The following is a 576716-nucleotide window of genomic DNA, read 5'->3' as shown; positions in this document are numbered from 1 at the left end:
GTGCGCGTACCGGAGAGCATACATGAGAACGCACCCAGCGCTTACCCCGTGAAATTTATTTTTTTTTAAAAAGTTTTTTTGCCCTTTAGGGTCCTTCTAGGCCCCCCTCAGAAAACCTAGGGAGTCAGGGGGTGTCTACTCTGCCCCCTTTTAATTATTTCCCCCTTTCTTTTTCACCTCTTGTGTCTCGATTCTACCGAGACACAAGATGGCGGACTCTCCGGACTGTTTAGAATGTTGACAGACACCCAACAGCCAATCAGCTTTCCGCTCGCCCACTCCCGTAGCGCGTCAGGTGTGCTCCCCGATACGCGTACCGGTGAGCGCTCGGAGCGCGCCTATAGATATATATGTGTTTTTGAAGTTAATTTTCAAAAAAACCACTGGAGCAATTTCCACCAAATATAGCAAAGGCACATCTGCGTACCAGTCCCTACAATTTTGCCAAGTTTGGCGTAATTCCATTCAGCGGGTCGGGCTGTAGACTTGTCAGACCGTCCTATGGAAATTAACATGGGGAAAACACGTTTTGGGACCCCCCTTTTTTCTCAGCCCCCACTTCACGAATCCCCCTGAAACTTCCAGGGAAGGAGTGGAGCGGAGCTGGCCAAAATTTTGGAAAATTACACACAAATTCCTCAACCGGCGCCAAAGTTATTCCCAATAGAATGTTGCGAATTTCCTATGGAAGCTAGGTCCTAACTATAACTACCTACTGGCGACCCCCAGTAGGTAATATATATGATTATTGTTGCCATTAAAGATTCGCTCATATGAATATGTGCACATATATCTATGACGTTGGTATCTACTTAAAGTATTTGACTGTTATGTAATGTATTTTATAAAAGTTAAATGCTACCATTTAGTAGCTGGAAGTATATCTTCAATGTCTATGCTAAGAATATTCACAGGTGATACTCATTATTTATCGTCACTAGCACTTTAAAAGGGCTGTCCCACTATCAAAACGTTGTCATGTGAACAAGGCTCCGTTGAGCCGAAACGTCTTTGACAGTACCTCTGCAATAAAAGGAAAAGCAGGAGCCCATTTGGTCCGTGTCCGAGTTTCTTTTGTTGGCTGGCGAGAGTCGTTGCAGCGCAATTTGAAAGCGGCATTTCTGATATATAGCTGTTTTTTCCGAACCAGCTTACACGGGACCCTTCTCAAGTTGGTCAGTGCTCAATCGGAAGATTTCTCGAACTTGTTTGGAGAAGATTGTAACCCCGGAAGGAGTACAGCACCTGACCCCCACTCAACCGGAAAAGGAAGAACCAAAACTACGACGAACTGGTCGAAGAGGAGGCTTCTCAGGCAGAGAGCGCCCGGCTGGGTGAATTACGATCCGGCGATTCAAACGCGACCAAGTAAGCATTACAATTGTGTTGAGTGGGTGAGGAGTACGGCTAGCAGGCGGGTTGCGCTATCGGACATAATACAAGACGCGAAGTGCAACAGCGCCCAAAGGAATTATTGTTTAACGGCAGAGGGATGTCAGGTGACAACGTAAGGGACCGGGAAGCTTTGGCAGCATCATCGTTTTCCGACAGTGCCCCCCTTCCACAAGACATCCGTGGGAGACAAGGTAATGAAACTAGTGGCAGCAGCACCTCGGTCATAAAGGGACTATTTAAAACATTGGAGAAAAAATCCCGTCAGGAGCAAGCTAAATGGTGGGAATCAAAGTCGCTGCAGCGGTATATAGAGGTTAATCGAATACCTCGGGGGCTCAGAATTCTCACTGCTCCCACTTATGAGGATCCCAACCCTGAACTGATGAAGGAATGGGCAGAAATCAATCTAGAAGCATCACGGCGGCAAGTACAAGTATTAATCAAGTACGCTGACATTGATAGAGCTAAATTACTGACTGAGATTGCAGCTATCAATGAGGAAATTGAGGCGCTGGATGAGGAGGAGGAAAAAACAAGATTGGCTAAGATAATGAATGAGCGTCTAAAAAAAGAAGAGAGTAAAATCGTTGACAGGAAGGTTTATAAGTTTCAAAGAGACCGCAACGACTATGAATTGGGGCAGATATTTACCTTTTCACGAAAATTTGATGCTCTACGAAATAGCTTAGCAAAACCCCCACCCAAAACTAAAGCACACGTCAACAGCAAAACAAAGAGATATCGAGTGGCTCTTCCAGCGTCTCCCTTAGCTCGGACCAAGAATCAGGTTCGGATTCGGAACGCCGCAGACAATTAGAAGGCGCCTCAAAACCATCCCCTGGCCAAGAGATTAATTTTTTATGCCAGGAAAGACTGAAGACACTAAGATCACATACACGGAAGGAGCAAAAAAACGAAGAACAAACTTCCGGAGACGCCAGAGATGGAGGGCGGCGAAGAGGAGGATTTCAAAAGAGGAGAAGAGGCGGGAGGGGACGGGGCTCCGTCGCCCAACAGGAATAACAAGTACTATTAACCGCACTATCATTAATTTGACCTCTTTGGAATTAACAGCACAGGAGGAAGATATCCTTAAATTGGGGCTCACCTATGCAACACCTCGCAACTTTGACTATCCAAAAACTAGATGCGATATTTACAAAGCAGTGAGGAAACTGAAACTTAGAAAATTCTATGCCCAAAAGAAAAACTCTGGAGAAAACCAAATGAACAACAGCGGCAATAGCATCAATGCATCCCAAGGCACAAGAGTCATATCAGAGCTATGGGAGACGGAGGGTCGGGGCTATGATAATACAAATGATGAAAAGAATGAAACAAATGAAATTGACCAATGGGGGAATAGAACCTCACTAATCACTAATTTCAGGCCCCCTTCCACATTCTACCCCATTATCCCACGAGACAATCTTGATATCTTTCATGAGAATGTGGTATCTGATTTGAAAGACCTGCAAAAAAATGTGGGAAAGACCAAAAAACACTTTGACAACCAATCACGGCAGTACACTGCACTCACCAACAGATTGAGGAAAGAGAAGGATCTGGTGGTGAGGAAAAGTGACAAAGGCGGGAACGTGGTTCTGATGACCAAGGCCAATTATGACAAGGAAGCTTACATTCAGCTGAATGGTCGGACATGTTATGAGCGCATCCACACACGTGTATTAACGAACATCAAAGAAGAATACCATCGTAAATTAGCAAAATGGAGATCCACCAAATTGATTTCAGAAGCTGAATTCAAGTATCTAAAAGTCGACAGTCCCATAACACCGATACTATATTTTATACCAAAAGTACATAAGGACCCTCTGAATCCACCGGGTAGACCTATTATATCTGCCAGAGGTAGCCTCCTTGAGCACACATCTGTGTACATTGACTACTACCTACAAGGTTATGTACATCAATTGGACTCATATGTACAAGATACAGGGGACTTTTTGACTAAAGTACAGGATATTGAATTGTTACCAGGAGATTGGCTGATAGCTTTAGATGTCACAGCATTATACACGAGTATAACACACAAGGATGGCCTAAATGCAGTTCGCTATTATTTGTCAAGAAGGGGTCCAGAGTTTAAAGAACACAATGCTATGCTCCTTGATATGTTGGAATTTTGTTTGGTTAATAATATTTTTTTGTTTAACCAGCAAGCATACCGCCAGTTGCAGGGAGTAGCCATGGGGGCCAGCTTCTCCCCAAGCTTCGCCTGTCTCCACATGGGAGCTTGGGAGGAGTTGGTCCTTGGCCTTGAATACCAGCACTATATACGCAATAATCTGGTGGCTTGGTTCCGCTTTATTGACGACCTGCTGGTCGTGTGGAGGGGAAGCCATGACGGAGCACTTGAATTCATTAACCAAATCAACGACAATGATCTGAACTTAAACTTTACTGCGACCCTTAGCCAGGATAGAGTCACATTCCTTGACACAGAACTGTATGTTAACGATAGCAAGTTGGAATCCAGATTATACCGCAAGGCTACGGCTGGCAACAGCATTCTACATGCGGCCAGCTCGCACCCAGCACATTTGATCTCCAGCATTCCCTATGGGGAAATGTTGCGATTGAGACGAATTTGCAGCAATCCCCGAGATCTGGAACATGCGCAAAAAGAAAGCGAAGCTCGCTTTCTTGAAAGGGGTTATTCAATCCAAGTAATTAGGAGTGCCATACAAAAATCAATGGTCCTATCGAGGGATGAACTCTTGGTCAAGAAATCTGAACACCAAATAACATCTGTTGAGAGCTCTCAAGGTGAGAAGAAACCAGGGGCAAACTGTTTTAGAATAATAACTGGCTTTAATAAACAGCACAAACAGATTCGTAAAATATGTGACAAACACTGGCCTATCGTTACCAAGGATAACGTTATAGGCAAAGACCTCCCCAAAAGAGTATCACTCACTTTCAGTAAAGCGCCATCTATGCGCGACCATATAATGGTAACCAATTCAGAGCCTTATGCAAAATCCCCATGGTGGCAGGAAAATAACGGTTTTTACAAGTGCAAAACTTGCAAAGCCTGCCAACACGGAATTAACACCAGGAGTTACAGAGACGGTTTCACTGATACACAGCACACAATAAACCAAGTGCTAACATGCAAATCAGAATTTGCAGTGTATATTTTACAGTGTCCCTGTGAAAAGAAGTACGTAGGCAGCACCAAGCATGCTGTGCACAGGAGAATCCTCCAGCACCTTCGCGCTATTAGCAATGGGGACAATACCTATCCGGTGGCTCGCCAATTTAGGGAATGTCACCAGAGCGACAACACCAATCTTAAATATTGGGTGATTGATGCGATTATTAACAGCAGAAGGGGAGGTGACAGGGAAACCAAGTTAAGGAGGCTGAAAACCAAGTACATTCTATTACTTAACACTAAGGCCCCAATAGGCCTCAACATCACGGAGGACCTCTATACTTGCTTGCCCTGAATCTCATACTATTCATGTCTCCTCTACATGGGAGTCATGCGCGAGATGAACCCGGCTGGGAGAGTCTTGTGCAGGCACCATGAATTGGCTGCGACAAAATAGATTTTCCTAAACATGATCGACTTTAGCTGCTGCTTTCTGATGAGCCACTAACAATGATTATAAGAATCCACTACGCACTTGTTAACATTGTTTAGTTTATTTTTTTGGTTTTAGTAATCACTATATTTTTTCTTTAGTAGCATGCACTGTGTTCATATTGCTTTTTTAAATAATCTACAAGTAGTAGAACTACGATCAGAACATGAAGGTTGAATCTGACTTTGAAATATAGCACTAGATTAATAACCAATATGAGTTGAAAAGGCATAATGACAGTAGGTTTTGACAAAGTCTGACTACAGAATATGGGGGTTAGAGTTCCATTAGTAATATTGGTCCTTAGGAAGAGAACAATTAGCGTATTTTGCACATATTTATTGTAGATAGGTTATTGACATTCGCTTCATTTTGCACATTTCATGATATTTGCACATGTTATTAGAATAGTCAATAATGTATATATATAATGAACTATGCACTTGCACTTTATTTCTTGTATTCTTCCTATTACCCTCATATTTACAATCATAAGCAGACTTGTCATCTCTATGTATTTTACAGTGATTATTGTTGCCATTAAGGATTCGCTCATATGAATATGTGCACATATATCTATGACGTTGGTATCTACTTAAAGTATTTGACTGTTATGTAATGTATTTTATAAAAGTTAAATGCTACCATTTAGTAGCTGGAAGTATATCTTCAATGTCTATGCTAAGAATATTCACAGGTGATACTCATTATTTATCGTCACTAGCACTTTAAAAGGGCTGTCCCACTATCAAAACGTTGTCATGTGAACAAGGCTCCGTTGAGCCGAAACGTCTTTGACAGTACCTCTGCAATAAAAGGAAAAGCAGGAGCCCATTTGGTCCGTGTCCGAGTTTCTTTTGTTGGCTGGCGAGAGTCGTTGCAGCGCAATTTGAAAGCGGCATTTCTGATATATATATATATATATATATATATATATATATATATATATATATATATATATATTCCTTCCACAACTCTGTTGCATCAAACGAAAACAGACAGCACTCCAAGGTCGTATTTGTGAAAAAGATTTATTGGCAGACCCCCTGCCCCCTCCGACAGACGTGTTTCACCTTTCGGCTTCGTCAGTGTCGTCGAGTGTGTGTGAAGGAAACCATTATATCGTCCACAGTGCTCATGAAAAGCAAAAGAGGACTAGCCCAACTTAAGTTTTACGGTGGCCATTTTGCAATGGGCTAATAGGAAAAAGGTTTTCAAATTGCATTTTTGTTAAAAATAATGGTTTCAAAAAGTGCAAGTGCATAGTTAAAAGCATATCACAAAACATTTCATGACTGATATTCTTACACATACTATACAAAGTATTTAAGGCAATGTTTTTGGTTTTTCATCTACGAAAATATTTGCATTTCAATATTCGCCGCTACCATATACATTTCGGGGCATAAATAGCCAAAGCTCAATATAAGACAACCAATTGCCCATTTATGTACATAGCTGGTTATAAAGTACGATCCATTGGACTGGCACTACTGCAAATTCTAATTTGCCCTTGCATTCACATCGCCTTTTAACTAATTCTTTCTACGTCTACTTTGTGTGCTGGTATGGTTTGACTCATGTGGCCCTGAATGGGCATTATCGACTCCTTCTTTTCCTGGTTTTGTGCGTGTTGTTAATTTAGCCCTGTATGGGCCTTTATAGAATGTCATACTACAGCATGTGGATGATAGGGAGTGGAACTGGTTTGCTGACCCATCTGTGGCTGTACATTGTGGGAGCATTAATTGATTGATCCTAGCTATTGTCTTTTTTGCTTTTTAGAGGCTAGGTGATGCAATGGTCCCATTGCACGACCAACTGTCCCTCTTAATTTGCCTATAATAACCTACAGCTCTACCCTGGTCAGAATGGATTCTGTCTCCTTACTTCATTCTAAATGTACCCACAATTCCTCATCGTTGTAAAGCCCTATTGGTTGTTTGCTTTGCAGATCGATAATATATTTTGATTCCAGCACTCTAAGTGCCTTAACCCGGTCCCCACCTCTCTCCCTTCTATCCACTTGGTCTAAGCAGAAGAAGGTGAGTAAATTTCGATTGCTGTTGTGGTGGATCTCGAAGTGGCGTGTCACCGGATAACTTTTGTCGTGGTTTGTTATTGCCCGCATATGTTCTAATGTGCGTTTTTTCACCGGGTTAAAGGTACTGCCAATATATCGCTTGGGGCACGGGCACTCCAAACAATAAATGGTATAATCAGAACTGCAAGTCAGAAATTATAAAATTTCTCTTGATGGGCGTAGATCGTTAGGTCTTCCTTCGTATTTCGTTCTTTTTATGCTATACTTCTAAACTTTGCAATGCATGCAGGGAAAGAAGCCTTTGATGGGATTGGTCCTGGTTAGTGTAGGCTGGTCCTTGAAATGACTCTGCAAAAGATGATCATTTAGAGATTGACAGCGCCTGTAGGTTATAGACGGATGCGATGGTATGATATTTTTCAGAACGGCATCCATTTGTAAAATGTGCCAGTTATTATTAAATATCTGAACCAGTTCGTTAGATCTCATATTATACCTGATAATCATCCGTGTGACCCCCTCCGAGTCTTTTTTCTGTTTTTCTTTCAGGAGGTCCTTCCTGTCAATCAGGTCTACTCTACTTGCTGTGCTATTTAACAAGGATCTAGAATAACCTCTTTTTTGGAATCTAGTAACAGCAGCATCCCTCGCTTGTGTGAAATCTGCTATATCTGAACAATTTTTTTTCAAGCGGAGCAGTTCTCCGAACGGAATGTTACGGATCATGCTTTTTGGGTGATGGCTTGCTGCATGCAGCACAGTGTTGCCTGCTATAGGCTTTCTGTAGAGTTTAGTATGCAGCGTATTTCAGCTACATAGACCTCTAGGTCCAGGTAATGTACTGAGCTCTCACTAATGGTACTTGTAAATCTCAGATTTACACTGTTACTGTTTAGAGCGGTTACATAGTCCTCAGGCAAGGCTCTGTCGCCGCGCCAGACGATAAACAGGTCATCGATATATCTGGCCCAGATCATGATATGGTCAAGCCACTTTAAAAAAAAAATATATACACACTACAACCGACGATCACATGGTTGGGGGAGGCGTGCTCCTATCAATTATGGGAGTGCTGCAGAGACTTTAACTAGCTGGGCGCATGAACTTTCAGTTAAGCAGGGGCGTCTGAGGAAGGCTCACGCCGAAATGCATCACGCCTCACCTGCTAGCAAATAAAGAACCTCTCTATCCAGTCCTCGCTTGTGGCTCCTTCTTTCAGTTATCACTGGAGGTAGATTGTGATATTGTCCGTGTCGTCCAGAGACACGTCAAGGAGCTCCCGCTTTGGAAAGTTGGCTGCCTAATCCTGGTGCCTGCGCAAGCAGTTTCTTTCGTCAAGTGATTGACATATGGCAGCCCACCTACAGCAAAGCAGGAAAGCACGGGACGTTGCGCAAATGGCAATCTGTGACTTCACGGATGGTGATTAGTACACTGTTACTGACCCACGACCTGGCGGACCTGTACCCTGCAGGTTGAAGCGGTACAGCGGGGACTCGAGGGGTTCTTACGCTTTTAAAAACTGTTGGAAGCTCGCCGAGTGCTGCAGACGCCTGAAAACACAAGATTTTCACCTTGGTTTCCCCACGTATTTTCAGCCCAGGTACGAAGAATGCTGGGAGTTGTAGTGTTTGCCACTCCACACTACAACCGACGATCACATGGTTGGGGGAGGCGTGCTCCTATCAATTATGGGAGTGCTGCAGAGACTTTAACTAGCTGGGCGCATGAACTTTCAGTTAAGCAGGGGCGTCTGAGGAAGGCTCACGCCGAAATGCATCACGCCTCACCTGCTAGCAAATAAAGAACCTCTCTATCCAGTCCTCGCTTGTGGCTCCTTCTTTCAGTTATCACTGGAGGTGGATTGTGATATTGTCCGTGTCGTCCAGAGACACGTCAAGGAGCTCCCGCTTTGGAAAGTTGGCTGCCTAATCCTGGTGCCTGCGCAAGCAGTTTCTTTCGTCAAGTGATTGACATATGGCAGCCCACCTACAGCAAAGCAGGAAAGCACGGGACGTTGCGCAAATGGCAATCTGTGACTTCACGGATGGTGATTAGTACACTGTTACTGACCCACGACCTGGCGGACCTGTACCCTGCAGGTTGAAGCGGTACAGCGGGGACTTGAGGGGTTCTTACGCTTTTAAAAACTGTTGGAAGCTCGCCGAGTGCTGCAGACGCCTGAAAACACAAGATTTTCACCTTGGTTTCCCCACGTATTTTCAGCCCAGGTACGAAGAATGCTGGGAGTTGTAGTGTTTGCCACTCCACACTACAACCGACGATCACATGGTTGGGGGAGGCGTGCTCCTATCAATTATGGGAGTGCTGCAGAGACTTTAACTAGCTGGGCGCATGAACTTTCAGTTAAGCAGGGGCGTCTGAGGAAGGCTCACGCCGAAATGCATCACGCCTCACCTGCTAGCAAATAAAGAACCTCTCTATCCAGTCCTCGCTTGTGGCTCCTTCTTTCAGTTATCACTGGAGGTGGATTGTGATATATATATATATATATATCCACAACAAGTTCCACAGCGCGACCACCCAAATGCGGCGCAACAACAGGATACAGACTCCGTCAGCAAGGATGCAGGTGAGTGTCTTTTATTCAAACATCATAAGTCCAAATGACGAGTTTAGGCCGCCAGGCATACGGCCTTGTTCACATAGCGCGCTGTAACATGGTGGTACAATATATACAGGTGATAGTGGCAGTCTTTTTTCCATTTTCGTAGTAGTGATAAGGCATTTTACTACCTGTGGCTGCCTTTTGCTGTAGTACAGCTTTACTGCCAATGGTAGTGAGTCATGCACTGACAAGGTGGACCGACTTAGTGGGCTTAACAGAGAAAATTACCCATGAGGAAAAAAACTAAGTGCAGAAAGACAACTTTGCTATATTGGTGTCATATGGCGAAATCAATGTAATATTGATGCGCTTGCATAGCGCGTGTGATACTGCTCGTATCCTCAACGCTCTACAGCTAAGCCTCGCGTTACCCTCTAATCCAGAATACTGTGTGCTGAATGCTAAGGACGTGAGTGCCCGATAATATCAAGTTGTGCATCAGCAGTCCGCGGGATTTGAATAACAGAGAATGCAGAACTCTGAGCAAAAGGTAGTGCATGTTGATAGTAGGTACTAAAGGACTAAAATTAAAAGGGAGCCACGTGATACGTGGTTGTGTCTGTCGAGTCAAAAGCAAAGAAAAATAACTAGCAATGACCACAGCATAGCCTTACTACAATATTTACTGCATGAATGCAAGAACTTACGCCACCGAAGTATACTGTAAAAATTAGTGAGTGTGAGGGATGTGTGTCCGTGGTATGTACAGATGTGAAGAGGCGTGCGGATATATATACATATATATATATATATATATATATATATATATATATATATATATACATATGTTTTGAAACCGAGTAACTCAATATATAAAAATGAGAATTGTACATGTAGGATGATGATAAATTGTTTATATCTCACATATTTGATTTTACTTGGGCAATGGAGTGGAGAAAGTGTATGTGGAAATGGACAACATACATAAGATCGATCATATTTATGATAATATATATCACTCCAAGATGGCGCTGGTTAATGTCAGTAAGCTATAGTCCTTCCTTTATTGCGGGGATAATGCTTTAAATACATGCCGATGTCTAGTGGCCACTGACATCGAGAAAGGCTGTGTGCCGAAACGTAAACGCCTCTGTCTGTTGTTGTGAAATAAAACAACCTTGGAAATTAGCCCCGCGAGTGTGGATAATTCTTTTGCAAGTGGGGAAGAATTTGGAGCACAATAATTGGCGGCGTCCACGACCGCTATCCGCACCCGTCGAAGAGTGCACCGAGGACTGTTGAAAAAGGAGCTGTGTCCTGAACGGGCGTTGAAACGGTTGCACTGCGTCTACCACAAGGAGAAGGAAAAAAGCTGAACTATTTGCGGGGAACGACGAGCGGCGCGTCGGAAGAAGCGCAGTGAGTCGGGAGAATCGCGATCGGGTGAGCTAACAATCTCCTTCTGTTCTGAAGAATAAAAGACAGTTATGTGTGGCAGCGCGACATAAGGGGCGATATTACCAATAAGAGGTTGCGAGATTTAAACAATCAAATTGTCCTAGACAACAGCCAATAGACGACAGCATGTTCTGCGAATCAACCAGGCATGAAGATGCCAAAGATATGTTTAAAAAACAAAATGTGGGTGGAGCCCAAGCCAGCATGCCGGATCCGAAACAACCCAAGACCAGATTCAACGACATAATGTTGAAATTAGAGCGTCTATACGAACTCGAGATCAGAAAATGGTGGGAGGCTACAAGCTTACAGGGATACATTGAAGTGGATAGAGTCCCAAGAGGATTAAGAGTATACACTGTCCCCTCATATGAGAACCCTGATCCCCAACTATTGACTGACTGGGCGGAACACACGGCCCACTATTGCAAAGGAACATTGGGATTGTTGGTGAAGTACGCATGGGGCGACCGCGATAAGACACTAGCGGAGATCAAGCAGCTGGAAGAAGATTTGCATAAAGAGGAAGATGACAAAAAGATAACTGAAGCAATGGAACAAATGAAATCAAGATTGTTAAAATATGAACAGAAAATAAAATCTCGCAAGCAAGAGAAGTTTCAAAGAGACGAACAAGATTATACTCAGGGGAGAGTGCTAACTTACGCAAAAAAATTCGATGTCTCTCGTAAAGAATTGAGTTCCAAAACAAAAATGCCGGCACAAACAGTTGTAACATCGGAATCTGACTTGACGGGTAACGAATCCAGTGATGAACCAGCGATGCAAGTTGCAAGTGGATTTAACAAGCAAACCCCTTTTCAGACCGAGTTTCAAGTCATCAGGCAATCCTGGCTACGAGGGGGGAAAAACAAGCCCCCAGATCCGGTGGTGGTAGGAAAGCCCAAAAGCACAACCTAGGCCAACCGCAGGACAACCAACAGGAGATAGTGGAAACAACCAATCTCACGGTGGTAAATTTAACAACAAGACCACTCACTGACTACGAAAACAAAGTGCTGAGTTTGGGATTGACATTCTGCCCTGATTCCCGTCTTGAATATACTCAGACTAGGATTGATCTCTTTAGTTTCGTAAGAAAGCTGACACTACATAAGTACTTCAAAATTAGAACTCATTTGAAGGATAACAAGAAGCCAACAGCGAGACTGACAGCCACTGACGATCTCGTTGTCAACGATCTCCCAGGCATAGAAACATTGGAGGATTTAAGAACTGAAGTAATGATGGGTGATGTTATGAGCCAGGATGTGGTACAACGTGCGATTAATGTGGGGATAGAGCAGGATCGAGAAGAAAGTCCATTGAAGCCATGCTCTACCTTCAACCCACAGATGCCATTTGATGCCCTAGATACCTTTTCAGAGGCAATAAGTTCCGCAAAAAACAGAGGACATATATCAATGGAAGGAATCTTTCACAAGATGAGAAAACTGCATTAAACACACTGGCTAATGACAAGTCCATTATTATAAAACCCTCGGACAAAGGGGGGAATGTGGTGGTGCAAACAAGGGAACAATATCACCTTGAGGCTATTAGGCAATTATCGGATGGTAGTTGTTATCAGAAAACCACTTTCAAAGTATACCAACAAAGTATCCAGGCATATGATGAACTTATAAATAAGTGGTATATTAAAGGAAAGCTTGGGAATGAAGAACATCTATATCTACGCAACTCCAACCCTACTTGCCCCACATTTTACCACATTCCCAAAATACATAAAGACAACTTGCATCCCCCTGGGAGACCAATTGTCTCTTCGGTTCAGGGACTGACGGAACATGTTTCAAAGTTCCTTGATTATTTTTTGGCAACATTGGTGACTAAGTTATCTTCCCATGTGAAAGACACCAAGGATTGTTTTAATAAAATCCAAAATGTACAGTGGCAATCTGACTACCTACTTGTTGTGCTTGATATAACAAGTCTTTACACCTGTATCGAACATTCAAAGGGGATAGAGGCGGTTACTGTCTACCTAAAGAAAAGACAGTTAAGATATGCGCAACACAATTGTATGTTGATTGAGTTTTTGCATTTTTGCTTAACTAACAACATTTTCCTTTTTGAAGATGAATATTACAAACAGGTGTCTGGTACGGCGATGGGCACCTGCTTCGCTCCCAGCTATGCAAACTTGTTCGTTGGCTGGTGGGAGGAGCAGGTGCCCAGAACCCACAGGGATAACATATCAGGTGGCTCGGTGATAAAATGGCATTGATATATCGATGATTTATTTATCATCTGGCAAGGGACAGAAGAGACTGCACATCACTATATCGCCAATTTAAATGACAACGATTACAACTTGCACTTCTCGGGGACAATTAGTCCAGTGGCAGTGGACTACTTGGACCTGAGAGTGCAAGTTGTTGGGGGTAAGATTGAGACTTCTTTATATCGAAAAGCCACGGCTGGCAATTCGATATTGTATGCAACGAGCAGCCATCCCCCCAAACTAGTGCAAAGCATCCCCTATGGGGAGTTACTTAGACTCAGGAGGAATTGCACACACGATTGTGACTTTGAAACGGCAGCATCCGAGAGTGTAGCCAGATTCATTGTAAGGGGTTACAATCCTGTCACCCTGAACAAAACACTGTGTAAAGTAAGAGCAATGACAAGGGATATTTTATTGAGTCAAAGTAAAAACAAGAAAACAGAAGGAGGCAAATTCCGACTGATTATCCCATATTCAGCAGAGGCAAATCATCTAAAACACATGCTGAAAAAAAACTGGCATATCCTTAAAACGGATAATGTCATAGGTGGGGATGTTCCTAATTTTCCTTTGGTCACATTTAAAAAGGCTAGGTCCATCCGAGATCAATTGGTGCGAAGTCATCTAGAAAAGACACCATCTAAGACTAATACCCTCAAGGACATGAAAGGTTTTTCCCCCTGTCATAAATGTAAAGCGTGTTGTAACAGCAAAAGAGCGCTTACATATACTATTCAAGACACCGGTATGGTCAAGAAAATCAGCAAGTTTATTACTTGCAGTACACCCTATGTGGTGTACTGTCTTGTCTGCCCCTGTGGGTTGCGCTACATAGGTAGTACAGTGCACCCATTCAAAATGCTGATATTAGAGCACATGAGGGCAATAGACAAGGTAGATCAAGCATACCCGGTCGCAAGACACTTTGCGGAAAAACATAAAAGTGATCGGAACCAGTTACTCTGTTTTGGACTTGACTTAGTTCCTGACAATATCAGAGGGGGGGATCGATTAAAGAAACTTCGAAGATTGGAATCGAGGTACATTATTGACCTCCATACCAAAACCCCTTGGGGTATGAATAGTGGTGAAGACCTCATGGTGCATACCGGTACATGAGTATTGGACAATAACACAATGATGACATGGCTAAAGATGCGGGGACTGTGACAACTCTATTTGTATATATGTATATTTGTATATATGTACATAAGTAACAGTGTTTTGAGGTAAATCTGGATGAAATAATGTAACCTTTTTGGATTTGAGATTAATTTGTGATTTTGAATTTCTATTTCAAGTCAAGAGATGTGCCTTGGTGGGCTCTATGAACATAAATATGAATTTGATAAGAGAAAAAATGTAATAAGAGAAAAGCACAGAAATGTTTTCATAGAAAAGATGGTATGTTAATGGTTGACTTGTTTGAACACAGACCTGAATAACATCAAAGGGAGGATAATAGCAGATACACGGCTCTATTTTGTTTTGAAACCGAGTAACTCAATATATAAGAATGAGAATTCTACATGTAGGATGATGATAAATTGTTTATATCTCACATATTTGATTTTACTTGGGCAATGGAGTGGATAAAGTGTATGTGGAAATGGACAACATACATAAGATCAATCATATTTATGATAATATATATCACTCCAAGATGGCGCTGGTTAATGTCAGTAAGCTATAGTCCTTCCTTTATTGCGGGGATAATGTTTTAAACACATGCCGATGTCTAGTGGCCACTGACATCGAGAAAGGCTGTGTGCCGAAACGCGAACGCGTCTGTCTGTTGTTGTGAAATAAAACAACCTTGGAAATTAGCCCCGCGAGTGTGGATAATTCTTTTGCAAGTGGGGAAGAATTTGGAATTACCCTTACTATATATGTAGTAAGGGTAATTTTAGGGTGTGGGATTGCCTGACTATACACCACTTACACATCTACTCACTCACCCATACAGGCACTCTCACAGCCCATTACCCTAGTTTATATATACACTCAGTAACGTTTAAATACCACTCAAAATCACTGGATGATGTCAACAGTGATGTCATTTCAGATGTCATCAGTGATGTCATGAGTGAATTTAATGACCATGTCATGAGTGATGTAATATGTGAGGTCATAAACAGTGCATTGCAGGGGTGTTAGTTATAGTTAGCTCAGCTAACTATTACTGCTGACGTTCTCTGGTTTTGTATGAGTGAAATGGGAGCTTAACTATAATGTCCCTGTAACCTTTGTTTTTTGCAGTGAATTTTTAAGGTTTTTTAAAATTCTATTTCCTAACTATAACTACCCTGTAACCTTTGTTTTTTTCAGTGAATTTCCAAGGTTTTTTTAGTTCAATTTTGTAACTAAAATGTCCCTGTAACCTTTGGTTTTGTGAATTTCTACGGTCTTTTAAATTCAATTTCCTAACTGTAACCTGTTGAGGTTTAATTTCCGTGAAATTAGCATTGTGCCAGAATCAAACCTGGCCTGTGTATTTATCCCAGAAGACACTACCATCTCTGCAACACTTTTACCCAACTGGAGTACTTTCTACTGGCTAATTAGTAAGTGCCACCTTTTTGGGGTAAATGTATAGGGCATCTCCTGCACTACAACTGTGTAAAGGACGGCGATAAAATGTCTGTTACAATGTGTGTGTGTAACTTTTCCATTGTAATTTTTCCTGGCACGTCTTCACCAGATATCTTTAGAATGTAGACCTGCAGAGAAAGCACACTTGGATAATTTGTACTTTTCAGAAGAAAGACCCAGGCGAGACACTGTTTTTCTCCATGGCAGATGTAGCGGGCTTACAAACCCCACTGGATCCAGCGAAAGAATTAGAAGTCAACGATCAGCCGGCAGAAGAAGCTTGCATGCCCCCAGCTTCGCCTGCGAACCTACCTGCACAATTCATTGAAGACTGCATTGCTACCAAAAGTCAAGATCACCTACTAATCAGTGACCACAAAAAAATCTGCCAAACAGACAAATAAGTGTAACCACATCTGCTTTAATCCACACTGCTCACAAGGAGGACTTAGACGCCTCCGATCAATATAAAGCACAAGACAAGCAAAGAAAAGAAACTAGCAGCCTATGTCTGGTAACAAGGGATTTAACGCAACAAACGCAAACCTTTACACTCCACTCAAGCCTTAATAATCTGTCGCAACAATGGCCTAAAACGAGCCAATTACTTGACAAAATTAAAGAGAGAGAGCTATCACCCAAAAAAGCCCATGTCCAACGGTTGAACCAGAAAAAATCCAATGCAGAGCCCATAAAACTCAAGGTAGATGAGGCCTCATACCTAACAGTTCTGAGCAATAACCATCTCGCACACGGTTCTACGGTCCCCGCTGGGCAACAAGCTCCATTCAATAACGTGAAGGAACATAACAACTCCCAAATACACGACTTAGAAACAAATTCATCCAAAGGCGATGAGCCTCTGACCTTCGTAGCACCCTTCCTGCAAGCCCTACAAACAGCTACGGCGACGCTAACAATGCAATCCGACAAGTTGGACATCCAAATTGATTTGATGAATATAATTGCATCCTACATAGCTGGAATAAATACAAAATTGGACAACTTTAACATCTTAATTAAAAGAGCCCAAGCTAACTCTACCGAACAACATCAAACTTGCCCTTGCGGCCCAATTTTTGATAAATTGAGCACCCTACCAACGGTCCTTGATCAGATCATTAATCTAAACAAACGAGCAATTAGCGGTGATAGGGCCACTGATAGCCTAAACAGCGCCAAACCAGAAGATCAACAATTCGGCAGCAATAGCCCTCCCGAAGAAAAAACACTTGAATTACAGACATCTAAGCACGCGATCAATATAATCAGCGACAACACAACTGAAAAACCAACGACGGAATCTACCACTGTCAAGTTAACGAAACAAAGATTAACGAAAAGACAAAAGAAAAAAGAAAGAAAAGCAAGAAATAAAAAAATGGAAGGAGACGCGCACCGATGTCACAGTATTTATCCAATATTTTTAAACCAACATATACAAAATACGACAGAGGCCGGCGTAAGGGACACTATTCAAGATGCAACAGCAGGAGCCAGCAGACAACTTATTAACACAACATCACCAACCATGGAACCCAAGCCCCAAAGCTCACTGGGATCTCAGCAAATCCGCCAATCGACCCAAACATACGAGCAAAAGCTCGCCGCAAGACTGACCAGCTTGCCAGCAAAAGGGACAGAACACAAAACATCCCCGGCGACTGACAACAACAAAACTATCGTCCAAACGGACAATGAGCAGTCAAAGAGCTCTTTAAATGGGCGGTCATCTAAAGACCCGATGCCGGTCATAGAACCAACAAACTTGGCTTGTTGGAAGCACTCGCTCAACACAACACCATCATTAAAACCCTAAAATGCTCAATTACGAGCACATCATGAGGGAAATAAAGATGTTCAAGAATGCGTTAGTAGCCAACTACAGAAGGAGAGAGAGAGCGAAACTGAAAAGCTCTGCTTCAAAGCCAACAATACAAAAATAGTCCACCAAGAGGGAATACATGGCACTGCCCAAAAACCCGGGTCAATCCCCCACATTTCAACATCTGATACTCAGCGCAACCCGACCCAGATAAAGCTGAGCTTCTGTGTTATTAACAACGAAATGTCACGGCCAAGCGAAGAGGCAGCAATTAAACCAATATCAGATACCTTCAATTCAACATCTGATACCCAGCGCAACCTGACCCAGACAAAGCTGAGCTTCTGTATTACTAACAATAAAATGTCACGGCCAAGTGAAGAGGCAGCAACAAAGCCAATATCAGATACCATCAAAGCAGACAACGTTAGCTGCCAAATTATTTTCACTCCGGAGTACTTGACCCAAGGCAGACATGATATCCTATAGAACAACCAACAAGACCCTATCCATGGACGTCAACAGGGGTCAGTTACTAAGGAGACAGAACAGTCCATTCGTACTGATAACTACTCCAGAACCCTACAAAAGTTGTGGGGATAATTTCACTGCACTGCGCCCAGATTCATAAACAACCACAATTTCCTTGCCAGAAACACCGAACACCCAATTGTCTGACCCACCTAGGTCTATCACCCAGATCCACCCACAAGGTGTTGGATCAAGTTCTTCTTAGAAAAAATGTGTGAAAACCAAGTGACACCTCACGGAAACACCACCAACGGGGTAACTGGTATGTAATTTCCAGACAAGCCCCTGTCTCATCATAGGTGGTCACTTGATTCTCAAAGAAAGAGAGAAAATAGTGTCCAAACACAAACAACACAAATATGTGACAAAATGTGGAAAGCAGAAAACATCTGCTAGTGACAAACACACAACATAAAAAAGTGCATAAAACACAGCATCTAATTCCCTTAACCAACTTTATTCATAGGGAAAAAGTTTAAATGCTGTACCAATAAAAAGGCTGGTAGCTAATCATGCATACCATTACCTAGTACCAGTGCCGACATGTTTCACTGCCATATACTTTTAGGCAGTTTCATCAGGGCTGCACTATATGCTGCCACTCCACTTTTGGACACTTGTTCTTTGTTAACTGCCAAGGAAAAACAGGTATTCAAATGCGTACCGGTGGTGATGACATATGACCCGTTGGCAACCAAAATCAGACAGTCTATTAGAAAGCACTGGTCATTGTTATCGAATAATGAATTCCATATGCCGCCCCCTAGATTCGCATTCAAAAGATCTGGCAATCTAAAAGACAAGCTTGTACACTCTCGAGTTCCAACTGAAGCAAACAGTGTTACATCTACTGTCCCAAAGGGCCATTATCCCTGCGGGGCATGTTCTGTATGTCCACTAACCAAGAAAAGCACGAGTGTGATTCTCAATTCAGGAAAGGAATGGTTCCTTAACCAGTTCAGCAACTGTAATTCCACCCAGGTAGTGTATAGACTCACGTGCCAATGCGGTCTACACTACATAAGGTCTCACATCACGCAAAATCAAAGTGAGAGTGCAAGAGCATCAAAGCACTATAAGGGCAGGATTTGGGAGCAAAAAAAGAAGGCGAATTAAGAGTTCTGGATTAATTTACTAGCCAGCTCTAAGCTACAGGACGCAAATAAATTTTGGAACATAATAAACCAGCTTGCAAGGCCACGACACGTACTGACCTCGAATATCCAAGAAACGGTATGGTCATCCTTCTTGTCGACAAAATTTGAAGAAAACCAAAGGAATGCTCCTAGGCAGCAAATGGGATCATCGGACCGGCATTTAAACAGCAGCGAAGAACATTGCCATACCAACCGAACAACAATGGCCCTAAGGAAAACTCCACCCACTGAAGCCACAGATGGCTGGTACACGGCTGATGAGATTATCACCTCATCAGAAAGGGAAAAACTAATGGAGCGCCGGGCCCGAATGGCATCCCGCAAATTGCCTTTAAGGAAGCACCAGATTTTTGGGGCCCACATCTTGAAGAACTTTTTGCCGATGTTCACAACTGCATTCCTGATAGCTGGAAAGGTTCTATCATCACGCCAATATATAAAGGAGGAGACAGAGCTAACCCTTTAAATTATCGCCTAATAACACTCCAGGATATAGAAGCAAACTATTTTGCCTCTCTCCTTTTAAAAGGCCTGGTAAATTGGGCAGATGACAAAGCAATGATCCCAATAAATCAAACTGGATTCAGAGCAGGCATCGGAACTACGTCAAATATATTAACAATAACCATGATAGCAGGAAAATGCCAGCGTTCGAAACAGGACCTGAACCTCTGTTTTATCGACCTGAAGGCGGCATTCGATAGCGTTGATCGCAAGCTAATATGGGCGAAGCTGAGAGATTGGGCCATACCTGAGAAATTACTGAGGGGACTACTCCTATTCTACACTGATACATGGACACAAATCAAGCTAGGGGACGGATCACACCTATCAAGAAAAGTATACACATCGATCGGATTGAAACAGGGTTGCGTATTAGCACCACAGCTTTTTAATCCATTCATCTCAGACCTCTCGGGAAATTTAAACAACTGCAATGCGCACGCACCGAAACTGGGTAATTTTCATCTTACTCATTTGGCCTACGCAGGCGACATTGTGCTCCTGAGTCTAACTAAAGAGGGCCTGTCCAGACTACTAGCAGTAACGTCAGAATTTTTGACGGTAAATAACCTTGCTCTGAATCTGTCCAAAATAAAAATTATGTCAATAACCAACCGTCGTACAGCGCAACTTAACATCTCGCTTGAAGGAAAATCACTGGAAAGAGTATCATACTATAAATATCTAGGATACTACATCGATGATAAAATCACTCTAAACGCCCCAAAAAAATACATGAAGCAGAGAGCCGGAGCATTAATATTCGCACTAAGCTCACTGGCTAAAAAATTGGAAGGCCCCTCGCTTATACCTCTACTAACAGTGATGGCAACCAAAGTACTTCCAACTCTATCTTATGCTAGTATAGCTATGCAGGGCAAGGATGATATCACCCTAAACAGCCTTACCACAAAAATCTACAAGAAGGTCTTACAACTCCCACGCTCAGCTTCACCCGCCCAGATGCGTTTAGAATTTGGCTTGATGAACGAGTCACTGGGAAGACTCTACACAAGTATCAGAGTATGGTATAGAATTAAAACGAACTCCACAAATGACACCTTGGACAGCTTTTTATGGCAGGAATTAGAAAGCCAACAACACTCTGCAGCAAACAAATATCTGACTGGCGCTCTGGAGCAAACATGCACTGCAAACCTGTGGGAAAAAAACCTGCCAGTTGCGTCCTTTAAACAGGTTCTAAATAAAGCGGCCACTCACTAATTACGGATAAAGCTATCTTTGCTGCCCGCTCCCATTCTTGGACCGTGATTAACAGTTACAACAATCTCACCTCGGCTGCCTACCTTGCATCAACGTATTCTATGTTTATAAAAAAAAAGGCTGATGGCAGTGAGATTTGGCAAACTACCAACTCTGGCCGATAAACCTCCCTGGAAACGCTCAGACGCAAACGCCTGTAGACTGTGTGGCACTACAAAAGAAAATATAATTCATATTATATGCCACTGTAAAACATTGAACCGGGAGCGCACGCTCTTTTTAAAGAACATTTTTAGGGCCAAAAGACTACGCACCTGTAGATCGGCCATTATTGGCGCTCTAGACTCAACAGACCCTATAATCAATTGCAAACTGATAAAGTTCTTAATAGCCTTTGAAAAGCGTTTGAAAGCTCTTGAAATTTTAAAATAAGATTTTCTGTATTATTAACTATTTTAACGACGAGCAATTTGATAAAGCTCCTAATAGCATCATTTTAAATTTTGTGTTGTAACATGTATTATGAAGAATCTGATTGATTTTATTGTAATGGACAATTTTCTTTCACTTTTGGTTTTGTTATGGTTTTAATTAACTAAACAATAAAGCTTATTGTAATATTGTACTTCTTTGTTTGGGGGAGATGCAATCATATTCCTAGGCATGAGGGATGTGCCTCCAAAATGGGAGGGAAAGGTGCTGGAGGGTTCTTTTTTAGTAAGCTGTACATCATCTTTAGGAAAGGCGGGGAAGACATTGCATACCGCTAAAGTATATAGGGCGGGCCAATGTGGGTGTGGCTTGTAGGCAAGTTTACCAATTCTAGTTGGTAAAATTTTCGAACACAATCGAGGGTCTCTGCAACAGACTTTAAGAAAAACCCCTGTGTCACAGCACTATATGAGATTTTGCCTTTGAGAAAAGCAAGGATGGAAACACCTTCATCGAGGATTACAAATAACTTTTCACAGTGATACTTCAGAAAAAACTAACATGCTCTGCCTTAGCCTTTCTCACGAAGTTAAGATGATTAGTACTTTACAGAAGTGGTGCTTCAACTCTGCCACTTCCTTTGCTATAGTAAAGGGGGTAGCCACACAGCCCCCTCCCCGGGCCAATTTTGCCCCCAGGGGGAGTATACACAATTTGGGGCCGATTAGGATGGCGGTTTTTCCGCATCCTCCGGGCCGGCGGAAGTGTCCGCCGGCCTGGAGGATGCGGAAAAACCGCGGCGGAGACTCCAAAGACCCACCGCCAAATTAGGATGGCTGTTGGGTCTGATAATCTGTCCGCCGCTTTTCCGCCGCGGTCGGAAGGCGACCGCGGCGGAAAAGCACTAACATGTCTGGTGGTGTCTATCAGACACCGCCAGGCATATTAGGATGTCTGAAAATATATGCTTTTCCGCGGCGGCTTTACCGCCGTGGAAAAGCATACGGACCTTCACTTCGGGGGCCCGTTGCGGGCCCCCTGGGTGAAGGTGGGGTGGGGGGTGCACATGGGGGGTACCTATGGTACCCCCCTGCATTTGCGTGCACAATGCAGCAGGCACCGCGCGGTGCCTGCCGCTTTGTGCACGCAAATGCTGTGCATGGATTTTTTACATTGCGGCGGGTGCAGCTTGAAGCTGCACCCGCCGCAATGTTAGAGATAGAGGATGTGACCGCCACCCTGGCGGTCACATCCTAATTTGATCGGAGGGAACGCCGCAGCCCATGCGGACGTTCCCTCCTCCTCAGGGGTTGCGGACGGACTCAAGTCCGTCCGCGATCCTAATCGACCCCTATGTCTGTTTCCCTACTTGCTTGAGAATGGGCATGGAACAGACAAATGCTTTCCTTCTAGCAAGCAAAAGCATTTTCGCTCCTGCCAAGCAACAGCAAACAGCCATGTCTCATAGATGGGAGCATAGCAGTAGCTGGCCTTGGGCGGTGGCAGTCCCCAGAGTCAACTATATCCCTAGGAAGGCAGCCTCCTCCTCTATTGAAGTACACAGCCCCGGATATGTGTCAGTCCCAGGGGCTGCGGGGTTACCCAGCGGTCCCCCGCATTTATGTGATGGTTAGCTCCAGGGAGGTAGCAGTCCCTAGGGTGCAAGTGGGCCCAGAAGGCCCGCCTGTATAAATTTTATAAAGTACCCCGGAAGGTCCCCTCATTTCTTATTAACCATTTGTCCCAGGGAGGTGGTGGTCCTTGGGGCATGGGAGGGCTTGCGGGCCCACCTGCATACACATTGTAAAATGCCCTGGGGCTGCAAGGAGGAGCGAGGGCCCCCCACATTACCCAATAAACATTTCTCTTTTGAAGTGGCAGTCCTCTGGGCACGGGGTGCAGCATGGAGAGCCTCCGCATACATATAAACCAATGCCCCAGGGAGGTGCCAGGTTAACTATTCCCTAGGAGTGGGGCCCCAAGTGCCCCCATCCTTTTTCACTGGCATGCCCCCAGGGACCTGGACCACACAGGGTTAATTGAAAATGAGCAATAAAGCCCATGCTTGTTTTTTTTTAATTTTATACTTTGAATTTGTGAGCATCGCAATTGGCTGTATTTGTTTTTAAGAAATGCTCTTTTGGCTTGTCAGGGTCTCTCTGGGACCCCACGACCAACTTTATAGGGTCAGGGTATTTGTACCCTGCCCCTTTTCTTTTTTTAAAGTTTTTGGGGTGCAACTTTGGATGGTGTGGAGTCTGTGTCGGAGAGATTTGTTGATTCCGTCGTATAGGGCGTTGCCGAAGTCCAGTCTGCTGGTTATGAGCACGTGGGTGACGGTCTTTCTGCAGTTGGGGGGATCCATTTGAAGGTCTTCCAGGGGATGTACAGGCAGTTGAAGCTAGTGGAAGCAACCGCGTTGACCTGACGGTTAATGGAGAGGGAAGAGTCGAGGATGATGCCAAGGTTACCTGCGTGGTCTGTTGGAGTGGGTGGCTTCCGAGGGACTACCAATAACTAAAAAAATTAAAAACACAAACTATATACAGTATATAGTGAAATTAAAAAAACTGAAAAATAACAAAAATTATATGACAAAGTTGATAAATAATTAAAGTTATACTTTGAATCCACAATATTAAAATTAAAGTTCTAAAAATCTACTAAATAAAATTAGAATACTAAATTGCAATAGAAATATACTGTAAAATACCATCCAAAAATTATTTTTAGGAAACTGAAAATACCAGTACAATAGACACTGAAAATACAAGAACATTAAAAAAAGCCATCTCCATGCTCAAATGCTGCTTCCAAAGTACAAAACATGAAAAATTTATCAAATAAACTGCATTTAAATCAAAAGTAGCCTAAAGACATGCATAATATGAAATTAGCATTCCAAAATCACAACAGAAATGTAAAAAAATAAACCTAAAAAAATGCCACTACCTTTTGTACCTAAAAAATATTTGGAAAGCATTGGAGTTTAGAAGGATGAAATGTACTATTCCCCATTAACCTAACTTACAAAAGGGAAAGTGTTTGAGTATGGAAGGGTCAGATTTACTATTCCCACTCCATCTAAGGAACTGTCGGGAGAATAATGAACTTTGGGAGAGTTAGATGTATTAATTCCATTTCTTAAGCAAAATTGGTGCAATAATTGAAAGGGGTCAGATTATTATTTCTTCTCCAACCTGAGAAGCAGTAGGTAAAGCACTAGACTTTGAAGGGGTGAGATTTACTCTCTCCACCCCAACATAAGCAACACTAGGGAAGAGTTTGATGTGGTGAGATTTACTAGTCCCACTGCAACCTGAGAAACAGTAGGGAAAGTGTTGGGCAGATTTATTATTCCCACCCCAACCTTAGAAACAGTAAGGAAACAGCTTAACTTTGGGAGAGTCAGATTTACTATCCCTATTTCAGCCTATACAGCACTGGTGAAATTATTGAACTTTGATGGGGCCAGATTACTATTCGCACTCCGGGCAATAGTAGGGAAAGCATTGGAGTTTGGAGGGGGCCGATTTACTATTCCCACAATATAGTTAACATGAAATGCATATTTTAAAACACAAAATTACAAAATTGATATAAAATACTTAAAAAAAGTAATCACAAAGTTATTTTTTTATTTTAAAAAACCTATAAAATAATCAATACATGTATTTAACAATTTAAACACTATTTACCAATTAAATACACTAAAACAAAACAATAAAACTATTCCTACTCTATAGCCGGTAATCCGAACAACCCACATAAAATGTAAAATTATTTCAACAAATTTAAATGAATCACAATGAAGAGTTCACAAAATATTTTTAAAAAATCATAACGCAAGAACATTAAAAATGTAATCAATTGAATAATCAACATATTTAATTGCATACAGTCTCATCAAAAATATAAAGTATTAGGGATTTTAAAAAACATTGAATTCATTAATACAAAGTATACATAACCAATAATATAATCAGCAAATGAAAAATTAAATCACAATTTGTAATAAAACAAATTAAATACAAAAGAACTGCATAGTTTACATATGTATTAATCTAAATAAAAATAAAATGTTACAAATTTAAAATGTATGAAAAAATGTAATACATTTCTAACTAGCTTCTCACCCTGCTCCCCAACAACTTGCCAATAATTAAAAGAAACAAAATAAACTTGAAAACGGCACTTAAACAATATTACCAAATTAAAGAAAGAACTACTCAAAAAATACTAACAGCTAAAATCAGCAATATTATAAACAACTGTATTGAAAAACAACAATATTAAAGCAATAATCTACCTGCAATATTCTGTACCACTATATTCTTATAACCGGATGTTTGTGGCTGGCAATACCTTTGAGTCAGTAATAAAATTGTTCACCTTGTAGTCAGACAGGGTTCCATGTAACTGCATTCCTTTACCATGAGGTTCCTCTGGACTGTTTTCAGCATGGCAAAAAACTGTGAGTGGGAAGAACCTCGTTTTCTTCACTGCTTTGGGTGCAACCTCTGTTGGCACCCCCAGTGCCTCATGACAGTCCTCCAGAGGTTGAAAGAATGAGTCACACTTTCCTCCAACTGTTATGAAAGTTCCTTTTGGTCCCCTCAGCAACAGATCTCTCTCCAGCCAGGTCTTCTCTAGTCTCTAATAGTTTCTAATCCTCTGTGGTCAGTTGGATCCTCTTGCAGTCAGGAGTCCTTTTACTTTCTGTGTCCCTAAAGCAGGCAAAGATGACACCAAGCACTTGACCCTTGGTGTAAGCAGAAGTCAGGAGTCCTGAGTGAATCCTTTTTTTACAGCACGGTCCAGGAGTCTTTTTTCTTTCAACAGGGCCTTCTTCTTCAGGTGTAGTCTAGTCACGTTCAGGAATGTCCTGGAAGGTGGAGTGAGCTGTCAGAATTATCCTATGCAATAAGCAGTGAATGGAGAATGTCTGCCACTAATCCTAACTCTTTTCTTACATACTCCTTACTCATTTTGCACAACTTCCTCTTTGTGTTACTGTAAAATAATCCTGAAGCTCCTGTTCCAAGAATAGCCTGCGCCACCAGGCACGCTTGCCTTTAATTTTTTAGATGAGCTCTCCTGACAGAATCCAGACTGGTTCTCAACCCACTGTGTTCAGAGTCTAGCTGTTTTGGAGGGTCCCCAAAATGCAAAAAGAAAAAATGATGGACAGAATGCAGAACAATGTCATACATTCACCCCAATAGAGAGATCTGGGCCTAAATCCATTGTTTATTTGCTCCCCATGCCATTCCAGTTTGAATGCAGCCATATGCATCATCAGCCAGGATAGCTTGACTGTAGTGGCATGGAGTGCACAGGACCCACGTCTGGCCATGCTCGTCCCACACGGGGTGACAAATGCAAAAAGAACAATTGATGGACAGAATGCAGAAATATGTCATACATTCACCCCAGTACAGAGATCTGGGCCTAAATCTATTGTTTATTTGCTCCCCATGCCATTCCAGTTTGAACCCAGCCATATGCAAATCAGTCTTGACCCTGCACCCAATGAGAACAGTCCAGCTCGAACTACCAGGCCAGTTCTTCCCTGGACTAGAAACAAGCATCCTAGGACCTGTTTATGGGGTTTTGCCCTCATCAGCCAGGAGAGCCAGACTCCATTGGCATGGAGAGCATGGGACCCACATCTGGGCATTCCCAGCCCACTCAGGGTGACAAATACAAAAAGAACAATTGATGGACAGGGTGCAGAAAAATATCCTACTTTCACACCAGTACAGACCTCTGGGCCTAAACCCATTGTTTTTTTTTCTCCCCATGCCATTCCAGTCTGACATATGCAAATCAGTCTTCACCCTGTGTCCAATGGGAACAGTCTAGGCTGAACTGCCAGGCCAGTTCCTACCTGGACTGGAAACAAGCATCCTAGGACCGTTTTCTGGGTTTCACCCCTCATCAACCAGGATAGCTTGACTCCAGTGGCATGGAGAGCTTGGGACCCACGTCTGGGCATACCTGTGACAATCATGATGAAAAACTGCAATACGAGGACCACGGTCCATCTGCAGTGCGAGAGGCCCTTAATTTGTGCCATCGGTTTCCGGTGCTCAGCACCGGTACTTTATTTTCAGGGCCAGGGCTATACATTTCTTTCAAGAGGTAGTGGTGGTGAACGTAATTTTTGAAAAATGCAAGCTCAAAGTGAGACAGGTTTACTTTTCCCAATGTTTCTGTGCTGCTTAGATTCTGATTCTGATTGAATTGTTCGATCACTGTCCGGGACATATCGTTTGGTGTGTGTCCTAGTTGGAGATAGTGATTAGTGAGACGGCTGACGTTTTTCTTACACCAGTATTATGATTCGGTGTTCCACAATTCTAGTCCGTATTTTACAGATGGTCATGCCCACGTAGCGCAGGCCGCATGGGCATTCGATAAGGTACACTATGATCGTGGAATTACAATTGGTGTGTTGTTGTTGTGTACAGGTTTTTCCAGGCTCCAGCAACAGTGTCTTGGTTGTGTGTGTTAAGTGGCACACACTACAATCATTGCAAGGGTATTGTCCAGTTACTTTGGGAAGGCCCCATGTTGTCAAAACTGTTTTGGGGGTAGGTCTTTGTTGTGTCCTGGGGCGTGTTGTCACAAGGCGGTCCCTCAGGCTACTGTTCCTTTTGTAGGCGAAGAGATGGAATTCCCAACTTCTCGTGCCAGAATTGATGATTCAACCAGTTTTTCGAGATAATGTTGGATACCTTGTTAGAGGCAGCATTATAGGTAGTGACAAATGTCATGGGTGGACTGGATGTTTCCTGTGTGATGTCTTCCAGGAGTGCTTTGCGGTTATGATTGCGTGCACACCTTTTGGTTTTCTGGATGATTTTCTTTGGGTAACCGCGGTCCTGTAGTTTGGAGGCACGGGTAGTAGATTGTTCATTGTAGTTCCTGGTCTGGCTGCAGTTCCTGCGGATGGGGAGGAATTGTCTGGTGGGTTAGGGCTTTATAAAAAGAAATACGACTTTTTCTTTAAATACAAACATCATCAAACATACACTGTTGTGACTCTTACCATGTCTAAGTAGATTAGTTCTTCTTGATTAGATACGTGACACAAAATACAACAGAAGTAGATTGTCATATCAGCATTACTTTAGAGTCATGCCTTTAAGGGTCAGAAAAAGTTCATTATCTTTGGTTTCAAAAGTCATGACATCCAGTCTCTTTTGCGGTTTTGCCTTGATTTTATTAAGATATCCTTTCCAAGGAGTTTGAAAACCAACATGTATCAAGTCAACCATTATATTACCTAGGTAGGAATTCAGTTCATGTATTGCATGTGGCTTTCAGCCATGCCAGTTGAGGATGTGGGTGGAGACAGTGAAGAAAGTGGGTGGAGCCATGGGAAGTAGGTGTGGCTTCCTACAAAAATGTGAGCACCTGGACTTCACATTTTACAAATTAAGTACTGAGTGCGAGGTCTGGCTTCAAGCTATGTCATGGTGTGTCGTGCCAATGGAGTCCCTGATCAGGAGCTGCAATGAAAGGTCTGACTTCATCTGCAATGGTCGGTGTTGGCTTTGACAAATTTTCTGATCAAGTGAGGGGGAGAGCACTTTGATGCCAAACAAGGGTCCAGGACCTGGAGGGCACCTCTTGGGTATCAGGACTCATACCAGCAGAGGCTAGCAACTGGACACAGGCAGGTCCTGTTGGATCTGGGCAGGTGCAGGACAGTTCTCTGGAACTTGTTGTGTCCCTGTAGCTCACACAGGAGGCCAGTCAGGTATCCCTTGGAGTTATTCTGTTGGTCTTAGGTTCAAGGAACAGGTACAGTCTTCCTTCCTCAGGCAGCAGGGTAGTCACCCCAGCAGCTGGGTAGCAGTGCAGTTCCCCCAGCAACATGGCAGAGGGGCAGAACAGCTGGGCAGTCCTTCCAGCAGCAGGGCAGTAGGACAAACATTCTTCTGACTCTTCCACAGGTCCAGAAGTGATCTGCTGAGTGGTGCTGGAGGTCCAATATTTATACCTCTGACCAGCTTTTGAAGTTGGGTATTCCCCAAACTACCCCCACATCTGGTCTCGAAAGTATGTTTCTTTCCCTGTCAAGGCTCCAAGAACTCTGGGGTGACTACTATTGCCAGTTTTCTTTGTGTGTGCTGGAGGCAAGCCCTCTGAAGTGTATGTGGGGTAAGGCCCAACTCTGTCCACGGTCATACTGGCAGGATGGCCTATCCTGGCACCACTTAGTCCCCTTTTGTGCCACTCTCTGGGAGGAATACACAAACCCTAATAGCAGAGCCATTATTGTGACCCAGAATACTGGCAGACGGTACAAATGGTTAGGACAAAAAAATACCATCTTTCTAAAAGGGCCATTTTCAGAGTTGTGACTTATAATTTGACTTTACCATTACGGATTTTAAATAACAATTCATTTGAATGGAAACATGTTTTGCTATCTGCGCCCAAATATAAGTTAGCACTTATTATGTGTAATAAGGTAACCCAGTGTTATCCTATGGGAGAGATAGGCTGTGTGATCGTGAAAGAAAAAAAACTTTAGGACGTTTTCACTGCCAGGACATGTCCAACTTAAACTCACATGTCCTACTATTTACACGCCATGCACCCTGCCTTAGGAGCTTTTAGTGCCTACTTTGGGTGTGAATCATAAGCATTAAAAAGGAAGGTTTAGACCTTGCAAAACGTGTATTTTGCTGGGGTGAGATGGCAGTTTAAAATTGCACTGCAGGAGTCAGTTGTTTACTTCACATTCCCTGGATATATGTAGTACCATGTACTAGAGACTTATAATTAAAGTAACTGTGCCAGTTAGGTGTAGGCCAATTGTAACATGTTTTAGGGAGCGAGCACAAGAACTTTAACACTGGTTAGCAGTCATAAAGTGCACAAAGTTGCACAGAGTCCTAAAGCCAAGAAAATCAAATTCAACAAAACAGATTAAGGAACAAGGTAAATGGGACTGCCACCCAAATGTGTCAGGTCTAACAGCAATATTTTGGAAAATAAGTGAGACATACTTTAATTGAGGTTTCTTGCATTTTCTGATGTGCAGATAACGAATATGTTAATGGCACCTAGGCCTGTTATATGGAAAATTCTGCTGAACATACCGACAAAAATAGCTTTTATCAAGTTCAAATAAACTTTATTTCAGCTGAAAGCCATAAAAGCACAAACAGAAAATTTATCGAAAACAGCAATACATCATTCTCAAAGAGGTGTAAAAGCGGATGTAAATACAATTACTAAGGCGACTGCAGGAAACTATGCAATGCTAAGGGAATACAAAATCTTTAGACAAAACAGAGGCTAAGATTCTGCATAAAACCAAGCAAATATACACATGTTAAAATATTAAAAAGATTTCAATAAATAAGTTAAAAAATCCAGTAGGGAATTTTTTTTATAAAAAGTAGTAAAAATAGAAAGGTGGTCATTACAAATGTACACAAAAATTTGAAGCAGATTTTATTCTTATGTGTGGATAGCAGCATAAACATGTTGTTTTGACTCTTAAATGGTTACGGAGCTCTGGCTCTTAATAATTACTCTACGCATATACCACATCGCTAGCAAGAATTTCGAGGTTACAAAGACAAACAATTGGCTAGTATCATATTTCAGTAGCCTGTAAACCTCAGTATAATCTCTTATTCCCATATTTTTACAAAGCTGGAGTACCCATTTGGCCCTAGGTCTATTATAGGCTGGGCAGAAAAGAAGAACGTGAAGATCTGTTTCCTCCCTCGACCCACACCCTGGTCAGTCCAGCTTGGTACTTCCCTTCCAGTTGTTTGTAAAAGCTCTGAGAGGGAGCACCCCATGTCTAAATTGCAGGAATAATTTCTTGGCGAGGAGTGGTTGGATGTTATTTAGCACAAGTTCAAGCCTGTAATGCGATTTGACATCCAGAAAACTATAGGTCATGGAGTTAGTATTTGTGCTCTGAAGGAGTTGTGATGAATTATATTCTTTGATGTATATTTCAAAGTTTTTTTTTAGATTAGGGAGCAGGTCTCCTCCGGGGAAGACGACATGGTTGTCAACCCCATATGATGGGGACTAGATTTAATACATGCTATCCATGGTAGGTTCCCCGCTCCCAAAATAGAAAGTACTTCCTTCAGTTCCTCCCTATAGTTTAGGAGCTCAGGCGTGCTCCATAAACGATGCCAGAACAACAACGGACGGGAAGCAATTAGTTCGCTTATCGGGCTAACCCCGAGATCCATCCTCAAAGGGATTAATGGAGTGCTCTTTGGTAAATTCACAAGTTGTCTAAGAAAAGAGTTCTCTTTTGATGTGAGGACGTTCAAATAACCGGGGCCCCAAAGTTCTGCACCATAGAGAGAGGCTCCCCTGGCCCTCATTTTATATATTTCCACTGGCGGGCCTACAACTTTTTGAGAACATTTTTTAAAGACTATTAAATTGCCCCCAATGGCTTGTGTGAGTTTTAAATTAGCCTTCTTTACTTGGTTGCCCCAGTTCATCTTCTCATTAAGGGTAAGACCCAAGTAATCAAAGGTAGAAACCCTTTCCAAGGGCTTACCAGTCATTTGTGGCTGGGGGCAGTTAATGGTTTTTGCATTAAAAACCATATATTTTGTTTTTGGGATATTAATTTCCAAATCCCTATTCTTGCAAAATTTACAGAACTCCACTAGGACCCGCTGCATGCCCATTGGTGACTTGGACAGTAGCAGAGTGTCATCTGCGAACATAACTGCGGGTATTTTATAGTTTGCCAACCTCGGGGAATCTAAACCTTTTTTTTCCAGCAGGGCATCTATTAAACCATTTAAAAAGAGGGAGAACAGGGTAGGAGCAAGCACACAGCCCTGCCTCACCCCCTTCTCCACTGGAAAGGGGGCTGTCAAATCCCCCTTTTTCCCATATCTAATCTTCGCATCAGTGTCATGGTGCAGACGTATCAATAGATGACATAAGTACAGTGGAACACCCATATCCCGAAGGATATCCCACAACTGATCACGCTGCACGATGTCAAATGCGGATTTGAGGTCCACGAAGGTTAAATACAAACTGCCACCGTCCAGATAACAGTTTTCCAATGGATTAATTGCAGTCAAAATAACTGGTCGATTATTGAGGTTTTGCTCCAATAACCAGCTTGGAAAGGGGTTAAGATGTTAAATTCATCGATCCAGGACGCAACCTGCCCAAGAGGACGTGAGCAAACAACTTTTGCGTCACGTCAATTAAACTTATTGGGCGATAATTAGCAGGGTTCATTGGGGAGCCTTTCTTGCTAATAGGGATAGTTTCCGTCCCTGTCCATGTTGGAGGGAGTTCCATACCTTGAAAGATGGCATTACAAAAATTGGTTAAATATGGAACCCACACAGAACTTTCATTCTTAAATAAATTCCCTGGGATTTTATCCAAACCAGGGGCTTTGCCCGGCAGCATTTTGGCCAAAGCTACAGTGACTTCTTTTACAGAACAAGCCAGAGCATTAGGAACCACAAGAATATTATAGTCTATGGGGTGCCTGTCAGGTTTATCAATAGCAACACAATTGGGACCCCCTCAAGATTAAATTTGGCCAGGGAAGGGAGGGGAATAGAAGAATCAACAAGAAAAAGGGTTTTCCCCAGTGGCCACTATATTCAAATATTGGTATACATCCAAATTTTATTCCAACATGGGTGACAAACAACCAAAAATCTTTTCTAAAAAAGTGTCAAGATTGTATTCATTGTTTACAAATCATCATTTCTTTCATATTTATTTTTTCTTTTTCTAGTAGTGAAAACTTTTTTTCATATTAAGACATTTCTTTCACAAAGTACACAGACAATATCATAATTTAAACAGAAAAAAGGAGAAAAAATATTTTTTTACAACAATATAAATATAACATACAATTCTAGACAGAAAAATATTTCACTCTACACACAAAATATATACCCCTGGTAATAAACCATCCGTCATCACATACACACCCATTCATACCATCACCACAGTCATTACTCAACCTCTGATAAGAGGGAACTGGCGACAAAGTGACAGGAGCACCCTGCCAATTCGTCGGTCTCAAAAAAATGGAATGAGACCTCGCACTGGTCGACACGCGTTTCGGCGGCACAAGGCCACCTTCCTCAGGACCTCTTCCAGATACACAAACTCATATACCCAGGGGATATTCAGACACACAAGTGACTCATTCCATTAATTTTCAGGTAGTTCTATCATTTAATTCTATGTACTTTCTTCTGTATCTCTTGGGTTCAGAGAACTGCGACTTGGCCCCCCCTAATGACTTGATTTCGCTGTTATAAAGGGGTCCTATAGTTTTTCCTCATAGAGTAGTATCCAAGTTATTCGTACGCTCTTTATTTATGTTACTCCCTAAGAGGACGTCGATCACATCTGTTTTAAGTAATTGGCTTTCGTAATGTGCTGTCGGATTGTTCCTCTCAGTCTGTATTCAGCCCTTAAAGATGTTGTAAACGCCGTCCAGGAGGTCCTCTTACTCCTTGTCGTGTCCTAAAGTCAGGACACGACAAGGAGTAAGAGGACCTCCTGGCCGGCGTTTACAACATCTTTAAGGGCTGAGTACAGACTGAGAGGAACAATCTGTTTAAATTATGATATTGTCTGTGTACTTTGTGAAAGAAATGTCTTAATATGAAAAAAAGTTTTCACTACTAGAAAAAGAAAAAATAAATATGAAAGAAATGATGATTTGTAAACAATGAATAAAATGTTGACACTTTTTTAGAAAATAAATCAGATTGTTGGTTGTTTGTCACCCATGTTGGAATAAAATTTGGATGTATACCAATATTTGAATATAGTGGCCACTGGGGAAAACCCTTTTTCTTGTTGAGCCTGTCAGGTTTATCTCCTTCCTCAGATTTAGAATATAAAGATTGGAAGTGTAACCTCCAGACTTCCTCCCCTCGATTCGGTTCTAATGCCAATTTGCCTTCGGACCTACCAGTTCTCACTAGGTTCCAGAAGACCCTCATGTCTCGGTTATCTAAGGCCAGTCTAATTGCTTCCCATTTGTCCGCTTCCCATATGGATTTAGCCTTTGCTACAATTTCTTTGTATATTGCCCTGGTTTCCTTAGTTCAAATGATATCCTTGTCTTTAACCGTGAACAGCAGAGCACTTTTAGCATCTCTGCAAGATTTATTTTACCAAGAATTTGTATTACAGGCACGAGGAGTGACTTTAACATCAGATTTATAAAAGAACTCTGCGATTTTAACAAACATTTCCTGATGGTTTTTAGCCAATTCTTGAAAACAGCCGAGGCTAGGGTCGATTACTGGTAATTGGGAAGCAACTTCCAAGTGGGGAATAATCTGATCATAAAGAACAGCCTTTTTGTCATCTAATTGGACAAAAGTTTCCCACCGAACTCTTCTGCCTCCACCTGTTGCTACCAGATTTAAATTTACTGCAGTAGAATGGCCTTGAACTGATTCCAGGTTCAGCAGATTGATTTTTAACACCAGTGGGTTATGGTCACTTTCACAGCGAGGAATTACTGTGAAATCCAAGACTCTGTGCCATAACTCCACATCTACCAATATATAGTCCATAATCGAAGATTGGTCTATCTTGGTATAGGTAGGGATAGCCGGGCTGTCTGAGGGAAAATGTCCATTACATGGCCTAAGCATGTGTATCAGGGCAAAAGAGTTAATTTGAAGGACTAACGGGGACCAACCCCTGGCCGGGTAAGTGTTACAGTCAGGTATTGACCATACAGAATCCTCCTCACTAGTAATGGGGGCATTTAAGCCATTCAGGGTTCAAAGTGGCAATTAAAATCTCCCCCAATTATTATGTGAGTGGTCAGGGTATGCTTTTATGCCTTTGATCACTATGAGGGCACACTTTGTAAATGTATAGTGTGCTACTTGTTTACACACCAGGCACATTTTCTAGGCCATCTATAATGCGAGGGCACGGGGAAACAACTTAGGGACTGATTAGGATGTGAGTTGGAGTTCCCCCTGACCGACATCCTTGCAGTTCCTAGACCGACCGACCTCGGGTCGGTGGCCCGAAAACGCCAACACTGGCATCCTTGCATCATGTTGCAAAGGGCCCTGCATTGCAGGCAGGATTGTTTTTGTGCAAGAAGGAATATCTTCCTGCACAAAAATAATCCCTAAGATGCATTTTCCTAAGAAGCGGAAACAACAAGGAGAAATAAAGATATTTCTCCTCTTTGGGCCTCTTGTGGGTAAATGTTGGTAAATCTGGGAATATGTCAGAATCCATGTGTGGGAACACCCATGCTCCACCCGTGAAAGGCCCCCTGTCGCAGAGTAACGCACAGCAATAGCTCTAGATTTATCAAGCCAATCAGGGCCAAGCAAGGTGGCTTGCGTGGCTTGATAAATCTCATTTAGGTTTTGCCTCAGCCTTGCGTCTCCTTGCGCGGCGCAAGGGAGATGCAAAACATTCCACCATTCCACAATTAAAAAACACCAGTGTCCTGCAGTAACTTTTATGACTGTTCTCTTTCTAGGTAATGAATATCCGTAAGCAATACACCAGAGAAGCCTTCTGTTCTGTCCTGCTTCTAGGGGGTAAGGCTATTATTCAGATATATGCAAATACTGCGTACCCTGCAGACCCTGCGCGCACGCTGCAGCAAAGCAAATGTTAGACGAAGAGCTTCAAGGCAAATTGGCAGAATAGCCAACTGTTTACCCTGGAATTGTGATGCCTCTGCGTCAACCAAGTATTTAAAACAGTGTTAGCTTTCGCTGTTTGACTTCCCACCGTCGGTGTCCGATGGATGTGTTGATGGTTGCACAGAGGGAGATTGCTTAGAGGTGGCCCTACTCTTCTGCTGAGTTGGGCACTTACCCGAGGACTAAATTGGCTGGAAAAGTTGTTTCCGAAGACACCTTTGACAGGTGGGGGTGAGTACGCCTGAGGAAATCTTTAATGTAGAATGTCTTTTAAAATGACATCGAAAACTCTGGCCTGGTGTTTGTTTTCGGACGTGTGTGCGGTGAGGTAAGTTAACAGAAATGGCTATCTGCAAAGGCTTATTAGTCTGGCTCTTGTGTTCTGTTTTTTGGGGGTTCTGTAAGCGCTTGAATTCCGTTTATGGCTGCTTGGCACTATCATACTGACAAACTGATTACTCTCACCGCACACTCAAATACCAGCTTAAAGCTGGTTAAATCATTACAGCATCCTTTTCAGTCCTACATGCGCTGTAAAGTGCTCTCGGCAATATGTCTGCGTGTAATAAATAAATCAAAGTATTATTTATTACATAGAAAAATAAAACGGAAAGCGAAAGGGCTTGAGCAAGATCCTTGATGCGAAAGAATTATTAATATCCAGCTGTGGAGTAGTCTAAAAGATGACAACCAGAGCAGAGGACACACTGTTGTTACCCATCTGTATTTGTTATTCAAGGGCGAGCATAACAAAAGCAAACATTGGCAAAACCAGTAGACTCACACTACGTATAAACATTTCCAAACATAATTTTGGAAAAGTCAACTGTATGTCTGAGTTTTTACATCTGAAATTGCTACTTATGCCTGCCTTGATTGTGTGTGGTTGTGTGGGCGGGTGAGAATGAGCCATGGAAGGCTGAACTAATGAACAGTCAATGAATAGATGAATGACCTATCCATCTATCAATTCATCAACTGACACACATTTGATCGCAATGAAATGAAGCTTCATTTACATGTGTCTGTGCATTAGAAAAGCAAATTGAACTGCCATTTGTATAAATAAAAGTGCTTTTTATCTATTGACGAGTTCGTGTGTGTGGTTGCATAAACAGATGTAAGTGAAAGTGACAATAAGTTAGTGGTTGGATGAATGAATAAGTGAACACATGGATCATTGATGGATGAGTTCAATGATGGATGGATGAGTGGCTGTTAACCAGCCGTACAGGTCTAGGCCTCAGATATCCTGCCCTCTGCTAGGACCATCATGTCACCGTGTGATGTCTCAGTCTCTCCTGAAATCATAATGCCCTATGTTAATCATTCTACTCAATGCTGATTTTATGTTGCAAGATGTTAAAACACACTAAGCTGATGTCATTAAGTCATAAAGAGTGTCAGTTTGTTCTATGTAGTCCTATGATTACGTGAGCCTGGTCATGCAAATAGTAGCTATGCCTGTGACATCATAGTTAAAGATAAGAGTCTAATTATCATATGCTGACACCACTCCCCGTGATGCATTGCTGCCAAGGGACCCAATGGCATATGGGACATCTCCACCCAGAAAGAGTTTTTATCCCTTTTTATTTACAGTTTTCGCATTATAGTATGGTCCTAAATATAAGTTGCTGAAGATGTTTTGGGGTATTTAACAGAGTTGTAAAAATATGTTATATGTTTGAAGTGAATTACTCTCTTTTTACTGTACCAGTGAATGCAGAGGGAATAGTAAATTGTACCCGTACTGAGTCTAATGCTATCACTACTGTTGCACCGGCTGGAGTGGAAATAGTAAATGTTACCCCTCTTGAGTCCAAGGCTTTCCATACTGTTACACTAGGTGGAGTGGGAATAGTAAATATTATCCCTTCAGAGTTTAATGCTTTCTCTAGAGTTGCACAGACTGGAGTGGGAATACTTAATGTTACCCCTCCTGAGTCCAATGTTTTCCATACTGTGCTCAGACTGGAGTGTAAATAGTAATTTTCACCCCTCCTGAGTCCAACCCTTTCCCTGCTGTTGCACCGAGTGGATTGGAGTTAGTGAATTTAACCCTTTCTGAGTCCAACGCTTTCCCTGCTGTTGCACCGATTGCAGTGGGAATAGTACATTTTACCCCTCCTGAGTCAAACGCTTTCCCTACTGTTGCACAGACACGAGTGGGAATAGGTAATGTTACCTCTCCTGAGTCCAACTCTTTCACTACTGTTTCATTAAATAGAGTGGGAATAGTACAGTTTACCTCTTCAGAGTGTAACGCTTTCCCTACTGTTGCACAGACTGGAGTGGGAATAGTAAAAGTTACCCCCCTGACTCCAACACATTCCCTATTGTTGAACAGACTGGAGTGGAAATAGTACATTTTACCCCTCCTGAGTGCAACACTTTCCCTACTGTTGCACTGACTGGAGTTGGAACAGTAAGCAACGCTTTCCCTACTGTTGCACAGACTGGGGTCAGAATAGTAAATTGTACCCCTCCTGAGTCCAATGTTTTCCATACTGTGCTCAGACTGGAGAGGGAATAGTAATTTTTACCCCTCCTGAGTCTAACCCTTTCCCTGCTGTTGCACCGAGTGGATTGGAAATAGTGAATTTAACCCCTCCTGAGTCCAATGCTTTTCCTGTTGTTGCACTGAAATGTGGGGAAAGTACATTTCACCCCTCTTGAGTCCAACGCTTTCCCTACTGTTGTACAGACTGGAGTGGGAATAGGAAATGTTACCCTTCCTGACTCCAACTCTTTCGCTACTGTTGCATTAGGGGAGTGGGAATTATTCATTTGACCTCTTCAGAGTGTAAGGCTTTCCCTACTGTTGCAAAAACTAGAGTTTGAATACTAAATGTTACCCCTCCTGAGTCTAACACTTTCCCTATTGTTGAACAGACAAGAGTGGAAATAGTAAATGTTACCCCTCCTGAGTGCAACAATTTCCCTACTGTTGCACTGATTGGAGGGGGAATAGTAAAATATCCCTCTTGAGTGCAACGCTTTTCCTACTGTTGCACAGACTGGAGTGGGAATAGTAAAATGTACCCCTCCTGAGACCAACACTTTCTCTACTGTTGCACATTGCCTACTATATACTTCCTCCCCAAAGTATACAAAAATATCAACAACCTGCCGGTCCACCCCATTGTCAATTCCTACGATTCATTATTCGAAAATGCCTCAAGATTTGTGGATGTGATTTTATTTCCATACATCTCTAGTCTTCCATCTTTTATAAGAGATTCAATGCAGTTCCTAAAAAGAATAAATGATATTCCTTGGAAAAAAGACTATGGGCCCGAGGTAGGTAATCCCAGATTACCGATTCTTAAATACCGAATCATACCGATTCGGTATTTAAGAACTGGCAAATGGGAAGTAGGTAATTTTTCTTAAATAATTACCGAATCGGTAAGTTTCGGTAATTACCGAATCGGTATTTACCGATTCGGTAATTGCCATTCATTCCTATGTGCCTTGTGGCCCATAGGAATGAATGTCAATTACCGAATCAGTAAATACCGATTCGGTAAATGGGGGAAACATTGAAGGGTGGCAGGGTGGCACTTTGACACCCTGTTGCACCCCTCAAATGTGTATGGGTGCACATGTTGCAGACATACATGCCCAAGGGCATGTATGTCTGCAACATGGCACTGTTGGAAAAGCAAAAAAAATGTTTTTTCTATGGTTTTCATTATTTACCACCAACTTCTAGTTGGTGGTAAATAACGAATCCTAAGATGGGAAAAGCACTCATTTGAGTGCTCCCTACATTTCAGATTCGGTAATTTACCGATTCTGTATTTTTAAGAATCGGTAATTTACCGAATTCTTAAATACCGATTCGGTAAATTACCGAATCTGAAATGAAACCACCTACATATGAAAAGCCTAATTCCGGTCGGTAACGGCCGAAATTCGGTAATTTCGGCCGTTACCGACCAGAATTACGCTTCCTACATCTGGCCCTATATCATGGTGATGGTTGATTTTGTATCTTTATTCACACCAATAAAACCTGAAGGTAGGCTTGCAGCAAGGAGACATTATCTAAGATCAAGATCGCTAAGCCTGATGGGGTATTCAGAGATGTTGCTGGAAATTATGGACATTTGTCACAAAAACAATATTTTTATAGTTGATGGGAAAGTTTATATTCAAAAATATAAAACAGCTATGGGTACTTCTTTTGCCCCAACACATGTGAATCTAGCCACATGCTTTGAGAAACTTAAATGATCTGGACAGAAAGTAATACTGAAAGTCTGAAAAAAGGTGGTTTTATGTCTGCAATTCATAGATGGTTTGTTTATAATCTGGGGGCGAGAACAAGATGAATTCGAGGGATTTTTACAGTCATTGAATGGTAATCCCCAAGATCTGAAATGCACATTTGTAACATAAAAAGCAGACTCAATTTCTTAGATATTGACTACATATTGAGAAAGATAAGATCTGTGCACACATGGCTGCTCTAAAATGAAGTCTACCATATAGAAAATTCCTAAGAGTAAAAAGTAAATGCTCAGAGGAGAAAGACTTTGAGGAATAGTCCAAAGAGATGACCCAAGAGTTTGTAAGACGTGGGTACTCTACTTCAAATTTAATTGATGCTTTAAGGAGAGTAAAACAAAAGAATAGACATGATTTTTTAACACCACAAAAGAAAGGAGTCTCAATAGAAAATGGAAAAACAAGATATATCATGGATTTCAATGACTCAGACAAGGAGACTAAGACATTGATCAAGAGCAATTGGAAGATTCTGGAACAAGATGAATATCTAAAGGGACATCTTCTGAACCATCCAAAGATAACATATCGAATGATGGCATCACTGGGAGATATTTTAGTCCAAAGTTTTATGTCCAACCACGGAAAACAGCTAACAGGTTACCACCCAATAAAGCTGGCTTTAACAAATGTAAGAAATGCAAAGCCTGTACTTGGGATAACAGAACTACTTATAATCTAGTAGATGGAAGGACTAAAATTATCTAGGCGCACACACACTGTGAAAGCACACATGTGATATATGTATTAGAATGTGCGTGCATAAAGAAATGCATTGGAAGTATAATCAACAAGTTAAAGCTTTAGATTCTGCAACACATACAGGCAATTGTGAATAAAGATTTTACCTATGTAATTGCAAAACACATATGGGAAAATAAAATGGAGATATGAGTAAAATGGTCTTTTATGGTATTCAACAAATCGTATTGAATCCAAGAGGAGGTGATTGTGTAGTGAACGTACGGAGATCAGAGTCAAGGTGGGTTATAATGATTGGTACAGAATACCCATTGGATTTGAATACAGATGCTGAAGTCCATGTCCACCTATAAAACATAAAGCACCCAGATGATATTAACAGCTGTCCTTGTATCTAGAAGCTTAAACTGATCAATGGACTTTGGAGAGGAAGATGAGTTACATGTTTTAGATACTCCTTATGAATGTTTTCTTCGGATGCTTCTTATAAAGGCTTTTTATTAATCCTTTTTATCAATGTCTTTTATTGCTGTCTTTCATGAAGGTTTTTCAGCTATGACTAAACTTTCCTCTGACTGTGATACTCAGCCTTTTACTCCGATACTATCTCTTTGGATACTAGGAAGAGTAATACCAACTGAATCAAGCTTCAAAAGCTCTGCAATAGAAATGGCCAATTGTAAATGGGGGATTATTGAAGATTTGCACAGAGAATATTTGTTTACCAATCAGTCCATGTCTACATTAGCACACATGAGTGGAATGTTCACAGTGTTTATAATAGGATTTTGCACAGAAAATATTGTTTAACAAGTCTATGTTTACGTTTGCACATATGATTTGTACAGAGAAAACTTGTTTACCAATCATTCCACGTTTACGCTTGCACAACTGAGTGGAATGTTTACATTGTTAACAACATGACCTGCACAGAGAATACTTGTTTACCATCCAGTCCATGTTTACGCTTGCACTTATGAGTGGAATGTTTACATTGTTAACACCATGACCTGCACAGAGAATACTTGTTTACCATCCAGTCCATGTTTACGTTTGTACAAATGAGTGGAATGTTTACATTGTTAACAACATGACCTGCACAGAAAATACTTATTTACCACCCAGTCCACGCTAAAATTTGCACATATGAGTGTAGCATATACAATGTTTTTAAAGTGTAGAGAAGACAACAACAAGTGACACTGGAATAAGGAGTGTATTTTTTATGAACTGATGGTTCAGTATATCAAAGCTCAAAGTTTACAAGTCAGTCTCTGTCTACAAATATAAAGTACCTAACAACTGGCATATGGGGAAGTAGGTTAATGAGGAGTGACTATGTTGAAATAGGAAGTAACATGTCTACGTAGGAAGCACAATGCACTTTTGTAAAGATATCTTAATCAAACTACTAGTCAAATAAATTGTGGATATCATATTAATATAAACAAGTATATGTGCTAATCAAACTTGAATAAGGAGTGGAGTGTTTACAAGTTGATGGTTAAAAAGTGTAATGTTTACAAGCTAGTCCCAGTTTAAATATGTAAGGCATCTAAAAAGGGTCATGTTTAGTGATAGATTCTGGATTTCGTATAACATGCTACAAGAAGGGACAATGACATACATGAAATACAATGCACAGTTATATAGACAAGAAAGTTTTACTCTTGGTTAACAATGGACACAATGATTATAAACATTGATATAGGTTGGACATAATACAGATTGAGAATTATTAGAGAATAGAAAAATGACAAAAAGAAAACCAACTTAAAAAGAGGAGATCGAATATACAGAATAAAAGTCTTGCACGAATAGCTTTTTGAGAGGCTCTTGATAGCAAGAAAGATGATGGGCTACAGAAATAGTGCATCATTACATTGGAAATGTAGGGACAGATTTTGAATAGTAATCAGAGCAAGGAAGTGGGTGTTATTTCATTGAGTAGGTTTATGACGATGAGTAAATGGAACCTGAGTGATAACAAGGATTACCTTATATTTATTGAAAAATATGAAAATGATGGTACTTCACCAACCACTAAATATCTTCCCTTGTATAATGAGATCATTTATTTAAAAAATCTTTAAAATGTAGAAACAGAACAATAGCACTGTGTAACTATTTTTAGAAAATATTAGTCCCTGAAATTGTCTGTAAAAACTTTGAAAACAATGTGATAATATTTTGAAAAAGCAATGGAAATGTTTTTCACTTTAACAAATGTGGCATAGTGAGCCTATCTATAATTACAATATTGCAACTGAGTGCACGAACATATAAGATCAAGTTTCTTTAGTAGCACAATGTATTTTTAATGTGGTGATGGTTGGAGGCTGAGGTCTCCATTGAAAGGACACTCTGTACACACGTTTTTATGGCCCATTGGAAGGCTAAGGCCGAAACGAGTAGGCTATACCATACTGTTTGATGCACTTGGTGGAATATAAATTGAATAAACCAACCGGATGGAGCAAAATTTCAGATGTGCCATGCACTGTTTTTTCTGAACTGATTTGAGTAGAATCTGGGAGACAGTTCAGAGAAAACAGACTCACCAGGATACTTGTTATAATATTAACTTTAAAAAAATGAGAAAAAACATATATACATATGTGTGTTTGTTTAAATACTTGTATATTGATATACATTTTACATATTATTTAAATATATTTCATTTATTTTATATTAGTGTTACTTGTTAATATATTTATTATTTAGTATTTTTAACTATGTATATCTTACAAAACAATATTTTTTCCACACTTTTCGATAGTGTAAAAAGATGATTTTTTCGATATTTTTATCATTTACATTATAAGCATTGGATAACGATATTTTTGTGATCGATATTTTTGCACAATATTTCTGTATCACGATATTTATGTTTTCAATATTTTGTCAGGGAACCCTTCTGAGAAGTGCTGGTGCTGCGTATTGGACATATAGCAGTCCTTCTGAGAGGTGCTAGTACAATCCATTTACAAGTATAGCAGTCCTTCTATGAAATGCTAGTACAGCCCATTCCAAGTACAATAGCTCTGCTGAAAATGTACTGGTATGTCCGTTGCAAGTATAGCAGTCCTGCTGAGAAGTAAGTGCTGGTGCTGCCTATTACACGTATGCAAAAACAACAATTTTTATTACACGTATAGCATGCTTGCTGAGAAGTGCTGGTACAGCCTATTCCAAGTATAGCAGTCCTCCTGAGAAGTGGTAGTACAATCCTTTTGCAAGTGTAGCAGTCCTGCTGAGAACTGCTAGTATAGCCCCGTGTAGCAGTCCTGCTGAGAACTGCTAGTATAACCGCTCTGCTGAGAAGTACTGCTACAGCCCATTGCAAGTATAGCAGTCCTGCTGAGAAGTGCTGGTGCTGTCTATTACACGTATAGCATGCCTGCTGAGAAGTGCTTGTACACTCCATTGCAAGTATAGCAGTCCTGCTGTGAAATGGGAGTTCTAAGGAAGGAAGCAGTAGACTTACAGAAAATGACAATTAATTAATATTGTTTCCACACAAGGACTTACAGGTCGGCAAACCATGCATTAATGAAGTATAGGTATGCACACAGTAGGCTGGGGTGTCACAAAAAATGACTGAATGACAGACATGACTGATTATCCTAGTGTCAGGAACTCCTTTCCACCAGCCAGCAACCTATGTTTATGTTTCCTATGAAAAAGAAATAACATATGTTGTTCTACCGCCACTTCAATCAATCAATCAATCAGTCATTTGTAAAGCGCACTACATACCCGTGAGGGTCTCAAAGCGCTGGGGGGGTGCTACTGATCAAACAGCTAGGTCTTAAGTATCCTCCTGAAGGTCAGCAGGTCTTGGGTCTGTTGTAGACTCTGTGGCAGGGTGTTCCATATCTTGGCGGCGAGGTGGGAGAAGGATCTCCCACCAGTGGTTGTTCTTCGGATGGGTGGGATGGTGGCGAGTGAGAGGTCGGCGGATCATAGCTGGAGGTTGGGGATGTAGAAGGAGAGCCATCTGTTGAGGTAGGCTGGGCCAGTCTTGAGGAGTGCCTTGTGTGCGTGGGTGAGGAGCTTGAAGGATATCCTCTTGTTGACGGGGAGCCAGTGCAGGTTTCTCAGTTGGGGGGTGATGTGGCCGTGGCATGGTACATCCAGGATCAGTCGTGCTGAGCCGTTTTAGATGCGTTGTAGTCGATTGATGAGCTTGGTCGGTGCTCCCGCTTAGAGGGCATTTCCGTAGTCGAGTCTGCTGCTGACGAGGGCCTGGGTGACTGTCTTTCTTGTATCTGTCGGGATCCATCTGTAGAACTTGCGGAGCATGCGGAGGGTGTTGAAGCAGGAGGAGGCGTTGACTTGGTTGGTCATTGAGAGCGTTAAGTCGAGGATGATTCCCAGGTTTCGTATGTGGTCGGTGGGTGTCGGGGCTGCCCCCAGTGCCCTGGGCCACCAGGAGTCATCCCAGGCTGAAGGGTTGGAGCCAAGGATGAGGACCTCTGTCTTGTACGAGTTCAGCTTCAGACAGCTGGTCTTCATCCAGTCGGCGACGGCCTTCATTCCTTCGTGGAGGTTGGCTTTGGCAGTGATGGGGTCCTTGGCGAGGGAGAGGATCAGCTGAGTGTCGTCGGCGTAGGAGATTATGTTGAGGTCATGCTGTTGGGCTACGTGTGCGAGCGGGGCCATGTAAATGTTGAACAGCGTCGGGCTGAGGGAGGACCCCTGGGGTATGCTGCATACGATCTCGGAGGCTCTGGAATGGAATGGGGAGGCGGACGCTCTGTGTTGTGCCAAAGAGAAAGGAGGTGGTCCAATCCAGAGCCTTGTCTCGGATCCCTGCGGCGTGGAGGTATGCGCGTAGTGTGCGGTGGCAGACGGTGTCGAAGGCGGCGGAGAGGTCTAGGAGGATGAGTGCTGCGGTCTCGCCGTTGTCCAGCAGGGTCCTGATGTCATCGGTGGCGGCGATGAGGGCAGTCTCAGTGCTGTGGTTGCTGCGGAACCATGACTGGGAAGGGACCAGGATTCTGTTTTCTTTCAGGTATTGGGTTAGCTGTCCGTTGACGGTTTTCTCGATGACCTTGGCCGGGAAGGGAAGCAGAGAGAAGGGCCAGAAGTTCCTGAGGTCTCTTGGGTCTGCCTTAGGTTTTTTGAGTAGGGCGTTGATCTCGGCCTGTTTCCAGATCTCTGGGAAGGTTGCGGTCTCAAGGGAGAGATTGATGACGTTGCGCAGGTGGGGTGCGATGGTGCTGCTTGCTCTGTTGAACACGTGGTGCGGGAATGGGTCCAACGGAGAGCCGGAATGGATTGAGCGCATGGTCTTGATGGTGTCATCGATGCTCACGCTGGCCCAGGCTAGCAGGGGGCCGTGGTCGATGATGTACGGAGGTTCTGTTGTGTTGCTGTCTGTTGGGGCTGTGTGGGTGTTGAAGCTGTCATGGATGTCTACTATCTTGCGGTGGAAGAAGGCGGCGAGGGAGTCGCACAGGGCTTGCGACGTTGGGATGTCGTTGGTGTTGGAGCTGGGGTTGGAGAGTTCCTTCATGATGTTGAAGAGCTCCTTGCTATTGTGTGCGTTGTTGTCGAGGCGGTCTTTGAAGGAGGTCCTCATGGCCGCCCTGATGAGGTGGTGGTGGTTGTGGATGGCGTCCTTGTGTGCAGTGTGGCTGTCCAGAGTTTGTTCACTGTGCCATTTCTTCTCTAGTTTCCGGCAGGCTTGCTTGGAAGCTAGGAGTTCTGGGGTGAACCAGCTGGCGAGGGTGTTGGCGCTGTCCTCAATCCAGCGTCTGAGGCTTTGGGCATTGTCGTCGGTGTTGGAGGGTACGGTGGGTGGGCTGAGAGCGAGGTTTGCCTTTAGTTGGTCTTCGGTGATTTTGCACCAGCAGCCGCGGGGGATCTGTTGGGTGCGGTGGTGTTAAGTGGGTTTCTGGAAGGTGAAGTCGATGCAGCAGTGGTTGGTCCAGAGGAGTTCGGTGGTGTGGCTGATGGAGACGTACAGGCTTGAGGAAAAGACTGAGTCAAACGTGTGGCCGGCGGAGTGGGCGGGCGTTGTGACGAGTTGCTTCAGTCCGAGGTTGGCGAGGTTATCGATCAGGGTTGTGGAGTTTTTGTCATTGTTGGTCTCAAGGTGAATGTTCAGGTCTCCGAGGAGGATGTAGTCGGTGGAGGTCAGGGCGTGCGTGCTGATCAAGTCGGCAATGGAGTCGCTGAACTGGGGGCAGGGTCCAGGGGGGCGGTAGACGAGGGTGCCCCTGAGGGTAGAATTAGGGTCTGTGTGGATCTGGAAGTGCATGTGTTCGGCGGTGCTGTATGTGTCGTCGATGCTAGTCGAGACCCTGATGCTGTTCTTGTGGACGAATGCGATTCCTCCTCCGACTCCGTTGGTGCGGTCTCTGCGGGTGATCGTGTAGCCGTCTGGGATGGCTATGGCGATGTCAGGTGCGGAGAAGTCGTTAAACCGTGTCTCTGTCAGAAAGGCGACGTCCCGGGATGCTGTGTCGAGCAGGTCCCAGAGCTCGACGGCATGCTTGCGTGCGGAGCGGGTGTTCAGTAGTATGCATCGGAGGTGGTTGGGGTCTTTCTTGGCGGGTGGTTCGTCAGGTCTGAGGCAGGTGTAGCTGCAGTTCCGGCAGGTGAAGGGGCCGTGTGTGCGTTTCGGGGCGGCCTTGAAGCAGGTGTGGCTCCGTCTGGAGTTGAGAGCGTGCAGAGTGCTGGCATTGTTGTGGCGGCGGTCGTCATGGTGGGTGTGGGGGCTAGGGGTTCTGGTGCTGGGTGCGGTCCAGGCACGGACGGGTGCAAACGGGCTCGCCTCAGGCGAGCCTTCTGCTCGCCAGCGGCGCGGCCGCGCAACGGCTGGCATATATGGGGAGATGGGATGAAGGAGCAGCTGGGAGGTGGGAGGCGGGGGCAGCGAATGGGCAATGGGCAGTCAGGGGGGTGGGGCAGCAGGGGACGCAGCAGCAAGGGCAGCGAGGGACAACGAAGGAAAAGGGGCATAAAAATGGAGGGTACAACGAGTGGAACAGAGGGCAGAAAGGCACAAAAAACAAGGGAAAAACGAGTGGAACAGAGGGCAGAAAGGCACAAAAAATGAGGGAAAAACAAGTGGAACTGAGGGCAGAAAGGCACAAAAACGAGGGAAAAACAAGTGGAACAGGGGGCAGTAAGGCACAAAAAGTAGAGAAAAATGAGTGGAACAGAGGGCACAAAGGCACAAAAAACGAGGGAAAAACGAGTGGAACAAAGGGCAGAAAGGCACAAAAAATGAGGGAAAAACGAGTGGCACAGAGGGCAGAAGGGCACAAAAAAATGAGAGGAACAGAGGGCAGAAGGGCACAAAAAACTAAGGAAAAATTAGTGGAACAGAGGGCAGAAAGGCACAAAAAAACGAGGGACAAACGAGTGGCACAGACGGCAGAGAGGCACGAAAAACAAGGTAAAAACGAGTTGAACAGAGGGCAGAAAAGCACAAAAAATGAGGGAAAGCCGAGTGGGACAGAGGGCAGAACGGGCAGCGAGGCACAGGGGCAGCGAGGGGAACAGAAGGGAAAACCGGGCAGAGACACGGGGGCAGCGAGGGGTACAGAAGGAAAGACAGGGCAGAGAGAGCATGGGGACAGTGAGGGGAACAGAGGGAAGAAAAAGGGGCACGGACCACGTACAGGCAGTGGGGGAAGAAAGACAACAGCAGTCACAGACACAACAATGAAAATACAGGCAATACAATAAAATCAATAAAGCGGAGGATGAAAAACCTACCTACGGCCTACCACTGGCCAACAGGGATGAGGCACAGGTGGCAGCCTGCGGGTGGTGAAGGGCCTTGAACTTCCTCAGCAGCGGCATCTGGGGCAGGGAGGCACAGGCGGTGCTCTGCGGAGGGGGAGTGGCCTACCTGGTGGGGTCAAGGGTCGCTCTCCTTACCGCGCAGCGGCCGGCCTATCTGGGGAGGTGGGAGGGAGGAGCAGCTGGAAGGCGGGGGCAGCGAATGGGTAGTGGGCAGTCAGGGGGGAGGGGCTGCAGGGGGTACAGCGGCGGGGTACACGAGTGGAACAGAGGGCAGAAAGGCACAAAAAGCTAGGGAAAAACGAGTGAAACAGAGGGCAGAAAGGAACAAAAAACAAGGGAAAAACAAGTGGAACAGAGGGCAGAAAGGCACAAAAAAACATGGGAAAACGAGTGGAACAGAGGGCAGAAAGGCACAAAAAACTAGGGAAAAACGAGTGGAACAGGGGGCAGAAAGGCAAACAAACGAGGGAAAAACGAGTGGCACAGAGGGCAGAGGGGCACAAAAAACGAAGGAAAAACGAGTGTAACAGGGGGTAGAAAGGCAAACAAACGAGGAAAAAACTAGTGGAACAGAGGGCAGAACAGGCAGAGAGGCACGGGGGCAGCGAGGGGAACAGAAGGAAAGACCGGGCAGAGAGAGCAAGGGGACAGTGAGGGGAACAGAGGGAAGACAAAGGGGCACGGACCACATACAGGCAGCGGGGGAAGACAGACAACAGCAGTCACAGACACAACAATGAAAATGCAGGCAATACAATAAAATCAATAGAGCGGAGGATGAACAAACCTACCTACGGCTTACCACTAGCCCAGGGATGAGGCGCAGGTGGCAGCCTGTGGGTGGTGGAGGGCCTCGAACGTCCTCAGCAGCGGTAGCTGGGGCAGGGAGATGCAGGCGGTGCTGTGCGGCGGGGGAGCGACCTACCTGGTGGGGTCAAGGGCCAGTTAATACTAAGAAGGAACTCTACTAAAGTATAAAATCTATGGCCTGTAAATTATGGGTGTCATATGTGCTCAATGTTTACCCTGTTCCACATATGGGGTATGTTTTCTTTTTTCAACTTTATATTTTTGTTATACGTAGCGCCAAGCTCAACATCTGCATTTAATGTAGTGCTCCTGTAACTGTGTATGTTGTGTTTTATTTTGTTTAAACCAGTTATGGTCTACCTGTTGCTGTAATGCTATCAATGATCTCATAATACTTGGTTTGTCCTTTTGTAAAGCCCTCTGTCACCCACTCGTTCTGGTCTGTGATACAAAAAATGCTAATTTATAAATGCAGCCTGGCACTGTTCCCATTTTGTGAATCTATGGATATTCCCAAAATACACTGTCTTACTGTGATATTTAAAAGATTAGTTGGTCTGATGTGCATACAGTTTAATTATGTCTGATGTTAGCCAATACTTTTTATCATATTACATGTATATATGATATGAGCTTACAAAGGCTTTCAGCCAATCCTTGTCATCCATCGGGTTGTTTTTGTGTCATTCACATTTAAGTTCCACTCACTGTAGCATACAGCATGGGGCACTTGGTCAGTCCACTTCACCCATTAGCTAATTTAACTGTGAATGACAGCGCTCTGCTCTTTCACAAAGAACACACCCACACATGAAAAGTTACCGTCAGTGCCGAAGCAACTATGGCAGTGTGTGCTTTTTGAGTGCAAAAAATCAAATTCTTTTTTTCTTTTGGGAACTTTTTTTTTCTTTTGGCGAGGGCCCCAACAAAACAGTTTACAAAAGCAATGGCAAAGTAGATCAAGGATTTGCAATACTGGCAGCCACTTCCAGACCTACTTTCTTTGAAATGTTTGTAACTATTGAAATGATGCCAGTAGACGTTTATAAGTCACTATCTGGAAGTCGTATGTTTACTGGCAGCTGGTTTTGCAGCTTTGCTACAATATCGACCCCAGTAACAAAACAAAAGCAGCAGTTCTTCACACTTTCAGTCCCCCCCTAATTGCCCGGGGGCTAGTCTGACAAATATTTCAGGGTTGCTTAGTGTTCCCAGTACGGCCGTGCTGGGAGTTATATATTTTTCTCCTGAATTGAAATAATTCTCATAGACACAATAGAAATTGGAAATAAAGAAGAAAGTCAATACATGGATAATTCTTGCTATTGGTTACATTTAAAGTTGTAGCCCAAGTCTGCTATTGTATAAAATCCTGTAATCATGATTGGAATTGATTCACAAAGACATTTAACAATTTAATTTAACAATATAAACTCCTGTTCAGTATTCAGAAACTCTACATTTACTCTTGTAAATGGATATGCTCAGATGTTGTACTACACTAATATGGCGGTATGCCTACCAAAGAAAGTGAAAACCTGAAACTAGCAAGTTTGTGAATAGTGTCAAACATTTGGCAAACAAATTCCCACCATGAATTAATTTGCAGATGTACTCATTATAAGAGAGTGAAATTGGGGGAACATCCTGGAAATTGGTGGGGATGTTGGGAAGGGATTTCTTCACATGGAATGATAGTCCCCCTTTAAAGAAACAACATGAAGGTTAAAAAAACACTTGGACTATCTTTATGCATGTCAAAATACTTTAGCATATGATTAACAATTTAACCTCTAGAAATCCTGAACTATTCATTGTCATCAGTGACTTGTACAGATTCCCAGGAATATTCCAAATATTCCCTGTGAATTCCAAAAAATGTTGAAAATTCACTCAGTATGTGTATCAATCGGGCCCAAAAGAACTGTTTGCATAGTGGTCAACACAGCATTGTCAACTCATGATCTGATCGCATGTCCTCACAAGCATATTTCATTTTGGATATCTAACACGGCTTGACTGCCTGGCTAGTGAGACCAAGTAATCCTAGGATACTAGCTAACATGCGAAGAGGGAATCATGGTCTGATTTTATATTTCAGCCCGTTAGCCTCACTGCAAGCTGAGGAATCTTTTATGTCTAGCAGGTTTCATCAGCATTTTTATATCAAATCTCAGCATATTTCAGTGGGCTCTGGAAAATTAGAGTATATTCTTCTACTAATGCCATCTGGTCAAATGTAGGTACTACAATTAGTACATTCTTCACCAGTAGTCGCTTTCCAATGTAAATGTATTCAAGGAGAAAAATCATATAGCTGTATTGTGGCTTAATGATGTTGAGGTTTAGATTCTGCAATGGGGATATCATCCATATTATCGCTTGTGCAGCCAAAGGGTCAATGGCACAAGTGTGACTTCTTCAACCATCTTTGATATACATTATGTTTTGATATTACACAGCAAAACATTCAGACATAGGACTAGAGTTCTTATGCTTGCTTTAACAAATTAGATTATCCAACTTTAAGTGCTGCATTGTAGAAATTGCATTGGATTTTAGCCTGTAGATGGTTTGCAATGCCCAGAGCAACAACATGATGACCAGATCAAAATGCATATACATCTCTGATCACATATTCATTCTGTAGGTTCTTCCCAGATCCTCTCTCCATTCATTTCTACATAAGCCATTCCTTGAGTTGTTCATAGTCTGTAATATTGTGTTGTCATGCCACTACATATGAGTATTATGCATACATTTCACAGAACAATAGTAGTGGGTGTAATTGGGCCTTAAAGTATAATATGGAAATTTAGTACTGTTGCAGTAGTTATTGGAATACAAATACGTCATCATGAATATGTTTAAGAGCAATTGTACTGGCATTCATGATGGGTAGCTGTTAGTAGTGAGTGGGAGGAATGGCTTTGAATGGTACGTGGATGGTCTACTAAAATTACAGCAGTAATCCTGCATTTAATGCTGAAAATGGATCCATGGTAATCAAAGAATGCTCAGCAGTTAAAAATGTTTTTACTACTGTTAACTTTCACACACCGACACAGGATAGGGACTGCGAGGATCCAGGTGTGGTTTGCTATTAGAGTTGGTGAAAGATTTTTCTAGAGTACCTGATCCCTAGATTTAATTTTCCAATTTTTTGCATCATCTTAACCATTAATTTGATTGATTTAAAAAATCAGGGTTTGAATTGTTTATGGTCTATATTTTCAGCTGTTTTGCTCTGGTGTTGTTACACATAAACCACATACATTTAATTAAAGTAAGCCATGCTCATTTGCCCACCTGCCAAGTTTAAGCTAAATATTCCTCACTAAAATCCAGGTTCCAAGAGATGTTGGGAGCACTGTAACAATCCCTATCCAAAGTGTAGTCTCCTTCTCCCATAGCTTAAACAATCTATATTTTGAAGATAGAGATAAAGATAGATATACAGCAAGAGTAAGAGTTGTGGAAAAGTCAGCCCATAATACACCTGATGCCCAGGCTGCTGGCGCAGGACGCCTCTTAGTTCCCATCTTGAACGATTACCAAATAAAGAGACGGGCGCTGGAAGCAGGAATACAAGAATAGAGTTTTATTTCTCATGAGGAGAGCCTGTCATTTCGGACACTCGCATAGTGTCTTCAGGAGGTGCTCTAACAAGTTTCTCTGAGGCTTCGTCTTTTATACACAGGTTTATGGCACACAGACATTCTTCATTACAATCAAGACATTGTGAAGTATGAAGATATTCCAACACGTGGCTACAGTAGGGGCCCTGATCCTCCATACAATAGGAGGGGGCTGTCACGCAGCTGAGTGTTCTGCTGATTCCTTTGGAATGTGTGCGCCTGATCGAATCTCAGGGGGTGGGGCGGTCATGATCAATAGTAGCCCCCTTTGAAGAGGGGCGAGTGCATACAGTAGTGGGCAATGAACTGTATCCTCAGGCTGAGGGATGACCAGCGGTCCGTGCAGACAATCAGGCTCAGAGGAAGGGGTCATAACAGGAGGGGTATTCATGGAAGAAAAGGAGGTGTTGGTCAGGCGCTGGGTGTGATTCCCAGAGACAGAGTCATGCGGGAGGGGAGGGTTCACGACTTGTTCATGTGAGAGCGGGGGCGGTCAGGGTGCATGGGGGATGCTTGCAGGGTCAGGGAAGGGGCTGATGATCGATCGCAAACAGAGAGACCATGGTACCTAAAATGGCTGTTGTATATATGTGTGCATGGGTCTATGCTGGCGGGATAACACAGTCAGTGTTTTGCAATATCCATTCTGCTTACGACAAGAGGTACAGCGAACACAAATGAACGCCGCTTATGTACACATACATTGCTAATTTCAACAGTCGCCGCTTTTTTTACATAAGCAAGTTCAATTCTATATAGTCGATACGATAGGCAGAATGCAATACATGTTAATTTACATTTGTTGGGTTCTTCATACAAGTCTAGAGATCGATATTATACTTTAGTCGGGGTTAATCAAGAAAAACGTTCAGACAAATTATAGAATCATGTTCTGACTTTTCTCTCCGCTGACATCAAAATACAGTAGAAAGAGCTCTGATACCTTCGGGTCTTGTCAGTGCTATAAGAGACCTTTGGAAAACTAAATGCATGAGTGATCGATGAAACATTTTAGAAAGCAATACAAAATGGCTGAGGGAGGAGTTCAAGTTGATACAAGCAATTTTGGTCAAGGGGGTGAGTAGAAAGTTCAGGAAGGGGGGTTTTCGTCACAATGTCTTTTTTAACAGAGTCCGTCTTCTTTTGTTGGCGCTGTTGAGCACCGGCGGTGGAGCTATAGGTCCAGCTCGGATTTATCCTTACACGTTGCAGGGTGCGATCAGTCCTCTGCTGTTAGATCACAGTCCTGTTTCTTAACTGATTTTCTTAGGGGTGCCTCATGCTGGGCATCTGCGTGTCTTTCTTTTTCCGTGGCAAAACCTCATTCTATAGTCAAAAGTTATGCAAAAGGGTGATGTTGTTGAATAATCAAGGGAAGAGAGGGCGGAGTGGGATCAGATCTTTGAGCACATCAAGGGACCAAAAGGAGCAAAGGATAACGAGCAGGCAGGCCCATCGGTCGGGCTCAAAGAGGATGGGGACTTCAGGCACGAGTGGGGCAGCAAATCGAGGGCTTCAAGGCGGCCCTTTATTCCTTAATCTGCCGAGTTTGAGAGTGGTGCCTCGTCCCGCGTCTCGTTGCTCGGTGGCTCCACCTTTTGGTCGCGGTCACACGTGCTTCATGATCTGTGGCCAGGCTGTGCGTCACGTCCAGCTCCTCTCCTCCGGTGATTGTATCTTTGAATGGGTAAAAAATAAGTTTTAGAAAAACTGGCCGGAGAAGACATTTATACATCTCAATTCCGTCCCCAATCCTATGTAGGTGGGGGATAAGTTCATCGGTCACAGTCAGAAGTCATCACTTATGGAGTATGTAGGAGGGCATTACCATTGAATTCATAAAACCTGTTTGGCGGTCATTCGTGACGTATGTGGAGAGAAATTGGACCTTTATACACAGTGTATTATATCAAAACTCAAAATCAAGTCCTTATGTAGAGACTCGCCCTTCCCTTTAACCCAAGTATCAACAATCTTACATTTCCCTTCGGGGTCGGCTAACTCTTGTAAGCAGGGGCGTTATCGTCATGAAGAAGGGGGAGGGGGCAGATGTTAAACATGCTTTTCTTGGGGAGCGACCATTAATCAAGGTCATCAATTACGCTTCGAGGGTAGCTGACATGAAGCTGGGGTTGATAGGGGAAAACGGGGACGCTTTGGACAGGGAGCTGGGGTCGATCGGGAGAAGTGGGGTACTCTGGACATCCGCACTTAAGTGCAGAGGAGCGAAGTAATCTGTGCATTGGGAATTGCATTTTTAGCGAACCGAAAAACAGAAGGCCATTGACGTTATAGTCCCCCTATAAAAAGGCCAGATTAGGGGACATCCGTCGTCTTACCTGTCCTTTCCTTCATTACCAACTCAGGTTCCATCGTTTTGCAGAAAGGAGAGGTAGTAATATGGCAAGTCACAATCGTTTTAGTTCCTGTCAATTTTGCCGAACACTTTTGTGTTCGAGGAGACCCAATTAAGTTTTGTGCCGGGGGGGCACAACGTCACCATACAAGGAAAGAGGGAACAGGGGGCTTTTGGAGAGAGAGAGAGAAAAAGAGAGTGAGAGAGAGAGAGAGAGAGAGAGAGAGAGAGAGAGAGAGAGAGAGAGAGAGAGAGAGAGAGAGCACTCTTAATGGTCCATTCGGTACACGTATGACATGGAGAGAGAAAGAGAGAGAGAGAGAGAGAGAGAGAGACGTGTACAATAATGGGTCATTCAGTGCGCGCACAACACAGAACAACAGGGGTTAAGTAATACGGAAACACAGGCAGAGGGATGACGTAGCTCCATACATTACGTACACACATACTCAGGTGAGGGAGACAGTACATGTATTATATACAAAAATCCAAGACAAGACATATAACCGTTATTGGCCAGAATGATCTCTTCCTGTATACTGCGTATCTTAGCATCCTAAGCTCTTTTTACCCTTTTCTTTCCTTTTATTGTCGGCTGTCTTTACTGGTCTTTGTTGTTTTACACACTTACGCCTTTGGCAACCGGTCAAGAACTAACCTGGTCGGGCTAAATGCGTTTCCAGGCGGAGGCAACAGTGGGTGTCAGTTGGGAGAACAATAGGGCAGCTCTGAGTTTCCGGTTCATGAGGGTGTGGAAAGGATGTAGTAATTTCTAAATACTGACAACATTCCTAGTCCTCCAAACGGAGGGTACTAGAGTTTAAACCTCACCTCAGAATATTCTTTAAACCTTTCCCTATTTAGTTAAGTGTAGAGTGCTTAATCATGAGTGCACATTATTTTTGGTTGTATTATTCGGGGTGCGTAGGCACCATAATCGAACGCCTTTTTCCCGTCTCTTCGTCCGTTAGATCACCTTTTTCTTTTTCGTATTTTTAATCGATGTTCCAAAGTGACCTGCAGAAAGAGGGGAAAAAGAAGGGGGGCGGGGCAGCATTTTAAAAATACATCAGCGCGCATAAACCCGAAAAGGCTTTTACTTACTACATACTCGGTCTATCTCCACGGAACGCAGTTCTTGCCAACTCGGCATTTAAGCCCAGATGAACCTTTTAGTGTGGGAGAGATGATTATCGGAAGCCGGTGGATAGCATAGGTCACCCAAGTGTGGTATTACGGACCATATGTAGGGAGGCCAGGTGGCACTCCTTCGGGGTGACTTAGGGGCATTTTTAGCACAATTTTCCTGATACAGGTAGCATATAAAGTATAGACTGGATTCCAGGGTCTTTTAGCGATTGCTTTAGGCCGTACAAAAATGTGCAAAGTACATACAACAAAAACCTGGACCATTCATATTTGCAATATTTCTGCGTATTATACTTTTTAACCCTTAACTAATCGAGCTGAGCCATTTCACCTGTAATTCGGTTATATCAGAAACAGTGGTCATTTATTCGAAACGTACCAATTTACACGTGACAACTACGTACGTTTTTTCCAAAAATCTTTAATAAGAATGTCGGTGCACAAATACGGGTCTATAACCCCGTGGGCCGGCCACGGAGCAGGCTGGAACTGTAGATGTGGGGATACTTTATTAGTGAAAAACCTAATGGAGTCGGGGGTTGTTTATTTTATAATAAAAAGTACGACTAGTGCAATAAAAACATGTCGAGAATTCAGTGTGGGCGAGTATCATAAGTGTTAAAATTCGAACTTGCAATAATCATGAGGCGCCAAAACTTAACAACAATTCATTGTCCGAATGTTCAATCGGTACCCATCTCATGCCAATTTATTGTCCTTCATTGTTCGAACACATAATCAGTACCCATCCTATATCAATTCATTGTCCGAACTGACAGTATACATCCTATATCAATCCATTGTCCGAACATATAATCAGTACACATCCTATATCAATCCATATGTTTAAAAACTACAAACATATCCCATGACACCAAGGCTGAGCAATCGGAGTACAACAAGGAGTTGAAAGTTTCATTTGTACCGGCGCCATTTTGGGTGCGACCAGGCAGATCCAGGCATAGTCTAAATTTCCACGGCCCAGAGCCTCTTTCGGCAGTCCAAAAGGTTCCGTTAAAGGGCAACAGAAAGGATCGGCAGTATGAACCATCAGTCAAAAGGGGGAGGGAAGCAACATTTTTCTACCGGGTCATACTGCGTTTTCACCGGAACTGATCCGAACTGTAGTCTGCAGGATTTTAGTCATTCAAATTGAGGCTGGCGTCAGCATGGGAGCGCCGACGTCCCGCGGCTACATTTTCATCGTTCCGCGGGCAGTTATGGCAGTCATTCCCCATCGGGGGTATCTGCGGGAGTCGGGGACTCCCGCGGCTCCTCTAGAATCTTCAAGGTCGAGGAGAACTTTTATGATGGTGGAATCAACAAGCAACCGGGCCATTCCTTCATGCTGGGCCCGCTCTTACAAGGTCGACCGCCATTTTGAGAGTTTGGCAGCTACCGGCAATCGCGGGGTCAAATGAGCAGACGGGCTCCAACCTGCCGGGTGAGGTGTTGCAGCATCGCCACAGTGGACGAACCCTTTGCCGGGTGCGAGGAGCGTTGGGGGTGCAGCTGGGGAGCCTTCACCTGGGGAGGTGGGAGAGGCTCGTTCGCGCCGCCTCTCCCTCCCGGTGCACCCCACGGCGTCTCGCTTGACATTTGTTATGGCCGGACCAGGTGATGAGGACGAGGGGGGGGTCGGAGGCATGTGCAAGACATCCCCCCCCCAGTGTTGTCGCAGCCATTATTGAAGAAGTGGCGCCTAGTACGTTTCGGGCCGGGCCTCCGGTTGATGGCGGCCGGACGCTCTTCGCCACGGCCCCAGGAACGGGTCCCTTGGTTCATCCGGGGGACAGGCCTTGGCATGTGGCGCCGCCTTCGGGCTATTCGCGTAGTGGTCCTTCCACCCCACCGCCCTCAACGGTTTTTGTAGACTTTAAAACGCCCAAAAACTACTAGAAAGTAGCCCAAAGTAGCCCAACATTGCTACTTTGGGCAAGGAAGGGCTGGAACGGCGTCAGGCAGACGGCGAAATGCATTGTGGGTTTCGTTTGTCGTTGCAGCAGTTCGTCATGTAAATAGTTGCTTAAATGTTTATTTTTTTGTTTGTTAAAAAAATAAAACGTGTTCACCTGTTACTTAGCTAGAGTGTTATATATTTTTCTATTATTCGCCTAAGTTTTGTCGTTAATTGGGCGGGGTGGGTGGTGGAGCCAAGCTGTCTCGAAGTCATAGCGTTAAGTTCGGCTTTCCTCACCAGTTTCATATTTCCTGAGGGGTTGTTCCCTATGTTTCCATTTCAGCGAGGTTGAAAAGAGATCTCATCAGCGGCCTACTGATTTCACTCTATTCCTTTTCTTTTCCCTAACGATTTTTATATATATATTTTTCTCTTTTATTTGCTAGCATGATACAGCGGCTAATCCGCATTTTATATTTGTCCTTTTGTATTAGGGGTACCCTCCTGGCCGAGCCAGATGACCTACCTCCAATAAATGGTCCGGGTGGAACTGGTTTACCAATCAGTGGGGAGTAGATAGGCATGACAGATTACAACGGGGGACAAAGGTCCGCATTACCTACCCTTCCTTACTTGCAAAGACTAGACAGAACATTTCTATTCCACGTTATTTGCAAACAGAGAATGCCTCAAAATAACTATTCCTTGAACAATAAATGTTCAGACAATCAATCAATCAGTGGGGAGAAAAAAACAGGCATGACGGATTACAACGGGGACAAAAGTCTGCATTACCTATCCTTCACTATCTGCAAAGGGAGGCAGAATATTCCTATTCTTCCCCGTTTGTAGACAGGGAATATCTCAAAGAGCAATAATCGATAAAAACCGATAACAAACAATCAATGGGGAGAAAGATAGGCATGACGGATTACAACGGGGACAAAAGTCTGCATTACCTACCCTTCACTATCTGCAAAGGGAGACAGAATATTCCTATTCTTCCCCGTTTGCAGACAGCGAATGTCTCAAAGAGCAACAGAGCAACCAATCAATCAGTAGGGAGAAAAATAGGCATGACGGATTACAACGGGGGACAAAAGTCCGCATTACCTATCCTTCACTATTTGCAAAGAGAGAGGAACGTTCCTATTCGTCGCTGTTTGCAAACAGAGAATGTCTCCAAGAGAACCAATACTTCAAGTAGCAACCGAGGCTAAATGAACCAATCAATGAACAATACCAGTATTTTAAATACTGATTTCAAAACAATCAATCAATCAATCAGATGGATAAGCCATCCTACCAATCAGACGTAAAGACGTCCTACTTAACCTTACCCGGACCGGACCATGTGGGCAATTCTTCGCCTTCCTTCCTCCAGCGCCTCATTTCTCCATGTTTTTATCGCAGCATTCCTGTGGGGTTCCAGTCAGGACAGTAGGTCACTTGAGAGAGGCCCGTTCAGAATCGGTGAAGTTCGTTCAATCGGCAGCCGGACGAGGGCCCTCTCAAGGCAGGTATACTCCAATCGTTTAGATGTTCACCCCATCGTCTGGACCTCTTTTACCGGACCTTATGTCGCTGATGGGCCCCGCGTTGGGCGCCAATTGTGGAAAAGTCAGCCCATAATACACCTGATGCCCAGGCTGCTGGCGCAGGACGCCTCTTAGTTCCCATCTTGAACGATTACCAAATAAAGAGACGGGCGCTGGAAGCAGGAATACAAGAATAGAGTTTTATTTCTCATGAGGAGAGCCTGTCATTTCGGACACTCGCATAGTGTCTTCAGGAGGTGCTCTAACAAGTTTCTCTGAGGCTTCGTCTTTTATACACAGGTTTATGGCACACAGACATTCTTCATTACAATCAAGACATTGTGAAGTATGAAGATATTCCAACACGTGGCTACAGTAGGGGCCCTGATCCTCCATACAATAGGAGGGGGCTGTCACGCAGCTGAGTGTTCTGCTGATTCCTTTGGAATGTGTGCGCCTGATCGAATCTCAGGAGGTGGGGCGGTCATGATCAATAGTAGCCCCCTTTGAAGAGGGGCGAGTGCATACAGTAGTGGGCAATGAACTGTATCCTCAGGCTGAGGGATGACCAGCGGTCCGTGCAGACAATCAGGCTCAGAGGAAGGGGTCATAACAGGAGGGGAATTCATGGAAGAAAAGGAGGTGTTGGTCAGGCGCTGGGTGTGATTCCCAGAGACAGAGTCATGCGGGAGGGGAGGGTTCACGACTTGTTCATGTGAGAGCGGGGGCGGTCAGGGTGCATGGGGGATGCTTGCAGGGTCAGGGAAGGGGCTGATGATCGATCGCAAACAGAGAGACCATGGTACCTAAAATGGCTGTTGTATATATGTGTGCATGGGTCTATGCTGGCGGGATAACACAGTCAGTGTTTTGCAATATCCATTCTGCTTACGACAAGAGGTACAGCGAACACAAATGAACGCCGCTTATGTACACATACATTGCTAATTTCAACAGAGTATGATTAAGATGACTCGTGAAAGTTACGTTTGCGGTTTATTTAGATTGATTTATGGTGAAGATGAGTAGACCAATTTTTATTGTGGAATTCACTCTTGTTAATTCGTTGTTGTACTCAACACCATGTTTATTAAGAAATACTCTGTCTTATTTCACAGCGAGCGATTCTTTGAAGGGGTATTTTCTGTGATGGTCTTTAATGTCATGGTAGCCGAGTACATACCATCGCTGCTCAAGGCAGAGAGATTTGGTGCTCTACAAATTCTTGAAAAAAAGACTTACAATTCAAAGAATGCATTTTCCACATCACCATGAGAGCGCAGTCACCATGAGAGCGCAGGTACATGGGGGTATGGTAATAACAATGACAATAAGGAGTAACAACTGCAGCTGTCTGACGTTGGGATCAAGTTCAAGATGGCACATCCTGCTCACAGTTGGATAATACATTAACTCCAAAGCAGCAATACCAGAAGAGGGAGAAACTTGAGAGATGGAGAATGTGTTCACACAGAAGATCACTATCTTCATTTTTTGGCTTAAGAGCACATCATCTGTTTCATGCTCTAAATGTAGACTCGCCTGCTTCTATTGCCCTTTCCAGCCACATCTATACATATGCATACATATGGAGGCCTGTGTTACGGTCATTCATACAAGGAGAGGTCAGTAGGAAATGATCCAATAAGTTGAGCATCACAACTACAGTTGACTGCAAAAGGCATGGGTTAGGAGGATATGTATTGTAGCATGTGTGGATCTCCAAACATTTTGCTCTGATTGTGCAACAGAGAATCATCACCAAGACAATATGTAGGCTTGTGGTAGAGACTTTACCACAACCACAATTACAGCTGCTGCTTGTGCAACAGAATTTGTTAACAGTGGTTGGTCAGCACTATCAATGCTCTATTCACAGCTCACATCACCTGATCAATATTGTATTTTAATGCTGTTGTATGTTGAGTGCCAGCAATTCAGTTCATGTAAGGTGAAAATTAAACGAGAAATGCCGGAACCATGTTCCTTGGTTCTCCCCATTTATCAATAAGGAAACAGAAGTCAAAATGACAGCTTAATTCCTTTGAATGTCATCTCTGACATATAAATTCCACTGAAAGATCTGCAAAAGCAAATTCACAAATACAAAGTCTCCTAGCTTAGATCTCATGTAGGAACAACCACAAGATTACTATTTAAGACTTTTAGACTCACCACCAATTTAAGTTCGAAGATGCACCAGTGCTATGAATATGCCTATTTGTTTTTACAAAAAACAATCTGACAGGAAATACACCTACACAGCCAGACTTTACCCAAGAAAACATGTTGCTATTCTTTTTAACCAGTCTCCCAAATTGAAATTCTGCAAATCATTTCTGATCTCAAGTTCTCGAGCTACTCATCTGAGGCTATTATTGACCCCCTGGCTTAGACTTTCAGGAATGTCATTGCTCCCAACTGGCCAAGCTTTGTAAATGTCTCCCTGCTCCAAGGTAATTTTCAAAGAATATAATCAGTGAGGTTAAATCTCCTTGAAAAACAAAATGAATTCTGACATATTGATCGTGACAGCCATCAGACTATTATTGATCCACTCTTCCTATTTGAAGTTATTGAATACTGTATAGCTTCCAGTTCAATAAATACTTTTTGGAGTGCTCCCATTTGGGTGCCTTTAGGTCGATTTTAGGGGATGATTGCAACACTGAAACTGCCATGTTAAAAATTACGAATATCGCCTTCTGCATCAATGAAAGTGGAGACTCCTGCCTTCTGACTCTCTTGGATTCTCCTGTATCATATTGTTGTTTTTATTATGGCAGACCATCACCTTTCTACTGGACACCCCTAAACTCTCATCTAGTTGTTGAAATCAAGGCCATGCGATATGCTCTTCCTTTTTTGAGTATGTTATGATAGTTCACTCGCTATCGAGCCCTATCCACTTGTTCCATGGAGTTCCTCAGGCCTCCATCTTGGGCCCCACTATTGTAAATTTGTACATGAAACCTCTTTGTGAGTTGCTGTATTACTCTGCCATCAATAAACTGAAGGTAAATCACTTCATCTAAATGTTACTGAATAGGCTGATGTTCTACATTGAGCTTTCTCTCTCTTTCTCTTTCTCTCACACACACATTCTCTTTCTTTCTCTTAGTCTCTTTCAAATCCTTAATTATCTCCAATCCTGGATGGTCTAACGCAACCTGTGACTGACATGGACAGACATGGTTAATGCACCTCAGTTTGCTACACAACTCAACCTTCATGTCTCTGGTGAGGCCCAACTAGGCCAAAACGGGTCTAGAGTTGTTTGTGTTCTTATTCTGAGGTGATGAGGGCTTGCTCTTTGGATCGGACTGTTCCTACAGAGTCAAGACAAAGGCTGATTTTCATAGGGTTGTTTACTGCCTGTACCATGAAAAAGAGCAGAAAAGGATGGATTTGAATGTGGCTTAGAGTAATAACTAATGGCTAAGATTAACCCAAGCACTCCACCCATCATTTCTTTTTGTTTCTAACACAATCTAAGGCTCACCCCTTAAAAAATAGAATTTCTCGTTGCGACAGTGGGGGGAGCCTGAATGGCCCGCGGTCCGGCATTTCTGTGATGGTATTTGGAGCTGTAGGGAGAACACAACTTGGCAGGGAGCACCTCTAAAGGGAAAAATGACCAAAGTAAAAGCTCACCTGCTAAATAAGTGAAGAGTTCATCCTCTGGTGCTACTGATTCTTTGGTCTTCTTTGATCAGCTGAGTCAGCACAGGACTTTGTTCGCGAGGGGCAGTCTTTAGAGTGCAAAGATGCTGTCATAGTCTCTTGCTCTTTACTTCCTCTTGGTTGGCACAGCACACTGGCTACGGTTTAACCAGCAGACGGGAGGCAGAGAAGACCACACAGGCAGTCGGTCAGCTCTGGCATGGTTCCCTCTCCTTGTTCTCAGGTACAGCATACCAGTGGTATTCCAACAGCCATCTAGAAGCTAGGGAGACCCATTCCAGCACTCGTGTCAGCTCCTACATTACTCCTTTCGCTTCTTGGGGACAGCGCACTAATGGTGATATAACAGTGATTGTGGAGAAGCAGAGACCCAATGCAGCAGTGGGTAGCCCATGTATTTCTTCTTCTCCTTCCTTTTGGGTGCAGTAAACCGATGGCGATATAACAGCGATCAGGGATGGTGTAGTCCCTGTGTTTCTCTGCTTATGTACTCATCACTGTATTTCATATATTTATGTAGCTGTATGTATGTTTTCATTACAAATGTGTGATTATTGCATTTAGTATGGATTGCACATGTACAGCATATAACATATGTGTACCATAGTGCAATAGCACATCATCTATTAATTTATAGGTATTTAACTGGTTTATAGTATGTGACAGAATTCAGCAAATGCTCAAAAAGGTCGCTATGTTCATTTTTGCTGCTTAAATCATTATGCAAGTGGGCTGCCCATTCAAAATATCTAGACAAGTTTGTTTAAGATTGGTACCGACATGTATTAGGCAGAGAAGGATTGTTGACTTCCTACAAGATTTGGTTGGCGCAATCTGTAGTGAGGTCCGACCGCCGTATTCAGAGTTGGGCGGTCAGATCGCCATGGGACTGCTGCTGCCTCCAGGGATCCGTTATCCCTGGCAGTCTTGCAGCAGTCTGAGGTGCCCAATATGCTAGTTGTGCCGTTGCACCCCCACCAAGCATGTATGAGTTTTCTCATCACCACAGTTTCCATAACAGTGAGCCCACCATAAAAATGTGGCAGAGAGGAAATTAAGGGTGCCCTACAATGCTCCCTGTTGCCTCAGGGCCAGGGAATGCATGCGGGGGCCCCTGTCTGCATGCACACCCACTACCTACACGGGATAGACTTCACAGTCCATGCGGTGCAGGAACGCACTTTGGCATTCCCAAGGCGATGCCTGGCTAAGGCTCACATATGAGCCTTAGCATGGCACCGCCAAAGCAGGACCACCGACCTGGATTCCAGTCAGTATCCAGTGGGCATCTCAGTACAGGTTTGAAGGGGAGGCAACTGAGCACTGGCGTGCAGCCCACTGCCACACCACCAAACTTCAAATCAGGCCCTTAATCTACCTGTGCCTAAAAAATAATAAACATGACCTTGGGTAATGAAACTGGCGCGCATGTAAAATCGCTCAGGTTGATTTTGAGCTGCATAAAACTGCAAATATAAACACAGAAACTGAGAATAAAAGAAAACATGAAATCAAGCAAGGGTTTGACGTGGGAAAGAGGGAAAGAGTCGCGTGGGGGCGGTGGAGACACACAAAAGGAAGGCAGCAAGAGAGCACGGAGAAGGAAGAAGCACAGGTCCAGGAAAAAACACTGGAATGATGCAACTACAATAAAAAAAGAAAATCGTGCTGTGGAAGTGACGATGGGGAAGCACCAACATTTTATTAAACATGGATCAGAGCATTGAACAATATAAGGATACTAATAAACCAATTGTTCCATAATTGGTCCATGCTGCCTCAAATTTTCAAACACATGAAGAGAGAAAGTGAAGCTGCACGCTGTGACAAATGAGAAGTAAGGAAATGAGTGTGACGGTGAAGTAACAAATGGTATATAATGGGCGTGCTGAAAGCCCCTTTTTAGAGTTGTGTTTTTGAACAAAAGATCGTTGCAAGTGACAACTCACGATGGGAGAAAATTCGGGAAAGATTCTGGCAAAAAGAACAAGAGAGAAAGAAACCTTAAACACTATTAACGCGATACAGGATGAGACAGGCCAGATTCATAACCATCCAGACCAAATACTTACCGTATTTCGACAATTTTACTCCCAATTGTATAAACAAGATAATATGGTATATTCTTCTGACATGATGTTAAATTTTGTAGGTGGTAACAATATTTCAAAGTTAACGGATCTTCAGTCACATGCTATGGAAGACGATATTTCATGGGATGAAATTGAACTAGCTTTGCTTTCTCTGGCCACAGGCAAAGCCATGGGCCCTGATGGCATTCCTCTCGATTTTTGTAGGACTTTTAGGAATGTTATGAAGGAAGACTTATTGATTACATTTCAGGAAGCTCAGAGAGGATTTCCACCAGGGTCGTGGAATCAATCCATACTAATGGCATTTCTAAAAAAGGACAAACCTCCTCTCAATCCGGCATCATACAGACCAATATCGTTGGTAAATGCCGATAGCAAGATATTCTCGAAAGTATTAGCGACTCGTATGTCATCAGTGATATCCTCAATTGTTTTGCGATGGCAACACGGGTTTATCCCTAATAGGGACACAGCAGACCACGTTCGAAGAGAAATTAGTTTGATGGACTGGGCTCAGGGCACCAATACACCTATAGGAATCACCCTGTTGGATGCCGAGAAGGCATTCGACAGGGTGGCTTGGCCTTACCTTTGGGATGTCCTGGCCCTAAAAGGCTTTGGACCGAGAATGATTGTGGCACTGAAAGCCTTGTATCAGTCACCAACTTCTTGTGTCAGGTTTGGACTATGTAACTCTACCCCATTTCCTATTTTTCGTGGCACCCGACAAGGTTGCCCGACATCTCCACTTCTCTTTTCTATCTATATTGATATCTATCTTAATCAACTGAATCAAGCTGAAGAAATAAGACCAGTGGAAGTTGCAGGTACCGCCTACAGAGCGTTAGCATATGCTGACAATGTGGTGGTGATCACCACAGATATTAGAAGGGCAATGCCAAAAATTGAAGAGATCGCTGCACAATTTGGTGTTTTTTCAGGATACAAGCTGAATCCTGCTAAAACCCAAACTATATTCGTAGATCAGAATCCACCGACAGATCTTAATATAGTAACAATGGCAACCTATCTGGGCATCAAATTAACAACCCGGATCTCGGAAATTCCCAAACTTAATTTTATTCCTACTTTGAAAAAGGCAAACACTACTTTGGAGCGTGTAGGCCATTTACACCTGTCCTTACATGGCAGAAATAATGTATTAAAATGTTAATACTTCCAAGATTTTTATATATTTTCCGTACTGTTCCCCTTGAATTTCCAACTGATTTTTTTAAACAACTTGAGAGAATGGCCGGGAGGTTTCTTTGGGGCTATAAACGTCACCGCAGAGCTTTTAAAAAACTAACCCTTCCAAAGGTTAGAGGGGGATGGAGCACCCCACACTTCCTGTTCTAATATCTAGCATCAATCCTGCAATTTATAAGTCCTTTAATTATTGGCACCAAAGCCCCAATTTATGAAGCACAATCCCCGTCGATTTATGAAATTCCTTTAGGGACTGAGGCTCGTGGTTGCTTACGAAAAAATATAGAGCCGAGCTATTACAAGAAAACTAAATTCAAGATTGTAATTGCAGCATATCGGGCGTGGAAGATTATTAAGCGACATATGGAGATTCCACAAATTTTGAAATATACTCCGTTAACATCTAGGCAAATCCTTCCTGCTATCTTTAGGGATCACGTGACGAAAAAATGGCTTAAACAAGGAATTAACTGTATTGGTGATTTATGGAATAATAATGAAATGATTCCTTTTCAGACCCTACAAACTAAGTATAAGATTTCAACTCTTGATTACTTTAAATATTTCCAATTGCACAGTTATTTTAAAACCTTGTCACTTACCGAACGCTCAGGCCTTCAGAAGATTCATCTGATTGAGTCGCTTTATATTAAAAGAAAGATCAGCTTTTTATAGAATCTGTTGCTCTCAGCTTATTCAGATGACTTAACTCTAATACAACAGCGATGGGCAACGTACCTGGGGGTGACAGATGTGTTAATTGAAGATTCCATTTCGATGGCTAACTCCGTTCTTCTGTCGGGCAGATCACGAACTCAACATTATATGGTTCTTTTCGATTTATATCATACTCCGGCAAAAATCTCCAAATGGGGAACCACATCATCTATAGCTTGTAAAAGATGTTTGTTAGATGCAGCAGATGCAACTCACATGTTTTTTCTTTGTCCACGGCTATCAGGTGTTCTCTTTGAAATACAACCTTTTTTGTCTTTATTACTTGGAATCTCTATTAAGTTGACGTCAGAGCTGGTAATGATAGGGATATCTTCTGAAAATATATCGGATGATAAAAAAAGTTGATATTTATTTGCATGTCTGTATATCGTGCCTGTATAACTCAGGAATGGATTAGCCCAGACCCCCCATTATTTCATACTAGGAGAGCTCGGCTGTTAGCTAAGTACAATCTAGAACGTGCTATTTATGCTGTGAAAGGGCACAACAAAAGATTACTGGGGGAAAAAATGTGGGCTCCAGTGCAGGACTGGATTCAGGGGGAATTGGGGGGGTAGACGGCTCGTCTCTATCAGACATGGCTTAAATATGATCCATTCTTGTTTATTTGTTCATGATTATGTACTGAATTGTTTTGTGCTGAGCTTTTCTTTTCTTTCCTTTTGTCCTAATAATGTATGTATCTGACTTGCTTGCAATAAAAAATTTGGGAAAAAAACCCCAAAAAAGCAAGTGACAACTCACGCACGCTGTCTCAGACGAGAGCAAAAAAAGGCCTGAGATATCCAGTTATAAATAATTTTTGGGATGTTGGTTTTAATGGTGACACAAATAAAGTGGTACAGGGACCTAGTGAGCAAATGCAACAGCCACGGAGGTGTGAAAGACAAGCAGTCATTACAATACATAGTCTCAGTCATGATTTACAGTTTTCCAGAAATCAGCTAGCTCCACAAAAAGGTAACAATCTATAAGTACATTTTCAATGTTTCCAACCTAAAACATAATGGACTGGGTGTTCTTCAGAACAATATACATAGTTCCACATGCATCAATAAATTAATTTAAAAGACAATTAAATTAAATTAATTTAAAAGACAATGGGGGAATCAAACATCCATTATGAACAGATCCACAATGGTCACACCTTCAGGGCTGGATCATGGCTATCCAGCCTTAAAAGCAACTACCAAGTCTGCAGCCCACTGGAGAAAAGCCAGAAAGCCAGTTAGGCTGGTCAGTCCAGCCCAAATTCAGTAGGATGCTGTCTCCTAACTCCTGTTACTTTATTGAGCTGTTTCCAGAGAACCATATTGTTTCTAATACTGCTCTCTCTTCTCAGTGTCCTTCGACATGATTACCTTCCTCATCACTACGGTCTGCTATTTATCATCAGTTCAACCAAGTTATACTTTCTGGAACCAGAATTACAGTCAAAACCTCTCCATCAGTCGCCAACACTATGTAAGAACGATTTTAATATGCACTTCTTTGCGCGCGCTGTTAATGGTGAAAATGCACGAATAAACATTGATTGAGGCATAAATCCATTTGAAACTTGTCGCAAGACATCATTGCTTAATGCCTTCACTCAGTATCATACATGATCACTCAATAATACTTTTTACACTTTTTTGGGCTGTCAAAATGGTAGATGTTTTTGTCATCCAGAGGAAGCAATGTGAATTCTGTGTATGCCCTAAATTGCAGTTTTCAGTTATTTACTTTAAATCCTGGCTGCTGTAGCCTGGCTTTTAATAGATATGTAGCGCAGATGTACCCTAGTCTTAACCAGCAAGAGCAGCAATATTCATTCTTACAAGAAGCAGTGTTGGTGACTCTAAGAGTGGATGTACGAGCAACAGGTACCTAGATGAGCAAACATTTCACTCCTATTTTTACATTCGTTAAAGATTGTACACGAACCCGGAGATGCATTCTTTGGTAAATAACTGCATGTGAATGACTTAATTATAGATTAAACATCTTCTTGTGCATAATGTATTTTTGGATATAGGAAGGACCAAAGTATTCTTTTCCAAAGCATTTACTATAGGAACTCAAGTAGAAACATCTTTATTTATTGGTAAGGATAAACATTGTTGGCCTTTGATGCTGCTCCAAACCGGTCTTTTAGATATTCCAAAATGTGCTCATTTTCAATAAGTATTTCAGTCTTAAACCTGTAATAAATATCAATTACATTTGAATTTCTGAGCTTTATTCATAACGTGTTTTCTATGAATATCTATGTATTGTTCCAGGCTTGAATTTGATTTATTCATATATTTCCAGACGTTAGACATGCTTACTCATGAACCTGATTCATAAAGCGCCTCCTAGAAACCCATGATTCTCTGTGTCGTTCACCTGACTATCTGGTCCTGCTTTATTTACTATATACTTTGACTATTGCATTCTTACTCATATCATGAATTTCTCAGAAAAACACATCATTTAAATGTGCACAGATTATATACCTACCTCAGCGGGTATGCCACTATTTTATATTTAAAGACTAAAACAAAAAACGCTATGGTTGAAATGCTTTACTTAATCTCAACCTTTTCTAATTACCCGGGCTGAATCCCAGTCCATCGTTTGTTTACCCACCATGACACCTCAGACTGAAACGAGCCCCATGAAATTCGGCTTTGGTCATGTTCCAATAGGAATAGTCCTTCCCAAACTGCCAGGGCAGGTCCCCTATGAAGTAAACAAAAAGAACTGCATATTAGCTTGGGCCTAGTTAGGCTTCATCAGTGAGGTATAATTGGAGTCCTGTTTCATAGTGAGCACAGGACCCACGTCTGAGCATACCCGTTCTCTTGGGGAGTTGCATTGAGGAAAAAAATAAGTGGTGGAGGAATATTTGAATTAATCTCAACCACTGGTAATTGCTCCGTTTGGACCCAGCTATATGCAAATCCATCTTGGCCGTGCTCCAATAGGAATAGTCCTGCCCAAACTGCCAAGCCAGGTTCTCCCTGAACTGGAACACCTGTAGTGTAGTTCCTATATTCCCAATAGGCTCTGCGCATTGGAATAACATATACTATAGTTTAGACGTAGGACTGAGGTCGACTAGGTCTCTATCGTATATATTAGACTTAATGGTGAGTGCCAGCTAGCTCAGAGGTCACTAGAAACTTTCTCAAATTCACAAGAAAGGATTAGTTTCTGACAACCGCATAAACATGACAACTTTGTTTCTTTCCCAAGAATAAGAAATCAATCTCTAGAGTCGCGGAAACAATAGATAGCTATTTTACTCAGTCAATCGTGCATGCTTCGTTTCACCAGAGGTGCTGAGGAAATAGAGAGACAGGCGTTTTCAATAAAAAGTATTTATTGAACAGACTTCATTCTCAAGCATAAGAAATGTACTGCTACAATCGTAATACTGGTTATAAAGTACAAGGCATATAATACGAAAAGTATTATAAAGTAGTACTGTAAAAGCATGATATGGTTTCTAAGCCATAAGCTGCCTTAAACATATAAAATACATACAATGATAAAATAATGACTAAAAGGTACTCAACTGGTGCTTCTAAAATACGCCTACCCCGGTGTACCTAACCTAGGTCTAGTATGAGGAAAGAAGTAAGTGAGGAGTAGCTTAGGTTTAGTATTTCTCTGCCAAGAATCTATCCAAGAATTCTCTAAGGGTCTAATCGGCTCTGTACCTTGGTTTAGAATGAAGGAGGTCTTGTATCTCTCTCTCAGGACTCGATTTCCCAGCAACCCCCAAGGGTAGCCGGGAAACACTGGAGCTGGATTTCTCGGCAAGATAAAAGACAGCGTCTCTCAGTGCGTCAGCTGGAGGGTCGGCTTCCTTCGGCACTTGCTGCTGCAGGGCGTCGGGCAAGTAGTTAGTCGTTCTGCGCCAAACCACCGTGTGTTTGTCTGGGCAAATCTAGGCATATTTATACTTTGAAGGTGCCGAGTTTGACGTGTGATTGGACTTAATAACGTCATCAAAGACTCAGTTCTTCGAAAAGTTCATGATTTCCTAGATAAATTAGTATTCAGGCAAGGGGACGTCCCTAGCTGCTGAAGGCGGGTTTCTCTAAGAAATCTATGTTGATTCTTGGAATTTAGTGGAAGTAGCCATGCCGTATTTCGGCTGCATAGGCTCAGTCTAAATATGGTAATGATTTCTATGCCTATATAAGGATCGAACAATCTATACCTATATAAGGGCATAAATCGGGAAAAAGTGCACTAGAGTCCTAGATACATTTATAACACCCACTCCACGATTTTAAGTTCAATGAAACTAAACGTAGACACACTGAACATATCTAAAGCTAATGTTTACAATCCCACCCAAAATACAACATACAAATTGCATTTAAAAAGGCTTGTTTAAATGTAACAAGTATAGAACAAATAGTTCTCTATAGACATGAAGCATAGCATACATTCTATCATTTGTAAAATACAAAATTGCATTAATGAATTTTTTTTATTTTCAAGAGCATCCCAAAGCATAATATCTAAACAGTTTTGGTTCTGATGATTAGGCAAATATCGTTATTTAGGAGGTATATATAAACAAAAAGAAATCTTGTTCTCTAAGAATAGTTCTACTTTAAGCAGATTACTCTGTGCCATTTTGGAAAAAGTTCTATATTGGAAAAAGTTCAAATTGGTAGATGGTTTGTTTTGAAAAATGAAGGCCGAATTTCAGAGTTCAGGGAACGCTGTGTGCATGAATCAAAAGTTATTCTCGGAGTCTGGAGAAAACATCAGATTGTCTAGGCTGGCAAAGAAACCGTCTACCATAGTAGGTGAAAGTGGAACCACTTCAGTTAGCAGATCAAAAGTGAAGAAGTGTGGATCATCGCTGTCAGCGTTTGATGCATTAGCAATGTCCGCAGTAGATGGTACTTGTGTGCCTGTAGTGTCTCGTATCTCACCCTCAGTTAGACTTGCCGGTGAGACCTCAATGAAAGCCGTCATCAGAATTGGCAGCCGTTGGGGGCAACACGATGCATGAGTCGTTACTGGACCTAGCAAAGCGTCAACATCCGATGGCAGTACTGATGGAAGTGTAAGACAAATGTCCAACACGCATTCCTTTCCGCAATGCAGGCATCGTAGAAAAGGTAAGATGCAATCTTGCCAGATTGGTCTGAACGATAGAATCCAAGTTGTGTTCAGATCTCTTAAACGAGCCAAGCCAAGAATCTGTGAAATGGAGGAGGAGCTTCGCACGCATCCAAGATGGCCACGTGAGCAAGGGGCTCCCGAGACCCTCGTACTCTCCCGCATATATCCTGTCACTGATCCTGTTTGCTGTTAACATCTCCGAGTAGATGAACCACGGAAGCATTGAAAGCTGAAAACCGCGTCCCGATCGGACCACGGGGGCCGTAGTTGTGGAGTGGAGAAGTCTGCGGCCCATGTCTCCTGGATGCCCAGCTCTTGAGTTGGCAGGGTGCCCGAGGTGTAATTGAACAACATCGGCACAGGTACGCGGAGGCGGCCGGTCCGGTCCTACTTTCACTTTCGGTTTTGGCACTTGGACTGATCTTTGCATCGGAGGACGCCTTATCGTGGCAACGGCTTATATCCCGGATGGTGCTTGAGCGTTTTGGACAATATACAATGTGTCGTACTTTAGCCGAGGGGATACGCCGTCCTTTCTAGGGCTAACACGAGTGCCCTTTTCTTCTCTACATCTGAGCGGATAAGAGACATTGGGCGAATATCCTGGAAGATAGAATCTATCTATTGACTGCTAGATCGGAGACTTGTTCCCCCCTCTCTTGACTTGGGGTTGTCCTGAAATGGCGAGCAAACCTGAGGGGGACAAGCAGAAGTTGAAAAACACTAGAAGGGGTGGATATCCCAGTCCAATGTCATGGATCGATATGCCCAAGTTAAAGGGTCGCCTAGTGGACCGGGTAGATCACAGGAGGAGGCGAAGGATTCCTCGGCACCGGCAACCGAACCGACATTGCAGAACATTCTGGCCGCCATTGACGGCATTAGGTCATCCCTCGGGAATCAGATGGAGACCCTGGCACATAAGTTGGACACGGTGGCCATTGATGTGAATCTGATTCGCACGGACCTTGCAAAGACAAATGAGAAGGTCAAATCGTTGGATATCAAGACATCGAGTCTAACGGATGCAGTAGTATCTGGTGTGTTAGATAGGCACCCTCCTAGGGATCTCAGGGGGGCTCATGGCTGGCTGCCTGATTTTATTGGCATGATGGGCCTGGTGGACTGCTGGAGGTTGCTTCACGCCACTCAACAACAGTATACTTTTCATTCTGGTGCCCACGGTAGTCTCTCCAGGATAGACTATGTGTTACTGCCGGCTGCACATGCATCCTATGTTGCGGAGGTCAGACACATGGCTCGGGGTATTTCCGATCACTTAACGCTCTGGTTTTGTTTTGAACTGGCGCCGGGCTCTGGGGGGAGGATAGCCCCAATTAACCCTTGGTATCTTCGTAATCCCAAGACTCGCAGTGCATAGGTTAAGGCATTGGAACATTATTTCCGGGAAAATTAGGGTTCGGTTTCTTCCTCTATATCGCTTTGGGAGGATTTCAAGACAGTCATTAGGGGCCAGACTCTCTCTTTAATTGCTGGTGTTAAAAAACAAAAGGAAGAGGATGTAGTGAGGATAGAAATGGAGATTGCTGATTTGGAATTGGAATTGGAGCGAGAGGTTACCCGCTCTAGATTGCATGTCTTGCGCCTGAAGCAGCTGGACTATAGAACGTTGGTAACGGATGGTGCGAAGGCCCTTAGTCGGGAACAACAGGGGCATCTCCATGACGTTGGGGACAAGGCTGGCAAATTAATTGCATGGCTGGACAGAAAAGATAGGGCTAGTCGTGTGGTACTAGAAATTGAGATGGATGGTGGGGCTCTGGTCACCGACCCACAAGAGATAGTGGCATGCTTCGCTGATCATTTTCGCTCTGTGTACTCTTCCGTTTTGGATAGGCCGGAGGAGGACTCATGCTTGCTGTTGCGAGATATTGCGCTCCCGTGCCTGTCTGAGGCGGACAGGGACCTTATGGATGGTAAGATCACTGCAGATGAGGTGGCGCTGGCATTGCGCTCCCTGAACTCTGGTAAGGCGATGGGTCCTAATGGTCTCCCGATCGAGCTTTACAAGCTACGCCCGGATAGGATTGCTCCGTATTTGAAAGACATGTTCCTGGAGTCCCGGGATCGTGGTCTCCTCCCCGCGATCTGCGATTTGCATCGATAGTAGTAATCCATAAGGAAGGAAAACCAAGGAATAAGTGTGCTTCGTATCTGCCGATTTCATTGTTAAATTCTGAACCTAAGATTCTTGCTAAATTGTTGGCCAATAGACTAATAAAGGTTATTAGCGATCTGGTTCACCCAGATCAATCTGGCTTTATCCCGCACAGGAATGCAGCGTTGAACCGTAGGCGCTTACACGGGGTACTTGCGAGGGCCTCGACGCTGCGTGAACCCGCCATTTTGGTGTCATTAGATGCCACGATGACGTTTGACACTGTTGAATGGCCGTATTTGTGGGCGGTGCTGGCTAAATTTGGTTTCAGTTCCGATTTCATTAGCTGGGTGCGTCTGCTTTATGCAGACCCTCTTGTCCAGATTGTGGTAAATGGTCGCGTCTCAGAGCCATTTTGTCTTGGGCGGGGTACTCGCCAGGGTTGCCCGCTGTCTCCTCTTTTATTCGCGTTGGTCCTCGATCCTCTTGTGGCTTGGATCCGCTGGGAGCCTTCGATGAGGGGTATTACTTGGTCTCCGCAGTTTGAAGATCGTATCTCATTATATGCAGATGACATTTTGTTGTATTTGACCTCCCCCAGGAAATCTCTACTAGTGCTCTGTGGTGTTCTGACTTCCTATGGTAGAAACTCTGGCTTGGTCATTAATTGGGCGAAATCCTATCTAAACGTTCTTAGTGGCGAGATACCGATCCATACCGAACTGCCCTATTCAAATAGCACAAGAGGGGTTTAAATATCTTGGAATTTATGTTTCAATGGACCCCGTAGTCCGATACGAGAGGAACATTCTCCCTCCTTTGACTCGGCTAAGGCTGGATGTTGTGGACGGGCGGAAACTCCCACTATCAATGCTTGGGCGGGCAGCCCTCTTTAAGATGATGTCACTTCCTCGTTTTCTGTATGCTCTTCAGAACATGCTTGGTGTAGTCCCAGCTAGTTACTTTCGCTTGGTGGAAGACCTACAGCGGAAGCTGTTGTGGGATGGACGACCGCGTATTGCGTTGGTTAAATTAACACTCCCGTGGTATGATGGGGGCAATCGCTCTCCCTGATATTAAGAGATATTATTGGGCTTCGCAGTTGGGAGCCATCAATCACAGAATGTACGGCCCTGAGTTAAACCCTGGTTTTGCCATGGATAGGTGGATATTTCCCGGTGGCTCTTATTATAGAGCGTTGTACTCTAACACTGTAGTGAAGACTTTGACGGGGCCAACCAAGACGGCTGTGCGGATCTGGCTCGACGCTACCAGTTCATTAGGGTGGAAGGACCGTCTGACCTTGGCTACCCCACTTTTCAGCTCTGAAAAGTTTGGTAAACTGTGGAACACTAAAGGGTTCGACAAGTGGGATCTCATTGGCATCTCCAAGGTGGGAGACCTATGGGTGAAAGGACAGGTGAAATCGTTCACGGCCTTGCAAACCGAGTTTCAATTGGGAGGGACGGAATGCGCTAACGTCTGTTTTCCCTGAGGGGGAGGATATACCGGAGTCGACCCCGCTAGAGGATCGCATCTTGAATGCCTATATGCCTGATAGTACCATTTCCCTGGTGTATAAAAAACTGATTAATCACAGGGCAGACCTTCTAATGCAACTTCGGGATCAGTGGACCCGTGATGGCCTTGAGCTTGATGATGAAGACTGGCAGTCGGCGATTTCCTCACTTCCTAATACCATTAGTATTCAGGCAAGGGGAAATCACTAGCTGCTGAAGGCTGGTTTCTCTAAGAAATCGTTGTTGATTCTTGGAATTTAGTGGAAGTAGCCATGCCGTATTTGGGCTGCATAGGCTCAGTCTAAATATGGTAATGATTTCTATGCCTATATAAGGATCGAACAATCTATACCTATATGAGGGCATAAATCGGGAAAAATTGCACTAGAGTCCGAGATTCATTTATAACACACCAGCAAGCCAAGACCAGTGTTGCTTAGTTATGGGCTCATCAACCAGGTACAGCTTGGTTCTAATGACACAGTGTACACAGGATCTATGTTTGGGAATACCCTTCCCACTTAGGGTGAGACAATAAAACCCCAGCTCTAGGTTCCCTTACCCTACTTGTCATATGATTTGGGCCTGAGACTGGGTCCCACAGGCCTGGTATGGCCTCTGCTGCCTACTTGGGTTCAGAAACGTTGATCGCGCCCAAGTGCCAGCTACTGCCTGGGGCAAAGTCCTGTAGGCCCTAGGACATCTCCCTCTACTTGTCCAAGCCAAGTAGATCATACTGGGTCATGGGTCAGAGCTCCATCTGGCCCTGGGGTAGAAGACCCAAGCCCTAAGTTCTCTTTTCCTGGCCTTTCTGTGTAACTTATAGCCTGAGACTGGGTCCTGCAGGCCCAAGCAGGGCTCCCCTTCTTTCCTAGAAGAAACTCTGACCGAATTCTGGTTCAGGGATCTGTGAGGGCTCCCCACAGCCTAAAGCCTGAGGCACAGCCCAGTTCCTGAGAACCCAACCCAGGGAGATACTGTCAAGGGCAGGCTTGATTCATAAGACATAGGGCTACTAGATGCTGTTGTTGAAGCCCAGCTATCTTATTGCTCTTGCCCCAGACCTCTAGGGGCCCAGATCTGTGGCTGCCCTTCAGCACTGTCTGATTGGCCTTTTCTCCAAGACCGCCTTCCAGGAGAACAGGCAGGAATGCGAAGAAGATATCTCCTGCAAAACAGCCTGCTAAAAGATGGTTTAGCGGGCAATGTATTCTGATCGATTGGACACACTTGGTCCCTTTGTGGATGAACTGTTTGTCTAGCTGCTGCTGTTGTTTGAATCAAATAGCTTCCACCTCACCTGGACTGTTCTACTCTAGGGTCTGGCTTTGTGAAGGGCCACCCAGCCGAGCAAATGTCAGCCTGGCAGCTTATGCCCCCCTAGTGGTCTGACCAGAGAGAATGGTGTTGGCGGGCACTGGGCCCAGGTGCTGCCTGGCCCCACATGCTTGCCCTTCTCCACCTAACACATTTCCACTAAAGCTCTGGTGGTGGCAGGGTGAGGCTCTCAGGCAAGCACCTGAAACACTCTTTAAACTTTAAGGCTGACTTGGGGCTTGGCTGTCTCTCCACGTGGCTGGCGCTGCCTTTCAACCTTCTCTCCTGCAGCCGCTGGTGGATGAACGAAAGTTACCTGTGACTCTTGGATGTGGCTCACTTGGGTCACATGTTAAAGAATTCTGCTAGCTGTGAGATTGGTGTGAATTGCAGGACAAATTGATCATCAACACTACAGTTCATCCCGGGCTGCTTCTATCTGAGAGCCGCTTGAATGTCAGTTGCCCTGGATCGCTCCCATGGCATGTCTGGGGCCATCGCAAGGGGCTTTGCTCCCTTCATGCCCACCAAAGGTCAAACCATTGATTCCCTGTTGCATTGGCCCACACTGCTCCCACCACAGAAGTACTCCATCGGTGAATCTGGTCTTTCCCATGTTTGTGGGGCTTGTGGGTGCCCCGTCCCGGGCCTGAAAAACCCAGGCCACCTGGCTCCATGCTCTGTGTGACTGTCTGTGTTTTCTCACGGTTGACCTTGCACACAGCTTTGGGGGCTGACCTCCACAGCTGGGGTTGTGAAGGCCCCTACCTGCTTACTGGGTCTAGTTTCTATGCTGGTCCCTGTGGACTCTGGTCTGTGATCTACGAAAAGGTGTGCTGCAATGACTCCAAGCACAAAACAAATCCTCCTATTCCTTTTGCAGCCCAGGAAATGTCTGGCTCCCCATGCTTCACCATCTGACTACGACCTCAGACCAGATTTGGTGACTAGCTGAATTTAATCATACTACTAAGTGGATGAAAACAAACTAACTAGTAATTCCCTCAGTAACAGTGAGTGAAGAAGGAAGAGCCCATCACAGAATCCTCATTTGGCAGCAGGAGCAGATGCAGGAAATTTGGTGTACAGAAAACCGACTCCCTGTGTTGCTTAGGGGCCCCAAATCCTTCTGATGGAGGCTCACCCCATGGATGGTGTAGGCCCTCAGCATGCCAAGATCGGCTCTTCTTGAAGTCGAGATGCTTTGGAATCCAGCTCCATGAGGGTGATAAAATCTAAGGCACAATATGGGCCCCAGACTGACAGCCAACAAGTACTGTAATGAAATGTTGAAAAGAACTTTGAAAAGAGAGTTCAAGAAGACATGAAACAATTGAAAGGTAAATGGGTGGGATCTGTGCTGTGGATGTAGGACGTTACAACGCATACTTTTACAACGCCTACCATTACAACGAAACTTTTACAACGCAAAAACTTTTACAACGCATACCTTTACAACGCATATACCTTTACAACGCATACCATTACAACGTAAGTATTGGTAAGTATATAATAAATTTTTTAAAGTGACCCTGAACCTAAAAAATACCCCTTTACCCAAAAACTGAAAACTGACCCTGAACCCTAAAAATACCCCTTTACCCAAAAACCCAAACATATAACATTTTAAAAATAATTATATACTTACCAATACTTACTATGTAATGGTATGCGTTGTAAAGGTATCTGCGTTGTAAAAACATGCGTTGTAAAGGTATTCGTTGTAAAAGTTTTTGCGTTGTAAAAGTTTCGTTGTAATGGTAGTGCGTTGTAAAAATTGCGTGGTAAACGTTGCATACCCTGTGGGAAATTGCGTGGTAAACGTTGCATACCCTGTGCTGTCCACCTGAAGGATTCAACACTGCGGGCCGTGTGTAGAGCAATTCACTTGAGGACTGAAATGCGTCGCTCTAAATGTATCACATGTTCATGGGGCACCAGGTGCTAAATAATTGATAGATTACCTGATTCTGGTTCAGGGTTGTGTAAGTAGCAGAACAAGTACCTCACTGTGATCTACTGAAAGTCATTCTGTGAGCTAAGCTTTTATCTCCTCATGGGTGCTTGTGTCCCTCTGGAGCCCCTCTGCCACCGGGCCAGTGGGAAGGATGTGGTACATGCACAGCGGAGGCAACCTCCACCAAATGCCACACACTGTGGGGACCTCCCAATCCTGCCCTGTTGGGTACAGGGATGGGGAAAAGATCCCTCACAGGTCAGCAGGATGACTAGATGGCTGGGGGGAACCAGCTGGGTCACCCGGAGGCAACACGTTTGTGGGTTTCTGTAGGAAGGAACTTCCTGAGTGCTGACCTCATTGTCTGCTGCCACCTTGGCACTCTGGTCACCTGGCCGGCCTGAGCCACCTGGTCGCAAAGCATTCTGAGGAGATGACCTCGCCGATCAGATAACTGGTTGTTGGCTGACCGACTAGATGACCAGCAAGCTGGCCGGCACAACTAACTCAGACTTTTGCCCCACCTTCCGAGCTATGTAAGTCCCTACTTTGTAGGGTCTTAACAATCATGGAACAATGGCTTCCCAATCAGGTAGAGGAGAGAGGAGTTGGCTGGAGGTTTAACCCTTCTTAGCTCCCCAGGTTAGGGATCCAGGTAGATGGAAGGCTCTGAACTGTGGCACCCTTAGCCAAGGGCATGAGTTGACAGTCCCAACCCAGGGCATGGTGGCTGCAGACTGGGGAGGACTCTCGTGTCTCTCCAGGGAGTGGAGTGGAAATGGTCCCCAATGGATGATCAGCCACCTGTCAGATCCCAGGGCAGAGTATTGTGGGACCGAGGAGTTGTCTAAGGATCATGAAGGCTGAACAGTTCCATTGATCTCCAATTAGAAGTGGGCAAAGTGATGGCTTTCATCTGGGACTACTGGTCACAGCAGGACAGGGTTCCAAGCACTTGCCAGGGTCACCTTGTCTGCCCGGGACAAGGTGATGTTGGACCGAGAAGGAGTCTAGGGCTCTTGGGCAAATAGCTAATGTAATCTTCCATGAGAGGTGGGCAAAGCCACAGCTTTTTCATTGGAGACTCTATCCCCGCAAGCCAGTGGTGGCAGCTAGAAGGCAGAGCCTCCTAGCCTGCCTGTGGCAAGGTAGCAGTCCACCTGCAAGGGTTTGCCAATGTTTCAAGATATCCGTCGGTTTGTTTTTCAACTCCCCCCTTTAAAGTTTCAGGGTGATCTGTCAAGCAGGAGCTGAGAAAAAGGGTGGAGACTCCCAAAACTCTTTCTCCCCCATGAAATTCACATAAGAAAAATTGATCAGCGATATAGGGAAAACAGTTAAGCAGAATTACACCAAATTTGGCAGAAAGTGGGATCTTTACTCAGAAAGCATGCTTTTGTGATTTAACATTATTCTGCTCAGTCATTTTAGAGAAATTAGGTTTAAAAATAGCAATATATTTTCAGCAGAAAAAAAAACTGCAAAAAAATAATTCTGATTAGCTGGTCCTTTGGGACACCTGCAGGGCTGAGTGATGTGACTGGCTGGCCTAAATGAAGAGAAGGGTTTTATTTACCATTGCTGGACTTGGGGACTCAGTCCCTAAAACCTAAAACATACATTTTAAAAGTATACAAGAAGGCAGGATAGGAATACTCTGGCACCCTAGTACTGAATCCATCATGGTTCTGCAGGAGTCCTACAGAAGCTAACCCTCACACCCACAAGTGATTCCATGAGAAACAAATAAGAACAAAAAAAGATATTTCTCCTTGTTACATTTCTGTCAAGTATGCCCACACCATTTTGGCATAAACCAAGGTTTACAAGCCTTTGTAAATCTTAGTTTGCATCAAAACATATCGGTGGATGCATGGAACGTCCATGCTCCTTCCATGTAACGCCTACCCAAAGCAAAGTAACACAAGGCAGGAATATTTACTAAACCACACAAATTCCTTTGCTTTACGTAGTAAATGCCAAAAATAATTTTGCAAGGGGGCTGAACCACAAAAGTGACACAACCCCAATGCAAATTTATAGGAAATATGGGTTGAAATGTTAAGTAATGTTCCTAAGTAGCATTACCAGCTCTGATAATATATACTGCTCATATGTTAAGATTCATGAGCACTACAGTCAGACCAAAAATTCAGGAAAATGTTAACACTTTTTAGAAAAATCTGGTTCTCAATGTATTATAGAAAGAGCAATAGGAACTCCCTTTAATTATGATTGTAGTGTCATGCTGAATGCACCAATGATTTAAGACAAAGGTAAAACCATATTAACTGGTTTGTTTTCTGCTAGGTAATAGATGCAGACTACCGAAGAAGGGAGAGAGCTGTGGAAGGTAAGCTCGTGTGAATGACCAATTTATTTTAGAAGAGGCAATTGCTATAAAAAAAATACAAGCAAAAAAGTGGGAAAAAAGTGGGCAAAGTAAAAATGATTACAATGTAACTTTGTAAAATTGTTTCTGCTATTGTGTTCTCTTCTGTATTTCTCAATTATCTGATGTAGCTCAGTCCAAAATTGCATATACCTCCGATTATGGGCAAATTATTTTGGTGGCTTCATCATACCCATCTTATGGCAGATCTAATGTTTTAAGTGGTCATAATTCTCATTTATGATGATAATATTAAGAGAGCACCTCTAAAGTGGTTGTCTTATATTAAATATAACCTTAGGGCCTCGTAGAGAAAGGAGTAAAATATTGTGGCAGTAAGGGGGAGTGCTACTAACAGTCGGCTAGACACTCTACTCCCTCTTACTTGTGTGCTTTTAGTAGTACACTGATGGATCCATATTGTTCCTGTGAAACTCTGTGCTGTCCAGTTCTCTATTATAGAGTTTATCTCTGCTTTGTATTCTGTAGCAGCTACATACATATATTCCTTATAACATTGCTTCTACTTTGCTTCATCCCAAGACCAGCTGTTTAGACCACAGCAAGTTAGGCGGATGCACATTTATTCCACGTATGCAAGAATATGATGGCTTCTTTCAAGAAGCACTTCACAGGATTGTGCAGCAATGGGGTGTTTGTTGTTTCCTTAGTGGTGTGTACTTAGTGTAGAGAATTGTGTTTAACCTAGGCTTCAGTATCAGCATGGTGCCCCCATAGCTGTTCGCTGACTTCCTTCTCCAAAGCATACATCCTTGCTGGGAAGGTCACAAGACTGATGGGCTGCTGTGCAAAAGATAGGGCTGTGGTGTACTTAGGATATTCCTTGACTGAGCTGACTTCCAAGAAGCTGCCAAGAATGGTGATCTGGACAGAGTCTTGCCAGAAAGCCTTTGTCTCCGAGCACGGCATAGGGGCAATCCTTTCACAGCTCAATGATGAGGGCTTAGATCAGCCTGTAGCTTTGAACTCTAGGAGGCTACTTCCCAGAGAGAAGAGGTAGAGTGCTATTGAAAGAAAAGCCTATGCTGTGGAATGGGCACTGAAGAATCTGAGACCATACTTGTTTGGGGCTCACTTCCAGGTACGGGCAGACAACAGGCCCCTCAGGTGGCTAATGCTAATGAGTGGTGAGGATCCAAAATGGTTGAGGTGGTCCATCTCCCTACAGGGAATGGACTTCACGGTGGAACACTGATCTTGGTCAGACCACACCAGTGCTGATGGCCTTTCCAGGTTCTTCCACCTTAGTGGTAAGAACTACTGAAGGCTGGGTAGTTCTCTCCACTTTTAGCTGAGGGTGGTCTTTCCCCAAAATGTTTGCCTACTTATCTGCAGTTTTTCTTGTATTTTGGCTTTTGTTGGCCATAGGACTCTGTGCACTTTACCACTGCTAACCAGTGCTAAAGTGCTTGTGCTCACTCCCCTAAATATGGTTTGAAAGGGATATACCTAATTGGCAAATTTAGTTTACTTATAAGTCCCTTGTAGAGTGCTCTACCATATACCCGCAACCTTTAAATTAAATGCTAGCAGTAGGCGTGCAGAATTTCTTGTGCCACTCACTTAACTAGCCCTCCAAAACACATCCTAGGCCTGCCATTGCCTAGGAGCGCAAAGGTAATCTTGCCTCAGTTCCCCACCCAACCTGACACTGCAGCATCAGCACAAAAGAATGGAATAATGCTCTGCTTAGAAAGGAGGCAAGAGCGTCATCACTTTCCATTAGTTATCCCAGCATATAAGAAAACACCATTTACTTCTAATTTGCCCAAGTGAGGTGTTTCCCACCGGAACCTGCATAAGTACACTGACGTAATAGGGCCCTGGCTGAGGCTAAACCTGTACAGCAACCTGTACAGCATGCAATGCTGACGTCGGCTCACCCCAAGCTGGGCGGGGCTGCTACTGGAAAGATGTGTTTGACAAGTTACTGGGGGGAGTGGATACAGGGCATATGAAATCTCCCCCTGACGATGATAACCAAAGGAGCACCAAAATGTCACACAACGCTGTGAGTTAAACGGTGCCCGAGTTCACCTGCAGGTCACGAGTTTAAATGTCTGCAAAACTAACGCAGCCATTCATTCTTCCGCGAAAGGTCAACTGTGCGGAATTGCTCTGGGTACTAGTACCAGATTATATACAGTGCTCAGAAAAAGCAAACCACTGGCGCACATGTCTTTGGCAAGCGCCTTAAAGCAGGGGTAAAGTTAAGAGTACTGAGGGCACTGACAGGGGCTCTCCTTCCAATGGTAATGCTGCACTGCGGCCCGGGGCCCGAGGGGCCCATGGGGCCCACGGAACCCCGATTATTGTTCGATTTTCACAGATCAAAAAGGGTCCGTGCACCCATTTCCTTCCATGCACCTGGGTCCATGAAACATTAGCTTTGCTACTGGTTCTCGCCGCACATTACCACGAACCTGTCATTGAAACACGGAGGCCTGCATCATTTGATTGAAGAGATGTCAGAAAATGAGGCACGGGACCACAGGGCCATATGCAGAAACTTTTTCGACAACCTTATTACGATTTCTTGCTTGTAGTAACTTTCCTTTCCCTCACTCTGCTCTTTGTCCCCTCAGTGCTTCCTTGGGCACCTCTGAAGTGTAGAGACATCACAAGGGCTGCCTTGTTATCCTGGTTGAACATCCAAACTGCGGGTGAGGGGATAGAGTCCCCCCTCAGGGGTAGGGAAACTGCTCCGGGGATAGTGAGTTACCGCAGAGCATAAGTGGCAGGGCTCTCGCCAGGAGGCCACTGCAGCTTGCACCACACGTTGCCCCTGCCAGCTGTGGCAATGATAATAACAACACATCTACTAACCATCTCACTCCAGCAAGCATGTCAATTCCTTCTATTTCAGGTCCTCCGAAGCTATACAAATGATTTGGGCAGCAGGAAATAGTAATTTTTATGTTTATTGAATTAATTAACTGTTATTGTAGTCATCTCAAGTAGCCAGACATCGACATCTTCTGCCAGACTGTCACAAGTGGTGGTGTTCACAATTAAGTACCGGTGTCGAACACCGGAAACCACCAGCTCAAATTAAGTACTGCTTGTGGGGTCTGTAGATACTCCCCTCCTGTCTACCACCCATATCAGCCCCCTCCTTTCTACCACCCGACCCCTCCCAATACCGGTCTCATTTTCAGCCTTGTAGTTGGAAGGTTGGTGCCTCCTACAGGCCAGAAGGAGCTTAACAGTGGCCTGGCCTAAGGAACAGGCACCCCTGCTGGTTGGGCTTGGACTCCTCCAATATTCGGGGCACTTTCTCAATAAATGGCCACACAGGAATTAGGCCTCATTGAACATATTTCCTGGTGTCCCAGTCCCCTATCAAACCAACAGCTTTGAGTTTATAAAAACATTGTGGCCTTCAGTGTGACAAAGCCACAAATGAGCGCGGATTGCAAGGTTGTGATAGGCTGCTACTCTGAAAGGGTTTGGTAAGGTAACTTTTTAGCGTTTACTTTTGTCATTTTGTATTAATTATCTCAGTGGTTCAGTCGTAAACCAGCTTTATACCAGTAAATTAGCAAGCACAGACATGCAAAGCCCATTGAGGTTATTCAGGGGCCACCAGGGAGTCACAGCTGCGGCACCTGGCTTGCTCCCTGCGACCCCTAACACTGCCTTTGCGACCCCTGGCATGAGAGTCCACAAAAGCAATGGCAGGAACTGTAGGGAAAAGGGGCCCATAGGAGCCCGGTTGACATTTTGTTGCTTGTACGTTTTAATTCGTTTGTTTGTATCCTCACTGTCTATTAATCTACAGATTGATAAACAAATGCAAAAGGTTTCTAAAGCAGTTACAAGATACAGAACGATTTTTGTACCTATTCATGTGTGCATGTACATACACAAATATGTATATATACACATGTACACACACACACATGGGGGCGTGGCCAAGCAGGCTACGATGGCAGACGTGTCCTGCTGAGGCTCCGCGGTCGGGCTCTCATATTGCCCGCTTCCTAGCATTGCCCCGACCCGTGCAGACATCAGCCAGGTGACAGAACACATGCTGCAACAAATGTTGCTGTGAAATCCTACCTGGGTGCACTCCCAAAAAACAGAACAAAGAAAATCCACTGCAAGCTCCCGGTGACAAGATGGCGCCCGCCAGCTTCTGATGGCGGGCTCTTGGAGTCCAGGCCGGTGCCTTGAGACATACACCAGACGCAGCACATGGGCACAGGAACACAGTTGCAGCCAAGGCACGGAGGCACTCCGACACTACCGATACCGGACGCGAGCTTTGGAAAGCACACGCGGGGGCAGACAGCGTCGGCGGCGATAGGTGACAGCCCGCCATTTTAGCTGTCATAGTCTCTTCCTCATCGCTCCACAGCCCCGCAATCCCACCAAGCAGGGTCGCAACACCAACCTTTGTTCAGCGGGCAGCTGTGAGCCGGAGAGCCGATTGATGCCCCCAACACCGCAGTGCTGCACGAGATAGCCCCCGTTCGGCAACAGACGCCTGACCTCAAAATGGCGCCTAAAGTTGAAAACGGACGACAGAGCTCAATCTCTGGAGAACCCTGGGGGCGTACGGTGACCATCAGAACAGAGGTGAGCGGTGGACTACACGCACCCAGTGACAAATTTAAAGAGAATTCCTCCTTTTGTGGCAAGGACTTAATGCACACATTATGGCAGCTGCCTGACCTTAAAATGGCGGCCCTACTATCCTAACTCTCCCCGCGACCAGGCAAATAGACAACCGGGGGCCTCCGCAAGGACCTCTTCTCCGTAACAACCTGCAAATTGCGCCACACCATTCCCTACAGCACCCACCCTTCCCCCACAATGGCAAGGAGGTGAGTTGAACGCTGAAGTAACCAGAGTGAAGGTCCCCCCACACTTCCAGACGTCCACCAAACTGCTATAAGCTCCCTTCTTTGCCAGGTGGGCACCATTTTTCCAGAGGGACCACACAACCCAGCATCGGATCATCCACGGTGGGCATCTCAATACGCGAAACTTCCTCAACCACCGCAATAGGGAAACCGAGAGCATCACTGCACACCACGGTCCCCGAGACCGCCCCAGAGAACATGCCAAAGAGCCATACATGGGCCATAACTACCACGCCTCAACCCGACCTGTCAATTTTGAACAAACTGGCTAAGGTCTTAACCACCATCGAACTCTCCAGGTTGTCCATGGAAGAACGACTTTGTACCCTTGCGTCGGGCGTCAGACTAATCCGAGATGACCACTGCAAATTGGCAGACAAAGTGAGGGAAGGAGAGAAGACACTGGCTGACATGCAACCCACCCTCAAGGCGCACCAGTAGACGTAGCAAGATGTCCTGAGCCGCCTAACCACTATGGAGGAACGCACAAATAATTTAGAGGGACGCTCAAGGCACTGCAATATCCGCATGCTGGCTCTCCCGGTGGGAAATGAAGGCGCAAACCCGCTGGAGTACCTAGAAGCATGGGTAAAAACCTTCACCTCCACCTCTGACCGTACAGCATTCTTCTCCATTGAACACGCCCACAGAGTTCCAGCCCGTAAACCTCGACCAGGATCAGCCCCAGACCGATGCTGGCAAAATTCCTTCACTTTCGGGACCGGGATGCTGTGCTATAAGCAGCTACACAAGCTGCCCCCTACGTGTGGAAAATAAACAGATAATGATATTCCCCGATTCTGCACGAGCGGTGCAGCAACAAAGGTCATCATTTTTGGAGGTAAAGCATCAAATGCGAGCGAAAAATATCCAATACTCCTTGCTCTTCCCAGCCCATCTGAAGGTTCTCTATAATGGCTCCGCTGTCTTTTTCACAAACGCCGAAGAAGCGCACAAATGGGCGAATCAACACTGTACGCAGCAACCCAGAACCGAGACAGCACGAGGCTCACCTTTCATAGCGCCATGCACCAGGAGACGCAACCCGAAACAGCAACACGGCGGGACGAACAAAACTGCTGGCACACAAGACTCTCCGGACCTAGAACACATCATGAAGGAACGACGGGAGGGATTACAGGCAGTGATTGACCTGCAGACCTCCCCCCTTGCGGAAGACAGAGATAAACCCCCACACATTTTTTCATCGGAGGGAGAAGATGACAGCAACGGAACACTGTTTGGAGCGGACTCAATCACACCTCTCCCGGTCACCCCTCAGTCAGCAGATGCCATACTGGATGGACAATCGCCTACCCTCCCGTCATGAGATGGTCCCACGGAGAACACAGTAAGGACTTGCTCCACCTAGGCTCACCCATTGAGCGCAGTTTTCAACAAAAATGGACAGGGTTTTTTTTGGTTGAGGGAAATACTGGGCGCACTGCTCACAGGTAATGCGCAGGAGATATGTTATTGGAAAGGAGGTGCATGCAGGTGAGGGGCAAATCCCTAAAACCTCTCAAAAGTGTGTTTTAAGGACACACCGAATACAATTAAAGCAAAACCTGCTGCACACTAAATACAAAGTATAAGCATAAGAGATGTCACAATGGACATAAAAGTTCAAATTTTCAAATTTTCATGGACAAAGAAAAGGGACCACCAGTGTTTTAGCTCCTCTTTTATTGTAATAGATGGCCAGCCGACACGTGTTTCGTCGCAAGAAAATACACTATTTCCGCGACTCACCCATTGAGCGCACACTACACTGACATGATCTGATACGCCTCGGGCGACGCCCAATGATCCTACTAAGGCCCGTTCAGCATCTTGCCTCGCACGCTTGCACTGCCACCCCCACAGCATATTGTTGTACTCTCCTTTAATGAGGGAGTCGGTTTGGACGCATCGTCACCAACGATGGGTCCTCGGTATTGAGACTGTTTCCCGACCCCACTGTTTATTACCCCTGTTCAGAAACGTCCCGTCCCCTCATGGAACTTCATACAACAGGGTACCCGAAAAGTGCGTATAGGCAACATTACGTATCAGATAGGTGCGTCGCGCTACTGGAGAGTCACTGGTTACTACGCCCTGGCGGATACTGGCCACTTTAGCGCGTGATAACAACCATACATGGCTATAACAACACAGAACACTGACATCAGCATCCTCACGCTCAACGCCAGAGGCCTCCACATGCCGAGCAAACGTTATGCTATATACTCATATACAAAGCGCCAGAATGCTCGGATCGCGTTTCTGCAGGAGACGCATCTCACTACGGCTGAGATAGGCAAACTACAGGGTAAATGTCGCGGAACCATATGTGTCACGTCATACTCGGCATACGCACGCGGTGCACTGATTTGGATTCATCCAGGGACCCCATTCCAGGAAATCAGACGGGTGGTAGACAAAGTAGGTAGATACGCCCTATTAGAGGGACTCCTAGATGGGCAGTCAGTACTAGTGGGTAGCGTATATGCCCCGAATATCGAGCAGGACAAATTCTGGGACCGCCTCACAAGGGTTCCTGCTCAATTCGCCCCGATACCATGGATCCTAGGGGGTGACTACAACTGTATACTGGACCCCATCTTAAGCAAACTGAACGGTTTAAGGCTTGGGTCACCAATGGGCACTCACAGATGCATGGAGTATACAACACACACAGACTCGTCTGTACTCTTATCACTCCATTCCACATAACCTGCGGGTCCGTCTAGATAGATTCTTATGCTCAACGGATTTACTGCCCAAAATCCACCACATAGATTACCTGGGTAGGATTGTCTCTGACCATGACGCCCATACCCTGCGACTCAATTGAAGGCCCCCACACCCCCCCCAGTCCCCACATGGGGACTACCCTGGGACTGCCTCACAGATCAAGCCTTCAAGGACTACTTCGCCAATAACGCAGTTACAGGGTCCTCGATGTTAGTGGAGTGGGACACATTCAAAGTAGTGGCCCGGGGAGAATGTATTAAACAAAGATCTGGGGTAAAACTGACACTAGAACAGGCTCTCACCAAAGCTGAAAAACAACTCGCCACCGCTACTAAACGAAACAATACTTCTGATGAAACGGCAACACTAGTGGCTAACGCCAAGACAGAATACCTAGCTGCCTGCGTTGACCTCCGGCGATACAATTTTAGAGCATATGATACCCGGATGCACAAAGAACGGGATAAAACTGGTACATTATTGGCAAGGTTAGCCAAACAGGACACTGACGTGAGGCCCATAACAGAAAAATAGACCCCCTTGGTACCTTGTACGGTCCCAGGATGAGATCCTCTCGGTGTTCCACAATTTCTTTTTTTTTTAAACCCAGCAGGTGCGTGTAGGGTGCGCGGACTGTGGCGTAAAATAAATTAAATAAAGCTGAGGTTTTTTTTATAATTAGTCCCCGGGGGGGTTAAATACCGGGGGCACAATTGTTACATTTTATGTGGGGTCCAGAGGGGCTAAAAAGAAAAAAATGGTGGGGGTAGGGGTCGTAGGTCCTCAAAGCCGCCGGGAGGACCACCCCCCAGGGCTTTAAGTATTGTGGGAGGGGGACTGCATGGCCCTCCTCCTGGAGCACTCGAGGGCCCGTTACCCCCCGTGGCTGCATAAAAAAAACATGGCTGGGGGGGTTGCAAGATCTCCAAAGCCCCGGGGACCACCCCTCCCCGGGGATTTATGTATTGTGGGAGGGACGGCTCCTGCAGTGTCCCGGGGTGTCCATCCTGCCCTCCCATAGCAAGGAAATCTGCTCTCTCTTTCAAAATCTAAATGAGATTGCTTTTCCACATGGGGAGCTGCATGTTAGTAGCTCCCCATGTGTAAAAGAAATGCCGGCTCCCAAACACATAGATGTTGTGCACCAAATGCTCTGGAATCGCGCACCCTACAGATTATGAGCCGTGCATCCAGCGCGTGCACACCAGGGGGCCGCACTGAGCACTGCGCTGGGTGCGCGACTTTTACTTTTACCGTAAAAAAGTAGCCCCTATCAGTAATTTCTAATTTTCCTGGGGACCGTATCCCCCGGGTCTTATAAAAAATTTGGGGACCGTGGGGAGAGCCACTATGCCCCTGGGGTCCCGCCGGCTCCCCGCGTCCTTCGGGAGCCTGCATTGCTTTTCCACATGGAGAGATGCTAACTTGCATGTGGAAAAGTTATCTTGCTTGTATTTTGAAAGTGAGAACAGATTTCAGTGCTCTCTTTCAAAATGCAAACCAAGTTTGCTATGGGAGGGCAGGAGCCGCGAGACTTCCGCCCTCTTATAGCAAACAGCAGCACCCCAGGACACTGCAGGAGCCGGCCCTGGGGGGTGGATGACCCCAGGCGGAGGGCCACGCAGCCTCCCTCCCACAATACACAAAGCCCCGCGGGGTGGTGGTTCCCGGGGCCGGAGGGGGATCATTGAGGCCCTTCCACTTCTAATTTTGCAGGGGGGGCCTTGGAGCCCACTCCAACCATTTATTTTATAGCTCTGGGGTGTGGCTCTCACTGTGTCATAGCAAACAGCAATGTTGAGAAAATCTTCCAGTAAGATAACAAAGGATTTTGAAGTCCATTTTCTGCGTTTTTATTGTAGGTTGCAGCCATTAAAGCAGCGACAATTTTAACGCCGTGTTTGTAAATATGCCCTTAAGTTTTGTAATGTCGACAATCTTGTATCCCATTTAAATCGGTACGAAGTATTTTTTGAAGTGCATTGTGAATCGTGAAGCAATACTGTCTAATTGTGATCGATAAAGAATTGAAAGAGTTGTGTACTTCTTTTGCTCATAATGTGCATAGGGGCAGATTTACAACTTCATTGCGTTACTGGTGCATCATTTTTAAGATGGGAAAAGTGATGCGAAAGTGGCTCATGGGGCTTGTAAATCTGCTACACAGTGTTCTTTCTTACTTTGCTTTCCTTTCTGTCATAGAGAGGATCCTGGGTAAATATAACGGTTTCTGTACAGCCAGTACCTTTCAACCCTACCCCCAAACTGCTTACTGCCTGTTACCATAGTAACAGTTCATGGAACACTTAAGTGAGCACAGAGATTAGAAGTTCACCACACTATGTTGCTAATCGAAACAGTTACTGTGCTGGAGTTTTAAAGGTTTTCCATAGGAACCGTTAGTTGTAGAAGAAGTCAGTGGAAAATATAATAAAAATAATAGCGGGGGTTCGCTGGAGCCCCCACAGTCCCGGGCTTCACTCATGTTGGGAGGGGGGTGCAGTAGGCTGTGTAAATTATATCGGGAAAACAACAATGCAGCTTATGGCGGCTTTTCTTTGATATAATGTGGAATAATGTTTATTTATTAGGCAGTGTTCACTTTTGTTACGGATAGAGTCACTTTGTTACAGTAAATGTATTAATATGTAGAACGGCGTGTTCTGTATGTGTGCGTGGAACAAATTTAACGTTTAATTGTCTAAGGTGTTCCAAAAACAAGCTTAATGTTCATTGGGTGCGAACTATTGAAAGTAGAAGTGTTTTCGGCATTTCACTTCTGCTCCGGAGAGTAGCAACGACATCTAATTGGCTTACATGTTGTAAGGAGGACTTTCCTGAGCTTTACGTTGGTTTGTTGCGAACTATTGAAACTAGAAGTGTTGCCAGCCATTCACTTTCGCTCTGCGGAGTAGGAGGGGCATCTGATTTGGTGACGTGCTCCAAGGAGGACTTTCCTAAGCTTGATGTTGATTGGCTGTAAACTGTTGAAAGTAGAAGTGTTGTCAGCGATTTCTTCCCTCTTTGCAGAGTATTTGGGACATTTCATTGGGTAACATGTTCCAAGCGGGACCTTACGAAGCTTAATGTTCATTGGCTATGAAGCATTAAAAGTAGACTTTTTGGTAGTCATTCCTTCCTCCTATGCGGAACAACAAGGACATTTTATTGGCTAAAGTATTTCGAGCACAAGTTTGCTCCTTATTGGGTGGGAATGCTGCACTGCTGTCAGTGAATTTGTGAGGCACTTCCAAAGGAGTATGGGAAAAGAAAGCAGTAGAGGGGAGGTTAGGAACACTATTAACTCTGTACAGTGGTCACAAGGTGGTGGACTGGGATTATGAAGGTAAAAATAGTTTTTACATGTTTTAAGGGCCATTCATATAATTGCCATGTGCTGTACAAATCATGGCCAAAAAATGACAGTGTCTTGCGGTGTTTTTTTTATCAAGTTTGCGGGTGGGATACTTCCCAGGAGCACTATTTACTTATAATGTGGTGTTTACTTTTCTGATGGGGAGGTGTGGTTGTGCAGCAAAAATTCCAGTCTAGGTTTGAAACAGTTTTTATTTAGCTAATACAAATAAACTTTCTTCAGAAACTGACGCTGTATATATGAAAGGGGTGACAATTAAAAATGCAATTTCAGAAAATATCAGTTAAGCGTGGCCATACCCTCCTTGTTTCTGCTTTAGTTTGTAAAAGTGTTGCCCCATATTCTTGATAATGTAAGAGGGCATCAGTTACTTTTAGATAAAGTAGAATAGTGCTACAACAAGCACTCCTGTACTATATTATCTGAGGTCAGGAGAACAAGTAAAAACAGTTAAATACAAGTGACTTCATATTACATATCACATGCATTATCATTTTTCAAATTTGTATTCTGTAGAATTCAGGAAAGTTCTGTCGTAGCGCTTAGAGGTTGCAAACTGTTCCGATAACAAATCACATACTCAATTAGGAATATATAGGATGGTACTATTATAAAATACAGAACTGGTCCTATATATTCTTTAGGGAGAAGGTGAATAGGAACCACAAACGAGAAGAATAGAAATTAGAAAATAACATTCAGTGATGTAGGGTTTATCAAATATTTTAAGTAACAAAGTATGTATGAAAGCTATATGTTTTATTCTGCAATTTCGTAACATATGCTATCTGAAAAAAATATCTGATCAAGTACATTCTAATGTTTCCTAATGCATATTACAGATGGAGCCGAAAAATCTCCTATTCCTCTTCTGTAACAATAGGACAAGCTATTACAATATAACGATTGATACTATTGTTATAGTAAAAAGAAAGGAAAATAAAGTTATCTATTTAACAGAACATCCATAACTAAATACTTTTGAGCGGTCATTATTTTCAGAGCTTCTTTTCTTCGGGAGGTCAAAAAGTTTGATCTTCTTGGCGACGGGTTATAAAATCCTCTGCAATCATGACTGTGAAAATGATAATATATATAATCAAAGTATATGATCAAAAGTGGGGGAAGAGACTAAAAACTAGAAGCTGGTGACGTTGCTTACATATCTTTACTCTTTGTGACAACGGGTCATGAACTCCACTGAGATTAGCATAACTGTTAAATTTATAATATACATATTAACAGTATATAATCCCTAGGGGAAAACACACTAACAACTGGAAGGTGGTGACGTTGGTTGTAAATGTGTAGGGTCTGCACCGACGGGTCACCAACACCTCTGAAGTGAAGTACAGTGTCAATATTATAATTTAGAAAATCACAATATATAGGCTGAAAGGAGCCAGAAAAAGAGCACTGTTTGTTGTAACCTATCTGTTTCTGAAAATAAGCTGCTGACGTTACATATAAAAAGGGAAAAACATGCAATAACATTTTTTTCTAGATATAAATGTTTAAATATTGACAAATAGCCACAAATTATAACTATCTACTATGCCATAATGAAACAACTTACAACTCCGGAATATGTTTGTTGACACAAAAAAAGAATCCAATGCTAGAAAAGGGAACCTGCATCACAGATGGGCGACATAGAAAAAACTCGCGAAAACGAAACTAATCGCACAATAGGTGTGGTTTATATAGTTTTTGGTTGTTTAGTAGTCTATGGAAGGAACATTTGGCTCCGCCTATGTAGATGTCACGTTTTACAGTTTACACGTGCTCACATTTTAACCAGTGGCGGCTGGTGACATTTGAAAGTTGGGAGGCGTAAAATAAGTGTTGGAGCACACCGTGCGAGCGAGCGTAGCGAGCGATCCCGAACCACCTAGGGAGGGTTTGGGGGGGTACCCCCCCCAAGAAAGTTTTGAAAAATTAGTAGGCAAATGGTGCATTTTCAAGACTTTTGGAAGCCACTGTGATAAACAGAAACAGGCCACTGCCTCCCCTCAAACTATCATCAGTTCCAAGGCCTTCTAGAAATCCAACTTATGTAAGTTTAGACAGAGACCGTCCAACTCTTTCAACAGGAACTTCAAAGAGGCACAACCACAACACCTTAAATAGCATCATCAAACTCATCTATCAAATCTTTTAATACACCGAGCACAGGCCCTGCCACTTGTATTTTGGAGATTAGTGGGCCTTTCTGAGCGCAGTTTAGTTGGAAAAAGGGATGCTACTGTAATTGACAGACAATCTCAGCATATAGGATACAGTTAAACCTACAGCAATATACTCGGCCACATTAATTATAACCCAGACTGCACCAGCATGGCCCCAAGAGAGGCCTGGGCTGTCAGATACATTAACGCTTACACATGCCCAGTACCTCACGAACCAGATCCGAAACAGGTTATTAGAAAGCTTTTAAAACGTGTCAGAATTATTCAGCAGCAGCCGAGGTGGTGGTTTTTCAGGCACCTCATTAAAAATGCTTTCATGTTATCAGTGTATAAAATCAAGTATGTATTGTATTCCTCATGTTGCCCTACATTTCTACTAAATAAGAAAAATAATAATAATTAGCCCCTTCGATGCTTGTGACGGAACCGTTCCGTCATCAGTCACGGCTGAGCTGTGCTGATGACGGAACGGTTCCGTCACGACCACACCCTGTTCTGGAATGTCCAGCACAGGGGCGGAATCGGCGCCGCACGGAAGCGGTTAAGAACAAGCAATGGCATAGCCAATAGGTCTCGCCTTTGGGACTGTATAAGTGGTTAGCCATGCAACAGTTGATGTTGTTGCACCAAGGATATTGTGCTGGATAACTAAACATTTATAAAGTCCCAAAGGTGAGACCTATTGGCTATGCCAATGCATGTTTGTAATGTCTTTGTTGTTATTTAGGTACATAAACAGCAAACACATTCATGTAGCAATATAAGCATACCCAGAAGCATATACAGACAAAATGTAGAGACATATGCAGTGAGACAATACACAAAAGGCAACATGCAAACACAGGTGGTTGTCAATGGATGCGCTGATGGCTGTTATGGGGAATACATAAAGAGACTGTTGTATGACTGTATGTGCATATTATGGTGGATCGGTGTTAATCACATAACTATCTTGATGCACATGCGAACATATGGGTGAACACCCGGGTGTTAGAGGATGGATCAATGCGCAGGTAAGAGTGGATGGATACGTGCTTGGTTGAAGGTGGTTTAGGGATGAATAGGTATGGGTGGATATACAACTTTACGCAGATCCATGTGGATAACTGAGCAGGATAAGTCTGTGTTCAAGGGTCGTTGGGCCAAAGATTAAGTGAGTGCATGGCTAGGGGTAAGGGTAGGAAGTGTGGATGTTATTGCATATGTGAATAGAGGAATGCATAAGAGTGGGAGTCAATGCCACCATCAACATTTAAATTAAATGAGTAATGGTTTGCTCATGACATTCTAAACATAAAACATTGCATGACTAATTACTCCATTGATGAAAATGTCTATTAAATGATACCTTTCTGTTCACATAGATAAGCACAGACAGAACAGATTTCGCTAAAAGGTCAAATGCGTACAATTTGGGTTTCTGGATACTGATACAGGTGCCAGCAAACCTGTCAACACAGCAGTGTGGAGCAGGTTTTTGAAGCAGCTGATTTTATGGTGGCATGGTCTGATTTTTGTGTTGGTTTGTGGATGATTGAAGGGGTCTAGACAAAAATTCTGGTACAGGCCTGGTTTCTTCTCGGTTTGTGAAAGAGGTAGGGAAATTGTTGCTTAAGTGGTTTAATGAATAGGCTCTATGTGAAAGAAAGCTATGAGAAATCAAATCGCTGGAGGTTGTTGGATGGCCTTGAGCACCAAAGTGAACTTATGGTTAGGCTGAGGGGCACAAGGGATCAGTAGAAATACTGTCACTCGTTGCTGAACACAGGTAGCGGCCAAAGTGGGGTGAACATCTTCCACATGCTCCATACAGTGGTGGTTGGAAGCAAAATATGAATGACAGTTGAATTGACAAGAGGACAATGAGGACAGACTCACACCCCTCTATGAACTGTAGAGAATGTTTTTGAAGATCAGGGATTTGTGTGGGCTGTTTGGTGATCTTTTAGAAGGGGTTATGGCTGTAGCTGGAACATGCAGGGAGAGTAGGAGTTGTCTTGTGTACGGTGAGAAAAGTCACGTTTGAGGTGGTCTCTGGAGGCCTGTGTGGACTCTTTGAAAGTCGCCTGGAGGCAGGATGCTTCTGCAGTTGGTGCTTGCGGTGGCCTATTGTGGGGTTCTGGATGGAGTGTTTGTGGAGGGCGTTCTGCTGTTGTAACAAAAACATGAAATATCTTTCCCACAAAAGCTCTTTAAGACGCAGTACAAGCATTTTAGAGGCTTTAGAGCGGCTTTCATTTTAGTGGCTGACTGAGCCTTCTACCAGAGAGAGAACAGGGGGTGATTACAAGTGAAGCACTTCAGCCTGGTCCTTTCCACTGCCTCCTGACGTCGGGTGAATTAGTTTTATTTTATAAAACTGATGTAACAGGAGTTGTATTAGTTTTATTTTATAAAACTGATGTAACAGGAGTTGTTGTTTCTTTCCCCGTGGTGGGCCAATGAGAGTTTAAAGCATAGTTGAGCTTGTAAAGGAAACGCGACGGGCAGTCATCACCAACAAAAGAAAGGGAAATTGGGTGCAGTGTCGTCACTCACCAGCTAAAGTTGGACCCATGGCGAGTGCAACACAGTGGTGGATAACTATGCCTATAGGGCCATAGGGGGTGGGGGTTGGGGATTATGAGCGTGACGTTTTGTATCCCTGTATTGGGTATCACAACACACCTTTGTCATAAATAGTGGAGTGCGTCAGGACATGCTGATGATGACATCGGTGTCTCAGCTCAGGATGTCACGTAGCGCGAAAGCATCTCTTTGGCACAGTGTGAGAATATGCAATTTGTGGTATAATATTTTCTAATATCACCACTGCGTTCAGCTTAATAAATATAACGGTTAATAAGCGTATTGCACAAATTGTATTGTATTGTATTGTAATTCTATTTATATAGCACTTACTACCCATGACGAGGTGTCAAAGCGCTTTTTCGGCGAGTAGCACGCTACTCCGGGGCCCATAGAGGATTAGCGTTGAAGTAGTATACTGAAACATGCAAGTACATTTTTAGTAGTGGATAGGTTAGTCAGTTAATTAGATTTGGAATGATAGCAGAAGGATAGAGGAGGAGAAAAGGTTTGTATTTACAGCACAAGATCACAAAATGGAAACTCATGTAAGTGTGCAATACGTGGTCTTAAAACAGGCACAAAAACGAAATAGCAAATGATTCATAAAATATAGTAGCATGCCTTAGGGAACATATGTGGATTTGCGTTTTAATACTGCATAAGCTTTTTCACTATAATAAAAGAGCTTTCCTTGCCTACTCAAACTGTCATCCCATAACCATAAAAAGAGCTTTTCTCACCTCTTGTGCTCAGCTATAATTTTCTGCTTGTTCTTGCTAAAGTGTTAAGGGGCATCAATTGAAAGATCTTGCACATGACTACTGACTTTTTCCAAGGAAAGACTCTTTAGGGAGGAATGGGAAAACAGAAAGTTGTAGCTGGAATGCATGAATTCATCCCAGCCCTTGGTAATTACTCTTAGTTGAATTCCAGTCCATTTTTTTTCTTAGTCTCTGTGTCACTAGAGACAAGGTCACACTCTATATTCAAAAAGGGACAGCCCGAACTACTGGACTCTGTCCCTTCTGATTGGGAACTGAAGACCAAACAACCTCACAGATGTTCCAGCTTTATTTGGCTTCATCATATTGGCACACCTGACCCACTTAGAATGACTCACTGAGAGTTAATCTCTGGCACTTTCCAGAGTTTTTTTCTTTTTACTCACTGTGCCACTAAAGATAGGGACACACCACATGCAAATCAGTTTTGTACACATGATATGTGTGTGTGAACACAAGAGACCCCAAACTTGTTTCAGCCTTGTTCAGCTTTATCAGTGTGGTGCAGCTAGAGACCTGTACTAGGCCCAGTTTAGTCAGAACCCCTATGTCAGCCTATTACAGTTCCGCATTGAAAATATCTGAAGTGTAGGGTGCAATTATTGACTTAATCTCAGTCAAATGTAACTACCCAGGGACGAATTCTAGTCTATTGCTTACTGTTCCAATACACTCAGCAAGCCCCCTCTGCAAATCAGTATAGGCCACACCACAAAAGGGACCACTACAACGAGGCCTACTATGTATTTCTGTGGTGTGCATATGTCGCCTGCTCCTTGATCTAAAAAAAATCGCTTGAGGCTAATAGGATTCTTTTAATATATAAAACTAAAACTTTCATAACCCTGGCAGCACATCAAGATACTTCAGAGAGACTCTTTACCAGCTCCCTTTTGCTTTCATGCTTTTGAGGAAAGGAGGACACAGCATTAAACCCTTGGCCTTTAGCACCTAACGTTACACCGAGGATGCTTTCATTTATCATTTCGTTTACAAATGTGTAGTCTTCCCATTCATTATTTGCAAAATAGTCGGGAAAAAGAAATGAACTTGAACTTTTCATCCGTGTTTACAAATGATTAGTTTCCTTTACAAACTCTGAAAGTCACTGCCGGAAAGTCACTCCCGCCCTTGGAAATAAAATTAAATGCTCACAGTCACATTCACATAAAAAGAGCACGCTATAGAAAATGGGCCGCATAATCTGCAGACAGTCATAAGTTATTTTGGGAATGCGGGCCGCATTCACTGTCTGCAGATTTTCTTTAGGAATATTGCGCAGTGTGGCATTATCTGTTCTGGCGCAGCAGGCTAAACTATCTCCCCTTATTCCTCCGCTCCACATGGAATAACAGTAACACACGCAGCGCAGGCCTATAAGTTAAAAACTGCCCGCCTGGGGGCCTTACCTGGTGAACTGCCCGAGTTCACAAGTCTGCTCCGGACAGCAACCACCTGGCAGCCTGCAACCAAATGGACTAGGCTGCTGCTGCAGGGCACGACCGGTCCGATTCCTTCAGGCTCAGGACAGACTGAGGCTCCGACCTCGGGTAGTCTCCGCTGTAATGCAGTCTACTCTGTGACCTTCCGTCTACATGAAATGGCTGCCACTCCTCAGGCTCCGACTGCCAAATCACGCACGCGGGAAGCATTCTGAGCCTGCGCAGATGGTCACTTGACTACTCGTCACAGGGTGGGTCTCACCACGCCCTGTGACGAGTCTGGAGGGGGTGTGGTGACACCATGGAAAGCTCTCCTCCACTCTCTGATTGACGTGGAGAGTTAGAGATCCCGGGCTTCTATAAAAACGCCCGGGGCTAACTTAATCTCCACGCCATCAGGGGGTGGAGACTGGGCCTCCAGGCTATGTCTTTGCCTAGCTGATGACGTCACAGCCTTCAGGGCTGTGAGGTTCTCAGCCGGCAAAGACATAGCAGGCTTCTTTGGGCCCGGGAGCAGCAAAGCAATCAGTCATGTCACGTGATGACATGACGAAATGTAAACAGCGGAGGAGCTGGTGCAGCGGTATTGGTGAGGGAGGCAGCAGACTCTGAGACACTGCTCCATGTTCTTTGGGATTTTTTAAAATGAAATAAACGTGATCTCTATTTAAAATGTAATCACTTGAAAATGTCAAAATGTACCTGGGGCGGAGCCCCGACGCCCGCAAAGAGAAACCGCCACTGATTTTAACTGATTTACTTGTGCACGTGTTGGGAAAAGTTACAAACTGTGAAGCTGTAAAAGGTTTCTATTTCCATAGTAATACGTATAAGATCCTTATTATATACATACGTTGGAGAGTTTAAAAAGTGTTACCTGGTAAACTGTGTCCTTTGCATTGTCATGATTAAAAACATCTAAATAGAAGATATTAAAAAAATATCGTTTACAATAGAAGAAAAAAAAGAACATATTAATATTTGTTATCACTGCTTTTTAATTAAAAAAATGCAGCATTTGTAAAGCGTAAAACTACCCCCGGAAAGGTGTGCCGGCGTTTGGGGCATTGGGAAGATTAAGCAAGGTGTTATCTACAGTGAGATAGTGGTGGGCTAAGATGGTGATGGACTTTGCAATCGAACTGTGAACGCTGTTCTTGAAAGTCAGGTATTATAGGTGCTGCGTCATACTTTTACCACACTTATATGTTAATTACTGCCAATTAAGTTGAAAATATTCTTAAATTATAAGTAGGGCTCCTTGATTTATGTTTTTAATGATTTGTACAGATAAATACAGACAGAAAAGTATTTTCCTCTCTGTATTTATTTTAAAGTGTGGATAAATACGGAAATTGGGTTATTTTTTTAATGTTTGTAAATGCTGTCATTGATGAGTAGTAGGCCAATAGGTCTGTCATTCTAATAGTAAAAGGGTAAAAATAATAAAAGACTTTTAGTAAAGAGCCTTGAAGAGCAATATATATCCTCGTATAAGAAAACTTGCACATTTTAATATGAAGGTTGTGTATAGTTTATCATCTAAGAGTGTTTACATGAGTGAAAACGGTCAATCTTTCAGCCATGAGTGCATATTTATCAGTAAAATAAATGTGGAAATATACTAATTTCAGATTCATTTTTTTACAAAACTCGAAATATATATTGGTAAATTCACATACAATTATTAAGTTATACTAAGGAATTATCTTTTAAAAAACCTTTCATTCATACAAAACCATTGAAATTCCTCCGTTATAGTTAGTTGTATTAACTGTAACTCTCGCGCCCGCAATCCACTGGTGATGATGTCACATATTACATCATTCATGACATGGTCAGTGACATCACTGATGACATCACTGATGACATCTCAAATGACATCACTGATGACATCACTGATGACATCATCCACATGACAATCAGATACACCTCATCATACACTACTATAATCTTTCATCACTCACTGTAAAATACAGAGTACCATATTTGAATCCATTGACACACCAATACAAGTATCTAAAAACCCACTCAGTGATTCCTAGATCTACACAAACATCTAATCAGTTACCTATAGATTCACTCATACATGCTGTCAATGATCAATAGAACACTATCCAATATACTTATACACCTATATTGACATTACACACGAGCACACATCCTATTTACTTATACAGTCGTCCTACTCACTTATGCAAACAATGGATCATACTTATATTTACTCAGCTACACACTTATACAAACACCACTTCATTTATTCATATAGATAGTAACTTATACTTGGTGTGTTATAAAATCACTATTACAAGTATACAGTTATCCATACAGTCACGCATGCAATCACTGAGTCTTATGTATACTTATTTACATACAACAAATGTCATATACACTACCTTTTATTATTCTAGTTTGTTGGACATGTGCCATTGAGAGATATATTTGCTCATCAGCACATCCATATACATATTCACTGACACAAACAACTATTATAACATGTAGTCTTAATGTCATATATCTACTGAATCAACTATTGACACATCGTTGGGCAGTCACACCCCCCCCACCGAACCACACAAACATTCACTCTCCCATACAAATATTCAGTTAACTAATCAATAACTAATATAGACTTTCACGTAGCTAGTAACCAACTGCGTAATTTAGATATTTACACAGTTTAGTCACTATTCAATATATTTAGTGAGACACTATAAATTGTCAAGTAAACTGTCAATCACACTGCTACTAAATCGTACATCCAGACACTTATACATCCACTCATTCTTCAATGCAGATTGCTATATATATAATACAAATTTAAATATGGAACCAAACCACATTCACTAGATGATGTCATCAGTGATGTCATCAGTGATGTCATCAGTGATGTAATTTGAGATGTCATCAGTGCTGTCACTTACCATGTCATGAATGATGTAATATGTGACATCATCACCAGTGGATTGCGGGTGCAAGAGTTGCAGTTAGTACAACTAACTATAAAGGAGGAATTTCAATGGTTTTGTATGAGTGAAATGTCCAGCTAACTATAACACCCCTGAAACCTATGTTTTTTTCAGTCAATATATATATATATGTTCAATAAAGTGGTCTGTAAACAGCGCCCTCTAACTGACGGTGCAGCGTTTGGACTAATAGACCACAAACCGTCCTTAAAAGGGAATCCCTCTCTGTGTGTAAGAGTACACCCAGTCATTTGTTCACTTTGGACCTGTGGCCTTGTTTGTGATATAATAGACCACAAACCCCATCAATATTTACCACCAAAGAAGAAACAAGCTGCACTCCTAGAGAGAATTTGGCAAATACATTTATTCCAACAGCAATTTTCTGCAGTGGAATCCCACAACGCGTTTCGACAATTTGACTTTTTCAAGTGGGTGTGCATATATATATTATCTACTGGCGACCCAATGACTTTGGCGCCGGTTGACTAATCTTCGCGAAATTTTAAAAACTAGTGAGGCGCTCCGGTCAGCTCCTGACTTGAAAGTTTCAGGGTGATTCGCCAAGCGGGGGCTGAGAAAAAAGGGGGGTCCCAAAACTTGTTTTCTCCATGTTATTTTCCATAGGAAATTTAGACACAGCTACAGCCCGAACTACTGAACAGAATTACACCAACTTTGGCAAAAAGGTAGCCCTTTGTTCAGAAAGAGCCCTTTTTGTTAAATGGTGTAAATCCGATCAGTACCTCCTGAGAAATTAAAAAAAAGAGGTTAAAAATCTATTTCCCATAGGAGACTTTAGACATGGCTACAGCTCGAACTGCTGAGCGGAATTACACCAAATTTGGCAAAAAGTTAGTGCTTGGTTCATAAAGCTTCCTTTTTTTAAATGGTGTAAATCCGTTCAGTAGTTGCTGAGAAAACCAAAAAATAAAAGTTTCGATATCTAGAGGCGAGGTGGATCCGCGTACCCTCCCGATCACGAGCTTAATTCTAATTGGCTGTCAACACTCCAAAAAAAAGGAAGTGTTGGCAGCCATCTTTTGCCTCAGTAACCAAGGCACAAGAAAACAGAACAGAAAAGGTGAAGAATAACAAAAGGGGACAGTGTAGAAATACCCCCTAGGCCTGTTCCAAGGCCAAAAAAGCATTTATTTGTTTTTTAAATGGCAAGATTCGGGCACCCAGCGTAAATTTTGCCCACATTTTTTTTTAAAACAAAGCGCGGGCTCCTGCACTTAGTTGAATTTAAGCCCCTGGGTGGGCCAGGTCCAGGGGCACTGAAAAAAATGTGTGGGGGGGCCCAATCCCTCCCCACACTGCCCAAGGGACCGCCACCTCCCCGGGCAAGATTTATGAGTTGCAGGGGGGCTCGCAGCCCCCCCACCGCAGCCCTGGGGACAACCACCTCCCCAAGGCTCTGTTTAAAATAAATGTGTGGCGAGGGCACGAGCCTCCCCACACACCCCGGTGACCACCACCTCCCCGGGGCTTCACTGATGTTAGGAGAGGGGCCCCCCTCCTGGAGCCCTTTATGGTCCTGGGGACCGCCACCCCCCAGGGCTAGATCCTGCAGTGTCCTGGAGTACCCACCCCGGGACACTACTGTTTGACATGACAGGGCGGCTCCCGCCCTGACATAGCAAACACTAGTTTGGATTTTGTAAGCGAGAGCAGGTTTCCTGCTCTCACTTACAAAATCAAAACCAGATTGCTTTTCCACAAGGGGAGCTGCATGTCAGCAGCTCCCCCTGTGAAAAAGCAATGCCGGCTCCTGCAGGAGGCGGGGAGCCGGTGGGACTGTGGGGGAATTGGGGTCACCCACGGTCCCCAATGGAAAAGCCAGGCCCGGGGGATGGTGTCCCCGGGGCAATGAGTAGCTTAGGCGGGGGGCCACACGGACACCCTCCTGAAAAAAAAAAAAAAAAAAAAAAAGGAGGCCTCAGGAGGGGGGCCACGCAGCCCCCCTCCAAAATTAAAAAAATAAATAAATTAAGGCCATGCCCCGGGGGATGAGGTCCCCGGGGCCGAAATTGGCCTCGGGAGGGGGGCCACGCGGTCCCCTTCCGGTTTATATTTTATTTTATTTTTTTAACAAAAAGGGGTCAGGCCCTAGGGGATGGGGACCCCAGGGCCCAGAAAAGGGCAAGAGAAGGAGGCACACAGCTCCCCTTCTTAAAATAAGGAATTTAAAAGAAAGCCGGCATCACAGTTAGGCCCCGCCTACTCCCTGCAGCATTCAGAAACACGCCCATTGGTGCATTGTAAGTTGGGGAATTAATTCCCCTTGAATACTGAGGATCCCGGGAGGCCAACTAGCTCACCAGGTACCTCCAGTATGCGCCAGGGAGCTGTGTTGCAGAGAGGTGTCAAGAGTCAGTTACCACCAGTACCTGTCACTAAAAGGTTGGGGGCACAGGAGGACCTTCTGCTCCTCTGTTGGTTCTTTCTGCACATTTCTTGCTTCTTCCTGCACTTTTCTTTGTCTTTCTTGACTTGTGTTGCCTCTTTCTGCATTTGTCTTGCTTCTTTCTGCGTTTTCTTCTTCTTTCTTCACATGTCCTAACTTTGTAGGGAAAGTTAGAAATTAGCATTTAAAAAAACATTCAAATTCACTGAAAAAACCATAGGTTTCAGGCAGGTTAAAGTTAGAAATTAGCATTTAAAAAACTTTAGAAATTCACTGAAAAAAACCATAGGTTTCAGGGACATTATAGTTAGTTGGACATTTCACTCGTACAAAACCATAGAAATTTCCCCGTTATAGTTAGTTCAGCTAACTATAACTCGCACCCCCGCAATGCACTGTTGATAATGTCACATATTACATCATTCATGACATGGTCAGCGACATCACTGATGACATCACTGATTAGATCATCCACGTCAAAATCTCATGCACCTCCTAACACTCTAATATAATCTTTGATACACCAACTGTAAAGTACAGACTACCATTTTTGAAACCATCAACACACCAATACCAGTTACTACATCCGCGCTCACTGATTCCTAGGTCTACACACTCATCCACTCATTAACCTATACGTTCACTCATACATACAGTCACTCATCAATACAATACTATCATATAAACTCATACACTATACAGACACTCACACACCGCCACTCATCCATGGAGTTACTCACATACCTAGTCAATGATGCAAAGAATCCATCACACTCCCATTTCCTCACCTATACTGTTATACACACACCACCTCACTTATTCAAATATATATTAACACATACTTACTCTCTAGTACAATCACTGATCCAAGTACACACCCATCCATAAAGCCACTCTCACAATCACTGACTCTCATGTATAGAACAAAGCGCGGAGTCCCGCGCTTCATTTTGAAAATGCACCCAGGTGGGCTAGGTCCCGGGGGCAATCAGTGATTAATATGTGGGAGCCCGCGGAGGCCCCATTCAGCCCCGGGGACAGCCACCTCCCCGGGGCTTATTCATTTGAATGCATCAGGAACGTGCCGGCATTGGGGCTCCCCCCACTGTCCCCAATGCAAAGGGCCGGCCCCGGGGGATGGGGTCCCCGGGGCCAAGTGTGGCCCAGGAGGGGGCCAAGCGGCCCCCCACTGCATTCATTTAAAAAATAGGGGGCCCCCGGGGATGGGGTCCCCAAGGGTACAGTAAAGGCCATAGGGAGGGGGGCCACGCGGACCCCTTCCCCAGAAATATATTTTATTTAATGAACCAGGCCAATAGTGGCCCAGGGAAGGAGGGTCATGTAGCCCCCTTCCCGTTTCTTTAAAAAAAAAAAAGAAAATGCTCAGGCCCCGGGTGATGGGGTCCCTGGGGCCAAAAGTGGCCTAGGGAAGGGGGGCCACGCAGCCCCCTCCCAGAAAATATGAATAAAAATAAGAAACCTCACCCCCTGGCATGTTCTAAGTTGGGGGATTAAGTCCCCTTGAATCATAAGGGTCCCTGGGGGCCAACTAGCCCACCAGTTACCTCCTGTAAGCGCCACAGAGCTTCGTTGAATAGAGGTGGTCTAAGGCCATTCCCCTTTTTGCACCACTCTGCAAACGGGACTTCTGGTGCACTGCTGGTGGGGTGATGAGGTCCTTTTGTGTCCTGAGGACCTCAGGACACAAGTGGTCATGCAGTCACTCATCAATACAACACAATCATATGCACTCATATACCTATTCAGATACTCACACACCGCCACTCACCCAGAGTTACTCACACACCTAGTCAGTCATGCAAAGAATCAATCACACTTCCATTTATTCACCTATATATTTATACACACACCACCTCACTTATTCATACAGATTCTGACGCATACTTACTCTGTTATTCACTGATTCATATACACACACATCCATATAGCAACTCTCACAATCACAGACTCTCGCGTACAGTCATTTATATACTCCAACTCTCACATACACTGCCTTTTAGATATGTAGTTACTTGAACATGTACCACTGAGACATCCATTCACTCACCAACACACCTATACACACACTCACCCAGCCATACAGCTGTTTCCACATGCAGTCTTGAACGCATACACCCAGTGAATCAACCACTCACACATCTATGCACAGAGTCACACACCTCTCACCCACCCACACATACACTCAGGCACCCATACAAATACTCTGGCAACCAAACAATAACCCATATAGACACTCATGTAACTACTCACCAACCCATGCAGCAGGTTACACAACAACAGACAGACTGATACAGAGATTCACACAGATTATTCACTAACCCATGCATTCAGTAAGACACATTTAATCACTCACTTATACAGTCAATCACGCACCTACTAAATCTTCCATCCAGACACTTATACACCTACTCATTCTTCATTACACCTTGGCATATATATAAAACATATTTAAACTTTATAGAAACACACAGTCACTGGATGATGTCATCAGTGATGTCATTTGAGAAGTCATTTGAGATGTCATCAGTGATGTCACTGACCATGTCATGAATGATGTGATATGTGATGTAATCTGCAGTGCATTGCATGGGTGCGAGTTATAGTTAGCTGAACTAACTATAACTATGGAATTTCTCAGGTTTTGTACGAGTGAAATGTCCAACTAACTATAACGTCCTTGAAACCTATGTTTTTTTTACATTGAATACCTAAGGTTTTTTTAAATGCTAATTACTAACTATAACATGCCTGAAACCTATGTTTTTTTCAGTGAATATATATATATATATATATATATATTTTTTTTTTTTTCTTCTGTTTGTCTCCTTGACATTAAATCGCTGCCTCAAGCGTGAGTAGTGTCGTCCGTTCGGACCTTCAGAAGCAGGTCCGTAATATCAAGTACAGCGTTTCCCAGCAGGAAAGGATGACGCCATGTGGGGTGTATTCAAAATCTTTATTTCGCGTTTCAGAGCTCTTCGCTCCTTGCTCAGCGGGAACTGAGCTTCACTGAAAATGGCATTTAAAAATCATTCAAGTTCTGTGTCACGTGCCCACCACCGAAGTATGAATAGAGAAAAAATTACAGTTCCGATTAGCGCAATGTTCAATCCTTCGCAATATATAAATTCAATAAATTCATCGTATTCACAAATTGTCCCTTATACAGTTCAAAATAAATATCGCAAATAATTCTATCTACAATATTTACATAAATGACATTGATGTGCCCAATTACACTAATTGTCACTCCTGCCATTGCTATTTAAAGCATTCAAAACACATAGCTTTAGACTGTTTTCATCTTTACCTTGCTGAGCTATTCACATGATTGGAATTGTTCAGGACCTGTGTCCAGTTTCTGCCAAAATGTACGTATATAGATAAATTAACAAATATATACATATATACCACATATATATACAGCATATACATACTGCCCTAGTGGGCAATGGAGATCGCCACATAAAGCGTTCCTTTTAGGAAAATTATGTATGCCATTACATGGACAATCTTAACTCGGCATAAGATCATAGCATATAGCATATTACATTACAAATTTCATGACATGAGTTAGTTCATAAAAAGCCCAAGTGTGCATTTGCCTCAGGGGTCCTACTGGGACTATTGCTTTTGTGCCTATCAGATTGCAGATTAACCCAACTACCTTACTAGTTTGGGCAATTTGCCTTTCTTATGGGTCAGGAACCGGTAACAACTCTTACCCCTCAGGTTGTTACTGTGTCTCCCATCTGAGCCTCCATACCCACATCGCTTACTGCAGGAATGCAAAACGAAACAAGGATTCCCCCTGGTTGATCAGGGGTTGCTATTGGTTATCTACAGCCACAAGCCTGGATTAACCTTCAAACCCTTCCCCATAATGTAGCAGTAAATCTTCTGAGCCAATTCATGATGGTCTCTCATAAGGAATGTTTGGTCCGACTATAGGTGATAATTTTATACCATAAAGTAATGAATTAGTAAATATTGCATTTTTGTATTATATGTCTATTTTTCACAGGAACTTGCTTTTATGTTTGTTTGATCGCAGCTGTAATAATATCTACAATGTTTCACCTACAGACACTACAAATATGTATCACTATGTCTACTACAGTGATCTTCTTCTGGATGCAAACACTTCGGCTTCTGCAGCAAACTACCTCCAAAGCATTTCTTCGTTACCAGTCCAAATCACTATCAATGATGTAACGTCCCTCTTGACCGTAACAAGTGTTGAAGTTACTACAGGTAAGCAGTAATTACTTTGAAAGGTGTTCTGTTCCTATTGCATAATTTGCATTTGTTTTAATGTGTGTATGTGTATATATATATATATATATATATATATATATATTTATATATATATATATATATATATATATATATATATATATATATATTACCTACTGGTGGTCGCCAGTAGGTAGTTATAGTTAGGACCAAGTTTCCATAGGAAGAGCATTTTTTGTTTTGCTTATAACTTTGGCGTTGTTTGATGAATCTTCATGACATTTTCCAAACTAATTCTTTGTCCATATCAGCTCCTATGTTGAAAGGTTGGGGGTGATTTGTCAAGGGGGGCTGAGATAAAAGGGGGTCCCAAAATGTGTTTTCTCCATGCAATTTCTATAGGAAACTTTAGTCAAGGCTACAGGTTGAACGGGTGAATGGAATGAACCCAAATTCAGCAGGGAGAAGGGTCTTGGTCTAGAAAGCACACTTTTGTTTATTTGGTGTAAATCGGTTCAGTAGATTTGAGAAATATCGAAATTTACAGATATCGATATTTGGTAACTCTGCCATCTGATTGGCTGAGGCGTTATGAGCACAAGCTTGCTGCTTATTGCTTGGAAGTGCTGCGAGCAGTTGCAACTAGGAAGAGTTAGCTGCCAGTTTGTGATTCAGTTGATGCCAGTAAGGGGAAAAAAGGGTGGTGGGGTGTTTAGGGTGTGCTATAGAGGGGGTGCGAAGCAAACTACTCATACCTACTGGTCTGAAAGTGCTGGGCTCCGGAAATTAAGTGAGGTGTTGCCTAGAGTATGATGTTGCTAAGGTGAGCTGCTGCGGGAGTCGGGGATTAAAGCGTGAGCCCAAACTGTGTGTCTTGTGGTATGAATTCATGTGCCCTGGCGCTGCAGCATACCTGTGGAAGTAGTGTCAGCATGTGTTTATACCTACTAGTACAAACTACTGACCCCTACTGGTCTGAAAGTCTTGGGGTAGGGAAAATATGTGAGGTATTGTTTAGAGTCTCATGGTGCTAAGCTGAGGTGCTGCCGGAGTCAGGGATGAAAGTCTGAGCCCTGTGCTTTGAAGTCATGTTTTCTGGTCGCTGAGCTTGAGTCCAAACTGTGTGTCATATGCTGTGAAGTCATGTGCTCTGGCTGCTGTGCCACATCTGTCCAAGAAGTGTCAGGTTGTAGATATACATACTCAGAGGAACTTTTGTTTCGAACATTGTAACTTCTGTATGGTGCTTAGGGGGTGTTATACAGGGAGTGCAAAGGTAAATTTGCGCGTACCAAATCAATGTGGTATTTGTAAAGCGCAAACTACTCACCCCTATGGGTCTGAAGGCCCTCGAAGCTGGCGTGGAAATTATGTGAGCTATTAAGTGAGCTTTTGCCCAGAGTCACATGGTGCTGAGCTGAGGTGCTGCCGGAGTAGAGAATTAAATCGTGAGCCCTGTGCTCTGAAGTCATGTTTTCTGGTGCTGCACAACACCTGTCCAAATAGTGTCAGCATGTGTGCATACGTACTTTTGTTTTAAACAGTGTAACGTCCGCAGGGTGATTGGGGGGTGCTACAGAGGGAGTGTGAAGTTCAATTCGGCCGTTTCAAATCAATCCAGTATTTGTAAAGGGCAAACTACTCACCCGTACGGGTCTGCAGACACTGCGGACCGGTGTGGAAATTAAGTGAGCTATTGCGCAGTCACATGGTGGTATCCGGAGCTGTCGCGAGAGCAGGTGATCAAAGTGAGAGGTCTGTGCTGCAAAGTCAGATTGTCTGGTCGCTGTGCCACAGCTGTGTGGGGAATACATTTTGGCGAGGGTCCCGGAGTTGACGTTACTTGGCCCTAAAATAGCAGGACTAAGTTGTCAGTTATAGGGTGGCTCTAAAAAGAGCCCTTCTGTTTATTAGTTGGCGCTACATGTAGGTGCGGGTGCACAACTTCAGGTTATTCAGAAAAACTCTGTTTCCTTGATCTTTGAAGTGTACTCTATCACTTCAGTAGATATCAGGCATATCAAAACTTATGTTGTTGTTGCTGATCGACCCCATTCTATGGTCTCTGAGGTATGCAGACTCAGCTTTGTTGAAATTTTTCCTAGATTTTTCAATCTGAGGACAAAATAGTTATGACCATTTCCAATTCTGTCTTTGGCATATATTGGAATATACAAAGACAGTTTGAGGGAAAAGTAACATTAATTGTCCAAAGGTGTCCTTCACAAGCATTTCCAAACCTACCACAGCCAATGTGCCTAGGTCATTTCCACCACAATGCACAATCATGAGGTCAGGGTGTGGAAGATGCAAAGATGTTTTAACCAAAGGTAGCAATTGGTGCCACTTCAATCCTCTCTGTGCAAACCATTTAATGTCCACATTTTGTAAACCTAGGTCGAAGTCAATACAACTTTGTTCTGCATACCTCTTGCACCAGAAAATATAGCTATGTCCTAAGATCCACACTAGCATTTTGAAGGTATGGCTGGAAGGTATGGAAAGATGTCTGTAGCTCATGCAGTTCCTTCATAGAATAAGAGATATGCTTAAAGATGGGGCTCTACTTGTTTTGCCATACAAAACAACATTCTTTTTTAAAAGTAGGGTGCACATTCGTTGTGTGGAAAAGCATCATTGTGATTGGTTAAGAAAAAGCAGTTTCAACATGGAGTACATATCATAGGATAAAATTTGTTCAACTCAAACACACCTGCTTCTTGCATTTGGAAGGCACTGTTCGAACTTAAAACAATCATGAACTTTTAACCTGCACGTGCCGTTAAATGTTCGAGAAAATGTTGCAAAAAAATATCGTTAAGTTTAAAAAAATTGCTGAACTTTTAACCTGCACATGTTGTAGAATGTTCTAGAAAGTGTGTTGATAGAATACGTTGCACTTCTGACTTCTATGTGTTGTTGAATATTAAAAAACTGTTTATATGAAAAATTAGAAAGAAACCAATAGAGAGAAGTTTTGAAACCTAAAAAAATCAAGGAACTATTCTAATTTGTTCTTTACATGTGTTTATGTGTGGAGCAACACAATTAGAGACAGCACCAGGAAGAGGAAGAAGCAGGGAGTAGGGGCATGGGGGAGATGGGCAGAATGGTACACTTGCACAATTAAGTACAGCACAAGTATATACGAACAATAGCCATAATGAAAGACAGCAACAAGGAGCATAAGTCACACAACTCGGCAACACCACATCAGTGAACGAGTATAGAAGTGAAATTCATGCTGCATTTATACAGGATGTGTACAAAGGCCGGTTGTGGGTGTTGTGGGATGTCTGCGACTGTGGTCATCATGGATGAGATGCCCAGCATGTGGCACATGTGCAAGTTCACTGTGTGTTACGTTGCCAAACAGCTGCTCTTTCCTCCCACGAGTCCCCAAACTATTGCACACCAATGTAATGCCTATTCGCGCATGTCCTGCTGCATTCCAAGTACACCATGACAGTGCCGTTTGGAGGGGGTGCATGCCACTTTACAACATCGACTGCTGCAGCCCTTGTGGCAGGCCACACCAGAACACAGAGACACACTCACCTTACTTCCAGTATACAGACATGTCCGAGACACCCTGTTCCTCTTGCCGGATAGGTAAAGCCCTGCGCTGACCTGTGTACGCTGGACCAGCACACGCCGGTTGTGCATGCAGGAGGATGCGTGTGTAGCTACATGCCCAGGCTCACTGACAAAGCTGAGGTGATAGCACAGTGTGATGTTGCATGGCCTGTGCCTATCATGCTAACACAATGACCACAGGAACACACTTGCTCATATAATAATAATAATAATCCACATTTGTAAAGCGCACAATCACCGGTAAGGGTCTCTAGGCGCTGGGGGCCATCGGGAAGATTAAGTAAGCTATTGCCCAGAGTCACATGGTGCTGGGCTAATCTGTCACCGGTGCCGGGGATCAAACCGTGATCTCCAGATTCCGGAGTCAGTCACCCTAACCGCGGCGCCACACCTCTTCCTTATGCATGTTTGGGGGCATTGGTGGTCCTAGAGCTGTTGCAATTAGTCTTGTGGCCCTCATGGGTATACCTGTATCATGTTCATTGACTCTATGCCACCTGTGGGTGTTCTGGTGTGGCTCTTGGCTGTGTTCCTTTTCATGGTGCAGGTAGTCGTCCTGCTTAACACCAGCAGAAAGCAGGTGTAAAATCCCTGGTGCTTACGTGGCTTATCGCCGGAATTTGTTCTGCATTGCAGTTGGTGTGAAGGTTGTGATGTGATTTTTTTCATGTGCACAACAATATACGAACTGGGCAGTGTATCCCATGAAGATCCAGCACCTGACGCACTATTCCCAATCAATATAAAAACAATGAGATTTCTTAATTGATTTTGTGTGTACACTGTAAGTGCAGCCACTACAACAGTGCAATTCAGTACAGGATTTTAGTATTTAGAATTAAATCGCAAAGGTGCTGCTCGTTTCTTTTTGCACGGGAACGGCTAGTCTGCATTTCATTATGAGCACTTTAATGGAAGTAAAGATGAGATGAATCTAACACACTATTCAGAAGTTGGTGCAAACTGCAGACATGACCAGTATTCCCGCGATAAGTGTCCCAAAATTTAACACCATGGTGGACACCATCAAATAACAGAAATAGGAACAAGAAAGAGTCACACAGCAGTTAATAAAACAACCAAAAACGTTATTAACTAATTTTTTTACAACTTAATTTTTCATAAACATATATATGTAAACGATAAAGTATTTTCAAACTTTCTTTTTTGTCTTAACATATACATATGAACAATGAACTAATAAACAAAATGTAACAAAAATAATAGAAAACAAAAAGGCGGAACACTCCTGTGGGGACCATGGATGTGGATGACAGAGCCTGGAAAATAAAGCACAAAATAAGGACGTGTGTAATGCGCATATCAAAGGAGAGAGACACGGAGAAACAAAAAGAAAAAAAAGCCAGAGAGAAAAAGAGAGGGAAGGAAAGAAAGGGAGTGAGAAAGGAAGAAGGAATAGAGAGAGTTAGAGAGATAGAAGGAAAAAAAGGAAGAGAGAGAGTAAAGAGAGTGAAGTGAGAGAGCGAGAGCGAGAGAGAGAGAGAGAGAGAGAGAGAGAGAGAGAGAGATAGACACTGCCACCCCTGCACATCCATGAGCAAATAATTACCTGGTGCCACCGGAGTGTGCAGCAGTGGGCACTACACACGCCAGTCAAAACTCTGAGCATATGTCGCTGAGTCCTGAGTCATGAATGGCGGAGACCCCATCAGCTTCTTCGTAAATCGCACAGATGTCGCTGAGTTCTGAATGGCGGAGACCACATCATCTTTTCCACGGCTCGACAGATCTCAGACATGTCGGTGAGTCCTGAGTCATCAATGGCAGAGACCACATCAGCTTCTCCGCCACCTGGCAGATCTCACACATGCCACTGAGTCCTGAGTCATCAATGGCGGAGACCACATCCGCTTTTGGTGCCGCTAAGCCTGTGGAACTCAAGTCCGTGCCACGTGGTGCGAGGCCCCTGATGGCCATATGAGCTTCGGGTGGCACTAACCCTGTGCATCTGAAGTCCACGCCAAGGGGATGGTAGCCGGCCCCTGACGGCTATACAGATTAGGGTGCGACTAACCTTCTGAGCAACTTTTCAAAGACTTTTTATGGTTGAGACCCATGGAGCATCCTCCATCTAGTCAGCACCGGCAATAAAGGATGTGTCGATGTCTATCTATTATATTTGCGTGGTCACATGACCTGTGACGCATGTGCCGGATGGATGTGATGTGTGTGTAAACCTGTCCTCAGGGAGTGGCCATGAGATGTTGAGAACTAGACCACTGACCTGCACACCAACAGCGAGTACGCCTGCGACAGGTAGCTATGTGGGGCCAACGCTGGAACGTAATCGGAGTGGTGTGGTGTTCGACGGAACAGGGCAGGAATAGCTACAATGACACAGACGGCTCGTAGTAATGCATCTGTGAGTCGAGCGCACAGGCCGCAGCAGTCCCTCTGCAAGCCTGGGAGTGAACTGTTCATAACTCACACTACATAAGTATTGAAAAATCATTTTGTGATTCAGTCCGTCAGCTGGCATCTGTCCGAGGCATTTGTGAAAACATATCAGAATTCTTTCTGTGATAGATACTCCTTTGATGCTGCCTCTCCCCACATCTGCAGGTAACGCACCCTCTTCCCACATTACCATCATATCCCGAACAACCTTCTTGGGCCCGGAAGTGTCCCTGTGCGGTTGGACAAAGAATAATATTAGTCATGTATAGATTTACATATAAAAAATATATATTTAAAGAAAAAAACAACAAATAAGACTGAAGGGAGTCTTATGCTTTGGTCACTGCCACGAAGTTGTTCTGATTGTCATTCAGGACTCAGGACACAGTTACACATGTGGGATCGGCTTGTGTTAAAATTAAAGAGGGTTAGTGGGACTAAGTGTCGCCGGCATTGCATATTAAAATATGCTTCACTGGTGCTGTGGTTGTTGCCATGGACTTGGGGTCACTGCCATTCAGGGCTCAGGACACAGTTACACATGTGGGATCGGCTTGTGTTAAAGAGGGTTAGTGGCACCAGAAGCATTGAGACTGTATGCGACTGTATGAGGCTGTGATGATGCTTGGTATGGACGGGCCACACTGGGAGCAATGTGTCTTGGCTACTGGACTGTGCCATGTGGAATCAGGACTCTATCTGAATTGTGAGGCATGCTGACCATAGTGTAGGCCAGAGGTAGCGATGAGCAAGGGCCCACAGCCACGTGGATACGTTGGTGGCCCCACCGGACTGCGTAGTGCAGGTTCAGTGGCACCACGTGTCGCCGGTCTTCCATATGCAAATACCCCTCACTAATCGAAGGGAGTGTGGTGCTGTGGTCGCTTTAACGAAGTTCGGGTCACTGACTCAGGACACAGTTACACATGCGGGATCGGCTTGTGTTAAACAGAGTTAGTGGCAGCACGAGCCTTCCATATGGAAATATGCCTCACTGATCGAAGGGAGTCTGGTGCTGTGGTTGTCTCACGGAGTTGAGGTCACTGCCATTCAGGACTCAGGACACAGTTCCACATGTGGGATCGGCTTGTGTTGAAGATGGTTAATGGCACCATGTGTCGCTGTTCTTCCACAGTGTAGGCCAGAGGTAGCAGTGAGCAAGGGCCCACAGCCACATGCATACGTTGGTGGCCCCACCGACCTGTGTAGTGCAGGTTCAGTGGTACCACATGTCGCCGCCCTTCCATATGCAAATACCCCTCACTGATCGAAGGGAGTCTGGTGCTGTGGTCACTGCCATACAGGACTCAGGACACAGTTACACATGTGGGATTGGCTTGTGTTGAACAGGGTTAGTTGGCACCACGTGTCACCGGTCTTCCACAGTGTAGGCCGGAGGCAGCGGTCAGCAAAGGCTCACAGGCAGGTGACGTTGACTTGAGCTGCACAGATTGGGAGCATTTGGTCTTCTTAACCCATTATAGTCTCTTACACAATTTGCATTGCTACTAATCTTGAATTGTGAACCGTGTAACCCCAGTGTAGTCTGGAGGCAGCGGTCAGGATGGGCGCACAGCTACGTGGTATTGAGTTGAGCTGCAGTTAGTGGCACCTGGAGTACTCAGCGTGTGCGCACCCTGGGATCATATATGGTGCTGGCGGGCCACACTGCGAGCAATGTCTTTTGTCTAATGAATTCTGCTTTGATTTGATAAGGCCACGTGGCGATGACTTGTGGTGCAGTGAGTTAGTAGCACGGGAAGCACACAGCGTGTGCGTAGCCTGCCATGATACATGGTCCGGGCAGGCCGCACTGGGAGCAACATGTCTTGCGAAGTGGACTGCGTCATCTGCAATTGACACTGCATCTGAATTGTGAGCCCTGCTGCCCACAGTGTAGATCAGAGGCAGTATTCAGTACAGACATAAGTCTGCGGTGCCGTGCCGCTGGGTTCGCAGGGGGCCTGTGTCGAGGAGGCCCGCAGTCATGGCGGCAGCCACCTGCCAGGGTGAGGGCTGCCGCTCTGACAGACTAGTTGGTCTTCCTACAAGTAAACCACGCCTATGGCCTGGCCTATTTATTCGTACTGCTACGCTGGAGTGGCGTACGTTGGAGCAGTCTACTACGCTTCCACTTCCAGGGATACAACATAGCTACATGACCGAGATTTTCCCCACTGCCTGAGGTAACTTGGTTGCATCAACTGTGCACTACACTACAAGTATCAATAGTATATCTCCACATGGAGAGGTTTGTGCTTTGCATAGTGAGGTCTGTGCTGCACATCAGCGCTACACTTGGCATTGTGTGCTTTATTATTGATGGGTGACTTGCCTCCTTCATATATAGTTGGTTGCCACACCTCCCAAAATTCATCTATTTTGTGGCTGAGGGGCATGGCGTTTTGGAAAGGTCCGTTGTCCTGTGTTGTGCTGCCTTGTGGTAGTAGGGAGGTAGTCCGAGGTGTAGGTCCTGGTGGTGGTGGCGCTGGGTTTTGGGGCCTTGTTGGGTGTCGGAGCTGCATGATCAGTAGCTCTATCACATGTTGGTCTTTAGATGTGGCTGTGAGTTCGGTCCTATTCACGGAGTAGATAGTCAACCTCCTTACACCAGTTAAAGGTTGATGTTAAGTTTTTTACTGCTACCTCAGCTTATCGCCTGCTTTTTGGATCGCATTGCAGATTTGGCTGGTCGTTGTAAATATGGGAAAGTGGTGTTTTCGTGGTTTTTTTGGCACAGGACTGCCTATCATTAGCGTTAGTTGTGGCGATTTTGTTGGCGTAAGGTATTGATGGAAGAGTGGTGAGATTTGCATTTTTCACCAAGTTGCGAATGGGATGATAATCAAAAGATCAAAGAAAAAAAGATAGGTGATGTCACTGACCATGTCATGAGTGATGTACTATGTGACATCATCAGCAGTGCATTGCGGGGGTGCGAGTTATAGTTAGCTGAACTAACTATAACGGGGGAATTTCTCTGGTTTTGTACGAGTGAAAAGTCCAACTAACTATAACGTCCCTGAAACCTATGTTTTTTTTACCTGAATTTCTAAGGTTTTTTAAATGCTAATTTCTAACTATAACATGTTTGAAACCTATGTTTTTTTCAGTGAACTTCAAAGTTTTTCAAATGCTAGTTTCTAACTATGCCTACAGAGCTAGGACATGTGAAGAAAGAAGAAAAAACGCACAGAACGATGCAGAAAGAAATGCAGAAAGTCCAGAAAGACGAAGAAAAGTGCAGAAAGAAGCAAGACGTGCAGAAAGAACCAACAGAGGAGCAGAAAGAGGCCTTGTTGCAAAATCATCCTGTGCCCACAGCTTTTTCAGACGGGTACTGGTGGTAACTGACTCTGACTAACCAGGCCTAGAGCCAGTGCAATGCTAAAAGACACTTAGAATACAGTGAAAACACCTACATTAAGTAGGGAACACTATGCGTGTGTGCCCCTGTGATTAACAAGACCTCCTCTGTAAGTCCCTAGTACATATTAGGGCAGGGGGATTAAAACTACCTCTTAAAATGCGGTACGGGACGTGTTTGCACAGTGGTGAAGGGAGGTGGGGTCCTGAGGTGACATGTGTGCAAACACGCCCTATGGCCGTTTTAAGTTGGGCGATTAAGTCCCCTTGAATCCTGACGAACCCTGGGGTCCAACTAGCCAACCAGGTACTTCCAGTAAGCGCCACAGAGCTGCGTTGCAGAGGTGTAAAAAGGGGCGTGGCCTGGACCACCTCTCTGCAACCCAGCTCTGTGACGCTTACTGGAAGCACCTGGTGGGCTAGTTGACCCCCAAGGGGCTTTCCGGATTGAAGGGGAATTAATTCCCCAACTTAAAACGCACCACAGGGTGTGTTTGCACACATGTCACCTCAGGCCCACTTCCCCCTGTGCAAACGCGCCTGTGGCGTGTTTTAAGTTGAGGGATAAAGTCCCCCTCAATCCTGAGGGCCCCTGGCGGCAACTAGCCTACCAGGTACCTCCAGTAAGCGCCACAAAGCTGCGTTGCAGAGAGGTTTAAAAAGGGGCGAGGCCTCTGAACACCTCTCTGCAACGCAGCTTCCTGGAACATACTGGAGGTTCCCGGTGGGCTAGTTGGCCCCCAGGGACCCCCAGTATTCAAGGGGAATTAGTTCCTCATCTTACAATGCGCCGGGGGCGCGTTTGCAGAGTGCTGCAGGGAGGGGCGGGGTCTCCGGCGCAATGCCAGTCTTTTTTTTAATTTATGTTTTTTAGAAGGGTGGCTGTGTGGTCCCCCTTCCTTTCCTATTTTTGGGCCCTGGGGACCCCATCCCCCAGGGCCTGCCCCCTATTTTGTAAAACTTTTTTGAAACAGAAGGGGGCCATGTGCCCCCCCTCCTACTGAGGCCATTTTCGGCCCTGGGGACCCCATCCCCCGGGGCATGGCCAGTGTTTTTATTGTTATACATTTTTTGGGAGAGGGCTGCGTGGCCCCCCTCCTCAGCCTATTTATAGCCCCGGGTACTCCATCCCCTGGGGCCTGTCCTCTTGTTGGGGTCCCAAATCCCCCCAGGATCCCACTGGCTCCCCTCATCCTGCGGGAGCCGGAATTGTTTTTCCACAAGGGGAGCTACTGACATGCAGCTCCCCTTATGGAAAAACAATTCTGCTTTGCTTCATTGAAGCGAGAGCTGGTTTCCCTGCTCTCGCTTCAATGAAGCAAAGCAGTTTGCAATGACAGGGCGGTAGCCGCGAGGCTCCCGCCCGGTCATTGGAAAGAGCAGTGTCCCGGGGGTGGGCACCCCGGGACACTGCAGGAGCCGGCCCTAGGGGGTGGCAGGCCCCAGGGCCATCCCCCCTCCCAACGTGTCTTGAAGCCCAGCGGAGGTGGTGGTCCCCTGGGCATGTGGGGGGACTCAAGCCCCCCACACAGGTGTTTTTTTTTTTTAAAAAGCCCTGGGGGTGGCGGTCCCCGGGGCAGTGGGGGGCGGTGTGCTCCCGCCAAAGTATTAATGAAAGCCTCGGGGGACCCCCCACATTTTAAAAAACAAAGCCCCCAGGGGGTGGCGGTCCCCGGGGCTGCGGGTGGACCATGAGCCCCCCTCCGCAATAAATTTATGAAAAGCCCGGGGGGTGGCAGTCCCCGGGGCTGCGGGGGTCTCCCTGGGCCCCCGCTATCAAATTATCATATGCCCACCCGGGGGCTAAATAATAACTAAGCGCGGGAGGCCGCGCTTCGTTTTTTTAAAATTTTCACGGCCAGATTCACGCACCCAGCGCGAATCTGGCGATTTTATTTTTTTTAATGATCTTTTGGGCCCTGGGGGTCCTTGTGGGACCCCCTGAGCAGGCCTAGGGGGTCAGGGTGTTTTTACCCTGCCCCCTTTTCTTATTTTACGCCTTAGTTTTTCTGTTTTCTTGTGTCTCAGTTCTACCGAGGCACAAGATGGCTGCCAACACTTCCTGGTTTGGAGTGTTGACAGCCAATTAGCATGAAGCTCGTGATCGGGAGGGTGCGCGGATCCAGCACGCCTCTATATATCGTTTTTTTTTTTTTAGATTTTCCCAGCAACTACTGGACTGATTTACACCATTTAAGAAAAAGAGTTCTTTCTCAGGCAAGGGCTACCTTCATGCAGAATTTGGTGTAATTAGTTCAAGCTATAGCCGTGTCTAAAGTTTGCTATGAGAATTGCATTTTTTTACCTCTTTATTTTTTATTTCACAGAAACTACTGAACGGATTTACACCATTTAACAAAAAGAGTTCTTTCTGAACCAAGGGCTACCTTTTTGCCAAATTTGGTGTAATTCCATTCAATCAATCATTCAATCAGTGAACTTGTAAAGCGCCCTAGGTACCCGTGAGGGTCTCAAGGCGCTGAGGGGGGTGCTGCTACTGCTCGAAGAGCCAGGTCTTGAGGAGCCTTATGAAGGTGAACAGGTCTTGGGTTTGCCGCACCTGGGTGGGGAGGGTGTTCCAGGTCTTGGCTGCGCGGAAGGAGAAGGATCTTCCGCCGGAGGTTGTTCGTTGGATGCGCGGGATGGCGGCAAGGGTGAGGCTGGCAGAGCGGAGCTGGTGGGCGGGGGTGTAGAAGTTGAGTCTGTTGTTCAGGTCAGCTGGTCCGGTGTTGTGGAGAGCCTTGTGTGCGTGGGTGAGGAGCTTGAAGGTGATCCTCTTATTGACGCGGAGCCAGTGCAGGTCTCTTAGGTGGGAGGTGATGTGGCTGCGGCGAGGGACATTGAGGATTAGTTGGGCGGAGGAGTTTTAGATGCATTGTAGTCGTTGCAGGTGTTTAGCCGGGATTCCTGCGTAGAATGTGTTGCCGTAGTCCAGCCTGCTGCTGACGAGGGCTTGGGTCACCGTTCTTCTGGTTTCGGGCGGGATCCACTTGTAGATCCTGCGAAGCATGTGGAGGGTGTTGTAGCAGGAGGAGGAGATGTGGGCGAAATGCGCAAATTCGCGTTCCGCATAATCCGCAAATTTGTGCAAATTTGCGGAATTTTTTTGGGTGTGTTCGCGGGGTTTTTTGCGTGTTCGCGGGCCGCTTGCAGCGCATCGACCGCTTAGTTACCCATGCAGTCTTACATGGGCGCGGCCATCTTGTCCGCGTTGCGTATTTCCATTCTGGGTGCTATTTGCAAGCTTGCGTTGTGCGCGGGCACGATTACGTGTTCACGTGCGTTTTTGCTTGCTCGCGGGGGAATTATCGCGCGAACTTACCCATGTAAATGTAAATGTAAATTGATACTTGTATAGCGCACTACTCACCCGCAAGGGTCTCAAGGCGCTTGTAGGAATACCGCTGTGGAACCCATCCTGGCTTTCCCTGTGAGGTGTCCACTCCTGGGCACCCCCAAGGTGGAGGCCAGGCATCCTTAGCGTTGTGGGGGCCGTTGTGGAGATTAAGCAAGCTATTGCCCAGAGTTGCAGAGTGGGACTCCATGATTGGAATAGGCACCGAGGCGAGAATTATCAGGTCCGTGGAATTTTTGAGCTCAAGACCCGCCGAGGCGGGGAATTGAACCCTGGTCCCGGGCTAGACCTCTGCATCAGGGTCTGCCGCTCTAACCATTGAGCCACACTTCTCCACATGCGGTCCTCAATGGGCGCGGCCATCTTGTTTTTCATTCATTGATATGGTTCTGGGCATGCTTTTTCAATCCTCCCCTAATCTTTGCAATCCTTTGTTTCTTTGAACTTTTTTGGATCTTTTTTACTCATTATCTATCCCTCTCTTTTTCTACATCTATATTTTGTGTTTTTTTCTACATTTGGTTACTTAAAGCTACTTTTTTTTTAACTCTTTTCCTTTCTTTACTTTTTCCCTATTTTTTCCTATTTTTTTTTCCAGCTGTTCAGGACCATGGCAAAGGGAGCCGGGAAGAGCAAGGGGAAGGGTCCCGCACCCCGTACCCGGCTCCCTTGTGGGCGATTGAGGGGGGAGAATGTAGTGGCCAGGGAGGTTTTCAGCGCAGTGGAGGTGACCGCACTTATATTTTATGTTTAGCGCCACCTCCCGAAGACCGTGGCAGCAGGGGGCAGGCCCGGTCAAGGGTATGGCCTTCGAGAGCATCACCAGCTGTGGGATAAGGTGTGCCGGGCCATGCGTAGGGAGTCGGGGGTCCGGCGCACCTATGACCAAGCGACGCACCGGTGGGCAGACGTCCTTGACCGGGAGCAGGACCTGGTCCACCTGCTAGGCGTAGAGATCCCTGGCCTTGGTGAGTAGTTATTTAATAACTACTTTGTTTTCTTCTGCTCTGTGTTATATTGCTAATATATGTTTTTCCCGAAGAGCAAGAATGCTGCAGATTCGATTACATTGCAGGTAAAATAATGTTTAAATAGCTTCTGCGATTGCAGGTGCTCGCCTCCTCAGTGGCGTTGCTACTGTGCTTACTTGTTTGCAACTTTGTGCTCATTTGGCCTGAATATGGCCTGAATACGTAGAGTGTAGTACTTTACAGAACTGCGTAATGCTAGAGAGACTAGGGACTCAAGTCTAGTCCTTCCTTTGTACTCCTGCTGCCACTAAGAAGAAAAGATAGTGGTGGATTGATAGGTTGAGTATATTATGACTTTTTATTAGTAGTAGGACATTTTTTAGTGGTCTGCAATCATGATGACGGACTGTGTCTGTCACGTCGCGTGCTGCTGAGTGCTGGCAGTCATAGTAGAACCTTTTTGTTGTTGGTTTAGTTAGTGATTTACATAACTTTCCAAGTAGATGGTCTGCGAATCCAGCAATACTGTACTAGTATCCTCCTAGTTGACCAGATCAGATAGGTCAAGATATGTAGTGCAATTGTTGGTAATTTGTTTCCCCGAGATAATTTTGATTGTGGTCAAAGATATCAAATATTTCAAAAAAAAATCATCCATATTTGTGTTTATTTCATGTTCATATTCAGCACCTCCCAGGAGCAAGAAGAGTACACCCCAGACTCCGGCGGAAGAAAGTGGGCAGGAATGGTCCTCTGCAGCCTCTTCTGCTGGCCCCAGTAAGTTGTTCTGTTGTTAATATAATTATACTTCCCTAACATTTACAGCTCCTATTCATTCCAAACTGTTTCCTAATTCTATTCTTTACAAAATATTCTTTGATCTTCTTGTAGACTGTTTCTACATTCTTATCCTGCCTCTCTACCATCACTCTCTGTGCTACTACTATTTACTATTATTATGAATCGGTCTGTGTAGGTAGCTAAGCCTGCCCAGTCGGCAAACGGTGTTAAACAAAACTCTGATACAGTAATAGCTCTAGAGGCACTGAGTGCAGTCCTCTGGGTTGCCCTTGCTGTGTATTCCAGTCTTCTTAATGTTAGTGCTTTGATAATTTCCAACAACAAAGTGTCAATGTCAACCAAGAATAAGCTAGTAGTTGGCTTTTTGATTTGATAGTAGCGCATACCATACCGCTAGTGTTTCAGGGACTATTCTGCACATACAGAAGTATGGACAAGATAAATAGGACATTGTTAATGATAGGTGCAGTTCGACTTTCCACATACCTCAGTCAGAAGTAACTGTGCGGGACTGGGGAGCCCTCACCTTGTTGGAACTTCAAGTCCTCCTGGTGGTGATGAGGTTCTGTCTGTAATTAGAAAAATGTTGCACGTTAAAAAGCAAGCATTCATCAGTTGTGCCAGAAAGTGTTGCATGTTATAGCTAAGCATATAAGTTAACACCCTCCCCAAAACCGTGACTTTTCTTCAGTCCCAATAATTAAAAATTGTATATGTATTAACATTTTCTCTTCCATTACGAGACAAAATAGGGGGTGGTGTATGGCATCTAAAAATATGACATGTTTTTTCTAGGCGTCACAATATCGGATGCGGCACTTCCCACCACCAGTGCCGGGGCCAGCAGCACGGAGGAGTCCACTCCAGGGGTGGATGAGGCGGCGCCACAAGTGCCACCAGGAGGAGCTGAGGGGGATGGCTCAGCAGCGGCTGACGGTGGTAAGTTTTTATACTCCCTACTTATTGACATTTTAGAGTAGGCTCTCAAAGGAGTGTATGATGTACTGTACAGTAGACAGTACACTAGTACAAGTACACTGTACTGTTAAGAACAGTTACTAATTTAGAACTACATTTTTGCCAATCACGGAGAAGACAGTCAACCTTGACTTAGTAATAGCATTAGCTGTGGTAGTTCTCGGGTAAGCAATGGCCCCCTCTATTTAACTTCAACTCAGCTGGGAAACTTTTATCGTGAAGGCAAGTCATATCAGATGATCTTGAGGGATGTGAAGAACGAAAAGGGAAAGAAGGGTGAAAGGAAGGACGAGCGAGTCGTAACATTTATGACTGTAAAGAATGATACGTGTTTTTGAATGCAGGCAGAGGTGGCTGATAGGAAGGAATCAGATGCATGGCTGCTTGAAGCAAGGATGGTTGGAGGAGAAAGAAAAGATGACAGCCTGTGTGGGTGAATCAGAAAATGCATGTGTGGTGTGCATTGCAATATATCATTTGGGTCAAACTCAAATGCAAGTCAAGACGGTGGTTTACCAAATAAAATGAAAAGGGTGTTAGTTGGTTGTTGAGAAAAAGTAAACTTGGTACAAGTTGAGACATTAAGAAGAATGATAGACGTTTACTTTGGAAGCCTGGATGGTATCTTCTTCTTTCTCATAGATAGCAGAGGTGTATGTAGTAGAGCAGACGCTCAGCGGATGAACAGTGTTACTTTGAACAGCATGTCCGTGCCAGAGTAGCAAAGCTGAGGAAATCCAAATACTAGAAGTTGTGATTGTTCAGAAAATGTAAATACTTCCTTGACTAACAGTACAGAAGTATACTTTGCAAGCACAGCATATATTGTGTATGTATTGTATAGTTGACATTATATCAAGTCAAGGCCCTTCCTCCGGCAATTATGGGTACCACACTCACTCCCTATGTTACTAATTTTCTGTCAGCTGTGTCATGGGTGGACTATTGCTGTTGTTCACTCAATTTATCAAAACAAAGCACCTAAAGTCATCCATCATATAAGCAAAGAGCTCATGTGATCAGCTGGATATATGATCAGAAATGAATAATCTTCATTTTCCTTTTGTAGTAGTCAAGGCCCGGGGGGCAGTGCGAAATATAAATTACATTGAGCAGTAGCCCTTGATGTAACCGAGTATGACCAGTGCCACCCCTATAAAAAAGTAAGAGCTTCCTATCCCCACCTGCATATACTGCTTAAAGTAATGCGAGTCTGCGTCATCATGGCTTGTGTCTGTTTTTCTTGGGTGCAAGCTGAGTGAGCTGGCATTATGCTGGCTCCCACAAGTTCACGTACAAGTAATTTCCTTTGCAAAACAAGAGAAAAAAGAAGAAGACTGGTGTAGTCTCTGACTCTCTGACTATGTAGTAGTGAGTCCATAGTGCTGCTAGTAGAATTCCTGAAACTCCCACTAATGTCACAGGCCTACAAAGACTGCGGAAAGATACATGCCAAAATGTTATACTGTGCTTGCAAGTTGCTAGTGTTACTGTGAGACAACGTTCTGTTGAATTATTTTGACTTAATGTTAAAGACTATTGGCTACAGTATTTTTCTTTCTTTCTTCATATAGATGCTCCAAAAAAGCTCACCCGCAAGGAGATGGCTGTCCGGGCCAGGGCACGTAAGCTGGAGGCCATTTGCGTTGAATATCGGCGGCTGTGGGCTCGGAAGCAGGAGGGGACGGCAACTACTGCATCCTCCTCCAGTGCCCCCGGGTCCACCAGCCAGCAGCCTCCAGCGAAACGGCGCCGTGGCCCGACAGCCTCCCGCCGCCTATGCACAGCAGCAAAAACAACAGCTGCCCCCCCCAGAGCCTGGATGGCACGTCTGCGCCACCTCCAAAAGCGAGTGGACTTCCTGGAGCAATTGGCAGAGAAGAAAAAGTGCCAGCTTCGGGACCTCCGCAAAGAGGTGCGGGACCTGTCCACAGGAGGACACCGCCGGAGGAAGTGACTTTCCCTTGCCCCTTTTTCAAAGCCTGTTGGGGGGGGGTGGGAATTGGGCGTTGGGGAAAGGGACTTGAAGGACATTTGGACATTGGTTGGGGTTAGGTAGGGGGGTGGGTTGGGTTAGTTTATTTTTGTTAGGGGAAATATATTCATTTATTTTACATACTTAAACATAGTATACGCATTCATATTATTTTGTGTGGTGGTGGGTGGGGGTTACTGTATGTTTGCTTTCTTCAAACTTACCAGCATTAATTATCTAAACGACCAAACATGTACAAAAGTGCCACTAACAGAATTAGTGAATTTCAATTGCCCTACTAGTACTTTACTAGTACTACTGTGACACTGTCAGTCTCTCCTCTCCTCCGAGTCCTAGCCCATTATTCTACCTCCCCAAAATGCTTATCTTACCTGTGATTCGTGTTTGAGAATAGGGCTAGGCACAGGGCTGGCTGCATGGCAAATGGCGATTAAGGTTGGGGTGTTGACTTGAATCCTGGATTGTTGAAATATCATAGTTGTGCTGGTAGTAGTAGTGGTACACACTGGCAGTAGCAGCATATGAAAAAAAGGAAATGAAACATTGAGTGGCCTGAGCGTAGCATTAGAAACAGTATGATAGATAGTACGGTAGAGAACAGTGCCCTAAATTGTAGCCTAAGCAGTGCTAAAGTATTCAAAAGATAACTAAGTACTAGTTGCGTGGAGTATGGCTACTATAATAAATAGTATTAAGGCAAAGGACAAAGCAACGTAAGCATTAAGCATTCGATTCGTCACGTGTAGGAGGAGGATGTTGTTGATGATCAATCCACGATGGCGCACATTAAGTTTTGATTATAATGATTTTTCTGTTGCTTTGACCTTATCCTCCCCAGCAAGTGTGTGGAATTTATTGTTGTCATTTAGTCACACCTCAATGAAAAACCACACAGCCCGGGGGAAGAGGGTTAGGGTTTGAAAATTGGATGGGAATGGGGGTTGTTGGGAAAGTTTTGTGGAGAGAGGAAAAGAAAACACTGCATGGTCAAACAACAAATGAAGAAAAACAAATCTTTGGATTCGAAGATATCCATAAATCTTTTAAGGGACATAAAGGAAGTGTACTATTGCATGCATGAAGTTGTTTGCTAAATGGATGGTTAGGTTACTGAAAAGTAGTACTTACTACAACTTACTAGTAACTATGAAGAAACAATTTGACAGTACAGGGCTACAGTAATAATTATAATTACGCAATTTCACTTGCCTCTCTGCCCTTAGAGAAAATAAACACTTAAACCTATTAGTACATTAAATTAGTTTTAAAAATAGCAAAGAAACTTATCAAATAGCTGGAGGGATGAATTTGAAGCAGAGAGCAAACTAACACACAGAGTCACACTCGTAGAAGTTCAAGTTCACAACAATAACACTTAAAATATAAGGAGAAGTTAAGAGGATACTGTAACTGTATGTTGTAGTTGTCCTGTTGAATTTGTGAAGTTGCATGCATCCAGCCATTCCTCTTATTCGCGGTACTCCTCCATTCCATCTGATGCTCCGTTGATCAATCTTGGTGACCAGACACACTGTCCACTGCCTGCCTGATGCGGAATTGCGGATCGCTAATGGTAAGCCTGAGTTAATCGTTTGTTCCATGGCACAGGCCTGTAATTGTTGGTGGAAAAACAGGAAGTGATATTAAAACACCACGGTGAAAAAAATATAAGGAACGCTGTGTAGTGCAAAAATTACACTTTCAGTTTCAGAGGTGACAGTATTACATATAATCATAATTTTGAAAGTGCATACTCTGAGTCTCCTTTTCAAGGATAGTAATTAGTAACTATGGGCGATTTTTGCGGATCGTGCCAAAATACTTTCTGCAACTAGGCCCAAACCCCCTTTTCGACCATGGCTTTTCTTCAAACCACTTGCAATCAAAATTAGACCTTCCCAGCAGTGTTCCCAGACCCCTCAACCCACCCCAAAAAATGTAGAACACCCCCAAGCAGCTCCCCAAAAACATGCAATATTGCTAGGCCTCAGTTTAAATCGTGCCAAAACGCTGTCTGCAACTAGGCCCAAACCTCCCTTTTCCACCATGGATTTTCCTCAAACCACTTGCAATCAAAATTAGACCTTCCCAGCAGTGGTCCCAGACCCATAAACCCACCCCCAAAAATCTAGAACACCCCGAAGCAGCCCCAAAAAAGACATGCAATACTGCTACCCCCAAAACATGGCAAATCGCGCCTTGACAAAAAACTGCTGTTTTCAGCACTTCCACTACTTCAATCCTCTTGAAACTTACCAGGACACTTGTTCCAGCAATTCCCAAGAATCTCAGAAAGGCAGAACAAAATCGATCCACTGGAAGGTGTACGACTAGTTTTCACCCAAACACATGCGCCCGCAAAACACCAAAAAAGGCCAAAAAAGGCCAATTCTGGACCAAAAAATGCCAAACCCCCCTAAAACCTTGCCGACATCATTATGAACGAGCCTGCATCAGACCCTGAGCCCTAGACTCAGCGGGAACCCTACCAAATTAAACCCAAAAACCCATGTAAACCGCACTGAACCATAAAACCTAGATTTGCTTTGTAACAGATGTTTGGCCCATGCTTGCGGCAGGACCATGCAGACGGTCAAGGCAGGCACCTCTGAGTGAAGCAACCTGATGTAGCACACCTAGGCTCTTTGTCACAGACAGACAAAGCATATCTAATTGTATGCAGCAAGCCACATAGCCCCAATTTTACATGAACTGCTGTCTGGACTCTGCCTGGCATAACAACACTACACTGCCTCGACCACTCCATACCACGACTAGACAGACATGTAGTTCTGCTGTAGTAGTTGTTGTAGACTAGTTTACCTGTTTGCCACTCACGAATTGGCCATAGTTCTTCCGTAAACCGACACTGATGATCCATCCATCCCAGTGAGTGACTGTAAAGAAAAAAGATATATTATTTAATCAATCATCATGGTATATTGGCAAACAGTAAGTCCAAGGACATTTTGCATATTGGAAAATGCAATGTTGTGGCCCCTGCAGTTGAAGTACAATTTGAATTAAACAAGTTAAAAAAACAGCAGAGTAGACTTGAGTTATATTTAGTGTGTAAAAGATTAAATAATAACAGAAGACATATGATTCAAACAAACAGAAATTGCTTTCATCAGAGCCAGACACCCATTGCGGTCCACTGCATGCCATCTTCTTCTCATTATTCATTACCTGTTCCACTTTTTGTCCGCATCTTCTTCTGAAAGTGAGGGCCCACAGGGCAGCCTCTCCTGTCAATTTCAGAAGTAACTGTCAGCAATCAGCAAGCATGTAGTCAGTAATTCCAGTCACACTTGAGGGGACTCGTCTACGAAGACAAAGTTTCTTTATTCTGCGTAATCCAGCCATCTGCCTTGAGGGAAATGGATAGGGGGAGTCTGGAGGAGGACGATAGAGGGACATGATTGAGTTGTCAACTTGTGAACCTCAGGAATGCAGACTGCGGCACCTTCAAATCAATAAGGAAATAAGATGAAGACAGTGCTACTGATGGACTTGTTGTGATTAGGTAACTAGAGTTTTGTTGTGGTAAAAGTTACAAAACAAAGCAAGACACAGGAATAAAAGTGAATAAGGACGAAAAAAAAGGAAGTCATTTTCAGGCCTCGGTGTCAGGGAAGTGGAGCTCGTACTCAAACTCTATGAATTGAGATGGGAGTAGGTCAGCTAACAGAGAAGAACTTCCGGCACCTAAGTCGGTGTCCTCTTCTTTCTGCATGCATTCACGTATTTTGTAATCTGGTGGTATGAAGTGCTGATTCATCTTGATCTGAGTTAACCTCTCTACATATTTGGGCGAGAGGCGGGTCCTTTTTGAAGTTACAATGGCACCAGCAGCACTGAAAACACATTCAGAAGACACACTTGCGAGTGGGGAAGACAAATAATTTAGAGCCAGGTTGGTGATCAGTCGCCATAGAGGCCTTTTCCCATACCAATACAGCAATGGGTTCTGATTAACAAAGACCTCTGTTGGGTCATCCAGATAGGCCTGCACCATCGACTCATTGTTTTCCACGGTTGCTCCACTTTGCGTACCATCTGTGGCCTTTGCATCACTGGAACGAGCAAACCACTCCGCTTCCGACAATATTATGGCTGGGCCTGGTGCAGGGGAGGATGATGATACGGTTGCTGGTGTTGTTAACGGCTGTGAGGGAAAGTGACTCCCTTCGGCCACAGATTCAGAAGTGGAATTTGACGCTGGATGGCCTGCTGATTCAGTAGTACTTCTGGCGGCTCCTTCAATTTTCTGCCGCTCTTCTTCGAACTGAGTGGCTGACAGAGCTAGCCAATGTTTGTACTTTGAAACATCTGCTTCATCAAAAGGAATTAATGCTTTGCTGGCCACTGCCTTTTTGTACTGTGGATCCAGAATAGTGGCACAAATGTAATGTTGTTCTGTATGTATGTTTTTAAGCCTTTCATTGGCAACTAGGCGGCTTAATAACCTCTCCGCCAACTGATATGCGTCTTGCTTTTCAGCATCATCTCAGAACGTTGAAGACACCGCCTTCAGTTGGTGCTCTAGCATGCTCAACAATGGGATAGCTTTGCCCAAAGAACAGTCCTCCCTGCTGACTTCACGCGTGAAGACCTCAAAAGGACGAAGCATGTCTGTCAGGCTTGCAACTAGCTTCCATTCCTCCAACTCTAGCCTCATGTCTTTCATAGTAGAACCCAGCTCATAGACATACTCATTGATTTCCCCCCACTGCTCAGACAGACGCTCAAGCATGTAGAAGGTTGAGTTCCAATGTGTTGCCCCCTCCTGGATGAGTCCTTTGACTGGCAGTCTACGTTCATGTTGCATGCTCTTCAGCTTCTTCCGGGCCTTAAAAGAATGGCTGAAATGTGTGCAGATTCTTCGGCAGGTGGTCAGTAACTTGCTGACTGTGATTTCTTTTTTCAAGAAATCTTGCACAACAATGTTAATACTGTGCGCCAAACACAGTACTCGGAAATAGCCACCTTGATGCATGGCCTTAACTATATTACTGCCATTATCCGTGGAAACATAACCAATCATGCGGTTTCTTGGATGCAGCCATTCATAGACCTTCCTGTCAAACTCCTCCAAAAGGTTAGGTGCAGTATCAGATTTCTCCATGGCAAACATGGCTACTGTTGCATGTTTCCGAGTAGCTTGAAAAACTGTGTCCGTGTCAACACCTGCTTTTAACTTGTCTTTAACCCCTGCAAAAGAGACCCAGTGTGCAGTGATGCACATGTAATCAAGGGCTTGCCAACTGGTCCACATGTCTGTTGTCAGGTGGATAGTGTGAACAGCACTCTTCTGAATAGCTGCGCCAATCACCTCCAGCACATCTTGATGTAGTGCTGGAACAGCAACTCTGGCAAAATAGGACCGCTAGGAACCTTCCATTTAGGGCAGACTGTTGACACAAATTCTAGAAAACCCACCCCTTCCATGAAAGAAAAAGGGAGAAGGTCCAGCGCTAGCATTTTAGCCAGCTATGCGTTATACAGACGTGCCGTTGGGTGGTTGCGTTCAAATGGCGCACCCGACCAAAACATGCTTCTAATGGTGGGCTGGACCGTTTTACGTGATGATGATGATGCAGACTTCTTCAAACCAGTTAGGCTCATTGATGTACTTTTTCGCATTGGTGTCTCTCCCAGACTCTTAGTGTGTCTCATAGATGTTTCTGGGGTAGAGGGCGAGGGCGCTACCACTGCAGTGCTGCTGCCAGGGGTTCTGGGTGTACCAGAAAAAATGTCTGTCTCTTCTTCACTTCCCCCCTGCACGATCAGCCCCTCGTCATCATCAGATGCAATATGAATGGATACATTTGGATTTGTTGTATGTGTGGTTTCCCTTTCCCAGATTTTGCTCATGTGCGCCTCCTAAATAATAGTGTGGTGTTTTTGGAGATGACCTCTCTGGCCTCCGGTACCATAGTTGGTACCAAGCTTACCCCGACTAACTACAGCTTTACAAATCGAGCAAACAACCATGTTTTCCGCCTTTTTGCTAACACTAAAAAAGTCCCAAACTGGGGACTGGAGATGTCTGCTGGTGGTGGAGGTGCTACTTTCAATGCCAGATGAAGTGGAGATAGGTGTGGCGGAATTTGACTCTGTTGTGCACTTACAGCACCACTACCTGAGGTAATGGGGGTCGAGCTGGATGGTGGTCCCTGCCGGACCTTCTGACGAGAAAATATGGAAGCTGTAGGTCGTGTTGGTGTAGTAGTTAACTGCATTGGTGGTGGTACCAGTGCCCCGCCGCCCACATCCCGCTCAGCAGCATTTCGGGATAGGGCCAAAATGTCTTGCTGCATGCCCGCTGGGGCTGGAGTGACGACTGTGAAGACTGGGTCGTCGTCAGACTGTCCTTCAGCAGCAGAATACAACACTTCTTGTTCGTCGTCATCACCCATAAGTCGAAGCCTTGCGGGAACCTCCCTTTTAGGCTTAGCTACCTTTGTCGGCTCATGGCGTGCCTCATTCTCAGACTGCATTGGTGGGTTCCAATCAACATCAAGATCATCAGAAGAAAGGGGGCTTGAAGAAGAACTTGTAGTAGACCTCCTTGACCTTTTTCTTGCTGGGGATCTGGAAGACAATGGATCACCATCAGGAGGAGTGGCTTCCTCGGATGATACCTCCGCTTCAATCTCGATTTCCTGATGTGCCCCTACTTCTGGAGGAACAAGCATTGTGGGCAGTTGTGCCGCTCCATGTGCCTCTAGTTGCGCCTCTCCATGCACCTCTCCATGCGCCTCTCCATGCGCCTCTCCTTGTGCCTCTCCTTGCGCCTCTCCTTGCGCATGTATTTGCGCCTCTCCTTGCGCATGTACTTGCGCCTCTCCTTGCGCATGTGCTTGCGCCTCTCCTTGCGCATGTACTTGCGCCTCTCCTTGCGCATGTACTTGCGCCTCTCCTTGCCCATGTACTTGCGCTTGTACTAGTTGCAACTGTGGTTGTCGTTGCGGCTGTGGTTGTTGAACACTCTTCAGCTGAGTTACACCCGGCGTTGATTGGATGCTACTATCTTGCGATGAGCCAACATCACTGGTCGATGGTGATTGAACAATTAAAGTGGCTGCCTCTGCAACACTCATGTGCTTGGACCTAACTCGGTGTGGTGGCACTGAGCCCAATGAAGCGGAGGTGCTGCTCCCAGCTTGGTCCCCGGCGGATATCGCTGCTGCTGCAGGCGTAGTTTTTTTTTCCCCAAAAAAGATGTCTGTGGGCACACCAGTCTCCTTGGTAGGTGGTGCCACTTGCTTCTTCTGCTCCTTCTTACTGGCAGTGGCAGTGGCAACTTTTATCGTAGAGGTGCTACGGTGCTACGGTCACCTTTCTTTGAGCCCATCTTCTTCAGATGTCAGAACAGCAGGCCGCAGTTGCACGAGTTGCAGAGTTGTCTGTGGCCACACGTGACGTCACGTGACATTGTGCTGCACACACCGCTGCAGGACTTCTTCCTGGCACTGGTGGTTCTCTTGTGCACCACAATCCAATGCCATCCATGCCCTCAATGATGTATAAATTCAAGACACCCCACAGAAAGACTAGGTCCATGGACCACTGAGTACCCCTGGGCATAATGGATGAAAGCAAGGCAAACCGGGTGCAGGCCTGAGCACACTGCCTGGCTTCAAAATGGCCCCTTGACCCCGACCCACATGGCCAGGCCCTGCCTGGACCAGGCCTCAAAATGGCCCCCACCCACATGGCCAGGCCCCAACACCACCCCAAAAAGTCAAAAAACCCACAAAAAACCACAATTCAATGCCATCCATGCCCTCAATGATGTTTAAATTCAAGACACCCCACCGAAAGACTAGGTCCATGGACCACTGAGTACCCCTGGGCATAATGGATGAAAGCAAGGCAAACTGGGTGCAGGCCTGAGCACACTGCCTGGCTTCAGAATTGCCCCTTGGCCCCCACCCACATGGCCAGGCCCTGCCTGGACCAGGCCTCAAAATGGCCACCACCCACATGGCCAGGCCCCAACACCAACCTAAAAAGTCAAAAAACACTCAAAAATCACCCCAATCCAATGGCATCCATGCACTCAATGATGTTTAAAATCAAGAGAACACACAGAAAGACTAGGTCCATGCACCACTCACTACCCCTGGGCATAATGGATGAAAGCAGGGCAGACTGAGTGCAGGCCTATGGCACAAAGCACACTGCCTGGCTTCAAAATGGCCCCTTGACCCCCACCACATGGCCAGGCCCTGCCTGGACCAGGGCCCAAGATGGCCCCCACCCACCTGGGCAGGCCCCAACACCACCCCAAAAAGTCAAAAAACACACAAAAATCACCACAATCCAATGCCATCCATGCCCTCAATGATGTTTAAATTCAAGACTCCCCACAGAAAAACTTGGTACATGCACCACTCACTACCCCTGTGCCAACTGGCTAGTGAGGCTTTACAGGCACCCCAATTTTTTTTAAAAAAATCCACATATAACAGTGAGCTAAAATTCCATGACATAAATAAGATTTAAGTTAAAAAAAACTCACAGAAACAGTTGTATAATGCACCAATGCCTAACCCTGGGCCTACTGGATACTGTGGCTACCCACAATATATTTTTTTTAAAGTTGTGAAAAAGTTTTAAAATTGTAGTTGCAGCAACTGCAATGCCCCAAACAAACAACGCCAACTTACTTGTAAAATCTCAAATCCAAAAGTGATTCAAACTCCAAAGTCCAAAAAGTCCTCAAATACAAATATCCAGCAGCAGCCACAAAAAGTAATCCTTCCAGCTCCAGATCCAAATCAAAAGTGACCAGGACATGGACAAAGCATTGGGAGGAGCCTGAAGTTGGAGACTCTGGGGCACTTCCTTCCTCCCACCCCCCACCCCCCAAAATGGACTCCTTGCACCAAAAAGTGCAGCCAAATGTCAATCTGAGGAGTTATTCTGATCAAAATCAACATTTTCAGAAGGTGTATGCTGCCTGCGGTGGATTTCTTGTGCAGAAATGCAATTTTTGCAAGTTCGGAAAGCAAGCTGTTCAAATCTCCCGCCAGAAGTCAGCTGCGCGCCGCATCTACATGTTCGCAATTGTTTACTCCCGCGATGCGTGATCGCGGGCCCTTATGACGTACTCGCGTTGTCAAACTCTCGCTGTGCAAGATGGCGGGCCGCGATGACGTAATCGCGGTCGAAAAACTCTCGCACGATCACGCAGCAAGATCCAAAAAACAACTCGGTGAACACAGAATCACGGTAAGTCAATGCCGCGCGCGATATTGTAACTAAGCAAAAAAATCCACCAGCTTGCGAATTTACGGATTTTTGGGCAAATTCGCGGGATTCGCGGACCTCGAAATTGCCAAAAATCCGCAAATTCCGCGAACGGAACGGATTTTACGCCCAAACTTAGCGTTGACCTGCTTTGACATGGAGAGGGAGGAGTCGAGGATGAATCCTAGGTTGCGTGCGTGGTCCGTGGGTGTCGGGGTTGCTCCCAGTGTGGTCGGCCACCAGGAGTCGCCCCACGAGGAGGGCGTGGTGCCGAGGATGAGGACTTCCGTCTTGTCCGAGTTCAGTTTCAGGCGGCTGTTCCTAATCCCATCGGCGACGGCCTTCATTTCCTTGTGGAGGTTGGTTTTGGCGGTGTGCGGGTCCTTGGTGAGGGAGAGGATTATCTGGGTGTCATTGGTGTATGAGATGATGTTCAGGTTGTGCTGGTGGGCCACTTGTGCGAGGGGGGCCATGTAGACATTGAACAGGGTCGGGCTGAGGGATGAGCCCTGGATTACGCCGCAGATTATGTCGGTGGCTTCGGATCGGAAGGGCGGGAGGCGGACTTGCTGGGTTCTGCCAGAGAGGAAGGACGTGCTCCAGTCCAGGGCCTTCTTCTGAATTCCGGCTTCTTGGAGGAGTGTTCTTAGTGTGCGGTGGCAGACTTTATCGAAGGCGGATGATAGGTCCAGAAGGATGAGAACTGACGTTTCGCCGTTGTCTAGTTGGCGCCTGATGTCGTCTGTGGCGGTGATGAGGGCTGTCTCGGTGCTGTGGTTTCGTCTGAATGCGGACTGGGATGGTTCTAGGATGTTGTTGTTCTCGAGGTGGCAGGTCAGCTTGATGTTGGCCATCTTCTCGATGACTTTCGCCGGGAATGAGAGCAGGGAGATGGGCCGGAGGTTCTTGAGGTCTTTGGGGTCCGCCTTTGGCTTCTTGAGGAGGGCGTTGATTTTGGCGTGCTTCCAGCTTTCCGGGAATGTTGCTGTGTCGAAGGAGATGTTGATGACCTTCTGTAGTTGGGGTGCGATGGATGCGTCGGCTTTGTTGAAGACGTAGTGTGGGCACGGATCTGACGGAGATCCTGAGTGGATGGAGTTCATTACCTTGCGTGTTTCGTCGTTGTTGATGTGGACCAAGAGGTCAGCTGGTTGGTGCATGTGGCGTTTGGGGTGGGGACTGTTGTGGTCGGGGCGGGTGCAGTGTTGAAGCTGTTGTGGATGTTGCCAATCTTGCGATGGAAGAAGGTGGCCAGTGTGTCGCACAGATCTTGCGAGGACGGGATGTCGTTGGTGTTGGTGCTGGGGTTGGAGAGTTCCTTCACTATGTTGAAAAGCTCTTTGCTGTTGTGTGCGTTGAAGTCCAGGTGGGCTTGGAAGGAAGATCTCGTGGCTGTTCTGATGAGGTGGTGATGTCTGCGGATGGCGTCCTTGTGGGCTGCGTGGCTGTCTAGTGTGTGGTCGTGGAGCCATTTCTTCTCCAGTTTCCGGCATGTGCGTTTGGAGGTCTGGAGCTCTTGGTGAACCAGGTGGCTTCCTTGCTGGGGTGGTTGGTGAAAGGTTTCTTGAGAGGGGCGAGGGTGTTGGCGCAGTCGTCAATAAACTGTCTGAAGTTACGGGCGGCGGTGTCTGTGTCGGTGGTGTCGGTGGGCGGGTTCGTGGCGAGGGTAGAGGTCAGCTGGTCTTCGGTGATCTTGCTCCAGCATCGGCGAGGCAGCTGTTGGGTGCGGTGGTGCGTGGTTGGTTTCATGAAGGTGAAGTGGATGCAGCGGTAGACGGTCCAGTGGAGTTCGGTGGCGTGGTTGAAGGTGATGTGGGTGCTTGTGGAGAAGACGAGGTCGAGCGTGTGGCCAGTGTGTGGGTTCGGTGACGAGTTGCCAGAGGCCGAGGTTGGCGAGGTTGTCGATCAGGGTGGCGGAGTTGGCGTTGTTGTTGTTCTCGAGGTGGAAGTTCAGCTCCCCGAGGAGGATGTAGTCCGTGGAGGCGAGTGCGTGGGTGCTGACGAGGTCAGCGATGGAGTCACTGAAGAGGGCCCGAGGTCCGGGAGGTCTGTAGACGAGTGTTCCTCTGATGATGGTATTGGGGTCGGTGTGGATCCAGAAGTGCAGTTGTTCGGCGGTGTTGAGGGTGTCGTCTGCGTGGGTGGCGACCTTGAGGGTAGATTTGTGGACGATGGCTATTCCTCCTCCGGTTCCGTTGGTGCAGTCTCTGCGAGAGATCTTGTAGCCGTCCGGGATGGCTATGGCGATGTCAGATGCCAAGGAGTCGTTCCACCAGGTCTCAGTCAGGAAGGCAACGTCTGGGGCGGAGGTGTCGAGCAGGTCCCAGAGCTCAACAGCATGTTTGCGTGCGGTGTGGGTGTTGAGGAGTATGCAGTGGAGGTGGTTGGGTCCGGTTCTTGGGGGTTTGGTGGTCGTGTTGCATGAGAAGTTGCAGGTGTGGCAGGAGAAGGGTCCGTGGGTGCTTTTGGGGGTGGCTTGGAAGCAGCTGTGGTCTCGGCTGATGTTGAGAGCGTGGAGGGTGTTGGCATCATATCGGAGTCTGGCGTGGTCCGGGGTCCAGGGATTCTGGCACTGGGCGCGGTCCAGGGGCTGATGGGCGCAGATGGGCTTGCCTTGGGCGCGCCTTCATCGCGCCAGCAGCGCAGCCGCCCCATATAAGGCGGGGAGGGAGGGAGGAGCAGCGTGGAGGCGAGAGCGGGGCGGCGAGGGGGTGTGGCCACAGGGGGCAGCAGCAGGAAGGGGGGTACAGAAAACCAAAAGGGGAGGAGGGGGGACGCGCTGGTCGGGAAAATAAAGAAATGACGGTTGACAAGTTACAAAGAATGCGAAGTATGAGGGGAAAATAAAACACAATAAGTACAAACCAGTATCAAGCGGCGATCAGCGACAGAAGGGCACAGCGTGAGCAAACACGCGATCGGCTCGGTGGCGGGCTGAGGATCAGTTGGAGCTGTTTGGCAGCAGGGGGGTGACCTAGCCTGCAAGCATCATACTAAGTTCTTATGCTCAACGTTAATGTTAATCATGTTTGGCAAAGCTGTTATGATATTAGCTGCAATGTTAAATTCCAATTAATAACTCATATAGAGTTGTAAAAGACTATCAGGTAGATGCAGCAAGCATTTTTGCGAGCGCAAACGGTGCGAATCGCAAACTTCGGCCGCTTACGCCCGCAAAAATGGCATTTGAGATGCATTAAGGGATCATGCACTCGCAATTTAAGAATTCGCAAATAATTGCGAGTTCTCCAATTGCGATTGCATTTAAGGAATCGCAATTTGCGATTCCTCAAATGCAATATATGAACCATTCCAAGATTGCGAATTCGCAATCTGAGGCCGCTATTTACCGCGAAGTCAAACTACGTGGTAAATAGCAAACACTTAGAAATATGCACTTTAGCGCATTTTTCTAAGTTGTATATTACGCACACACATGTCCTTGGGACATGTGTGTGCGCAACACCAGTGAACATTACCATTTCAGGGGTGCAACACGGTGTCCTTTGGACACCCTGGCACCCTTGAAATTGCGGCACATTTGCGATTCGCTAATTGCTAATCGCAAATAAGGAATGACTCCCCATTCATAAGCCATTCCTTATTTGCGATTAGCAAATAAGGAATCAGTAGGAATCGCAAATAACATTGCGATTCCTACATGCATCCCATTTTGCAAAACTTTAATAGCAATCCTTAAAATTCGCTATTAAGGACTCGCGAAACATGACTTTGATGAATCTGGGGGTTAATTTATTAATCACTATCATGCGCGCTTTTGATTGTTTGTATTGGTACATTTGTTTGATTTTATATCCTTTGTAAGATGGCGCCCGCAGGCTGTGTGAGTAACAGTCCGTCAACTATGTTCATGTAAATTTTGTACCGGAAATGATTGCATTCAAGTATCATAAGTATGGCGCTTACCTGTCTGTGTATACAGTGGGAAGAGGCGCAAAGCCGTAACGTGTCCTGTTCGCTTTCTCTGTAAAATAAAATAACCGAGTTCATCCCCTATATGAGTGCGGTCTCTTCACTTCCCCTGGGTTGTGAGGTTTGGACACACACACACACACACACACACACACAGATATATAGTTTAATCTAGTTGTTGGCATGCTTATACAAGACTGAAATTGGCCTATCTGTCTCTCTCTATCTATATTCATACATCTAGACTGACAATGAGAGAACAGATAGATAGGTGAATATATCTACATTTACATATGTATATATTCAATGGAAAATTCACCGGTTATGGGTAAGTTATAGTTAGTAAACTTTATTTATTCTCTCTATACAACCCCAACTTAAACTATACAAACATTAGAAATTCTAAAGTTATATTTGTAACTTAAATGTATATTATACACACCTCCTTCAATTTAATATAAACTGCGTCCTCCATACACATTCTTGTCAGCTTACACTCCACACTAAATGAACTATATATCCGCCCTTCTCCATGCATTCATTAAACCTTTGCAGATTACATTACTTATGGCATTTGAAATTATAGCATTGATAACAATACTTATGACATCTGAAATGACACTATTTCAGTGAACACACTGCATGGCAAAGTGGTGAGTTATAGTTAATATAGTAATGTAATATGATCAGTGAGTTAACAAGACTTTGTACGGAGGTGTGTGACAAATTAAATTGAAGGTGGTGCGTATTTTATACATTTAGGTTATAACTATAACTTTAGTAGTAATAGGTAGGGATATGATTTATATTTTTGCACATATTTTTCAAGCACTTTACGGAGAACCGTACTTTTTTTGATTATTAGGTAATTTATAGGTCTTATTGCGGTACTTCATAGATTTTTTTGTAAAGAATTAAATATATAAAAATTGAAAATGCACTGTAGTATACTATATTTGTAAAATATGGTGTAGGCCAGTGTATTGTTAATTTTTTAACATATTTATTATTTTAATTTTTTTAAGGCAGGAAGTACATGTAACATTTCTGCTAAATACTAGCTGTTGTTCTCCGTCAATTTTATGAATTATAAATAGGAGGCCTAAAACATAGTCAAATAGGTCCTAATTCACATCTTTTGATGTACATTTTTTTTCAGGTTTAAGGACCCACATAATTTCACCCATTTCCTAGTTTTAGCTTGTCATTTTTAGTTTTTAGTCATATGAAATTTAAAAACCTTTTTTACAAACTTTTAGACATATGCCATTAGAGATGGTTTTCAGTAGAACATACCAATGTTTAGAGAAATTATACCAAAAACCTTATATACATAGGTTCCAGTAAAATGCTTTAGTAAGGAAAGAGAACCAAGAATAAGTGTTTTTCTTGGTAGTTTGAGGCACTTTATAGAGCTATGCACCATGCACTATAATAGGAAACAGAACCAAGAGCAAGTGTTTTCCTTGGTGGTTTGAGGCATTTTGTAGAGCCATGTACCATGCACTTTATTCAGGATGCTTTATGCTAGCATGTGTCATTTTATGAGCAGTAATTTGCACTATGAAGTAGACTTCCTCTCTATTCAGAATATTATAGAAGGATTATTAAAGAACTAGCAGTTATATCTGCATTTGAGATTAAACATGCATGGTCCACTTTTGATTCATGCTAAGCATGTGGTTGACATCAACTATATATAGTTTATCAAGAGCTCGAACCAACTTGTTTATCTGTGCATTAGAATAAGTGATTAATATAGGAGTACACCAATATGGTGTGTTAAGCATTGCAAATCTACTGTTATTCTATATATATGAACAAGTGATCATTTTGTGCTTAATATATATTTAGTATATCCAGGGAAGAGTATTAATCAATATGTAGATTGATAACACCGCTAGTCGCAGATCAGTCACTTTTAGTTTGGAGGTTGAGATGGATACTTTATCCTCAAAAGGATTCATACACTCATACATCAATCTTTTTATTAAGGAGGTGGATACTTTATCCCCAAAAAGCTTTCCTCTAAAGGATAAATGAAGGGGCCCCTCTGTCCCAGCTGTAGATATATATATATATATATATATATGCAATCATGCCGGAGGACAGGCTTTTCTGAAAGGCAAACTGCAGTAAGTGAGCACTGCGCCGAACTTTAATTCACATGACGGTGTGGAGAACATTTCTGTACTTACCCCGATGCTTGTCTAAAGAAAACATTAAGAACTGCAAAGAATAACGTAACTGAATTACTATGCATTGTGGGACATGTATTTTGAATTTGCCAGTCATGTGATCGGAAGTATATAAAAAAGCATGCTGTAAATGCACTGGGCTAATGAGATTTGTTTGCACCTGTGATCAAGGCTGATAGAGACGCTGAAACTCGTAAGGACTATGGAAACTTTGCGTGGCTATGCCTGTGATTAAAAGCCATGACTCCGGTATTGGGCCTCAATCTGTGCTTTTCTTTGTGAAATTTGATGGACTGCTCCGTGCCCGTTTTAAAAATGAGGTCGCCTTGAAGGGTTGGAGGCTCCTGTCCTCGGAGAACCTTTTGTTTCATGTTTATGGGGAGCATGACCCACTCATGTTCACTTGCCCACGAGAGGAGATGCTACATCGCGAAATAGTGAACATGCTGGAAGGGATTTGGAGAGGAATTTACTACCTCTGCAATCATGCCGGAGGACAGGCTTTTCTGAAAGGCAAATTGCAGTAAGTGAGCACTGCGCTGAACTTTAATTCACATGACGGTGTGGAGAACATTTCTGTACTTACCCCGATGGTTGTCTAAAGAATACATTAAGAACTGCAAAGAATAACGTAACTGAATTACTATGCATTGTGGGACATGTATTTTGAATTTACCAGTCATGTGATCGGAAGTATATAAAAAAGCTCGCTGTAAATGAACTGGGCTAATGAGATTTGTTTCCACCTGTGATCAAGGCTGATAGAGACGCCGAAACGCGTAAGGACTATGGAAACTTTGCGTGGCTATGACTGTGATTAAAAGCCATGACTCCAGTATTGGGCCTCAATCTGTGCTTTCTTTGTGAAATTTGACGGGCTGCTCCGTGCCCGTTTTAAAAATGAGGTCGGCCTGAAGGGTTGGAGGCTCCTGTCCACGGAGAACCTTTTGTTTCATATATATATATATATACATATATATATACATGTATATATATTACCGACTGGCGGTCGCCAGTAGGTAGTTATAGTTAGGACCTAGTTTCCAAAGGAAATCCGCAACATTCTATTTGGAATAACTTTGGCGCCGGTGGACGAATCCTAGCGGAATTCTCCAAGAAGGTGGCCTGTTCCGCTGCACTCCTTCCCTGAAAGTTTGGGGTTGATTCGCCGAGAAATAAGGGGGGTCCCAAAACGTGTTTTCCCCATGCAATTTTCCATAGGACTTTTAGCCAGGGCTACAGCCCGAACATCTGAACGGAATTACACCAAATTTGGCAAAAAAGTAGAGTTTGGTTCGCAGATTACCCTTTTTGTTAAATGGTGTGAATCCGTTCAGTAGTTCATGAGAAAATCAAAAGTAAAATCATAGATATATCTAGAGGCGCTTACCGTATGCGTACAGTAAGAGTACGGTCAAGCGTACCATTACGAGCACGAGCTGCATGCTCATTGGCTGTCAACTGTCTGTCAACACTCCAAACCAGGAAGTGTTGGCAGCCATCTTGTGCCTTGCACAAGAAAGCAGTGAAACAAGTGCGCAAAACACGCAAAGGGGGCAGGGAAGAAACACCTCGACCCCCTAGGCCTGCTCAGGGGTCACACAACCAAGGTAAAAGGTTATATTACGCTGAGAGGAGGTCTGCCACTCGTTCACAAGGATGATGTCATTAGTGGTGTCATTTGAGATGCCATTAGTGATGTCATGAGTGATGTCACTGACCATGTCATATGTGATGTAATATGTGACGTCATCAGCAGTGCATTGCGGGCGCGCAAGTTATAGTTAGCAGAACTAACTATAACGGGGGAATTTCAATGGTTTTGTATGAGTGAAATGTCCAGCTAACTATAACATGTTTGAAACCTATGGTTTTTTCAGTGAATTTCTAAGGTTTTTTAAATGCTAATTCCTAACTATAACGTGGCTGAAACCTATGTTTTCTTCAGTGAATATATATATATATAGGTTGCACTAAATAAAGACTAGCAAAATTACCTGCCTGGGTCCGATTTGTCTTTTGTGTCCAGTGGATGGTATGCGGACGGAGTTCCTGTCATATATATATATATATATATATATATATATATTCACTGAAAAAACCATAGGTTATAGACCATATATAGTTAGGAATTAGCATTTACACAACCTTGAAAATTCACTGAAAAAACCATAGGTTATAGACCATATATAGTTAGGAATTAGCATTTAAAAAACCTTATTTTACTCACACAAAACCATTGAAATTCCATATATAGTTAGTTGCACTAACTATATATCGCGCACCCGCAATCCACTGCTGATCATGTCACATATTACATCATTCATGACATGGTCAGTGACATCACTGATGACATCACTGATGACATCTCAAATGACATCACTGATGAGATCACTGATGACGTCATCCAGTGACTGTGTGTTTCTGTAAAGTTTAAATATGTTTTACATATTGAAGAATGAGTAGATGTATAAGTGTCTGGACGAAGGATTTAGTAGGTGCATGACTGAATGTATGAGTGAGTGATTAAATGTGTCTCACTGAGTGCATGGGTTAGTGACTAAACTGTCTTAATTTGTGCATCATTATGTCTGTTGTTCTGTAAACTGCTGCATGTGTTGATCAGTAGCTATATGATTAACTATATGGGTTATTGATTGATTGTCCAAGTATTTGTATGGGAGACTGAGTGTGTGTGTGGCTGGCTGGGAGGTGTGTGACTCTGTGCAGATCAATGTGTACTTGTATCAATGATTGTATAAGAAAGTAAGTATGTGTTAGTATATGTTTGAAAATGTAAGGTGCTCTATGTTTAACTGTATAGACAAGAAAATGGAAGTGTGATTGATTCTTTACAGGACTGACTAGGTGTGTGAGTAACTCCATGGATGAGTGGCAGAGTGTGAGTGTCTGTATAGGTGTATGAGTGCACATGATAGTGTTGTAAAGATGAGTGATTGTATGTATGAATGATTGTATGGGTGAATGAGTGAATGTGTGTGTAGACGTAGGAATCAGTGAGTACGTATGTAGTAACTAGTATTGGTGTGTCAATGGTTTCAAAAATTATACTCTGTATTTAACACTGGGTGAAACAGAGGTTATATTAAAATGTGAGGAGATGCATTGTATTGTCACATGAATGATATCATCAGTGATGTGGTCATTGATGTCAAATGAGATGTCATCAGTGATGTCATCAGTGATGTCATTTGAGATGTCATCAGTGATGTCATCAGTGATGTCACTGACCATGTCATGAATGATGTAATATGTGACATGATCAGCAGTGGATTGCGGGTGCGCGATATATAGTTAGTGCAACTAACTATATATGGAATTTCAATGGTTTTGTGTGAGTAAAATAAGGTTTTTTAAATGCTAATTCCTAACTATATATGGTCTATAACCTATGGTTTTTTCAGTGAATTCTCAAGGTTTTGTAAATGCTAATTCCTAACTATATATGGTCTATAACCTATGGTTTTTTCAGTGAATTTCAATGGTTTTTTAATAGCAAATATCATAAGCTGTCGAATGTCAAGTACGTGGTAAGTGAAAACATTTTCGTGTTTATGCACACTGATCTGCTTTGAATGGTGCCCCCCCCCTCATTTCTATTAGGAGTACTCTCTCTTTGCAGATAGTGAAAGGTAGTTAACGCAGGCCTTTGCCCCCGTTGTAATCCGTCGTGCCTGCTTCTCTCTCCATTTGATTGATTGTTATCCAAGTATTTACTGTTTTAGAATTAGTTCTCTTTGGTTCATTCTCTATTTACAAACAAACACAGAGTCGCAATACTCTGTTTAGTCTTTGCAGATAACGAAAAATCGTGTAAAAAAAAAGAAAAGGAATCGAGCAAAATCAGTAGGCCACTAATGGGATCTCTTTTTGACCTCGCTAAAATAGAAACATTAGGAACAACCCCTCATGACAAATACAAAACTAGTGAGATGAGCTGAACTCCACACAATGATGGCTGCAAAACAGCTCGGCTCCGCCACCCACCCCGCCCAAAATAACGATAAAGAGCGGCTGCCATGATTGGTTGCGGAATGGCCACAACGGAGCTACGAAATGGTGCTGCTCTCATGCTAACCCCAGCTTCGGTCTGAAACATCCAGAAACACTGTAGACTACCAATTCGATCAGTTCCGGTAGCGCCCCAATGTAACCCGGTAGAGAAGAACTAGCCCTCCCCTCTTTGACTGATGGTTCTTGTTGCCTGTCCCTTCTGTTGTCATTTAACAGAACTATTTAGCCTGCTGAAAGGGGTTGTGTTTCGACCGCTGGTTGGTGGAGACATTTTGACTATATTCTGGACCTGCGTTGTCGCGTAATGCGTCATATGACGCGCCGCGTTAGCGCATCCGGAAGTCATCCGGGGCGCGCAGCGCGTAACGTAAGCATAACAAGTCATGTGACTTGTTAATAAAACTTTTCATTGGTTCATTTTACTTTTCTTATTCTAATGATGAAAGCCTTGGTCATATCACCTAAAAATTACGCTTTTAATTACTTCCGAACATTATTTTCTCTTAAATATATGTTATAATGTTCCAGGCTAATGTACTTTCCCGGAAATTTTACAACTGTCCTGCAAGTAAAATATATTCTTTTTTCGAGAAAAAGAGCTTTTCTTCGTCCCATGACGGAGCCGTTGAGCAAAAGAGGGTCGACCTGCTGTCTTAGTCGCCGATACGCCTGAATATGAGATTCTTATCGATCACTTCATGTTGCAGGAATAGAAAACACAACAGCCCTTGACCATTTATCTTTACTGCGTTCCTTCGTATTATACCTTTTACCCTTCATGTAATTGGTCTGCTTTATTTCACTTGCCTTTTAATGATTCTAAAACAGTGACTATTATTAAAAACTTTACCAATGTATACACTACTACCATGTTTTCTTTTAAAAACCTTTATTGTGAAAATTTCATTATACAAATACGAGCCTATAACCACGTGGGCCTGCCACGGAGCAAACTGTAATCGTATATGATGAATAGACATTTACACTGTAGAGGAACGTAACGGGCGGGCCATTAGGTTGCAAAAACTAAGGTGTCTAACAGTTACGGAATCGGTGGACGTACATTTTATAATTAAAATACGACAGGGCCAGTTACAATAAAATTATCTAGATATACATTTGCGGGCAAGTACCATGGGTGACGTTAATTCGAATTTTCAACAGTACAGTAATCAATAACACATCAGAACTTAATATCAATAGGGATGTCGAAATATTCAATCAATTCTCGTCCCCGCCCGCCATGTGCTTCAAAACTGCATACGTATCTAGTGATTTCAAGGTTCTGCAACCAGTACACAACAAGGAGTTACGAGTCCCATTTATTCCGGCGCCATTTTGGGCGAGGACGGGCAGGTCCAGGATATAGTCAAAATGTCTCTACCAACCATCGACTATGATGATGTTCATATGCTGTATTTATTAGAGTAACACTCATCTGCCCACATGAAATTAATTTACCACAATCTAAACATGTCATTTTAATCTTTCCAAAGTTCTTCTAAATATTTGGGACCGTTTCCCTTGCCTCTGAAGCTCTCAGTGCCACTTCTTTGATGAATGTACTAGCAGGTCAGGGGTTCTCCTCCAAATCTCTCTTTTATGCAGCACTATAATTAATTGGTGCCACCTCTCCATATGACGATGCATGGTATAGTTACCACAACTATATTTTTTTTCGGTTCCTCTGGAGAGTTCATCGTGGCAGATGAAGCGTGTAACATACCGGGCATTTACCTTTTTTTGCATGTACAGGAAAGGAAAAAAAAAATCGAGCGTCCGAGTTCTAAGGTGTCCCAGGGCCATTTTAGTGGACCAGGCCCAAATCCAAAGAACAGGCCGCCATTTTGAGAGTCCTCTTGCAGCCGCCTGTCGCTGTAGCATCAAGAGCAGCCGAAACTCAGCTGAATGGCAACTGAAACGGTAAATGGGCGCCCCACTACATTTCAGCATTGTAGGATGACCACACCAGTACAGCAACTTGCTAGACATCACCTCGGTGCCATCCGGATCTCGGCGCCCCACTGCAGATGAAGTGCCTCTCAACTATGAAACCACCACGGTGACATCCGGATCTTGGCGCGTTGTGCTGCCTTCGGCCTATTCGCACATCGGTCCGCTACTGACGCCATCTCACAGGCTAATGGGGTGACCCACGCCGAGTTTCAGCATTGTAGGATGACCACACCAACTTGCTAGACATCACCTCGGTGCCATCCGAATCTTGGCATCTCAACGCCTAGTGGTATCTTCCATACAGAAAATATTGTTACGCTGCCTTTGGCCCCATTCGCACATCAGTCCGCAACTTAGACATCACCTCGATGCCACCCGGATCTTGGCATCTCAGCGCCTTGTGGTGTCAGTCAGAAAATATTGTTGCGCTGCCTTTGGCCCCATTCGCACATCAGTCCGCTACTGACACCATCTCACAGGCCAATAGGGCGCCCCACGCCGACTTTTACCATTGTACGATGGCCACACCAGTGGCACAACTTGCTAGACATCACCTCGGTGCCATCCGAATCTTGGCATCTCAACGCCTAGTGGTATCTTCCATACAGAAAATCTTGTTACGCTACCTTTGGCCCCATTCGCACATCGGTCCGCAACTTAGACATCACCTCGGTGCCATCCGGATCTTGGCATCTCAGCGCCTTGTGGTGTATTCTCTTCAGAAAATATTGTTGAGCTGCCTTTGGCCCCATTCGCACATCGGTCCGCAACTTACACATCACCTCGGTGCCATCCGGATCTTGGCATCTCAGCGCCTTGTGGTGTCTTCTACTCCGAAAATATAGTAGAAAATATTGTTGCGCTGCCTTTGGCCCCATTCACACATCAGTCCGCTACTGACACCATCTCACAGGCCAACAGGGCGCCCCACGCCGACTTTTACCATTGTACGATGGCCACACCAGTGCCACAACTTGCTAGACACCACCTCGGTGCCATCCGGATCTTGGCATCTCAGCGCCTTGTGGTGTCTTCAAATCAGAAAATATTGTTGCGCTGCCTTTGGCCCCATTCGCACATCGGTCCGCTACTGACGCCATCTCACAGGCCAACGGGGCGCCCCACGCCGACTTTCAGCATTGTAGGATGGCCACACCAGTGCGGCAACTTACTAGACACCACCTCGGTGCCATCCGGATCTTGGCGCGTTGTGCTGCCTTCGGCCTATTCGCACATCGGTCCGCTACTGACGCAAACTCACAGGCCAACGGGGCGCCCCACGCCGACTTTCAGCATTGTAGGATTGCCACACCAGTGCGGCAACTTACTAGACACCACCTCGGTGCCATCCGGATCTTGGCGCGTTGTGCTGCCTTCGGCCTATTCGCACATCGGTCCGCTACTGACGCAAACTCACAGGCCAACGGGGCGCCCCACGCCGACTTTCAGCATTGTTGGATGGCCACACCAGTGCGGCAACTTACTAGACACCACCTCGGTGCCATCCGGATCTTGGCGCGTTGTGCTGCCTTCGGCCTATTCGCACATCGGTCCGCTACTGACGCAAACTCACAGGCCAACGGGGCGCCCCACGCCGACTTTCAGCATTGTTGGATAGCCACACCAGTGCGGCAACTTACTAGACACCACCTCGGTGCCATCCGGATCTTGGCGCGTTGTGCTGCCTTCGGCCTATTCGCACATCGGTCCGCTACTGACGCAAACTCACAGGCCAACGGGGCGCCCCACGCCGACTTTCAGCATTGTAGCATGGCCACACCAGTGCTGCAACTTGCTGGACACCACCTCGGTGCCATCCGGATCTTGGCGCGTTGTGTTGCCTTCGGCCTATTCGCACATCGGTCCGCTACTGACGCCGCCTCACGTGCCAACGTATTTTCTCCGCATTTTACACCCTATGCCGCATAACAGGTCATGTGACTTGTTTATAAAACTTTTCATCGGTTCATTTTACTTTTGGTTTCCTAATGATGGAAGGCTTGATCATGTGACCTAAAAACAACACTTTTCATAGGATGAAAACTTTTTTTTTTCCCAAACGATGAAAGCCCCACCTTGTTTCTGGATGTTTCAGACTGAAGCTGGCGTCAGCATGAAAGCACCACCATCTCGTAGCTCAGTCGTGGTCATTCCGCGAGCAATCATGGCAGCCGCTCCCCACCAGAAGCCTGCAGGAGTCGGAGCCCCCAAAACTTTTGATGAATTCTCAAGGCGGAGGGGACGCTTTCGAGAATGGGGTCCAAGACCTAGCAGACAAGCGTCCGATTTCCAAGGTGTCCCAGGGCCATTTCAGTGGACCAGGCCCAAAAAGGAAACAGCCTGCCGCCATTTTGAGAGTCCTGTGACAGCCGCCTATCGCTGCACCGCAAGAGTGGGCGCAACTCAGCTGAATTGCGGCTTTTGACACAGTGGACCAAAAACGGACGGAATGGCAACTGAAACGGTAAAGGGGCGCCCCACTACAACAGATGACACTCCACCTGCAGAGGCCCGTTCACGCCGCCTCCCCCGGGGAGCTCCACGCCGTTATTCGGAGCAGCATTGTAGGATACCAAAACCAGTGCGGCAACTTACTGGACATCACCTTGGTGCCATCGTTCTGCTGCCTTGGAACTATTCGCGCAACAGTTTGCTACTGATGACCCACCCCCCGCGACGCCCCATGCCGTTATTTGCTGGGTGGCAACTTACTAGACATCACTTTCGTGTCATCTAGATTTCGGCGCGTTCTGCTGCCTTGGAACTATTCGCACAACAGTTTGCTACTGATGACCCACCCCCCGCGACGCCCCACGCCGGAAATCTGGACGTTGTGCTGCGTTGGGACTATTCGCACAGCCGACCGCTACTTCGTTGTTTTTCCCTAAAAATGTTTATATGTTATTACTATTTTTGTTTTCTTGTATATATTTATAAATTATTAAAGTTTTATAATCTTACTACTTTGTCGGAGTGCTATATATTTTTAATGTGACACATAATTGTAAAAACTTTGATGTACAAACAGTCATCCCTGGAATCTTCCGCTTCAGGCTCGGTCCCCTCCCCAATCACAATACAGGATGGTTTTCAGATAATAGCAACGCTTCTGCTGTGACGGATCTCATCGAGTGTGGGCCTTGATCTACTATAACTCCTTTGAAGAGGGGTGATTCTTTACAGCTGTGTCCATAAACTACATCTGCAGGGCTAGCTGATACCCTAGGACCAGCCTGGACAATCGGACACAGAGGAAAAGGAGTGTCAGAGGGTGCGGTAGTGAATAGGGCGAAAGGGAGGTGTCGGGCGGGCACAGGGTGTGATTCTCAGGGAACAGCAGCGCAGATGGGGGAGGTTTATTACCCATGCATAAGACAGAGAGCGGGGGTGACCACTGCCTGGGGGAGATGCTTGCGAGGGTGGGTAGCCATGCTAAGGATCGACAGCGTGCACAGAGTGGGTCTGGTCAAGGCATCTAAAATGGCTGCCGTGCACGACAAAAGTGTGGCATTTGAAAAAAGACAAGATGGCGCAGACAATGTTTTTCAACACTTCCTGATTTCCTTCGAATCGAACGTTAACAGACGTTGGGGCATATTACCAAAGTTAAGCGATATTTATCCCTAACGATGCTTAGCAACGATTTTTTTACCGTCAGAAATTATCGCAGATAAACCTTGCTATTATCAAGGTTTATCGGAAATACGATAAAAAACGACCGCAATGCATTAATATCGCTGAAAACTCAGCGATATTCATGCATTACCGAGCTAATGCTCTTAGCCATGTTATCCACCTCCCATTGGATAACATGGCTAAGAACTGCTCAGGGCAGGTGGTAGCTTTTGGAGATATTCGCCCTTATCTCGAATATTTCCAAAAGTTGATAATAGGAGATAGCGATGTTAGCGACTGTTTCCAGTCGCTAACATCTTGGCATGCCCACTTTGCATGTCATTAGTGATAAATATCACTCACATGCAAAGTGGGGCCCAAGATGGTCGCTATCTTCTACTAGCCGTCGCTAACTGGTGTTAGCAACAGCTAGGTAATACACATATAATTTTATCTCCGCGAAGCGGAGCGCTGTTACAGATATATATCTTGTTTCTGAACGTTAATTTCTCAAAATGCACTGAAGCACATATATTGAGACCTAGCAAAGGCACATCGGGCTACCAGTCCCTACAATTTTGCCAAGTTTCGTGCAAATCCATTCAGCTGTTCGATCCTACCGAGAGACAAGATGGCGGCCGCTACAGACTGTTTGGAATGTTTACAGACACCGGAGAGCCAATCAGCTTCGCTTCGCAAAGCTCCGTAACGCGAAAAGTACGCGAAGCGGTGCGCTGTTACAGATATATACCTTTTTTTGAACGTTAATTTCTCAAAATCCACTGGAGCACATATATTGAGATCTAGCAAAGGCACATCGGGCTACCAGTCCCTACAATTTTGCCAAGTTTCGTGCAAATCCATTCAGCTGTTCGATTATTATTATTTTTATTTTTTTTTGCCCCGCGGGGCCCTTTTAAAACCTTCACATCAAACCTAGGGGGTGAGCGACAATGTACTATGCCCCCTTATGGTCATTTGCCCCTTCGCTTTGGCCTCCTCTTGTCTCTCGATCCTACCGAGAGACAAGATGGCGGCCGCTACGGACTGTTTGGAATGTTGACAGACGCCGGAGAACCAATCAGCTTCGCTTCACAAAGCTCCGTTGCGCGAAAAGTACGCGTAGCGGAGCGCTGCCCAGTCCGCTGTTACAGATATATATCTTTTTTTGAACATTAATTTCTCAAAATCCACTGAAGCACATATATTGAGACCTACAAAAGGCACATCGGGCTACCAGTCCCTACAATTTTGCCAAGTTTCGTGCAAATCCATTCAGCCGTTCGGGCTAAAAGTGAGGCCAACCGCCCTATGGAAATTAACATGGGAAAAACGCGTTTTGGGACCCCCCTTTTTTCTCGGCCCCCCCTTGACGAACCCCCCCAAAATTTTCAGGGGCTGCTCAGAAACAAAATGTGCCATTTTCCTGAAAATTTCAGCCAATTCCGTCCACAAACGCCAAAGTTATTAGACATAGAATTTTCAAAAAACCCATAGAGAAAAAATCCTAACTATATATACCTACTGGCGACCGCCAGTAGGTAATATATATATATATATATATATATATATATATATATATATATATATATATATATATATATATATATATATAGTATAGCACCAACTTCACCTTCAGTGAAGCACTCGTGGGCAGGTGCGGTGTGCGGCTGTGGACGCCGCAAATTATCATCGCTCCAGTTCCTCCCAATTTGCAAAGAACTCCGCACTCGCAGGGGCGTTTGAATAAAGTTTTATTTTTAATCAGCCAGCAACAAACGCGTTTCGGCACACTGCCTTCTTCCGTGTTAGTGAACACTTCGGAAGAGGCCATTTTTAAGAAGGCGTCTGAACAGTGTTTCCAAGACAAAAGAATTGCACAATCATTTCATTGAATTGCACGCCATCTTAGTAGTTCAGAAGTTATATACAGAATATTGTGTTGCGTGTTTTCTTTACACGGTTAAAATACCTTGATGTACTTAATTATTTTGCATTATTTGCAATACCAGCAAATTGTCAATTCATATATATACAGATATACATATATTTAAATTTGCAGGTTATTTATGCTTACTGCTTGCTGCAAAATCGGCATTACTCTTATTGAACAACCGGTATGGATTATCAACAGTTATGCGTGTCATTGATTCAGACAAACACCCTTACGCATGTAGCGAATAGGATCGTGTCTAAACCGTCTTTACAGCTAAAAGAAGTTATGCATATCTTTGTTGTACTCGCCGCGAATCGGCACTAGTAAACCGCCATCTTGTGAGTATCATGTATACCATTCAAACACATGTTTTTCTTTTACCTCCGTATATCGGCATATATAAATCGCAAGGTGGACTAAAACACCTGCTGGTATTCACTTCATCCAAAACCATAACTTGTGCTATCTTACCGTGGATCGGCATAAGTCCCTCTTTAGTCTTTGCACTATTGTAACCAAAAAATCAATGTTATACTCTTGAATCTCATTTCAAATTGCACATCTCAGGGAATTAACATTCAGCAATGTCAATTTGTCAGAGCTCATACGTTTTCTTTTTAAGTGTCCGATGCTATGATCCCATAGAATCTCACATACTTTACAGATTCAATTCAAGTTGCACCACAGTAATGCTATTTAAAAGAAATTTTTGCTACATTCTCGTGTTACCAATTTCATGATTATATTGCCCTTTCTCCTTTATTCCAATTTCTCAATATTATGGCCCAATGTGAGATGCCAATTCCTCCCCACTGTTTAATCCTTTAGGACATTGTGTCATTAGGTCTATAATATAACGTGTCTCTAGACTTCTCAATTTTCGCAGCCTGTCACCATCTCTAATGTTTGCAGGTATGCAATCAAGGCCAAAGTATTGCAACTGATTTCGATTGCTAGCATGTTTTTCATAGAAATGACGTGCCACAGGAAAGGTAATGTCATTTTTGCCTATGGCCCTTAGATGTTCTAGTACTCTAATTTTCAATTGATGAATAGTGCTACCAATATAGCGTAGCCCACACAGGCATTTTCGACAATATACAGCAAACGTGGTTCTGCAGGTCAAGAATTTGTATATTTGCTTGGTCATCCCTCTTTCTGGTATATCATAAGATAGGACCCTTCTACTATTTGCACAGGCTTTATACCTACTACAAGGGTAGAAGCCTTTCATTTCCTTCAAGGTACCTATTTTCTGTGGCACTTTATCTAAATGACTTTTCACTAACATATCCCTTAATGATCTTGCCTTTTTAAAAGTAATAAGGGTATGTATCGGAATGTCCTCACGGATAATATTATCTGTTTTCAGAATATGCCAATTTTTCTTCAGCATCCGCTTCAGATAATTGGCTTCCGCTGAATAGGGGTAACCATCCGGAATTTTCCCTTCATTGTGCTGTCATTCTCTCTGATCTTATCTTTCAGCAGATTTGTTCTGGGTATCCCTCTCACTTTATTTAGTATATATATATATATATATAGATATCTTCTTTTTTAATTCACTCCCCCCTCCCGCCCTCCTGACTCCTCCCACCACCGCGTCACAGCCTATATAGACGTCCCTCATGCGTCAGCGCAGCGGACGAGCGCAGCGGGCGCGACGTAGGCGCGCCGGAGTCGCGCCAGAGTTAAGCCCGTCTGCGCCCGTCCGCGGCAGACCGGGGCCAGGGGCCATCACCCCTGGTCCTCTTACCCAATATTCTTCCGCTGACTTGATACTACTTCAAGGCCATTGGCCCCTCGATCCTCGTACTATTCATCGGATTACCCTTTTGGGCTGTAATTCTCCTTGTCATGCCTGCCCATTTGGTTGCCCTCCTCCTCTCGCGTCTTTGTCGGCCCCCGTCCCATCTACCATCTCTGATTCTTATTCTCCCCCCTTATCTATCATTTTACTTAATACTAGGTCAGCCATCAAACACTACCAGGAACTTTTCATCCTCTTAGACACTGACAAACCCGATCTCCTGCTGCTGACGGAAACATGGTTTTCTGAAGCCTCCCTTCCATCCCTATTGGCTGCCCTCCCCTCGACTTACTATGCTATCCGCGCCGACCGTCCTGGCGGGAAAGCGGGTGGAGGTGTTGCTCTCATTGCCCGTTCTGATCTTTAGTTCCAAGTCCTCCCTTCACCCTCCCTGGGAGGAATTGACTATTTGGTGGCCCGCTCTACCTCCCTTTCCCCCCACTTAGCCATTGTGCTCGTCTACCGCCCTCCCCAACCAACCCCATCTTTCCTCCCGGCCTTTCAAGATCTACTTGGCACCCTGGCGGTCAACTATGCCTCGGCTCTAGTCCTCGGGGACTTTAACTATTGGCCCTCGGACCCCAAGGAATGCGCCTCATCAAAGGAATTCTCAGAAACCCTTCTCTCTCTTAATTTCACCTCTTTTGTTCACACCCCTACCCACATTCACGGTCACATCCTAGACCAGGTCTGGTCTCTTAACTGTTCCCTGTCTGCACTGTCTGTTGTCCCTTGCACTTGGTCCGATCACTTTTTAATTTCGTTTTCCCTTAGTCTCTGTCTGACCAAGACCCCTATCCACACCAAAAACTCATGGGCTCGTAATTGGGGTAAGGTCAATCTGTGTGATCTCTCAACCTCACTCCTGGCCTCCTCTCCCCCTCTATCGGGACTGGATTCCGCAGCCCAAGCCAAAGCCATTGACTCATGTCTCATGGAAGGAAGCGACTGCTTGGCTCCTCTCCGGCGCACCTCGATTAGGCGCCCTAAAGACGCCAATCGGTGGTTCAACAACGAGCTGAAAGAACTGAAGCTTACGGTTCGAAGGGCAGAACGCAAATGGAGACTGGACTACTCCCCCAATTCCAGGACCCGTTACGTCCGTCTCCTAGGGACCTATAAGCAAAACATCACTGAGGCCAAGAAAGCCTATTTCTCGGCCAAAATGTTGGCGGCCGAAAACCAACCAAAGGAGATCTTTGCCATTACTCACGATCTGGCTTTCTCCGACAGGACCTCACTTAAACCCCCCCCCTCCCAGAAACTCTGTGATTCGCTGAATCTTTACTTTGTCGAAAAAATTTCGACAATTAAATCCAACATCCCCCCTCCCTCCTCTTTTTTTGTTGACCCCCTGCCTTCCCCCGCCCCAGCCTTTTTCAATTCCTTTCCTCCTCTCTCTGAAGAACTTTTCCTGTCCCTTCTCCCCAAAACTAAATCCGGTTCCCCTTCTGACATATGCCCGGCACATATCTTACGGCAGATTTATACTGTCTGTTCTCTGCCTCCTCTGGGTTTCCTCAACGACTCACTGGCCCGAGGGGTTGTCACTCCATCGTTAAAAGCTGCTTCCATCGTCCCCATCTTGAAAAAGCCAGGAGCCGACCCCTCTGTGATGGCCAATTATCGCCCCATCTCCCTTCTCCCCTTTCTGGCAAAGGTGCTTGAGCGACATGTTACATCTGCGCTCAGCTCCTTTGCCGAGGAGAATGGGAGGCTGGCTCCGTGTCAGGCTGGGTTTTGGCCCAAGCACTCGACAGAGTCAGTGGTGGTGTCAGTATTAGACACCCTCAGAGAGGGTATGGACGTAGGCAGATCTCAGGCGCTGGTCCTCCTTGACTTGTCCGCCGCTTTTGACACGGTGGATCATTCCATCTTGCTTTCCCGTGTCAAGGCGGCGGGCATAGGAGGCTCAGCCCTTATCTGGCTTTCGTCCTTTTTGAGGGACCGGACCCAGGCGGTTCACCTTGGGGAGTTTTCAGCTACCCCCTGTCAGGTCCAGTGCGGTGTTCCCCAGGGCTCTTCTCTCTCTCCTTTACTGTTTAATCTTTATATCGCTCCTCTTATCTTTGCCCTACAGCAGCTGGAGGTCACGGTATATAACTATGCCGATGACCTCCAGCTCATCTTCAATCTGTCTTCTACCCCTGACTCTATCTCTAATTTCCAATCTATCCTATCTTTCATCAGGGACTGGATGAATTTCAACCACCTGAAACTCAATCCCGATAAAACGGAACTTGTGGTGACGGGTGGTTGCTCCAGTCCCTGGAATTCTCTTTTTTGGCCCCCCTTCTTTGGTTCTCCTCCTACCCCTGTTCCCTCTGTTAAGACTCTTGGCATCAAGCTAAATGATAAACTCACTATGCACTCCCAGATTGGTTCGGTGGTTTCTTCCTGCTTTCTCACTCTCCGGACTATCCGCTCTATCTCTCGTTTCTTTTCTTTCTCTGCACTTAAACTAATCATGTCCGCACTGGTCCTGTCCCGCCTGGACTACGGGAACATCTTGTTCAATGGCATCCCTCAGTACAGCCTGCGTAAACTGCAAATAGTGCAGAACCAGGCTGCCCGCCTTGCCTTCGGTCTTCCTAAATTCCACCATACCTCCCCCCTTTTGAAAATCCTCCACTGGCTCCCTGTGCGGGAACGCGCCTTGTTCAAATTAGGCTGCATGGCGTTTCAGGCCAGGACTGGCCTGGCCCCCCTTTTCATATCTTCTGCCATCAAGGCTTATGTCCCTGGCAGAGACCTCCGCTCCTCGGCACAACTTCTTTTAGCAGTACCTCGCTACCGGAAAAAAAAACAGGGTGGCTCAAAATGTTCCACTCTTGCCCCCATGTTCTGGAACTCGCTCCCCTTCCATCTTAGGTCCCTCACCCAGTATTCCAGTTTCCGTAAAGCCCTGAAGACCTTTCGTAAGCTCTGCCTGCTTTTTCAGTCGACGTCTTAGCGACTGTTCTTGCCCAGCTGGCTGCCTGCTACTTTAGCGCCAAGAAACCGCCCAGGTGTACGTTGCGCTTGATAAATATTTTAAACTTAAACTTAAACTTATATATATATATATATATAGATATATAGATATCTATATATATATATCTGTCTACATATAATTTGTCCCAACCATAGCATACTCCATTTGACAGACAAAAGCATAGAAAAGACTTTACTCTAAATTAGTTTAATTACCAATAGGTCCCTGACTGTGTGTACCTTACAAGGTCAAAATGAATTTCATTTATTGTCTACAATGCTGCTGGATATGCCTTTCATGAAATCAGCTTAGTATGGTAACATGATGAATTCATTAACCTAATCAGTGGTTGTGTCACCTTTAAAAGTGATATCTGTTTTTAATCGGTTGTGGTGAAAGGCAGGGTTTTCCCTTTAAATTCATACTCTGCACAATACTCTAAGACCCAGTAGAATGCGCAAGCGGAAATGCGTAGGTCACTTTTCTGTTTGTATGCAACCTTGCACTTCGCTTGTTATGGCCCCTTTAGGAATGGAGGCTGTGTGAACTTTGAAAAAAATAAAACACGTTACCTCATCACGAAGGATTTGGTGGTGCTGTTCTTCTGCTCGCCCTCGAGACGCACTGAGTATTGGTGGGCGGTGTGCATGGAGGTGAAAAAGGAAATATATATATATATATATGTACACACACACACACACACATATATATATAGTTTAATCTAGTTGTTGGCTTGCTTATGCGAGACTGAAATTGGCCTAGCTATCTGTCTCTATCTATATTCATAAATCTATACTGACAATGAGAGAACAAATAGACAGGTGAATATATCTACATATCCATATGTATATATATTTAATGGAAAATTCAAAGGTTATGGGTAAGTTATAGTTTGGAAATGTTATTTATTCTCTCTATACAACCCCAACATAAACTATACAAACATTAGAAATTCTAAAGTTATATTTGTAACTTAAATGTATATTTTACACACCTCCTTCAATTTAATATAAATTGCATCCTCCATACACAGTCTTGTCAGCTCACACTCCACACTAAATTAACTATAAATCAGCCCTTCTCCATGCTTTCACTAAACGTTTGCATATACATTATTTATGGCATTTGAAATTATAGCATTGATAACAATACTTATGACATCTGAAATGACACTATTTCAGTGAACACACTGCATGGCAAAGTGGTGTGTTATAGTTAATATAGTAATATAATATGGTCAGTGAGGTGACAAGTCTTTATACGGAGGTGTGTGACAAATTAAATTGAAGGTGGTACGTAATTTATACATTTAGGTTATAACTATTACTTTAGTAGTAATAGGTAGGGAAACGATTTAGATTTTTACACATATTTTTCAAGCCCTTTACGGAGAACTGGACCTTTTTTTTGTTGGTTAGCCAGGTCATTTATAGGTCTTACCGCGGGACTCCATAGATTTTTTCATAAAGAATTAAATATGTGAAAAATTGAAAATGCACTGTAGTATACTATATTTGTAAAATATGGTGTAGTACAGTGTATTTTTAATTTTTTAACATATTTATTATTTTTATTTTTTTAAGGTAGGAAGTCCATATAACATTTCTGCCAAATACCAGCTTTTGTTCATTGTCACCTTTATGAATTATAGATAGAAGGCCTAAAACATAGTCAAATAGGACCTAACTCACAGCTTTTGATGTAAATTTTTAATCAGGTTTAAGGACCCACATCATTTCACCAATGTCCTAGTTTTAGTTTGTTACATTAGTCATATGAAATGTAAAAACCTTTTTTACAAAATGTTAGACATATGCCATCAGAGATGGTTTTCAGTAGAACATACATTCTGAATAATAGAGGTATACTCTGCCTATTTTGACAATTTTTTTCTATGGAATATTTTACTAACTTAACAGTACAGTATTTCATTTGTTTAGAGTGTAATGTTACGGATACCTACAAGGCATGTGTGTGCAACAATGGATATGCCTGGAACATCTCAGTGTGCTTCTTCTTTCCAACTTGCAACGACTCTGCACCCTGTGACTGTGTTGTCGTCACCGATGAGGACATTCCTTTTTGCGAGGAACCTTTTTCCGGCCCTTCGAGCATAGGTGGGTATAATATGTAAGTTCTTTTTATGGTATACTCTTTAGCTGCTGAACTCGAAGCAGCACAGCATTCTGCCATGAGTTCAAAGTAAAGTTTCAGACAGTTTGTTGGATGATTCTGATGGTTTCTTATGGAAAAAGTAGTGTTTGCACATAGTTGGGTCCAATACATCGAAAAGACAACAGTGCCATAGTCTGAAAATCATGTAATGACAGTGATGGGAACCTTAAGGCTCCTAGTACTGAATGCTTTGTATCTTCAAAGAGAATTTGGTAATATGTGAATTAATAGATCTTACTCCCCAAAACTACTCACAAAGAATGCTTCATGAATCAGACCTGAGTATTGAGGTGTAACTCATCTCTAAGACAGAAGTAAGACTATATCTACTCATAGGAAAATCTTTGTGAATCATGCCCTCAGACCTTTACATGGTGGCACCAGAAATCATTTCTGTTGTGAAAATACTTTCAATATTCTAGGGATTACTTTAATTGTGCGACATCCTTTTAAATACTAGACAATGAGAACACTGTTTCTCAGGGATTCATTCACATAAAAAACTTAAATTCTTCTTGTATGTGGTACGATATATCTAATATACCCGATGAAGTAATGAAATCACAACTTCTCATTTCACTATGATTATTTTAAGCATTGAAGGTATATTGTAAATGAAGAAGGAATAGTCAGGAGACAATCATAAAACAAGAGCATTGGTTTGTATTTATATAATCAACCATATAATCTTATTGCTTCACAATTTATTCTGTAGAGTCTAGTGCTGATGGTGCTGTGTACACGTAGTGAATGATAGGGTGAATGATGTTTGTCAAGTAGCGCCCAAGTTCAATCTTGTGTGGAATCAAAAAGAGTGAACAATAGTTCTTTAACAAGGCTCTGTTTTTCTGGAGTTTTCTGTAGATTGACTGAAGTTTGTTAAAATAGTTGATGTCTCAACCCTAGTGACAATTAATCTATGGGTCTTATCAGGACAAAAACAACAGGGGGCCTTTCATGCTGCACCCTGCAACAAAGGATACTTTTTGAATCAGGTAAAATGTTCCTACCTAGTTAAAAAACATATTTTGCCTATCCATTGTATTAACTCACTTAATATAGAATAAACCAAACTCAATGTTAGGCTAACCATTTACAAAGAGATGCATTGAAAAAGTGACAAGTGGTGGGCTTTAGAAAAGTGTCACCCAGTGTCAATGGATAATAAAGTCAGGGATAACCTTCTAATATGTGTCTTTTTGCTGTAATGTACATCGAAAGGTTTGAAAGCCAATAAACTGAAAAAAGTCAGCGGTAGGTGACTTACCAAGATTCAAGATAATACGATGGGTAGATCTGCTTCCATTCCATTTGTTGTGCAATCTCCACTTTTGTGCTCCACAAAGTAAGAGTTGTCAAAACAAGGAATCATCAAACAAGATGCCACATATTAGTTATGTATGGGTGGAAAGACATTTACCGATCTGGTGTACAATTGCTCTGGAGTCAGAAGCAGGAGGACAAATGTCCACATCTCAAGCATATAAATCATCCAATCTCATTCAATGAGGGTTTCTAGTTGAAAAATGGCCAGGAGGTAGAGGTCTCATCAATTAGAGCATATACTGAAAGGTTAGCTGCCCAGGTGCAAATGCTGGGGAGGATGCAACTGACATGTCATACAAAATTAGAATGCTACTCTCATGTCATAACAACACAAATATTGCCCAGTTGTAATGTGTCAGGCACTAACTCTTATTAGAACAGTAGAATGTTGAGCACTCCATTGAAAACAGTGGTGTGCTCCAGGCTTCTACTGGCTTGTAGAAGTCCGGAGCATCAACATTCCAATGTTTAACAACGGCCTCACGGAGCCCAAGGTAATTTTAGCCCCCTCGGGCTCCGTGAGGCCTTTGTTTTTACTAATTAGAACATTCTGCCCTCTACAGGCAGAATATTCTAATAGCCTTAGAGCGCTCTGTATCAGGCTCTACTGGCCATTAAAGGTCTGCTCTCTTGTTAAACGCCTTCACTTTCGGCTTAGGCCTTTAATGGCCGGTAGAGCTCACTACAGCGGGCTATAAGGCTCCAGTATAATGCATGATTACTGATGATATGGTGTTAATCATCAGTTTGAAAATACCATTGCCTTCAATACACTGTTATTGAGTACTGCTAATCAAAGTAAAAAAACATAATTCCCCACAAATTGCAATTTAATGCAACTGAGTTCCTCTGAGCACTGCCATCGACAATTATTACTCCATGTGCAAGAAAACACATAATTTGCTACAATGTGATATTCAAGGCCCGAAAAAGGGAAATGATTCCTCACCATTTCCATGTGTGTGTTCCTTACCAATTGAGGTAATAAAAGACCATAAATGAAGACAGACAACGAGGTGTTGTGCACCATATGCACATTTACATCTGTCTTCAACACGGAGGGAGTAGCAGGTTTTTATGGTTCCAGTATCCATTACAAATAGCAGACATTTCTGAATTCTTGCACACTCTTACTGCGTGGTCTCTCAATTAGCAATTTCTTTTTAACCAAACAATGGTTAGTCAGATTTGAGATTTTGCAATATATGCCAGGCATTTACATTTATTCTCTTTAGTAAGATGATACATCTGAGGTTGTAATAATTCCTCCTGAGGCCAATCTCATGCACATGTCCGAATCCATATAACCAAACATCTGGGATACCCTTGTGAAATCAATGTGCCACAGAGTACAAGATAGTATTTAAAAAAAGATGTTATGTTCTGTTCCTACAGTTTTGTTGTAGTCTAAGGAATTGACCAAATGGTAAATTTTCAAGTCGGACCATGGCTACTGTGCAATAGTAGTGAATTCCTTTCTGCTGGTTTCTATGTAGAAAAGTATACCATTTGACATCCTCGTGGAACACCCAGCAACATCCTGGTGCAACCATTGCCGTCTATGATACCTTCAGGAGACACAGCACTTCTGTGCTTCTTTCAGGTGTTGCTCAGTAATCCTAACCCCAGCCTGAGCAGGATCGGCACCTCCGTTGAGGATCGCCACCCGTCCTGCTCCCTTAAGACAATTTCTCCAGGGCCCCCCAAAGGGGTGTGACCCAGCAGCTGCCTGCAAGGCACAGGGCACCAGTGCACATGCGCTACAGTGCTTGTAGAAGGAGCCTTCCAAAGAAGACCCAAGTGAGGAGACCTGAGGCGTGCTGATCCGCCAACGGACTGCGGTAAGGGGCGCAAGGTGAACAGTCAACCAGACTTTGACTTGCCGGCCCGATGTGGCTGTTGCGACATGGGTGATGCTCCTTCCCATCACACAGGGAGAGCCCTGCACCCTGGTTTCCTTTTGGCGCGGGCGGCAGGTGGTACAGGTGGCCATGTTACCTTCCACTTCTCTTGGGGTTGCCTAGCAACCGGGACTCTGAGTGGCTGCATTGGTTGCCCCACAACTATGGGGGCTTCCTCTGCGTTGGCTCTTACCAGCGGCCATGCCCTTAGCCGCAACAAAAAACATTTTGTAGAAGAAAATAGGAGTGCTCACTAGGCACTTCATGGGCATTGAATCAGAGCCATCACCAAGCGCTCACCACGCGCTGGGCAACATAGGAAGCAATTTTCCCGTGTTGGGGCACCCATTACACAGTGCTCCCAGGAGCCTCCCAGTATATCAGGAAACAAGTGCTCCCCACACGCTTTCTGCAGCACACAGAGCTCAAACTTAGATTTCAGCCAAATAAAGTGCTCACCACGCACTGGCACTTTTAGAAAAGGTGAAGTACAACCCAGTTCTTCCCCCTGAAGGAGACCTAACTGCAGGCCAACCCACCCCTCACACAGTTGGGGCAGGGCTCCTCACACAGGTCTTCAGCTCTTTGGATTTAGATGTAGCAAGGGTCTTTTCTGAAGTATTTTGTATCCCTGAGACTTCCAACAGGAGGCAAGCCCACACAAGGCCCTGGAGATTCTTCACAAGCAGGATACTACAGCTGGGCAAAAAGAGTCAGCCCTTTTCCTCCACTACAGACAGAAGCGGCAACTGCAGGCCAACCAACCCCTCACTCAGAAGAGGCAGCGCTCCTCACACAGTCCTTCCACTCTATTTCTTGGCAGGGTCCTCTTGTTCCTTGAAGTGATCTAAAGCCCTGGGGTTTCAGGTGTAATACATATACCCCATTTTGTCATTGTTCTCTTTGCTGCAAGGGTCTCTGAACCAGTCCTGTCATCCCTGGTACAGCATGACCACAGGGGGTGGTGACAGCATTGTGAAAAAGGAGACGCAGCCTATTCAGGTGCAAGCAAAACCTCTCCCATCACTCTAGGTCTCTCGCATCACTCTCCTGCGAATACCTTGCACTTTCCATGTGCAGTAAAACCACCCAACTGTGCAGACTGCACATCTTTTACCACCCCCTGGCATGAATGACACCTTCACTGACCACCTCATGGAAATCATCACAGCCAAGGTTTCCCCTAACTATAATGATATTTTCCTTGGCGACTTCAACCTGCATTGGAACGACCCCAAAGACCCTTAGATCAACTCTATTAGAGACTTCCTGGCTGACCAAGCCCTTACTCAGACCTGCACACTCCCAACTCACTCGAAAGGTGCCATCCTAGAATGGATCATCGCTAAGGAATCAGCGATCAAGCTTATCTCTATAGAGCCATGCGATTGGTCTGACCACCACACTATCACCTTCCTTCTGCCTGGCACCACAAGCTGTGTTCCCCAAACGCTGGGTCAGAGACACCAAGAACCTTAATCTCGGGAAACTGTCTGCTCGCTGTGAGACTGACCTCCACCCCTCCCTCATATCACCACGGTCAACAACCTCACTGAGCATTATTCCACGACTACATCCAACATTCTTGATGATCTTGCTCCCCTAAAACTAAAAAGAACCCAAATCAAAGACAGGAACCCCTGGTTTAACTGATCCATCAACAATGAGAGGAGATCCCTCCGACAGACAGAATGAAATTGGAAACAGCACCTGTCAGGAGCCCATATAAAACTTCTCCGCCAATCAAGAAATGCCTACAATAGGAAGATCCTCAACTCTAAAAAAGAGTTCTTCAGAACAGAATTGGAGAACGCCTAGAACAATTTCACCAGCTATTCAAATTGGTCAAACACCAATCTAACAAACTGGCAAAAACCTCAAAAGAAACGCCTAAATCTCTAGTATCATGTAAGGAATGTTCCTCCTTCTTCTGCGACAAAATCTCTACCCTAGGAAATGACCTTAGATCATCCACTCACTCCCAAACCCCTCCGGCTCTGCCTCCTCTCTCCGTGTTGGCCTCCCAGACATCACCCAAAAACCAAGTGCGCTGGTCCAACTTCAAGACTTACGACGAACATTCTGTCTCAAAAATGTTCCCCTCTTTAAACCCGAACAATCACTTTAATGATCGTCTCCCATCTAACTGCTTAAATGCCGCCTCATTCCTACTTGGACTGCAATAATTAATGCATCCCTCCTACAGGAATCGATACCTGACTCTCTTAAAGTTGTCCCTATCTTAAAAAAACCTACGCTGGATCCTGCTTCCCCCGACAACTATAGACCTATATCTAATATCCCACTCCTAGCTAAAGTTCTGCAGAAATGTGTGCAACAGCAGTTGAGTCATCACATCACCAACTTCCACTTACTAGATGACTTCTAATTAGGGTTTAGGCCAGGACACAGCACTGAAATCACCCTCCTCCACATCGTGGATGATGCCCTCCAAGACCTTAACCAAGGCAAAACCTGTGTCCTAATCCTCCTAGACCTAGCCTCGGCTTTCGATACGGTTCACCACGAAAAACTCCTTGTACACCTCAAAACCAGGATGGGACTGGATGGCCCCCTTCTTGAAGAGTTTAGATCCTTCCTCCAGAATTGTTCACAGAGATTTCTAATTAACGGCAACTTATCCGCTCCTACTCCGATCACGGTTGGAGTCCCCAAGGATCAACCCTGTCCCCTACCCTCTTCAATCTTTACCTCGAACCGCTCACAGAAGTACTACGCACTGCCAACATCGCCTACCACATGTATGCCAACGACACCCGAAATCTCCTCGCCTGAGGATATTCTCTCCCTGAATGAGGCCTTAAAGTTGACTATTAACTGGCTCACTTCTAAACAGCTTAAACTCAACGCAAAAAATGGAATTTCTTCTAATCTCCCCACCCAAAACCAACCCGGACATTCAGAAATAGATCAAGTCTATCACAGCGTTAAACTGCACTCCAACCATAGCTCTGAACTGGCTTCCTCTTGAGGCCAGAATCCAACTGAGGCCTGCATCACTCACAAGGCCTTAAACTCTAATTCCCCTGCATTTTTCGCCCAGAAACTCCTAGTATCGGGAAGAGCCAGAGACCTCGTGCTCCAACCAGCACGCTTGCGGAAAAAAAATATACAATTGGGCCTTCTCTGGGGCCGCTCCAAGAATATGGAATTCACTCCCGCCCGCCATTCCGTCTCCGGCATGCTATAAAAAGGAGGCCAAAACCTTCCTAATGGGCAAATTCCTCTTCTGACGGTTGCACTACAATCACCTCAGAGACTTTGTTCTACCTCTTATTACGGCCTTCCATGGTTGTCCTGAATGATTCCTACCCGGCTCCTCTGGGCACCCCACCCGAGACTTGAGACCGCCCATTCCTTGTAAATGTTACTATCTGTGTTTTTTTCCCAAATGTATCCTCCCTCCTAAGTCTTTTGTATACCACCTGTCAATCCTGTAAGGCACTCTGATACCCTCACGGGTCTGGTTTGCGCTCTATAAAACTCTATATATATATATATATATATATATATATATATATAAATAAAAAGAAAACTCTAAATGCAGACTAGGTCTATTCAGCCCTGCGATGAGTCCCCAAGGCAAGGCAGGGCACACCTCAACCCTCTTAGTGACTGTGTGAGTCGAGTAGACACATTTGATGAATGGGTGGTGAAAAGGTTTCCCTGTGTTTTCAAGGATGATTTGGGATTACTAAAAGGGTTCTCCCACATGATTATTCTTAAGAGTAGGGCAGTCTGAGTAGAACATAAAATAAGGAATATACCACTTCTAATGAAGGAACCTTTGCAGTAAGAGCTAAATAAGTTGTTGAGGGAAGGGATAATTGAGCCCATAGAATCATCTGAATGGTTAGCCCCCATCGTTGTTGCTCCCAAGGAGGGTGGTAAGATCAGATTATGCATGGATTTAAGGGACCTCAATAGGAATAATTGGGTCTATAGACAACCACTTCCCAATATTTAAGAAATGCTATCAGCAATCACTGGGGGAAAAGTGTTCAGTGTGGTTGATATGTCGGCGTCATGTCACCAGGTCATGTTACATAAGGATTCCAGGCACCTGACGTCCTTTGTTACCACGTTAGGTGCATTCCGCTATTTACAAATGCCGTTTGTGCTGGCATCTGCTTCAGCAGTATTTCAGTGGATGATGAAGCAGTTCTTTGACGGGTTGGAAAACGTGTGATATTTTCAAATTGAAGTAATGATAGCCGGAATCGATGAGTTGCATCATGCCGAGCTGTTTGAACGAGTGATGAAATGCTTGGATGAGCATTGGTTGACTGTCAAGCAAGAAAGATGTCAATTCAGGAAAAAAACGTGTCGCATATCTTGGACATGAGATATCAATTGAAACGATACAACCGAAAAAAAGTATTGTCCAGGGGATAAGTGATACACCATGTCCAAAAAGTAAGCATCAATTTAATTCATTTCTGGGACTAGCAGAATATTGCTCAAAGTTCGTAAAAATTTTGATTGAGATTGTTCAACTTTCAAGAGTATTGATGAAGAAGAAGGCAGAGTTTGAATGGAGTAACACGTGTGAAAAGGCATTTTAACTGGTCAAGGAAAAAATGATGCAAGCCCCATCTCTTGGTCACTTTGAGGTAACTGCTAAAACATATTTGACAACTGATGCTAGCAATGTGTGTTTAGGGGCAGTGTTGACCCAAGTGGAGAAGTTTCAAGAAAACTTTGCAGGGTTTGCTTCCAGGAGGTTGCAAGGTACGGAGAGGTCATACTCTGTGATTGAGAGGGAGGCTTTAGCATGTTGTTGGGGCATTAAGCTTTTCAAGCTTTTCATGTGGGGTTTGCCCTTTAAAGTGAGGACTGACCATAAGCCGCTGGTGCACTTGCTTAAAGTTGTCAGGGGATTCGAAGGGGATGTTACACCTAGAATTTTAAGATGGATATTATCTGTTCTGGAATTCTACTTTAAAATGGAGTACTTGAAGGAGTTGAGAAATGTGGTGGTGGATTGCCTATCCCGCTTGCCTACTGAGAGAATAGTAGAAGATGAAGAAGTTGATGTGAATGACGCATGTGAGATCCAAGAGGGTATGGCAGTAAACAAAGAAGAGTGGGACAGTGCCATGCAGGACAATTTAGTGTTGGAAAAAGTGAAGGAGAATATTAGACTAGGGTGGCCACAGGAAATGCATCACGATGATCAGATGGTGGAATATTGGCGTGTTAGAGAAGAGTTGAGCACTTTGTGCAACAGAGTGATAAGAAGGAATCGTATTATTCCTCCTGTGGTACTTCATGATCGGATTGTTCAGTTGGCTCAACAGGGGCATCCTGGGAGAAGCATGACCAAAAGAAGGATAAGACAGACATGCTGGTGGCCAAACTTGGATAACAAGGTGGAGGATCTGGTGAGGCATTGTTGTGCTTGTGGCAACAGTGATACAGTGAAAACGTTGAGGCAACCTCCACTGAAATGTGTTGAAATACCTGCGTGACCGTGGGAGAGATTAGCCATGGATTTTCTTGGTCCCATAAATAAATTAGGCAGTGAGTGTAGGTTTTTGTATGGTGCTTGCTGATTATCACACTAAGTAGTTTGTGATTAGACCAATGTGTAATATCAATTCCGAGAGTCTGATGGACTTTCTAGAACAGGTCTTCTTGGAGGAAGGTGTGCCCAAAACGTTAGTTTCTGACAACGGGGTACAATTCGTGTCATGTGTGATGAAAGGTTTTATGGAGAAATGGGGCATTGTCCATGAAAGGGTGGCCTTGTTTAGACCACAAGGAAATGGAATAGTGGAAAGAATTAATTGTTTGATCAAGGACAATATACAGTTGTCACTGGCTAATGGGTTGCCCTGGAAGAAAGAACTGAGGAAACTGATGTGGGCCCACGGGACTACTCCTCACGCTGTCACTTATGGTCTCCCTCTTTGTTTCCCTGAAGGGAAGGGAACCTGAAAGGAAGGAGAATCTGGGTTGGTTGGTTGGTTGCCAAGGTGGGTGAATCACGAAGCTATAAAAGTGGGTGTCACGGTAAAACAGAAGTGTGTGAAAGAGTACTATAATATGAGGAAAGTGTGAAGGAATCCCATATTGAGGTGGGTGATTGGGTTGTCACAATGAAAAGTGGGATAGTGGCAAAAGGAGATAGTAAATTCTCCAGCCCACAGGAGGTTGTTGAACTGAAGCATAATGTGGTAGTTTTGAAAAATGGGACAGTGTGGAGAGTAGGAAATGCCTGCATGGTTACCGAACATTTAAGATAGAGAACCTTGATGGGAAATTTTTTGGTTCTATCACTTATATTATTTGAGCTTTATTCATCAGTTCACAGTCATACTACTTTGAAAGTTGTCAGGATTATTCATTGTTTTTGTATTCTTTTATTTTCTTTTTGTTTGTTCAGAAGGGAAAAGATGTATAGTGTTAATGAAGTACAGTTGTGATGTAGTCCTGGACTAGAATGTCCAGGTGGAGCCTAGAAAGTCATGGCATGTAATGTTCTGTGTGAGGTTTCAGTATTTCTTTGACATCATGAGGCACACAGCTGTAACTGCTGAGGACATCAACTAAGAATAAACTCCACTGGTCAAGAAACTGGAGTGATGGCTTTACTGCAGTGTGTTAATACATTTTGAGTTCAGAGAGCCGAAACTCCATTTTTCTGTCTTGTCCCTATTAAAAGTTGTGACAATTTGGCCTGGCATATGCTGTCCACTATTCTAGGGGCCACCTTATACCAGTCCAAATGACCCCTTTTTGATGGTAGGTTAAAGACAACCTTTATAGAAACCTATCCTAGTGGTAGCTGTAGAGCGCAGCCTTCAGGCTAAGTCTTGAGGAATGTAATGTAGCTCGTTTTATCAGTCTATAATCTTGTCAATGACCAAATGAAAGGAGAACCACACCAAGTATATATATATATATATATACAATATATTTATCTCTTCTAAACACATCCCTCTAGTCCCTTTATGAGGCTAGAAGCAAAAGAACATTCAGTAAAATTAATAACACAGTAAATTAGCACAATATACGTTGAGCCCTAGGGGCGTACCAAACCATGTATTAAGAAAGTGGTAGAAGAATCACGCCTAGCATAGATAAAAGGCCTAGAACTTGTAGAACCACAGGGGCCACCAGGAACCACCCAAGGTAGTGGCACAGCGGACGTGTGCAGTGTCTAAACACAGCCGCGAATCACCATTAACTTCTATGGTGAAAGTCGCGGTTGGAAATTTAAAGATAAAGGACACTTAGAGGAGGAATTTCAGCAAACCACTTTAGACTTGAGGGGTTTCAGAGCCAACACCCACGGGAGCACCAGAGTACTCGAGTTACCTCACCCAGGAAAGCCGGGTGCATAGGTGTCTTTTAGTGTCGGGTTTCGTCGTCATTTTCAATAGCGATTTGCTGCAAAGTGCTGCTGCCGAAGAAGTGGAAAGTGTCCGGTGTGATCCAAGCCTGGATCAAAGATCAGAAGAACCTGAAAGCAGAGGGGACAGAGTCTGGGTCACTAGCCAGTGACCAGGGGCACGATAGTCGAATGCCCTCAGATGTCAGGTGATTTCAGGTCAAGAAGGTGAAGTTTGATTCTTCAGCCACGAGGACCAGGAAGTGTTGACGACAACCAGGAGCTGGATTCCAGCTGTCCCACAAAGGATGTCGAGTGCTGCAGTATTGGTGCCATGATTGGACCCAACAAGCCTTGGCAACAGCAACCCATGCAGGAATCAAAGAAATGCTTCAGTGTGGACCAGCAAGGTCCGAGGGACTCACCACTTGATAGGGAGACAGGGCACGTCTGAAGCAATCAGGGAAGCCCAAGGAAAATCAGAATGGCCTTCGTGGGAACCCACAAGTCGATGGACCAGGGATCGCAGAGGAGCCTCAAGCGGAATGCGAGAAGTGGGCTCACGGAAGTGTAGGCCCACAATCTTCAGTGCAGATGGTGCTTGGGGCTTAGGCTACAAGGAACCCAAAGCACAACTTCAGGAAAGGTCAGGAAATTAATGCACTAGCAAATGTGCACGGTGCCCAGGGGTTCTGGTTCCACATAACTCATGCGGGCTGCTGGTCTCAGCTTTGCTGGACACTCGGTTAGCCTTCAAGAAGTTAGGAAATCCTCTTCCTGGGCTGCAAATACTTCAGAGTTCAGCGGGAGCTTCAGAAATGCAGACCGGCAAATGCTTTGTTGGTGCCTGCTTGAGCAGGGGAGTCACTCCTTGACCCCAAGGGAGATTCTTCCGTTCTCTAGTCTTTAGCAGAGTGTTGAAGTTCCAGGATTCAGTTTCAGAGTTTTGTCCAGGTGTAATCTAAAATCCTGTTGCCAGGGGTCCCTTACTTATGCTACGAAAAGGGGTTAGACATACTCTGGGGGGGTCTGGAAAGAGGGGTGGCTACACCCATTTCCTTTGACCAGTTTCGTGCCAGAGCAGGGGCTGGTAGCCCCTGCAACCAGATTGAACTGGATTATGCACAGGGGCAACAAACGTGCCCCAGTGCAGACTTCAAAGCACTCTCAGAGTGCACTCACACAGCCCCAATACACTAAAGCCTGTCTGGGAGGTGGTTACACCTCCCTGTGACAGGAAACCTATTGTCCAGGCCTCCCCTGCCGGAGTTTCGGTCAGCAACAGGAGACCAGACTCGTGTCTGTGGCTGCAGCATCCATTTTGTGATGCCAGGGCTCTTTTAAACTATTACCGGTTAGACCAGTGTGTACATTTCTCTCCCTCTAGAAGGGTGGAATTCTACCAGCGCCGCCAGGACTGGCGGGGGTAGGATTCCACAGTGTTTGACACCAAACACGACATGTTTCCATGCAGTCATTCCAAAGTTAGCGTTTACCGCAAGGATATAATGCACTTAAGAGTATATGGTCTGGCATCACAGAACAGCCTCAGAGAATAGGCTGCGAAAGCTGCAGAGGGGCCCAGCTCAGGCATGGGCACCCTCTCACACAAAACCAAGCACTCTGCCTTCAGGATTGATGAGGCCTGCCATAGGAGTGACTGATAGGTTTATATGTGTTAGTGATTAAAGGTAGATATAGGTAACCTATATCTTATTAAGGGGTGCATGCACCACCTTACTCAGGCTGCAGTAGCAGTCCTATGGTGTCATTTTGGAAGGCTTCCCATGGGTGGCATAATACATGCTTCTGCCCCTGGTAGGCCTCTGGGGTACCTGTGCCCTTAGTACCTAGTGTACCATATACTAGGGACTCACAAGTGTATCCCAGTAACCAAACTGGAGTGTACCTAAAGTACATGCAATCAATTTAGAGAGGAAGCAGCTAGGCTGGGGTCCTGGATAGCAGGGCCCAGCCAGACTAAAGTTGAAAAACAGTGAAACACCAGCAGAAAGTGGGGGTAACCACAGAAAGCAGATCCTACTCTCCTACACAAGTTACACATGTACAAATGTTACAATTCAACCCCAGTGATAAGCCTATGGGACAGATAGCCTTTCAATAGTGAAAAACAAATTACACAGTATATCACTATCAGGACATGTCAAACACGCCCATACATGTCTTACCTTTCACATACACTGCACCCTGCCCATGGGGGTACACTGGGACAACCTTAGGGGTGCCTTACATGTAAGGAAAGGTGCACTTGCCAGGACAACATGGCTGTTTACAACTGCATGCACATACACTACAGTGGTAGTCCTGAGGCACATTTACAGGGCTACTCATGTGGGTGGCACAACCAGTACTGCAAGCCCACTAGTAGCATTTGATTTGCAGGCCCCAGCCCACTGTGCACTTTACTAGGGACTTAACAGCAAATCAAATATGCCAATCATGGATAACTAATCATATCATGATTTATACTGAGAGCATATGTACTTTAGTACTGATCATCAGTGGTAAAATGCCCAGAATCCTATAGCCAACAAAAACAGTGTCAGAAAAATAGGAGGCAAAAGGCATAAAGTTTGGGGATAAACTTGTCAAAAGGGCCAGAACTAATAAGAGACAGGAATTGCCAACATTGCTGCTTTCTGTTAGTCAGTTAGAAACATTTTTTTTAGCTAAATATGTGCCCATAGAAGTCCTCTTCTTTTGTAACTCATCCAAGTACACTAAACCAGATTTCAACACAAAAAAGGAAGACACATGACTTTTCCAGAAGTAAGCCTGGAAAGCTGCAACTGGTACTGATTTCCAGGTATACATATTTTGTCAGTGTTTCAAAACCTTCTTTAGTACGGATCAGCAGTGGTAAAGTGCCCAGAATCCTAGAGCCAACAAAAACAGGGTCAGAAAAATAGGAGGTAAAAGGCATACATTTTGGGGATAAACTTGTCAAAAGGGCCAGGATTAATAATGATGCTATAGAGACAGGGATTGCCAACATTGCTGCTTTCTGTTAGTCAGTTAGAAACACATTTTTGGAGCTAAATATGTGCCCGTAGAAGTCATCTTCTTTTGCAACTCATCCAAGTACACTAAACCAGATTACAACACAAAAAAGAAAGCCACATGACTTTTCCAGCAGTAAGCTGGAAAGCTGCAACTGGCACTGATTTCCAGGTGTACATATTTTGGCAGTTTTTCAAAACCTTCTTTCAGTAGCCACAGCAACTCTCCTCTGTAAAACAGTGCTTCCCTTAAATAACATCAATGTGTCAGGGAAGTCTGTGTGAGTATTAGAGCTATGCAACTTTTAAATATGGCCCGGCTTGGCTGGTGTTGTGCTTCATTGAGTCTGCAGACCTGTACTGGTCCATTGGCTGGATTGGCCTTTAGGATAAAACGCCAATAGTGACGTTTCAGCAAACACATGATTTTGAAGCCGACAAGCTAACTGATAGACATCTTGAAACCTGGAAAACACTTTCAGGTGGGGCCCCAGACAGGCTAGGAGGCTCAGCCTGCTGGCTGGCATCCCAGCGTTTGGGGCCTGGACCACCCAGGCAAAAGCCATGGTTACCCTCGCCCACCTCTCACTGGGAATTACAGGAACTTTTATTTCTGCAGGAGCCCAAGTCAACTTCCTGACCCAATACCACCCTGCCCCCTTTCAAGCTAGGTGGCCCTGCTTGGGAGCCCTGGTCTGTGGGGACCAGGCCTGTTGTGCAAAAGCCATGGATTCACCAGCCTGTCACTGGATATTATTGGAATTGGTCAGTCTGCAGGGTCCCACCCTGCCCAGGTCAAGCTAGTTGGCCCTGCTGGGTGTCTGAGCCTTCATAGAGGTTTTTTCTCTACTCCATATACCAGGTGGGCACAGAAGTTCTCCCTGGTCTGCAGCAAATCTGACCTGTCTAGTGACTGACGCCCCAGTGCATGGGTTGTGGGTACCCTGAGCGGTACCTACCAGGAGGTACTTACTAGGGGCTCAGGAGTCTTGGCATGGGGAGCTAAGGTGGGTTATGTCAACAGTCAAGCACCCTCTCCCCATGGTCATGCATAGAAAGCCTTTGTTCTTTATCTGTTAAGTCCACACAAAGTGGGGACTTACTGAACGCAGTGGGAGACACAAGTCAGAGTTGGCCATACTGGGTCAGCCTTAGGGTCATCTTTTCAGCAAGTCGGTGGCCAGATGGCCCAGGTCAGTCAGCGAATAGATGTCCTAGGTTGACCTGGTGACGAATTGGCCCGGGCCAACATACTGACCAGATGGTCTGTGCTGACCTAATTTCCAGAGAGCCCAGTCCCCTGACAGCCCACAACTAGATTGTTCACAAAGAGGCCATCGCTCAGGAGGCCTTTTCTCGAGCCACGCGCTGGCTAGATTCCTAGCTCCCTGGCATTGAACCGCCCATCAAATCCAATTGCTCATTGGGTTACTTTTGGTAGGCAGATCTTGAGCTATGCGATTAACCTAATGCTTGTCATCAGACCCCAGAAAAGATGTTGGTTTATATAGACAGCAGGACAGTGGCCACAATAGTCAGAATCCACTAAGGAGTGTACAAGTCACTGACAAATTAACTAGCCCTGAAAATAGATACCACTGGAGTGTCAGGCCCGTATTTGGCCTTCACCAGAGCTCAGAGCCATGGGGACAAATCCTTCATGAGTAAGAGAGCCCACACAGCGAGACAACCTGCCACCCCTTGAGGCTTCTCTCCTGGACATCAGGCTTTGGGATTTGCAGGCGCTCGGCCACAAAACCTACCACGCCATGGCAGGAGGCGGGTTTTCGATCAATTAGCCTTAGGGTTGCATTCCCCAAAACCTTTTTCCCTCACCCTTCCTATTTTTGCTGATCTTGTTTCTGTTGATATTAGGACTTTGATAACCAGTGCTAAAGTGCTTGTTCTCTCTCCCTTAAACATGGTGGAAGTGGTTTCTACCCAACTGGAATATTTTATTTACTTGTCAGTCTCTATGAAAGTGGTTCCCCATGTGCTCAGGTCCTATAAAAGAAAATCTACTGGTATGCCTGCAGCACAGATTGTGCCACCCACTTAAGTAGTCCTGTAAAACCTATTGCAGCCATTTTGTACAGTTTCAAACTGCCATTTAGACTTGGCAAAATAAACCTTTTGCCAGGCCAATCCTTTATTTTGTATACATTTAAGTCATCCCCTTGTGTAGGCCCTTAATAGTCTAGAGGGCAGACTACAGTGTATTTAAAAGGTTAGTACTTCTAAGCTTGACATGTTCTGGTAGTGAAAAACTCTCACATTGACTTTTCATTACTACAAGGTCTACTACTCCTATAGGTTAGCATTGGGTTTCCTTATAACATTTAATAATTGAAATTTTCAATTGGGAGTAGGTAGACAGGTTGAGTTTGGTGTCTAAAGGATTATAATTTAAAGCCCTCTTTAATGGTACATTTTGATTTTCAGCAACTATTCTGAAAATTGCACTTTTAGAAAGTGACACACTCACAAAGGGTTTGTCACTAGTCAAGGCAGGGAAAAAGGGATGCTGAAAACTAAGCGGGGGTGTAATGACCACCTTCTCTGTATGTTTTGGTGCTTCTATCAGTCACCAGGTCATTACTTACCACATCCTTTCTCAGGTTACAGAAAGACACCACATTTCACAATACTTACCCAAGAAAGGAATAAACACTGAAAACATATAAGACCATTGCTAAGGAGCTCGCAAATAACAACAAGTCACAACACCTCCCAATCCAAGAGGGTACGCAAAAATTCACAACACCTCCTAATCTAAGAGGGTACACAGCGCATGCTCCTCCTAGCAATGTAATTTAGACATCCCTGATGGGAGGCACTTTCCCTTCCGTGTCAACAATTACCCATTAGAGGGGACTCACCCATCCCTCTGTAAGTACTTGGTAAAAGAGGGTCTCAACCTTCCCTCACAAGGAATACTAACAAATGATATGCTCTAGGGTTTCTTTATTACATGATAATAGGATGACAAAAGAAAGAAATAACTAAACATCACAGTAAACATTAGCAGCAATCATCAGCACATAGATATACATAGAGCCTGAAAATAAAAGCATAGTTAGATAAAGTTAGATATACATCGAACACCTCACCATAATCTTAGGCGTCTTGGCATCTGAAGAAGGGTCCGACTCTCTTTCCCTCACTGGTTGGTTCCGGACTCTCTGTTGCACACACACGTCTGTACGTCTGCACCGTCATGTATCATCAGACCGCCAAAACACCAGACCAGCATCTCAGCATCTCTCCAGCTCTCAGCATCTCAGAATCTCTCTGCCTCTCAGAAACTCTCTCTGAATCTCTCACGGACCCCCTTTCTCTAATATAGAATGCAGCTCTCCATCGAAGTTTCTAGCTAACTCCGCCCACAGTTCTCACTGGATTCCTGTACCACCTCGTACCAAGAGCACAACAAGCAGCTGGCCAAGCATTTTGCTCTGACTCGGCACGAAGAGAGCACATTCCACCCGATAAGAACCGGTCCTGTCTGGTTCACTACTGGTGGACAACACATGTAATCTAAAATATATCCTCTCACCTACAGAGGCTCAGAAGATGGCTGCAGTTTAGAATATGGAGTTGCTCAAGCATAGGCCTCTACTACTTGGAAAGCAGAATGCTATTATACCAAGTCAAAGCCAATAGGCTAAATTCATAATTCACCTAACTCAAATAACACTATGCCCTTTTATTTTATTTATTTATTTACAAGTTTGTATGGCGCTGTGAATCGACTCCCGAAGGAGTATCTCCGCGCCTTAGGCCACAACCAAAGAACAGACACTCTTCATCGTTTTAATGAAATAAGCAAGAGATCAGATTAGAGATTGAAGAGGAATGTTTTGAGTTTTTTCCTAAAAGGGAAATGTTCCCTACATACTCTAATTTCCTTCGGGAGTGAGTTCCACAGCTTTGGACCAGCTACCGATAGGGCCCTTCCCCCCTTTCTTGCCTTCATGGCCCTGGGGACACATAACAGTTCCTGATCTCCTGATCTCAGGAATCTGGACGGCACATAAGGAATAAATTTCTCAGTGAGGTAACCAGGACCCATTCCGATCAGGCATTTGTGGATGACGCAACAGATCTTAAACATCACCCTCTGCCTAACTGGAAGCCAGTGCAGTTTGGCCAACAATGGTTTCGAGGGAGTACGAGGCGGGACATTCAGAACCAGTCGTGCAGCCGTGTTTTGCACAACCTGCAATCTAGAAAGAATGCCCTCGTTGGCAGCCAGCATTAATCCATTGCAGTAGTCCAGCCTGCTTAAAACTAGCGACTGGACCAGCGTTCTCCTGGTGGTATCTGGTAGCAGGGGGAATACTCTCCTGAGAAGCCCGATGACATGGAAGCATGAGCCCACCACTTGATTAGTTTGTTGTGTGAGGGTAAGCTCATGGTCCAGCTTAACTCCCAGATCTTTTACCACGGTTTTGGGCACAGGGACCGGGCCAAGATCTTGAGGCCACCAGTCCGGGGTCCACAATCGTTTGGCCTCTCCGAAAAGCATAACCTCCGTTTTGGAGACGTTGCACTGCAAAAAATTAGCTGCCATCCAACGTGCCACCTCCTTCATCCCCCGGGCGAAGGAGTCCCGCACCTCAGGAGTCATCGTTTTAAAAGGGAAGAGGAGTTGGGTGTCATCCGCGTATGATACTGGAATGAACCCGTGGGATCTCATGATGTTAGCTAGGGGGGCCACGTAGATGTTGAATAACGTAGGGCTCAGACAAGAGCCCTGTGGCACCCCCTTTGAGATCACCACCTCCTCTGATTGGTATGACCCCAAGATGACTCTCTGGGTGCGTTCGCTGAAAAAGCTCCTGAGCCAGGCCAGGGCCTTGCCTTCCAGACCGATGGCAACTAGTCTGGAGGTCATGATGTCGTGTGACACAGTGTCAAACGCTGCTGACAAATCCAGAAGCACCAGAACAACGGAATAACCCCTGTCCTGTAGCCTCTGGAGATTGTCAGCAACGGACAATCCCTCAGTATCCCCTATGGAGCACATGTGTGCACCATCACCAACAACTCTGCACCTCGACATCCCATACCTTCTATTCTTTGGCAAGATTATTGTAATGCAAGACCATCCTACATTAAGGCTAAAGTAACATAGCACACTAAAATCAGTGCACAATGGTGGTGATCGAGGGTCATCAAAGATCATCAGACCACTAAAGTGGCTCATTCACTAAAGGGGGGGGGGGGTAGAAACTTCCAGAACCTTTTCCCACTTCAAAGTGAGAACTAGTTATGATTAATATACCTTCAGACACAGCACTTCAGTGCACATCTGGACCTGTGGGAGGCTCAGAATATGGACAGCTCTGCTGCTTTGCTGCAAGAAGGACGGCTACTCTGCTGCCCTGCTGTGCTGCCCTGCAGCCCTCTTACAAAGGGCTAGGCATGCATCTTGAACCCAAGACCACTAGAGGTGCTCCAAAGGCTAGTTGGACATCTCCTGACAGAGACTCAGGGACTGAAAAGGGTCCAACAACCTTGCACCCAACAACAGAACTCTGCCAGCTGTGAATCCTGCCCACCCAAGTGGTGCCTGCCCGGTCCTGGACCCTTGGAAATGGACCTGAAGGTGCTCTACCAGGCGCAGGTGTGGTACCAGCAGAACTGATGTAGTGTGAAGCATAGCATCCCAAAACTCTGCATCCAAACTGCAGTGAGACACATCTCACAAAACACTGCATTGTAACCGCTGCATGGCGCTACCCAGTTGCAGGACTTTGCATGGCAGCCTTCAGACACTTTGGAACCACAGCTGCTTGATAGATCCTCAATGCATGCCTTCGCATCACAGCCCACATCCTCCTTGGAGCCGATGGTACAATACGCATCCTCTACGCAGGTCTTTGCATCTCAAGCACCTCGGCGATGGCATCCTCGACAACAATGCAGCCCGCAACATCTTCCAAACCAGCCAGTGCACGATGAAGCTTCGACGCAAGACTAGGCATCACAAGCCCCTCGTCGTTGGCCTCCTCAATGATGACATGCAACATTGCAGCCTCGGAAATGCCATAGCACAACACTCTGCAACCAGGATTTTACGGTACTATATTCAGCAGGCCTAACTGAGACCCTGTTGCCGGCTATCATGGTCAGCCTTAACTTGAAAGTTTGTTCCAGTTTACCACGACCAGATAACCACAGTTGGCGCTTTGTGCTTTTTCATGCTATTTTCACTTAAAACTTTAAAAATGCAAATCACCGGTTCTACTTATTGGATTTTTGTCATTTTTGTCTTCAAATATTCATTAAATTCTGCTTTATTTTTCTAACTTGGTGTAGTATTCTTCTTGTGTTCAATTTTATTTTATTATTGTGTGAATTGATGTATACATACTTTACACATTGCCTCTGAGTTAAGCCTGACGGCTCTGTGCCAAACCACCAGAAGGTTGAGCACATGTTTTTTTGAGGTTGGCTTGTGCCTTCTCACTGACAAGGCTTGTGGTTGCTGCTTGAGTAGGGTTTCACCTCACCTTAACCAACAACCCAATTTCCTACAGTGGGTCGGTGACAGGCAGGCAGATCCAGTGTCAGATGCCCTGCTGACACCCGGGCAGGGCTACATGAGTCTTCAAACCCTAACAAAGGAAAAATATACAGGGCAACCAGGTATCGAGGGTCACCCCACCTGCACATCAGTCAGTACTACCCACAGGGCCCACCAGAAGCCTGGTCTCAAACCTTGCACATCAAGAGTCCAAAGGTAGGTGGCAGCCCAAGCCATGCCAGCATGTTGTGCCACCCCTCCTCCCCAGTGTGAAGCACCAAGGAGAGAAGAGCTCAGTGTTCCCCCTTGTCCAGTAGATTCCACACCCTGGCCAAGTGGAGCTCTTACCTGTAGCTGAGTCAGAACTTCTTCACCCAACCAAGCAGAAGAGACCTCTGGATGCCTGTGGTATCCCATCCCGGGCACTTTGCAACATGACGTGCCAGAATGTGGTGCCTAGGGGTGGGGGCTTCCATCCATAGGCCAGCTCCAGCTCTGACCCAGGGCCAGGTCAGAGATTCCTAATCCAGTCAAGCAGTTGAGCCTCACTGATTAATGTAGGACCCCGTCCTGATTACTTTGTGGGAGTGGGGCCCTAGGCCGGGGGCTTCCTCAATGGACAAGCCATAGCTCTGACCTGGGGCCAGGTCAGAGATTTTTGACCCAACTAAGCAGGGAGCCATGCCCCGGGCCTGCAAGACCCTTTTCTGGGAAATTTGTGACACAGCCAGTCAGCACATGGAATGTCCCAGGGTCCTCGCCGAGGGGGGCTCACCGGAGCTCATCCCTAGAGCCCAGTCACGCCTTTTCAGCCCGATGAGGCCCAGGAGCCAATACATGGACTCCAGGCAGGCCTCACCAGAGCACCGGCCCAGGGTGCTGATAGAGCTTTTTCTACTCTACTGAGACCAGAGACTGGCTATCTAGCCACTTATACAGGCAGTCAGGACCCTTGCACAATCCCGGGAAAGCAACCAGATGGACTCCAGCTCACTTACATCCTTGACAACCACTACCTAAGAAGACCACTAGCCATTCTTGGAATCTATCTGAGTAACAGAGTGGGGGACATTCAAGAGAATGTATCAAGCCTTCTGGAGCCCTAACTGGCTTTGAAGCTTCATGTGCACTCTCATTTGAACCACCCATGTGTGTGCGGTAAATGTCTCATAGATGCCATTTGAATACTATGAGAGATCTATCAGAATGTCTAAGATAAATGGGTCTGTGAGAATGTTCGTGAGATGTCTCTGTACAACTAAAATATCACTGTGGTCTGGGAAGCAGAAATTGCTAATATGAAAACATTGTGTGCTGCTGAGCTTATCATATAAGTGTCTGCGTTTGTAACACTATATCTTGAAATAACCCCTTACTTCATTATCTTTACAGTTAATGTAACCGGCTACTTTATCCTTAATGAAACATACAATGGAGTTCTTTCTGATGCCACCTCTAAGCGCTACGCAGAGCTAAAATATAATATAACAGGGGAAGTAAGTATTAAAATACAATCAGTACATGTAGCACCAGATTACGTAAATTGCATATTGCCTGTGCAGTTTTGCACAAGTGACCTTTTTACTGCAACGGTTGCATTAACAAACTTGTGCTTCCACCGAAGGTCAAAAATATAATGTTTTACAACGGTCAGTCCAAAATTGCAGAGTACCCATACAAATGTTCTGGTACTGGTGCCATTGGCATAATCTGGCAAATAATGTTTTACATGAAATTTTTATTATATACCTGCTAAGCATAGGGCAGTGTTGAGGTAGTGATATGAGAGGAAAGGGGGCGTTTGAGAGATTAAGCGCCAGCTGAAGTAAGGTGTCCTTTTAATGTGAAAAAAACAACACAATTCTAAGTAATCTGTTTAACATACAAGGAGCCTGACTACGAATGGCTCAGCTAATTCCAACCCATTTGTAAACCCCTGTTTACTCATGGGTCAAAAATCATAATTTCCTATTTTTTAACGCATCTGATAAATAGGGGCTGCATTAAATAACTCAAATTTCATTACATTTCGGCAGGTCAAACATGTCAAAATTTAACAGGGTAAAAGCATACAGTATTTACAATATCAAGAGGATTTTGATGCGTTGAATGCCAAAACCTCCATGTTATTTCCCACAAACTCATAATAGGTGTTGTTTATCGGACACAACATACGGTATTGTTATTTATCAGGTGTGATAAATAGCGCCTGTTAGACCTGTCATCCTAGGCATGGTTTTCCCTCTAAGCTTTTGCCTTCATACCTCCTGATTGAGGACTTCATTTTGCTGGTTTTAGGACTCTGTGCACTTTACCTCTGTTAACCAGGGCTCTTTTCGTAAAACGTAATAGAATTGGCTTATACCTAATTGACAGATTTAATTTACATTTAAGTCCCTAGTAAAGTGGCACTGCCTGTGCCCAGGGCCTGTATATTAAATGTTACTGGTTGGCCTGCAGCACTGGTTGTGCCAACCACTCAAGTAGCACTTTAAACATGCCTTGGCCCTGCCATTTCAGCCATTGTATGTGCAGTTTTAAACTGCCATTTCGACCTGTCAAAATAAAACTTTGACCAGGTCCAAATCTTCCTTTTTAATTAATATGTCACCCCTATGGATGACCTGGCGAGCCCCGAGAGCAGAATGCAGTATATTAGTGGAAAACTCTTAAATTCCTTTTTCACTACTGCAAGGCCTACCTCTCCCACAGTATAACTTTGAAGTTACCTTATTACATTTAATAACCTATAATTTTCAAAAAGGGAACAGATAACGGGTTCATGTTTTGTGTCTTTGGAATTATAAGGGAAAATCATAATTTCTGTTGAAGTCAGACTTTAAATTAATTACAATTTTGAAAATGCCACTTTTAGAAAGTTCTAAGTGGGGGTAGTACCTCCCAGATCATTGATCAAATAACACTTTACCTAAAGAAACCCAAATATTGTTCCTTCTATTGTCTTTGATTTGACCTGTTATTTTTTCAATCTTTCACCCAGTGTGTACACTCTGATATATCACACCTGTGTGTATGGTTTTTTTGTGCTTTTATCATACAATAAATCATAAATCCTTTTTCTTTTTGCTTTGCTTGTTTTTATGGAAAGTTTTACTTAGGGAAAAAATAAGATAACATAATGGTACAGAATATGACGTAAGAGACAAATAGGGCTCAAAGTACTAATACAGAGGTCACAAAAAGTGATCCTTAATTGCTGACCAGCTTGTTGTACCTGTCTCCGATTTTGTAATGCAACCTACATACTAAAGGATTGTGTCACAAAATCTTCATATGCAAGGGTCTCAAAACAACCTGCCTAATGAATAATAATTCAACAGGTTGTTGTTTGCGCCCTCCTGCACTTGGCTACAAACCATGAGATGGAGGTCTGTAAGGGACACAATGCTTGTTTTTACATTCTTTTTTTATTTTTTATTTTTAAGTCAGCCCCTGTTCCTTAAAGGAACTGTTGCTTCTCTTAAAAACATGTTTTCTGTTAGGGAATATATTTGGAGGAGCAGACAATGAGTCCCTAGACCACGGTCTGCTCCCCTTGTGGTCCCCAACAGTATTCACAATGAGAAGGTGTCCCAAGGGGATGCCTACGACTTTGCAAATCAGTTACCACCTCTTTGAAATGTCCGTAACTGATCAATGGTTTGAGACCACAATTGCAGTGGGTAAGCATTGGTAAATACCTCTGTGCCTCACAATTAGAAAGGAGCGCAAGAAGGTGGGTGATTCAAATTCAGGAGGAGAGAGGCTGGAATCACATTCAAACTAGTACAAAGGGTACCTCTCTCACCACAAATAAATCACTATTCTTTTAGTCTTCAGAAGTCATGTTTGTTAACTCTTAACTGTATTATTTGTAACTCTTTGTCATATTCATTGAGTTTTTCCTTTTTTTAACATTAAAACATACACCTCACAATCTTTATTGATCTTTACAAAAAACGATGTAGAGACACATTACAATATGTGCATGTCACGCAGACAATACATCTCCGTGTTTTAAAGACAAAATTGAAACATGACAAAACTATACGTTTAATACAATATTAAACAAAAAGCATAAATTAAAAAAAGCAAGAGACTCCCCTGTCCTACATTCTTTTGTGCGTTACTGGGGTCTGTTCTATTTAGATCCGCGGTGCTTAATACTTTTGGGGTCCTATGGGGGTCAGAGTACTAATCTAGAGCTCTAGGTCTGTGCTTTCTTAGTCAAGCCCAGACTCTGCGCTGTTCTATGCATTCTTTTCTTTTGTGATTACTCTTGGCCTTAAGAAGTACAAAAGCAGATGCGTCTCAACCTTCATAAATGGACCAGGAAGTGTGTTAGGTGAAGGTATTCATCAGGGCATCTCTAGTTTTGTGTAGGACACTTCAGCTTTCCTAGGGCAGAAATAGTGGAATTTTTATGAGTAGCTCTCCTGGTGCTATAAAACATAAACTAGTTGCATTTTTCTTTAAAAATGTTTATTTACACACCGGTCAGTGTTGTCTTTCTTAGACCTAAAGAAATGTAGGTCGGGCAAAAATGTCAAGTGCCTGGTAAGTATTATCTCCAAACTTCATATCGACTCATTTGTCAGGGTCATTGTCACTATTGTTGAGATAAAGGGAACAAAAAAGTATTTTTTAGAAGAAGAAACTCGGGGTAAAAGGGGAATTAGTGCTTGAATTCCATGTGATCGTGCTCTAAGTTTTGAAACTAGATTCGTTATACTCAAAGAGTATATTCAGTGGGACTGCGTCTCGAGCCGGGAAGCCGAGCCGGTGTTATCTCATATTGTATTGTATTGTATTGTAATTGCATTTATATAGCGATTACTACCCCTGACGAGGCGTCGAAGCGATGATCACGTTAATATTTCTGTAACTGGTGTGCGAGAGTGCGGAAACAAGCTGGCTTATTTCAAAGTTCAAATGCAGTTGTTAACGCGGGATTTCTGGTTACTAGTTACCTTACCAGATCCCAAACCAAGTCGACTGAATCGTTGGTACCTGTCGTTGAGTAAAAGGTAATCTAACAATAAGTCAATCAATGTATGAACTTACACCACTCTAAATGACCACTGACCAAATTTAAGTTTCAAAGATTTAATATAAAGTCAAAGATAACTGAAGGTACAAACTTCTCAAAATGAGATTCAGAAGATAAATTGGTATCACTATGAACATGAACTTTTTCAATAGTCTGAGTCTGAAAAACAGAATAATGAGTACAATTTCAAAAAGCATAAGTGTTGCCAAAATGGATACAAGTTGCAACCTCAAAGTCATTACAGAAAAGAAAAAATTAAGGTTAGTCTATCCCTACACTACACTAAGTGACATCCCTACTTAACAAGATCTTTACCCCTCTAGGTGTCAGCCGTGGTGATTTCCTAAGAAGATCACGCACTTCTCTTTGTTTCTTCTCTGATGATGGGTCTCTCCTGATCAGCCTATCTGCCTACCCATCCGCTTCCTTAGGCTCCCAAAATCATCTGCTCTATTCTCCTCCCGGGTCGCTTTCCCTAATACCAAATCACATTTCCAATAGAAACGCCCCTTAGGACGCCCCTCACGTGGTACATCTTTGCGCGGTAAACTCCATGATGGTACTCTTCAAGACCCTCGTTATAGTTGACCTTGGTTCCCAGGCTTCTTCTCCAGTGCGCTGATACCCCCTGAAATTCCTGGAAACTCCTACAGGCCTGCGCCAAGCGCCACTGAACAAAGCCCCTTTCATTCCAGCTGATTAAGACCCTCGCACCTGCATACAGTCCGTCCTGCAGTGGGCCTCAAATTCCAGACTCCACCATATCTATAGGTCGTAAAATATAATCGAAGCTCTGTACTTGGCACCTCTCGACTTCTCCTCTAACGAGCACATGGCACATCAAAGAGACATCACTATCAGTTCAGGCCTACTTGATTTACATGAAGCGGGTCCCTGCACTCTGAAAACAATTTACTTGATTTAAACAGCATTCTCAACCAACATACATTTCTTAAAGTACACATCTATAAAGCATATATTTCAAAACTAAATTCGATAGTACATTTTTGGAAGAACCACGTTAACCCCATCTCACATTATTTTAGCAGCACGTTTAGATTTTCTGTGAATTGCCATGAGGCCTACACATTATACTGGTTTTGTAAAGCTCTATTCAACTCTAACATGATTCCTTTAACATGAGAACATGAGGTTTTCATATTCATCCCAAACATTTCTACATTAGTCTCACACAGTTATGATTATTGTTACTCTACTTAAACATTCTATGCATTTCACCACTGAATATAAGACACTCTGTGTATTTCACTTCTAAATATAAACACTCTGGTGCAAAGTACATGTTAACTAACTACGTGCTTGTAAATATGGTGCACTTATACATTTTTCAAACTTGTGCTCGCTCAATCCCCCCTTTGATGACCTTCAGGGGTCATCACCATCAGGACACCATCACAAAATGTAGAATCTTTCAAAGTGAAGTCGTGGCAGTGCCACCTCTTTTCATTGTCTCTAATGCCTTTAGACTCCTGTATTGTGTGTCCTGCATCGCTGTCAACTTTTCCTCCTGTTTTCTCATAGTTCTCTGTAACCTATTTGCTCTATACCACTGATACAAACGCACCAATCCCCACAAAGTGATTACACAAATCACAATTATGATGATGGGTTTCAGTATATACCAAACGATACCTTTTCCTAAGTTGGCAAACCAACCTCCAACTTTACCCATTCCATGACCTACTTTTTCCCACACGTTTATCTTTGTCAGATCCTCAATTTCGTAGTGTATGGCAGTGATGTTTCGTATATACTTCTCTAGAGGTTTTGAATTGTCTGGAATGTAAGTGCAGCACTCCTGGACCTTCAAAGCCTTACAGACTCCTCCCTCTTTAGCTAACAGAACGTCTAAAGCAAGTCGGTTCTGAAGAACCATTGCCCTAATCGATTGCATCTCACCTTCTATCAGCATCAATGATCTAGCAGTACTGGCAGATAGCCTATCTACGACTGTAGCTAACCTCCTGATCTTAATGTCATTCAATATCAGTCCTAAGAAAGGGAATGCAGCACCGAGTACATCTCCAACTACTTCTGCTGCACCCAGCCCTCTCTTCCACCTAGTTGGTATTTCTTTCTTTGTCGTTTCTAAATTCTCAACATGATATATTTTAGGGAAGACAACAGCCAGATAGCATGATCCGTACCAATTATCTGGTAGCTTCACATAGGCATTTCTTCCACATACAAAATATACATTTGGAATTGCTTGCATCCCCTTCAAAAAATCCTTAGAGTAATACTCCAGTTGAAAGGCATGTTCACAATTGACTCGACCTACATAAAAATTCTCATAATAGGAGTAACTCCTGTGGATGCACAGTTTCCCCCGTTTCTCCTTATCTAAAGCAATTGGACCAATACTACCCTTTCTTTGGTGTGCCCTTTCCTCCTTGGTCCAATCTGTTTCCCATTGTCCTGAGGCCTTCAGAATCTTCTGCCTCCTGTATCTAGTATCCACCTGCCCTATAAACTTTTTCTCAATTTCTGACACTTGACAAGTCAGATTATTTCTTCGGGCATGTGAAGTATCTAACGTTTTCCATGGAATAAACCATTTGTGTAATCTGTCTTCGCTTTTGTAATAGTCCCACTTGTTCAAATGCTTGAAATTCGGGACCTCTGGCAATGTCGAGTCGAAATTCGAGAAATAATACTCAAATCCTTCTCGTCCATAAAATATGCTCAACAACAAACTACATGTAATTCCATATGTCAATGGAAGATGATGGTATCTGATACCCTCTTCTACCGAAGCTGGTAATTGCATACAAACGTACCAATTCTTCACCTCCATGGCGTCAACGTATTCATAAAGCAATTTAGCATTAGCATTTGACTTGTAATTTCCCTGTGACTCATCGGTGTGTAACCTTTTTATTTCTGCATCTAACAACGCTTTGTCTTTATCATTGATGTTTCCCTTATCATTAACAATAGGAGTTCTCGGTGTTGACACTCCCTTGTCCTCCTTCACTGCAGTTGCATCTCTCTCGTGTCCCACTATGTATGAGATGTATGAGACAGTAACCACTAAAACTATCAGGGAAATCACCACTCCCAACAATGTGCCAACTATACATTTTGCCCTGCGGTTCGGGTTGCCAGCCTCCATGTTCTCAAACAGTGTAGTTCTTGACTTTCTTCCAGCATTCACTTCTTCTCCTTTCTGAGCCAAAAGTCTTTCTTTCTAGCAATGTCTCTCTTTTGAACACTTGGAAGCTTGACAATTTATTTCCGCAAAACAGTTCAAAGTTCGGTAGAAACAGACAACCCTAGCCCTTCTCCGTCCGCTAAAAGGAAACCCCTACCACTTTTCTTCTTCCACTCGGCGCTAGGTTATCTTGCAGTAATTTTTACAAAGTCTTTTCAAGAGTCTTATATCCGTCTGAAGTTATGTATGGTTCAAGGAGTGACACTACGTCTTCATAAATGTCTTTTCAATCTCCACTCCTGGTACTATCAATTCTACATCCACAGCTACAAAGGGTCCGTTCTGACCAGGATCACCTTCTTCACTTTCCCAGTTCTACGCCCCTTTGAAGACATTTACAACAAGGTATTAATCGACGACAACAAGTGGTCCAAGAACTTCCACTATTCGCTCAATCATTTCTAGTCGAAGAAGAGTTCCCTCCAACACTGGATATCGTGAACAGCAAACCGGAAATTCAACAGTCTCTAAAATCAATTTTCTTATTCCGCTTAGGAGAGGAGGATAGACGATGTTGAGTGTCAGCAGTCTTTCGGCCTCCGCCCCCGGTAGCAGGAACAGTATTTGTACTGTGATTATCGGATCAGTTCTGATCAGGTTCACTTCCCTGATCCTCCCGGTCCTGTGTCCCGCCGACATCTGCAACGAGGTAGGTCCAATCAGGAGTAGAGTATCTTCTACTAGGCACTCGCACCCTCCTTGATCTTCTAGGGCCCTCCTCGGTTCCCTCCTGGGTATCTTCTTCCTGATCCGAGTCTTCAGATATAGGAACAAGTGTTTCTTCCTGGGCCGACCTCAAACTTAGCCTCCTGTCTCTTCCCGGCCAAGTGGCAGCCTCACACCTTGTTCTCCTATATCTCGTCCTCACACTCGGTTCTTGATCACTCTGGTACTGATCTGTGTCTGTTTCGTATTCACTGCTGCTCTCTCCTTCAGTTGCGTCCTCAGTCTCACTGCCGTTCTGCCTTCGCTCTTCTTCTGAATCCGATGCGTTCCCAACTTCTTCCGACACCCCCTCAGCTGCTTCGATCCCTTCTTGCGACTCTTCTTCCACTTCCGGGTTTTCGTCTGGGATAGGAGCTGTTTCTTCTAGAGGTGCTGGAACTCTTCGAGTATGGGATGCATGGATCCAATTTGGCAACCCCCCGCACTTCACCGCGGTGTTCGTTATCAGGATTACCTGAAAGGGCCCACGCCAGCGAACATCTAGGCAGTTCTTCCGGACGTGTTTTTTAACCAACACCCAGTCCCCTGGGTTCAGGTCATGACACAGGTTCCTCGATGCTGGAACTTCAGCCGCATGCACCTGAAGGGACACAGAATGGATGGCGTCAGACAGTCCTTTACAATAATCCAAGATCAGATCATCTGTAATATTCAATAGGGCAGCAGTTGGAACTGTGGGAAGTCTCATGGCCCTCCCCATCAGAATCTCGTGTGGAGTGAGACCTGTCCTCCTGTCAGGGGTGCTGCGCATGCTCATAAGCACTAAAGGAAGAGCATCTGGCCAACTCAAAGATGTGGATGCCACTACTTTAGCCAATCTATTCTTCAAAGTGCCGTTCACTTGTTCCACAATTCCTGAAGCTTCTGGTCGATAACTACAATGCAGCTTTTGATCGATATTCAGTGTGGAGCACAACATCTTCACTATTTCGCTGTTAAAATGTTTTCCTCTGTCCGATTCCAAAGAGGCAGGCACCCCGAAGCGCGGTATCAACTCCCTGAGCAACAATTTAGCCACTGTGAGTGTATCGCACCTACGTGTAGGGTACGCTTCAACCCATCTGGAAAATACGCATACTATCACCAACACATACTGAAGGCGATTTACTCTTGGCATTTCGATGAAATCTAGTTGCATTCTATTGAAAGGCCCCCCCCGACCTCCCAATGTGACTCAGTGTGACTGGTGTTCGTTTGCCTACGTTCAGTTGTTGGCAGGTAACACATCGCTTACATACTGATTCTGCTGCTATTCTAAATTTAGGGCAATACCAAGTTTGCCTAAACACTCTCATCATAGCATCCCTTCCTAGATGTACTGGACCATGTATTTCTCTCGCCATGGGATTAGCTAATTCTTCAGGTAACACAGCCCTCCCATCTGCTGAAACCCAAAAATCCATTTCGCTTCGCACACAACCTGCTATTTCCCATGCCTTTTTCTCTGTTTCAGGTGCGTTCTCTTGCATTATTCTTAAATCCTCCCAAGTGTCTACAGTTTCTAACATCATGCTTAATTCAGTCTTTTCTTCTGCACCTTCTATTTCCACCTTTGAGAAAGAATAATTTTGTTCCGCACAATAGCGTGCGACTTCATCAGCGTATCTATTGCCTTGTGACACAAAATCTGTATTCTTAGTATGAGCTACACACTTTACGATTGCAATGTCAACTGGACCTTGTAATGCTTCCAACAATAGTCGCACAAATTCTCCATTTCGAATGGGCGAACCAGAGGAGGTCATGTAACCCCTCTGAGACCACAACTGCCCGAAATCATGAACCACACCGAAACCATATTGGCTGTCAGTGTATATGGTGACTCTCTTTCCGTTTCCTGCTATGCAGGCACGAGTTAGGGCAATGATTTCTGCTACCTGTGCGGAATGTACTCCTTCCAGGCAAGCGGCTTCCACAACTCCAGTAATGGTACAAACAGCATAAGCTGCTCTCAACCGACCAGTATCGTCTCTTAAACATGAGCCATCAACAAAGTAAATTTCATCGGGGTCAGACAACGGCTCATCCACAATATCTGGTCTGGGTTTCGTGCATAGTTCAGTCACATCAAGGCAATCGTGGTCTTCACATCCTTCGCCTTCTATTACAGTAGGTAATGGCATTAAAGTAGCAGGATTCAAGACAGAGCATCTCCTGAGGGTCACGTTCTCCGCGGCAAGAATAACTTGCTCGTAGCGCGTGAGCCTACTATTGGTCAGATGCTGCGTCTTCGTCCTAGTCATTAGCAATTCAACTGAATGTGGTACATACACCACTACTGGATGTCCCATCACAATACTCTCGCTCCTTTCAATGCTGACACCCGTTGCAGCAACGGATTTGAGACATCCGGGCAACGCTGCGGCTACTGGATCTAATGTAGCCGAAAAATATGCAACTGGTCTACGGGCATTTCCGTGGGTCTGTGCCAAGACTGACAAAGCACATCCCTCTCTCTCACAGCAATAGAGTGAAAAGGATTTCTCATAATCGGGCATTCCCAGAGCCGGAGCACGACATAAATCGTCTCTCAGCTGTAAAAACGCCACCAAGCATTCTTCGTCCCATGGTACCGGATCACTCACCTCCTTCTGCGTCAGTTTCTGTAAGGGCTTTGCTTTCAGTGAAAAGTTAACTATCCACTGTCGGCAGTAGCCCACCATTCCTAGGAACATTCTAACTTCTCTCTGTGTTGTGGGCGCATTCATCTTCATTATCGCCTCAATCCTCTCTGGGGACACCTTGCGTTTTCCTTTTTCTAACCGGTGCCCCAAATACTGTACTTCTGTCAGACAGTACTGTAACTTGCTCGGAGATACCTTATGTCCATTTTTGGCTAAATGGTTCAGTAAGGCAATTGAATCTGCTTTACAGGCTTCCTCTGTCTCTGACGCAACAAGTAGGTCATCTATGTACTGGACCAGAACCGAGTTCTGCGGCAGTACTAGATTTTCGAGATTCTTCTTCAACAACTGGTTGAAGATGGATGGGCTGTCTGTGAATCCTTGTGGGATTCGACACCATGTTAAAACGCGATCTTCCATTTTAAAAGCAAAAAGATATCTGCTCTCTTCATCCAATGGGATGGAAAAGAAAGCCTGGCAAAGATCTATCACTGTGAACCATTCTGCTTGACATGGTATTTGAAACAATATCACTGAAGGATTCGGTACCACGGGACAACATGAAACGACTATGTTGTTAATTTTTCGTAAATCCTGCACTATCCTGAATTTCCCGCTAGGTTTCTGCAAACCCATAATCGGGGAGTTACAAGGACTACCCACGATTTCTTTCAGTATTCCCTGTTGTATCATTGACTCGATCACAGGTTTTATTCCCGCAATCGTTTCCTGGGACAATTTGTATTGAGGCGTTCTTGGAAACTCAACATTTGGTTTTACCAGAATTTTTACCGGTTCTACCCCTTTAATCAATCCTATATCTTCTCCTGTGAAATCCCATACCTCTGACGCCACTGCATCTCTTAAATCTTGGGGAAGATCTTCTACAGTCAGAGTAGGATATAGTTCTACACAGGATTTTGAATTGGCCACCTTAAAGGTAGCATCATCGTCGGTAGTCTGTACCTCCACTCCTTGCGGGGTGCAGTATATGGTGCAATTCAATTTGCACAACAAATCCCTTCCTAACAGACATACCGGACTCGAGTCACAAACCACAAACTGATGTTCGTTCATATGATTTCCTATTTTCACAGACACTGGTTCTGTCAAGGGACTAGTCAGCCTTTTGTTCGCGACTCCTACCACTTGAATTGTTTCCCCTGACATCGGCAAGTCTGGAACCACCGCCGATCTCAGTGTTGATCGAGTAGCCCCAGTATCCACCAAGAACGTAGTGGGACACCCTGCCACCTCTGCCTCAACAAATGGCCCTCTTTGATCCACTTCTAGGACTGCCCCGAGGGTACAGTCCTCTTCACTGCTCACACGTTGTCCTGTCAATGGATCAATGTAATAACACTTTTCTTCCTCGATGAAGAGAGGCATCTGCTTAAAGACCTTACCCCCTGTCGCTACGTTCGGTGGCTGTGGGAACTGGGCCCGTGGGGCCGAAGTCCCCCCTTTGGCCACCTTGCCTCCTGGAACTGTCACCTTTGGAGTTGGGACTTCTTGAACCTGCTCTTCTACTTCTAGCTCTCCATTTTCAGGGTTAAAGGGACACTCGCGTCGCCAATGCCCCACCTGGTGACACTGATGGCACTTTGTCGTTTTCTTTAAAGTGGCAAAGTCTATCCTAGGTCTCTGCCCTTCTTCATTATCTTTGTTCTGACCGTTTGGTTTTCGTCCCATCCCCTGCTTCTGCTGGCCACCCTTCCCAGCGGACTGCATTTGCACCACCATCAATTTCTCCTTTAAATTCTTGGCTTTAGAATCTATCTCGTCACTACAGTACCTCGCATAACGTAAAATCTCATCTAGTGGTTTGTTCTGCCAACAGATTAAATGTTGCTGTATCATCAAACAAATATCAGGTCTCAACCCCAAGACAAACTTTGACACAAACTGCCCTATGTCTTTGGGATCCATTACATCTAGTCCACTGTATTGCTTGAATGTTTTCAATAATCTTTCATAAAACTCATGAACTGTCTCCTTGGGTTCCTGCCTCGTTCGGTCTATTTTCACCCAATCTATATCCTGCGGTGGTACCTTATCTTTCAACCAAGCTATTACCCTTTCATACTTTCGCATGACAATCTCGGACGGTCCATTAGTCCGAGCATCCCTCACTGGTTCAGTATTTGGCCATTCAACACTAGTCTTGCACGGGGTCCACAAATCAGATGGGACCACGATGTCAAACAACTTGTTCAAATCGATCCACAATACTTTCGAGATCTTGACAAACCTTTCTACCTGCTTATACCACTCTACTGGATTGTCCCTCAACTTCGGAAATGAGTTGGTAAATGCAGCTAAATCTCCTCTACTCCAGGGTACATGTACATAATTTCCGTTTGATATTTCTCGCAAAGGGAATGCCTCCATATGCATTACCCTTCCCTCGGGGGTCATCACATTTGCACTTCGTCTAACTGTGCCCTTTTTCGACCACCTTTCTTCCCATTTGTCCAATTCTCTCCACACTCTTATCCCTGATACCAGCTCTCTTATGTGTGTTTTTAATCCAGTAGTTCTCTTCTCATCTAGATCCTGGTCTGCGTACTGTAATCTGTGGTTACTCTGTAATGCCCTTGTCCTAGATAAATCCACGGCATACCTGTCTGCCAAATCAGTCAGTTTCTCATGAAACGCTCTAGCTTTCCTAGTAATATCCTTTGCCATGAACAATAACTCATCCTGTTCATACAATTCTATCCTTTCCAAAGGCAATGTTCCATCTATTATCTCATCAACATCTGATTTTAAACTAGTAACATCGAGCCTTTTTGCCTTAATTTCAGCTTTCAAGACACTCAATTTAGCTCCTCCATCCGCATCTCTCCCATCCCAGCTCCGAGATCTACGTTTAGGTATTGGTGAGTTATAGGGAGTCCTCCCCTGTTCCCATCTCTCTAGGTCCCATGCCTTTCCATCTTCTCGGGGTGGGTGGTGAAACACTCCTTCATGCCTCCTAGCCTCTCTCTCCCCATCCTGACTAGTTTCACGGGATGCAGGGTAAGATGTTCCATTACTCCCTCTTTCTTCACTACTTCCCTGTGATTCCCGATTATTCGAGGCGTGGCGGGACCTATCGCTGTTCTCCTTTCTCCAATGTTGAACATCTTCTCCGAGTACATGATGAAGGCACCTAAATCTATTCTGAAAAGCTCGTACCATCTCATCTCCCCCTTTCTCCCAGAGACGGGACATTTCCTCACACTCTACACTCCTACTATTTTGTTCCTGCTGTTCTCTCTGATCTGCAGGACGTGTATCCCCTCTATTCTCTTGACTTTGGCCTTCCCGCCCCTGACTACTTTCGCTGGCCCCACAATGAGATACGGTCCCATTACCTCTGCTTTCCCATTCTGGTTCTGTTCTTGACCTATTACTCGGGGCTACTGCGGACCCATCCCATTCCCTCAAATCAGCTCTTAATTCTGTATAGGACTTTGGCCGCGGTCCCCTTAGGTCCATCGGTCCTCTCAGACCTCCCTGTCCTGTGTTGGGACCTACAGATGTATCTAATGGGGTGTTCCATGTTACCGAACCTGGCAATTGCTTCCATGCATTTGTCACGTTATTCCTCCTTTCCATCTCGATCCTTTCTCTATCCAATTGCCTCTGTTCTTCCTCTCTATCTCCCTCTGGGTTATAGATCGATACTATAGGTCCTATGGTAACAGGCACTTGAAGAGCATCTGGCAATCCAAAGGACTCAACCCTTTCGGTGGCTGGCGTTTTCTGCACCACAAACCTTCCCACTACACTCTGTACCGTACTAGGTTGAGGTGTCTCCCCACCTTTGGTAGGTGTCCAGTCCGATATAGGGAGTGGTGTATACCCCTCAATGGCATTCCCATCTTCCCTTGCGAGCCCTCTATCTTCTATCACCCCCACTCTCGGAGGTGGTCTATCCATTAACAATCTGTTTATCAGATTGTCTTCCGACTCGCTTTCCTCGTCTTCCTCCATGAGGTTTCCTCCTCCTGCCACCTCCCTCATCGGATACATTTTTTCCACCTCAATAACCTGTACCCTCCACCGCTTTGCTTCCTCATCCCATTTAGAATCTCGCACTGCTCTTACCGATCGCGTCAGTCTTTGTTGACGCCTGTTCAAATTTCTGTCGTGTGCTGCCCTAATCCATGCATTAAGGGCCTCAAACTGTGTAGGTCTAGGTGAGGGTTTCAATGAGGACATAGTTGCTTTTAGCCGATGTAACACCTCTAACTTAAACGTCCCGTACTTCGGGAACTGCATTTCCTCATTCCCTTCCGTAAGCTTATTCCAAGCCCCAATCCATAATATCGTATGCAGCCCCACATTCGTTGCCATATAATGAGCTGGTGTACCCTCCGGCGGAGCCTCTTCCCCGTAATAATGTTCACTTCTTTTTCTTTTAAAAATCCCTTTCAAACACTTAAAACACTTCATGATTTCGCTCTTTCTCCGCGGTTGTTTTCTTCCTGATGATATTCCACCAATCTCAGCCCCGTTCTCACTAACTGGCCTATCCGTACGCGACTTTCCTCCGACGTCACTCTAGCTGCCCAACCAGAGCGCGGCTCTAGCTAACGTCACACCAACTGCTCAATCACAGCGCGGCTCTAGCCGACGTCACCCATCCCCCTTCGCAGCAGTTCCCCTCCTTTCTCAGCTCATCTCCTCGGTCATGCACGCGTCCCATTCATACTCTGAAAAATGATTACTTCTGTCCAAGCGATCACCTTTCTTGACTGTACGCCCACAGTCTTTCCCTGTAGTTGTCACCTTCTTGGCGAAATGTACAATCGCCTTCTCTGATAGGTTACTCACCCGCAGTAACTTTCGACCAGCGTCCGTTACTCATACACTCACTCTTACACTCCCCCTATCTTGGATCCACGGCGGTCAATGGTACCTCGTGACCTCCGTACTATGGTCGACAACTACCCTGGATGTTCGATACACCCAAAACCACTTAAGCTCTGGCCTGAACTTAAGATTTCACCAGTTCACCCGTTTACCAGGTAACCAGCTTACCAGGTTGCGCGCGCTCACAACCTTCTCTCATTCACACTACAGGCATTCAACTCCGCAAGACATTACAATACAAATACAACACAAAACACCGCAATCTGTTCACGCATGACCCTTTTTATACTCACTCTCCTCCGATACTGCTGCTTTTCTCGCACCGTCTGCACCTTTCGGCACACGATTCTTCCGCTGCTCGTCTCTCGACGTCTAAGGGCCTTGGGGTAAACTAACCTCTCTAGATTACCTTCCTCAAGAAGATAACCATCCTCTGCTACCAACTGTTAACGCGGGATTTCTGGTTACTAGTTACCTTACCAGATCCCAAACCAAGTCGACTGAATCGTTGGTACCTGTCGTTGAGTAAAAGGTAATCTAACAATAAGTCAATCAATGTATGAACTTACACCACTCTAAATGACCACTGACCAAATTTAAGTTTCAAAGATTTAATATAAAGTCAAAGATAACTGAAGGTACAAACTTCTCAAAATGAGATTCAGAAGATAAATTGGTATCACTATGAACATGAACTTTTTCAATAGTCTGAGTCTGAAAAACAGAATAATGAGTACAATTTCAAAAAGCATAAGTGTTGCCAAAATGGATACAAGTTGCAACCTCAAAGTCATTACAGAAAAGAAAAAATTAAGGTTAGTCTATCCCTACACTACACTAAGTGACATCCCTACTTAACAAGATCTTTACCCCTCTAGGTGTCAGCCGTGGTGATTTCCTAAGAAGATCACGCACTTCTCTTTGTTTCTTCTCTGATGATGGGTCTCTCCTGATCAGCCTATCTGCCTACCCATCCGCTTCCTTAGGCTCCCAAAATCATCTGCTCTATTCTCCTCCCGGGTCGCTTTCCCTAATACCAAATCACATTTCCAATAGAAACGCCCCTTAGGACGCCCCTCACGTGGTACATCTTTGCGCGGTAAACTCCATGATGGTACTCTTCAAGACCCTCGTTATAGTTGACCTTGGTTCCCAGGCTTCTTCTCCAGTGCGCTGATACCCCCTGAAATTCCTGGAAACTCCTACAGGCCTGCGCCAAGCGCCACTGAACAAAGCCCCTTTCATTCCAGCTGATTAAGACCCTCGCACCTGCATACAGTCCGTCCTGCAGTGGGCCTCAAATTCCAGACTCCACCATATCTATAGGTCGTAAAATATAATCGAAGCTCTGTACTTGGCACCTCTCGACTTCTCCTCTAACGAGCACATGGCACATCAAAGAGACATCACTATCAGTTCAGGCCTACTTGATTTACATGAAGCGGGTCCCTGCACTCTGAAAACAATTTACTTGATTTAAACAGCATTCTCAACCAACATACATTTCTTAAAGTACACATCTATAAAGCATATATTTCAAAACTAAATTCGATAGTACATTTTTGGAAGAACCACGTTAACCCCATCTCACATTATTTTAGCAGCACGTTTAGATTTTCTGTGAATTGCCATGAGGCCTACACATTATACTGGTTTTGTAAAGCTCTATTCAACTCTAACATGATTCCTTTAACATGAGAACATGAGGTTTTCATATTCATCCCAAACATTTCTACATTAGTCTCACACAGTTATGATTATTGTTACTCTACTTAAACATTCTATGCATTTCACCACTGAATATAAGACACTCTGTGTATTTCACTTCTAAATATAAACACTCTGGTGCAAAGTACATGTTAACTAACTACGTGCTTGTAAATATGGTGCACTTATACATTTTTCAAACTTGTGCTCTCTCACAGTTAAAGCAGGCTTGAAAACATTGGAAAGGGACACCACTTTGATACCTTGTCGAGATTGTGTATTGAAGAGGTCTTCAAACTTGTTTGGTCGGAGCCCCCCTAAGCAAAATATTTTCAAGTTGGGCCCCCCTCGAAAACTATATGGCAAGGATTTGGGGAGTTTCATTTCAGGTGTGCATTTCTGTAGTTCGGAATCCACACTAAATATGGGACTTACAAAAAAAAACAGCATCCAATAAGAACAGAATTGACCACAAACACTACTGCCCATAATTGGGTGCTGTGGGCCCCAATGCACTCCACCTGCTGCACGTATGATGGTGTAGCCCCAAAAAGCAGGATATTTCCTCCTCTTTCGCTCCTTCCCCACCATGTCTGACCATTACTTCAATCTCAAAACAAGTCACGTTTCGTTCTGAAAGAAATTAGCATGCTGCCCCCGTTTTTTGCACCTAGGGTGCCATGTACCATCTGCCCTAATGCTAGCAAAGAAAAATGATCTCCGATGCCCACTTTATATTGTAATACATTCATAATTGTGAAGCAGTGGCCCCCTTGGCAAAGTGTTACTGCACATATTTTACTAATGATAGCTGCTTCCTTGCTGTCGCCTCTGACCTTTGTTAATAGCATGGGATCCCATCTCACACCAACCCTCTCCTTCCCATCCCTCATCAGCCTCTCACTCTGATGCCCAGAAGGTGTCGCCTCTGTTTAATTGTCCACCTTAATGGGTCATTGCTCCAAGGCTCAAAGAAACCCTGGCACAGGCAAAGCAGGCTGTCTACTTTACCCACTCAGCTGGGCAATTACTTGTAGGTCAGATGCCCAAAGCAGGCTTTCTGCAAAAAATAAACACACAAATAGCACATTTGAATAATAATAATAATAATAATAATAATAAGGAGGATTGTAAAGCGCCTGGTTACGCCCAACAGCGTGTCCCTGCGCTATGGTAAGTGGAAGAAGCAAGGAACCCCAATCCAAAGCTGGTATCTGCCCGCCCTGTTAATGACGGAACAGGTAAGTCTTGAGCTCTCTTCTGAACTGGGTCTCCGAGGGCTCCAACCGGAGTTTAATAGGGAGTTCATTCCAGCGCCTAGCCACCAGGAACCGGAAAGATCTGCCACCCATCCTGGCTTTCTTAACTTTAGGGATGAGCAACAGATCGGTTCCACTGGATCTAAGGGACCGTGCGGTCCTATAGACAGTGATAAGACTCTGCAGGTGCCTAGGGCCAATGCCTTGGGTAATGCAATGACAAGTGCAAAGGGCCTTAAACACAATTCTTTCCCTAACAGGGAGCCAGTGAAGCGCGTCCAGGGCCCTTTTAGAGACAGCCCTCCTAGGTTGTCTTAGGACCAGCCGAGCCGCCACATTTTGCATTACCTGAAGCAGGTTAAGGCTCTTGATTGTAGCCTCCAGATATAGTATGTTACCATAGTCTAGGCATAAGGTAACCAGCGCATGTACTAGTGTCTTCCTGGCTTTTATAGGAAGCAGGTCCATGGTTTTCCGCAGGCCTTTTAGAACACCAGCCCATTTAGTCCATCTCTTCCTGTTGCTTGGGTCCTGTTTGGTGCAGAACTGTGGTGTCCTGAGCCCTAATGCTGGCAAGGAAAATGTACCGCTCTTTTTCAAAGTAAGACTGCCATAACTGAAATCTAGTGGCCACTCAGAGTGTGTGGGGAGGGGTTTCCTGTGGTGCAAACCAGATTGAGGACTAAAAAAGAAACATACCTTCTCACCAAGGTACACACTGCCTGAAAGAAATGTAAATGTATGCAATGGTTGGAGCTAGTGTAGGCTTTAATTAAGAGAGTCACTAAGTGTGATGGTGAAAAATATGTATTCTTTTTGATAGCTAATATATGAGTCCATTAAAAAGAGTGCACCCTTTTAAAGGACATACATAAAAATATTTACATTAGATATAGTCTGGATTCTTAGCACTACAGTGTATATTTTTAAAGCACTTGTTTTTATCTTAAACAGTATTTTGTAGCAGTCTGTTTCATACAGTGTGATACAATTTTAAAATAATGACATTCACAGTGCTTTCTCTCACAGACTGGGACCTCGTAGCACTATAAACAAGTCACTATTCATCACTGCACCAATCAGAATGTAATTCTGTCACTCTCTAGTCACACATGAAGACAGCTGCAGTGATCACATTAACTAACTGAGATTTCATAAGGTATAAGAGTATATTTCCTTTCAATTAGTTTAACTTGCATTTGTTTTTTCTTTGAGGTGTGTTTGTCTTTAGAACATAAATTAGATATTACGTTTTACAAAATGTAATGTACAGAGTCGCAGATACTGATATATCTTTTCTATAACAAACCATATGTCTCTACCTGCATAATCTCAAAGTCCTTTTACGATGGTCACTGTGGTGGTGCACTAAGTGTGTGCAGGACAAGTGACCATAATGTCTGTAATGCACCAAAGAGCATGTTAGATGACAAATGACTTCAGTTTACCACTCTCCTGCCTGAAATCTCCACACTTGAAAACAAAATTGGATATGTTAAGAGCATCTTATCTTCATCAGCTTCAAAATACAAACATGCAGCAGTAAGTCCTGTGAGGTTGTATTCGTGCAAAGTTTATTTTACACAAAAAACAAAAATCCCTGCTTGTTAACCCTCCAACAAGTAGTTCTCAAAGACTTGATTCAAACTCATGTCAGTAAAAGCTTTAAGACATTCAAAGTATTTTTGTTTGCAAGCAAGTGTTCACAATCCTCAAAGGTGTTCAATGGATAAAACCTGCTTTAATGTTAGACATTCAGTATTAGTGAGTGGCAGTCTGTCTGTTTCCGCTAGTCACTGGTCAGATTGCAGCCAAACATCTCCTGTGATGCATGGGTCATGTACAGGAAGCCATCTTTATCCTTGTGATCCCGATCCACTTCTGACATTGTCATTGACATAAGGTCGTGTTCACCATAAGGTAAAAAAAGCCTGTGTTTTGCATAATGCCATTCAGCATCAAACAATGGTCTTAAATTTCGTCATCGTCATCGTCAGACTTTCGGGAACAAGAAATTTCCTTTTGTCAAAAACAGGCAAGTACTTTTCCCTTTGAAAGCGTTCCACGACCACTGGCACTTTAAACATAAAGTTTCTGTTTATATCACCCACCTCACTTTCCGAGTTGCTAAACACATCCACTGTTTAAATGGGATTGGGTTTTAGTTTCTCTGCAAACTTTCCATTCCCTTCCTCTACAGGTTTACGGCGCTGCCTTCTGACCAAGGCACTACACCGCTCCCTCTAGGCTTAATTGACAATTACGTGGTGATTTTTCATCGAGGTGTGTGCATGCTTTTATATGCCGTTTTTCATAGGTGAACAGAAAACGATAAAATGCATTTTGTTTTCTTTGTATCCATGCCTTTGACCTTCACACTCACTGCCACTTTTTTATGGTGTTTTTCTGCTGCATGTAAATGAAGACAGCCAAGAATCATGTCTTTCACGCTCCCAGGCTATCTTCATTTACATGTAATTGCAGACCTATTTGCGCCCCCCTGGGAGCACATCCACGGCCCCCCATGGGGGCGCGCCCCACAGTTTGAGGACCTCTGGTGAATTGGAATAGATCGCAAAACCCATTTTGGTGTTTGGAAAGGCTTTTCTGAGTTGCAAAATTGGTTTTGAAAATAGAAAAAATCTATTATGCAGTTTGTGATTGACAGTTACTTTTGGGGAAGCTAGAGTTCACTCAGTAATCGGAGCCCAGTACAATGTTCTTCACAGTAGCTAGGCACAGGAGATTACATTGAAAGCAAGCCACATGCATTTTAGACACTTTCTGAAATGCAGGCCCTCTGAGGATTTTTCTTCAAGCTTGAGTTCAATTTGTGTTCCACAATTTAGAGCCCTGCTCAATGACTAATCTTGATGAATGCTTTCTAGGTAGTTAGATGTACAGCTGCTGATCATGGATCCTGTTAGGCATGTAGTGGGGTGTTACTGTTGATAGGTTTCTTGGTCCTTTGCCCAGTGGCAGCCGGCATAACTCGCGGGAGGTGCGGCGGGGGCGGGCATGGGGCGGCACGGGGTTGCACAATGTTAAAAAATATAAATATATATACACACTTACCTTGCCGCCGGGTCTTGCATCTCTGCTCCTGCTCTCCTCGTGGCCATAGGACTCAACAAACAAAAACGCAGGAGAACAGCCTAGGCTCCGCTGACCAATCACAACCCTGCATTGCAATGCAGTGTTGTTATTGGTTTTGAGCATCCTGGTTCGACGGTCAACCAGGGAATGGGGCCTGGGCATGCTCTCCATGCAAGCTGTAATGCAGTCTGCATGGAGAACAGGGAAAGTGCGCATGACTGTTTTGGGCAACCTGAGAGGGCTGACCAAACAGGCATTTCTCACTTAGGAGTGGGCAAACCACTCTTTCCCTGCCCTGCTCCAAGAGCAAGCAGAAACCTGCAAAGGAATCATAAAGTGATAATAGCTCAAAGTTATCGTTTTATAGTCCCTTTACTTTGCACTGCTCAAAAGCAGTGGGCTGACGCTACTCCACCACGTCGGAGGAGCCACCACTGCCTTTGCCCCGCTATACATTGTGGATGATGCAGAGCACATTTTGTGATACTATTTATTTATTTATTTTTATTTTATTTATTTAGAAGTTTTCTATGTGGCTAACAAGACCCGAAGGTAGCAGAGCGCTTTACAGTAAAGGGAATGAAAAAGGTGAACAACAAGACACGTATCAAATAAGGTGATCAACGAAAGACAATTTGGAAGGAGGAAAAGTTTGGACAGCAGGACTTCTTGGTAATAGGATACAGAGATACCACATAATTCTGGGGATTCTTGCTGATCCTAGTTACCCACGACCTAGGGTACGGATAAGGAACAACGATTTGAGTTGGCTCTTGAATCCTGCATAGGACGGTATGGTTCTGATGTGCGGTGGGATGGAGTTCCATATTTATGGGGCATTTCCTGTGAAGGAGCAGTCCGCAGTTCTCTTCTTTCTGGTTTTTGGTAGGATGAGCAGCAGGGAGTTAGAGCTTCTCAAATTTCTAACTTGGCCTGCTTTTTTGAGCTTATTTGCCAAGTATTCTGGTTTTCTGGTATGGAGGGCCTTGTGGGTTAGGCAGGCCTTCTGAAGGTACTACGCATTTTCACAGGTAGCCATTCGAGTTCTTTGAGTGCTGGGGAGATGTGGTCAGATTTTTTGCAGCCTGTGATCATTCTCGCTGCCGCATGAAGTGTTGTTTTTAGTGGGGCCAGGTGCGATTTGGGGATGCCTGTAAGGATTGAGTTCCCATAGTCCAGTCTTGATAGAACTAGAGATTGCATGTCTAGTTTGAGGTCCTTGTTGGGAATGAAAGGTTTGATTTTGTTCAGAAGTCTGAGATTAAAGAATGCACTTTTTGCCGAGTTCTTAATGTGGTTTGTCAAGGTTAGTTTGGGGTCTAGGGTGAAACCCAGAGATTTTACGGAGTCGGCTAGCGTGAGATTACGTTTAAGAGCATCAATCGACTTCAGCCACTCAATGATTTGAGGGTTGTCTTCTTTGTTTGAGATGAGAAGTGTTTCGTTCTTGCCGGGATTGAGTTTCAGGTGATTCTTTGTCAGCCAATCTTGAACATCATTTAGGACATCATTTAGTCTGTGGATGTCATTAAGAGAAGAGGTTTCCAGGTAGATCTGTGTGTCATCCGCGTAGAGGTGGAAGTGGATGTTGGAATTCCTGAGTAGTTTGGCGAGCGGTTCCATATAGATGTTGAAGAGCTGAGGAGAAAGTACTGATCCTTGGGGGACACCCTTGTTGACTTGCTGGGTTTCGGAGGTGAAGTTCTTCATTTTTATTATTTGCGAGCGGTTATGTAGAAAGGAGGAAAACCACTTGAGAACTACCTCGCCGAGGCCAGCTCTTACTTGCAGAGTCTCGATGAGGAGCTTATGGTCCACCGTGTCGAAAGCTGCGGAGAGATCAAGGAGTATGAGGAGGCAGCACTTGTCTGCGTCAAGAGAACCATGAATGTCGTCTATGATGTTCAGCATCGCGGTTTCTGTGCTGCGGCCTTGTCTGAAGCCGGATTGGAGGGGGTCCAAGAGATTGATGTTGTCCAGATGATGCGTCAATTGCAGGAGTACGCAGCGTTCCAGTGTTTTAGCGAGCAGAGGGAGGTTAGATATCGGTCTGAAATTGTTCAAGTCAGTTGAGTCAAGACCGGGTTTTTTCAGCAGAGGGGTGACTTGCCCCATTTTTAGACAATCGGGGACCACTCCGCTTTGTAAGGAGCTGTTTATGATTTTGCCCCAGATAGGTGCTAAGGTGAGCTTCATTTTTTTGATTAGTGAGGGAAGAATGGGGCCTGAGATGTGTGCTGATGGTTTGGAGGTCGAGATCAACGAGATTATCTCTGTTTCCTGCACGGGGTGAAAGCTTAGCCAAAGGAGGGGAGAGGAGCCGGATGGAAGGGTCTGTGGGATAGCCGAGTTGCTCTTCTGGAGGTGTAAGTTGTTGATGTGTAGAGATAATTCGATTTTTAAGACCTTCTCGTTGAAGAAGTTGGCGAAGTTATCGCATAGTTCTTTGGACGCCTGCAGGGGTGGGGGCAGAGGCTTGGATGTTTGATGTCTGATTATGTTGTAGAGCTCCTTCGGTCTGTTTTTGGATTTGGCTATTGCCTCTCGGAAGAAGCTGGATTTCTTGTTTTTGATATGGTTGTTATACTTCCTACGGGCTGTTTTTAGTTGTAAGCGAAGGATGGCGGTTGGGTTGTTTCTCCACTTTCTTTCTTTGGCTCTCAGGATTCTTCTTTCTGCGTTGAGGTCCGCGTTGAACCAGGTTCTAGATGGGGTGGCACGGCTTCTTTTTAGTTTTAGAGGCGCTAGATTGTCGAGAATGGAGACTAGCTCGGAGTTATAGTGGTCGATGAGATCATTGGTCGAGAGGTGCAGAGAGTTGTCTGGAAGAAGTGAACTTAGCTGACCTTCTAGGATATCTTGGGGTACTTGGGAGAGGTTTCTCGACCATTTAGGGGGGTCTTGAGGAGGTTTAAGCGGGATGGTGGGGTGATTGATGTAAAATAAGATCATATGATGATCTGACCAGTCAACGGGAAGTATGTGGTTGACCGTGATTGAATTCTTTTGTGCAATGATGGCATCCAGTGTGGCTCCTTTGTAATGTGTCTCCTCAGTACAGTGTTGAGTAAGGTTGTTATCAGCGAGGAGGCTGGATAGCGATCTGATTAGAGGTTTATGAGTTTCGTTCCATCGGAGATTCAGGTCACCAAGAATTAAGTTTTTGGAATCGCCAAGTGCGTCTTGTGCAATCAGGTTGGATAGTTGTTCTCCAAACTCATTGTTTCTGCCCAGGGGGTGATAGAGTAGGTGGCACAGTAGAGAGTCGTTGTCTTTGGTCTTGATGACAGCGGATAGACATTCAAATGAGTCGTACTCCAAGGAGGAGGTTTCTGTGATTCTCCAGCTGACCTTGTGGATGATAGCAACCCCACCTCCTCGTTGTTCTATCCTGTCTTTGGAGATGAGGGAGAAACCAGGTGGAACCAGCATGTCTAGGCAGGGAGGAGATGTCTTATTTAGCCAGGTCTCAGTGAGGAACGCAACATCAATGTCATGGGTGAGGATAGCTTCGGCTAAGTCCGTTGCCTGTAGTGAGGCCGATCTGCAATTGATTAGGAGGCAGTTGGTGATTTTCTCCTGATTGCTGGTGGTTTTATCTTTAGCCTCTCTAGGTATAGCGGTGAGGACTGGTAATCTCTGTCGTTTGAAAGTGGGAGGATCTTTCCGGTGACCCGTGATTACTTGGATTTTGGATTTAGGTGAATCTGCAATGGGAGAGTCGTAGGTAGCGGCTAGTAAGGCTGCTTCCCTGTCTGACATAGGAGCTTCTGATCTAAGCGGCCTGGAGGTCAGGTGTTTTGAGCCCGCTAGGGTGGAAGATGAGATTGAGGTCAAGGGCCTAGTGCATGGGGCTCTGGTTGATTCGGATTTCTTAGGATCAGAACCCAGGACCTTGGGATGGGGATCGATAGGCTGGGCACTGGGGGCTTCTGTGGGCCCCTGGGTGATGTTGGCGTTGGCGAGGAGGGGGGTTCGGGAGGGGGTTTGTGGGTATTACAGGCTATACCGAGGTTAAAGAGTATTTCTATTAAGCCTTGGGTGATAGTGTCGACCTGGTTTTCAAGGGCTGCGAGCCGCTTTGTTATGGAATCAAGGGAGGGGTTGTGGGCATAAGGAGTGGGGCCGAGCGTGTTATGGTTCGAGAGGATGGGTTGGGAGATAGGGATCGGGGAAGAGGGCGGGGGAGGGGTGGGGAGAGGAGAGGGCTAGGAGGAGGTTTAGACATGGGAGAGATAGGGAGAGGGACAGGAGGAGGATTAGACATGGGAGGTTTGTGAGTTGGGGGAGACTCGAGGGGAGGCACGTTGGCTGGGGGCTGCCTGTTGGCGGGGAGGTGATTTTCGTAGGAGGCGGTCGGTGGCTGTGGCTGGAGGGAGGGGTAGGGGGTGAGAATTGAGTTTCCTGTTGGTGGTGGATGGCTGTGCGTGGGGGATGAGATATGGCGGGGGGAGGGGGAGCCTGTCGGGCTGTGTATGGATCGAGAAGGGGCGTGTCGAGGTCTTCTCTGTTAGCTAAGGGAGTGGTCGGTGAGGGCGTTGGGGCGAGGTGAGGAGGGGTAGGGATGGCTGACCTAAGTGAGGGAAATAGGGAGTCGAAAGCTTCCAGGTTCTCATTGTTGGCTTGGATGAGGACTGTGCCATTGGAGAAGATAGTCACGGTTGTATAGCTTCTACCAACTGATCTGAACGGGAGAATCACAGTTAATTTGCAGCTATGGGGAGTGGAGGTAGTTTTGGCGATAAACATCCGCGTTCTGATCGTGGAGACCCAATATTCAGGTCTTTCAGTGTGGAATATTGGATCCATCTTCATCGGTCCACTGGAGGCCGAGTGGTAGATGTCAATGATTAGGGTTTCTTTATGTTTGCGGATGAGTTTTTGCTTGAAAGTGCGTCGCACCTTTGTAGAGAGGAGGGGGGGGGAGATGACGGTGAAGGAGTTCCGACTGTGAGGTTTGAGGTGGGCAAGTGAGACTGGTGGAGGAGGGGGAGGCTGGTCCCGGCCCAACGTGAGGGTAGTGAAGGGGGGAGCCTGATTAAGTTGCGGGGTGGAGCTTGGAGCTTGGGTGGCCCGGAGGGCATGCGACAGGCCGAATTAGGATTTTGCGTCAGCGCGGTTCATCAGGACACAAGACTTGGGATCCTGTGGGGCAATGTGTCTGGAGATCAATGGCCGAGGGGTCACTTAGCTAGGCTTGCGGTGTTGAGGGCTTAAGTTCACAGGTAGAGGCAGATCCAGGGCTGCAGAAGTCGAGAGCGTCCTGTCTAAGTCCTTTTGAGCAGGCAGCCAGGGTGGCGAACCGTGGGGTTCCCGTGGAGTTAGGGGGGTGATGCTCCAGGCAGGGTGGGGGGGGTCCTATAGCCCAGGTGATTCCGCTTAGGAATTTGCAGGTAACCAGTCTTGGATTAACAGTTGAACCCTTGTAAGCTAGCACCGTGGGAATAGAGTATGAGGGAGACTCTGTTCAGGAGAGGTCCTCCATGGTCGCCAATTTGAGGACAGGCGAATAGGTGGTGGTCGAGGCAGGGCAAGAAGTCCAGGTGCCTCTGCCTAGATGGAGGGGAGGGGAACTCTTTTCCCCGTGTTGTGGATCTCCGAGGCAGCCGGTGGCTCGGAAGGGGTGGCAGGAGGCTACCCGGTCAGGAGGGGTCCTCTCGGGCCGCCATTTTGGGGTCAGGCACGTATGCTGACGAGATAGGGCAAGCGGCCTCTATATCTCCTTATAAATGATGGGAAAAGGACGTCCCGTTGCCCCCCTGTTTGGCGCCTCAAACAAATTTAGCAGCCGCCATTTGGAGGTCAGGCACGGGGTCGGCGGCGGCGGGCAACACAGGGATCCGGTGAAGAGACTTTTCTTTTTAATTCAAAGGTGGTCAGGGCTATAGCTTGGCGCCCACGTAACGGTCAGTACCTTTCCGGGTGGAAGGGGCGGCTCCGGTGGAGGTTCCGGTCAGGCGACGTCTTCTTTGGCCGCCATTTTGAAGACAGGCTTGGGGTCTGTAGCGGCGGGAATCACGGAGCTCCGGTGAAGGGACATTTTTTTTTCTTTTAATGGCAGTCGGGGCTGTAGCTTGGCGCCCACATAACAGTCAGCGGCTCCGGTGAAGGCTTCGGTCAGGCGACGTCCTCTTTGGCCACCATTTTGAAGACAGGCGTGGGGTTGGTAGTGGCGGTAGTTATGGAGCTCCGGTGAAGGTACTTTTTTCTTCAGTGTTGAGCGGGCCTGTAGCATTCATGATTCCTGATGCGGACGCTGATGATGGATCCGGCAGCGGTCGGCAACAAGCGGGTGAGTGTCCTGGGGTCGCGAGGAAGGCAGAGGAGCGCCGATCATCAGTGAGCGTGATCAGGCGGTAGGACTCTGCTTTCCGATAGCGGGACAGGCTGCACTTTTCCGTCTTGGACTCCGGTCGCGCTCCTGGTGTTGGGCAGCGCTAGGGGGGCTCAATTTAGGTGATTTTCGACTGAGCCGGGTTCTCGGTTTCAGAGCACACTACCCCTGCGGCCATCTTGTTCATACTGGTGTCTACTGGTTGACAGTGTACATTTTTCATGGCTGCCTTTAGTTGCTCACACCTCTTCATGTTCAGGCAGAGTTTGACTGCCTGGTTTTGCAGCCTTTGCACCCTGGTGATGAACATTTCTTGAAGTCAAGGGTATATTAGTTTGGTCTTACCAGCACTAGGGCTGTTGCTAACTCCACTTCATCATATGGTCAGAGGAGTGAGATAATTCTTTAAAGAAGAATGGTTGTAAGAGAGATGGCATACATTTGATATGAGGGGGTGCTGTTGTTGCAGAATTCTAATAATAGAAATGCATTTCTGAAGCTGAAGTCTTAGAAATTATGGAACAGTGACTAGAATGGTGAGAGGTTTCTCGCTGCGTTTAACCTGACTGAGGCCCAGTCACTCTCTGAATCAGTGGAAATGTGTTGCAGATTTTGTTGACATCGGTCATATAATATACGTTCTCAATTTGGACCTGGGCCCTTTTTAATTTTGTAAAATTTGTGCAATATGACCAAAGCAGAAATAAGTGAAGGGCATTTGTTAGAAATCTTATTTAACACCTGAAGCATTCTTTTAATTGCGTTCCATAAATACCTCAGGTTAACAATTGCAGTGTATCTACAGTGCATTTGTCTTTCCCTCACATTTGTACTTGCTATAACTCTATAAGGGTTTATTATTAAACGTTTTTAGTCACCCTTCTATGGAAATATGACACGCAAATGACTATCAAGCTCCAAACAGGGTGAGGTTATTCGGTGATTGCTACAATTTATTAGATATTTTTGGTGCACATTGAACTATTTCAAGCAACATGTTTAGAAGTCTGACTCTAAACGTCATTCTCTAGAATCACTTAGTGACACATTATATTTCCTGCCCTCTAACACACAAGTCCACAAATACTTTCCTGTGAAACACATGGTTTCCACAAACATTTCTAGTGCCTTTCAATGTAGACTAGAGAAACATTCAAATCATGTATTTTTTCTCGTTGGACAAATTCGTCCATCAAATCCGTTCGTGTCCAGTTTAATGAGTTGAGAACTGGGCTTAGGGGCTTCCGGCTGGACGTCGCATACTGCTACACTACCGCTAATATTACTGCGCTGGCTTACATACAGGAGTCGCCTAACGCTCCTGATCTACCTTCCGGATTGCTGTTGATATGTGAACCTGGCCCATACTTTGACTCTTGCTGGGCTTGCTTGGTTGGTGTGGGTTTTCCCTATTCTTGTTGTATACTTGGAGTGACACCCATTTTGTTTAATTTGTTTTTAATATTTTGGCTACTGAAAGTCATTAATATTGGCCAATAGGAATATTTCAGCCTGGCACATGCACCTCCCAGGATATCAAACACACCCATAGCATCTGTTTGTTCCCTCATGATCATGCACTAAACACCTGGCGCTCATTACCTACTGGAATCATATTAATTTCTCCACAATTGGAGGGGCCTGGCTTAGTCGGCCCTTTTGTCCTCATATCTTGAGGTAGTTATTTCCTTTAAGACCGCAAATGGTTTGCCTGCACTACATCCCATATAAAGATGTATTCCCCTCTACAGCTCTACCTCCAAATAATCGCAGCCTAACTTACTGTCTTTTAGTCCGAGATAGTCAGGTCACTTGGGTCTTGATATTCCCCAATGAATCAGAGGTCTCGTTCCTAGCTAAATTGATTCTGCTACTCACCCTGACCTCACCCCAGGATTCTCTCCATCTGATTTTACACTCTACTCCCTCGACAAATACCCTACCTCTGTCCTGACTCCTGGCATACCTTTTGCTACCTGGGCTGGGCCAGCACCTGATTTTAAGTCAGGCTTACTTACGTTTCATGCGCCTCCTTTGCTTGAAAATCATGACGTGTGTAGTTTATTAACCCGTAAGCTCCACGTGCTCCTTAATTACCCTACCATATCACAACGTCATATTGTATCGAATTTTTACTTTGGATGCATACTCCTGTATTGTTAGCTGGGCTGTTTAATGACTTTTTATCCTTATTGCGCTGCAAACACTGTTAACTGTTGTGCCTCTTCGTGATCGTCTAATATTTACCATTTGACATTACCCACAGCAAGACAATATGTGTTATTGCACATTCCACCGTCTCTTTGTGCGCTAGGGAACTGTTCGGGCTTGTAGTTTATTTATCTACTATTCTCTCTGCATCTTTATGTTACATCACTCCATCATTTTGTCTTTTTAACAGGTTTAATGCTCCCTCACACCATTTATGACTTCTTCCTAGCACAGACCTCGCCGGAGTTTACTCTAGTCACTTACTTTCCCACCTTAAACGGAATAACAATGCCCCCCCCTCACGCACCCACTCCCTACACTGGATGCACCTATCACTAGACACGGCCCAAACTCTTTGACCATCCTTTATCCCGCCAACCTCTCCAAAAATGCTAAGAAAAACTTTAAACACAAACTACTAATTCGTCACCAAGAAACGCTATTTGTAGATAACTACCGCAGTCCCACCTCGATTGTAAAAACCAACTACATCTTCTACTCCAAGCGCCCCTCTAAATGGAAAATCAACTTTCTCCACCACCTCCCTATCACGAAGTCATGCAAAAATCCCATATGGTTTGAAACTATTTACCACCTCTTCCCCTACTTTTTTGGGTGAAATAGACATCTCTGTTTTCAAATCTGGAAACATCCTTATTCAAGCCTCTGAAAAACATCTCACCATCTTTGAACACCATTTCAGCACCTTATCCTACCTACTCTCGATACCTTCCTCTGACCCATCAGCGTCCCAATTACATTGATGCTATTCCTCCTCTTTCACCTACTCTAACCCCTCCTCATACAGACATTGAAAACACCATGGAAGTCTCACAAGCACAGATTCTCAATTCCTCCCCCACCGTAACAACTCTCCCTCCTACGGATTCACCAACGGCATACTCAACCACCCAAACACTCTCTCTTCCTCTTGAGGCTCCAACAACCCAAATCAGTTCCTCCCTTCTATCTTCATCCTATCACGCCCCCTCAATTTGACCTCCCTACGACTGAATCACTTACTCCAACTTCTTCCCCCCCTAATTGACCTTCCCCTCCTTAGCCAGGATGTCAACCCTCCTTACTCTTCCCGAGCACCCTTTCCTTCGCCTGACTCTCTTCAGTCTCCAGTGACTGCCCTGTCCCACCTCAACTCCCATCCTTCGGCCATCAATCAGGACTCCCCTCTCCACACCCCACCTGGGCTCCCACCCCGCCCTCACCCAGACCTCTCATCTTGATTAACGTAGAACATCCTCCAAGTCCCCCCGAACTCCCAGCCTCTATCTCCTTCTCCCTTATGCCCCAGACATTTTTTAATATAGAACTCCATCTCGCTAACCTATCATTTGAACTCACCTCTCTCAGAAATTATGTCAACCCTCTCTACTCACTTAACCGCCCCAATCATTCTATTTCCCTGTGTACTGAACAAAACAACACTACATTCCCCCAGCAATTGGATATTACCCCCCTCTGTAATGATACACTTAGTACATTCTGTGCATCGAACCACCTCGCCGCCTCTGACCTCCCTGACCTCTTTAATGCTTACCCCCCTTGCTCTTTGACTAATCCCCCTCTGATCCCACAGGCACCTATCCCCGTGATCCTTTGGACTAGAAGAATTCCAACTTCCCAGCTTCACCAAGACTTCCCCCACAATTTACCACTATCCACTCCTGCCCCCCTACAACCAACCCTATACCCCTGGTTAACTGTCGCTCGGCTGTCCAACATGTGATTGAACTTTAGGAAACCATCCTTAGTGAATCCATTGACATCACCTTTCTTACTGAAACTTGGCTTAAAGATCACTCTTCTTCCATTCTTGATATGCTCTCTCCCCCTGGCTACTCCATCGACCGAAAAGATAGACCTATCAAAATTGGAGGCGGTCTAGCAATAATCTATAAAAATGAACTCCAACTCTCCCCTGTGCTAAACTCCAATCATTCTACTTTTGAATACCTCGGAGCGGAACTTAAAGTGCAGGGCTCCCCTCCAATTCGACTACACAATACCTACCATCCTCCCGGCGACCCTCTTCCTTTTGTAGAAGAATTGTCTGCCCTTCTTACCCAATCCTCACTTTCCAACACTAAAAACCTCTTCCTCAGAGACTTTAATATTCATTGGAACAAAAAGGACGATCCTATGGTTAACGTCACTGATCTACTTGACATCAATGACCTAAAACAACTATGCCACTCTCGTACTCACTTCAAAGGAGCCACTCTCAATGCTATCATTACTAGCAATGAGCTGGCTTCCCTTTCCTCCATTGTTCCCATCGACTGGTCCGACCACCACCTCATCCTTTTCATGATCACTAACACTGTACTACCCCCTCCACCCAAAACCATCAAACAGATGAAACTGACCAGGAATCTTCATCTTATCCCCCCAGGCAAACTTGAGACCAAAGTCAAAGCTCAACTTCGACTCTTACCTCCCTCTCAAAATGCCAATGACCTCACTGAACACTTTAATAAATCCATCTTTGAGGTCCTTAACCAATTTGCCCCAGCCAGACTAAAACGACAGAAAAACTCCTCCTCCAAATCCTGGTTCAATTCAGATCTTAACAATGAGAGACGCACACTTAGATCGACTGAACGCATATGGAGGCAAAACCCTTCCCCCTTTAATCTTTATCTCCTCAAATCATTTAGATCCAACTATAAAAAAACATCCTCAATGCTAAAACTACCTTCGTTCACTCCCAACTCGACCGGGCCAAAACAGATCTAGGGAACTCTTCAGCATTTAATCTACTTCCCTCACCGGACATTTCCTCCAATTCTCCTTCACTTTCTACTCTTCCTCATGACTCCTCATCGTTCCCTCTTATCGTTTCTATTCCTGAACCCGGCTCCATCTTACTGGAGCAAAAAAATAATGCTTCTTGGCACAACTTCCACCCAGTCACTGAACTTGATGTCCTTAACATCATCTCCAGACTTAAACCGTCATCTCACACTAAAGACGCTCTCCCTTCCAACCTTGTCCAAGATCTAAAACATATCATCGCCCCCTATTGGACCTCTATCATCAACTCCTGCTTTACCGTGGGTTGTGCCCCTGCTTTCCTCCAATTGGGACAATCACTCCCATCCTCAAAAATCCTGCTGGTGACCCTAATGATCTAAATAACCTTCGTCCTATCTCTAAACTTCCTCTTCTCTCAAAAGCCCTTGAAAAATGTGCCCTGCTCCAACTAGATAGACACATTGATTCATTAAATCTTCTAGACTCTTACCATCAAGCTTCAGAAAGGGCTGTAGTACAGAAACAGCAATGCTAAACATAATTGATGACATCCAGCTCGCCCTCAACAACGGCAAATTCTCCCTTCTCATTCTCCTTGATCTCTCCACTGCGCTTTCGACACTGTTAACCACTCTACTCTACGTAACACACTTAAAGATCATTTTGGTCTCAACGGTTCAGTCCTCAAATGGTTCACCTCCTTTTTCCAGCACAGAACCCAGCAAATTAAAATCCATGACTGCCTTTCCAAAACTCTGCCCGTCTCCCTAGGGGTCCCACGGGGCTCTATCCTCTCCTCCTTTCTATTTAATCTCTTCATGGAACACCTCACCCTTATTCTTAAACAAGCAGGAATCAATTACCACCTATATGCCGATAACACCCAACTTTACTATAAGATTCAATTCTGCTTGGATGTTCTTCACCTTAATGATGCCTTGACTAAGATTCAATCCTGGTTCCACTACAACCACCTCAAACTCAACCCAAAAATGATTTTCTCTCCTAAGAACAACTCGCTCCCCATTCTATCCTGGATCTCTGCACTCAACTGCTCTCTCACTATATCAAACTCAGTTAAATCCCTCAGTTTTAACATTGACAAGAGCCTTATACTTATTCCCCACATAAAAAATTAGTCCAAAAGCGCTCTCTTCACACTCCATCACCTCAAGAAAATAAAACCCTTCATTCCTAGCAGATGACTTTAAGTTAGTCGTCCAATCGCTGGTCTTGTTGAAAATCGACTATGGTAACACCATCCTCGCTGGAACCCCTAAAGCCCACCTAGCCCCATTCAACGGTTCGAACATATCTCCCCTGCCCCTATGGCCCTCAAGTGGCTTCCCGTTGAAGGAAGATCTTTCTACAAGACAGCTTGCATTACGCACAAAATCCTGCATCAACGCTCTCCGCAGTACCTCTCAGATAAACTTCACAAAGCTGGCTGCTCTAGATCATTGAGGAGCTCCAACACGCTCGATCTTGTCCCTCCTCTGTTAAGCAAGATAACCACACAATCTCGCTCCTTTTCCGGGAACGCGCCTAACATCTAGAACTCCCTCCCTAAAGATCTTCGTTGCAACCCCTCTTACAGCAGCTTCAAAAAAGACCTCAAACTTCTCCTGCTCAACAAATACTGGGGTCCTTAGTCCGTCCCCTGGGCCTTAACATCCCCCCTCCTCAGCCTCTCCCCATTCCCATACCCTTCCCCCCTCTTCTCCATCCTTTCCCTCCCACTCTAGGTTAATCTCTCAGGACTTGCTGTAGCCTATTGCAATACATGTTATGTTATGTTAATTTTGATTTCTATAGCGCACGGCTACTCCGTTGGAGTGTCCCGGCGCTTTTATTTTTATTGGCAGCTCATAAAAGAGAGAAACATAACACAGTAAAACCAGAACATCCACAAACAAAAAAAAGGAAACAAACTAAAGGGTAAAAATCCAGGTTTTGAGGCCCTTCCTAAAGGGCAGCAGACTAGAAGTACAGCGTAAAGCCAAAGGCAGGGCGTTCCAGAGCTGTGGTGCCCTCAATCTAAAGGAGCGACCCTCAATGCGGGCCCTCTTTACTCTGGGGACCACCGCAAGAAACAGGGATTCAGAACGCAGAGATCGGGCCGGGCGGTAAAAAACAAGCCTGCGTTGAAGATATTTTGCTCCCGAGCTAAAAAGCGCCTTATGAGCCAGAGTCAAAGCCTTAAAAACTATCCGTTTCCGGATAGGCAGCCAATGAAGCGACTGCAAAAGGCCGGACACTCTGGCTCTCCTGTGAAGGCCGAAAATGGCACGTGCGGCGGAATTCTGCACCACCTGTAACCGCTGTAAAAGATACTCCGGTAGGCCCAGATAAAGGACGTTGGAATAGTCCAATCTGGAGCCAATTAAGGCTTGCACTGTAATCTTCCTATGCTCTTCTGACAGCAATGGAAGAAACTTCCGGAGCATCTTGAGGATGCCGAAACATGTACCCGTAAGACCGAGGATCTGAGATCTCAACGTCAGACCATTATCGATCTTGATTCCCAGATTTTTTGCTAGCTGGGACGCATGTGCTGGGGGGAACATATTAGTCGGCCACCATTTCTGCCAGTCAGGGACTGAGGTGCAACCGAAAAAGAGTACCTCTGACTTGTCTGAGTTACATTTGAGGCTGTTCAGCTGGAACCAGTTAAACACAGCCCCAAGACACTCACGAATACTCTCTCCATCGAAATCCTCTCCTTTCCCACTCGTAAAGAGGAGCTGGGTATCATCGGCATAAGAGACGATCTGGGCCCCAAAAGACTCCCCCAGTGCCGCCAAGGGAGTCATAAAGATGTTAAAAAGAGTCGGGCTCAACACGGAGTATTGTAAGTACATGTAATTTGATTGTGTAAAACTGGAGTTGCTTTTACTGTCTGGATGAGTTTTGAGTACTGCCTCATTGTAATTCTGTTACATTACAATTAATTATCCATGTATAGCGGTATGATATTGCCTTAACCTACCCCCTCCCTGGCCTCTCCCCATTCCTATACCCTACCTCCCTCTTTTCCATTCTTTCCCTCTCTGACTAGCCTAATCTCTCAGGATTTGCTGTAGCCCATTGCAACTTGTGTAATTAGATTGTGTAATATTTAAGCTGCTTTATACCGTTTGTATTGGTTTTTTAATACTACCTCAATGTAAATTTTGCTATATTTCAATGAATACCGATGTAAAGCACTCTAATACCGTCGGGTCCTGCCAGGACTATATAAAACATTTTTAAATAAATAAATACATTTTCACATTCAATGATTTTGGATGTAATATTTGCGGAAAAATTACAATTATTGCATCTACTTAATCAATTATTGTTCTGATCCCTTCCATATTACTTTTTTATCATTCACTCCCTCGCCTCTCGAAGAATGTCAGTAGTTTTGCAGGATCTAGGTAAACAACTTCAGAGGGCCTGTCAAAAAACTGGGAAAAAGCAGTAAAAAGAGAGCATTGCAAAGTAGGTTCCGGCGCCATCTAGTTTGAGCATTATCAGTGTTACCTTCTTCATCAATGATAAATGGGAGAGCTTTCTTTAAAATGTATGAATACATTTTACATCACTAGTGCGGAGCCCTGAAAAAGGAGGGTCATGGGGAATAGTACCCCTCTGCCCATCCCTTCCTGCCACATAAATGTCTGGAAACAATTGTGAAACGAACAAATTGACAGCAATTGCTTTACAGGACACTTTCCTTCTAACTTTCAGTGAACTTTAGTCATCTTCAAAATTCTAGTCCATCTAAAAAATTAGAATGATGAAAACAGCTGTGTTACAACAAGGAGTGTTGACTGTGCACTGCTGAAGTTAAATCATAGGTAAACCAAATTTATCGTGCTCCTGGGAATACTCCCCGCCCGGGAGTATAGTGCTCGCGCTTTCCTTCCCATGTAAACTTCTGTATACAGCTGTGTTACCCCATTTCAACTCAAACCTCAGGACAATAGAGTTATGATTTTCAGACACCATCATTATTAATGAAAGAGTGCTCCAGCACACAAAGAACACGGCATGACACCAAATCACACCATACTCCTTAACAAACTGTAATCCCTGAGGACAAATTGCAGATATATAATACTAATCACTATAGCTGAGTACAGTGAGGGTCAAATCCAATTTGTCAAACACTGATCACAACCAATAATAAGAAAATGCAAATGAGGAACAACGTTATGTATGTTCTAATGATAGACCTAACCGCTCTCAGGAAGTAACAAGATGTTGACTCAAGAAATGGACAACAAAGTTCTGATGGAATAAGTCTTTTATTTCAATTTTGGTAAACTGATACCGGTGTGCACACAGAATATTGGGTTTAAAATATCGAGTTGCACAAATATCGAGTCAGAAATGTAGTGGTTCAGAAATATTGACAGCAAGAATATCATAGTGAAGAATATCAACTCAAGGTAAATAATATCAATTTTAAAAATTATTACAGTGTTTTATATAGTTTGCAAAAATATCATTGTTAAAAATATCAATTTTTTTATTTAACGTTATGTGTTTTAGTATTTGTTTTAAATGTCTGTGTTGTATATTTTTTGTATGAGAATTGTTTGTATTTGTAATATGTATGTTACATTTTTAGTAGTAATTGAAGCATTTTTATTTGAATTTTGCGTTTTTAGTTCCATTGCGGTTTGTGGGTTTATAGAGGAATAGGGTGGGAAGTAATGTAATGATATTAAATTATTTTGTATTTATTAATATGTGTATAGTTGAGATGGTATAGTGTTAAATGTGTAAAGTAATTTATTATACTATTAATAATTATTATTTAATTTGTAATTAATTATGGTAATTGTGTAATTAATTTTAGGTGTGTGTTTTGGTGGTTAGAGGTGTAAACTGTAGGAAGTAATTTATTTTTAATTGATGAATTAATAATGGGTTGTTAATTCATTTTAATTAATCAATTCATATTTAATTATAGTAATTGTGTAATTAATTTTAGGTGTGTGTTTTGGTGTTTATAGGTGTTTATAGGCACACATTCTGCCGAGATCTACAAACAATTAGAAATGAATACTTGGAATCAATGATACATTAACTAAACAGTTGACACTGTAATGACAGTAGACTACACTGTTAACACGAAGCAATGGCATAGCCAACTCGTCTTGCTTTGGCAATGCAGGTTCTTTAACAGCTTTGGTATTGCTAATCCTTGTTGAATTCGTCACACGCATTGGTAAAGTTGTTAGTGTGAGGCGCACAGCATGGAATTTAATTTTGTTTACTTTCAAGATGGCTGTCACGTTGGATGTAGACGCAACATGACAGCCATCTTGGAACAATATCTTAAAGCTTGGGTACTACCAAGATTCTCCAGGATTGACTTTAAAATTTTAGATGTACCATCATTTAATGCCACAATATCTGACTACTCTGGTACAATCAGCAGACTCAAATGCCAATTGCAGACACAAATGCAAAGGCATTCTTGACATGCAGAGGCCAGCCCCAATTGTCTGGGCACAGATTTATGTCAAAGGTAAATCCGTCACATATCCAAAGAGAACTGCTAATGTGCATGTACAATCTCAAATGACCAAACACAACCTCCAAACAGCAGCAACCATTATGTGTAAAGACAAAGCCTCAAATGTCAAGACACAGAGTCCATTTTGCAAGCGCACTCCAACTCCTAACCACAGCCTGAAATTTCCAGGCACAAAATACACGTACTCTAATGCCAGTAAAAGTTTGATCTGCCCATGGGCGACATTTTATACGAGTGCCACAATTTCCCTTACCTTAAGGGGCCCCACCATCAGTATGTGCTGGGCAGGCTTTCGAGGGTACCACAACCCTGCTGATAGTGACACGCCAGAGCTCAAGTCCATGTTTTATTTGCCTTTCAGATTAAATCCCATAGTAAAGTTGAGCTAATAATTAGGACAAAATACTTGGTACCTCTAACATTGGAACATCCAACATAGCAAACCATAGTCTCTAGCATGAAAGGGTGATGGGCAATACCCTCTGCACAAAAACAAAAAATACAATTCATCACTGCCAGCATCCGCTACACGGTACCCTTACTATTTGCTTCAACACTTATCCATTGATTGCCAGATCGATCCATTGATGCATAGTTTTTATGATATACCTCAGTCATATAAATAATTTAAATACGTCCCATATGCTATAATCCATACTAATATAACAAAGAGAGAGCCCAAACCTTTGAGGCGGGTAATCTCAGGAACCACAGCACCAATCGCAACACCCAATACAGCGTTTGAAAGGGCAGTTGCAGCAGAAGGACATAGGCTATGCAGACGCCCACCTTATACAGTTAAAAGGTTAAAGAACCGTGCCAGCAAAGTAGTTCCTTGTGGGCGTGTCTGCGTTGTGCTGTAGGCGTGTGCTGGGGGCGTGACAAACGCTGGGGGCTTGTGGTACGTTCCGCCCTTCATGCCATGTCTCCTATCGTGTGCTAATCCCACCCTGCTCCCTTTAAATACCCCTGCACCCCATAATCATAACCCACCCTTACTCCTTGAAATACCCCAAAACCTTTAAACACTAACCCATCTTAACCCTATAAATATACCCTGTACCCCAAAACCCAAACCTATCCCTAAACCATAAAAATACCCCTGTACCACAAAACCCAAACCTAGCCCTGAACCCAATAAATACCCATGTACCTCACAACCCAAACCTACCCCTGAACCCAAAAAATACCCCTGTACCCCAAACCCAAACCTAGCCCTGAACCCTAAAAATACCACTGTACCCCAAAACCCAAACCTGCCCCTGAACCCTAAAATACCCCTGTACCCCAAAACCCAAACCTAGCCCTGAACCCTTAAAATACCCCTGTACCCCAAAACCCAAACCTACCCCTGAACCCTAAAAGTACCCCTGTACCCCAAACCCCAAACCTAGCCCTGAACCCTAAAAATAACCCTGTACCCCAAAACCCAAACCTACCCCTGAACCCTAAAATACCCCTGTACTCCAAAACCCAAACCTAGCCCTGAACCCTAAAAATACCCCTGTACCCCAAAACCCAAACCTAGGCCTGAACCCTTAAAATATCCCTGTACCCCAAAACCCAAACCTACCCCATAATGTAAAAAATACCCCTATACCCCAAAACCCAAACCTAGCCCTGAACCCTAAAAATACCCCTGTACCCCAAAATCCATACCTATCCCTAAACCCTAAAACTACCCCTGTACCCCAAAACCCAAAACTATATCTGAACCCTTAAAATACCCAAACACCCCAAAACATATACCTCGGTACCCAAAAACATATACCTAGGCTGTCCTGTTTTCAGTTTCTATTTTTGGTAAATTCTGGTGGGGTTTTTTCAGTGTTTTCAATATCTTGAAAAACAGTTGTTATCATTGGTTACACATTTTCATGCCACTTAAAACAACAGAAAAAGTATTTTACCGGTGTTTATGGAACGTTTTGCTTTTATCATTGTTTGCTTTCTGCACTGAAAGAACATGGTATATAGACAGTGTACGTATAGTGTATATAAGGTCCAAAGAGATTTTTGCAAATTAATCTTATTGTAGTACACCATACAATACTTCTTCAGTGAGTCTTTGGTCATGTGTGCTCGCGCTTTCCTTCCCATGTAAACTTCTGTGAAAAGTCCCACTCAGCATTCATAACCCCTTGGGCTGAGAACCGTCAGCTAAGGGGCACAGTTGGGATGACTCTTTCTTTGATGCCACATAAAGCACGAAATGATAAACATTTGCGTTTTAGTTCCTGGGATAAGAAAACAGTGCACCAGAATGGACTAAAAAGTCAATAGCATCCCTCATTAACTCTGAAGTTTGTAAAGATGCTTTCAGCATACCATCTAACAAGTGGCAAGGATCTCCTACAGGGAATCACCTCAGCTCGGGTATCAATTTTGACAGGTCATCACACAAATTTTTTATATACGTAGCTGAATCACTACAAATACAAACAATATCACTCCAATCTTTGTTGAACTTGGAAAGAACCTTTTTTGCAGAGCATAACAAGTGACTCTGCGTTCCTTGTTTTCCAAAAGTCTGGTGTCACGTTTTCACCACTATCCCAGATGCTTGGTGATATATATACTTTTGATATACCATCATTTAATGCCACAATATCTGACTACTCTGGTACAATCAGCAACCTCAAATGCCAAATTGCAGACACAAATGCAAAGGTATTCTTGACATGGCAGAGGCCAGCCCCAATTGTCTGGGCACAGATTTTTGTCAAAGGTAAATCCGTCACATATCCAAGAAGAACTGCTAATGTGCATGTACAATCTCAAATGACCAAACACAACCTCCAACAAACAGCAGCAACCATTATGTGTAAAGACAAAGCCTCAAATGTCAAGACACAGAGTCCATTTTGAACGCGCACTCCAACTCCTAACCACAGCCTGAAATTTCCAGGCACAAAATACACGTACTCTAATGCCAGTAAAAGTTTGATCTGCCCATGGGCGACATTTTATACGAGTGCCACAATTTCCCTTATCTTAAGGGGCCCTACCGTCAGTATGTGCTGGGCAGGCTTTCGAGGGTACCACAAACCTGCTGATACTGAAACGCCAGAGCTCAAGTCCATGTTTTATTTGCCTTTCAGATTAAATCCCATAGTAAAGTTGAGCTAATACTTAGGACAAAATACTTGGTACCTCTAACGTTGGCACATCCAACATAGCAAACCATAGTCTCTTGAATGAAAGGGTGATGGGCAATACCCTCTGCACAATCACTAAAAATACAATTCATCACTGCCAGCATCCGCTACACGGTACCCTTACTATTTGCTTCAACACTTTTTAATCCATTGATTGCTATCCATTGATGCATAGTTTTTATGATATACCTCAGTCATATAAATAATTTAAATACGTCCCATATGCTATAATCCATACTAATATAATAAAGAGAGAGCCCAAACCTTTGAGGCGGGTAATCTCAGGAACCACAGCACCAATCGCAACACCCAATACAGCGTTGGAAAGGGCAGTTGCAGCAGAAGGACATAGGCTATGCAGAAGCCCACCATATACAGTTAAAAGGTAAAAGAACCGTGCCAGCAAAGTAGTCCCTTGTGGGCGTGTCTGCGTTGTGCTCTAGGCATGTGCTGGGGGCGTGACAAACACTGGGGGCGTGTGGTACGTTCCGCCCTTCATGCCATGTCTCCTATCGTGAGCTAATCCCACCCTGCTCCCTTTAAATACCCCTGCATCCCATAATCATAACCCACCCTTACTCCTTAAAATACCCCAACACCCTTAAACACTAACCCATCTTAACCCTATAAATATACCCTGTTCCCCAAAACCCAAACCTATCCATAAACCGTAAAAATACCCCTGTACCCCAAAACCCAAACCTAGCCCTGAACCCTATAAATACCCATGTACCTCAAAACCCAAACCTACCCCTGAACCCCAAAACTACCCTGTACCCCAAAACCCAAACCTAGCCCTGAACCCTAAAAATACCACTGTACCCCAAACCCAAACCTACCCCTGAACCCTAAAATACCCCTGTACCCCAAAACCCAAACCTAGCCCTGAACCCTTAAAATACCCCTGTACCCCAAAACCCAAATCTACCCCTGAACTCTAAAAGTACCCCTGTACCCCAAACCCCAAACCTAGCCCTGAACCCTAAAAATAACCCTGTACCCCAAAATCCAAACCTACCCCTGAACCCTAAAATACCCCTGTACTCCAAAACCCAAACCTAGCCCTGAACCCTAAAAATACCCCTGTACCCCAAAACCCAAACCTTGGCCTGAACCCTTAAAATATCCCTGTACCCAAAAACCCAAACATACCCCATAATGCTAAAAATACCCCTATACCCCAAAACCCAAACCTAGCCCTGAACCCTAAAAATACCCCTGTACCCCAAAACCCATACCTATCCCTAAACCCTAAAACTACCCCTGTACCCCATAACCCAAAACTATATCTGAACCCTTAAAATACCCAAACACCCCAAAACATACACCTCAGTACCCCAAAACATGTATCTAGGCTGTCCTGTTTTCAGTTTCAATTTTTGGTAAATTCTGGTGGGGTTTTTTCAGTGTTTTCAATATCTTAAAAAACAGTTGTTATCAGTGGTTACACATTTTCATGCCACTTAAAACAACAGAAAAAGTGTTTCCCGGTGTTAATGGAACTTTTTGCTTTTATCATTGTTTGCTTTCTGCACTGAAAGAACATGGTATATAGACAGTGTACGTATAGTGTATATAAGGTCCAAAGAGATTTTTGCAAATTAATCTTATTGTAGTACACCATACAATACTTCTTCAGTGAGGCTTTGGTCATGTGTGCTCGCGCTTTCCTTCCCATGTAAACTTCTGTGAAAAGTCCCACTCAGCATTCATAGCCACTTGGGCTGAGAACCGTCAGCTAAGGGGCACAGTTGGGATGACTCTTTCTTTGATGCCACATAAAGCACGAAATGATAAACATTTGCGTTTTAGTTCCTGGGATAAGAAAACAGTGCACCAGAATGGACTAAAAAGTCAATAGCATCCCTCATTAACTCTGAAGATTGTAAAGATGCTTTCAGCATACCATCTAACAAGTGGCAAGGATCTCCTACAGGGAATCACCTCAGCTCGGGTATCAATTTTGACAGGTCATCACACAAATTTTTTATATACGTAGCTGAATCACTACAAATACAAACAATATCACTCCAATCTTTGTTGAACTTGGAAAGAACCTTTTTTGCAGAGCATAACAAGTGACTCTGCGTTCCTTGTTTTCCAAAAGTCTGGTGTCACGTTTTCACCACTATCCCAGATGCTTGGTGATATATATACTTTTGATATACCATCATTTAATGCCACAATATCTGACTACTCTGGTACAATCAGCAACCTCAAATGCCAAATTGCAGACACAAATGCAAAGGTATTCTTGACATGGCAGAGGCCAGCCCCAATTGCCTGGGCACAGATTTTTCTCAAAGGTAAATCCGTCACATATCCAAGAAGAACTGCTAATGTGCATGTACAATCTCAAATGACCAAACACAACCTCCAACAAACAGCAGCAACCATTATGTGTAAAGACAAAGCCTCAAATGTCAAGACACAGAGTCCATTTTGCACGCGCACTCCAACTCCTAACCACAGCCTGAAATTTCCAGGCACAAAATACACGTACTCTAATGCCAGTAAAAGTTTGATCTGCCCATGGGCGACATTTTATACGAGTGCCACAATTTCCCTTATCTTAAGGGGCCCTACCGTCAGTATGTGCTGGGCAGGCTTTCGAGGGTACCACAAACCTGCTGATACTGAAACGCCAGAGCTCAAGTCCATGTTTTATTTGCCTTTCAGATTAAATCCCATAGTAAAGTTGAGCTAATACTTAGGACAAAATACTTGGTACCTCTAACGTTGGCACATCCAACATAGCAAACCATAGTCTCTTGAATGAAAGGGTGATGGGCAATACCCTCTGCACAATCACTAAAAATACAATTCATCACTGCCAGCATCCGCTACACGGTACCCTTACTATTTGCTTCAACACTTTTTAATCCATTGATTGCTATCCATTGATGCATAGTTTTTATGATATACCTCAGTCATATAAATAATTTAAATACGTCCCATATGCTATAATCCATACTAATATAATAAAGAGAGAGCCCAAACCTTTGAGGCGGGTAATCTCAGGAACCACAGCACCAATCGCAACACCCAATACAGCGTTGGAAAGGGCAGTTGCAGCAGAAGGACATAGGCTATGCAGAAGCCCACCATATACAGTTAAAAGGTAAAAGAACCGTGCCAGCAAAGTAGTCCCTTGTGGGCGTGTCTGCGTTGTGCTCTAGGCATGTGCTGGGGGTGTGACAAACACTGGGGGCGTGTGGTACGTTCCGCCCTTCATGCCATGTCTCCTATCGTGAGCTAATCCCACCCTGCTCCCTTTAAATACCCCTGCATCCCATAATCATAACCCACCCTTACTCCTTAAAATACCCCAACACCCTTAAACACTAACCCATCTTAACCCTATAAATATACCCTGTTCCCCAAAACCCAAACCTATCCATAAACCGTAAAAATACCCCTGTACCCCAAAACCCAAACCTAGCCCTGAACCCTATAAATACCCATGTACCTCAAAACCCAAACCTACCCCTGAACCCCAAAACTACCCTGTACCCCAAAACCCAAACCTAGCCCTGAACCCTAAAAATACCACTGTACCCCAAACCCAAACCTACCCCTGAACCCTAAAATACCCCTGTACCCCAAAACCCAAACCTAGCCCTGAACCCTTAAAATACCCCTGTACCCCAAAACCCAAATCTACCCCTGAACTCTAAAAGTACCCCTGTACCCCAAACCCCAAACCTAGCCCTGAACCCTAAAAATAACCCTGTACCCCAAAATCCAAACCTACCCCTGAACCCTAAAATACCCCTGTACTCCAAAACCCAAACCTAGCCCTGAACCCTAAAAATACCCCTGTACCCCAAAACCCAAACCTTGGCCTGAACCCTTAAAATATCCCTGTACCCAAAAACCCAAACCTACCCCATAATGCTAAAAATACCCCTATACCCCAAAACCCAAACCTAGCCCTGAACCCTAAAAATACCCCTGTACCCCAAAACCCATACCTATCCCTAAACCCTAAAACTACCCCTGTACCCCATAACCCAAAACTATATCTGAACCCTTAAAATACCCAAACACCCCAAAACATACACCTCAGTACCCCAAAACATGTATCTAGGCTGTCCTGTTTTCAGTTTCAATTTTTGGTAAATTCTGGTGGGGTTTTTTCAGTGTTTTCAATATCTTAAAAAACAGTTGTTATCAGTGGTTACACATTTTCATGCCACTTAAAACAACAGAAAAAGTGTTTCCCGGTGTTAATGGAACTTTTTGCTTTTATCATTGTTTGCTTTCTGCACTGAAAGAACATGGTATATAGACAGTGTACGTATAGTGTATATAAGGTCCAAAGAGATTTTTGCAAATTAATCTTATTGTAGTACACCATACAATACTTCTTCAGTGAGGCTTTGGTCATGTGTGCTCGCGCTTTCCTTCCCATGTAAACTTCTGTGAAAAGTCCCACTCAGCATTCATAGCCACTTGGGCTGAGAACCGTCAGCTAAGGGGCACAGTTGGGATGACTCTTTCTTTGATGCCACATAAAGCACGAAATGATAAACATTTGCGTTTTAGTTCCTGGGATAAGAAAACAGTGCACCAGAATGGACTAAAAAGTCAATAGCATCCCTCATTAACTCTGAAGATTGTAAAGATGCTTTCAGCATACCATCTAACAAGTGGCAAGGATCTCCTACAGGGAATCACCTCAGCTCGGGTATCAATTTTGACAGGTCATCACACAAATTTTTTATATACGTAGCTGAATCACTACAAATACAAACAATATCACTCCAATCTTTGTTGAACTTGGAAAGAACCTTTTTTGCAGAGCATAACAAGTGACTCTGCGTTCCATGTTTTTCAAAAGTCTGGTGTCACGTTTTCACCACTATCCCAGATGCTTGGTGATATATATACTTGTCACTATACCTTGCATTTAATGTTTAAAGCCTGAGGTGTTGGCAATTCACCTACTATCAATACTGACACACTAGAAACTATGGTCGGATGTATTAAGGGTTTTTACCAATTCTCTGTGGGCAAATGTGATGACACATATTAGGAAAGATTTTTATGAAACTAGCCATTTTACCTATCAGTGAAAGAATATGATGCAGCCAAAATATCAAATGTGAGTTTGATATGTCCTGATTCTCTACAGTTTATTAAATAATTAAACTAAACCTAAAATATGAAACTAAACCCTGCATCTTTAGACCAAAGGCCATACAACTGAAAAAAGTAAAAGGAAGAAGAAACAATATTTTAGTGGCATCCCTAAAGAACAAAACTCAAGCAGAATAATGTTAGCCAGTCTTTCTTACTGCTAGCTTGTATAACAAAGTTACATTTTATTGACCCCTTCAGTAAGAACAAAATGACTCTTTCACTTTCTTTTTCCTTTCTTTGAATGGCATTTAGTTTGTGGTTGTGCAGGTGTTTTTTCAGTGTTTATATGTTTTCACTGGTGAGGGCTATTTTTCTTTCAGTGGGATTTTATCAGTTATTATAGGTTTAAACCTAAAACCCCACAGCCTACATATACCCCTATACCCATACTTACCTTATCCAAACATAAAAAAAAAACATGCTTTAACCATTCATGCATTTACAACGTCGGGACGGGCTGCTAGTTACATAATAAAAGGTAAGCTCTCAATAAACACATCTTAAATCCATTAATCTAGGCATATACATATAGCGTCACAGGGATTTTGAACATCCCTGCCTCGTAAGCAGATGGTTTGTAACTTTTCCACCCGTTGCCTTTTCAAAGTTACTAAATCTCTATTACCTTCAGCATTTATTTTTGTAGGCAAAGTTAGGCCACGTGTTAGTTTGCACATGAAACTATCCCTTATAAAACCCATGTGAATTATCTTGACCAAGGCAGAGCTGGGGCTCAAATAAGGATACCTATCATATAAGGTATCATGCAAGTTAAGTTTATTCAAAGAGGAAATGTCAGTTTCAAAACCCACCTGATGAATGATGGAAATAAAGCAGGGTTTCTCTTTCACCAGGGTTAACCTGAAACTGTCTCTAGACTCTAGGCGGGAGAATCTTAACAATGTTGCAGAAAGAAACTTGTAACAGCCTGTTTTAGGATCTATAGCGCTTATGTATTTATTTAATACTGTTTTACATGACTCAGACTTTACCCAAAGGTGTCAGAGTGCTTTACAATAGAACCAAGTACATTACATAAGGAGAATTATACACTAACAAGTAACAAATACAATCAGGCGAGTTATAAAGACAAAATAAAAGGAGCAAGAACTAGGTTAATACAGGTATATAAGCTCTTATAACAAACACATTCTCATTGCTAAATCGATAATTTCAGAGATCAGCTTGACAGAGCTAAAAACCACCCCAAAAACCTGTTTGATATCATCAAACGACAGGCTAATCCTACTTCAGCAATCAAATCGGCTGGTCCCAGTGAGGAGGACTTCTCAGCGCACTTTACTGAAAAGTCTGGGAGTACTGTCCGGGAGATGAAACGGGCCGCTGCTAACCTGTTGTCGATTAGCTTCTCGGGTTTGCCAGCACCTGCAGCAGTGAGTGTTCCGCCTTACCCCACAAAGTACACACTCAAAAACAATGCCTGCTGAAATACCCTTCTACTCCTGGACTTGGAGAAGTTATCACATTCTTTGGCATCTCTTAAACCATCCAACCATTTCAATGATCCACTCCCGCTAAGTTGCTCAAAGGCCTCAACCTGGCCGTTCTGCCTCTCTGGTCTAAGATCATCCAAAAATCGCTATGTACAAGGGAGGATTCCAGAATGCCTAAAAATGGGGCAAGTCCCACCCATCCCCAAGAAGCCCAATGCGGACCCAACAGACCCCAATAACCACCGTCCGATCACCAGCATCATGTCTTTAGCGAAGTTGCTTGAGAAATGCGTTCACACACAGCTCTGCGACCACATTGAGAAATTTCAGGTCCTAGACCGACATCAGTCAGGCTTTAGATCCGATCATAGTACAGAAACAGCGCTAACTCACATTGTTGATGACGCCATGAGAGCTCTTGACCAAGATACTTCTTGTCTTCTAATTCTTCTGGACCTGTCCTCTGCTTTTCACACTATCAAACATGATAACTTAATTAACCTTCTGCAATACAGGATGGGGTTATCTGGCCCTGTCTTAAATTGGCTCTCCTCATTCCTGCATAACCGGACACAAAGAATCAAAGTCAACCAATCCTTGGCTGCCAGCACCACAGTCACTATTGGGGTACCTCAAGGATCTGTACTCTCACCCACACTCTTCAATCTCTTCATGGAACCGCTAACTGTTATTCTGAATGGGTCAAACATTCAGTACCATATGTACGCGGACAATACTCAACTGTATTTGAAGATCTCCTCTCCAGATGGCATTAAAAATATTAATGGAGCTCTCCACAAAACTCAACAATGGCTAATACATAACGATCTGTTACTAAATTCCCTCAAAACAGAATCTCTCCTGATTACCCCCCCAACCAAGAGACCCCTGTGCAAAATTGAATCAAAAAAATCTCTGCACTCAACTGCACCCTGCATGTGGTGGACTCCACCTGTTCTTTAGGTGTCACTCTGGACAAATTTCTAAACATGCAAGGACACATCAGTGCCACCATTAAGAGTGCCAACCTCCAGCTCAGCCCTCTTTGGAAAATCAAAACGTTCCTACCTCCTGAGGACATTCAGTCAGTAGTCCAATCCCTTTTTATCTCGCGAGTAAAGTATGGCTTGGTGACCCTAGCTGGGCTTCCTAAATCTAGGTTAGCTCCACTAAGAGCTACTCTGAACGCCTCAGCCAGACTAATCACAGGCTCTAGAAAGCATCATCATATTACACCTGACTTAACTCAACTTAATTGGCTTCCCATTGAAGAAAGGATCTGCTTCAAGATAGTATGTCTGTCACATAAAGCTATACACTTCAGTAGCCCCATTTACCTGGCAAAGAAACTTGAGCTCTCTGGTTCCAGTCGAAACCTAAGAAGCTCCAATACCTTACTCCTGAAACCACCTACTTTAAAAAAAAAAGTACTTACAATTGCACCCTCTCAGGGCTGGCTCCAAGAATCTGGAATGCCCTACCGACGGAGTTCAGAGCCAACCCATCAACTGCTTCATTCAAGAAACAGGTCAAATGGATTCTTCTGGAAGAACTTCCGCAGCAATAGCTTCTAGGCCATGTGATTTGAATTTGAATTTGAATTTAAAAACATTTGTAAAGCGCTCATATACCTTGCGGTTTCTTGGCGCTGAAGGACAGTATGAACCTGAGTGGAGACTACGAGAGAACTAGGCAGGGAAGGCTTGCAGGAATAGGTGAGTCTTAAGGGCCTTACGGAAATCAGAATAGAGCGGAATGGATCTGATGGTGGGGGGGAGGGAGTTCCAAAAGGTGGGGCCAAGAACAGCAAATTTCGCCCCGCCCATCCTCTTCTTCCTGAAACGAGGAACTGATAGCAGTGACTGGGAGGAGGAGCGGAGCTCCCTTAACGGGGTATAGCTGGAGATTGCAGAGTTTATGAAGGCTGGGGGCGTTCCGGCACGAGCCTGAAACGCCGTACAACCAAGTTTGAAAAGGGCCCGTTCCCTGATGGGCAGCCAATGTAAGTTCTTCAATACAGGGGTAGCGTGATGGAGCTTGGGGAGACCATAGATAAGGCGGGCCGCTTGGTTCTGAACCAGCTGTAGGCGTCGAAGGGCATAAGCTGGGGCACCATTGTACAGAATGTTGCCGTAGGCCAGCCTCGATAGTACCATAGCAATCATGATAAGCTTAAGGGCAGGGGGGGAGAAGAATCTGGAGATTTTCCGGATAGTACGGAGGGTAAAGAAGCAGGAGGATACCACCGTGCTGACCTGGGAGTGCAGGGTGAGGTCTTGATTTAATGTGATCCCAAGTGTTTTGACGGAACGAGAGGGAGAAGGAGAGGGACCAAGTGAAGGGGGCCAAAACATAGGGGTCCAGGGACTGGATGCACCACCCGTCAAAATCAGCTCAGTTTTCTCTGGGTTGAGTTTGAGGTGGTTAAAATTCATCCAGTCCCTGATGAAAATCATAATGGACTGGAAATTATGAATGGATTCAGGAGAATGGGCCAAGTTAAAGATCAACTGGAGGTCATCTGCATAGTTAAATACAATGACCTCAAGTTGCTGTAAAGCAAAAATAAGAGGAAAAATGTAAAGGTTAAAAAGAAGCAGGGAAAGGGAGGAGCCCTGGGGGACGCCACACTGCACCTCACATGGAGAGGCAGAAAACCCCTCCAGGTGAACAGCCTGGGTGCGGTCCCTCAGAAAGGAGGTAAGCCAAGCGAGAGGGGGCCCACTGATGCCCGCTGCTCGGACACGGGTGAGTAAGATGGAATGATCAACCGTGTCAAAGGCAGAGGACAGATCTAGGAGGACCAAAGCCTGGGGGCTGCCTTTATCCATTCCCTCCCTGAGGCTGTCCAAGACAGAGACCACAACCCTCTCTCTAGAATGGCGGGGGCGGAAGCCAGCCTGACAGGGGGCCAAGTAGTCGCTGCCCTCCACAAAAGAACTGAGGACAGAGGCGACGTGGCTCTCCAAGATTTTACCCAGGTAGGGGAGGAGGGAAATGGGGCGGTAATTAGTGAGGGAAGAGATATCAGCACCCGTTTTTTTCAACAAAGGGATGATGATGGCTGCCTTATGAAGATCTGGAACAACGCCATCTCTGAGGGAATTGTTCAAGAATTCCAAGGGAGGGGAAGGGCAGGCCCGGAAGATTTCCCTTAGTATGGGAGCAGGGCAGACGTCAGAGGGGGAGCCTGATTTTACACGCTCCGTCAGAGAGGATAGCATTTCTCTGGTCAACGGGGGAATGTGGTCTAGGTACAACCTATTAGGGGGGGTTGCGGGGCAGGAGGAGAGGAGGGAGGGGGGGGGGATATTAGCTTTGATATCTGCAATTTTCTCAACAAAGAAATTGTTGAGGGCATCACAGAGGGCTTGGGAAGGGGAAGGTTTAAGGGATGCTCTATCTGACAGAGCCAGCGCATGGACCGTTGAGAAAATTTCTTTGGACTGATTTCCGCTGAAAGGATTTTGTCAGAGAAATAGTTCGTCTTAGCTGTAAGGATTGCGCTTTTATATGCATTAAGCATGTGATAGTCATTCCCCTCTAGTGCTTGACAATAATTTTTACTTTGTGTATTGAAATGTATGCCTGACAATCTTTTCTCTTTATGTTTTGAAATATGTACTTGATACTCACTTTTACTTTGGATCTGAAATGTATTTTGTCATTGGTTGGACGTAGTGCGCTGCTTAAACTGCACGGCCTCGTCCAGTTGGGCTTTTACCGGTTTGTCCACCGGCTACCACGTCCTCCCCTAGCACCCACATTTTCTTTTATGTCTCAGGTTCCTCTTATGCTGCCTTTTTGCTTTGTATGGTTATTGTTTCTTCATGTCAACGTTAATTTGCCTCTTTGTACAGCGCTCCGATACCCGTCTGAGTCTTGTTCCGGCTTTATAAAACTTTTCAAATGAATAAATAATAATAGGAGACATATTCACAGTATTGTGTTCAAATGAATGCCAAGCAGTCTTGAGGGACATGAGAGAGAGTTGATTAAGCCTGGAAGTGTCTTATGAAGAGAAGAGAAGAGATTTAAGCTCTGTTTTGAAGGTCCAGATAGAGGCTGTGGTACGGAGGGTTGGTGGAAGTGAGTTCCAGATTCTAGCCGCATTGCCTGAGAAGGATTGAGCATACATCTTTCCCTTTTGAAAGTAGGGGGCTCGGGCAGTAGTTTTTCAGCATTGCGTGAAGGTCTAGAGCCGCCTGAGATTTTGAGTTTATTTGCCAGATAGCGAGGGGTGGATGTGTGCAAGGCTTTGTGGGTGATACAATCAGTCTTGTAAATTGACCTTGCTTCGATGGGAAGTCAGCGAAGAGAAGACAGTATGGTCATTGATCCTTCTGTCCATTGTAAATTGTCCATGGATCTTTCATGGGCCATATCCAATCCTAAAAAAAAAACTCAACAGCTGTCTTACCCAATTTAAGGCACATGTATAACTATGGCATTGAATTTATCAAAATGAATAAATAATACAAAGATTTTGTTTCGATGTTGTTAAGCTTAGCAGCATACAGAAACGTTACATTAGAAGTAAAACAGGCCGCACACCGTAATAATGAACGATTTAGGACTAAAGTCTGTTTTCATACCAGAGATCTCTCTGTCTCTCCCTTCCTAGGAAGTGCATTAATTTGTTTCCCTTGAGCCTCATGCCATGGCATGAGAATGCCTTGGCAGACCCGTGGCAATGGTGCTTCCAGTCTTGGCAAGAGATCAGATAGGGATACAGAGCATATTCTCTTGGTCAGATTGTGTGATCCTGTGCATATTACTATCTCCATCTGTCTTATTTCCACGTGAAGGCAATTAAACTTTCAGTGTGCTCTATCGACGAAGGTTTATTCACTCCACATCCCCAATTCACTATGGAGGAAATGGGGCTGTTCATCTGGATGCACTGAGCTGCTCCATAGGTGAAACCAACACAGCTCTTAGCTTGAAAAATCTATAATGAGTGTCCTCTAGCATTGAAAGTAAGACATTCTTTGATTTTAAGTTGTGGTAAAATGAGAGGCACTTGAGAGATATTAAATATTTCAGATTATAGGGGAATATCTATGTAAAATTATATGTATTTTCGTAGAAGGCTTATTGCAAAACAAGGGGAACGTCAGCAACTCCAAACAACTTTTCCTTATATTTATTGGTCAGGCATGATAATTTTTTTAGGCACAGTTGTTATCCTTCAAGCGTCATACATGACATGGTGGAGATGCATCCACTTCTATGGCAGGCCTGAGAAATAGGGTTGCTGTTTGAGTGGAGTGTTAACCCTGCTTAAGCAACAGCCACAGTCCCTGTCAGACTAAACCAAAAAAGTCACCTAATCAGTCAGGCTTAATTTAGAGGCCATGTGTAAAGTATTTTTGCAGCACACAAACAGTAATAAAGTGAACACATCGCAAATAAATTCCTACACCAATTGAGTAAAATAATGTACATTTTAATTCATTAATGGCCCGATCAGCACTTACCTGTAGACTTAAAAGTAATTTCAGTAAATAGTCTCTTAGGAGGTAAAAGATCAACGGAGCAAGGATGCAGACAGTGTCTGAGAAGGAGGCGTTGTTGTCAGTGAGTCGCTGAGCACTTTTAACACCACCACCAAGGGTGCAGGACTGTACGGGTACCTCTTGGGAGGGTTAGAACTCACTCAGGCTAGGTCCAAGTGTAGGTTCAAGATGGTTAGAGCCTTTTCATTCCTTGAGGCTCTGAAAAAAACAGCAGCCAGCTAGCCCTTGTAGTCCCTCTGGTGGTACTGCGTACAAGAGGTGGAACAATGCTCAAGCAGCAGGGCAGTCCTCTATGGGTTCGAGGCAGGGTTCAGGCAGCAGAGCAGTTCTTCCAGGTACAGCAAAACAGTCTTATGAAGTACACAGCAAGTCACAGCTGCATGCAGTCCTCTGAGAGTCTTTCCACAGGTTCAGAAGTGAACAGAAGAGTGGGTCAAAGGGTCCTATTGTTGTACCTGGTGCCTTCTTTGAAAAGGGGAGACGTTTCTTGAGAATTCCCTTTGAACTGCTTGAAGTGTCCTGCATCCTCTGCCCTGGCTTCTGCCTATCTGTATGAATAATGCAGGGGGGATACGTTTTGTTTGTGAAGACAGTTGCAAGTGGGGCAGTCCTAGCTCCACCTCCCCATCCTGCCAAGGATGGCCCATCCAGGCACACTTTATCCCTCTATTGTGTGGCTGTCTGGGAGGAATAAACAAAGTCCAGCTGCAAACTACACCCAGTTAGGTGACTCAGAACATTCTGCAGGCACCAAAATAGTTTGGGCAGGAAAATGCTAACTTTCTAAAACTGGCATTTTTTAAAATGTAAATTAAAATCTGACTTTACCGTTAAATTGGAGTTTTAATTACAATTTCTCAAACATCAAACACGAAATGGTTTAAGGCAACCTAATGCTATCCTATGGAAGAGGTAGACCTCACAGTAGTGGAAAATAACTGTAGAAATTTCTAACTTCCAAGACTTGTAAAACTTAACAATACATGTCCAATTTTTAAATTACAATGCACCTTGCCCTATGAGCTACCTAGTGTTTCCCTTGGAGTGATTTATAACCAAAAAAGGGAGGTTTAATGCTGAGCAAGGGAGTTATGTTGCCAAGCTGCATTGGCAGTTCAAAACTGCATACAGCCTGCACTGGCCTGGGGCATGTTTAAAGGGTCTACTTAAGCGAGTTGCACAATAATGCTAAGGCCCACTAGTAGTGTTTAATTTACAGGCCTTGGGTATACGGTATATCACTGTACTAGGGACATGTATTCAAATTAGATATGCCAGTCTGGTGTAAGCCAATTTTGCCATGATTAGGGAGCGAGCACAAACACTTAAGCACTGGCTGGCAGTGATAAAATTAACAGGGTTCTAAAGCCAACAAAAACGAATTCAGCAAAATAGGAGGGTGAATGCAAAATGTTTGGGAGAAGACCACCCTAAGGATGACAGGTCTAACACTGGGTATAGAGTATTTTATAGGTCATGGTTTGGAGATGTAACTACCTAGGTTACATGTGAGTAATGTTTGCTTCATTTCTGCAAAGCTGATCCCACTGCATGAATAGGAGCAGTAATGCTGGAATGGGTTCTCCTTCCTACCTCAGTATACTTGGAGTGTTGTAACTTCACCCCTGCCTGCTTCCTGACAAAGTACATAAAATATGTTAATTTCAAGCATCATTTCAAATGACAGCACCTTCTAATAGCTCTGATTATACCATGAATTAGATTTTGAAGAAATCCAAACCACCCAAGCCTACATTTATGAAGACAGCAAGGCCTTCTATCGCTCTAAGTGGTGGGAGGTTTCTAGAAGATGTGGCTTGTGCTTTCACCTGTGGAACATGGGCACCCAGGTTTGAATCTTGACCTTGGCCTGTGATTCAGCAGTGTGTGATTCTGGGTAAATCACTTAACCTTCCTATGCCTAAAAATTAGGAATGTAATGTGTAAAATGTATTTGTGTAATCCTCACTTGATGCGCACTGTAGATCGTGTCCCAACCCCTCACATAATGTGAAAGGCTCTGGTGCTTCATGGTTAGATTTGTGCATTATAAATACAGATATATATATATATATATATATATATATATATATATATATATATATATATATATATATATATATATATATATATATATATATATATATAGTTATACAGACAGTTTTGCTTATCAGCCATTTTATAATTGGCTCCTTCTGACCTCTCTTATCCCTTGTGCGAGCACACATTAGGCCGGGCTTGGCTGTGGCTTGGCACTACCTCTCATCAATGACTGTTGGCTGAGGCTGGTGGAGGCTTTTATTAGTGACTGTTTGAACATCCTGGTATTGGTTGTGGCATGGCACCTTTGATCAGTGACTGCTGAAATGAGTGCTGATGGATAGAGAGAGTAAGGAAATTAAATAGTGTAGTCTAATGAGTTGTGCTGTGTATGCTGCCTTTGCGACTCCCATTTTTGCGACTCCCATTACCCTTCCCCCAACATAGTTCTTCAGCTTTTTGAGGCAAGAGAGAAACTGTAACAAAACAGTGAAATCTGAGAGAAGATCGACATGGAAACCCTGAGCTTTGACAGTGCCATAGATCACCTTTGTGTGCACTCAATCAGAGGGCAGTGCCAGGGATCGCATGGGGCTGGCCAGGGCTAGCAAGAGGATGTCCAGGGATAGCTGTTCCTACCCCTGGCTTCATGCCTAAGGCGACAAGCCGAAAGAGATATATGGGGCAGAGGACTGCACTACCCAAATATTTTGAACCTCAGGAGGGTTTATTGCAAGGCGGCATGGCAAACTTGGGAGGTAAGTAGTCATGAATGTATGTGTATTTATGCAGCATAAACCTTGATAGAGAGTAACAGAGCACTGAACATGACTGGTAGCCATGACATACGATTTAATTATCATTTACAGTGACACCGAGTCTTCCATGCGGGATGGCTTGTATCATATAAAGATGTAATGTGCCATGAAGAAGTACACTTTCAGATGCTTTCTATATTGTAGGAGGGTTATAGTAGTCCTGATGCTGATGGAGATTCTGTCTTTTGGTGATTTCTTTTTTTGCAGTGTTTAAATACTAGAAAAATCTCGAACTCTGGTTTTGCGCTGTCCATTTGTGGACGTTCCTATCGTAGCCAGGTGTGCATTGGTGCAATTCCTTGTAGCTTTGTTTGTGATGCAGCCACCCATGAGACTATAAAGTAGGCCTGACGGGGGAGGCAGTATGAATCCTTCAGGGCTGGGATGATGTGGTCCGACTACTGCACTGTGTAAGGAACAAAGGGGTAGATGTATACACCTTTGGCACCAGTGCAAAGTCACAGAAACTGGCAAAAACTGGCACACATTCTCGGTAAACTATTTATTTTCCAGCGCCAATCTGTTTTAGCAGTGGAAAGTAGCCTTTAAAGTACAGCAAGTATCAGTTTGCACTGCTCTGCTTTACTTTGCATCCAGGAGGGCATCCCATGCAACCACCCATAGTTTTTGACGCAGAGCCCTATCTTCTAACAATAGTAGGCAGAACATTGCACCTTAAATATCAACCCAGGTGCTAAAACAAGAACTTTTTCCATTTCTCCAAATTTTTCCAACAATGCTCATTATTTTAAGCATAGTATTTTGTACTGGTAGGAAACGATTCCAGTACCAAACCTAATATAGACATCACGAAAACCCCTTTGTACTATGGTGCAACAGGGTGTGTGCTGCTATTCATCCTATTTGACTATCAGCCTAGGCAAAAACAGAAGCAGTGCCATATTTTTTTGCATAGGGTATGACACCGAAGTATACAAAAAAGTGATACATAAAAGGCTTGAATTAATCTCAATCACTGATAATTAAGCTAAGCTGCATTCGAATCCATCGTTAGTTTGCACACCATGACCCTCAGTTTTGACCCAGCCATATGCAAATCAGTCTTGACTCGTCTCTATTAGGAACGACCCTGTCCGAACTCCCAGTCGAGGTCCTCCTTGAACCGGAACACAGTCATAAACATATGCATCTGCTCTGTGTTATCCCAGTGGTGCAAAGCAGGGCAGCACTGCAACTTTGGTTGATGTGCTACACTGTACAACCTTTCTCAGTTTGCCCTGAACATTGTTTACGCTGCCCTTGAGAATTCTGTTTGTATTCAATATAATCTTAAAAGGGGTCAATGTTCCTGTGCTTACGTACTTTTCCTTCATTTCTATTGGCTGCAGCATAGTTTCCTGTATTTACCAATGCTTCTCCCTCTCCTGCTTCAGTTTCCCGTCACAAAAGTACTGTTTCCTTCCGCTGTTGGGGCACTTTTTATAATGCACACTTTTGCTTAACGCCCTTTACTTTTCCTAGCTGCATGCATTTGCCCCGTATTTTATTTAAACTTTTTGGGCATGCATTTGAAGCGTGTTTGGGAATCCATGCAAAAGAATCGAACCCAACTCCCCAGCTCCAAGGTTGGCAGTTCTGGACGTTACACCACATCTTCTTTTTTTTGCCTACTTACTCAATGTTTTTTCATTTGATTAATAGCACACCAAACGAATGCATGTTTTTGCAGATCGTTCTCCCCCCCAGGGCCGGCTGTAGCACTAGTGGCGCCTTGTGCAAAACTGTCTGTTGCCGCACCCCAATGACCACCTCTGCCACAGATTCCCTCACTATCACAATTTAAGAGTGCCCCTCAAGTCTCCATAACCACTGTCTCAGAAAATTTAGTTTTATAGCACCACTTGTACAAGTTTAAGGTGTCAGAACACTTTACATCACACACACATTGCACAGAGACAATCATACATGTGTAAATGAGTGTATAAGAAATGTTACATAAGACAGAGGCCTACAAGGTGTAGGAGTCACACACATGTCACCCATTCTGGTAGGCAGAATACTTTGAGTCCCTGGTCTGGAAAAAAGCAGATATAGAAATTAAAATGTACCACCATTGTCAGGGGTTTCTTTAATAATAATAATTGATTTCTACCTAAATGAACCATTTTTGCAAAATTAGGATAAGGAAAGAGTGTGTAAAAAACATAGCTTTAATACATTCTTTGCAGTTTGCATGCAGCTCTTTGATGACATTTAGGGGCCGATTATGATGGCGGACGGACCTGAGTCCGTCCGCCACCATAGAGAAGGAGGGACCGTCCGCAGGGGCAGAGGCGGTCCCTCCGTGCAAATTAGGATGTGACCGCTACCCTGGCGGTCACATCCTGTATTTTTATCATTGCGGCGGGTGCTGCTTGAAGCAGCACCCGCCGCAATGATAAAAAAGTAAGTTGTGCATTTGCATGCACAAAGCGGCAGGCACCTCACGGTGCCTGCCGCTTTGTGCAGGCAAATGCAGGGGGGTACCATAGGTACCCCCCATGTGCACCCCCCACCCCCCCTTCACCCCTGGGGGCCCGCCACGGCCCCCAAACACAAATCCGTATGCCTTTACACTGCGGAAATGCCGCCGTGTAAAGGCATCTTTCCGCAGTCATCCTAATATGGCTGGCGGTGTCTGATAGACACCGCCAGGCATGTTAAGCGGCGGACAGATAGTAAGACCCACCAGCCATCCTAATATGGCGGTGGGTCTTGCAAGGCTTCCCGGCGGATTTCCCGCATCCTCCGGGCCGGCGGTGGCTTCCGCCGGCCCGGTGGATGCGGGAAATCCGCTATCGTAATCGGCCCCTTAATATGTAAGATTTTCACTTATAAACTGCAAGTAACAAAAGCGGTAACCCATTGACCAATTAATATTATATGCACTTTGTGATCTGAATGGGACATGTTCTTTGCAGCAGGCATGTTAACCCTCTGCACTATGAGTCAACATTTTTAGACAAAGCTCCGGTTTCTCCCCAGGAAGAACATTAATCAAATGAGTTTTGTTGACTTTTTTATTGTTGGGACTAGGAACGCAGCATAATGTGCTTTTAGAACAATAAACATGGTGCCCCCACCCCAAGTCAGCGCCCAATGCAATGGCACCAAACGCATCACCCTATAGTCCGCCATGCTCCCCCCATTGTGACCCCCAACCTTGCTAGCATCCGTCTCCAGCCGCCGTCCCCTGCCCCAGTCGTTACTTTCACCTGCCAACCCCACCCCATCATTGCTTGTTCATTTTGCAACCTTGCTGCTACCGAGGGCCGGGCTCTAATACTAATATCACAGCGGGAAGAATTGCACTGGGTTTGATCAGTACGCGTTGACACGAGAGAAAGAACGGTTTTAATAATTGTTATTATTTGCTACAGATTACAACAACAAAAATATTAAGAATCACATAGGCAAAACCTGGCGTTTTTTGCAAAATGTACCCCCTTGGCGACGTACGGTGGAGGATTTATCCTGTAGAGGGTGCGGCAAAGCAGCTGAAACTCTGCTGCAAGTGGTTTGCCTCTGCCCGGCCTTCAAACTCCAACGTAGGCGCAAACTTAGGGCTGAATGGAATAGGCTGGGTGCTCGGACCTGCAGGCAAGCTATCATTATGGCTCTAAGCCCGGAAAATACAGACTTAAATATAAGACTAATAAACTTCATTCAGCAAGTGTACCGTAATTTTAAGCAAAAGAGGTCTGTTAACGCTTCCCCCCTATCTTTTTAATTACATAATGCACTTTACAACACATTCCAAATCTCTAGGGAGGTCGAAATGAACAGAACATGCGTAGTACCCCTAAGTATATTGGGTTGTTTTTACATGTACAAAAATCATGGATAGTGGGACTAACACAAAAGGGGTGAAGAGTTTTGCACATTATGTTTTAAATGTTCCCATGTCTTTCACTTTTCTCATGTGTTTTATCTCTTTTTAAAAATGCTATGGAATAAGGAGGATTTGGATGTGAAAGATCACTAATTTTATTACGGCTGTTTAATTGATCGTTTCTGTGTCCTCATTTTTAACAGTTTGTATATAATGTGAACTTGTAATCTTCTTTTAAAGATATTTGTGTTATATCTAAATAAAGACTTATTTGATGGCTAATGCATTTAGCAGTGCCTGTTTAATAAAATAGCCTCACAGTGTTACAGGGAGACCACAGAGTAGTGCATTGCCTCCACCCAGTAGTATTGAGACAGCTATTTAGATAGCCAGACTCCGCAAAATAAAGTTTCATTGATGTATGTGTTCACCTGCATGTTAAATTCTCATATAAAATGCATAATTTCTTTCTGCATCATTTTTCGGTATAACTATGCAAATACCATATTATTATTTTTTTAGCTTATTAAGGGCTATGCAAAGAACAGTCAGCTCCTCAATGTAACATTTGTCGGCTTCAGGTGAGCAAAAATAAATATTGCTAGAATTTCGTCTTTTGAAGTAAATCCATTAGTTGTTATGCTGATGTTCTTTTTTAAATTGTATCCATTTTGCCTACTTTTGAACAGTGCACTGTTAAGTGGCGTTGCAGCGAATTACACCCTGGCCCTCCGAGCGCCTATCTCAGGTGAGCTGTTCGAAGCAAGCAATAATGCTGCTTCCGGATCGATACCCAACATGCTGTCATCGAAAGCTACCACAAAAGGTAAATTCCTACATTCTCTTTTACTGGCATACTGCATTTAAATGCCAACATTAAAAAGTGGATCTCAAATTACAATATTTCCAATATGTAAGATTACAATATTTCCAATATGTAAGATTACAATATTTCCAATATGTAAGTCTTTAAAAGTTTACTTTAAAAGCTTCTTCTGAATGTTAAACAGCTGCTCGGCTTGTCACATTTCTGATGGAGTCTTTGGCCATCTAGGAATAATAGAAACATTTTATTACACATCACTTCATCCAATTGCAAACACTGTAAATACGAGGTGATGCGAGTACCCAAATATGCAACACTCAATCTGCCAACCTCAGAAGGATGGAAGGCTGACTTGGACTTTCTGGGCACCCTTCAGACCACTGCCTAATTCACCAATGGCCATTCAACTCACTGAGCCATCCTACCACCTTCTGAGCTTTGGGTATTCCACAAGTTTTACTACAAAAAATAGTACATATTTTGACTCCATCAGATGCTAGAAGACACTCATTCATAAGTCTTTATTGCGATTCTTCATCACAAAAGACAATAAATAACAAGATAGTACATTATTACATATTTCATCCATTAGGAATACTCCAAAGGTATGAAAATCTAAAATTCGCCAACAATAATAAATAAATACATATACAATATTAAAACCAATTCTAAAAAAGTATTACATATTTAACCCAGCAAAAAGACTTAGAGCATATATTAAGTATCATAGATTTAAATTCTATAAAAAGGGCGCTATAAATTGCATTATCAAAATAGAAACATGGAGCCAAACATAAATATTTTGCCCCACCGTTTTTGGAACGCAGCACCCATGCCCAGCTCAAAAACTTAGCAACTCCTTATAGGATTGCTGGGCAGATTTTAGACATATAAATATTAATGATCGGGGCAATAGGCTTGGAGAGGGACAGACTGTGCTCCTTCAGCAGGGCACCAGCTAGCTGAGTATGTTTTAACACTAGGATATCTACTTGGGGCTTCCAGCTCAGTTTATTATTAAAGGTAACACCCAAGTAGGTAAAAACCTCTGTCTGCTCCAAGGGTTCATCATCCATAAGGACGCGTGCTTTTACTGACTTTGACCCATGGAGCACCATGAACTTTGTTTTCCCTATGTTGACCACCAGCTCATGCTCGCGGCAGAACACCTCAAAAGGAGACATAGCCAATTGTAATCCCTGTCTTTTTTTAGATATTATCAGGGTGTCGTCCGCGAACATGAGCAGTGGCACTTTCATGCCGGCCAGCATTGGCGCATCCGTTGGGTAGTTCGTAAAGTACTGGACCACCCCATTGATAAATAAAGAAAACAGGGTGGGAGCCAGCACACACCCCTGTCGGACGCCTTTATTCACCTCAAACTTTTCAGTGACCTCACCTGGTTTGCCCCATCGTACCTGCGTATTAGCATGTTCATGCAATTTAACTGATATGGCAACCAACTCTTTGGGAATCCCCATTTTAATTAAAACTTCCCACAGCCTTACCCTTGGAACAAGATCAAAGGCGGATTTTAGGTCCACAAATGCTGCGAAAAGCATATCCCCGCCTAGGGTGACCTCCTTCCAATAGATTAAAACAAATCTAAAGGCTTGGTCGAGGGTACCTATATGAGACCTGAACCCTGCCTGTAAGGGTGACAAAATGTCCTCTTCAATCAACCATCCCTGTATCCTGCCAAGTATCAGTCGTACAACAACCTTTTGCACGGCATCGATTAAACTGATGGGTCTGAAATTGGCCGGAGCAGAGCGATCTTCCTTCTTATAGATTGGTATAATCTCTGCTCCGGACCAGGATGGAGGGATAGGAGCTCCCCGAGCAATAGGGTTAACTAGTAGCTTTATGTAAGGGACCCATATCTCATAGTCCTGCTTGAATAAATCAGCAGGGATACAGTAAGGCCCTGGTGCCTTGCCACTTGGGATTATATTCAGGACCGATTCGACCTCTCCATTTGTGAACTCTAAAGGACTATCAATTTGGATAGACAGAACAGCTTTTGTGCTACAATTTGGTGCCTTAAACTGTGCTTCAAAGAAGGACACCCAATGCCGGGGCTCAACATAGTTACTCAGGGTTTTTGCCTGCAGTCTATTCCCCTACTTGAGTAGTTCCCAAAATTGGACCATGTTCCTCCCATTACAGGCATTTAACAAATCCTTCTAATGGTCCTCATCCCAGTCTCTCTTAGCTTGTCTTAGTGCTGATTTGTAATTAGCTCTACACTGCTTGATGGTGCCTTGGGACCTCGATTTTATGGCTTCTACCAGTCCTTTATGAGCAAGTCTACACGTGTTATTATACCATGAGCTTGGCTTCGGTGGGCTGAACTTTTTACGTGGGTTGGATTTAATAAAAAACCCTTTCAACCCACTAAATGTTCATTATGGACTCCCAGTATAGTAGCATTTTGCACCTCCTGGGACTCCCAGACCAAAAGTTTATCCAAAGACCTTGAGACCATAGCCCTGATCTGCAGAACATCCCCTTCATTAGCAGCTCTCCACGGCCACCGAACCCTTCTAAGGTCATTCGCAATAGTTAGTGTAATAGGGCAGCCAACTTCTTCCGTCTGGGAAGAGCTGGAAAAGCTTTTATGATCAATTTTACAAACCAGGGGTTTGTGGTCGTTTTCAGGTCTGCTCTGTACTACCATATCTAGGACTAGGGACCACAGTTCCACATTGACAAGTATGTAATCAATGCGGCTGTCAAACCTACCATTATCAAAGGTCACGGCACCCTGTCTATTGGACTTCGTCCTGCCATTTACCCCCCCTCAAGCCCCATTCCAAGCACAACCCCTTCAATTGTAGGGTGGCCTCAGACCATTTCCTTAGTACTACAGGTACCAATTGATAAATTCTCCACTACCGACATATTAACCTCTCTACCTATTGTCTGGGGTACAGTAGCACTCCCTCTCAGTCAGTCTATGTCTTCAAGAGTTGACAACAGCTCGTAGCGATTGTAGGTCTGGATGGGGAGGTCTAGCCTGTTAAAGACCCCCTGAGGGGCCCGTACATCCCTATTCTTAAGTGTAGCCCAACGGTTGTAGAAAAACCCTAGTGGGAGTACTCCAATTCCCTCTGCAACAGGGGGGAACTGCCCAGCCAACTCTAGGATGTGACGAACCAAGGGAGGTGACCTGAAGCTCAGTACCACAGAGTCACCAGCCATAGATTTAAATGAGTGGCCTACCCAATTAATTCGGCGCACCATTTTAATTCGTCAAAAAGTTCCTGTCGAATCCCAGTCTTCTTACTCAGGAAGTGGAGGGCCTTATTTTTGAGTGTTGACCAGTGCTCTCGTGTACCGGGCAGAAGGGGAGGTACATATAGCTAGGATAACACTTGTTAGGCTGGGGGGAGTTATATCACAGCCAGCTTCTAATTCCACAGACATCTGAGAAAGGGGTACCTGGGCACTGGGCAAAGAGCCACCCCTTGATGATATAGGTTCTAGTGAAAGCCTACACTCTGTTGCCTGTATCTCATGTAATAAGACTGATTCAGCCCTATTTAGAAAAGCATCTAGGGTGCCCACCTCCCTGTCCCCCACCTTCCTTTTACTCATAATGAGCTTGGTGCCCCAACCCAATCAAAGGCAACACTCCAACTCGCCTTCGGGCCCAACAAAAGTCACAATGAGTCACAACTTACAGTTTGGAGAGAAAAGGCAATATGTCCCTGCGCCGTGGGAACCCGAGCGTCCTTATGAGCGCCTCCTGGCGCACTGGGGTGTCGTCATTGGCTTGGGCGATGCGAGGGATGCTGGGAGGTGTAGTTTGCCTCCTCCTCCGGCGTCTGCTCACGCTGTAAATGACCCCCGGTGACTCTCGGTGGTGGCGGCTGCTCCCAGAAAGGTCCCGCCAAGGTAGGTTTTCAGCTGACTGACTCTTGGCAGTGTCGGCAGAAATAATCAAAAACGATATAGACATAGTACCATGGCATGAGTACTTGCATTTTATGTGATGGATCGTGGATTTGTGAGCTGTTCTACTGAGCATTGGTGGTAATTTAATTGGTAACTAATGGCTTCAGTGCTACATTCAGGTCACTTGCAAAGCAATGTACTGCTCTGGTTTGTCATTCTCCTAATCCGCCTATTGTACTGTGCGCTGCTGATGCCCCTGTCTTTGTTAAACATGTCCTGCTGCTCATGTTGAATAAATAAATACATGTATAAATATATTTTTAAGTTACATGCAGCAATGCAGCGTGACACATGAATCCTGTGTTGCTCTTTAGGTCAGTGGATCACTTCATTCTTCCTTAGCAATGGGTAAAATGATGCATGGGAAGGTAAGAAGGCTCATACTTGATGCAGTGCCAAAAAGGTCATGCAAGCCAATTTCCATCATCACAATGTTTCACGTACATGTACACAACCTTTTAGTATTGCAGTGTAGCTTACAAGCTAAAGTAGTCTGTACTAAAAAAGAAAACATGGGTGCAGTCTTGGTCTGGAGATCATAGGCATGATTGAAACTATGAGATGAGAGGCACGAGAATCATCATACCTGAGAGAGCCTTAGACACTGTGGGGGTGATTAGGATGGCAAAAGGACCGCAACCGCAGGGCCGGCATTGGCAACCGCCGGGCCTGCGGTGGTGGTGCTTCCGCCATTAGATTTTTCCCACCGCCGATTGCCTGGCGGACAGTGCAGGGTGCCAAAAATAGTGGTGGTACCTAGCAGGCACCGTCCACCAGATTAGGATACATGTAAAAAGCGGCCTTTCCATGGAGGCGATGCCGCCATGGAAAGGTGTGCAGAGCTTTGGTACGGGTGCCCGTTGTGGGGGGAGGTGGGGTGCACTTGGGGGGTACCCCCCAACATGACACTGCACCAAGTGACAGGCACTGTGTGGTGCCTGCCATGTGGTGCAGTGACATGCACTACGAGCGATTTTAACATCAAGGCGGGTGCTGCTTTAAGCAGCACCCGCCACAATGCTAAACTGTGTGGCGGGCACATTCTGATTTGTGATACGGGACCGCCGCATGTATGGTGGACGATGGACTCCTGTCAGTCCGCCATCCTAATCGACCCCTTAGTCATTGAACTAGCCCATGAAGGACATCAAGGCATTGTAACCAACAAAAGAGCTCTAATAGACCAAGGATGATTCCTGCGCCTAGATGAGTACGTTGAGAGGGAACTAAACGAGTGCCATCTTTCCTACTGCCTTTCCCGCGAAGTGATGCTACAGTCACCACTAGCTTTGTACAAAGGTGTGACTTACAAGGGTAAGACTTAGAAATTGGATGATTTTCTGTTCCATAAAGACTCTATATGAAACCCTTCATTCGTTTTTAGTTAGAGCAAACTTGAACTGCTTATGATAGCTTGGCCTGCGTCTGAAGGCAATCCTCAGAGTGAGGAGTTTTGGCTTACAAAGATAAATACATAATAACACACAGTCGGAAACCTGAAGAAAATGCATGATTCAGATGTTGTAAAACAGGGCAAAAACAGGGCAAAGTAACCAGTATCTAATTTCAAAGCTCGGCCTATATGTGCATGTTTGCAAGCGTACTTGATGAGGCAACGTTAACTTGGCATGGCTAGAGATTTGGAAATGCTGAGCAGTAGACCATGCACCAGTTGGAGCACAAAAAAAGAGCTTTTGATGGTGATGAAGGGTAGCCGGATGTGTGCTAGACCTGAGTAAATTGTTTCTTTTCCTGAGAGTTTCCTGGAGCTCAAATGGAGCCAGCAGATCACAACACCAAGCTGAGGGTCTAGTTTACAAACTTTGTACGCACTGCAGTGCCGGGATGATTGTTTTAGTCCAGGAAGGACTTGAGTGACTTTGCGTGGCCTTGTAAATATACTGTGGCACATTGCGCCACAGAGGCATCAAAAAAGTGATGCTTCAGTGATGCAAAAGTGCCCCAAGGGCCTTGTAAATGAGGCCCTGAGTCAACAGATCAAGAGATGAAGCTGGGTAAGCACATCGAGATCAAGTTGTGTCAACAGATCGATACAGTGAGCTGTATTCAATAAGGCTAGCATACATTTATAATAACTAGGCAATACAATTTATGGCAGGAAGGAAAAACCTTAAAGTAAAGTGGCATCTCTATTGCCAGAGCTCCTTTGGTTCCCCACAGTATTTATGAAACTCCAGATGTTCATACCTATTCAGCGGTTGTGAAGCCTGTGATTCGCTAATCACAGGCTTTGCACCAAAAAAGGTATTTTAAAATGTACAAACGTTACTATGAGTATAGAGCAACCTTTCTGAGTCACAAATTAACTTTTGTGTCCCAATGAAAATACAACTAGTAGGGGGTGCGAAAAGGACACCCATTTTTATTTGGAATTTAATGAATACTATGTCTTAATGGTTTCTGACCTCAATTGCATTTGGAAAGAATTGGTCAGTTACTGACCATGGGTGGTAACTAATTTACTAAGGAGACCCTAAGGGGCTGCTTGCCCTTTGTAAATTATGTTGACAGGCTTGGAATGAGATGGTGCGGCCACAGGGCACAACTGCATGCTCCTCTGTGGCATTGGCTACACCTGTGCCTTCAAGCGTTACACAATGCTTATTATAATGTTCACTTGGAATAAATGTGAACGCAGGATGGTTTCTGCTGTCCATCACAGGCTTCCAACCCTGCATTCACTGGCATTAACAAGGAGTCATGGAATGTCTCCTAATATTCATTAGACAGGAGATTTTGTGAATTCACATTCTGCGCTGTAACTGATTAGTAAATTAGTCACATCGCAAGATGAAGCCTATGTGACAGTTGGACTGTAATTTCCACATGATAGTTTGCTACCTGGGCTTTGTAAATCTTGAACATGGTTTCTTCTGGACTGGTTGCACTGAACTCAGTGGTCTTGAAAAGAGTTATTGGTGTCTCAGCATATTTCACTCAAGTCCACAAGGTCTTCCCAGTGTCTCACTAGCATACCCTCCCCTCCCCACCCCCCGGTTCAAGAACTTCTCAGCTTCCAAGCAGTTGTGCATAGCAGCCCAGAGCCCCAGGAGGCATAGAAGCCCATTTAAAACAATGACCGATTCCTTAAAGCAGATAGTGAGACTAGAGTTTGTTACATTACTCCTAGTTTTCTTGTCAAATATGAGAATCTTCTGCTTTTAGTTCTGCCTTGTTCTGAATAGTACTGTCCATAAGGAACGTGTTCTAAATAAGTGCCCATCGCATTGTTATTCTATTGCAGAATATGGGTTATTAGTTCCTGGGCGTATATAAGAGAGTAGGAGGAAACATCAAAGTACAGATGAAACTGCAGGGCCGTTATTACATGGTCCCAAGAGATATCATCCACAGTCAGTGAAGGACTTGGCCTAAATAGAGGTAGTTACCTAATGTTACCAGAATTGCGGTCATTATCTTAATTCAGAAGGAGGCACCCATTCTGTCCAAGTTCCACTCCCACCTCCCCTCCATCAAACCCTTGAACAGAAATCCTACACCACTGAAGGATGGTCAGGACATGTGAAGAATGGGAAGACTTTAGCAGGGTAGTAGAGTCATCACATCTGCCTGGCTGTCTAGTGGTACAACAGTGTGGGCCCCATCACCACAGGGCTGCTGCAACCATCCTAGGAAAACCCAGTATTTGTCAATCACTGCAGCGCCAAAGTGCAGCATAGGGAGAGTCAACAGGTCTCCGTAATGCTAAGAAACACACAGACTAATAGGAACCTATATTTGCTTTACATCTACAGCTGCCTGTCCATGTGTGATCTTAAATACATAGACTACAGTAACAGGTATTTTATTGACCAAAATTGCTGACTTCCAAAATCCAATGGTGTGCCCAAGAGAGCAACCAGGTTTGTTACTGGAAGCACAGGGTCATCCAATTCAATGTAGGTTGTCCTTCAATCATTCCACTGCCCCCTACTCCCTACTGCCCAAAATCTATGGAGACCATAAGTCGCATTGCAGGATGAGGGAATGAGGGAATGAGAAAGAGGTGTAGGAATGGAGAAAAAACAGAGGTGCTAGTGATAGGGAATAAAACCTCACTATGGTCTCAAGCGTGGTGGCCCACTACTTTAGGCGACTGCCCTCGCCCTGTTGAGAAGGTCAAAAACCTAGGGATCATGATCGACTCTGATCTATCAGGAAAATCCCATGTCAATAAAATCATAGGCAAATGCATTGGCACGTTAAAAATTCTTAGAAAAATCATCGACCTCATCCCTACTGAAGCCAGGAAAACTATCGTTCATGCACTCATTACACCTCATCTGGACTACGGGAATGTTCTCCTTTTAGGTCTGAACCAAAAACATCTTCACCAGCTCCAATGCCTACAAAATGCGGCCGCCCGCTTGGTACTGGGTCTTCCCAAAAGAACATCAGCCAAGGCGGCACTGTCCAAATTGCACTGGCTCCCCGTTAGGGAGAGAATCAAATTCAAGACCCTCTGCTATGCCCACAAGATAGCCCACAACAAGGGTCCCTCCTATCTAAAAGGCCTCTTGACCATCCACCGCCCTACCAGAGACCTCAGGTCCTCAGGAATGTCCCTATTCAAACTCCCCTGTGTCCACAGAGCGAAAATTGGTGGCCGCTCCTTTCGCTACCTCGGGGTGAAACATTGGAATGCCCTACCTGTTCACTTAAGAATGGAACCTTCAGAAACTCTTTTCAGAGCCAAACTGAAAACCCATCTATTTCCTCAATAAGCCTATGATGATCTCCATCTATTCCCTTCTCGATTCCCTATGATGATCTCCATCTATCCCCTTCTCGATTCTCTGTGAGTTCATTTTCTGCAGTTAGCGCGGGGATACACAGCTGTGCAGCCATGCGCTTTAAAAATGCTTTATTATTATTATTATTATTATTATTAAGTGGTCAATGTGGCAAGCTTTTAGGAATGGTGAGTGGCTTCACTCTTTTATCTTGAAGTTAGCCAGTTAGAGGTGCAAAAGGCAAAACTAATCCTGAGGATAATGACTGCATCAGTAACTGGTAGCATGTTTTCCCCTGAGAATAGAACAAAATACCCAGGAGATGGCTGGGGAAGGATGTAGCCTTAAGGCTAGAGTAGTCGAGTTCGAAGCTGAGGAACAGTGTTCGAGTCTCAGCAACCACGCTCAACATCCTGTGATTCTGGGCAAATCACTTACTCTCCCCGTGCCCAACAAAAATGAATGTGTCTGTCTGAAACACATCTGGTGCTCATGTAAAACCCTCTGATACCTGATATCTTCGGGTCTAGTTCGCGCTATATCAAATTCTAAAAAAATATATATTTTTAAATGACTGCATGCTGGAGCAATGCCTGAATGAAGTGGTTAATCTAATTTTCATTCCCGAAGGCAAATTGGACTTTTAGGGGCTCCACTACAGCCTCCGCCTCCTGACCCTGATGGAGCTTTCCACCATATCCCTACCTCATCAGTAACCGTTTGATTCCATTGGAAATGTATCCTGTTTAGGGAGACATCAAAGAAACAAGTTCTCTACTCACATGCCTACTAAACCCTAGAATGAGGACCATTGTTGAACATAGGCCAGTCTCAAATATCCCTTCTCTCCTCTAGCCAGAGCAATCAAAGCACCCCTCTAGAGGTAGGAGCTCATTTCCACTGAGGATATGGAGCTACAATCCAATCTAGGAATATTAGAGCTGGAGAAGAAATGTCTACAGAATGCTGGCATGACCATCATCAATCAATCAATCAATCATGACATTTGTATAGCGCGCTACTCACCCAGAAGGGTCTCAAGGCACTGGGGGAGGGGATATGTTACTGCATGAACAGCCAGGTCTTGAGTTGCTTCCTGAAGGAGAGATGGTTCTGGGTCAGCCAAAGGTGGATGGGGAGGGAGTTACAAGTCTTGGCTGCCAGGTAGGAGAAGGATCTTTCTCCGGCGGTGGCTCTGCGGATGCGTGGTACGGCGGCGAGGGCGAGGCTGGTAGATCGTAGCTGGCGGGTGGGCGTGTAGAAGGTCAGGTGGTCGTTGAGGTACTTGGGACCCAGGTCGTGGAGAGCCTTGTGTGCGTGGGTGAGGAGCCTGAACGTGATCCTCTTGCTGACGGGGAGCCAGTGCAGGTCTCTCAGGTGGCCGGAGATGTGGTTGTGACAGGGGATGTCCAGGATGAGTCGTGCGGAGGCGTTCTGGATGCGTTGGAGTCTTTTCTGCAGTTTGGCTGTGGTTCCGGCATAGAGGGTGTTCCCGTAGTCCAGTCGGCTGGTGACGAGTGCCTGGGTGACCGTCTTCCTGGTCTCGGTGGGGATCCAACGGAAGATCTTCTGGAGCATACGCAGGGTGTTCAAGCACGATGAGGAGACGGCGTTGACTTGTCAGGTCATCGAGAGGGAGGAGTCCAGGATGAAGCCAGGTTGCGTGCGTGGTCCGTCGGCTTGGGAGTGTAGCCCAAGGCAGGGGGCCACCAGGAATCGTCCCAGGCGGAGGACGATGATCCCAGGATGAGGACTTCCGTCTTGTCTGATTTCAGTTTTAGGCGGCTGTTCATAGCCAGGAGCATGGAGCACAAGGCAGCTCCCTCATACTATAACTTCCACAGTTAGACACACCGGCAAAGCACGGGCAGCTTGGATCAGCAGGCTTCCTTATAACACAATGGACCATTACAGCATGTTTTGACACTGTTTACCACCGACTAGCCCTGTTTTCTTCCATGCTGTGCCTGAGACTGATTTTCAAAACCACAGGAGCAGTTACTAAGGTGCATATTAACAAGGGTGGCTATAGGCAATTATCGCCGGTTTAGCGGCCATTTACGGCCGCTAAGCGGCGATAATTCTATCCCTCTATTAGCAAGCTGTCGCTAACTGATGTTAGCGACAGCTTTTAGGCGATATCGAGCGGTTTGGGGCCCGCTTTGCATGTCAGCGATATTTATCGCTAATGACATGCAAAGTGGGCGTACCCAACCTGTTAGCGACTGAAAGCAGTCGCTAACGTCGCTATCGCCTATTAGCAAGGCAGGCGTAGCGATGGAAATATTCTCGCTATAGCCAAAAACCAACGCCTGCTCAGACCAGTTCTTAGCCATGTTATCCAATGGTAGGTGGATAACATGGCTAAGAGCATTTCGTCTCTCATGTGTGAATATCGCTGTATTCGGAGCGATATTCACGCATTTCGCCTGATTTTTATCGCTTTTGAGATAAACCTTGCTAACAGCAAGTTATCTCAGCGATAAAAAACGGTGATGCGCGGCTATAAAAATATTGCCGCTAACCCTACTTAGCGATAAATATCGCTATTTGTTGGTAATATGCCCCTAAGTTCTACAGGCTTCCGGAGACACATTCATACTCCAGCAATCTTGTAATAATCCTTGTTTTTTGAAGGGTTCACCAAGGTCACTCCCATCCTGATGGAACTCCATTGGTTCCCCTTGCCGGCACCCATCACCTTCAAAATCAGCGACGTCATTTACAAAGTCACCACAACCAACACCCCTGCTTACCTTTAAGACAAGTTGACCATCTCCGATGGCTCTCAAGACGCCCGTAGCCAGAACACAATCAGACTGCAGTATAAAAGGGATTTAAAAACAAGGCTTTTTCACTATGCACCAGGATATGGAACAACATAACCTTATGCATCAGGACCACCCCAGTGATGCTAAAATTTAGGAAAGAGTTGAAAACACACCTCTACAGGGAACTCTACATAAAAGTGCATTACCCATACACAACCCAGACAACTCTTACTCGTTGACTTTATGCTTCTATTTTATGCCTCTGCTGCCTTGTGGCCAGATTTACCCTTGAAAATGTCACTTACATACAAACACAATTTCACATGGGGCTGTAAAACACAAACTTACACACTTGAAGGCAGAAAGTAAACAGACTTTAGATGTAATGGTGCCTTATTCAGTGGTCAGTGCCATCAATACACGAACACATTTTGCAAGTTTTGTCTCCTTGGAGTGCTCTTTTACACTTGGGAACCACTTTGCTTTGAATAGCTCTCCCCAAACTGGGATCTAAATATTCACACTAATCGTCCTTGGTTTGCCCTCATCAGTTCAGTCTCAGGGACTTCCTTTGGTAGCTTTTCCTTTTCTTCCTTTCGAAACTAAAATTCCCTTCTGTGAACTCTGGGGGCAGCAGGTGACATGTCATCCTGTGTTCTGGGTACTTAACTGCAACTTCTCCCTATACCTGGCTTTACCTCATACTTGCTTTGCGACTTCTGGTCCTAACACACATTGGTAGGGTATTTTAACTAATGGTAACTTTGCCCATTAGAGGGATTTTCATCCAGTTATTTCTGCATCATTCAAACCATGCCCACCTCATTTGAAGTCTCCAAGCAGCTTGCTTTAGCATAAAGGGCAGTGGACCTGAGAGCAGGTTTCCTTTTCCCAGGCAGCTGGCCAATATTAGGGACACTAGCAGGTGCATTCAATCACTGACATTCTAATGTTCCTTCTATACCTTACCTTGAGGTTGCTAGGCATGAAAACATTAGGAGGGAGGGAATTTAGAGAGAGCAAATCTCATGGAAAGGAATCAGACAACAATCTCACTGGATTTTATGAGCAACTTAAAATAAGAAGCAACATCTGCTACCGCCTCATATGTCTTTCCTTCCCAGTCGGAGCAATGGGACTGCACTATAGTAGGGTGTCCTGCACTATAGTAGGGTGTGCGTCAAGGGGTCCATATCATTTGCAGATCTGTGCTGTAGGGCTGGCGTGCTGTAGAGGATACTGTGTAAACAAGAACAAGTCCCAACAGGTATTATTTAAAAGACTGTTTCAATAGGAGTATGCCACAGGCATTACTAAGAACAGAACACAAGGAGTCAGAGGATTGAAAAAGGGTGGTATTATTCACCAAGGGCAAGGGGTAATGCATTTACAGTTAAGACAGCACTGTAAAGATTAGATCTTGTGACAACCCAGTGGCACTTGGTGCAAGGTGCTATATACAGTTTGAAGTGAAATGAGAAGTGCAAGTGCTTTTAAAAACAGCATAAGTGGCGCATACATGAAATTATGTACATCATTTAAAGCTTCAATTACAGAACAAGTTACAATCACTTGGAAAATAGTTTTTTTCTGGTAAAAGCTTTAAGTGTGAAATGCGTCGTATGATTCAAGCTGTGTGGTCGACGGCGTTTCGATCCCCTTGGTTTAGGATCGTCATCAGGACGGGGTTGTCGATGGGTACAGTGCTGTGGACAAAGGAGGGGAGTAGTGAGCAAGGGCAATTGGCGGGCGGGGAGAGGTAGGTGAGGGGTGGGGGATTTGTATTGGACTGGATCGTATTAGATCTATCGTGAAAAAGGGACCGTGACTGTAGTGGTGGCCAGAAAGGGAAGGAGAGTGCTATTTGGGGTGACTAGTGTGGAAAAATTGGCCCGGCGAGGAGGAGACCTTTCAGTGGAATGGTGATCCACATATAAGGGAATAAACTTACAAAGTGCCAGTTGGGATGGCGAGGCTGGCGGCACACGGCTGTTAATAGCGTCAATTGCTGTAGAAAAAATATTGACGTGAGTATTAAAACGCAGGGGTGTAACAGGATAGTGCGGGACGGTCTGTGGATGTGATTACCTGGTCGCGTTCCGTCCTAGGGCTGCTCACAAAGTTGGGCAGCGTCTGGAAAAAGAGAGCGCGCATGCGGTCAGTTAGGCTGTTAGACGCTCCGTGATAGAGCAGGTGCTGACTCCTGCGTGCGATCTGGTGGTGCAGTCTCTCGGACACGCTCTTACCTGAAAACATGAAAGGCACAGAAGGCAAGCGCTCATCTGGCGTGGCTGGTCGGCAGTAAATGCGGGAGCAGACCGCGCATTCCCTGTGTCCTGGATTATGTCCAGGCTGCCGCGCGAGGGGGGGGCGGAGTGTGGGCGTGAGCCAGGGGCGGGGTTATGGAAGAACGGGGATGTGTCGCGAGGCCATTGGCAGGAGTGAGGGAAGGGGGCGGGAATGGGAAGGGCCGGGGAGGAGTGGTAGGGCGTGGGTTAAGGTTCCTATGGAAACCCAAGTAAACAGGAAGTAAAGCAGTATCAGAAAGCCGTCAAAGGCCGGCAGTCGCGTTAAAGGGGAAAATGTCAGCAATTTAATGCAAACAGTAGGTGAAAAAGCTCAAGTGGCGCTCTCGGCGTCTAAAGCATGAAAATCACATTACAATAAAGCATGTTGTGGGCCAACAGGTGCATGTGAATCATAACAATAATAATCGCATTGCAAACAAGAATAGAGCATGTTTTAACCAGAACAACAGGGTTTATTTGGTGTAAAACCGGACGGTTAATTTACAGGATGTATTAAAGGCTTGGAGAGTACGTAGAGCCAGGTCAAGGGCTTAGTCTGGACGAAGGTTCATAATGCAGAGGTCATATAATTACAATACTGGAATTGCAATACAGGGAAGTAAGTGTACTGTTTATATACCTCCGGTGACGCTCTGGACATGGATGTAGAGTCAATACGTGAATATGATCATAACAGAAAATACCGCATTGTTGAAGAATTGGATTAAAACGAATAATCTTTGAGCATATTTTAAATTTTAACAGCAACGAAGGAAGGGGTTTTGGTGTGAAACCAGGCGGTTAATTTACAGGGATGTGTTAAAGGCTTGGGAGGTACAATAAGCCAGTTGGAGTCCTGGTCGGGGCGAAGGATCATTTAAAATTGTATTACGTGAATCGCAATGCAGGGGAGGACAGAGGGACCTAGGTGGTGATGGTACTGGTCCATTCATCAAGGGTGTTGAGCCCGCGGTTGACCGAGTCAACCCTGGCGATCCATTTGCATTCAGCTCTGTTGAGCAGAGCAGTCATGTTGCCTCCTCTGAGGGGTAGGGTAGGTTTCTCAATGACCTGCCATCTTAGGTCCGTGTCAGTATGAGAGTGCTCAATGAAGTGTGAGACCAGGGGTGCTGTGAGTACCTTGCAATTGATTCTGCTTTTATGTTGTATGATCCGCTGTTTCACCATTTGCGTTGTCTGGCCGATGTAGATCAAGTCACACGGGCATCGGATGGCATAGATCACGTTTTGCGTTTTGCAATTGGTTTGATGAGTGAGCTGGTGTGTTTGTCCCATGAATTTGAATTCTTTGGTGTTCATTGTCAATTCGCATACACTACAGGACTGGCATTTGAAATGTCCAATGACAGGGGGCATGCCCCACGCTGCTGTGATGGTGTTTGTGTTTCTCTCGGTGCTGGTGGTCGGCCAAGTGATGGCACGAACGAGGTGGTTAGCGATGTTACTTCCTCTCTGATAGGAGAACAGGGGAGGTGCGCTGAATTGTTCTTCCGATCGTAGCACAGTCCAGTTCTTTTTAATAATTTTGGCAACTCTGTTGCTGTCCGGACTGAAGACTGAGACAAAGGGAATCCTTTTCAAAGTTTGTTTGTTTTGGTTTGGCACTAGTAGGTCCTCCCGGTGGTTATACCATGCCCGTTTTTTGGCTTGTTTCACTAGACGTCGTGGGTAACCTCTGTTGATCAGTTTGGAGACTAGGATATCCGCCTCCCTGAAGTAATCCTTGCGCCACTTGCAATTCCTCCGGATGCGGAGGAATTGGCCAAAGGGGAGACCATCGCGGAGGCCTCTGGGGTGGTTGCTAGAGTAGTGCAGCAACGTGTTCCGTTCAGTTGGCTTGCGATAGAGTATAGTTCCAATTTTGCCTTCCTCCGCATGTATTGTGACATCCAAGAAGGGTAGGTCATTGGGTTTGGTTTCATATGTGAATTTGAGGTGTTCCTGGGAAGAGTTTAACCAGTCAACGCACGGCTGTAAGGAGTCAGCCGTGCCATTCCAGATTAATAGAATGTCATCGATGTACCGACGCCACAGATGGATTTGGGGTCGGTACGGGTTGATGTGGTTGAGGAACAATGACTTTTCAAGGGCATGTACATATAGAATGGCAAAATTCGGAGCAAAGCAAGCCCCCATTGCTACTCCCTTGATTTGCAAGTAGTATGTGTTTTTGTACAAGAAATAATTGTTTTGTAGGGCCACTCTTAAGAGATCCATAACGAAATCAGTTGGAATTTTGGATGGTTGTGGTCTGGTGATCAGAAGGTTTTTGATTACGTTGAGTCCTTCGCAGTGGGGAATGTTAGTGTAGAGGGACTCAATATCCAAGCTTGCCATTATTTGATTGTCCATATCGAAAGGTTGATCCTCAATGGTGGTGATCAGGTCCATAGTGTCACGGATGTAGGTGTCCGTTGTGGGCACAAACTCTTTTATCACAGAGTCCACAAACTTGCCAAGGGGTTCCAGGATGGAGCCGCACCCCGATACTATCGGGCGTCCAGGAGGATTTCTGGCGTCTTTATGTATTTTGGGAAGTACATAAAGGATCGGGGTCCTGGGGTGTGGGTTGTTCAAAAACTCAAATTCTTTTTTGTTGATCACGTTGTTGTCTCTAGCTGCAGATGTAATAGAGAGAATCTTTTGTCTTATGTCTGCAAGGGGATCTTTGGATAGAGCACGGTAATGGTCGTGGTTGGTTAATTGTCGCTCTACCTCCCTGTCGTATTCAGTGTTATTGAGGACAACAATACCACCTCCCTTGTCCGCGGGTTTGATGACTATTCCAAGGTTGTTTTGTAAGGTGGCAAGTGCTTCTTTCTCTTCCCAAGGCAGGTTGTAGGGGACGTAACGTGGAATGGTCTTGAGTGCCATAACTTCTTTTAAAACAAGTTTTTCAAAAGTCAGAATTTCTGGTGGCATTTGATGCGAGGGAGGGTTGAAGGTAGAGGGTGGCCGAAATGGAGAAATCTCTAACCCACTGTTATCTGGTTTGTCGGCAAAAAAGTGTTTTAGTCGAATTCTCCTGAAAAATTTCAGAAGGTTGGACTGGAGATCCAGGAAGTTGGTTCTGACCGTTGGCACGAACGAAAGACCACGCGACAGAAGTTTCGTTTCTGTGGGTGTAAGGTTGTGGTCCGACAGGTTGAAGATAGGGATGGACGTTACAGCATTTGTAGTTTCTTTATCCATCATTGGGGTTGGCCCCATTGGTAGTACCGGTTGCGAGTTTGTCTGTTGCCTGGTACTGGTGGTTGGTATTGTTTCGCCCTTGTCTGACGATTCTGTGGTTGTGGGTGTTGACCGCGGCCTCGGCCTCGTCCTAAAAAACCGGGTGGAAGTAGTGGCTGTGGACCAGAGGTTGTGGCGTCGGTATCGTCTCCTGAGCTGTTTGATGAGACAGAGAAGGTGACGCGTTGGTTGTTTCTGTATCGGCCCCAATTTTGGGATCTTGGCTGGTTCTGATGTGTGGTATAGAATTCTTCATTCAAATAAGGATACGTGTTCTCATTCTTATAGTTCTTAATATCTTTCTCGATTTTATTGATCTTCTTATTGACCTCAAAGGTGTTGAAGGTGGCAATGGAGCTATATATTTTCTCTAGGAGGTTTTTAGCGTCAGTGATGGTTGTGTCTTCTAGGATACGTTTCTCTAGTTCTTCAATTTCTTGGAGCTCTTGGCGGCTATGTTCTATCGCTGTGTCAATCCCCAGGACCATCCAGTGGCGAGAGCACGTAGTCGCTAGATGGCTAAAGCTGACTCGGAACTTTGGGTCTTGTGTGAAAATGGCCGGGGTGTTCCGGATTTGAAGGCCAAGAGGGATGACACCAGACCGTAGGTAATCCGTGAGCATGCGGGCATGTAGGTCCGTTCTGATCTGCTTTTTCTTTAGTTTCTCGAGTTGATCCAAAAGAAATCGGGACGAGTTGGGGGCAGTGGAGGCGGATGTAGATTGTTGGGGGCCTGACAATAATGAAGGCCCAGTGAGTCTGGATTGAATATATTCCTCTGAATAAGTGAGGGACTCCTTGGACATCTTGTGCAGGCCGGAGGGTCCTGGACAGATGTGTACCTTAGTAAATAAGGTATATTAGATCAAGTACACGGAGGTACTCCTCTCGCAGCGAACAGGCTGCACCTAATAGTTATAGGAAGCACAGGAGGTAACCCATAAACCACGTTGGGGAGGGTGCGTTATGTAAACAAGAACAAGTCCCAACAGGTATTATTTAAAAGACTGTTTCAATAGGAGTATGCCACAGGCATTACTAAGAACAGAACACAAGGAGTCAGAGGATTGAAAAAGGGTGGTATTATTCACCAAGGGCAAGGGGTAATGCATTTACAGTTAAGACAGCACTGTAAAGATTAGATCATTGCGATTCACGTAATACAATTTTAAATGATCCTTCGCCCCGACCAGGACTCCAACTGGCTTATTGTACCTCCCAAGCCTTTAACACATCCCTGTAAATTAACCGCCTGGTTTCACACCAAAACCCCTTCCTTCGTTGCTGTTAAAATTTAAAATATGCTCAAAGATTATTCGTTTTAATCCAATTCTTCAACAATGCGGTATTTTCTGTTATGATCATATTCACGTATTGACTCTACATCCATGTCCAGAGCGTCACCGGAGGTATATAAACAGTACACTTACTTCCCTGTATTGCAATTCCAGTATTGTAATTATATGACCTCTGCATTATGAACCTTCGTCCAGACTAAGCCCTTGACCTGGCTCTACGTACTCTCCAAGCCTTTAATACATCCTGTAAATTAACCGTCCGGTTTTACACCAAATAAACCCTGTTGTTCTGGTTAAAACATGCTCTATTCTTGTTTGCAATGCGATTATTATTGTTATGATTCACATGCACCTGTTGGCCCACAACATGCTTTATTGTAATGTGATTTTCATGCTTTAGACGCCGAGAGCGCCACTTGAGCTTTTTCACCTACTGTTTGCATTAAATTGCTGACATTTTCCCCTTTAACGCGACTGCCGGCCTTTGACGGCTTTCTGATACTGCTTTACTTCCTGTTTACTTGGGTTTCCATAGGAACCTTAACCCACGCCCTACCACTCCTCCCCGGCCCTTCCCATTCCCGCCCCCTTCCCTCACTCCTGCCAATGGCCTCGCGACACATCCCCGTTCTTCCATAACCCCGCCCCTGGCTCACGCCCACACTCCGCCCCCCCCTCGCGCGGCAGCCTGGACATAATCCAGGACACAGGGAATGCGCGGTCTGCTCCCGCATTTACTGCCGACCAGCCACGCCAGATGAGCGCTTGCCTTCTGTGCCTTTCATGTTTTCAGGTAAGAGCGTGTCCGAGAGACTGCACCACCAGATCGCACGCAGGAGTCAGCACCTGCTCTATCACGGAGCGTCTAACAGCCTAACTGACCGCATGCGCGCTCTCTTTTTCCAGACGCTGCCCAACTTTGTGAGCAGCCCTAGGACGGAACGCGACCAGGTAATCACATCCACAGACCGTCCCGCACTATCCTGTTACACCCCTGCGTTTTAATACTCACGTCAATATTTTTTCTACAGCAATTGACGCTATTAACAGCCGTGTGCCGCCAGCCTCGCCATCCCAACTGGCACTTTGTAAGTTTATTCCCTTATATGTGGATCACCATTCCACTGAAAGGTCTCCTCCTCGCCGGGCCAATTTTTCCACACTAGTCACCCCAAATAGCACTCTCCTTCCCTTTCTGGCCACCACTACAGTCACGGTCCCTTTTTCACGATAGATCTAATACGATCCAGTCCAATACAAATCCCCCACCCCTCACCTACCTCTCCCCGCCCGCCAATTGCCCTTGCTCACTACTCCCCTCCTTTGTCCACAGCACTGTACCCATCGACAACCCCGTCCTGATGACGATCCTAAACCAAGGGGATCGAAACGCCGTCGACCACACAGCTTGAATCATACGACGCATATCACACTTAAAGCTTTTACCAGAAAAAAACTATTTTCCAAGTGATTGTAACTTGTTCTGTAATTGAAGCTTTAAATGATGTACATAATTTCATGTATGCGCCACTTATGCTGTTTTTAAAAGCACTTGCACTTCTCATTTCACTTCAAACTGTATATAGCACCTTGCACCAAGTGCCACTGGGTTGTCACAAGATCTAATCTTTACAGTGCTGTCTTAACTGTAAATGCATTACCCCTTGCCCTTGGTGAATAATACCACCCTTTTTCAATCCTCTGACTCCTTGTGTTCTGTTCTTAGTAATGCCTGTGGCATACTCCTATTGAAACAGTCTTTTAAATAATACCTGTTGGGACTTGTTCTTGTTTACATAACGCACCCTCCCCATCGTGGTTTATGGGTTACCTCCTGTGCTTCCTATAACGTAGAGGATACTGTGGCAAGAAAACACATGGGTTTCGGAACCTCTTCATGCACGTGGATGTTCCACCACTGAACAGCGCCCGCAGAGGTGGCAAATGTGGCTACGCTTGGAATCTGGAGATGCCACTTCTCCTGGGCGAATCAAAATACCTGTTCCCAGGGCCTGCTGTGAGAGCACAGAGTACAACATTTGGACACAGACTTCCAGCTTTTCCTGGATAGTGGTGTCAAGTGCCCTCTTATAAAGAAAGAGCCGTGGCATACCGATGTCCTTCACAATTACGGGCATGTTAGTTCTTCTCCAATAAGTCCTCTGAATACATGTTTGTTTTGCCACACCAAAGAATGCATCTCTCCTTACGTGGACTCAAGCTCCAAATATTTCTTGTGAAATATCCATATGCCGATGAAAAAATAAAATACACAATACATCATGTGTGGCAGTTTGTGCTGCTCGTCATGTGTTTGACACGCACAACAAACAATAGCTGAGGAGTTCTCACTTGTAGCCCTTCTCTCTGTATGAATGGTTTAAGAGCCAGTTGTACTTAAAATGGTTTTACAAAAAGCGTCTGCACCCAGGCCGTAAATTACGACTCACTTCCTTTGATCACAATCGCAAGGATAGGTGCCTCGAAGGGAAGCAGACCAGCATGTCAGTGCTGACATTTTTTTTTTCTATGTTTCAACGAGAATAAGGAATGGTCCGCTGGACCTCTAGCCACTCCCCCTGTAACCTTTAACCCAAAAAAGGAAACGGAATCCAAGGTGATCCCTTTTCTTTGTGAATAGGTGATCACCCCTATTTGGGAGTCCCTAACATGTTAAGGGTTTGACATCTGAATTACAATCACAATCCATTGGTGCATATGTTTCCAAATCAAAATGTGGAAGGGGAGCTCAAACATGACCCTTCCAAATAGCATTTCACTAACCATTTTATATCCAATTTTAGGGTTTGAGAAAAGTTTACAGGTTTCTAAAAAGGGATTTGTACTCAAGAAATACCTATGTTGAAATTCCAAACACTCAGAGGGCAATTCATAGAACTAATCTGAGATAAAAGCCTAAAGTTTCTACTTGTGTTATTCACAGAAGGCATTTAGTAGTAGTAAAGTTAGGACTCCTACCTTTACAACTACTAAACTAAATGCCTTTTGTGAATACCAAAAGTCATAAATTTAGGATTTTTCCTCAGATTAGTTCAGTGAATTGGCCCCTCAGATTGTGGGAACCAGAATGTTTGTGACCACAAAATAGTTCCGCCCAACAGCTAAAGATGTGTCTAGATAAATGTGAAGAGAGGAAAGAAACTGGTGCGTGAGGAAAGAGTTCACCCTAATGGAGTATGTATTATCCAGTTTAAAATGCTACTTTACACATGTATTTATTCTACTCTGATGTGTACTATAGAATAGTTTTAATGTTGTGCTTACAAAAATAGTTTTCAACGTATCACGTTTAATCTGTTTAGGTCAGTATATAACAGCTTGATCGACCACCCAATGCAATACCATGTGCATAGTTTTCAATGGTGCCAGTTTAATTCTCAGATATTGAACTTTTTTCCAGGGGTATCGGGGATTGTTTCAGCACCACCAACAACAGTAAAATACCATGAACAGTTTATGCTGCAATGTCAAATGAATGCATCTGGAGCGACCGTCACCTGGTTTCTGAAAAGCAACACAACCACAAACATGATCTCCAGCAGAGGAAATGCACAGATCACATTAACAAGTACCTCAACCACCACTGTGTCTACCCTCACCATCCTCCAAGCAGATCAGCTCTGGGAAGGTAAGATTTTGACAAAGTTGTTGGACGCACCTCCACTCGTCTGAAGTAGAAGGGTGTTATGTAATTAAACATTCACTCGAATGTACTAACATCTATTTCTGTGTAATATGTACATTTTATCAATTTAAGAGGTTCCACATGCACCGGTGAGGTTGTATCCAAACAGTACTTCATGTGGCTTTTCCCCTTTATCTTTTGAGTTCCAGGAGTGCACCATTTGCTGCTTAATAAAGATGAAAAACACAGCAAAATGTTGCTTACATATATTCAGTTGATAGTATGAATAAAGACTCATCTTCACACCATTCAAAATATTTAGAGGGATTTCACTAATGTTCTATATTTAATATATAACAAAACAATGTTGACTGGTCCAGGTGGGACTCCATGTTCCTAATTAAACTGATGCAAAGTAACTAGGCTGGTTAGCTGAATGGAGTCCAAGCAATCAATTTAGCTATGCATGATGTAAACTCACATACAAGGTGTGTGTATCAACCCTGACATCTTGTGTGACTTTGTTTGGGCTTCCCATCCAGCACTGGCTCTGAACCCTCTCAGCAGTCCACTTAGTCCAGCAGGGTGAACAGTGTGGGACCATCTGGCCTTACAGTACAGCGTGTGCCTAAAACCCCCACACCTCTTCGGCACAACAGACAGAGTTTTTCAATAATGAGCCACATGCCAGGCCTTAAAGTATAAAGGACTGGTTTACGTATAAAACAAGTGGATGATTAACAAAGGTTCTGCCTAACAAAGACGTAGCATGATTCCTTGAAACATATGAGACCCTTCCCGGTTTCACACAACTCCCCTAATGCTCATGAATATGTTCATTCCTGCAAACACATTAATGGAGGCTTGAAAGCACAAACCAGCTTCCACAATGTGTGCCCTTTCACATTAAGGATTAGCTGTGTATATCACTGGCTAGCCATTGCTGGATGTAAGAAAGAAGGGTCTTCCCTATGTTGATACTTCATAGATGTAAATGTGGCATGGATCTTCTGGTGCTATTACAAAAAGGAGTCCAGATAGTGTATCAAGATGAATGAGCTTCTGGGCAAATGGAGATTAGTGTTTCTTGAATGTAGCAGCACACGGGGTGAGGTGGAGTCAAGTGGTTTCTACCCTTGCATCGCTACTCTTCAATCTGTGTATTGAGGATCTTGATGATGGACCAACATATATTGCTAACCATCCACCTAGGTTGAGCAGGAAGAGCTTAACTGAACTATATTGTGCAAATTATTTTGTTCAGCTTGGATTCATGTAAAACAGGATGTAGGTTTCTCCTCCTAGTTATGATTGAATGAAGTCATGATTGAAAGGTCTGAGTTGATAGTATCAAGCTTTAGAAAGTAGGCAGTAGGAGTATGGTTAGATGGAAAGCCGCATTGGTCTATGTATTGGGTCAACTTACAGAGACCCTATATGGTGGCCTCAGAAAGGAACAATCTTAATACCCTGGTGGCCTGAATCGTTCAGTTTTAGAAATTCGATTCACAAGCAACGCTTGAGGTTTGAGTTGAGTCTTTGCACAGCCAATATCTACGTTCATGGCCCAGTGTTGCTCTAGTTTAATATCCACAAGCAGGAGAAGACAGTTGTTGTCCCATATACGTGCTGGCACTAAGCTGAGCTCTAACAGTTAAAGCTGAGAAGTGGGTGCTGAAAGAGGCCCACTAGTCATGCCCAAGAGGAGGGTTTAAATCTTTACTCGGGAATCAATGGTCCCCTTCAGTGCGCTTAAAGAACATGGTCCCATATTGTGGAATCTCATGTATTATTTTGGAGCTAGCTTTCCATGGCAAAACCAATTTCATTTTGTAAGTGGGTCTCGAATCTGAAAACAGGAGAATGTTTTTGCAATGTCTGCTTGGGGAACTCTTTCTTTCATCAATCACTGATGAGTGACATAGATCACCAGTGGTCTTGTGTTTCTCACCTTTTGGTATTGGTATTGGAGCTATTCTGCATGTATTTCACACTTGACCTCAATTGAAACCATTAAGAAATCTGTGCATAAACTGTATGTAAGATCGGGTTAATGATGTTAATTCATTAACATGTGTTGTTAATTCCTCTAATAAGAGACTGCATTTAAGTATGCCATAGTATTGTTAGGACTGTGATCACAATTTTTCATTAAATTTACTTCTATACATTTTTTAGATTAATGTTTTATGTTTTAATAATAATTGTTGTGGTTTGTTCGACAAAGTAATACCACTTCAATAAAAATTGCATTCAAACATGCAATGCAAGCTGAAACATGGTATTTGAGATATTTCATAACCTGCTTTTAAGTTAACTTCCTTTGAAATACTGAAGGTTGCACATTTGAGCTGCTTTTTAGAGAAAATATTTAAGAGCCTGTTCCCTAACTGATGCTGCAATTATATTGTGCTCAAGTAGAAGGGTTTATTAACACTGTACATTTTGGGCATCATTCCTTAACCCACTAGCAATAGGGTTGGAGATGCTTGGAGCATATTCCAAAAATAATGATATCATTTATCTTTTGGACGGCTCCAATACCACTCCAATTTAGCCTCCTGGCACCACGAGAAACAGTATAGACCAATATGGCATCCCACTCCAGCCATTAGATACCTTCACTTTGAGTGGCTGCATTTTGCTTGTTTGTAAACATGTAAACAGCCTACTAAAATAATAGTATCTTCCTCTCCCACCCACAGGTTAGAAATCTTAGGGCATTTGAATTTACCAATGACTGCTAGTATTTATGGTTTGTAAGGTGTCATCACTTACTTCAATAACACAAATGTATTGAAAACTGCAGTATTGAATCGGCATCACAGACTAGCTTTACAATATGTATTTTTCCTACAGACAACACGTAGAAATCATTAACACCCTAAAAATGAGTGTGCAAGATTATTTGTTCAGCCACACTCCTTAACTTTGTGAAGGGCATTTGAAGCAGTTACATCTAACAAGAGAGGAACATCTAGTAAGGAATTGAGGTACTGCAGCTTTGCGAAGCCTTCAAGCAGTTAGATGAGACCAGAGAGGGACACATTGTAACCACCTGATACAGTGGTGGCATGTAATGTGGCTGAGCAGTGGGGGGGGGCACATTCACTTCTACCCATTCACTTACAAACCAACACACGTACTCACTTCACTTAGCCGTATGCACATTCACTGAGGTCCATCCTTTGACAGGCATGCACACATACACCCATGATTCACAAACACATACACACACGCCTATTCACAGCATGCACACATAGATACACAAAGATTCATATATTCCCAATTGGGGAATATTGTTTTTTTTGGTTGAGATGGTGTGAATCCTTCTCAAGCAGCAACCACGATCCTCATCAAGGTGAACCAGCTTAAGATCAGCTTAAGATCTACCATAGAGCTATTTGTCAAACCCGGGCCACATATTATGCAGCTGAGTTTTCCAATGGCCCTAACCCCTCTAAGTTAATCTTTAAAGTACTTAAGGACTTGATGGGGAAACGGGCCACCTCGCAAGTAATATGCACGGACTCGCACTGCGAAAACCTGGCAGACTTTTTCGTAGAGAAGGTGCAGAAAATCTACCGTGCTTTTATTCCATCTGATCCTGGGGATACTCTGAATGATGTGAAGATCTCGGTGTCCGAAACTCTGTCCACCTTGCCGGCCATGTCTAACGGGGTATTTAACACGCTGAGCCTCAAAATTAAATCGGGCTCCCCCTTAGACCCTCTGAAGCCGGAGCTCTTCGCCCGCCTCCCGCCTCTCTGTCGGGAGCCCATTTTGGACTTGATCAATCTCTCCCTCAGTGAGGGCATGGTGCCGTCTTCCTGGAAGCAAGCTGTGGTCAGCCCTATTTTGAAGAAAACCAACTCTGACCCCTTGCTCCCGGAGAACTATCGGCCCATCTCCCTCTTACCTTGGACCGCCAAGGTCACTGAGGCGCACGTGAATTCTATTCTGTCTGCTCACCTCTCTCGCAATAACATTCTTGACGAGAGCCAAAATGGGTTTCGTGCTCAACACAGCACTGAAACTGCTTTGCTCTTTATGATCGAGCATTTGCGGTCGGTGCTGGATGCGGGGCAGACTGCGGCGCTCTTATTGTTAGATCTGAGCGCCGCGTTCGACACGGTGTCTCATGACATTCTGTTGCGGCGATTGGAGGAAGTGGGCATTGTGGGGAAGGCCCTTCAGTGGTTCCGCTCCTTCCTCTCAGACCGGTCTTTCAAGGTAGCTATACCACCTGGCCAGTCCTCGCTTCATCCTTTGGAACTGGGAGTCCCTCAGGGCTCTGCTCTTAGCCCCACCTTATTCAACCTGTATGTGAAGCCGCTGGCTGCTGTCGTCAGGCAATTTGGCCTTACCATGACATCGTATGCCGACGACACGCAGCTGGCGGTGACACTCAGTGGGGACCCTGAGGTGACTGCGCTCAGATTCCGGGCAGGACTTATAGCTGTGGCTAGCTGGATGCGTAACAACTGCCTACAGCTTAATGCCAAGAAGACCGAGGTCCTGGTGGTAGGGAAGCAGGCGGACCTCTGGGGAGATCAGTGGTGGCCTTCCGAACTAGGGGTGACCCCCCTTCCAGCGGCCGAAGTTAAAAATCTGGGGGTCTGGCTGGATTCTAATCTATCCTTTACCAGCCACACGAAGAAGACAGCAGCTACCTGTTATGGTATTCTGCGAGGACTGAGACCTGTCCTCAAATTCTTCGACCCCCCCACTCGGCAACTGGTGGTTCAGGCCTCCATCCTTTCCCGGATTGACTACGGGAGCGCCTTGCTGCTAGGAGTCAACCAGGCGGAGGCTACTAGGCTGCAGAGGGTGCAGAATGCTGCTGCACGGGCCATTGTCGGCATTCCTAGACGGTGTTCGGTTTCGACTGTTCTGACCTCTCTTCACTGGCTTCCGGTCAGACAGAGAATCAAATTCAAGGCTCTCTGTCTGACATTTAAGATTCTGAAGCTTTCTTCCCCCCCCGCCTTGGTGGGCCTCATTTCTTCTTACGTCCCCACGCGGTCCCTCAGATCTGAATCACTCCATTTGGTGAGTAAGCCTAGGTTCAGGCTGAGCAGGATGGGAGGACGTTCCTTCCGTGTTCTGGCGGCTGATCTGTGGAATTCTCTTCCGGTGCACATTCGTGCCCTTAATAGTCTGACTCTTTTTAGACGGGCCATTAAAACCCATTTGTTTTCCCCTGTTGTCTGATCTTCCCTTTTTTCAGCCCTGATCTGTTGTGTTGTGTACATGATCTGGCGCCAGGACGCCCCTTTGCTGGGGCAGCTGTTGCGCCTAATAAATGTTATTAACATAACATAACATAACATAACCACAAAAAGCCAGTTCACCTGTACTTAATCCATGGGTAGCCTGGCACATAAGCAGTCAGTCTTAACTTAGAGGCAATGTGTAAGGTATTTATGCAGCACACAAAGAGTAATAATGTGAAAACACAACACAGGAATGATACAGAACATTTTAATAAATAATTTGACACTAAAGTGAGAAAATTCCAGTCGGTAGAACCGGAGTTATGAATTTTCAAAGTTTTTAGTATAAAACTAGCACCTAAAATTTCAAATAGCCACCCTCGGGCACTTAGTCAAGCAAGACAGGGGCAAAGTCGAAAGTTATGGCTGACCGCCATGCAGTGCATTTCAGATACACAAAGTAGATTGGGCCAGGTCTTGGCTTCCCTTTGGACCAGCGATATTCTTGCTGGAGACATCATTTGGGGGGGGGGGGAGTTTTATATAGCACGAACTAGACCAGAAGGTATCAGAGCTCTTTACATGAACACCAGTTATGTTACAGACAGACATATTACATTTTTGTTAGGCACAGGAAGATTAGATGATTTGCCCAGAATCACAGGATGTTGAGGGTCCCTGCCAAGATGCAAACCCGGTTCGCCAGCGTTAAGGTCGACCGCTCTACCGGTAAGGACACTTCCTCTCCTCATTGTCAGGGAGCAGCTGGATGAAGTAGTTGTGAAGATTTCTACGCTTGGACTTTGTTACTTTTATGGAAGGCCAAAATCTCGAGTGGGACAAAGCTGCAGGCTCTAGCCGAAGAGAGCTCAACAAGACCGGATACCCCGTTCTGAGAGGCGCTGCTGAAAAGGATTTACTGCTGTGGAGAAGACTGTAGTGGGAGCTACTGCAAAGTCAACCCGACTGGTGATGCACTTTGGCCAGATCAGTAAGCAGCTAGATCCTGGTCTTCTGTTGGTTATCAGGCCACATTTTAGTGGACATTTTCTATATTCCAAGCTTAGGGTGTTTGACTATTTGGGCACCTTAAGCATCACTTCCAAGGGTCCACAACGGGGTGGGTGCCCCTTTGAGGGTAGGGCTCACTTTATGCAGGGTCCAGGTGTATGGTTCAAATTGTTGGGACTGTTGTTTCCGCGTGGGTTCGGATCCCATCCTCGTCGCCATAATATTGTAGTAACCAGGTAGACGGATGTGATTTATTTGGCTACATGGACAGCAGAGTCAGCAGGACCAACTCCACCAACAGCTCCAACAGGAATTCATAGAATCTCAACAGTTGCTAGGTGACCACTTGCTAGGTGACCGCATATTCTACAACATTGTAATATTTGCAACATTAAAAGGAAACAGAATGTAATACGCATATATACCTCAAGATACAGCATCCAACTAACCCTTGGAGTCAGTCTGCTAGTCCTGAGTTCATGTAGCAAGGCCAGCCTCAAGCAGAAGGGCAGTCCTCTGAGGGTATAGGCAGTCCTCTGATAGCAGCAGGGCAGACCTCTCGTAGCAGCAGGACAGTCCTCTGAGGTTCAAAGCAGGCCTCAAGCAGTTTGGCAGTCCTCTGAAGTACAAAGCAGGCCTTCTGATTGTCCTTCAAAGGTCCAGGAATATACTGAAGAGTGGCTCTGGAGGTCCACTCTTTATATCTGTGACAGCCTTTGAAGTGGGAGACACTTCTAGGTATTTCTACCATCTGGTCCTGGAATTTTCCCCCTTCCCGACCAGGCTCCAAGAGGTCTAGGGTAAAAAAAGACAGTTGTCAAGTTTTTTGAGTATGCTGGAAGCATCTCTTTTGAAATGTGGGTTGGGCAGGAAACAGCTCCACCCCTAGCAAGATGCCTTATCCTTCCTACATCTACCCTACCCTTTGTCTCAATGTCTGGGAGGAATACACAAAGGTCAACTCCAGATGTTTACATGATTGTAACCCAGGACAAAGGCTGCAGAATCCAAATAGTTAGGACAAGAAAATGCCAATGTTCTAAAAGTGACAACTTCAGAATTGTGACTTAAAATCTCACTTTAACATTAAAGAGGATTTAAAATTACAATTCCTTTGTAACCAACCGTGATATTTTTTTCCATTCTTAAACACAAGTTAGCACTTATTAAATGTAATATGTTAACTCAATCTTATCCATGGGAGAAGTAGGCCTCAAGATAGTGAAAAAATTAATTTTGGAGAATTCATGATCAGGACATATAAAACCTAAAAGTACATGTCCAACCTTTTAAATACACTGCACTCTGCCCTATGGGCTGTTTAGGGCCTACCTTAGGGATGACCTGTATGTATTGAAAAGGAACAGTTTAGACCTAGACAAAGGTTTATTTTTCCAGGCTGAATAGGCAGTTTAAAACTGCAGACTGGTTACAACGGCAGGCTTGAGACATGTTTTAAAAGGCAAAGCTACTTAAGCATGCAGCTCAATAGTGACATTTAATTTACATGCCCTGGGTACATGTTGTACCACTTTACTAAGGACTTATAGGTAAATTAAATATGCCAAACAGATGTAGTCCTGTTAGACATGGCTCTTTCTGCAGGGTCATGCTAAAGTCTTTTGCCTTCACCCTCTGTACCGTTTTTGTTGGGTTTTAGGACTCTATTCACTTTACCACTGCTAACCAGTGATAAAGTGCTTGTGCTCTTTCCTTTAAACATGGTAGAATTGGCTTACACTCAATTGGCATATGTAATTTATTTAGAAGTCCATAGTAAAGTGGTGCTACATGTATGTTAAATGCTATTAGTGAGCCTGCAGCACTTATTGTTCCACCCACTTAAGTAGCCCTTTAAACATGTGTCGGACCTGACGTTACAGCCTGTGTGTACAATTTTAAAGTACCATTTCAACCTGGCAAAATAAAAGTTTTGTCAAGCCCACATCTTCCTTTTTTTATATATATATCACCCCTAGGGTAGGCCCTGGGCAGCCAGGTTGGCAGGGTGAGGCATATTTAAAAGGTGGAACATGTACTTTTAAGTTGGTGACAGCCTACCCACAGTACCCTCTGGAAACAGGAGGGTACACATCCCTAAGGGTCTGGCGGATGATATTGACAAGTGGTTTGAAGCTTAAGAGGTATTTTTACAGATGCATATGAACCCTGCGTAGGATTAGGGGGCTAGCCTTTAGAAGCAAAGCCCTAGTGAAGGGAGGAACACCCCGCTGGCCCTAGACAAGGGGGACAGGATTAGATATCCCCCAATGAAGGAAACACTTGTCAGGAAATATGGCCTCATCCCTGGAAAGTGCAGGCAGACGTTTAGGGACAAGCAGAAGCTGGCCCTTCAGTCCTGAGTGGATTGTGTGGATTCTTTTTTGCAAGGCACTGGATGGTTAGGTGAAGAGCAGTGACATAAATACCAGGGGCTGTAAAACCTGATTGCAAGATAGCACATGTTTAGCCTTTGTATTGCAGATCTGTGCCAACATCTGGTTGATAGTAAGCTCACTGGTCTCAGGGAACTTGCTAAGGAGGAAAGCCACTGGCTCAGCACCAGTGTCCACAAGCAGGTACCTGGGAGTGACCCCAAGAAGGGTAGTTTAGATTCCCCCAGCAGAGTGAGGGGGAGATTAAAAGTGACCCAAACGAGTCCCGGAGTAAAGGGGGATGAAAGGTTCCCCATGCCCCTTCTGAGAAACAGGGAGAAGGCTCTGGTGGGCGGTGGCCAGGGTGCGATATTCACAACCCCGCTGCTTTGATTGTTCTCAGCTAGGACACAAGCAGGGGATTATGTCTGTCCTACGAAAACACCCACTGGTGGGATCTCTACAGCAGTGATCCATATGGCCTTAGGGGTAAGTAGTCCCCAGGGGCAAGAGGTATATCATGCCCTCTGCTCCTTTAGTTGGAGGGTGAACTCAGATGGTAAACTGGTGATCCCTGAGGGTGCGAGTCATCAGTTCCACCAGGTCTAGGTAAATGGAGTCCCTGTTACTGCCCTGATGGGAACAGGGGCCAGCCACTCCTATGGGAGTGGAATGTTGGTTGCTCCAGGGCAGTACACCAGCCAGGTTTTCAGTATAACCCAGGCCTACAGGTGTGTCCTTGGGCCTGGTAGCCTAGGAATGGGATGGGAAGGTAATTCAGAGAAGGGTCATAGTTAGTTCCTAGGTTCCCATAGACTGCATTCTGGGGAATGATTTCCCACCGGCTTAAGGCAAGCTGGGAGGGGCTGCTACCCAGGGAACCCTCAAATCCCTGGTTTTTGTGACAACTGCTCCCAGGCCAAGATGGAGGGACAGGAGGACGAAACAGTCCACAGTGGGAGGACCAGTATATCAGGAGTTACCGGTTTTGAGAGCAGAGCATCCCAAGACTAACCTTGGTAAGACACTGACAGTTTGTGCTACCCTTGAAGGTGGTGGTGCTTGCCAGGCACCTGTTCAGCCTCAGGGTACAGACCTTAGGCTGAGTGGCAAGTCTCTGGATATCACACTGTAGTGACCTGACGGAGAGGAACGAGGACACTAGGACCCTGTGGGTCATGAGGGGGGTGACCAGGTCACCGGACACCACATCCGGTCAGGGGGGACAGGAAGTGGACAGTAAAGACAAGGACGAGGACAGGGATGGGTGTGTGTAACGAGCTGTACGGAAAAGAAGAATAAAAGAATGTGATTCCACTCACCTGTGTCCTGCGTGTGATTTGGGGCTGCAGAGTGCGTGCAGTACACGACAACTGGCGACGAAGGTGAGAGACGAGCCGACGTGGAAGAGGAAAAGCCACGCCATCAAGAGGAACAAGGTGCCAATGCTGGATGCGCAGGAAGACGAAAAGAAAAGCGACATCGGAGCCCACCCGACCGCCTCCGAGGAAGAACAGCCAAACTGCGGGAAGACGAAAGGAAAAAGCGACATCGGAGCCCACCCGACCGCCTCAGAGGAACAACAACTAAACTGCGGTAAGCGCGAAGATCTCGAAAGTGAGGCGCGAGCTCTCGCGAGAGTCTCGGCGGCCATCTTGGGATCAGGCGGCAGGGCCAATAGGAGGCGAGATCGGGGAAGCGGCCATTTTGGAGTCAGGCAAGCGAGATTTCGATAGCGAAATCTCGCGAGAAGAGAGCGGCCATCTTAGAGAAAAGGACAAGAAACAGAAAGGCCATAGAAATCAACAGAGCAGCCATTACGAAGACAGGCAAAGACATAAATAGACAAGAAAAGGACAAGGAAAGCCTAGAAAAGGCTAAAAGAAAAGGAGAAGAACAAAGGAAGAAGAAGAAAAAGGGGACACAAAAGAGAGACAAGATAAAAGGACAAGGAAAGCCTAGAAAAGGCTAAAAGAAAAGGAGAAGAACAAAGGAAGAAGAAGAAAAAGGGGACACAAAAGAGAGACAAGATAAAAGGACAAGGAAAGCCTAGAAAAGGCTAAAAGAAAAAAAAAAAGAGGGGAAAGAAAAGGGACACAGGAGAAAAGGAAGTAGAAAAGGTCAAAATACAGTATAAAGTAAAGAAGAAGAAATAGACGAGAAAAGGACAAGGAAAGCCTAGAAAAGGCTAAAAGAAAAGGAGAATAACGGAAGAAGAAAAGGCAAGAATGGCAGATCCAAAGCCCAGCACACAATACAGGAGCCCACTACCGTTCAACTTATCGGAGCCACAGGCAGGAATAGGTGGGAGAAGTGGATAAGACGGTTTGAAAGATACGTAGAAGATACAGATGTAGCAGACGGGAAGAAACGAGGGCTACTGCTGAACTTAGCAGGGGATGACGTCGAAGAACTTCTGGTGACACTGCCTACCGAAGAAACAAAAACGTATGAACAACTAAAGAAATGCCTAACAGCTAAATTCGACCCACAATGAAACATTGACTTCGAACGATATACATTTACCGTTGCGTGTCAACGAGCAGGCGAAACACTAGATGACTTCGCGACAAGGTTGAGAAAATTGGTGACACATTGTGAGTTCGACAAATTCGATAACGAGCAAGCAATAAGGTTGAGGCTCATAGAAGGCTGTCGCGACACAGAATTCAGGGCAAGAATACTCAAGGAACCGACGTCATTGGAGAACATCCTGTCACTAGCAAGAGCAGAGGCGAGAGCAACGGAACATGCCAAGGAAATGGAAAGAGGGAAGAGCGTTGAAATAGAAAACGCACACTTCACGACAAACAGAGATCGCCCAGGCCGATGGAAGAATGACTTGAGGGAACAAAAGGAAAGGAGACCACACGAAGGAACATGTTTCCAGTGCGGAATGGGATTTCCTCACAGAGGCGCATGCCCAGCGTTTGGCCAGACGTGCAGAAGATGTGGTGGAAGAAATCACTACGCCAGTATGTGCCATGGCGCACAAGTCAGAGGCGACAAGGAAAGAACGGGAAGACAACAGGAGTCGACAACAAGACACGTCAGGTATGTCGACAACGAAAGGAGAAGTCTGTCACGAGGGTCGAGCGAAGAAGAGGAAGCAGAGAAAGCGGAAAGATTATACCATATGTCGGAAGTGCACACAGAGCCAGCAGACAAAAGCATCCGAGGAAAGACAGACAATGCAAAGATAAGAGTAGGAGCGCACGAAGCAGACTTTATATTGGACAGTGGTGCAACATGCAACGTCATGTGTGTATCAGAGTACGAGAAAATGGAAGTAAGGCCGACACTGAGAGCGTCCAAGGTAAAAGTGTTCACCTGGGGGGCAAAGAAAGAGGTAACGAACTTGGGAAAATTCACAGAGGAACTGAGGTACGAGGACAAAGTAAAGAAGGAGGACATTCATGTTCTTAAAGGCGATGCCCCTGGACCATGCCTGATGAGCAACAGCACCGCTAAAACGATGGCCTCATAACGATGACATATGAAAAAGAGAAAGAACATGCCGATAGCAAGCGAAGAGAAGAGGTAGGAACCAGAAAAAGAGAAAGAGAAGGAAAAAGAATGAGCGGAAAAAAAAAGACAACAAAGGGCGGCCGTAGAAAGAGAGGAGCAAGAAGCAACGCGGAGGGCGGAGAACAACAATCAACACGAAGAGAGGCTGACAGAAAAAGAGCAGACGGAGGACAACAGAAAGGCAGAAGAAAGGATGATGGCAGGAAAAGACGACCAAGGAAAGAGTGCAAGGGGACAAAGAGAATACGTAGGAAAAAGTAGGAAACAAAGACTGGGGAGAAGGGTCGACGAGACTGACACTCTCTCTCTCTCTCTCTCTCTCTCTCTCTCTCTCTCTCTCTCTCTCTCTCTCTCTCTATGTCCTCTCCTTTTCACAACGACAATGAGCAGGAGAATAGCACCATGAACATTTATTTGTTCGCAACAAGGGGGGAGATGTAGTGACCTGATGAAGAGGAACGAGGACACTAGGACCCTGTGGGTCATGAGGGGGGTGACCAGGTCACCGGACACCACATCCGGTCAGGGGGGACAGGAAGTGGACAGTAAAGACGAGGACGAGGACAGGGATGGGTGTGTGTAACGAGCTGTACGGAAAAGAAGAATAAAAGAATGTGATTCCACTCACCTGTGTCCTGCGTGTGATTTGGGGCTGCAGAGTGCGTGCAGTACACGACACACACCTGAACTAGTGGGAAGGAGAGTGGAAATAGGGTGCATTACACCCTGGGCTGTTACTCCTCCTTTGAGAAACCACAGAGAAACCTGGGTTGCCAGGGGCCTGGCTCTTGACATTGAAAGCTATCAGTGACATCTGTTGATTACTGTCCTTACGGGCAGAGTTTTCTTTGAAATGGGGACAGAAGTCCAAACCAAGGCGTGGAATGGGCCACATCACCATTGGCCATGGTGGCACTGTCTGCCTACTGGGATGCATCTGTGATCAAGTTAAGGTTAGGTGCTACTAGTGGGCCTGTGGCATTGGTCGTGGCAGCCACTTAAGTAGTCCTTTAATCATGTCTCAGGCCTGTCACTGCAGCCTATGTGGGCAGTTTAAAACTGTCAAATCGCCCTAGCAAAATACACCTTTTGCCAGGCACAAATCTTCCTTTTCAATACATTCAAGTCACCCCGATTGTAGGGCCTGAACAGCCCAGAGGGCAGTGTGCAGTTACACTTGAATAGGGTGTATTCTGACATCACACAAATGGCTGCATGCCGTCCCATAGTTAGTCTGGAGCCAAGGCAGGGAGGCAGAAAACCTGTCTACTTCAAAGGGAAACCTCTAGAATGTTCTCACACTTCAAAGGAAGCATCTGGTATAAATACTTGCCATCAAACACCAACGCTTCAGTACACTTCTGAACCTGTGGAGACTCAGCCGTGAAGTAGTACTGCTGTGCTGCTGAAAGTACCGCTGCCCTGTTGGACAACTGCCTTGCTGGACTGTTGACTTGCTGGATTGCTGTACTGCTGCCGTCCTCAGAGGGATGTGGACCTGCACCTGAACCCAGGACTTCCATAGTGACTCCAAGGGCTAGGCTGCTGTCCTCCTGTTCAGAGCCACAGCGACCTTACAGGCTTCCAAAGACCTGAACCAGCACCTGTATCCTTCTGGAGTAAGCCCCTGACCCCCAAGTGGTACTCCTCAGGTCCTGGACCCTTGGTGTTGTCTCAGAGAGGCTGAAGTAAGGTGTTTGGGCTCTTCCCAACTGCGAACAGGCCCATTGGTGCCAAAATCTTGTCACTCGCACAACCCGCCAGTACATAGTTCTGTCAGCCCAGCCCTTGGCACTACAGCATCCACTGCTCACAGGGAGCGCCACCACAAGGCATTGCCCTGCCCATCTACTGCACTATGGTACATAAATAGGTGGTCCCAGTGTAAGAACGATCAAAGGAAAAAAAGAATGCATAGACCAATATACGACAGACAGTATTATGGTAAATTTAAAGATTCAATGTTAATTAATCACATAGAGTCTGAAAGCAATCCATGATTCATAATTTAATATAAGTAATCAAAAAGGTTCCACAATTTAATGGAGGACCAAAAAACACATACAGTGCCCCAGGAAGGGAAAGGGTGGTGAATGGAATAGTGTAGGTTCAGGGAAGGATAAGTGACATAACACTGGTCTAATAGACCCAAATTGTACACAAATATCAATGCGTGTTGGCTTCCAAATACAGCCACATTCAACATATAAATGTTATTTTTACATTCAATTGGAAAAAAGCCACCAAAAATAAAACCATCTAAATCAATATAGCAGTATGGTTAATTGATGGGCAAGGTGGAAGATCGTCGACGTTTCAACCCCTCTGGATCTAGGTAAACGATGGGCACCTTAGGCTGGGGTCTTCATCAGGACAAACGCACAGAGGAAGGGGGCAAAAAGCTGTGGCAGAAATTGTCAACACAGTTTAGAAAAACTTCATAGTGAATTATGGGCTCACAGGCTCCAAGAGAAAGAAGAGCACTGCTTATGGTAGAGGGTTAATAACTCCGTTAATCAAAGGAGGAGCCGCCAGAGAGTGGTCGGCGTTAAATAAAACCAAAACAGCAGAGAAGAAACTTATCCAGGAATGCAAAAGATGGAAAGGCTTGCCGCTTAGAGAGGTCTTGACACGGGTCCGAGTCAGTCCGCTGGGCTTTAGCAGATAGGTGAAAAAAGCGTTGCCGCAAAGGGTCAGAACACACATTAGCAATAAATTACGAGGCCTTTTCCAAGAGACATTTAACAAAAGTTACGGAAGCGGGGACCGCCTGAGCATCCGACAGCATTGATCCAAGTGGAGATTTCTTCTTACCACGAACAGTGGCCGCCTTAAAAGGTCGGAACACGCGTTCAAGAACACGATGAATCACGGCCGCATAGAAGTCGGACGCATCATATCTTTAATTTTGCATTTCTCTAGTTCTACTTTGAGATTTTTCTTGTGTTGTGTTTTCACTTTCTTACTGTTTGAACTCATATATATACTTAATCAGCACCTCTAATTTAAGCCTGACTGCTCTGTGCCAATCCACCAGAGGGTCAAGCACATGTTAATTTGGGGGTTGCTTGTGCCTCACCCTGACAAGGATTGTGGCTGCTGCTTGAGTAGGGTTTCAACCCCCTCAACCAGTAACCCAATTTCCCACAAGGCCAATTTTACCATGTTTTAGAGAGAGGGCAAAAGCAAGTTATGTTGTGTTGTGTTTTGTATGTTATGTCATGTTATGTTATACACATGCATCAAGCAGTTTCCTTGGTGCTAGAGCAAGGGAGAGCTAATCACAATGCTGAGAGAGACACTAACGTTATACCTGTCTGATTAACCAAATGTTAAGGGATTGTCTAAATTTCATGTAGCTTGTGGCTGTTCTGATCTCGAGAGGAGAGGAGTTCCAGCTGCGAGAGTGGGGGGGGGGGGCAATGACTGAAAATCTGGAGCCGCCCATTCTCTTCTTTTCGAACTTTGGTACTGACAGGTAGCTCATGAGAGAGGAGCTCAATGTTCATTTGGGGATGTATTTCTGGATTCAAGATGTACTGAAAATAGGACATTTTCTATCAAGAGTTTTAAAAATAATGCATCCTGTTTTAAAGATAGTCCTTTGTTCCACAGACAGCCAGAGGAGATCTTTCCTTAAGGGGGTAAAATGGCAGTATATATGTCGTCAAAATATTAAATGGGCTGCCTCTTTCTCAACAATTTGAAGACTGCGAAGAAGAAACTTAAGGAGGCACTTAGAGGGAGTTGGAGTAGTCTATTCTGGAAAGAACCAGAGCAATTACAACCTGGATGAGGGCCTCTGAAGTAAGAACCTTGCAATTTTCCTATTTCTGTGGAGTAGTAAGAAGCAGGAAGAGATCACGGTCCGAGTTGGGGCTTCACTGATAGTTCGTCATCAATAAGGACCCCAAGATGTTTTACAGATTTCTTGAGAGATGGAAGGGTTCCCATCTTGGGAGGCCATAATGGCACATTCCAATATTCAAGGTGATGTCAATTTCCGTTTGGTCTAAGTTTAGTTGAAGATGATTTCTGTTCATCCAGTCACGGATGAAGAGCATTGTATTTTGAAACATTTTCTTTGACTCAGGGGAGATGTCAATACTAAAGAGTCATCTGCATAGCTGTAGATTGGAAAGTTCATATTTTTGAAGGCAAGAACTAAGGGACGTATGAATAAGTTGTAGAGATGTGGAGAAAGGGAATAACCTTGAGATAACCCACAGTCGAATTGGACCTTGGGTGATTTAAACGGGGTCAAATGGGTTGATTGAGATCGGCCCTTTAAAAAGGAGGTGATCTAGTCGCGCACCAGGCCTAGCAACCCTGGGTCTTTGATACGGTCCACCAGGAGACTATGGTTGACCATGTCAAAGGTTGCCAAGAGGTCGAGGAGAACCAGAGCCTGGATAAATCCCTTGTCACATTCTCTACGCATGTCATCTATAACTGAGAAAATGACTTATTCTGTGGGATGAGTTGGGCGCAAGCCTGCCTGACAGGGATAGAGGAATTTGGACTTCTCCAAAATAGAACAAAGGCTTTGTGACACATGTGCCTCCAGTACCTGTGCCAAGAAGGGTAGCAGGGAAATGGGGTGGTAATTTTTCAAAGCGAGCAGATCCTTGCTGACCTTCTTTTGGATGGATCCCACTACAGCCTCCTTGAATGAACTAGATACCTTACTTTGGCTCAGAGAAAGATTAAGAAAGGATAAGGCTGAATTGGAAAGTTGGAGAATGGAAAATACTGAATTCTCTAGCACTGGTCAGCAGTGCTAATGTATACTGAGTCCTAACATCTAACAAAAATAGGTTCGGAAAACAGGAGGGATGAAGGCAAAAGGTTTGGAGAAGACCACACCAAAGGCTGCTTGGTCTTACAATGATACATACAACATTCAAAAAGCATGCACTAACGGGGCCACAGCTGTGACTTTGGGGGGCGGAAGGGACCAGCAGAAAGGCCTTAGTGGTTTCTGAAGGCTTCAGATAAGGAAGGGACTGTGAGAAGATCCTGCCACCTCCTCTTGTTGGCAGACCTTGTCATGGGTAAGCCAGTGAGAGGATGACCTTCTCTAACTCGTCACAGAGTGGGATGGGGTCAGTGATAGTTGCTGACCCCACACCATTGTGTGACAAGGCATCCCTGATAAACAGTGAGTCCTGGGCAATTAAAGGCCTAAACCTAAAGTGCTCAGGTTTGATGCTATCATCATGAGGGGGAGGATCTCAGATGGCTTTGCTGGACTGAGGAGGTCACATCCTTAAATCTGTCAAATCTTCAAGCTTCCAGTTTACTGTCCATTAGCGCATTCAAAGCGCCTGTCTGACTGACTCGAACAGAATGACGGTCTGTCAAGCTGACCATTGGTCAGCCTGACAGACACTCATAATGCTTGCAAAAGGGAGGGGAGCGAGACTCCTCCATCCCTCATGACAGGCCGCACCTCATCTGAAGCAGTGTATCTTTTTGAAAGACATTTCAGGTTTTGCATCTGACTCAAGAGGGATATTGTCACAATCCTATTAATTGCTGGGGTGGATGGAATAATATTTTCCTCTATACTCAATGCCCTCGAGAAGAAATCAAAATGCTAGCTCCATCTCTGAAAAAGCCAAGGGGAAAGTGGAATGGGAGAACAGCAGTCAGTATCTTCATGTAGCTTTTTACCTGTAAGAAGGAATATATAAATATACTTGAGCAGCTTACTCTGGCTGTAAGGGAACTATATTTATCAGTGTATCCAACACATTTAAAAGAATCTCCTATTTTTTGAAAGTCTGTGCTTTGTGAAATAAAGTGAGACATATGCCTTCTCACTAGTGTTATTCTTCGCTAACTGTAGCTCAAATCTTCGTATTCAATGAAATTCGGTAGTACAAATTAAGATTTCACATTCAAATTGCACTTAGTACCTGAAAGTTCAATCTTTCAGTCAGAAAACATGAGATCCAAGGGGCATATTATCAAGAAAGGGCGTTACATTATCGTCGCTTTTATCGGCAGGAAACTGCCGATAAAGCGGCGATAATGGGCTTGATAATATGCTCTATGGAATTCCAATCGAAGCCCATGTTAGATGTCTTCACGTCTAACATGGGCTTCGATTGGAATTCCATTGAGCATATTATCAAGCCCATTATCGCTGCTTTATCGGCAGATTCCTGCCGATAAAAGCGGCGATAATGTTACGCCCTTTCTTGATAATATGCCCCTATATTATTCTTAAGAGTCTCTTTTTCCTCAGCCGTGAGGTCGTATATTAGTCCAAATTGGTTAAAGAATAGATTTGTTCTCGCCACAAAATGTAATTAAGTACTGCAAAAATGATATGTCCATCCCCTACATTCCCCATAGCAGTCGAAATCCCTCTCCAACCACCAGCTAGCATCCACGAGAAACACAGTCTTTCTGAGAGGTTCTTCTGAAGCAATGAGAAGACTAGCTAGCTTCTTCAAAGTAATGTGACTTCCATGCACCACACCAGAACACTGAAAACAAAATTAGGAAGCATTGCTTCCACATTCCAGTTTCCTGATGTAACATTTACGCACAGAAAACTGAAGCCATGATCGATCAAAGTTACAATTAGGAGATTTTCCAAGGTAGTTTTAAGGCCGTGTCCTTAAAATATTAGGTGTACCCACAATGTCATAGTGTTGTCACTTTTCAAGTATATGTTCAGTGCCTTACCCACACTAAGTTACACTTCTAAACATACAAATTATTAAACAAGGAGCTAGTGTAGCAAATGTGGGAATATGCACCAGGTGTGCTTGAGAAAGCAAAGCCATTTCATGGAAAATTTCTTTTCATAACAAGCAACAAGAGAATAAATACATATATTTTAAAATGTCAGCAAATTTTTTTGCCCATTGACGCAGGGTTATACCATTTCACATTTTAAACACAAAATATCAATCCTTCACAAATGCCACCAAATATCCCATTGAAATTACCCAATTAAAAATGGCGATTTATGGTGCACTTCCAAAACTCACTGCATCATTTATGACTGGTTCTTTTTGTTGTATAGTAAAAAGATCTGGAAAACACCAAATTAATTCACGGAAGTACTGAGAAGAGATTGCATGGGAAGGACAAACTGTTGACCGTAAAAGTTCAGCAATCCAGAGTAAAAGGGCCTGATTATGTGTGGTCGGTGTATTCCTACCCATGAGTAAACTCCTGTTTACAAACGGGTCAGAATTACGAGTTGGAAAGTATTTAATATATCGATAATTATCAAATGCATTAAATACCTCAACCTGCGTTAAATTTTGACAGGTCAAACCTGTCAAGATACAACTGGGGAAAATCATACAGTAGTTACTGTGTCACGCAGATTTTCAGTGCATTAAACACCCAAATCTGCTTGTTATTCCCCACAAACGTTATAACAGGTGCAATTTATTTCACCCAATAAATGGCGTACCCCATGGTATTGTTATTTATCAAGTGTGATAAATAGAACCTATACTCATAATCAGGGCCATAGGGTTAAGTGACACTGGCATAGATCAGTAAAGTTACTACAAGTGTGATTTTAAATAGACTAATCCTGATGCCTTTTGTAAATTCTATTTGCGGTTGGAGATAATCATAGAATAACAGACTCCTTCCTCTGTGAGTGAACCCCTTTTGTGCATAACATACTTAATATATTTTCAGGAACTACAAAAAATAAAACAATTAGAATGTCTCCTCCGCTATTTGGTTGGAGAATAACTAGTACTGGTCTTTTTCTATGTTTGGAGCAATGTGTGTGGAATGTTCAATTGCCCATGAACACGTTTAATTACCACGCAGCTTGAGACAATTTTGCTAGGTAAAGATATTTTACTCTTTGAGGTCATTGTAACGAAGTGGTTTTATCTGTATTGAAGTGTGTTGTAGTATATCAATGAAGCAAAAAATGACCAAATTAATCGTGACTGTGGGTATTATGAAGACCAAATGTGTAGTATTTTAACAAATAAGAAAATAGAGTTGGGTACATTACACGTCCTTTACACGCATCAATTTTTTCTTTTAACCTTACCTTGTCTAACCCCTTATTAAAACTTTTCTGAGCACTAGACAAGAGGAAGTTTTAGATCAGCTAGCCCTTCATGGATTCCTACGAAAAGAAAAGATCTCTGTGATTTCTAAGAAATCACCTCCTGGTGGGGGGAAGGAAGCCCCGATGATGACACTATTAACTACTAGTACTTTAATGCCAAAGCATATACCACTGACCGAAAGTAGTTGTTGAGGGTCCCACAGATCCAGTTCATAGGGATCCCCTAGAACACAAATTCGCCTCACATTTGATTTTTGTTTCTTGTGATTAGCATCTATATGCTAGTTGTATGGAGAATGTGACCATCATTAGAAACCAGATACATTCATAACACATTTTAGTGTGTAGGAACAGGTTTGCCGAATGCCCCAATAGAGCCTGCTTTCATGAAATTCTTTGGTTGACCACCACACTACCTGGCTCCTGGTGGTCTGATTTTTGTTCAGTAGCTCCTTTTTTCATTCCCTTATGTTTTAAATCAATGTCGGCACCCCCACTCTGGAAATTGTTCCAGCATCACTGCCATAATGAAGTGGTTTGGAAGCTCAGTCAGGTCCCGTGTAAAGTTTGCTGCCTTTCCCTTGCCTACACATTCTTATACATTCCCTGAAGGCATTATCACTTACACAGGCATAATCCTTTTTTCTAACAGATATATGTGTCACAAATTGTGCACCCATATATTGTGATTGGTGAAAAATGTGTGTGTGCCAAAATATATGCTAATAGCTGAGTACGGGCTTTAATTAGAGTTTGGCAGACAGGATATTCTGCCACAAATATGGTGGGCATCCCTTCTGCCATGTTATAATAACATTATAGTCTAATGTACTGTAATTAGGGTGGACAGGGCATCAGCCATGTTTCGACTTGGTAGCCCGTCCTCCCAACTCTAAATACGGCCTAAGTCACATCAGTGTCAAAGCCTTCATCCTGTAGTGGCAAGGACTTGCAATTACATTGATATGGATAGCTATGGACTGTTAATGGTCACCTGGTGATCTGAACATACTCTGCCAATTCCTGCCGACTTCTACTACCCTATGTGACAGGAAGCAATACCTCCCACCATCTCTTCATCTGATTTACACAAGATCTTTTTCCTTTTCATGAACACCTACGCTCCCCACCTCCTACTCTGTCTTATAACGTGTTCCGTAGTGAGATAAGTGAGTAGGGCAGAGGGAGCTCTGCATTAGCGCGGGGCACACTTTTGCTGATACCGCTTGACCCTAACCTTCGCGGCACTTACCTGGTCCGGTGCCGAGCATTAGGGGCATTTGCTGTTGGTCTCCCCTGCTGCCGCTGCCTTCCTTGACCACGTGGCTGCCGAGGGGGGAGACTGCCCGGTGGCGCTCAAAAGAACAGCAAAGCTCCGGTGTAGTGGGATGAGCGTGGGCGCACCGGAAGAAGCCCGGGACAAGGGCGGGACCGTCTTAGGGCGTCAGAGGCCGGAAGAAGCTGGGCTGGGCCATCCCTCTAAGAAGCTGGACTCTGTACTTTGTACAAGTTTCTTGGTACTGTATAAATTACTGACTGTTACTGGTTAAAGTATGAATAAAATCAATACTCCTAAAGGCAGGTCCGTGGCAGGGACCTTAGATGCTTTTATGTTAAGGGCAGAATCCGTCCTTATCCACGAAATTGAGCTCACTGAGCGAAGATTGTCCCTTGAACCCCTCCTCCAGCCCAGTAGACTCTCCTCAGATATTGGCATCGAATGTAACAGCCAATGATGAGACCCCCTCTTTAATTACTGGTTCTCCAGGCCAGGTTGGATTAGATTCCCCTTTAAGCACTGTCTTAGTATCATCACCCGGGCACAATACTGCAAGTCCGTACGTAATACCTAGAGGACAAAAGGCGAAATGTAAACGCAATCACATAAATAATGAGGAACTTCCCGCAACTCCTCTTAAAGGGAAGGGTAAAAATAATCCAAAACAACGTAAAGTTGTTGCCAATCCTCTAGGTAGGAGAGGGAAAAGGGTCATAAACACAGGCGAATCTAAGGGGCAAGTAGTTAGTAACTTTGACCAAAATAATCCAGGTAAACCTGAAGAGGATGAGACCTTTTGGGGTAGAATGAAGACATTGATGTCGACTCTTTTAGAGCCCATGCCCTTAAAAATTACTACTATTGAAGCCCGTATAGCTAAAATGGAGGAGATGATGCATAACATCTGTAAATCTGCTCAGACGACTCATACCAATGTACTAGTACACCAACCTCCCGGTAAAATGACAGAAAATCCCAAGAGCTTGATATCTGATATTGCTAATCCTTGACAATCAAAGAGCAGGGAGGTTAATACTACATTAGAATATAATACCCCTGCCCGTAAAAATGGTACCAGTGAAGCAAACACAGGAAGGTCAAACAGGGGAGGTAATAATACAAGTTATAATGGCAGAAACCAACTAGGCCAAAGGGATAATCCATCTAACCCTTCACTAATTTTAAATCTACCACCAGAAGCCACTCCGTATACGGTTGTTCTGGCTAATGTCCCAGTCTTACCTTCTAATGTTTTCGAACACTGGTCGACGTTAAGGAACAAATCCCTTCATTTCCTAACAACTAAGACAGGATTTAAAAACTCTCTGTTCTCTGAATTCAAAATGGTCAGAAGGGTTAGCTGGGTTGGTACATCCCCCAAATCCTTAAATGGAGATTGCGTTGTCTTAACCTTCAGGGCCCCTCATTTTGTATATACCATAATTGAGAGGGGTTTTAATGGGTCTGTTAATGCTGATGACATTAATATCCTACCTTTAGGCTTCTTTTATTGTCCTTTGGAATCTGTAATGCATCCAGGCCCTCAGCGTCTAGCCGAAAATTACTTGGGTGCTAGACAAGCTAGATACTGTATACCGACATCAAACCACTTTGAGGTTTTGAGTGGCTTGGAAAATAACGACTGACTGCAGATCGAGATGTATGTAAAGCTACCTAGTGAAATAGTTCAGCGTAAAAACACTCCCAATCAGGGGGATTTAGTGAGTGAGCGGGTGGAGGGGCATAGGATCGTTGGATTTGAGGGTTCAAATAATGAGCAGGCGGTTCTTGAAGCTGCCTCTCAGAGAGTGCAATGTAATGGGTCTTCGTTGGAAAGCGTTAATACTCCTGTTTCTGCCCAAACTTTTGTTGAATCCTCATTATGCCACATTGTCTCCTGGAACCTTGCTGGAATTAAATCAAAAATTAATAATCCACTATGGTGGGATTTTATTCAACACCAAGAGCTGCTTTGTTTCCAGGAAAATTGGACCAAGAAAGTGGTACATTTAAATGGGTATAGGACTTTTCATACCCCAGCCGTTGAGGGTGTGTGTGGGAGAGCAAAGGGGGGGCTGAGTGTTTACCTTTCCAATAATTTGAATTTAAAACTCGTTACAGAGCCTGTCAAAGATGTTTATTACCAACCTCTTGTACTTGATTTGGACTCTGTTTCTTCTATTGCCTTGGTCAACTTTTATAACAATATCCCTTTGGGTGTAGTACGGAATGTTATTAATAATATGTCTAAAGCATTGTTCTGCCTTGTTAAAAGTAGGAGGAAAGATATGATGATTCTTTTGGCAGGTGATTTTAACTGTACATTATGCAGAAACGCTGAAGATAACCTATGCGGAGCTTTGTGGGAAGAGGGCACGTGTCCTTCTCATTTTAGTCATACTGCCCTGGGTGAACAACTAAATGAAGTACTTAATAGTTTTGATCTTGGTTTTGCAAACAAATTATGCACACTGCCATCCCCTCTCCCTCCAACTTTTAATGGTAGGGGTCGTTGCTCTACTATTGATTATGTTCTTGCCACTAGTATTCATGCTTATAGAATCCATTCTTTTAAAGTCTCTGATAACCCACTTAGTGATCATTTTTCTCTTTGCCTGGCCATCTTACTGCCAGCGAAGAATACTATAAGGATTATTAAAAGAGATCGAGTTCGAGAGAACTTATGTATTGGTAGTACAAATAGATATTCCTTATGATGGGCCATGGTTGTCCAATTGGAAATACTTAAAACAGTAATTGTTAAATGTATGTCAGAGTTTACGATTTGTTTGGATTTAGATACTGCCCCTGTAACTCTTCTAGCCTCTTTTTTAACAATCACAAATACAGGAAGGAATTCCCTTATTAGGCAACATAAAAATAATAGAACTCAGGGTGGATGGTTTGATTCTAGATGCACCCAAGATTACGCACTCCTAAAGAAAGAACTACATAAAAACCCAAGAAGCACTTCTGATGTGAGGAGACTGAGGAATCTATATAAATTAGCGGTCAGAGACAGGAAGAACACGATAAAACAAGAGGCCTGGGAGGCCCTGCATGTAGCCTCCGTAAATAACGATAGTGCAGGCTTCTGGTGGGTCATTAGAACTCCCTTTCTAGCTGAGGAGACTGGCCCTAAAATCGAGATAGCTATCCCAGAAATGGATTGGAATAAGCATTTTTCTCAGGTTTATGAGGTAGATGTACTCTCACTTGCTCCCTGTCCCACTATTTGACATTCTAAAATAAAGGGACCTGGTGTTTACTTTGGAGGAAGTCGAAAGGCCCCCTCTGTGGGGGCCTTTTCCAGACCAGGTGCTTAATGCAAGTTGTAATACTGGATTTTTATCTACCTGGGTGGAATCGATAATCGTGCCTATCTTCAAAAAGGGGGATAGACAAGATCCGGGATGCTATAGACTGATCTCCTTGTTGGATTCTTTCACAAAGGTAGTTGGGCGGATAATCTTGGAGCGTCTCCTGGATTGGGCTGACGAAAACTCAATTTTTTCTGATTTACAATATGGATTCCAGGCCGGTCTAGGAACTGTAGAGCAAGGCCTAAATCTTTTAATGCTGGTAGGAAAATACACGAGGGCTAAGAAAGGAAATCTGTTTTTAGCTTTTGTTGATCTCTCAGCCGCATTCAACTGCGTGGTCCACTCTAAATTATGGAGTTTGCTAGGACATTTAGGGGTTGATGAAAATATTATTTATTTTCTTAAGCGTTTTTATAGTGACGCGTCAGCTCGGGTACGCTACGGCCAGAAGGGTGAACGCACGGCCGCAATCCCGATTAGGAGTGGAGTCAGGCAGGGATGTGTCCACGCTCCATTCCTTTTTAATTTGTATATAAATGGGTTGGAGGTGGCCTTGCGCAGAGACAATTTAGATTCCCCGTATGTATCAGGCCGCCCAGTTCCGGCTCTTTTGTATGCAGATGATGCCGTGCTGATGTCACGTACTCAAGTGGGCCTACACCGCGTGGTGGATAGTTTTACCCATTTCATGAAAGATCTCCGATTAAGGGTAAACTCCTCTAAAACATTCATTATGCACTGCGGCAGGGGTTTTAAGGCTAATAAAGCTGTTTTTATTGCAGGACAGAAGCTTGAGGCTACTAAACAATTTTCTTATTTAGGCATACTGTTTGCACAGAATGAGTCCTGGGCCCAAGCAGTAGCAGCAAAGAAATTGGCGATATTACGTTCTACTTCTGCCCTCGCCATTTTTGCCAAACAATTGGGTAAAAGACCACCCGTTGAGTTAATTAAAATATATATGGCAAAATGTGTATCTGCTGCTATCTATGGGAGTGGGGTATGGGGGTTTGCCGACTCTGCACCAATTCAGGTAGTCGAAAACTCCTTTTTAAAATATATTTTATCTGTTCCAAACAGTACCTCAGGGTATATCTGCCATGCAGAATTAGGCCTTCCATTCATATCTGATTTACTTAAGCTTGAGCCTGTGCTATTATGGCACAGGCTGTGGACTAAAGAGGAAACAAAGCTTAATTGGGATATCCTCTCAGATATGTTGAAATTGGAAGGAGCAATGAGGATTCCCTGGTTGAAATATGTGTACAAATTCTGTAAGGATCTTGGTAAACCAGAGTATTTTCTAAATCCTCTCACTATCTAGGCAGTAACCAGAAAAGACCTGAGGAAAGAGGGCTTGACTCTACTGGATGCTTTAAGAATTTCAACAGAGATTATAAAGCCAACTGTCCTGCAACATCAAACGTTAATAGCCACTTTTAATATTCAACCCTATTTGATTTTTGCTCCCAGCAACTACGACAGATATCTACTGACTCGCTTTAGGCTGGGGATCTACCATAGATTAGTTAGTTTTCCAGTTATTAATGATTGGTCGCGAAATCTCCAGCTTTGTCCCTGTGACAACGTGTCTCTCCAAACCACCATTCATGTTATCTTATTTTGTAAATTTTATGCTGCTGTTAGGCGTGGGATATTGGTGCCTTTTTTTAAACAGATGGGATTACGTCAATGTCGCCCAGCCTTGTTATGTTTACAATACTTGGATAATGAAAGAGGCGTTCTAATAACTACAGCTTTCCTGAAAAAAGTGGTATATTGGAGGAAAAGCATGGTTATGTAGTTGCATTTTTTGTATAGTGATGATGACTTGAGCTGAAATCAGCCAGTAATGAAATGCTGAATATGTTTTTATTAATGTGTCTTTTTTTAAATACTTTTGTGATTTTATAATATGAATTGAAATTTGGACATTTTAATTGTATGCTTTTATGATTGCTATTTAACAATCAAATAAAGCTATTTTTGAATTGAATTGAGTAGGGCAAGGTCTAGGTTCACTGGCTGAATCTGCCAAAGAACAACCAATTCAGAGCAAAAACAATATACTCCCCATTTCATACACAAACTGTTTTCTAAGCCTCTTAGGTTGGCATAGCACCTGGCACCATAATGTGCACTGTTTGTACAATCTCAGTGTTAATTTTCAACGTACAGCAAATTAAAATGAACATACATCTATATAAGCAGAATATTACAATGCTATCTTAAACGAAGGAAATGCCAATGCTAATAAACATATCAACCTAATGTCCACTACAGACATTAAAACACACACATAATCAATAGGTTAAAAAAAGAGTAGCATTACACTTTACCAATTTATGTTAGTTTAGGTTGGTCTAAGTGTTAATTATTTAATTACAGTTCATTTGATGTCTTGAAACACTAACATTTGCATATGTTAATCATAGAATGTCTTTCAAAGTGATTAACTCACACAGACTGGCTATTGGAAACTGGGTTATTAGTAGTGGTAAATATGCATCTACCACTTGCAACAAGATCACCAACACAGTCTAAGGTCCAGTAAAGGTCTCAATAAATTATTCCCATGCTCAACTGTTGGTAGCTTGGCTGCGAACAGTCAGGCCAGTCAGCCAGATTGGGGACTATTATGCATGTTTTGCATAATACTACTACATTTCCATTTGAACTCTCTGGGTAAATGAGGTATGGAGATTATTTCAGGGCTAGATAGGTCTGGTTTATGACTGGCTGGTATTTAGGCTATTGTGTACCTCGGGTTTTATGGATCAGGAGTCCTTCTGGCTGTGACTCATTTGTGGGTGTTTTTTTGGTTCATTATGCCTTTCCCTGAGCCCCTACTTTGCAAGTCTCTTAACATGGGCATGTATTCAAGGTACTTTTACTTTTTTGGTGTCGTATACATTGAAAGCTCCTAATTTTTCACTCCTGGTAGAATTTGTCTATTGCAAAAATTGCAAAAGCAACTAGAGTAAGAATCTAGTTGTTTTCCCAGAAGGATATTCAGTGACTTCTGATTCGTTTTTTACCTGCTAAAAAGTTATCAGGGAACTTATTTGTATAATTCATTTTTAGTTTTTTTCTGTTTAGGTAAAAAAAAAAATGTTTTCTCTAGGGGGGGAGAATTTTACAGTGTTGGTTGTATGATACTTCTAGTTTACGAGTCTCCACAGTTTGCGGTTGAAATACCAATTATTTTGGAATGTCCAGGGTGTAGTCTGCTGAGGATGTCGGGTCTTGAAAGACAAGTTCTTTGGTTGTGGCACTCTCCCTATAGATTACAAATACAATGAAAGTGCCATTTCCAATTTACAGTTTTGATGAACTAGTGTGGTATTTGTTGACTTCTCAGATGCATGCTGAGTATTTTATTTTCAACTGTGCATGCACAACCAAACTCAAGTGAAAACAAGATGACATTAGGCTTAGAGAGATATAGCTCACCAACCTCCCTAGGTGAATCTGGAGCTGAAGCAACATACCTCCAACTGGCTAACTCTCAAGAGAGCCAGGTGCTGCTACTACTGAGAGAAGTGCATCTCCAGTACAGTGTTTGAGCACTTCTTTGTCTAGGAGTAGAACTAATCACCAATAGTATGACATTGAGAAGACACACTCCTATTGGCTAATCGAAAATATGACCAATCCCTTCTTCATTGCCTAATGGTGCATAACGATAACAAGCAAATTGCAAAACGAGTCTGACTCAAAGGTTGTCTTTGTGTATTTGCTGTGTAGGTGGTACGAACTCTAATAAGAGCTAAAACTGTCTGTATCCAGACCCAAAAACATTCATTCTTAAGTTTATCACCCTCCATGACTCTGCCAGTGAGGTCCTTCCAAAAACAAAGGAGCGATGCTGCAATTGTGTAATGTCCTGAACTGTTGAATTAAGATGAATGTGTTTTCAGAGTATTTGTGGTCTCCCACACAGAGAACATGATCTTTTCAACATCCTTTTGCATTGCAGGAACATATATGTGCCAGTTTTCGTCTGGTTCGGTGCTTCATGAAGACGAGACAGATGTAGCAGTGGTGCTTCTCCCAACTGAAATAATAACAATTCCGCTTCAGCAAAGTGTCCCCAAAAAAACATCATCACTCTTCTTAAAGTGCTGTATACAAAATGATGGCGAAGTGTATAAAGTCACTTGGACATACAACAATATTATAACACCAGTACTGCCAGGTAGGTAAAATATGTTTCCACTTTTAAATCTGATTATTCTTGTTTTTGATCTAATGACTAGTGTTACAATATCATTGTGTGAGGGTTTGCTTTCCCCCTCTATCATAAAGGTCACTTAGTCACTTAGGTTAAGACCAGCAAGTCAGAATCTCGTTTCGCTTCATCATTAGCCCAATTAAGTGTCTGATATCCCAGCAGATACCAATCCATTTCACTGCATGTGTAGTAAAGAGAATCCTCCAATTTCAGGAGTGATGTAGCCAGAGAGAAATCCGCTTGAAGACTGTTCCTTCGACCTAAGGGATAGCATGTTGAAGGTCATGTCATTGGTAGATTGTCACCTGGATTTATGTCTATTTACAGACATTGAAGATCATACCATTGGAGCCTCAGAATCCGCCATGGCGGGCTCTACCGGCACTTAAAGGTCTGCTCCAGCATTTGGCGAGGGCACCTAACATGGGAGCTGGCCTTTAATGGACTGTAGAGCCCACTATGGAGGTCTCTTTGCCTATTGGAACACTCCTGCCATAGAGGGCAAAATGTCCTAATTTGTAAAACAAAGGCCTCATAGAGCCCGAGGGGGATGAAATCCAGTCGGGCTCCGTGAAGTCTTTGTTAAAAATTGGAATGCTGATGCTCCGGGCTTCTATTAACCATTGGAAGCCCAGAGCACTCCATCGAATTCAATTGAGCGCCCAGCATTCCAATGTTCTAATGGTAGCTTCTCATCTGTATTTAGGTCTATTTTCAGACATTGGAGGTCATACCACTGGTGGATTGTCACCTGGATATAGGTCTATTTTCAGACATTTGAGGTCATACCACTGGTGGAATGTCACCTGGATTTAGGTCCTTTTTCAGACATTGGAGGTCATACCACTGGTGGATTATCACCTTGATTTATGTCTATTTTCAGACATTGGAGGTCATGCTACTTGTGGATTCTCACTTGGATTTAGGTCTACTTTCAGGCATTGAAGGTCATGCCACTGGTGGACTGTCACCTGGATTTAGGGCTATTTTGACACATTGAAGGTCATGCCACTGATGGATTGTCACCTGGATTTTGATCTACTTTCAGACATTGAAGGTCATGCCACTGATCGATTGTCACCTGGATTTAGGCCTATTTTCAGACATTAAAAGTCATGCCACTGGTGCAAAATCACCTGGATTTAGGTCTACTTTCAGACATTGAATGTCATACCACCGGTGGAATGTCACCTGGATTTAAGTCAACATATAAGACTATGCCACCGGTGGATTGTCACCTGGATTTAGGCCTACTTTCAGACTTTGAAGGTCATACCACTGGTGGATTGTCACCTGTATTTGTGTATACCCTCAAACATTAAAAGGCTTTCAGTTATCACCAAACTCTAAAAAAGGTTTTTATTAAGCTTTCATTATCTTGTTAATGTTAATGTTAATGTTAACAGGTATTTGTTGAGCGCTCGTACGCCCGGAGGCTTCATGGCGCTATAGGAGGGAACAGGACGCGTCAGCCATTTGATAGAGCAGGCCAGCTCAAGGATGTGCCTGAGAGAAGAGCCAGGTCTTCAAAAGGTGTCTAAAACTGAGGAGGTTGTCACTTAGTTTAAGGTGAAGGGGGAGGGAGTTCCAGAAGGCAGCTGCAAGATGGTCAAAGCAGCTGCCTCCGAGACGTTTCCTCTTGTATGACGGCACAGTCAGCAGAGATTTATGGGTGGACCGGAGGTGTCGGGAAGGATTGTATTTATGGAATAGGTTCCTGACAAATTGGTAGATAAGCTGCTCGGCAGTAGCCTAAGCTGGATCGGCATACAAAGTAAGGAGAAACCCCTTGCGGGGCTTCTTTCAAGAACTGAAAGCAGCCTAGGGTGTACAGCAGACATTTTTCTCATGAGCATATGCATGATGTGCTGCTGCAGAGACAAATTATTCTGGGAACTGTAGCACCCTTTGAAGTATTGAAATATTAATTGAGCACAGCTTCCGAGTTTTCTAAAATTCCCAGGACTTTTTGGCCACAACCTTTAGAGAAAATTGTGCTGTGAAGTAGATCTGTGTTATGTAAAGATTTCTCGAGCATAAAATAACTCCTTTGAGAGGGATTGGCTTATTGGTTGTCCTTATTCAGTGCAATGTAGAGCTAGTGTCAAGACATTTTTCTAGGGCTGCCTGCACCTTCACTCTAGCCCTAGCAGTACTGCTGTACTACCCAATGCATTAGAATTTAATGTACAATAACTATCATTGCTTTACAATGATACTGGTGTTGTGCTTTTATATATTTCTGACGTAATATGTAGTGTGTGTGTTGTGGAGTGTGACAGAAATTCAGATGGCGAGCCGTGGAGAAAGCCCAGAATGCATAGTACTTCCTGACTGCTGCAGCTTCATTGACATGGAAAATACTTATTTAAAACAAAGTACTTTCTGTCGGCTCCTTCCTCATACTCACGGGGATAGCTCAGAATATAACATTTTTCTTGTGTGCATCTGTCAGATTCAAAGCAAACTATCCTTCCAGTGGCAACATGGAAATCTCTGATCAGTACAAATCATCATCTCAAGAGATACAACATGTGACATTGCCTGATATATTAGGCTATTCCCTGAAAAGAGCCAGATCTCTTGTTTGCATCCATCACACATGAATAGCGATAGCCCATCCTCATGCCTCAATATAACATCTTTCCACCACCAGAAGCCTCTTACATTCCTGCCACACCCATCCTATGATCTACCTTTTTTTATATCAATTAAAGTGAAAGGGCCCAAAGACCCTCAAGACACCTTCCTACCTATCAGAACGGCCTCAAAGCTGTAACATCTTCATGTAGAATGTGAGGAACTGGGACATTAGGGTATTTCTGGCATAGCACTCTTCCACTTTTTAAATGGACATTCATAAAATGCTACTGTGGGATATGTTGGAGTGTGCTGGTATGAAAGTCACTCAAGGGCAGAAAAATGTGGAGGGTGGTAACAGTGAGACGGGCGACTTGACGTTTGGAGACAGATTTGTAGAAGATGATTGACGGGAAGAGTGATGTAGGTTGGTGAATTTAAACTGATATGGCACTAATTATTAGGTGTGACATTAGTGGCAGGGCTGGAGAAAAGGCTCAAAATTTGTAGGAATGTGGGAAAGAGACATCTGCGGATTCTGGATCATGATGGAACTCTCCGTAGGATCAACTCAAGTGGTGCTGGGGGCTAGCAGGGTTTACGACCATGAGCTATGAGTTTATCCAATTACTTTTACCTCATTTCTTCTGTTAATAGGCCATAGCAAATGCTCTATTTCTGATAAATGTATTTTCCTTATGCATTTGTTTGCTGGGGCTCTACCTCTATGTTTCTGTATTATTACTAAGACATCGGTTCTGTCTGAATCATTACCTTCAGAATGAAATAAATTAGAAATGTACATGCAACTATTTTTTAATCGATGTCTAATTTATTTTACAAATTTGCTGAAGACGGTGGTTGTCAGGCCGATTAATGTATACATCAATTATATTAATATCCTTCATCCACTATAGGAGTCATTTGAGTAATTTCTTAAACTATGTTGATTACCTGTCTGCTCTGTATGGTGTATTTGTATGTTAATTGGATTTGTACAGTGGGCTAATAATCTGTGAGGGTATTAAGGTGCTTGACCAGGTGTGGAGGCAGTAAAGCCCTGAACAGTTAGTCGAGGAGCCAGGCCTTCAGCCTCTTGCAGAATTCAAGAAGTGAGGAGGAGGCTATCATGTGTTGAGGGAGATCGTTCCACATTTTGAGTGTGATGTAGGAGGATGAGCGACCTCCAGTTCTGCTCTTGTGGATGTGGGGTGGGGGTGGTGTGCGAGTGAGAGCATGGCTGAGCTTAGGTGTCAGATCAGCTGGTGAAAGTGTATGTGGTTGTTGAGGTATGCTGGTCCAAGGTTGTGCAGTGCTTTGTATGTGGCGATTCTGGATGGTCTGGAGCCTGTGTATGAGTTGTGTAGAGTGTGTTGCCATAGTCGAGTCTACTTGTGATGAGTGCTTGTGTGATGGTACGTCTGGTGTTCTGGGACAGCCATTTGAAGATCTTGTGTAGCATGTGTAGGATGTGGAAGCCGAGGAAGCTAACTGTGTTGACTTGCGCTATCATGTTGAGTTTATCATCCAAGATGAATCCCAGGTTTCTGGCATTGTCTTTGGGTTTTGTGTGGGTCCTAGCTCTGACATATACCAAGTTGAGTCCCAAGGAGAGTTCTTGTTTCATAAGCCTAGCACTTCCATCTCGGCAGAGTTGAACAAGTTTTCCTGAAATAGTTGTAAAAGTGAGGAAGGCCTACAATATGTGAATCTCAGTAAATGGAGAACAATATTAGTCATATATACACAAAGCATAACTATAGAGATGTTGGATGGCAATATGAGCTCTTTGGCAAGGGGCAATCAATGGGAAGCACCCAAGAGGGAGAATACTGACACATATGTCAGGTCTCAGATACCCCTTTCAGGACAGTTGTAGATTTGCTTCTATCTCTGGTCAACCAGCCCACAATCTGGTTTAGGCCCACTCTACTAGAGCCTGTGGGTCAGTCTACATAGTTTATTGGCCCTGATGGTTGTATACAAGTCTCATTCATCACCTGCGATCATGAAGGTGGATGGTCCACTTCCAGGGCCGGTTTAGGGCAGTGCGACTGGTGCATCCGCACTGGGCTCTGACCTGTAAAGGGGGAGCTGACATCAGGGGGGTGATGTGTTCAGAAATAACTTATGACTGGAGAGATGAGGGGCAAGTTTGCCCGGTGGTAGTGAGAGAGTCTGAGGAAATGGTCATGGGAGCACCAGAAAGGATTGTCACACCGGGCTACACCAGCGCTAAAGCCGGCCCTGTCCACTCCTATCTTCATGGGGGCACTATCCACTGATTCCAGAAAGTTCTCTTGGTTGTCTAGTTCTATACATTCTGTGATCCTTCCATCCAAGGTTATGATTGTAACTGCAGGTTCAGTGGGAATAGGGTTCTTTATTGAAAACAACTTCCAAAAATCTTATCACCATGCTAGTGGTGATATCACCTACACCCTAATCTTATACCCATCTTGAATATAACTCTAAAAAACTAAAATGTAAGCCATGGCATGCTCCTCATATAAAGGTCACCCTAAATCTATTGTTACTTCTTTGCAAGGCTGTATACGAAACTCTCAGTATACTGTAGACAATTGGTATTCAGTATCTTATCACTTTTACTGCTCATTTGACATTCCCTTTCTATTCGCTCCACCTCTGCATCCAGAACTGGCCACCATAAATAAATACAAATTCTGTCTTTAGTCTTTACTATCCCCAAATGTCCTTCATGTGCAAGCTCTAAAATTCTATCTTATTCCTTCAAGGTGGACCAGGCTTGTACTCTGCTGAAATATTCCATTATTCATTGCCAACTCATCCATAACCAGCCAATGGCCCTAGTCTCCGCTCCTAGTTTCTTCTTAGACAGGCATATTTTGTGGAAAATGTCAGCATTCTTTGATATAGTTACATCTTTCACGCACTGACCTTATCCACAGACTCCTCCACATTTTCCTCCATTATCTCAATTACAAGCCACTGTGTCATTATTCATTTTTGAAATGAGTATTCTGGAAGAGAAACGTCATACCTTATTAATGTGGCTGAAACTGCATCAAGCACTTTCTTCATGAAAATATCTTTCAAAGGCTTGTGATTGGAGAGTACCAAAATGTTTGTACCTGATTCTTTGATTTGTTTTAGGATTTGGAGAGAACAGCTAATGCTCAAGAAAGAGCTTCAAGGTGCTATAATTTAAAAAAGCAGGATTGAATGGTAAAAACAGCCAAATATTGTGAGAATTATAACTCTGCGGAAATTAGTTCTGACTGATAAGCTAGGTGTTAAGATTTTTTCAAATTGTGTAGAATCAGTGTTGCATGAACAGTGAGAGTGAAAGGGTTCCATGATTTTGCTCCTGCAAATGGTGCTGATCCCCTCCTCTCAACATTGTATGAAATATTGGATGGAGGGTTGTGGGAGCATCAGAGGATCTCAGAGGTCTGGCCAGCAAGAAAAACTTAAATAATTTTGGAAGACTATGTGGATCAGGAAGTTAAACGGCTCTGTGAATATGATTCACAGTATGATTCACAGTTTTAAAGTTAATACTCTTTTCTGTCGGTAGCCAGTGAATATCCCTCAATTCAGGTAAAATTGAACAGTGTGTGGGAAGGTGACATTGTCCATCTGGCTGCCGAATTCTGTACCAGTTGAAGTTTACTAATGAGGTTCTTGAGGAGGCCTAGTTAAAAAGAGTTGAGTAATCAAGCATTGAAGTTATAAGCACATGGATTACAGTTTTCTTAGTCATAAGAGTGACAAAACCTAACACCTTGCTGAGAATCTTTAGTAACTTGAAACAGGTGGTTGTGACTGTGAGAATCTGATGTTTGAAGGAGAGCGGATTTGTCAAAGTTGACACCTGGATTCCGGTCGCCAAAGATCATTCCAGGATTCTTTGTTTATCCCCGAATATCAATAGTATGGTTTTATCTGCATTTAATTTTAAATCATTTTTGTTCATCATTCTGATATCAGATGTTGCTTGACCTAAATTGGCTACAATTGTACTTGCTCACAAGAGAAAAGATAAATTGCATGTCTTTCACATAGGACAACTCTTCAAACCTAGAACCTCGAATCAGGACTGCCAGAGGGATCATATAGATGTTAAAGAGGGAGGGATCAATGATGACTCCTGCGGCACCCCACATTACAAAGCAACAAAGAAGATGCACTGACTGGGACCTATTTGTTAGAAAATTGAAGATCCAGACCAGGGCTGACCTACCAACTCCTGTTTCTGCTAGCTTCCAAATTAGGATGTTGTGAGATATGATGTTGAATGCTGCCGACAAATAACAAAAAATGAGGGCAGTTGTTGCTCTATTGTCATTAATTTGGTTGAGATGTTCGACACTATGGACAAAAACAAAATTGTGCGACATCCAGAATCATGTTGGTTTCTTGGTACAACAATGATTGAAAGGCATTTCCAGCATCTTTACAGGTGCTAGAATCAGCGAAATAGGTCCATAGTTTGCTGATATATTGGGGTGTGCACTGTTTCTTTCACTATTAACAAGTAAATATGTTCAGAACAAAGGCTCAGGAGGCAAAAGCAAACATTCAGTTCCTTCTTTTTTCAATACATACAATAGAACAGCAGAAGCCATTTAAAACGTGCTTGTTTCCAAACCAGTACCATAACCCACCCTGGTCCGGTCAGACCTCTCAGCGGCATTTGATGCCCTGTCTCACTTCATAACAGTGGCCTGCTTGGCACAAGGAGGTATTAGGGGTGAGGCTTCTCAACTTGTCTATTCTTTTTTGTCTAACAGAAAACAGACTGAAGCGTGCAACCAGTATAGGTCTAAACTCTTTTCACTTCCTCATGGAACTTCCTTGAATCTCAACCTCTTTAATCTTTGTGTCCCCACTAGAAAGTCGTATTCCATCTTTTGGCCATTCGGTCCTTTTCTACACATATAGCATCCAAATTATTCTAACTGTTTCTGATGACATTCAACCTGCCAATTTTAGAAACTGTGGGCCCAATTCCAAAAAGGGCCTGTGCACTTGTGGCGAAGATAGTAGATAGTGAGTAAGAGATGGAAGAGTCTCTGTCAGTAGGGCATATCTTTACTCACAGAGTTCCACAGAGTTCCACAGAGTCATCAGCAGCAGGGAAGTCTTTCAAATGATGGACAAGTGTGTTGAGAGCTTTGTCATGTTCTTCCTGCTTCCCGTATAGTATTGCACTTTCCAGATCAAGATCAGTATTCATTGTTTTACCTCCGTTCTGCCGTTACTCAATGCGGGCCCCTGCCACGAGTGCACACCCCCCATGACTGCGGGGCCTCCGCCACGAGTGTGGAGGCCCTTTCTGTATAGGCTCCTGTATGTGTGAAGCTAACAGCTGGATGAAATAGAATTGTTCTTGTGTTCTGAAGAGTGTTGACCTTCTGGACCAATGCCTAGTGGCCTGACAAACTAGGTGGACTTCCAGAGCCCTTCAACTACTCAATCAGGGAGTATTTATTCTGACATCGCACTATCTTGCTCAACCCAGGGTAATAAGATGATGGCTTTTTTGTGGGAAGATTTTTCCTTTCATCTCCACTGCATCACACAGGACAGTGGTGAAGGCTTTAATTTCATCGTGGTTAGAACCCTGCAACACCTTGTATTTAGGGTTGAACATGTCACTGCAATCTAAAAATTGAAGTAGGGCTGTGCCACAAGCCATTTTGCTACACTGCACTACGCCAATTTAAAAGGGTAAGAATGCATGGTATTTATACAATATGGTGCATTCCTGTCCTTTGCAACAGTGCTGGTGCGTAATTTGGTTTCTAGTGCCAACGCAGGCACCCTTGTACCATGGTGCAAGGGTGTCTGTGTTGTTGGTAGGATTGTTTTTGTGCAGGAAGGGCAACTTTCCTGCACAAAAACAGGAAAGAGAGGTGTTTTCCTTGTTCTGTGTGTGCTGCAGATCACAACAAACATGGAAAGAGGAAAAGATGAGGAGAAATGAAATAATTTCTCCTCATTATGACTGAAATAATTTCTCCTCGTTATGACTGCTCTGGGTCAGCATAAGGTTTGGTGCTGCCCCAGGTTTATGTGATTTTGTACATATAGGGGAGTGTCAAAATCCATATGTGTAGCGTGGGAACATCCACTACAATGCCCATGGAACGCCTCCTTGACACAGAGTAAGGCAATGCAGGGCTTTGCTTTGCCTTGCCGTATTCCATATCTGTGAGGTCATGCAAAGCCATGCAGGGTACCTTTGTGTTTCTTCATACATATGATTGTTAGGCCTGCCCCACCGGAGTATTCAAAAAAGTGACTATCGGTGGCCCGGGCCTCTAGTAAATAATCCCCTAACTTTCAGGTGACTCAAAATGTGTGTGTATGTCATCCTTGACTTGCCTAAGCTCCAGTCTGTGGTAAAGAACTTCATAAGCTTCACTGGCTTCAGGTCCACAAAATATCTTTGTTTGAAGCACTGTGGTTGGCAGTGGTGGCCAGCATGGTTTTGAGGTGGCAGGGTGTGAATGGGGTGTGAGGGCGTCAGGAGGTCCAAAAAAGATAAAAAAGAAAAAGACACCTCCTGCTGCGTCTCTCCCACGTCTTCTCTCCTCCACAACGTTGGGCCAAAGTCGCAGAAGACGAAGCACATACAGGCTTCCCCAAGCCAATCACAACGCTTCAATGCAGCGTTGACATTGGTCTGAGGGCCGTAGTTCAGCGCTCAGACGGGGGCTGGGGTCCTGGGAATGTTCTCCACCCAGGCTGTAATGTAGCCAGGGTACAGAACATGCTAAGTACGCATTATTGTTTGGCCATACTTCAGTGTGCTTATCACTCCTCCCCCTGCCATGCTCTGTGAGCAGAGCAGCACCACCCAGCCAGCCAAGCTGCCATAGCAGGACAAGATAAAATCATAATAACATCATTTTATGATCATTTTATCTTTCCTTTCATTCACTGCTTCGAAGCAGTGGCGTGAGGAGCCCCCACTGGTGTTTAGCCCACAAAACATTGAATAATTCTGGGCCTAGTTTCATTTGAGCAAGATTTCAGTGGTATAATTCTGTGCCTCAGTTGAGATATAGCAACAAGATAGAGGTGGTGATTCCGGAGTTCAACCGCAGTAGTTGGGGTAAATTTGTCTTTTACTTCACTGAAAACTTTGGAACTCGCTGCTTACAGCTATTAATCCAGTGGAAAACCACACCACATTTAGAAAACTAATTAAGACTTGATTGTTTTCTCTTTGGCCGTTCTTATTTCCTGATTGAATCTTGCCCTGGCTTGTAGCGCCACAATTCCTTTGGGTTGAAGTTGCGCTTTATAAGGTTTCTTTCATTAATTCCTGCATTTATTCAAATTCATAGAGCATGGGTGGGCTCCTGCTTCACTAATTCAATATTTTCTCAACAATCTGACTTCAAGCAAATATAGCCTGCTTCTTTAGCAAACTTTTCAAACTGCTAATCTTGTCAGCATAGTTTTTAACAACATTTCTTAAGAATAAGGGTCATTCCCCCTTATTCTTTACTTCCTAGATTTTCCCAATTGCATCTAATTGCCATGCCTCTTCCATCAGAATTCCTGAAGTCACAGCATACACACTGACCATATCATCCACAGCCACCTTCTCCTCCTCACATTCATCTCCATATCCTCACCTAGAAGCCTAGATATACTATTAGCTGTCATATTCTGGAATGTATTCCTTCTTCACTTAGTATTCCTGAAGGGAAATTTCTCACCTTCCTATTCTGGCTGAAACTGCATAAAACTCTTTCTTCATGACAATTTCCCTCCTCAGTGGCTTGTGATCAGAGTGCACCAAACAGTTTGTACCCAACATAATTCCAAAAACAACCAACTGCTCAGTGCAGCACTAATGTCTCTTTCTCTGTTACAAAGTAAGTATGTTCAGAAAAACATAACGCTCGAGAGGCACAGGTTACTAAAGGTTCTGTTCCTCCTTCCTTCTGCAAAAGAACAGCATCAAGCCCTTTAAAACTCACACCTGAGAATATAATTGTTTCTAAAGCCTCAAGACAAAGAGCACTGTTCAGTTCTTGTTTCACTAATTCAAATTCTTCCTGACACTGCTTCTTTAGAAAACTTCCTCAAACTATTAATCTTGTCAGCATAATTTTTTACATATCTTCCATAGTGCATAACTAACTCCAACAATGAATGTAATTAATCCTTATTCTTAGCTTCCTTGATTTTTCAGACCACATCTGCCAATTCTTTCTTAGGGTGCACACCATTGGCAGTTATCAGGTGATCTTAAAAGCTCACTTCCATTTTCCTAAATGTATACTTGTTAGCCTTCAAGGGTAAGTGAGGTTGTTGGAATCTCCTCAAGTATCCCCAACTATCCTACCATGTCCGTATACTGTCCCAGCAAAAACCAACATATAAGTTTGATAGCTCCTTACTCCAGGTACATCCAATAAAATGAGCATCATAGCCCTTTGGAAAACAGAGACAGTTGAAATCAAGCCAAACAGTATCCTACTAAACTTGTAAGCACCAATGGCCAATATAAATGATGTGAGCTCTTGAGAGTTGTCCTCTAACTTTATCTGATGGTACTCTGGAAAAAAAGTCTAGGGTCGTGAAATACTTGGTGTACATCGTTATCAAAATTATGTGTTCAATGTTAGGAGAAGAGAATTTTCTACAGTTACCTCCTTATTCTGTGCTCAGAAGTCTACATAGGAACGTATTGTAGTGAGAAGGTCCACGCATGAGGTAGTATTTAAAGATGAGTCACCTCTCTGTGTCCCAACATTCCGAGGCACAGGCACATCATGATTCCGACATTCCATTGGGCACAGAACACAGGCACTGGCTGAGCAGGAGGTGTAAAATACATTTAATTACAAATGCAGGATACTACACGTATGTTACCATTGTTGTTCTATGCTACCAACATCGGGGCCAACAATTTCATTTGGTGGCTTCTACTGGAACTTTTACGGCTAAATTACAATCTTTTCAACTGCTTGGTGGCTCCTTCTTTTTAAAAAAAAAATGTTATGTCCTCATACAGGCCATCGGAAAAAGCTCATGATGGGATATCTCCACTCTCCTCGTGCAGGCCCTTATTCGAGACCGCCCTAGTGGTGGGCCTGAAGGCGAGATAGAGCCTTCCCAGAGGTACGGCTGTATCCTAGTGCCACTCTCGTTCACATCATCTTGGGGGACACCTGTTACTAGGGAGGACCGGACTGACAGACCTCCGGCATAATCATAGGACTGATCTTACTTCTCTCTCCAAATCTTCAGAGCTGCCTAAATTTTATTGACGCTAGAGTTATCACATGCCATGTCCGATTGACTAGTCCTGATGATGTTCGGAAAAAACACTGCCCCAATGTCTCACCAACTCTAAGTCTAGACCGTCCCCTGTATCTATGAGCGCCCCATACCAAAAAGACACTTCACATTTCCATAGTCCTGTTCTAGAAATAGAATCCACAGTTGTACTCAAATCATCATTGCTCCATGACTGTGATGCCCACCATGCAGACAACTGATAAAACTTAAACCTCGTCAATGTCCCACTAGTTATTCTGGACATTGAATTCCAGCTGATAAGTTGTAAATTCTCCTGGAGCTCTCCCCACAGTCTAATACCTGCTGATCTAAGTTGTTGTGACATTTGATCCTGGAGGCATTCTGGGGTGGCTTGAGAGTCCCAATTTGGGGCCTGTGACATGTAATATGGTTTCGCAATATATTCCTGATGTGCCTCCAATTTTTTAGTGCAGCCAATAAGACCTTAAGTCGGACTTTTTTGTAAAACTTGGGGGTCCCCAAATTTATTAAGAAAAAATTCCTGTCCCTGCGGAACATCTTGTAGCAATGCCCTAAACAAGCAGCCCATGGGAGAAGAATCAATCGTATTGGCTAACATTCTAAAAGGTTTTAAATGAAAAGCATGGCAATAGGAGAGCAAGTCGGGTAGGGCTAATCCTCTCACTTTTAGCCCTCTCCTGAACTTTTTCCATGCTATTCTTGATGTTTTTGTGGCCCAAATAAATGACCCGATTTTACCTTGGAGAGTGGCAAGGTCTCTAACATTAAGCGAAAGTGGGATTGAATTAAACAAAAAAGTTAACTTGGGCAAAAGTATCATTTTAACAAGGTTCACCCTCCCGTATATATTTAGTGGTAAATTTGCCCAGCGTGATAGTAGACACCCCACCTCCTTAGAAACCTTCTCCCAGCTGATCCTAGGTGTATCGATCAGCTTCTGCGCTAGGTGGATCCCCAAGTATCTCATCCAGCCTTTTGCCCCTGGTATTGCATTCGCACAATTCCAACTCATAATTTCAGTTTTTTCCCTATTAATTTCGTAACCCGAGACCTTACCGAAATCCCCAGCTAGCTCGAACAGTCTGGGTATGGCTTTTATATGATCAGATGTATACATTAAGAGGTCATCCGCATAAAGGGCAAACTTAAGGTCCAAATCAGCGATCTTAAACTGTAAAATAAGAGGATCTTCTCTAAGGGAACAGACAAAGGGTTCAATATATAAATTAAACAATAAGGGTGACAGGAGGATGTAGACGCTCTTTTGCTCCTGATGAGGGGGTAGATCCGCATAGCTCTGTATAGTTTGGTATAGCCCCATGCAGTGGGGATATGAATGGTCTCTCGGGTAGGTCTTATGGTAACTGAATTGGTTGGGTTTTCTGATCTATTTACAAGGTGAGAGTGAGAATAAAGGTGAAGGTGAAGGTGGTAAGAGGGAGGATACAAAGTGGAACAAAAAATAAGATTTTTTTTTTAAAGGGGAAAAGGAAAGAAAAAAGGGAAGAAAGGAGGAAAGGGAAAAAGGGAAAGAAAAAGAAAGGAAAAAAGGATATAAAAAATAATAAAGTGAGTGGGGTGGGTAGGAAATTAAGGAGTGTAGTGTGAATTTTGTTTAATCACCACGCCTCGTCCATCGGGTATCTGACTGAAAGTGTCTGTTGGTGGAAGAATTGTGAGATGCTAGGTTGCTCCTTGGAGGGTCCCATCTGGTGCCTTTTCGCACCGAGAGATGGAATGTGGGTTCCTTAAGGGGGGGTGGTGGGGGTGATGATGGGGGCTCGGGGGTGTCAAGAATTGGAAAATAGTCCTCATACAAATAATAACAAAGCATATTTGGCTCAAGTTGGGTAGTTCCTTTCAGGATTGGGTATGAGTAGGCTACTGGAGATTAAGTTCCTCTCTTGGAATGTTAATGGCCTTAGGAACCCTAGGAAGTTATCCCGGGTGGGTGAGTCCTTAAAGAAGAGTGAGGCTCATATTTACCTACTGCAGGAAACCCACCTGGAAGCCCAAGAATGTAAACAGGGTTTTAATAAGTTCAGCTGGGTTCAGAAGGCGATGTCCTCAAATCAAAGGGGTTGTACAAGAGGAGTATCAATAATCATAAGGCGTAATATGGGGATCAAGGTTGAGAAATGGGGCACCGATCAATCTGGGAGGTGGTTAGTTGCAACTCTCTCTATTTGTGGCATTTTAGAAGTATGTGCCATCTACTATGGGCTTAATGAGGAAAATCCGGGCCCTCTTTTGAATCTCCAGGCCAGCTTGTTAGAAACATCTGCTCCAGTAATACTTGGTGGAGATTTTAATTTGGTGTTTGATACTCAATTAGACCATACATCTAAAGTAAAATATAATGTGCCACCTAGAACTTTCTCCACACTTAAGACTCTGGTTAAGGAGTTCAGGCTGCTGGATATATGGAGAGTGGATAAAGGGAATGCTAGAAAGTATTCCTTCTATAGTAAGAAATATAGGCAATATTCAAGAATCGATTACTTTCTGGTGGCTCCTTCTTGAACACTGACACATTTCCAGAGTTTAATTTTGTGCAAATAACATTTCAAACATCCTGATCCTTTTATAAAGATAATTTTGAACTCATTTTCAAAATCAACTCTATCCTCAACTAATTCATTAACTTGTGCCAGAGTCATAACAATTGGATTCTTCCTCACACCAAGCAATTTCTGAGAGGTCATCCTATGATCTCACCCCCCTGGCAAAGCACATCTTTCCTATTGTAAATCTACCTCTCGCTTCAATGCATGCCTTAAAATACCCCCATCTTTTATTTATCTATACCATAGTGACCAGGTTTGATGTCCTTAGCTGTTAACATCTTCATGCACTAGGAAATGTTCTCAAATATTTTTTTAGAAATAGTTGTCAACTGTGAGCAAGAGGATGTCCCCTAACCATGGAAAATGTGCAACATCACCTCATTGCAAACTTCTTTCACTTCTCTGTGCAGCTGTTTTTTGCTTCTCTACCTGCAACATTTAAAAAAAATATATATCTCTTTTCCCAAGTCTATTAGACAAGGCCCTTGAGGTTGGAATGGCCCTCATGCTGACTCCAACTTCAGAGGAGTGTAGTGGCTACAGAGATAAAGATATGTAGGTGGGGCTCTATCTTGCATGAAGGCCCTCTATAAATTCCTTGTGGCACCTTGTGAGTGTAGAACGTGATCATGTAGCGTTACTAGATGCAAAGTTAAAGGTGTCTTCCAGAGAGTAGGGATCAGGATTGTCCGGATCCTAACTAGGACATGTTTTATATATATAGTCATCCTGTGTTACATGGGAGACAAATCAGCAGCCACATAGGGACATTAGAGAGGTAATTGCCATGAGGTTTAGACCTTCAGCACATCTGTGACGGTGGTGGCCCCATCCCCATGCTGTCTGTTGCAGTTTCTAGCAGTCGTCATCAGACCCAGGATAGTAGGATCACCATGGGTAGGCTTTGGAAGCCCACCTTGTTGCTCCATTACCTATTCCTTTTGGACCAGCACACCTCTGGGACCAGCACAGCTAATGGTTGCCTTTCTTGTCTCCTGGATCATCTTCGACTTTAGAACTACATCGTTGTCCTTTCAGGATTGGTCTCTGCACCAAGTCTCGACTTAACAGACAGGTATCAGCATATATAAGAAGGGCAGAGGAGAGGATTTATCTGGGTTGCTGAAGGGCAGATATTACAGAAGTCATTAGCATTCATGGCAGTGTCCTAGCAGTTTCCCAATGACAGGCTCAGCCCAAGAAGGATGCCAACTTACAGAGATCAATTAGGTAGAGGTAATTTTGGGGGCAACCTAGCTCTGCATCTGCACCAATTGTTTTAAGTCGTTATGCCCATCCTCTCAGACTAAGCAATCATCTAATAGATCTTTGTATTTACCAGCTTTCTGCTGACCTCCAGATTCTTCTGAAAATGGATGGCACCATAATAGTGCCTACTACTATACTGGAAATCAGCTAGTGTATACGGACAGACTGTCTGAAGCTCAGTGCCATTTAAAGCGAGGTGTTATGTTATGTTAATATATATTTTTAAAGCGCTCGTACGCCAGTGGGCTTCATGGCGCTATCGAAGAGGGTAGTATAAACACAACATAATATGGACATAAAGGACCAAGGGAGTAAGTTAGAGTTTGGAAAAGTGTGAACAATATCTTGAAGTAGCAGTGCTCCCATCCCACCAACTCACAGTTCCCCTATCATATCTATAAGTGGGTAAAGTCAAAGGTCTACACCAATAGAGAGTTGACTGGGCAGCTGGTGTAAACCTGATAGAGCGCGCGAGGTCACCCAGCCAATAATTTCGCCGTTTCCGGCTTCGGGCCCATATACTTTCAATAAAAATATGCCCTGTTGGGTTGTCCACCTCAGGGCCGCCAGGTCTTAGTGACAGCTGACCCACTAGGCTTAAGGAGGTATGAGTATCCCTGCAAGAGTGCACAATGCTTGGCAAGCGTTTCCAGGCAAGGCATCTCTCTGCATTTCAGAGCCAATCATTTTGTGCTTTCAGCAATGAAGTTGCATTATGGGGGTTTGCATCTGGAATACAAAAACTTTGATGAGCATGCACAACAAACATTGCAACCACTGAACAAAGTTAACTGTCTTTACCACAACTGCTGCACTGCCAGCTGCAATGAAGGCTTTACAGATCTCCTCTAGGCTAGCGTAAATCTTAAATTAAGCAGAAAGTGCTTGCTGACCTGACATGCTGACGACTGGCTGGGGACAGTCTGGGGCCATCCGCCAGACTCTAAATGAGAAACTGAGATATAATTTCTGTTTCTTCACTATGTGATCATACCACATTTTGAAAACTGAGTCAAGGAACTCAGGTGTCAGGTTTAAAAGGCAATTTTAATGAATGATCAAGTCCATACACGTAGCTGCTTTCTCAGTCTACAAACCTGTAGCATGGTTTAGTGGCTTGGTGGGTAATCTTGCTTATCCCCTTACTAGCTGTAACTGAACAAATGACATAGGAAATGACACAAGTTGTACAGAAATGAATAGGAGTAATGATGAGTGCTTCCAGAGGCGTGTTTATAAGGAACCCCATTTTGGTGATACGCATCCGTTTGGTGAATGTGCTCTTAACCGAGGGTGGGGCAAGAGCATGGAATATGGACTTGACAATATCTTGGACTCTGTGGGTTAGGTGGGGCTAGTGGAATCCCAAACAGGTCCTTGTCTCACTATACAATCTACCTACTATTTGCAGATTAGGCCGAGTATTTGGAATCCCACCCATGACCTTGTCTTGCTGCATAGTCTACCTGTTATTTGTCCACCATTTTTCTGCCACTGATCTAGATGATGGAAAGACTTTCTTCATTATGACCCACACTAGACATGTTAGCCTATCCATCAGTGTGTCATAGCAATCCTCAAAACAAGGTTTTGATAAATGAAGCATAATAAAGGAGAAAAACAGAACTAGTTTTATTCTTCTTACTGATTTCCTCAATTGATTCTCCAATTTTGCTCATTTATATCTTTTTTAGGTCTGGATTTTGACGGCACAGCTGTGCAACAGACATGTGGTTGCTAAGAGTGGCTCTCCCGCTTCAACTATTTGCTTTTTGACCAGCACCTTTCAGCCACATGATTGAGACTTTGTCAATCACATCTGACTCTACTAAACATAAATGTGTCCCAAATCAATATGGTCGCTCACAAAGAAAAGCCGAAGAGTGACATGGTTTTTGTTAGTGTGTCAGTTCAGCCCAAGTCATCTATTGCAAAAATATTGACTGTTTTGCTTAAGATAGGAGGATACTTGAATAGTACATGTAAAGCATAGCTAAAAACGATTATTGTATTTTTGAATTGTAGGTTTAAATATTACCACGTCAAATACATACATAAGGTACAGACATTCATTCATTGTTGTCGAACACACTCTTCTGACAAAATATTGTTTTTAAGATGGTTTCTAGAAAAAACGACCCTAATTTCTAAACATGGTATTATGGCTTTTTTCTTGTTAATGGGAATAACTACCTTGCAATATGCATTTTCCTGGGCTATGTCAGCAGCACCAGGCTGTATGCACCAGGCACCATTAAATAATGACTAGTTTGCAGAACTAATTCTATTTCTTTGATTTCCCAGCCTAATAATTGAATTCACGCACCAGGGCACACTGAAGTGCTCGAAATATTGCAGTGGGTCTGTACTTTCCACTGTGATCTTGGCCAATTAACTGACATTGCGGGACCCACTGTGGGTGTAATATGTGCCGCTCAAGACTACAGGTCCCAGAAATCAATGCGCTACTTAAGCCAATACACCTATGCTGTTACTACAAAAGGCAGCTAAGCAATGGGAAGTCTTGAGCCTCACAAACACCGTACTGCCAGATTGCCCATGAGGAAGGAGCGCACAGCTCAGAAACGCGTCGGGCAGACAAGCAAAATAACGGACGTTTAATCACCATCCCTATGAAATAAAAGAGAGGATTCTTACCTCACTGCTGTTGAGTGCTTTCCTATTGCAGAGCCATTGTTTAAACACAAATTATCACGACAGCTTCGTCGTGGGGAGAGAACCACCTTTGGGAAGGAGGAGAGAGCCGCTGGAGAAAGGGGCTGGCTGACTCAAGAATTCCCCGACAGAAAATGGCACAGCAGATTCGGACAAGAGCAGAGGTGAATTCACGCACCGGGGCACACTGAAGTGCTCGAAATATCGCAGTGGGCCTGTAATTTCCACTGTGATCTTGGCCAATTAACTGACATTGCGGGACCCACTGTGGGTGTAATATGTGCCGTTCAAGACTACAGGTCCCAGAAATCAATGAGCTACTTAAGCCAATACACCTGTGCTGTTACTACAAAAGGCAGCTAAGCAATGGGAAGTGTTGAGCCTCACAAACACCGTACTGCCAGATTGCCCATGAGGAAGGAGCGAACAGCTCAGAAACGCGTCGGGCAGACAAGCAAAATAAACAAACGTTTAATCACCATCGTTATGAAATAAAAGAGAGGATTCTTACCTCACTGCTGTTGAGTGCTTTCCTATTGCAGAGCCATTGTTTAAACACAAATTATCACGACAGCTTCGTCGTGGGGAGAGCACCACCTTTGGGAAGGAGGAGAGAGCCGCTGGAGAAAGGGTCTGGCTGACTCGAGAATTCCCCGAGACAGAAAACAGCACAGCAGATTCTGACAAGAGCAGAGGTGAATTCACACACCGGGCACACTGAAGTGCTCGAAATATCGCAGTGGGTCTGTACTTTCCACTGTGATCTTGGCCAATTAACTGACATTGCGGGACCCACTGTGGGTGTAATATGTGGCGTTCAAGACTACAGGTCCCAGAAATCAATGCGCTACTCAAGCCAATACACCTGTGCTGTTACTACAAAAGGCAGCTAAGCAATTGGAAGTCTAGAGCCTCACAAACACGGTACTGCCAGATTGCCCATGAGTAAGTAGCGAACAGCTCAGAAACGCGTCGGGCAGACAAGCAAAATAACGGACGTTTAATCACCATCGCTATGAAATAAAAGAGAGGATTCTTACCTCACTGCTGTTGAGTGCTTTCCTATTGCAGAGCCATTGTTTAAACACAAATTATCACGACAGCTTCGTCGTGAGGAGAGCACCACCTTTGGGAAGGAGGAGAGAGCCACTGGAGAAAGGGGCTGGCTGACTCGAGAATTCCCCGACAGAAAATGGCACAGCAGATTCGGACAAGAGCAGAGGTGAATTCACGCACCGGGGCACACTGAAGTGCTCGAAATATCGCAGTGGGCCTGTAATTTCCACTGTGATCTTGGCCAATTAACTGACATTGCGGGACCCACTGTGGGTGTAATATGTGCCGTTCAAGACTACAGGTCCCAGAAATCAATGAGCTACTTAAGCCAATACACCTGTGCTGTTACTACAAAAGGCAGCTAAGCAATGGGAAGTCTTGAGCCTCTCAAACACCGTACTGCCAGATTGCCCATGAGGAAGGAGCGAAAAGCTCAGAAACGCGTCGGGCAGACAAGCAAAATAACGGACGTTTAATCACCATCGTTATGAAATAAAAGAGAGGATTCTTACCTCACTGCTGTTGAGTGCTTTCCTATTGCAGAGCCATTGTTTAAACACAAATTATCATGACACCTTCGTCGTGGGGAGAGCACCACCTTTGGGAAGGAGGAGAGAGCCACTGGAGAAAGGGTCTGGCTGACTCGAGAATTCCCCGAGACAGAAAACAGCACAGCAGATTCTGACAAGAGCAGAGGTGAATTCACGCACCGGGCACACTGAAGTGCTCGAAATATCGCAGTGGGTCTGTACTTTCCACTGTGATCTTGGCCAATTAACTGACATTGCGGGACCCACTGTGGGTGTAATATGTGCCGTTCAAGACTACAGGTCCCAGAAATCAATGCGCTACTCAAGCCAATACACCTGTGCTGTTACTACAAAAGGCAGCTAAGCAATTGGAAGTCTAGAGCCTCACAAACACCGCACTGCCAGATTGCCCATGAGTAAGTAGCGAACAGCTCAGAAACGCGTCGGGCAGACAAGCAAAATAACGGACGTTAAATCACCATCGCTATGAAATAAAAGAGAGGATTCTTACCTCACTGGTGTTGAGTGCTTTCCTATTGCAGAGCCATTGTTTAAACACAAATTATCACGACAGCTTCGTCGTGAGGAGAGCACCACCTTTGGGAAGGAGGAGAGAGCCGCTGGAGAAAGGGGCTGGCTGACTCGAGAATTCCCCGAGACTGAAAACGGCACAGCAGATTCTGACAAGAGCAGAGGTGAATTCACGCACCGGGCACACTGAAGTGCTCGAAATATTGCAGTGGGTCTGTACTTTCCACTGTGATCTTGGCCAATTAACTGACATTGCGGGACCCACTGTGGGTGTAATATGTGCCGTTCAAGACTACAGGTCCCAGAAATCAATGCGCTACTTAAGCCAATACACCTGTGCTGTTACTACAAAAGGCAGCTAAGCAATGGAAAGTCTTGAGCCTCACAAACACCGTACTGCCAGATTGCCCATGAGGAAGGAGCGAACAGCTCAGAAACGCGTCGGGCAGACAAGCAAAATAACGGACGTTTAATCACCATCGCTATGAAATAAAAGAGAGGATTCTTACCTCACTGGTGTTGAGTGCTTTCCTATTGCAGAGCCATTGTTTAAACACAAATTATCACGACAGCTTCGTCGTGAGGAGAGCACCACCTTTGGGAAGGAGGAGAGAGCCGCTGGAGAAAGGGGCTGGCTGACTCAAGAATTCCCCGAGACAGAAAACGACACAGCAGATTCGGACAAGAGCAGAGGTGAATTCACGCACCGGGGCACACTGAAGTGCTCGAAATATCGCAGTGGGTCTGTACTTTCCACTGTGATCTTGGCCAATTACCTGACATTGCGGGACCCACTGTGGGTGTAATATGTGCCGTTCAAGACTACAGGTCCCAGAAATCAATGCGCTACTTAAGCCAATACACCTGTGCTGTTACTACAAAAGGCAGCTAAGCAATGGAAAGTCTTGAGCCTCACATACACCGTACTGCCAGATTGCCCATGAGTAAGTAGCGAACAGCTCAGAAACGCGTCGGGCAGACAAGCAAAATAACGGATGTTTAATCACCATCGCTATGAAATAAAAGAGAGGATTCTTACCTCACTGGTGTTGAGTGCTTTCCTATTGCAGAGCCATTGTTTAAACACAAATTATCACCACAGCTTCGTCGTGAGGAGAGCACCACCTTTGGGAAGGAGGAGAGAGCCGCTGGAGAAAGGGGCTGGCTGACTCGAGAATTCCCCGAGACAGAAAACGGCACAGCAGATTCTGACAAGAGCAGAGGTGAATTCACGCACCGGGGCACACTGAAGTGCTCGAAATATCACAGTGGGTCTGTACTTTCCTCTGTAATCTTGGCCAATTAACTGACATTGGTGGACCCATTGTGGGTGTAATATGTGCCGTTCAAGAATACAGGTCCCAGAAATCACTGCGCTACTTAAGCCAATACACCTGTGCTGTTACTACAAAAGGCAGCTAAGCAATGGGAAGTCTTGATCCTCACAAACACCGTACTGCCAGATTGCCCATGAGGAAGGAGCGAACAGCTCAGAAACGTATCGGGCAGACAAGCAAAATAACGGACGTTTAATCACCATCGTTATGAAATAAAAGAGAGGATTCTTAACTCACTGCTGTTGAGTGCTTTCCTATTGCAGAGCCATTGTTTAAACACAAATTATCACGACAGCTTCGTCGTGGGGAGAGCACCACCTTTGGGAAGGACAACCAAAATAACGGACGTTTAATCACCATCGCTATGAAATAAAAGAGAGGATTCCGACCCCACTGCTGTTGAGTGCTTTCTTATTGCAGAGCCATTGCGTCCATTTGAAGACTAGTATAGTCGAAACGCGTAGGCCGTCCTTTTGCTGAATGCACATGAAATTTGAACTTAGCTGCTGTGGTGCCGTGACTTCTGTGGTGACTACGTGAGCCCAGGGGATCCGAGGTGATATATATATGTGGATACTGCCTACTGGAACCGCCGTTGAAAGTGAACCCCGTTTTCTGAAATTGCGACTAACGCAAGGTAGGACGGATGACTTACATCGTCTACCCAGACACGGGTTTCGAAAGCAGCGGCCGGCGGAAGGGGACACAGCGGACCAACAAGCTCCACAAACAACTTCTGGCAAAATCGTACCATCATATTGAACAGTGTGTTTCTTACCCAAAACAATGGAAGACTTAACCAGTGGAACATAGCCACGAACATTGAAGTTGCACATTTGACAAACGCAAAACACACTCCAAGATGGCAGCTAAAACCAGGTGAATTAGAAGGGGGAGGACTATGGAAAGAGTCCCTCTTCGCTTGTGCCAGAACAGGAGGAGCCAGGCTGACTTTTAAAAACTGTTGACAGCAAGAAGCTTTTTGAACTTTGCATTCAGCGTCTGAGGAAGTCGCAATGACGAAACGCGTCATGCTGGTTGCAATTAAAAGTTGTTCATACAATCCCCAGTGTGTCCAGAGTGTCTTTTGAAGTGGGACACCTTTGAGAGTTATATATATATATATATATCATGTGATCAAGGCTCCGCTGAGCCGAAACGTCGGTGACTCTTTCTGCCGAATAAAACTTTATACACCTCAAGGTCCGTGTCCGGAGTCTGCTTGCTGTGTTGCACGAGCGCGCGAGTTTGGAGACAAACGGTGTACAGGATATATATATATATATATACATATATATATATATATATATATATATATATATATATATATATATATATATATATATATATATATATATATATGGGGCGCTAGAGGGCGCACAAGCTAATGGACCGCACTTCTGTGAGGCTCTGGCTGCCTGGCCAGAAACATCCTTCATTTATCCGCTTCACCTGCAGATTGACGCTTGAAAACAGCGCCGATGCTAGTCACACCTGAGCTGCAGAGCCTGTTCAAATCCGGTGGAGATCCGAGGTCCGGCGCATGAGCGGCGACGCTGTGAACATTCCCCGGGAGGTGCCGCTGCGGAGAGCTGCTGAGACGGACCGGGCGCTGTGCAACGAGAGACCGCGGCTTCCCACGAGGCGGCCAGGCCTCGAGGTCGCGTAACTCGGCCTGAAAGGCGGGCGGCCTGCTGAGGCATCACCGGCGGCAAGCGGAGGTGAGTCTCACCCCCCAGGGACGTTGCAAAAGGGGGAGAGGCTGTTCACTGCACCAGTGCCCTTACTGTGACAGCGGACAGGAGGGAGCATCCTTCACTTAGACTCTACGAGGGACATTGGCAGCCTCCCCGACCACACTACGCGTCTCCCCGCTGATCCCCCGGGACACATAAGCGAAACCGCTGCATCCGGATATAGCGGCCTGGGGCGAAACCGGCGACCGTTAGAAAACGTCGGTGGTGTCCTTCTTGCGACTGCTGCGGGGGCATATCAATCCTCACCCCCCCCACTGCCCTTCATCACCCCGGGTGCTCCCGCTGCCGAGGACTGCTGGGCTGTGCCCCGGAGGGTGGCGGCCCACCTGCCAGCGTGTGTGCTCCCGGGTGGCCTTGATCTACCACGATGGTATGCGAGGGGGAGCGAGAGGCATATTAGGCACCGCTGATCTACCTATCCACATTGCTGTCCTTGACTCTAGAGAGGCCGCCACGTGGGGAATGATCGGAGCGAGCACTCTAATTTGAAGAAGGAGGAGAACGTGTGTTTCCTTCACTCACTGACACCACTGGGCGCCCGCAGATAGGGCACGATGGGCAAAAACGATGCCAAACAACCCAAACTGTCCTTCAAACCCACGACCGCCAAAAAACCGACACGTGGCACGATGGGGGCCGGCAGCTCCTCGGGATCATCAAGCGCCGAACCACCTCCTGCGCTCATGACACCTGAGCTGCGCCTGATCATAGAAGAGATGCGACAGGGTTTCGCCACTGTTGTGGATAAGGTGGATCGATTGTCCTCCAGGATGGATGGTGTCGTGCAAAAACTGGAGGTCCACGAAGAACGGCTGTCAGAGGCAGAGCGACGCATTTCCACTGCGGAAGACACTTCCACGACACATGAAACGCGCCTCACCCGCATGGATAATATCCTCAGAGTGATAGCGGCGAAGAATGAGGAGTTGGAGGCGAGGAGTAGACGCAATAACATACGCGTCACGGGGGTTCCGGAGTCCACCAACACTGGACGCATGGAGGACTATGTTGAACGCATACTACTAACTGCGGTGGGTAAGGAGGCCTTCTCAAATCAATTTATCATTGAAAGGGCGCACCGTTCTTTGGGCCCGATCCCCAAGCCGGGGGCGCAACCGCGGCCTATCATTGCCTGGTTGCTTAACTACCGCGATCGGGATGTGGCGCTACGCGCAGCTCGAACACACCGGAATTTGTCCTGTGACGGTGTGCAGTTCTCCCTATACCCAGATTTCACGCCCATGGTGCAAGACCAACGGAGGAAATTCTTGGATGTGAAAAAGAAACTGAGAGACATGCAGGTGGATTACGCACTTCTGTACCCGGCGCGGCTCCGGGTGACCCATCAGGGCAAACAACATTTCTTTACGAACCCGCAGCACGCTGAGGATTATGTTAAGAAACTCTGCACTGATAGAAGGGACAGGCGCAATGCGGAGGAGGACGTAGCAGGAGGGAATCCTGCTGAGCACGATGAATCTTAAATGTACCCTTATGATAACTTGATCACTTGTGCCCTATCAAACTACTGGTGCATGTTCTGGATATTGAGCCCTACCTGAGCTGTAGCTACCCAGCCCTACCTGTGAAGGCACAGATAGTTGTTTTCCGGTATTTTGAATCCATCACTGTGTGATAACTGACTCTGCGTGCCCTGCTTCGCTGCTGGTGTGGTGCTGGGATTGAGCACATATGCAACGGTGCGGGTAACAATATGGGCGACAGCAGACGTGTAGGCGCTCCGTCTACATTGATCAACGCCTGGTCTGCCTGTGGGAGCAGTGATGAGACATGGTCACTGTGAACGTTTGCTTACTGGCCCCTGGTCGAACTGCTGGCGTTTTATTTGGACTCTATGCCCTGTTTGCACTGGGGCAGTTCTATCCTACATGAGGAGACATGGATGGCTGCTCTCCTGCACCATAGACCTGCAGCAGACTGAAGGCCATGCTGGTATGATCTACCCCGCTGATTGGTTGGTACTTGGATTGCACGATCTGGTGGCATTACAGGTGACATTGCAAGCAACAGCTGGTATTTGGGCGGTATGACTGAACTCATTGATGTCTTCTGTGATTGAGGGACGGCGGGTTCGGCGCTGTGGATTAATGAATAGGCTTAAACCTGCAGGGCTTATGACTGCCAGGCACCATCCCTTCTTCTCTGTCTTCCCCGTATGATACATGCGGGACGGGAGGGAAGTGTTGGGGTGAATGGGTGTGTACCTCTGTTGCCCCCAGGAGGGGATTCCCCACATGGTTTTTCTATGGTTATTGAGTACGGGGTTTGGGGTGGGGGGAGGGGTCATAGTACTGGCAAGTTTGGGTTGCTTCAGTGGGTTGGGGGAGGACTAGTGGAACGGGGTTTGTGTTGCTGTGCGTGGTGTACGGGGGGATGTTTGTTTGTTGGGGTGGGAATTGTTGTAAGAGGAAATGTTTGTGCGGATGGTGTTCATGGCATGTATGTTAGGACTGGAATTACGGTTTGTACCAGCATGAATGATCGAAAGAACCGACGGTACTGTACAGTGAGGATGGTGATACATGATGCGGGCCTGCAGAGGGCTAAGGCACTCTGCATTTGCTGGTTACAGGGATGTGGGGATGAGCACGGGTGATCACGCCTTGACTACTGTATCTATATTGTCCTGGAATGTTCGAGGCCTTAATAACCCACGGAAATGCAGGAATGTACTAGCATATTTAGATAGACACCAGGTACAGATAGCTATGCTCCAGGAAACCCACCTGAACCCGCGTTGTGCCCCTCAGTTTGCAAGTAGATGGGCGACTGTGAGAGAGTTTTCTTCCTATTCCACCTATTCCAGGGGTACGGTCATTTTGGTCAATAAAAGACTGGCGTTCCAGAAGCTGGGAGTTCGGGCGGATAACGAGGGGAGATACGTGATCCTTTGGGGGAGACTGGGCGCTGATGTGATAATGCTTATAAATTGCCATGCACCTAATATTGACACACCTGGGTTCTTCTTGACATTATGGGGACATGCACTGGAGGTCGAGGCCACACACGTAGTCTGGGGGGGGACTTCAACCTCTCATTACACCCGGGGGCGGACAGATCAGATGGTAGCGGACAGTACAACACGAGAGCTAGGGACACGCTTCAGGGCATACTGACGGAGGCGGGATTATTGGACAGCTGGAGGCATTTACACCCGGCAGCTAGGGAAGGCACCCACTTCACCACACACGCACGCTCATGGGCCAGGATCGATTACTGCTTTATCTCACGAGGTTTAGCTGGTGGAGTCGTTACGGTGAAACATCTGCCTCGCACCTACTCGGACCATTGCCCTGTATTGACTGTTCTGGATATGCCTGGCTATGCAAGAGTACGTCCGCCGTGGCGGCTCTTCCCCTCGGCCCTCCTTGATCCGGTCTTTAAGCAGGAACTTGGTGAGGAAATTGAGGCCTTCTTCCCTAGGAATAAGGGGTCTGTTGAGAAGGTCGAAACGGTATGGGAAGCTTTTAAAGTGACTGTGCGGGGTGTTACAATATCTAAGACCTGTGGCGTGCTCAGGGACATTGTACGCACATTAGCAAGCCTTGAAGCGGAACTTAAGGCGTTAGAGGCGGAGATGGTCGGTAATCCTTGCCTTGACCTAGCGATGGCATTCAGGGCCAAACTGTCAACTTATGAGGAGGAAGCGGCCAGGGAAGCAAAATTCCGCGGCAAATACTGGACGGCTAGGCGTTACTGCGAGGGAGATAGGCCGGGAAAAGTCTTAGCGGCACTCACAAGGCACCAGCGGTTTGCCACACACGTATTAGAAATCTCTGATGGTGCAGGCAGGACCTACCAGGACTCTAAAGGGATACAGGAAACCTTCCTGCAGCACTATAAACGGCTATATACCACACAGCAGACTGGTGAGGTGGAGCTCGGGAATTTCCTGGACGACATAGCACTGTGCTGGCTGAGCGATGGCGATAGGGCATTCTTGGGATGCCCTTTCGAGATCGATGAAATCCGGGAAGCGATCATGTCACTCAGTAACGGCAAAGCTGCAGGACAGGACGGCCTACCGGCCGAATTTTATAAATGCTACATCGACATAATGGCACCAGTACTGAAGGAGGTATTCGAAGAGTCGTTAGAGGTGGGGATACTGCCGGGCTCTATGAGAGAGGTGGCGATCACTTCGCTTCTCAAGCCAGGGAAAGACCCGACGGATACTGATGCCTATAGGCCCTTATCGCTGCTAAACTGCGATGCAAAGATTCTTGCAAAGGTGCTCGCGACTAGACTGTCCCTACTTATGACTACCCTGGTGCTGCCGGATCAATCTGGATTTGTCCCAGGGAGAGCCACGTCTCATAACCTCCGCACCCTGTTCTCCCTCATACCTACCATCTCGCCAGACCTGCCAGTCGCTGCTGTGTTCTTAGACGCCACCAAGGCGTTCGATTCGGTTGAGTGGGATTACCTATTGGCCATCTTAAGCAGAATGGGTTTCCCCCGGATATTCATCGCCTGGGTGACATTGCTTTATACCTCTCCAGTTGCCAGGGTCGTAGTCAACGGTGGGCTGTCGGCGCAGATGCCGATCACGAGGGGGACTAGACAGGGCTGCCCCCTGTCACCCCTGCTATTCGCCCTGGCAATTGAGCCGCTGGCTTGCAGGATCCGGCAATTACATAAGGCCAGCGCCTTTAATTGCAATCAAAGGCAGATTGGCATTTCCCTCTATGCAGACGACGTTACTTTGTATGTGCGACACCCACAAGAACACCTCAACCCACTTTTGAGAGAATTTGTATTGTTTGGTGGCATTTCCGGAGTGCACATCAATTGGAAAAAGTCGCAATTCTTCCCCCTCACGCCCTCAGTAGCCCATTTCCCGCTTGATTACCCATTAGAGTGGTGCAGTACTGACTTGAAATACTTGGGCATAGTAGTATCGCTCGATAAGGAGGACACGGTTCGACTGAACTATGGGGTAGCCATCTCCCAATTGGCCGACAATGTGACCCACTGGTTAGCCCTACCGCTGTCGATGGCGGGCAGAGCCTCCCTGATAAAAATGGTCATCCTTCCATGTTTCCTATACCTTTTTCAAAATATACCCTATTACCCGGGAGCCTATTTCTTTAAAAGACTCTGATCTGAACTGCTTCGCCTTTTCTGGGGCGGAAAACAACCGCGCCTCAGTTGGAAGGTCTTGACACTTCCATATGACCAGGGCGGATTCGACATACCAGATCTGTAGGTGTACTACCTCAGTGCTCAGGCTCAACATGCTTACTACTGGGCTAACCCCGCTCCCTTTATGCCTCAGGTTGCTGCTGAGGATTGGATCGTGCACCCGCTGCCGCTCAAGGGCATGTTGATGGGCCTGGTTGGTGATGTCGAGACGCCTGCTACAACTGTTACCTGCACCATGGACTCATGGCGGAGAGTGACCAAACTCCTTGGAGCCCCTATGCTCTACTCACCGGCGCTGCCCCTTGCGTACCACCCGAAACTATCGCTTTTAATGGAAAATGGATTTCGATCCATGTGCAACCGCGTCCACCTTCATACCTGGGGTGATTTGTTTCAGGAGAGACTGTTCCGTACAAAGGATCAGATCTTCCGGGCTACTCCCCCGTCGCCAATGGAGGTGTTCTATTACATCCGACTCCGTCAGGGTATGAAGGATATAATCCCTAGCTTCCCGGAGGAACTGGGCACAGTGTTGCCATTACACGTCATGCTCGTGTCGGACGGCAGACACTTGGTGTCGAAGTTGTATACAGCCATTCGGGAGCAACGCCCTCTTGCTCTGTCCAAGGCACGAACTGCCTGGGACTCAGACCTACCCACTGCACTCACTGACGAACAGTGGAGATATTGCTGCTCGGTCACTGCCAGAGTCTCCTCTAGCTGCAGACTGAAAATTATCCACTATAAGTTCGTACAGAGATAATATTATACCCCAGTCAGGAAGCTGCGATTTCAACTCTCGGAAGACGACAGATGTGCGAGATGCCGTGCAGAGGGCGCGGGTTTCCTCCACCTGGCCTGGGAGTGTGGCGTGATACAGGAATACTGGGAGCAGGTACATGCTGCGCTCCAGGTGATGATCGATGGCCCTCTTTCCATTGAACCGGTGGTGATGCTACTGGGATATATCAAAAACGTACCCAAGTCAGACCGCAAATTTGTGGATATAGCGCTGCTACTTGCAAAAAGGAGGATTGCTTGCAGGTGGGGGAGGGGCAGGGCACCAAAATTTAAGGAATGGCTGGACGATCTCACGTATTGCCAGGACTAGCACGGCGTTTATGCAGAACTGTTACCTGCCCGCTGCAAACCCAGTGACTTTTGGTCCCCCTTACAGGTATACTGGATGTCTCAAGCGGGCCACAGCGACTCCTCTGGAGATGACGAGCCGATACCGGGCCTGTGAGCATTTATAGGTGCTTTACACCACTCTCGCCATACTGTATTTCACACGATAGGACGGGCCTTGACCCGCTGTACTCCGCTCCTAACTGTCCTCCCACGGACGGCCCACTGGAAGGCTAAGCGGAGCCACTCTCACTTGACACACAGATGACACTCTAAATTACCGGGTGCCATAGCTGGGAAACCGGTTGGGGCTGGGACGACCATGGGCCGGTGGTACCGGAGGTAGCTCTCCTCCCTGCCTGCGGCGATACTTGGATACGGGGGTGAGATGGTCTCCCCACTATTTGCCCCGCTATGTGGGTGGAGGGAGTGATTCAGGTAGAGTGACCTCTTGTTCCGGGATGTTGAGGGGATATATTTACACTGTTCCAGCCCTTGTAACGATGATGTTTGTCCGCTGACTGTACCGTAAATGATACTGTATTGGATTATTGATGCTGTTAATGTCATGACTCTGTGTTGCACAACTCTAATAAAAAAAAAAAAAGGTTTAAAAAAAAAATAATAATAAATAAATAATATATATATATATATATATATATATATATATATATATATATATATATATATATATATTACCTACTGGCGGTCGCCAGTAGGTATATATAGTTAGGATTTTTTCTCTATGGGTTTTTTGAAAATTCTATGTCTAATAACTTTGGCGTTTGTGGACGGAATCGGCTGAAATTTTCAGGAAAATGGCACATTTTGTTTCTGAGCAGCCCTTGAAAATTTGGGGGGGGTTCGTCCAGTGGGGGCCGAGAAAAAAGGGGGGTCCCAAAACGTGTTTTTAACATTGAGTTTTCCATAGGGCGGTTGGCCTCACTTTTAGCCCGAACGGCTGAATGGATTTGCACGAAACTTGGCAAAATTGTAGGGACTGGTAGCCCGATGTGCCTTTTGTAGGTCTCAATATATGTGCTCCAGTGGATTTTGAGAAATTAACGTTTAAAAAAAGATATATATCTGTAACAGCGGACCGGTTAGCGCTCTGGTTCGCGGACTTTTCGCGCAACGGAGCTTTGTGAAGCGAAGCTGATTGGTTCTCCGGCGTCTGTCAACATTCCAAACAGTCCGTAGCGGCCGCCATCTTGTCTCTCGGTAGGATCGAGAGACAAGAGGAGGTCAAAACAAAGGGGGAAATAACTATAAGGGGGCATAGTAGATCCTCGCTGACCCCCTAGGTTTGATGTGGAGGTTTTAAAAGGGCCCCGCGGGGCAAAAAAAAATAATAATAATAATAATCGAACGGCTGAATGGATTTGCACGAAACTTGGCAAAATTGTAGGGACTGGTAGCCCGATGTGCCTTTGCTAGGTCTCAATATATGTGCTTCAGTGGATTTTGAGAAATTAACGTTCAAAAAAAGATATATATCTGTAACAGCGCACCGCTTCGCGTACTTTTCGCGTTACGGAGCTTTGCGAAGCGAAGCTGATTGGCTCTCCGGTGTCTGTAAACATTCCAAACAGTACGTAGCGGCCGCCATCTTGTCTCTCGGTAGGATCGAGAGACAAGAGGAGGCCAAAGCGAAGGGGCAAATGACCATAAGGGGGCATAGTAGATCCTCGCTGACCCCCTAGGTTTGATGTGGAGGTTTTAAAAGGGCCCCGCGGGGCAAAAAAAAAAATAATAATAATAATCGAACGGCTGATGACCATAAGGGGGCATAGTAGATCCTCGCTGACCCCCTAGGTTTGATGTGGAGGTTTTAAAAGGGCCCCGCGGGGCAAAAAAAAATAATAATAATAATAATCGAACGGCTGAATGGATTTGCACGAAACTTGGTAAAATATTAGGGACTGGTAGCCCGATGTGCCTTTGCTATGTCTCAATATATGTGCTTCAGTGCATTTTGAGAAATTAACGTTCAAAAACAAGATATATATCTGTAACAGCGCTCCGCTTCGCGGAGATAAAATTATATGTGTATTACCTAGCTGTTGCTAACACCAGTTAGCGACGGCTAGTAGGAGATAGCGACCATCTTGGGTCCCACTTTGCATGTGAGTGATATTTATCACTAATGACATGCAAAGTGGGCATGCCAAGATGTTAGCGACTGGAAACAGTCGCTAACATCGCTATCTCCTATTATCAACTTTTGGAAATATTCGAGATAAGCGCGAATATCTCCAAAAAGTAACAGCTGCCCTGAGCAGTTCTTAGCCATGTTATCCAATGGGAGGTGGATAACATGGCTAAGAGCATTAGCTCGGTAATGCATGAATATCGCGGAGTTTTCAGCGACATTAATGCATTGCGCTCGTTTTTTATCGTATTTGCGATAAACCTTGATAATAGCAAGGTTTATCTGCGATAATTTCTGACGGTAAAAAAATCTTTGCAATGCATCGTTAGGGATAAATATCGCTTAACTTTGGTAATATGCCCCAACGTCTGTTAACGTTCGATTCGAAGGAAATCAGGAATTGTTGAAAAACATTGTGTGCGCCATCTTGTCTTTTTTCAAATGCCACACTTTTGTCGTGCACGGCAGCCATTTTAGATGCCTTGACCAGATCCACTCTGTGAACGCTGTCGATCCTTAGCATGGCTCCCCACCCTCGCAAGCATCTCCCCCAGGCAGTGGTCACCCCCGCTCTCTGTTTTATGCATGGGTAATAAACCTCCCCCCATCTGCGCTGTTCTTCCCTGAGAATCACACCCTGTGCCCGCCCGACACCTCCCTTTCGCCCTATTCACTACCGCACCCTCTGACACTCCTTTTCCTCTGTGTCCGATTGTCCAGGCCGGTCCTAGGCTATCAGCTAGCCCTGCAGATGTAGTTTATGGCCACAGCTGTAAAGAATCACCCGTCTTCAAAGGAGTTATAGTAGATCAAGGCCCACACTCGATGAGATCCGTCACAGCAGAAGCGTTGCTATTATCTGAAAACCATTCTGTATTGTGATTGGGGAGGGGACCGAGCGTGAAGCGGAAGATTCCAGGGATGACTCTTTGTACATCAAAGTTTTTACAATTATGTGTCACATTAAAAATATATAGCACTCCGACAAAGTAGTAAGATTATAAAACTTTAATAATTTATAAATATATACAAGAAAACAAAAATAGTAATAACATATAAACATTTTTAGAGAAAAACAACGAAGTAGCGGTCGGCTGTGCGAATAGTCCCAACGCAGCACAACGTCCAGATTTCCGGCGTGGGGCGTCGCGGGGGGTGGGTGATCAGTAGCAAACTGTTGTGCGAATAGTTCCAAGGCAGCAGAACGCGCCGAAATCTAGATGACACAAAAGTGATGTCTAGTAAGTTGCCACCCAGCAAATAACGGCGTGGGGCGTCGCGGGGGGTGGGTCATCAGTAGCAAACTGTTGTGCGAATAGTTCCAAGGCAGCAGAACGATGGCACCAAGGTGATGTCCAGTAAGTTGCCGCACTGGTTTTGGTATCCTACAATGCTGCTCCGAATAACGGCGTGGAGCGCCCCGGGGGAGGCGGCGTGAACGGGCCTCTCCAGGTGGAGTCTCGTCTGTTGTAGTGGGGCGCCCCTTTACCGTTTCAGTTGCCATTCCGTCCGCTTTTGGTCCACTGTGTCAAAATCCGCCATTCAGCTGAGTTGCGCCCACTCTTGCGGTGCAGCGATAGGCGGCTGTCACAGGACTCTCAAAATGGCGGCAGGCTGTTTCCTTTTTGGGCCTGGTCCACTGAAATGGCCCTGGGACACCTTGGAAATCGGACGCTTGTCTGCTAGGTCTTGGACCCCATTCTCGAAAGCGTCCCCTCCGCCTTGAGAATTCATCAAAAGTTTTGGGGGCCCCGACTCCTGCAGGCTTCTGGTGGGGAGCGGCTGCCATGATTGCTCGCGGAATGACCACGACGGAGCTACGAGATGGTGGTGCTCTCATGGTGACGCCAGCTTCAGTCTGAAACATCCAGAAACAAGGTGGGGCTTTCATCGTTTGGGGGAAAAAAAAAGTTTTCATCCAATGAAAAGTGTTGTTTTTAGGTCATATGATCAAGCCTTCCATCATTAGGAAACCAAAAGTAAAATGAACCAATGAAAAGTTTTATAAACAAGTCACATGACCTGTTATGCGGCATAGGGTATAAAATGCGGAGAAAATACGTTGGCACGTGAGGCGGCGTCAGTAGCGGACCGATGTGCGAATAGGCCGAAGGCAATACAACGCGCCAAGATCCGGATGGCATCGAGGTGGTGTCATAGTTGAGAGTTCTGAGCAGCGGTTGTAACACTGTCTGAAGCTTATTTGCAGCTGCTGCAGCTTCACTACGCGCCAAGATCCGGATGGCACCGAGGTGGTGTGTAGGAAGTTGCCGCACTGGTGTGGCCATCCTACAATGCTGAAAGTCGGCGTGGGGCGCCCCGTTGGCCTGTGAGTTTGCGTCAGTAGCGGACCGATGTGCGAATAGGCCGAAGGCAGCACAACGCGCCAAGATCCGGATGGCACCGAGGTGGTGTCTAGTAAGTTGTCGCACTTCTGTGGCCATCCTACAATGTTGAAAGTCGGCGTGGGGCGCCCCGTTGGCCTGTGAGATGGTGTCAGTAGCGGACTGATGTGTGAATGGGGCCAAAGGCAGCGCAACAATATTTTCTACTATATTTCCGGTGTAGAAGAGACCACAAGGCGCTGAGATGCCAAGATCCGGATGGCACCGAGGTGGTGTCTTGCAAGTTGTGGTACTGGTGTGGCCATCCTACAATGCTGAAAGTCGGCGTGGGGCGCCCCGTTGGCCTGTGAGATGGCGTCAGTAGCGGACCGATGTGCGAATAGGCCGAAGGCAGCACAACAATATTTTCTGACTGACACCACAAGGCGCTGAGATGCCAAGATCCGGATGGCACCGAGGTGATGTCTAAGTTGCGGACTGATGTGCGAATGGGGCCAAAGGCAGCGTAACAATATTTTTTGTATGGAAGATACCACTAGGCGTTGAGATGCCAAGATTCGGATGGCACTGAGGTGATGTCTAGCAAGTTGGTGTGGTCATCCTACAATGCTGAAACTCGGCGTGGGTCACCCCATTAGCCTGTGAGATGGCGTCAGTAGCGGACCGATGTGCGAATAGGCCGAAGGCAGCACAACGCGCCAAGATCCGGATGTCACCGTGGTGGTTTCATAGTTGAGAGGCACTTCATCTGCAGTGGGGCGCCGAGATCCGGATGGCACCGAGGTGATGTCTAGCAAGTTGCTGTACTGGTGTGGTCATCCTACAATGCTGAAACTCGGCGTGGGTCGCCCCATTAGCCTGTGAGATGGCGTCAGTAGCGGACCGATGTGCGAATAGGCCGAAGGCAGCACAACACGCCAAGATCCGGATGTCACCGTGGTGGTTTCATAGTTGAGAGGCACTTCATCTGCAGTGGGGCGCCGAGATCCGGATGGCACCGAGGTGATGTCTAGCAAGTTGCTGTACTGGTGTGGTCATCCTACAATGCTGAAACTCGGCGTGGGTCGCCCCATTAGCCTGTGAGATGGCGTCAGTAGCGGACCGATGTGCGAATAGGCCGAAGGCAGCACAACGCGCCAAGATCCGGATGTCACCGTGGTGGTTTCATAGTTGAGAGGCACTTCATCTGCAGTGGGGCGCCGAGATCCGGATGGCACCGAGGTGATGTCTAGCAAGTTGCTGTACTTGTGTGGTCATCCTACAATGCTGAAACTCGGCGTGGGTCGCCCCATTAGCGTGTGAGATAGCAGTTCTTTGGATTTGGGCCTGGCTCGTCTGCTGTAGTGGGGCGCCCCTTTACCGTTTCAGTTGCCATTCAGCTGAGTTTCGGCTGCTCTTGATGCTACAGCGACAGGCGGCTGCAACAGGACTCTCAAAATGGCGGCCTGTTCTTTGGATTTGGGCCTGGTCCACTAAAATGGCCCTGGGACACCTTAGAACTCGGACGCTCGATTTTTTTTTCCTTTCCTGTACATGCAAAAAAAGGTAAATGCCCGGTACGTTACACGCTTCATCTGCCACGATGAACTCTCTAGAGGAACCGAAAAAAAATATAGTTGTGGTAACTATACCATGCATCGTCATATGGAGAGGTGGCAACAATTAATTATAGTGCTGCATAAAAGAGAGATTTGGAGGAGAACCCCTGACCTGCTAGTACATTCATCAAAGAAGTGGCACTGAGAGCTTCAGAGGCAAGGGAAACGGTCCCAAATATTTAGAAGAACTTTGGAAAGATTAAAATGACATGTTTAGATTGTGGCAAATTTATTTCATGTGGACATCTGAGTGTTACTCTAATAAATACAGCATATGAACATCATCATAGTCGATGGTTGGTAGAGACATTTTGACTATATCCTGGACCTGCCCGTCCTCGCCCAAAATGGCGCCAGAATAAATGGGACTCGTAACTCCTTGTTGTGTACTGGTTGCAGAACCTTGAAATCACGAGATACGTATGCAGTTTTGAAGCACATGGCGGGCGGGGACGAGAATTGATTGAATATTTCGACATCCCTATTGATATTAAGTTCTGATGTGTTATTGATTACTGTACTGTTGAAAGTTCGAATTAACGTCACCCATGGTACTTGCCCGCAAATGTATATCTAGATAATTTTATTGTAACTGGCCCTGTCGTATTTTAATTATAAAATGTACGTCCACCGATTCCGTAACTGTTAGACACCTTAGTTCTTGCAACCTAATGGCCCGCCCGTTACGTTCCTCTACAGTGTAAATGTCTATTTATCATATACGATTACAGTTTGCTCCGTGGCCGGCCCACGTGGTTATAGGCTCGTATTTGTATAATGAAATTTTCACAATAAAGGTTTTTAAAAGAAAACATGGTAGTAGTATATACATTGGTAAAGTTTTTAATAATAGTCACTGTTTTAGAATCATTAAAAGGCAAGTGAAATAAAGCAGACCAATTACATGAAGGGTAAAAGGTATAATACGAAGGAACGCAGTAAAGATAAATGGTCAAGGGCTGTTGTGTTTTCTATTCCTGCAACATAAAGTGATCGATAAGAATCTCATATTCAGGCGTATCGGCGACTAAGACAGCAGGTCGACCCTCTTTTGCTCAACGGCTCCGTCATGGGACGAAGAAACGCTCTTTTTCTCGAAAAAAGAATATATTTTACTTGCAGGACAGTTGTAAAATTTCCGGGAAAGTACATTAGCCTGGAACATTATAACATATATTTAAGAAAAAATAATGTTCGGAAGTAATGAAAAGCGTAATTTTTAGGTCATATGATCAAGCCTTTCATCATTACAATAAGAAAAGTAAAATGAACCAATGAAAAGTTTTATTAACAAGTCACATGACTTGTTATGCTTACGTTACGCGCTGCGCGCCCCGGATGACTTCCGGATGCGCTAACGCGGCGCGTCATATGACGCATTACGCGACAACGCAGGTACAGAATATAGTCAAAATGTCTCCACCAACCAGCGGTCGGAACACAACCCCTTTCAGCAGGCTAAATAGTTCTGTTAAATGACAACAGAAGGGACAGGCAACAAGAACCATCAGTCAAAGAGGGGAGGGCTAGTTCTTCTCTACCGGGTTACATTGGGGCGCTACCGGAACTGATCGAATTGGTAGTCTACAGTGTTTCTGGATGTTTCAGACTGAAGCTGGGGTTAGCATGAGAGCAGCACCATTTCGTAGCTCCGTCGTGGTCATTCCGCAACCAATCATGGCAGCCGTTCTTTATCGTTATTTTGGGCGGGGTGGGTGGCGGAGCAGAGCTGTTTTGCAGCCATCATTGTGTGGAGTTCAGTTCATCTCACTAGTTTTGTATTTGTCATGAGGGGTTGTTCCTAATGTTTCTATTTTAGCGAGGTCAAAAAGAGATCCCATTAGTGGCCTACTGATTTTGCTCGATTCCTTTTCTTTTTTTTTACACGATTTTTCGTTATCTGCAAAGACTAAACAGAGTATTGCGACTCTGTGTTTGTTTGTAAATAGAGAATGAACCAAAGAGAACTAATTCTAAAACAGTAAATACTTGGATAACAATGAATCAAATGGAGAGAGAAGCAGGCACGACGGATTACAATGGGGGCAAAGACCTGCGTTAACTACCTTTCACTATCTGCAAAGAGAGAGTACTCCTAATAGAAATGAGGGGGGGGGGCACCATTCAAAGCAGATCAGTGTGCATAAACACGAAAATGTTTTCACTTACCACGTACTTGACATTCGACAGCTTATGATATTTGCTATTAAAAAACCATTGAAATTCACTGAAAAAACCATAGGTTATAGACCATATATAGTTAGGAATTAGCATTTACAAAACCTTGAAAATTCACTGAAAAAACCATAGGTTATAGACCATATATAGTTAGGAATTAGCATTTAAAAAACCTTATTTTACTCACACAAAACCATTGAAATTCCATATATAGTTAGTTGCACTAACTATATATCGCGCACCTGCAATCCACTGCTGATGATGTCACATATTACATCATTCATGACATGGTCAGTGACATCACTGATGACATCACTGATGACATCTCAAATGACATCACTGATGACATCACTGATGACAACATCCAGTGACTGTATGTTTCTGTAAAGTTAAAATGTGTCTTACATATTGAAGAATGAGTGGAAGTATAAGTGTCTGGACAAAGGATTTAGTAGGTGCATGACTGAATGCATGAGTGAGTGATTAAATGTGTCTCACTGAGTGCATGGGTTAGTGACTAAAGTGTCTTAATTTGTGCATCATTATGTCTGTTGTTCTGTAAACTGCTGCATGTTTTGATCAGTAGCTATATGATTAACTATATGGGTTACTGATTGATTGTCCAAGTATTTGTATGGGAGACTGAGTGTGTGTGTGGCTGGCTGGGAGGTGTGTGACTCTGTGCAGATCAATGTGTACTTGTATCAATGATTGTATAACAAGGTAAGTATGTGTTAGTATATGTTTGAAAATGTAAGGTGCTCTATGTTTAACTGTATAGACAAGAAAATGGAAGTGTCATTGATTCTTTACAGGACTGACTAGGTGTGTGAGTAACTCCATGGATGAGTGGCAGACTGTGAGTGTCTGTATAGGTGTATGAGTGCATATGATAGTGTTGTAAAGATGAGTGATTGTATGTATGAATGATAGTATGGGTGAATGAGTGAAGGTGTGTGTAGACGTAGGAATCAGTGAGTGCGTATGTAGTAACTAGTATTGGTGTGTCAATGGTTTCAAAAATTATATTCTGTATTTAACACTGGGTGAAACAGAGGTTATATTAAAATGTGAGGAGATGCATTGTATTGTCACATGAATGATATCATCAGTGATGTGGTCATTGATGTCAAATGAGATGTCATCAGTGATGTCATCAGTGATGTCATTTGAGATGTCATCAGTGATGTCATCAGTGATGTCACTGACCATGTCATGAATGATGTAATATGTGACATCATCAGCAGTGGATTGCAGGTGCGCGATATATAGTTAGTGCAACTAACTATATATGGAATTTCAATGGTTTTGTGTGAGTAAAATAAGGTTTTTTAAATGCTAATTCCTAACTATATATGGTCTATAACCTATGGTTTTTTCAGTGAATATATATATATATATGAATGAGACCCACTTGTAGTTGTCAGTAGGTAGTTATAGTCAGGACCTAGTTTCCATAGGACAAGCGTTTTTTCATTTACCAATAACTTTAGTGTTGTTTGATCGATCCTCATGAAATATTCAAAACTAATTTGCCACTCACTTCAACTGCTGTGTTGACAATTTCAGGGTGATCAGTTAAGCGGGGGCCAAGAAAAAGGGGGGTCCCAAAACGTGTTTTCCCCATGTTAATTTCCTAGGAAACTTTAGACAAGGCTACAGCCCGAGCTCCAAAACAGAATTACACCAAATTTGACAGAAAGGTAGCTGTTGGTGCAGAAAGAGTCCTTTTTCTTAAATAGTGAAAATCTGTTCAGTAGTAAAAAAAAATCCAGTTGTATATATAGGGTCACAGTGGATCCGCAACCCCTCCCGATCTGGTTCTGAGATCTGATTGGCTGCCAACACTTTAAACCAGGAAGTGTTGGCAGCCATTCTTTGACTTGGCTGAACAGAGTAACAGAAAAAAAGATTTAAAAAAAAGAAAAGTGGGCAGTGTAGAAACACCTGACCCACTAGGCCAGGGCCAAAAAAATGACGGCGGGAGTCAGCCTGGATCCGGGACTCGCACCAACATTTTTTTAAGACTCCTGCATCTTATTTGTAATCAGCCCCAGGTGGGCCTAGAGCCGGGGACAAGTGTAACACGGGCCCCCTTCCTTATAGCATTAAAGTCCAGGGAACCACCACCTCCCCAGGATATTTTGAAAGTTAGATGGGGGTTGTCCTAGGCAACCCCTGTGCCCTGGAAACCACCACCTCCCAAGGGCAAAATATTATTGAATGTGGGGGCCGCTACCTGGAGACCACCATCTCCCTGGACCAAAATTCAACAATAATGTGGGGGGCTGCACATCCCTCCGCAGCCCTGGGGATCCCCACCTCCCCGGGGCAAATTGCAAAACTTGAAGTGGGGGGGGCCCCTGGAGCCCCGGAGACCAACACCTCCCCGGGGCTGTGTTCTGCAATGGAAGTGGGCAGCCGCCCAGGGCCAGCTCCATCAATGTCCCGGGGATCCCACCCCCAGGACATTGGGGTTTGCTATGGCTTGGCCACAGCCATAGCAAACTCTGCTCTGCATTGAGTAAGCAAGAGCATATAAAATGCTCTCACTGACTTGAAGCAGAGCAGAATTGCTTTTCGACAGAGGTGTCACAGTGATGTCATGAGTGATGTCACTGACCATGTCATGAGTGATGTAATATGTGACGTCATCAGCAGTGCATTGCGGGCGCGAGAGTTATAGTTAGCTGAACTAACTATAACGGGGGAATTTCAATGGTTTTGTATGAGTGAAATGTCCAGCTAACTCTAACATGTGTGAAACCTATAGTTTTTTCAGTGAATTTCTAAGGTTTTTTAAATGCTAATTCCTAACTATAACGTGGCTGAAACCTATGGTTTTTTCAGTGAATTTCTAAGGTTTTTTAAATGCTAATTCCTAACTATAAAGTGGCTGAAACCTATGGTTTTTTCAGTGAATTGCAAAGGTTTTGTAAATGATCATTTTTAAATGTATTCATTGTTATATATTTGTTATACTAATTTACTACATTGTTCTAAAGTATTTATTTTTAGATATTTTATTTTTTAAATCACATTACATATTTTTAATATAATTTGAAAAAATGTTTTTAAAAATATTGAAATTGTAATATATATTTTTTATTTTATATTTTTTTAATTTATATATATTTTATATAGCAGGCAATGATATCCTAAGGAAAGAAATTCGAGTTACTGGTTAGTTCAGTTAAATTTACTTTTCAGGAATAAGAGTGACCTGAAAGATGCAGCACTGAGGTCTCTCCAGATAACAGGTGAGTAAATCGGAATTGTAGTTTGGCTGATTTTAGAGGACTTTTTTCCAAAACTCCACCCTGTGGCGCGTTTTAGTTTGGGGAATTAATTCCTCTTCAATCCTGAGGTCCCCTGTGAGCCAACTAGCCCACCAGGTACCTCCAGTATGCGCCAGGGAGCTGCGTTGCAGAGAAGTATTCAAAAGCCACGTCCCCTTTTTACAACACTCTGCAACACAGCTCCGTGGCGCTTACTGGAGGTACCTGTTGGACTAGTTGGCCCCTAGGAGACCTCTGGATTGAAGAGGAATTAATTCCCCAACTTAAAACGCGCCACAGGGCATGTTTGCACACATATCACCTCAAGCCCCGCCCCCTACCTTCACCACTGTGCAAACACGCCCCGTAGCGCTTTCTAAATTGGGGGATTAAGTCCCCTTGCATACTGGGGATCCATGGGGGCCAACTAGCCCACCAGGAACCTCCAGTATGCGCCAGGGGGCTGCATTGCAGAGAGGTGTAAAGAGGCCACGCCCCTTTTTATACCTCTCTGCAACGCAGCCCCCTAGCACATTTGCAGAGGAGGAACTAACTCCCCTTGCATACTGGGGGTCCCTGGTTGCCAACTAGCCCACCAGGAACCTCCAGTATGCGCCAGGGGGCTGCATTGCAGAGAGGTGTAATGAGGCCACGCCCCTTTTTACACCTCTCTGCAACGCAGCCCCCTGACGCGTTTGCAGAGGGGTAATTAATTCCCCTTGGATACTGGAGGTCCCGGGGGGGCCAACTAGCCCACCAGGAACCTCCATTATGCGCTCGAGAAGGTCCAAAGTATAACCCGCCATTTAAAAAAGATTTACATAAATTTGGCCTTGTGGGTCCTCGTTGGACCCCCTGATCAGGCCTACAGGCTCAGGGTGTTTCTACCCTGCCCCCTTTGCGTGTTTTGAACGTTTGTTTCACTGCTTTCTTGTGCCTCGGTTCTACCGAGGCACAAGATAGCTGCCAACACTTGGTTTGGAGTGTTGACAGCCAATTAGCATGAAGCTCATGCTCGGGAATGTACAGAGTACAGTACAGAGTACGGTACTTCATCTATAGATATATCTATGATTTTACTTTTGATTTTCTCAGGAACTACTGAAGGGATTTACACCATTTACAAGAAAGGGTAATCTGCGAACCGAACTCTACATTTTTGCCAAATTTGGTGTAATTCCGTTCAGCCGTTCGGGCTGAAGCCCTGGCTAAAGGTCCCTATGGAAAATTGCATGGGGAAAACACGTTTTGGGACCCCCTTTTTTCTCAGCCCCCACTTCACGAATCACCCCCAAACTTTCAGGGAAGGAGCGGAGCGGAGCAGGCCATTTTCCTGGAGAATTTTACGTGTATTCGTCGACCGGTACCAAAGTTATTCCAAATAGAATGTTGCGGATTTCCTATGGAAACTAGGTCCTAACTATAACTACCCACTGGCGACCACCAGTAGGTAATATGTATATATATATATATATATATATGTACTAGCAGCCCGCCCCAGCGTTGCCTGGGGCAGAAAGGGGCTGGGGGCAGCATTTGAGGCTTTTTGTGCACTAAGGGCTCCCGCCTGTCCCTCTGTGCACACCTGCTCCCGCCCCCCTTCTGCCCCGACTCCCTCCCGCCCCGACTCCTCCCGCCCGTCCCTCTGTGCACACCCGCTCCCGCCCCGACTCCCTCCCGCCCGACTCCAATGTGCATTTACCTTACCTGAGCCGCCACTCCTTCCAGCGCTCCTTACTTCACCGCCGCTCCTCTTCGTCATGACGCACCTGAGCCGCCGCTTCTCCCCGCGCTCCTCACTTTACCGCCGCTCCATGTCCGCCGCTCCTCCTCGTCATCACGCACGTCGTGGCCAGCGCAGCGTCGCGGCCAGCGCTACTTTCAGGGCACTACTTTTTTTTAAAAGTTATATTTTTAAATGTACGTTTATTTTTTATTTTTTATAGCCTATGTCCATCTGCACACCCTGACAATTTCTACAATGTATCAGGTGTGGTTCCCGAGTTTACCTTGCCAAAAGGTTTCTGTTCTCTCTTTATAATAGTAGTTTAGATATGTATATATATATATATATATATATATATATATATATATTACCTACTGGCGGTCGCCAGTAGGTATATATAGTTAGGATTTTTTCTTTATGGGTTTTTTGAAAATTCTATGTCTAATAACTTTGCCGTTTGTGGACGGAATTGGCTGAAATTTTCAGGAAAATGGCACATTTTGTTTCTGAGCAGCCTTTGAAAATTTGGGGGGGGTTCGTCAAGGGGGGGCCGAGAAAAAAGGGGGGTCCCAAAACGCGTTTTTCCCATGTTAATTTCCATAGGGCGGTTGGCCTCACTTTTAGCCCGAACGGCTGAATGGATTTGCACGAAACTTGGCAAAATTGTAGGGACTGGTAGCCCGATGTGCCTTTTGTAGGTCTCAATATATGTGCTCCAGTGGATTTTGAGAAATTAACGTTTAAAAAAAGATATATATCTGTAAGCGCGGACCAGGCAGCGGTCTGGTTCGCGGACTTTTCGCGCAACGGAGCTTTGTGAAGCGAAGCTGATTGGTTCTCCGGCGTCTGTCAACATTCCAAACAGTCCGTAGCGGCCGCCATCTTGTCTCTCGGTAGGATCGAGAGACAAGAGGAGGCGAAAGCGAAGGGGCAAATGACCATAAGGGGGAATAGTAGATCCTCGCTGACCCCCTAGGTTTGATGTGGAGGTTTTAAAAGGGCCCCGCGGGGCAAAAAAAATAATAATAATAATAATCGAACGGCTGAATGGATTTGCACGAAACTTGGCAAAATTGTAGGGACTGGTAGCCCGATGTGCCTTTGCTAGGTCTCAATATATGTGCTCCAGTGGATTTTGAGAAATTAACGTTCAAAAAAAGATATATATCTGTAACAGCGCTCCGCTTCGCGTACTTTTCGCGTTACGGAGGTTTGCGAAGCTGATTGGTTTTTCGGCGTCTGTAAACATTCCAAACAGTCCGTAGCGGCCGCCATCTTGTCTCTCGGTAGGATCGAGAGACAAGAGGAGGCCAAAGCGAAGGGGCAAATGACCATAAGGGGGCATAGTAGATCGTCCCTGAGCCCCTAGGTTTGATGTGGAGGCTTTGAAAGGTTCTCGCAGGGCAAAAAAATATATACCGTTTTTTTAGTTTTTTTGCGTGGAGTGCGCTCGGTTCGCGAACCGGGAAGCGTTCTGGGGAGCGTACTTTCTTGAAAATTAGTGAAAAAAGTTAGAGTACAATAATAATTGTGAGTGATCAGATGTAGGGTAGCTCTGAGAAGAGCTTTTGGGTTTATGGTACATTTAGGTACTTATAAGTAGGTACCAATGCACATTCTTAAATTCAGAGTGAAAACTCTGTTGCCCTCATCTGAGAAGTGAACTCCATCTCCTCTGTAGATATCTTGCATGTAGTAACGCAAGTTATTGTTGTACAGGGAGCCCATTCCATGGTCTCTCATGTAAGCTGAAACAGATTTGTTTACATGCTTCCTCGATTTCTCAATTTGTGGACAAAATTGGTTCGACCACCTCCATTTCTGTCTTTGGCATATATTTGAATATACCAAGGCAGTCTGAGGAAAAAGTGCCATCAATTGCTCAAAGGTGTCCTTTAAAAGCATTTCCAGACCTACCCCAGTCAAAGTGCCCAAATCATTACCTCCACAGTGCACAATTAACAGGTCAGGTTTTGGCAAATGCATAAAGGTTTTCACCAATGGTATCAATTGGTGACATTTTAATCCTCTGTGGCCAAACCACTTAATTTCCACATCTTGTAAATTGAGGTTAGGTAAATTCCTGTTTTCAGCGTACCTTTGAGCCCAATAGATGTAGCTATGTCCAACAATCCAGACAGAAAACATGGCGAGAGAAGGTTCTCCTGCAGTCAGATGAAGTGTGGCAATGAAATGGCAGTTGAAAAAATGAGAGTGTAAAATGAAAAAAACTGAGGAGTTTCTGTGTTAATGAAGCAGTAAGAGTGATTGGTGGATTTTGATTGCTGAAAACAGAAAGTTAGTGTGCATGGATGAGTTCGTTGAAAGATGTATTTTGAGTGGCGAAGAAAAAATCATTAAATGAAAGAATGCTTTGGATATGCAGGTGCACTGAGAGTTCAGAGTTCAATTGCAACATTGTTGTGTGAGAGGTCTTGCAAGAGGTGGTTGCTATGCAGAAAAAGCAGAGAGGGGGCAGAGGGGGGAAGGGTTTTGCTTTGAAAAAAAGTGAGGGAAGAGTTTTGATTGGGTGACATGAGAGATCTGTGTGAGGAATTACAGCATTTCTGTGCTTTTGATAGCTGCAGACTCTGGAGTGCATACCTTTTGCTCTGCTGAAGACAAATTGGTGTGTTTCTGAGACTGTTTTGAAACTCAAAGTACTTGCTAAGGTGAGAAAAAATTTCTTTAATTTAGATAGAAAATAGTGTGCTTTAAGGAGAAAATTATGAAGAAAGTTGTGTTTTTCAAATGTTGCTTTGTCTCAAGTGTTTCACAAATAGATTTTGTTTGTTTGAGAAATTGTAATTGGAGAAAATGTGAAGTATTAGTACTGACAGGGCTTTTATGTGCATAGGAGCTGTGGAGTGTTTTCAAATTATGACTTGTAAATCGTTTTTGAGAAAAAGCAATGGTTTTAATATTGATGAGAAGGACATAATGGTGTCTGCTTCTTTATAAGGTAATTGAGAGTCTTTCCCATTTCAATGTAAGAAGTTTGTCTGTGGAGCAAATTGCTTGTAAATATGCTCCCACCTGTGCATGGCAAATTTAGATTTTGAATGTTTCCGTTACATAGGCATGTTAAAGGTGACTGAAACATGCTGCAAAGGCAATCAAAAAATGCTTTTATGTGTCTTAAGGACATTTTAAGTCATTTCCCCATGTGCAGTGTTTTCAAATTATGAGTTGAAAATCGTTTTTGAGGTAAAGGAATGTTTTCAAAATTTATGTGCGCCATATGACCCCAATTTTTTTTTTCAGGGGTGCAGCAGGGTGTTCTTGAGATACCCCTGCACCGTCGGAAAAATTCGTAATTTGCGATGAGGTAATTGCTAATCGCAAATTGCACCTTCATTCCTATGGGCCTCCTGCTGCATGGAAATGAATGGGTAATCTTGCTGAAATGCAAAGTCGAATCTGTATTTAAAAGGGTCTGCACCTCTGTACGGGTGTTCGCTATGTGAAGCACGAAAGTTTCACGGGCCGAACTCAAGGCCACCTCTCTCTGAGACAAAAGAGCTCTTATTCTTGCCATGCTGTTGAAATGTGCTCCCAAGGTTGGTATTTGTGGCCAGATTGAAAACTCCCTATGTTCATGTGTGGGAGGAAATAGAACATTTCTGCAGCAAATAACCCGTTCATTTACTGTTACGATAAAATGAATACTTTTAATTAACCCAGAACAATCTTCATTATTGAGCATCAAATAACTACCATTTTCCAAGAACTTGAACGTGGGGATGATAGCAGGAACTGGCGTGCCTTGCAACACGCAAGCCATATTTGGTCGGTGTTTGTTGCATGAACCGTGTAACTGTCTGTGCCTACACATTAGTGAATGATCTGGCGTCTCAGTGCATTCCTCTCCATTCAGATAAAGTTCTTGATCATCTTTGAAAATCTGTATGTGTATGGAAGCGACCAGACTTGATGAAGAAAACCACTACCTAAAGGTTAATAACGACCTATTGGTATATATTTCATACAATTTGAAAACTTATATAAAGCAAAAGGCAGCGTTATTAAACCGTGGATAAGGCACGTTGCCAAAGCAGTCAACCTTTTGGATTTATACTGGAAATGTTAAAGGAAGAATTACGGAGTAGGGCCTGTAAATCTTTAATAGACAACGAGTAAAATTACTCCAACCATCGTATTCCTCTAACTCCGGGATAGTAGGGGTGTTTAATTTTTTAGAAGTAGCCAATCCAAAGCATTTGGTCTGGGAAATTGTTTCATTCACAAACAACATATGTTTTGGGATGAGACATGCACGGTGGAAAGCCTCAGTGCCTTGTACCTGCCAGGTTCGTGAATCCCAAACTGATGTAGATCCTGGATATTTTTACTCTGTATTACGTTAGCATGGTCTCATTACTGGTTTAAACGCCATTTTTCCTTTTTTGTAACTTCTGCACACGACACTTAGTTGTTGCTTTAGCTTTCAGCCTACCTGCGTCAAGATCTATGCCTGCTTCAAGCAGGTGCAGGGTTTTGATGTAGCTTTGTCCTATCTGATTGTAAATGCGGCACACCGTGGGTGGCAGAGCAGCGGTGCACGTTAACTGGTGCATCCCTGGGGATGTGCTAGTTAATATAAATCTGCCCCTTTACATTTAATTATGTGCAGGGGACACAGAGTAGGTGAGGTTTATCCAAGGTTAAGAAGAGATGAGTCCTGTTCAGTGAAAAATTGGAGATAGGCTTCAGTATATTATATACTTAAGTAGTGTGTTAAGTTTTTGATGACTGTTATTAATTTACTGTTGGGTAATAGTGGTTAATAACATTTTTTATTATATTTTACCACAGATTCAACTGCACATTATTTCAAGATTTTAGGATGCCTAGCAAAGAAAGAGTAAGAAAGGCTGGAAAACGTCAAAGACAGCAGGAGCATGGAATATTGCAGCAGTCCTCTAACAAAAAGATTTGTCAAGTCACCAAGAAAGCACCGGGTAAGAGTCGAAAAACAGTCATAAGAAATATGTGTAGTAAAAAAAATATTACTACAGAAAATGTTTCACTCCAGAAAAGGAGACCGAATTCAAATGGTAAGGAAAGGCCAATGAGAAATGTTACTGCTAGAGTAAGAGATAACTCTATGCATGAAAGTAGAAGGAAACAACAGTTTAGGGATATTCGTAAACGAATGTTCCGCAACAGGATAATTGGGAATTTGTTAAAAAATATTAAGAAAGGTCAGCAGAAAGTGGTTTTTTATAAGAGAAAAAAAATAGTTGAGAAAGTTATTGATCAGGCATTTGAAATTAAACGTAAGTTATTTATTTTGACAATCAATAGAATTAGGAAGCTAAACAAGGTAATTTATGATTTCAAAAGAAATAGTAGATGGAAGAGAATAGTTAATCGTAGTAATTTTTGTGAAGTTTTTTCTGGAGAATGGATGCATAGTTCAAGCTCTGAGGCATTTTTTAATGAGGAGAGTTATTTCCAGGATAATGATTTGGTGCATGCAGTTGACACCAGTGGTCGAGCTTATGAAGTGAAAGATGGTTGTCCAGTTGAAAAAGAAAAACTTGTGAGAACAGAGATAGAAGAGGTGTTAGGTAATGAGGTTTTAGGGAGACGTCCTAAGGGTCCTGTGTACACCTGGAAGTGTAGTAGTATTTGCAGTGTACGACAGGATTCCATCAATTTGCTTTGTGATTTTATACGGTCATTTAGTAAGAAAAGTTTGAAGCAGAAAATGAAGTTGTTGCAAGAATTAGATCCTTGCAGAGTGAGAGAAGTGATAGGTTTGCATGGTCATTCACTGGCTTGTCTTTCCAGGAGAGTATGCCAGAGTGTTTTTCATCATTTCAGGATGCTAGCAGTGCATCATAATAAAGTGAGGAAATTAGTTAGAATGTTGTATTATGCTAAGAGTCCAGCAATTATGGTAAAACAATTATGCGCTGCTCTTTTGCATGGTTCTGAAATAGATGTGAAGAATATATGTGAAGAAATTGAGTTTTGTTACTTTGGAAGTAAAGAGGAGAATGTTGAAATTGAGCAAGAAGAAGAGAGTAATGTGGAAGATAGTGTACAGGTTTCCAGTACAGATAATTTCCAGAGGGAAATTGCGACGTTTGAGGTGAAATCAAGTGAGAGGCCAAATTTCACTTGTGTGTGTTGTCGACGCACTTATTATAAGAATCAGACTAAGTTAGTGGATTTATATGGAAAAAGTGAAAGGGAAAATAATAGTGAATGGAAGGATTTTACAACATACTTGATGGTAGAAAATTGTTTTGATTTGGGATTGGATCAACGTGTGTGTACTTATTGTTGTAACAAATTAAATCAAAACCAGATGCCTGCTAGAGCAGTTCATAATAATCTGGAATTGGTTGAAATTCCTTCTGAATTGAAGGATTTAAATACTTATGAATCTATTTTGATTCAAAGTATCCATCCCTTTCAGGCTATTGTAAGAATGGAGCCAAAGACAGGGAAATTGCCTCCATCAGATTTACAGAGAGGATTAAAGGGAAGAGTTGTTTATTTGCCTCTAGATTTGAAGAAAAACATTAACACAATTGGAGTAGAAAAAGTGGAAGAGGAACCTCTGGTTATCTTAGTTAATGGGGTTCCGACAAAGAATAAGAAAATATGGCAAGATTTAGTAGATGTTAGGAAAGTCAAAAGGGCAACATTGTATTTGAAAAAATATAATAAATACTATAAAAATGTATATGTTGCAGAAGAGGAAGTAAGTGAGGAAGAGGATAGCGATTTGTGTGCTGGTCAAATTGAGAAAGTAGAACCCTGTACTAGTGAAGAAATATATGAACATTATAGTGTTCATCCTTTGCATTCCAAGGAAGTCATGGGGAATGCTATTGAGTTGTTTCAAATGAAACAAGCGAAAGGGAGTCCCATTAGTGTTTGGGAGGAAAGTTTGGAAGCTCGGTGTTTCCCACAGCTTTTTCCAACAGGTCAGGGAGGAAGATATGATGAGCGACCTCATCAAATTCCTGCTTCTGAATACCGGACTTTGCGATTGTATGCAGGAGATCCTAGGTTTCGACAATGCATTCCTTATTTGTTTCATCTCCTGTTTGAAAGTGATCTGTCTGGACTGTCATATGCAGTGAACCACATCTTGAAAAGTGGTATACACATGCAAAACATCTCGGCAAGTGACTTTATGGATAAAGTCAATGTCCAAGACAGTATTTTGGATTCTCACCTGATTAATCTCATGGCGTGTCAGCGTGGTACTAATGAGTACTGGTACCGTCGTCATGGTGATTTAAAATGTATGCTGAGGAACTTAGGAACTCCCACATGGTTCCTCACTTTGAGCTGTGCTGAGTATGGCTGGGAAGACTTACTTGAATTTCTACGAGAGGCAAATGCTAACGTAGAAAACATCGAATTCAAGACACCCGGAGAACTGTGCTCTTTGGATCCAGTCAATGTATGTAGGTACTTCAATCATAGATTTGAAGGTATGATGTCTTTCATCATGAATAAGAAGAATCCACCTCTTGGAGAGGTGTTGGATTTCTTCTGGAGGAAGGAGTACCAAGCAAGAGGTGCTCCTCATATACATATGTTGCTGTGGATCAAGGATGCACCTAAATTTGGAACGGATGCAGATGACTCAGTGATGAGTTTCATAGAACAGTATTCTACGTGTGCTGTTCCAAACGCAAAGGAGAAAAAAAGCCTAAGAGAAAAAGTTCTACGTTTCCAAAGCCATCGATGTGGAAAGTACTGTCGTCGTAAATTCCGGAACAAAGACAAGTTCTACACCAAATGTCGTTTCGGCTTTCCACGATCGGTGATTTCTAAAGGAAGAGTGAACAGTTTGATGTCTTCGCTGCGACATAATGTGATGAAGAAATCACCTAAAAACACATACAATTTGAAGAGGAACGAAGAGTCTAAGTACATCAACGACTACAACCCGGTGATTTTGTCCATGTGGAATGCTAACATGGATATACAGTTTGTGGCTGATAACTGTATGGCTGTGGCTAGGTATGTGACATCTTACATCACCAAAAAAGAGAAGACAGAATTGAAGGATATGTGGGAGGACATTTCCCATGAAAAGAGCCTCAGCAAGAAGTTGTACAGTTTCAGTCTGAAGATGTTGTCGCATCGAGAAATCGGAGCTTACGAATGTTCTGACCGGTTGTCTTCAGCAAGTCTCTATGCCAAGTCCAGGAGTATCGTTTGGGCGAGTGTTGGTCTTGCTGCAACGCGTAATCGAGTTCTGAAACCTGTGCGGGAAATTGAGTATTTGGCGGAAAAGGAGCCAAACAGTACCGACATTTTGAAGAGCAACATGTTGGATACATATTATCCAAATCGAAGCAGTCACCTCGAGAATGTTTGTCTGTATGAGGTTCTGCAAAATTACATATTCAAGAGGAACATCAAAGAAGATACTGAGAAAGGAGTGTATGCTGTAATAGGAAGTGAGGGATGTCTGGTCAAGCAAAGAAAATGCCACTTGATAAACCATCGAAAATTGAGTGGCGAATCTCCTGAAAAAAAGGAGTTTTTCTATTTAGCACTTTTGCAACTTTTTAAGCCTTGGCGTGCAGAAGAGGAACTGCTTGGAGATTTCCTCTGTTACGAAGACTCTTTCAATGCTGCCAAGGAGACCATAGAATGTCCTGCTTTTCCCAAATATGTAGAAATGTTGAATGTGGAAATTGAGCAGGAAGCAACGATTGCAGCCGAGATTGCCAGAGACAGTTCTCAGGACAGTCAGAGTTCTGCTTCATTGAGTCAGGATCCACTAGGAGGACCTCTTATCGAAAATGAAGCTGCCACTGCTATGAATGAAGTGGAAAGAGCCATGGCACATGCTCAGGAGGATGCGGTTAACTTAGAAGAGTTGGAAAGACAACTCAACGTTGAGCAGAGGAAAATATATGACGAACTTACCATGCAAATTGATCATGGATTAAGTCATGATAAGAAAGAGTGCTCATGTACGTCGTTGAAGCCTGTCCGACTGTACGTGAGTGGAGAAGCGGGAACTGGAAAAAGTTTCCTTATTAAAGCAATTTCATGTTATTTGCAGGAAAGGACAGAGTCATCGCTGTCTTGTGTTGTCACCGCTCCAACTGGACTGGCAGCACATAACATTAAAGGGATTACTTTACATCGTTTACTGATGCTGCCAGTGGAGCATGACAACAAATTAGAATATCACAAGCTATCTGGAGATGCTTGTTTTGAAGTTTCAAGAGTCTTGAGGAAAATGAAACTTCTTATCATTGACGAAGTAAGCATGGTTTCCAATGTTATGCTTGCCTTTGTGCATTTGAGAATGCAAGAAGTTCTCAAAACAGAGTATGATGTGTTATTTGGTGGCAAACACATCATTGTTTTTGGAGATCTTCTGCAGCTGACACCAGTGAAAGGGCAACCTGTGTTCAAAATGCTCACGCATGAAGATACCAGGAAGTGCTTAGGGAGTATTGGCAACGTCAATATATGGTTAAACTTCAATTATGCTGAACTGCATGAAAATATGCGTCAGGCAAAGGATGAAGTTTACAAGACTATTCTACAAGATGTTAGAATTGGAAAAGTGACCGAGCATGGGAAAGAAGCTTTACATGCACGATTACTGACAAATTTATATCCAGACGAAGATGTTGTGCCTGAGAATATTTTTCAGAAAGTTACTGAGAAAAAATCTGGAATATGTTTGATGCCAACTCTTGCAGAATGTGCCAAATTCAACAACAAAATGTTGCATTTAGAAAAGCAAGAGATTGTGAAATTGGAAGCTATTGACAGAGTAGAGCATATGGGATCAACAATTATTTTGTCTGAGAATCTGAAAACAAAATTGGATTCATTAGAGAAGAGTATATCTAAAACTGCGGGTTTTGAAAAGACTCTGAATGTGTGCTTGAACTGCCGTATAATTTTAAGAAGGAATTTACATGTTGAAAGAGGTCTGGTAAATGGATCAATGGGTAATGTTGTTGATTTTGTGAAATACAGAAATAGAGATGGAATTGAATTTTTAAAAATTAAATTTGATGGCATTGAGGAAGTACAGCTAATTGCTCGTTGTTCTGCTAGATTTTTGCTTGTAAAAGACTTATATGTTCGTCGTAAGCAGTTTCCTGTTTGCTTGGCATATGCGGTGACAATCCATAAATCGCAAGGTTTAAGTGTAGACTGTGCATTGGTGAATATTGGCAGTTCTGTGTTCAAGGAGGGTATGGCATATGTGGCATTGTCACGAGTTAGGACTTTATCGGGATTGTACTTGATTGAGTGTGATGTCACAAACATTTGTGCGGATCTAGATTGTGTTAAGGAATACAATAGGTTGAGAAGAGAGTATGCGCCACATTTGCCTCAGTATCCTTTGTTTGAGAAACGTGTGGTAGGCCGGAAACGAAGAAATGTGACCAATACTGGGGAGGTTGTAGCAAAAAGACGAAAAGTTGATGAACCTGAAATTATAAGCAGAAACAAAAAGGATTCTGTTGAAGATGTTGTTGGTTTTCAATTTGAAAACAGTTCTGGTGTCAACTGCTATGCTAATGTAGTGGTTAATGTTGTCTTTTCTCTAGAAACTTTAAAAGAACAGATTGTGGTCAATTCGGATCAAAGATTTTGCAGTTTGTTAAATTCTGTGTTAGAGAAATGTAGCACTGATAGAACAAACATAGAAAGTGTGTCTGAAATTCGAAATCTGTTAGACAGATGTTCAGGCCAAACACAATTCTCTCAAAATAGTCAGCAAGATTGTCAGGAGTTTTTAATGTATATGCTTGATGTATTGCATGATGAAGGTGTAGATGTAGATCACCTGTTTGGGCTTTCTTATCAATGGCAGCATGACTGCGAGAACTGTAGGGTATCAGCTACTACTAGTGTAGACTCAGAAAGATTTATATATTTAACTTTGCCAGACAGTAAATCAGTCTCTTTTAATAAGCTAGTAAAAGCAGCTGATCACAACATGGAGTGTAGCCAATGTAAATCTGAAATGATGTCCACTTTATTTATACGAACATATGGCCAGTATGTCATTTTAATGTTCCAACGATGTAGGCCTGATGGAACAAAATTGACAACTTTAATTAAAAATTTTGTGGCTTCACAGTTGTCAATATCAGGAAGGACTTTTGTAACTGTAGCAATTATATATCATGATGGTCCTTCAATAACATCAGGACATTATACAGCTTATTTAAAGTGTAGAAATGGCTGGTCATTCTGCAATGATTCTGTTTTAATTTTCAAAAAAAAATTGCCATATGACCTTAAAAACTCTTACCTGGTGTTTTTAAAACCAAAATTTTAGGGAAAGAATCTCGGGATGTGCTCTGAGGAATTTCAAGAAGTTCTCATGGCTCCTACACTATTTGGCCTTGAGGATAAGTGTAGTACAGAGACATAACTTTTTACCATAACAGTGGACGTTATTGAGAAATACGTGCACTTTGAATGAGTTCAGAAAAACTATTTCTTTTTATAAGCTAATTGAAGCAGCGAATCAAAACATGGAGTAGAGGGAATGTAAGTCTGCAATGCTGTCTACTGTTTTACATTGCTTTGTGATTAAAAGTGATGTAGAGAATTAAATAATTGTACTAGTCATAAAGGTAGTGTAAGTCTGCTTCATAGTAAGCAGTATCAGTGTGATAGGAAATGTAGAACATGATTGAGCAAGAAGGGGAAGATATTACTAGTCAAGGATTGTGTAAATGATCTTCAACATTTTAATTCTGAAAGTTGCGGAAATGCGAAAAGACGGGATTGGCTTACAAGAAATCCAAGAGTTATACATGGCTCTGACACGATTTGGCCTTGTGGAATCGTGTGGTAGAGAGCGAGAAGTCATTTATTGTATGTAACATGTTTTTGAAAACGATGGAGGTTTTCTTTCAGAAAGTGGCGGGTTGAAAGTAATAACAGCACAACAGAGTGTAAGCTGTTCATAGGACATCCTTGGCCGTCATGGAAAGTAAGTTAACTTTAAGGAGTTCTGAATTCTGATTTGTAATGTATGGGTTTTTTAAACACAATCATTTTGATTGTGTTTTTTTTTCCCCGCTGTTATATGATGAATACCTTCAAGTCACTGTTTTAGTGAAATTTGATACATTCTGAGAACAGCAAAAATAAACCATTTAACATGTATAATTAATTCTGTTCTGTTTGCATTTATGATGTACATGTAGAACTGTGTAGGAGGCATGGAGAAGGTGAGGCTTCTGTCAGTGTCAAAGTTGTTGCATACAGTGCTCATATTCTACGTAGTCTTTTATATTTCATTACTTTCACTGTTTCTGACAGATCTAAAAAAAATTTTTTTAAAAGAACAGTAAGTATAAGGGAAGGAAACAGACAGTTATGTTAAAAGAAACACAGCTATAGGGAATAAACTAGGGATACTGTTACCCGCAATCCTCTGCTGATGATGTCACTGAGCATGTCATGAATGATGTAATATGTGACATCATCAGCAGTGGATTACGGGTAATAGTATCTCTAGTTTACTCCCCTATAGCTGTCTTTCTTTTAACATAACTGTCTGTTTCCTTCCCTTATACTTACTGTTCTTTTTTATAAAAAAAAATTTTTGGTTCGCTTCCGGTTCGCGTACCGGGGAGCGAACTGGGAAGCGAACTAAGAGAAATAGAGGTTGGCACAGTTGCAAATATTGTACCAATTTTTTTATAACGGGGAGGTAGTTCTGAAAAGAACTTTTTTTTAAATTGTTTTTGTTGTTTTATATTTTTTTTATTATTTTTCTGAACATTTTTTTACTTTTTTTGAATTTTTCTGAACAGTTTTATATTTTTTTTGTTTTTTTTTCGGAGGGGGCAACGAAAACGATTCATTGTAAAGGGCTCAACAGGAGGAAGAAAACAAAAAAAAGAATTTATTGTTTGGGGAGTTTCGGACAAACATGAGCATGATTGTTAATAGCTCTGTTGATCAGAGTGATGCTACTTTCTGCGTAGCAAATGATTCCACTGCAATGTACGCAGACTTGTTTTACTTCACGAAATCTCGTTTGTATATTTGGCACCATCTCCCTGCCCTCTGGTCCCGTTACTTCCGGTACAACAGATCTTCTGGCCATAATAGGGAGATTATCTAGGTCGTCCTGTTCCTCTTCTTCCTCTTCTTGCTGAATTATAACTTTAGCAGGTGGTCCACTTTTCCTTGGATGTGGTGGAGGTGGTGGGGAAGCACCAGCTGAAGCTAGTAAAGAAGCCATTGCTCACTGGTAACAAAGGGTCTTTCTCTCACAATGATGAAAGTCAGAGTGAGGAAAGAAGGAGGGATTTTCACCATTTGGGAAAAAAAATAGTTCTCAACCAATGAAAAGTGTTCATTTTAGATCATATGACCTAGTCTTACATCATTAGGAAACCGAAAGTGAAATGAACCAATGAAAAGTGTTATTACCAAGTCACATGACCTGCTGTGTTTACGTTACGTGCTTTGCAGGGCCTCCCGGTTTGCTTCCAGAAACCTGTGCTTTGCGACTCGGTAAGCGTACGAGTTCGCTAACGTAGCACGTCATATGACGTATCACGCGACAACGCGAAACGTCATGCGGACGGGAGGCGTCACGATGTTGTTTTCTAACGCGGCAGTTGCGGTAAAGAAACGTTTACCGGCTCGCGGTCTATTTCGCGGCATCAAGGTCAGCTAACGGGAAGCTTCCCGATTCGCGAAGCGGGAACGAAGAAAAAAAATATTTAAAAAAAAAAATTATTCATAAACATATAAAATATATTTTTGGATTTAAAGAAGAATACATTTTACAGCTACAGATATTAGCTGTTAAAAAACCAATGAAATTCACAGAAAAAACCATAGGTTATAGACCATATATAGTTAGGAATTAGCATTTACAAAACCTTGAAAATTCACTGAAAAAACCATAGGTTATAGACCATATATAGTTAGGAATTAGCATTTAAAAAACCTTATTTTACTCACACAAAACCATTGAAATTCCATATATAGTTAGTTGCACTAACTATATATCGCGCACCCGTAATCCACTGCTGATGATGTCACATATTACATCATTCATGACATGGTCAGTGACATCACTGATGACATCACTGATGACATCTCAAATGACATCACTGATGACAACATCCAGTGATTATGTGTTTCTGTAAAGTTTAAATATGTTTTACATATTGAAGAATGAGTGGATGTATAAGTGTCTCAATGAAGGTTTTAGTAGGTGCGTGATTGACTGTATGAGTGAGTGATTAAATGCGTCTTACTAAATGCACGGGTTAGTGACTAAACTGTCTGAAAGTGTGCATCAGCATGTCTGTTGTTGTGCAAGCTGCTGCATGTGTTGATCAGTAGCTATATAAGTAGCTATATGGGTTATTGATTGGTTGCACAAGTATTTGTATGGGAGACTGAGTGTGTGTATGACTGGCTGGGAGGTGTGTGACTCTGTGCAGATCAATGTGTACTTGTATCAGTGATTCTATAAGAGAGTAAGTATGTGTTAGTATATGTTTTAAAATGTAAGGTACTCTATGTTTAACTGTGTAGATTAGAAAATGGAACTGTGATTGATTCTTTACAGGACTGACTAGGTGTGTGAGTAACTCCATGGATGAGTGGCAGAGTGTGAGTGTCTGTATAGGTGTATGAGTGCATATGATAGTGTTGTAAAGATGAGTGATTGTATGTATGAATGATTGTATGGGTGAATGAGTGAATGTGTGTGTAGACGTAGGAATCAGTGAGTGGGTATGTAGTAACTAGTATTGGTGTGTCAATGGTTTCAAAAATTATACTCTGTATTTAACACTGGGTGTAACAGAGGTTATATTAAAGTGTGAGGAGATGCATTGTATTGTCACATTAATGATATCATCATTGATGTGACCATTGATGTCAAATGAGATATCATCAGTGATGTCATTTGAGATGTCATCAGTGATGTCATCAGTGATGTCACTGACCATGTCATGAATGATGTAATATGTGACATCATCAGCAGTGGATTACGGGTGCGCGATATATAGTTAGTGCAACTAACTATATATGGAATTTCAATGGTTTTGTGTGAGTAAAATAAGGTTTTTTAAATGCTAATTCCTAACTATATATGGTCTATAACCTATGGTTTTTTCAGTGAATTTTCAAGGTTTTGTAAATGCTAATTCCTAACTATATATGGTCTATAACCTATGGTTTTTTCTGTGAATATATATATATATATATATATATATATATATATATATAAAATCTCTGAAAAAAACTACAATCTCAGGGATGTTATAGTTAGGCTCAAGTTTCATTCGTATAAAACTAGTGAAATTTTGCAGTTATCGTAAGCTGAGATAACTATAACTTGCATCCCTGCAACGCACTGCTTATGACCTCGCATATTACATCACTCATGACATGGTCAGTGACATCACTGATGCCATCTAGTTTGTTCAGTGGATAGTTCCTAAGTTTAAGTGGAGTGCAGCTCCTGTATAGAGCAGCCTACAACACCAGCAACACTCTAAATTTTCTCACCTCAAATGTCTGTTTTTCCATCAAAATCTTTAAGCATAGGATTAGCACAGTGCCATCCACGCTGAGCTAGAAAGGGACTAATAGGCACATGCATCAAGGGTTTTTGCATTCGCAAACGGTGCGAATCGTAAAATTCGTCCGTTTGCGAATGCAAATCCCTTTTTTGGGATGCATTAAAGTTTTTGCTTTTTTCGCAATTTAAGAAATCGCAATTTATTTGCGATTTCTTAAATTGCGATTGCATTTAAGAAATCGAAATTTGCGATTTCTTAAATGCAATGCATAATTTTTTTAAATGTGCGAAATCGCAAATAGGTAGTGGTAAATTACCATGAAGTTAACCTTCATGGTAATTTGCGAAAACTTTCAAAAATGCACAAAAGTGCATTTTTGAAAGTTTCATTTTACACACTCACATGCCCTTGGGGCATGTGTGTGTGAAAAAAGTACTTAAAGGTACATTTCAGGGGTGCAGGGGAGGGTCCTTTGGACCCCCCCCCTGCACCCTTGAAATTGCATTCTAATTTTACGATTCCTTAATTGCGAATCGCAAAATGAGAATGCCTGCACATTCATTCCTATGGGCCTCTAGGCCCATAGGAATCAATGGAAAGGGATTCCTTAATTGTGATTCGCAAATTGTGAATCGCAATTAAGGAAAATTAAGAAATCACAAAAAATTGCGATTTTTTGATGCATAGCCGTTTGCGAATTCTTAATTGCGATTCCTTAATTTTCACAATTAAGAATTCGCAAACGGGAACATTGATGCATGTGGCCGCAAGTCTTTTGCCATTCCTACAGCAAAGTGTTTAAGCATAGGATTAGCACAGTGCCATCCACGCCAACCTGTAAAACGACAAAAAGCTTTTACCACTCCAGGCACAGTATTACAGCTTTGAATTGGTACAATACCAACCAAGCCAACCTGAAATTAACAAAAGCAACCCCTGACACATGTTTCACTATCATTATAGCGCTTCAGAGAGGTTTAGCTTTGTCCAGACACAAGGAAGCACCCAGTATAAGTCAACACAATACCCTTTCAGACATAGAGTGATGCATAAATTATGCAAAATAAAGCAGAGAACTCTAGGTAGTTCCCAAGTTTAGGTGGAGTGCAGCCACTGTATCGAGCACCCTACAACACCAGCAGCACTCTAAATTTGCTAATCTAATGTCACTGTTTCTACCGAAATCTTTAAGCATAGGATTAGCAAAGTGCCATACACGCCGATATAGAAAGGGATAGAGTGTTACTGATGTTGCAGGGTGCTCTATACAGGAACTGTTCTCCACCTAAACTTGGGAACTACCCAGAGTTCTCTGCTTCTTTTTTGCAAAATGTATGCATCACTCTATGCCTGAAAGGGTATTGTTTTGATATATGGTTGCCAGTAGGTAGTTATAGTTAGGACTTAGTTTCCATAGAAAACACATTTTTTTATTTGCCAATAACTTTGGCGCCTGTTGAAGAATCTCAACAAATTCTCAAAACTAATGGGTCAGTCACATCAGCTGCTGTCATGGAAATTTCAGAGTGATCTGTCAAGAGGGAGACATGAAAAAGGGGCTTCCAAAAAGCTTTTTCTTTATGTTAATTTCCATAGTAAACTTTAAACATGGCTACAGCCTGAACAGAATTCCACCAAATGTATCAAAAAGGAAGCTCTTGGCCCAGAAAGCACTCTTTTTGTTAAATGGTGTAAACCCGTTCAGTAGTTCCTGAGAAATGTAAAGATTTCTCAGATATACAAATGTGGCCCCAGTGGATCCGCAAACCCTCCCGATCTTGTGCCTGATATCTGATTGGCTGCCAACACTTCAAATCAGGAAGTGTTAGCAGCTATCTTGTGACTCGGTTCAAATGAGTCACAAGCAAACAAAATTTTAAAAAAGAAAAGGGGGCAGGGTAAAAAGCATTATTTTTTGGTAATTTTTGGCGGGAGTCACGGTGTATTCGCAAATCTGGCTATAAACTTTTTTAAAAAACCAAGCGCAGGCTCCCATGCATCGATTACTTTAGGCCCCCAGGGGGGTCAGGTCCCGGGGTCAATTGAAAATTAATATGCAGGGACCCGCATGGGCTTCTGCAGCCCTGGGGACTTCCACCTTCCCGGGGCTATATTCAAATAAGATGCTTGGGGGTGCTCTTTCAAAATGGGAGGGGGTCCACACGGACCCCTCCTGAAGCTGTAAATAGCCCTGGGTGCCTCCACCTCCCAGGGCCAGCTCCAACAATGTCCTGTGGTGCCCACCCCCAGATCATTGCAGTTTTCTATGGGACTGCGGGTGCACTGTTCCCGTCATCCCATAGCAAACAAGTGTGCTCCGCTTTGAACAAGCGAGAGCATTTTGCTCTCACTTTTTCAAAGCAGAGCACACTTTGCTTTTTACACCCAGGGAGCTGCATGTCTGCAGCTACCTGGGTGTAAAAAGCAATGCCGACTCTTGCAGGAGGCGGGTGCCAGCCGGGACCGCGGGGGCCTTCAGGCTCCCCCCCAGTCCCCAACCAGTTGGCCATGCCCCGGGGGATGGGGTCTCCAGGCCGTAAATGGCCTGGGGAGGGCGGCAGCCCTTTTTAAAAAATGAAATGGCTGGGCCATGGGGGATGGGTCCCTTGGGGCCAAAATTGGACAGGGAGGGGGCCACGCTCAGCCCCCTCCCTTTAAAAAAAATGGCTGAGCCCCAGGAGAGGGTGTCTCCGGGCGGAAATCGGCCTGGGAAAGGACGGTCCCCCTCCCTTTTAAAAAAAAAAAAAGAAGAAATGGCTCCGGCCCCGGGGGATGGGGTTTCTGGGGCAGAAATTGGCCTGGAAAAAAAAGAAGAAATGGAATCTCGTGACCCAAAAGGGTCACAGGAAGGGGGCCACGCAGCCACCTTCCTAAAATTAAAAAAAAACAAAGCCAGCAACTTCCCGGAGGCTCTGCCCTTTTTCTCCACTACTCTCCAAATGCGCCTCCTGTCATGCTCTTGATTGGGGGAGGAAGTCCCCATCATTGCTGAGGGCCCTTGTTGGCCAACTAGCCCACCTGTTACCTCTAGTAAGTCCCACACAGTTTGATTGCTGAGAGGCTGTCATAGCCCATGCCCCTTTTTCCACCACGCTGTAAATGTACCTCTAGGTGCACTGCTGGTGGGGCGATGAGGTCCCTTTGCCTCCTGAGGGCATCAGGACTAAAGTGGACTTCATCCCCAAGCAGCAATGAACCAGGAGGCGTGTTTGCAAAGTGGTGGAGAATAGAGGTGAGGCCTCTGACCACCTCTCAGCAATCCAGCTGTGTGGGTCTTACTGGAGGTAATAGGAGGACCAGTTGGCCCCCAGGGACCCTCAAGAGCCAAGGGTACTTCATCCCCCAAATAGTAGTGCGCCAGGAGGCGCGTATGCAGAGTAGAGGAGAAAGAGGGCGTGTCCACCGGGAGCCTCTCAGCACACCAACTGTGTGGTTCTTGCAGGAGGTAGCATTAAGGGTAGTAGGTCCCTGAGGACCCTCAATAGCCAAGGGGACTTCATCCCCCTACTAGTAATGCACCAGGAGGCGGGTATGCAGAGTAGAGGAGAAAGAGGGTGTGTCCACTGAGAGCCTCTCAGCACACCAACTGTGTGGTTCTTGCAGGAGGTAGCAATAATGGTAATTGGTCCCTAAGGACCCTCAATGGCCAAGGGGACTTCATCCCCCTACTAGTAATGCATCAGGAGGTGCGTTTGCAGAGTGTTGGAGATATGGGGTGTGGCCTGCCATCAGATCTCAGCAACTCTGCTGTAAAGGACTTACTGGTGGTAATAGGAGGTTAGTCGGCCCCCAAGGACATCCTTGGGGGCCAACTACCCCTCCTGTTACCGCCAGTAAGTCCTACACAGCAGGAGTGCTGAGAAGTTGTCAGAGGCCACTCCCCCTTTCTCCATCACTCTGCAAATGTACCTCCTGGTGCGCTACTAGTTGGGAGATAAAGTCTCCTTAGCTCCAAAGTGACCTTAGGTGTCAAGATACCCTCCTGGTACCTTCTGTAAGTCCTATGCAGCAGAATTCCTGAGAGCTGCTGGACTGAAGCCCAGACCCCTTTCTCCACCACTCTGCAAACGTGACTGCTAGTTAAAAAACCTTAGCAATTCACTAAAAAACAAAGGTTACAAGGCCTTTATAGTTAGCTAAAAGATTTTTTAAAAACCATAGAAATTCACACAAAAAACAAAGGTTACAGGAATGTTATAGTTAGGGTCAGATTTTACTCATAGAAAACCAGAGAAATTCAGCTGTTATATTTAGCTGAGTTAATGCAATGCACTGCTTATGACCTCACATATTACATCATTCATGACATGGTCAGTGAAATCACTGATAACTTCACTGATAACATCTCAAATGACATCACTGATTACATCATCCACAGCTTCTCTGATGCACTCACTCACACCCCTATAGAATCTTTTACACACCCACTGCCACTCCCACACAACCATTCACAAACCCATTCACAGAGCCATACCAGTACTAACACACCCATTCACTGATTCATGGATCTAAACACAGATCCACTCGCTCAACCATACAGCTACTCATACACCCACCCACTCACTCACTAATACAGCCATTGACATATTTACTCATACACCCATATAAATACTTACATGCTGAGTGAGTCACCCATAGACTTACTCACACACCTAGAAACTCACCCATACAGTCAATCACATAGCACTTATTCACCCAAGCAGTTAGACACCCACCCACGTACTTACTCATACAAATAGTAACATGTAGTCACTCAGCTTTACAGTCACTGACAGAAGGATGTATGACATTACAACGCATGCTTTTACCACGCATGCCTTTGCAACGCGGTATTTACAACGCATGCCTTTACAACGCATAGCGCTTTGGTGTGCTGGATAGTGAATAGTTTAATTTACTATTCCAACTCCAGTCCCCGTGGATAGTAGGGAAGGTGTTGGATAGTAAAGTAAATCTATTCCCTATCCTAGAGCGCCCCCCAGCGCAATGCGTTGTAATGGTTTGCGTTGTAAAAGTTGCGTCGAAAAGGCACTGCTTGGTAAAAGTTGCGTTGTAAAGGATGTTTCCCCTGACAGCAGCATGCACTTAGCTATATAGCCGCTCTCACATTCATTCACTCGTACATACAGTCACTCATATACCTAGTCACTCACCTATACTCCCTTGCACATACCCAGTTACTCACCCATACTGACAAAATACTCAATCGCTGACACATCAAGACACTCTCTCACCCATATGGCTTCTCATGCATGTACTCGCTACCCCATACAGCCATTGGCTCACTCACTCATTCAACCATACAGGCAGTCACAAACCTCCTAGCCCACACACACAGACACACAGGCAACCATAGAGATAGTCAGACAACCAATCAATCACCCATATAGCCATTCTAGTACCCACTAACACTCTCATACACCCACTTAGACATCAACTGACAGACAGATACAAACATCCACACAACCAGTCACTCACCAATACATTTGTGAGATACCTGAGCAGTCACTTATACAGTAATTAGTGCACCCACTCAGTCATCCATACAGTCACTCACATACCCACTGCTTCACCAATACACATAAACCTTTTAACATCACTCAGTCACTAGATGATGTGATCACTGTTGTCATCAGTGATGTCATTTGAGATATCATCAGTGATGTCATCAGTTACATTACTAACCATGTCATGAGTGATGTAATATGTGAGGTCATAAGCAGTGCATTGCAAGGGTGCAAGTTAAAGCTAACTCAGCTGAGTATAACAGCTGAAATTATTTGGTTTAGCATGAATAAAATCTGACCCTAACTGTAACGTCCCTGTAACCTTTGTTTTTTTTAGTCAATTTCAAAGGTTTTTCAAAATTCTATTTGCTAACTATAACGTCCTTGTAATCTTAATTTTTTTCTGTGAATATATATATATGTGATCAAGCCTCAGCAGAGGCGAAACGCGTCATGGCAGACTGGCTGGCTGAAATAAAGCACTTTGATTGAGCACTGATTTCTGGGTCTGCTCTTCGTCATTATTCAAGGCTGGAGCCTTTCTTTTGGTGACGACTTATATATATATATATATATATATATATATATATTACCTACTGGCGGTCGCCAGTAGGTATATATAGTTAGGATTTTTTCTCTATGGGATTTTTGAAAATTCTATGTCTAATAACTTTGGCGTTTGTGGACGGAATTGGCTGAAATTTTCAGGAAAATGGCACATGTTGTTTCTGAGCAGCCCCTGAAAATTGGGGGGGGGTTCGTCCAGGGGGGGTCGAGAAAAAAGGGGGGTCACAAAACGTGTTTTTAACATTGAGTTTTCCATAGGGCGGTTGGCCTCACTTTTAGCCCGAACGGCTGAATGGATTTGCACGAAACTTGGCAAAATTGTAGGGACTGGTAGCCCGATGTGCCTTTTGTAGGTCTCAATATATGTGCTACAGTGGATTTTGAGAAATTAACGTTTAAAAAAAGATATATATCTGTAACAGCGGACCGGGCAGCGCTCCAGTACGCGTACTTTTCGCGCAACGGAGCTTTGTGAAGCGAAGCTGATTGGTTCTCCGGCGTCTGTAAACATTCCAAACAGTCCGTAGCGGCCGCCATCTTGTCTCTCGGTAGGATCGAGAGACAAGAGGAGGCCAAAGCGAAGGGGCAAATGACCATAAGGGGGCATAGTAGATCCTCGCTGACCCCCTAGGTTTGATGTGGAGGTTTTAAAAGGGCCCCGCGGGGCAAAAAAAAAAAATAATAATAATAATCGAACGGCTGAATGGATTTGTACGAAACTTGGTAAAATATTAGGGACTGGTAGCCCGATGTGCCTTTGCTAGGTCTCAATATATGTGCTCCAGTGGATTTTGAGAAATTAACGTTCAAAAAAAGATATATATCTGTAACAGCGCTCCGCTTCGCGTAACGGAGGTTTGCGAAGCTGATTGGTTCTCCGGCGTCTGTAAACATTGCAAACAGTCCGTAGCGGCCGCCATCTTGTCTCTCGGTAGGATCGAGAGACAAGAGGAGGCCAAAGCGAAGGGGCAAATGACCATAAGGGGGCATAGTAGATCCTCCTTGACCTCTTAGGTTTGATGTGGAGGTTTTAAAAGGGCCCCGCGAGGCAAAAAAAAATAAAAATAATAATAATTGAACGGCTGAATGGATTTGCACGAAACTTGGCAAAATTGTAGGGACTGGTAGTCCGATGTGCCTTTGCTAGGTCTCAATATATGTGCTCCAGTGGATTTTGAGAAATTAACGTTCAAAAAAAGATATATATCTGTAACAGCGCTCCGCTTCGCGGAGATAAAATTATATCTGTATTACCTAGCTGTTGCTAACACCAGTTAGCGACGGCTAGTAGGAGATAGCGACCATCTTGGGCCCCACTTTGCATGTGAGTGATATTTATCACTAATGACATGCAAAGTGGGCATGCCAAGATGTTAGCGACTGGAAACAGTCGCTAACATCGCTATCTCCTATTATCAACTTTTGGAAATATTCGCGATAAGCGCGAATATCTCCAAAAGCTAGCACCTGCCCTGAGCAGTTCTAAGGCATGTTATCCAATGGGAGGTGGATAACATGGCTAAGAGCATTAGCTCGGTAATGCATAAATATCGCTGAGTTTTCAGCGATATTAATGCATTGCGGTCGTTTTTTATCGTATTTGCGATAAACCTTGATAATAGCAAGGTTTATCTGCGATAATTTCTGACGATGCTTAGCGGTAAAAAAATCGTTGCTAAGCATCGTTAGGGATAAATATCGCTTAACTTTGGTAATATGCCCCAACGTCTGTTAACGTTCGATTCGAAGGAAATCAGGAAGTGTTGAAAAACATTGTCTGCGCCATCTTGCCTTTTTTCAAATGCCACACTTTTGTCGTGCACGGCAGTCATTTTAGATGCCTTGACCAGACCCACTCTGTGCACGCTGTCGATCCTTAGCATGACTCCCCACCCTCGCAAGCATCTCCCCCAGGCAGTGGTCACCCCCGCTCTCTGTCTTATGCATGGGTAATAAACCACCCCCCATCTGCGCTGCTCTTCCCTGAGAATCACACCCTGTGCCCGCCCGACACCTCCCTTTCGCCCTATTCACTACCGCACCCTCTGACACTCCTTTTCCTCTGTGTCCGATTGTCCAGGCCGGTCCTAGGGTATCAGCTAGCCTTGCAGATGTAGTTTATGGCCCCAGCTGTAAAGAATCACCCCTCTTCAAAGGAGTTATAGTAGATCAAGGCCCACACTCGATGAGATCCGTCACAGCAGACGCGTTCCTATTATCTGAAAACCATCCTGTATTGTGATTGGGGAGGGGACCGAGCCTGAAGCGGAAGATTCCAGGGATGACTCTTTGTACATCAAAGTTTTTACAATTATGTGTCACATTAAAAATATATAGCACTCCAACAAAGTAGTAAGATTATAAAACTTTAATAACTTATAAATATATACAAGAAAACAAAAACAGTAATAACATATAAAAAATTTTAGGGAAAAACAACGAAGTAGCGGTCGGCTGTGCGAATAGTCCCAACGCAGCACAACGTCCAGATTTCTGGCGTGGGGCGTCGCGGGGGGTGGGTCATCAGTAGCAAACTGTTGTGCGAATAGTTCCAAGGCAGCAGAACGATGGCACCAAGGTGATGTCCAGTAAGTTGCCGCACTGGTTTTGGTATCCTACAATGCTGCTCCGAATAACGGCGTGGGGCGCCCCGGGGGAGGCGGCGTGAACGGGCCTCTCCAGGTGGAGTGTCATCTGTTGTACTGGGGCGCCCCTTTACCGTTTCAGTTGCCATTCCGTCCGTTTTTGGTCCACTGTGTCAAAAGCCGCAATTCAGCTGAGTTGCGCCCACTCTTGCGGTGCAGCGATAGGCGGCTGTCACAGGACTCTCAAAATGGCGGCAGGCTCTTTCCTTTTTGGGCCTGGTCCACTGAAATGGCCCTGGGACACCTTGGAAATCGGACGCTTGTCTGCTAGGTCTTGGACCCCATTCTCGAAAGCGTCCCCTCCGCCTTGAGGATTTATCAAAAGTTTTGGGGGCCCCCGACTCCTGTAGGCTTCTGGTGGGGAGCGGTTGCCATGATTGCTCGCGGAATGACCACGACGGAGCTACGAGATGGTGGTGCTCTCATGCTGAAGCCAGCTTCAGTCTGAAACATCCAGAAACAAGGTGGGGCTTTCATCGTTTGGGAAAAAAAAAAGTTTTCATCCAATGAAAAGTGTTGTTTTTAGGTCATATGATCAAGCCTTCCATCATTAGGAAACCAAAAGTAAAATGAACCAATGAAAAGTTTTATAAACAAGTCACATGACCTGTTATGCGGCATAGGGTATAAAATGCGGAGAAAATACGTTGGCACGTGAGGCGGCGTCAGTAGCGGACCGATGTGCGAATAGGCCGAAGGCAATACAACGCGCCAAGATCCGGATGGCACCGAGGTGGTGTCCAGCAAGTTGCAGCACTGGTGTGGCCATCCTACAATGCTGAAAGTCGGCGTGGGGCGCCCCGTTGGCCTGTGAGTTTGCGTCAGTAGCGGACCGATGTGCGAATAGGCCGAAGGCAGCACAACGCGCCAAGATCCGGATGGCACCGAGGTGGTGTCTAGTAAGTTGCCGCACTGGTGTGGCCATCCTACAATGTTGAAAGTCGGCGTGGGGCGCCCCGTTGGCCTGTGAGATGGCGGCAGTAGCGGACCGATGTGCGAATGGGGCCAAAGGCAGCGCAACAATATTTTCGGAATAGAAGACACCACAAGGCGCTGAGATGCCAAGATCCGGATGGCACCGAGGTGGTGTCTAGCAAGTTGTGGCACTGGTGTGGCCATCCTACAATGGTAAAAGTCGGCGTGGGGCGCCCTGTTGGCCTGTGAGATGGTGTCAGTAGCGGACTGATTTGCGAATGGGGCCAAAGGCAGCGCAACAATATTTTCTGACTGACACCACAAGGCGCTGAGATGCCAAGATCCGGATGGCACCGAGGTGATGTCTAAGTTGCGGACCGATGTGCGAATGGGGTCAAAGGCAGCGCAACAATATTTTCTGTATGGAAGATACCACTAGGCGTTGAGATGCCAAGATCCGGATGGCACCGAGGTGATGTCTAGCAAGTTGCTGTACTGGTGTGGCCATCCTACAATGGTAAAAGTCGGCGTGGGGCGCCCTGTTGGCTTGTGAGATGGTGTCAGTTGCAGACCGATGTGCGAATGGGGCCAAAGGCAGCGCAACAATATTTTCTGTATGGAAGATACCACTAGGCGTTGAGATGCCAAGATCCGGATGGCACCGAGGTGATGTCTAGCAAGTTGCTGTACTGGTGTGGTCATCCTACAATGCTGAAACTCGGCGTGGGGCGCCCTATTAGCCTGTGAGATGGCGTCAGTAGCGGACCGATGTGTGAATGGGGCAAAGGTAGCGCAAGAATATTTTCTGAATAGAAGACACCACAAGGCGCTGAGATGCCAAGATCCGGATGGCACCGAGGTGGTGTCTAGTAAGGTGCACTGGTGTGGTCATCCTACAATGCTGAAACTCGGCGTGGGGCGCCCCATTAGTCTCTGAGATGGCGTCAGTAGCGGACCGATGTGCGAATAGGCCGAAGGCAGCACAATGCGCCAAGATCCGGATGTCACCATGGTGGTTTCATAGTTGAGAGGCACTTCATCTGCAGTGGGGCGCCGAGATCCGGATGGCACCGAGGTGATGTCTAGCAAGTTGCTGTACTGGTGTGGTCATCCTACAATGCTGAAACTCGGCGTGGGGCGCCCCATTAGCCTGTGAGATGGCGTCAGTAGCGGACCGATGTGCGAATAGGTCGAAGGCAGCACAACGCGCCAAGATCCGGATGTCACCGTGGTGGTTTCATAGTTGAGAGGCACTTCATCTGCAGTGGGGCGCCGAGATCCGGATGGCACCGAGGTGATGTCTAGCAAGTTGCTGTACTGGTGTGGTCATCCTACAATGCTGAAACTCGGCGTGGGGCGCCCCATTAGCCTGTGAGATGGCGTCAGTAGCGGACCGATGTGCGAATAGGCCGAAGGCAGCACAACGCGCCAAGATCCGGATGTCACCGTGGTGGTTTCATAGTTGAGAGGCACTTCATCTGCAGTGGGGCGCCGAGATCCGGATGGCACCGAGGTGATGTCTAGCAAGTTGCTGTACTGGTGTGGTCATCCTACAATGCTGAAACTCGGCGTGGGGCGCCCCATTAGCCTGTGAGATGGCGTCAGTAGCGGACCGATGTGCGAATGGGGCCAAAGGCAGCGCAACAATATTTTCTGAAGAGAAGACACCAAAAGGCGCTGAGATTCCAAGATCCGGATGGCACCGAGGTGGTGTCTAGCAAGCTATGCAGTTGAGTTGTGTGCGCACTTGCGGCGAATAGGTCGAAGGCAGCATAACAATGTTTTCTGAATAGAAGACACCACAAGGCGTTGAGATTCGGTTACCACCGAGGTGATGTCTAGCAAGTTGCCGCACTGGTGTGGCCATCCTACAATACTGCTCCGAATAATGGCGTGGGGTGCCCGAAGGGGGGGGGGGGAGGCGGCGTGAACGGGCCTTCCTAGGTGGAGGCTCGTCTGCTGTAGTGGGGCGCCCCTTTACCGTTTCAGTTGCCATTCAGCTGAGTTTCGGCTGCTCTTGATGCTACAGCGACAGGCGGCTGCAACAGGACTCTCAAAATGGCGGCCTGTTCTTTGGATTTGGGCCTGGTCCACTAAAATGGCCCTGGGACACCTTAGAACTCGGACGCTCGATTTTTTTTTCCTTTCCTGTACATGCAAAAAAAGGTAAATGCCCGGTACGTTACACGCTTCATCTGCCACGATGAACTCTCCAGAGGAACCGAAAAAAAATATAGTTATGGTAACTATACCATGCATCGTCATATGGAGAGGTGGCACCAATTAATTATAGTGCTGCATAAAAGAGAGATTTGGAGGAGAACCCCTGACCTGCTAGTACATTCATCAAAGAAGTGGCACTTACAGCATCAGAGGCAAGGGAAACGGTCCCAAATATTTAGAAGAACTTTGGAAAGATTAAAATGACATGTTTAGATTGTGGCAAATTAATTTCATGTGGACAGATGAGTGTTACTCTAATAAATACAGCATATGAACATCATCATAGTCGATGGTTGGTAGAGACATTTTGACTATATCCTGGACCTGCCCGTCCTCGCCCAAAATGGCGCCGGAATAAATGGGACTCGTAACTCCTTGTTGTGTACTGGTTGCAGAACCTTGAAATCACGAGATACGTATGCAGTTTTGAAGCACATGGCGGGCGGGGACGAGAATTGATTGAATATTTCGACATCCCTATTGATATTAAGTTCTGATGTGTTATTGATTACTGTACTATTGAAAGTTCGAATTAACGTCACCCATGGTACTTGCCCGCAAATGTATATCTAGATAATTTTATTGTAACTGGCCCTGTGTTATTTTAATTATAAAATGTACGTCCACCGATTCCGTAACTGTTAGACACCTTAGTTCTTGCAACCTAATGGCCCGCCCGTTACGTTCCTCTACAGTGTAAATGTCTACTCATCATATACGATTACAGTTTGCTCCGTGGCTGGCCCACGTGGTTATAGGCTCGTATTTGTATAATGAAATTTTCACAATAAAGGTTTTTAAAAGAAAACATGGTAGTAGTATATACATTGGTAAAGTTTTTCATAATAGTCACTGTTTTAGAATCATTAAAAGGCAAGTGAAATAAAGCAGACCAATTACATGAAGGGTAAAAGGTATAATACGAAGGAACGCAGTAAAGATAAATGGTCAAGGGCTGTTGTGTTTTCTATTCCTGCAACATAAAGTGATCGATAAGAATCTCATATTCAGGCGTATCGGCGACTAAGACAGCAGGTCGACCCTCTTTTGCTCAACGGCTCCGTCATGGGACGAAGAAACGCTCTTTTTCTCGAAAAAAGAATATATTTTACTTGCAGGACAGTTGTAAATTTTCCGGGAAAGTACATTAGCCTGGAACATTATAACATATATTTAAGAAAAAATAATGTTCGGAAGTAATAAAAAGCGTAATTTTTAGGTCATATGACCAAGCCTTTCATCATTAGAATAAGAAAAGTAAAATGAACCAATGAAAAGTTTTATTAACAAGTCACATGACTTGTTATGCTTACGTTACGCGCTGCGCGCCCCGGATGACTTCCGGATGCGCTAACGCGGCGCGTCATATGACGCATTACGCGACAACGCAGGTCCAGAATATAGTCAAAATGTCTCCACCAACCAGCGGTTGGAACACAACCCCTTTCAGCAGGCTAAATAGTTCTGTTAAATGACAACAGAAGGGACAGGCAACAAGAAACATCAGTCAAAGAGGGGAGGGCTAGTTCTTCTCTACCGGGTTACATTGGGGCGCTACCGGAACTGATCGAATTGGTAGTCTACAGTGTTTCTGGATGTTTCAGACTGAAGCTGGGGTTAGCATGAGAGCAGTACCATTTCGTAGCTCCGTCGTGGCCATTCCGCAACCAATCATGGCAGCCGCACTTTATCGTTATTTTGGGCGGGGTGGGTGGCGGAGCCGAGCTGTTTTGCAGCCATCATTGTGTGGAGTTCAGTTCATTTCACTAGTTTTGTATTTGTCATGAGGGGTTGTTCCCAATGTTTCTATTTTAGCGAGGTCAAAAAGAGATCCCGTTAGTGGCCTACTGATTTTGCTCGATTCCTTTTCTTTTTTTTTTACACGATTTTTCGTTATCTGCAAAGACTAAACAGAGTATTGCGGCTCTGTGTTTGTTTGTAAATAGAGAATGAACCAAAGAGAACCAATTCTAAAACAGTAAATACTTGGATAACAATCAATCAAATGGAGAGAGAAGCAGGCACGACGTATTACAACGGGGGCAAAGGCCTGCGTTAACTACCCTTCACTATGTGCAAAGAGAGAGTACTCCTAATAGAAATGAGGGGGGGGGGCACCATTCAAAGCAGATCAGTGTGCATAAACACGAAAATGTTTTCACTTACCACGTACTTGACATTCGACAGCTTATGATATTTGCTATTAAAAAACCATTGAAATTCACTGAAAAAACCATAGGTTATAGACCATATATAGTTAGGAATTAGCATTTACAAAACCTTGAAAATTCACTGAAAAAACCATAGGTTATAGACCATATATAGTTAGGAATTAGCATTTAAAAAACCTTATTTTACTCACACAAAACCATTGAAATTCCATGTATAGTTAGTTGCACTAACTATATATCGCGCACCTGCAATCCACTGCTGATGATGTCACATATTACATCATTCATGACATGGTCAGTGACATCACTGATGACATCACTGATGACATCTCATTTGACATCAATGACCACATCACTGATGATATCATTCATGTGACAATACAATGCATCTCCTCACATTTTAATATAACCTCTGTTTCACCCAGTGTTAAATACAGAGTATAATTTTTGAAACCATTGACACACCAATACTAGTTACTACATATGTACTCACTGATTCCTACGTCTACACACACATTCACTCATTCACCCATACAATCATTCATACATACAATCACTCATCTTTACAACACTATCATATGCACTCATACACCTATACAGACACTCACACTCTGCCACTCATCCATGGAGTTACTCACACACCTAGTCAGTCCTGTAAAGAATCAATCACACTTCCATTTTCTTGTCTATACAGTTAAACATAGAGCACCTTACATTTTCAAACATATACTAACACATACTTACTTTCTTATACAATCATTGATACAAGTACACATTGATCTGCACAGAGTCACACACCTCCCAGCCAGCCACACACACACTCAGTCTCCCATACAAATACTTGGACAATCAATCAATAACCCATATAGTTAATCATATAGCTACTGATCAACACATGCAGCAGTTTACAGAACAACAGACATAATGATGCACAAATTAAGACAGTTTAGTCACTAACCCATGCACTCAGTGAGACACATTTAATCACTCACTCATACATTCAGTCATGCACCTACTAAATCCTTCGTCCAGACAGTTATACATCTACTCATTCTTCAATATGTAAAAGTTATTTAAACTTTACAGAAACACACAGTCACTGGATGATGTCATCAGTGATGTCATTTGAGATGTCATCAGTGATGTCATCAGTGATGTCACTGACCATGTCATGAATGATGTAATATGTGACATCATCAGCAGTGGATTGCAGGTGCGCGATATATAGTTAGTGCAACTAACTATATATGGAATTTCAATGGTTTTGTGTGAGTAAAATAAGGTTTTTTAAATGCTAATTCCTAACTATATATGGTCTATAACCTATGGTTTTTTCAGTGAATTTTCAAGGTTTTGTAAATGCTAATTCCTAACTATATATGGTCTATAACCTATGGTTTTTTCAGTGAATATATATATATATATATATCCCTTGACTATTTGCACACTGTATCATAGTGCTGTAATTACTTTAATTCTCTCACTGTGTTTTACAATGTTTGTCCTGCATGGTTTTAATATTGGTTGCCTTGACTTTAGATCCACAGTCTCCCGGTGCCGCGTTCGTGCCATGGATTTCGGTTCTCTTTTATTGGGCACTGTCTCGCTGATTAGTATTGGTGGTCTTCCCCACAGTGAGCAGGCAACCTTTTTGTGATAGTATGCTTTTGTTCCATTATCATTACTCTTTGATCAATCCCTCACAGTCCTTGAACACCCCTCTCAGAGTCATGGTTTAGGCCTCACCTGTTTGGAAGGCCCTAGGCACCTAACTTATACACTCCCTTAACCCTTTCTATGGTGTAAGTAGTCACTAGATTGCTTGACTTGTACCATTAATTACTTATGGTACTTCATCAGTAGTTTGGCAACTAATTTTCTTCTTTTCTTTCCTTTTTCCTTCCTTTTTCCCCCAGTTAATCCTTTGTTACTATTGAGTAATGCTCTCAGGCATCATTCATCAGGTGTAAAATGAGGTTAGCCCAAACAATGGGGTCATGTAGAATTAAATCGCCAGGTACACCATCCAGCCCAGCAGCCTTTCCAGGGGCTATGCTATTAATGGCTGCCTGAACCTCCAAGAGTGTAACAGGCTCAACAGATTCAAGAGCTGTGCTCTCTGGCTCGGGGTCTAGTTGGACATCCGGAATTTGCTCCGCACCATCCTCATAGCTGTAAAGATTTAAAAAGTGGGAAAACCATTGTTTTTCAGTTATATTGTTTGGGACGGAGTCAGTTCCCCTTCTGGTTAGTTTGTTTATTAAATCCCAGAAGAGAGTAGAGTCTTTTAAAAAGGCCGCCTTCCTGAGTTTCTGCCAGTGATCCTCCTCCCATGCCCGTTTTGCAGATACCGTGATGTTTCTATATTCCCGTCTCGCTAACCTTACGGCCAAAGGATCTTTTTTCCGTAGGGCTATAGAGATGGCTTTTCTCCTTTCTCTGCATTCTGCGGTGAACCAGGGATTACCACTTTTATATGCAAGATTTTTCCTACCTCTGGTCCCCTCAATTTTAAAATGGGAGCCTATGGTATCTATAAAGGCCTTGTAAGATTCACTGAGGTCGAACCCCAGCATAGAGTTAAGCATGGAGTTAAGAAGGGAAAGTTCCACTGTCTTAGATGACACCGGAAGAGATGTACTAGACAGTGTTTCCTCCTACTTACATTTGTTTTTCACTACGGCAAGGTCTTTCTCTTCCATAGGATAACGTTGGGGTTACCTTATTACATGTTATAAATGTAAATTCCAATTGTGAAAAGATAGATTTTTGGAGTTTAGTGTCTCTGGAATCACAATTTAAAATCCAAACTTATGGTGCAGCCAGATTTTAAATTGCAATGCAGTACTTCTGGCCATAACGGCAAATAGCTTGAAAGAAGCGTTGTAGAGTTTATGTAGGGGTTGAGCTGGAGACCAACTTTTCAAAGACATTCATAATGGTGTGTGGTCCAAGAAATACCAATTTGAAATTCTAAAAATGGCTCTTTTAGAAAGTTGAAATGTTCTTATGTTATCCATTTGGTGCTGGCTGTCTGTCTCTGATCACATATCTGGGGTGGGTGACAATTGGGCTTTGCATATTCCCCCTAGACAGCCACACACAATGGGAGCTTAGGCATGACTTGATGGGTCATCCTGGCAGGATGGCAGGGTGGAGCTGGACCCAGTCTCAGGTACACCTGAATAGACTGTGACCTGTCCCCACACAAAGGGCTATGGCATTAGCACTCTGTGCACTTACCACTACTAAGCAGGGCTTGTGGTGTAGTGTATCTGGAGCCAGACCCAGACGGGTGGACCTCTGTGCACTTCAAAGGCCTATTGTTGAAATCTCCCCCACTTCAAAGGCACAACTGGGTATAAGTACTGAACCTCTGACACTACCACTTCAGAACACATCCAGATCTGTAAAGACGCTGCCAGGAAGAAAGACTGCTGCATTGCTGAAGGACTGCCACTCTGCAGACTGCTGCTTTGCTGGGCTGAACTGCTGGCCTGTTGCCCTCTGGCCAGGGTGAGAAGGACTGGACCTGCATCACTTGAACCAAGAGTGACTCCAAGGGCTAGCTGGCTGGCCTCTGGAGCTGAAGTCTCAGGGACATAAAAGTCTTACAACCAACATACTTTTGGACCTAGACTTTGCCATCTGTGAGTCTGCCCAGACAACTGGTGTCCCCCCCAGTCCTGTACGCTTGAAAGTGGGCCTAAGTTCTATCTCCAGTGGAACTGATGCATCTTCTGCTGAGCAACGCACCTCGAGCAGAATCGATACATCGCCTCCACTGAGCCATGCATCTTCAAGCAGAACTGGCGCATCGCCGCTGTTGCATGGATTGGACCCTTGGCAAAAGACTCTCATCGCTGCAGCCTCCCTCATCTGGGACTGACGCATCACCTCCGGAACTACTTATGCATGACGCTTTATGCAGTGCAAGCTCCTTGCATCCCTCAATGATGGCAGCCTCAATGACGGTAACAGATCACGGCATCGCAGCTTCAACGTTCATCGGAACCAATGCATTGCCCCTGCTGTGCATCACATCCTCAACACCAGACTTTGCATCGCAAGCCCTGTTGGCCGTTTCTCAATGTAAATTCATCAGGACCTTGCACCATAGCCTCGCCACACTTTGGAACCAATGCATTGCTGCAGCTGCATGGCACATCTTCGACTCTGATCCACGTAATGCTAAGCAACCACTATTTAGGGTATTTTGTTCAGCGGGCCTAACTGGGCCCCTGTAGCCATCCCGAGCTCCATTGCGGTCAGCCTAAACTTTTGATTTTGTCCTGGTCCAGTGTGACCAGATATCCCAAATAGCACTTTTTGCTTCTTAGTGCTATTTTTACCTTAAAACTTTAAATTCAATATTGTCTTGTTTTATTTATTAAATTAGGTTCTATTTTTCTAACCATCATTTAAAAATCACGGAGTGACAGAGTCGCCTCCTTCGCCGCCGGGCTTGGCATCCACAACATCAGTGCACTCGTTATCTCCAAACAATTCATAGTACCGGCGGATGCTTCACAGCATGGCATGGAGGCAGTCTCAGCAAAGTTGAATGAAGAAAGCCTAGACCAACAGGCAGCCTTCATTAACAAGAGACTACTTCCAAAGGGATAGAGGTGGAGTGCGATTGAGAGAGAAGCTTTTGCTGTGATGTGGGCACTGAAGAATTTATGACCATACCTGGTTGGGACTCACTACCTAGTTCAGACAGATGTCTGGATCCATCGGATTGCCCACCGCCTTCCACACTCCAGCAGTAATGGGGGAACTAATCAGGGTGAACCCCAGGTGCATTTCACTCACTTACATCCTACCTAGGAAGACTGCCTGTCGGGTGGGGGCTCCTAGCAGGTTCTCAACACATGCCTCTTGACCTCGGCTCATCCCCTCTTTCACTCCCCTTGTTCCCTGAGGAAGAAAAGCTAACATATTTCTTTAATTCTCTGCTCCGGTATGCAGTGGTGTTTTCCTTATCTTTGTTTCCCAAGCCACGCCAGAGGTCCACTCAGCAACCTCCATGATTCAGCAGTCTCTGTGACTCAACAAGCATTCGTGACCCAGCAACTTCCATGACCCAGCAGCCTCCATGGCTAAGCAGCCTCCATGACTCAGCAAACTCCATGATTCAGCAGCCTCCATGGCTCAAGAAGTCTCCATGACTCAGAAAACTCCATGACTCAGCAGCCTACATGACTCATCAGCCTGGCGAAAGGTATTTAACCTTCACCCAGGCTCTTCTTCAGTGCTTCGCATTGAGTTTCCTGTTGAAGATTCTGCGGGGTGACGGCTCTGCAGGTGCCGGTTGGACGAGTCCTGTTCCATCTTTTCTGCTGCTACTCGCAGATAAATCTAAATCCTTTTGGGCTACATTTCACTTTTGTGCTCAATGGAATTCCATTGTTTTAACTCCCGGCTCATTTCTGGTTATCGAGGGGATTTTGGGTAACTGCGCATGAAACGCTTCGCATTTAGAAACTTCCTGACTTCGTTTCCGATATCACAGTTCCCTCTGGTTCCCGCTCAGCTTACTTTACGCTACTTTGTCTGGATTTTGGTAATTTCCTTCTTATATCATTTATGTAATTCATAGCAGCACAATGGTACAGCACCCCACACAGTATATCTTTTACAATAACAGTAAATACATTCTTCGAAGAAATATTTCAGTAGGACTGGAGGTTCTTTTTTTTCTTTGCTTTTATTAACAATTTTCCAATCTAAAAAGAAGAAACGTAGCTACGTTTGCTGTACCATTGTGCTGCTTTGAATCATTGGGAGTCTAGGGGTATATGACTTCAGGTTAATAGCACCCACAACAAACTCACATAACCATACTATATAGGATAAATGTGCAGATCGTTTGGCCTTATACCCCTGTTTTGGTGTTTTGTATTTATGTAATTCATGCATAGTTCTTGCTGATATAAGTGTATAGTATTATTGCAGTGTTTATAGTTACCCTGTTACGTCTCTGTTTTTTTGCGCTGAAAGAAGGTCTTGGTAAAGTTCCCAAGCCTTGGACATATTTCAGCAGAAGGATTCAGATTATGTCTTATCTCATTGAAATAAGAATGTATGGTGTGCTTATGTGCAGTCTTCATTGGCACAATATTGTGTGAGTGTGTATTTATCTTTGGTGCAATATTGTGTGAGTGTGAATTTATTTTTGGCACCATATGGTGTGAGTGCATTTCTGATTTATTCTAAATTGTGCTAAAAGACCTCTTTTATCGTGACCCAATGCAGAGGTTTATGTATGATTTATGTCATTGATTATTTGTGTTCTTTTTGATGTCTTTTACTACTGCTGCAGGATCTGGTCTCCATACTCATTCCTAGCTTTAGAACAGATGACCCAGATTGTTCTGTGACCCAGAGTTTGCTTCTCCACCGGCACGAACATCCACCAGTTGTTTCTTTCCTTATTTTAGCTTTTTATTTTAATTATTTATTTTAGTTTATTGTTTGTACCCAAACCCCCTTCCCTTGAGATTATCGGATGAGCACTGGTATCGCTGGTTCAGTGTTCAAGTTCAAGTTAAAAAAATCCTTTTAAGTTGCTTGCTGAGGGCAAGATGGCGGCCAAGACGCCGTAGAGGAAGGTCGCGTTCAGACTCTCTCCTGATGGCAGAGTAATTTTTATGTATTTTTGCTCACCCTCGGCTTGTGAATCTGCTTTTTACCTGCTTGCCTAAGCTCTATGACTCAGAAACTTGAGTTATTCGATCCTGCGATCTGGAAGGAGAATTAGATATCAGTAAGATTTCAGCAGGAATTGCCGATGCTGTGATAAGGTGTAATGCTGGGGGATTTCACCACCTGGTCTCTACAAACAAAGGACCCGTCCCAGAAAAAAGAAAGAACTGTACTCGAATATATTGCATCCTTGATAACTCGATCCTTCCTGTCTGGGTGTGCTCATTGGAAATACGTGTTGAAAGTTATGGCTCCGAAACTTGCACGATCCCCGAAGAGAGTCCGTGATCGAGACGGCTGGGGGAATGAAGAGGAGGAGGAGGAGGAAGCATGTATAGATAACTCCGGTGCCCCTGCATCAAACCTGAGAGGGAAAGTTAGGTCTAAGGCACAGCAGAGGCGAGAGGCGGCGAAGGAAATAAAAATGCGGAAAATCCGCGAAAAAGATGCAGAGAAGAAGAAGACGACAGCCCCAGCCTCGGCAAGGAGAAAGGATGATGCAAAACCCACTGCCGGCGAGGCAACAGGGAAAGAGATAGCACTCCGGCAGATGACAATTGTAGAGACGTTCTCACCTGTGCTTGCATTTGCACCGAGGACTCAATCAACTTCACAGCCAGATTCTCTGCGTGCGACCATGGTGCCTACGCTGGCATTCCTGTGCAGAGAGAGACAGTTTGCTGTATCCAAAGAAGTGGCTGGTCAGATGGGAGCAACAGGGAGTGCGAGCAGCGCGTTGGAGGTTCAACTGCAGACTGAGGTTACAGAATCTGCGGGATTGGAAGGCTCTTCTACAGTGGTGGCAGAAGGCGGAGCTAAACTCTTAAAGGGGAAAGACGCGATTAACGCTACTCCCGGAGTTAAAGAGACAAATATATCCCCAAAACCAGCTAACGACACCGATATCGAAGTACGCGATCTCAATGGGATAATTAACTTAAGTGAGACAGCGAAGCGGTCTCAAGAGAAGGTATTCAATGATGAAATTACAAAAGTAACAGAAGCAACAGAAGCAACAGAAAGATGGTCTAAGACTTTAACAGGCACAAATATAGACTTGGTGGGGAAGATAAATGCAACCATGAATAAGGAAAATGATATGAATATACCAGATGTACAAGGATCTATACTGGCCTCTCCTAGCGAGGATGTTTTTTTCACTGGCAACGACGAGGCAGATGATGAGGACGAAAGTGAGAATTGCAGCCTGGAGACTGCGTCAGACTCAGAACTGGAAACATCAGTAGGCTCTATTGTGAGCCCTGATGCGGAGAATAAAGTGATTGAATCAGAAAGTACCTCAATCTCTATTGACAGCGATACAGAATCAATTGAATCAGCACAAGAAACAGTTAAAAAAATTACTCAAACCAGGCTTAAAACAGCTGCCATAGAAAACAACAAAACTGCGGCAAATACCAAATTTAAGAGTAAACTTAATAACAACTCTAGACAAAAGAAGCTGTCTAAAGTATTGCGCAGAGCCCCTACTACATCAGTTGTAAAAAAACTTGATTGGGATAATACTTTAGAGAACTGTGCACCACCCATGGGGGAGCCTGAAAATGCAGCTACAGGTTCTCATGAGGTTACCTCTCAGGGATCAGAGGGAGGCGCCTCTAATTTTGAAGTCTTATTCACAACCTTAAAACAAATGCAAGGCGAGGCTCGCACTGAGAGCCAAAGGGCCAGGAGGAGGGCTAGGCATGCAAATAAAAAAATACAATCCTCTCTCCGCAAAATTAATAAAATGTATGAAGAAATGGTCGGAAGAGTATCTGAAGTGGAGATTAGAACAGGAAAACTGGAGGATGACCTCACTAAAATCCAGGATGCTAGGAAAGATCAGGATAAGACGACGGCGGATATGCTATGGAAACTAGAGGATTTTGAAAACAGGCAAAGGCGCAACAACATTCGATTACTTGGAGTTCAGGAGGGGAAAGAGGGGAGTGATGCCCGGGGTTTTGTCGTTGAGTTATTGAAAGGTGCCTTCCCAGAGCTGTCTTCATGGGATATGGATCACGAGGTACAAAGAGCACATCGATTCCCGATGACACGGAAGGAGACACAGGGTAAGCCCCGCGCAATATTACTTTATGTCGGGAACTTTTTACTGCGTGAAGAGATTATTAGCAAGGCAAAACCCCAATCCCAACGTACTTACAAGGGTGTTGAATTCTTTGCACGCCCTGATTTCTGCCACACCACCGTGGAAAGACGGTGGCGAATGAGGCAGCTCATTACCCCTTTCCAGAACATAGGCTGTGAGGCATACCTCATGTTCCCAGCACGCCTGAAGGTTGGATTAAATGAGAATTTCAAAATCTTCTACTCTGAAATCATGGCACAAGAATACCTCAGCTACATGCGTGAAATTAGGGGTCATCAAAAGACATGCCATGAGGAACATGTAGAACATGATGCTCGCACAGTTGCTATTAGAGACATTCCTCGCAAGAAGTAAAAATAAAAGATAGAGACTAATAACATTACGGGGGGGGGAATAGGATGCAAGTGTCAATTTAAATCATGAGTTAATGGTGTTTAGCTCTACATTTAGGATCTCTTCTTCATGGGTACTGGGGATATGAAGGCCTGTTTTAGTATAGCGGTCGGCATCAGTATTTCTAGAGTAGTGTCTGAGGTTGAACACTGAGTGGGGAGAGCACGTCGGGATGACTTAAAAAAGCCAGGCGAGGGTGGACGGGTGTGACATCCTGGAGGCAACGTCGGCCAGACATAGGTCCTTCGGACCTATTTGCCTGTAGGGGGGGTGGGGCTCTGAGGGTGGGCAGTCTGGGGTGGGCGAGGGTGGGAATAAGGGCAGGGCACAAGGGTACTGGAAATTGGTTGGAATGTGAAGAACACAATTTGAAACAAATGCATGAGCATGGTTACTGTACTGAAGATAGTATGAACACAAAAATGGAAATTTGTTTATTTTGTGTAGCAGAATTAGCTAAGAATGAATTTATTAGCTTGATAAATAAAAGCAAACAGGTAGCCGATAGTTCCTTAGAAAAAAAAAATATGTCTCTTAGATTTGTGACGTGGAATGTGTGTGGCCTAAATGATGCTCAAAAGAGACAAAAGATAGGTTTACGACTACGACAAATGAATGTAGATTTTGTATTTCTGCAAGAGACACATATAATGAATACTCAGGAGTTCTGTCTTAATCAGTTGGGGTTTCATTTAATAGCAAGTTCCAAACAAGGGACAAAAAAAAGAGGGGTAGCTATCCTATCAAGGAGTAAAAACGTGGTAACTAGGAGGAAATTAGAAGATCCATGGGGAAGGTGGGCTATGGTTGAGATTTTAATAGAAGGCATATGGACAACATTAGTGGCGGTGTATGGTTCAACCCAGGATGATCCAGAAATCTTACAGTTTCTGGATTCTGAGCTGGCAGTTTGGTCCCCTCAGATCATCATAGGAGGTGACTTGAATATTAACGGGGCGGAGGGCCTGGGAGTAGGTACAACAAGAAAGTATAACGGCAGGAAGAAAAGAGTACATAAGGCCCTTATCGACCTGCTAGGAAACAACACTTTACGAGATGTTTGGGGCACAATAAGATCAGAACAAACAGGCTACACATACTACTCTGCACCGCATCATATTTGTGTCAGATTAGATTATTTTTTGATATCCAATGATTTAATGACCAGAGCAAAAATTGACAGACTCCCTAGGATACTTAGTGATCACAACCCCTTAATTTTAACAATGAAGCAAGGAGGAGGAATAAAGCTAAGAAGGGTATGGACATTCTAAAGAGGACTCCTCTCAGATAATGATTATATAACACATATGTCCAAATGGATTAATGAGTTTTTTTAACATAACAGAGGGAGTGCTTCGGTGGGAGTAATATGGGATGCCTTTAAGGCAGGAGCTCGTGGAGAGACAAGCAGCTATAGTGCCTATAAACGGAAAGCAGAACGGTTGCGTTACAGTGATATAGAGAAAGCTGTATCAGAAGCAGAGGAACAGCTCAATAAATGCGTAATAAGGGGTGAATCAACTGAACAATCTATTATAGATTTAATGAAAGTGAAAAGCGAAGCAGAAGAGGAATTTGCAAATAGAGCAGCAAAACAATACACAACTAGAAGGGAGAGATGCTATGAGTTTAGCGAAAAAGTAGGACCTGTTCTCGCCATACGTACCAGCCAGATAGCGGCGGAAGGGACTGTCAAGGAGATTAGGGACGAAAAGGGAATATTACACTCAGACCCAGAAGAAATTAGGGAAGTGTTCAGGAAATTTTATCAGTCATTATATGACGACCAAAACCCCAGCAGTATCGAAGAGATAAATGAATACCTTCAGAATATCCCGGCTAAGACTATTTCTTTTGAAGAGGCAGATGAGTTAAAGGTTATGTTGGATAATATCGAGATCAATGAGGCTATGTCTACTCTCCCCTCAGGAAAGGCTGCTGGCCCAGATCAGTTACCTTTAGAGTTCTATAAAACTTTCTGGGGATGTTTAGGACAAGACTTGACTAAAACGAATCAAGCCGCCCAGACGGGTGAGTCTGTCCCAAAATCATGGGGGGGTGCAGATATAGTGTTAATTTTAAAAAAAGGGAAACCTCCGACTGAACCAGGGTCCTATCGACCAATCACCTTGATGAATAACGATACTAAAATATACTCAAAAGTCCTGGCTACAAGATTCGCTAGAATAATAAGTACCCTAGTTAGCGATAACCAACATGGTTTTATTCCCGGAAGAGGGACGACTCATCACATTAGGAAAGTCATAACTATGTTTGATGCTGTCGAGGTAACAGGAGACCCGATGGCAGTAATGTTGCTGGATGCGGAAAAAGCATTCGATCGGGTCTCCTGGGACTATCTGTGGCATACTCTAGTTAGAGCCGGGATCAACGGTGGCTATGTGAAAGCACTTCAGACCCTGTACAAAGAGCCGGTCGCAGCCTTAAGAATAAATGGGGGCACTACAGGACAATTTATGATTAAGAGAGGTACACGGCAGGGGTGTCCATGCTCTCCGCTGCTATTTGCCATGTACATGGATCCATTAATCTGCAAGATAGAATCATCTCCAGAAATCACCCCACTATACATAGCTCTTGGACCATGTAAGATACTTGCTTACGCTGACGATGTGGCGGTGATAACACCTTGCCCCACGGAAGCGACAGCGCTGGTAGAGGCGGAGGCCCAAAGATTCGGGCAAGTCTCGGGCTATTCCCTGAATGCTTCAAAAACCCAAATTATTAAAAACTCAATGACTCCTTGTGATGACAGTCGAGTGATATCAATAGGGAGGTATTTAGGAATTAATATTTCAGCAGACTTAAACAACCTGGTGGAAAAAAATATTGCTCCAGTAATTGATAAAGGCAAAGAAAGACCTGGATCGATACGAGAATCTACATCTGTCATTAGTAGGGCGAGTGAATATTATTAAAATGTTGATTTTACCAAAATTTTTATATCTTTTCAGGACAATACCACTTTTAGTCGATAACAAATGGTTTAAAATTTGTGAACAAATGATTAATCGCTTTATTTGGGCTAAAGGTAAGACGCGGAGGGCACTGAGGTATATGTCACTTCCACGGGAGAGAGGGGGGTGGTCATTACCGGATTTAAAGTTATATTATTGGGCTGCAGCATTGCAAGGAATGGTGGGTCTGATTGGAGGGGCAGAGATGGATGGATGGGACAAGATAGGCTCGCTCGCTATTTATGGTTTGGTTTTGGGCACAAATGCTGAAAATATATTTCTGAGATTTACGGAGGAAAGCTACTTTAAAAGAACGCGATTTAAGACAGTAATGACTGCTTATAATATATGGAAAGGATTTTCTAAAAAGGTTGGAATAGGGAAATACAATGCATATACCAGATTCAAAAATAATCCTTCCTTACCCAGTGTGGTTTTTTCAGGAGTTGTATATCAAGAATGGGAGAGGCGGGGGATAGGTAAGATCGGAGATATGTTAGGTGGTCAAGGTATATTACAATTCGCAGAATTGAAAAATAAGTATATGTTGAATACAAAACACTTCTTCAAATACCTCCAAATTAGAAGCTGCATATTGAATAAAAAAGGGGGATTATTGGGCTTTGGAAAAATTATAATGATGAATCTTATAGAAAATGGCTCTGACTGTACTATTAAGAGATTTTACTCAGAAATGACAAAATTAAAGAAAGATGATCTTGATAAATGGACAGATAAATGGTCTTTAGATTTAGATATAGATAGGGATATCTTTATTGAATCACTAGAAATGGGAAGTAAAATGTTGTGTTCATCGTCTCTTCAGGCCCAACACTATAAGATTCTGTACCATCTTTATTATACGCCATGGAAAATTGCTCAATGGGGGAGTCTATCTGGCACTACCTGTTTTAGGTGTGGCAGTACGGAGGCGAATTTGATACACATCTTCTCGATTTGCCCGCACCTAGATAAGTTGAAACAGGATATTGGAAACTTTTTCCAAAATGCTCTAGCAACAACCATAGAGCTAACCCCAGTTGTCATGCTATTGGGGGTAAACCCCAACGGGCAATTAAACTGTAAACACTTTGTGTTCGTAGCAATGGCGATTCTTAGACTGTTAGTTTCCTCGGCTTGGCTTGACCCAAATCCCCCTACCTATCATCAATTGCTAGGTAAAGTATTATCAGTTCAAAAATTGGAAACTGCTATCTACGCCAGGAAGGGAAAAAAGGGCAAAAAACTGGGTATGCAAATCTGGGGCCCTTTTATTCAGTGGAAGTTAGGAACTGAATGATGTAATATGAAGAATTTGTATTATCGAATACTGGAATCTAGGATTATGATTATGATTATGCATGTATATTCCAAGTTGAATTGTTTTGTATTAAGCATGTCGGAATTTGTGTTCTACGATTTGGTATCTTATTGTGCCCTGCTCATGTAATAAAGGGGGGAAAAAAAGGGGGGGGAAAAATCTCTTCAATAAAAATATATATGCAGCATCAAATAGGATTGCCCCAAAGAAAGGGGTCTACGTTTCCTAAAATACGATGCTAAAAACCATTTGATATATTTTAGATACATTTTACAAGAAAAGAAAAAGTGCAAATCGTTTTGTGTACTCACTCCGTCACAGGGGCAAGGTTTATAATGTGATTTTGAACAATAGCCCAGGGGAAAGCATAATAAAAATCTTACAGTTCCTGCCCTTAGACGAAACAGGAGTGATCTTTCCCAATTGGACATTGGCAGAGTGAATAAAGTGGTAATGGATGCCTGTACAACTCATTATTCATATATGCCGCGACTGACGATTTATTGAGTTCCTTTTTTGTCCTGTCTAAATTATAAAGTGTATATAGTGCATGTTTTAACTCATTCTTATCTTTCGGCTCAATTCTGGTGGGATCCAAAAAGAGGTGGCCTTTGTCCACACTACATAAACTTTTGTAAACTCCTGAGAACCAGGGAATGTCCAATCCCTTTTCACAATTAAGACAGTCACTTATAATTTCTTGCGTCAGAGTGGCTGATTTATTCCTCCAAATCAAGAGCCAAAATAACGCTGGTCTTGTCTTAATAAAATCACAAATGAAATGCAGATTTAGTTCCCTGTGGCAAATATACTGAGAGGTAGAAATTGGGACACCCAGAATTTTCCTACAGAAGCGGTTTTCTTCTAGTTGGATACAATGGTTTTTTACCAGGCCCCATATCTCCGCCCCATATGTGACTACTGGGGCGCACTGCAATTTAAAACATTTTAAAATAGCTTGAGTTGCGCCTATTTTCCTTGGGCGGGGTAGGCTAAGGATTGAGTTGATGACCTTTGAGAACTTGCTCGTGGAGTGGGCCAAGTGTCCAGTCCACGAGCCGTTCGCAGCAAAGACCATCCCTAAATATGGGAATGAGCTGGTAGAATATAGTCTGTCAGTCCCCACTAAACTGGAATTAAGCTTTCGTTTCCCTGGCCCGCATGACATGATAAAAGATTTTTTTAAAGTTCACGCGCAGATCCAGGTCATCCATATGCTGTACGAAGGTTTTGACCAGGATGCGTAGGGAGTTTGGAGTGCGGCCCATAAGGACCGCATCATCTGCATAGAGAAGTGCTGGTAATAATTTCCCTTTGATTTTCGGAACATCTGAGGTCGCCTGCTTTAAAGAATTGCTCAGCCCATTAATATAAATGATAAAAAGCAGGGGTGCTAAAACGCACCCCTGTCTAACCCCTCTTCCCACCCTAATAGCACCAGAGATCTCCCCACCCATCCCGATCCTGACTTGTGCTTTAAGGTCAGTATGTAGAAATGCCAAAAAATGTACAAGGGGTTCATCTAGTCCATAATCCAAAAGAATGGACCAGAGTTTGGACTTATTAACTAGATCAAACGCGGACGATAAGTCCATGAATGCTAGATAAATTGGTGATGATCGAGCAATATTATATTTACCAATTACTAAGTTCAAATTCAAGCATTGCTCGACCGTGCCGACCTTGCTTCTAAAACCCATCTGGCAAGGGTCCAGCATTCCACTTTCCTCCGTCCATTCCAAGACCCTATTGTAAAGTACTCACCCCAGAATCTTTAATGTATTATCTAGAAGCGAGATTGGTCTATAGTTAATAGGATCAGATCTGTCACCCTTTTTATATATTGGCACAATAATACTCGTTGTCCAGGTGTCTGGCATGGGTGCTAGGGGCAGGCTGTTAAAAAACATTTAATAGGATTGGAGCCCAGAGTTCCGGTTTCCACTTAATAAAATCTATTGGGAGGCCATCAGGGCCGGATGGCCTTATTACCAAGGCTCTGTTTGATGGCCACTTCCACCTCCTGCAGCGTGATCTGTAAACAACATAGTTGTCCTGGCACATAACAAACTTTACCCTCTGTCGGGGCGGCGTACATTTTAGTGAAATGGTTCTCCCATAGGTTGCTCGAGATAGTGCAACTAACTGTTGTCAGTTGTTGACCCATATTACGCATGTTTCTGACTGCGGGTCAAAAGGAGTTTTCATTCTTCCTGGCTGCGGAATCAACTAATGCCTCCCAGTGCTCCGTCAATAGGGCAGCCTTTAGTTCTTCAATTTTAGTTTTATACATCCTCCTTGCAGCCCTTACCTCCTTTGGACACCTGGGTTTGGAAGTCAGAGCCTTACGTAAAGCCCTGTTCGCTTCTGAACAGTTGCGGTCGAACCATCTAGGCTCTTTGTTTATCTTATGTATTGGCACTGAGAGGAGGGATTTTATTACGGAACATAATTTAATAAAATCTTCAATTTTCCTAAAGCAGTTCCCATCTGTCGATGTGCAGGAAGTAATTAAATGCTGATGTTCCTCTATCACAATCTCTACTATACTACCGCTATTTACTCCCCTCTATTTCAACCTTAAGTTGTCTGTTGAGGGGGTAATATCTCTCGCCCCGTGAGAAGTAACATACACAGGGCTAGGTCCCAATCATAGAGCCGCTATCAGCGGGTTGTGGTCTCCAAAAGTTGTTTCGAGGACTTTTGCCATTGTAAGGCGATCTACTAAACATGGGGACATGAAAATATAATCGATAGTCGAGGAGCAATCTCTACCTCTAAAGGTTGGTGCCTGTTGATATCTAGAGGTGTGGCCCATATCAATTACGTTGCTAAGGATATGTTCACTAATAAAGCTATCTAACTCTAAACCCCTTCGTACCCCTGCATCAGCTTGAGATTTGTCCACAACCCGGTGTGCCTTTGAGATTTTGGCATTAAAGTCCCCCCCCTAGGAGGATCCCTATGCCATCATCTGTGTCTTGACGTTGGGCTAAATCTGATATGACTTTAAAAAGCTCAATAACATTTTTATTTGGGACTGAATAAAAGTCGTTATTATAAAAATTAATCAAATAAAACGGAACCCGTCTTCTATATTCTATTATCTGTATATTTAGGCTGGTAGTTGGTATTGCCTTAATACTTCCTCCTGCGGCTATCCTGATCCCGGTAAGTAAGCCGCCGGATGCGCGGCCAAAATCGGGTTTGGGTGCTGTCACACTGAAACAGTGGTATCCCTCAATATATAAGTCATCTGTGGCCCAAGTTTCCTGGAGCATTATAATATCTTTATCAGACAGTATATGCATCCAGTCTGGGTCCGTCAATCTTGATTTCAGGCCAGCAACATTCCAACTTAGGATATTAAGGTCAGGGTTATTAATTGGTTTCTTTAAATTACAAGGATTCATCAGTTTACTATTATTAGTGACTGGCACTAAGTATAAGTCAGGGCAACCAATTGGTTGTGTTGCTATGCGTGTAAGTGTGGGTTCCTGCACTGCTTTTCCCTTCACTGAGTTCGTTCGGTGGTGGGCTGAGGTTTCCCCTATTGAGCTTTCCTCTTGACTACTTGCACTAACCAGCTTAGTCAAATGTCAATCTTGATCATCTAAGTTGGAAAATGCCTGTTCAAAGCGATTATAAGTTGGGACGTTATAATCATATCTTTTCTGATTTGGAATGATAGTCTGGTTATTATGCCTATATACGGGTGGTATCTGAGGATTACAATAAAAGAAGCCCAGAGATAAAATATGGATACCCTCCCTGCTTATATGTGATGTCCCTGCTCTCTCTAAAATTGTTCTGACTAGCTCAGCGGAGGCAAAATTCAAAACTATACAATCACCCATGACACTTTTGTTTGATCTCACTATCCAGGGTACCCTGCGCGCCATTTTAAATTCTTGGAACAAGTGATTGCCCAACCCAGTCCTGATATTTAATAAGTGTAGTGCCCTATTTTTTAAGGTGGACCAATGTTCTTCCGAGTTGGGTTGAATCGGTGGGACGTTTGAGAGCACAACTGTATAAGGCGTTGACTCAGGTGGTAGGCTGAGATTTCCCTTTCTGTTACTGTCGGCGAAATCAAGATTTCCCCTACTTTGGTCCTCCAAACCCTTACTTCCTCCAGATTTCGTCCCTATAGTGCGAGCAAACCAATTTATGAAAGACAGGATTCAGTATTTAACCCATTTAATTCAAGGTGTTTGCATTTCATTAACCAGTTTTTTTTAAAAATTTCAAATCGTTTTTATTGAAGTAAAAGAAAGCAAAACAAATACAGTACAATAATTCTTCCGTTACAGAAATGATTGACTCAGTTATTGAAGAACAAGTACACAAAAGAAAAGAATATAAAAGAATATAATGCTTGCAACGTCGATTTGCAGAAACATACATAACACTCAGTATGTGGAGGTAGAGGCATAGGCTCCAAAGGAATACTACAAGCACATTCTCAAGTGTCACAGGGAGACGTAACAGGATCATCAATTACTGCATCAAGGTGGCTCATAGTGAAATGAGGAGGCGTCTAGTGATTTCCACAGCTTCCTATTTGTTGGCCTCCATGTAGATGCCTGGAGTGTCGGATTATTAGCACCCCTCAGGAATGATAACCACTCCTGCCAGATTTTGAAATGCACCTCATTTGCATTTTTCCATTTGCACAGAACCACCTTACAGGCCAATGTAAGCATTAAGTCCAAAAGCTGGCGATCATAATCATTCGATAACTGTGGATCAAGGGCTCCTAAGATTACATACACAAAGTCCTGTACAGGCTTTATCCTGAAAACGTAAGAAATGCAGTCAAATATTTTTCCCCAATATGCTCCTAGAGCGGGACAGTGGAATAACATGTGAGCAAGATCCCCCCTTAATTTACATTTGAAGAGATTAGCCGGAGTCCAGAATGCCCGGTTTATAAGCATGTATTTTGTTTGGAATAGAATGGGAGATACTTTGTGGGTAAGAGCATTCTTATGAATCATTTCCCAGTCAAAACCTATTTCCGTTGAATTCGGCTCAGCTTCCCATTTCGATTCCACCTGTCTATGAGCTTTCGTGGGTAGAGGCAATAACAATTTATACACCTTGGAGACGAAGTGACCTGCATACATAAGCCGAGGGAGATGGGTTATTAACCATGGTGTATAGGGCGAGAAATTACGAGCGGTTAGCACCGCTTTGATTTTCAGGAAATCATAAAATTCCATCGCAGTAAGGTCATATTTCTGTTGCAGGGTCGAGAACGGGATTGGGTCTGTACCGTCGTACAGATCCCTTGCCAAATTAATGCCCTTCCTGGACCATGATTCCCAGAAGAGTCTATTACCGTTAAGCTTGAGATAAGGATTTCTCCACAAGGACATGAAAGATGACTTAGTGAATGTTAGCTTTGTTTTGTGTGTGAGGTCAAGTCTAAGTAGAGCCCGTCTAGTATTTAAGATTATATATTTGGAGTGTGGTAAATGTGATAGGTCCTTAGTGAGTAAGGATGCAAGAGGAGCATGATCCACTAATGATTCCTCGATATTGATCCATATCGGTGTATAGATTGGGGATTTAGTCAACCACTGGGCACCTTGTTTACAAAGGAAGGCTGTCTGATAGTTCCTGAACGAGGGCAGACCCAGGCCGCCTTTATCTTTTGCTAATTGCAGCTTCTTTAGAGAAATCCTGGCTTTCTTACCCCGCCACAGGAAGCTACCAAACAGCTTGTCTACTCTAGTAATAAAGTTGTCAGAGAACGTCATAGGGAGCATGCTGGCCAGATAATTAACCAATGGAGTAGTCATCATTTTGAGCGTCTCCGCTCTGCCCCACCAGGAGAGGAATTTTGGCGACCACCCCTCCAACAATGTGGATATCTTTTTTAGAGTCAGTTCTTCGTTTATCTTCAAAGTGGAAATCAAATCTTTATCAAAGTCCAACCCCAGATACTTAAAGCACTGAGGTTGCCATGTAAGGCCTGAGTCCCCAATGATACCTTTGTCACCTATGTTGGTCAGGAGTTTAACTTCCGTTTTATCTTTATTGAGTTTGTAACCAGAAACCCTGGAAAATTCCTCAATATCAGCCATGAGTGCAGGTATTGCCTCCCCAGCTTTCTCTGATAAGACAAGCACATCATCCGCATATGCCGTTAATTTAACCGTACAGTCCCCAAATGGAATGCCAGCGATACTAGAGTCATTCCTTATATGATATAAGAACGGTTCGATCGCTAATAAAAACAATGAGGGAGATAGAGGGCATCCCTGCCTCGTGCCCTGCTTTAAACAGAAGGAGGAAGAAAAGGATCCACCAGCCCTAACCCTTGCTGAGGGGCAGCAGTATAAGGACATTACTAGTCTTGTAAATGTTTCCCCCAAGTTGAATTTGTGTAGGACTGCTTCGGGGTAGGACCAGTCAACCTTGTCAAAGGCTTTTTCAGCGTCCAGCGTTATAGCTGCTGTGGGAGTACCTAGAAATTTCGCCTTCTCTAAAACATGTGCTAGAATCCTTGTGTTGTCTCTGGATAGCCTGTATTTAAGGAACCCTGCTTGAGACGGATGAACTAATTGGGGAAGGACCTTCTGAAGGCGGGCTGAAAGTATCATAGCCAGGATCTTGCAATCTATATTAATCAGTGAGATAGGTCTGTAATTTTTCGGGAGCGACGGGTCTTTTCCATCCTTAGGGAGTACAGCAATGATCGCTTCTGCTAGAGTGCATCTGACCTCACCTGAGTTATTTATTTCCTGAAATAGATGCAGGAGGGGCTCTACTAAGAGGGAGGGGAAGGTTTTGTAAAATTTTGCTGTGAAACCATCCGGACCCGGGGCCTTCCCTGTCTTCAGATTTTTAATTGCATTTTCTATTTCTAGAGCACTAATTGGGCCGTTAAGACTAACTTGGTCCCCATCAGAGAGCTGTGGGAGAACACATTCATCCAAATATGTCTTAATCTTGTCTTCCTCCACTTTATCATTCTTTGCATACAGGTCTTCATAGAATACTTTGGACACTTCTGCAATTTTGTCTGGTTCAGAGTGTAACTCCCCCAAGGCATCCTTAATGACACTAAATTCTTCTGGACCTTAAACTTCAGGTACGAGGCTAGACTCTTACCAGCTTTGTTAGAATCGCAAAGCTTAAGTCTCCTTCTTTTGTCAAGCCAAACACCCGCTCTTTCACTAACTATTTTATTATATTCGTATTTTTTATTCGCCAAGGCATAAAGAGACATATCATCCCTATCCTTTAGGTGTTTACTCTCCAAGATTACAATTTCTTTCTCTAAATTCTCCAAATGTGCATGATAATCTCTATTCATTGCTGATCTGATTTTGATACACCCCCCCCTTATAGTACTTTTCAAGGCATCCCACCTGATGAGATCAGTCGTTTCCCCCTCTTTGTTAATCTGCAGATAAGAGGAGATTGCAGCTTGTAATGTGGACCTATGTTGATCATTTCCTAGGATTTCGTCATTCAGGCGCCAGGACGTCTGACGAGAGGAGGGTTTGACTTTAGCAATGGATAAGGAGATGCAAGAGTGATCAGACGTTACTCGTGGTTCTATTGTGGCAGACTCTATTTTAGGGACCCCGTTCTGTGATATGAGGATGTAATCGATTCGAGAATGCGAATCGTGTGGTGAGGAGTAAAAAGTGTAATCTCTCCCCGTAGGATTCTGAAGCCTCCATGCATCCACCAAGTGAAAGCGTTGACATAAATTAAGGAAGGCTTTATGTGATTTATTTGTTGTGAAGGGACATTGGGAGTCTCTATCTAGAGTTGCATCCATTGGAAGATTAAAATCCCCGGCCAATATGTGAACAGCATCATCCGGGATATCTTCAATATGCCTATTCAGATCCTACCAAAATTTAAGGTCACTGGTGTTAGGAGCATAGATGTTCGTGACATAAAACTCTGTTTTATCCCTACTTAGTTTGGCTGTGACCCACCTCCCATCTACACTCGCTTCGGATGACAAAAGCTCTACCTTAGATTTCTTCGCAACAAGTATCAAAACACCATTCTTTTTGCTCACAGCCTCTGCACCCACAACCTCATTATAAAATGTATTCTTCAGATGGTAAAACTGTTTAGCCTCAAGCTTCGTTTCTTGTAACAAAACAATGTCACCTCTCAATCTCCGTACGTAGTCTAGAATCTTCTGTCTCTTGACAGGTTGGTTTAGGCCTTTAACATTAAAAGACAATATCTTCAGTTTATCAACATTACACACTCCCAACGGGGTATTAATTGTATTATGTGACATCAGCAGGTCTTGTTTTCATAGTAATAATTACATCTTTCACATAGTACAAACAGCAGCATGATAGAGATAAAACGTCCTTAGATCTATAGGACCCACAAGTGTGGAAGTAGGGCCCACAGCCTGCCCCACCACCAAGCATCAAGACGATAAAGATTATGCAAGCAGCAAAAGACAAAAGCAAAAAACATATAACACACAACCCTACCCAAAATCCCCCCAACCCCCCACCCACCCCACCCCAACTGTATGTAGTAGGCATGGTGACTGGAGAGAGACTGCGAAAGCACTGCATCTTCCCCGTGCATGTATACAAACTTCAGAAAATTGTGGAACAAATGAACTATTACAGCAGGCTCGTGAACGGCTGTTGATTAAGGCAACAAAGGCAAACCCACACCCAAGGAGCCCCTTTGAGAAAGAAGCGTGGCAGCCATAACTACCTGCGGGCCTGAGGGAGATTTACGAAAACAACAATATGACCAACTATCGTAGCCCTACATACAACCACAATATAGGTGTGTCAACTTGTAGTCAGAGTTACATTACCTGACACTCATTATGCTAATATGTAATAATAGAAACATTCTTCATAGCGAAAGAACAGTAACGGATGCAATCGTCGCAAGGGACGCTTAATGAGGAGAGAACTTAAGCAGAGTCTATTACATTCAAACCCTTTCCACGAGGGGGAAGGGCAACACCCATGGAAGCAGCATGGAATGTGTGAGCAAAGAGCATTCACTTGTAACCCGAGGCCGAGGCCTGTTCCGCTGAATTCTCGGGGTTGTTTGTTTCCATGTCTAAGTCATCAGGGCCATCCAGCATATGTTTTAGTTTCAGTGGATCCGAAAAAATGTGCGGAGAACCTTGGATGATCACGCGATACTTAGATGGACCCATAAACCCATATTGGAAACCCCTTTTCTTCAACTGCGGTCGGAGTGCCAAGAACGCCTTCCTTACGTCTACCGTTTCCTTACTATAATCCTGTGAAATGTAGATTTTGGCAGATTTCCACAGAGTATGGTTATTTTTCCGCATAAAGCTCAGAATTTGCTCTACATGCTGGTAGCGTAGTGGCTTACATACAATAGCTCTAGGGCCTTTTTGATTCTTGTTCATTCTGCCTGGCACTCTATGGGCCCTATCAAATTCCAACGTGCGATCAAAGGTCATGTTAGTAGCTTGGGTGAACCAAGATTCCAAAAAGGCCACACAGCTCCCATGTTGATCCTCCGAACCTTCCGGAATTCCAAAAATACGAAGATTCCCTCTTCTGTTCCTGTCTTCCAACTCAGCGAGTTTCCGTGTTGTTTGGTCAGCAGCTATACATAGGCGTTTAATGGCATTGCCTGACTTGACTTCCATGTCTTCAAGTCTGCTAATCCTTGATTCTGCTTCAACCAGCTTTGCGTTGGTGTCGCGGTTGTCTTGCCTAATCGCCGCCACTTCTTCCTTGGTTGCCCTAGCCAGATCCCTCACTTCATCCAGTCTGTTGAGTATCAGATCTATAGGATCAGGGCTGCCCTTTCCCCCCTTGTTGGGTGAATTCGGATTCGACTGGTCGTATTTAAGCCTCTTCAGGCTTTTCGCTAGTTCTTTGTTATCTGCCATGTCTGCTTGCAGCGTAGACACCTTGGTCGTTATGAACGGACCCCCTATACCTCCAGTCGCCCCCTACGGAATGTTGCGTTTGATTTTCTCTCTGGCACCTCCCTCGAACCAGGCGTAGTCAAGTATACAGATACTAATGGAACCACCAAGGGCCGATGTTCGCTCTACCTGCACGCTTCTGTTCGTGTAGTCGCCGTGAGGGAGTGCACCTTCTCATACGAGGCCGGAAGCTTGCACCGCCATTGTGGGATCCACCATGTGCATGTAAGGTCTTGCACGAGTAGAGTCACGTTCTTAGCCTGACTGATGTATTTATTCTAGATTGTAATCCTAGCGGCTGAATTGCGTAGCCCTGTGATGCATCCGTGATGTAGTAGTGAGCCACACAGGGCCAGGACCAGACATCCACTAATTCTTAAGCCATGAGCCTCCACATCCATTTACCCATCAAGGCAGTCTCTGACGTCATACTTCATATCAAACACTGACATCCTGTTTAGTGTTGCTGCTTCCAGTGTGAGCACTTACTTCAGCACTGATTTCTACTCACGCTGATATAGCCACTATTGTGAGTATTACACATGCAACAGCCGTTACTGATTAGATGGGCGCTCCGGTTTTAGTATTTCTCTCACAGCGTGCACCGATCAGCCACAGCGCTTTAGCCAGAGAATGTGATTCATAAGATCATAGGTTCAAGCCGCCCTCTTTCGGTCGCTAGCTGCGTGCATCTGCATGATTCTCTCTAGCTGACGGAGAGTCGGCGCTAGACACATCTTGTTCCTCGGACGCTGATGCGCGGCAATGAGGGACAGAGATTCCGCGTTTTAAAAAGTACAAGCCGCCATTTTGTGATCGCGGGTAGCGCCAGTAGCTCCACACGGGACTGAAAGACGATCGTATTACTCACGATTTCCCCTCAGTATTTTCTTCCAGCCGCTGCTTCCAGCTCTCATTTTCCACACCAGTCGGGTTCCCTGATTTCGTCCGCCGACAATTTGGGAAGCCACGTGGTCTCCTCGTCCGCCTCAGCCACTGCAGCCACCGGAGTAAAACATTAGAGGCGGTCGAAACACCACTTCCCAGCCTCAGAAATCTGCAGGCGAGCCCTTAAAGTGCTCCTCTTACATTCCGGTTATCGATTCAACGATCCATGGCGGTGTTGGAGCGGTGAAACACGTCCCACATCCAATTATCGGCCACCGCAAGGGAAGAGAGAATCACAGAGCCGCCATCTCTCTCGGCGTCCAAACCACGCCCCCTTCATTAACCAGTTTGATTGAGGAAACAACAAATAGCATGCAGTGGGCATACAAAAAATATATACCTGTATATTTTGCACACAAATCAGTAAGTGATATTTAGAAGTAGTTTATTTATCTATTCAGACACACATAGTGTACTTGTAAACCATAGTCTATTCATGAGAGAAATAGAGTTATGTATGTCTGCCAGTACTTTAGGCGTGCAAATCAGTAGTTGAGTAAACATGCAAACTATCAGGTTAAGCATGAGAACCAGTACATCATTCAATAAAATGGTTTCAAACCAATGGGTTGTATATTTAAACCAATATAGTACACATACAGACCAGTGCATCAAAAGAATGAAACACTATTCACATATATGAACAATATAGTTGTGTAGGTTGATCAGTTCAGTGTGCATGCAAATCAATGTGGTATTCATGGAACGTAGAATATGCATGTGAACCATCGCATCACACAAGTAAACGGATTAAAATCTGTAGGTTGTACCTTTTACACAGTTTGTTAAATCATTACAAGAGTGAGTCAAAATATTATGCATATGACCAAGCACATTAAACATTATCTGCACTCGTGTGTTGCTCTTCGAAAGTAGTACGATGTGCATGTGAATCAGTGTGATTTCCATTTAACCGTTACATTATGATGTCAAGCTTGTATATTATGCACTGCAACCGATATGTTACACTTCTGCACCAGTGCCTAAAAATCAGTACATTTTGCAAGCCTACCATTGTGTTATATATACACAACCCCCTCTAGTATTTACTGTGCGCACACCAATGCACTAAATAAACACAGCAGTGTTCTATTGAGCTATTAATCAATATATTGGGAACATAGTCATACACCTTAAATCGTATGACGTCTCTGATAAAAAAATAAGTAATTAATTATTGTATACCTTAGCATTATCCAATATATTGATTCCTTATACCAACCAGTATTGGACATGCAAACCAATAAACTTTGTAATTACCTGGTTCAGTGTTCATCTGATTATTTCTCGGGATTGTTGGGGTCCAGCTGCCTCTGCGTGTCCAGCAGAGAGAAGAACACGTTCCAATGTTCATCTTCCCAGGTTTGTTCCTGATAGAATGCGAAGCCCCTGAAAACAAAATAATAATTTCTAGTCCCGCCAAGGCAGCATGGTGTACGGTTCTTTTGACGTTTCTACTCTTAATGACACCTTGAGGGATCTCCAATGACAGGTAGAGTTGGTGCAAGTAGAGAACCAAACCTTGCGGTCACATGTAATAGAGATGTTCCAAAGGTTAAATCGAGTACAGAATGGGGGAGCTGACTCGGGACCTCGCCTTCCTACGGGTGTAACTTATGCCTCTCACTTACAGGCATGTTGACAAATAGGGGTTCCTTTGGCACTCCCTGAGCGCTATCAAGGGGATCCTCAGAAATTACATGTTTTTCTTACACAATGTATATTACATTTTGTATGTAGTCCAGCTGTGTTTTCAACACCCGAGTCTAGAGTAGCCTTCATTCTCTCATATCTATCTGGGGATATGGCAGCCTGGTCCACAATCCTTGTGGCAAATGATGATCCTGTGTTATATTCCTTTGAGCGTTTTGAGCAGGATCTCAGGTGCATTTTCGACTGACTAACCTCCACACAGACAGTAGACAACGAACTACTGGATCTACGCCAAGGGAATAGAGATCTCCTTGCTTACCTTGCACAATTTACCAGACTGGTGGTAGAGGCCCACTGGCTGGAACACAAATGAGCATCATTATTCTACAGAGGATTGCTTGATGAACTCAAAGATCTGCTGGTTCAGGTCGTCGACCGCCCTCTAGACTGCGATGCGCTCATAAACCTGGTTCTTCAATTAGACCATCGGTTGGCGGAACGACGAGGGGAAAAGAAACGTACAGAGAACAGAGTACCTCCACCTTTGCCTCGTACCGATACCCGACTATTTTGCAATACGATAATGGATAGCGGAGAACACATGCAGATCGGGTGGATACGACCACAGATTTTCAAGACCGAAAAGGAGAAAAGACGGCGCGACAACCTTTGTCTGTATTGTGGCCTAAGTGGTCACTTTGTGAAAGACTGCACCAAAAAACCTAAGAAAGATTGGAGAACACCAAACTTCCGGAAGGGTACTGGGACCAACACCAACCAGATTGCCACCACCCATGTCACTTTAAATGTATCCTTATCTGGTCCTAATTTTCACCTCCAGAGTGTGCTAGTCATGATCGATTCAGGGACCCCAGGAAACTTCTGTGATTGGGGATTTGCTTGCACTCACTGAATTCCTGTGACAAGAAAAAACATCGAACAAGTCTGTGCTGTTGATGGTTCCCTGTTATCCTCTGGGCCCCTTTCTCATAGCACTATTTCCTCGGTCATGGAAACACTCACAGGGCATAAAGAACAGAGCCAAATGAATTTAAAACATGCCCCCCAGTACGGTGTTATTTTAGGCATACATGGCTGGTAAAACATAACCCCACCATAGTCTGGTGTAAGCGACCGTCACCTTCCTGAGTACTGCTCTAAGTTTTGTATAGGTCAAGTTTCTGCACCCTGTACCACCACCTCTTTATCATCTCAAAGCAAGTAATCGCCACAACCCTTACTGCCGATGTTTTCGATGAACAAAAAGCAGAAACTCTTCCCCCTCATCAGGAATTTGACTGTCAAATCGATCTAGAACCAGGGGCATGGGTTCCTTATAGCCGTATTTACGTCTTGATGTAAAAGGAGAACTACATCTTAAAAATATACCTAGACAAATATCTGGGTAATGGATTTATCTGCTATTCTAAATCACCAGCCTCCTCTCCCCTTTTCTTCATTTCCAGGAAGGAAGGGGACCTCTGTCCTTGCATCAACTATCGAGCCTTAAACCAGGTGACCAGGTGACATTGATGACATTTTGATTTTTTTCGCACGAACATATTGAACATGTGCGAAAAGTTTTACAGGCATTACGTGAAAAACAACTATTTGCCAAGATGGAAAAATGTGCCTTTCATGTCACTACAGTGCACTTTTTGGGATTTGTCATTTCACCTGAAGGTTTGGCTATGGATTCCGCCAAGGTACAACCGCCCTCCAATGGCCAGCACCCAGTTGCGTGAAAGATATCCAATGCTTTCTTGGCTTCGCCAATTTCTATCGGCTCTTCATTACAGACTTCTCAAAAGTGGCTGCCCCCATCACCACTCTCCTACACAAAGGTAAAAAATTCTGGTGGAGCCCAGGTTTTTCAACATCGCATAGAGGCCTTTATGTCTGCACCTATTCTTTTGCACCCTGACTCAAACAAACCCTTCTATCTAGAAGCAAATACCTTGAATATTGCTCTAGGTGCTATATTATCTCAAAGACACCCAGACACAGAGCAGCTCCACCCAGTGACTTTTTCCCATGAGGTAGGGTAGTTCTCCCCACTTTCAGTTGAGGGGGTATAGGAAGCTGGCATAGTATGTGGTGCCCACTTATTCAAGTGATGGCCCTTGCACTAATCTAAGTAGACCTTATGGTAATTTTAGTGGTCTTTGATAACCAGAGAAAGCTCTGAAAGTGGTAGCTGTGGAGAGCAGCCTTCAGGCTTATCTTGAAGGAGTGTAAAGAAACTTGTTTTACCAATTTAATCTATAGTGTGAGTTAAATTAAAAAGATTAACACAGTGTTTGTATAAAAATACTTTTATTCATTACACAACACTCACTATCACATTGGCATATCTCTTACTTGGAGATATCAACACAATACACAGGAATACTTCAAATGCAATCAGTGGAGTAGCACAAAATACAGTGGCTCCCAGGGGAGACCAGACCATACAACGGTGGCTCGTGCAGGTAAGCGTTGTGGGGCGGGCAGTGCTGAGGTGGTAGTGACAAATGACGTAATAGGGAGAATAAAATAAATAACGCGATTTACCTTGCACTCCCTGCATCTCTAACCCAGCGATGCGGTGAGCACAAGGTAAGTGGTTTTATTTATTTTATTTTATTTTCCCTATTCCGTCATTTTTCACTCCTCCCCACCCCACTGCACTTACCTGCACGGGCTACGAATGAAACCATATACTTTGAAAGTGGAATGCAAACTGCAAAAGAGAATTGGACTTGGACTAGAAGACCCAGAGGAGCGGGAGACACAAGGAACCACCCAAGGAAAGTACCCAGGAACCCCTCAGAGGCTGTGTGCACAGTGGGAACACAGCAGGCATGCCCAATGGAAGTCAATAGAGAAGCTGCTGTTGCAGTTTTGAAAAGGCGGACATTTCCCAGAGGACCCCGAAGAATTCCCTTGGAGGAGGTAATGTTGGAGATTTGGTAGCTGCAACTGGCATGGAAGACGAAGAAGGAGCAACATTTGGACCATAGCAACAGGAGGGTCAGAGCATTCACCAAAATTGATGGCCCATGGTGCAGAGGATGTGGTGAGGATACTGATTTTGGATGGAGGAGATGCAGGATTATGGAGCTTCTTGTAGCCTGAAGCTCTCTGGAGTGCAGAGCCAACAACCCTTGGCAATGGCAAGTTGACGTGGTGCACATGGGTTTGGTCTCAGCGTTGAGGGATACTGGCCTCAAAATTGCAGAGGACAGGTCAGGCCTCCAGTCAATTGCTGAACTACCACCTGTGTTGTTGGGCCTTGGGACGTCCATTGGATGGCAGGAGCAGCAGACCCGGCAGCTTTGTTGCGGTACCTGCAAATGCAGGGGAGTTACTCCTTCACCCCAAGTGAGATTTCTTTGGGTGTCCTTGATGCCCTAAGGTCTGTTGAAGAACCTGGCAGAAACACAGACACAGGTGACAAAGAAGACAGCAAGACCAGGAGCAGCAGGAGTTCTCCTTGGTGCAGTCTCGGTTCCAGTCAAAGTCCAACGAAACCCAAGAGTCCAGACATTCGAAGAGTGACGTAGTTTCAGGCTTGAGTCCTGTCCCACAATGAATCTAAGGATCCACCCACATGTAAGCCCTTAAGTACCCTAAGGAAAGGGTTGGAACAACTCGGAGGTCCCTCCCAGAGGAGGGCTGGACAGAGGGGAGGATACTCTCTTGTCCTTTGTCCAGTTTTGGCAGTTCGGGCTGTTCTGTTCCCATGAGGCACAGTATCAGACTGATTTGCATATAGCCATGTCTGAACTGGGGTGGCAGAGTGGGCTAAAGAACGGTGATGGATCAAACCCAGATCTTTTGACTAGGTGTGAGTGTTTGATTGGTTCAGATGCTCCGTCCATCACCACCCCCTTTTGTACCGCTTTGGCCGCCATAAGTGTGGCAGGGTATGCTCAGACGTGAGTCCCTTGCTCACTTTGCCACTGGATTCAAGCAAGCCGGGCTGAAGACGGTTGGAATGCCAGAAACCGGTCCTCGGAAGCTTGTTTCCGGTCCAGGGAAGGCATGGCTTGGCAGTTCGGGCTGGACTGTTCCCATGAGGCACAGGGTCAGACTGATTTGCATATAGCCATGTAAAATGTAAATGGCTTTCCCTGTGAGGTGTCCACTCCTGGGCACCCCCAAGGTGTAGGCCAGGCATCCTTAGCGTTGTGGGGGCCTTTGTGGAGATTAAGCAAGCTATTGCCCAGAGTTGCAGAGTGGGACTCCATGATTGGAATAGGCACCGAGGCGAGAATTATCAGGTCCGTGAAATTTTTGAGGCCAAGACCCGCCGAGGCGGGGAATTGAACCCTGGTCCCGGGCTAGAACTCTGCATCAGGGTCTGCTGCTCTAACCATTGAGACACACTTCTCCACGTCTGAACTGGGGTGGCTAAAGAGCAGTGATGTATCAAACCCAGATCTTTTGACTGGGTGTGAGTGTTTGATTGGTTCAGATGCACCGTCCATCACCACCCCCTTTTGTACCAGTTTTGCTCCAGAGCATGAGCTAAGGGCTCCCAGACCTAGCTCAAACTGGAGTATGAAAAGAAGTTACCAAATGTACCCTTCAAAGCATTCAGGTAGCGCTGGCAAGCGCCCCCACCCCAGCCCAATACACTAAGTCCTGTCAGGGAGGTGGGAAACCTATTAGCTCAGCAGCAGGAGAGCATAATCGTGTGTGTGGTCAGCAACAGCACTAGCTTGCTGGCAGATCCTAAAAGGCTGTTACCATGAGTACATGTGGCTACCCCAGGGACCCCCTGGTACTTGGAATCATACTTCCAACACTGGAATCGGTTTTGGAGTATGATTCCAACATGTTTGATCCTAAACATGACCAGGTTTTGTGCAGCCACTATATAATTAGACATTATAAAAATGGGGTGACCCAAATTATGGTCGTGGACCTGGGTTCAATGTGGTACTAAAGACAATGGTCCTGGACCTCAATTTGTAGACGATACAAATCAGAACCTGCAATCGTTATTTGGAAAATCATTTCCTGAGCCTATACACTGTTAGCTCAAAGTAATTAATACAGTCAGTATACTAAAAGTGCCACAACCAAAATTATTTGTCCAAAAACAAGGGTTTTATTCCATCATGATTAACGCAACAGTAGATTGCTTACTGCAAGGGACAAATGAGAAGGTAGGACAGGAGAGGCATTCATTGGCAGCATTTCCTCAGGCTGCTACAATTTGTAGCGAAAGGAGTTCAAGTAATGCAAATCTATGACGTCTCTTCCTTCCAACCTTGAGCCTGTCCGCTCTGAGCTCCCGTGGCACGTTAGCAAAATTTCTCCACAGAGTCACTTTTAGCAGTTCTTTCCAAAACCTTTCAAAATAAAAGCTCAGAGGCTTTTTCCATCCTTTTCAGAATTATTTTCTCTTGTGCCATTTTCATCAACAGGCCTCTTTTCAGAAAGCGTCATTTTTTTTGCGCCACCTCTCTTGCGTCACTTTTAAAAGTGTACTATTTTTCTGCAGTCATCTCTAAGCTTCATTTGTAAACCTATTATATAAACAAACACAAAAGAGTAATTAATGAAAGAAATACAGTATGTTTTGTTGCCACCCTCCATTGCTAATGATTAACCCATTAGTCTAAATTACCTAGCAGAAGCAAACAAATAAAGCAGCATTTTATATCTACCATTCTTCATTTAATCCAGCAGGGTTCTTTATGCACCTATAGAGAATAAAGTGACACCACATAGACAGGGAAGCAAAATAAGCACATGCCATTATTTAAAACAGCTGCTATTAGTTATGACATGACAATAGACAAGATTAATTTATTATTTTCCACATACATGAGAATGCAACATAATGCACATTTATGAGCACACATGTTAGTTTCACACGTGTCTTTTGTGTATGCAACTTTAAACTAGGTTGAATTAATACACACACAGCACAGATCAATATGACTTCACGAGCTGAAATGAAAAACATTTCTGAATCTCGCTCCATCAACTCCCCCATCTGGTGATTTTAAAATCACCAAACACCACCAAAAATTTTAGGAAAAATGTTATCTAAGATGAACATGATTCAAGTTCACCTGTGTTAGTAAATTCTAAAGACTTATCTTATCAGTTTATCTACAACTCTCATATTGAGTTTTAAGAAACCCCTTCAGTTCTACCTTTCTCTCTTATGCCTTTCTCATTTTGTAAATTCTCTGCTTTTTCTCAAGTGAAAATGACAACTAAAACTAACTAAAGTAGAATTATTAGGAGCATATATATCAGAGACATCTTACAACATCCCTTAAAGATTGAACATCTTGAACTGTTATTTACAAAAACATGAAAGTATTTTCACTAAGCTTGCAAGGAAAAATAAAACTAAAATTGTAAAAATGTTGTCTAAATTTTCTAAAAATTTCTAACACCCCCCTTTTCAATTTTTTTTACATTTTTTTTTTATATATAACCTCAAACCTTCTAACAGTTTTTCTTCGACCTTGCGTCACAAGTTATTTTCCAGCTAACACAATTTCTTCGACCTTGTGTCACTTAACACATTTTCTTCAGCCTTATGCCAAAAACAGAAAACCTACATTTTTAACAGGTAAGTACTTCAATCATTGTCACTATTCTCTTCAATCTTTTTCTGACTGCTACTATTTACCTCCACTATAGGTATCACTTCTAATTTCTTTCCTGCCTCACTTTTCTTTTCAGGATTTCTTTGACTTGATATTTTATCAATCTGTTCTTTTGATCTGTGTACCAATTTGAAATCAAGTCGTTCATTTTCTTCTGGCCAATCACCATCTTTTCTTGATAAATTCTTCTTTTGCTGGAATCAGGTACTTCTTTACTCGGCAGCTTCACTCTGTTAGGAACATCATCTTTGTAGCTGGTACTTGGCAATTCATCATCTTCTTCTTCTTCAATTACCTTCAACTTCCCAGTTTCAGAATTCCTGTTCCTGCTTTCAGAGCTTCTTTTCTGCTTTTCAATACTCTCCTGGTCTTCAATCACAATCTGATCACATTCTTCTTCTGCTTCTTTTTCTAGCAGATCTTCATCAATTTCTGAGTCTTCAGTCACAACTTTCAAGTCTTCTTTATTCAAGGCTTGTTTTCTATTCATATTCTCCAGATGTCGACCAACCTGTCGATCTTCAAGATCTGGATTTATTTCAGGCCCTTTTTCAGAATCTGAATCAGCAGTGATGACACTATCCTCATCAGGATTTTCAGGTGTAAGTACACGAAAAGTATGACCAGTGTCAATCCACCTCTTCAGTCTTTTGCACTTCACTGCATTTGTTGTGACAAGACTAACTGGCCTCCCTTTCTGCCACTTTGGCACTAGACAATTTCTTTTTAGACGAACCTTTTTCCTGATCCTTTCACCTGGTAACAGATCATGTGCTTGCTCTTTTTCTCTTGTTTGCACTTCAGTTCCATCTTCATTAGACACAGAAGTCATTACATCTGATAAATTCTTGCAGTACTCCCAATTGATGCTATCATTGATAGTCATCATTCTTTCCACTGGTATCAATGCCTGTCTCATGACCTTGTCCATCATAATATCATGTGGTCTTAAATCTGTCTTTTTATCAGTAGTACTTTTCAGAAACATCAAAACAAGTGGAAGGACATCTGTCCACTTTGTACCTGTAGCTAGGCTCATTTTTGCATTTCTGTTCTTTATAGTACCGTTCTCTTGCTCCTCAACACCTGACATTTCTGTTCTATCTGTAAAATGGAGCAGTCTATTTTCAATATGTCTTCTGCCATCTGATAACTTTTCAACAGTAATTTCATCATTATGTTGCGTCTGAAATGTTTCAACCCATTTTGAAAACAAACAGATAATTACAAAAACATAGCACACTTTGTTATGCAATGCCATCTCAATGAAATCCATTTGTAATCCAGTGAATAAATCACTCTCCTGTCTTCCTGTTCCCATTCCCACAACTGTTTTCTTAATTGTGTTCATTTGTTGACAAGACAGACACCTCTGGTAAAGAAATTCTACAATTCTATGGCACATTCTGTCCATGTCAGTAATCATGCTATTTAGTAAAACTACTCTGCCATCTTTGTGTGTCCAAATCTCATCCTCATCTCGCTGTCTATAATCTGTTTTCAACCATGTGTTTTTCTCCTCATGAGTTGCTTCATCTTGTAAATCTTTGACTCCCTGCCATGTTTCAACTACAGATGTTAATATTAGTGAACTTAAAGCATGTTCATCATTCTTTTTATATGCTGCACATTTCAAGCCAGCAATCCTTTCTGCCAATTGAATGTCATCAATCAATCCTTTAATTAAATTTGCATTTCTGATAAGTGAATTTGCAGAAGTCAATGTTTTAATCTGTTGATCAATTGTATCTGTTACTTGGATGTCTTCACTCAAAAAGCTTTGTACCGCACTACCACCAAAAATTACCATAGAGCCATTTGTAGGGCCCGGGCTTCGTATTTTTCTCGTGAGTTCAGTGCGAGTAGCAATCCTAGCAAACTTATTTTCAAAGCACTGAAAGACCTTGCCACCTGTAGAACTTCCACTACGGCGATCAGTTCCCCCTCTCATTGTGAGGATCTGGCCACCTTTTTCATCAATAAAGTGGAAGGGATTTATCGCACTTTTCCCAGTTCTACTGGCCCTCGGCAGTATAGTACGGCTACGGTTAAAACCTCCATGGCACTATCCTATTTCCCAGAACTTTCTATGGAAGAAGTTGATAAGCTTGCTATTAGAGTAAAATCAGGCTCGCCCAAAGACCCTTTGCGGCCCTCACAATTTAGGGAATCCTCCTCTCTCTGTCTTCCCCCGCTTTGTGAGCTTATCAATTTGTCTCTATCCTCGGGTTCCGTACCTAGCGCCTGGAAGCAGGCGCAGGTAATTCCTATTTTGAAGAAATCTACCTTAGATCCTGGTAAAGCTGAAAGCTATCGTCCCATTTCTCTCCTCCCGTGGGCTGCCAAACTGACTGAGGCCCATGTAAATGCCACTCTTGCAAACCATCTTCATTCTGCGAATATTTTAGATCCTACGCAGAATGGCTTCAGGCCCGGTCACAGTACTGAGACTGCGCTCCTATACATGGCTGAACACCTTCGCATGTTGGTTGATTCGGGTCATACGGCGGCACTTGTGCTTCTCGATCTAAGTGCCGCCTTTGACACTGTCTCCCATGACATTTTACTCCAACGTCTGGTTGAGGCTGGGGTAGATAAGGTGGCCCTTGATTGGTTCAGATCTTTTTTATCTGATCGCTCCTTCAGGGTCAGCATTCCCCCCTTCGAATCTAAACCACATGCGATTGCCCAGGGAGTACCACAGGGATCGGCTCTAAGCCCCACCCTATTCAATCTTTATGTCCAGCCGCTAGCTGATGTCGCCATGCGTGGGAACCTTTCCATCGTGTCCTACGCAGACGACACTCAGCTGGCGGTTGCGATTAGTGGGGCCTCCGATCTCGAGGCAGCCAAGTTCCGTGAGGGACTTATCTCTGTGGCACACTGGATGAATGACAATTTCCTGCAATTGAACGCAAAAAAAACCGAGGTGCTCATTGTGGGAAAGCAAATTCATCTGTGGGATGATAACTGGTGGCCTCAAGAGCTCGGGCCCATTCCTATCCCTGTTACTGAAGTAAAAAATCTTGGGGTGTGGTTCGACTCCCATTTGAGTTTCACCACCCATACTAAAAAGACCGCTGCTTCCTGCTTTGGGATTTTGCGTCAGCTTCGGTCCACCTTCAAATACTTTGACGCTCCCACTCGTCAGCTTATCGTGCAAGCCATGATCCTGTCCAAACTGGATTATGTTAGCTCTCTTTTTCTTGGAGTCAACCAGGCTGAGCTTTCTCGCCTCCAACGCATTCAGAACGCCGCCGCCAGGGCTCTGGTTGGCCTGCCCAAATTCTGTTCAGCTAGGAAAACCATCTACAATCTTCATTGGCTCCCGGTGGCACAGAGAATAAAGTTTAAATCTTTGATCCTAACTTTCAAAATCCTTAAACTTTCTTCCCCTCCGATCCTTCAGCATCTCATCTCTCCCTATGTGCCAGCTCGTACTCTGAGGTCCTCTGCTCTTCATCTTGCTATCGTTCCTCGTTTTAAGAGATCCAGGACAGGCGGACGTTCCTTCCAAGTTCTTGCCGCCAAGCTGTGGAACTCTTTGCCTGTGCATATCCGTGCCATCGAGGGGCTTTCTGCTTTCAGGAAGGCAGTAAAAACCTTCCTCTTTCCCCTGGTCCCCTAGTTATGTTTGCTGTGTTGTGTTCTTTGTCTCTGTCCGGTTTTTGGTTGTGTTCTCGCGCCAGGACGCCCCTTTGCTGGGGCATCTGTGCGCGTAATAAATCCGGTTAACATAACATAACATAACAAAAGACCATCATTTTCATTCCAAAATACTGGAAGTACATTTATTCCGGGTGGACTGTTTTCTTGATCTTTATTTAATCCTGTATTTGCATTGTCTATTTGCTCATTAACAAATTTTTGCAATGGCAGTGAAGCCATCTCATTCTGTTGAATCATCACCTGTCGCTGTATTTGTAACTGTTCATTTAGCTAATTTATCTCAATCTCCTTTTCCTTTGACCATAATTTTGACTCATCAGGTTGTGTCAATTCAATCAAATCAATGTCAGACTTCTCACTAGCTAGAACCGGAGTCATCACTCTTTCTTGCTGATTTGTAATCATTACCAGTTCAATTTCAAGTACAATAGAATAAAGTTTTTCAGAAAAATTTTGAATTTCAGAATTTAATGGGACTGTTAAAGCTGAGGAATTAATTTAATCTTTTCCAATTACAGGGACTGTCACTGCTTCCTTATATTTCATGGACTGTTTTAAATCTTTTGATGAATTCACATGATCAGGAATATTAATTCCAGAAGTACTAGGCATTTCATCATGCTTTTCTGTCGCATCAATTTGAGAAGAAGTCTGAGCTGGCACTCTATCAATCTGATCTTCGACTTTTGGCGTTACATTAATCTGTTCTGGGGGTCTTCTTGAATTTCTGTCCTTATCTGTATTTACAACATCAATTTTACACTGATCAATATTTTCTACTCTGACATGTTTATTATTTATTTTCGCTAATTTGGTAATCATTAATTTACTCTCACATTTAGCAACAACTTTTTTCATTTTCTTGTACCAGGAAGTCATTTTCTTTTTCTTTAGATAATTGTTATCCAAGTTAAAAATAGTTAAAAATAATTTTAATAGATAAATGCACTCTCTTAATTTGCCTTACAGCGTTTGCTGATCAATTAATTAATTAATTTAACACTATCAGATTTATAAAAACCTTATAATTGGTCAATTTAAAATATCTCCTAATTTACTTGCATCACTAATTTTAATAAACCTGGAAAGAAAAACATTAATTTGCAGAAACAGCAATATAAAATATTTAATTTGCAACAATAAAACACTTAAATGTGATTGGGTATGTTTAAAAATGTATTTATTTGCACTTACACACCTTTCTGCATCAACAGCTGTGGAAAATGAAAACCTAATCTGTTTGCCTTTAATTTAAATAAAATGTTTGACTGCAAAAAACTTTTAGACTCCTTTATAAATAATTTTAGCTCAAATCTGCTTTCTCTTTTTCTTAATTTCTCACTTTTAATTTTGGGCAGTAAAATTATAAACTAACTAAAACACTAATGAAAGTAATCTATTCAATAAATCAAAATTAAGGACAGAACTGTGTATTTTTAAAGTAATTCTATTGTACACGTAATCACCTTAAACACAGGTAACCTCCCTAATACACTCTTTCTAATTTAATAATGAATAGCTCCTACTCTACTGTAAATAAATTATATGCAGCGTTATGAGAAACAATAATCACAACAATAATACAGCAACTAACAAAAATACTAAGTAATTTTTATTTATTTAATTTTGTTGCACAACCCTTGCTCTCCCCCTCTGTTAATCAGCTTTAAAAATCACAGCTATGACTTTTAATATGATCCTAGTTAATTAGATAGAAGTATCTCTTTTAATTATCTCTAATGTCTAGAAGATAGTGTTATAGACAAGGAATAACGATGCACAGAACCAAAAATGTTTCTTAGAAAATACACTGAGCTTCTATACAGAGCCAATCATTACTCAATATAAACACAATTTTCTTTATACTGAGGTATTTACCAGCTATTCTCATCTATCAATTTAATTATAAGCGCACATAGCTTCTAAGGTCTTTTATTAAAAAATTTACTTTACTGTCAAGACATCTGCCAACACCTGTCTCATTGAACCAAACATTGCCCCTTTCCCGCACTGATAGAGGACTTCAGTAAAAGAGAGTATAGTAGTTAGCTCAGAACTGAAAATCTGCTAGGCGCTACAAGAACTAACGCCTCTATGACTCTGTTTCTAAAATTCCTTATGACACTCACAGGGTGAATGATGAATTCTACCAGTAAGCAATTATGGAAACATACACCAAATAGTGATGGGACAATTTTACTACTATTTTCGGAATTATGTTCTTTCAATTTCAAATTTAAACGTATTTCTAGGCACTAATATTAGTAAAATCAAAGTATTGACACTCTCGGCAGAAGTAAACAACTCCTCCTCCAATCACAACATCACAAAAATGCCTCTGCCAATCAGAGCACTACTTTTGCGATACCTAGTTCATTTTAGCACTGCTGTAACTGTAATGAATGCTGCTACTAGTTCATCCTCTCTCTTTCTCTCTTCACAAAACAGCCCTTCCCTTGCAAAGAAAGCCAAATACACAACGCTCGCCAGCCGCCACCATATAGAAAGAAACTTCAAATCAATAATTCTCATTTATTGAAAGCCACTCGTCAAGCAATGTCCATGCGCATTAGCCGCGACCACCCCAAATATCCCCCAAATTTTTTTTTGGTGAATTACAGCGCCCTCAGCAACGCTCTAGCCAATCACACCGACCTCCTACGACGTTCAGCCAATCATAACGCCGTTCTCACAACACTCAGCCAATCAAAACACTACTTTTTGCGAATGCTTAACAAATCACAGCACGGCCTTTGCCATAACATGCACTGCTATTGCTGCAGTCATCCTCCCCTCACGCAAACATCAATTTTGTTAAACTTCTTCTTCAAAATAGCACGGCGAGCAAGGGAATCAAAGCGGGATCACCTTTTCATTGCAATTTTATTCACCACACAACAGTATTGTGCATCAGCCAGTCACCATGCTATCGGTGATGTTCCAGCCGATCACAGTCTGTCATTAATGTGACACACACTGCCACTGTAGTCTCTCCCTTCTCAAGCGCTCGTCACACATCAGCTGTGACACGAAAACAATAGCGCGGCGAGGAAGGAAATCCAAAGCGACAATATTTACTTTTTATAATTTACTCGGCAATTACTTTGAAGCAACAGCGCGCCTCAGCCAATCATAGGGCTGTTTGCAATGTTTTAATCAATCACAGCGCTGCCTCGCTGTCATTCGCCATAACTCTCAACCAATCTGAGCGCCGCTTTCTCAACACTTCAGCCAATCTCAGCGCTGCTTTAGCGATACTCAGCCACTCTCAGCGCTGCTTTTGCTAGTAATGTGTCCTGTTGTTGCAGTCACTCTCCCCTTGCGCACAGCCCCTCGTTAGGAAGTGGAATTTTAATACAGCACAGTCGCCTTTATTTTATTTGATACAATTTTATTTAGCGTACACTCGCTCGTCCGCATCAGCCACTACACGCCTCCTCCCCAGAAACAACTGTATGACTGCAACAGTGGAAATTAAAGCGAAGACTTATCTTTTTATTTAATTGTGAGTTCTGTACACATTAAATTCAAAACTCTCTGTAGTCAATAATGATGCGTACTGCAGCTCTTGCTCTGACGCTGTTCAGCCAATCAGGGCGCGGCCCTGCTTTGACTCTATGATACACCGACCAATGAGAGCGCGGCGGCTGTGACGTAGACAGCCGCTGCAGCCGGCAGCTCTCCCCTTACGCTCCAAGCAGTCCCTCCTTCACAAAATTTGATTTCAACAGAGCGCGCTATGCTCTTCCTTCTAAATAATAGCGTTGCAAAGAAGGAATTTAAAACTAAATGGGCATTTATTTCGAGGACGCTTACTAAGACCAAAATTCTCGGCAGGCAGTGGTGCAGCCAATTACGGGTAACCACTCTAAACACAGAACTGTTGTTAACTAATCATAACGCACCCTTCATAACATTTCAGCCAATCAGAGCGAGCCTAATCGGAGTGCGACTTTATTGTGACGCGTTGGGTGTTTGACAGCTGTTTTTATTCTTTATGCAGCGCGCTTGTCACACGCATTTTGATTTAACAGTATAATTGAAATGAAGGGAACAAAAGTGGAGGCTTAGCTAGTCATTGCATAACAACGCCTCAGACAATCAGGGGGCAGCTTTTTTATGACGAACCAGACGCTCTAGCCAATCCGAGCGCGGCAGTTCTGACGCAGACAGCTGCTGCGGTTTCAGGCTCTCCCCACACGCTCTCGCTCCCTAAAACAGCCCCTCCTTTACAATTTTTGATCGTGATACCTTTAAATTGATTTATATAGCGCACAATGCTTTTTAGTATATTTAAACAGCGCGCAATACCTTATAAAGTCTTTTAAATAGCACAGACTTTATCTTGAACGTTCCTAAGTACCTTAAAATTATTTTAGGTACAATTTAGTAATTACATAAAACTGACTCATCTGCCTGCTTCTCTAAATAGGATAGTTTTACATTCATTCAAGTATTCTTAGCTTGGAATAGTCGGCGCTATTCTCATAGAATAATTTCAATTGCCAGTAGAGCAATTCTTACTCTACCCTTCTAACAGGTAATAATGAACTCATTTCCCTCAGAATGCACATCCAAGTGACAATTCAAAGTTTAACTTGAACACCATTACAAAACAATTACGCACTTCCAAACAGAAAGTATCCCTAATCAAACACACATGAAATCCGTACAGGACTCTCACCTGTTTATAGATAATCATGCACCGTTATTAAAATAAGCGACGTTATCCCTACAGGACTCTCTCCTGTTTATAGATATTAAGCATGTTATCCCTACAGGACTCTCACCTGTTTATAGATAATCATGCACCGGCGTTATCTCACCCTTCACTCAAGCTTGAATATATACTACTACTCTTATCACAGTGAGTTTTACAACAGGCTCATTGTCCCTATGCTCATGCTGCTCAAATTTCTTAGATAATCCTCACTATGCATACATTCACACCTAGCCCTAACATGTGTTGCACGGCGACAACACAATGATACACGGCGATATCACCCTCAGAAGCAGAACAAATGTGCTTGTGTAACCTGCTTACATATCAGCGTCCTGATCACAGCGTTACACATCTCTAGCCATGGCTAACCTGGGAATTTTCACACTGCTGGAAAAAACCCTTACATAAAACAAACTGACTAACTCAACATATGTTAAACCTTAATCCTATGAATATACCAACATATATGTATCATGCATGTAACATGTATGTCAAAAACAACATAAAACCATCCGATTGCTGCCAGGGAATTGATCCAGCGCTCTCACCAAAATTATTCATAAATGACTCTATCTACTACCACCAAACTTACACTACAACACTAGGCCTATATCAACAATAGAGCGACTGAATCATGAGGCGATAAGATCTAAATATGTTGTTTCAAACTATCTACAATAATCAAGACCAGCTTGTCATTTAGAAAGTTTATTTAAACACATCTAGAAAAACTCAGGCTTTGGAATTTTATTAAGCAAGCATTAGAAAATGTCATAAAGAGAGGTTTATTCAGAATTAATAGAAAGAGCATAAATCAAGAATTATTATTCATTAGCAGAAATAAGTAAAATTAAGCATTTCCAAATCCTAACTATCTCTCTGTTTCTACCCTCATCACCTAGAAATAAAGTATTTAATAAAAACTCCTGTCCTTACGTATGTAGTCCATCAGCATAACACGTCCCTCAGGAATCTCGAGCGCAAGCCAAATGACTGTTGTCTGAGCCCATTCTTATACCCTAAAATAAGCTGAGCTAACTATTTTTCACATTCCATTAGACGAATTCTAGCTCTCCATTGGCTGAGCCACCTCGTGCCACAGTAAATTGTGACATCTCCTTCCCACATGTCCGGGCAAATTCACTAGTTCATTGTTCATGCAGAAGTCTTGGCAGCATTTCCTCAGGCTGCTACAATTTGTAGCGAAAGGAGTTCAAGTAATGCAAATCTATCACGTCTCTTCCTTCCAACCTTGAGCCTGTCCGCTCTGAGCTCCCGTGGCACGTTAGCAAAATTTCTCCACAGAGTCACTTTTAGCAGTTCTTTCCAAAACCTTTCAAAATAAAAGCTCAGAGGCTTTTTCCATCCTTTTCAGAATTATTTTCTCTTGTGCCATTTTCATCAACAGGCCTCTTTTCAGAAAGCGTCATTTTTTTTCCCCACCTCTCTTGCGTCACTTTTAAAAGTGTACTATTTTTCTGCAGTCGTCTCTAAGCTTCATTTGTAAAACTATTATATAAACAAACACAAAAGAGTAATTAATGAAAGAAATACAGTATGTTCTGTTGCCACCCTCCATTGCTAATGATTAACCCATTAGTCTAAATTACCTAGCAGAAGCAAACAAATAAAGCCGCATTTTATATCTACCCTTCTTCATTTAATCCAGCAGGGTTCTTTATGCACCTATAGAGAATAAAGTGACACCACATAGACAGGGAAGCAAAATAAGCACATGCCATTATTTAAAACAGCTGCTATTAGTTACGACATGACAATAGACAAGATTAATTTATTATTTTCCACATACATGAGAATGCAACATAATGCACATTTATGAGCACACATGTTAGTTTCCCACGTGTCTTTTGTGTATGCAACTCTAAACTAGGTTGAATTAATACACACACAGCACAGATCATTAATATAATTAATTAAATTATGGAAATATGACTTCACAAGCTGAAATGAAAAACATTTCTGAATCTCGCTCCATCACAAGCACCAACTCACAAAGGATGCAATGCCAGGACAGTAGTCACAGTTTAAGTGGTTTCCCATGTGTGGCACAATACATGCTGCAGCCCATGGGAAACCCCTGGTGAACTTATCCCCTGGGTAACTTAGTACCATATACTAGCGATTTACAAGGGTACACCAGTAGCCAATTGTGGATGTACGAAAGTACTTGCCATGGTCAATTTAGAGAGAAAAGTCAGTGACTGGGGATCTGATTACCAGGATCTCGGTCAGACTAGGTCAAAAACATACTGACATCAAGCAAAAAGTGGGGGTAACCATGAAAGCAGAACCTACTTTCCTACAGGAGGCCATGTGTTTAGGGTGGCTTTCCCCCCAACAATTTGCCTTCCTCCTCTATTTTTTTTACCTTGTTTTTGCAGGTATTAGAACTCCGTGCACTTTCCCACTAAGGTGCTTGTGCTATCTCCCCTAAACATTGTACCTTTGGTTCATCCCCAATTGACATAATTAATTTACTTATAAGTCCCTAGTAAAGTGGAACTCCCCTACCCAGGGCCTGTAAATAAATGCTACTTGTGGGCTAGCAGCACAAGTTATGACTCCCACTTAAGAAGCCCAAAACTGTGTCTCAGACCTGCCAGTGCAGCGCCTGCCTGTGTGTGCAGTTTACACTGCCATGACAACCTTGCAAAATAAACCTTTTGCCAGGCCCAAACATTCCCTTTTAAACATATAAGACATCCCTAAGATAGGCCTTCGACACCCCAGAGGGCAGGGTTATTATTATCATTTAAATCTATGAAGCACTCAGCTACCCAAATAGGGTTTCCCAGTGCTAAGGCATCAGAAAGGGGATAGCAGTGCTAACAGGATTAAATTAACCAGGTCCAATGTATCTGAAAGGTACTTTTTTACTTGTCCTGGTAGTAAAAAAAACACTTACAGTCATTTTACAGAACTGCAAGGCCTATCTTTCCTATAGGATAACATGGGGATTACCTTATTACATGTCGTAAGTGGCATTCCCAATCATAAAGGATCGCCTTATCGAGTTTGGTGTCTCTGGAATCACAATTTAAAATCCTAACTTATGGTGAAGTCAGATTTAAATCGCAATTCTGAAAATGGCACTTTTAGAAAGTTGTTTTTACTTACTTTATCCATTTGGTGCCTGCTACCTGTCTCTGATCACACGCCTGAGGTGGATAACAGTAAGGCAGTTGGACTTTGTGTATTTCTCCAAGACAGCTACACACATTGGGAGCTTAGGTGTGACTTGATAGGCCATCCTGGCAGGATGGGAGGGAGAAGCTGGGCCAGGCCTCACTTTCACCTGAATAGACTGTGTCCATTCCCCACACAAAGGACTACGTAACACCCCCCCCATGAGTTAGGAGCCAAGGCAAGAAGAGAGAACCTCTGTGCATTTCAAGGGCCTGTCTTTGAAGTCTCCACCACTTCAAAGGCACAACTAGGTATATGTACTGGAACTCTGACACCACTTCTTCAGTGCACTTCTGGACCTGTGAAGACTCTGCCAGGAAGATGGTGAGTTGTGCTGCTGAAGGACTGACACTCTGATGGACTGCTTCTTTGCTGGACTCCTGCTTTGCTGTGCTGACCTGCTGGACTGCTGCCCTCCTGCCGGGTGAGAAGGACTGAAGCTGCATCACTTGAACCCAAAGTGTCTTCAAGGGCTAGCTGGCTGGCCTCCTGATCTGAAGTCTCAGGGACATGAAAGACTTCCAACCAGCCTGCTTCTGCACCTAGACTCTGCCATCTGTGAGTCTGCCCAGCCATGTGGTGCCATCCCAGTCCTGGACCCTTGGAAGTGGACCTAAGATGTATCTCCGTCAATATGTCGCTGAACAGAACCAATGCATCTCCTCTGCTGAGTGGCATATCTTCAAGCATTAGTAACACTAATAGGAGTGACACCATGTGCCAACATCTCATGCAGTACCTCCTTTAAGGTCACCCTGAGATCTAAAGCCATGTGAACACAAGGTTTAACTAGCCTATACATCCTCCCCACTAGACCATTTGCTTGCGGAAAATACAAAGTTGTCCTATGATGCACAATGGAAAGATTCTTCAGACATTATTCCTGCAGTTCCTTTGATACATCATGGACTCCATCAGCAGTTACAATGGTCTTGGAAATCCACTCAGATTCAAACACATCCCAAGGGAATTCTGTAACTCTCTTAGTAGTTGAATTTGCACCACTTACCCTTGCCCACTTGATGTGCAATCAACCAAAACAAATTCATATCTTTCAGGGAGAGGTAACAGTTTGAGAGAACATACAATATCAAGACCAAATTTTGCCCAGGGTTCTTCAGGAATCTCTACTGGCTACAAAGTTGATTCCCTCACCACCTTGGATTTATGATTACTTGAGAAAATCCTGAAAAAGTCTACTATTTGTATATATATGTATATGGAGATAACTTTAACCACTAGTATGTGTAGTAGACCTTTGTACTCACTACCATTCCTATGTGATTCTTAGAGTTTATCAATTTCTTCTATGTGTATCTCTTCCCTGTGTGACTTTACAACTTGTACATTTGCAATTTATTTTTTTCCTGTTTGTATCTGTTATGTAACTCATGTAATCCTAAGTCTTTATGTATCGCAACTGGTTCTTTTGTAAAGTGCTCTGACACCTTCGGGTAATGTTCGCGCTATTGAAAATCGCATGAAATAAAAAACACAAAATACAATATCTCACCACATGGTCCACCACCATATCTATTCTAGGTCGCCAGTAGTTCTCACACAACCTGACTGGATTAAAAAAAATGGGAAATACTAGAAATTGAAGACCTGTGAGTTATTTGGAGGGGGATTGCACTGATTACGTATGAGAATCTGCAAGCTGAATATGAATTGGCTGATACCGAAAGGTATAGATACCTGCAGCTGAGCCACGCCTTCAGAAAATATATCAGGGAAGGGGAAACACTGGTGGAGTACTCTCCATTGGAAGATAGATCACTAATTGAGCACATGACAACTAAGGCTACCTCATTAACACATAAAAAAATATTATATAATTCTCCCAACCCAGTTGAGCCCCAGAGGGGAGCATGGGAACTAGACCTGGGACTCCTGGAGAACGAAGATTGAAAGGAGGCATTGCAGAGTCTACATGATGTGTCAGTAGGGGCACAGTTTCGTCTCATTCAGTTGCGTATCCTCCACAGGTCCTATGCTTCCAGGACACAGCTGTATCAGTGGGGCCGGGGTACATCTTAATATTGTGCAAGGGTGTGGGGAATTGGGCTCCTTCTTTCACATTCTCTGGGAATGTAGGTACATCCACCACTACTGGAAGGAAGTAGCACGAATAATGGTGGAAATCACGGAGAAGGAGATCCAATTAGAACCAAGATGGTTAATATTATGTGTAACAGGTGAGATAAAGGTGTCCAAATATATAATGACCTGGCTGAAAACCGCTGCAATAGTAGCGGAAAAAAATATTGCCAGGGGGTGGGGGGCTGCCAGACCGTCAGACTTTCAGGACTGGGAGGAAGATTTAGACTGGTGCTCAGGGGTTGAAAAGGTAACTTAGGCAGCTAGAGGTTGCCCACGAAAATGGGCCAAAATATGGGGCCAGTGGAATACGCACAGAGGAATCTAAAAGAGTTTATAAGGTTCAGGGGGAAAGATAAGGCGGGCATAGACTATACAGGAAGGAGAGGAGTGCTGTCACCCAGGGATGCTACAGCATTTGTTGATAATGGGTTGTGAAAATGCGAACAATATGTTACACTTACGTTGTGAATAGATTGTTCATATTTACTGTAATATTTGTGTAAGAAGATGTAGTAAGCGGAATTAATAAAAAAAGTTGTTTAAAAAAAAAAAGAATTGAGGATGCTGAAACTGCAATTCATGGGGCACTGTCCATTGATGTAGTGGGTACGGTTGCTGTACTTGCCTGTATCAATCCTATGCTGACAACTGAGTGATCCGTTCCGGGCTCAGTTTTTCACCAGATTGACACATAACTTGTTGTCATATGAACAGTGTTATAGGGCACGCGTGGTTGCCTTCTGGGATGTTATAGGGAAAAAATCAGGTGTGATGTAAATTTCAATCCCCCCTCCTTGTCTGGTGAATTGATGGCAGTTGTTTCTTCTCGTGCATGCAATACATAATTCTGTGCTTGCAGGTATTGAATAACTCTAATGAAGTAAATTCATTTTTTTGTGTTTCTGACAGACAGCAACAATACGCAGTGTTATACGTTGGTCACACCAACTCCAGAGGATGATACAATTTACACCTGCACTTTTACTAATCCAAGTGATCAAAGTAAAAGCAACACCATCCCAATAACGGTTATAAAAGGTATGACTCACTTTTTTATTACAATAAAGCTTTTTAATGCCGTTTGTCACAAAAATGACAATACTCTGAATCAGGCATACGAGCATGATAGGTCTCTCAAGCCTTTTCTTTCCTCTGAAGCCAAATCTCTGTTGACTTTTCAAGCGCATACACAAACTAGAATTGTCACCTTTTTGGATTTCCCTGACGTGCTGCCACGGGCACACCATGGTTTTCATTATCACCTGCATCATACTGCTACCTCAAAGTGAAGTTATATAATCAATATTAAATTCAGATTAAAATAGGTAGTATGAAGCGTCTGTAAATGTATCCACCTGTTTAGCTGAGTCAGCTGAAAGCCTTATTCTTAGATCCTAAGACGACGTAAAACTTATTAGGCATCATTCATGAAAGTTTTGTGTGCTGTGTGTCTGGAAAACCTCATAATCTCTACTATTAAGCACAGTTCATGTCTAACTAAGTTATCCCGACACAGGTATAAATGCATGCAATATATATAAGAACGTGCACTGCGCCTGGATACCCTCACGGGTGATTAACTGCGTCATACTATTCTCCCTAGATGCGTCACGTTGTAAGTAGGGCGCAACGTGGTGCTGGGTTTACTCCGCCACTGCGTCACAAAAGTGACGCAACGGCGGCGCAAAAGTGGCACACAAGGCTTGTAAATTTTTCCCTGATGGTGCTTTGTCCCAAATTTACTGGAGGCATGTGCTGGCACTCCCAAACCGTGCCATTTTGAACGCATGCAAGGAGCGGCCTGGCTGGGTCATGCCAGCACATAAATCATAGGTTTTGGCCAAAACTAGATATACTAAAGTAGTGTTAACTGGCGTTGCTTCACATTCTAAGGCCTACTGTAACCAGGTACAAGCAATGGGTCATGAGATATACTCTTTGATATACCAACGTGGAGTCTGGCTTCTGTGCTGTTGTTTAACCTTTAGTGGAGTGAACTGGAGCATATACCTCCAGTACAAATCCTATGCTAGACCCTGCAGGCTCATCTTTGCGCCATAGTGCAAGGTTAAGCATCACCAGAAAAGCCAGATTTCACTAGTGCGCCACTGGTGACATCATGGGAAGGAGATTCTGGGTAAACCTGGTACTAGATTATTTTCTGCTGTTCTCCCTAATGAGGGACTGTCTGTCCATTTTGGATTCTTTACAAACAAAGAAACCAAAGTCTCGTAGTAAACTAAAATTCCTAAACTTGGCGATTAAAGAAACATATGAGGACATTTTAAAGGTATTCCAGAGAATTGGACGTGGATCAGACTCTCATATCATATGTGACTCAAAATCCAGAATGTTAAGCTTTGCAAAACTATGTGCCTTTGTTTTGAAATAACATCATACAGCATTAAAGACAAAACATTCTTCACCATTCACTGATATATTGTAGTATCCTCAGTAAATCTTTTCTCAATTTGCTACAGAGAGATTATGCTGAAAGAAGGTGTACAGATGTTTTAAATCTTGCCTTTTTTTTTTTTTAAAGACAAATTTTGCAAAAGCGATTTCAATGGTTGGGAAATAACAAAAGCTGGAATCTCTGCAGTGATAAACTGTCCACCAGGCAAAATTGGAAACATGACTAGAATCTGCTCAGCAGCCGGTGAATGGCTTAGCATTTCAGATAACTGCATAAGTGCTGAAATGAAGGCAGCACTGGACAATGTAGCTGTAAGTATATTTAATTATTTGTCTGAGCAAACTTGCTTTTGTAGTCAATGGTCCAACATCAATGCAGCGTGGGACATTCACAGTTACTTCTCCCGATTTAGTTTTCTTGCGTGTATGGCTATATTACTCAAACTCCTTTTACCTGGGCTTCCCTGAAGGTCTCAACCTCAAGCTACAAGTGGCACAAAACCAGGTAGCCGGGCTGGTCTTTCATAAACCTAGGAAATGTCACACCATTCCCTTGTTGAGGAAATGCACAGGCTACCAATGAAACAGTGCACAGAATTTGGGAGAGGATGTAGCCTTACGGCGAGGGCAGTCGACTTCGGAGCTGGGGAACCGGGTTTGAGACTCAGCAACAACGCTCAACATCCTGTGATTCTGGGCAATTCACTTAATCTCCCTATGCCTAATAAAAAAAAATGAATGTGTCCATCTGTAACGAAACAGGTGCTTATATAAAGTGCTCTGATACCCAATTTCTAGGGTCTAGTTCGCGCTATATAAAAGTCTATAAAAGAATTTCAAGACTGGCTGCAACATTTTTAAATCCCTACGTGGCAACAGTCCTGTGTTCATTTTGGCCCATTTCTGAAAATACACACCCACCCGCAATTTAATATCATCTCAACTGAATCGTCTTACTATTCCCTCCTTTAAAAAGAAGAGACTCAGTGGCTCTACGCTTATCGTACTCGCTCCCTGATTATAAACTTCTCTGCCAGGGCCGGACTGGCTACTGGGCGGTTGTGTGTGCTGCCGAGCTGGGGGCTGATTTCGTTGATGGGGACCTGCGAGGGCTGAACAAAATTTGTTTTGCTTTTTTTATTTCAAAACGATTGCAGGTCACCATCAACGAAATCAGCCCCCACTGCAGAGAAATCAGCCCCCAGCTCGGCAGCACACACAACCGCCCGGTAGCCAGTCCGGCCCTGCTCTCTGCCATTAGAAATTAAGATGACTCCCTGTTACATCAGATTTAGAGAGCTCTTAAAAACATGACTATTTAAACAGTTGTACAAATAAAACTGCAGGCCCTGTGTAGTGGTACTGTTATTCCATTGCCAAAAAAACTTTTGGTTTACTTGCGCTCTCTAAATGTTTATAACATATCATAACATAACATTAGGTGACACCCAGCTGGGGAATCCCCACAATCGATGCATTTACCCACATTCAGTGTTATCACCCTGCCTGACTCCCAGTGTTTGATCTATTAACCCACCCACGGTTGTGATGCCCTACCTACAGTCTAGGGTGGGCTTGAACACCGACATGCTGAAAGTAAAGCAAGGCTCACAAACACTTTCTCCAGATATTAGATATCTGGAGTTAGTATGCTAAACCACCTCCTCCTCAACGATTTGATGGCATTTGTAAGCATCACCTTCAAGATTCATGGAAAGTAAAGAAATACAAACCCTTCTGGGAAGCAGTGCTGATGGGGGGGGGGCTTGGATGGTTAGGACACTTACCGTAAGCATGACTACAGCAATGGCTTTATGCTCTTTTTCGCATCTGTCACCCCTTCAGAAATTTGTATTTCTCTGACATGGGTGTTTATAAGCCTGCCATATACCTGCAGAAGTCAATACTGCAAGACTGCAAGGGAAGCAACATACATAGAATTTGCTGCACTTTGTGCGTAAGTTAAAACTCCACAAATATTGCAAGTTAAGACCAAGTGTGAAAGATTTGAAAATGACAGCTACAAGGTTAACTGCTACGGATTTATTAATTGGGAAATACTTGCCAGCAGTTGAACTCCTTGAAAGTTTGCAGTTACAAACAGAGATTAGTACAGCCAACAAGGATATGACGACAAGAGCTGAAGAAGTGGGTATTGAACAAGATCGAGAAGAAAGCCCATTTAAGCCCACTTCACTCTTCAATCCACAAATGCCCTATGATTCAATCGACGTTTTCTCGGAAGCAATGACAAATGTCTTTTGAAATTTAGGTGGAAGAATAAAACAGTGATGGAAACATCTAAGTGTAACTTGTCCAGAGTGGAGAGAACTGCACTTGATAATCTGATGCAGGATAAGAACGCAATAATAAAACCCTCGGACAAGGGAGGAAATGTAGTGCTACAAACAAGGGAGCAATATACCAAGGAGGCGTTATGACAATTGTCGGACGAAAAGTGCTATCAGAAAACCACCAAGGAACTGTATTTTAACAGCATCAAAGTCTATGTTCAACTAATCCACAAATGGTATAATAAGAAGATGCTGGGGCCAGAAGAACATTTGTTTTTACGTAGCTCCAATCCAGTTACTCCCACTTTTTATCACATCCCCAAACTACATAGGAACAGTTTAAAACCGCCCGTAAGACCCACCGTTTCATCTCTGAAAGGATTGACAGAACATTTGTCAATGTTTATCGACCATTCCTTATCTCCTTTTGTGTTCCAATTGGATTCATATTTAAGGATACAAAAGATTTCTTGAACAAAATTGCCAGTGTGACATGGGACCCCACATACCAATTAATGGTACTGGACATCACTAGTCTCTATACGTGTATAGATCATAGAGATGGTATTAAAGCTGTAAGATCGTACCTAGACAAACGACAATTGTGGTACGCAGAGCACAATTTGATGTTGATAGAATTTATACAATTTTGTCTTAACAACAACATCTTCTTGTTTGAAGACCAGCATTACAGACAGCTTACTGGTACGGCGATGGGCACCTGCTTTGCCCCCAGCTATGCGAACTTGTTCGTTGGCTGGTATGAGGAGCAGGTGCCCACAACCTACCAGGTAGGCAGTGAGAGGGGGTCAGTAATAAAATGGTATTGTTATATTGATGACTTGTTCATCGTATGGCAGGGTACACTTGAGACAGCTCTCGGATATATCGATCTGTTAAACATCAATGAGGTCAATCTACACTTCTCGGGTTCTGTTAGTCCAGTGGCAGTGGACTATTTGGACCTGAGGGTGTTCATTGAAGAGGAAAAAATACAGACAGCCTTATTCCGTAAACCTACTGCTGGAAATTCAGTGTTATTTGCTACCAGAAGTCACCCCCCAAAATTGGTCCAAAGCATACCTTACGGCAAACTTCTCCGTTTAAAAAGAAATAGCACTATGGAGAAGGATTTCGAGGCGGCCGCCTCGGAATGCATCGCCGGGTTTGTCGTCCGAGGATACAATCCTGTATCACTTAATGCAACTTTAAAGAAAGTGAGAGGGATCCCTAGGTAAAATTTATTGACTGACAAAGAGATACAGGAGACAAAGAATGAGGGTAAATTCCGGATGGTTACCCCTTATTTGTCAGAAGCAAATTATTTGAAAAAAAATGCTTAAAAAGAACTGGCATATTTTACAAACGGACAGCATTATAGGAAGTGACATTCCCAATGCCCCACTAGTAACCTTTAAAAAGGCCAGATCACTTTGGGACATGTTGGTGAATAGCCACTTGGAAAAGTTACCACTACCCAGATACCACATCCCAGAAGCCAGACGCACGGACCCTGTGCGCTCCCTTCTCACCCAGCCGGTGTTTGAGGACGCCATTGACCCTGTTATTTTTGCCTCTACCCGGCATTTAAACCCGGCGAATTTTCACTATACGTTTCCACGCCGCATGTTCGAGGCGGAAGAAACATTTCCACTGCACGCCTACAGCCTTATGATACCTCATCCTCGTAGCCCTACAGCCCTGATGAGTCACATCTCCTTCACGGTGTGACAAAACACGTGTCGGCTGGCTACCTCCTCTCTGTACTGTCCATTGTTTGACTTATAAAAACTTTTTCACAAGAAAATTGAATTGTACGCTTCTTTTTCAACCTCTACTCTGCATAAGTAGATAACGTAGTCCGCACTATCAGAACACCAACCAAAAGTCGTGTGCACAGCAACCACTTTCAGTGAACACGCTAATGGAATTAAAGGGTTTCTATCCGTGTGGTATATGTAAAGCCTGTGCCAGCAGTAAGAGAGTTCACTCATATACCACACCAGACATAGACAAGGTCAAAACAATAACCAAATTTATATCGTGTAGTACACCTTACGCGGTATATTGCCTCGTATGCCCATGTGGGTTGCGTTAAATAGGGCGCGCAGTCCACCAATTAAAGATCAGGATCCTTGAACATCTGTGGCGTGACACTTCGCAGAAAAACATCACAACAAATTTCAGTTTTTTGGTCTTGATTTTGTCCCAGCAAATGTAAGAGGGGGTGATAGAGTTTGCAAATTACGTAGACTAGAGTCTCAATATATAATTGATTTGCTTACAAAACACCCACGAGGTCTAAACAGTGGAGAGGAGTTAGCAGTACATATAGGCACATGAATATAAGGCAATTATTGCAAAAAAGAACAATTATAGGATGAGTGGAACTGTGTCATCATTGATATGCCTAGTACTAAGAATTTCTGTTATCTATTTGTGGCTCTCCACTCTTTATTTCGTCACTCCTTTAGTTTGTTACTTCTTTAATTCTTCACTTCTTCATCCTTTTGCTGTCTGCATTTTGTATTTTGTATATTGCATTTTGTATTTTGCATTATGTATTTTGCATATGGTTTATTTGTCTGCTGATTCATCTAATTGTTTGTCTATGGGTTCATTAGCTCTGCAATCATAATAAGTTGGTTAGTAGGGATGTCTTTCCAGTTGGCTAACAGGACAGCATAATTACTTAGAATGAATTGTTTGACACTCTCGTACTAATGATCAGATTGTAGTAACATTTCAATTATGAAATATATGTCCCGTGGTAGCTTCTTATGGATTAAGATGTGTGGACATGGAAGTTAAAGTTTGGCTATCAAAGGTGATTTAGAATTACAGTGAAGGGATACTAACCGATCCACGGCTTTATGGTAAATACTTGGAGCCAATTGCCTAGTATAAGATCAAAGTCATGATTAGGCACTTTGCGAAAAACTGCGCAAAATGTTTACAGTCAGTTATCTTCTCGATTTATGAGAGGCGCTGTGAAAGCCAATACACGGCAGGATAGTAAACATGGTAAATAAGGTATACGCTATATGCATGCCATGGGAAAATACATGCGGTATATATTTGCGAAGAATGGTTGATAAATGTAATTGTGTGAACACGCTCAGATTGCAGTTAAGTGTAAACCCTGATTTGGGCTTGGATGTGTAATCATGCATATATATATATATATTCACTGAAAAAACCATAGGTTATAGACCATATATAGTTAGGAATTAGCATTTACAAAACCTTGAAAATTCACTGAAAAAACCATAGGTTATAGACCATATATAGTTAGGAATTAGCATTTAAAAAACCTTATTTTACTCACACAAAACCATTGAAATTCCATATATAGTTAGTTGTACTAACTATATATCGCGCACCCGCAATCCACTGCTGATCATGTCACATATTACATCATTCATGACATGGTCAGTGACATCACTGATGACATCACTGATGACATCTCAAATGACATCACTGATGACATCACTGATGACATCTCAAATGACATTACTGATGACATCACTGATGACTACATCCAGTGACTGTATAATTCTGTAAAGTTAAAAAATGTCTTACATATTGAAGAATGAGTGGATGTATAAGTGTCTTGATGAAGGATTTAGTAGGGGCATGACTGACTGTATGAGTGACTGATTAAATGTGTCTCACTGAGTGCATGGGTTAGTGACTAAACTGTCTTAATTTGTGCATCATTATGTCTGTTGTTCTGTAAACTGCTGCGTGTGTTGATCAGTAGCTATATGATTAACTATATGGGTTATTGATTGGTTGCCCAAGCATTTGTATGGGAGACTGAGTGTGTGTGTGGGTGGCTGGGAGGTGTATGACTCTCTGCATAGATGTGTGAGCAGTTGATTGACTAGATGTATGGGTTCAAAAGTGCATGTGGAAACAGCTGTATGGGCGGTTGACTGTGTGCATGAGTGTATTGGTGAGTGAATGGATATCTCAGTGCTATATGTCAAAGTAAGTACATATGTAAAATACAGTACATGTGAGAGTTGACATATATAAATAACTGTGCATAAGAGCCAGTGAATGTGTGAGTGGCTGTATGGATCATTGTGAACTTGTATCCAGGATTGTATAAGTGAGTAAATATGTTTTAGTATATGTTTGAATAAGTAAGTTGTGTATAACTGTATAGTTGAGGAAATGGAGGTGTGATTGATTCTTTGCATGACTGACTAAGTGTCTGAGTAACTCCATGGATGAGTGACAGTCTATGAGTGTCTGTTTACACTGAGTGTATCTAAGGTTATATTAGAGTCTGAAGAGGTTCATCGTATTATCACATGAATGATGTCATCAGTGATGTGATCAGTAATGTCAAATGAGATGTCATCAGTGATGTCATCAGTGATGTCATTTGAGATGTCATCAGTGATGTCATTTGAGATGTCATAAGTGATGTCATCAGTGATGTCATTTGAGATGTCATCAGTGATGTCATCAGTGATGTCATTTGAGATGTCATCAGTGATGTCATCAGTGATGTCACTGACCATGTCATAAATGATGTAATATGTGGCATGATCAGCAGTGGATTGCGGGTGCGCGATATATAGTTAGTACAACTAACTATATATGGAATTTCAATGGTTTTGTGTGAGTAAAATAAGGTTTTTTAAATGCTAATTCCTAACTATATATGGTCTATAACCTATGGTTTTTTCAGTGAATTTTCAAGGTTTTGTAAATGCTAATTCCTAACTATATATGGTCTATAACCTATGGTTTTTTCAGTGAATTTCATTGGTTTTTTAAAAGCTAATATCTGTAGCTGGAAAATGTATTCTTCTTTAAATCCAAAAATATATTTTATATGTTTATTAATAAAAAAAAAATGTAATATTTTTTTTTGTTCGCTCCCGGTTCGCGAACCGGGAAGCTTCCCGTTAGCTCATCTTGATGCCGCGACCCAGTCCGCGAACCGGTAAACGTTCCGTTTGTGCAACTGCCGCGTTAGAAATCAACATCGTGACGCGTCGCGGAAGCGCGATGTATCACGTTGTCGCGTAATGCGTCTTATGACGCGCCGCGTTAGCGCACCCGGAAGTGCTCCGGTACGCGAACTGAGACGCGAAGCGCAGCTCCCCGGAAGCGATCCGCGGCGCGTCGCGAAAGCGCGACGTATCGCGTTGCCGCGTAATGCGTCTTATGACGCGCCGCGTTAGCGCACCCGGAAGTGCTCCGGAGCGCGAACCGAGGCGCGCAGCGACCCGGAAGCGATCTGGGGCGCGTTCCGCAGCGCGTAACTTAAGCGTAAGAGGTCATTTGACTTGTTAATAAAACTTTTCATTGGTTCATTTCACTTTTGGTTTCATAATGATGTAAGGCTAGGTCAGGTGACCTAAAAATAACACTTTTCATTGGTTTAGAACTATTGTTTTTCCCAAATGATGAAAACCCCTCCTTCTTTCCTCACTCTGACTTTCATCTTTGTGAGAGGAAGACCTTTTTTGAGAGTTGAGCAATGGCTTCATTAGTTGCTTCAGCTGGTGCACCCCCACCACCACCTCCACCTCCTCATGGGAAGAGAGGACCACCTCCCCAGTTCATCAGCAACACAGAGGAGGAAGAGGATGAACTAGAGGAAGAGGAGACAGAAGGACCACAGTTCTTACAAGAGGTGCCCCGGGTTTCCCATCGGAAAGCCAGTTTTATTTGGCAGTTTTTTCACTCCCTCGAGGGCAGAAGAAAGTAAATGCTAGGTATGTCACCTGCCTCATTTGTAAAGACCGGTTATCTAGAGGCACTGATAAAAAATATAGCTTTGGTAACTATACAATGCATCGTCACATGAGCAGGTGGCATCCATTGAACTACAGCCAGGCAGAGATACGTGACATGCAGGATAACCCAACAACAACTCCTGTGGCCAGGTCAACATCACAGATATCGTTGACAGGAGCAGAGGCACGGGAAACCGTGCCAAACATTCAGGAGAACTTTGCTCATATGAAATTTACCTGTATGTATTGCGGTGCATTGCTGTCATGTGGTAACATGAGCATTACGTTAATCAACCTAGCTTATGTAAATCACAATTGCCCTAACCGCCCCAGACAGTAATTTTTTTTTTTGCTCCTGTTGAGCCCTTTTCAATGCCTGTTTTTTGTTGTTTCCCCTCCATCAAAAACAAAAAAAAACATAAAACTGTTCAAAAAATACAAATAAACCAAAAAATGTTCAAAAAATAAAAAAATATATAAAACAACAAAAACATTAAAAAAAAAGTTCTTTTCAGAACTACCTCCCCTTTCAAAAAAAATTTGCTAGAATGTTTAGCACTCTGGCAAGCTCTATTTCTTTTAGTTCGCTTCCCCGTTCGCTTCCCGGTTCGCGAACCGGGAGCGAACCAAAAAATTATTTTTTTTTAAAAAAAAGAAGAGTAAGTATAAGGGAAGTAAACAGAGAGTAATGTTAAAAGAAAGACAGCTATAGGGAGTAAACAAGAGATACTGTTTAATAGATCTATTTACCGAAGAAAAGATGGAAGAGGGTATAATTGTGAAAAACAAAATAGATAAGGAAGTGAAAGAAAAAAAGAGAGTAGAACAATAACAAAGAAGAGTTTCTTGGAGAATGTGAGTGAATGTTCAAAATCAGATTAAAACATGTGGAATAACAGAGAGAAAAAACAGAAAACAGAAAAGAAAAAATAACAGAAAAAGATTAATTGAAACAGCAAAGAAATGTAAATAACATAGAGCCATATCATCAACATAGGCAATAAAGGTTTTGCAGCTTTTATCGGCAGAAATGTGTTGCTAAAGCCGCTTTTGCGGCGGAAAACTGCCGCTAAAACCACTTTTGCAACAGTTTTCTGCCAATAAAAACAGCAATAATTTTATTGGCTGTGTTCATAATATCCCCCTTAGTGTGCTTCAACTACACAGAAAAAGCATAATGAACAAGTAGTGAAAGAGTGATCAGTCAAAGACACTAAGAGTAATAGAGACGGAGTGAGTGAACAAGAGTGAGGAACTATGAGAAGAGAGGGACTGAGAAAAGGAGTGGAAGGAGTAGAGTAAGTAGGTAATAGAGAAAGGAATAAGGGAAGTAGCAAAGGCAGGAAACTGAGGGTTAAAGAAATGAAGCTGTCGAACTACTAGTAGGTGAATGTGATAGAAATGTAACGAAAAGAGTACAAAACATTTACCTTATAATTGTCGTTAACTTACTCACTTTTTGTTTTTATACTTTCAATCTGTGAAAGAGAGAACAAACATTTGAAAAATATTAAAACATGTATTTAAAAATTAGAAAAGACAAGGGAAAAGATTGAAGGACAAACAGTTTTTCAACAACTTTGACACTTACAGAAGCTTCTGCTTCTCCAGGCCCCCTACACAGTCCTAAAGATATACATTTTAAACTAACAGTATCTTGATGCAGATGAAGTGAGGCCTATCTTAAAACATGGTGCATCTTTTGCACTGCTGTTGTCTCACAAAAGTGTCGCAAGACACTAACATTTTAAATGATTGTTTCAGGATGCCAATAAGATGTGTCCTATCCAGAGGTTTGTTTGAGGTGAGGCCTACTCAGGGTTCCAAATGAAATTTCGAGTTGTTGAAGAGAACAGAGGACATAATACATGTGAAGGCCTACCAATGAAGTAAGTCATGTCCACTTCACTCTTGAACAAAGGCCAGACCTCTTCTGTGTCCGTGGACAGACCTAAACTTCATCTGCACAATGTCATTCATAAACTTAGGAAACACAGGTGATGTAATTGAAAAATGTGGAGTTTCTTTTCCTCATTTCACAATCACATCACCTGTGTTGCCTTTGGTTAGGTATCTCATAGTGCAGATGGAGTCTAGCATATCAAAGAGTACATAGAAGTTGAGCAGTATATACAACAATTTTGACATTTACAGAAGACTTAGCTTCTTATCTTGTTGGAGATGAAATGAGGCCTGTCTTGCAACATGGTGCATCTTTTGCATCACTGCTGCATCGGTTTCATGTGGCACGGGTTTTTTACAGCATGACACATCTGCCTAGATGCATCAATTTGTAATTTTGTCGCCTCATAGCAAATCTTTTGCACCGCCGCTGCATCACAAAAGTGACGCACAGTGGCGCAAAAGAGGCATACACCTATCATAAATCTGTCCCTAACATTTGAAATGATTGATTCAGGATGACGATAAGGTGTGGCCTCTCCAGAGGTTTGTTTAAGGTGAGGCCTACTCAGGATTGCATATCAAATTTATGCTTGTTGAAGAATACAGAGGAGATAATACATGTGAAGGCCTACCAATGATGTAAGTCATGTCCACTTCACTCTTGAACAAAGGCCAGACCTCTTCTGTGTCCGTGGACAGACCTAAACTTCTTCTGCACAATGTCATTCGTAAACTTAGGAAACACAGGTGATGTAATTGAAAAATGTGGAGTTTCTTTTCCTCATTTCACAATCACATCACCTGTGTTGCCTAGGCTTAGGTATCTCATAGTGCAGATGTAGTGCAGCATATTAAACAGTACCCAGAAGTGCAGCACTGCATGCAACAACTTTGACACTTACAAAAGCTTCAGCTTCTGCATGCCCCCTACACAGTGCTAATTATATACATTTTAAACTGATGGTATCTTGCTGGAGATGGAATGAAACCTATCTTGCAACATGGTGCATCTTTTACACAAAAGTGACCCACAATGGAGCAAAAGAGGCGCACGGCCACCATAAATCTGACCCTAACATTTTAAATGATTGTTTCAAGATGCCAATAAGGTGTAACCTATCCACAGATTTGTTTCAGGTAAGTCCTACTCAGGGTTGCAGATGGAATTTAGGTTTGTTGAAGAATACAGAGGAGATAATACATGTGGAGGCCTACCAACGAAGTGAGTCATGTCCACTGCACTCTTGAACAAATGTCAGACCTCCTCTGTCTCCAGGAACAGGCCTAAACCTCATCTACACAATGTGATGTGTAATGTTAGGAAACACAGGTAATATAATTGAAAAACGTGCAATTTTTTTTGCTCATTCCACAATCATATGACCTGTGTTTCCTTTGCTTAGGTATCTCATTGTGGAAATGTAGTCTATCATATGAATGACTACGTAGAATATGAGCACTGTATGCAACAACTTTGACACTTACAGAAGCCTCTCCTTCTCCATGCCTCCTACACAGTTCTAAATGTACATCATAAATGCAAACAGTACAGAATTAATTATACATGTTAAATGGTTTATTTTTGCTGTTCTCAGAATGTATCAAATTTCACTAAAAACAGTGACTTGAAGGTATTCATCATATAACAGCGGGGAAGAAAAAAACACAATCAAAATGATTGTGTTTATAAAACCCATACAACATAACAAATCAGAATTCCGAACTCCTTAAAGTTAACTTACTTTCCATGACGTCGAAGGATGTCCTATGAACAGCTTACACTCTGTTGTGCTGTTATTACTTTCAGACCGCCACTTTCTGAAAGAAAACCTCCATCGTTTTGAAAAACATGTTACATACAATAAATGACTTCTTGCTCTCTACCACACGTTTCCACAAGGCCAAATCATGTCAGAGCCATTTATAACTCTTAGAATTCTTGTAAGCCAATCCCGTCATGTTGTATTTCCGCAACTTTCACAATTAAAATGTTGAAGATCATTTTCACAATCCTGGACTAGTAATATCTTCCCCTTCTTGCTCAGTCATGTTCTACATTTCCTATGACACTGATACTGCTTACTATGAAGCAGACTTACACTATCTCTATGACTACTACAATTATTTAATTCTCTACATCACTTTTAATCACAAAGCAATATAAAACAGTAGACAGCATTGCAGACTTACATTCCCTCTACTCCATGTTTTGATTGGCTGCTTCAATTTGCTTATAAAAAGAAATAGTTTTTCTGAATTCATTCAAAGTGCAGTTATTTCTCCATGACGTCCAGTGTTATGGTAAGAAGTTATGTCTCTGTACTACACTTATCCTTAAGGCCAAATCGTGTAGGAGCCATTAGAACTTCTTGAAATTCCTCAGAGCACATCCCGAAATTCTTTCCCTAAAATTTTGGTTTTAAAAACACCAGGTAAGAGTTTTTAAGGTCATACGGCAATTTTTTTTTGAAAATTAAAACAGAATCATTGCAGAATGACCAGCCATTTCTAGACTTTAAATAAGCTGTGTAATGTCCTGATGTTATTGAAGGACCGTCATGATATATAATTGCTGCAGTTACAAAAGTCCTTCCTGATATTGACAACTGTGAAGCCACAAAATTTTTAATTAAAGTTGTCAATTTTGTTCCATCAGGCCTACATCGTTGGAACATTAAAATAACATACTGGCCATATGTTCGTATAAATAATGTGGACATCATTTCAGATTTACATTGGCTACACTTCATGTTGTGATCAGCTGCTTTTACTATTTTATTAAAAGAGACTGATTTACTGTCTGGCAAAGTTAAATATATAAATCTTTCTGAGTCTACACTAGTAGTACTTGATACCCTACAGTTCTCACAGTCATGCTGCCATTGATAAGAAAGCCCAAACAGGTGATCTACATCTACACCTTCAGCATGCAATACATCAAGCATATACATTAAAAACTCCTGACAATCTTGCTGAATATTTTGAGAGAATTGTGTTTGGCCTGAACATCTGTCTAACAGATTTCGAATTTCAGACACACTTTCTATTTTTGTTCTATCAGTGTTACATTTCTCTAACACAGAATTTAACAAACTGCAAAATCTTTGATCAGAATTGACCACAATCTCTTCTTTTACATTTTCTAGAGAAAACAAAACATTAACCACTACATTAGCATAGCAGTTGACACCAGAACTGTTTTCAAATTGAAAACCAACAACATCTTCAACAGAATCCTTTTTGTTTCTGCTTATAATTTCAGGTTCATCGACTTTTCGTCTTTTTGCTACAACCTCCCCAGTATTGGTCACATTTCTTAGTTTCCGGCCTACCACACGTTTCTCAAACAAAGGATATTGAGGCAAATGTGGCGCATACTCTCTTCTTAACTTATTGTATTCCTTAACACAATCTAGATCCGCACAAATGTTTGTGACATCACACTCAATCAAGTACAATCCCGATAAAGTTCTAACTCGTGACAATGCCACATATGCCATACCCTCCTTGAACACAGAACTGCCAATATTCACCAATGCACTGTCTACACTTAAACCTTGCGATTTATGGATTGTCACCGCATATGCCAAGCAAACAGGAAACTGCTTACGGCGAACATATAAGTCTTTTACAAGCAAAAATCTAGCAGAACAACGACCAATTAGCTGTACTTCCTCAATGCCATCAAATTTAATTTTTAAAAATTCAATTCCATCTCTATTTCTGTATTTTACAAAATCAACAACATTACCCATTGATCCATTTACCAGACCTCTTTCAACATGTAAATTCCTTCTTAAAATTATACGGCAGTTCAAGCACACATTCAGAGTCTTTTCAAAACCTGCAGTTTTAGATATAGTCTTCTCTAATGAATCCAATTTTGTTTTCAAATTCTCAGACAAAATAATTGTTGATCCCAAATGATCTACTCTGTCAATAGCTTCCAGTTTCACAATCTCTTGCTTTTCTAAATGCAACATTTTGTTGTTGAATTTGGCACATTCTGCAAGAGTTGGCATCAAACATATTCCAGATTTCTTCTCAGTAATTTTCTGAAAAATATTCTCAGGCACAACATCTTGTTCTGGATATAAATTTGACAGTAATCGTGCATGTAAAGCTTCTTTCCCATGCTCGGTCACTTTTCCAATTCTAACATCTTGTAGAATAGTCTTGTAAACTTCATCCTTCGCCTGACGCATATTTTTATGCAGTTCAGCATAATTGAAGTTTAACCATATATTGACGTTGCCAATGCTCCCTAGGCACTTTGTGGTATCTTCATGCGTGAGCATTTTGAACACAGGTTGCCCTTTCACTGGTGTCAGCTGCAGAAGATCTCCGAAAACAATGATGTGTTTGCCACCAAATAACACATCATACTCTGTTTTGAGAACTTCTTGCATTCTCAAATGCACAATGGCAAGCATGACATTGGAAACCATGCTTACTGCGTCAATGATAAGAAGTTTCATTTTCCTCAAGATTCTTGAAACTTCACAACAAGCATCTCCAGATAGCTTGTGATATTGTAATTTGTTGTCATGCTCCACTGGCAGCATCAGTAAACGATGTAAAGTAATCCCTTTAATGTTATGTGCTGCCAGTCCAGTTGGAGCGGTGACAACACAAGACAGCGATGACTCTGTCCTTTCCTGCAAATAACATGAAATTGCTTTAATAAGGAAACTTTTTCCAGTTCCCGCTTCTCCACTCACGTACAGTCGGACAGGCTTCAACGACGTACATGAGCACTCTTTCTTCTCATGACTTAATCCATGATCAATTTGCATGGTAACTTCGTCATATATTTTCCTCTGCTCAACGTTGAGTTGTCTTTCCAACTCTTCTAAGTTAACCGCATCCTCCTGAGCATGTGCTATGGCTCTTTCCACTTCAATCATGGCAGTGGCAGCTTCATTTTCGATAACATGTCCTCCTAGTGGATCCTGACTCAATGAAGCAGAACTCTGACTGTCCTGAGAACTGTCTCTGGCAATCTCGGCTGCAATCGTTGCTTCCTGCTCTATTTCCGCATTCAACATTTCTACATATTTGGGAAAAGCAGGACATTCTATGGTCTCCTTGGCAGCATTGAAAGAGTCTTCGTAACAGAGGAAATCTCCAAGCAGTTCCTCTTCTGCACGCCAAGGCTTGAAAAGTTGCAAAAGTGCTAAATAGAAAAACTTCTTTTTTTCAGGAGATTCGCCACTCAATTTTCGATGGTTTACCAAGTGGCATTTTCTTTGCTTGACCAGACATCCCTCACTTCCTATTACAGCATACACTCCTTTCTCAGTATCTTCTTTGATGTTCCTCTTGAATATGTAATTTTGAAGAACCTCATACAGACAAACATTCTCGAGGTGACTGCTTCGATTTGGATAATATGTATCCAACATGTTGGTCTTCAAAATGTCGGTACTGTTTGGCTCCTTTTCCGCCAAATACTCAATTTCCCGCACAGGTTTCAGAACTCGATTACGCGTTGCAGCAAGACCAAGACTCGCCCAAACGATACTCCTGGACTTGGCATAGAGACTTGCTGAAGACAACCGGTCAGAACATTCGTAAGCTCCGATTTCTCGATGCGACAACATCTTCAGACTGAAACTGTACAACTTCTTACTGAGGCTCTTTTCATGGGAAATGTCCTCCCACATATCCTTCAATTCTGTCTTCTCTTTTTTGGTGATGTAAGATGTCACATACCGAGCCACAGCCATACAGTTATCAGCCACAAACTGTATATCCATGTTAGCATTCCACATGGACAAAATCACCGGGTTGTAGTCGTTGATGTACTTGGACTCTTCGTTCCTCTTCAAATTGTATGTGTTTTTAGGTGATTTCTTCATCACATTATGTCGCAGCGAAGACATCAAACTGTTTACTCTTCCTTTAGAAATCACCGGTCGTGAAAAGCCGAAACGACATTTGGTGTAGAACTTGTCCTTGTTTCGGAATTTACGACGACAGTACTTTCCACATCGATGGCTTTGGAAACGTAGAACTTTTTCTCTTAGGCTTTTCTTCTCCTTTGCGTTTGGAACAGCACACGTAGAATACTGTTGTATGAAACTCATCACTGAGTCTTCTGGATCCGTTCCAAATTTAGGTGCATCCTTGATCCACAGCAGCATATGTATATGAGGAGCACCTCTTGCTTGGTACTCCTTTCTCCAGAAGAAATCCAACACCTCTCCAAGAGGTGGATTCTTCTTATTCATGATGAAAGACATCATAGCTTCAAATCTATGATTGAAGTACCTGCATACATTGACTGGATCCAAAGAGCACAGTTCTCCGGGTGTCTTGAATTCGATGTTTTCGATGTTTCCATTTGCCTCTCGTAGAAATTCAAGTAAGTCTTCCCAGCCATACTCGGCACAGCTCAGAGTGAGGAACCATGTGGGAGCTCCTAAGTTCCTCAGCATACATTTTAAATCACCATGACGACAGTACCAGTACTCATTAGTACCACGCTGACACGCCATGAGATTAATCAGGTGAGAATCCAAAATACTGTCTTGGACATTGACTTTATCCATAAAGTCACTTGCCGAGATGTTTTGCATGTGTATACCACTTTTCAAGATGTGGTTCACTGCATATGACAGTCCAGACAGATCGCTTTCAAACAGGAGATGAAACAAATAGGGAATGCATTGTCGAAACCTAGCATCTCCTGCATACAATCGCAAAGTCCGGTATTCAGAAGCAGGAATTTGATGAGGTCGCTCATCATATCTTCCTCCCTGACCTGTTGGAAAAAGCTGTGGGAAACACCGAGCTTCCAAACTTTCCTCCCAAACACTAATGGGACTCCCTTTGGCTTGTTTCATTTGAAACAACTCAATAGCATTCCCCATGACTTCCTTGGAATGCAAAGGATGAACACTATAATGTTCCTATATTTCTTCACTAGTACAGGGTTCTACTTTCTCAATTTGACCAGCACACAAATCGCTATCCTCTTCCTTACTTACTTCCTCTTCTGCAACATATACATTCTTATAGTATTTATTATTTTTTTTCAAATACAATGTTGCCTTTTTAACTTTCCTAACATCCACTAAATCTTGCCATATTTTCTTATTCTTTGTCGGAACCCCATTAACTAAGATAACCAGAGGTTCCTCTTCCACTTTTTCTTCTCCAATTGTGTTAATGTTTTTCTTCAAATCTAGAGGCAAATAAACAACTCTTCCCTTTAATCCTCTCTGTAAATCTGATGGAGGCAATTTCCCTGTCTTTGGCTCCATTCTTACAATAGCCTGAAAGGGATGGATACTTTGAATCAAAATAGATTCATAAGTATTTAAATCCTTCAATTCAGAAGGAATCTCAACCAATTCCAGATTATTATGAACTGCTCTAGCAGGCATCTGGTTTTGATTTAATTTGTTACAACAATAAGTACACACACGTTGATCCAATCCCAAATCAAAACAATTTTCTACCATCAAGTATGTTGTGAAATCCTTCCATTCACTATTATTTTCCCTTTCACTTTTTGCATATAAATCCACTAACTTAGTCTGATTCTTATAATAAGTGCGTCGACAACACACACAAGTGAAATTTGGCCTCTCACTTGATTTCACCTCAAACGTCGCAATTTCCCTCTGGAAATTATCTGTACTGGAAACCTGTACACTATCTTCCACATTACCCTCTTCTTCTTGGTCAATTTCAACATTCTCCTCTTTACTTCCAAAGTAACAAAACTCAATTTCTTCACATATATTCTTCACATCTATTTCAGAACCATGCAAAAGAGCAGCGCATAATTGTTTAAGCATAATTGCTGGACTCTTAGCATAATACAACATTCTAACTAATTTCCTCACTTTATTATGATGCACTGCTAGCATCCTGAAATGATGAAAAACACTCTGGCATACTCTCTTGGAAAGACAAGCCAGTGAATGACCATGCAAACCTGTCACTTCTCTCACTCTGCAAGGATCTAATTCTTGCAACAACTTCATTTTCTGCTTCAAACTTTTCTTATTAAATGACCGTACAAAATCACAAAGCAAATTGATGGAATCCTGTCGCACACTGCAAATACTACTACACTTCCAGGTGTACACAGGACCCTTAGGACGTCTTCCTAAAACCTCATTACCTAACACCTCTTCTATCTCTGTTGTCACAAGTTTTTCTTTTTCAACTGGACAACCATCTTTCACTTCATAAGCTCGACCACTGGTGTCAACTGCATGCACCAAATCATTATCCTGGAAATAACTCTCCTCATTAAAAAATGCCTCACAGCTTGAACTATGCATCCATTCTCCAGAAAAAACTTCACAAAAATTACTACGATTAACTATTCTCTTCCATCTACTATTTCTTTTGAAATCATAAATTGCCTTGTTTAGCTTCCTAATTCTATTGATTATCAAAATAAATAACTTACGTTTAATTTCAAATGCCTGATCAATAACTTTCTCAACAATTTTTTTTCTCTTATAAAAAACCACTTTCTGTTGACCTTTCTTAATATTTTTTAACAAATTGCCAATTATCCTGTTGCGAAACATTCGTTTACGAATGTCCCTAAACTGTTGTTTCCTTCTACTATCATGCACAGAGTTATCTCTTGCTCTAGCAGTAACATTTTTCATTGGCCTTTCCTTTCCGTTTGAATTGCTTCTCTTTTTCTGGACTGAAACATTTTCTGTAGTAATATTTTTTTTACTACAGATATTTCTTATGAATATTTTTGTACTCTTACCCGGTGCTTTCTTGGTGACTTGACAAATCTTTTTGTTAGAGGACTGCTGCTTTTTTTCATTGACCTGCTGTCTTTGACGTTTTGCAGCCTTTCTCAGTCTTTCTTTGGTTGGCATGCTGAAATCTTGAAATGATCTGCAGTTGAATCTGTGGTAAAATATAATAAAAAATGTTATTAACCACTATTACCCAACAGTAAATCAATAACAGTCATCAAAAACTTAACACACTACTTGACATTTTTACATAGAAGATTTTTTAGTGCTTGGCAAATTTAGAATACAGAAATAGCAGAAAAGAAATGGAATTTATATTCATTTTACCTGTGCTGTTTTATATGTGAATCTGATCTAATTTTATGAGCATATTTTAATATTTTATTGAAGACACTACACATAACCTGTTTTTGAAGGTGTCTTTATTTTTAAATGAAACGGTTTACATTTTTACTTTTCATTTATTATAAATTTTAAAAATAAATGTTTATAGTTCCATAGGCTCAAGCACGTCAGCTTCCCATCCTATGTCATACAATTCTGACAAATCTGCATCCTCATCACGTTCTTCTTCATCCTCAGGATTTAAATCATCCAAGGGATCAACATCCACTTATGTTTCAATTACGAGTTCAATGATGAGGTCGAAATCAACTGATTGCTGATTGTCGCTCATGTTGATGTTGTCTTTATCTTTAAAGAAAGATAACAACAATGAGATGTTGCAGAGTAAGAGACAAATCTCAGAGATTATAATAGTAAAATTGTTTAACAAGAGTAACATTTTGCAGCTATTATTTAGCCATGTCCAGCGATGCTGAGGAGGTGAAGCCTATGTCCAATTTTTCAGTGAACAGGACTCATCTCTTCTTAACCTTGGATAAGCCTCACCGACTCTGTGTCCCCTGCACATACTTAAATGTAAAGGGGCAGATTTATGTTAACTGGCACATCCCCAGGGATGCACCAGTTAACGTGCACCGCTGCTCTGCCACCCATGGTGTGCCGCATTTACAATCAGATAGGACAAAGCTGCGTCAAAACCCTGCGCCTGCTTGAAGCAGGCATAGGTCTTGACGCAGCATTGTGGAGATGGGGCACCCCTGAGCCTTGCTGGAGCTGCATCGCACTTGCGATACAACTCCAGCAATGCGCCACCTTTACGGTACAGATGCGTCACGCATCTGTGCCGTTTTTGCCCCATGGTGCGCCACATTGTAAATGCAGCACACCATGGGTGGCGGAACAGCGGTGCAGGATGACTGGCACATCCCTGGTGATGCGCCAGTCATCATAAATCTATCCCTAAGCTTCTTATCTTGTTAGAGATGAACCGCCATATGTATCATCAAACTATTTTGCATTTCCTAAATAGCGAGTTTTAAGGAATAAATAGCGATTCTTTACCATTCCTAATTTGCGATGAGCAAATTGCTAATTGCAAATTACCCATTCATTTCCATGGGCCAGGAGGCCCTTAGGAATGAAGGTGTAATTTGCGATTAGCAATTAGCTCATCGCAAATTAGGAATTTTTCCAAGGGTGCAGGGGTGTCTCAAGAACACCCTGCTGCACCCCTGAAAAAGAAATTTGGGGGCATATGGCGCACATACATGCCCTAAGGGCATGTATGGGCGTCATATGGCACCTTTTGTTTTTTGGAAAAAAAGCTTTTTGAAAAGAATTTGCAAATTACCACCAACTAGAAGTTGGTGGTAATTTGCAAATCCTTAATGGCATTTTTTGCATATTTTTTGTTTGATACATTGCATTTAAGGAATCGCAAAATTTGCAAATCCTTAAGTGCAATCGCAAAATAAGGAATAGCAAATTTTGCTATTCCTTATTTTGCATCAAACTTGTTTGATACATACCATTTGTCTAATTAGCATTCGCAAAGGCCAAAATTCGCAGAATTTCGGCCTTAGCGAATGCTAATTAGCTTGATACATATGGCCCCAAGTGAGGCCTGTCTTGCAACATGGTGCATCTTTTGCATCACTGCTGCATCGGTTTCATGTGGCACGGTTTTTTTACAGCATGACACATCTGCCTAAATGCATCAATTTGTAATTTTGTCGCCTCATAGCAAATCTTTTGCACCGCCGCTGCATCACAAAAGTGACGCACAGTGGCGCAAAAGAGGCATACACCTATCATAAATCTGTCCCTAGCATTTTAAATGATTAATTCAGGATGACGATAAGGTGTGGCCTATCCAGAGGTTTGTTTAAGGTGAGGACTACTCAGGGTTGCAGATCAAAGTTACGCTTGTTGAAGAATACAGAGGAGATAATACATGTAAAGGCCTACCAATGAAGTAAGTGATGTCCACCACATTGCGCCAGTCATCATAAATCTATCCCTAAGCTTCTTATCTTGTTAGAGATGAACCGCCATATGTATCATCAAACTATTTTGCATTTCCTAAATAGCGAATTTTAAGGAATAAATAGCGATTCTTTACCATTCCTAATTTGCGATGAGCAAATTGCTAATTGCAAATTACCCATTCATTTCCATGGGCCAGGAGGCCCATAGGAATGAAGGTGCAATTTGCGATTAGCAATTAGCTCATCGCAAATTAGGAATTTTTCCAAGGGTGCAGGGGTGTCTCAAGAACACCCTGCTGCACCCCTGAAAAAGAAATTTGGGGGCATATGGCGCACATAAATTTTAAAAACATTCCTTTACCTCAAAAACGATTTTCAAGTCATAATTTGAAAACACTGCCCACGGGGAAATGACTTAAAATGTCCTTAAGACACATGAAAGTGTTTTTTTAAAGCCTTTGCAACTTTTTTGGGTCACTTTTAACATGGCTATGTAACTCAAACAATCAAAATCTAAATTTACCATGCACAGGTGAGAGCATATTTACAAGGAATTTGCTCCACGGGGAAAGGTCTTTTAATTTAATATGGGAAAAATAACATCAGAGACACTGAAATGCCTTATAAAGAAGCATACACCATTATGTCCTTGTCATAAATTTTAAAACCATTCCTTTTCCCCAAAAACGATTTTCAAGTCATAATTTGAAAACACTGCACATGGGGAAATGACTTAAAATGTCCTTAAGACACATGAAAGCGTTTTTTGATTGCCTTTGCAGCATGTTTGGGTCACTTTTAACATGGCTATGTAACGCAAACATTCAAAATCTAAATTTGCCATGCACAGGTGGGAGCATATTTACAAGCAATTTGCTCCACAGGGAAAAGTCTTACATTAAAATGGGAAAAATAACATCAGCGACACTCAAATGCCTTATAAAGAAGCATACACCATTATGTCCTTGTCATAAATTTTAAAACCATTCCTTTTCCTCAAAAACGATTTTCAAGTCATAATTTGAAAACACTCCACAGCTCCTATGCAAAAAAACACCCTGTCAGTACTAATACTTCACATTTTCTCCAATTACAATTTCTCAAAGAAACAAAATCTATTTGTAAAACACTTGAGACAAAGCAACATTTGAAAAACACAACTTTCTTCATAATTTTCTCCTTAAAGCACACTATTCTCTATCTAAATTAAATAAATCTTTTCTCACCTTAGCAAATACTTTATGAGTTTCAAAACAGTCTCAGAAACACACCAATTTGTCTTCAGCAGAGCAAAAGGTATGCACTCCAGAGTCTGCAGCTATCAAAAGCACAGAAATGCTGTAATTCTTCACACATATCTCTCATGTCACCCAATCAAAACTCCTCCCTCACTTTTTTCAAATCAAAACCCTTCCCCCCTCTGCCCTCTCTGCCTTTTTTGTATAGCAACCACCTCTTGGAAGACCTCTGTTGTTTGCAAGTTCACACAACAATGTTTCAATTGAACTCTGAACTCTCAGTGCACCTGCATATCCAGTGCAATCTTTCATTTAATGATTTTTTCTTGACCACTCAAAATACATCTTTCAAAGAACTCATCCATGCACCCTAACTTTCTGTTTTCAGCAATCAAAATCCACCAATCACTGTTACTGCTTCATTAACACAGAAACTCCACAGTTTTTTTCATTTTAAACTCTTATTTTTTCAACTGCCATTTCATTGCCACACTTCATCTGACTGCAGCAGAACCTTCTCTCACCATGCTTTCTGTCTGGATTGTTGGACATAGTTACATCTATTGGGCTCAGAGGTATGCTGAGAACAGAAATATACCTAACCTCAATTTACAAGATGTGGAAATTAAGTGGTTTGGCCACAGAGGATTAAAATGTCACCAATTGATACCATTGGTGAAAACCTTTATGCATTTGCCAAAACCTGACCTGTTAATTGTGCACTGTGGAGGTAATGATTTGGGCACTTTGACTGGGGTAGGTCTGGAAATGCTTTTAAAGGACACCTTTGAGCAATTGATGGCACTTTTTCCTCAAACTGCCTTGGTATATTCAAATATATGCCAAAGACAGAAATGGAGGTGGTCAAACCAATTTTGTCCACAAATTGAGAAGTCGAGGAAGCATGTAAACAAATCTGTTTCAGCTTACATGAGAGACCATGGAATGGGCTCCATGTACAACAATAACTTGCGTTACTACATGCAAGATATCTACAGAGGAGATGGAGTTCACTTCTCAGATGAGGGCAACAGAATTTTCATTCTGAATTTAAGACTGTGCATTGGTACCTACTTATAAGTACCTAAATGTACCATAAACCCAAAAGCTCTTCTCAGAGCTACCCTACATCTGATCACTCACAATTATTATTTTTCTCTAACTTTTTTCACTAATTTTCAACAAAGTACGCTCCCCGGGGCGCTACCCGGTACGCGAACCGGAAGCTAACCTCGCGAAATTTTTAAAAAAAATGTTTTTTTTCGCACATATAAGCCTCCTCAGCCACCCTCAGAAAACCTAGGGGGTCAAGATAAGTCTACCATGCCCCCTTCTACCCATTCTGAACATTATTTGCCCTCCATCTTGTATCTTAAGTCGACCGAAACACAAAATGGTGGACTCCCGTAACGCTTCAGGTTCGCGTACCGGGGCGCTCGCCAGTTCGCGTACCGGGTCGCTCTCTGGGAAGCGCACCATCAAAAAAGGTGGGAAAGTAATTTACAGAAAAACGACTGGAGACACTCTCACCAAATATAGATTAGCTCATACTACATACCAATCCCTATCATTTTCACAAATTTGATTGAAATTCCATTTAGCCATTTAGCCTGTAGACCTCTCTAAATACCGTGAGGTAAATTACTTCTCAAAACACATCTGAAGTGTTGGAATTGACAACCAATGAAAATGTTACTTTCATTTTCTACTCTTATTACCTGACATTTGATTGGTTATATACCTGAATATATATAAAGGAAGAGAAGGAAACACAGCCATTTTGACTACTACTTCTTGTTGTACATTTCAATTGGATTTTCACTAATCACTTCAACTTCTTTGTAAAGGTAAGTTGTTATTTTTAAAACTGAAGTATATTGTGCACTATAAGTTAATATGGTAAACTTTTTCTGATAGTTATATACTATCCCTCTGTAGTAGTTATAGATTTAGATAGACTTCTCTGTTATAGTTATGGATGGAGTTAGGTTTCTCTTGTATAATTATGAAATTACTTACGTTAAATCACATACACTTTTTTATATTCCTACTTCCACTCTGATACTATACACTGCCCAAAGATAAATTCACTGATAAAAACTGCCTATCTAAAATTAATCCCAACAGTGCCCTATCTCTACTAATATATATTTTTTTTATCCAAATTTCAGGCAAAATGGAAGGCGAACACAAAGTTTCATTTCAAATTGTCCTGCAAGAGAGCAGCCAAGAAATAATTGATCCAAATTATATAGAATTTATGGATGAAACTTGGGACCAAGAACTACTGCAATGTGTGCAAGCAGTAGATGACCTCCTTCAAAATGAGGACATTTTACACCCTCAGAGATTACAAACTATGTTCAATGAAAATAATGACATTTCAGACAGTGAAATGTTAGAAAGTTTATTAAATTTTGAAACACAATCACAATAATAAATAATTGCTTAAAAATAAAGAAATTAAAAAATAATCAACAAAACCAACAATCAATTAACATGCAGTATTTGAAAAGTCTATCATTCTTTTTTCCTTATAGTACGCTCCCCAGAACGCTTCCCGGTTCGCGAACCGGGCGCTCCCCACGCAAAAAAAAAAAATCTTTTTTTTTTTTTGCCCTGCGGGGCCCTTTTAAAGCCTCCACATCAAACCTAGGGGGTCAGGGAGGATCTACTATGCCCCCTTATGGTCATTTCCCCCTTTGTTTTGGCCTCCTCTTGTCTCTCGATCCTACCGAGAGACAAGATGGCGGCCGCTCCGGACTGTTTAGAATGTTGACAGACACCGGAGAGCCAATCAGCTTCGCTTTGCGAAGTTCCGTTACGCGTCAAGTACGCGAACCGGAGCGCTGCCCAGAGCGCGCTTACAGATATATATCTTTTTTTGAACGTTAATTTCTCAAAATCCACTGGAGCACATATATTGAGACCTAGCAAAGGCACATCGGGCTAACAGTCCCTACAATTTTGCCAAGTTTCGTGCAAATCCATTCAGCCGTTCGGGCTAAAAGTGAGGCCAACCGCCCTATGGAAATTAACATTGGAAAAACACGTTTTGGGACCCCCTTTTTTCTCGGCCCCCCCTTGACGAACCCCCCCCCAAATTTTCAGGGGCTGCTCAGAAACAAAATGTTCCATTTTCCTGAAAATTTCAGCCAATTCCGTCCACAAACGCCAAAGTTATTAGACATAGAATTTTCAAAAATCCCATAGGGAAAAAATCCTAACTATATATACCTACTGGCGACTGCCAGTAGGTAATATGCAGTTCAGACTGTTTAAAGATGGCGCTAAAGTAAGAGCTTTGTCGATAGTCCTTTCACTGGTTTTATGCCAGCCAATACATTGAAAAACATGACGTTTCCAAGGTGCCGGCAACATCAAAAAAGGCATCTCGCCGAAACGCGTCTGTTGCTGTTGGTCTTGTAAGAGAATATACATCTTTGCAAACGTCCCTCGTGAGTGTGGACTTTCCTTGGCGAGGTTTGAGGGAAGGAGCAGTAATAAAATTGCGGGGCCACAATCCGCAAGTCCGCACCCACCTGCGAGTGCTTCTGTTGGTTTCTTGTGGAAATCAGTGATGTCATTTGAGATGTCATCAGTGATGTCACTGACCATGTCATGAATGATGTATTATGTGACATCATCAGCAGTGGATTGCGGGTGTGCGAAATATAGTTAGTACAACTAACTATATAGGAGCAATTTCAATGGTTTTGTATGAGTGAAATGTCCAGCTAACTATAACACCCCTAAAACCTATAGTTTTTTGAGTGAATTTTAAAGGTTTTTTAAATGCTAATTCCTAACTATATAAGGCCTGAAACCTATGGTTTTTTCAGTGAATTTCAAAGGTTTTTGAAATGCTAATTCCTAACTATATAAGGCCTGAAACCTATGGTTTTTTCAGTGAATATATATTCAGCAGAGCTGCGTTGCAGAGTGGTATAAAAGGGGGCGTGGCCCTGGACCACCACTCTGCAATGCAGCTCCATGGCGCTTACTACAGGTACCTGGTGGGCTAGTTGGCCCCCAAGAACCCTTAGGATTGAAGAAGACTTAATCCTCCAACTTGGAGCGCACCACAGGGTGCATTTGCACACGTGTAAAATCAGGCCACGCCCTCTCCCTGCACCACTGTGCAAACACACCCCCAGGTGCGTTGTAGATTGGGGGATTAAATCCCCTTGAGTCCTGAGGGTCCCTGGGGTCTGACTGGCCCACTAGGTCCCTCCACTAAGTGCCTCAAAGCTGACTTGCAGAGAGGTGTAAAAAGGGGTGTGGCATCAGACCACCGCTCTGCAAGGCATCCCTGTGGCGCATACTGGAGGTACCTGATGGCTAGTTGGCCCTCAGGCACCCCCAGTATTGAAGGGGAATTAATTCCCCACCTAAAAACGTGACACAGGGCGCGTTTGCAGAGTGTTGCTGGGAGGGGGGCGGGGTCTCCGGCACGATGCCGGTCTTTTGAAATAAATAACATTTAGAAGTGTGACTGTGTGACTGTTGGGCCCCCCTTCTTTTTCCATTTTTTGAGTACTTTGGACCCCATCCCCCAGAGCCTTACCCCTTTTTAAAAAATAAATAAAATCGGAACAATAAGGGGGCCGCTTGGGCCCCCCCCTCCCATGGTCAATTGCGGCCCTGGGTACCCCATCCCCCAGAGCAGGTCCTATCCGTTGGGGACTGTAGGGACAGCCCCAATAGCCCCCACATTGCCGCCGTCTCCCCGCGTCCTGGAGAGCCGGCTTTGCTTTCCCACACGGGGAGCTGCTGACATACAGCTCCCCCTGTGGAAAAGCAATCTGCTTTGGATTTTGGAACAGAGCAGGTTTTCCTGCTCTTCTTTCCAAAATCCAAAGCAGTGCTTGCTATGACAGGGCGGGAGCCGCACGGCTCCCACCCTGACATAGCAAACAGCAGTGTCCTGGTGGTGGGCACCCCAGGATACTACAGGAGCCGGCCCTGGGGGGTGGCGGTCACCAGGGCTATCAAGGGCTCCTGGAAGGGGGCTGTGCGGCTGCCCTCCCTTTGTGAAAATAGCCCCGGGGAGGTGGGGGCCATGGGGCGTGTGGGGGGCTTGAGCCCTCCACACAGGTTTAATAATTTATTAAAATTGAAGCCCCGGGGTGGCAGTCTCCAGGGCTGCGGGGGGGCACCATGTGCCCCCACGAATATTTGACAAAAGCCCCAGGGGTGTCGGTCCTTCGGGATTTGGGGGCCTTGGAGGCCCCCAACAAATTAAACAAGACCCAGGGGTGGCAGTCCCCAGGGCTGCGGGAGGGTCGCGTTCCCTCCCACATTTTACAAAGAAAAGCCCTGGGGAGGTGGCGGTCTCCTGGGCAGCGGGGACCCGATGGGCCCCTGCTATTTTTTGTCAATGCCCCGAGAGCTGATCCACCCGGGGGCCTCAATTAAATGAAGAACTTCATTTTTTTTTCAAAATTTCAGCTGGATTCGCGACCCCAGTGCAAATTTCACCAACATTTAAAAAAAATGCTTTTTTAGCCCTGGGGGTCATTGTGGGACCCCTGAGCAGCCCTAGGGGGTCAGGGTGTTTCTTTTTTTTACCTTTGTTTTGCTGTTTTCTTGTGACTCGGTTCTACTAAGTCACGAGATGGTTGCCAACACTTCCTGGTTTGGAGTGTTGGCAGCCAATCACAGTGAAGCTCGTGCTCGGGAGAGGTCCTGACTCCACCGCATCCCTAGATATCAATACTTTTTTTAATTTCTCAGGAACTACTGAATAGATTTACACCATTTAAAAGAAAGTGCTCTTTCTGAAACAAGACCTACCTTTTTGCCAAATTTGGTGGAATTCCGTTCAGCAGTTCGGGCTGTAGCTGTGTCTAAAGTTTTCTATGGAAAATTACATGGGGAAAAAACATTTTGGGACCCCTCTTTTTTTTCAGCCACCGCTTGTTGAATCACCCCGAAGCTTTTAAGACAGGAGCTGACCGGACCGGGCCACTAGTTTTGAAAATTTCGCTGAGATTAGTCAACCGGTGCCAAAGTTATTGGGAAAACAAAAAAACGCTTTTCCAATGGAAACTAGGTCCTAACTATAACTGCCTACCGGCGGTTTATATTATATATATATATATATATATGCTTACTGGAGGTAGCTGGTGGGCTAGTTGGCCCTCAGGGACCCTCAGAATTCAAGGAGACTTAATGGCCCAACTTAAAAGACACCACAGGGTGCGTCTGCACACTTGTCCCATCAGGCCCCCCTCCCTACACCACAGTGCAAATGCACCCTGTGGCGCGTTTTAAGTTGGGAGATTAATTCCCCTTCAATCCTGAGGGTCCCTGGGGGCCAACTAGTCCACCAGGTACCTCTTGTAAATGACACAGGGCTGTGTTGCAGACAGGTGCTCTGAGGCCGCTCCCCTTTTTACACCACTCTGCAAATGTGGCTTTTGGTGCACTGCTGGTGGAGCGATGAGGTCCTCTTGTGTCCCTAGGACCTCAAGACACAAGTGGACTTCATCCTTTGAGCAGCTGTGCATCAGAAGCCGCGTTTGCAGCGTGGTATATAAAGGGGCATGGCTTCAGAACACCTCTTTGAAACGCAGGTCTGTGATGCTTAGTGGATGTACCAGGTGGGCTACGTAGCCTCCAGGGACCTTCAGGATTCAAGGGGAATTAATAGGGATGTAATAGATAGAAATTAGCATTTAAAAAACCATTGAAATTCACTGAAAAAACCATAGGTTTCAGGAACGTTATAGTTAGCTGGACATTTCACTCTTACAAAACCATAGAAATTCGCCCGTTATAGTTAGTTCAGCTAGCTCGCTCACGCGCAATGCACTGCTCATGACGTCACATATTACATCATTCATGACATGGTCCGTGACATCACTGATGATATCACTGATGACATCACTGATGACATCATCCACGTGAAAATCGGATGCACCTCCTCACACTCTAATATAACCCTTGATACACCCACAGTAAATTATTGACACACCAATACCAGTTACAACATACACACTCACTGGTTCCTAGGTCTACACACACATCCACTCATTCATCCATACAATCACTCATACATGCAGTCACTCATCAATACAACACTATCATATGCACTTGTACACCTATACAGACACTCACACACCACCACTCATGCATGCAGTTACTCACACACCTAGTCAGTCATGCCAAGACTCAATCACACTCCCATTTACTCACCTATACAATTATATACACACCACCTCACTTATTAATACAGATACTAACACATACTTACTCTCTTACATAGTTAGTGATACAAGTACACACTCATCCATACAGCCAGTCTCACAATCACTGACTATCATGTCATTTATATACTTCAACTCTCACATACACTACTTTTTTCATATGTAGTTACTTGGACATGTACCACTGAGACATCCATTCACTCACCAACACACCCATACGCACACTCATGCACCCATACATCTGTTTCCACATGCACTCTTGAACCCATACACCCAGTGAATCAACCACTCACACATCTATGCACAGTCACATACCTCCCACCCACACACACACTCGATCTCCCCAAAAAATACTCAACCAATCAATAACCTATATAGACACTCATGTAGCTACTGACCAACCCATGCAGCAGCTTGCACAACAACAGACAGAGTGATACAGACATTCACACAGTTTAGTCACTAACCCATGCATTAAGTAAGACACATTTAATCACTCACTTATACAGTCAGTCACACACCTACTAAATCCTCCATCCAGACATGTATGCACCCACTCATTCTTGAATACACCTTGGAATATATAAAAAAACATATTTAAACTTTACAGAAACACACAGTCACTGGATGATGTCATCAGTGATGTCATCAGTGATGTCATTTCAGATGTCTTCAGTGATGTCACTGACCATGTCATGAATGATGTAATATGTGACGTCATGAGCAGTGCATTGCGGGTGCGCGAGTTATAGTTAGCTGAACTAACTATAACGGCCAAATTTCTATGGTTTTGTAAGAGTGAAATGTTCAGCTCACTATAATGTCCCTGAAACCTATGTTTTTTTCAGTGAATATATATATATATATATATATATATATATATTACCACTTTGTTTAACTCCCATATATATATATACGAAAAGCAAAATCCTCAGTGAAGAAGACGCCGCGCACCACTTTCAAGATGGTTTTAGTGCTTTATTTTCTGTAGGTTTTCTCTCACCCTACGCGTTTCGGACTTTCCCAGTCCCTGGTCACGCTATACAAACAGTAGTCCCTTGTTTGTTTTGCAATTTTATACACAAACTCCCAATTGGCCAGTTACGATGCATTATGGGTGTTGTAGGCAGTTGCAGTTTTACAATATCAAACATTTCCCAAATGCCTAATTTCTTCATAAACGCTTGAAGTAATGTCAGTATTGGTAGAAATACTACTCTTACTAGCCCGTGTAACATCGTAAAAAATCCTGAGAAATCCGAGCCATTTGGGAAATGTTTGATATTGTAAAACTGCAACTGCCTACAACACCCATAATGCATCGTAACTGGCCAATTGGGAGTTTGTGTATGAAATTGCAAAACAAACAAGGGACTACTGTTTGTATACCGTGACCAGGGGCTGGGAAAGTCCGAAACGCGTAGGGTGAGAGAAAACCTACAGAAAATAAAGCACTAAAACCATCTTGAAAGTGGTGCGCGGCGTCTTCTTCACTGAGGATTTTGCTTTTCGTAAATATAGCGAGGTTGTCCCATTCCTCGCCGCCAGCTACTGATTGCTCCCCCCGCCTGGGACATTTGCTTGCGTGATATATATATATATATATATATATATATATATATATATATATATATATATATATATATATAGGCAGTTGACAGTAGGTAGTATAGTTAGGACCTGGTTTTCATGGGAAAGGCATTTTTGATTTGCCAATAACTTTCGTGCCGTTTGACGAATCTTGACAAAATTGTCAAAACTAACCGGTGGTGACATCAGCTGCTGTCTTGAAAATTTCGGAGTGATCCGTCAAGCGTGGGCCGAGAAAAAGGTGGGGTGTCCCAAAACGCTTTTTCTCCATGTTCATTTCCATTGAAAAAGTTTGAAATGCTGAATGGATTTACACCAAATTAGGCAGAAAGGTAGCTCTTGGGTCAGAAAGCACTCTTTCTGTTAATTGATGTAAAGTTGTTCAGTAGTTCCTGAGAAATGTAAAGATTTCTCAGATGTACTACTGTGGCCACAGGGGATCCATAAACCCCCCCGATCTCGAGCCTGAGGTTAGATTGGCTGCCAACATTTCAAACCAGGAAGTGTTGGCAGCCATCTTCTGACTCAGTTGATACAAGTCACAAGCAAAAACATTAGAAAAAAGAAAAGAAGAAAAGATGCAGCGTAGAAACACCCTGACCCCTGAGGCCTGAGACGAGATTTTGTGAAAAAATTAAGCGCAGGAGAACTTCATTTAATTTAGGACCCTGGGTGGGCCAGGACCCGGGACAATTAGTAATAACGATGGGGGGGCCATACGGGCCCCCACAGCCCCACGGGGCACCACTTCTACGGGGCTTTATTATAATTATAATGTGTGGGGAGACTCTAGCCCCGCCACGTGACCCTAGTGACCTCCAACTTCCTGGGGCTGTAATGAAAAAGATGCCTGGGGGACCCGGCCCCCTCACGCAGCCCCAGGGACTGCCACCTCCCTGAAGATAGTATATAAATATGCAGGGGTGCCAAATGCGCCCGCTGCCCTGGCAACGACCACAGCCCCAGGGTCATTTATAAAATGGGATAGGGGCCACGTGGCCCTCCTCTAGGAGCAGCAAATGGCCCTGGGAACCGCCAGTGCTGGCTCTATCAATGTCCCAGGGTGCCCAACCCAAGCCATTCCAGTTGGGATGGTGGGAGCACCCCTCCCGCCATCCCAGGGACCACTAACTGCCATTAAAAAATTAAACCAAGACATTTCTTCTTTTTTTTTTAAATGCATCCTGTTTTCATTTAATGAAAACGGGCTGCATTTAAAAAAAAATGCTTTATTTAAAAGCAGTGCCAGACATGGAGGTCTGCTGACCCCAGCAGGCCACCATCCCTGGGAGTGCCAGCCATTCCCAATGGGGTCGCAAATTGCGACACCCTCATTAATATGCATGAGGCATGCAATCCTCCCCATTAGGAATCACAAACAGTGTCTCAGACACTTATTTACATTGGCAATTGCGACTCGCAATTGCGACTTGCAATTTGGCGCAATTTCCGAGTCGCAATTGCCAATGGTCGTACACCGGGCCCATAATGTGTGCAGCATTTCAAAATAGCTTTACACTCTTTCAACGTCTGTTTAATACAATGTATTCAATATTCTTGAAGTGAAGTATTGAAAAGTTCACAAGAGCCATCATATAATTCCATGTTCCTTCCAGAGAAAGCAGCAATCATGGTTTGAGTCCTCTTAGTGAATGAGGACCTGTGCTCTTCTCTTGATACCAAACTGTGGGCCATACATTCTGATCTGACCATTTTGCATTGGGAATAAGGCCATAACTCAACAATTCTGGTAGGCAGCATCACATATTTTAGTATAGACAGGAGGACTCAATCATTAAAACTATGTCCGGGGAGTATCACCTGTCCTCTTTTTAACACCTAAGACCCACGCTTCACAAATGGCTTATAAAAGCATCTCTAGTAAAGAGTCGCCATTGAGGGTGCCCATCAGTCATTGGAGCACCGGCCCGACATGGAGCAAAAGTCTAATGATGAAGTATGACACCTATCTAGATGTGTGAGGGCATTTGTTCCTATAGAGTTGCGCTCCCAGCTGACTCTTTGGAACTGTACTGACCTAAATAGACAAACACTTCTTATTAGGAACTGCATACCCTCCTTACCCTGACTAGTTATAGTTAGGCCCATGTTCCTGTAGGAAAAGTGTTTTTTGACTTGCTATATATTTAGCACTGTTTGACTAATCTTCATAAAATTTTCCCAAAAAGTGTGCTGTGATTCTTGTTGTGCATGGAAGAATTAGGGGTGATCCGTCAAGCGGGTATGAAAAAAAGGGGTGTAAATTAAAGTGCATTCCCAAGGTAATACCAATAGAAGATTTGAACACAACTATAGCCCGAACTGCTAGATGAAATTACACCACATTTGGCAGAAGGGTAGACTTGGTTAGGCAAATCACGCTTTCAGTTATTTGGTGTAAATATGTTCGGTAGTTTCTGAGAAATTAAAGGAAATACAAATTAACTGAATTTCCATGGTTTTGTGCGTGTGAAATATCTGTCTAAGTCTAATGTTCGTTTATAATTTGTTTTTTTCAGGACATTTCCTAACTATAACATTCTTTTAACCATTGGTTTTTTCAGTGAATTTCAGTCGCTTTTTAGATTTTATTTTCCAACTATAATGTCCCTGTAACCTTTGGGTTTTTTAGTTAGTTTCTAGGGTTTTTCAGAATACATTGTACTATGGTTTTCCCTGCAAGTTTAATTTAGTAATACATTTTTTACAACTATAGAAATTCATTTTTTTCTCATAATTATTGATACTATACATTTCAAAAGTAAAACATCATGATTCAAGATAATGTAATTGATGTACTGTCTTTGTAAATGCAATACAAGTTAGTCCTTTCTTTTTAAAATTATTTTATGGCTCCATGAATCTACCATGATTCTGAAAAAATGGCACTACTACTAGTACTCTATGGCTCCAAATTCCTGTGACCTTACCAGAAAGGGTCTGCGAATTTGAAAATGTGTCAAAATGCAAATAGATATATTGGTGCTTCATATTTGAATAATTATATCAGAGAAACATATCTATATCTACATATGTGGGAGTCTATGTGTGTATTTAAATATAGTTATTCATTTCACAAGTTCGGCATACGTGTGAACCTATCAAGTGGACCCTTCAATCCACCTGATAACAGAAACACATCCAAGCAGAAACATAGATTGACTACACTAGGACCCCACCCATCCACATGCAAACCACACCCTAAATATTAAATTTGGATTTTACCTCTGCAGAGACAGTATTGAGAGCCGTACTACTGTCTGTTTTCTTTAAATCTCAGCAGAATTATGTCCGCTTCTACAGCTGTGTGTGACGAACAACCAGCACTGGCTGGAGCTATTTCAGACCAAGACAAAGACATAATTTGGGCAAAGAAGGCGCGTGACTTGTGGAAGTTTTTCACCATTCCATCCTGTGAAAAAAAAGTGTTGGCGAACTTGGTGCAATGCAACATTTGTACAAAAACCTTATTTAGAGGTACCGGGAATGTATTACTATAGGACAAGTTCCACGTGGAAACATAAAAAACCATCCATGAAAGGACATTTCATCGTCTGATGCGGAAGTAGGCAAGTGCAGTAGGAGGCCATACGTCATCAGCAGAAGCCTTTGGAGAAGCATCAGCAGTGCAATAAATTAGCGTACAAGCTTTCTGCAACAAATTAAGTGACCTAGTAACACACTGTGCAAAATTTCACATGCCCATAGCGGTGAAGATAACATCCGTGGCTGCATACCTGGATGCAGTCAAGAATCCTCAGTGTTAATTTTATTTTTTGCTCCCTGTTTCACAGTTATGTTTTTCAGAGGCTGAAGCCAGTTGCTTCTTACCAGCTACCTTCACTTATACTTTTTAAATCCCTGGATTTTTTTGTTATCCAAAAAACAAACACAAAAAAAATATATAAACACTCAATCTAGCCAAAGATAGAGCTAACTATGTGGTTTATGTTTTTGTGCAATTGTGTGTAAGTGTTTGGTAATTTTTATATGTGCATATGTCACACATTCCGCATAGGTGAAATGAAAATAGTAAATGTGATTACTTTAATATTCACAAAGAGGAATAATCCTATAAAGTATTAAAGAAGACAAATATTTCGCAATATCGTCTCGAATACTAAAATGGAAATCAATGTGCAAGTGACTGTATGGGTGTGTAAGTGAGTATGTCAGTGGCTGAATCAGTGTGTGAGTGGGTCTCTGAGTGAATGTATCAGCATGTCAGTGGGTGTAGGTAGGAGTGCCTGCATTGGTGTGTAGGTGGGTGTGTGAGTGGCTGTATTGTTTGTGAGTGGTTGTGTGAGTAGCTGTATCAGTGTGTGAATTGCTGTATCAGTGTGTAGCTACGTGTTTGTGTCTGCACTGGTGTATGGCTGGGTGTATGAGTGGCTATATTGGTGTGTGAGTGTTTGCATCAGTGTATGAGTGCATGTGTGAGTGGCTGTATTGGTGTATGAAGAACAAAAAAGAGAGGGCCCCTGAGTAAAGCCATTGCAAGGTAGCAAAACCAGGCGAACCAAGTTAATGTAACAAAACTAAGAATCCTACCAAAACATATTTGGGTAGATTTTAAAAAAAAAGTCACACGTTGCGAGACAGGGAAGGAGCAGAAGAGCGTCATATATTCAGAGATATGACTCTCTCCTCCCCTTTCCCTTGTGCTGATTTCAGGTGATGTGTGCCATGCACACACCCTAGAGCCAAAGTGCTATTGTGTGTGCATGAGTGTAGCTTAGGTTTTGTACAGGAAGGGTACACTTTCTATACAAAAAACTATGCTAGGAATGGAATGGAATGGAATGGAATGGAATGGAATTGGATTTATAGAGCGCATGGCTGCCCTTGAGCGTCCCAGCGCTAAAGCAGTTAATAACAGAGCAATGAGGAAGAAAAGTTTAGGGAGCTTTGGGGAAAAGGAAAGTTTTAAGTGATTTTCTGAACTTAAGGTATGAAGGTTCCTTCCGTAGGTCCCTGGGCAGGGCATTCCACTTTTTTGCTGCATTCAGCAAGAAGCGACGACCTCCCGTGCGGGCCTTCCTTACTCTAGGAGTAACGGCCAGGTTTTCTTCATCAGATCGGAGGGCACGAGTGGCTTTGTAAGGGCAGATCAATCCCCTGAGGGCTGGGGGGCCGTTACCTTGGAGGGATTTATATGCAATACATAGTGATTTGAAGGAAATTCGCTCCTGGATTGGAAGCCAGTGCAAGGCTCTAAGCAAGGGTTTGGCTGAAACCCATCTCGGGACTCCCATAAGGAGCCTTGCTGCGGCATTCTGGACCCGCTGTAAGGTGTTAATCGTGGCCAGGGGTGCCGCCAGGAGGAGGGCATTGCCATAATCCAGTCTGGCCATGATTAGGCCCTGAATCAGAAGTTTTCTTGATTCGAAGGGGAGCAGGGGGAGGACCTTCCTTACGGCCCGCAATGATCCAAAGCATCCTCCAGCCACCTTCTGCGCATGGGTCATAAAGGTGAGTTGGGGTTCGAACCAAACCCCAAGACTCTTGACTTTCTCCTTTGGGGGTGGTGGGACCCCCATACAGGAAGGCCAATGGTCGGAGGACAGAGATGGAAGTGGGTGACCCAAGACCATAATCTCGGTCTTCGCTCCATTGAGTCTAAGTTTGGAGGCAGTCATCCAGGAGAACATAGCTGATAGACAACCTGACAAGTCAGATGGGTGTCCCCTTTGTTGTGACAGCGAGACGATGAGTTGCGTATCGTCCGCATAGCTAACAGATTTGATCCCGAAGGGGGCTACTGCCGCCTCTAACGGGGCCATATAGACATTGAACAGTGTGGGGCACAGGGAGGAGCCCTGCGGCACCCCACACTGCAAGGGGACGGGTTTGGACATTGAGCCATTCTCCCAAATCCTGAACGATCTTTTATCAAGGAAGGACTCGAGCCATCTAAGAGCCGACCCTGTAATGCCCACTTTGGCAAGACGCTGGACCAAGGTTGGGTGGTCGACGGTATCGAATGCAGCGCTTAGATTCTGGAGGATCAGGGCTGCAGATCCCCCTGAATCTAAGATGCATCTTGCTTCTTCAGTAGGCACCATGCAAAGCTTTTTCCACTTTGCATACATGCTGCACAGTGCAGCACGTATGCAAAGTCCGAAAAGCACGTAGAAATTAAAGCATTTCTCCTGTTAGCGCCTCCTTTGAAGGGGCATTAACTAATGGCGCAAAGCCATGTTTACAAATCTTTGTAAATATGGTCTGAAAAGAAAATAGCAAAAAAACATTTGCGCTGGTTAGCGTCACTTCTGTAATGCTAAACCAGCGCAAAAGACTTGAAAATCTCCCCCTTTATTTGTTGGCGGAATCTCTCACCATCTTACAAAGGCACACACAGAGTCCCAGAGGAACCAACAAAATGTCAATAGAGTCAACTATAATTTCTTAACCTATGCTGCAACCGATTAAACATTACTTTCAATAAATCTTATTTGTATCGTTTTTTATTTATACTGTATATATAGAAAAAGTTATTTGTAATTATTTTTTAAAGAACCTGTACATTCTTACATAATGCAAAATAAATTCTAATAACAAGTTGTGCAAAATGACCCAAAAGCAAATGTAGATCTCTGACACATACTGTCTCACATTCTCTCCTTCATACCTCATTCAATACCAATTAAAACAGAAATATCAGAAGCATACGATGAGTCATAAATCTATGATGACCTGAAGGGTCTTTTGTTAGGACACAAGTTAGATATATAAGATAAACGTTAAATGTAGTACATTAATTTGAACACTGAAAGTAATATCTGGATCTATTGGTCCTCTCCTTTTGTATTCTGAGACTGCACCAACGCGCGTTTCGGTGATGACCCAATGGTCCTGGCTGCACCTTCCTCAGGGCGCTAAAATACTCTTATGGGTCAGGGGGTCAGAGTGCCAACAGTGGATCACAAAATTGGAACAATGAAGTATTTTCTACGGTTAAAAAAATAGCAATGTATTTTCATCCACCACTAAACGTAAGAGCCTCAGAAGGAGATGGGAAAGAGTGTGTCCTTGACTATATTGGAATCACCACTCTAGAGAAATTGATTGGAATGGCTTAAATAGATGTCAACAAAATCTAAGTCCCAAGGATTGTTTGAGGTACGAGCCTCCAGGTTCAGTTACCTCAAGCGAATTTGCGTTCCACAGAGTCGCACCGATAAACCCATCAAAAATAGGTGCTGAGGAATGAAAGCAAATTAAGCCAAAAAACAACGTTCACAAGGAACTCATTTGTATCAATTGATATACTTTTGTCAAGGAATAGATTTGTCTTGTGTGATTTAAACACAGTACAAAAAAGGAGAAATGAAACCACGATACAGTTTAGGCTATTCTTTTCGAAGCAACAACCCTCAGACCAATTATTTAAGCTGTACCCACTTCAGACGAAGTGAGTATCTTTTATTTTGCAGAACAATTTTTCATATAGAGGAGACATAAGAATATTTCAATTGTGTATTTACACTATATACATTTCCACAATTATGCACGACCTTGTGACCCCAGTGTAGCGACCATAACCAAAAAGTGAAGAAAACGTAATTCTATACAGGTTTTGTGACAGAGTTTATTGGTAGTTTAGACAAGGGGAGCCCTTTTGGAGTGTAGTAGATTAAGTATTTATAAACAATTTAAAATGTTGCCAGGGCTCTCCCTCTTTAAGTTGTTGTGGACTTAGTTGTCTGTAACGATCACAGATCACTTGCTATATAAGTGGGTGTATGAGTCTGTAACTGTGCGTGAGTGTCTGAAACTTAAAAAGTAAATGTCTTGCTTTTTAACTACACTGCACCCTCCCCATTAGGCTACCTAGGGCCTACAGTAGAGTTGCTTATGTGTAAAAAAAAGGAGAGTTTAAACATTGGCAAGGGGTATTAAATGTCTAGTTGAAGTGGCAGTAAACTGCACACACATGCTCAGCAGTGGCAGTCCTCAAACAGGTTTAAAGGGCTACTTGTAAGGATGACTCAATTAGTGCTGCAGGCGCACTACTAGCATTTAATTCACAGGCCCTAGGCATAGGTATTGCACTCCACTAGGTACTTCCAGATCAATTAAATATACCAATTGTGTGAAAGGTTTGAACAAGTGTCCAGTCTCTGGTTGAACGCCTCTAAGTCCATGCTGGTACCCCTAGGGCCGACTGGGGGTTGCTTCGATAGGCAGGTGACAATCCACCTGCTTAGACTTACCTTCAAGTACCTAGGTATATGGGTCACTTTACACCTCGAGCTCCCTTGGGCCCTTAACCTCCAACTTCTGGATCCGAAGACCAAGTCTGATCTAAGTGGCGACCCTTTCCCTCAACACTTTAGGCCGTTTTGCCCTATACAAAATGATGATCCTACCACGATTCCTGTACGTCTTCCAGAAAGTACCGTTCAACTGCCCTGATCCTGGTTCTTGGCACAAGATAGCATCACAACATCATTCATGTGGAGGGGCTCCCAGCCATGCATGGCTCTCATACATTGCCAACGGGAGCCTTACGATGGGGTCCCAGGCATGCCCAACCTCTAACTTAACTACCTATCTTCTCACCTACTCGTCATCCATGACTGGTTCAATGGGGGGGTTAGACCCAGCTTACTGAATGGAACTCTCACAGTTGGACTTTCAGATTCACAACATGCTGTACAGAGCCCCGATCTCCCTCTTGTTGACTAAGGTCAGCCGTCTGCTATTTCTCACATGGAGGATGGCCATGCGCCTTGTGCGATGGGAGACTAGACTCACACAATAAACCTCACTTTAGCATGGCAACTGGTTGTGAGAAATAGTGTCTCTTAAGGGCTTTCACTCCTGGGACCTCATTGGCATCACAAGACTAGGGGAGGTTTGGTCGGGGTCACATAAACGGTCCTTCCACGATCTGCAGCAGAGATATAACCTTTCACACTCCCAGATTTATAAAATACCTTCAACTCAGACACACTATTGTCACCCATTGCCACCCACTCCCTGCCAGAGTTCAGCCTGCTGGAGGCCAAACTGTTGATGGAACAATTGGGTAAGGGCTTGATCTCACAAATTTATCACACACTCATCATTAATTCCTTCCCCTGGGACACTGGACCATCTTGGGAACCTATGGGAGGATTGGTTGGGCCCCATTGTGGATAAAGACTGAAGGGAAACGCTAATGGCCCCACTGGAACTATCAACCTCGACCAGACTGCGCCTCATTCAGAATAACTATCTATACTTTGTTTACCTCTCTCCACACCGTTTGCATTGAGCCAGCCTACAACATACCTCCACCTACCGGCGAGGAATAACTGAACCTGAAGATTTTTACAACATGGTATGGGCCTGTGATGCCATATTTAACTACTCGACTGACGTGACCAGGGAGTTGTTAGGGATTCTGAGCTGGGAGATTCCCCTTTCCCCACTGCTGATTCTTCTTGGGGTGTTTGAGGGTACCAGGGCACAAGAGCCGAAATGTCCTTTCTAGGAACGGTACTCCTGGTAGTAAAACGCGACATTACCTCGCAATGGTTGGTGCGTAGACTGCCCTCTCTGGCAAAGTGGAGAAAAGGAGTTGACTGTTGTGTGCAGCAGGAGCTGGTTGTCTACGTAGCTCGTGGCTGTCCTCGGAAGCATGCCAGAGTATGAGGGAAATTGCTTGGGCAGATTGCTTAATTAAATGTGCAGTCTTGCGTGTGTGTTTCATAGTTCTGTACTGTTTAGTGATTACCGGATGTATTGCCCTGTATGAACATCTTACCTCCTACATTGCTGAATGGTATGTGCCTTACGTTACTGTTTTACAGATACTATTGGTGTTATAAATCAATAAAAATGTGTTTATAAAAAATAAAAAAATACCAATTGTGGCTAAGTCAATGAAAACATGTTTAGGTGAGAAGCACATATACTTTACCACTAGCTAGCAGTGGTAACTTCTCAGATTCCTATCACTTTGACATACAGCACTGTAGGGCGAGGGATTTGACAATAAATATTTTTTGATGGGCATGTGATAAGATAACACAATTCGAGGTATAATATCTGTGAGAGGTCACCTAGAGTCTTTAGTAAATATGATGACTCAGAGATAACATTCATTGTTACATGAAAATGAACTTTGAATATAAATTGAATGTACCTTGTATTTCTGCGCATCGGTTTCCCCATATATTACACTAATAGGAATACCATATGCAAACAATGACTCACAACAAAGTCACCAGAATTGGGTGTAAATGACTAGTGAATAAGTTGTTACACTACAATGGAATGTGTTTTCTGTATTCTTTTAACCCTGAGAAAGTAGTTGGTCAAGTCCCCATATGTGAACAAAACACATGTTTACTCTGTGGCTAAGGACATGACAACTGAATTACAGATAGGAAGTATAAAAACACAACTGTGAACTCTTGAACATATACAAATGGATTATATGCACTGTGATATTAGTGTGTGCTAGAGGCTAAGGGTATAACTTCACAGGGGATCCTTGGATGCACACAGAAGCCCTTAAAAGTATTTATCAATCACAAGACTTTCTCGAAACAGGACACATAAGCAGGTGTAGTTGACTGTTAACAATTCCTACAATATTCCATACAATGTAACTTTTTGTTTTTCCAAATCCAATCACAGAGGTAGTAACTTTTTTTTGTTAGTCACTACCTAATTTCAATTCCTTGCACATCAACACCATCCACACAAATGTGTTATTTTACATTTTACTTAATGTACTCCATTTTAGCTGCCTTTCATCTCCAAAACTGCCTCATTCTGCTGCAGCCTTTTCCTGTGTATGACTCCTGTTTGTCTCCCAAATGGTCAGAGTGTGGATTGTTGACCATAGGTTTCTGGTTTGGGCAAGAGAAAGTACTAGAAAGAGTGGAATTGACAGGGACCAAGGTTTATCTAATGTTGACATTACATAGGTTGACCGGACAGGGTTAAAGTGGCATCAATTGCTGACTTTGTTTAAAAGCATTGAGGTGACAATGGCCTAGGCACAATTACTTGGGTAGGACTGGAAATCCTAATGAAGGATTCCTTTGGAAGATTAATGCCACTTTTCCCACATAGTGACTGAATTTTCTCAACATTTGCCAATGGCAGAAGTGGCAGTGGTCAACCCACTTTTGTCCACTGACATAGAAATCCAGGAAACATGTCAATAAAACTGTTAGAGCATTCTTTCGAGACTACAACATGGGCACAACTACATACGCTTTGATTTGGACTGAACATATTGAAAAGAAGTAGTCCATTTAACAGACAGAGGCAATAGGGTGTTCCTCAACAGCTTTAAAAATTGCATCCTGCTCTATGTGTAATTAATTATTGTCTACATACCATAAACACAAACGTTCTTGAGGATGTGTGAGCGGGAGTATGAGTGGATGTATGGGTCTATGAGTAAGTATGTGAATGGCTGTATGGGTCTGTGAGTGGGTGTGTGAGTATGCCTGTGAGTGCCTTTGTCAATCTGTGAGTGGGTGTGTGAGGGGCACTATGGGTGTGTTAGTGGGTGTGTGAGTGCCTGTGTGATTGTTTGTGAGTAGGTGGGTGAGTGCCTGTGAGAGTCTTCATGGGTGTCCGAGTGCCTGTGTGAGTGTCTGTGTGGGAATGAGAGTGGATGTGTGAGTATCTGTGTGGGTCTGTGAGTGTCTGTGTGTATCTGTGGGTGGGTGTATGAGTGTCTCTGTGAGTGGGTGTGTGAGTGTCTGTGAGAATCTGTGAGTGGGTGTGTGAATGAATAAATGGGTCTGTGAGTGAGTGTATATGTGTGTGTGTCTGTGAGTGGGTGTGTGAGTGCCTGTGCAGGTCTGTGAGTAGCTGTGTGAGTGGTTGTGCGGGTCTGAAAGTGTTTTTTTCTAAAGTCCGCCAAGATTTGCAAACTCATCACAGATTTACACGGGAGGCCATGCAGATTCCTGAAGAGGAAAAAAGTCAAATTCGTACCCAACATGGTCCCTGTGACACTTCTCCAACACAAATAATGGGGGTTATGGTACCTCTAACCTGAACCCTTTAATCATTTGTCAGATCGCTTTTAAGGCCCTAGCATCATTCCGCAATACTTAAAATGGCATCTAAACTGCCTGGTCAGGTTGTGGTCAGTCAATCACAGCATTGTTGGTATTATGTGAATGCGCGGATCCATTGCGGTGGACCCACAATTGGTCCACATCCCTAGATGTACAAATTTATTTTCACTTTAATAACTCCACAACTACTGAGCGGACTTACTCCAAATCCCAAAAAGGGTTCATTCTGGACAAACAGCTGCCTCTCTGCCAAATTTGGCGTAATTCCACCCAGCAGTTCGGGCTGTAGACATGTTCAAAACCCCTATTGGAAATTGCACAGGAAATGCACATTGATCTAGGCCCTCTTTCTCTAGACCCCCCCCTTGATGGATCACCCCAAAACTTTCTAAGGAGAACTAGACAAAGCAGTACACTTTTTTTGTGAAAATTCCATGAAGATTCATCAAATGGCCCCAAAGTTATTAGGAAGCCAAAAAACACTTTTAAACTTTTCCTAAACAAACTAGGTCCTGTAATATATATATATTATATGTCTATGTTGATGATATTGGGGATATTTGAAAGCTTTTTAACAAGATATTGACGCATTGATTGAAACAGGCTATTGAAAAGGAGCTGAGGAAATTAGAGTCAAGGTTCAGTCTAGAACTGGACAGCAAGCACCCAAAAGGGCTTAATAACACAGAAGACTTGCACAACTTCCTGTAGTAACCTCAACCCTGCAGTTGATCAATCCACATGGCGAGCTAATCTACCTTGGCATCGAGTCTGAAAAGGACCACTCATGTACTGTATAATTGCTTTTTGTAGACTTTCCCAAACTCTTCTAAAATCTGTTGTTTTTTTTAACTTATGAAAGTATGATATACACAATCGCTTCTTTGATGTGTATATTTCTTAATCTCTCAGAGCACATACTCACTTTATTTGCACTATTTTGCACTTACATTATGGTATTGCACTTTTGACACTTTACGGACTATTATCTTAGAGGTTCTCGACCTAGGGGCTCATGCAAATAGTGTGCTCTGTGCACTATCAACATATCTATTGGTTTGATACACGTATTACTGCGTAGAATGTACCATTATCATATGGAATTTATTCCGATATGACTGTAATTCAATGCACAGTAACAAACCCAGCAAACTTAGGCATGTATAAAATGATTGGTCAGCACATATTTATAATTATATTTATATACCTATTTATTTATATATTTATATATTTTTAGCACAGATGGTTTTAATGTTCGATAATGTTTAACAATTTTGTGCAATTGCTGCAATAATAATTTTAACATGACGCTGATACTGAGGTACTGTTTGTTGAGATTCTATTCGGAAACTATGCATTTAAGTACTTTAAAATTCTGCATTTAAGCAGTTTAATAAGACCGTATCAAATATGAATTACAATCTGCACTGAAATACACCACTGTATATGCCCATATCCACAAGGTATTAACCGCTATGGAAAGCCCAATGTGTAAAGTGTTTTCTTTATGTTTATTGTATCATGTGACTGGGGGTAACAGCATCACTATCACAGAAGACAAAAACACAGCATATATAAAAAGTGAAAGCGGACTTCGTTTCCGCCAGTGAACAAGGTTACTTGGTACTCGAAACGCGTCTGACGGTGGTGGTTATACTAATAAAGACCTGCCAAACCACATAACTTCTGGAGTCCATTTCTCATTTTTTCTGTTTGCGAGTCCGGCTGGGAGCGCAGAGAACAGGGCGGGAGTACTACAAGCCCATATATATATATATATATTACCTACTGGCGGTCGCCAGTAGGTATATATAGTTAGGATTTTTTCTCTATGGGTTTTTTGAAAATTCTATGTCTAATAACTTTGGCGTTTGTGGACGGAATTGGCTGAAATTTTCAGGAAAATGGCACATTTTGTTTCTGAGCAGCCCCTGAAAATTGGGGGGGGGTTCGTCCAGGGGGGGTCGAGAAAAAAGGGGGTCCCAAAACGTGTTTTTAACATTGAGTTTTCCATAGGGCGGTTGGCCTCACTTTTAGCCCGAACGGCTGAATGGATTTGCACGAAACTTCGCAAAATTGTAGGGACTGGTAGCCCGATGTGCCTTTTGTAGGTCTCAATATATGTGCTACAGTGGATTTTGAGAAATTAACGTTTAAAAAAAGATATATATCTGTAACAGCGGACCGGGCAGCGCTCCAGGACGCGTACTTTTCGCGCAACGGAGCTTTGTGAAGCGAAGCTGATTGGTTCTCCGGCGTCTGTCAACATTCCAAACAGTCCGTAGCGGCTGCCATCTTGTCTCTCGGTAGGATCGAGAGACAAGAGGAGGCCAAAGCGAAGGGGCAAATGACCATAAGGGGGAATAGTAGATCCTCGCTGACCCCCTAGGTTTGATGTGGAGGTTTTAAAAGGGCCCCGCGGGGCAAAAAAAAAAAATAATAATAATAATCGAACGGCTGAATGGATTTGCACGAAACTTGGCAAAATTGTAGGGACTGGTAGCCCGATGTGCCTTTGCTAGGTCTCAATATATGTGCTTCAGTGGATTTTGAGAAATTAACGTTCAAAAAAAGATATATATCTGTAACAGCGCACCGCTTCGCGTACTTTTCGCGTTACGGAGCTTTGCGAAGCGAAGCTGATTGGCTCTCCGGTGTCTGTAAACATTCCAAACAGTCCGTAGCGGCCGCCATCTTGTCTCTCGGTAGGATCGAGAGACAAGAGGAGGCCAAAGCGAAGGGGCAAATGACCATAAGGGGGCATAGTAGATCCTCGCTGACCCCCTAGGTTTGATGTGGAGGTTTTAAAAGGGCCCCGCGGGGCAAAAAAAAAAAATAATAATAATAATCTAACGGCTGAATGGATTTGCACGAAACTTGGTAAAATATTAGGGACTGGTAGCCCGATGTGCCTTTGCTAGGTCTCAATATATGTGCTTCAGTGCATTTTGAGAAATTAACGTTCAAAAACAAGATATATATCTGTAACAGCGCTCCGCTTCGCGGAGATAAAATTATATCTGTATTACCTAGCTGTTGCTAACACCAGTTAGCGACGGCTAGTAGGAGATAGCGACCATCTTGGGCCCCACTTTGCATGTGAGTGATATTTATCACTAATGACATGCAAAAGGGGGAATGCCAAGATGTTAGCGACTGGAAACAGTCGCTAACATCGCTATCTCCTATTATCAACTTTTGGAAATATTCGAGATAAGCGCGAATATCTCCAAAAAGTAACAGCTGCCCTGAGCAGTTCTTAGCCATGTTATCCAATGGGAGGTGGATAACATGGCTAAGAGCATTAGCTCGGTAATGCATGAATATCGCTGAGTTTTCAGCGATATTAATGCATTGCGGTCGTTTTTTATCGTATTTGCGATAAACCTTGATAATAGCAAGGTTTATCTGCGATAATTTCTGACGGTAAAAAAATCTTTGCAATGCATCGTTAGGGATAAATATCGCTTAACTTTGGTAATATGCCCCAACGTCTGTTAACGTTCGATTCGAAGGAAATCAGGAAGTGTTGAAAAACATTGTCTGCGCCATCTTGTCTTTTTTCAAATGCCACACTTTTGTCGTGCACGGCAGCCATTTTAGATGCCTTGACCAGACCCACTCTGTGCACGCTGTCGATCCTTAGCATGGCTCCCCACCCTCGCAAGCATCTCACCCAGGCAGTGGTCACCCCCGCTCTCTGTCTTATGCATGGGTAATAAACCTCCCCCCATCTGCGCTGCTCTTCCCTGAGAATCACACCCTGTGCCCGCCCGACACCTCCCTTTCACCCTATTCACTACCGCACCCTCTGACACTCCTTTTCCTCTGTGTCCAATTGTCCAGGTCGGTCCTAGGCTATCAGCTAGCCCTGCAGATGTAGTTTATGGCCACAGCTGTAAAGAATCACCCCTCTTCAAAGGAGTTATAGTAGATCAAGGCCCACACTCGATGAGATCCGTCACAGCAGAAGCGTTGCTATTATCTGAAAACCATCCTGTATTGTGATTGGGGAGGGGACCGAGCGTGAAGCGGAAGATTCCAGGGATGACTCTTTGTACATCAAAGTTTTTACAATTATGTGTCACATTTAAAATATATAGCACTCCGACAAAGTAGTAAGATTATAAAACTTTAATAATTTATAAATATATACAAGAAAACAAAAATAGTAATAACATATAAACATTTTTAGGGAAAAACAACGAAGTAGCGGTCGGCTGTGCGAATAGTCCCAACGCAGCACAACGTCCAGATTTCCGGCGTGGGGCGTCGCGGGGGGTGGGTCATCAGTAGCAAACTGTTGTGCGAATAGTTCCAAGGCAGCAGAACGCGCCGAAATCTAGATGACACGAAAGTGATGTCTAGTAAGTTGCCACCCAGCAAATAACGGCGTGGGGCGTCGCGGGGGGTGGGTCATCAGTAGCAAACTGTTGTGCGAATAGTTCCAAGGCAGCAGAACGATGGCACCAAGGTGATGTCCAGTAAGTTGCCGCACTGGTTTTGGTATCCTACAATGCTGCTCCGAATAACGGCGTGGGGCGCCCCGGGGGAGGCGGCGTGAACGGGCCTCTCCAGGTGGAGTGTCATCTGTTGTAGTGGGGCGCCCCTTTACCTTTTCAGTTGCCATTCCGTCCGTTTTTGGTCCACTGTGTCAAAAGCCGCCATTCAGCTGAGTTGCGCCCACTCTTGCGGTGCAGCGATAGGCGGCTGTCACAGGACTCTCAAAATGGCGGCAGGCTCTTTCCTTTTTGGGGCTGGTCCACTGAAATGGCCCTGGGACACCTTGGAAATCGGACGTTTGTCTGCTAGGTCTTGGACCCCATTCTCGAAAGCGTCCCCTCCGCCTTGAGAATTCATCAAAAGTTTTGGGGGCCCCGACTCCTGCAGGCTTCTGGTGGGGAGCGGCTGCCATGATTGCTCGCGGAATGACCACGACGGAGCTACGAGATGGTGGTGCTCTCATGCTGACGCCAGTTTAGTCTGAAACATCCAGAAACAAGGTGGGGCTTTCATCGTTTGGGAAAAAAAAAAAGTTTTCATCCAATGAAAAGTGTTGTTTTTAGGTCATATGATCAAGCCTTCCATCATTAGGAAACCAAAAGTAAAATGAACCAATGAAAAGTTTTATAAACAAGTCACATGACCTGTTATGCGGCATAGGGTATAAAATGCGGAGAAAATACGTTGGCACGTGAGGCGGCGTCAGTAGCGGACCGATGTGCGAATAGGCCGAAGGCAATACAACGCGCCAAGATCCGGATGGCACCGAGGTGGTGTCCAGCAAGTTGCAGCACTGGTGTGGCCATCCTACAATGCTGAAAGTCGGCGTGGGGTGCCCCGTTGGCCTGTGAGTTTGCGTCAGTAGCGGACCGATGTGCGAATAGGCCGAAGGCAGCACAACGCGCCAAGATCCGGATGGCACCGAGGTGGTGTCTAGTAAGTTGCTGCACTGGTGTGGCCATCCAACAATGCTGAAAGTCGGCGTGGGGCGCCCCGTTGGCCTGTGAGTTTGCGTCAGTAGCGGACCGATGTGCGAATAGGCCGAAGGCAGCACAACGCGCCAAGATCCGGATGGCACCGAGGTGGTGTCATAGTTGAGAGTTCTGAGCAGCGGTTGTAACACTGTCTGAAGCTTATTTGCAGCTGCTGCAGCTTCACTACGCGTCAAGATCCGGATGGCACCGAGGTGGTGTCTAGTAAGGTGCACTGGTGTGGCCATCCTACAATGCTGAAAGTCGGCGTGGGGCGCCCCGTTGGCCTGTGAGTTTGCGTCAGTAGCGGACCGATGTGCGAATAGGCCGAAGGCAGCACAACGCGCCAAGATCCGGATGGCACCGAGGTGGTGTCTAGTAAGTTGTCGCACTTCTCTGGCCATCCTACAATGTTGAAAGTCGGCGTGGGGCGCCCCGTTGGCCTGTGAGATGGCGTCAGTAGCGGACCGATGTGCGAATGGGGCCAAAGGCAGCGCAACAATATTTTCTGATTTGAAGACACCACAAGGCGCTGAGATGCCAAGATCCGGATGGCACCGAGGTGGTGTCTAGCAAGTTGTGGCACTGGTGTGGCCATCGTACAATGGTAAAAGTCGGCGTGGGGCGCCCTGTTGGCCTGTGAGATGGTGTCAGTAGCGGACTGATGTGCGAATGGGGCCAAAGGCAGGGCAACAATATTTTCTGACTGACACCACAAGGCGCTGAGATGCCAAGATCCGGATGGCACCGAGGTGATGTCTAAGTTGCGGACTGATGTGCGAATGGGGCCAAAGGCAGCGTAACAATATTTTTTGTATGGAAGATACCACTAGGCGTTGAGATGCCAAGATTCGGATGGCACCGTGGTGGTTTCATAGTTGAGAGGCACTTCATCTGCAGTGGGGCGCCGAGATCCGGATGGCACCGAGGTGATGTCTAGCAAGTTGCTGTACTGGTGTGGTCATTCTACAATGCTGAAAGTCGGCGTGGGGCGCCCCATTAGCCTGTGAGATGGCATCAGTAGCGGACTGATGTGCGAATGGGGCCAAAGGCAGCGCAACAATATTTTCTGAAGAGAAGACACCAAAAGGTGCTGACATTCCAAGATCCGGATGGCACCGAGGTGGTGTCTAGCAAGCTATGCAGTTGAGTTGTGTGCGCACTTGCGGTGAATAGGTCGAAGGCAGCATAACAATGTTTTCTGAATAGAAGACACAACAAGGCGTTGAGATCCGGTTACCACCGAGGTGATGTCTAGCAAGTTGCCGCACTGGTGTGGCCATCCTACAATACTGCTCCGAATAACGGCGTGGGGTGCCCGAAGGGGGGGGGAGCCGGCGTGAATGGGCCTTCCTAGGTGGAGGCTCGTCTGCTGTAGTGGGGCGCCCCTTTACCGTTTCAGTTGCCATTCAGCTGAGTTTCGGCTGCTCTTGATGCAACAGCGACAGGCGGCTGCAAGAGGACTCTCAAAATGGCGGCCTGTTCTTTGGATTTGGGCCTGGTCCACTAAAATGGCCCTGGGACACCTTAGAACTCGGACGCTCGATTTTTTTTTCCTTTCCTGTACATGCAAAAAAAGGTAAATGCCCGGTACGTTACACGCTTCATCTGCCACGATGAACTCTCCAGAGGAACCGAAAAAAAATATAGTTGTGGTAACTATACCATGCATCGTCATATGGAGAGGTGGCACCAATTAATTATAGTGTTGCATAAAAGAGAGATTTGGAGGAGAACCCCTGACCTGCTAGTACATTCATCAAAGAAGTGGCACTGAGAGCTTCAGAGGCAAGGGAAACGGTCCCAAATATTTAGAAGAACTTTGGAAAGATTAAAATGACATGTTTAGATTGTGGCAAATTAATTTCATGTGGACAGATGAGTGTTACTCTAATAAATGCAGCATATGAACATCATCATAGTCGATGGTTGGTAGAGACATTTTGACTATATCCTGGACCTGCCCGTCCTCGCCCAAAATGGTGCCGGAATAAATGGGACTCGTAACTCCTTGTTGTGTACTGGTTGCAGAACCTTGAAATCACGAGATACGTATGCAGTTTTGAAGCACATGGCGGGCGGGGACGAGAATTGATTGAATATTTCGACATCCCTATTGATATTAAGTTCTGATGTGTTATTGATTACTGTACTGTTGAAAGTTCGAATTAACGTCACCCATGGTACTTGCCCGCAAATGTATATCTAGATAATTTTATTGTAACTGGCCCTGTCGTATTTTAATTATAAAATGTACGTCCACCGATTCCGTAACTGTTAGACACCTTAGTTCTTGCAACCTAATGGCCCGCCCGTTAAGTTCCTCTACAGTGTAAATGTCTATTCATCATATACGATTACAGTTTGCTCCGTGGCAGGCCCACGTGGTTATAGGCTCGTATTTGTATAATGAAATTTTCACAATAAAGGTTTTTAAAAGAAAACATGGTAGTAGTATATACATTGGTAAAGTTTTTAATAATAGTGACTGTTTTAGAATCATTAAAAGGCAAGTGAAATAAAGCAGACCAATTACATGAAGGGTAAAAGGTATAATACGAAGGAACGCAGTAAAGATAAATGGTCAAGGGCTGTTGTGTTTTCTATTCCTGCAACATAAAGTGATCGATAAGAATCTCATATTCAGGCGTATCGGCGACTAAGACAGCAGGTCGACCCTCTTTTGCTCAACGGCTCCGTCATGGGACGAAGAAACGCTCTTTTTCTCGAAAAAAGAATATATTTTACTTGCAGGACAGTTGTAAAATTTCCGGGAAAGTACATTAGCCTGGAACATTATAACATATATTTAAGAAAAAATAATGTTCGGAAGTAATGAAAAGCGTAATTTTTAGGTCATATGACCAAGCCTTTCATCATTACAATAAGAAAAGTAAAATGAACCAATGAAAAGTTTTATTAACAAGTCACATGACTTGTTATGCTTACGTTACGCGCTGCGCGCCCCGGATGACTTCCGGATGCGCTAACGCGGTGCGTCATATGACGCATTATGCGACAACGCAGGTACAGAATATAGTCAAAATGTCTCCACCAACCAGCGGTCGGAACACAACCCCTTTCAGCAGGCTAAATAGTTCTGTTAAATGACAACAGAAGGGACAGGCAACAAGAACCATCAGTCAAAGAGGGGAGGGCTAGTTCTTCTCTACCGGGTTACATTGGGGCGCTACCGGAACTGATCGAATTGGTAGTCTACAGTGTTTCTGGATGTTTCAGACTGAAGCTGGGGTTAGCATGAGAGCAGCACCATTTCGTAGCTCCGTCGTGGCCATTCCGCAACCAATCATGGCAGCCGCTCTTTATCGTTATTTTGGGCGGGGTGGGTGGCGGAGCCGAGCTGTTTTGCAGCCATCATTGTGTGGAGTTCAGTTCATCTCACTAGTTTTGTATTTGTCATGAGGGGTTGTTCCTAATGTTTCTATTTTAGCGAGGTCAAAAAGAGATCCCATTAGTGGCCTACTGATTTTGCTTGATTCCTTTTCTTTTTTTTTACACGATTTTTCGTTATCTGCAAAGACTAAACAGAGTATTGCGACTCTGTGTTTGTTTGTAAATAGAGAATGAACCAAAGAGAACTAATTCTAAAACAGTAAATACTTGGATAACAATCAATCAAATGGAGAGAGAAGCAGGCACGACGGATTACAACGGGGGCAAAGGCCTGCGTTAACTACCTTTCACTATCTGCAAAGAGAGAGTACTCCTAATAGAAATGAGGGGGGCACCATTCAAAGCAGATCAGTGTGCATAAACACGAAAATGTTTTCACTTACCACGTACTTGACATTCGACAGCTTATGATATTTGCTATTAAAAAACCATTGAAATTCACTGAAAAAACCATAGGTTATAGACCATATATAGTTAGGAATTAGCATTTACAAAACCTTGAAAATTCACTGAAAAAACCATAGGTTATAGACCATATATAGTTAGGAATTAGCATTTAAAAAACCTTATTTTACTCACACAAAACCATTGAAATTCCATATATAGTTAGTTGCACTAACTATATATCGCGCACCCGCAATCCACTGCTGATCATGTCACATATTACATCATTCATGACATGGTCAGTGACATCACTGATGACATCACTGATGACATCTCAAATGACATCACTGATGACATCACTGATGACTACATCCAGTGACTGTATAATTCTGTAAAGTTAAAATATGTCTTACATATTGAAGAATGAGTGGATGTATAAGTGTCTTGATGAAGGATTTAGTAGGGGCATGGCTGACTGTATGAGTGACTGATTAAATGTGTCTCACTGAGTGCATGGGTTAGTGACTAAACTGTCTTAATTTGTGCATCATTATGTCTGTTGTTCTGTAAACTGCTGCATGTGTTGATCATTAGCTATATGATTAACTGTATGGGTTATTGATTGGTTGCCCAAGCATTTGTATGGGAGACTGAGTGTGTGTCTGGGTGGCTGGGAGGTGTATGACTCTCTGCATAGATGTGTGAGCAGTTGATTGACTAGATGTATGGGTTCAAAAGTGCATGTGGAAACAGCTGTATGGGTGGTTGACTGTGTTTATGAGTGTATTGGTGAGTGAATGGATATCTCAGTGCTACATGTCAAAGTAAGTACATATGTAAAACACAGTACATGTGAGAGTTGACATATATAAATAACTGTGCATAAGAGCCAGTGAATGTGTGAGTGGCTGTATGGATCATTGTGAACTTGTATCCAGGATTGTATAAGTGAGTAAATATGTTTTAGTATATGTTTGAATAAGTAAGGTGTGTATAACTGTATAGTTGAGGAAATGGAGGTGTGATTGATTCTTTGCATGACTGACTAAGTGTCTGAGTAACTCCATGGATGAGTGACAGTCTATGAGTGTCTGTTTACACTGAGTGTATCTAAGGTTATATTAGAGTCTGAAGAGGTTCATCGTATTATCACATGAATGATGTCATCAGTGATGTGATCAGTAATGTCAAATGAGATGTCATCAGTGATGTCATTTGAGATGTCATCAGTGATGTCATCAGTGATGTCATTTGAGATGTCATCAGTGATGTCATCAGTGATGTCATTTGAGATGTCATCAGTGATGTCATCAGTGATGTCACTGACCATGTCATGAATGATGTAATATGTGACATGATCAGCAGTGGATTGCGGGTGCGCGATATATAGTTAGTGCAACTAACTATATATGGAATTTCAATGGTTTTGTGTGAGTAAAATAAGGTTTTTTAAATGCTAATTCCTAACTATATATGGTCTATAACCTATGGTTTTTTCAGTGAATTTTCATGGTTTTGTAAATGCTATTTCCTAACTATATATGGTCTATAACCTATGGTTTTTTCAGTGAATTATATATATGTATAGATAGATAGATAGATAGATAGATAGATAGATAGATAGATAGATAGATAGATAGATAGATAGATAGATAGATAGATAGATAGATAGATAGATAGATAGATGGATGGATGGATAGATGGATAGATGGATAGATAGATAGATATAGATATATATATTACCTACTGGTGGTCGCCAGTAGGTAGTTATACTTAGGGCCTAGGGGCCATATTATCAAGCAAGGGCGATACATTATCGCTGCTTTTATCGGCAGGAAACTGCTGCTAAAGCAGCGATAATGGGCTTGATAATATGCCCTTGTGAATTCCCATAGAAGCCCAGGTTAACACCAGAACCTGGGCTTCTATGGGAATTCACAAGGGCATATTATCAAGCCCAATATTAAGGGCGCTTTAGCGGCAGTTTCCTGCCGATAAAAGCGGCGATAATGTATCGCCCTTTCTTGATAATATGGCGCTAGTTTCCATATGAAAAACGGTTCTTCTTTTCCCAACAACTTTGGCGCCGGTTGACGTATTTTCGTGAAATTTAACTAGTGACCCGCTCCGGTCAGCTTCTGTCTTATAAGTTTTGGGGTGATTTGTCAAGCGGGGGTTGAGAAAAAAGGGGAGGTCCCAAAACACATTTTCCCCATGTTAATTCCCATAGGAAAGTTTAGACAAAGCTACAGCCCGAACTGCTGAATGGAATTACACCAAATTTGGCAAAAGGTAGGGCTTGGTTCAGAAAGAGCCCTTTTTTTGAATGGTGTAAATCTGTTCAGTAGTTCCTGAGAAATAAAATAAGAAAACTTTCGATATCTGGGCGGAGCCTAACCCCCGAGCACATGCTTGGCTCTAATTGGCTGCCAACACTTCAAACCAGGAAGTGTTGGCAGCCATCTTGTGCGTCGCATCAAGTGAAAATCAATGTAACTGCCACCAACAGCAGCAATTCGGGTTAGTTTGCAAAGTAATGAAGATATTATTTATGGAGTGCTTCTACTTGAAGATGCATGTACTGAAAGCAGGAAAGGGGGATGGCTGCGAAGATCATTGACAACGTGTGCTGAGTTCTGCCCATGGACGCAGGCACAAAGTGGCGGAGGCGCGGATTACAGGAACAACGCAGTCGGGACGTCGGAGTGTGCCTGGGGCGATAAATGCTGTTGGTGTGAGGTGCCCTAGGTCCGTGATCATATGCAGCCTCTTGTTTTGGACTGGGTCGACCCCGGGAGTGTTCATCTGTACCCCGCCGCTCGGAGCCTGTAGAACAGGAGGCGGCTGTTTACACGGCTGCGTGTTTGGGCTGCCGCTGCTCCTGTGCGGTGCTGAAGCCGGCCCCCTGCAGTCATCGCAGCTGAATGGCACCCCTGCGACGTGCCATGCTCAGCTGGAAGATGCAACTGCCCCTCTAGCCGGAGACTCGGGTAGATGCACCGACAAGAGGGCGCCCTTGGAAACCCCTGATGAGTAGATGAGTATATCGTAGCAGAGTATTAGGCACCCGGTGGAAATTTGCTCATCAAAACATAAGGGGCTATACTTGTAAGCTGCATGCTGCTAATAGTGCATTTTTACATAGACCCAGAATGGACCTCCCCTCCTCGCTTAAACTGCACGAGAGGACTCTGCAGATCGGTTTTTGTTTATTGCTTTCTAAGCAAAGCACTCCACCCTAGCATGAATCAGTTGTTGCGGCATCCAACGCTGATGCTGAGGAGCCAATTCAGGCCTTTCTTGAGGGGAATGCGACTAGCCCCAATATGTGCTTCAACATGAGGAAATGATAGCAGTGAGGGCACAGCCATCAGTACTTAGCCCAAAAGCCACCATGCACGGGCCATGATGCAGTATTTCTTTTTTTCCTGACTAGAACAAGGTAATAAAATTGTGCTGCTGGAAACTCTTTGGTGTCTTCTAGGCACCCCATTCCTCTTCATTCAGGTTCTGGTATTCGGAAAGGGACTTTCTTGACCGGGATATAAAACAACACAGAGAGTGAAGTCCTTGCTGAAACATACCAGATCTGTATATAGCTTACAGTTCATAGGCCCAGGGCTGGGCAGAGCCTTTCATCCTTCTGAGGTGCCTAAACTGAGCACCATTGTGCTCAGTCTCAGTAACACCTGCTATTTATTCACAGACAAAACAGCACCTCTGTGATAGGAAGCGCTATGCATAAGAACATAGCCCACGGCTCCTTTAAGCAGTTCTGGGTTTTATTGTGCTGGAAGACACGAGCAGTCATATTAGCGTAGCTCTATTTGCAAATACAGGGTGTTGTGTACACAATACAGTCCATGGCGCGGCTTTCGCTGTGCACACATTGTTCGGTTTGTACCACGCCTTTCGGATCTGCAGACGTGGAAAGGAGTGAGTTTAAAGTGTGACTGTTACTTGTATGGGAAGCAGGGCTTTGACTCCCTGCTGTGCACGCTAACCTTTCGGGAAGGAAAACTTTATTTTCAGATAGTTTTGGTCCCATCGCTCCGTCGCTGAAGTCCTTCTTTTGTTTTTAGTGGGAAAGTCCTGCCGGATATCCCCCACCCCCCTGCCGTCATAATATTAGGCTGTCCGTGCCTAACAAAAATGAATGTGTCCTCATGATGTAACGCAACTTGTACTCATGTAAAGCGCTCTGATACCCGATACTTCCGGTTCAAGATCGCGCTATATAAAACTCTGTCCAAAAAAATGAACTAACCTCTATCCTAGTGTCATGCCCGATACCATCATCCGGTAGTGAGTTGTGACTGTTTAGGCCAACGTCAATGTCCACGCTGGGATTTTTGAGCCTGTGCTTACCCTGTTAAAAGTAAGACTACAAATCCCAGAATGCAATGCACAGGTGGCCGCAAACCCGGGATTGGTTGAAGGTGTTCCATAACATGGACATGGAACCACAGTGTGGGGGTGAGTTTGGAGCGGGGCATTGATGGAGCTGAGTATGGTGCATGGCTGTGAGGGGGCTGAGTATAGATAGGGACAGTTCGAGTGCTGAGATCAGAGCAGGGCAGGAGGGGCTGAGACCGGACCAGGGGTGAGGAAGGCTCATATTGAGGATGGACAGTGATGAGTTAGGTGTGGAGCTGAGCTGAGCTGTGAGGGGCTGAGTATGGAGCCGGACATTGAGAAGGCAGTGAGGGCTCTGAGCCTGGACCAGGAGCGAGGAATGCTCAGACTAAAGAGCAGGAAAGTTGGGGGCTGAAAATAGCACAGGGCAGTGACTGGGCTAAGTATGGACCAGTTCAGTCAGAGGCAGAGCCTGGACCAGGGGAGCAAGCAGGGCTTAGACTCAAGAGGGGCAATAGTGAGGTTGTGAGTGTGGAGTTCAGTTGTAAGGAGTGAGTGTGCAGCAGGGCAGTGAGGGCCATAGTCCCAAACATGGCAGTGAAGGGTCAGAGTATGAAACAAGGCAGTGATGTGTGAGAGTGGAGCAGGGCAGTATTTTTTAAGTGGCTTGGAAGTGAGGGGGCATAGCTCCAGTTGGTCACTAGTTGGTCATTGAGGGGCGCTTGGGTTGTGTTGGTACAGTGAGGGTGAACACACAGCAGGAAAGTTAATAGGTGCTTGTAGAGTCAACGAGGGCAGTAATGACGGTGGCTGGGCCCAATGTAAATGTGCTTAAACCAGTTAAATAATTTGGCACAGTGTGTACGGAGGGCTTGGAGCACAAGAACAGGGGGGAGCGGGCCTAAAGCAGGGCAGAGAGAGAGCTGAGTGTAGAACAATCAATCAATCATATCATTTGTAAAGCGCACTCTCACCCGTGAGGGTCTCAAGGCGCTGGGGTGGGGAATGCTGCTACTGCTCAAAAAGCAAGGCTTGAGGAGTTTTCTGAAGGTCAGCAGGTCTTGAGTCTGCCTTAGGTGGATGGGGAGGGTGTTCCAGGTCTTGGCGGTGAGGTGGGAGAATGATCTGCTGCCGGAGGTCGCTCTTTGGAAGCGGGGGACTGTGGCAAGGGCGGCGGAGTGGAGCGGCGAGTGGGGGTGTAGAAGCTGAGTAGTCTGTTGAGGTACATTGGTCCGGTGTTGTGGAGTGCCTTGTGTGCATGGGTGAGGAGCTTGAAGGTTATCCTCTTGTTGACCGAGAGCCAGTGCAGGTCTCTCAGGTGGGGTGTGATGTGGCTGCGGCGAGGGATATCGAGGATCAGGTGTGCAGAGGCGTTCTGGATGCGTTGGAGCCGTCTCAGGAGTTTGGCCGAGGCTCCTGCGTAGACGGCGTTTCCGTAGTCCATCCTGCTGCTGACGAGGGCCTGGGAGACCGTTCTTTTAGTTTCAGTGGGGATCCACTTTTATATCCTGCGGAGCATGCGGAGGGTGTTGAAGCAGGAGGAGGAGATGGCGTTGACCTGTTTAGTCATGGAGAGGGTGGAGTCGAGGATGACCCCCAGGGTTGACCCCTAGGTTGAGTGCGTGGTCGGTGGGTGTTGGGCGGTTCCCAGTGTGGTCCGCCACCAGGAGTCATCCCAGGCCGAAGGGGTCAATCTGAGGATGAGGACCTCCGTCTTGTCCGAGTTCAGCTTCAGTCGGCTGCTCGTCATCCATTCAGCGACGGCCTTCATTTCTTCGTGAAGGTGGTTTTGGCAGTGTGGGGGTCCTTGGTGAGGGAGAGGATCAGCTGGGACTCATCGGCGTAGGAGATGATGTTGAGGTCATGCCAACGGGCGACGTGGGCGAGCTGTGCCATGTAGATGTTAATCAGAGTTGGGCTGAGAGATGAGTCCTGGGGTACGCCGCAGATGATCTTGGATGCCTCGGAGCGGAAGGGGGGAAGGCGGATGCTCTGTGTTCTGCCAGAGAGGAAGGAGGTGGTCCAGTCTAGGGCCTTCTCTTGGATCCCGGTGTTGTGGAGGCGTGTTCGTAGTGTGTGGTGGCAGACCGTGTCGAAGGCGGCTGACAGGTCCAGGAAGATGGGGGCTGCAATTTCTCCGTTGTCCAGCAGGGACTTGATGTCATCAGTCGCGGCGATGAGGGCAGTCTTGGTGCTGTGGTTTCTGCGGAACCCGGACTGGGAAGGGTCCAGGATGTTGTTCTCCTTAAGGTAGCGGGTCAGTTGTTTGTTGACGGTCTTCTCGATGACCTTTGCCGGGAACGGGAGCAGGGGGATGGGCTGGACTTTCCTGAGGTGCTTGGGGTCCGCCTTGGGTTTCTTGAGTAAGGCGTTGATCTCGGTGTGCTTCCAGCTCTCCGGGAAGGTTCCTGTCTCAATGGAGGTGTTGATGGCTTTCCGGAGATGGGGTGCGATGGCTGTGCTGGCTTTGTTGAAGATGTGGTGTGGGCATGGTGTTGGCATGGGTCAGACGGAGAACCGGAGTGGATGGTGTTCATGATCTTGATGGTGTCGTCGCCCTTGATGTTAGTCCAGGCGAGCAGGCGGTTGGTGCGGATGGTGGTCGTGGGGGCGGAGGTCTCAGTGGTTTTCGGGGCTTTCGGGGCAGTCGTGGCGTTGAAGCTGTTGTGGATGTCTGCGATCTTGCAGTGGAAGAAGGTGGCCAGCGAGTCGCACAGGTATTGCAAGGGTGGGACTTTGTTGATGTTGGAGCTGGGGAGTTCCTTCACGATGTTGAAGAGCTCTTTGCTGTTATGCATGTTGTTGTCTAGGCGGTCTTTGAAGGAGGCCCTTTTGGTGGATCTGATGAGGTGATGGTGTCTGCGGGTGGTGTTCTTGTGGGCTGCGTGGCTGTCCGGTGTTTGTTCACGGAGCCAGATCTTCTCCAGCTTTCGGCAGGTTTGCTTGGAGGCCCGGATGTCTTCAGTGAACCAGCTGGCTTTCTTGTTGGTGTGACTGTTGGAGAGTTTCTTGATCGGGCGAGGGTGTTGGCGCAGTTGTTGATCCACTGTCTAAGGTTGCGGGCGGTGGTGTCGGGGTCAGTAGGGTCGGCAGGTGGCTCTGGGCTAGGGTAGTGGTTAGCTGGTCTCGGTGACTTTGCTCCAGCAGTGGCGAGGCATCTGTTGGGTGCGGTGGTGCGTTTCTTGAAGGTGAAGTGGATGCAGCGATGGTCGTCCAGTGGAGTTCGGTGGTGTGGTTGAAGGAGACGTGGGGGCTTGCGGAGAAGATGGGGTCAAGCGTGTGACCGGCGGAGTGGGTGGGTGTTGTGACGAGTTGCCTGAGTCCGAGATTGGCTAGGTTGTCAGTCAGGGTGGTGGAGTTGGCGTTGTTGTTGTTCTCGAGGTGGAAGTTCAGGTCCCCGAGGAGGATATAGTCCATGGAGGCGAGGGCATGTGTGCTTACGAAGTCGGCGATGGAGTCGCTGAACTGTGGTCAGGGTCCGGGGGGTTTGTAGATGAGGGTTCCTCTGATGATGTTGTTTGGTTCGGTGTGGATCTGGAAGGGCAGGTGTTCGGCGGTCCTGGGGATGTTGTTGGTGTTGGTCGAGACTCTGAGAGTGTTCTAGTGTACGATGGCGATTCCTCCACCTGCTCCGTTGGATGCAGTCCCTGCGGGTGATCTTGTAGCCTTCCGGGACGGCTATGGCTATGTCAGATGCCGAGATGGGGTTCAACCAGGATGAGTCGAGTATGTCCAAGAGTTCAACGGCGTGTTTGCGGGCAGAGCGGGTGTTGAGAAGGATGCATCTGAGGTGGTTGGGTTCCTTCCTGGTTGGCAGTATGGTGGGGTGGATGCTTGTGAAGCTGCAGTTCCGGCAGGTGAAAGCTCCGTGGGTGCGCTTCGGGGCGGCCAGGAAGCAGGTGTGTGATCGTCCGGTGTTAATAACGTGGAGGGTTCTGGCATTGTAGTGGTGTCGGGCGTCGTGGTGTTTGCGGGGTCCCGCTGTGTGTGGCCACTGCGCAGCCTCCATATGAGGGAATGTGGAAGGGACGGTGAATGGGATTGCAGGGGGCGGGGCCACAGGGACGCAGTGCCGGGAAAAACGGGCAGGCCGCAGAAGAACTGGGCACAGCAAAGAAAAACAAGTTTAGGCAAGAAAGTACAGGCACGGAGGAATAAAAACAAGTCTGGGCAAGAAAGCAAGTTAGGCACGGGGAAAAATACAAGATTAGGCAAAAACAATGCAGGCAGAGCCGTGCAGCAGCGTGGGGAGCGACCTGCCTGCGAGCAGTCAGTTTTTTCTGCAGATCTGTTGCCTCTTTCTGCACCCCTCTTTTCTCTTTCTGCACCTCTTGCCTCTTTCTGTACCCATCTTCCCTCTTTCTGCACCTCTCTAGCCTCTGTCTGCTCACCTGTTCCCTCTTTCTGTACCCCTTTTGCCTGTTTATACAACTCTCTTGCCTCTTTATGCAGTTCTGTTGTCTCCTTCTGCACCACACCTGCCTCTGTCTGCACTTCTATTGCCTATTTCTGCACCTCTCTTGCTTCTTTCTGCACCCCCGTTGTATCTTTCTGCACCCCTGTTGTCTCTTTCTGCACTTGTCTTCTCTCTTTCTGCACCTCTCTTGCTTTTTTCTGCACTTCTCATGCTTCTTTCTGTACCTCTCTTGCTCCTTTCTCTACCCTTCTCCCTTTTTGCATCCATCTTGCCTCTTTCTGCTGTTCTCTTGACATTTTCCGCACCTCACTTGCCTCTTTCTGCACTTCTCCTGTTTCTTTACACACCTCTGTTACTTCTTTAAGCAATTCTCTTGCCTCTTTCTGCACTTCTCTTGCTTGTATCTACATCTCTTTTGTGTCTTTCTGCACCTCTGTTGCCTCTTTCTTCACCTCACTTGCTTCTTTCTGCACCCCTCTTGCCTATTTTTGCACCCTTTTTTCTCTTTCGTCACCTCTCTTGCGTCTTTCTGCACCCCTGTTCACTCTTTCTTTACCTTTCCTGCCTGTTTCTGCACATCTCTTGACTCTTTCTGCACTTTTCCTGCCTGTTTCTGTACTTCTCTTGCATCTTTCTGTACTCCTGTTCAATCTTTTTTTTACCTCACTTGCTTCTTTCAGCACCTCTCTTGCCTCTTTCAGCACCTCACTTGGCTCTTTATGCACTTATCTAGCTTTGTTCCACACCTCTGTTGATTCTTTTAGCAATTCTCTTGCCTCTTTCCGCACTTCTCTTGCATGTTTCTGCAGTTCTCTTGCGTCTTTCTGTACCTCTGTTGCCTCTTTCTGTACCTTACTTGCTTCTTTCTGCTCCCCTCTTGCCTATTTTTGCACCCCTTTTCTTTCTGCACCTCTCTTGCTTCTTTCTGCAACCCTGTTGTCTCTTTCTGCATCCATGTTGTCTCTTTCTGCACTCGTCTTCCCTCTTTCTGCACCTCTTTCTTCTTTCTGCCCTTCTCTTGCTTTTTTCTGCACCTCTCTTGCTTCTTTCTGTACCCGTCTTCCCTTGTTTGCATCCCTCTTGCCTCTTTCTGCGGTTTTCTTGCTTGTTTCTGTACCTCACTTGTGTCTTTCTGCACCTCTGTTGCCTCTTTCTATACTTCACTTGCTTCTTTCTTCACCCTTTGCCTCTTTTTGCACCCTTTTTTCGCTATCTGCACCTCTCTCGTATCTTTCTGTACCCCTGTTCCCTCTTTCTGCATCTTTCCTGCCTGTTTCTGTACCTTTCTCGCCTCTTTCTGTATCCCTGTTGCTTCTTTCTGTACTCCTCTTGCTCTTTCTGTGCCATTTGCGCCTCTTTCAGCATCTCTGTTGCTTCCTTTTACACTTCTCTTCCTTCTTTCTGCACCCATTCTGTCTCTTTTTGTTCTTGTCTTGCCTCTTTGTGCACCTCTCCTACTTTATTCTGCACCCCTCTTGCCTCTTTTTGCACCTCTGTTGGTTCTTTCTGAACTGCTCTTGCTTCTTTCTGCACCTCTTTTGTAAATGTCTGCATCCCTCTTGCCTCTTTCTGTACCCCTCTTCCATTTTTCTGCACCTCTTTTGCCTCTGTCTGCACACCTGTTCCCTCTTCCTGGACCCCTTTTGCCTGTTATTGCAACTCTCTTGCCTCTTTCTGCAGTTCTCTTACCTCTTTCTGCAGCTCACTTGCTTCTTTCTGCATCCCTCTTGCATCTTTCTGCACCCCCTTCCCTCTTTCTATACCTCTCTTGCCTCTTTTTGTACCCTTGTTCTGTTTCTGCACCTTTCCTACCTGTTTGTGCACCTCTCTTGCCTCTTTCTGCACCTCTGTTTGTTCTTTCTGCATATCTCTTGCTTCTTTCTGCACCCTTCTTCGTCTTTCTGGACTTCTGTTGCATCTTTCTGCATTTCTCTTGCTTCTTTCTCTGATTTTCTTTCTGCACATGTCCTATCTCTGTAGGAATAGTTAGAAATTAGCATTTAAAGAACCTTTGCAAAATTCACTAAAAAAACATAGTTTTTAGGGGCGTTATAGTTACGAATTAGCATATAAAAAACCTTAGGAATTCACTGAAAAAACATAGGTTTCCGGGACGTCATAGTTAGAAATTATCATTTAAAAAACCTTTGAAATTCACTGAAAAAACCATAGGTTTCAGGGACGTTATAGTTAAACATTAGCATTTAAAAAACCTTTGAAATTCACTGAATAAAACATAGGTTTAAGGGTGGTTATAGTTTAAAATTAGCATTTAAAAAACCTTTGCAATTCACAGAAAAAAAATAGGTTTAAGGGATGTTATAGTTAGTTGGACATTTCACTCGTACAAAACCAGAGAAATTTGTCCGTTATAGTTGGTGGAGCTAACTATAACCCGCGCCCCCACAATGCACTGCTGATGACTTCACATATTATATCACTCATGACATTGTCAGTGACATCACTGATGACATCTCAAATGACATCACTGTTGAGATCATCCACGTGATAATCTGATGTACCTCCTCACACCCTAATATAACCTTTGATACACCCACTCTAAAATATAGACTGCCATTCTCGAAACCATAGACACACCAATACCAGTTACTACATACCCATTCACTGATTCATAGGCCTACACACACATCTACTCCCTCATCCATACAGTCACTCATAAACACAGTCACTCATCAGTACAGCTACTATCATATGTACTTATACACCCATACAGACACTCACAAACCGCCACTCACACAAAGAGTTACTCACAGAGCTAGTCAACTATGCAAAGAATCAATCACAATCCCATTTACTCATCTACACAGTTATACACACACCACCTCACTTATTTATACATATACTAATACATACTTACTCTCTTATACAATCACTGACACAAGCACACACTCATCCATACAGCTACTCTCACAATCACTCTCTCTCACATATAATCATTTATATACTCCAACACTCACATATACTGCCTTTCACATATGTAGTTATTCACAGATGTAGCACTGAGATATCCATTCACTCACCAACACAGCTATACACACACTCACCCACCCATATAGCCCCTCACAGATGCACTCTTGTGTAGTGTGTTTATCTAGGGACCTGTATCGATACTCCAATTTCTGACCCTTGTCCGCTTATAAATCACTAATATCCATACAACGGCACAGAAACCCGTTTCATAAATAAGTCATAGCGCATGCTGTCACATTGAGCAAGCACTATTCCTCCAGCCCCCTAGAAAGCACACCGAGTTCTCTAAACAAACCAAGCCTCCAGCAAACCTGGGAAATCCCCGCTGCTATTGTTTTGATTTCGTTCGAGAAATCCTGTAAAGAATGTAAGAACGACCAGTTCTTAATGACATCTTTTATTGACGTCTTATGTCCATCCTTACGTCAAACCCGGCACCTTTCAGGTATAAATATACCGACGCTGCCCTAAGCAAAGACACGGTGGTGATGAGCTTGGAGCAGTGACTACTTGCCGGAGAGCCCAGCTGATGCAGGAAGCCCACGGACGCTGCCCCTCCCTCCTGACGCGCTGAGAGAGACGCTGCCTTTTCTCCTGCCGAGAAATCCAGCTTCCAGCGTTTCCAACTTGCCCTTGCGGGTGATTGGGATACCGAGTCCTGAGACAGAGATACCAGCCCTCCTACCTTCTAAATCCCAGGTACTGAACTGACTAACCCCTTACAGAGAATTCTTGAGTCAGATTCTTCGCAAAACAAACTTAACTTAAACTGCTACTTACTTACTCCCTCCCACGTATTAGGCTTAGGTCAGGTACACCGGGGTAGGCGTAGTTAGACGCACCAGTTGAGTACAATTAGTCAATGTATATATGTATGTATATCTTTTATCCATTTTAAAGTATCATATGGCTAAGAAACCATATCAATGCTTTTACAGTATTATTTTATAATCCTGCTTTTACTGTATGCACTTTACTTAACCTTAAGTATTGCTACTGTAGCGATTCATTTCTCTTGTATGAGAAAAAGAGACTGATCAATAAATAACACCTTTTATTGAACACGCCCATCTCTTCTTTCTCTACAATCTGGTGGAACTAAGTATGCACATACTGACTGAATAAAATAGTTGTCTTTTGTTTTCACACGACTCTGGAGATATACTCTTGATTAGGGAGAGCAAAGTTGTCATGTTCTATGGTTGTCAGAAACTAAATCCCTTCTTGTCTATCCAGGGAGGTTAAACTCCTCCTCGCCTATTCGAGAAAGTTTCTAGTGAACTCTGAGCTAGCTGGCACACAAAACTTAAGTCTAATATCGTCAGTAGAATGGCCTCTTAGCTTCCCACCAGGCGGGCTTCCGCCCTGGCCATTCTACAGAAGCGGTGGTTCTCGCGGTCTTGGATGAACTCAAGGGCAAGGCAGATGTTAACCTTCCCCAAGCCTTGGTGCTTCTCGACTTGTCCGCTGCGTTTGACACGGTCGACCATTCCATTCTTCTCGACCGTGCCTGCACAGCGGGCATTCGGGGTGCGGCCTTCTCCTGGCTAGCATCCTTTCTTCAGGATAGGCATCAGGCCGTTCATCTCTCCGGTTTCTCTGCCCCCTCCTGTCCGGTCACCTGTGGTGTTCCTCAGGGCTCCTCTCTTTCCCCTCTCCTCTTTAATCTGTACATCTGTCCCCTTGTTTCTTCTCTTCTCAAACTGGGGGTCTCTGTATATAATTACGCAGATGACCTCCAGCTTGTCTTTGATCTGTCTTCTTCTCCAGACTCTATCCCCAAGTTCAGTTCCACCCTTATCTTTATCTCTGAGTGGATGAGCGCCAACCATCTTAAGCTCAATCCCGATAAGACGGAACTTGTCCTCACGGGTGGCCCTTCTAACCCTTGGTCTCCCGCACATTGGCCCCCTTCTTTTGGCCCCCCCCACGCCCTCTTCCTCTGTCCGCACCCTTGGCATTAAAGTCAGCTCTGACTTAACCATGCACAGCCAGATCAGCTCTGTTGTGTCTGCATGTTTCCTTTCCCTCCGTCTTATTCGGAAAATTTCTCGCTTTTTCACCACCGACGCGCTTAAAACCATAGTCCTGGCTTTAGTCATCTCTCGCCTCGACTATGGCAATGGCCTGTACGTGGGCATCCCTTCCCACGAATCCCGACGTTTACAGGCCATTCAAAACCAAGCTGCCCGTCTCATTCTCTCCCTCCCCAAATCCTCTCACATTACCCCGGCTTTGAAATCCCTTCACTGGCTCCCCATCCGCTTCAGATCCCTTTTCAAATTAGCTTGCTTTGCCTTTCGTGCCCACTCTCGCTCTGCCCCTGCCTATATCACTTCCCTCATTTCTTCCTATGTTCCCAGTCGCACCCTCCGGTCTTCCTCTCTCTCCCTTCTTCACATTCCCCGCTTTCGCAAATCCAGATCCGGGGGCACTCGTCTTTCCGTCTTGGCTCCCCAGTTCTGGAATAGTCTCCCACTTCATCTTCGCTCCGTTCCTATTTTCAGCCATTTCCGTAAAGCCTTAAAAACTTTTCTTTTTTCTTTGGCTTTCCCTTCTTAGGTTCCCTTGTGTCCCCCTCTGTGAGTTTGACCCAGGTCCCCCAGCGCCAGGAAGCCGCTTGGCAGCAGTGCGCTTTATTAAATATTGTTTTCATTTCATTTCATTTCATTTCAGTAGAAGACCTAGTTAACCTCTGTCCTACGTCTATACTATTGAAGATATTATTCCAATGCGCAGAGCCTATTGGGATAATAGGAACTACACTACATGGCGCCCAACGGTTTGGTAAGGCGATAAAACTAACGCAAGACATTAGAGTAACTCAGTCGTGCTTTTCACACAGACCCTTTTTCCCATAAATACTCCAAAGACGTCTGGAGTGGGTAAAAGGTTAAAAATCCGCCAAACTTAGTAGGAGGAGACTCCTATGTATGGCTTTTTGGTTTATTCAACGTTGAAGGATACAGTGTTCCAAAATATTGTGCACCTAATCTTTGTTTCCGTGAAAACCTGATCTGCAACAAAAATCTTCTTGTCAGTAAAATGTCAGACAATGAAGAAGATAGGGAGACAGCTATAATAGCAGCTCAACTCCTAGCGGATGACACAAGTCTCCTACAGCAAGACCCGGATGCAATACTCATCCCGGTCAGCATAAGAAAAACTATAACTTTAAAACTTATAGAAAATGGACTGACATCGAGAGGTGGTACAGTCATATTTGTAATTGAGGCACATGAATATCGGCAGAAAGAGGTATTCTATTCATGGATAAACTTTCCAGCAGCAAACGCTGTAACAAAGGAGTTCCACTATTACAAAACAGAGGAACCACCGGATGAGTACACTCCTTTCGAGGAGGTGGAAATCCCATTAAAATACCAAGAGCACCTGCTCTGGTTTAAAGGCGCCCTAAAACATAATGATCACATCACCAGGCTCGGTCCACTAGGTAGACCAGGAGCAACGTGGCCGGTTCTAGCCAGCTACACACCACATCCAGACATTGAAAACATGTCAATACCAGAACTTTTAGTACAGCTAAAACAACTGATTAAAATACATAGACAATTAGTCCAGTATATAATGCGGACTTCAACAGTCCAACCAGCTATTAAAATTCCACAGCTGACCCCTCATCAGGGGAACACAAATAAGATCACACCACAGAACATACAGTCCTGTCTAGGTAAAGTACCCATTAAAAGGGAACAAATTCCATTCTGGTTAGCACAAAAAAATCACTCAAATAGAGGCAGTATTTACGGATACTACCCCTACTGAGAAACACAGAATTCTGACTATCTGTCTTCCAATGGGGATCGCACCACATGTGGAGGACTGTGACACTTGGGGTACGGTCTTTGCTTCCATTTACACAAAAACACATGGTGTTCCGTCCATGGCGGTAATACCAGAGGTGCTAAAACAGATTCAAAATGAATACGGTCCAGAACCTGCTTTAACTCTGGGTATGAAATTACTGAAAGATTTCAAGCAGGTCTCGGCAAAATTACTAGCCAACATAAAGGGGGATGCAGCAACTGTGGCGATCCGCCAAAGACTGAAAGAAACAGATATAGCAGAACAACCATTTGAACTTGCCAGAATCATAGAAAAATCCTATGAAGAACTAGGAAGAGATAGTTTGGGTGGAAAACCAGTGAAACCCCAACTAACTGAAAATCCTGAAAAGGTATTTATTAAAAATAATCTAAACACTCCAAAAAAGAGCTGGGATGGAAATAAACAATCCACTCCCAAAGAAAAAAGATTCCAGTCCAGAGGAAGGTCTCCTCGGCGGAGAGAAAGATCTCCGGACCAAGGAAACAAGTCTCCGCAGAGGGAGCCCTCTGAGAAAAAATACAACCTTAGAAATAGGGATAATTTGAAGAAACCTGATAGATATCATGATATTGATATACGTCCATCTCGATCTTTTCAGACTTCCCCGCAGAAATCGGAAAGAAGAGGACGGTCAGAACACAGGGAAGAGCACGTCAAGTCCAAAGACAAGGAACCTGCTCATCAAAATAAAAAGTTACAATTTCCAAAGAAGAAGGTAGCCAGTATTAAAGTAATCAAACATGCCGAGGATACTGAGGACACAGCTGAAAAACGGAGAATGGGCTCAGACAATGCTAGACAGCGCATCAGAAGTGAGCATAGCTCGCAAGATCCTGATGAATCATCTGGAGACAGTGGACACGAATGAATACATTCAGGTGGAAACTGCAGATACCAGAGTTAGCAAACCTCATAAAATATATGAAATAACTTTACGTATAGAGGGAGATAAGACTAGGAAAATAAGGGGTCTATTTTGGGATAACCTCTCCAAAGGCTATGACATCCTTTTAGCTGAAAAAGACTGGCCACCAGAGTTTGTCAGGGAGTGCCCTCATGGCGAAGAAATGATTATGCCTGCCTTCTCAAATCACGTTCCAATACATAGAAAATATACACTTGCAAGAAAGTGGGCAGTAGCCCAAGCTCCTGCATTATATAAAAACCACGTAGGATGGGATGAGGACTCACCTCCTCACAAAATCCAGTTAAAATCTCAACCAACTGCACAAAGACAGTACCCAATTAAGCAAGAAGCTAAAAAACAGGTCAGGGAGATCTTAGACCAATTTGAATACCAGGGGGTGATTGAAACTTGCACCTCACAAATTAACAATCCTTTGTTTCCTGTCTCCAAGCCAGATGATTCATATTGTCTAGTTTTGGACTACAGACACCTTAACTCATGTTGCAAAACTTTTGCAGTACAATCTGGGTGAATCTGGGTGTCATTTTTGACACTCGGCTATCCATGGAACTCCAGGTCAATAAGACTGTGGCCACCTGCTGGGGTGTTATTAGGACTCTGAAAAGAATCCTTCACTATCTTTCCCCTCAGGCACGTAAGCAGGTTGTGATCGCTCTTGTTGGCTCAAGGCTTGATTACTGTAACTCACTGTATGCCGGGGCCAACAAGGGCTTTCTACATCGCTTACAGGTCGTACAGAATGCGGCGGCACGATTTGTTTTGGCCCTGCCTTGGCTGTCTTCAGTAACCATGGCAAGGAAGAGCCTTCATTGGCTCCCCATCATTTCGAGAGTTTCTTTTAAACTCCTCTGCCTTACATACCGCGCCCTCATGGCTGGCCGAGCTGATGCGCTTGGATCTTTGCTTACTCGATATGTTCCGAGGAGATGTCTACGCTCCTCGGAGCTTAACCAACTGGTAGTTCCACGCTCCAGGAAGGTTAGATGGGGTAGTAAGGCCTTTTCCATCTTGGCACCCCAACTATGGAACTTACTTCCCCTGGAGATTAAATCACAACCTACACTGGATCTTTTTAGGAAAGCCCTGAAAACTTGGTGCTTTATTAAAGCGTATCAGTAAGCTCTACCCACCTGGTGTTTCAGCTAGTTTTGAGCTAGGCACCTTGACGCCCATTGGGCTAAGTCGCGCATGTGTAAATCCCACTTCATTCATTCATTCAAAACTCACACAGTGCAGCACTAATGAATAGCATAGTGCGCAAAAAATACAAAACAACATTAGACATCTCTAATGGATTCTTTTGTCAAAATATAGCACCTGAAAGCAGATATTTGACCGCTTTCTCAATAAATGGCTCGCAGAAAAACTTCTGTTGTTTGCCACAGGGGTTCAAGAACAGCCCAGGATTATTCTCAGCGAGAGTAACAGAGTTACTACAAATGTATGATGATGATGCATTATCTTATGTCGACGACATCTATCTAACAGATGATGACTTGGATACTCACTTGAAAAGAGTGAACACCATAATACTTGGGTTCGCAGCAGAGGGTTACAAATTCAACTTCAAAAAGTCAAGAATTGCCCATCTGACTGTCCTATTTTTAGGATATGAATTATCAAGTGAAGGCAAAAGCCTGGCTGACAATTTCCTGGAGAAATGTGCTGTAATCCAAGCACCAAGAACGCTGAAAAACTTACAATCAATTCTAGGTTTCCTGAATTTCGGAAGAACTTACATTATAAATTACGCGGAGAGGGTTAAACCTCTCTATGACTTAATAAGACCAGATTTTAAAAGAATCAATTGGACTCAAAAACACACAGAAATTTTGAGATCTTTACAAACAGACATGTTAGTTAAAACAAAACTACAAACACGCGATAACACACGCAACCTTGTGATTCGGGTCATCCCAGGATGATGCGGATTCATATACCTAACCTCTAATGAGGGAGAAACGGTTCCAATAGCTTACAAATCACATTTGTACACAGAAGTTGAAAAAACATTCAGCATTAAGGAAAACATTGTTCATGCGGTTCAAACAGCTGTAGCAAGAGAAAGACACCAAGCTGACGGCAGACAGATTACAGTCAGAACAGCAGAATCGGCCTTTGAGGCATTAACAAGCCCATGTAATTGACCTACAATGGCACTAAATCCAAAATGGATACAATGGGAAGATTCTCTTGCTACAGACAGAGTGAAATACTATTTTGACCCGGAAATGAAAAAATTCAAAAATCTAGAATATGAAAGAGAATACCCTCTGCCTGGCGACATTCTGCCCATACAACTTTACGCCTGCGTAATATACACAAACAGTTATGCAGAACCCTCAGTTTGGGGAAAACAAGCCTACAACGCTACATGGGAGGTTGTCAAATGCCGGTGGCGCGGACGTAAATTGATGCCACTAGTAACGATGTCACAATCTGTAAAAGACAATTCAGGTCATCAAACTGAATTAATAGCTTTAAAAATGGCGCAAGATACTGCCGATCGCGAATTCCCGACACTGATAGTGTGCGATTCACATTCCTGCGTCAAATCATACAACGAAGACTTGCAGAAATGGGTTCGAAATGGTTACAAAGATGACACAGGTGCCACAATAAAGCAAAAATCGCTTTGGGAACAAGTAGTTCTTTTACAGAAAGAACTACAAAAAGCTCACGTGATACATACACTGAGTCATCAGCGTGATGGCGTTCACGCTGCACGGAATTTATTGGCTGAGACAGCCACAGCGGAAGCAACTAAATCGGCTCCCGTAGCTACAAAAAAGCGTTCAGGAAAATACATTGACGGGGAAACAATGCTGGTGGTGAAAACGTCATCAAAAGGCGACTGCTCAGCGCTACCCATCAACTATGCACTCAATTATACATACATAATCAATGCGAACTCCGTTCCTTTTGCTCAAATCCCTGGAGTGGGGGATAGGGTAATTCCAAACAGGAACAGGAGAGGCTTCTTAATACAAGAAGCACATATGGGATTAGGTTTAAGGCATCAGACAATCAAAGAATCTTTAACAGAATTAAAATCAGAATACTGGTGGCCGTGGATGAGCGTGGATAATCACAAATTTGCAAAAAATTGTGAAAACTGCAACAGAGATCGCAGTGGCGAACCGGCCGAGGTAGTGCCAGAACACATAATAGAAAGCATAAAGCGATCTATTCGCATGTTTAAACAAGAAACATGCGTCCCAATGTATATTATTTGAGACTACCGTCACTTAAAATGTAGACCCCAGCTCTCGGCTGAAGTCTGAACTGTTATAAAAAGATTAGCGAGTCTATAATGGCATATACGCATGGGGCATGCTACATTCTGACCATTGCCCTGCTTTTAGCTCTCGAGCTTATGGGGGGTGTATGGCCAGCATGGGCATTGCATTGCGGGACTCTTATCACTTCCTTCCTGAGGGAAACGGGATGGTGTAAAGAAAAAACCAAGGCATAGAGCAATCTATAACTATTGTTTGGGACTAGTATGTTAATCCAGGACCTCGATAGTCAAACTTCAGTGGTTAAAGAAAAATGCTTTGATATCAAAGATCGTTTGGCTATTTTACAGGACTTAAACGAAAAAAGAAAAGACCTGAGCAACATAAAGTTGAAGCAACAGCCAACAGCCACTGAAGAGAAACCACCTGTCCCAGCAAGGCCTGTCTGGATTCCAAAAATCGGGGATCTGGTCAGAGAGAAGATTGCGGTAAAGAAGGAATTTGGGCCTTCTTACAGAAAAGCAGTACCTGTCTTGTCTGTCAACGGGACAAGATCAGTGGATCAGTGGTATTACCGCCCCTTGCTGGTAAAAAGGAGAACCGAGTTGTATCCATCGACCTGGTTAAACCACAATCATGTGGCCGATAATAAGTAGTAGGCCAAGTGGACTCCCAAGAAGTAGTAGAACACCAAAGTTTGCTTCAAATACAGAGGTTCAAACTGAGAGACTAATCACAATTGATAAACCTACAGTGAATCAACAAGGACTATGCAACAAAGCCATGGAACTTAAACCTCTTGAAACCCAAATCAAAAACTTACATCAAGAAGTCTACAATGATGTAACCACAGACTATGCTAATGGAATAAAGAAAATTCAAAAAGCAAAAAAGAATCCAGAAGCAATTGAAACAATTGACAGAACAGCATCAGGCTACTTCATCAACTTCGATGATTTTTCTGAGGATCCGAGTGAACCTGAGGAAGAACCAACAACAAAAACCTTTAAAAATAAATCAAAGGAACTCTTTCATCAACTAAAAAAAACCTATCTGATTTCTCCATGGATTGAACTTTGGGTGGCACTAGGAGTATTTATCCTCATACTTTGGCTCATCATGGTACTATGCTTGGGAGATTTCATTGAGGGAAAATATGTTACAATGGACACAGCCAGTCAGAATATCAACTTGGTCCTGAAACCACACAAGTCTTCACACATCGAGAAAAGAGAACTTTCTTCAGTAAACTTCACAGCCAATCCTATACCCGGTGGGGTAGCATGGGACAAAACTGATTACGAAATCTATGGTCCGGTCGAGCTCCTGAAGTATCCTCATCAATTCAAGATTTCATTGAGTGACTTTGTAAAACCAAGCACATTCGCAGATGATTGGGACTTTGACAGTATTAATGATATGATGTCAGATCTAGTGATGTCAGCTAAATTTACAGAACATGATTATTTACAAGGTTCATCTAATTATGACCAGATGTATTGTTATAACCACTATGGTAACCATTATCTCCATAAATCAGCTCAACCTAGAAATGTTTTAAATTATAACCAATGGGAACATTGTGCAACTCCACCAAAAGGAAGTTCAAAAACATTTTATGATAAATTTTCATACTTCTCAGGGTTTAACACAAGTGATGCAGAAACGTTTTATTTTAGACTGTTAAATAAGACAGGAATGAAAAACATGCTTACAAACACAAAATTAATCTATTCAGAGGCATTTTTTGAAAAAATTAAAACATTTGGTTTTGATTTCTGGAACAATAATATTGAAACAAAAACGATCTGGGGTACAAAAGATTGGCAAGTGCAAGGTATAGAATCATTATTTAGAGCCTGCATGATCCCAGAACAAATTATATTTTTGAATGATACAATTCAACAGACAACCTTTCTTGGCCTAGCCAAAATTAAAGACTTAAACAAACCGTCTATTCCAAAACAGACACCCGACAGTAATAGCACTACAGATGTTGAGATAGACGTATCCCATATTTTAAACCAAAACAGAACACATCCTGATTGGAAAAAATGGTTGATCTGGCCCACAGACACAAATAACTGTCAAGATAGATTCCTGAACAAAAAACAGGGGTTCACAATAACCAGGCCAGACCCTAGATACTCCCAGAGACAACATCCAGGGATTGTAACTACATACAGTGTAGGGAAACTCTGCCTCGAATGGCTACGAACATCAACACTGGCAGAAATTAAGCAACACTTGACTTTACTTAAAGAAGGTGCTGGCTTGCGTGATTTCATTATGGGACCACGCTAACAGCGTCAAAAACGTTTCATAGCAGCCTCTATATATGCAGCTTACAACGAAGCTTGGAAAGTAACTAAAATTGAAACAGCAGAGAAAATACGGGAAATTGACCGTGTTAATTTGGAAAAATCGTTTTCTGTTGTGGACAATGGGTTAATGACTCTGTCTTCCAGAATATATTCACTGGAAAGTATTGTATCGTCTGCAATCGATATAATAGAACAAGACTTACTGATGTTACAACACAGTCAGTCCCAATTGCGTTCTATTGTACAGCTTGGCTGGACGTTACAAAATCTGCGTTCAGGCTACGTGCCTTGGCGTTTAATCAACACAACGTCACTATTCACTATCTTTAACCTTACTGATACACAAATCAGCTTGGCACAAAAGGGTGCAGAGTATACAATTCTGAGCATTGAAAAACTTGAGAGATTACCATTGACAATGTCAGAACGACCTGTCATTGAATGGATAATACATGGAATCATAACTATTCCGATAACGACTTTCCAATTTCGATACTGCTAGAAATATATACAGGCAGGCCAGTATGAAAGGTTGGGTAAAGGATACATTAAGTCAACATGGAACTTGCCTTATACACACACATGTTATAGTAATACAGGACAGAGTGTATTTCTTAGTGGTAACAATTGTGAAAAATCGCTAAGTGGTATACTTCTGTGTCAGGGTATAAGTTTACATGGGGCCTGTGAGGGGACTTCAAATAACCTTTCATGTCACCAGCTCGGCACACCTACAACAAAAATAGAACCATTCTTTAGAAGACTTGCTAACGGGAGTTACATTCTAATTGTAGATCACAGATGTTGTGGCTTGCTGCCAGGAAAACCTTATCTAGTAAGCGTGACTTCCATGGTCATTTGCTGTGAGCGAGTATTGTTTCCGAATGACACTCCAGACAGGGAGGGAAAAATTTGGCCCAGTTTGAATATCTCTTCTATTCGAATTGATACTTTAAGCAGAATGAAGACTGCTCCTACAGACGCCAGTTCACTTGACGTCATCAAAAGAAACGTATGATCTCCAAGTTGCAAGGACAACGGGAGAGATACATGCATTGTTATCAACAAATTGCCCCCTACACTTCGCAGAAATGCTAAACGAAATCTTAAATATTTCTGATACAAATTGTATCGCGAGTGTATTTAAGACCGTTTTTTTTGGGACTGTTAACCCCATTCAAAGCAGTCCTGGGCATTTTTCCAAATTTCGTCCATTCCATCTTTGGCGGACTTCCTCTCCTGTTGGGACTCGTAGCAGGCATCCTATTTTTGCTACTCTTGCTTCGTTATGGCAAGCCATGTCACAGACAAGACTCCAGCAACAATGGAAGAAACGATCCTAGCTATACACTACCGGGACCGCATAACTAAAGTCCTTGGATTAGCCCGGCTAAGAGATCTAAATATGACCTGGTTTCTTTCGTTCAGACCCATATGGCAGAATTGTGTCTTACCTGTATTAAGATGCATGCTATGCGGCGAAGAATGCGTGTTGGACACCTGTCTTACACTACAATCAGAAGTACCATTGGATGCAGATACTTTGTTGGGTCCAGTAAAGGCTCATGCATTGTGCTGTCCCCAGCGGCTACCTATCCTGATGACGGCATTCGTGGAGACTTCACCACTACGATTGAAGGGTAGTGAAGTACAGGATGAGAGCAGCATCAACCAGGTACGACCTTCTGTAAGCAGTACTGGTCTAAACATCACTGAAAGCGAACATGCGCATGGCTGCATGGTAGCGACATTTTCCAACTTGGTCGAACTTTCACCAGAAGCGGTAGACTGTTTTTTCGAGAGTCTGTCTGAAATGATGTTTTCACCAGAACAGAGAGAATGACTTTAAGCAAGATTGCACACAGCGTTCCCTGAACTCTGAATTTGGCCTTCGGCTTTAAGAACAAAGCTACTGACAATTTTTTCCTTCTTCCTCTGAAAACGAAAACTTTTTTCCCAAATTCAAAATATTTACTTTTTGGCACTTATCTTCTGCTTAAAGTAGAACTATTCTTAGAGAACAGAGCTTCTATTTTTAGGAACTCTAGGGACAATACGTTACCTCAACCTCTAGCTTATGTACAAGTAATTGTATTTATATGTGATGAGATGGTCTCGCACTTTTTTCTTCTGTATTAAGAGCCATTTCATGTGTTATTTTCGCAAATCATTCATGCTGAGATAAATTGTGCATCCCTTTTTGAATGATTACACTGCTTGAATGCATACAGTACCTATACTCATTTTCGTGTATTTCGAATATGCCTATTTTCAAATGCAAAAAATGTATTTTGGGGTGGTTCGGTATACACATGCACTATTAGTTATGTTTACTATTGATTAGGTTAGTAAATATGGACATGAATTCGTTCAGTGGGTGTAGTGTGTTTATCTAGGGACCTGTATCGATACTCCAATTTCTGACCCTTGTCCGCTTATAAATCACTAATATCCATACAACGGCACAGAAACCCGTTTCATAAATAAGTCATAGCGCATGCTGTCACATTGAGCAAGCACTATTCCTCCAGCCCCCTAGAAAGCACACCGAGTTCTCTAAACAAACCAAGCCTCCAGCCAACCTGGGAAATCCCCGCTGCTATTGTTTTGATTTCGTTCGAGAACTCCTGTAAACAATGTAAGAACGACCAGTTCTTAATGACATCTTTTATTGACGTCTTATGTCCATCCTTACGTCAAACCCGGCACCTTTCAGGTATAAATATACCGACGCTGCCCTAAGCAAAGACACGGTGGTGATGAGCTTGGAGCAGTGACTACTTGCCGGAGAGCCCAGCTGATGCAGGAAGCCCACGGACGCTGCCCCTCCCTCCTGACGCGCTGAGAGAGACGCTGCCTTTTCTCCTGCTGAGAAATCTAGCTTCCAGCGTTTCCAACTTGCCCTTGAGGGTGATTGGGATACCGAGTCCTGAGACAGAGATACCAGCCCTCCTACCTTCTAAATCCCAGGTACTGAACTGACTAACCCCTTACAGAGAATTCTTGAGTCAGATTCTTGGCAAAACAAACTTAACTTAAACTGCTACTTACTTACTCCCTCCCACGTATTAGGCTTAGGTCAGGTACACCGGGGTAGGCATAGTTAGACGCACCAGTTGAGTATGATTAGTCAATGTATATGTGTATGTATATCTTTTATCCATTTTAAAGTATTACATGGCTAAGAAACCATATCAATGCTTTTACAGTATTATTTTATAATCCTGCTTTTACTGTATGCACTTTACTTAACCTTAAGTATTGGTACTGTAGCGATTCATTTCTCTTGTATGAGAAAAAGAGACTGATCAATAAATAACACCTTTTATTGAACACGCCCCTCTCTTCTTTCTCTACAATCTGGTGGAACTAAGTATGCACGTACTGACTGAGTAAAATAGTTGTCTTTTGTTTTCACACGACTCTGGAGATATACTCTTGATTAGGGAGAGCAAAGTTGTCATGTTCTATGGTTGTCAGAAACTAAATCCCTTCTTGTCTATCCAGGGAGGTTAAACTCCTCCTCGCCTATTCGAGAAAGTTTCTAGTGAACTCTGACCTAGCTGGCACACAAAACTTAAGTCTAATATCGTCAGTAGAAGACCTAGTTAACCTCTGTCCTACGTCTATACTATTGAAGATATTATTCCAATGCGCAGAGCCTATTGGGATAATAGGAACTACACTACACTTGAACACGTACATCCATTGAATTATCCACTCACACACCCATGCAGGGAGTCACACACACACCCTGCCCATCCAAACACTCTGACACACCCATTCAGGTACTCAAACAACCAATTAAAAACCGATATATAGATATTCATGTTAGCTACTCACCAACCCAAGCAGCCACTTATACACCATCTGACAGACTGATACAGACATTCATATAGATTAGTCAGTCACCCATATATTAGAAAGACACGTTTAATCACTCACTTATGCATTCAGACATACATCTATTAAAACATCCATTCAGAAAGTCATACACCCACTCATTCTTCAATACACCTTGGCATATATATGTACAAAACACATTTAAACTCTTTAGAAACACTCAATCACTGGATGATGTTATATACATATATATATATATATATATATATTCACTGAAAAAAACATAGGTTTCAGGGGCGTTATAGTTAGTTGGACATTTCACTTGTACAAAACCATAGAAATTCCCCAGTTATAGTAAATTCAGCTAACTATAACTCGTGCGCCCGCAATGCACTGCTGATGACGTCACATATTACATCACTCATGACATGGTCAGTGACATCACTCATGGGGACATGTTTTAAAGCCTCAATACCTCAGATAGTGTATTCAAACCTGTATGGGTACTGTTAAATTTTAAGATCAAATAAGCTTCTTTTTTCAATAGGATGTTCTCTGTGGGGCATCTTGTTTGATTTATGGTGAACAAAACCGTCCATTTGAAATCAGTCTCGCCATGATCCTTCTCGATGAAATGTTGGACCATCGGAGCACTAATTACCTTATTTTTTATGAGAGATCTGTGCTGGGTAATGCGAGTGTTTATTTGCTGATTGGTTTTTCCAATATAAATTTTATTGCATTGACAGACGATCGCATATACTACATTCCGTGTCCTGCAATTAGAAAAACCAACATTTTTCCATCTGATATTCTTGTGATGGAATTCACTTCCCTCAATGGTTGTGTCGCACGATATACAATTACCACATCTGTGGTGACCCTCAATGGGCTTTAAGCCCCACTGTGAAAGTAAATCATTTTTTGGTTTATGAACCTTCACATCAGCGCGCACAAGCTGTTGCCCAATACTTTGGGTTTTTTTGTATGCGAATATTGGTCTGGGGAACGGGCATTCTAGTTCCTCAAGAAGATGCCAATTCTTCAGTATCATTTGTCTCATTTTGTGGGTATCTGGGCCGAAGGTGGTTACGCAAACCATTCTATCCAGTTTGCGTTTTTCTATACTGTGTAGCAAGCACTCACGCGGAGTGCACCGTGCCCTCTTATATGAGTGTTTGAGTAATTTTCTTGGGTATCTTCTGTTGATCATTTCTCCACAAAATGTTGTCGCGTGCTGTTCATAATCCCCTACATCCGTGCAGTTCCTTCGGATTCGAAGTAGCTGCCCGTACGGCAAGTTTGCTTTGAGATTTCTGGGGTGCGCACTTTGGTGGTGCAGAATTGTATTTTTGTCCGTCTTCTTCTTGAAAAGAGACGATTTCAAATGGCCCTCAGTACAAGTGATTTCTACGTCAAGAAACGTCATTTTAGTGGTGCTGGATTCTAAGGAGAATTTTATGTCCTGGTGTTTCCTATTTATCCACTGGTGGAATTCCATCAATTCGGTGTGGCTCCCCTGCCATAGGAGCCACACGTCGTCGATGTATCGTAACCATTGCTTGATATGCTTTTGGTATGGATTGTTGTTCTCGACAAATCTATTCTCATATTCTGCCATAAACAATACGGCCATCTCTGGGGCATAGGGAAAACCCATAGCCGTCCCCTTGATTTGCATAAAGAATTGATCGTTGAAGCAAAAATAATTTTTCTTCAACGTGAGTTCTGCAAGTTGAAGAATGAATGATGTCGGAACTTGGTGTTGTCTATCCCTGGTTTCTAGGTACAGTTCCATTACCTCTAACGCCTCATCCTGAGGGATCTACGTATAGAGGGACGTCACATCCATTGTAACCATTATCTGATTTGATGGATTAAACTCAATACCCTCGATTTTCACCAAAAAATCTGTTGTGTCTTTTAAATACGACTTGACTTTACTCACAAAAGGCTTAAGGAAATAATCAACATATTTCGAGATCGGCTCGAGGCACGAGTCGCACCCCGAGACGATTGGTCGTCCTGGCGGTTCATTGAGGTTTTTATGAATCTTTGGCAGAAAATATAGAATGGGAGTGCGAGGAAATTTCTTTTTCAAAAACTCACCTTCTTTTTGGCCCAAAAACCCACTGTCTCTACCTGTTTGTACTCATTCAAGAATTGTCCCTTGTATCTGCCTTACCGGATCTTCCTGCAGTTTTCTGTACCACACCTGATTGTTCACCTGTGTGAGACCCTCCATTAAATATTTTTCTCGTGGCCAGATGACGACAGCTCCGCCCTTGTCGGCTGGTTTGATTACGACTGACACGTCATCTTTCAGATTTTTCAATGCCACTCTTTGTCCCTTACTGATATTTTGCTGGACGTATTTTTTTTTTTTTTCGAGTTTATTTAAGGATGATAACATCACTTGCTCAAATGCATAAATTTGTTTGGGGATATTATGGCTAGGAACAAACGTGGATTTGTTCCTTAGCCCTGTTGTCTCATTGTCCATGGTTGGAGGTTGGTTGGCAAAAAAAGCTTTTATTCGTATCTTACGACAAAAAGCAATTGTCTCCAATTTCATTCTGGTGAAATCTGTTTGTTTGCATGGGACGAATTTGAGTCCTAAATTCAGTACAGACTCCTCATCTTTTGTAAGTATTGTTGTCGATAGATTAACTATGCTCGAAGGGGCCTCTAGGACTTGTAGTAGTTTTTGCGTGTACGCATCTCCCATGGTATCTTGTGCCTTGGCTTTGATTGTTGACCTTTCTCTGAAAAAGAGACTTGTTTTTTATTAGTATTGCCTCTTGATTCTGATCCAGTAGAATCAGATGAAGAGGACGTTTCAGAGAAAGTTTTAAACCTGTTACGTGATCGTCCTTGGTAGTTATATAATGCTCCACGTGAGTCAGCCTGCGAGTAGTAGTCGTCTTTTAGAAAAGGATATGCTTTCTCTAGTGTGAAGGATTTTGAGTCTCTCTCGTATTGGGCAGTTTTATTGTTGATGGTAATATCCTTAAAGGACAAAATCTCCTTTTCAATTTTTTCTAAGAGTGCCTTAGCGTCCGGTATCACCTGACTATCTTGTATGTTTTTGGTTAGTTCCTCAATTTCCTGTAGTTCTTTTTGACAGAGTCTTTGTGCTGTCTCAATGGTGTGGACCATTAGGTCCCGGCTACACTTCGTGTTTATGCAACTGAAGCCTTTTTTATATTCAGCATCCTCCGTGAAGATCACTGGGACATTTTTTATCTGAAGACCCCAGGGGATGGTCCCTCCCCTTAGATGCTTCAGAAGAAAATGACCATGAAGCTCAGTTCTTATATGCTTCTTACTTAACCTGATCAATTTATCGGATTTGTTCTGTTGTTGTGCGGAAGTGCTTAGGGTGATATTGGAGAATGGGGATGAAGCTATTAAGTTCTGAATGTGACTCTTAGTAAACGATAGCGTGTCTTTCTCAGAAATATTCTTGGAAGGACACACGGTCCCTCCACATGAAAATCAAGTTTAATAAGGAACACGTCTCAATCTGGTGCGGAGGATGCTGAATATAAAAAAGGCTTCAGTTGCATAAACACGAAGTGTAGCCGGGACCTAATGGTCCACACCATTGAGACAGCACAAAGACTCTGTCAAAAAGAACTACAGGAAATTGAGGAACTAACCAAAACATACAAGATAGTCAGGTGATACCGGACGCTAAGGCACTCTTAGAAAAAACTTGAAAAGGAGATTTTGTCCTTTAAGGATATTACCATCAACAATTAAACTGCCCAATACGAGAGAGACTCAAAATCCTTCACACTAGGGAAGGCATATCCTTTTCTAAAAGACGACTACTACTCGCAGGCTGACTCACGTGGAGCATTATATAACTACCAAGGACGATCACGTAACAGGTTTAAAACTTTCTCTGAAACGTCCTCTTCATCTGATTCTACTGGATCAGAATCAAGAGGCAATACTAATAAAAAACAAGTCTCTTTTTTAGAGAAAGGTCAACAATCAAAGCCAAGGCACAAGATACCATGGGAGATGCGTACACGCAAAAACTACTACAAGTCGTAGAGGCCCCTTCGAGCATAGTTAATCTATCGACAAAAATACTTACAAAAGATGAGGAGTCTGTACTGAATTTAGGACTCAAATTCGACCCATGCAAACAAACAGATTTCACCAAAATGAAATTGGAGACAATTGCTTTTTGTCGTAAGATACGACTAAAAGCTTTTTTTGGCAACCAACCTCCAACCATGGATAATGAGACAACAGGGATAAGGAACAAATCCACGTTTGTTCCTAGCCATAATATCCCCAAACAAATTTATGCATTCGAGCAAGTGATGTTATCATCCTTAAATAAACTCTAAAAAAAAAAAATACGGCCAGCAAAATATCAGTAAGGGACAAAGAGTGGCATTGAAAAATCTGAAAGATGACATGTCAGTCGTAATCAAACCAGCCGACAAGGGCGGAGCTGTCGTCATCTGGCCACGAGAAAAATATTTAATGGAGGGTCTCACACAGGTGAACAATCAGGTGTGGTACAGAAAACTGCAGGAAGATCCGTTAAGGCAGATACAAGGGACAATTCTTGAATTAGTACAAACAGGTAGAGACAGTGGGTTTTTGGGCCAAAAAGAAGGTGAGTTTTTGATAAAGAAATTTCCTCGAACTCCCATTCTATATTTTCTGCCAAAGATTCATAAAAACCTCAATGAACCGCCAGGACGACCAATCGTCTCGGGGTGCGACTCGTGCCTCGAGCCGATCTCGAAATATGTTGATTATTTCCTTAAGCCTTTTGTGAGTAAAGTCAAGTCGTATTTAAAAGACACAACCGATTTTTGCGTGAAAATCGAGGGTATTGAGTTTAATCCATCAACTCAGATTATAGTTACAATGGACGTGACGTCCCTCTATACGCAGATCGCCAGGATGAGGCGTTAGAGGTAATGGAACTGTACCTAGAAATCAGGGATAGACCACATCAAGTTCCGACATCATTCATTCTTCAACTTGCAGAACTCACTTTGAAGAAAAATTATTTTTGCTTCAACGATCAGTTCTTTATGCAAACCAAGGGGACGGCTATGGGTTGTCCCTATGCCCCAGAGATGGCCGTATTGTTTATGGCAGAATATGAGAATAGATTTGTCGAGAATAACAATCCATACCAAAAGCATATCAAGCAATGGTTACGATACATCGACGACGTGTGGCTCCTGTGGCAGGGGAGCCACACCGAATTGATGGAATTCCACCAGTGGATACATAGGAAACACCAGGACATAAAATTCTCCTTAGAATCCAGCACCACTAAAATGACGTTTCTTGACGTAGAAATCACTTGTACTGAGGGCCATTTGAAATCGTCTCTTTTCAAGAAGAAGACGGACAAAAATAAAATTCTGCACCACCAAAGTGCGCACCCCAGAAATCTCAAAGCAAACTTGCCGTACGGGCAGCTACTTCGAATCCGAAGGAACTGCACGGATGTAGGGGATTATGAACAGCACGCGACAAAATTTTTGGGAGAAATGATCAACAGAGGGTACCCAAGAAAATTACTCAAACACTCATATAAGAGGGCACGGTGCACTCCGCGTGAGTGCTTGCTACAAAGTATAGAAAAACGCAAACTGGATAGAATGGTTTGCGTAACCACCTTCGGCCCAGATACCCACAAAATGAGACAAATGATACTGAAGAATTGGCATCTTCTTGAGGAACTAGAATGCCCGTTCCCCAGACCAATATTCGCATACAAAAAAAACCAAAGTATTGGGCAACAGCTTGTGCGCGCTGATGTGAAGGTTCATAAACCAAAAAAGGATTTACTTTCACAGTGTGGCTTAAAGCCCATTGAGGGACACCACAGATGTGGTAATTGTATATCGTGCGACACAACCATTGAGGGAAGTGAATTCCAAACACAGGAATATCAGATGGAAAAATGTTGGTTTTTCTAATTGCCGAACACGGAATGTAGTATATGCGATCGTCTGTCAATGCAATAAAATTTATATTGGAAAAACCAATAAGCAAATAAACACTCGCAATACCCAGCACAGATCTCGCATAAAAAATAAGGTAATTAGTGCTCCGATGGTCCAACATTTCATCGAGAAGGAACATGGCGAGACTGATTTCAAATGAACGGTTTTGTTCACCATAAATCAAACAAGATGCCCTTCAGACACAGAGAACGTCTTATTGACAAAAGAAGCTTATTTGATCTTAAAATTTAACAGGACCCAGACAGGTTTGAATACACTATCTGAGGTATCGAGGCTTTAAAACATGTCCCCATGAAGTGGTCACATATATAATGCTCCATGTGAAGACGATCAAACAGAGTGACAGCATACGTAGCGTCTTCCAAAGTGGAAACTGTGACATCGGACAGCAAATGCAGGTGTCTTTTGATACACATTGAAATAAGTGGAACCGATGCCTCCTATGCCGTAAAATGCAACAAAACATGTGGGACGAACACAGCTGGACCACATGTCCCATAACCACATGGTGATGCGATCACATCAATATCAGGCGTACCAAGATGGCCGCTGTTGTTGACGATTCAAGCATCTAAACCCAGACGGGTGATCACGCCGGTAAGAACCTTGTAATGTCCATATTTGTAGACAGGATTAAATAGGCTAAAGCTGAATGTGACAAGCCTTCGTTTATTAACAGGTACGTGAGGTATATATCGAGCCCGCACGAACATTGCTGACATCCCTTGTAGAACAGAGCAAGCGCAACGCGCGCTGCGCCCCAGAGGAGGTAAAGTCATGTGTTAGAGCGATAAAATCGCTGTCCCTCAATAAACAAATCTGGTTTTGTGACACCCGTTTTTTAATCATGTACATAGATCATCACAAAGATCTGCACTAGTTTGAAAAATGCCCGCTCCGTGAAAGAAGCGATTAACACGACGCACACACGCCCAGCATTAAACCAAAGGTATGCCTTGTTGTAAGCTTTTAGACATAGGTTCCACATCATAAAGAAGATAGAGAATAAACGCTATGATATTTTCCACAGGTTACCCGGGGACATACATGTCACATTCATAATTGACAAGACCCGAACTTGAAAAGGTATGTCGATAAAGCGCCATTTCAGTCAAAAGAGTTCCTTTACGGTTAAACCGACACAAGAAATGTTCGCTTACAGATACTCATGCTATTTTGCAGAGAATCTGAACAAGACAGAAATTTAAGAAAATAGAGTGAACCTGGGGAACCGGCTACTCGCTTGGTTACAGGTATAGAATGCATGACCTTTTGGAAGCTAAGTGATAAAGAATGGCTGAAGACATGACACTAAAAATCAACTCTGTGTTGTCTCTCTTCTTTTCGTACACATCTTTTAGATAGAAGTGACAGAGCCCTGATGAGAACCCGCACACTCAGATAACGGGTTCGAAATGCGTCGGCATAAAGGAGGCGATTAATTTCAGTATTAATTACGAATTCAACCAATTTATTGTTTTGAGTTCATTTTTTTCACCTTCTTGTTGATTCTTTGTCCTTCAATGACATAATATATAGCTAATGTTGTCTAGAAAAAGGCACTCCGCAAAGACTAAATATTTGCTGGCCCATAAGCTATCAAACAAAGATGTGTAATATGTACTTGTTGTTTTGATATAAATGTATTGTATATTCGTGAAATTTGTGGCAAAAGTATATGTGTTATATTTGTGTAATTTGTAGTTAATGTGTAGTGATATATGTTTTGTGTTTTTCTCATACATGAAATCGCAGAAAGGCTAAAATTAATATAAAAGTAAAAGGTAAAAATAAAATATACCTAACAAAATCAGCAATAAGACTGATTGGTTGCTTGTATTTTTAAGCTAAAAAATAAGTGTGGGGCTGGCAATGTGTGTGTTATAAAAATTACTGTATGGTCCAGCTGACCCTGCGTCCCAGGACCTAACTCCCCCGTTGTACAAAGTTTAGGGCGGGTTTTTCACCCGCGAGAGTTGTAAGGGCACCAGATTGAGACGTGTTCCTTATTAAACTTGATTTTCATGTGGAGGGACAGTTTGTCCTTCCAAGAATATGTCTGAGAAAGACACGCTATCGTTCACTGAGAGTCACATTCAGAATTTAATAGCTTCATCCCCATTCTCTAACATCACCCTAAGCACTTCCGCACAACAACAGAACGAATCCGATAAATTGATCAGGTTAAGTAAGAAGCATATAAGAACTGAGCTTCACGGTCATTTTCTTCTGAAGCATCTAAGGGGAGGGACCATCCCCTGGGGTCTTCAGATAAAAAATGTCCCAGTGATCTTCACGGAGGATGCTGAATATAAAAAAGGCTTCAGTTGCATAAACACGAAGTGTAGCCGGGACCCAATGGTCCACACCCTTGAGACAGCACAAAGACTCTGTCAAAAAGAACTACAGGAAATTGAGGAACTAACCAAAAACATACCAGATAGTCAGGTGATACCGGACGCTAAGGCACTCCTAGAAAAAATTGAAAATGAGATTTTGTCCTTTAAGGATATTACCATCAACAATAAAACTTCCCAATACGAGAGAGACTCAAAATCCTTCACACTAGAGAAGGCATATCCTTTTCTAAAGACGACTACTACTCGCAGGCTGACTCACGTGGAGCATTATATAAATACCAAGGACGATCACGTAACAGGTTTAAAACTTTCTCTGAAACGTCCTCTTCATCTGATTCTACTGGATCAGAATCAAGAGGCAATACTAATAAAAAACAAGTCTCTTTTTTAGAGAAAGGTCAACAATCAAAGCCAAGGCACAAGATACCATGGGAGATGCGTACACGCAAAAACTACTACAAGTCGTAGAGGCCCCTTCGAGCATAGTTAATCTATCGACAAAAATACTTACAAAAGATGAGGTGTCTGTACTGAATTTAGGACTCAAATTCGTCCCATGCAAACAAACAGATTTCACCAAAATGAAATTGGAGACAATTGCTTTTTGTCGTAAGATACGACTAAAAGCTTTTTTTGCCAACCAACCTCCAACCATTGACAATGAGACAACAGGGCTAAGAAACAAATCCACGTTTGTTCCTAGCCATAATATCCCCAAACAAATGTATGCATTCGAGCAAGTGATGTTATCATCCTTAAATAAACTCGAAAAAAATAAAAAATACGTCCAGCAAAATATCAGTAAGGGACAAAGAGTGGCATTGAAAAATCTGAAAGATGACGTGTCAGTCGTAATCAAACCAGCCGACAAGGGCGGAGCTGTCGTCATCTGGCCACGAGAAAAATATTTAATGGAGGGTCTCACACAGGTGAACAATCAGGTGTGGTACAGAAAACTGCAGGAAGATCCGGTAAGGCAGATACAAGGGACAATTCTTGAATTAGTACAAACAGGTAGAGACAGTGGGTTTTTGGGCCAAAAAGAAGGTGAGTTTTTGATAAAGAAATTTCCTTGAACTCCCATTCTATATTTTCTGCCAAAGATTCATAAAAACCTCAATGAACTGCCAGGACGACCAATCGTCTCGGGGTGCGACTCGTGCCTCGAGCCGATCTCGAAATATGTTGATTATTTCCTTAAGCCTTTTGTGAGTAAAGTCAAGTCGTATTTAAAAGACACAACCGATTTTTTGGTGAAAATCAAGGGTATTGAGTTTAATCCATCAACTCAGATTATGGTTACAATGGATGTGACGTCCCTCTATACGCAGATCCCCCAGGATGAGGCGTTAGAGGTAATGGAACTGTACCTAGAAACCAGGGATAGACCACACCAAGTTCCGACATCATTCATTCTTCAACTTGCAGAATTCACGTTGAAGAAAAATTATTTTTGCTTCAACGATCAGTTCTTTATGCAAATCAAGGGGACGGCTGTGGGTTGTCCCTATGCCCCAGACATGGCCGTATTGTTTATGGCAGAATATGAGAATAGATTTGTCGAGAATAACAACCCATACCAAAAGCATATCAAGCAATGGTTACGATACATCGATGACGTGTGGCTCCTGTGGCAGGGGAGCCACACAGAATTGATGGAATTCCACCAGTGGATAAATAGGAAACACCAGGACATAAAATTCTCCTTAGAATCCAGCACCACTAAAATGACGTTTCTTGACGTAGAAATCACTTGTACTGAGGGCCATTTGAAATCGTCTCTTTTCAAGAAGAAGACGGACAAAAATACAATTCTGCACCACCAAAGTGCGCACCCCAGAAATCTCAAAGCAAACTTGCCGTACGGGCAGCTACTTCGAATCCGAAGGAACTGCACGGATGTAGGGGATTATGAACAGCACGCGACAACATTTTGTGGAGAAATGATCAACAGAGGGTACCCAAGAAAATTACTCAAACACTCATATAAGAGGGCACGGTGCACTCCGCGTGAGTGCTTGCTACAAAGTATAGAAAAATGCAAACTGGATAGAATGGTTTGCGTAACCACCTTCGGCCCAGATACCCACAAAATGAGACAAAGGATACTGAAGAATTGGCATCTTCTTGAGGAACTAGAATGTCCGTTCCCCAGACCAATATTCACATACAAAAAAAACAAAGTATTGGGCAACAGCTTGTGCGCGCTGATGTGAAGGTTCATAAACCAAAAAATTATTTACTTTCACAGTGGGGCTTAAAGCCCATTGAGGGTCACCACAGATGTGGTACTTGTATATCGTGCGACACAACCAGTGAGGGAAGTGAATTCCATCACAAGAATATCAGATGGAAAAATTTTGTTTTTTCTAATTGCAGGACACGGAATGTAGTAAATGCGATCGTCTGTCAGTGCAATAAAATTTATATTGGAAAAACCAATCAGCAAATAAACACTCGCATTACCCAGCACAGATCTCGCATAAAAAATAAGGTAATTAGTGCTCCGATGGTCGAACATTTCATCGAGAAGGATCATGGCGAGACTGATTTCAAACGGACGGTTTTGTTCACCATAAATCAAACAAGATGCCCTTCAGACACAGAGAACGTCTTATTGACAAAAGAAGCTTATTTGATCTTAAAATTTAACAGGACCCAGACAGGTTTGAATACACTATCTGAGGTATCGAGGCTTTAAAACATGTCCCCATGAAGTGGTCACATATATAATGCTCCATGTGAAGACGATCAAACAGAGTGACAGCATACGTAGCGTCTTCCAAAGTGGAAACTGTGACATCGGACAGCAAATGCAGGTGTCGTTTGATACACATTGAAATAAGTGGAACCGATGCCTCCTATGCCGTAAAATGCATCAAAACATGTGGGACGAATACAGCTGGACTACATGTCCCATAACCACATGGTGATGCGATCACGTCAATATCAGGCGTACCAAGATGGCCGCCATTGTTGACGATTCAAGCATCTAAACCCAGACGAGTGATCACGCCGGTAAGAACCTTGTAATGTCCATATTTGTAGACAGGATTAAATAGGCTAAACGTGAATGTGACAAGCCTTCGTTTATTAACAGGTACGTGAGGAATATATCGAGCCCGCACGAACATTGCTGACATCCCTTGTAGAACAGAGCGAGCGCAACGCGCGCTGCGCCCCAGAGGAGGTAAAGTCATGTGTTAGAGCGATAAAATCGCTGTCCCTCAATAAACAAATCTGGTTTTGTGACACCCGTTTTTTAATCATGTACATAGGTCATCGCCAAGATCTGCACTAGTTTGAAAAATGCCCGCTCCGTGAAAGAAGTGATTAACACGACGCACACACGCCCAGCATTAAACCAAAGGTATGCCTTGTTGTAAGCTTTTAGACATAGGTTCCACATCATAAAGAAGATAGAGAATAAACGCTATGATATTGTCCACAGGTTACCCGGGGACATACATGTGACATTCATAATTGACAAGACCCGAACTTGAAAAAGGTATGTCGATAAAGCGCCATTTCAGTCAAAAGAGTTCCTTTACGGTTAAACCGACACAAGAAATGTTCGCTTACAGATACTCATGCTATTTTGCAGAGAATCTGAACAAGACAGAAATGTAAGAAAACAGAGTGAACCTGGGGAACCGGCTACTCGCTTGGTTACAGGTATAGAATGCATGACATTTCGGAAGCTAAGTGATAAAGAATGGCTGAAGACATGACACTAAAAATCAACTCTGTGTTGTCTCTCTTCTTTTCGTACACATCTTTTAGATAGAAGTGACAGAGCCCTGATGAGAACCCGCACACTCAGATAACGGGTTCGAAACGCGTCGGCATAAAGGAGGCGATTAATTTCAGTATTAATTACGAATTCAACCAATTTATTGTTTTGAGTTCATTTTTTTCACCTTCTTGTTGATTCTTTGTCCTTCAATGACATAATATATAGCTAATGTTGTCTAGAAAAAGGCACTCCGCAAAGACTAAATATTTGCTGGCCCATAAGCTATCAAACAAAGATGTGTAATATGTACTTGTTGTTTTGATATAAATGTATTGTATATTCGTGAAATTTGTGGCAAAAGTATAAGTGTTATATTTGTGTAATTTGTAGTTAATGTGTAGTGATATATGTTTTGTGTTTTTCTCATACATGAAATCGCAGAAAGGCTAAAATTAATATAAAAGTAAAAGGTAAAAATAAAATATACCTAACAAAATCAGCAATAAGACTGATTGGTTGCTTGTATTTTTAAGCTAAAAAATAAGTGTGGGGCTGGCAATTTGTGTGTTATAAAAATTACTGTATGGTCCAGCTGACCCTGCGTCCCAGGACCTAACTCCCCCGTTGTACAAAGTGCAGGGAGTGAGAGCCACCTTATATGACCAGTGTCGCTGCTAAAGGTGATGGGGAGCCGCAGTGAAGAGCCTTACGGATGATGGAGGCAAGTTTGAAGGCAATCTTCATTTCAAAGGGAAGCTGATACAAAATCTGGGGTCCCAGACCCTCAGCTTGGATTGCTACCACTCAAATGCAAGCATTTAATTCAGTGCATGAAAAATGTATTCAAAACCCACTTGGACCATAACCCTGACACTCGCCCAATGAGCACTCCTGCTCAGACAGTGTTTTCAGCTTACTATCAGCCCCTCTAGATGAGTTCAGGGACACAGCATAGTGGCAATGCAAACAATCATTCATTTATGCCCAAAATACTCAAAGATAGCACTTATAAATGAGGACATGTAGTTTAAAATGATTACTGTAGACTCCTCAGTCACATGCATAAAATATGTACGGTAACAGGGGTGTAACACAGGCCCCCGCAGCCCCCGCGCTTCATGGGGGCCCGCACTCCAGGGGATCCCTTCATCATGAATCAGTCCTGTCGTAAATTAAAAGGTGCGCAGTGCGCACAGCATGCACGCCTGTGCCCCGCCGTGCATCAGAGGCTCATCATTAATTAGGTGCGGGCCTCAGAGACTCGCTCCTCATTCATTAAATGGTGCGCAACTGCTGCAAACACGCGGGGCCCCGGACGGGCCTCTGAGCCGCCTTTTCATTAATTAAATAGTGCGCGTCATTTGTCATGCGCATTGAGCACGCACAATTTAAAGTGCGCGTGAGATGTGAGGTGTGCCATCCATCCCAAGACCCAGCCATGCTCCTACACCAGAGAGAAGGACAGTCCGACATCTGTCACCGCCGGCCATAATTTAAATTATTACTAGCCCCTGCCTGGCTAGCCTTGCCCTGCCTTCTGCTGCCTGCCCGCCTTGCACTACCCGCTCAATGCCTATGGCCTACCTCTGAAGCTGCAGGCAAGGCCCAGCCCTCAGGTCAGTACTTCACCTTCTCAAATATTTGAGGCGGTTGTAGTTTCCATGCCCATTCAAACATTGGTCTCCTTGCAGAGACTGCAAACAAGTGTCAGCACTGCACTGCTGAAGGTATAGCCACCGTTATACACAAAGTTATTGGACCATTTAAAAAACAGCAGGCTTGCTATGTCTCCATTTAAGTATGGCAGTGCTGCTGAGCGGTTCTGATACTATCCGATTAATAGCGCACTCTCCCCTCAGTACTTGCCCATGGAAGTGTTACGTATGGCAGTTTTGTTAACAACCACGGCGGCTCTTTTCACTTCCTACCGAGCAAGTAGTTGGGGGGGGGTGAAGAAGTCTCAGACCCCGTCCCAATCCAGTACCTTCCATTTCTGCGGTGACTACCAGCAGTTCAAGGGCACGCATGGATTTTTAGATAATCTTACCGCGCGCCGGCTGTTCACTTCATGACTCCACCACTACTGGCTTCGCCTAAGCCCGCTTTTCTTTTATGCCCTTATTGTGTGAAAGTGTCACCATTTGTCTCAGACTGTTCATTTATCGGTGGTGCCCATCAGCTGAACAGAAGTGTCTCAACGGTAAAGCAATGCTAATGTATTTTAATGTAGCGATTCATACTGCACTTAAGGAGCTGTCAACAACACGTGTTGCTATTACTATTTGATTCAATTTACCTTCCTCTAATACAGTGAACACACTCAACAACATGAAAAAAAAATTATTTGCATTCCAATCCCAATTTGTAGTGTTATAATGAAATACAAATCAATTAAAATTCGTGTTGTGAACCTATGATACGACATATCTTCTACACAACACAATGTGCAAGCAATGCACCTGTTTGTCAGTAGTACAACACACAATACTAAGGAGTAAAATATCTGACAACTGTGGTACCAGCCTGCCTGTGTCAGGGGAGGGGGGCTGGGACCCTCAGCAAACTGCAGTCTCTCCATTCCACTCATGAATAGAGGAGTTAACATGTTCCGGGTTAAACACACCACCCTCTCCAAGCTCCCCTTTCTTTATTTAAATTTACAGTCATTAGCTTAAAAAATGGGCCAAACTGTTTCTTGTAGCATGCCACAGAAAATCCGTGAGCCAAACCAATTAGTGTCACTGTTGCCTTTCGGGATTTCATTCAGCCACTTGGCTGATTTAAAGCCCACAAATATTTTTGTTTTGTATTTGAGGAAATAATGGGGCATATTAGCAATAGACGGTGATAAATATCGCAAAGCGCGCTTAGCACTTTTTTATTTATCGCCGTCTATCGCTGGAATTTATCGCCCAGTTACAGCATTATTAACAACGCTTATCACTGAGGTGATAAAAATTCCAGCGATAGCGGGGATATCGCTGTTTTCCATGGAACAATGCTGGTTTTCCAGCGATGTTCCATGGAAAATGGTGATAACCTTGCTAATACGACCCAGTGGTCGTATCAACATAATCCACCGCCAATGGTAAGTATACCTAAGTCAGCATTTTTTCAGATGTTAGTTTTTGGCGAAAACCGCGGTTTTCGCCAAAAAATAACATCTGCAAAAAAGTGATGCCTACTTTGCATCTCATTAGAGATGCCAAGGGAGGCGTTGCGTAAACGGGTGCTAGCATGCGCTAATGCATGTTAGCATCCTCTTGTAGATAAGGGGATGTCATTTTCGCCGCTTTTTTTGGGTTTTTAAAGCCAAAAAAGTGGCGAAATGGCCCTTGATTATATGCCCCTATGTTTGTTAAATGAGTGGAAACCTCCACGATCATCCTCTGATTACATACTAACTGAGAGTTACTATAAGTCCCAGTGTTTTGATCCCAGAAAGATGAGAGGCAAAGTAGGCCCTGTTAAGATTTTAGTTGGTAATTTGTTTGCCGAACACATTACAGCAGCCATTGCTTCACTTTTTTCCTTCCGGCTCCCTTCTCTCTTCTGTTAGCACAGCAAAAATACTGGCTATTTGTTCATTTTTTGAGTTTATAACTAGGACATAAATTGATGCTTGGATAAGAATGCCTGTAAAATTCCCGCCATTGTTTTTTAACATGGCAAATCTGTCTTTGAATATTTTTATTATTATGTAATTAGTTTACACAACTATAAAATACTTTTCAAGTGTTTTCAACTTGTATTTGCTATTTTGTCTGCTAGAAATTACGGCAAACCTAACCACAAGACACAGGATGATTTACTCCCATCCAAGATGATTGCACCGACCCCACCCCCCCTTTATTGTGACACCTTCCAATTTGCAATTATGAGAACAGCAGAGCAGCGCCCAATGCCTCTGACCTTTCCCTCCCCACAGACCTTCTTCTCAGATCCTCACAAGCAGGAGCGCTCTCCCGCCCCGCCCCGCTCCTAGGCCCAGCACTTTCACGTTCCATATTATTATTTGGATTGATACTATTTATCTGACATGGGGTTGGACTTCCTTTTGCCTTGCGCCAGATAATCTGGCAAACCAAGCAGACAACCAGCAGCAACTCCATCTACTTCACCTGCTGTACCCACTGCTTGAGTGGCTGTCCCCTCCCCGTGGGCCCAGCACATGCCAGAGGTGAGCTTAGGTGTTGATGCGACATACTAAATGTCTGAACTCCGAATTTGAAAGGTGCGCAAAGGCGACGGAGCTGTCCTGGCCGGGCCTCTGAGCCTCTTCATTAATTAAATGGTGCGCGGGCAGCGGGCCCCGGCCGGGTCTCGAGACAGTTTAGTTTTCATTGGAAGTTTTATTTTGCTTTAGTTACCAAGCGAGCACAGAGCCACAGAAAATGTGCTGAACCAATCTGAAACAGGAGCACTTATCCTGCCAGAGCAGTCTTTCCCTCCTGCTTAAGGACTTCATTAGCTACACTAAAGAAGAACTTGAGCTAAAGGACCCAGCGTGTGAGCCTGTCAGGCACGGGACTCGGAGGGACGCACCTGGGTGGCACCGGGAGCCGAAACCTGGCACTGGCTGGAAATTTCTTAGCACAAGAGGCGTAGGTGAGGTGGAAAAAGGAAGACCACACCTCAAACGGTTTCGGCAAGGCCGGATCGTCCTGGCATTCCCCCTCCTAGGGCAAGGGCAGAAATGCAACTGTAGGGCATGAAGGCCCCACACTCGAAGTCGGTGAAACTGCGTCATCAGAGAAAAGCCGTGTGAGGCTGTTCATGTTTTAAAGCGGAATGCCCAAAAATGCCAGGGGTAGTGAAAGTGACATCAGACGCCCTTTGATCTTGTTGTATCAGTGTTGACCCGCATTCCTAGACACGGTGGCTGACCCTCCACAGTCACCTATTTGCTGCTGGTGAGCACAGATAGGCATGATGTGGCAACAATACCCTGTGGCCAGCGCCTATATGGCGTTTGCCTCGTCACTCTCCCCATTGGCTACGTCACAGTGAGTGTTACTATTAAATCAGTATATACTAGATTTCTGGGTGGGATGGCAAAGTGGTAGGTGGTGAGACGGGCCAGTGAGGGTCCCCCTCGTGCTGGGGGGGGCCCTCCATGTGCTTTGCAGGGGGGGCCCTCAAGTTTTGTTATGCCACTGTAGGTAACCACAGAGAATGCAAACATAAAAGTAGTTAAGTAAGTAAAGTTCAACAAAAACAATATAACGGTTCCTAGCATTGTTAGCAAGATTTGCGATATCCTCCTACTAATTCCTATTTCTAAATGCTATGCTAAACCTCAGATAAAATATTAGAGAGCAAAACCTGCCTTGCGAGGTTTGTATAATGAATTGCACAGCATAACATTGAATAGTTGAGCATGACATCAATGGGCCTAGTGCCACCAATCTGCTGTGCAGCTGCATTTATGGCTGCTCTTAGGTGGGATAGGTGGCATTTTGGGATGTCTGACTGGATGGGCATGCCACAATTTAGTCTAGAAAGGACAAACACAAACCTAGCATGGACCAAAGATTTGTGGACCTATGCATTGATGAGGCATTACATCCCATGTAGGAGTCTGATTTGAAATTGGGCACTTTGGATACAGCATTAATGTGAGATTCCAAGATGAGGTTCATGTTGAGGCTGAAGTTTATGGATTTGGTATCATTGACAATAGTGAGTTTATACTCCAGCAGATTAGCAACATTGACCCAAGCTTGAATTGAGGTGGTGTTCTTAGCAGGAGAGATGATTATGAATTCTGGTTTAAAGGGTTAAGCTTTAAGTGATGGTGAGAGATCCAAGACTGGAGGAAATTGAGAATGCTTGACAAGGCTCCAATATCTTCAAAAGAGGCAATTTGAGATACATATGTCTTTCTTCTACATAGAATTTGAAAGAGCTATTGGATTTCCTCAGGTTGATGCTACAGTGGTCCATGTACAGATTAGGAAAACGTATGGGAGAGCATAGATCCATGGAGGACTCCTTAAGGTAAGGGTGTGGTACTCAAAAAATAATTTCCGTTTTATCTGCTGGGAGCAATTGAATAGGTAGGATTCAAATCATCCCAGGATAGTGCCATTGACTTCCAACCATAATTCTCGATTTACAGGAGTGTGGCATGGTTGGCATTGTCAAACTCTATTGATAGGTCAAAAATGATGAGAAGCGATGAATTAAGAAAGACGGTGCACAGAGCACTACTATTGTAAACAGATCGTAGGTTTACTAACTAGAGTACGCTAGATGCAATGCAGAAGCATGTATATAATATATATTAATTTTAAAGCATGTCACATTTTTAAATACTCTTTTATGTAGAATCTTCAGCAGGGTCTGGGAAACCCACAAGAAAAAGTACCTCTAATCGTAACAGCACTAAACAATCCTGAAGCACCATCTATATCGAATGCAGCTGAAGTGAAGACCATGGTGAATATTTTAGGAAAAATCTCTAATGTATCATCAATTGGAAACAATTCATTTGATACTGCAGTCGTGACAGTAAGTGCAATATTATTTTTTGTGTTTTGATAATGTATGCTGTACACACAAATGATATGAGAATTGGTATGCTGAACAACATAAGATAGCAAATACTCAGAGGTGGTTCAAGGTATGTTGGAATAGAAATTGTAAGAAAAAGCAGATTTCACCATTACAGGGGTTGACTTTCCACTTTCCTACATGTCGACATCAAGCACCTACTGTTTTATATACTGTATTGGGTCAAGCACTTATACGCATACAAATAGACTAACTTAAAATTAGCTTGCCTCTCAGAACAGAACACGTAACCTCAGACAAAAAACAAATAATCCTATTAATCAACACTGCATTGAATACAACTGCCATTTTGTAGTGCATGCAAAACACCATGCTAAAATAGGCCCAGCGGGAAAGTTTTCTGTTATTTGCAATTGGGCACCCCCTACAAATAAGAGAATAACACTTTGAGATCAGGTAGGGCCGGTGCATCCTGGATTGCAGACAGGACTACGCAAGAGCCAGACCCTTCTGTGATACCAAAGTGGCATGAGCTCACAGAATGCAGGCTTATATGCCAGGTGCGCACTAGTGGCACTCTGTGTATTACAGCCCCAGGTGTCACATGCATAAGTAGACACTCATAAGTGGCCAGCTTACTTCAATTAAAGAGGTAGTCACCCTTGTGACTGGAGGTTAGCAAACCCCTTCACACTTTAAACAAACCTGCTAATGAACCAAATGAATCAAACATCATCATCTAGCCAGAAATACTCCTAAAACATATACATGTCACCCAGTATAGATGGTCTCTTCAATGTTAATGAATCAAAAAAGATTTACCTTCCTGGCATTGCCCAGGTATCTAAACGTGAATAATATCTTGATACATTGTTCTCAAGGCAAACCCTCTAACTATTGAAGTCGCCTGTTCCATAGTGACAAGATGATCCGTATTTCCTCACTGTGCAAATGCTGCAAGAAAATCTGGACAATGCTGCCAATAGGAAAGCTGCCGGGCATAAGGAGGTCTACCAAATGGAAAAATTGGGACACAGTAGCACAGAGAAGACGTCATGTATTTAGTGTTTCGAATTGAATAAGAACTTTAAGAAACTGCATTTAGTTATTTTTCAAGGAAATGCAAAATTATATTGTTACAGTCACCACAGTCAAAAAAATTAAGAGCCTAAGAGTTAAAAGGATTTTATCACATCGTCACAGTAATAGAACAATCTCCAACAACAGTTGCTCAGTAGTTTTTTAATCCAAGTGGTTTCTCTCTGGACATACATAAAATATTAGCCCAGAGAGAAACCACGTGGATAAAAAACGACACACCTTTTGTTAACTCAAAAAGTACTTACCCAATTATGAAGTTCTTGGTGTTAAAAAATATCTAAAATACCTGTAATTTTTCTTAGTTGGTCTCGAGTTTCTTCTTGAGTGTGTGTTTCATTTATTGGCTTTGTGTGTTCAACAAATGCTAAACACTACCCCCTGATTACCCTAAACTGCTCACACACACTATCACAAAAAAGAGCATTTGGAATTACAAATTTAAGCCCTGTAGGCAAATTAGGGTAGTGTGGACTGTCTATAAAGGTTACCTCATTTTGGTGCTCTACATAAAAAGCCGTCTTCCTACAAAAAGTCATAGTAATTTCGTACCTCTGTATTCCCACTCTTTCAATTTGCCTTCTTTTCGCCCTTATTTTTGCGTCACCACTTTCCCTTGTGTGGTTTCTACCGTTCATTACTTTGTGTTACTTGTTCTTACAATCCTTTCCAATCACAAATCTATTCCTTCATCCTGAAGTATCTACTGGACCTAAGGTAGACTTGGCCCATCACAGTACCACAGCAACTTGAATAATAACGATGAAGCACTCCCCCCACACTGGGTGATTCACTTGTAATACAAAAGAAACTTTGTATTCTTATCTTGTGGAGCAGTAGTTTTCGAGTAAAGCTGAATGTTATGGGGAAGGCACATACCCCAGACTCTAGAGCTGCTCACACTTTGCCTTGGTTTGAGATGTAAAGTACAAGAAATTCCTTCAGAGCACTGATAGATCCATTGGACTGTAACTGACTGACACATAGCTGTGTGAAAATGCTATTGTTTTCTAAATCAATGCAATAAAAATCAAAACATTTTGAAAGAAAACGTGTATCACCCTGATCAGCTTCAAAGAGACTCTCAATTTAAGTTATATTGACGTAATATCAGTATTTGGGTCTAGATAGAATCTTGAGATATGTTGAGTTACAAGATTTGTATACCACAGGTCAATCAGATTCTTAAACTGGTAGCACTTTTACTTCCAGACATTTGTGTCTGTGGTGCCCAATATAAGAAGTCAGGTTTTGTTGGAAACTGAGTTTGGCATGAGGTGGATTTCCATGGGGCGGGTTATTGCCATATCCTGTCCAAATCACTCTAAGAGTGAGGAGTTTTAGAATAGCTCAACAGCTGTATGGCAGTTGGTGTGTGTGCCATTTAACCCTCTGCCCGACCATGGTCAGTTGTGACAACTAGTCCCTCAGGAGGTCTTCATAGAACTTTTGTGTTCTTCTGTGTTGAAGGGGTGCCTGTGTGATTGTGTGTAGTTTTTGCCTGATTGCGTTTGGGGTACGACTCATTGCATTAATGACAATGTTGAGTTGAAGTTGATTCTAATGCCAGGATGTTGGATTGGTGATGTGTGGAATCCACAATAAGCATTTATATTTTTTGTTTTGGCTCGTTGAAATGAGTAAGGCTAGCTGGAGTTGTGATTTGAGCTGGTCAGACCCGTCCAGTCGATCTGTCTCACTAGGTGTGCCTTGTTTCCGTGGAGCCATGTCTAGATCTTATAACCATGGGTATCGCTTTGCAATATCATGTAGGATTCATAAGCTTCCTAAAATTATGTTTGCTTAGCATAGCCTTCCTGTTTGCTTTTTTCTTTAAAAAAAAAGGCTGTCACTATTAATGAATCCCCAACTCGATGATGAACTGGTTGTTCTTTCCATTTTTTCGATGGTCACTGCTGTGGGCTCTAAAGTGTACCTTATGCTATAGGGTTGTCGGTCATGTTATCCATTTAAAGAGTGGGGAAAGAAAAGGGGCTTCTGAGGGGAAGTGGAGGGTTAAGGTACCGAGATCCAATGGTATATGTCTGCAGTGCATGCATGAAATACAAATTATTTGATGTCATAGGGCATATATGTAGCTCTTTTCATATGATATATAAAAACATTGTTTAGGATCTGTTCCTTCATGCTGGTGCACATTCATCTAAACTTATATGCCACTTTGCGCCATAACTATTAAAAATGTTTTAAAGCATTTTTACTTTCATGATTACAAATGTCCACCATTAAATTGGTTACAAGTGTTAACTCAGTAACTACCTGTTTTTCAGAATTTCCTTTCACTTGCGAGTAACATCACTACTAGCCGCTTTGCATCATCATTGTCCAGGAACCAAGGAGCACAAGCATCCAGCATGCTGAAGACTGTGGAAACGTTCAGCCAGTTACTCAAATCGGATAACCAGTCCTTCGATATCACTGTGCCAAGTATTCAGGTTAAAGGCGAATCATATGAACCAGGGCTAAATCTGAGTGCTTATCAGAAGACATTTGACTTTAATCTCAGTGTTAGCATGTTCATTGATGAGAACACAATTGCCGATTTGACGACTCGAGGAAACTTCACAATCACAAGTGTGGCATATGCCTCGCTGGGCGACATTCTGCCCAAAAGCACAGGAAAATTTGAAGGCTCAACCTTAAACAGCATTGTCCAATCAACATCCATAAAATTCAACAACATAAATCATGACCTTGGTGAATTTGGTGTCATCAATATGACTTTCCACATCAACAATTCCAACAAAGACTCCATAACTCACTGTGTTTTCTGGGACTTCAACATGCCACCTGCTGGAGTCGGAGGATGGTCTGATGGCGGCTGTTCAGGGTGGTCTGATGAGAACACAACTTACTGCATTTGCAATCATTTGACGTCATTTGCTGTTCTGATGTCAATAAATCCCGAACCTTTGCCCCTGATTGACGAGATCACTTATGTTGGCCTGGCAGTTTCAATCATTTCACTTTGTATTTGTCTTTTCATGGAATGGATAGTCTGGAAGTATGTGGCCAGGAGTAACATTTCCTATTTCCGCCACACATCATTGGTCAACATCTCATTTTCTTTACTGTGTGCAGATGTCTGTTTCCTGGCAGCCTCCTTCCCTATTGTAAAGACAAGCAAGTTCATCTGCCTCTCCATCACTTTCCTGAGTCATTTCTTTTATTTATCTCTCTTCTTTTGGACCCTCTGCCAGAGCATGATGCTGTTACACCAGTTGGTTTTCATCTTCCATCATCTGAGGAAGAAAGTGTTCCTTTCACTCTCATTTGTCTTGGGTTATGTGTTCCCAGCAGCAATTGCTATTGGCACATTTTTCTATTTTTATCCCAAGAGTAGGTATACCCACCAGTCAATTTGTTGGTTGAACCCAGACAGTGGAGCTATCCTCACCTTTGCCATCCCAGCAGGTTCCATCATTGTCATCAATTTTCTTACTCTTATTGTGGTCATCTCCAAACTGACGAGGCCTTCCGTCTCAGACGCAAGTCAAGCGGAGGACAAAGAAACAGCCAAAAGTATTATGAAGGCTATTCTCGTCCTGACCCCAGTTTTTGGATTAACATGGGCCTTTGGTTTTGCTTTGCTGACGGATCTAGACCAGCTGACCAAGATGGTATTCACCTATGGGTTTGCAGGGATGAACGCTTTCCAGGTACTTTGTATTAGTAGTACAGATTATTTGAAGACGTGTGTATGTAAGATGAAGGAATGGCTGGCTAAAGGAATACATGAAAAAAACTAGTATAGAAATGGATGAATGGAAGAACAAATTAACAAGCAAATGTTTTAACAAACTAACACATGCTGTAATAACTAAAGAACCTTGTTTATGCTTAATATAATGCATGGAATTCCGCGATCCTTGTATGAAAACCCGTCTCTAATCTTGATAATAGGTGACTTGGGATGCACCCAGTCACTTATTATAAAGAAATGGTGTAGCTGCACACATACAATAACTTCATACAGTTGAGTTCTGTCTGTTTTCAGAGAAAGCAGCAGAAAGGAAAGGAAGGTCAGTAAAATAAAACGTTGCTTTTCTTTCTTCTGCTCTGTGTTTCACACTGTACAGTGACGAGCAGAAATTAGATATGTATGGCAACATGTTTTTTTGTTTGCACTCTTTAGGTAATTTTTTAAAAGTTAGAATTGTCTGCATAGTTCTACACATTACGAGTTACAGCGCCTTTTGTTTATATACAGCCTGATTCATGAAGCGAAATAGCGCCCGCAATGGCTGCGAAAACGCAATTGCGGGTGCAAAACACGGAATCGGCATTCAAGTACGAAATAGCGAAATCGCTAAAAAATAATAGCGAGCGGAATAGCGATTACGCTGTAAAAGTCGCAGACTCCGGGAAGTCGAGCATTAGCGATAATGAAATAGCGACCAACCACGGAATCTGCGAATTGAATAGCGAAACGCAATATTGTCTCAATCGGCATTCATGAAAGAAAAACATTAGCGAAAAAGCGCTAAATCGCACATTAGCGCGGCGCAATTTAAGGACAACTCAAAGCAGGTGGTAACCATAAAAGCCATGATTAACCAAAATTTGAAAAACTGTTAGCCAATCACCAACAGGTCCAGGCCTGACCAATCACACATAAGGACATTCAGCAGCAGCAATAGGCGTTCCACAATGCCTGGGATGTACATGGTGGTGAGGCGGCGAAGGCTACAGCGAGCAGCACGGAGGAGACGCATGAGGCAGGCAAGGATTTACCGGCAGCGGGTCACCTTGCTGGGGCAAACCAGAGAACAGATTTATGCTAAATACAGGCTGAATGGGGAAATGATCACCTGGCTGATACAAGAACTCGACCCCATCATGCAGCACCCAACAAGGCGAAACAATTCTGTGCCCACACATGTGCAGGTATTGTGCAGCCTGCACCTCCTGGCATCCGGCAGTTTCCAGGGCATAGTAGCCGCTGCTGGGGGGATATCCCAGCCCACCATGTCACGCTGCCTCCACACTTTTGTTGACGCCATGCTCAGCCAGCTCCACCGGCACATCACATTTCCCACGAGTCAACAGGATTTGGACCTCACAAAACTACAATTTTATAATGTTGCCCATTTTCCCCATGTCCTTGGCTGCATAGACTGTACCCACGTCGCCATCTGCCCACCAGCTGGCATGGAGTATATGTACCGCAACAGGAAGTCGTACCACTCCCTCAACATACAGATGGTCTGCAATGCCAAGACCATCATCACTGACATTGTGGCCCAGTACCCAGGGAGTACCCATGACTCCTTTATCTTCAGGCACAGCGGACTCCACACACGACTGATCAGGGGAGAGTTTGGGGAAGGACACCTACTTGGTAAGTACACTTTGTCGACAATGTCACATTGCTATGAAGTCACTGCGCTGCACAGGCAATCAACATCTGCTCCTCTCATTCAGGTGACAGTGGCTACGCCCTACGGGAATACCTCCTGACCCCTTACCTCAACCCTGCCACACCTCAGCAACGGCGCTACAATGTTGCGCACATCCGGACAAGGAACTGTATTGAAAGGACATTTGGCCTGCTCAAGAGCAGGTTCCGTATACTGCACAAGACAGGTGGGGCCATGTATTACAGTCCTGCAGCGTGCTGCCGCATTGTGGCTGTCTGTGCAATGCTTCATAACATTGCAACCAAGCGCCGGATACCAGTTGACATCTCAGGCAGTGAATCTGAGGGGGACGACCGGCCACCAGCACATGCGCACCATGCACGCGGGGAGAACCCAGCTGAAGGCCACAGACGTCGCAACCACATCACAGCTAACAATTTCTAGCCCACCCCCTTCCCCCACCCCACATATCACAATTGCATGCAAACTGTAATGATTACACAAGGCGTATGTGTGCACCAAAATAAATGTATTTGTTTGAATCACAAAAAAAAATGGGTCTTGGAAACAACTATTTACAAAATGCAGTATTCATGCATACTGCATGAGACGGTCCATGGCAGGCTTAAGTTCAGCCTGCGCCTGTGTCCCTGACACAATGTCATTGGCGCCTCCGGCGCACAATTTGCAGGCGCCTGGGAGGCTCTTCCTCATCCTGGGCAGCTGGAGCAGGCGTAGCCCTTGTGCTGCGCCTAGGTGGGGGGGCCTGCATGGCAGAGTGGCTGCTGACACTGGAGGCACCCTCACTAGCATCATCACCCCCCACAATTGCCGGTAGCACAGGTGCGTGCAGTGCGGTGACGGCGGTGGTCAAATGCTCCAGCACCCGGGTAATATCCTCGCAGCACTGGACCAGTTGGTGCTGCTGGGTCAAGGAGCGCCGCGCAAGCAGGGTGGTGGCATTTGCCGAGACATAATTGGAGCGGCTATAGGTGGACAGCCGGCTCAGCAACTGGTGGTGGCGCCTGCTTGCAACACTGCGGTGCTTCACCAGCGCTGCAGTGTTGTCTTCCATAGCCGCCGTCATGCGGTCCATGGCCGCCGTCATGCGGTCCATCCTCTCGCCGACTCCAGCCACATTGCGGCCTATCTTATGAAGCTGGAGCTGGATTGCTCCTTGCTGCTGGGACTGGCGCTGGTGTATGCGGAGCATGCGCCGCTCCACGCTCATGCAGGCATGGAGATGCCCATTGCCCCGCCTGCTGTTGGGCCGCTGTGTAGCGGATGTGGCTGGCCCAGATCTTATAGGACGTGCTGCAGGTGTTGTAGCAGCTGGTGTTGTAGGTGCGGCAGCCACTGGAGGCACATTGGTGGGGTGCCTGGCTCTGGCAGCCGGTGGGCCTGCAGGTGTTGCAGCAGCAGAGGCGGGGGGCCTGGCCTTGGCAGCCGGTGGGCCTGCAGGTGTTGCAGCAGCAGAGGCGGGGGGCCTGGCCTTGGCAGCCGGTGGGCCTGCAGGTGTTGCAGCAGCAGAGGCGGGGGGCCTGGCCTTGGCAGCCGGTGGGCCTGCAGGTGTTGCAGCAGCAGAGGCGGGGGGCCTGGCCTTGGCAGCCGGTGGGCCTGCAGGTGTTGCAGCAGCAGAGGCGGGGGGCCTGGCCTTGGCAGCCGGTGGGCCTGCAGGTGTTGTAGCAGCAGAGGCGGGGGGCCTGGCCTTGGCAGCCGGTGGGCCTGCAGGTGTTGCAGCAGCAGAGGCGGGGGGCCTGGCCTTGGCAGCCGGTGGGCCTGCAGGTGTTGCAGCAGCAGAGGCGGGGGGCCTGGCCTTGGCAGCCGGTGGGCCTGCAGGTGTTGTAGCAGCAGAGGCGGGGGGCCTGGCCTTGGCAGCCGGTGGGCCTGCAGGTGTTGTAGCAGCAGAGGCGGGGGGCCTGGCCTTGGCAGCCGGTGGGCCTGCAGGTGTTGTAGCTGCAGGGGCTGGTGGCTGTGTATCAGGTAGGGATTCCTCCTCCTGGGCCTCCTCATCGATCAGCAGCCTCTCACTGTCACTGCTGTCTCCCGCACCTGTGAGGGTAAGTGGATACTCATTAGGTGCATGTGACTGTCAGACGTGCAGATGTTACATGCATGCTGGGTGTCATTCCCTGGGTGGCTGTGTATTTGCACACTTTGGAACCTTTCTGGCCGCATTGTGGTACTACTACATTGTGGACATACTACGTCTCCCACAATGCTTCAGGGCACAACATAGGCATGACTAAGGGCCAATGAGTGAGCCTATTTGGTCAGGGGCGGTCATAGGGGACAGGGTCGCAGTCGCATGCCACTTACCTTGGGTGTCTTGGGTGGGGCGGGAGGAGTCCAGAGGGGTCACGCCAACACACGCCTCCCTCTCCAACGTGTCCTCTACCTGGTCCTCCAGGGGGGTGTTGGGTGGGACAGTCGGTCCACCACCTCCGGTGCCTGATGCCTCACCAAGGCGCTCCGCCACCCTCTCCTTGGCACGGCCTCGGAGGTCTACCACCGCTTTTTGAGCTCCTCCAGAGACCTGTCCGCAACGCCCACAGAGTTCACACTGGAGGCAATCCCAACCCAGATCCTCCTCTTCTCCTGCTCTGGGACCCTCCGGGAGTTGGCACCAAACAGCTGGTCGTGGTTGGCCACCACCCCTTCGATGAGGTTCTCCAGCTCCTGTTCGGAGAATTTCAGTTTGCGCTTGCGGGCAGCGCTGTTGCTGGGGCCTGGCTGGGGTTCCTCCGACATGGCGGTCGCAATTTCGGCGGGGTTGTGAGTCGCTAACGGCGGTTTAGCGGCAGCTTTCGGTCTTCAACACTCGACTGATAGCGTCACTGTGTTGTTTGGGGGTGGGATTTGGCTGCTTCCTGGTTGTGATGTCATCACGGTGCTCGTAATGCGTCTTCCCGTTTTCCAGATCCCGCGAGATTGCGACTCGCATTCCCGATCCCACGGGATTGCGAGTCGCTATCCCGTGCGATCGGGATTGCGAGTCGCTATCCCGTGCGATCGGGATTGCGAGTCGCTATCCCGATCGCAGGTAGCCGGAAATAGCGATTTTTCTGCGTTTTTTGTCGGTCGCTAACGGCTTTAGCGCCCGCGTGCGAGTCGCTATTTTTTCCCCGAAAAGTACATGAATGCCGTTTTGCGTTTCCTCAATAGCGAGTCGCTATTAATCGCTATTAGGGACACGCAAAACGGCCCGTACATGAATCAGGCTGTAAGTGAGTTGTATGAAACTGATTCTAATATTTTTTTTAACAAATTTCTAACAGACTTTTAATCTGTTTAATTTTTCAATAGAGATTCTATTTGTATTCTAAATGTTTGCAAACATGCTCTCGCTTTCATATGAAAGAGCTACACAAAATGATTTAAGCTGTTTGAGGTAAAGGTGAAGTTGTGACCATGTATTGTAAGGAATAAAGTAACCTGGGGTACATGATAAGGATAGTGCAAGTCACCTCGGTATTCCATAACTTTATAGAGGAACTGGGGCTTCAGGTTTGTTCCTCTAGGTCAGGGCTCTTCAAACTAGGGGTGGGCCCCACTAGAGGGGTCTCAGGTGATCCCAGGGGTGCTCCAGGCTCTGACCACCAAAGGAAGAATTATGCTTTGTAATGGCCCATCACTAACATCTTTTGTAATTTATATCCTAGCTGAGAGTATGTGTCAAAAGGGAAGGGACTCCAAAAATTCTTCCAAACCCTCGCCACACAACGTGGATACTTTTAATACATACAATTTAATTCTGAGGGGGGCCCGATGATTTTTTTTCCAGTGGGGAGGGGGGCTTAAAAAGTTTGAAGACCACTGCTCTAGATGGTCATGGAACTCCTTGGTGATTTGCAATATCATTATAATGTATGGCTGGGGTACTTTACCCCATATATTAGTTAATTAAGAAGTTCTCTGCTTTATATTCATGTATGTTCTCTTTTCAAGGGATTCTTCATATTGTTGACCACATGTTTCACAGAAAAAAAGGTAAAACGTTTATCTAGTGTTTAACTCAATAACCATATTGTAAATGTGCATGTGTATACAGATTCCCAATGGCTCACGTCAATCCTAGAGGTATTGTATGGCGCAACTATTGCCTGAGTGCTTACTACAGAAAAAGTCGAGTTTAAAGTGACGATAGCACCAACGTAATAGCAAAAAAGATGCGATTAGAGTAATATTTATCAAAGTGATTTTTTTCATTCAATATGTCTACCTTATAAACATAGGTCATTTTCACTATATATAAATCTGCAAGTAGTTGCAAAAAGTACATTGGAGATACAGATTTTTAAAATAAATATTCCTCTAGTGTAATAAATGGGTGTTTTAGTCAAAGTATAAACACATGACGCTCAAAATGAATTCATGAAGGTGGGTCCTCTTTCTCCTACTCATGGTGGTACACAAATTCCAAAAACTATTACAGTCCTTTTTCATAGCAATTAGTAAATGTTATGTTTTTTCGCAAATAATTTTATGTTTTTGCTCGCAGAGAATTTTCTTTAATACAAACAGGGTTTCCTAATGCTTCTCCATTACAAAGCTGGTGCCTAGCATCAGCACAGACCAAGAGAATGCTACCACGCACATCATGTCTACCAAGAAAAAGGCCAAGCACAGAGCCTTGCTTCAGCACTGGCACGCAGAAACAATTCCCACTTCACAAAAGTGAAATGGACATGCAAATGAGCTGAAACGGATAACAATAGTTTCTATTAAATGCAGTACTTAATTTGTAAAAACCCTCATCTTGAGGCCTCCGTAGTTTGCACCCCACATTGCCACTGTACTTACACAACTACTAACCATCACACTGCTGCAAGTGTGACAATTCAGAATGTTGGAGGCCGCCAAAGCTTTAAAATGACTAGGGTGGCAGGTATTAGCTGTTTTAATGTGTATTGCTTCAGTTACTTAAAGGTAATTGCATCTCTCCGAGTACGTTTTCACCCTAATTAATTACTTAATGAGGCCGCCATGCCTCACAGACACATCCAGATCCCTTCCTAAAAAGTTGAACAGCCCCTCCCTCTCCCAACAACCTCCTGTTTGAGTTGATGCAAGCTCACACCTAGTACAGTTGGACTGGTCTCAACATGGCGGAAGGGAAGGGTTAAATAATTAGGCGGAAAACGTACTCGAAGTAATGCAATTACCAGTAAGTAATTGAAGCATTACCTCCTCGTTATGTTTTCCCCCCTAATTAATCACTTAATGAGACATAGCAAGCAATAACATCAACCAGAAGAACTGATTATTTATGCACCACTCAATTTATTAAATACTGGAATTAAACCTCCTATTAATTCATAGAAGACAGCACTTTTGACCCCAAGATCTCCTCAAGGCCAATTTCATGCATAATTCTGTAGAGCTGTACACATGTAGAAGGCGTGACCCATGTTGCAGTCCTACAAATCTCAACCAAAGATGCTACCTGAGCCTCTGCAAAGGAAGTAGACATGGCTCTAGCGGGTCTACCTTCCATCCCAACTGGACACGAACTACCAATCTCTCTATATGCCAATGCAATCAGAGACCTGATCCACCAACTCAGAGTCTGGGTGTAGGTTTAGAACCCTTCCTAGCAGGTCCAAAATTCACAAACAAAGAAGAATGAATCGAAATCAGAAACTCTGTCCAAATAAAGCCGCATAGCCCGCTTGACATCTAAGTAATGTAGCTTCACCTCGGGGGAGTAAGGATTAGGATAAAACACTGGTAAAAATACCTCCTGCTTCCTGTGAAATACTGAATTTACCTTAGGGATGAAAGAAGGACCATAATGTAACATGACCCTATCCTTGAATACCCTAAAGAAAGGATGCCTTACTGATAAGGAACCCAATTCGTCCAACCTTCTCCCTGAAGTAACTGCATCCAGGAAGAAAGTTTTCAAGGTAAGCGATCTCAAATCCACCTTCTCAAGAGGTTCAAAAGGAGACTTCTGCAACACCTCCAGGACTAAAGAAAGATCCCAAGATGGGCATACCAGTCCTGCCAGAGGCTTGAGATTAAGAAACCCCTTAAAAAGCCTCGGGACAAGCACATCTGCATCTTGTAATTTACTCCAAGATGTCCGGAAAGCCTTAATGACTGCCCATTGAATCTTAAGAGTGGAAACCTTTAACCTTAGAGCAAAACTATCCTGCAGAAAATCCAGCACCTTCACCAGTTCAACTGACTGTGGGACTAAATGCTTAGTTGTGAACCATTTCTGGAAATTGGCCCAGTGTCTACATTCGGAAGAAAGAGTGGAGGCTCTCCTAGAAGCCTGAATGGAGGAAGCCACCTTCTTAGAGACCCCCTTTACCTGTAAGCCAGCCCTTTCAACCACCAAGCCGTCAGCCTGAGGGTTCTCAATGGTTTGACCTCAAGGCAGGGAAATGCTAAGGGGGGTGGAACTACTGGAAGAAGGAACCAGTCGCTGATCTTCATCGACATTATCAGATGGTAACAAGCAGAGCGGTGCTATGCTGGAGCTACCAGTATCACCACTGAATCCTCTTGCTTCAAACTGATTAGAAACTGCAGAGGAAGAGGAAAAGGCGGGAAAGCATAAAGGATCCCCTTTGGCAAAGGACAAGATAGGACATCCACTGCCCAAGCCACCTCCTCCCTGTCCCTTGAACAGAACAGGGGAAGAAGGGTATGAGCTGATGCAAACAAATCTTCTACTCGGGTCCCCCACTCCTGACAAATCCTGTGAAAGGCCTACTTGGTCAGACAAAAGTCCTAAAAAGGAAGTACTTTTCTTGCTCAATTTGTCCGCTCTGACATTCAGTGTCCCCTGAATGTAAATCGCTCTTAGCTCCAGTACATTGTCCTGAGCCCAAAGATCTGATGGGAGATCCTCAACAATACAGGAGATCTTGTGTCCCCCTGTTTGTTCAGAGAGGGTACACAGACATAATATCGACTCCAAAATATCGTTTGGAGAAAATATCGACTCCAAAATATCGTTTGGAGAAAATATCGACAGGACAGAATATCGACAGCCAAAATATCGTTTTTAAGGTAAGTGAAGTAATATCGTTTTTAAGGTAAGTGAAGTAATATCGTTTTTATTTTTAGGGTTCAGGGTCAGTTTTGGGTTTTTGGGTAAAGGGGTATTTTTAGGGTTCAGGGTCAGTTTTGGGTTTTTGGGTAAAGGGGTATTTTTAGGGTTCAGGGTCAGTTTTTGGGCAAAGGGGTATTTTTAGGGTTCAGGGTCAGTTTTCAGTTTTTGGGTAAAGGGGTATTTTTAGGGTTCAGGGTCAGTTTTCAGTTTTTGGGTAAAGGGGTATTTTTAGGGTTCAGGGTCAGTTTTCAGTTTTTGGGTAAAGGGGTATTTTTAGGGTTCAGGGTCAATTTTCAGTTTTTGGGTATTATTTTATTATATTTTATTACTATATATATATGTTTAATAAATATGAAAAAAAATATTTATTTAATTTTCATTAATTATTTAATTATTATAAGTTAATTTAAGTAATTTTAAGTATATTTTAGTAATTAATTATTAATATTAATTTAATTTAACACTGTTTTTAGTAAATACGATATTTTTTACAACTATATTTTTGTAAACGATATTTTTAACTCGATATTTTTGTACTTACCTGTTCGTAGATAGAAACTCGATATTTTGACTGTCGATATTTTCTCAACGATATTTTTGATGGTCGATATTCTGTCCGTCGATATTCTTTCAGTGATCCTTCAGAGAGGACTTGGCTGTGTTGTTGTCTGTCCATCCCAGTTCACTCTTGCCCTTCAACATGGGAGCACATGCCAACAGAGCCAGATAAATCACCTCCAGCTCCCTCCAGTTGGAGGACCTCACCTGCTGCACCCTTGACCAAAGACCCTGCACCTGCCGTGCACCAATCAAAGCCCTCCAACCTGTTGATCTGGCATCAGTTGTCAAGATGATTGGTGTCTGGGACATTAAGTTGAACTCTTTCCTGATGTGTGCAGACTCCATCCACCAAGAAAGCTCCTCTCTCATCACCGTTGTCATCGGAATCCTCATAGACAAATCCTAAGATCCCGGGGACCAATGACCCAGAATGTGTCTCACCACATTGTTTAGATTGACCCTGGCCCAAGGCACCAGAAAAATGGTCACTGTAAGTTCTCCCTGCACCTGCATCCAGTCTGCTGCAGTGGGATTGGCCTGCCTCATCAATTTCAACAAATGAGAGTGAATCTTGTTGATCCTCTTCTCTGTCAGCGAAACCACTCCTGTGCTGGTTAAAAACCTTGCACCAATGAAAGTCTGGTCCTGAACAGGCGTCAGATGGGACTTCTTCTGATTCACCAGAAACCCATGATGTTCCAGAACCAAAAGAGTTCTCGTGACATGCCACAGAGGTTTTCAGGGAGGATGAGAGTACCAGGCAGTCGTCGAGATACGGCAGGAATGCAATGCCCTCTTGATGTAGAACTGCCATCAGAGGAGCTAGGACTTTGGTGAAGGCCCATGGTGCTGATTTGAGAGCGAATGGCAGCACCTGAAATCGAAAGTGCAAGGGACCCACAGAGAACCGCAGAAATCACTGGTGACGTCTGTAAACGGAGACCTGAATGTAGGCATCCTGAAGATTGATGGTGGCCAGAAAGTCGCCTTTTGATACCAAAGAAATAACTTGCTGCAAGGATAGCATTTTGAAATGATAACTGGTGTGTACTCTCCGTTTGCCTTCTGCACCAGGAACAGAATAGAGTAAACTCCTTTGCCCCTTTCCGGTGCCGTAACCTCGATAATTGCGGTTTTCTTCAAAAGAGCGAGAATGCCGGATCACAACGCCTCTCTCTTTACAGGATCCCTTGGAATATAAGTATGGAGAGTTACTGAATCTGGAGGTGTTTGAAAGAACTCGATCATATAGCCTCTCCGAAGTTGACTGAGTACTCATCTCTGATGGACTCCTGCCAAACACTGGCAAAGTCCAACAACCTCCCTCCAACTGGGCCATAACCCACCAGAAGAGGGGACTAGGCAGGAATGATTCTTGCTTGTTCCTGCCTGTTTACCAGAGTCCTGGGACTTGGAGGATTTCCTAGACTGAAATGGCCATCTTCTGGAAGAATAACCCTTTGCATCCTTCCTAGAAAAATCATTTTGGTACCTATTCCAAGACATATAGGACCCAGAGGCAGCCCCCTTATAGGGAACAGTGGGCTTCCTATCTTTGAAAGACTTTGTTATAGTTGCATCCAGTTGGTCTCCAAACAACATCTTCCCTTCAAAAGGAATTTTCAGGAGAGAAGCTTTTTCTGCATAATCTGTCTTTCAGCCCTGCATCCACAAATGGGGGCATGGCAGGATGGATGCACAAGAAGCCACTGCTGAGGATCTAACAATATCTGAAGAAGCATCAGCTAACATCTTTGCCTCCTGTTCCTTTTGCAGCAGTAAATCGGAGCAGTCTAAATTCTCCTGGATAGCAACAGAAAGAGGCTCAAAGTCCATTACGAAAGACTGTGCTGTGTACAGCAGCCTCATAAGTAGCTGCCTTCATGGACACAGAACTGGCGGCAAAAGACTTCTTAGTAGCACCATCAATCTTACGATCCACAGCATCTGCAGGAGAGCAATCCTCTGGGTTAATCACTGTCCTGACAATGAAAGGCGCTAAAATAGATGCCACCTTAATGTTGGGCAGAAAAACCTCCTCCCGTTCAGTTAGGGCATACTTCTTTTGGAGAAACCTTGGAATACCTAATTGATCCACCTCCTTCCTAATCCTGAAGATTAAGTCATTTATCCTCTTAGGAGGAGGGAGAGACAAAAGTAAAGGCTTGGCATACTGAGGGGAGAGACCCTCTTCATCTGGCTGGGCTGAAGGCTCCTCAAAGCCCAGGTAATGTCTAACATGATCCAAAATCTGGACCAAATCCTCTCTGGAAATGTACTTCCCATAAACTGGAATATTAGTACCTCCAACTCTGAATCTGAGGAAGAATCCTGCATCTTTCCCTTTATTCTGAAAAACGCTCTTTCTTTTCCTTCTTCTTAGGCTTGGCAGTCAAATAAGCAGGACTGCAGGGGACTGTTCCTTGGGCTTCTTAGAACTCTGAGCCCCAGGCAGGCTCCTCTCAGAGTCAGAAGAGGAGGAAACCATCTGCCTTTCTGCTCACACTTCTTGCTCTCCATGGCAGAAAAACACACCGTGCAGCATGTAAGAAAATCCACAAATGACAGAACTAGGGCTCCTTAAATCCCCTGTTCTGCCAACCATAATGCAGTAATTAAAACATTAGCTTACAAATGCACACACAGCCATGACCAATAAACAGGGGACTACAGCAGCCCTACAAAAAGCAGCCTAAATGAACTCAGCTGTGTCCACAAGAGAACACATTTACCATGAACCCTGCAACCCTTCAGGTGCAAAACATTAATTGGCAGGCTACTCCCCCAGTGCTCAGCAGCTCGGGAGACACATGCCCCTACCATTCAGTCGTCCTGTGCGCCTCTGAACAGCAACCAGCCTGACCTCTTGAGGTGCATAGATGCATGCCACTAATCACTGCTGCAAATTATTCCTGGGGCCAAGCATTGCCGGTAAACTTCTTCCTCTGTGGGTATATTGAGGCTGGACCACACAGAGAGGCTCCTGCGCCTCCCCATCAAGCACCCTGCAGCCCGAGGGGAGCTTGTCCCACATATTTTCCAGAAACAGCCCGGGTGCTGCCAGAGACAGGAAGAATGTACCAAAACCGCTCTGCTGGCTTTCCACATTCAGAAAAGGTCTGATTAAAAAGCCAGCCTGACTTCTTGTAAAAAACAACGCTTTAGCCACAACGAGGTCACAACTTCCTGGGTGTCTTCAAAACACAAACAAAACAGGAGGCCATGTAGGGGGATGGGCTTTTCCACTTTTTTGGAAGGGAACTGGATGTGTCTGTGAGGCGCGGCTTCATTAAGCAATTTATTTTTAGGTGAAAACGTAACAAGGAGGTAATGAATTAACAAACAACTGCTTTTCTGCTCAACTTTAAATTAAAAAAGAGCACCACCATGTGGCAGCTGTCATAAATGCTGGTTTTAGCAATTAAGTGCCGGTGCTGAGCACCGGAGACCACTAGATCAAATAAAGCACTATTTAAATGGTACTTCTAGCTGCACTATGAACTTCACTCACAGACGCAAAACAGAACTTTGCCCCTGCTTCTGACTTAATAGCGCTGTCTAGAGGGCACATGCATACTAGGTTATACTACACTTTCGTGCAGCCACTGCGGACACTTCTGTTCGAGAACAGAAAGCTGTTGTTGATGCTTCCGAGCTATGATGTTCAGCGCTCATGCACAATGCACCACTCCCAGAGTTAGTGCGTTTGCTACAAACAACACAATCTAATTGAGGACTGTCACTCCTCTCTCTCCTGCACTAGTACGCGCTGTCCAAGACATTGCATATGGACCAGGCACACGTCCACTAACATTGCTCTACTCACAAATAGTTTAATAATAATAAGGTGAGACGGTCAATGCTTTATCTACCATATTTGTATATACAAATCAGTGCCAATGTATGAAGAAGTGGGTCTAAGTACTAAATAAGATGGCAAATACCATTTAATTCTCTGATCTACATATTAACTAGAACTCTGGCTCTGGCTGACAAATTAAAAAGTCAGCTTCCTGACAACTGAAAGTTAATACTGCAGACTTTTTGCATGTAAGTGGCATGGTCATTACTGCTCTTATTTTCATATTAGAGACTGTGAGGAGGTGAAGGAGGCCTTATCCTCTCATCACACCCACCTCTGAAATATTAAGGCACCGTTTGCACCTCATAACTGAATGTGCCATCACTCTTAGATTTCAGATTAACCATGGCCAGTGCTGTATGACTGCACACAGTTGTACCTTCTAGCATTACTCTAATATTATCAACTCTTGCAAACTTCCTTACCTGAGGAATCAGTCTTAGGCAGACAGAGAACATAGGGCTGAAAACATGTAATTCTGGCCCATGATTGCAAATATGAGAGTACCGTTTTGATATATCAACCGACGCATTTTTAGCAAGTCTTTGTTTGAGAGATTGAGTGCTGGCTCTGCCTTTTAACTTGGTTTATTTAGAATATTAGATCTCACCTGTCTCACTTTCAATACATGGTACTGGTATATCAAGCTACACAATGCCCTGTGTTATGGAGTACGTATTCCTCATTATCATCTCTGTGGCAAGCAGCAACTATTTCTCAGAATCTTAAATTAAACTAAATGTATAGTAAAAAGAGAGAATCAAATGTGCTACGTATGCTAAGCCATCTAGTGCAAATATATATATATTGTGATCACGACTAGAATATCTAAAATGCCAGAGGTAGCTAAATCCTAAATACTATTCAAGGACTTTAGTATTGACAAATATTTTATTTTTAGGTCAGAGATGCCTTCTGCAAGCGAGTGAGCGGAACAGTAAGTAAAAGGAATTATGTTTTCTAGAAAATATATATATATATTATGTGATCAAGGAAGCTGTGTCCACCAAAATGCGTTGTCCTACAGGTGTTTTTGCCTATATAAACAATTCTCCCATATTCCGTGTTGCCGGTGCCTCTTTAGGGATTGAGGAAGAGCGGGTTTGAATGGAATATATATATATATGTGTGTGTGTGTGTGTATATATATATATATATATATATATATATATATATTACCTACTGGCGATAGCCAGTAGGTATATATAGTTAGGATTGTTTTCCACAGGGAAATCGCAACATTCTATTGGGAATAACTTTGGCGCCGGTTGAGGAATCTTCCTGAAATTTTCCTTAACTTTGCCTCGCGGCGCTCCGGTCCTACTCTGAAATTTTGGGGGGGATTCATCAAGCGGGGGCCGAGATAAAAGGGGGGTCCCAAAACGTGTTTTCCCCATGTTAATTTCCATAGGGCGGTTGGACTCACTTTTAGCCCGAACGGCTGAATGGTTTTCCACCAAACTTGGCATAATTGTAGGGACTGGTAGGCCGATGTGCCTTTGCTATGTTTTAAGATATGTGCTCCAGTGGTTTTTACGAAAATTAACTTTGAAAAACTATATATTGGGCTACATTGGGCTATATATATGTTAGAGCCCAAATGTAGCCCAATGTAGCCCAAAGATGGCCACCAGAGACAAAAAAAACCAAATGTAGCCCAAATATCAGCCAGATGTAGCCCAACTATAGCCCAATGACAGAATGTCCAAGAGTGTTCTAAAGAACAACTAGAGCGCTAACAGTCTTACTTATGACAAAAGTATGGCACACCTGAAGTCATCTTGATTGGAATAAAGTGTTAACACTTAAAACATTTAATTTGCAAAGGAACACAATGAGGGGGTTCATTTTGCCATAGAAATTATGATTAGTGCTGAAGAAAGAAAAATGAGGGCACATTTTGAGTGACTTCTCAAATCCTCTTATATTTCATTAAAAAAATTGTGATATGCAGTCTCCCAAGATGGCCACCAGAGACAAAAGAGCCTGTGCTTAAAAACTCTGTTAGCAAAGCAGGCATTTGAGATTTAGAAAACGTTTTAATATATAAAAACGTTATCCGCTAATAGAATTAGCATTTAAAAAACCTTGCGAATTCAATGAAAAAACCATAGGTTTCAGGCCTTATATAGTTAGGAATTAGCATTTAAAAAACCTTGCGAATTCACTGAAAAAACCATAGGTTTCAGGCCTTATATAGTTAGGAATTAGCATTTAAAAAACCTTTGAAATTCACTGAAAAAACCATAGGTTTCAGGCCTTATATAGTTAGGAATTAGCATTTAAAAAACCTTGCAAATTCACTGAAAAAACCATAGGTTTCAGGCCTTATATAGTTAGGAATTAGCATTTAAAAAACCTTTGAAAATCACTGAAAAAACCATAGGTTTCAGGAGTTATATAGTTAGGAATTAGCTTTTAAAAAACCTTTGATTCACTCAAAAAACTATAAGTTTTAGTGGTGTTATAGTTAGCTGGACATTTTACTCATACAAAACCATTGAAATTGCTCCTATATAGTTAGTTGTACTAACTATATTTCGCGCACCCGCAATCCACTGCTGATGATGTCACATATTAGATCATTCATGACATGGTCAGTGACATCACTGATGACATCTCAAATGACATCACTGATGACATCACTGATGACATCATCCAGTGAATGTGGTTTGCTTCGTTATTTAAATATGCATTATATATATAGCAATTTGCATTGAAGAATAAGTGGATATATATAAATAAATATTTGGATGGTCGCCAAACCCGCAGACCACATCTCCCAGAATGCATCTACATGGGATAGAGACTGCTCCGTGGAACATGTTAGTCTGTCTTCCATGTCGAGCTGCCACAACCAATGGACATCAACCTACCTGGTTAAATACATTAACTGGTTGGAGGGCGTTTTCTTTAAGCAAGCTGAGGAAGGCATCGCCGAAACGCGTCCCTGCAATAAAGAATCTTTGAAAGGGGTTCCCGTGAGTGCAGTGTTTCTTCATTGGAACAGGAGCGTGATTATTGTCTGTGGACCCACTTCCACATTTGCTGCACCCGTCCTCAAGAGTGCTTACCGCAGAAGTGGACTTGGAGCGTAATGTTTGTGGCGGTGGCACCACCAGCGGAGTAGCGAGGCACTACCGCCGAAAAAGTCGACAGCCATACTGGCTGGGGGAACGTCGTCCATATGACCGACTCCCGTGGATGGTGCTGAGTGGCTCTGAAGGTGGACGAGGGGGCCCCCGGAGAGGGGCTCATCAACAACGCTCTCTGGTTTGTGGCATTGGTCTGTTAGGGTGCCTGTATATAACAGGATGCATAACATTGGTATGAACACTCGCCAAACCCGCCGACCACATCTCCCAGAATGCATCTACATGGGATAGAGACTGCTCCGTGGAACATGTTAGTCTGTCTTCCATGTCGAGCTGCCACAACCAATGGACATCAACCTACCTGGTTAAATACATTAACTGGTTGGAGGGCGTTTTCTTTAAGCAAGCTGAGGAAGGCATCGCCGAAACGTGTCCTTGCAATAAAGAATCTTTGAAAGGGGTTCCCGTGAGTGCAGTGTTTCTTCATTGGAACAGGAGCGTGAATATTGTCTGTGGACCCACTTCCACATTTGCTGCACCCGTCCTCAAGAGTGCTTACCGCAGAAGTGGACTTGGAGCGTAATGTTTGTGGCGGTGGCACCACCAGCGGAGTAGCGAGGCACTACCGCCGAAAAAGTCGACAGCCATACTGGCTGGGGGAACGTCGTCCATATGACCGACTCCCGTGGATGGTGCTGAGTGGCTCTGAAGGTGGACGAGGGGGCCCCCGGAGAGGGGCTCATCAACAACGCTCTCTGGTTTGTGGCATTGGTCTGTTAGGGTGCCTGTATATAACAGGATGCATAACATTGGTATGAACACTCGCCAAACCCGCAGACCACATCTCCCAGAATGCATCTACATGGGATAGAGACTGCTCCGTGGAACATGTTAGTCTGTCTTCCATGTCGAGCTGCCACAACCAATGGACATCAACCTACCTGGTTAAATACATTAACTGGTTGGAGGGCGTTTTCTTTAAGCAAGCTGAGGAAGGCATCGCCGAAACGCGTCCTTGCAATAAAGAATCTTTGAAAGGGGTTCCCGTGAGTGCAGTGTTTCTTCATTGGAACAGGAGCGTGAATATATATATATGTGCGTGTGTATATATATGTGTGTGTATATATATATATGACCTACTGGCGGTCACCAGTAGGTAGTTATAGTTAGGACCTGGGGGCATATTACCAATGGTGGCGATAGGCAATTATCGCTGGTTTAGCGGCCGTTTACGGCCGCTAAGCGGCGATAATTCTATTGCTCTATTAGCAAGCTGTCGCTAACTGATGTTAGCGACAGCTTTTAGGCGATAGCGAGCGGTTTGGGGCCCGCTTTGCATGTCAGCGATATTTATCGCTAATGACATGCAAAGTGGGCGTACCCAACCTGTTAGCGACTGAAAGCAGGCACTAACGTCGCTATCGCCTATTAGCAAGGCAGGCGTAGCGATGGAAATATTCCCGCTATCGCCAAAAACTAACGCCTGCTCAGACCAGTTCTTAGCCATGTTATCCAATGGGAGGTGGATAACATGGCTAAGAGCATTTAGTCGCTAATGTGTTAATATCGCTGTATTCTCAGCGATATTCACGCATTTCGCCGCTATCGCTGGATATTTTAGCACAATGGAGAAAAACGTTGCTAATAGCATGTTTTCTCCGCTAACATTTCCAGCGATAAAAAAATCGTCGCTAAGCCTATTTAGCGATAAATATCGCTACATGTTGGTAATATGCCCCCTAGTTTCCATAGGAAAAGTGTTTTTTGTTTTCTCAATATCTTTGGCGCCAATTGACGATTCTTCGCGAAATTTTCAAAACTAGTGGCCCGCTCCTGTCAGCTCTTGGTTTAAAAGTTTCGGGATGACTCAACAAGCGGGGGCTGAGAAAAAAGGGGGGTCCCAAAATGTCTGTGTGCCATTTGGTTGTAATCTGGTGAAGATGGTACCTTACTGATGTAGTCAGCCAGCTATTTCTTGCTGGCATGAGAAATTCAGCACCTAAATTATTCATAAGAAAAAAAGTGATAATTCTGGTCCAGATGTACAAAGAAACAATTTGCAAAAAGTGGTTTCAAATTGCATACTGACATTTTGCAAATGCATTTTGATTTTGTGAAGCAACCTATCTACTATTAGGTCCATTCACTAAATCCCCATTCATGATGGGTTGCAATTCGACCTACCTCATCAATATTCCTGATGTAGGTTGCAAATTGCTACCCACTTAGATTGGATACCATGCAGGGACGTTGTCCTGCTGAGGTCAGCAGATCACCATATCTGTGATTGCATTACAATAAGGTAAATTTTTGATTAAATTCTGCCTGTTTTCCTTAAAAAAAACAGGTCAATACTTAAGAGAAAAAGTTGTTTTATAAAAAGCTTTTTTAAGGGCTAGCAGTCTCCGGAGCCTCTCTCCAGTCTCAAACAAACCCCTATCCTTTGAAAATGGGTTACCACTTCCTTTGAGGTGTCTGTAACATATCAATGGTTCGGGATCAAAATTGCAGTTGTAAACCATTGATACGTAGCACTGTGAATCGCAATTTAGAAGAGATGCAATTTGGAAGCCTGTTCAATGATGTGGTAACCTGTTAACAACTCTAAAAATGGGTTAAGTATGTTTAAAAAAGCTTTTCATATATTTGAAAACAACAAGGGAACCCAAAAGAGTCAGCCAGGGACCTTGGGAGCAATTACTTTTAAACAACAGTGGTCCCTTGGAAGGAAGTGAGTAGAGAACAATAAATATAGACTCAATCGTAACTATATTTGTTTTGACCTATCCAGCCGGACAGATGTCTGATATTTACTTATAAACAATTACGGAGGTATTTTACAGTAATACACAAGGTGGGGCACAAGCCTGTACCCTATTTATCACATAGATACATACAAACAAAAGCTAGACAGGGAACAGGGGGCTTTTAGGCAAAAGCTTAAAGTTTGTTGCACTGAGAATTTAGACGATGTCAAGGTACAACAAGAGGTAATCACAACACCTTTACACTTTTAGTACACACAAAATTTGACTTGTATAAGGTGTTTCCAGAGTGTCGACGGCGTTTCGATCCACTTTAATAGATATGCGGATCATCATCAGGACATAATTACTATGCCTAAAGGTATGAAGCCTCAATTGCCAATCAATATGGCGGTAGTAGTGAGCTGTTACACAGGTTGTGTGAAGTCCAGATGAACAGGGCCACTCCACTCAGTATTAGCGAGTGGTATGTGGGACCCTACAGGGAATTTAGAACGATAAGGTGAAAAGTGAAAGACGGGATGTCTTAGTGCGACACGCGCTGAATTAATGCTCACCTAATATTGTCAAGGGATTTACGGCAGACCGGGAGCTAAAATCGATGTTCCTGGGCAGCGCCAATGCGGGTGTAGTGAGAGGATGTAGACGGGACAGTCGGTGGCACAGTGGCCGGAGGTGACGACTGGATTCTGCACGATCGCAGGATATGTGATGTATCTATGTGATAAGTAGGGTACAGGCCTGTGCCTCACCTTGTGTATTACTGTAAAATACCTCCGTAATTGTTTATAAGTAAATATCAGACCTCCGTCCGGCTGAATATGTCAAAACAAATATAGTTATGATTGAGTCTATATTTATTGTTCTCTACTCCCTTCCTTCCAAGGGACCACTGTTGTTTAAAAGTAAAAAAGCTTTTCAGCAGTCGTAAACCTTGAGAGTGTGCAACCCCTAAACGGCTTCATACATCTGGCCTAATATTCTAATATTTAAACAACACTTTAACCAAGGCACTTTACATAGAACATATTTATGTAAATTTATTATTTCACAATTGAAAATCATACCTAATTACTAGTCTCAGAAGGATTAAAGGCTTATTTGACCGCTCAGAGGACTGAGCCATTGACCGACTGGTCCCATAAAGGCCTCATATGAGCGATTAAATCACTGAGCTATTGTACTAGCTGTAAAAGATTTACTAAGATTTATGTAATCCAACTTTGAGCGAAATGGCATGCACAATTAAAACTTAGATAATGAACAATATACCCCAGCTGAGAGAAAGAAGATCCACAGGCTTTTGATCTTGAAATATGCCTACTCACAACCATGTTGGTAAATTGGAAGTGCACAGTAACCAACGATCTTACAGGACAACACTGCCATAGTTGACACAGTCTAAGTACAAGGCCTCCTTACTCCCACTGTGAACCACAAGGGAGAGATAATCCACTACACATGAAACATTCACACAGGTTAGGATGCAAGGTCTCAAGACCCTTTACCCCTTTATGGAACAGCTCTGAGAGGAAAGTTAACCGCCTTCAAGCAATTCTCCACGCCAACGAAGCCCAGAATAAACTCTCCAGTGAATGAATCCTAACCACTAACTAATGGCTCCTCAACATGCCAAGCGACAGAGTAAATGATGATGGCTGCACTATAGAAATACCCAATATCATAACGTAATCTGATATTTGACACAGCCATTAGTCTCTCTTCCAAGATGGTACAATCTAGCTGTGCTGATCATCTGAGGCATAGCAGGTCAGTGCTTCTGCTTTTCAAACTTTTACAGAAACCCCAGGCCAACTTGGTCTCCATGGGCCTTCCACTGGACTGTGTTACTTATCTTTCTGTAGGACTACCTCAATGTCGTCTACACAAATTACTGGTAGTCCAAGACTGAGCATCTTGCATGATCATTGATGCCTGTCGGTTTAGTTGTTTAGGGTTGTGCTAAAGGGCTCTGGGAAACTTCCATAGATAATGGATGTAGTACACAAAGCGTGAATAATTTAAGCATTTGAATAACCATTAAGGACTACAGTTCTGGTTCCTGCCATTGGCCTACAAGCCTGTGCTGTTTCAAGCCCCATGCTAGGCCCACTGCTACTGAACTTAAACCTGGGAGGAGATTAATTCGATAAAAACCCAGCTTTACCTAAAGAGCAGAATTACCTTCCTCCCTGCTGAAGGAAATACGGGGAGTTCATTGGTCTTCCACTCTAGCTCTTCCTGAAAGAACCTGCCCAGGAATGTGGAAGACAGACTCCAGGAGAGACCCCAAGGGCTTAATGAAATCTTGGTTTGTTGTGGGCAGCTATCCACAGGGCAACCTGCCTTCTGTGCCACTGAGGTTTGATGCTGAAAGATGCCATAACAGAGAAAGCTTATTGCCCATTTGGAATCCCATGTGACTCATATTTTGCTGTGATGTGTCCTGGTCTGCTGGGGACAGCCTGCAGTCTGTGCCTTTTCCCTGGTCCTCAGGTGGATGGCAAGGAGGGCCCCTGGAATGTAGAGAGTCTGCAGACAATATGAAGGACTCCCAGGTAACTGATGGGGTACAGGGAGCACATTATAAACTTTTACCAATATTGGGCCACCCCTACAGTTTCTTTAAGTGAAGGAGACTTAGTGGAAAAGGCAACATAGTGGGCCTCTTGATCTATAATATTGGTGGTGAATTCTGCTCCATTTGCAGAGTTTTCCACACTCCACGGTGTACAGTAAGTTGGTGAGTAAAATACAATTCAAGACCACCTCCCAGCGAGATTTCTCAACACAGGCAGTCGCAGATGGTAGAGACCGCCCGTGTTACAAAACCATCCGTCTGCGTTGAGGAAGCTGCCGCTTGAGTAGGAATATCCACGCAAGCGGTAGAAAGAAGCAGCGCTCTCCTGTGCTGTGCATGGTGCAGTTCGTGCAGATTTTCCAGTGCGGGACATACACCCTGCGCTAAAAATCCACGCAACTGGCATGATCTAACTCACGCTGCCGCATGCGGAGTTCCACTACACAAACTCCGCCCAGGCCTATTCAGCACATACAGTGTAAGCTAAGGTTGGTCAATTATCTTTATCTTTTAGAAGTCAGCAGCAAAAATCAGTTTGTACATTACTTTTCAATAAACATAAATAATATTGGTAGCTCAAAATAGCATTGACCATCCTAAAATTGAAAAGAAGCCCAATGGAACACTCTTTTATTGTGTAATCAAATGCAGCACCAAAACAAATTGATTTTTAACAGGTTTTCTCTGTCTTGAACAAATACATTGTTCTTCACTTTCCAAATCTGGACATTTTGCAGCCGGACCCAGATCCTCCTTGGTGCACTTCACAGCCTACTCTCCTCCTTTATTCCAAGACACTGCAAGCACTTTACTTGAGACAGGGGGGACAGACATATTTAATCAAATATAAGCCCTAACATGTGCTGCATCCCTTGTTATAACAGCCATTTGCTGGCCCCAATCTTCTAATGAGAGGGCCATGGCCTCATAAAGCGCTACTCTTGTTTTTATTCTTCTCGTATATTTAAAAGCGCTATACCGGTTTTACTCATCATGTACATTTGTCCAATGCTGGCCAGAGCATGGGGGCATGTTTTATGCTATATGTTGTTGTTTACCATATAGTGGTATGTTCCACCCTTTTACGATTTTAACAAATCAAATACAAGTATTTCTACACTTTCCAAATCTGAATTATGGTGTTAAGTACGTGGCAAAATCTGCGTCAGCTTCTTATAGTACAATGGTACTCCAAAGGCAGTGAATGGATTGTGAGTTTGTTATTAAAATATTTATTAAAAAATCTAAAATGATTTATGTTACTTATGAACTATGTTTATGCAGTTATATCACTCATTGTTTTCTCAATTTCTGGGTCGGTGCAAACTGTTTTATGTAAAATGGACTGGAGCAAAATCTACTTGCTTGGTCTCTTATTACATACGCAACAAAAAGTATGTTGTGTTTTTGCACCACATTCCTAGCTTGATTGGTGGCTCACTGCACTTATGCATTCTTTGCAGAGCTGTGTTTTGATCGATTTAGTAAGAGGGAGACATTCTGCCAGCTCCACTCATCCTTTCATCCTTCCGGGGTCGATAAAACAAGTACTTAAGTACCTTTGATTTAAGATGCAGGAACTATTGGTCAAAGGTGCCAAAAGACCATCTGTCTGAATGCATGCTCTACAAATACGCCTGTTAAGTTATTAGTGCGCAATATACATGCTGGCAAGATGCCTCAGTGAGTTGAATGCTCATTACTCATATCTGATGTTATATGTAGCTGATAAGACCTAATCCTTTATGACTGCCTCTGATTTTTCGAAGATTTGTAAAATGAACAATATTAAAGTGGGTGATAAGATGTCTCTTAGAAGTTGTGACAATGCTAGATAAAACCAATTATTAATTTTATTTTTTTATTGTTTTAAATATGAGCTAATGTTGTTTATCTACTTTGATTTTGTTTCTTGCAGACATCTACTATGTCCACATCTGAAGTCCAAACCAAAATGTCCTACAGCAGCTCGCTGAAGAAGTAAAAATGAAAGGTTGGTATCAGAACGTATTATTTGAGGAGTAGCTAAGCAATATTATGAAAATGGCTTACCTTTTCCAAGGCAGAAGAACTTTTTTGAAGTAAACGAAATATCAGAATGGGCAAAGATCCACCTCACAGCTCCCTGATGGCATGTTCCGGAAGCTGGCCTGTCGGAGTCAGGACAACCGCCTCCCTGGGCAGCGGTTCCTCTGAAAGCACTGAGGGCCATATTATCAACGGCGATAACATTATCGCCGCTTTAGCGGCATGAAACTGGCTCTAAATCAGCGATGAGGGTCTTGATAGTATGCCCTTGTGGATTCCCATAGAAGCCCAGGTTCACACCTGAACTTGGGCTTCTATGGGAATTCACAAAGGCATAATATCAAGCCCCTTTATGCCGCTTTAGCGGCAGTTTCCTGCCACTAAAGCGGCAATAATGTTATCGACACTCTTGATAATATGGCCTTTGATTGCTGCTGGGCTGGCCGGTATCTCTACATATGACGGCAGTAGTCCGTCAGTGTGGTGGATATAATTTGCTCTTCCACCCTGACGGATGGGTGGCCGGCCCACAAAACTCTAAATCGGCCTGATGCAACATTTGAGTTTAAAAGATGGCTCAAATCCAATCTGTTTTCTGCAGCAGAAATATTACCATATAAAGGCCACCCATGTGTTCTGAATGCCTGCGTTGTTTTATTAACTTTTTCATTTTGAACATGTTAGAAACATTTATATAGCAAACAATGACCTTTATTGTTTTAGAGTGGAACTTTAAAGACATCAAAAACATCCAGGAATCAGAACAGCAACTAAAAAAAACATCTGGGAATAAAATAGTGGAAGCATGAATAACAAATTCAAAAAAGGTAAAATAACAGCAGCCGTTGAACTCAGGATAAAGATAGGTATATCGATGTGAATACCTCAATACCTGAGTGCATGGCATACACTGTTTGAGAGGCGATATAAGTTCCAGGGCTCTAGTCAGGAAGCCTCTGCAGCTTGCATCACCCAATGCCAGTGTTGCCAATTACAGTACCTACACAACTACTAACCAGCATATTACTACAAGTGTCTATTCCAGGCCCACAAAGCTAAAAAATCGCTTGTGTGACAGGTATTGGTTGTTTTTAATGCATACTGAATTAATAAACAATTGCTGTTCTGTTCATCTCTAAATTGTACAAACAGCGCAACCATGTGGCAGCTTTCATAAGGGCCGGTTTCGACAATTAAGTGCTGGTGCTGACCACCGGAAACCACAGGCTCAAATTAAGCACTGCAATAAATCAACAGTGGGAGAGAATTCCCTTATTAGCGTGTTAGCATAAAACTGCCATTAAGGGAAAATTATTAGTATTGCTGAATTTAGGAATGTCAACTTTCAAGGTGTAAGTGCCCTTATCACATCAAAGACTGTTGGCCAGTATGGGCAGATATTCTTTCCACCAACCATAAATAGCACAGTGGGTGTGAAAAGAAGAGTTAACTGTTTTCCTGCCCACCTGGCTATTTCTGGCACGAGAGCCAATAAACTGCTAGGCAGAGGGTCTCTAATGATCAGTAATGTGAATTATGTATCCCTCATTATGGAGACAGGGACTTTCTGGATCCCTTCCTGAGTAAGGATGAGAGTCTTCAGGCATCTTTTGAATTACAGTGTCTCAGAGGACCAGGTAAGGGTTGTACCAAACACCACCCACAATGGAACTAGTAAGTATCTTGCTTACAAAAGCAGAAAGATGATGTGTGGAATGCTTGAACTAATCTCAGTTATTGATAATTACTATGGCCATTTTCGAATCCATTGTATTTTTTCTATCCAATACAACACAGTAGACAGAAATCCGCCATATGCAAATCATCTCCAATAGGAGATGTCTAGACAGAACTCTAAGACCAATTCACCTCCAGATGGGAACAGAAGCAACACCAGACTGGTTTCAGCCTATTCAAGCCTCCTCAAGGAGGTATTTGTCCTATCTTGAGTTGTCCAGACTTGTCGCCCAGGGATTGTAAGGCAAAATAAGTGCTCATTATCCTGGTGACAGGAGACTGGACCTCCTGTCACCAGTGTATGTGCATGTGTAAATACCATACAAATTATAACCCCATGGACAAGGCTACGCCAGTGTGAAAATCCTGACAGTGTGATTCCCCATCTATCCCTGTAGGCTTTGCGGCAGTAGGGCAGGAGTTAGTGCCAGGTGGCATCCCTGCCTACCGCTGGGAAGGAGTTACTGATCCTTACATAATGACGCCCCTAGTCACAGCAGATCTCCATAAATGTGAAACTTCATGAGACTCGTTTAATAGTGTCCTTGAAGGAAATAAAGCAAATATAAGACTGGGATAAGAAACAAAGGTAAAACCTGTGTAGACTGACAAGAATGAGTGTCATATATTCAACTGTCGAAGCACAGTTTGGATTGAGCACTGCTTTGTGTGGAAGAAAATGGATGCCAAGCAATACGTCCTTCTGTCTTGATAGAACTATTTGGTGGAAGTGTTCCAAAAATCAGATGGAGGCCGGTACATCCTGATTTCTTAGAAAGCTGATTTGGAACAAATAAAATGTCACTATGCTGGCGACATAAGAATTCAGTGGCTTATTTATAAGCACCTTGCGCCTCCGGTGCATCACTTTTTGTGATGCTTTGGCGACGCAGGACCCTGCCCCATATTTAGCAGGCAGCACTAAGCCACTTGTTTTGGCTAAATGCTGCCTTGTAAATATTGTTCCCTTGAACACAGTTTTCTGCATTAATGAGGCATCCATGTTGACGTGGCATTTAAAACCCCTTGTCCAGCCTTAAACTCCCCTTTTCTTACATATGCGCATGTTTATTGCCAGTGTCCACCTTTTCAGATATTTCCGGTGCGGCCACTGCAGAAGGCTGCACCCTACCCACGGGAGCGGGCAGGTAGAGAAATGCTACATGCTCCCACTGCTGCACATGGAGGGGCAGGCCATGCGAGAGCTGGTGAGAGGCAGTAGAGGGGGCCCACCTATTGCTGCCTCACCAGCTCTCACACCTGAAATATTGTTGTCTAAAATATTGTTGTTGAAAATTTCGTTTTTTAATGTTTACAAAAGCATGTAAAATAAGGGGAAAAAAACATATTATTGAAATAAACATAGTTAGAATTATTAGAAATGTTTAAAATTATAAGTATTACATATAGGGTCCGATTCCGATTCGGCAAAAAGCACTCCAAATAGCCGTTCGGAGTCTTTTTCCAGTTCGAATCGTACCCTGCAACGTCCCCATACGTACAACGTGGTACAATTCTCACCCAATGCAGCTCCCCGTATGAGTCGTACCAGGAACCGTACGACTCAAATTCATGTGCTAATCGCCGCCGGAACACGCAGCAAGCGACGTTTGTACGGTTCGAAGCAGGTTTTCCCGACCCTGCAAGTACGATTCGTTCTGTAGTGTAGTTCCTATATTCCCAATAGGCTCTGCGCATTGGAAGAATATAAACAGCAGTGTAGACGTAGGACTGAGGTCGACTAGGTCTCTACTGACTATATTAGACTTAATTAGTTTTGCCAGCTAGCTCAGGGGTCACTAGAAACGTTCTCGAGTAAACAAGGAGGAGTTTAACTTCCCTGGATAGACAAGAAGGGATTAGCTTCTGACAACCATAAACATGACAACTTTGCTCCCTCAGAATAAAGAGTGTATCTCTAGAGTCGTGTGAAAACAATAGACAATTATTTCACTCAGTCAATCGTGCGTACTTAGTTTCACCAGAGTGCAGAGAAATAGAGAGATGGGCGTTTTCAATAAAAGGTGTGATTTATTGAGCAGTCTTCTTTCTCATGCAAGAGAAATTAATTGCCACAATTGCAATACTTAGTATAAAGTAAAGTGCGTACAGTAAAAGGAGTATTATAAAATAATACTGTAAAAGCATTGATATGGTTTCTTAGCCATATGATACTTTAAAATGGATAAAATATATACATACATAAATATATTGACTAACGTCCTCAACTGGTGCTTCTAATCTATGCCTACCCCGATGTATCTGACCTAAGTCTAATACGTGGGAAGGAGTAAGTAGGTTGCAGTTTAAGTTAAGTTGGTTTTGCCAAGGATCTGAATCAAGAATTCTCTCAAGGGTTTTGTCAGCTCCGTACCTGGGTAATAGAATGTAGGAGGTCTGGTATCTCTCTCTCAGGACTCGATATCCCAGCAACCCGCAAGGGCTGCTGGAAACACCGGAGCTGGATTTTCTCGGCTGGAGAAAAAGACAGCGTCTTTCTCAGTGCGTCAAAAGGGAGGGGCGGCGTCCGTGGGCTCTCGCATCAGCTGGGCTCTCGGGCAAGTAGATAGCCGCTCTGCTCCAAACCACCGCGTGTTTGCTTAAGGCAACTGTTGGTATATTTATACCTGAAAGGTGCCGGGTTTGACGTAAGGTTGGACATAAGACGTCAATAAAAGATGTCACTAAGAACTGGCCGTTCTTTCAGTGCTCGCAGGAGTTCTAGGACAAATCAAAACAAAAGCATGGGGAATTCCCAGGTTGCTGGAGGTTTGGTTTGTTTAAAGAACGCGTTGTACTATCTAGGTGTCTAGGGGAGTAGCCTTGCCGTATTTGTACTGTATGGGTTATTACTAAATATGGATATGATTTTATGCCTTTATAAGGATATTATTTATTATAGCCATACAAGGGCATAGATCGGGAATATCGAATTAGGGTCCTAGATAGAAACACAACACCCACTCCACGAATTAATGTCCATCATTACTAAAAACTAAGCAATATTAAACATAATGATGCATGTGTGTTTAACAACCCACCCCAAAATACATAAATCACATTTGCAATGGTATATGGTAAATACACGAAAAATGAGTATTGGTACTGTACGCTTTTTAAGCAGTGTTATCATTCAGCTAAATACATATATATATCAGCTGAATGAATTGCGAAAATTACACATGAAATGGCTCTGAATACAGAAAAGAAGGTCGAGACCATTCCATCACATATTTATACAAATGCTGTACATGTGCTAGAGGCTGAGGTAAAATATTATCTCTAGAGTTTCTAAAATAGAAGCTCTGTTCTCTAAGAATAGTTCTACTTTAAGCAGAGTACTTTGTGCCAGAAAAAGGGTAAATATTTTGGAAGTGAAAAAAATAATTTCGCTCTCAAGGGAAAAAATAGTTCCAATTGTTTTCAGTAGCTGTGTTTATCAAAACTGAAGGCCGAATTCAGAGTTCAGGGAATGCTGTGTGCTCGTTGTTTTTAAAAAGTTATTCTTTTTGTTCAGGGGAGAACATCATTTCAAACAGGCTTGCAAAAAATTGGTCTAGGACATCAGGTGAAAGTTCGACAAAGTTCGAAAATGCTGAAATTGTGCATATGTGAGAATGATTGCTATCATCGATGTCAGGATCAGCAATGCCCACAGAAGGTTGTACCTGTTTGGTGCTGCTTTCCTCTCGTACTTCACCGCCACCTACTCGTAGTGGTGAAGTCTCAACCAATGCCGTCATCAGAATCGGTAGCCGCTGGGGACAACACGATGCATGAGTCGTTACCGGACGTAGCAAGGTATCTATATCCATTGGCACTGCTGATGGTAGTGTAAGACAGACGTCCAACACGCATTCTTCTCCGTATAGCAGACATCGAAGCACAGGTAAGATGCAATCTTGCCAGATAGGTCTGAATGAAAGAAACCAGGTTGCACTTAGATCTCTTAGCCGGGCCAATCCGAGGACTCTAGTTATCTGGTCTCGGTAGCGTATAGTTAGGATTGTTTCTTCCATTGTAGCTGGAGTTTTGTCTGTGGCTTGGCTTGCCATATCCGAGCAGAAGGATCAAAAATAAAATTCCTGCTACGAGTCCCAAAAGTAGAGGCAGACCGCCGAAGACAGAATGGACAAAATTCGGAAAGATGCCCAGAACTGTTTCAAAGGGTGTTAACAGTCCCGAAAAAATTGTCTTAAATACATGTGCGATGCCACTGGTATCAGACATGTTTAAAATTTGGCTCAACATTTCTACGAAATGTACGGGGCAATTGTTGATAATAGGGAATGTATCTCTGCTGCTGTCCTTGCAACTTGCAGATCATACGTCTCTTTGGACGACATTAAAGGCACAGTTGTCTGTAAAAGAATAGACTTAATTCTGCTTAAAGTATCAATTCGAATAGAAGAGATATTCAAACGAGGCCATATTGCCGCCTCCATGTCTGGATTGCTGTTTGGATACAATACTTGCATACAGCAAGTGACCATGGAACTAACACTCACGAGATAGGCTTTTCCTGGCACCATGCCACAACAGCTATGGTCACTTATTAGAACGTAACTACCGTTGGAAAGCTGTCTGAAAAATGGCTCTATGTGTGCTGCAGGAGTGCCGTGCAGGTGACATGAAAGGTTATTTGAAGACCCTTCGCAGGCTCCATGCAAGTTAATACCTTGACACAGGAGTGTACTGCTTAGTGATGTTTTACAATTGTTACCAATAAGAAATACCTCTTTTTTCCCTTCACTATAATATTTGTGTGTATAAGGTAATTCCCATGTTGACTTGATGTATCCTTTACCCAACCTTTCATACTGGCCCGCTGGTATATACTCTTGGCAATATTTAAACTGGAAAGTTGTTATCGGGATTGTAATCGTTCCATGTAGTATCTATTCAATGACAGGTCTTTCTGACATTGTCGATGGTAATCTCTCAAGTTTTTCAATACTCAGAATCGTATAGTCTGCTCCTTTTTGTGCCAAACCGATTTGTTTATCAGTAAGGTTAAAGATAGAGAATAATGATGTTACGTTGATTAAACGCCATGGCACGTAGCCCGAACGCAGATTTTGCAACGTCCAGCCAAGCTGTACAATAGAACGTAATTGGGACTGACCATGTTGTAACATTAGTAAGTCCTGCTCTATTATATCAATAGCAGATGATACGATACTGTCCAGTGAATATATTCTGGAGGACAGAGTCGTTAACCCATTGTCCACAACAGAAAGTGATTTTTCCAAATTAATACGATCAATTTCTCGTATTTTTTCTGCTGTTTCAATTTGTGTTTCTTTCCAAGCCTCGTTGTATGCAGCATATATACCGGCCGCTATGAAACGTTTTTGACGCTGTTTGCGTGGTCCCAGTATGAAATCACGTAAGTCAGCACCATCTTTAAGTAAAGTCAAGTGTTGCTTAATTTCAGCCAGTGTGGATTTCTGTAGCTATTCGAGGCATAGTTTCCCTACACTGTATGTTGTAACTATCCCTGGATGTTGTCTCTGGGAGTATCAAGGGTCTGGCCTGGTCTGTTTAAACCCCTGTATTTTGTTCAGGAATCTATCTTGACAGTTATTTGTGTCTGTGGGCCAGATCAACCATTTTTTCCAATCAGGATGTGTTTTGTTTTGGTGTAAAATATGGGATACGTCTATCTCCACATCTGTAGTGCTGTTACTTGCAGCCATGGGCTTCGGAATAGACGGTTTGTTTAAGTTTTTAATTTTGCCTGGGCCAAGACAGGTTGTTTGTTGAATGGTGTCATTCAAGAATATTATTTGTTCTGGGATCATGCAGGCTCTAAATAATACTTCTAGGCCTTGGACCTGCCATTCTTTTGTACCCCAGATGGTTTTTGTTTCAATGTTGTTTTTCCAGAACTCAAAACCAAATGTAGTCATTTTTTCATAAAATGTTTCAGAATAAATCAATTTAGTATTTGTCAACATTGTTTTCATTCCTGTCTTATTTGACATTCTAAAATAAAACGTTTCTGCATCACTTGTGTTAAAACCTGAGAAGTATGGGAATTTCTCATAAAATGTTTTCGAGCTGCCTTTAGGCGGTGTTACACAATGTTCCCATTGATTATAATTAAAAACATTTCTAGGTTGAGCAGATTTATGCAAATAGTGATGACCAAAGTGATTGTAGCACTACATTTCCTCATAATTTGATGAATCCTGTAAATAATCAAGTTCTGTAAATTTTGCTGACATTACTAAATCTGACATCATATTATTAATATTTTCAAAGTCCCAATCATCAGAGAAAGTACTTGGTGTCACAAAGTCACTTAAGGAAACCTTGAACTGGTGTGGATATTTCAAGAGCTCAATCGGGCCATACATTTCATAATCAGTTTTGTCCCATGCTACCCCACCGGGTATTGGATTGGCTGTGATGTTCACTGGTGACAGTTCTCTTTTTGTGATGTGAGAGGATGTGTGAGGCTTTAGGACCAAGTTGATTTTCTGACTTGCTGTGTCCATTGACCTATATGTTCCATCAATGAATTTTCCCAAACATAGAACCATGATGAGCCAAAGCAGGAGGAAAAGTACACCTAACACAATCCAAAATTCAATCCATGGAGAAATCAGATATGTTTCTTTGAGTTGATGAAAGAGTTCAGTTACTTTGTCTTTGAAAGTTTTTGTTGCTGGCGTTTCTTCATGCTCGCTTGGATCTTCGGAAAAGTCATCGAAATTGATGAAGTAGCCAGATGCAGTTCTGTCAATTGTTGGAATTGCTTCCAGATTTTCATTTGCTTTTGGATTTTTCTTTGTTTCACTAGCATAGTCTGAGGCTACATCGTTGTAGACTGGTGTTTCTTGACGAACTGTTGCAATTTGGGTTTCAAGAGGCACAAGTTCAATGGCTTTGTTGAATGGTCCTTTTCTATTCACTGTACGTTTATCAAATGTGATTAGTCTCTCAGTTTGAACCTCTTCGATTGAAGCAAATTTTGGTATTCTGCTATTTCTTGGGAGTCCACTGGTCCTACTACTTATTATTGGCCACATGATTATGGTTTTACCAGGTCGATGGATACAACTCGGTTCTCCTTTTTACCAGCAAGGGGCGGTGTCTGCTGACAGTTAAGACAGGTACTGCTTTTCTGTAAGAAGGCCCAAATTCCTTCTTAACCGCGATCTTCTCACTGACCAGATCCCCAATCTTTGGAATCCAGACAGGTCTTGCTGGGACAGGTGGTTTTTCTTCAGTGGCTGTTGGTTGTTGTTTTAACTTTATGTTACTCAGGTTTCTTCTTGTTTCATTTAAATCCTTAAAACAGCCAAACGGTCTTTGACATCAAAGTATTTTTCTTCTACCACTGAAGTGTGACTATCTAAGTCCTGGATATGCATTCTAGTACCGAACAATAGTTCGTAGGGAGTGAGACCTTTTAGAGAATTTCTTGGCAGATTGTTAAGACTACGTTGGACACTTGTTAAATGTTTGACCCACCCATCACCCGAACCTAATACCATCGCCGTTATAGATTGCTTTATGTCACGTTTTTTTCTTTCCACTACCGCATTTCCCTCGGGATGGAATGGAGAGGAGTACTGCAATGCAATGCCCGTGTTGGCCATGGCCTCTTTGTAAGCTCGAGAGCTAAACGCAGGACCCTGGTCAGAATGTAGCATGCCAATTGCGTATATGCCAATAAAGACTCGCAAATCTTTTATAACAGTTCTTGGCGTCAGCCGAGCGCTGGTGTCTGCATTTTAAGTGAATCTAGTCTTAATATTTATGGGGTGCATTTCTCCTGCTGGATTTCTGCGTATAGATAGCCTGATGCTTTCTAATAAAATGGTCCTGGCAATACTCCGGTCGGTACACGACTGCGATCTCGGTTGCAGTCTGGACAATCCTTTGCAAACTTGTAATGTTGCAGGCTCATCCCCGGCCACCAGTATTCTGATTGTAATTCTTTTAGAGATTTCACGATCTCTTGGTGCCTTAGACCCAATCCAATATGTGCGTCTGCTATTAAAAAGACTCTCTTGTTCGTGTTTGGAATTACTCTATCCCCCACTCCAGGGATTTGAGCAAAAGGAACGGATTTTGCATCAATTATGTGTGTATAATTGAGTGGATAGTTCAGAGGTAATGCTGCATAGTCGCCTTTGAAGGACGATTTTACCGCCAGCAATGTTTCTTCGTCTATGTATTTTTTAGAACGCTTTTTTGTGCCTACGGAAGCCGGTTGGACCGCTTCCGCTGTGGCTCTGTTAGCCAATGAATTCCCTGCAACGTGAACGCCATCACGTTGATGACTCAGTGTATGTATCACGTGAGTCTTTTGTAGTTCTTTCTGCAAAAGAACTACTTGTTCCCAAAGCTTTTTATGCTTGATTGTGGCACCTGTGTCATCTTTGTAACCGTTTTGAATCCAGGTCTGCATGTCATTATTGTAAGACTTGACGCAGAAATGCGAATCGCACACTATTAGTGTGGGGAATTCGTGATCGGCATTTTCAAGCGCCATCTTTAAAGATCTTATTTCAGCTCGCTGAGCTGAACAGTTTCTGAGTGATTCAGTTTTGGTAATTAATGGTCTGAATTTACCAAAGTGCCAGCGACCTTTAACAATTGCACACGCTGCGTTGTAGGATTTTTCCTCTACATCGTAGTGTTGTGCAAATCCGTCCATGTAGATTACACATGTGTACTGTTCGAGAGGCAGAATTTCGATTGGCAGAGGATATTCTTCTTCATATTCTAGATCTTCTAGTTTTTTCATTTTCGGGTCAAAATAGTATTTCACGTCTTCTGCAGCAAGAGAATTTTCCCATTGTATCCAATTTGGATCTAATGCCACTGCATTCAGATTGCGTGGGCTTGTTAATGCCTCAAGGGCTGATTCTGCTGTTAAAACAGTTATTCTTCTGCCTTGGACTTGGGCTCTTTCTTTTGCTACAGCAGTTTGAACCGCTATTAGAATCTTTTCAGTAGAACTGAATTTTATTTCAGCTTGTGTGTACAAATGTGATTTGTAAGCTATTGGTACCGTTTCTCCTTCATTAGAGGTTAGGTACGTGAATCCGCATCTTCCTGGGATGACTCGGATTACAAGGTTGCGTATGTTTTCGCGAGTTTGCAATTTAGTTTTAGCAAACATGTCTGTTTGCAATGATCTTAACATTTCTGTGTGTTTCTGAGTCCAATTTATTTGTTTGAAATCAGGTTTTATTAATTCATAGAGAGGTTTAACCCTTTCTGCATAATTTAGAATGTATGTTCTTCCGAAATTCAGGAAACCTAATATTGATTGTAAGTTCTTCAGCGTTTTTGGTGCTTGGAGTACAGCACACTTCTCTAAGAAGTTGTCTGCTAGGCTTTTGCCTTCACTTGATAATTCATATCCTAAAAATAGGACAGTTAGATGGGCAATTCGTGACTTTTTAAAGTTGAATTTGTAACCCTCAGCTGCAAACCCAAGTATTATGGTGTTCACTCTTTTCAAGTGTGTCTCCAGGTCATCATCTATGAGATAGATGTCATCGACATAAGATAATGCCTCATCATCATATATTTGTAGTAACTCTGTTACTCTTGCTGAGAATAATCCTGGGCTATTCTTGAATCCCTGTGGGAGTCGACAGAAGTGTTTTCTCTACCTAGTTCTTCATAGGATTTTTCTATGATTCTGGCAAGTTCAAATGGTTGGTCTGCTATATCTGTTTCTTTCAATCTCTGGAGGTATGTTATGTCCTCCATTGCCAAATGAACTAATTCTCTATATGCCTTTGTTAATTCTTTTATTTTATCTAAAAGTTCTTCACTTGACATTTTTTCAATGTCGGTATGTGGTGTGTAGCTGGCTATAACCGGCCACGTGGCTCCTGGTCTGTCTAGTGGACCAAGCCTGGTGATGTGATTTTTATGTTTTAGGGCGCCTTTAAACCAGAGGAGGTGCTCTTGGTAATATAGTGGGATTTCAACCTCCTCGAAAGGAGTGTATTCATCCGGAGGTTCCTCTATTTTGTAATAGTGGAATTCTTTTGTTACAGCGTTTGCTGCTGGAAAGTGTATCCATGAATAGAATACCTCTGTCTGCCGATATTCATGGGCCCCTACCACGAATATGACTGTACCACCTCGTGATGTCAGTCCGTTTTCTATAAGTTTAATAGTTATAGTTTTTCTTATATTGACCGGAATGAGTATAGCATTCGGGTCGTTTTCTTGGAGACTTGTGTCATCTGCTAGGAGTTGAGCTGCTATTCTAACTTCATCATCATCATCACTTTCCACCATTTTACTGACAGAAAGTTTTGTTGCAGATCAAGTTTCAAGGGAAACAAAGATTAGGTGCACAATATTTAGGAACACTGTATCCTTCAACGTTGACTAAACCAAAAACTATACATAGGAATATCTTCCTACTAAGTTCCGGCGGATTTTAACCTTTTACCCACTCCAGACGTCTTTTGGAGTATTTTACGGGAAAAGGGGTCTATGTGAAAAAGCACGACTGAGTTACTCTAATGTCTTGCGTTAGATTATCGCCTTACCAAATGTTGGGCGCCATGTAGTGTAGTTCCTATATTCCCAATAGGCTCTGCGCATTGGAATAATATAAACAGCAGTGTAGACGTAGGACTGAGGTCGACTCGGTCTCCACTGACTATATTAGACTTAATTAGTTTTGCCAGCTAGCTCAGAGGTCACTAGAAACTTTCTCGAGTAAACAAGGAGGAGTTTAACTTCCCTGGATAGACAAGAAGGGATTAGCTTCTGACAACCATAAACATGACAACTTTGCTCCCTGAGAATAAAGAGTGTATCTCTAGAGTCGTGTGAAAACAATAGACAATTATTTCACTCAGTCAATCGTGCGTACTTAGTTTCACCAGAGTGCAGAGAAATAGAGAGACGGGTGTTTTCAATAAAAGGTGTTATTTATTGCGCAGTCTTCTTTCTCATGCAAGAGAAATGAATTGCCACAATTGAAATACTTAGTATAAAGTAAAGTGCGTACAGTAAAAGGAGTATTATAAAATAATACTGTAAAAGCATTGATATGGTTTCTTAGCCATATGATACTTTAAAATGGATAAAATATATACATACATAAATACATTGACTAACGTCCTCAACTGGTGCTTCTAATCTACGCCTACCCCGGTGTACCTGACCTAAGCCTAATACGTGGGAAGGAGTAAGTAAGTTACAGTTTAAGTTAAGTTGGTTTTGCCAAGGATCTGAATCAAGAATTCTCTCAGGTTTTGTCAGCTCTGTACCTGGGTAATAGAAGGTAGGAGGTCTGGTATCTCTCTCTCAGGACTCGATATCCCAGCAACCCGCAAGGGCTGCTGGAAACGCCGGAGCTGGATTTTCTCGGCTGGAGAAAAAGACAGCGTCTTTCTCAGTGCGTCAAAAGGGAGGTGCGGCGTCCGTGGGCTCTCGCATCAGCTGGGCTCTCGGGCAAGTAGATAGCCGCTCTGCTCCAAACCACCGTGTGTTTGCTTAAGGCAACTGTTGGTATATTTATACCTGAAAGGTGCCGGGTTTGACGTAAGGTTAGACATAAGACGTCAATAAAAGATGTCACTAAGAACTGGCCGTTCTTTCAGTGCTCGCAGGAGTTCTAGGACAAATCAAAACAAAAGCATGGGGAATTCCCAGGTTGCTGGAGGCTTGGTTTGTTTAACACCTTGCCTGCTAAGGCAATTCCCGCTGGGCGCTGACGTCCTATGAATCCCATTATTCGTGACAAAGCCAGCTCGTCATGCGCGTAGCGCAGGTAACACCCATGACGAGCTGGCTTTGTCATCAGCGCTGAAGGGGTTAAAGAACGCGTTGTACTTTCTAGGTGTCTAGGGGAGTAGCCTTGCCGTATTTGTACTGCATGGGTTATTACTAAATATGGATATGATTCTTATGCCTTTATAAGGATATTATTTATTATAATTCAGAAAAGGGGGTGGTGATGGACAGAGTATCTGAATTAAGCAGAACACTCCTACCCAGTCAAAAGATCAGGGCTTAATCCATCACCGTTTTTTAGCTCACTGCACCATCCCAGTTCAGAACCCGGCTAGATGCAAATTAGTCTGTCCCTGGCCCAGTGCATCATGGGAACAGGGCAGACCAAACTACCAAGCCAATTCTTTACTGGAAGCAAGCCGGGCCGACGACGCCTGAAATGGCAGAAACCGGTCCCCGGAAGCTTGTTTCCTTCCCAGTACAAGAATTGGCTGGGTAGTTTGGTTTACCCTGTTCACATCATGCACTGGGACAGGAACAGACTAATTTGCATATAGCCAAGTTCTGAGCTGGGATGGTGCAGTGAGCTAAAAAACGGTGATGGATCAAGCCCTAATCTTTGGACTGGGTAAGAGTGGTCTGCTTAATTCAGGCACTCTGTTCATCACCACCCCCTTTTCTGAATCATTTTGTCCACCATAAGCGTGGAGGGGTATACTCAGATGTGAGTCCCTCGCTCATTGCACCATCAGGATTCAAGCAAGCCGGGCCGACGACGCCTGAAATGGCAGAAACCGGTCCCCGGAAGCTTGTTTCCTTCCCAGTACAAGAATTGGCTTGTTAGTTTGGTTTACCCTGTTCCCATCATGCACTGGGACAGGAACAGACTAATTTGCATATAGCCAAGTTCTGAGCTGGGATGGTGCAGTGAGCTAAAAAACGGTGATGGATCAAGCCCTGATCTTTGGACTGGGTAAGAGTGGTCTGCTTAATTCAGGCACTCTGTTCATCACCACCCCCTTTTCTGAATCATTTTGTCCACCATAAGCGTGGAAGGGTATACTCAGATGTGAGTCCCTCGCTCATTGCACCATCAGGATTCAAGCAAGCCGGGCCGACGACGCCTGAAATGGCAGAAACCGGTCCCCGGAAGCTTGTTTCCTTCCCAGTACAAGAATTGGCTTGGTAGTTTGGTTTACCCTGTTCCCATCATGCACTGGGACAGGAACAGACTAATTTGCATATAGCCAAGTTCTGAGCTGGGATGGTGCAGTGAGCTAAAAAACGGTGATGGATCAAGCCCTGATCTTTGGACTGGGTAAGAGTGGTCTGCTTAATTCAGGCACTCTGTTCATCACCACCCCCTTTTCTGAATCATTTTGTCCACCATAAGCGTGGAAGGGTATACTCAGATGTGAGTCCCTCGCTCATTGCACCATCAGGATTCAAGCAAGCCGGGCCGACGACGCCTGAAATGGCAGAAACCGGTCCCCGGAAGCTTGTTTCCTTCCCAGTACAAGAATTGGCTTGGTAGTTTGGTTTACCCTGTTCCCATCATGCACTGGGACAGGAACAGACTAATTTGCATATAGCCAAGTTCTGAGCTGGGATGGTGCAGTGAGCTAAAAAAACGGTGATGGATCAAGCCCTGATCTTTGGACTGGGTAAGAGTGGTCTGCTTAATTCAGGCACTCTGTTCATCACCAGCCCCTTTTCTGAATCATTTTGTCCACTACAAGCGTGGAAGGGTATACTCAGATGTGAGTCCCTCGCTCATTGCACCATCAGGATTCAAGCAAGCCGGGCCGACGACGCCTGAAATGGCAGAAACCAGTCCCCGGAAGCTTGTTTCCTTCCCAGTACAAGAATTGGCTTGGTAGTTTGGTTTACCCTGTTCCCATCATGCACTGGGACAGGAACAGACTAATTTGCATATAGCCAAGTTCTGAGCTGGGATGGTGCAGTGAGCTAAAAAACGGTGATGGATCAAGCCCTGATCTTTGGACTGGGTAAGAGTGGTCTGCTTAATTCAGGCACTCTGTTCATCACCACCCCCTTTTCTGAATCATTTTGTCCACCATAAGCGTGGAAGGGTATACTCAGATGTGAGTCCCTCGCTCATTGCACCATCAGGATTCAAGCAAGCCGGGCCGACGACGCCTGAAATGGCAGAAACCGGTCCCCGGAAGCTTGTTTCCTTCCCAGTACAAGAATTGGCTTGGTAGTTTGGTTTACCCTGTTCCCATCATGCACTGGGACAGGAACAGACTAATTTGCATATAGCCAAGTTCTGAGCTGGGATGGTGCAGTGAGCTAAAAAAACCGTGATGGATCAAGCCCTGATCTTTGGACTGGGTAAGAGTGGTCTGCTTAATTCAGGCACTCTGTTCATCACCACCCCCTTTTCTGAATCATTTTGTCCACCATAAGCGTGGAAGGGTATACTCAGATGTGAGTCCCTCGCTCATTGCACCATCAGGATTCAAGCAAGCCGGGCCGACGACGCCTGAAATGGCAGAAACCGGTCCCCGGAAGCTTGTTTCCTTCCCAGTACAAGAATTGGCTTGGTAGTTTGGTTTAACCTGTTCCCATCATGCACTGGGACAGGAACAGACTAATTTGCATATAGCCAAGTTCTGAGCTGGGATGGTGCAGTGAGCTAAAAAACGGTGATGGATCACGCCCTGATCTTTGGACTGGGTAAGAGTGGTCTGCTTAATTCAGGCACTCTGTTCATCACCACCCCCTTTTCTGAATCATTATTTATTATAGCCATACAAGGGCATAAATCGGGAATATCGAATTAGGGTCCTAGATAGAAACACAACAGTCCCGCCGACCCTCCGTACGACTCTTTTCCTACAGGAGCTGAAAACTGTCGGAAAAGCAGAGTATGCCTCGAAACAGGTACGGAACGGACCCCCCTGGGTATAATGCGTACACCCCATGATTGCAGGGGTACGGTGCGTACCCCTGCGATCATGGGGTGTACGCACCTTACCCCATGATCGCAGGGTGTACGGTGCGTACCCCATGATCGCAAGGTGTACGGTGCGTACACCCTGCGAACATGGTGTACGGTGCGCACACCCCATGATCGCAGGGGTACGGTGCGTACCCCTGTGATCATGGGGTGTACGCACCGTACCCCATGATCGCAGGGTGTACGGTACGCACCCCATGATCGCGCGGTGTGTACACCCTGCGAACATGGTGTACGGTGCGATCATGGGGTGTACGCACCGTATGGTGTGTATTTAAATGTGGGACCCTCCATACGAATCGCACTTACCGTACGAATCGCATCTCCATTCCACGGTCTGGATCGTACTCATCGGGTCGTACAGCATGTGTACGAATCGTACGGTCCACTGTGAGGGTACGAGTCGTACGGAATCTCCGGTGCAATTCGTATGGATCGGCACAATTCGGACGGCAACTGTCCGTACGAATCGTACTACGCGATTCGGACGGACGTGTATGATTCGTACAGAGAGGGCTCCGGATAGGATTGGGACTGATGCTTTTTTTCCCGAATCGGAATCGACCCCATTATGTAAAAAAATTAAATAATTATTGTATTACATTATAAATTGTTAGAAACATATTAAAAAATGTAAATACATATATATATACACCAATAACATGAAAATAAAAATAACATAAATAATAAATTAAAATATTAAAAAATGTGTATCTTTTTAAAATACATTTTACACTATATTAACTGAAACAGTAGAGAAAATATTGGATAGGGGAGGGGTAAAAATTCCTGTTCCCACTCCAGTGAGTGCAACAGTAGGGAAAGTATTGAATAGCGTAGGGATAAAAATTACTATTCCTCTCCAGTGAGTGCAACAGTATGGAAAGTGTTGGATAGCGTAGGGGTAACAATTACTATTCCCACACCAGAGAGTGCAACCGTAGGGAAAGTGTTGGATAGCGGAGAGGAATAATTTACAATTCACACTCCAGTAAAATAATTACAAATTATTAACAAACCATCATTAATTTTAAAAGATATTCCTCCCACCATATTCCCCTATGAATTACACCACCAATATTGTAAAACATAACACTATTAACATAGTTAATTAATTATTAATTAATTATTTAAAATTACCAAACATTTAAAAAAAAAATTATAATCATTTAATTCACACAATTAACAGTATAAATCAATTTAAAATACATTTTATGATACAAAATATAAAAAAATATAGAAATTAAACTACTTCCCAGCCTACTCCCATATCAATACACAACCCACTCTTAAAAAAATTAAACAAATAACATAATTAATAATTAATTAATAATTAATAATAACCAATTATTAAATAATTACCACAATATAATTTACCACAATATACAATATAATTTTTTGAAAACATAAATATTATATATTTAAAAATATAAATAAATAATTAATTATTAAATTACTTCCCCCCTAGTCCCCTATAAACCCACAACACCCTCCTAAAAAAAAACCACAATTTACATATTTACCAATTAATTGTTAATAATTAACAAACAATTAATAACTAATTAATACATTATTAACCATAATTAACAATATAACATAACAAATATGTAATTATTGATTAATAGAAATTATTAATTATTTGATTATAATTAAATTACTTCCCACCCTAATTCCCTATAAACCCACAACCTGCTCCTAAAAAAATAACCCAATTAAGATATTTACAAAATAATTAAGAATAATGAACAACGAATTAATAATAAATTAGTTAACACAATTAACAATATAAAGGGGTCGATTCCGATTCGGGAAACAAATCCGTACGACAATTTGTATTTTTTAGCCGTTTGCGTATGAATTGTACAAATCCGTCCGAATCACGTAGTACGATCCGTAGGTAAAAAATACGTCTGAATCATTGCGTACGAAAAAGAAGGTTGAATCCATACGACACAGACCCTCACAGTGAACCGTACGAATAGTAAACATGCCGTACGACCCGACAAGTACGATCCGGACCGGGGAATGAGTACGTGATTAGTATGGAAAACGTTGCGTAGAAGCAATTTTTACGGAGAGCCACCCAATCACATACGCACCGTATCCCTAAACTCAAGGGATGTACGCACAGGGTGTGCACACCATACACCTACAACCTTGAGGGGTACCAACCGTACCCCTAGGCCCGTACACCCACAATCATGGGGTGTACGCACGGGACATACGCACCGTACCCCTGAAATCCAGGGGTGTACGCACCGTACCCCGATGCACCGTACCCCTGCAATCATGGGGTGTGGGAGGGTCCGTTTCGTATGCATTTCGAGTTAAAATCTGCTTTTCCGGACGTTTTCAGCTCCCGTAGAAAAAGAGTCATACGGAGTGTTGTCCAGACGAATCGTACTTGCTGGGTCGGAAAATGCTGCTTCGATCCGTACGGACATTGCGTACTGCGTGTTTGGTACGATTCGTACGGAGAACTGCTTTGGGTGCACATCATACTATATCGTACGTACGGGACAGCTCGCAATACAATACGTACGGGAAATGTGCTCTCTACAGCGATTCGGACAGGATTTTACCGAATCGGAATCGGCCCCAAAATATTGAATATATAAATATAAATTAATAAAAATAAGTAATTAATGAATTAATTATAATTAAATTACATCCCACCCTGTTTTCCAATAAACCCACAACCCGCTACGGAACTAAAATGCTAAATTTAATTAAAAATTATTAATAATTTCTAGAAATTATTATTACATTTACTATAACTAAATTACTTCCCACCCTATTGCCCCATAAACCCACTAACCACTACGGAACTAAAACGTAAAATGTACTTAAAACACAGACATTTAAAATACATACTAAAATACATAACACTAATATAAACATCAATATTATTAACAACAATATTTTTACAAACTGTATTACTGACTTCGATATTAACAAAAACAATATTTCTTAGCTTCTTTTCGATATTCTGGTCACTGATATTCTTGATGTCGATATTCTGTCCCTTCGATATTTCCAACTCAATGTTTTTGTAGATCGAAAAGAAAACCTTGATATGTCTGTACTCCCATATGACTGATGTAGATGAGCAGTGACACCCAAAAGAAAGTCCCCACTGCAGACTGTCCGGATACCACAATGAAACCCTAATGCACTTGTTATGTGCATGCCTGGCACTTATGGTTTTAAGAAGATGGTAACTACGGGACATCAACACATGCCGGCAAGCTGTAATAAGCTGGCTGGGAGGCACCTCTTCTATCTTGGCATGTCGTGGACTTAAATTTATGACTGAGGTAACAAAACGGCTACAAGAAAACGAACAGAAAAAAAGGCACTCAAAGTCGAGCACAAGGATCGGACTGGTACTTGAAGATTATTGAGGATAAACGAAACAATTAAAACCTCGCCTATGAACTTGATCTTAATAATGTACTGTACAGAGGGTAATAAGAAAGTTTTTTAAAAGACAACGCATATTTTTATAGCATGTCATTTGTATTTTTAATCCGTTCGAAGATTGTAACGATTTTTATTAATCACACAATAAAATTAAAAAATAAAAAAAATAAAAAAAATTAAGATGAGCAGAGAGGACCCCAAACTATTGAGATGATCCATCTTCCTACAGGATATGGACTTTACAGTGGAACACAAATGATGACTACCACCAGGAAAAGAGTTAGTTACTCATCACATTTTGTCTGGAGGGGCCCATGTAAGAAAATGCCTCTTTTTGCATATTCACCCTCCCATTTGTGGACTGAGGCTGCTGGTCTATTAACTCTGAGAGTGCACTGAGGTCTACTAACCAGACCTCAGTGCCAGTGTTCTAACCATTTACAAAGTGTATGTCGAAGGACTGACTTACTTATAGGTTCCTAGTAAAAGGTACCCAAGGTACCTAGGGCATGTAAGGAAGGTCTACTGAGACCTAAGGCAGGGAGCTGTATATTATTAAGTAGGGTAAGTAATTTTATAGATGTTTTTTCAGCAACACTCCTAAATTGTTGTTTAGCTGTGGACGGGCTAGTAGCACAATTGGCAAACACAGAGCTACAGGCTAACTTATGAATGGGACTACCTAGCTGGATACTGTAAAGTATCAAATTACTTATGGCATTAAAACTGACGATGCCAAGATAGAATGTAATAGAAACACAAAGATAGGGGTAAGCCCAAAAGACCCTACTATCCCTGTGCAGAGAAAACTGAACTCAAAACAAAATGATATAAAGTGGAGACTAATAATAATGCCACAAGTCCATCCCATTTAGTATAGACTTGTGCCGTTTTATTAGTCCCCACTTTATACCATTTTGTTTTGAGTTCAGGTCAAATTAATTTCACTATTAAAGACGTGCAACTTTTAGAAAGTTGCTACCCTGTGACTCATTTTGCCCAGTGGCCTCACACTGTCCCTGGCCAACAGATAGCATTCTGCCCACCTTGGGAGTAGTGTGAATAACTTCCAGGCTTAGGAAAAATAGCAGCCTGCAAACAGGGTGAGGTGTTACCTGCCGTTCGCAGGAAGCTATTCAGGGTGTTAGCCCAAAGGTTTAGCTTCAAAGGTGAAGACACTGTTTGTGGGCAAATGGCGTTCGCACTCCCGAGGGATTGCCCTTTGTTCAGGTAGATGGGCTGGAGACAGGGAGAGAGGGAAGACCAGTGACCAAACAGTTTCCCCATGGGCATGTAGCCCACATTCAGCCACATCTCTAGGGTGGGCAACCAAGCTCTTGGCATCCAAGAACGTTTACCGACATCTTGAGAGAGGACAGACAGAATAGTGCATATGATCGATGCCACAGATAGCTGGCACATCATCACTAAGAGCGTAGAGACCTGGTAGCCCAAAGACTACTGACAGCATCCTCCCTCCAGGGCACGTTCTGGTAATAAATATGCTACCCTGAACCTTAGATCACATCAGAACTGGAAGAAGCACTGCCCTGGCATCCCCTGGACTGCACAAAGCGAGGCTGCATCGTCTGCTGGACTGCACCTGCTTCCCCTTGAGCTAGCGAAGAGAGGACCATGCCTGTGGCTCCTGGCTCAGGAAAACGTCATGCTACAGTCCCTGATCAAAGGACTGATTCAAAGGAAGAGTGGGTAGACCCCCTTGAACCCACAGCAGGGTCAGCACAACTGAAGTATCTCATATCGGCAAGTTGGTAGCCATTAAGAGAGATATGTTTCTATCTGCTCCTCGGAACCCCAAGAGACCAATCCTCACCAGTTAAAAGTTGCGTCTGAGTCAGCCAGACCAGGGAGTGCCATGTGAGTCCAGAGGGACACCAGCTCCCACCAAAGGATATCACTGGGACCACTGTACAGGGGGACCAGTAGCCCAGCTTCAGCTGTCTTTCTATGGTCTCAAAGAGTCCTTTGAGGGACCCTGACCTCTGTGGCCAAAGTCCCCCCACCTGATCCAGAATAACTACAAAGGCACCCCTGTCAACCACACACTACCCAGAGCATCCTTGAGCCTTTTCGTCCCCTGTATCCACATCACCAGGACAACTCCATTGAAGTCTATTGTGGTAGTGCTGTAAAGTTTGGAATTGGTCTGGAAAATGCTCTGGTGGGCTGGTAACCATCCAGATGTACCCCATTAGCACTCCAGACCTTCTCCCTGTCAGATTTTATTGCCCAAGCTGGGCTGTAATATCCAAACTAACTTTTTAAAACTTTTCAAAAGTTTAGGTACTTTACAGTTACCAATGTTTGCTTGTGGTCAGATTAAAAATTACATTGTCTTTAGAAATCTGTAACTCCGGAACCCTCCAGTGGATTTTGCTTATCTTGGACTCTGAAAATGTATAAAAATATACTCTTTTCTTATAAGTTGATGTTGTGTTTCTTTCGTGTTGTGTGGCTTTCTTATTTTGTTGATCAGTACTGTTAGATGCTTTACACTAGTTCCTTTATTCAAGTCTTGCTGCTCGAAGCCATACCTACAGAGGGTTAGCTTAAGGTTGAAAACGAGCCTGACTGGACCCAAGACAGTTTTTGCAAGTGTATTCCATGGTGAGGTTCACAGCCATACCATATAATACACCAAAAACCTCTGATATGACTAAACATTGTGTGATACATTCTTTCGGATGCCAATGGTTAATCAAAGGAGCACACACACACAAAATCAGTGCTACACGCTCATGCTAATTGCCTCTTCATATATCATTAATTTCAGTAATAATATCTCAAATCAGTCATTTACCTTTCAGATATTAAAGTCCTACATTACCACGTTTGCAAGTAGCAGGTGCTATTATTAACTCGTTTGCACACTTTTCTTCAATCTTATCTGGATTATGCAGACATAGTGGGATAAAAATGAGTGATTGTCATGTTAAATGCAAGGTACCACTTGCTATCATACCTTCTCCGGTGTAAAGGTGGAGAGTGCCTATGTTTGCCTTCTGTAAACTTCAGACTCAGCCTTTCACCATGAGATAAGACCAAATATAGTTTTATAGCACAACTGGCACCTGCTGCTCATCAAAGAAAATGTGAGTTTGTAGAGCCCAGCAGTAAGTTATGTGAATCTCAACCAATGACGAGTTTCTTCTCCTGAAACCTTGCAGAAACTCAGTGATATGAAAGTTCATAAATAATACATAATTTAGCTGAAAGTCTAATTTTGAAATTGAATTGTATTTTGAATTTGAAACTGCAAAATAACTCAAGAAAAAATGCAAACATCTGGATGTAGTTCAATTTGTGGGTGAATGCCAATGATCTCCTGGACAGGTGATGCACTTTTTCCTTCTTCTTGTTGGGATTATTGTCTGTTTGTGATTCTGGAATACCTCCACGGAGATAGACTACAGGTAAGGGGATATGCAATATTATTTTGATATTATTCTTCCTTCTTTTCCTTAAATGTTCTTTCAAGTTAAATCCATGACTCACTGTTTACCTACTACTGAATGACCATTTCTAATGTATGTAGCAACCATTTGACCATTTACCTCTGTTTCATTCCCTTCAGGAGGAAATATTTCCCTGGCAGGGCGCATTTCTTTCTTGCCCATTAAAGCTCAGTTGTTCCATCAGCTGTCAGAGAAAGAAGTATCACAGCACAGCATCACCTGATGAACAATTCACCTCAACCATACTGCAACAGTGGCACGATCAGACTCACTGTTGTCCTCTAAGAAGGGTGTTTGGTAGCGGCGTCTAGCCCGGTGTTAGAGAAACCTATGAGCACTAGCAGTAATTACTGGATCTATCGAAGAAACAGCGTGGCAAAAAAAATATTCCTTATGTGTAAGATTGGCAATGTCAATAGTTTGCATTATGCTGTTAACCCACCATACATCGCAAGGATGAAAAACCTGTGTACTACTAGTGACAAAATATAATTAAACTATACTAATGTACTAATTGACTGGTGCACTGGTGTGTACAAGGTGGCAATGTACCTTACATGTTCTCTGAGGATGTTTCTACGTAGTGAATTTTCCTTCTCTTCAATAAATATTGTTAAAAGAACCAAAAACTTAAATCCACTTTTGGTCCGACAGTGGAGTGATGTCAATCAATGTTTTTTTTTCTACTTACAGGGTAAAACTCACTATTGGGAAGGGGTCCTGCTTGTATCTTTATTCCAATTTAAAACCAATTCTTGGTCAAGTAGGAATATAACGTTGCTCAGTATCAAGGAAGCAACCCTTCCTATCAGTCCGAAGGTGGCAGAACCCTTCTGCTTTTGCCGTTTTTAGTTATTTATACAATGGTTATATTATACATGCAAACAAGTTCAATTTGTATAAGGTCTTTCATATTCAACAGAAAATAATCGTAAAAGGAAGAAAATGTTAATTATTGATCCACAATATAGCATAAAAAGGAATATTTTTTTAATGAAGACATTAATGATCAATTTTATTAAATCAACTAGTATTCACTAGTTCTTGACTCCAAACTGGCTGTACCATTCTCCTGGATGAAAAATGCAATTCCATAAGTTTTGAAGAAATGCAACTGTGGACACTCTTTTTAGGAGAAAATTTGAAAATATTATACTCTCAAAAAAGATAGAGCGGTCTATCATTCTTACTATTCCATCCTCCCATAGGTTACACACCTAACACAAAGTGATGTAGTGAGACACATCTCGCAAATTCTCTTCAGCTATGTAGAGGAGATTGCTCTTTTTGGAAATGAAACATCAACCACATTTTGTGGCATGCTTCATTAGAGGGCTTTTCCCCATGTTCAGAAATTAGAACACATTACCATAAGTTGAGTTTTAGTAGAGTCTATAACCAGAAAGTGTAATGTTACTCATGGGAAGCCTTTATTGGCTGGATGGTTATTTTGAAGGGCCTTAGTCAACGTTGTCAAAACTTGAAGATTATTGTTAGTGTCCATTGATTGCATCTGCTATATATTTTGGGAAACAATTTTAATAGTAAATAACATCAAGACGTGAGTGTGGATATTGCAGTTTCTTCTAAAACTATTCATAGATCCATATATTGAACACATTGTTTAGTGTAAGGAAATGATTGGAAGGAACTGATGGAAGTCCCAAGTAAATTATCTTACCCTCAGCTAAACTTGTTTTTTTTCTAAAAGTGAGTTTCCTTCTACCACTTTTCTTTAACTATGTGTAACTGTGGCTGTATTTGAATACATGCAAACCACAAATAAGGAGGAGTTTGTAGATTATTCTAAATTATTTTTCTTCATTTTGAAAATATGGTAATAGATTGATACATTTGTGAGAAATGTATGACATTCACCCAGGTGAAATGGTGAAACGGATTATATAATATTGCAGAACACGCAACGGAAATCTTGATAAATATTCATCCTTCTATATGCATCACATTACGCTAACAGAGGAACTAAGCATTTCCCTTATGGGCCTGTAATATAGCTAAAAATGTTAACCTGATCACTCATTCTCTTTAAACAACTATTGGAGTTTTTGGAACATCAGAACCATAATTGTCCAAAATTATAGATAAGCATCAATCTCAGGGTTTTCGTTTGAGGCTACATTTTCAACATGCGACAGTGTGTGAGGGTCCGTTAGTGAGGCCATTGATAGTTAAGTCAAACCTCAGAAACTGTGCTTCATGGCTTCTTGTTTTCCTGGATAAGAGATTGGTTTATGTCTCATTTCGATTTTTTCATTGATAAACTTATGTAATTGTAAAGTCCTTGAAAAATAGACAATATCTTAGCCATTATTTGTCACAACATCAAATAAATTGAAAAAGGTTTCTCAATATAACCTGGCTGTCTTTTTGTGTTATAACAAATGTATTGTAGATATCATTAGTAGCTGAATGTGTACAGTCTCCTAATTCAACTTTATCAACTATGTATGTATTTTACAAGTGTTAATATTCTGGATTTAATACATTTCATCCGGAAACTGTTTTATTAAAAGTTTGAAAGTTGGTCGAATACTCAAGGGTTAAAAATAGTTAATTGTCCATCACATCAGAAGATCATTCAATTAAGGTTTGTCTACAATAGTTTTCCACAGCTCTTTATTTTGGGAAGGGTAAAAGAGATGGGAGGTGAAAGAAGAGTGAGCCCCCACAAAGTTGTAACTTTGAAGATATTTACAAGTGATGCAAAGGGCCTCATTTACAAAATGTTGATGCATGGCAGCACAGCAAGCCTTCCTGTTGAGCTTCCTTGTGTCAAAATAAAAAGTCAGGAATGCACCATATCTGCCTTTCTGTCCTTCTCCCCTGCGACGGCACACAAACAGCAGCAGTGCACCGATGCAGACACCCGTTCATCTTGTTGCAAGGGTGCCTGTGTTGCTGGCATGATGGCATTTTCCTCTTTTGATTTGTACTGCAGAATGCAGCACACGTAGAAAGAGGAAGAAACGAGGAGAAATAAAAGTATTTCTCCTCATTACGCCACTCCTATACCTCCCCTGTGTAGGCGTAGGATTCTGACACATTCCCAGCTACAAAACATTGTAAATCAGGGAATATGTCAGATTCCATTAAAGTTGCGTGGTAATGCACACAGCAACATACAGGGAACACCCTTTTCAAGTAGAGTAATTCGTGAAAGGGACTCATTTTTAAAAGGCCATGAAAAGTCATGCAGGGTGACTTTTACGTTGGCTTGTAAATATGGGCAGGCATACTGCGCTGACGGTGCATCTAAATAAGTCACGACCCGGCGACACAATGGCCATGTAAATGAGGTCCAAAGGGTTTAAGACCTCCTTAATACATGGACGCATCCTCTAAACATGTTTAGGTTGAATGGGTAAATGATGTAATGTATGTAATGTAGTTGAGCTTATATAGCGCACAGCTACCCGCAGTGGGTTTCCCGGCGCTTGCTTAGGGAACCCTTCCTGATATTCCCCTGTGAGATAGCAGGGTATCCACAAGGTGAAAGTCAGGCATCCCGCCGCGAGGGGCCGTTGTGGAGATTAAGCAAGCTATTGCCCAGAGTCGCAGAGTGTGAACCCGTGAGTCAAGGAGGCACCGGGGCGAGAATTATCGAGTCCGTGGAAATTTTAGCCCAAGACCCGCCGAGGCGGGGAATTGAACCCTGGTCCAGGACCTATCTCAGCTTCCGGGTCTGCCGCCTCTAACCCCTGAGCCACACTTCTCCACTGAATGAAAGTTAAAGATTTCCCAAAAACGAAACTTGCAAGGGGTTCGTTCACAGCAAAGAGGCAAAAAAATAGGAAAGCAGTTTAATGTGCTAATGCGTATTTCCACTAAAAAAATAGGATGAACAGATTGTTGGAATTAATCTCAGCCAATGATATTTACCCTGGAACAGTTTAGCCTGAACAGCCAGGGCACATCTCCACTGAACTAAAATAAAAGCAACCACACAAGAGGTTAGTGTGATTTTTTTTATTTTAGGTGAGCATTATCTTGCATAACTGCAATTCATTTGGTTTTGTGTTTTGCGTTATTTTAATCTTATGTGGTAGACGAATTCCAGAAGAACATTTCTTACTATAAAACTAGTTTGGGATGTAAACTGTGAGCACTGAGCAAGAGACATTCACAGCGACACTTTGGAAACTTCATAAAAAAGACACTGAGCTGTGATCTTGTGTGACTTTTGAATGCAAAGGTATAAATCATATACATATTTCATGCAGGTGACCATCCAAGCATATATCACATACTACACATAGTTGACATAAAAACTATGCATATTTCACATTGAAGATTTCCGTAATTTTACCCACACCTACCCGTGTCCTTACTAATGAGGTCCATTAAGGCTAAAATGTGTCTGCGCCCTATCAATTTCCTGGTTTATCCCTGACCTCCAGAGCATATAAATATGGAGACTTTGTCCAGCAACACAGAAACATGTCTTGCAGGCTTTTGAAGAAAACCAATGATTCAAAGATGGTTTCTAGCAGGAATTTTCAGGACTTGCGAAAGGGATTTCAGCCTCCAACAAACCTTTTTGGAAGCTTTTGCATTGTAACCAAATATAACCAAGTCCACAATGAGATACCATTCTGCTTCCCTAGGTGCGGAAATATACACAAAATCAAGTCACCTCATGCCTTAGAAAAAAAAGATGTTATTCAGGCTTCTGCAGCTGCTCAGCAAACATCTTCCAAATTCATAGAGAAACTTGAAATCGAATAAATGATGAAACATTTGAATTTCTGAACCTCCTAATATAGTATGATCCACATTTCAACATCATTCTCTTCATATGGCAAGGTACTGATACCACCATTCACTGTCATCGTAAACTTCAAATTATTAATATTTGCAATATGAAATTGACTCACAATATAAGTAAAACAGAGATTTTCTTTTTATACTTCTAGTTGTGTTTTCATGGTGAGAGCCTACAGCAAAAAAAACAAGGAAAACATGTAACCAGACACTCTGTCCTGCATTCTACCAATGGACATCCTTCGCACAAACTCTACAGCATGCCAAAGGAGTATTCCTGCGTGTAAGGAGACACTGTAGTGACGTCAGTGCCTTCCAAGAAAAAGCAGATGAATCAGCCAATGATTTATGAAATATGGCTAGCAAAATCAATGATATGGAGTAACAACGTAAACAGAGCTCATTTACTCTTAGTGGCTAAGATACTGTCTGACGGAAAACATATTGTAATATTCATTACAGAATCTCATAAAAGGATAGAGAGCAATTTTTAGGAGCCTGGATGATGGGTCTGAAATCCTTAGTTCGATTTCCCCACAGATATTTTGCCTTTCAGCCTCCAGTTTTGCTGACTTTGTTTTTGCTGGCTTAAGGACTCTGCACACTTTACCACTGCCAGCCAGAACTAAAGTGCCTGTACTCTCTCCTTTAAACATGGTGACATTGGCTTATCACCAATTGGCATATTTAGTTTACTTGTACGTTTACATGAAGCGTTTGACACTGGACTTTTGTGACCCCAGATCCAGCTCTTCTGAACACATCTGGACCTGTGAGGAAACTCAGAAGAAGCACTGCTGGGCTCCTCTGCAAGAAGGAATGCCACTCTGCTGCCCTGCAGTCCTGCTGCCTGAGTGAAGGACTGGACCTGTTTCTTGAACCAGTACTGTCAGATACTCCGAGGACTAGTTGGCTGGCCTCCTAACCAGAGGATTAGAGACAGAAGGCTCTGACCACCTTCAACCCAGCACCTGGATCCTGCCTAGACGTCTATGTGGTGCCCCCCCAGTCCTTGCCCTTGGAAGTGGGCCTGAAGGTGATCTGCCAGCCCAGGAGAACTGACGCATCGGAGCCGATGTACAATGCATCACCGATCAGACACTCCAAATCAGTACCGCAGAGCGACGCATTGCCTCACCAGACTCCACATCTAGACTGCTGCATGGTACGTCTCCAGTGTAGGACTTCACACCACCACCCACAGCCTTACAAGAACCACAGCAGTATGGCGCATCTTCAAAGCATGCCTTCACATCGCAAGCCCCTCATCGACATCATTCTCAACTGCAACACAGAGCTCTGCATCTCAAGCTTTGCACTTCTTTGGAACCGGCCGGTGTGCTGCACATCTCAATGCAGGACTTCACATGACAAGCTCCTCATCGTCGGCTTCCTCAATGACGATGGAGGACCTCGCATAGTAGCTTTGCAGCTCCTAGGAATCATCGCTGCATGATGCATTCTCGACACTAGACTCCAAAACGCTACGCAACCAGGATTGAAGGTTCTCTTGTTCAGGGGGCCTAACTGGGTCCCTGTTGCTGGCCTATGCTCCATCACAGTGGGCCTGTACTTTTGAGTTGGTCCTGGTCCAGTGAGCTCGGAGCTCTTAAATCATTGAAATTGCATATCTCTGGTTCTACTGTTTGGGTTTTTGTTGTTTTAGGGGAGTAAGTATGAGAGGTGCCCCTTAACAGCAATCAAGGGAATTAGGGTTAGTCAACCAATGAAACGAGGAAATTCCCTTGTGAAGAACTCAATAAAATACAATAAAAAATCAAAACTAATAACAAGATATACGTATATAAAATGAATTCATACAATTTATTGCAAATACAAGCATTAAAAACATAAAACGAGTGGACCCGTGTGAGGCCACTAAACACAGTTGAGAATGTAAAGAAAAAGAATTTTTAAGCATTCAATATTGACCAGCAAAATTGAAATACAGAGACAGAAAGGCTGTAAGACTTAGAATTAGTACAATACTGGTTGTATATTCAGACTCTATTTCTGACACCTGGGTTATGTACACCAAAATACAGTATATCAACAAAGGTATCTGGGTCGTGAATTATACTAGGAGATGCGTCGACGCGTTTCGGTGGTTTTTCTCAATTTTGTCCACCTTTGTCAAGACTACGTTTGATATCTGTCGTGGTGCAGGGGTCAGTTATAATAGTACTCTGTAATGCATTGCATGGTGATATCACTTGAAAATACATATCTGGAAAATTGCTTTGAGGTACAGCAGTTATTTGATTACATCTGATGGTGAAGGTGCTGGATAAGAAAAATCTTACCCATGCCGCATTTTCTAATCTAACAGAACATTCATCTCAAATACATGAATATCAATAATTTACTATTTTCACTTAGTGTATCATCATTGCATATCCCTGTTCAAAAAACGAATCAAAGTAGTTATGTATACCATTAATTTGGTGGAGGAGCTGTTATCTTAAAGTAACCAAATTTCATGTAAAGGAAACACCTATAGATTGGACAGGTGATATGTGCCGACTGTGCTGGGTTGATAAACGTATACCAGATTAAGAAGCTCTTACAATTTTTTGGCTTGGTAATTTTTCTAGTTAACTGAAGAGAATTTGCTAGTTAATCATTTTTAGAAAAAAAAGATTTATTATATATTTTTATCTTATTTTCAACAACTTACTTGTCCTAATGATTTTATTATTAGGCGAAATAATTTTTACCTTAAAGGATATTTTTCAAATGGACCTTTTTTCTGTTTGTTTAAAAGCCAGAGGTGTCTAAGTTGCGTCCTTGCACTGTGAACTCTTGTTACACTAGGTAAGTAGGGAGGAAAAAGAAGAAAAAGGGGACGTTGAAGGGTCTTTAGAAGTAGAGCGTTTTTAACCTAAATTTCCACATTGTCAAACGTGCCCATTTGCTTACCTAGTCAGGTGCCCGGGACTATGTATTTCTCTGGTTGCTTAAAACCCTTTAGTTAAAAATCCAGGGGCGCTTACGTCATGTCCTTGCATTTTGGATTTTTTTTCCTAAAGGTCGATACCGGGAAAGGGGAAACAAATGCTGCGGTTAGAAATGACCCGCTTTTGTTGTGGTCCTCGCCTACTCTATTTTCAATACTGTTGTGGCGGCTTACCTGGTAAAATGCGAAGGACTGCCTGCTTCTCTGGATACACCCTTTAGTTAAAAATCCAGGGGCGCTTACGTCATGTCCTTGCGTTTTGGAAAATTTCCCTAAAGGTCGGTACCGGGAAAAGGAAAGCAAATGCTGCGGTTAGAAGTAACCCGCTTTTGTTGTGGTCCTCGCCTACTCTATTTCCTATACTACTGTAGCCGCTTACCTGGTATAGCGCGAAGTGTAGTGTAGCTCCTATTTTCCCAATAGGCTCTGCGCATTGGAATAATACCTACAGCAGTAAAGGCCTAGGCCAGACGTTAACTAGGTCTACTACTGTCGATACTAGACTTAATTTTTGGGTTTGCCAGCTAAGCTCAGAGTTCGCTAGAAACTTTCTCGAATGTTCAAGGAAGGAATTAACTTCCCTGATTAGACAAGAAGGGATTTAGTTTCTGACAACCATAGAACATGACAACTTTGCTCTCCCCTAATCAAGAGTCAATCTCGAGAGTCGTGTGAGCACAAGGCAATTATTTTACTCAGTCAATACGTGCATTCTTAGTCTCATCAGAATGTAGAGAAAAGGAAGAGACGGGCGTGTTCAATAAAAGATGTTATTTATTGATCAGTCTCTTTTCTCATACATGAGAAATGGATCGATATTATTGCAATACTTATAGTTAAGTAAAGTGCATACATTAAAAGCAATAGTATAAAATAATACTGTAAAAACATTGATATGGTTTCTGAGCCATATGATGTTTAAAATGATTAAAATATATTTACATACACATATACATTTGACTAAACGTACTCAACTGGTGTTTCTAAATACGCCTACCCCGTGTACCTGACCTAAGTCTAATGCGTGGGCGGGAATAGAAAGTTACAGTTTAAGTTAAGTTTGTTTTTGCCAAGTGAATAACTAAAGAATTCTCTGTGAGGGGTTATTCAGTTCTGTACCTGGAATTTAGGATGGATGAGGAATGGTATCTCTTTCTCTGCTCTCGATATTCCAGGCTGCCTGCGAGGGCTGCCCGAAAGCGCCGGTGCTGGGTCTCTCGGCTTGAGATAGCAGCGCGTCTCTCAGCGCGTCAGGAAGGCGGGGCTGCGCCAGCGGGGTCTGCTTCTGCTCTCGGCTTCGGCAAGTATGGCTGCTCCGTCTTGTCACCACGCGTGTGTTTGCATAGGGCAAGATCGGCAATATTTATACCTTAAAGGTGCCGAGATTGACGTAAGGATGGACATAGATACGTCAATAAAGATGTCATACGACTTGCTCGTTAGCACATTCTTTACTAAAGTTCTCTGTGAAATCAAAACAATGGCCGCACGGATTATCCAGGTTGTCATAGGTTTGATTTGTTATGAGAACGTCGTATGCCTTATCAGGGGCTGGAGGAATGTCGCTTGTCTAATTAGATCTCAAGCGTTATGACCTAATCAGATAACACGTTCCTGTGCCGTAGTGTGACTGCGTCAGATAACGGTATCTGCATCATGGGGGTTTTCTTGCCTCATGGGCTGACTGTTAGTTAACCTGATAGTTAGTTTAACCAGAATAGGGCCAGGAATAGGGGGACTGATTCAGAACCTATAGAAATACACGACACCCACTCCACGCTAACTATGGTCATATCTACTAATCTATGCATAGTATAACATAGTACAACATACTATAGAGTATAGTGTATACCTTACCACCCCAAAATACATAAATGCATTTCGAATTTTTCAAATATACTGAAAAATTGCAGTCATATATATTGTATGCACTTAAGCAATGAATTAAATGCAAAAGTAAACACGCATTTGTATGCATTATTGCTTATTGGTATATGAGAAATACACATGAAATGGCTCTTAATATGGCTATACAGAAAGGAAGTTCGAGACCATCTCATCACATAATAAAATATTTGTGAACATCCCAGCGGGCAACTAAAGTTTATAAAGTATCTAAAAATAGAAATCTTAGTTCTCTAGGAATAGTTTCTTACTTTAAGCAGAAGATAAGTGTCCCGAAAAATTTGTGAAAAATAATTTGGGGCTGCTAAAAAATTGTTGTCCGTGAACTGGTGGGAAGAATTGTTCATGTGACTTTATTTTTAAAGTTGAAGGCCGAATTCAGGGAACGCCGTGTGCGAGCTTGCTCAAAAGTCTCTATTTCTGTTCTGGAGAGAACATCATATCATTCAGGCTTTCGAAAAAACTGTCAACAGCTTCATGGGAAAGTTCCACTAAGTCGGAAATAGGGGTAACCATGCATTCGTGCGCATGATTGTCTGCATTGACATTCTGATTCGCATTGCTGACAGAAGGTCGTACCTGTTCGATGCTGCTTTCATCTTGAACTTCACTACTCTTCAATCGCAGTGGTGAAGATTCCAGGAATGCCGTCATCAGGATTGGCAGCCTTTGAGGGCAGCACAAAGCGTGAACCTTGGTAGGAACCAACAGTGTATCTGCATCCACTGGCACATCCGATTGTAGCGTCAGACAGGTGTCTAACACGCATTCTTCTCCGCATAGCAGACACCTTAGTACAGGTAAAACACACCTTTGCCACATTGGTCGAAATGATAGAAACCAAGTCATGTTTAGGTCTCTAAGCCGGGAGAGTCCCAGGATTTTTGATATCCGGTCCCGGTATCCAATGGCTAGGATCGTATCTTCCATTGTCGCGAGAGTTTGATCTGTGACATGGGTTGCCATAACGAAAAATAAGGACTAAGAATAGGATTCCTGCAAATAGTCCTAGGATCAGGGGAAGTCCGCCAAAAATCGAATGGACGAAATCTGGAAAAATACCCAGTATGGCTTTGAATGGTGTTAATGCCATCGAAAATACTGTCTTAAATACCCCTGAGATCCCATTGGTATCAGAAATATTTAAGATTTCGCTTAGGATTTCCGCGAAATGTACGGGGGAATTAGTTGATAATAATGTATGTATCTCTGCAGTCGTCCTTGCGACTTGTAGATCATACGTTTCTTTTGATGACGTGAGCCTTGTTGGCGTCTGAAGAAGCACTGTTTTCATTCTGCTTAAAGTATCTATTCGAATAGAAGTAATTTTCAAACTGGGCCATGCCCTTGCCTCCCTGTCTGGAAAGGAGCTGGGGAATAAAGAACGTCCACAGCACTTGACCTTCGCCGTCGTAGTGACTAGATAAGGAGTCCCGGGCATAAGACTGCAACATCTGCGGTCTACAATAAGAATGTAACTCCCATTATAGAGTCTTTGAAAGAATGGTTCTATTTCAGTTGCAGGTGCGCCTTGCTGGTGACATGAAAGGTTGTATGAATTCCCTTCACAGGCTCCATGCAAACTAATACCGTTACACAGAAGCGTGCCACTCAGTGACATAGCACAATTGTTGCCACTAAGAAACACTTTCTGTCCTTTATTACTGACACATGCATGTGAATAGGGCAGGTTCCAAGTTGTTTTAAGGTACCCCTTTCCCAATTTCTCGTACATGCCAGCCTGTATATATTTTTGGCAGTATTGAAACCTGAAGGTTGAGATTGGAATATTTATGATTCCGTGGATTATCCATTCACTGACAGGTCGTTCTGACATTGTCATTGGTAATCTTTCTAGTTTTTCAATGCTCA

At 43.6% G+C, this 576716-nt stretch overlaps 1 protein-coding gene across 1 annotated transcript; it reads left to right on the top strand.

The window, feature by feature from the left end:
* Positions 1-161235: 161235 nt before the first annotated feature.
* Positions 161236-566644, top strand: LOC144762237 (adhesion G-protein coupled receptor F3-like). Its single transcript, XM_078647381.1, has 17 exons — positions 161236-161245; positions 161351-161527; positions 169664-170217; positions 181735-181843; positions 183114-183217; positions 243620-243678; positions 243787-243923; positions 265668-265895; positions 294672-294890; positions 414941-415069; positions 416574-416758; positions 513224-513406; positions 516799-518187; positions 523837-523878; positions 532282-532317; positions 541740-541814; positions 565321-566644. Exons 1-16 carry the CDS (start codon positions 161236-161238, stop codon positions 541803-541805), a joined length of 3627 nt encoding a protein of 1208 aa, XP_078503507.1. The 3' UTR covers positions 541806-541814; positions 565321-566644.
* The last annotated feature ends 10072 nt before the right edge of the window (positions 566645-576716 follow it).

The sequence above is a fragment of the Lissotriton helveticus genome, chromosome 6 (genome assembly GCF_964261635.1).
Source record: "Lissotriton helveticus chromosome 6, aLisHel1.1, whole genome shotgun sequence".
Lineage (NCBI taxonomy): Eukaryota > Metazoa > Chordata > Amphibia > Caudata > Salamandridae > Lissotriton > Lissotriton helveticus.
This window is presented reverse-complemented; position numbering and strand designations above follow the sequence as displayed.

What these genes read in the sequence shown, in the direction of transcription:
- LOC144762237 (XM_078647381.1), top strand. An exon ending in ATAACAAGGTGGAGGATCTG is followed by an intron (nt 170,218 to 181,734) that starts GTGAGGCATTGT and finishes AATTTCCTACAG; the next exon opens with TGGGTCGGTGACAGGCAGGC. An exon ending in AATATAATATAACAGGGGAA is followed by an intron (nt 183,218 to 243,619) that starts GTAAGTATTAAA and finishes TTATTTTTTTAG; the next exon opens with CTTATTAAGGGCTATGCAAA.